The 489,366-nt window shown below is 46.6% G+C and overlaps 1 protein-coding gene across 1 annotated transcript; it reads left to right on the top strand.

Annotated features, from left to right (window-relative positions):
* The first annotated feature begins 96,900 nt into the window (after nucleotides 1-96,900).
* LOC146808488 (TRPM8 channel-associated factor homolog) lies at nucleotides 96,901-356,098 on the top strand. The gene is made up of 8 exons (XM_085623578.1): nucleotides 96,901-97,040; nucleotides 134,492-135,127; nucleotides 205,246-206,222; nucleotides 302,395-302,489; nucleotides 306,649-306,862; nucleotides 309,255-309,494; nucleotides 320,648-320,982; nucleotides 350,765-356,098. The coding sequence occupies exons 2-8, from the start codon at nucleotides 134,511-134,513 to the stop codon at nucleotides 351,014-351,016; spliced, it is 2,730 nt and encodes a 909-aa protein (XP_085479704.1). The 5' UTR covers nucleotides 96,901-97,040; nucleotides 134,492-134,510; the 3' UTR covers nucleotides 351,017-356,098.
* The last annotated feature ends 133,268 nt before the right edge of the window (nucleotides 356,099-489,366 follow it).

Raw genomic sequence — 489,366 nt, 5'->3', positions numbered from 1 at the left:
CTCCCCATCCTTAGTCTCCTGCTTCCCCGAGCCCTGCTTAGACCTTCTTCTCCCCATCCCTAGTCTCCTGCTTCCCTGAGCCCTGCATAGACATTCTTCCCAAATCCCTAGTCCCCTGCTTCCCTGAGCCCTGCGTAGACATTCTTCTCCCCATCCCTAGTCTCCTGCTTCCCTTAGCCTTGCTTAGACCTTCTTCTCCCCATCCCTAGTCTGACTGCTTCCCGAGCCCTGCGTAGACATTCTTCTCCCCATCTCTAGTCTCCTGCTTCCCTTAGCCCTGCTTAGACATTCTTCTCTCCATCCCTAGTCTCTTGCTTCCCCGAGCCCTGCTTAGACATTCTTCTCCCCATCCCTAGTCTCCTGCTTCCCTTAGCCCTGCTTAGACCTTCTTCTCCCCATCCCTAGTCCCCTGCTTCCCAAGCCCTGTTTAGACATTCTTCTCCCCATCCCTAGTCTCCTGCTTCCCTTAGCCCTGCTTAGACCTTCTTCTCCCCATCCCTAGTCCCCTGCTTCCCAAGCCCTGCTTAGACATTCTTCTCCCCATCCCTAGTCTCCTGCTTCCCTGAGCCCTGCTTAGACATTCTTCACCCAACCCTAGTATCCTGCTTCCCTTAGCCCTCCTTAAACTTTTAAACGTTCTTCTCCCCATCCTTAGTCCCATGCTTCCCGAGTCCTGCTTAGACATTCTTCTCCCCATCCCTAATCTCCTGCTTCCCTGAGCCCTGAATGGACATTCCTCTCCCCATCCCCAGCCTCCTGATTCCCCAAGTCCTGCTTAGACCTTCTTCCCCCATCCCTAGCCGCCTGCTCTTTTTTCATGCACATCCCTACACCCCTTTCTCCCTCTCTCTACCCTTCTTTTCTTCCCTGTGTGCACAGACTGACACCCATTTCTTTGTCTCTACCCTCATGCTCTGCCCTGATGGCCCACGCATCATACTTTGTTCTTGTCAATAATTTTCTGCTCTTTCCTATGCACAGCCTTTCATCCTTTTCTCCCATCCCTAGACTCCTGCACTCCCCTATGCTCAGCCCCTCACTGTTTTCTCCCCACCTCTTCCCTCCTGCTCTTTACCATGCATATACTGGCATCCATTTCTCACCATCCCTAATGCTTTTACCCATGCACAGTATTACCCCATTTTCTCCTTGTCTGTAGCCTCCTGCGCTCCCCATGGCTAGTTCATCACCCCTTTCTTTTAGCTCCCAGCCACTGCTCTCCACAATGCTCTGCATGTCCTCCTTTTCTCCCCAGGCCTAACTACCTGCATGGGCATCCGTGGGAGGTTAGAAGGGGGCATTTGCCCCCCCCCCCCTGGATTTTTCAGTTGCCCTTTAATGACTATGCTACTGCCCTTTAACATTGTCAAAAAGGGTCACTGAATGGATTACATTAAAATTATGTCCCCCTCCTTAAAAAAAATCTGCGGACGCCCATGCCCACCGGCTCTCTCCCATGCACCTTTCCTACCTGCCCTGCATTCTTCCTTTCTGTACCTGGCTCCTGCCTCCTCAAAATTAGCTTTCTGCTCTCTGTTCTGCATCTTGCCTTTTATTTCTCTTAGATGTCGCCATCGATCATGCAATTGCTTTTTTTGTCATATATTTTGATAGTAGGCTTCTAATTCATATATTCACATGGATGGCTGATGCTTAAGTTAGGATAGGGCATCATAACATGAGGGTTTAATATGATCATATAGGTGAATGCTGATGGTATGTCTCCTATCTGACATCATGTGTCACAAGGTTTACTATTCTTCTCAAAAAATGTTTGGATGGCAGAAAGGAGATGCACAGAGGCCTCTCGATGAGAGATCAGGATTTTGATTCCATGATCAGCAAAGAGCAGCGCAGTCCTTCATGTAACAGCGTCAAGGCCTGGGATGTACAGAAACCAAGATACAAAGACATAGTTTATGCCCCCTTCAGAGATAGGCATGCCATGTAGAAGAATACATGAAGCTCAGCTAACCATGTTTGACGACTATACTCACTGAATTCTCATTGAAGGGCAAACCTTTGATGCTCGGATGAGACATTTAATGATCATTAATAATGCACCTTGTGGTATGTGGTCTGTTTTCATAGTTTTAATATTCTGTCTTTTGCATTCTCTTTAATTTTGATTTCTGCAATTAACTTGTTGCATATATTGTGCACTAAAATGTGCTTCAAATAAAGCCTAACAAAATGACATTATGGGTTTCTTGTGTGTGCACTTGGGGCGGAAATGTTGCAGGAACTCACAACAATAAATAAAAATGTATCTGGTAATTTCTCTTGTGTGCCTAACACAGCTGCTCTCCAGGTAACCTGAGAGGGAGGCCTGTACCGTAACTTAACTCTTTTCCCTGCTTATATGAGTGCTTGCCTGAGGTACACAGGATATCTACCCAGGTGTGATTGTGGGAAGTCAGTGGGATAGCAGTCAACTCACGAGCTGGTAAACACTGGGGCAATACACAAATAAATGTCAATTATTTATGATACAAAGACATTATGGGGGTAGATTTACAAGAAACTGAAGCATCTGTAGTGATGCGTCAGTTTCCCTGCGCCAGCCTGCGATACCCTTGCGCCACCATGGATGCGCCATATTTACAATATGGCGCACCGTGGCACAAGGTTTGGCAGAGGCGTCTGGGGGTGCTAGCTCAGTGGGATATCTGTGCAGCTGCACATGACTTCCTACAACGGAGTTACATCGAGTATCATGCAAGTTACCCAACGATGGTGCTGGAAGCACTCATAATTAATGAGCATGTCTGCTCCTTCGAATTGCTGAACTGGATAGCGTCTACTATTTCAGACGATAACAATGATTTCCTGTTGGAAGCTGTTGCAACTTACTGCTCCTACACACTAATGGATTGATTTGGACGTACAACCCTTTTTGGTACCAAATTTTCAGAGTGTGGTCTGATTGTTGACCACAATGGTATTTTTTTTTTTCACTCTCTCTATTTTTTCGTATTGACATTCTTCGCATAAACTTCGTCCCTATTCTGGACATATGCTCTTATTGCACAGACTTTTGGGACTCTGTGTTCCACTCCTGCCACCGTCTTTAGGACTGACCAAGGGGAGGGTGTCGTGAGGAAATAAGGGTGCCAGCGGGCATTGCTAAGTTAGCATCAGTTTGTGTTTGCTTCACCGCCATTTTGCCGCTTTTGTACACAACACTACATGCCTTCGTTCTCATAAACACTTTGCTTGCGCTGCTTCACATTAGAACTGTCTGCCTTTCACTAATTCTGCTGTGCTCTAAGTTCTCGTCTGTACATCGTGTTCAAGGCCAGAAAACAACACCACTGGTTAATCTGTTTTCGTCAGTCCCACGCACATATAGACATAACATGGAACGAAGCTGCGCTTCTGAATTTTCAAGTCCTTTTAATATTGCACAGGATGCAGGTTAGGACACTTGGAGAGAACCTTTCCAGCTGGAATAGCTGTGCTTGTCCGCAGATGTAACCCTATCATCTGTCACAATTGCTTGTAGTAATCCTTTGTTGAATTTTTAACCTGATTAAATTTGCACTGTGATTGGGAAATTGAATGATGGTGGGAGGTGGTATCGAACCCTGAGCTGCTGGAAAGACTAGTACCTCCATTTTGGGGGTTAGCGGTCTAGTCAATTTACCCTGGGTTATTTAATGCGGGACGTGCCTAAGGCAAGCCCATCTGCGCCCGTCAGCGTCCCGACGTCGGCCGTGGCCAGAAACGCTATTAGTTTCTCCCTTCTCCCTAACACCATTATGCACTATAATAGGGCCGAACAGACCGGCATTGGACATCAAGAAATCTGGTCCCCCCCCTTTTTCAGCCTCCATCCCCCCTATGAAGGTGGGGGTCCCGCAGTGGTCCATTTTGAGTCCATCACTTGTTAACATCTCTATGGCCCCTCTTGCTCTCTTAGCAGAGTCGCTCGGCGCTAAGATAGTATCTTACGCCGATGATACTCAACTGCTATTCATACGCGATAAAGGTTGCAACTTCAGTAGTGAGTAGATTAACACCTGTTTGTTGAAAGTTTTCTCTTGGTTGAGGCTCAATCAATTGAAATGCAACCCTGACAAATCAGAGATTATCTTTTTTGGCTGTCCACCTTGCGAATCATGCTGGCCTGGTGACATGTCTCCTCCTGCGGCCCCTGAAAGTGTTGTGAAAAACCTAGGGGCAAAGTTAGATGTCACCCTAACCATGAAAGCCCAAATCCAGACTGCTTCGGCATACTGAAAATGTTAAAGAACCTTCTCCCTTTGCTGCCGGTTGAACACCGGAGGACAATAGTTCAAGCCTTGGTCACCTCCAGGCTTGACTATGTCAATGCATTGTACTTGGGTCTCCCTGAGTACTTACTCAACCGCTTGCAGGTGGCTCAGAATGCAGCAGCTAGAGCCATTCTCATGGTGGGACCTAGAGCACACATGTCTACTCACCTTAAAACCCTGCACTGGCTCCCAATACGTAGTAGGATCCAGTTTAAAGCATTGGTTCTGCCGTTTCAGGCCTTCCATGGCACGGGCGCCGTCTACCTTAGGAGACGGGTTCAACACTATGTGCCACATCATGCCCTGAGGTCCTCTGGTCAAGCCCTGATACTTACTCCTAAATTTTCCCGCTCAGGGAAGGCGGGCACTCATTCCAAGTGCTGGCAGCCCGCCTATGGAATAGGCTACCCCTTCATCTTAGGCGGGTTCAAGACCTGCTGGCCTTTAGGAGACAGCTCAAAACATGGCTTTTACGGACATAATGCCTCTGTTCTGGCTTTAGTGCGACTGTTTTGAACTCTGATTACTCTGTCCCAGTTGGTCCTGTAGCGCCGGGACACTCCGTGGAGTAGCCGTGCGCTCTACAAATACAATTTTTCATTTCATGTCTAGACTTGAGGTAGGGGGTTCCGCTGTTCAAGCCCAGAGGTCTTCCATTGATAGAATAAACACTGATCCTAGTACGGAGAGGGTGGTAACGCGCTATATGGCTTCATCCACTGTCATTATAATATGCTATCCCTGTTCATATTATATGGACTTGTAACAATGCTGATTATCTTGTTTTTGTGCATTTTGCTGCTAGTTTTAGCCCGTGTACTGCACTAGGGAGCATGTTAGTTGAAATAAATATTTTAAACTATACAGTATCTCTGGTTTACTCATATTGTGGACAGGTATGAGAGATTTGTCAAAAGAGTGTTCTTGTTTCCACGAATTCTGAGAAGTCCTGAGTAGCATGTTCTAGGGTGTCTAATCACTGGTGGCTCTGCTGTAGTACGGAGAACGAATGAGACACTATAGCTAGTCGGATTGGGGTCCTGGGCACTGAGGTGTTTTTATTTTTTGGTACACCACAACACACCGAGGTCCTGGTTTCCTGCGCATAGTTCTGTGTATGTGCAGAATCCCAGCAACAGTATTGGTGGTATTGGTATTGACGGTGGTATTGGTATTGCTGGTGGTGGTGGTATTGGATTGGTGGCATTTAATTTATAGGCCCTGGGTTTATGGGATACCACTTTAAACTGACTTACTAGTAAATTAAATATGCCAAACAGGTTTAAACCAATCACACCTACTTTAAAAGAGAAATAGCACATGCAGTTTAGCATTGATTATCAGTGGTAAACTGCTCAGAGTCCTAAAGCCAACATAAAGAGGGTCAGAAAATCAGGAAGGCAAAAGGTTTGGGGATAATCCTGCAAAACGTGCCAGGTCCAACATGCATAAACACATTCACACACAATCTGTGAAAGCAAAATTAAAATTCATTTACCTTAAGCTGAATGGGGGTGCTCTGGAAAGTAAGCCCTAACTCCCTTCCCCCCAGTGCCACAGGGGCATGCATTACACCCCCAACAGAGAACAGGTTCCTTGCCTGTGTCCTAGTACACAAAACACACAAATAGCTGCCAAGGGGCCCCAGGTGATGAATAACACCTGCAGGCACATGTGGTTTTTAGCAAACATTACTTTGCATTCTGAGATTTTACGGTAATATTTGATCTGTTAAAAGTGAAAGTCCTAGGTCGCACCTTGTCATGGCCGTAAACGCTAGGGCTGGGTGGAGGTATCACATGACAAGGAGATGGCAGCAGCATTGCAAGCTTCATGTACACATCCCGAAGAGGTTCAGCAAAGATGGGGCAATGCTCTCTTCCCTGTGCAGACACAAAAAGGGCATAGTATGGACATCTGTGCTGCTAAATGTTCCCCCTCTCCTCCCCACACACAGAGAATAGATACAGGATAAAGTAGCCCAATGGACATTCAAACCATATCTAATAAGTATAAGGGCATAGTATGGACATCTGTGCTGCTAAATGTTCCCCCTCTCCTCCCCACACACAGAGAATAGATACAGCATAAAGTAGCCCAATGGACATTCAAACCATATCTAATGAGTATAAGGGCATAGTATGGACATCTGTGCTGCTAAATGCTCCCCCTCTCCTCCCCACACACAGAGAATAGATACAGCATAAAGTAGCCCAATGGACATTCAAACCATATCTAATGAGTATAAGGGCATAGTATGGACATCTGTGCTGCTAAATGCTCCCCCTCTCCTCCCCACACACAGAGAATAGATACAGCATAAAGTATCCCAATGGACATTCAAACCATATCTAATGAGTATAAGGGCATAGTATGGACATCTGTGCTGCTAAATGTTCCCCCTCTCCTCCCCACACACAGAGAATAGATACAGCATAAAGTAGCCCAATGGACATTCAAACCATATCTAATGAGTATAAGGGCATAGTATGGACATCTGTGCTGCTAAATGTTCCCCCTCTCCTCCCCACACACAGAGAATAGATACAGCATAAAGTAGCCCCAATGGACATTCAAACCATATCTAATAAGTCTAAGGGCATAGAATGGACATCTGTGCTGCTAAATGTTCCCCCTCTCCTCCCCACACACAGAGAATAGATACAGCATAAAGTAGCCCAATGGACATTCAAACCATATCTAATGAGTATAGTATGGGCAGCTGTGGTGCAAGCCGGTGGCGTAACAATAGCCCCTGCAGCCGCCTCGGTACGGGGGACCCCAAGATCCAGGGGGGCCTCTTTTGCACTGTGCACAGGAGGCAGGCCCCTGGCCTGAAAACTAAACCCCTGACTGGTCTGGAGTGCGGGGCCCCCTCCATGTATTCTGCAGGGGGGCCTCCTCAAGTTTTGTTACATCACTGGTGCAAGCGTCACCATCCCGCACATAGTGGGCTTAGAGCATGCACAGTGAGCTCATCACATACTGTAAACAAGCTCGACACTGGCAGCAGCAGTGCAAGCCACTCCCTCTCATGTGCAGAAGTTGCTTTTTCCTTTCTCATTTGATAAGCTTTTTTAAATAAACTTATGTTAACCTAAAGTGTCTTTACACTGTGCTTCATCTTGCATCGTGAGCAAAAAAACGATGGATTCAGGCCCAGATCGCTGTACTGGGATGAATGTATGACATTTTTCTGCATTCCGTTCATCAACTGTTGTTTTTGCATTTGTCACCCAGAGTGGGACGGGTATGCCCAGACGTGGGTCCCGTGCTCTACATGCTACCGGAATCAAGCTATCCTGGCTGAAGAGGGGTGAAACCCCAAAATTAGTCCTAGGATGCTTGTTTCCAGTCCAGGGAGGACCTGGCTTGGCAGTTCGGGCTGGACTGCTCCCATGAGGCCAGCGTCAAGACTGATTTGCACATGGCTGAGTTCAAACTGGAATGGCATGGTGAGCAAAAAAACGATTAATTCAGGCCCAGATCTCTGTACTGGGGTGAATGTATGACATTTTTTTGCATTCTGTTCATCAACTGTTGTTTTTGCATTTGTCACCCCGAGTGGGACGGGTATGCCCAGACGTGGGTCCCGTGTTCTACATGCTACCGGAATCAAGCTATCCTGGCTGAAGAGGGGTGAAACCCCAAAATCGGTCCTAGGATGTTTGTTTCCAGTCCAGGGAGGACCTGGCTTGGCAGTTCGGGCTGGACTGGTCCCATGAGGCACAGGGCCAAAACTGATTTGCATATGGCCGGGTTTGAACTGGAATGGCATGGTGAGCAAACAAATGATGGATTCAGGCCCATATCTCTGTACTGGGTGAATGTATGACATTGTTCTGCATTCTGTCCATCAGTTGTTGTTTTTAGGTCTCGCCTGGCGAACGCAGCGCGAAAGCGCTGTCGCCAGTGAGATCTATTGTTGCTGACTTGCCTCGGAAGTGGGACAGGAGATGGGCACGCCCAAGGCTTTTGGCGGATTTGAGCCTGTGTACGCGCACGTGAACACGCACGTACAGACACGCGACGTGCACATCTCCTGTCCCACTTCCAAGGCAAGTCAGCAACTTTGTGCCATCATACTCACTGTTGCCACTGATCCTTTTAACATTTGCGCTGTAGATCTGGACGATGCTGTTAAAATCCCAGGATGGGGAGCGCTGCGGGCCCAAGTGCATGTACATGGCGGCGGTAGTGCGTCTGCTTTTTCTCGCTGTTGTGAAGGCTTCCCATGCGTCTGCTTTTTCTCGCTGCTGTGAAGGCTTCCCAAGTGCTACCTCCTTCGATCCAATACGGCGATCTGCCGTGCCCCGGTACTGCTCCCAAGCCCTCTCCACTGCTCTGGCCTGCACCCTAGCGTTAGGTCTGCTATAGTCGGGTCTCTGAACCTGCCCCAGCTATCAGCTGCGTACCCAAACACCCATACCACGCATGCGCCACACGCTGAGCAAGGCACGCCTTACGGCGGGCGCACTCGATACTTACGAGCTACGTCACAAGGGCTTGTGTATGCAGTGAGGGAATGCATCGCAGCCTACTGAATCGCCACACAGCTATTCGCGCCTTTGGTCTGAGGATACGCCAGCGGTTCTGAGACGGACATTTTCCTCCTACAAGCCACCTGGGTAGATGTACTTTGGCCTGGGAGCCCCGCTCTTGCTTTATAATCATGGCGTCTGGTGCGTGTACATTTAAGCCGCATGGAAGCTGCACTTAGTGTTGTAGCACGGTGCCCACTTAATCTAATATACAGGGCACCGCGCGCGCTATATGTTCGACCATGGCATCGCTTATTTAATGTTCCTTTTGTCCTGTCACTGCTCGTCTTGCCATCCGCCTCTGTTGCTTTATTGCAGGTGCTACTTCTCCTTGTTTCCGTTGCCGTGCTTCCTTTTCTTAGCTGTGTGCGGCATGTCTGCTTCATGTTGTTTGCCTTTGATTTTATTTTCCCATAGTGGCGATGCCCTCCCCTCCCGTGCTCCGTCCCCGCCTCTGCAGCACACACTATGCTGCGTCTCCTCTGGTTGCATTCAGTGCTCCTGCAACTGCCCCAGCCCCGCCTTCACCACTTTCACTCTCGCAGGGGAAAAGGTATGTGTTTATTTAAATAGGGCTTCTGTTTTCAGCGGTCGAGGATCGGCTGAAAACAAAGGCACTTTTAGCTTGTGTTTTCAGCTGATCCTCGCCCCTACTCTAGCCCCTCTCTCCCAGTTTACTTTATTTTAAGCAACCAAGCCGATCATAGTCCTTACTTTACTCCTACCGCTATGTGGTAATTACAGAAAAAGTGGCAAAAGCATTCTGTTTCTATTTCAGCTGCAGTGCTTTTACAACCCAAAACAGGGTCGTTAGAACCCCGTTGCTGACGGTACCTAAAAGTTTTTTACCTTCAGTTCCTTGTTCTCCTTGAAAATACAACTCCACACAAATATCGATAGTCGTTTCAATTTTTTTGTTTTGTAAAAGTGGCATTTAATCAATGATGGAGAAAGAGCGTATTTTCTGCACCGTCTGTTTCATACCTTTCAAATTTAAACCTGGTGTAAAAACGAAAATAATAAACCTTAATTCCTATACCGTCCTTATCTCCGTTTAAACATACCAACCCTCACCCTCTGGCCTTACAGACCACACTCTCTTAGACTTCATGTAGACCTGAGTGACTTTTAAAAAAAAATCATTGGGAAGCAGAAGCTAGTCACTAAGCAAGTCTGCAAACATCTGCTTATCAGATTTTGATTGCCATGGATAGAAAAAAGGGCACTGTTTATAGCTGCCAGCTTTATCACTCTCTCAGCATCAATGCCATCCATGCTTTTCTCGTGCTTGCCCATTTGTTCTGTGTTTATCTCTGATCCCTCTTTTCTCAATTGATCTTGAATTTGAAGAGCTGTGTTTGTTTGTGTGTTGATATCCTTCTGCATAATCTTAAAGGCTGAGCTGCCAGTGGAAACACAACACAATCACAACACTCATGTACCTTGACTACCTCTCCTTTCCCTGGGTGATCCGTCTGAGTGGTGCTCGGACAAACCATGTCTGCTCGTCCCGACAGCAGCACATGCTTATCTGGTCTATTTTGTCTAGCTGCAAACACTGAGAAAGCACCAAAAACAACAAACAACCTTAACAACATTTACCAAAACTGTTCACCTCATTGTGTCACCAATTTGTCCCCCAAATATATGCTCTTTAGTTGGGATGTCACATATTTGTTTTTTTTTTTGGTCAAAAGATGAGTGCGACGGCTGTCTGCATTTTGAGCCCTCTGCAGTTTTTTGACCTGTTATATGGCAAGATTGCAAATGACGCTGGACGTAATCAAAGTGGGAGCTAACTAGTGCTCCTGAAACTACTGCATCCTTCACTTAGGAAATGTAGGGTTAGGGCTCTTTTGTGCAGATTCAGTGGCCATTTTTTAAGTGCGTATCTGATATATTTACCCTGCACACATCCACTTAATTCCAAAACACATAATTACACTCCACAAAAAAAATCATCTTCACAACATGCCACATAATACCACTACAAATCATGCCACATAATTCCACACATTACACAATTCAATGCCACACAATTCTGCATAACACAACATAATAACACTCCACATAATAGCACTCAGCGCCACATTTTCACGCTACACATAATTACACTCTACTCAATACAACATAAATACACCCCACATAAATGCACTCTATGCCACATACAAGCAATCCACATAAATGCAGTCCACACCATAACACATAATTTCAATAAGCATATTTTCACTCAATGCCACACAGTTCCACACCATACAATTCAAATCCACACACTTCCAATACACACCACATAATTACACACCAAACCACACAATTCCAATACAACTCACATAATTCCACTCCACACCACTTACATCCACTACACTCCAAACCAAAACACATAGGTAAAAGACATTATCATTTACAATGCCAATAGCTCTAACTCTTACAAATGCGAGACCTATTGCATTGCAAATGCTTGTTGCATTTGTCACCCCAAGTGGGACGGGTATGCCCAGACATGGGTCCCGTGCTCTCCATGCCACTGGAATCAAGCTATCCTGGCTCAAGAGGGGTGAAACCCCGAAACCGGTCCGAGGATGCTTTTTTCCAGTCCAGGGAGGACCTGGCTTAGCAGTTCGGGCTGGACTGTTTCCATGAGACACAGGGTCAAGACTGATTTGCATATGGCTGGGTTCAAACTGGAATGGCATGGTGAGCAAAAAAACAATGGATTCAGGCCAAGATCTCTCTATTGGGGTGAATGTATGACATTGTTCTGCATTCTCTCTATCAACTGTTGTTTTTGCATTTGTCACCCCATGTGGGAAGGGTATGCCCAGACGTGGGTCCCGTGCTCTCCATGCCACTGGAATCAAGCTATCCTGGCTGAAGAGGGGTGAAACCCCGAAACCGGTCCTAGAATGCTTGTTTCCAGTCCATGGAGGACCTGGCTTGGCAATTTGGGCTGGACTGTTCCCATGGTGAGCAAAGAAACAATGGATTCAGGCACAGATCTCTGCACTGGGGTGAATGTATGACATCGTTCTGCATTGTGTTCATCAACTGTTGTTTTTGCATCCATCTTGCATCGATGGCACAATACACTACATGATGTTTCCTGTTCTAAATAAAGAAGTATGAGATTCACAAGAGTACACTGTGGGGGATATTCTCAAGAACGTGTGTTAATTTTCGCAAAATTAGCTTAATGCATCTTCTCACATCGCAGTCCATCGCGGGAAAATAACACAGTGTTAACGTGGAATTCTCAACCCGGCATCACCATGCGATAGTTCCACAAGAACGCAACAAATGACCGCGTTAAAACCAATGCAATGCCGAACAAATGCGAAACACCAACGCAAAAAAAGCGGCGATGGCCCTAATCGCGATACAGAAATCAGTGAAAAACAGTGATAGGCCTGCAATTCCCACGCCTCATGCGGGAACATGCACTATAAAAGCAATTAAAATTTAAAAAATAAAAAAAACTGCGTAGCACCATGGATGCACCCTGACCAAGTGCAGAGGACAACGCGGACCCCACATGCTCCCCGGAGGACCAGCCTGGGAGCTTAGGGTCAGGGAAGGGCAAGGACAATAAAAAGAGGAAGACACAGTTCAGTCCACAGGAAAACAGTATCCTGATAACGGAGGTGATAGAACACCATCAACTACTGTTCGTCACCTCCACTGTGTCACTGGCAACTAAAAATGGAATTTGGCAGACCATCGTGAACAAGGTGAATGCAGTCGGAGTGCTGAAGAGGTCAATGGAAGAGGTCAAGAGGTGCTGGAATGATGTGAAGCGCAAAACCAAGCAGAAACTCGTAAACAACCAGAACGCAGTAATGCAGACTGGAGGTGGGAGTCCTGCGCCACAGGAGGAGCTGACCCGATGTAAGGGATAAAGGGCAGACAAATCAGAGCAGCAAGGGCGAATCCTCCAAAATGCGGCACACACACATTACATGCAGAGCACATCAACATCAACAACGATGTGGTACTAACCTCAACACGTCCACAATAGAACGGAGGACACAGCTGGTGCCGCATGTGCGTAGAAACTAGCCAACCACACCTGGCATTGTAGGCAAATGTGAGTTGACAATATACAAGTACAAACACACATCCATGATATTGTCGAAATGTCCACTGTCCCGCATCAAATAGGGAGCTCTCCCAAACAGTCACAATGTACACTGCCATGCAGTCTGAATGTAAACATGTACAATGCGTCAACATACATGTGTACACAATGTTATACCGCATCTCCCCTTCACATTGCTGGGTGAAGTCCAACACCTCCTGCAGAGCAGGCCAAACCTCTCTTCTCTGATGATGAAGGGGAACACCCCACCTTCGACTCTGACACCCTCCAACAACTCTTGGATAGCCTGCGCAGCCCACTTCCATGAGCATGGCAGCCCAGTTGCTGCGAGGAGAACCAAACCCCTGCACAGAACACTCAGCAGGCAGCACCCACCACCACGGCTGCCTCCCAGGACCCCCACGACGAACACATGGCCTTCCATCGCCATGTGTTGGGGTGCCAGGAGAAGCTGGCTGAACAGGTGCAGGTGGCGTTCGACCGCATAGCAGCCAAACTCGATGTCATATGTGGATGTCTAAGTCCCTTCAGGAACCACTCACAGTCCCTAACAGACACCCACAGTCCGCTCCATGCTCTCCAACAAACCATGGCTGACATCGCTAGGGTCCTGACTCACCAACTGAAACGACTGTCTGGTCCGAGTGCCTCCAGCGAGTTCTTACGGAAGTTGGGACACATGTGGAGGATCATGGAGAGCATGGAACGGACGCATGCGGAAAGAGCGGCTGCCACAGCTGCACACCAGCGAGAGGTAGCTGGGTCCCTCAATGCCCTAAAGACCTTCCTCATAGCATTGCTGCCACAAGTCCTGGCGCAAATGCATGCTACTGCTGCTTTGATATCCACATCTCCGGCCCTCGATGTGTCAGTGCCACACAGTGCGGCAGACATTCCAACTCCGGCCCCTGAGGTGTCAGTGCCACACGGTGCTGGAGACATAACACCACCACCCACATGTGAGGCACATGCAACAGCAGAGGACGAAGATGGGGTGAATCTGTGGTCAGAAGGACGCAGTAGCATTCATGCCAGCCTTGTGGCCTGTTTCTGCTTGGTTCTGCCCTCCGCATCATCACCTTCCACTGTCCCCCGATGCACTCTGCGACACTCACCTTGGACCTCGACATGGACTGCCATATTCTGTTTTGTCACCCCTGACACATCTATCACACTGTGGACTGAACTCTTCCTCTTCTGATGTACCTGCCATTCCCTGAAGGGTTCTGGCTGGCCCTCCATGGGCCAAGACTGTAGAGTGGTGTTTGCATGGCCCTGTACTGCTCCAGCTGCAACACTCCAAAGAACGTGCAATAAACATTCATATTCACACAGATGTGTCATGTCCGTGATCTTTCAAGTGAGGAAGTATGGATGAATGTAGGGTCAGTGATTCCCCCTTACGTCCATATTGCTGATGTTGTGGGACTAGGGTCACAGGGTGACACATTGCTGATTGTGGTCCAGGTGGCGCCTAAACTGCTACGGAGACACACGCATTAGTCACTTCCTTGTCTACCCCAGGGCGGAACCACACCCAGTGCCCCGGTGTCATCGTTCACAGCCTTACGCTGAACTGGCATACGCCAGGACAGCCCACTCCGCTTATGCTCACAGGGGGGTACGACAACGCAACGTGTCCCAGGTCTTCCCTGTCGGGATCTGCTGCTCACAGGTCTAGTTGTCAGCATGCCACAGCCACTCCCTCATGGCTGGTTTACACCCACACCACATCCATCCAGCATAGGAGTCACAGGACATGTGCCCCTGCCAATAAGAAGGGCCGGGCGCACCTGCTTGACGCCGTTTCCACTGTCTTTCAGGGTCTATGCGTGGTGGTGTCCTTTATGCATTTGGGCCTAGGGCACTACCACCTCACATTCCACACTGCCGGAGGTGACATCATGGCATCCGCACCACGGGACTCAATCAAAAGGGACCATGACTTGAGGTGCACAGACTTGGTGGCATCCGTGGCTCTTCGCCCGGTACGGGACTACAGGCACGGGAGGGTGACTTTCGGTGCACTGAGATAGGGGCACCATGATTGCTGAGCGGGTGTGCAGCCTGCGAGGATGCGCCGTCCTGGAGATCCAGACTGTTGAGGATCTGTGTGTGCCCTGCTTGACCGCAGTGTAGGCCTGAGCCAGCGAGCTGCCTGTGGTGACAGCCACATGGCGTGGCTTCACGATCCACAGAGTTAGTTGCACCTCTAGGGCTGAGCGGGTGTGCAGTCTGCGATGATGCCCTGTGCACTGTTATGTCCAAGGCCATTACGAAATCAAGACACAGACCCACGTGTGTAACTTTGTGGAGGCTGCCAAGTTCGCGTGCCCCGGACTTGGAGCTTTCCTCGAACGTGGTGGGCCCTCTTTGAGACGCGCCAGTGGCGGAAGGTGAGCAGTGAGGCCTGGGTGCGCAGGGGCGGGCAGGCACCGCTGGGCAGTGGGAGGAGCTGGGGTGCAGCAACCTGTGTGCGCAGGGACGGGCAAGCGATGTTGCCGTGTGCAATGATGTGAACCGTGCCATCAGTGACTCTGGACTCTGTTTCAGAGGAGGAACCTGGTGGACTGCGGTGTATGCCGGCATGTGGTTTGAGACACACCGGTGGCAGCAGGTGAGCAGTGAGGCCTTGTTCCGCGGTGTCGGCACTCTCTCTCCCTCTTTCTCTCTCCCTCTTTCTCTCTCCCTCTTTCTCTCTCCCTCTCTCTCTCTCTCTCTTTCTCTCTCTCTCTCCCTCTTTCTCTCTTTCTCTTTCTCCCTCCCTCTCACCCTCTCTCTCTCGCTTTCCCTCTCTCTCTCGCTTTCCCTCCCTCTCTCGCTTTCCCTCTCTCTCGCTTTCTCTCTCTCTCTGCCCTTTGATGTGCGCATGACACACCTTCTGGTCTTGGTTTTTGTCTTGCAGGCTGGGACTCACAGATTGTCCAGTGAAGACCCGCCATGACTCTGCCGAATATTTGTTTTGAGTTTATTGTGAATAAAAGATTCTTGTTGCATTGGAATTTTGATGTATGCTTCTCCTTTGTCTGCCCACACAGGAATGTTCTTTTTAGTCCACGTGCGACAGCATGCCAATTGTTTAGTACATGTTTATGTAGGGTTGATGTGAGGTGTCTTTGTCCGGGGTAGGGCAGGGGAGGGGCAGCTGGGAGGGGTGGGCTGGGAGGGGTGGTGGCGGGCCTGGGGGTGATGGCGGTTGGTGTTGTGACCCTTTTGGGGCTAAGGGATACATGGTCAGTGGCTCCATGGCATCTGTTGTTCTTCAGGTGTGGTTGTGGGCTGGACTCCCTTTGATGGTGCAGGTTGTCGTCCGACTTTGCACCAGGTCAGAGCAGGTGTTAGTTTCCTGCTGCTAACGCGCCTTATCACCTGTTTCGTGATCTTCTCGCAAATCTGGCTGGTCGTTGACAATGTTGCGGTGCGATGTTTTCTTTTTGCTCGGGAACTCCTACTCTGCATCTCATTAGCGTTAGTTACCGGGGTTATCCTTGGCGATGTTTTTTGCGTCTGCTATCGCAGGTAAACTGATGATATGGGCTGTTAGCACCAGCTTTTGAATGGTGCGATAAATTTATTGTGACTTTGGCTGCGAAAAAGTGCTGTTAACTCGGCGATAGCTCCTTGAGAATATGCCCCTGTGAATGTTGCCAGAGACCTTCCCTCGCTGTACGTAACCAGTATCTTTCCTCTGAATGATGGTACTTGTAGGGCTGAAGTTATAACAGATAAAATACTAAATGTACCAGAGAGCACAAAAAAACTCTAGACTTGGTGAGCTACTCATGCAAAGAAGCAGGAAAAGTTATAAATCTAAAATATGTGGTGAACGCACCAGCTTCCTTCTCTCAGAAGTAGTACACGCAGGACAACTGCTCTTCACAGGAACCAGTGATTCACAAGCGTGCAACGGATGTACTGTGTTGTAGACCTTATCTAAAGCTGCATGCATACTGTTAGACCTGGCACCATTGCCATGGGTCTCCCTTCCATTTTTTTGCTGTTGCCTCCAGTGTTTTTGCTGGTTATAGATGCTTTGGGCACTGTGCCACTGCTGTTCAGTGCCACAGTGCAAGTGCTTCCTATAGTAAATTGATGTATGGATTAGTGACTCCATGATTGGCTTGATTGGTTTACTTGTCAGACCCCAGTACAGTGCACTGCATGTGCCTAGGGCTTGTAACCAATGCTGTTGGTGGGCTTGCAGCACTGATTGTGCCACCCACCGGAGCAGCTTGTAAAGTGCTTCTCAGGTCTGCCATTGCAGAGCCTGTGTGCAGTCTGGTACTGCCATGCTGACTGGGCAAGTGCACCCACTTGCCAGTCCTTAAACCTTCCCTTTTATAGATATTAATCACCCCTATGGTAGGCCCAAGGGCAGGGTGCATTGTAGGTAAAAGGTAGGACATGCTCTGGTGTGTGTGGCATGTCCTAATAGTGAATTACAGCCATTTTCGTTTTTCACTATTGCAGTTTGGTTATTCCATTTTATAATCCTAACTGACTCAGGGAACATGGTAGAAATTCGAGTTTAGTATGCCTGAACTCAGAATGATAAAATACATATTTTAGTGAAGTTGGTTTTAACATTCTGTGTTTGAAAATGCCACTTTTAGAAAGTAGGCATGTTCTTGTCTAACCATCCAAACCTGCCTCTGCTAGGTTGTGTATTGCTTGTCTGGAGTTTGAGTGACAGGGCTGGGGAATTCAAGGAGACAGGGTGAGTCAGCCCAGTGGTGAATAGAGAGATCTGCATCTAGATGGGAGGGAGGAGTTGCACCTGGGACCTGAATGGGGCTGTGCCTTCCCTCCACAATGCTGGTTCCACCTCCTGTGGTGCGACTGATGTCTCTGCCCTGCACTCTGAAAGGAAAGAAGGAGACATGTCAACAAAGTGCTCCAGGACTGACCAGAGCTGGTTTGGACTAGGCAAAGGCCTCTCTGCCTTCAGAGAACAAAGGGAAAAGTAGTATAGATATTGGGACCCAGACCCAAGAACTTTAGATCACTTCTGGGAATCAAGACGAACCTTTGCTGAGGAGAAGAACCAGGAAGCTGAAGGAGGAGACTACCCTGTGCTGTGTGTTTGGGGGTTGGCCTGCAGTGGTTGCTTCATTGCCAAAGAGAGGAGAAAAGGACAGAGTGTGCTTTCTATCAACTTGAAGAAGAATCTCCAAGGGCTTGAACTAGAGCTTGCCTCCTGCCTGAAGTCTCAGGGATACAAGACTTCACCAACCAGCTCCCCCCTGAATTCCCTTGCTGGGAACTGAAGTGCCTGCTGTTGTGCTGGGCCTTCTCAGAGACTGCGTGTCGCTGGGAGCTGGAAGCACGACCCAACAACGAGGAGCGTGTCGCCACCGCAGCCGCTGTCATCGCATCGCTGAGGCGCGGGGCTTCTCTGGAGAAGCAGGACGCTGCAACAGAGGTCATCGTCGCATCACCGGAGAAGCGTGTCGCAGGGCCTATCGAGACTAAGACTAAGCTAAGTAAAATGTGACCATCTGCAGCTCTGCCAAGTACCACACATCAGGGGTTAGACTAATGCATCACCACACTAAAATGCATTAGTCACGCATGTTAGCGCCCCTAAAACATCCACACAAGGTAAGTTCTTTGAGGACCTCCATTTATGCACGCCAAAGGGAAGTGTGCTTTATCTCACAAATATATTAGCTCCTCCGTATTGTTTACTTCTTTACAACGGGCCCAATACACAAAGGTAAACTTAGGTCTGAAGTCTAAGTTTAGATTTGAAGTCTAATATTAGGCATCAAATATAAGGGCCTGATTCACAAAGGTAAACTAGACAGGAATTCTAAGTTAACAACTGAAGTCTAAGGGACTGATTCACAAAGGTAATCTTAAACTTTAGGTCTAAACTTAGACTTCAGGTCTAAGTGTACTTTTGTGAATTGGGCCCTAGGCCTTGACACATCATCCATGTAGATGTCATGCGCGGGCCGCACTTGATAATTATCACTTACATCAAGCCGGCTCTGTGAGTGACTGTCCCAAGTGGTCTTCTAACATTTCTAGACCCTGCAGGCAGTGTGGCTCAGGTGTGGTGCATTTTGATGTTTGGCCTTGGGTTAAGATTGTGCCATACAGTTGTTGGAGCTGGCCCTCTGTTCAGGGTCACCTCCAAACATTTTGCCTTTTACATTCCACTTTTTGCAACTTTTTGCTGAATTCATTTTTGATGGCCTTAGGACTCTGCACACTTTACCACTGCTTGTGCTCTCTTGCCTCAACATGTGGTTAATTTGGCCTATACCCAATCAGCATATTTAATGTAACTGTAAGTCCCTTGTAGAGTGGTATAACATATACCTAAGGCCTGTAAATTAAATGCTATCAGTGGGCATGCAGCACTTATTGTCCCACCCACTTAAGCAGCACCTTAAACCATGTCCCAGGCCTGCCACTGCAGCCTGAATGCAGTTTCAAACTGTCATGTCCACTTGGTACAAAAACCCCTTGCCAAGCTTTAAACTCCCCTTTTATGGTATATGTCACCCTAATGTAGGCCCTAGGTAGCCCATAGGGCAGGTGATGTGTGATTAAAAGGTTTGACATGTACTTTAAGTCTTACATGCCCTGGTACTGAAAAACTCCAAAATTTGTATTTCACTACTGTAAGGCCTACCCTCCTATAGAATAACAGTGGCGATTCCTTGTTCCATTTAATACGCTGTCATTTCCAATTGAGAGCAGGTGCAAATATCATATTCGGTGTCTTTGGAATTGTAGTGAAATATCCTTTTTAATGGTAAAGTCACATTTTTCATTTCAAAAGGCCACCTTTAGAAAGTTGCCCATAGCCCTACAGCCTGTCTTGGGTCACATGACTTGGTGCAGCTAACAGACATTGTATTTTCCTCACAGACAGTCCCACAATAGAGGGTTTAGGTGTGCCTCAATGAGGCATCTGCTGGAAGGATAGGGGTGGAGCTAAGAACATTACCACTTGCATCTGAGTAGAAAGTGCTCTGCACACACACAAAGGAATTAATGACCTTACATTGTCACTGCAGCCAGCTTGGAGCCAGGGCAGATAAGACAGGAATTTGCACTTCAAAGCCTCTGTCCAATAGCATCTCTCACCTTCCAGAAGGAGGGCACCAGGTATTAAAAAGGGATCTAAGACACCACCTCTTCAGCATAAGTCTGGACATGTTGATACTCTGCCAGGAAGAAAGACTGCTGTGCTACTGGAAGGATTGCTACTCAGATGGACTGCTACTCTGCTGAACTGCTTCTCTGAAGGACTGCCACCCTGTTGGATGGCTGCCCTGTTGTCCTGCGGCTCTGCTACATTCTACCTGGGTACAAGGACTGGATCTTCGACTGTCCCAGGACATCCAGAGTGACTCACATGGGCTAGTTTAGTGGCCTCCTGTTCAGAGCCACAGGGACACCAAAGGCTTCCTCCACCTTGAACCAGCACTTGCACCCAGCGTGAGTGATTCATGGCCCTCTAAGTGAAGCGCCTCCAGCCCTGGACCCTTGGAGGTGGTGCTAAAGGTGCCCAGTTAGCCAAAACCCAAAAGTAGGGACTTAGAAAATTTTTGCCCAAAAACTGCTCTGAAAACCAGGAGGTGATTGGGACCAACCTGCTTGCCTATCCGCCTGAGGTACATTGCTGGTACGATCGACTTTGCAGCTTCTTTCACTATGTTCTTTTCCACTGCAGCAAATTATTTTCATCGGGCCTTTGCCAAAGGAGATTCCAGCTTCTTGGAACTGTCTTTGGCTACAGCCCTCTGCCTCACCCCGCTGGAGATTTTAAACTTCCACTTCAGAGACGAAGTCCAAACGCAGCAATCTTTTCTGTGACCCAAGGCTATCTGACAATGACACTCCCTTCTCAGACACCTCCTGCAGCCTTGCCCCACTGAACTTTACCTTCTCAGACACCCTACCTAGAAATGTATCCAAGTCCGAAGGTAAGCACTGACAAGGTCAAATCCATTTCTTGTATCTGAACAGCGCTCCATTACGGTCAGCCACATTTTTTAATTTTGACCTGGTCTCGCATGACTAGACATCCGCAGTCGATGTTTTCATCTTATAGGAGCTTGTGTTTAATAAAGACCTTAGGCAGGTCTTGCGCTGTCTCTTCGAGACATGCTGTGTTCATATATGGACTCGAAGCTCCACCCATTTTCCACCCATCTTTTCAATTGGATTCTCTTATTGTCATTTGTAAATGATGGCTTTTGATTTGTGAATAGTCTTAGTAGTCTTTCCTTAGTACCAACTTTTCTCCATTTGTAACCTCCCATGATGACTGCCCCTGATGCATGTGTTGTTACCCAGTATGTTTCATTTACTGTCTGTGAGCACCATTTTATTCATGGCCTTCTAGGTGCTGTTGCAGGAGGAACAATAAGCTCTCCTGCTTTGGCTTACACCCTACACATGGCAGTGAGGCATGCCTTCATCTTTAACAATGGCGCGCCAAACTCTATTTTTTCAATATTATATGGTTTTATTATAGACTTTGGCAAACTGCTCCTTTCTTTTCATCAGCGTAGCTCGTTGTATTTGTTTTTGGCGAGGCGTCAAAGCTTGGATGAAATGAAATGAATGCGGCGTCAAAGCTTGGATGACATTAAATGAATGAGGCGTCAAAGCTTGGATGACATTAAATGAATGAGGCGTCAAAGCTTGGATGACATTAAATGAATGAGGCGTCAAAGCTTGGATGAAATGAATGAGGCGTCAAAGCTTGGATGACATTAAATGAATGAGGCGTCAAAGCTTGGATGACATTAAATGAATGAGGCGTCAAAGCTTGGATGACATTAAATGAATGAGGCGTCAAAGCTTGGATGACATTAAATGAATGAGGCGTCAAAGCTTGGATGACATTAAATGAATGAGGCGTCAAAGCTTGGATGACATTAAATGAATGAGGCGTCAAAGCTTGGATGAAATGAATGAGGCGTCAAAGCTTGGATGAAATTAAATGAATGAGGCGTCAAAGCTTGGATGCCACCTGTGAGTCTGCCACGCACTACTTCCCCGCTAAGTAGATAGAGTTCGGGATTGATTCTGGTAAACCCGCTGTGGTCCCAACAGTTGGTGGCTTTCAAATGCTCTTTTAACATTCAGCACATAATTTATGTCGGCGTCTGGTGGTGAGAAGCTGAGGGCTCTACCTTTGAAAAATGTGAGACCGATTGCATTGAAAATGCTTGTATAAGAAGGCGGGAATGTATATGCATCTAATGCACTGCATTGGGCATTTGTTTGGTTTTCAATTTTACTTTGGCTGGGAAAGTTCTGATGTTCGCATAGGAAGTGCTCAAAATATCAGGATGGTAAAGAGGAAGATGTACTACACGATTAAAATATATTTAAATGAATTGTATTGTTTTATTGGGTTTAAAATTTAACAAGATTACATGTACAAGAATTTTATGTTATAAATGATACATTCCGATAAAAATAAAATGTATGTGGTTTATGTGTGTTTAATATGTGGCTTAAATGTTTATTGCACGATTTTTGGAACATTTGCAGAAGGATTTCCTGAATGTTTTGTTTTTCATACTGTGAGCAAGCAGTCATGTCCTTTGTTAATTCTGGCACACAGGACCCTGCATGAGTTTCAGGGACAGATCTAAAGAAAAGATGAGAACTGGAGTAATTCTTACTGTCCGTAAATTTCTCAGACCGTCCGTAATTTGGACCTCATGTCCGTTGTCTGTGAGGTTCCTTTTTACGGACGCCTTTTGTCCGTAATTTTGGACCTTGCAGGGGAACAGAGCTTTCCCAGTGCGAGAGGCCTCAGCTCCCTGACGGAGCACCTCACACTCATTTTAGGAGCATAAGAGCAGCCCCACCCGCCCATTGTCATTCTGTCTGCCGCTGATTGCCACATACAGACTGACAATGGGCCAGTCTAGGCTCTTGCAGCATGTGGTGGCCTCCTCCTGCTGTGGTCTGCTGCAGGGCATTCTGTTAGGGTTAGGTGGAAGAAATGTACAAAACAAACGTACAAAGTTAAAAAGAAGAGATTTAAAGGGCATATTATCAAGACAGGCGATAAAATTATCGCCACTTTAGCGGCCGAAAACGGCCGCTAAAACGGCGATAATGGGCTTGATAATATGCTCTATGGAATTCCAATTGAAGCCCATGTTACATGACCTTCACATCTAGTGATATTACATTATCTAGTGATGTTACCTCATCATTACTCAATATCAGAAGATTACTCTCAGTAATATACAATATATATATAATATACTGCGTTATGTCTTCCTTATCAACTGTAGAGGAGAATGAATAGAGTTTCTCATAAAATAGTGAGAACTGCTCCAAAATAGCTGAAGTATGATTATGTAATGTACCATCCGCGCTCTTAATGGTGTTAATTTTAGTTTGAAAAGCTAACACTTTACCAATATGTTCACCGTATTCATATTGTTCCAGACGGTACTTATTATATCTCAACGCTATTTTTTCCCTAAAAGAAATTTTCACTGCTGTTCTTGCATCTAATAGAGCAAGAAACAGCTGATCCTGATCTGATTGGCCACTTTTTGCCACCTCTATATGTTGTTTTTCTCTATTTTATAACTCCATAATCAATTTCTCCATGTTATTTTTTTTAAACTTATTCTGATGCCAGATATATTGTTGGGTCATTACTCTGACGTAGGCTTTCATAGTATCCCAGACAATCAATGGGGAAGCTGTCCCTACATTTTCCTCAAAAAAGGCCACTAATTGTTGTTTCATTCTGGAAACGTATTCTCCATCCGTAAGTAAGTATCTGGGAAAAGAGAATGGTCTGACATTCTTACCTTCAGGAACAGCCATAAAAGATAACCGAACTGGATTGTGATCAGATGTCACCCGAGGGCATATAGCAATATCTAGACCTAAGATTAAACTGTCAGAAACCCATGCCATATCAATTCTAGAATAGGATTTGTGCGGGGCCGAACAGTAAGTGTACCCCGGGATAAGTAAGTATATCTGCCTCCACGCATCCTGCAAAGATTGTAATCTAGCCATTTCTAGTATTGCTGCTCTAACCTTTCGCATTCTACTAGAACCCCCTTTTTTAGTTGAGTCGATATTATAATCTAACATGGGCTTCAATTGGAATTCCATAGAGCATATTATCAAGCCCATTATCGCTGTTTTAGCGGCGGTTTTTTGCCGCTAAAGCGGCGATAATTTTATCGCCTGTCTTGATAATATGCCCCATAGTTTTTACAGTCTCATCATTTCAGAGATGAAGCATTTTGATTATTATATAAAACGAAAAAATAGTTGCTGCTTTTTTATTAATGTTTTGCAACTAACATCTATTGACAAAGCCAATAGTCCTGGCTTGTTGTTGGTCTAATGTTATTGGATGCAATGATAGAAACAGCAAAATCCCAGTCGGACGGCACATTATGCTCAGCATATATTTTAAGGTGAGGTGTTATAAGCCAAGCCCTTAATTACATCAGACATGCCCCATAGAGAGACCCCCAGATTTTTCAGCCCACTTAAAGCTCCGGAAACAACACCATGTCACAGTCACCTCGGGTCCTGGCACTGTGCAGCATGCATGACTCATGACTTCCAAGTTTTCTGATTGCCTATGTGCAGGAGCATAGTGAACCCTGCCCCACCCCACCCCTTGCTTTAGGAACTACCGCATGGGTGAAGTTTATAGATGGTTCTCATCTGTCTGCAACTGGAGGGGTGAAGGATGGGTGGCTAAGTGAAAGGGGAATGGAGAGAGAAAGGGAGGATGGGTGGATGGATGAATGATAGCATGGATGAATGATTGACAGAATGGATAGGCGAATGGGTGCATGGTTGAGTAAAAAGAAGAATAAAAGATGGATGAGTGAAAGAATCCATACATGAGTGAAAGGGAGGGTGGAGAGCTGGAAGAAAGAATGGAGGGGTGAAAGGGTGAATGGGTGGATGGATGAGTAAGTAAAAGGATGGCTGGATGGGTAAAAGGGGAAATGATTGGATGGATGAGTGAATGTAAGGATGGGTGGAAGAGTGGATGAATGAAAGGATGGCTTGGGTGAAAGGGTTAATGGTTGGATGGATGAGTGAGTTGATGGATGGGTGGAAGAGTGGATGGATGAGTGAAAGGATAGATTGGGTGAAAGGGTGGATGGATGAGTGAAATGATGGATGGAAGGATAGAAGATGGATAGGTGTGCAAGTGGTTGAAAAGCTTTGAATATGGATGGGCACACAGATGGAAGGACAGAATGAATGGTGAAAGACTAAATGCTGGATGAAAGAATTAATAGATGACATTTTGAGTGACACCCAACTGCTACTTCAATGTTACACTAGTAATTGTAAATGTTTTGTTTTAGGTGTAAGATTTTAGGGGGAGTCTCATAGTGCCATGAGCTGTGTTTGAGATGTATATTGTGTTTGTAGCAATAGGCACAGTGCCAAAAATAAACTATGTAATAGTGTATCGACAGTGCATTCTTTAAGAAAGCTGCAGGGAAAAGCACCTTTGTGACTTCCGTCAGCTTGTACAACTCTCTGCGAAGCCCCATAAGCAAAGTCAGATTCCATATTTTAAGTTCCCCTTGCCGAAAGACCCCTAATGCATTCCCTATAGTGAGTTCATCACAGCGATCCTCCCTTTAGTTCACCTTTGTGTGTCGCTTTACATCTCACAGTGGCACTCAGATATGAGATGGCAGTAACAAAGTCTATCCGAGCGGATCTTCCTGACCACTTCTCCCACCAAACATGCCTTTTCAGGACCATGAGTTGTAAACAAAACATCAGTCTGGACAACCCAGTGCAGTAGCCATAGAAAAAGATTATTATCATATGAAATACCACAAAAAGACCTGCAGAGTTGCTCAAAGCTCCGCGCATACCTAAAAACCGTGAAGTGCACGATTTTCTCAACCTGATACATAAAACTTATTTTGACATGAACTTAAGTGGTTGTCTATTTACTTACTTTTATACTATGGCGCAACTTCCTCTGATGTGTCTGTAAAACTTCCCTTTTGACCCTAAGTTTTGTCCTGAATTTTGACCCTCTGTCCTGAATGTTTACACTTACCTTCCTGAATTTGCACCCATGCCAGTTGGCCACCGTCGGGCGAGTCTGTGTGACTTCTGAAGTCCCAGACCTTGCATCGAGGCCGTTCCCAAAGGAAGCCTCCCGAGCCAAGCTTCTGTGGGATAGACAGCAGGCTCGTGCGGAGCCAGGACTCGGCGGGGGGAGTCAGAAGAAACCCAAACATGTCGTCGCTCTGCAATGGCCCCGGGCTCGTCGCCTGTGGCGGCATCTCTAAACTGGTCAGAAGAGCCTGTGGCCAGCTCAGGCCAGCATGCTTGGAGGTGTTTCGGTTGATCCTGGTGAAAACAATGCTAAATCGACCCAGAAACGGAAAACACAGGATTATTCGTCTCTGAGATGTCACCACAAGTTCCAAGCATGTTGATGGGTTTTTCATTCTGTTTTTGAAGTCTTGTCTATGTGTTTATTGGGGGATAATCGCTCTGCACATCACTGCTATCAAAGCTCCGCCCTCCTCCCACTAAGGAACATGTGCAGGGACTGTGTCATGTATAGGAATGACGCATGTTATGCTATACTACGCTTATGTTTGTGTGTTCGATCTTGTGCTGTGCAACACTATGCATTTATATTTTGTTGTTACTACAGACTTTGTGTTATGTAGAACCGGTACATGACTTGAACTATGAGGTCACTTAAAACACTAACGCTGCATACTCTGGAATCCACCTCATATATCTTGAATCCTCTACAGACACTCCCTGTCCCTCAGTCTCACTCTAACAGGCGGCTGCTTTGTCCTTTCATGACGGTTTTGCCGCCTTTTTCTTCTTCTGTCTTTCTGCTTGGTTGGTATTTCCTCCTCTTCCAGAAAAATAAGTGCCCGTCCCCAGAAATAAGTGCAGGTGGCACCCACCAGCAACCACCAGCTCAAATTAAGCACTGGTTCCATTACACTCCGTGCAACACAATTCAACTCCAAATAACTCCACTGTGTAGGAGAGTAGGATCTGCTTCACATGTTTACCCCACTTTTTGCTGGTGTTTCACTGTTTTTCGACTTTAGTCTGTCTGGGACCCTGCTGTTCAGGGCCCCAGCCTAGCTGCTTCCTCTCTAAAATGATTCCATGTACTTTAGGTACATTACAGATTGGATCTGAGGTGCTCTTATAAGTCCCTAGTATATGGTATACTATGTACCCAGGGCATCGGTACCCCAGAGGCCTACCAGGGGCTGAAGCATGTATTATGCCACCCCTGGAAAGCCACCCAACATTACACCACAGGTCTGCTACTGCAGCCTGGGTAAGGTGATGCATGCACCCCTTACAGAGCTATAGGTTCACAATATCTCACCATATACACACATATAAACATACAAGTCACACCTATGGCAGGCCTTATCCATAAGGAAGGCAGAGTGCTTGGCCTATGTGAGAGGGTTCCCTTGCATGAGCAGAGCCCCTCTGCAGCGTTCGGAGACCCTTCTCTGATGCTGTTTGCAGTGCAGCCTGACTATATACTCTTAAGTGCTTTACAACCAAACGGTAAATGCTAACTTTGAACTGGCTGCACGGAAACATGTCGTGTTTGGTGTCAAACACCTTGGAATCATACCCTCACACCAGTAACTGGTGTGGGAGTATGATCCCACCCTTCTAGAGGGAGAGACATGACAGCACTGGTATACCCGGTAGAAACTTAATAGAGCTTTGGCATCACAAAATGGATGCTGCAGACACGGGTCTGGCCTCCTGCTGCTGACTGAAACTCCGGCAGGGGAGGCCTGGACAATAGGTTTCCTGTCACAGGGATGTGTAAGGTGTAACCACCTCCCAGACAGGCTTATGTGTATTGGGGCTGGGTGGGAGCACTCTGTGAGTGCTTTGAAGTTCTGCACTGGGGGCACATTTGTTGTCCCTGTGCATAGTCCAGCTCAAACCGGTTCAGGGCTTCCAGCCCCTGCTCTGGCGCGAAACTGGACAAAGGAAATGGGTGTAGCCACCCCTCTTTCCAAACCCTCCCATAGGTGGGTCCCCAGAGTATGTCCAACCCCATTCCTTTAGTATAAGTATGGGACCCCAGTCCTTAGGACTTTAGATTACCCTGGATGAAACTCTGAAGCCAAATCCTGGACCTTCGACGCTCTTCTCAAGACCAGAGGACTGAAGAAATCTCCCTTGGGATCAAGGAGTGACTTCCCTGCTTGGCAGTCACCAACGAAGCAATTTGCCGGTCTGCATTATCGAAGCTCCCGCCGGGCTCCAAAGTATTTGCAGCCCAGGAAGAGGATTTCCAGCCATCTCAGAGGCCGACCCGAGTTCCCAGCAAAGCTGAGACCCGCAGCCCTCGCGAGTAGCGTGAATCCGGAACTCCTGGTCACCGTATATTTATGCAAGTGCATTGACTTCCTGACATCTCTCGAAGTCGTGCTTAAGCTGTCTTTTAGCCCCCACCTCGATCACTAAATCCACCGAAGATTGTCGGCCTGGTCATTCCGAGTGACCCGTGGGCCACCATTTTGTGTTTCATCTCGAGGTCCCTTCGTGATCCATGGTCTGTTGACTGGTGGGTCCCTGAGGGGTAACTTTGCATTTCCTTGGGCTTCCCTGATTGCTCCAGACGTGCCCTGACTCCCAACCAAGTGGTGAGTCCCACAGACCTTGCTGGTCTTCACCGAAGCATCTTTCTCGTTTCTGCATGGGTTGCTTTTGCCAAGGCTTGTTGTGTCCAATCCGGGCACCGATGCTGCACCAGTCGACATCCTTCATGGGACAGCTCGAATCCAGCTCCTGGTCATCCTCGACACCTCCTGGTCCTCATGGCTGAAGAGTCAGGCTTCACCTCTTTCACCTGAAATCACCCGACATAGGTGGGCATCTGCTCAACGCCTTCCTGGTCACTGGCTAGTGACCCAGACTCTGTCCCCTCTGCTTTCAGGTTCTTGTCATCTTCGATCCAGGCTTGGATCTCTTCGGACACTTCGCATCTTCAAGGCAGGATCACTTCTTCGCCAGCTCCCATTGAAATCGACAACGCGACCCGACACCAAAACACACCTATGCCCCCGGCTTCCCTGGGTGAGGTAACACGAGTACTGCGGTGCTCCTGTGGGTGCTAGCCCTAGAACTTCCTAAGTCCAAATGGGATTGGTCCTGACTCATTTCTAAGTGTCCCAAAATCTAACCGCGACTTTCCCCATAGAAGCTAAAGGTAGCTCGCGGCTGTGTTCACACACTGCACACGGCCCCGTGGGTCCCCTGTGTCACTACCTTGGGTGGTTCCTTGGGGTCCCAGCGATTCTAAAGGCTCTAGGCCTTGTGTCTAGTTAAGTTGTGGTTCTTATACCACTATTTTAGTATATCACGCAACGGTAGTGGTGGTTTCGACAGTCGCACATCAAATTCTATAGTTTACATAGTTTCTATTACTTTTAGTATATCATTTGTTGACATTACAGTGCCCCACAAGGTAACAGGAATATCCCACTACCAAGGATGTTAGGTAAACAGGTGTTTCTAGAAAACCTGTTGTTGCATATGTTAAAAAACAGTTGTACCTCGGCACTCTAACATTTAACAGAAAGTCGTTTTCTTAGTAAAGTGATTGAGTATAGACAGATGGCCTATTCAAACGATCCTACGTCTGGTGTTAGATGCTTTTGGCACTGTGCCACTGCTGTCCAGTGCCACCGTGCAAGTGCTCCCTACTGTAAATGAATGTTTTGATTAGTGATTCCATGATTGACTGATTTTGTTTACCTGTCAGACCCTAGTATAGTGCACTGAGTGTGCCCAGGGCTTGTAAATCCAAATGCTGCTGGTGGGCTTGTAGCACTGGTTGTGCCACCCACAGAAGCAGCCCTGTAAAATGTGTCTAAGGTCTGCCATTGCAGAGCCTGGTACTGCCATGCTGACTGGGCAACAAGTGCACCCATTTGCCACACCCTAAACCTTCCCTTTTCTTCATATCAGACACCCCTATGGTAGGCCCAAGGGCAGGGTGCATTGTAACTATAAGGTAGGACATGCCCTGATGTGTGTGGCATGTCCTAATAGTGAATTACAGCCATTTTTGTTTTTCACTATTGCAAGGCTACCTGGTCTCTATAGGCCAGAATGGGCTGTTAGATTATTACATGTTTATAATCTTAACTGGCTCAGAGAACATGGTAGAAATTCGAGTTTATTATGCCTGAACTCAGGATGGTAAAATACATCTTTTAGTGAAGGTGGTTTTAACATTCTGTGTTTGAAAATACCACTTTTAGAAAGTAGGTATTTTCTTGCCTAACCTTTCAAGCCTGCCTCTGCTAGGTTGTGTATTCCTTTGTCTAGTTTCTATGAGTACCAGGGCTGGGGGATTCCAAGAGACAGGATGAGTCAGCCCAGTGGTGAATAGAGAGATCTGCATCTAGATTGAAGGGAGGGGTTACACCTGAACCTTGAATAGGGCTGTGCCTGCCTTCCACAATGCTGGCTCCACCTCCTGTGGCGTGTCTGATGTTTCTGCCCTACACCGTGAAAGGAAAGGAGAAGTCTGGTAAACAGAGTGCTCAGGAACTGGTTTGGGCTGGGCAAAGGCCCCTCCACCCTCAGAGAACAAAGGATTTTGGGGTATAAGTAGTGGGACCCTGATCCCAAGAATTTAGATCACTTTTGGAACAAGAAGAAACCTTTACTGAGGAGCGGAACCTGAAGAAACTGAGGAGAGACTATCCCTAAGCTGAAGTGCTGCTTGGGGGATTGGCCTGTAGTGGTTTGCCTGACTGCCAAAGGAAGGAGAAGAGACTTTGTGTGCTTATTTCAACTTGTAAGGATCTCCAAGGGCTTGGAACAGAGCTTGCCTCCTGCTGAAGTCTCAGGGACAACAGACTTCAACCCCCAGCTCCCCAGAGTTCTTTGGAAGTGCCTGCTGCTGTTTTGGGCCTTCTGAGGGACTGCGTGTCGCAAGGAGCTGGAAGCGCGACGCAACGAAGCCGAAGCGTGTCGCCGTCATTGCTGCTGCCGTCGCACTTCTGAACAAGGGTGTCGCCGCTGGAGTTGTCGCACTGCACCGCATCGAGAAAAGAGTCTCGCAACGAGGAAGAAGCGTGTAGCCGTCGCTGTTGTTGCTGTCGCACTTCTGAACAAGGGTGTCACCGCTGGAACTGTCGCATTGCACCGCATCGGAGAAAGCGCCTCGCATCCCCGAGAAGCGCGCCACCGTCGGAGCTGCTGCCATCGCATTTCTGAACAAGGATGTCGCCGCTGTAGTTGTCGCATCGTGCGGAAGCTTCACGCATCGTGGGAGAAGAGTGTCGCAGTTGGAGCTGTTGCCGCCGCACTTCTGAACAAGGGTGTCGCCGCTGCAGTCCACACATCAAACCGAGAACTTCTCGCATCCCTGGAGAAGCGTGCCGCATCTGGAAGATCTTCATGTCTTTATTTCTTTGCATCAGAACTTTGCCGCATTTCCATCGCTGCGACATTGCTTGTCGTGGAAGCGCAACGCATCGTAAGGTACATTGACGCAAAGTGTCGCATCTTAAGAACTGAACTGAACTAAGCTAAAAACTACCATCTTAAAGTAATAGTATTGTGTATTTTTGTTGTTTATGGTCTTGTGGTAAATTTATATAAAGTATACTTATTTTTAATATAAAACCTGTGTGGTGTCCATTTGTAGTGTTGTCACTGGATTACTGTATGTGGCCACAAATGCTTTACACACTGCCTCTGAGATAAGCCTGTCTGCTCGTGCCAAGCTACCAAGGGGGTGAGCAGGGTTTATTTTAGGAGTGTACCCCCTTACCCTGACTAGAGGCAAGGATCCCTATTTGTCACAAGTACCTACTTGTACCAACTAGAGACCCCCAAATCTAACATTGGTGGTCAGCGGTGAGGATTCTGGACTTGCATTTGTGACTTATGTACAGTGATTGGTGAACACTACTTTGTGAGTGCAGACCATAACGCAACCACATACTTTTTGGTAGATTCCTTTTTGAATTTTCTATTTTTGAAAGATGCCAAATTCAGTTGTCATGGAGAGAGCTGAATCTGTGGCCTCTATTGATTGTGAATAGGAAGAAGAGAGGCTGGAAAGCTACAAAGTATCACAGCTGAAGTACTTCTGCAAGAAATGTAATGTTTCCACTTCTGGGTTCAGAGTGAAGGAATAATTCTACAAGGCACTGAGGGCCTGGGTAGAAGCAAGAAAAACCCCTGAAATTGAGGAGGGGGATGACCATGCAGATGTACTGCTGTTGGGGAACGATTTGGAGAGTTCACCTTGGGGACAGGTGGGGAGGAGTACTCACCTGGAGATGTTAGGTCTGCCTAACTGGGCGTGTGTGACCACCCGGTCAATGGTAGCCAGTAGGGGTGCTCAAGAGGACCTGGAGCCTGAGATGGAGGCCCAGGAATCTGCCTTAGAGAGAAGAGGATGGGGGCGTGGGAAACTGGCCCCCGAAGTTCCCACGGCCCAGGAGGAGGTAGACCCTGAGGGGGATGCCCTGGAGCCTACCGGGGAGCAAGTAGCTGAACTGGGGGACCTGCCTGAGCTGACCCATTGGCATCAAGAAGGAGGCCCCTCCAGGGAAGAATTCTGCAGGGAGCAGAGAGAATGCCCTTCTCTTGAGGGTTTGCGGCGACAGGCTGCAAGCCAGGCAGCAGGTGATCAGTCAGGATCACATTGGATTTACTGGGAGAATGGTCTCCTGTATAGTGAGCCTAAGGTTGCTGAACCTGGGTCAGCCTGTGTGCTGGTGATACCCCAGAGTTTCAGAGCCTTCCTACTGGGGCTGGCTCATGATGTGCAGTTAGCAGGACATTTGGGGCAGGACAAGACCTTTGAAAGGCTTGTCACCCACTTTCATTGGCCCCAAATGTGCAAGCATTCAGACACCCATTGCAGGACCTGTCAGATTTGCCAGGCAAGTGGAAGGAGTGGAAGGAAGCAGAAGGCTACTCTACAGCCATTCCCTGTGGTCAGTACCCTCTTTGAACGGGTGGGGATTGACATTGTGGGGCCTCTGGACCCCAAGACAGCCATGGGCAACAGGTTCATCCTGGTCTTGGTGGACCATGCCACCCGGTATCCGGAAGCCATACCTCTGAGGACAGTGACGGCCCCTGTGGTGGAAGAGCACTGATGGGAATTTTCTCCCGAGTGGGATTCACTCGCGAGGTAGTGTCTGACCAGGAAACCAACTTCATCTCTGAGTATATGAAGTCCCTGTGGCAGGAGTGTGGGGTAACTTACAAGTTCATCACTCCTTACCACCCCCAAGGAAACGGGTTGGTTGAAAGGTTTAACCGAACCCTGAAAGACATGATAATGGGCCTTGAGGAACCCATGAGGCATAAGTGGGATGTCCTCTTACCAAGCCTACTCTTTGCATACCGTGAGGTGCCACAGAAATCTCTAGGGTTCAGTCCCTTTGAGCTTCTCTATGGACACCCAGTCAGAGGACCTCTGAGTCTGGTCAAGGAAGGCTGGGAGCAATCTCCCAGGAAACCTCCCCAGAATGTATATAGCTACATGCTGGCCTTCAGGAACCAGACTAGGCGTTTCAGGCAACTCGCTGAGGCGAATCTGGAAGCCAGCCAGGAGGAGATGAAGCGATGGTATGACCAGAATGTCACTCTAGTAGAGCTTCAGCCTGGTCAGAAAGTGTGGGTCATGGCCCCAGTGGAGCCCTGCGCACTCCAAGATAAGTGGACAGGACCATTTGAGGTTGTGGAGCGCAAGAGTCCAGTTACCTACTTGGTGGACTTGCGGTCTCCCAGGAACCCCTTGAGAGTCCTGCAAGTCAACCGCGTTAAGCCCCATTTGGAGAGGTCCGAAGTGGGCATGCTCTTAGCAACAGATTCTGGAATGGAGGAGGAGACTGAGCCTCTTCCTGACCTCCTGTCTGCAACAGAGCAAGATGGGTCAGTGGATGGTGTTAACATCTCTTCCGCCCTGACCCCTGACCCCTGAGCAACAGAATGACTGCCGCCAGTTTCTGGGACAGTTTTCTGACCTGTTCTCCCTGGTTCCTGGTATCACAGATTGTTGTGTCCATGATGTGGATACAGGAGACAGCTTACCTGTGAAGCACAAAACTTACAGGGTAACTGACAGGGTGAGGGCTTGCATCAAAGAGGAGGTCTCAAAGATGCTTGCGCTAGGGGTGATTGAGTCCTCTAGCAGTCCTTGGGCCAGCACAGTGGTCTTGGTCCCAAAGGCTGCAGCTCCGGGTGCCACACCAGAACTCCAGTTCTGTGTCGACTACCGAGGGCTCAATTCGGTCACGAAGACTGACGCGCACCCCATCCCCAGAGCTGATGAGCTCATTGATCGGCTAGGGGCTGCACGGTACCTCAGCACGTTTGATTTAACGTCTGGGTACTGGCAGATCGCCTTGACTGATGGGGCAAAGGAGATGTCAGCATTCTCCACACCAGATGGGCATTTCCAGTTCCGGGTTATGCCCTTTGGGATGAAGAATGCCCCTGCCACCTTCCAGAGGTTTGTCAACCAGGTGTTGGTTGGACTGGATGAGTTCAGTGCCGCCTACCTGGATGACATCGCAGTGTTCAACGCCAGCTGGGAAGAACATCTGCACCATCTCTGGGAAGTGTTGTTGGCGCTGCGGAAGGCAGGTCTCACGATCAAGACGAGTAAGTGCCAGATCGGGTAGGGTTCCTTGGTGTACTTGGGACACCAAGTTGGGAGTGGCCAGGTGGCGCCCCTACAGCCCAAGATTGAAACCATCCTGGCTTGGAAATCCCCCAAAACCCAGACAGAGGTGAGAGCCTTTTTAGGACTCACAGGGTACTACAGAGGTTTGTCAAGGGGTATGGCAACATTGTTGCACCCTTGACAGAGCTAACTTCCAGGAAGCAGCCCAAGAAAGTGATTTGGACTGACACCTGTCAGAAAGCTTTTGAGGCCCTGAAAGCTGCAATGTGCACGGCGCCCGTGCTCCTGGCACCCAACTTCTCCAAAGAGTTTATCGTTCAGACAGACGCTTCAGAGCATGGTGTGGGGGCTGTTTTGTCACAGATGAATGAGGAGGGCCTAGATCAACCTGTAGCCTTCATCAGTAGGAGGATCCTTCCACGGGAACAGAGGTGGAGTGCTATTGAGCGTGAGGCATTTGCTGTGGTCTGGGCATTAAAGAAGCTGGGACCCTACCTGTTTGGGACTCACTTCCAAATTCAGACAGACCACAGGCCCCTCAGATGGTTAATGCAGATGAGGGGTGAGAATCCAAAGCTGTTGAGGTGGTCCATTTCCCTACAGGGTATGGACTTTACGGTGGAACACCGCCCTGGTACAGAACACGCCAATGCTGATGGTCTGTCCAGATTTTTCCGCCTTAGTGATGAGAACTCCCAGGAGGTAGGGTAGTTCTCCCCACATTTCAGCTGGAGGGGACACGTGTTAGTCCTGGCACCATTGGCGTGGGTCTCCCTTCCATTTTTTTGCTGTTGCCTCATATGTTTTCTCTGGTGTTAGATGCTTTGGGCACTGTGCCACTGCTGTCCAGTGCAACAGTGCAAGTGCTCCCTACTGTAAATGAATGTTTTGATTACTGATTCCGTGTTTGACTGATTTGTTTTACCTGTCAGACCCTAGTATAGTGCACTGAGTGTGCCCAGGGCTTGTAAATCCACATGCTGCTGATGGGCTTGCAGCAATGGTTGTGCCACCCACAGAAGCAGCCCTGTAAAATGTGTCTAAGGTCTGCCATTGCAGAGCCTGCGTGCAGTCTGGTACTACCATGCTGACTGGGCAAGTGCACCCACTTGCCAGTCCCTAAACCGTCCCTTTTCTTCATATCGGACACCCCTATGGTAGGCCCAAGGGCAGGGTGCATTGTAAGTATAAGGTAGGACATGCCCTGATGTGTGTGGCATGTCCTAATAGTGAATTACAGCCATTTTCGTTTTTCACTATTGCAAGGCTACCTGTTCTCCATAGGCCAGAATGGGCTGTTAGAGTATTACATGTTTATAATCTTAACTGACTCAGAGTACATGGTAGAAATTCGAGTTTAGTATGCCTGAACTCAGAATGGTAAAATACATCTTTTAGTGAAGGTGGTTTTAACATTATGTGTTTGAAAATACCACTTTTAGAAAGTAGGTATTTTTTTGCCTAACCTTTCAAGCCTGCCTCTGCTAGGTTGTGTATTCCTTTGTCTGGTTTATGTGAGTGACAGGGCTGGGGGATTCCAAGAGACAGGATGAGTCAGCCCAGTGGTGAATAGAGAGATCTGCATCTAGATGGGAGGGAGGGGTTACACCTGAACCTTGAATAGGTCTGTGCCTGCCTGCCTTCCACAATGCTGGCTCCACCTCCTGGGGAGCGGCTGATGTCTCTGCCCTGCACAGTGAATGAAGAGAAGGAATCCTGTCAACAAAGTGCTCCAGGGCTGTACTTGCCTTCCACAATGCTGGCTCCACCTCCTGTGGGGCGTCTGATGTTTCTGCCCTACACTGTGAAAGGAAAGGAGAAGTCTGGTAAACAGAGCGCTCAGGAACAGGTTTGGGCTGGGCAAAAGGCCCCTCTCCCCTCAGAGAACAAAGGATTTTGGGGTATAAGTAGTGGGACCCTGATCCCAAGAATGTAGATCACTTTTAGAACAAGAAGAATCCTTTACTGAGGAGCAGAACCTGAAGAAACTGAGGAGAGACTATCCCTAAGCTGAAGTGCTGCTTGGGGGATTGCCCTGCAGGGGTTTGCCTGACTGCCAAAGGAAGAAGAAAATACTTTGTGTGCCTATTTCAACTTGTAAGGATCTCCAAGGGCTTGGAACAGAGCTTGCCTCCTGCTGAAGTCTCAGGGACAACAGACTTCAACCCCCAGCTCCCCAGATTTCTTTGGAAGTGCCTGCTGCTGTTTTGGGCCTTCTGAGGGACTGCGTGTCGTAAGGAGCTGGAAGCGCGACTCAACGAAGCCGAAGCGTGTCGCCGTCGCTGCTGCTGCCGTCGCGCTTCTGAACAAGGGTGTCGCCGCTGGAGTTGTTGCACTGCACCGCATCGAGAGAAGAGTCTCGCAACGAAGAGGAAGCGTGTCGCCGTCTCTTCTGCCTGCCGTCGTACTTCTGAACAATGGTGTCGCCGCTGGAGTTGTCACACTGCACCGCATCGAGAGAAGAGTCTCGCAACGAAGAAGAAGCGTGTCGCCGTCGCTGTTGTTGCCCTCGCACTTCTGAACAAGGGTGTCGCCGCTGGAACTGTCGCATTGCACCGCATCGGAGAAAGCGTTTTGCATCCCCGAGAAGTGCGCCGCCATCGGAGCTGCTGCCATCGCATTTCTGAACAAGGATGTCGCCGCTGTAGTTGTCGCATTGTGTGGAAGCTTCACGCACCATGGGAGAAGAGTGTCGCAGTTGGAGCTGTTGCTGTCGCACTTCTGAACAAGGGTGTCGCGGCTGCAGTCCACGCATCGAACCGAGAACTTCTCGCATCCCCGGAGAAGCGTGCCGTATTTGGAAGATCTTCACATGTTTATTTCTTTGCACCAAAACTTTGCCGCATTTTCATCGCTGCGACATTGCTTGTTGTGGAAGCGCAACGCATCGTAATGTACATTGACGCAAAGTGTCGCATCTTAAGAACTGAACTGAACTAAGCTAAAAACTACCATCTTAAAGTAATAGTATTGTGTATTTTTGTCGTTTATGGTCTTGTGGTAAATCTATATAAAGTATACTTATTTTTGATATAAAACCTTTGTGGTGTCCATTTGTAGTATTGTCACTGGATTACTGTATGTGGCCACAAATGCTTTACAGACTGCCTCTGAGATAAGCCTGTCTGCTCGTGCCAAGCTACCAAGGGGGTGAGCAGGGGTTATTTTAGGAGTGTACCCCCTTACCCTGACTAGAGGCAAGGGTCCCTATTTGTCACAAGCACCTACCTGTGCCAACTAGAGACCCCAAATCTAACAGGAAACAGCACCTACTCTTACCTTGTACTACACTTAGATTAGGTACACTGCGGTAGAATTATTTAGAAGCATCAGACGAGTATTCACTTTTTAGCCTGTGTTATTTATGAATGTATATATGAATATATGTCTATAAGACAATGCTAGTGTAGTATTATTTCTTCTTACTGCTTACGCTGTGCGTATTATATCTTGCTCACTGTCTAATGATTGTAACAGCTCATATCTCTTACACGAGAAACAAGACTGTTCAAAAAAACCTTTTATTGAAACGCCCACCTACCTCTTTCTGTGTAACTCTGAAGAAACTAAGCATACAAGATTGACTGAGTGAAACTGTTATCTATTGTTTCCACGATTTTGAGACACGTTCCGATTCTAAGGGAAACAAAGTTGTCATGTTTATGCGGTTGTCAGAAACTAATCCCTTCTGCTTTCAGGTTCCTTCCATCCCAGATCCAGGCTTGGATCTCTCCGGACACTTCTCCTCTTTACGGCAGCAGCAGTTCCTTGCAGGCTCCCATTGAAATCGACAACGTGACCCGACACCAAAAGACACTTATGCACCCGGCTTCCCTGGGTGAGGTAACTCGAGTACCCCAGTACTCTCGTTGGTGCTAGCCCTAGAACTTCTTAAGTCCAAGAGGGTTTGGTCCTAACTCGATTAGAAGTGTCCCTAATCTTTACATTTCCAACCGCGACATTGCCCATAGAAGATAACGGGATCCCGCGGTTGTGTTTACACACTGCATACAGTCCCCGTGGGTCCCCTGTGTCACAACCTTGGGTGGTTCCTTGGGGTCCCAGCGATTCTACAGGCTATAGGCCTAGTGTCTATTCCAGTCGTGGTTCTTATACCACTTTTTTGGTATATGGTTTGGTACGCCCCTAGTGTATTTGTGCTATTACTGATGATTGCTATCTTGTAAACTAAGTACTTCGAACTCCAGTCTCATAAAGAGACTAGAGGGGTATGTGTTAACCTAAATACATATATTTTAAATATATACCTGGTGTGGTTGTCTTTTCATTTGATCATTCAAGAGATTATAGACTGGTAAAACAAGCTGCTTTACATTCCTTCAAGACTTAGCCTGAAGGCTGCTCTCCATAGCTACCACTATGATAGCTTTCAATAAAGGTTGTCTTTAACTATCACCATAAGGGGTTGTTTGGGCTGATACAAGGTGCCCACTAGAACTAGTGGAAAGCATATATCAGGCCACCTTCTCACATTGGTGTGCAGCGTGTGGGATTCCAGCTTGCTATTGTTTTACCAGATAATCTCAATTGAATTGATCAACTGAAAACCACTAAAGGTACCTGAGGTACATATAATATCAAGTTTAGCTACAGTAATTTCTACTGAAGTTAGAGTTGTGTGCTAAGGGATAGCACACCCTTTCTACAACTCAAGAGAGTTTAGTAGGCCACACTAGTGTAGGTAGTGCAATACACCACACCACATTAGTAATGTCTAACCAGCCAGGAACCAGTGGGTCCCTACCAGGAACCAGTGAGCTCCTTCCCTATAAATATGAGGATCTCTCCTTTGCTCAGCTTAGGGCCTTATGTTCCATTAGGAAGCTGAAGACAGGCAAAAGTCCATCCACCCAGCATCTCATAAAGATACTGAAACTGGATGATATCACAGGGCCTAGTGGGCCTGATGATTTAGACAGTGTGGGTGGGGCAGCACCTGAGGGTGGGTCTAGGGGTGGAACCTCCCCTGACCCTAACTCTAATGCAGACCAGACTGGTGACAATGACCAGACTCTGGTGAACAGAGACCACCAGGATGAGGCTGAGGAGGATGACAATAATGCCACTTCCTTTATTCCTCTTGGTAGGCCTGACAACAGGGCTAGAAGGGATAGGTCTCTGTCAAGGGGATCCATCCAGTCTAACTCCTCTATAGGAACCTCTGTTTCTTCTCACAGAGGGAGGGAAACCTCCCAGGAGAGGAGAGAGGGACTGCTGAAGTATGAGCAAGACAAGTTCAACCTCAGAAAGCAGCAGATGGCCTTAGATAGGGAAGCCCTGGAGCTCTACAGAGCTAGTAAAAAGGAGGGACTAGAGTCCCTTGGTGGCAGCAATTTCCCTAGAGATGGGGAGAGGTCTTATGACCATAGAAACCTAAGTAATATTGTCCCTCCCTACCAGAGTGGGGATGACATCCACAAATGGATAACTGCCTTGCAGAGGGCCTGTAAAGTACAGAAGGTCCCTCAAGGTCAGTGGGCAGCAATCTTATGGCTCTCCTTTGCAGGCAAAGGTAGAGATAAGTTCCTCACTGTCAGAGGAGAGGATGCTGATGATTACAAAGTCTTGAAAAGTGCTCTAATACATGGGTTTGGCCTAACCACTGAACTATACAGATTAAAGTTCAAAGACACTCAAAAAGCACAAAATGAGGACTGGCTTGACTTTGTTGACTGTCTGCTAAGGCTCTGGAAGGTTGGTTATTGGGCAGTAAAGTGTGTGACTTCAAAGGATTGTACAATCTGATAATGAGGGAGCAGATTCTTAATAACTGTCAAAATCAGCTGTTGCACCAGTACCGGGTAGACTCCGATCTGTCCTCTCCCCAAGAATTGGGAAAGAAGGTAGACAAATGGGTCAGAACCAGGATGAGGCATAAGGTACAGAACCAAGGTGGTGACCCAAAGAAGCAAGATTAAAAAAACTCTGACAAGGGCGGGGACAAGCGTAAAGACCAGAAGTCTTCTCAAGGGCCCCAAAAATCTACTTCAGGTGGGGATTCACAGTCAGGAAAGGGTAAAGGCCAAAAGAAACCTTGGTGCAAAATCTGTAAACAGAAAACTCACTGGACTAGTGACTGCACCAAGGCCAAAGAAAATACTCCAGCCCCCACCAATGCCCCTAAGGCACCTGCTCCCCATAGTGCAGTTACAATTGGTGGTGGGAATACACAGAATAAGGGTGTAGTAGGGTTAACCCTGGGTTTTGAGATGGACTCTGGCCTAGTCAGAGTGCCACCTCAGGCTGTGCTTGTCAGTGATGGGGGCATGGATATGTCCCCCTTTGTGAGTCCCAGTAACTTGGGCAAATATAGACAGCATCCTTTAATTAATGGAGTAGAAGCTTGGGCATTCAGGGACACCGGAGCAAGTGTCACAATGGTGACAAAAGATCTTGTGGATCCTGGGCAGATTATACTTGGTGAAATGTACCAAGTGACCAATGCTAGCAATGTCAGAACAGACCATTCTCTGGCAGTTGTTAACTTCTCCTGGGGAGGGTTAACTGGCCTTAAGAAGGTTGTGGTAAGTGCAGACCTACCAGTACAATGCTTGCTTGGCAATGATCTTGAAACTTCAGCTTGGGCTGAAGTGGAGCTCAGGACACATGCAGAAATGTTAGGGATCCCTGCACATGTCTTTGCTGTGACCAGGTCACAGGCAAAAATGTCAAAAGCTGGACAGGCCCTGGATCCTGGAATAAAGGACCAGGTGCCTCACAATTTATTTATGTGTCGGATTTGTATGGCGCATAGCTGCGCCAGCAACGGGGTGTCCCAGCGCGACCAAAGACAATGAGGGTGGCTGGCAGGAGGACAGTTAGACGTGAGTCGGGAAAAGCCAGGTCTTAATGGCTTTTCGAAAAACAAAATGACTCTGGATCACTCTGATCGAAACCGGAAGCAAATTCCAGAGTTGCGACGCAAGACTACGGAACGAGCGGCCTCCAGCTCTTGCTCTGAGAACACGAGGGGCATTCACTAACGCCTGGTCAGCCGATCTAAGAGGCCACGGCGGCACATAGAACTGTAGCAAATTGGACAGGCCCAAGAGAGCCTGTTGAGTAAGAATCCTATGCGAAACGCAAAGAGTTTTAAACTGGATTCGCTTTTCAACAGGTAGCCAGTGTAACTTGGGCAGGACATGGGAGGAGCAGTAGGGATAAGGCAGAGCCTTCCCACCTGTCTCAGGATACTGATCAGTCTCCTCAGGGAGATGATCTTGAGCCTGTAGAAGGAGCTGCCTCAGAGGAGCTTGAACCTGACCAGGTTGAGTTCTTGGGGACAGGGGGCCCTTCCAGGTCTGATATGAGCCAGGAGCAGAAAACCTGCCACTCTCTTGAAACCCTCAGACAGCAAGCTGCTGATGAGGCTGCACGGGAATGCTAGTGGCACCCATAAAGTTTATTGGGATGATGGACTCCTATACTCAGAGAGTAGAGACCCCACGCCTGGTGCATCCAGGAGGTTGGTTATACCTCTGCAGTTTAGGGGTTTCCTATTGACACTAGCCCATGAAATTCCCCTAGCAGAACACCTAGACCAGAACAAGACTTGGGACAGAATTGTTCCTCACTTTCACTGGCCTCACATGTCTGAAGACACAAAGGAGTTTTGTCGCTCCTGTGTAACCTGCCATGCCAGTGGCAAAGCAGGTGGCACTAAAAAGGCCCCCCTGATCCCACTACCTGTGGTGGGGGTGCCCTTTGAAAGGGTAGGGATTGACATTGTTGGTCCCATGGATCCCCAAACAGCATCTGGGCACAGATTTATACTGGTGGTAGTGGATCATGCACCGGGTATCCAGAAGCAATTCCCCTAAGGACCACTACTGCCCCTGTAGTGGCAAGAGCCCTCTTGAGTGTGTTCTCAAGAGTAGGTTTTCCAAAGGAGGTGGTATCTAACAGGGGTGCAAACTTCATGTCTAGTTACTTAACTGCTATGTGGAAGGAGTGTGGAGTGAACTACAAGTTCACCACACCCTATCACCCACAATGCAATGGTTTAGTTGAAAGATTCAACAAAATCTTAAAGGGCATGATCAAAGGACTCCCAGAGAAGCTTAGGCGAAAATGGGACCTTCTCTTGCCCTGCCGTTTATTTGCATACAGGGAGGAACCTCAGAAGGGGGTTGGCTACAGCCCATTTGAACTTCTGTTTGGACACCCTGTCAGGGGTCCATTGTGCTTGGTGAAGGAAGGATGGGAGTTACCTCTCAAGCACCCAAAGCAATACAATTGACAATGTACTTGGTCTCCGCTCCAGGATGGCTGAGTACATGAAAAAGGCAAACAAAAACCTTGAGGCTAGCCAGTAACTGCAAAAAGCCTGGCATGACCAAAAGGCTGTACTGACTGTTTACCAGCCAGGACAGAAAGTGTGGGTGTTGGAACCTGTGGCCCCAGCAGCTCTCCAGGACAAGTGGAGTGGACCCCACACTATTGTTGAACAGAAGGGAGAGGTTACCTATTTATTAGACCTAGGAACTCCCAGGAGTCCCCATAGGGTACTTCATATCAACAGGCTAAAGCCATATGTGGACAAGGCTGACATGGGCTTGCTCATGGCAACTGATGAGGGACAGAAGAAAGAGAGTGACCCACTCCCTGACCTCCTCTCACAGAACCCTGATGATGGGTCAGTTGATGGTGTATCCTTGGCAGGCAGCCTCACTGCCCAGCAACAAGCTGATTGCAGACAGGTGCTCAATCAGTTCAGACACATGTTCTCACTGACTCCAAGTCAGACTACCTGGTGCACTCATGAAGTGGACACTGGGGACAGTCTGCCTATTAAAAATAAGATTTATAGGCAACCTGACCAATATCAGGGACTGTATCAGGACAGAAGTCTAGAAAATGTTGGATTTAGGTGTTATTGAACCCTCGGATAGCCCTTGGGCTAGTCCAGTGGTCCTTGTGCCAATATCTCACACCAGTGGTGGAAAAAGAGACATGAGGTTGTGTGTGGACTACAGGGGTCTCAATGCAGTCACCAGGACTGATGCCCATCCAATACCAAGGGCAGATGAGCTTATAGATACTTTGGTCTCAGCCAAGTACCTTAGCACATTTGACTTGACAGCTGGCTACTGGCAGATCAGACTAGCTGATGATGCAAAGCCAAAGACAGCATTTTCTACCCCTAGTGGGCACTATCAATTTGTGGTAATGGCCTTTGGTTTGAAAAATGCAGCTGCCACTTTCCAAAGGTTGGTGAATATAGTTCTCACAGGCCTGGAAGCCCTCAGTGCAGCATATCTAGATGATATTGCTATATTTAGCTCCACCTAGGAGAATCACCTGGTCCACCTAAGGAATGTTTTGGAGGCCCTGCAAAAGGCAGGCCTAACTATCAAGGCTACTAAGTGCCAGATAGGGCAGAGTCAGGTTGTGTGCCTGGGCCACCTTGTAGGTGGAGGCCAGGTTCAACCATAGCAGAGCAAAATCCAGACCATAATGGACTGGGTTGCTCCAACTACCCAGACTCAGGTGAGAGCCTTCTTAGGCCTGACTGGGTACTATAGGAGATTTGTCAAAGGTTATGGATCAATAGTGACACCCTTGAATGACTTAACTTCTAAAAAGATGCCCAAAAAGGTTCAGTGGACAGCTAGCTGTCAAAAGGCATTTGATGACCTGAAGCAGGCCATGTGCACTGCTCCCATTCTGCAGATTCCTGACTACTCCAAGAAGTTCATTGTTCAAACTGATGCATCTGAATTGGGGGTTGGGGCTGGACAGTCACAATTGAATGAAGAAGGTCAGGATCAGCCAGTAGCTTTCAAAAGCAGAAGGCTAACCCCTAGGGAGAAACGTTGGTCAGCCATTGAGAGGGAGGCCTTTGCTGTGGTTTGGGCTCTGAAAAAGTTGAGGCCATACTTGTTTGGTACTCACTTCTTTGTTCAGACAGACCATAACAAAAACCAAAGGAAATGATGGACGGAGTGTTGAACATTGCAAGCACTCACCCCCAGTCAACTGATCTGGGTTTAATCCATCACCGTTCTTTAGCCCACTCTGCCACCCCAGTTCAGACATGGCCATATGCAAATCAGTCTGACCCTGTGCCTCATGGGAACAGTCCAGCCCGAACTGCCAAGCCATGTCTTCCCTGGACCGGAAACAAGCTTCCTAGGACCGGTTTCTGGCATTTCAGCCGTCTTCAGCCAGGCTTGCTTAAATCCAGTGGCAAAGTGAGCAAGGGACTCACGTCTGAGCATACCCTGCCAACTAATGGCGAACAAAGCAAACACCAAAGGAAATGATGGACGGAGTGTTGAACATTGCAAGCACTCACCCCCAGTCAACTGATCTGGGTTTAATCCATCACCGTTCTTTAGCCCACTCTGCCACCCCAGTTCAGACATGGCCATATGCAAATCAGTCTGACCCTGTGCCTCATGGGAACAGTCCAGCCCGAACTGCCAAGCCATGTCTTCCCTGGACCGGAAACAAGCTTCCTAGGACCGGTTTCTGGCATTTCAGCTGTCTTCAGCCAGGCTTGCTTGAATCCAGTGGCAAAGTGAGCAAGGGACTCACGTCTGAGCATACCCTGCCAACTAATGGCGAACAAAGCAAAAACCAAAGGAAATGATGGACGGAGTGTTGAACATTGCAAGCACTCACTCCCAGTCAACTGATCTGGGTTTAATCCATCACCGTTCTTTAGCCCACTCTGCCACCCCAGTTCAGACATGGCCATATGCAAATCAGTCTGACCCTGTGCCTCATGGGAACAGTCCAGCCTGAACTGCCAAGCCATGTCTTCCCTGGACCGGAAACAAGCTTCCTAGGACCGGTTTCTGGCATTTCAGCCGTCTTCAGCCAGGCTTGCTTGAATCCAGTGGCAAAGTGAGCAAGGTACTCACGTCTGAGCATACCCTGCCAACTAATGGCGAACAAAGCAAAAACCAAAGGAAATGATGGACGGAGTGTTGCTCTGGTGTGATACTGGACAAAGGAAATGGGTGTAACCACCCCTCTTTCCAAGACCACCCATAGGTGGGGCCTTAGAGTTAGTCCATCCCCTAAACTTACTATAAGTATAGGAATCCAGTCCCTAGGACTTTAGATTACCCTGGACGAAACTCTGCTACATATATCCTGGACCTTCGACGTTCTATCCTGACTAGAAGACTGAAGAAATCTCCCTTGGGGCCAAGGAGTGACTCCCCTGCTTGGAAAGGCACCAAAGAAGCAACTGACCGGTCTGCATCGCTGAGCTCCTGCCGTATGCCGAAGTCTTTTCATCACCAAAGGTGGATTTCCAGACTTCCACAAGGCTACCCTGAGGGCCCAGCAAAGATGAGGCCCGTGGCTATCGTGGGTGACGTGGAACCATGACCCCTGGACAATGTGATCTTTTGCAGCAACACTATCTTCCTGGACCTCCTCAAAGTTGTGCTTTGGGCTTCGAGTAGCCCCAGCCTTGAGCACCTCCTGCACCAAAGATAGTTGGCCTCCACTCCACGAGTGACCCGTGGGCCAACTTCAAGTGCGACCCCTTGAGGCTTCTTCGCGATCACTAGCCCGTTGGCTAGCAGGTCCCCACAAAGGCAATTCCTTTTCTGCTGGGGCTTTCCTGGTTGCTCTAGATGTGCCCTTACTTACCCTTGCTGTTTGAGTCCCTCAGACCTTGCTGGTCTGCACCGCAGTCCTTTCTCTGAATTCCAGTGACTTGCCGTTGCCAAGGCTTGTTGGGTCCATTCTGGTCGCCAACACCGTAGCACTCAACAGACTTTGTAGAACAGCTTGAATGTGGATTGTGGACTTTGACGACACCTCCTGGAACTCGTGGATGAAGAGTCAAGACACCCATCAACTCACCTGAAACACCCAACATCTGTGGGCATTGGTCCATCCTGCCCTAGGTCACTGGCAAGTGACCCAGACTCTGTCCCCTCTGCTTTCAGGTTCCTCCCATCCAAGATCCAGGCTTGGATCTCTCCGGACACTTCTCCTCTTCACGGCAGCAGCAGTTCCTTGCAGGCTCCCATTGAAATCAACGACGCGACCCGACACCAAAAGACACCTATGCACCCGGCTTCCCTGGGTGAGGTAACTCGAGTACCTCGGTATTCTTGTGGGTGCTAGCCCTAGAACTTCTTAAGTTCAAGAGGGTTTGGTCCTGACTCGATTAGAAGTGTCCCTAATCTTGAAATTTCCAACCGCGACATTGCCCATAGAAGATAACGGGAACCCTCGGTTGTGTTTACACACTGCATACAGTCCCCGTGGGTCCCCTGTGTCACTACCTTGGGTGGTTCCTTGGGGTCCCAGCGATTCTACAGGCTATATGCCTAGTGTCTATTCTAGTCGTGGTTCTTATACCACTTTTTTGGTATACGGTTTGGTACGCCCCTAGGACCCAAACGTGTATTTCTGCTATTACTGATGATTGCTACCTTGTAAACTAAGTACTTCGAACTCCAGTCTCATAAAGAGACTAGAGGGGTTTGTGTTAACCTAAATACATGTATTTTAAATATATACCTGGTGTGGTTGTCTTTTCATCTGATCATTCAAGAGATTATAGACTGGTAAAACAAGCTGCTTTACATTCCATCAAGACTTAGCCTGAAGGATGTTCTCCATAGCTACCACTAGCAAAGCTTTCAAGAAAGGTTGTCTTTAACCTATCACCATAAGGGGTTGTTTGGACTGATATAAGGTGCCCACTAGAACTAGTGGACAGCATATATCAGGCCACCTTCTCACACATTGGACCACACCGTGTACAAAACACCCCTGCATTGGACCACACTCCGTGTGCAAGACACTTCTGCATTGGACCACACTCCATGTACAAGACACTTCTGCATTGGCCCACACACTGGGTACAAGACACTCCAGCATTGGACCACACACCGTGTACAAGACACCCCTGCATAGCACCACACTCCGTGTACCAGACACTCCCTGCATTGGACCACACTCCGTGTACAAGACACTCTCTGCATTGGACCACACTCCGTGTACAAGACACTCCTGCATTGGACCACACTCAGTGTACAAGACTCTCCCTGCATTGGACCACACACCGTGTACAAGACAACCCTGCATTGGACCACACTCCATGTACTAGACACTCCCTGCATTGGACCACACTCTGTGTACAAGACACCTCTGCATTGGACGACACTCCGTGTACAAGACACCTCTGCATTGGACTACACTCCATGTACAAGACACTCCCTGGATTGGACCACACTCCGTGTACAAGACACCCCTGCGTTGGACCACACTCTGTGTACAAGACACTTCCTGCAGTGGACACACTCCGTGTACAAGACACTCCTGCATTGGACCACACTCTGTGTACAAGACACTCCTGTATTGGACCACACTCTATGTACAAGACACTTCCTGCAGTGGACCACACTCCATGTACAAGACACTCCCTGTATTGGACCACACTCCGTGTACAAGACACTCCTGCATTGGACCACACTCCATGTACAAGACACTCCTGCATTAGACCGCACTCCACGTACAAGACACTCCTGCATTGGACCACACTCCTTGTACAAGATACTTCTGGATCGGGCCACACTTCGTGTACAAGACACTCCTGCATTGCATGACACTCCATGTACAAGACACTCCCTCCAGTGAGCTGATCCTGTTGGTAAATCTTCTGCTGTGACTTCGGCCACTGTAGCTGTCAAGCAGCTCAGGTGTTGCCCACACATGTGGGCAGCAGAGAGCCCAGAGTGTGTGCCTGATACTGGAGTCAGTGCCCACTAGTGTGTGTCGTGACAGCAGTGATCACAAGCTCTGAGTGTGGAACTAGTGCTCTGAAGGTTCCAGTGTAGCGCTTCGAGCAACAGGTTATCCTTCTAGGACAATGCATCCTCTTTCTCTGCATTAAAACACAAATATATTCAATTTCGTAATGTTCCAGTCTACCCTCCTGGCTGCTTACTTCCTGGAATGTCTGTTCACACTCTGGTTGTGGTAGCACCCCCCGCATGGATTCATGTTCTGTGTGCGTCTTTGTGTTTGCATGCCTCTGGCACTAAAGGGAGGCTTGCTTCGGTAAATGTATAAATGATTTTCAATTTAAGGGCTTGAATAACTTGTACACCAGAGTCTGCCATAGAAGTAGGTGGTTTTCAGCAGCACAATATGTGCATTTTGTAATTCATTAACCCAATGAAAGGCACCAATAAACTGCAGTTATTGGATACAAGGAATTGAGATAAAAAGTAAAAACAACAATTGAAAAACACCAGTATACTAACTTTAGAGCAATTCAACTGTGGAAGTCCATTGTGTGGCATGGATGCCCGGGGCTCTAGTGCAAGCGAGGAAGGTGGGCACCCTGACTGCTGCTTGGGTAGTAACATGCAGCGATAATCCGTGTTTCAGGGCCCCCTCGGGGCTCTGGTCATTGGTACCTCTGCTTCTGTTGCAGCACAGAGTATCGTCATTGGCATACTTTTCCACCCCTCCAACATAATATACATTTCCCAAGAATAAACACACAACACAGATTTTTTGTTTGGCTACAATTGCTGCAGGTTTATTACATACACCGTTATGCAATAGGTGGGTTATCTTACGGGTGATCCAAGGGCAGGCAACCAACTGGGCCGCCTGCCCGCCTGATGAGCCAGGTAGCACTGGGGCGAACCCCGCCTGTGCTGCCCTTACTAGTGATCCTCTTCCCATATCACGTGACCGTTGGTACCTTCTTACTCACGCCCTTTCAGGGCGGAGCGTCGCATAGCAAACCCCCCGGTTGTTCATGGCCACAACCGCCCAAAGGACTAGCGGGGCGCCAACACGGTTTCAAGGACCCTCCCATGAGGCTCCTCGGATTTAGCTCTATCACCCCCTATGGTGCCGCGCAGAGGTACCCTTGGTACAGGCATGCTCCAGATCGCCCTGTAACTCTGCCTGCAACAACATTACAATATTCTCTGCCCCCCTCCTGCCACCACCACGCCGGGTAAGCGGAAGGGAGGGAGACGGCGTGCACGGCGAACAAAGAGGTCGCCAAAATGGTGGGGGAGGGATATATACCCTCCCCCAAGTCCAGGACGCCCAGGAAGTGATGCCCCTAGCGTCACGACCAGGCAGGAAGGAGGGGGGTACTCCAACCAGAGCCCCTGCCCCCAAAGGGGGTGGGGGGGTGGGGTGCCCAGGCAACACTAGAGTGCTGACCTCTCTAGTGGCCCCCTGTGGGTGCCTTGGTCAGTGGCATAGCATCGTCATTGGCATCCTTTTCCACCCCTCCAACATAATATACATTTCCCAAGAATAAACACACAACACAGATTTTTTGTTTGCGTACAATTGCTGCAGGTTTATTACATACACCGTTATGTAATAGGTGGGTTATCTTACGGGCGATCCAAGGTCAGGCAACCAACTGGGCTGCCTGCCCGCCTGATGAGCCAGGCAGCACTGGGGCGAACCCTGCCTGTGCTGCCCTTACTAGTGATCCTCTTCTCTGATCACGTGACCCTTGGTACCTTTTTACTCACGCCCCTTTCAGGGCGGAGCGTCGCATAGCAAACCCCCCGGTTGTTCAGGCCCACAACCGCCCAAAGATCTAGCGGGGCGCCAACATGGTTTCATGGACCCTCCCGTGAGGCTCCTCGGATTTGACTCTGGCACCCCCTATGGTGCCGCGCAGAGGTACCCTTGGTACTGGTCTGCTTCCAGATCGCCCTGTAACTCTGCCACGGCTCTGGAGGTGGCCCCCGTCACTGCCAGGGCCCCCCACCACAGCTATGGTCTTACCTGCAACCTCTCATCTCAAGCATCTCGCTTAAGTCTAAGAGAAAACGGTCCATGCCTACTGGCGATAAGTGAACGCCATCGTCCTCAAAGTACCCTTTCACCTTCTCTTGAATCATCTCGTGTCTGATGAATCCCAGACCCCTCTGGTCAGTGAACTTGCGCATTGCCCCATTATGTCGGTTCCGTGAATGCTGGACCGCCTCCCCAGATTTAGCCCCTAGCCACATTCTGCGTGGAATCATCTCTGACCAGAAAACCTCGCATTGCCCCAAGTGTTTGCTGATTTCACCTAAATCGCTTTTCATGGCCTCCAAGAGTAACCTTCTACCCAAGGCAATGAGGTCATTCCCACCCAAGTGAATCACTAAAATGTTGGGCAGTATCCCCTGCGCTTCCAGTCTCTGGTCCAATTTGTTCCTGAGGCTGCTCCATCTCATGCCATGGAAACCCATCCACTCAAACTGTGTCTGTGGGTGGCTCAGTTCCTGTGCGACGCCCACTGAGCCACCCTGGAGATGCATGTTTGCCCGATCACCCATACCGGGAGCCCTAGTAAGACAAGAGACACGATTTACACGCTCTACTCATTTAATGATTGTCCATAACATGCAAAATAAGACATAAAAACACTGCAATTCACTGCATCCTACAAGTAAATAAAGTACATCAAGGGCGGACGTAGAATTTGTAACAATCAGACTCCCACCACCCCACCTTCTTTACGCTCCCTGGGTCCATACCTGCCTTAAAAGCAGCCGTAGCCGCCCCTATCCTGAAAGAGTGGCTGGAGTATCTCTTATCTGGCTGAGACAGGCCTGCCCTGGATGAGCTAGCCCTAATTATTCTTTCCATCTAGTACCTAGTCAAAGGGCCCTGATCTGCATGTATCAATAGGTAGCCGGGGGCGTGAGGACGGCACGCAAGGTACTCCCTGACCTTGTGGACCGGACAAAACCTGAGGTCCCCTAGCGACATTAGCACCACATCAACACCCTGACCAGCCTGATCTGTTTTGGACTTCCAAAGGTGGATGGACAGGGTGTCAGTGAGGGACACATCTTGGATGCTTAAGGTATCTCCCGAACTGACGGTCTTGGATCTCGCCACCAGTTCGCTAATCCAAAAGGCGCCGAAGAATGCCAAGCAGAAAGCTGCCCCAAAAAGGGTTGCCTCAAACTTAGAATAGGTGACCCCGTCTAAGACACCCAGCATGCCCTTGAGAATGTCGAAGTCGATGGGGGCCCTAATGTCAGGGACCCTTGGCTCATCCCTGGCCCACCCCTTGAGGGCTGCCCGAATGACAAAAGATTTAGTTGGTTCGAAACCCCCCATCAGCTTGGCGTCATGGCTCATGGCCGCCAGGTGGCCACACACCCAGGAGTGGCTCTTCCCCTGCTCCCTGGCCCAAACCACAAATGCCCGTACTCTGCCCTCCAATGGTATAGAAGAAAGACCCAGGGATTGTGACAGTGTCCTGAAGGTGGCCAGGTGTGTCCCATAACGCTTCCTAGTACCTGGAGCCAGCGCGCATTCCCCCATTGCTCTCAATCGTTGGTCCACTGCAGAACCCTCCAGTGGTGTGCCGGGAAGGGGGTCATCTGTGCTCTTGCCCGCGGCCAGGCCTCCCTGAAGCGGAGCCACTGAACACTAGAAAGAGCATCAGCTGCCGCATTCTTGACCCCCTTAATATGCCTTGCCCTGCATTCAACATTACAGTGCAGGCAAGCCCTGACCAACTCCCTGAGCAGGCAGAGGACCAACGGGCATTTGGCTGTCTGCCCATTGATGGCCTGAACTACCGCCATGTTATCAGACCAGAATAGGACCTTTCTGTCTGACAGTGTCTCAGGCCATAGATGTAGTGCAATGACGATGGGGAACAGTTCAAGGACAGTGATGTTCTCAGTGATGTTACGCCTGCGCCAGGCATTGGGCCGCTCCTGAGCATACCAGTCGGCGCCCAAAATTGCCCCAAAGCCCTCTCTACCCGAAGCATCCGTGAAGATGCAGAGCTCCTGACTGTCCACCCAGGGTGCCCGCCAGATGACCGTCCCATTGAACTGCTTGAGGAAATCGCACCACATGGTGAGGTCTTTCTTCAAGCCTGTCCCCAAACGGACCCAGTGGTGCTTCTCCTTAACCCTGGTGGTGGCCCTCGCAAGTCTCCTGGCAAACACCCTCCCCATGCAGATCACCTTCGCTGCAAAGTTAAGCTTGCCCAAGAGGCATTGGATGTTACCCAGTGTGGCTTTGTCTTTCCCTAGCAATGCCTGAATGTCCTGACGCAGCGCCTGTACCTTGTCTGCAGGGAGTCTGGACTCGCCCATGACCGTGTCCAGCTCGATGCCTAAAAAAGTCAGGACTTGCGCCGGACCCTCAGTCTTGCCAGGTGCTAACGGAACCCCCAGGTGCCTAGCCAAGTCCTGAAAGCACTGCAAGCCTCTACTGCACTCCTGCGTATCCGCCCCCCTGAGGAACAGGAAATCATCCAAGTAGTGGGTTACGCCCTCAACCTTGAACCTATTCATCAGCACCCATTGCATGAAGGATCTGAACGCCTCGAAGTAGGCACAAGACACGGAGCAACCCATGGGCATACACTTATCAAAGAAGACTTTGCCCTGCCACTTGAAACCCAGGAGTTGTTGGCTGTCAGGGTGGACCGGCAGCAGGTGGAAAGCTGACTCAGTTCAGTTCAGTTCAAAAATGCTTTATTCGGCATGTATATACAGCCACATAGCAAACATAAAATAAAAACATACAACAATCATACAGTAAACTGTAAAAAGGCAGAATATAGACCAAATGCATGAGTATATACAAAACAAATTAATTTGATACTATCCCCACAAATTAATTATGATACCATCCCCATAAAAGAGCCAGTGCATGATGGAATGAACAATATAAAACAGGTAAAATAGTTCTGATAAGCTTTATAATTTATATATCCTAAAAACTAACGTGCCGGTTAATGTGCAAAATATACAGAGTAAAGTGCGATCCGCAATTCTGGACATGTGCAAAAAAATCGCTTACGATGCTTGGTAAAGTGACGGTGCAACTTGCTGGAAACCTAATGAATACATAACAATGGATTTCCTGGCACTCATACATTTCAAAATATAAGTAGCTATATAAAAACATATATCTGCACTTTCCAGATTAAACATTAGCTGCATTGCACTCCTAGTAGACCGTACATTATATTTTAAAAAGATAGGTTTTAAAAAATGTCGTCTTAAAAACACATAAAATTTACAAAACAGCATAAAATGACAACAACTCTGTTTTGATAAATCATCACAGGGGCATAAAGTATTACTGTGCTGCCTAGTGATAGGGAAGGACACAAGGTGGTGTACTATACCAAGCCTTAGGCGAGTAAGAACAAAACGGTGAGATCTTCTTGTTACTTCTGTCAAGTATGGCTGGAAACCTTCACTTAGGTTATTTTCGCGGTAAAAAACATAGGTGCATTGTTTGACACAGACAAGATCTCTAGATTGTTTTAAATGACGTAAGAGAGACACCTTGAGATCTAATTTAGATATACTGGCAGCTTCCTTAGGTATTAAAAAGGGATCCAAATTAAAAAGGAGCTTATACCAGTAATGAATATGTCTGAGCCAGGGAATATGCAAACAGTGGTCCAGCCTTAGACAGTCTCTAACTACTTTTTGAGTAAATATGGTTTCGGTTTTAGACCAGATGGAACGCCATAAAGCCAGAGGGCGAAGAACTGCAAGATCTTCGATGTAATCTAAGCCCACCTCTCTATGAATTAGCTCTGTGGAAGCTGATGCAGGGGCACTCAATAGACGCCTCAAAAATGAGTTTTCGTCGAGTTGGATGCGGTTACCACAAAGGGTATGGTGCCCCCACACGCAAGCGTCATATAAAGCGGATGATATACATCTGGCTTTATAAATCAAAATCATATCCTTGATCCTACTATTCCCAAGCTTGGAAGCAAATCTAAATACTCCGTTAGTATTTTTTACCATTTTAAGGCGCACATTTTCACATTCATTGTCCCATCTCCCATCACCAGAGAATGTGACACCAAGATAACAAAAACTAGTCACGGATTGGATTTTATTCTCATCCAGGAAAAAGGTCCTTTTAACCCCTTTCTTGTTCCCGCAGGTCATTACATATGTTTTTTCTTTGTTAATTAGCAGTTTCCTATTGTCAATAAACCTACAGAAACAGCTAATTAAGCGTTGAAGGCCAATTTGAGTACGTGACATATAGCAGTATTGGAATGGGATCGCCATCTACTCGGGGGGCATCAGCAGGAACTTGCCTAAGAATTAAATCAATTTGATTGACAAAGAAAAAAGCAAAGGGGCTAAAACACAACCCTGCCTAATGCCTCGAGTAACTCTAAAAAAGGGGGTAGATTCCCCATCGGGCCCAAAACGCACTTTACAGGAGAGCCTTTCGTATAGTCTGGCCAAGAAATGTACAATATCTATTGGTGCGCCCATTTCCAAAAGTATTGGCCATAAAATAGAATGTTCGACCAGATCGAAGGCACTGCTGAGGTCGGCAAAACATAAAAACAGATTCCCTTTTTTGACCGTAACATATTTGTTTATGATGAGGTCGAGGTTCAGGCACTGCTCCATCGTGCCCATTCCCCTCCTGAACCCATATTGAACTGGTGATAAAATAGTATTTTCTTCTGCCCATATCTCCAGTCTATTAAGGAGTATTCTACTTAAAATTTTAATTGATGAGTCCAGGAGGGAGATAGGGCGATAGTTCCGTGCCTCGGACCTGGACCCCTTCTTGAATAGGGGTACAATGATAGATTGTCCCCAGGTCAGAGGAAGGTTACCTTCTATAGCGGCATTAAAAATACGGGTTAAAATAGGTGCCCAAAGATCCATCTCCTGTTTATACAGATCCACGGGGACACCATCCGGGCCCGGGGCTTTACCCCCTCTACTTTTTGTCAGCCCCAAATAAACCTCGTCCAGGCTAATGGATAAAGGTGACGATAGCCATACAGATTTGTGATTTGCTAAAAGATCTAAAACCAGCCTATCAGGATTAAAAATATTGGTAAAATGATCAATCCAATCATTGCAGTTTACATGAGACGTTAATTCGGGATGGTATCATTCTTAAGGAAAGGGCAGTTGATTGTCTCCCAGAATAAGCCATTATTGTTTGTGTTAGCAGATAAATTGAGTTTATGCCATAGCTCCTCCTGTATCTCTTTTTTCCGGACTTCCAAAGAAGTCTTATAGTTATGACGTTCGACTTTAATAAGAGTATTATCCCTAGGTTTAATAGCCAGGGCAGTTTTTAATCTCGACAAAGCCTGTATACAATTTTTGTCAAACCAGCCAACTGACCTGCTTTTTGATGGCCTACTCCTACCTGTCAATAAGCCTTCAATAACAGTATTAATTTGATAAAAGTTAGAAAGCAGTATGGCAGGTACTATCTCATTACTTAGGCAGTAGTCAATTTCTGTTGTGCATTTAGTAATGACTTCTCCCAGAAGTTTAACAGAATTGACATTGGCCCACTTAATTCTTACCCCATTTGGTCTCTCTGCAAAAATATCTCTAACAGAACTGGTGGGGTCTGAATGTACATTTCCCCACGTCAGTAAAGTTAAAGAGATACTATTGTGGTCGCTTACTGCTTGCTCTGTTATCCATAGATCGGTATAAGCAGTGTTGCAGAAGACAAGTGTGTGGTCAATGTTGGAGTGGGCACCCCTACCTGTAAAGGTTGGGCATATAATATTACCCTTTTTCAGGGAACAGTCGAGTAACTCTAAATCCAATTTAGCTATCAAATTATTAAGAGAGGTTCCGTAATCGTCATGAGGGAAATGGATATGTGGAGAGCTAACATTATCATCTATTTCCCCCAAGAAACCACATGTCCTTTGGTTTGCATATGGACAGGCCTGTATGTTGAAATCTCCTGCCCAAAATAAAATCGGTTGGTTCCTAGAACCAGCCAGCAACTTATCTATTTCTCTACCTATTTCGTGCACAATGGGACCCCTGCGTGCCTCAAAGGTATTGTTATAATAATTAATAATAATTAAGTCCTTGCCTACGGCATGCTCCAAACATAATAACTGAGCGTAAGGGGCCACCTCAAGGGCAGCAGATGGAAAGCTGACTCAATGTCAGACTTAGCCAACCATGCTCCCTTCCCAGCCCTCCTGACCATGTCCACCGCCAGGTCCAGGGAGCAGTAGGACACCGAGCACATCCCACTGTCTAACCAAGAGTTCACAGAATCCCCTTCCAGATACGACAGATGCTGGATCAACGTAAAAGCCCCAGGCTCTTTCTTGGGCACCACCCCCAGTGGGGAGATGACAAAGTGCTGAAGTGGTGGCTGGTTGAAGGGGCCCGCCACCCTCCCCAGGGCAGCTTCCTTCTCGATCTTAGCCACAAGATCCTCAGGGTGATCCCTCACAGATTTGAGGTTTTCCGCATCCCTGCTCACTAGGGGGCCCTGGTACGGAATTCTGAATCCGTCCACAAACCCCTCAGCGAGGAGCAAACTGTCCTTGGTGTTGGGATACTCATGGATCAGGGGGAGGAGGTTGGTGATGATGATGGGGGACGGACCCTTAGCCAAAGGAAGAGTAGCAGATCTACCCCCAGGGAGCCCGTGGGGGCCAAGCTGCTGGGTGGGAGGATGTGAGTGTAGGAGAGTAGAATCTGCTTTACATGGGTACCCCCACTTTTTGCTGGTGTTTCACTGTCTTTCGACCTTAGTCTGGCTGTGGCCCTGCTAATCAGGACCAAAGCCTAGCTGCTTCCTCTCTAAAATGGTTTCCATGTACATTAGGTACATATCTAATAGGATTCTGGAGTGCCTTATAAGCCCCTTGTATATGGTATACTCTGTACCTAGGGCATAGGTACCTCAGAGGCCTACCAGGGGCTGCAGCATATATTATGCCACCCCTGGGAAGCACTCCAAAATGGCACCACAGGTCTGCTACTGCAGCCTGGGTAAGGGTGTGCTTGCACCCCTTACAGTGGTATAGACTCCCTATATCCACACATATATACAGACACATATACACCTAAAAGCCACTCCTATGGCAGGCCTTGACAATCCTGAAGGCAGAGTGCTTGGTTTTGTGTGAGAGGGTGCCCAAGCATGAGCTGAGCCCCTCTGCAGCTTTCCGAAATACTTCCTTATGGCTGTTCTGTGATACAGCCATACCATATACTCTGAAGTGCATTATAACCTCGCGGTAAATGCTAACCTTGGAATGGCTGCATGAAACATGTTGTGTTTGGTGTCAAACACTTTGGAATACTACCCCCGCCAATTCTGGCGGCGGGGGTAGCATTCCACCCTTCTAGAGGGATATACATGTTCACACTGGCTAAACCCGGTAGGACTTTCCTGAGCCCTGGCATCCCAAAATGGATGCCTCTGCCACAGACACAGGTCTGGCCTCCTGCTACTGACCGAAACTCCGGCAGGGGAGGCCTGGACAATAGATTTCCTGTTGAAGGGAGTTGTGACCACCTCCCCAGACAAGATCAAAAAAAGGGGGGAGGTAGAGGGAAAAAGCTAGGTCCACACTCCTATGTCATGTGTAATCAAAAAAATCTGAACTCTCAGATAGAGAACCTAGCAGGAAATGATCACTCAAATGTTGGTAAAAATCAATGGGAAGAGGAAGGAAAAATGTCCTTTCTTGAGTCCCCTCACTCACCAGGGTTTCCCCACGGCAGCATGCTTCATCATAGGGGCCATCTCAACCTGCTGCGGGTTGAGGCATGCTACGACTTGCGGAAATACGTAGGAGCACTATCGTGAGACTATGTGTGGTGTTGTGTATGGAGTGGAGTGAGTTAACAAATATCTAACTAGTGGGCTAAATGACTTTTATTCTTGCTCCTAGTTGATATATTAAAAAGGGGTGAGTCCCTAGGGAGTCTGGCTATAATGCGTCAGATGTCCCTAGTGGGTGTTAACAGGTTTCCAGCTTCCCCTCAGCTCTTCTTCAGGACAGGTACAGGGTCCAGCCCTATGCCTTCCACACCTTAAGTGACCTAAAATAGAATTAAAGATACGTGCTGCAACTAATAAGCATGCGCGTTAATACATACGATATCTTAACGTTGTATATCTGTAAAAGGAAAAACATAGGTTATTACTTTGGACACCCTACTCCAGGTTGGGTAGGTAAATTGCACTAACAATCAGTGAATATGTAACAAATGAGTGCACGTGTTAAATGACATGCATAATCAAAAAACACACACATAGATTAAGGTGTCATAGCAAATGTGCCTTTAAAATCTGTTCCTTTGTGACAAAAAACGTGACTGACGGATTTTATACGAGAGAGCTAGTCAGGCAAGGTCCGTGCCCGTTGTGCTCTACCCCGTTAAACCGAGTAAGAAGGCATGTATGCGTCAACTATTTACAATGCGTAGCCGGATGTACTACTGATCGTGTGCCTGGTTATCATGCACCTAGGTAGGACCAAATCATGAGCCATGAATGTATATCGCTGTATGTATGTGGTCTTTTAGAAAAAATGCGTTACTGCATTTAAATTTCCGGAAAAACGGAGAGTGTGCTTGATAAATAATCGTGAATGAAGGCATGCTGATAAAAAATACCAGAACTCGTGAAAGTATCACATACATCAACCAAACATAACTGACAACATTTAACAAACGTTACGACACAAATAACATTTGTAACATACTAGTTAGCGGGCAACAATGCGCCTCATGGTGCTGGAGGGGTAGGGAGATCGCGAATGCTAGAAAAAGAAGAAGCGAGGGAAAGAGGTGTCAATCGCCTCGATGGTTGGGAGGAAACGGGAGGCTCAAGGGGCTTCCGTAGGCTGCCCGGTTCCTGTGGGGGGAAAAAGGTAACTTACTTGTCGGAGAAATCCTCTCTGGCTTGCTTGCCTAGTGTGTCCCTCGAGACCGCATATTGACGAGTCTCGGGGCGGGTTCTGTATTTGAGGAAGTGTTTCTGCCTAGTCATACTTGGAAGACTAGAGCGGGAACCTTCACAAGATGCCTGCCGCCTTATGGCTCATCAAAGCGCTCTGTTGGAGGTGTATACTTCCACCCTGAGAAAATAAAATACTAGAAGCCGGATATATGAAAAAATGTGGGGAAAAAAATATTGTATATTAGAGGAATAAATGTATTAGTTTAGAAACCTAATGGAAGATATAGGAAAGTGGTTCTTTTTCTAAACTTTGATTAGTGGGAAAAAAAAAAGGGGAACCTAAAAGCAAAAAAGGACAAACATGAAAAACACATATAGACAAACACTGGTTTGTTGGAAAAAGGTGGGGGTGGTTCCAACGGCTGAAGTTATGTAAACAGGCTGAATAAGACTCTCATTGATCCAGCGTAAAAGGTTTTGTCGGTGTAGGCGCGTTAGCTGGGTGGGCAGCTCCTAGGCTGGAAAATTCTTATCTGCAGAGCTGACCCCAAGGAATGTTATCGTACAGGCCTTGTCTATCGCTGCGTAATTTGAAAACCCAGCATTGCTCCTTCTTGAGGAGTCTGTCTTCTAGGTTGTCACAGCCTTTAATGTGTTCCAGTACCACCCATTTGACGTCGTTGGGGGTGTGTTGTTGCTCAATAAAGTGTGATGTCATTTTTGTAGTGGCTCGCTTGCACAAGATATTACTCCGATGTTCTACAATCCTTGTGCTCACTTTCCTGCTCGTTATTCCTAGTGTAGATTGCATGTGCACTTAATCATGTACACAACTCCCGATGTGTTGCAGTTAGTGAAGTTCCGAGGGCAAATCATGTGACTCAGCTCTGCCACTATGCGGAACGGAACGGGGCACGCATATCTCCCTGCTCACAGAAACTACGTACGCTGCTGCCTGTTCAACCCAAGTTGTCCCCCCTGCGGCTATACCTGCTGCTTGCGTGTCTCCCCTGTGGAATCCGGCAGAAATGCGCTGATCATCCAAATTAGACCTGCTAGTGGAGACAAAAACCAAGAGTAAGGCGTCAAGAGGCACAGTGCTGTCCTACAGTACGGACCGCTGGACAGTGTCCACTCCCTTAACGCAAAGGAGCGGTGGATAACAAAACCTGCGCCATAGGCGGCTGTGCCTTCACACCCCGGAGGCCACCTAAATTTCTGGGCACCCCCTTCTAGTTACCTTAACCTTGTCTCCAAACGTTCGAGCCCGCACTTCTGCACTACAACCTTGCGAAGTGCCACAGCAGCTGAAAAACAAAGAACGAGCGGGGAGAGGAAAGGTTAATGCAGGATGTCTGCTAACGGGACTTGTTCCCAAAAGCAATAGCCGAGGCAAAGGAGTAGGGCGCCAACAAGATAAACATATAAGAGGAGCGCACGGTCAGAACACGCAACCACAACCAGTGACCCAAACCCAGACCACTTGCGGGGCGCTTAAGGATTAAGATAAATGACCGCACGCAGTGGAGCGAAAGAAATGAACACCTCACACGTCCTGCTCAGTGGAACCTGCCTACCTGGTTGCTTCTTTGGTGACTGAGGCTGCCGCACTTCCCGCCATCAACTGTCCCTCCCTCCCGCTGTCGCTGTGCATCGCGACCGCTGTGTGGAGGGAGTTGGTGAACTACATTGCCCAGGCTCCTTCGCTCTTCATCCCGGAAGCGGACCTATTGTGTTTCGCGCCTGAAGGCGCTTATAATCCAACCTCACCCCCCGCGTCGCGGGCCCGCGCGCGGGTAGCGCCGGGCTAAGCCCGGGCAAAGGGCGGGCCCTCTGTGGCCCTCAGAGGACCGAGTGAGGCCGGGACGGGCTACGTGACTAAGGTGTCAGGTATTCATCCGAGAGTAGCTGGACTTGGTGAACTGTATTGTCCCACGAACTGAGGCGTTATTGTGCAGGATAAGAAAGTGTTTGATGTTTTTTAATTGAACTGTTTTGGCTAACTCTTATTTTGTGTAGGCGTTATCACAGCCTGCTATTGTTTAATTAAATTTTAATAAATCCCAGGGTATCCATGAACATGTCGAAATCCACGTCAGAAAACAAACCTTCCACTGCTACAACACTAGATAATTATTTAGTAAAAGTCGTTACTAAAATAAACAGTGAAAGACGCAAATCACTAGGCCAGGGCTCCATTCCCACCACCATTTCCCCTTTATTAATCAGTACGCCCACTACATTATCTCCGCCATTTCATGGTGCGAGTTGCAGTATTGAAAATCACGACCCGGCAATTCTGGTAGATCTAACCCCTCTTTCTTCTGATTTAGAGTTGATCGAAGCTAATATGGACGTCCCAAAAGACATTAATGAGGCTCCTCTAGAGGAGTCTTTGGTCCCGGCAATGCAGAGAGTCCTGAGACCCCGTAAATACATACAACCTAAACGGGGAGGCGGTCGAAGCAGTCACAAAAAAACAGCCCCTGTGCCTATAACTGGGGATATTTTGAGGGAAGATCCACCTAATAACCCCAAAACAATAATAGATCCTGACCAATTAGACTGTCTGGTTGGCATTATGGAGGCTAAAATTCTTAAGATAGTCGAACCCCTAGTAACTAAAATTGGCGAACTATCGGCAGAAATTGAAAGTCTACAAAACCTTTTGGGTCCTCGCAGTAATTCATCTGTAAAAGCTAGTATTGCAGCTGGGGGTCCTTGCGGAACCATTGAGCCACATAAGTCCCCCAAGGAAGCATCAAATCCTGTCGAATCCCCAGATGTTGTACCTATGACAGCAGTAAATAAAACTCCACCTTTAGATATTTGCCCAAAGAGCAAGAGGGAAACCAGGATTACACGCACGGCGGGTGCACAACCAGATTTACCCCCTGAGTGTGCCCCTTTTGTGGTAGTGTTGACAAATGTCCCACCCTTGCTGGACGGTGACTTGATAAATGAATCAGAATCCCATGAATCCCTTAAGAATAAATCTGTTTTGTGGCTAAACAAACAGTGTGGGTTCCCTGTACAATTATCACATCAGATATTAACTACTAGGAGAGTCTCATGGATAGGGCACTCACGTAATAACACTAAGGGGGATTGTGTCATAATAAACTTTAGTAATCCTTTCCTAGTTAATAATGCCCTATTAAGAGCTTCTTTGCTCCCTCATACTGAGCAGGGTATCACTCTCTGCCCATTGGGTTACTTTTATAGGTATCAAACAAAGCAACCTATTAATGATCACTTGAGGGGCAGAGTATTCAGCTCTGAAGGGCAGTTTTTCCATGGTGTTGCTACATTTAATCGTTTTCAACCTTTGAGTGATTTAGACTCAAATGATTGACTTCATTTTGATTGGGATCCTCCTACATCCATTAAGGAAGCTCCCATTCTGACCATGGAGGAGGACCAGGGGTTAAATGAAATTCAATTATGTACGGGGGTAGAGGGCACCCCAAATGTTATGACTATAGAGAGGAATGTTAATGATGGAAATATGGATAGCTCAGTTGGTGTGCTATCCCAGCCTGTAGGTACGAGGGTCCTTAGCTGGAATATAGCCGGGCTTAACAGTAAAGCGCAAGATCCCCTGTGGAGGGACTGTTTATTAGGCTGTGAGATTATTGGGCTGCAAGAGACCTGGGACACGGAAAGTACCTTTTTGTTGGATGGGTATTCTGCTTTCTGGTCAGCCGCGGTGGCCTCTTGTAGGGGGAGGGCAAAAGGCGGACTCTTAACCCTCATCTCATTGAAACTTGAGGGCACCTATAGTAAAGTGGAGACAGGTTCGCCTTATTGCCTTGCAGTGGAAATTCAAACTAACTCAAATGGGAACTGGCTTATTGTCAATTTTTATAATTCTTTTGCTAAGAGTACGCCAAATGAACATTTAGTCAGTCTATATGATTTCTTGGAAATGTATAATGATAACAATAAGAATCCCTATTCGGTTATAGTGCTTGGTGATTTTAATGTTCATCGTTGTTTAAGCAATTGTTTTGTGTGGGACAGTTTAGGTCCATCAAACCAAGAAAATACTCATTTTGAACATACCCCGCAGGGTATATACCTAGAGGAGCTCCTCGCTGGAAATGCTTTGGTTTATCCCGCTAAACATACAGATGATATCCCAACATACAAAGGAAGTGGCTTGGGATCTACCATTGATTATATTTTTGTAAGTACAATCCTAGTAGACAGTGTGAGTCAGTACAAGGTCAACTGGTCTATTCATGGTGATCATAATCCTGTCCAGCTGACCTTGTCTGACGACTTAAGGAAAAGAGAATCTGACACCCTTGCTGCTGGAATTTTGGATATAAGGCCCACTGACCAAACACGTCGACTGAAATGGTGCCGAGTGGTACCAAAGGACTTCAATGAAAATCTGTTGGGAAAGGTTGGGGATGAAATGTCTACCTGTTTGAAAGACGGGATCACTGGCGATGAGGTCCTGGTAGCCTATGGCAAAATTTGTTCACAGGTCAATAGTGACCTTAAAAAAGTATGGCAGGGGCAACCCACGAATGGGGAGAAATGGTTTGATCATAATTGCTCAATAGCCCAACGGAAGTTAATGAGAGCATTGAAAGCTGTGCCATCTGACAAAGCGGAAATCGCTGTACTTAGGAAAGCCTATAAAAAGGCTCAGAGTAAGCGTAAAAATGAAATTAGGGAGGAAGCATGGAATGAACTTTTATCTATAGATGTAATTAAAAATAGTGCCAAATTTTGGTCCGTGGTCAATAAGCCTTTTTTTCATGGCAAAAGTAATAATGAGCTTGACTGCGGTATTCAAGAAAAAAAATGGTTTAGTCATTTTAAACAGGTGTATGATGGAGATGGGTCAAGGGTGGCCCCGACACTAAACTTGGAGGATTATACTCTGTCTTTTACAGAACTAGAGGTTACACATGCCATCATGCAAATGACAAGCAATAAGGCTCCGGGACCCGATGGAGTCCCGGCAGACCTTTTCAAATCAGACATAAAAACTTGGTCCAAAATTCTATTCAATGTCTTTGTAAATGCGTGTCAACTGGGTCTTCCTCACACTTGGGCGAAATCGGTTATAATACCTATATATAAAAAAGGCGACAGGGGTGACCCGAGTTGCTATCGCCCAATATCCCTAATAGATTCTTCTGTGAAAGTACTGGGTAGGGTGGCCCTTGCCCAACTGACTGGTTGGTTAGAGGAATCAGGAACACTCTCCATGGCTCAGTACGGATTCAGAAAAGGGATGGGCACCATAGATCAATGTTTGAATTTGCAACTTTTAATAGGCAAATATACGGTGGCCAAGAAGGGAGTCTTATTGGTAGCCTTTATGGACCTGTCATCGGCTTTTGACCGTGTAAATAGGTCAAAACTGTGGTCCTTGCTCCTATCCTATGGAGTAGACAAAAACATCGTCTACTTCTTAGCTGATTTACATAGGGATTTATCGGCCACGGTCCGGTATGACCAATTGGGCAACTTAACAGAAGACATACCCATATCTAACGGAGTTAGACAGGGGTGCATTTTGGCACCCCTGCTCTTTACCCTATATATAAATAAATTAGATAATGCCTTAATCACCTCATGTAATGATATTCCGCGTGCAGGGAAATGTCTAATTCCCGCACTTTTATATGCGGATGATGCCGCCTTACTTGCAAGAACGGGGGTGGGCCTTCAGCTATTGTTAGATTCATTTGCGGGTTTTATGAAGGCATTGGATCTCACTGTCAATTTCTCAAAATCGCATGTTATGGCCATTGGACCAAAATCCTCAAAGATTAAAGCCTTTAAATGTGGGGGCCATCCATTATCCAGGGTATCATCATTTCCCTATTTGGGCGTTCTCTTCGATGATCTAGGTTCCTGGGTAACCCAAATAACAGCAAAAAAGATTGTCTTATCTAGAGCGACTGTGGCTGTTCTAGGTTTTGCTAGGAAGTTAGGTGCCAGGCCAATGAAGGCCCTTATTCAAGTTTATAGAGCCAAATGCTTCTCTTTAGCAATGTATGGAGCCGAGGTATGGGGTATTAAAAATGTTAAAAGTATATAGGTTGTTGAGGATAGGTTTTTAAAAAACCTCCTTTCAGTTCCGATTTCAACTGCTAATTATAATACCCATCAGGAGCTTGGAATTGGTTTTGTAGAAGACTCTATTGCCGTGGACCCATTATTGAAATGGATCAGCATTTGGTTAAACCCGGACCTACAGCTCAATCGTACGATCATGAAAGATTGTATGTCACTAGATTATGGGTTATCCATACCTTGGCTGAAATATATTCAGAAATTAGCAATAAAGTTGGGCCGACCTGAATTATACCAGTCACCAGAAGCCCTAGTAAAGGGAGACATAAAATGGTGTAAGGAAACCTTTATGCACATAGCTACCATGGATCGGGAAGGGAATGAGCTGACAAAGGTTACTGTCAGGGCTCACCAGTTATGTAAAACAACACCGTCCATGGAACCATACCTAGGATATGTCACAAATGCTAATCACCGTTTTTTATTGAATAGATTTAGACTAAATCAATTACACCTATTGTTTGGAGAAAAGAAAGGTTGGAAAAGGGTAGAGGATCTCGGCCCTTGTTCCTGTGATAATTTTTCACTACAGGATATCGCACACTTTCTTTTCTTCTGTGAGCATTTTATTGATATCAGGAAACGCTTTTTCTCCCTATTTTAAAAAAACAAAGGCTTTGTGCAGGTGAGACCTGCTCTTCTCTACCTCCAAATGTTAACTGATGTTTGGGAAACTTTTAACATTGCAAACTTTTTATCTGTTGTTATTAGATTTCTGAGGAAATGAATTGTGTCCTCTTTTAAATGCTTTTTAAATGGAATTGTTCCTTTTTTAGATTGTATATTCAGCTGTTTTTATATGTTCTTAGGTGCTGTTGTTTATTTAAAATGAAACCCGTATCTTTTAAGTGTTTTTTATTCATTATATTGTAGTATGCTTTTATGGTTTGCACTTAGACCGAATAAAGACTTTTGACTGACTGACTGACTAGAGTTGGTGGAGGATAAGTAAAACAAACCCTCCCTCAATTGGAATACCAGGTATGGCACGCCAGGTGTACAGCCCCCGCATGGCGCAATGAAGCCACGCGCGCCCAAAGTAACAAGTTCGAGGGACATGGGGCATGGTGACGGGTACCGAAATCCCCCCGCACCCGGTGCCCACTACCCCTGACGCCGATTGGATGTGCCCCGACCACCATGAGCTGCTACGCAGTGAGTTACCCCCCTCCCTCCCTGTAGCAGATGCAGTGCCCCAGGTAGGGCGGTTAAGCCCGGCCATTGCCGTGGCGGCGGTCCACCTAGAAGGGGGGGTTAGGCAGCTCCCGGTGGGCACAGGGCAGCATCCCTCGCCCCGGTACAAGGTCACAGGGCCAGTTCGTGCTGCTCTGGGCGGGGGGGCGGGAGGGTGAGTGATTGAAGCAGGCTCTCCTCCCGTCGTTTCGAGGGGCAGGAGCACAATACGTGGGGTGGGGGAGGGGCACCGCGCAGCCCCCCATCGCTAGAGCATAGGCTTTGACGGGCTTGTGTGGTCTGCCACCATGGGTCCTCGGCCCACTAGGGGGCGAGTAGTTGCGGGGGGCGGCGAGTGACATCCAGTACCACAGGTCAGAGCAGGCATGTGGATGTGGGGGTAGGAGGGGGCAGAGAGCGTCCAGGAGCTCCCTCCCTGATCCGGCTGAGTCGGGCTCACCGTGTGTGTGGACAGAGCGCATGAGGAGCGACGGCGGGACGACGGACAGCACACAACCCTCCAGTCGGCGTGCACGGCGAACAAAGAGGTCGCCAAAATGGTGGGGGAGGGATATATACCCTCCCCCAAGTCCAGGACGCCCAGGAAGTGACGCCCCTAGCGTCACGACCAGGCAGGAAGGAGGGGGCGGGGGTGTGGGGTGCCCAGGTGACACTAGAGTGCTGACCTCTCTATTGGCCCCCTGTGGGTGCCTCGATCAGCGGCAGAGAGGTGCGTGTCAATGCTAACCCTACGGCAGCTGCAAATATCTGGGGTTGGCTCTGTGCTTCAGCATTGCTCAGGACCTGAAGGGTTGCACGTGTGATTAAGAAGGGCCACTCTGTTCTGGAAGAGAGAGGGCTTTTCTTCCTGAGTGTTTGTGTGCCGGAACCTGTGCTTGATCCAATGAACACAACCAGTCATGTTATCCACTGAGGGGGTTAAATTGTGCATTTAGACCTCTAACCCCTGTTTCCTCCTGTCACCAGCATTGTTTTTAGTATGCTAAAGGGTTTTTAATGTCCAATGGTAGAAACCATTGTGACCCTGGACAAAGAGGTGTACAACAGCGTTCGCAGGCCCTGATGGTCTGGCCCAGTGTTGCAAATAAAAGAGCCTGGCGCAGGGTGGTCAGGCAGAGAATAGCCATCACCTGTGTAATAATGTTACTGCAATGAGTTAGGCACTGCTGCAGGAGTCAGCACCTCAGGCCCGGGCGCTGCTGCTAACCCGGCATGTCCTGCTCCCGGGTCTCGTGTTGTTCGGCGGCCCAACCCCCGGTGAGCGACATCACATGGTAAGGAAAAGCTCCACAGCTTCCCCACTGCCTGTCTCCTGCCAGTGCATGGCCTAGCATGCTTGCTGCTGACAGCATGGCTTCCACTCCCCCAGGGAACCATTCGCTGTGGCGGTTCCACTCTCTGCACAAGTGGCAAAATGGCGCACTTGGGTGGAACACTTAGAAATGTACTTTGCTGTACTGGCAATTGAGGAAGACAGAAAGAGTCCACGGTTCCTCCACCGGGTTGGGGAGGAGATTTACAAACTGTCCAGAAATGTAGCATAAGCAGAGCTGCTATTTTCAAAAGCCACACTGAAAGTCACCCTTAATGCGCCTTTTGAACCCCTCACCAATCCTGATTTTCAAAGATTCATATTGTGCCACTCCCACCACAGTCTGGAGGAATCTGAGGACATATTTTATGCATGACTCCAAGAACTGGCAAGCACCTGCACTTTCCCTGATGAGCAAGATGAAATTAGAGCGCAATTCATCCTGGGCTGAACCTCTACCAAGCTCTGGGAGCAAATTCTGCAAGACCCCAGAAAGTCCTTGAAAGACATTCTCACGTCAGGGTGCTCCAAAGACCTGTGAAAGTCATCAGCATCCCATATGGAACAGCATTACAACGCGACAGCACAAGCAATATTTGGTTAACCTGTTATCCCAACGGGACCTGAAGTTGAGGTAAGACAGGAAAATACCTCACCCAACCAACAAGGCCTAGGGGTGTGATGGACCCTTCCAACACACCAGAGTCCTGCATGGTGTAAAAAGTGCTTGGCTTGTGGAAAGCGAAACCATTTCTCTAAACTAGCATCGCAGACCCTCCAAATGAAAGGCATGAAAGCTTTATAACACCCAGCTGAAGGCAGTGATATGCATGATGACAAGCAAGAAGGCACCATCCATGTCATTCAAGCAGTTGAGCCAGGTGGCAACAGAGCCAGGGCGACCTCCAAGTACAAAATCCAAGTACAGGACAGATGAATGCAGCCCTTATCGGCACAGGGGCATCAATCAACATAATGGTGGAAGCCCTATATGAGACTCTGGCAGTCAAACCTGTGGTCCAGTCCACCTGAGACACTGCTAGACAATTTTTCAAAACTGTTCAAGGCATAAGATGCCTGTTAGACCTGTCACCCTTGGTCTCCCTTCCATTTTTTGCTGTTGTCTTCTCTGTTTTTGCTGGTAATAGATGCTCTGGGCGCTGTGCCACTGCCGTTCAGTGCCACAGCGCAAATGCTCCCTGTGTAAAGATTACATGTGAATTGGTACATCCATGATTGGGTTATTTGGTTTATCTGTTAGTCCCTAGTAGCATGGCCTGTGTGTGCCCAGGGCTGGAAAACCAAATGCTGCTGGTGGGCCTGCAGCGTGGGTTGCGCCACGCACAGAAGCAGCTTGTAAAGTGTGTCTCAGCCCTGCCACTGCAGTGTCTGTGTGCAGTCTAGAACTGCCATCTTGGCTGTGAAGTGCACCCACTTCCCAGCCCCTGAACCTTCCCGTGGCATCATGTAAGCCACCCCTATGGTAGGGTGCATTGTATGTGTAAGGTAGGACATGCTCTGATGTGTGTAGCATGTCCTGGTAGTGAATTACACCCAATTTCATTTTTCACTACTGTAAGGCTACCTGTTCTCCATAGGCCACAATGGGAGGTGTGGCTATTACATTCTATAGTCCTAACTGACCCACAGAACATGGTAGAAAAACGAATTTAGTATGCCTGAGCTCAGAATATTAAGATACTTCTTTTAGTGAAGTTTTTTTGTATTCTGTGTTTGAAAATACCACTTTTAGAAAGTAGGTATTTTCTTGCCTAAGCCTTCCAGTGTGCTCTGCTGTTATGTGTATTGGCTGTCTGGTTTTGGAGGGACAGGGCAGGGTGAGTCAGACCTAGGTTGAATAGAGAGATCTACATTGGAGTATGGGGAGGGGTAGCTCCTGGACCTGAATAGGGCTGTGCCTGGCAAGGTGAATGCTGGCTCCACCTCCCGCTGTGTGTCTGATGGCAGAGCCCCTCTTTCTGAAAGGAAGGATGCAGCCTGGTAGTAAAGTGCTCCAGGGCTGGGCAGAACTGGTTCTGGCTGGGTTCAGTGACTTGTGACTCTTTAGAACAAAGACTTTTGGGGTATAAATATCTGTGCCCAAACCCCTACAATTTGTATTGCTCCTAGACAACAAGAAGAACCTCTGTCCGTGTAACTGAAGGAATCTTCAGGAGAGGACTGTCCTTGTGCTTGTGTGCTGTTTCTTGGACTGGCCTGAAGTGGTTACTACTGGACTTGGAAGAAGAGGAAAAGGACTTTGAATGAACTTTTATTTTTGCTACAGAAATCACCCTAGGGCTAGAAGAGAGCTAGCTTCCTGCAGGAGTCTCAGGCGCATCAGACTCCACCACCAGTCTCCTGTTTCCTCCCAGTGAGGATTTCTATCTGCAGGTGAAGCCTCTGTGAGTTCCAGGGCCTCTAGTTCTACTGTGGAGAAGAGAGTGCTGAAAATCGTCGCTAACGCCTGTTAGCAAGCCGCTGCAGCTGGAGAGCGTAAGGAAAATAGTCGCTTTGCTGCCGCCGAGTGCTCGCTACCGGAGATCATCGCATCACCTGTCGGCGGGCCTGTAAGCGCTCGCTAACCAAAGATCATCGCATGTTTGTGGGCCTCAAAACGCTCGCTAACCAAAGATCATCGCATCGAGTTCATCGCTTTACGACATCGCAGAGCGGCCGCCGAGCGTTCGCCATTTTCATCGCATTGCATCAGGATCGTCGCTCCCTCGCGGAGTGCCATTTTCTTTCATCGCAACAAGATCGCACACGCAACAGGCTCGGCGCATCATCCTCCCTTCCGGGCAAGGATTTTATCGCATCGCCGGCTTAGCGTGCAGAAGTTTGTCGCTTTGTCCTGCCTACAAACCAGCGCATCATCCTCCCTTGCGGCAAGGATTCAACGCATCGCTGGTTAGCGTAAGGAAAATCATCGCTACAACTCCTTAGCGACATTTTTGTTGCTTTGCTACAGAATCCAGGTATCTTGTGAGTAAAAGGGTCACAGAGACCACTGCCTTGAACTGAACTCCTCTTTGCACACCTTGAACTATTTTTGCAGCATTTTAAGAGTAACCCTATTTTTCTAGTATTGTGGATTTTTACTGTTATTGGTCTTGTGTTAAGTCTATATATAAAGATCGTTATTTTTTATAACTACTTGTGTGTCATCCCTTTGTAGTGTTCTTCACTGTGTTACTGTGTATGGTCATAAATGCTTCACACACTGCCTCTGAGATAAGCCTAGCTGCTCGTGCTACGTTACCACAGGGTTGAGCAGGGGTTATCAAAGGGTGTAGTCTCCTTACTCTGACTTAGGAAGAAGGGTCCCTACTTGGACAGTGGCCAGCCATTGCCAACTAGAGACCCCCATTTCTAACAATGTCTTAAAGGGAAAATAGTGCACCTCCATATCTACCAATCCATCCAGCCAGACGCTCTAAGCCACAGAACAGCTGCCTTCTACCTCTGGCCAAAAGCGGAGGACAACCTCTGGAATCTGGAGGTAGCAGACATAATTGAGAAAGTCAAAGGACCCACCTCATGGGTATCTCCAATCGTGGTAACCCAGAGACTAAAAGTAGCAGGTGAAGTACAAATCTGCATATACACGCACATTCCAAATATAGTCATATAGAGATAAAGACACCTGACCCCGACAGCCAATGATATTATCAGTTAAGTAACAGGATTGTGCTGATTCTCGAAGATAAACCTGAGGTCAGAATACCATCAAATACAAAAGGCGCCAGAATCATTCCATGTCATTACCTTCTCAACCCACCCGGGACTAAGGTGCTACAAATGCCTCACGGCTAGTGACACTGAGGTACTCCAAGATATCATAAGAAGGGTGTTGGTTGTCCTTCCAGGAGTACTAAACATCAACAAAGATGTCATGGTACACGCCCTGACAGTGGATGAACACCTCACTCACCTGAAATATCTGTTTAGCTGCCAGCATCCTAGACAGTGAATTGATGCTCATCAAGAGAAATGTGAACACCTCAAGATAGGTATCAGTTCCTTTAGTTACAAGTTCTTGATGGCAGGAGGGTCCCCATACTCAGCCAAAGTCCGGGACATTCAATCAGGACCGGGTTCCTCTTTGTGACAGTTGTCCAGAGCTTCTTGGGAATGGTCAAGTATTGTGGTTGTTTCATTCAAGATCTAATCACTTCGAAAATACTACTAATTGGGCTTACAAAAACCCCACACTATAGAACTGGGTGCCAGACCAAGAAAGAGCCTTTAAAGTGACAAAACAAGCACTTTCCAGGGACACAATGCTGGCCTACTTTGACCCCTGAAAAGACTTGGAGTTGTCAGTGGATGTCACTCCAACAAGACATTTGGCGATGCTGTCCCAAAAACAGAAATGTGGTGAATGTGTCCTGGCGAAGCAAGCCAGCCTGGCAACGGTAATCCCATATAAAAAATGAAGGCACTAGCCATTCATTGGGGGTTCCACCTTTACCTGTATGGTTTATCCATTCACTGTGTGTGCAGACCACAGACCCCTCATTCTCCTATTCTGAGGGTCAGCATCAAAATCACCACCATGCAGATAAAGGTGGATACTGCAGTTACAAAAGTACCAGTTCACGTGGAATACAAGCCAGGAGCGCAAAATCACACAGACTACCTGTCAAGGCATGCCCAGGTGGTCACAAAGGCAGAAGAGCATGCCACAGTGGATGTGGAGGAGCATGAGCAAATGGCTGTGTAAAGATTAAGGTCTCTTCCAATATCTTTGGAAGAAGTCTCAGAAGTTACCCAAACTGATGACTGCTTAGAATTCGTATTAGCGGTGATACAGTCTAGGTATTGGAGAGCCCTCACACTACACAAAACGTGCTGAACAGATGAGGCCCGGCAAATGCTGGCATTCCTATATTATGTGTTCCAAGCACTGACGGACACAGAGGAGGGTTGCCTCAAGCAAGGACCACACAGTGTAATACCGTAAAGCCTGACTCAGGGGACAGTAAAGCTATCCCCAGCTCCCACCAAGCTGTGGTAAAAACAAAGAGACAAGTCATGTGCAAAGTGTGGTTCTACTGGGTTGATGGGCTAATGAAACAAGCAGTAAGACAACAAGAATGGTGTCATGTAACGGGAAGTCCAGAATCCCCTTCGCCAATCATCACGAAGAAGTACCTGAGATCCACCACCATCAGGCCAGCACTGACTTTGGCAACCTCCCTAATAGCTGTCAAATGCTGTTTTTCATTGATGACAATTTTAAATATCCCGAAGTGGAAATTGTGCCATCGACATCAGCAGGAGACATAAACTCTAAGCTGTAACAAACCATGGTGACCCATGGCCTTATCCTGGAGCTATGCACAGAAAATTGGCCTTCGTTTAATGTGCAAGAAAGTACATAAAAACTTGTGATGTAGGAAGCACTGAAAATTCACCCTCCTTGTGGCTTCAAGCCAACGGAGAGGACGAACGTTTCACAAGAACTCTTCAAAACTGATACACATTGGCCTGGCATCACATGGAACCACAGAGAATATTGGTTGATCTTCCTCAGGACCACATGGATAGCACAGAGCATGCAGTGCCTTGGCAGGAGAGTGGTGGAAACAGGTTGTTCCGGTGTTGAAGAGACCAGAATGCCTTAGCCAGCCGGAGAAGATGATCCTGCTGGTGAGGACCACTACCCGGGGAGCAAGTTCCGACCACACTTTGAGCCCGGCCCATGGACTGTCACCAGGTACTGTATGGTAGCCCGCAAATGACCCAAGGTAATCACAAAGAACATTTTCCTCTTCAAGAATTTCTTGGCACCCACTGGGTGATTGGCAGCATGCGAGAACAACAGGCATCCGAAGAGAACAAAGAAGAGGAGGGTAGAGACGAATCAAACACCGCCACAAGGACAGCCTATCCTGCATTCCCAGAGTTGGCAGAGCCCCTGAGGTTATTCCAGTACCAGAGACATTTGGCCCAATTCATGAATATTGCACAGTGACCCCTTCGGAATCCCAGACTCGGGAAGGCTTGTAGAGGTGCACTCTACGGATGAACTGCAGAAGGTTTCAACTGTAAAGGGACTTTGTAGCCAGGTAGGTGCAGCTAGGCTGACCTTCATGCCAGGACATGAGTCTGTGTCTACACTGTGGAAGTGGTAAGGTGTATTGTGCTTATATTTAAGGAGGAATGTAATGTACTGGGTGGAACCCCTTGTATCCCCATGGAAACGATTGCAACCCCTGTAAAAGGGGTGAAAACCCTATGTTACCCTGCTTTCATTTGACCCAATGATGTGGGTCAGTGTTACGTTATAACCAATAAAAAGTGCGTGGGTCTGGGTGTGGCAAGGAACAGAATAGCCAGCAGACGTGTAATAGTGTTACTGCAAGATCTGTCTGCGGCGCTAGGCCAACATTACAGGATTCTTGTCTTCTCATAGGAGCACTTAATGCAGAAAAGAAAACCAGAATGAGATGCTGCAATAAAAGACCCACAAACTGAAACTACACTCTCCGCGGCAATATGCTGTCACCATTCAATCTTCAAGAAGGTGTGTGTTACAGACACTCCCAGTTCACCGGACACTAGGGGATCCCCCTCAATGGGCAACCCATCAGGACAGACTAGGCTCCCTATCTGGTGTTCCCTTAAAGAACCATCCAGGCCCTGAGGCTGGGTTTCGGGCGCCTTGGGATTCGCAGCCCCACACTCACTCCTTCTCCACTGAGACAGGGCGTGAGTCCCTACACCCCTCCCACTACACTTAGACCAAGCCAGGCTACACTGAACCTCTTCCCCCACTCTGGGCTGGAAGATACCTGAGCCACTTCTCTGAGGGTCACTCCCTATTGCCTCTCCAGACTCTCTGGAATCCACCAAAAGGTTTGCCTCCAGTGTTATCTCCCTGGAGTCAAAGATCTCACTCTCCAACAGGTGTTGGCATAGCTCTGGAAAACAGGGACTTACAATATGCTCTCCCACAATTGGATCACACAGCCCCCTACAAGGGTTGACCAAACTATTCTTCACCTCACCATCCAGTACCTCCCACACATACTCCATGCCACTCTCCTGAGATTGGCAAGACAGCGTCTGACTGTTTCTGTCACTCAACCCACACTCTTCTTGGCGGTCTTCACACTCGATTACCAGGACTTCAACTTTGGGGGAACCCCTCTCTCTGCACCTCTCATCTATAGTCAGTAGAGTGTCCCTCCCACCCCTAGGACCATGAACCCCTGGGCTAGTTCCCCAATCTATCTCAGGGACACTGTGCACCACCGGACCTACCTCACGTCCTTGAACCTCCTGGCATAAATCAACCCCCTCCATGTTAGGCGCCACATCTCTGGGTGTGTGTACTACCCCTTCAGCACTAGATAACTTAATTTTGCTGCCACCATCTGAGCTGGATTCCACCGCCAACTCAGCAAAGCTCACTCTCTGAGCTACACACATTTCTTGTTGCTAGGCTGAGACACTCATGGCCTCAAGCCTCTTGAGCTCTAAATCAAGCTCCCTCATTCTCAACTCATGTTCCATTTGCATCCTCTTTTCCTCTAGGGCCAATTTCTAGTTTGTAACTCTAATTCTAACTGCCCACTCAACTTGAGCTTGGTCAGCTCCATCTCATGCCTCCTAATCTTCTCCCTGTCCTCCAGCTCTCCTGGGGACAGACCCTTGGAAGAAACACTGCTACCTACTGGGGAAGGTGCTCTCCTTCCCCCTGGACCCATTGGCCCTTCCAGCTGCCTTTCTATATCTTCAGCCCCTTCCACATTCTCAGGGGTACTTCTTGCTTCCACCCAGGCCCTCAGTGCCTTTTGGAACTCATCCTTCTTGGTGAGACCGTTCATAGCAACTTTAAATCTCCTGCAGAAGTGCTTTAGCTGTTTCACATTGTAGCTTTCTAGTTTCTCTTCTTCCTAATCAAAATCAACGGATGCGATGGATGCTGCTTTACACATGCTGGCTAAACTTGGCAGTTCTTGGCAAAAGTAGGAAATCCCAGGAAAAACAATGTACCAAAATGTCTGTGGTTGCGTTAGGTCTACACTCACTAGTAGTGTCCACCAATCACTGTATATGAGTCAAAAATGCAAGTCCAGAATCCTCACCGCTGACCACCAATGTTAGATTTGGGGGTCTCTAGTTGGCAGAGGTAGATACCTTTGACCAAATAGGGACCCTTGCATCTAGTCAGGGTAAGTGGGTACACTTCTAAAATAACCCCTGCTCACCCCCTTGGTAGCTTGGCACGAGCAGACAGGCTTATCTCAGAGGCAGTGTGTAAAGCATTTGTGAACACATACAGTAATATAGTGACAATAATACAAATGGACACCACACAGGTTGTAGTATAAAAATAAATATTATTTATATAGACTTATCACAAGACCACAAACCAGAAAAATCCACAATACTGTACTCAAATATGGTAGAAATAGCCTAGTTCTCTTTAGATGGTAAATGCGGCACTTATGTTCAAAGTACCTTTTTACGTATAACGCTATACAAACAAAAGAGTTGCAGGGAAGGTGATGAGTCGGTTCCTTACATGCAAGAACGGGGATGCGTTGGTTCCTTACTCTGGGGGAGGTGGTGCGTCGGCTCTCTACTGCTGCGTAGGGAACCGTGAAGCGTCGGTTCCTTACCAGAGGGGAGGTGATGCGTCGGTTCTTCTCCGCGTGGGAAGGTGATGCGTCGGTTTCTTACTGCGCTTCTGTGGCGATGCGACTAGCAACGCCGTGATGTGATGAAGATCCGGTGCAATGAAACAAAATGGCATCTTCTTGATGTTGCTACAACGAAGGGGTGATGCGTGCACACCCGACGGCTGTGCGGCGAATCGGCGAATCTTCTTGAGCCACGACAGGCACTGTGACACGCTTATTTGGTGATTTAACGGCATCTGCTGCTACGGCGACACTCATCTCCAATGATGCGGGGTGCCTCGTGATGCGATGCGACAGCGGCAGCACGCTTCCTCAGCGATGCAGCAACAGCTGCCGTGGCAGCGACATGCTTCTCCGGTGATGCAACGGTGTCTGCTGCGATGGCGACACTCTTCTCTGGTGATGCGAGGCGCTTCGGTGATGCGATGATGACAGTGGCAGCGGCGGCACGCTTTCTCGGCGATGCGACGACAACTGCTGTGGCGGCGACATGCTTCTTCGTCTTGAGTCGCGCTTCCAGCTCCCAGCGACATGCATTCTCTCAGAAGGCCCAGCTCAACAGCAGACACTTCAATTCCTAGCAAGGGAATGCAGGGGAGTTGGTTGGTGAAGTCTGTTGTCCCTGAGACTTCAGCAGGAGGCAAGCTCAATATTCCAGCCTTGGAGATGCTTTACAAGTTGATGAAAGTAGCACAAAGTTCCTTTCTCCTTTCTTTTGCAGTCAGGCAACCACTGCAGGCCAATCCCCCAACCAGCACACAGCACAGGGATAGTCTCCTCCCGCAGTCTCTCTCTCTCATTCCTCTCCTCAGCAAAGGTTCTTCTTGTTTCCCAAAAGTGATCTAAAGTTCTGTGGTCTGGGTCCCCCCCTTTTATACTCATATTCTCTTTGTTTTCTGAAGGCAGAGAGGCCTTTGCCTAGTCCAAACCAGTTCTGGTCAGTTCTGGAGCACTTTGTTTACATGACTTCTTCTTTCCTTTGACATTGTAGGCCAGGAACATCAGACGCACCACAGGAGGTAGAGCCAGCATTGTGGAGGGAAGGCACAGCCCTACTCAGGTCCCAGTTGCAATTACTACCACCACTCTCCATGTAGATCTCTCTATTCAGCCTTGTGCTGACTCACCCTGTCTCCTGGAATCCCCCAGCCCCTTTCACTCAAACTCCAGACATGGAATACACAACCTAGCAGAGGCAGGCTTGGATAGTTAGGCAAGAAAATACCTACTTTCTAAAAGTGGTATTTTCAAACACAGAATGTTAAAACCAACTTCACTAAAATATGTATTTTATCATTCTGAGTTCAGGCATACTAAACTCGAATTTCTACCTAGTTCCCTGAGTCAGTTAGGATTATAAGATGTTATAATCAAACTGCCCATTCTGGCCTATGGGGAACCGGTAGCCTTGCAATAGTGAAAAAACGAAAATGGCTATAATTTACTATCAGGACATGTCACACACGCCAGGGAATGTCCTACCTTATACTTACAATACATCCTGCCCTTAGGCCTACCTTAGGGGTGTCTGATATGAAGAAAAGGGAAGGTTTAGGGACTGGCAAGTGGGTGCACTTGGCCATTCAACATGGCAGTACCAGACTGCACATAGGCTATGCAATGGCAGGCCTGAGACACACTTTACAGGCTGCTTCTGTGGGTGGCACAACCAGTGCTGCAAGCCCACCAGCAGCATTTGATTTACAAGCCCTGGGCACCCATAGTGCACTGTACTAGGGTCTGACCAGTAAACCAAATAAGCCAATCATGGAGTCACTAATCCATACATCAATTTACAATAGGGAGAGCATATGCACTTTAGCACTGATTAGCAGTGGTAAAGTGCCCGGAGTCATAAAGCAAACAAAAACGGGTCAGAAAAAATACAGGAGGAAGGCAAAACAAGTGCATAATCTCTGACCCCACTAAATCAAACACTTCTGGCCCTGTAAATAACCTCTGTCAGAAGAACTGCTGTGCTGCTACAAGGACTGTCACTCTGCTGGACTGCTGCTCTGGAAGAACTGCTCTTCAGCTGTGCTACCCTGCTACCTGCTGATCTCTGACCCGGTTGGGTAGGAGCTGGACTCTGACGCTGCTGAGGGAGAGCTGATGGCTTGCCTCTTGTTGCTTGAAACTCAGGGATATCAAAGTTTCATCGCCTATGCCTGGTCCATTGCAAGTGGACCCAGGGGCTTGCTTCAGTAAAATCAATGCACCCCCAGTATGGGTTTGGCAGAACGGCGCATTAGCCCTCTTGCAGGAGCAGAATCAGTGCATCGCAGTCGGAACCAGCACATCCCCGTAAAGAACGACAATTCGCAACCAACACATTGTTGCCACTGCAGTGTGGAAAGATCGACGCATCTCCTCGACTGCATGGAGAAACCTGGTGCATCATCTACGGAACCAACGCCTCTTGGCTCAGTGCACCATCCTCGGATTGTGTGAAGAAAATCAGCGTATCACCTTGTCTGCGGTATCGACACTGACGCATTGCGCTGTTGCACCCGCCATTTCGCTGTTGCTACAAGGATCAAGGTACTCTGTTCCGAGGACCCGTGTGGTTCTTGAATCCAGCCCAGTCTCCATCAGGATTGGCCTGAAAGCTTTAAAAATTAATATCTCCACTTCTATCATTGAATTTTTCTTGTTTTGGTCTTGTTATATTTATAAAAATATCATATCTATTTTTCTATCCTACTCTGTGTGTTGCACAAATACTTTACACATTGTCTCTTAAGTTTAGCCTGACTGCTCTGTGCAAAGCTAGCAGAGGGTGAGCAGAGGTTTACTTTAAGGGTGTATCTTACTTACCCTGACTAGGATTGTGGTTCCTGCTTGGATAACACGCATACCTTTGCTAACCAGAAACCCAAATTCTATCACAGGCCTTCTTTGTATTTTTTGGCAAAGTGACACTTGAGGAAAAGATTGGGACACAGGGTGATTGGGATTCGGTGAAAGTTGGGATTCCAAGCCGTCAATATTCATAGTATTGAACCTGTGTTGAATTTTGTGTTGCTTGTTGTTCTTTGCAAATAGCAGGAATTCTGTCTTTGTTGGGTTAAGCTTCTGGTAAGCTTTGTACATCCAGAGCTCGTGTGAAGATATTGAAAAACATTGGAAAGGAAGAAGGAGAAACAGTAAAGTATGTTTCTAGTAAACCCCTAAAAGATTCCAGGGTGTGGATGAGTTCTGGATGGCTGACTGTGTCAAAATCAGATAAGAGGTCTAGCAATAACAGGAGGCAGGGGTCATCTTCAGCTGTGGTTAGGAGGGGAAACAACCTTTACCACGCAATCATTATATCGCACTACCTTTACAACGCAGTCATTACAACGCAACATCCTATACATTGCATGCCATTACAATGCAGCCATTACATCGCAAGTCATTACAACGCATGCCATTACAATGCATGTCACTACAACGCATACCATTACAACGCATACCATTACAACGGATATCATTACAACGCATAGTTTTTACCCTTACACTATCCAACACTTACCCTACTGTTGCACTCACTGGAGTGGAAATAGTAATTTTTACCCCTTCACTATCCAATACTTACCCTAAAAGTGCACTCACTGGAGTGGGAATAGAAATTTTTACCCCTTCACTATCCAATACTTACCCTACTGTTGCACTCACTGGAGTGGGAATAGTAATTTTTACCCCTACACTATCCAACACTTACCTTAAATGCAATGTAATGGTATGCATTGTAATGGTATGCATTGTAAAGGTATAATGCAATGTAATGGAATGCGTTGTAAATGTAGTTTCTAAAAATGCGATGTAAAATCATGCGTTGTAATGGATGTTATGATGTAAAAACTGCATTGTAAAGGCATGCGTTGTAAATGTATGCGTTGTAACATCATACATTCAGTTAGGAGTAAGGGTGGGCAGGAAACTACGCTCCAACTGCAGAGTTTGTGGATATTAGGGCACTCTACGCTTCACTTGGAGCACGGAGTTCAGAATACTCCGCAAACCATAGGCAGAGCTGAGTTTCTCAGCAGGCTCAGCTCATCCCTATTTTATATATCGCTAGACGCACCCCTTTTAACCCCCATCCTTGAAGACTGAAGGGCGCTGCAACCATTAATAACCCTGTGACCCATGTGACCCTTTACTGCACAGTACACATGTCCCGATTACCCCTCCTTGAGGACAGAGGGGTGAGGCTGCCGTTTCTCACACACTAGTCCAGTAGGCGTCGGTGTGCATGCGTTAAATGAAACTATGACCTGTTATCAAAGGTCTCTTCTCAGCTGAGGGGGTGGGGGAATTGTTATCCACTCATTTCTCCTCCCACAGCCACAGATTCGCCACACACACATAGGGGAAGAAAAAAAAAGTTAGAGAGAAGGAAAGGAAATTGGGAACAGAGGAGGAATGGCCTTAGAAAGCTGAGAGGGAGGCAGGCGCTGCCGCTTCTGTGCTGTAAACACCAAGCCCAGCTGACACCTTCTCTCCAGAATGCTCTCTCGATGAGTGTTATTTCAGGGCTGCCCAGCCAACTTATGCCTGACAAGCCAGGCTGGCAGGTCATGAGTGGCTCTTACCAGGCAGCCGTGGCCCCAGCTGGGGCCCTTCCTGTGGATGGACTCCCCCTGCTACCGAAGACTCTGAGTGGCCTGCTCAACTTCAGCGGGGGCTTGGGCTGGAGGGACCTGGAGTGAGTCTATGCCCAGAAGTCCCGCATCCACGGAGGTCCCTCCAGGGGCAGTGCCAGCTGCTTCCCAAGCCCCCCAACCTGGACGCAGCCGGCTTGGCCTTGCTCAGAAGAGATAGTGAGTGTTTTGGGTGGGGGTGTAGAAAAGGGGTATAACTATATTGATTCCACGTACATGTTTGATAATGTGGCTGGGTTGCTGTAGTCCCCGTATTAGTATCACAGTATTTCTTAGGAAGGTGTGAGGACCGGGGAACCTCAAGTAGGTGCATGTAATTTTTTTAACTAACTTTGGGGACACGTGGCATGAGGTGGGTGTGTGCGTACGGGTTATTTTTGGAGTGGGGCAAAGGCTTATTGTTACATTTTTTAGACTGACTGCTTTCACCGGCCACCCACCACACAAGATCTACAATGCCTCGCCTTTCAAAAATGCTTCCCTGTGGAAAGGATGCATTGCTGATGCTCCTCCAGGAATGCCTTCAGGTCGTACTGGCCCACGCCTACTTGCCATGGTGCGCCCATGCGGAGCAAGGCTGTTCAGGCTCAGCAGCAGGTCCCTCCCACCATCACAAGCCTGCACAGGTGAGGTAGCCTTCCAGGCAGAAGGAGGGCTCCCTCCTGTGAGCATTACATGCAAAACTTTGCCCGCTTGCGGAACTCTGAGTAATTCCACTGAGTTTTTCTGCAACTATGTGGAATTCCTTGTAGTGCAACTCCGCAAGCTCCACTCACCCTTAGTTAGGAGAATGTCATCTATAATGTGTAAGGTAAAGGTCTCCATGCTCAGCCATCATCTCAAGCCAAATTGGTAGTCATGCAGGTGATGGTTAGCACTGATTTGATCTTGGAGTTGATTGTAGACTGGCTTTTCAATGATTTTTAGGCTTAAGGGTATGTGAGCGATGGGCTGGTAGTTGGTGAGATCATCAGGGCTTATTGTAGATTTCTTAACAAGTGGGAGAATCTGGTCTATCTTGAGAGCTTCTAGGAAGAAACCTTTGAGTTAGGGGAGGTTTAACGATGGTGAGTGAGGGTGAGAAGTTTCTCAGGAGAGTAGTTTGATAAAGCATGAGGGAAAGTAAGACAGGTTTGCAGAAATGTGGACTATTATGCAGGGAGGCTGGTTAGGCTTCACTATGCAATACTCTCACAATACCCCAAATAGGTCCTTTGGATTCACTCTAATAAATTCCTAGCTCAGTCCTGGTCATGTGGCACAGAGCAGTCAGGCTTTATAGAGGAACACGTGTTAAGTACCAACATGGACGATAAGTAATGGGCATAACTCGAAAGACATCTGACATCAATTCATATAACTAAAAAAGATTTTTAGCGATGTTTAGACGCCAAAACAAATGCAGTTGAATGAGTATAACTAGAGTTATAGATTTAAAATGAAATATAAATCAGTGTATTTCACTCCTGCGAAACGTTAACATTGCGGGCAATGGGAAATGGCCTAATGACAATCGGTCACTTGCTGGCTCCTAGGGCTCGGAAGCAGATTAGTCCTGGCTATCCCTGGTGCTGAAAAGTGGTTGCAGGGGTTGCTGATGTTACCGCTTAGATGGTGCTGGTGAGGAAGGGGATGAAAACTCTCAGCAAAGGGGATTTCAGGGCATCGGGTTAAAGATGCTGTGATGTTGCCTCGAAGCACATCGTTGAACAAAGGTGGTGGTAGCCCGACTGGTCACCAACAAACCTTGACAAATTCAAGCTGAGCCTTCAGTCACATTGACATCCTGGAGTCCAGGGGAAAACAGTAGCCTCCTATAACTTGCTGTAGGTCAGGACTACATGCCACACAGTGCACTAGAACATTTACTTTTGGGTAAATCCCTCAGCAGGCCCCATGGCCAGTGATTCTTTGGATCTGGGAGTGTAGTTCTTGCCTACAGGCTGCAGGGGACTAGTACCTCTAGTCCAAGGGAGTTCTAGGGTTGCTTTTGGCTTGTAGAGGGGTCCTTCTTTTCTTTGGAACCCGTCTCTGGTCCACAACGAGTTGTAGTCATGCAGTTGCACGCGGCGGATGCCACATGGTGCAGTCTTTGGTGCCTTTTCTTTTTGCAGGTCCTGAAGTTGCAGACTCGGGTCTCTTCTTTGTCCTTTTGTCATAAGTCAATCAGATCTGAGGTTGTGGTGCCAGTAAATCCCCTTAAATTCTAGATTTAGTAGTGTTAGGGGTGTGGAAGCTAGTATCCAATGGGATACTAGCCCAAACGGCTAATCAGTCCCTGAGGTAACCACTTATGTGGGAGTTTGTCACCTTTTCTACCCAGAACCCTCTATTCTTCCACTTTTGAAAATGGCAGAAACCCTTCTTCGGGTGTACAAACCAGGTACTCCACCCTAGGGATGCGGCTAGCCTTCTGGAGGTATACACCTCCTGACTATCTAATTTTCCCATCTGCCCGGCTTGCAAATGTGCCTGGGGCAGGGAGCTGTTTTTTTTTCTCCTCAGGGGGGAAGCCTACTTGCATATCACGAACGGTGAGAGCTTTGAAGCTCATTGCGTTAATATGCCACTTCACCAGTCATCCTGTCGGAGAGGGAGGTGACACCTCCTGCCCAGGCAGGCCTTTGTTTCTGACTCCTGAGAGAGTTCACACCTCCTGGCAGGGGGTCAGATTCCTGTCTTGGTGGCAGCAGCTGCAGGCTGTCAGCCAGGGCACAGGAACGGCTGGGGCAACCAGGCATGCGATCACTAAGGTATCCACTTGGGTGTATGGCACATTAAATATGACTTTGGGAATGAAGTTGAGTTTACTCAGACAAGTTGTTTGATACCAAACATGACACTTTTCAGTGGGACCATGATAGAGCTGGCAACCTAGGAATGCCCAGGTGCCAGTCCAGGTTATCCTATGGCCCCTGAAAACTTATAGTAGCCCCTAATGGAAAGAGGCTCCCATAGGGGCATATAGGCTTGCACTTGTATGTCCGCACACTAAAATATAATGCACCCTGCCTCCCGGGCTCAAGATGCCTACCTTAAGGGTGACTGGCATATATTAAAAATAGTGCTGTGTCCTTGACACTCATGGTGAGGGCAAGTCAAACTTGAGCAGTTTGCACTGTTCATTCAGCCTGCAATGGCAGGACTGCTGTCATATTTATACTTGGTATTTAAAATGTGCGTACCCCTTACACCATAGATTCCTTTGTAGCTTGTCACAGATAACGTCATTCATCCATATCTGTAGTAGCCAATGATGGCTTCCTTTTCTTTTTTAATCATCTGTCCACTCAGTTCGTACACATGTACATTTTGTACAAACACATCATCTTCCACACGATTGCTACATAACTACATGCATAGCTTTACATTTATAAGTGTCCAGCATAAATATTCATATATTGTGCGTATTGTGAAGAAATATGCAACAACAATAACCATCAAAGGATACAGAGGTTCTCTCAGCTGGGAACATCTTATGGCCCTCACAGTTAAGGTCCCAAAAGTACCATATGGCCCTCAGTGGTCGGAGTTCATTCTGCTGGTCATGGATGTATCAATACTCTCCTTGCCTTTCATATATGTTAGTTATTCTTCTTTTATCGGGGAATAACTGTCACAATTATTTATACACCGATGCGTTGTGACCTTTTTGAAGCACCTGGATAATTCTAGGAAAGGTCTTCCTCAGGGCAGGAACTGTACGTGTGTGGGACCATAGAGAGCATGAGTTGGGAATTCATGCTAGTCTTCCAAGACTGCTTCATATATTAAATTATTTTTTTAAACAAAACATGCTTGCTGATGGCCCATGTATATCAGAAAGACTTTTTAATACATAGTATCAGTTGGAGAGAAGCACTGGGAGTGACATGGTAGACATACCGTTTGAAGAACCCTGAAGTAGGGGGCTCCACCTTCAAGGAGTATTGGCAGGGTCAGCGGCGCTGGGCGCTTTCCTTCCCTTCACGCCATCACGCATTGGTAGGTAGAATGGCTGGAAATACAAAACGGCTGAGTTTCAGGAAACCTGTACAGCTAAAAACATGTATGAAGGCGCTGCGATGCTATTTAAAAAGGCTTACCTGCTTTATTTGTTTCTATGCCCGGGCAGGGGGAAGTGCAGTCCTTGTCTGTTTTATGACATCATGTGACCACAGTTCATATATGGTGAACCTCGTCCTATAGGATAAACTGCATTGTAATACCATGGATATTGCTAGGAAGGGAGCTTAGTCAAGTATAACAGCACATCTGTGAGGCATGATGGCACGTATGTGCATGTAAAGAAACTGTAAATTGGTTTGGCTTGACCAGAAATCACCAAGGAGCGATGTGAGCAGTGCTCATTGTTTTTGTGTAGATAAAAACACATATGTTGGTGTATGTTGTGGATTGAAAAATGAAAAAATAAGTAAAAAGTACAAGGTGCAGGTCACTCAACATGCATGAGTGCAGGAATAAAACCTCACTAGTGGTGGAGATGACTTAACCATGAGTGTTTCGGACATAGAAAAACAGCCATCTAGGGGTTCCTTACTGCACGTGATGAACAGCGTGTTGTGAAATATCTCGACTGGCATATGCAACTTCACCCATGGTTACATTGGGTAAGACAGTGTGGAGAGTGTGCACCGGAAAGCGATTACCCAGCTGACAAAACGTTAGGAAAGGAGCATTAAGAGTAGCGCATTTTAGGTTAGTGTGTTGATACGTTACGGTCTGGGTGACCAATCTCGAAGGGTAAAACCGGCTACAAGGACTTACCTTAGTTCAACAGGTTGCCCATCTGGTGATGGTCTCATATGGGAGCCCACTGGCTTTTTACTTGGGTCACTCAGAGTGGCAAAAAAAGTGCTGCAAGCCCTGGGGACCCCTTTACCACCCATTCCCTGGTTACCCCTGGTGCCACTTATTGTCATTGCCAATTTACATTTAACAGTTTTTGGGAGAGAGCACAGGCATTGGGACCTGGGCAGCAGGTTCCAGTGCACATCCAGAGTCATAACCATCAAAGCAAACATTGGCTATTTGGGGGAGGGAGGGGTTGACCACATAAAAAGAGCACTCTTCTACTTTTCCTCACCTTGAAAAACAGAACCTGCAGTCCCACCCCTGCCATTTGCTGGATAACTTTGCTCAGGAAGACAAATCTGCATCTTCTTGTGAAACAAAAGCCTTCATGGGGTTTCCACATGTTGCCTGGTCTCTTCCTCCTCATTGCAGTGCCTGGGTCTCCTCCCTCCAGCTACAGGAGCACAGGCAATACACTTCCACTGCTTGGGAAGCTATTCTCACCCCATCCTGTGCCATGCTAAACAAGGGCCTTCAAATTAATTCTACTTTGCTTTGGTAATTAATACAGTGAAGCAACCTTTAAGGGTAAACATCATAAGACATCCGCTCCCGGATTCTCAGAATAACCTTTTCATAGTTTGCATTATTTACCATGTGTAGTCGCTGATAGTATCACAAGGCTACTGCTTCTTTCAAACACCACCTAAAGCTATCCCTATGTATGTGTCAAGCCATTACTGTACACTCCTAACCCATGAGCTGATCATGTGCTGAAGCAGTGGTCTAGCAATAGCCCAACAGCGGACACTCTGTTCACTGATTCTAGGGCCTACCAATAGAACCTAACATACAGCTATTTCACATGCAAATAATGACGTTTCTTGCTTCACGTTTTCATTCTTACAGGGCATGGGATCTCGAAAGTCTACTCTTTTTCCTAAAATCCAGCAAGAAAATGTTGACATTAAATTAAAGCATCCGATTGTCATCTTTCCTTTTTTCTTTCAATGACCTTCTCATTGCTTTTCAGCCATTGCGTGTCACCTCTCTCCGAGAACAGCCTTCTCTACGTCATGGGCATGTTCGCCTTCATCATAATTAGGGCTACCTGTTTTCCGTTTTTACTTATTTTTACAGATAAATACAGACAGAAAACATTTATTTTTGTGTCTGAATTTATTTTTAAATGTGGATAAAAACAGAAATTGTTTTCTAAGTAATTCTAAATTCTGTTTGCATGACTGCCAAGCCAATAGCTGTTTTGGTTGATAGGAAAGGGGGTTAAAAAAGAAAGGGATATTAGTAAAGAGGCTTTAACATCAGTAGATATACAATAGGCTGATACTGACATGTGCATGTTTTCATTGATTTAACTTCAGCGGGTGTTCACAGCACTGAAACCTGGCAGGCATTCAAGCATGAGTGCATATTTACCAGTTAAATAAATGTGGAAATGTACTAATTTCAGCTTCATTTTTTCACAGACACCAAAATAAATATGGATAAAAACAGATAAAATTTGCCAAAAATAAATATGGATAAATACAGACGGAAATGTCCCAAAAATAAATACCATAAAACCGGGAGCCCTAATCATAATTATTCTGTTTCTTCAAATTCCCTGCATCTCCTCTCAAAGGCCAGGGCTTGTCCTGCACTCAGCTGTATCTAATCTCTTCTAGCTCATTTTCTAATCCCACCAATCATCTTCATGAACTCGTGCGCAATCCACTAATGTTCACATCTGGTTCCTAATAATGTAATTTACCACAAAGACAGTGGTGTGAATGCAAGGAAGGGTCTGTTGGGGGGCCCAAGACTAATCCCAATAACCAACAGTAGCAATGATCACTGGATTAACCCCTGACCTTAGGTTCAGGAGCAGCATGTGCACTAGTGTAAAGCACTACAATGCCTCAGCAGTGATAGTAAGTGCTATGAATCCCCATAGAGTTCACAAAGGCATACGTTTCCATCCATCATCCTGGCCCGTGCCTGACTGATGCTCATATTGAACGGTAACGCGTGCAGGGGTGTAGCTTGCATTGGTGCAGCTGGTACAGTGACACTGGGGCCCAGAGGCCTGAGGGCCCATTGAACCCTGATTTATGCTGTTTTTCAGAGTTCAAAGAGTAGCCAAGGGTCCATTTCCTTCTTTGCACTAGGGCCCATGACACACTTGGTACACCAATGAATAAGTGTAGTACTTACACGTTGCAACGTGCTTTGCCTTTAGTGGACCAAGTCATTAGCATAATGTGTGAACTTTTCCGATTGAATTAAATATTCTATGATCTCTAAGCTTTCACGATTGCAAAATCAATCTGATTCTGAGCTTGCAAAGTTGGGAAGTGATCAAACACATCTCCATATACTTGCAGGTTCCATAGACTCCAGTATTAATGGAACTTTTAGCACGTACTGTCTAGGTCCTTTAATCACCTTTATGTTCAGATCCATGACAGGGAAGTAGCTACAGACTGCTGAATGGCTTTGTGGATTCTTAGGTTGTGTGTGGAATATAACTTTATATGCAATAAACTACTTTCCTTTTCATAAAAAGTAAAAAGTAAAGAATTGATTGGACATTTGATAATTAAGGGGTACTGTTTTGTTTTACCTTCTCTTAGGGCCTGATTACAAGTTTGGCGGTGCGCTGCCGGGTCTGCCCCGCTGCCGCACCGCCAAACCTGTGATCGGGCTGCCCGCCAGATTACGAGTGTTTCTCATGTCTGGCGGGCTTTGTTTTACGTTCCCATGGTGGTCACTGAGAAAATGGGCACCGCATTGGGAATGCCAAAAACAGTTCCTGCACCACATGAACTGTAAAGACCATTCCGTGCAGGAACTAGTGTGCATGCACACTGGCGTGAGTTTGCCCCTCCTGTGTGAATCCACATGGCGTGAGGCACCTTTCCTCTCCACCACGGTTTTCATGGTGGTGGAACCGCCATGAAAATCATGGCAGCCAGGAATCTTGTAATTTACTTGGCGGGACTGCAGTGGTCCCGCCCAGTATATTTCTGCCTCTTCTCCGCCGCACCACCACCAAAGAAAACCCTAGTTGTAATAGAGCGGTCAGGAGACTGCCACGGCTGTACCCCACAAGCCTGGCGGTCTGTGGACCGCCAGACTCATAATCATGCCTTTAGTGTCTAACATTTATAAACCTCTTGATTAAACCTTGGACTGCTCTACCATTTTGAGTCAAGTTCTAATGGAGTGTTCCTGGAAATTCAATTATGGTTACAATATCATAGTGGGCCCAGGACACCCGTGGTAAATCAACCAATGAATGAATGAATCAATCAATCAATCAATCAATCAATCAATCAATTAATCAGGCATTTGTTAAGCATGACTACTCACCTGTAAGGGTCTCAAGGCGCTGGGGGTGGAGGGCTGCAGGTTCCGGGCCATCAAGGAGGGGGTCTGTCAAAGAGCCAGGTTTTGAGGTTTCTTGCGAAGATGGGGAGCGATGTTGTCTGTCTGAGGTGGGGCGGAAGTGCGTTCCAGGCTCTGGCCGCGAGGAAGGAGAAGGAGCGACCTCCTGATCTGGTCTCTCTGGTGCGGGGGGCCACGGCGTAAGAGAGCAGGGCTGATCGTAGGGTCCTTTGGGGTGTGTAGAATTTGAGTCAGCTGTTCAGGTATGCTGGTCCGGTGTTGTGGAGGGCCTTGTGTGCGTGGGTGAGCATCTTCAAGGTGACTCTAGCCTCGATGGGGAGCCAGTGGAGTGTGCGGAGGTGCTGGGAGATGTGGCAGTGTCTTGGCGGGTTGAGGACCAGTCTTGCGGCGGTGTTCTGGATGTTCTGTAGCTTGCAAGTGAGGTTTTTGTTTATTCCGGCGTAGAGTGCGTTGCCGTAGTCGAGTCTGCTGGTGACCAGGGCGTGAGTGACGGTCTTCCTGTGTTCAAGGGGGATCCATTTGAAGGTCTTACGTAGGAGGCAAGGGTGTGGAAGCAGGAGGACGAGACGGATTTGATCTGGCGGTCCTTTTGAGCTCTGAGTCAAGGATGATTCCCAGGTTGCGTGCGTGGTCCGTGGGGGTGGACGGGATTCCGAGGGCGGGGGGCCACCAGGTGAAGTTCCAGGCATCGCGGTTTGGGCCCATGATGAGTACTTCTGTTTTGTTAGTGTTTAGTTGTAGTCAGCTGTTTTTCATCCATTTGGCGAGGGCTTCCATGCCTTCTCTAAAGTTGTGTCTGGCGGTGTTGGGTTCGTTGGATAGGGAGAGGATGAGTTGGGTGTCGGGTGCGTATGACACAATGTTGAGTCCGTAGGTTCTGACGATGGGGGCTAGCGGAGCCATGTAGACGTTGAAGAGCGTATGGCTGAGGGAGGAACCCTGGGGGACTGCGCAGGTGGTTGGTGTAGGGTACGAGAGAAGAGGGGGGAGTCTGACCCGCTGTGTTCTGCCAGAGAAGAAGGAGCAGATACAGTTGTGGGCCTTGTCCTGGATCCCTGCATCATGGAATCTGCGTATAAGGGTGTGGTGAGAGACTGTGTCGAATGCTGCTTAGAGGTTGAGATGGATGAGGGCTACTGTTTCTCCTTTGTCCAGTAGGGTGCGGATGTCATCTGTTGGGGAGTTGAGGGCAGTTTCCGTACTGTGTTTTTTTCTGAAGCTGGATTGGGAGGAGTTGAGGATGTTGTGTTCTTCGATGAAGGTGGCGAGTTAGCTATTGATGGCTTTCTCAATGACTTTCACTGGGAAAGGGGGCAGGGAGATGGGTTAGTAGTTTTTGAGGTCGGTGGGGTCCGCTAAGGGTTTCTTCAGGAGGGGGTTGACCTCGGCGTGTTTCCAGTCGTCGGGGAACAAGGCAGACACCAAGGAGCAGTTGATGGTGTGGCAGAGAATGGGTGTGATGGTGTCGGCAGCTCTGTTGAAGATGTGGTGGGGGCAGGGGCCTGTGGGGGCCCGAAGTGGATTGTCTTCATAAACTTCAATGTGTCTTCGGTGATGAGGGCTGTCCAGTTACCAATCGCTGTGTTCCGGGGTGGTTGGTGAGGGTTCAGTGTGTTGGTTGTCTTCCTCGAAGTTGTCGTAGATGCTCTTGATTTTGTGGTGGAAAAAGGTGCTGAGTTTGTCGCAGAGGTCTTGTGAGGGAGGGATGTCAGTAGATTCGCGGGTGGGTTGGGCGAAGATGCTGAAGAGTTCTTTGCTGTTGTGTGCATGTGTGGAGATTCTGTCTTCAATCCCTTTTTTTCCCGTTTTTCTGATGAGTTGGCGGTGGGCGTTGATGGCTGCTCTGAAGTTGTTGTGGGCTTCTGTGGATTTAGTGTTCCTCCAGGCCTTTTCGAGGCGGCGGCAAGTGCGTCTGGACTCTCGAAGTTTGGTGGTAAACCATCTGGATTTCTTGGCGTGGGTGTTGTTGTTTTACTTGAGGGGGGCTAAGGTATTGGCGCTGTTGGAGATCCATCTGTGCAGGATTCGGGCAGCTGTGCTGGGGTCGTCGTTTTCTGCGAAGGTAGGGGTGGAGTTGCTGAGTGAGGAGGTGAGCTGATTGTCGGTGATTCTGGTCCAGTTTCTTCGTGGGAGCAGGTGCTGGTGTCTGTGGATTGTGGATGGTGGGGGTTCTGACAGTGAAGTGGACGCCTTGATGGTCAGCCCATTGGAGTGGCTGAAGGTGATGGAGTTTCTTGTTGTGAAGAGGGGGTCGAGGGTGTGTCCTGCTGAGTGTGTGGTTTCGGTTATGTTCTGGCGGAGTCCAGTGTTGTGGAGGTTGTCCAGGAGAGATATGCTGTTGGGGTCCAGTTGGTTGTCGAGGTCTCCCAGCAGGGTGTAGTTGGTTGATGCGATGGCTTGCGGGGAGATGATGTCCGTGATGGAGTTGGCGAAAGCTCCGTGGTGCCCGGGGGGTTCGGTAGATGAGGGTTCCTCGGAGGGTGGTGGTAGGGCTGGTCAGAATCTTGTGAAGGTGTTCCATCAGGTCTGTGGGCTCGTCGGGGAGTGTGCTCAGGAGGAGGATGGATTTGTAGACAATGGCGATTCCTCCTCCTGGGCGGTTGGGGCGGTCCTTCCTTGAGATCTTGTATCCTTGTGGAATGGCGATGGCGATGTCCGACCCCGAGGTGGTGTTGGTCCAGGTTTTGGTGAAGAACGCAACGTCCGGGGTTGTGCTGCCGAGGAGGTCCTAGATTTTGGTGGTGTGTTTGTGGAGGGAACGGACATTGAGGAGGATGCATTGAAGGGTCTTCGGTTCGGTAGTATTCTTGTGGGTGGGTTGTGCTGGGTCTGTGTTCTTGGTGGTGCTGTAGGTGAGCCGGCAGCGGTGACAGCTGAAGAGTCCGTGGGTGTCAGCTGGTGATGCTAGCTTGCAGTTGTTGTTGTGGCCTGGGTTGAGTGCGTGGAGTGTCGCTGGATCGTAGCATTGGCATCGCGGAGGGCCAGGGTTCCTGGCACTGGTTGCAGTCGGGTAGCGGATGGGCTTGCCTTTGGTGCACCTTTGGCATGCCAGTGGCGTGCCTGCTGCGCGTTGCAGCCATTAAGTAGGGGTCAGAGAGGGCTGGGCAGCTGGGAGGTGTGAGCAAGGAGGGGAGCTGGATTGGGCCGGTCGCACTGGTCATGCTGGGGTGGAGGGGCCGCAGGGGCAGCAGCGGTGGGGAGAGCGGGCAGGTAAGAGGGGATAAAAGGAATAAGAGGAAATAATGGAAATAGAAGGAAATAAAGAGGAATAAGGCAAAAAGCAGAAAAGTGCAGCCAAGCAGAAAAGAGAAGAGGGTAAGAACGAGTGGAAACGGAGCGGAGCGAGAAAAAGGAGACAGAGGTCCACTGGGCCACTAGGGATGAGGCGCTGGTAAAAGCCTGCGGGTGGAGTAGGGCCTGGAACACCAACACTCGAGAGTGCAGGGGCTCAGGGGAAACAATTTCACTGACAATGAGTTAGTGGTCTTGCTCGCCTGTCCCCACAGTGGCCGTCATTAAGTAGGGGTCAGGGTGGGCTGGGCAGCTGGGAGGCGGAAGCGGGGAGGGGAGCTGAATTGGGCCGGAAAACTCCTTCGAACACTTATTCAAATATATGCAACAAACAAAGTAGCTACTCACTCGAACAACTGGAAAGTGCTTTGGTGCATTAGCAAGACGCACTTCCCAGGGAACAGAGGTGAAGTGCAGAGAAGTCTTTGCTGTGGTCTGCTCAATGAAAAAGCTGAGAGCATATTTGTCTGGGTCTCACTTCTGGACTCAGAAAGACCACAGGCCCCTCAGGTGGCTAGTGCAAATGAGGGGTGGGAATCCAAATTAGTTGAGGTGGTCCATCTCCCTACAGGGAATGTATTTTATGGTAGAACACAGTCCTGGGTTAGACTACTACAGTGCTGATTGTCTATCCAGGTTCTTCTGCCTTAGTGATGAGAGCTCGCAGGAGGTTGGGTAGTTCTCTCCATAGACATCTGGGGGACTCGTTTTAGACCTTTCAACCTTTGGATGATCTTCCCTGAAATGGTTTGCCTACTTACCTCCATTTTTGTGATAACAATTTGCTTTGTTGGCCTTCGGGCTCTGTACACTTTACCACTGGTAACCAGTGCTAAAGGTATTGTGCTCACTCACCTAAATATTGATAGACTGGCTCACACGTGACTGACCTACTTAATTTACCTATAAGTGCCTTGTGGTGTGGTATACCATACACCCAGGGCTTGTAAATGTAATGCTACTAGTGGGCCTGCAGCACTTGTTTTGCCACCTACTGAAGTAGCACCTTAAAACATGTCGCAGGCCTGCCATTGCATCGTGAATGCAGTTTTAATCTGCCAATTTGACTTGGCAATATAACCCTTTTGCCAAGTCTTAAACTCCCCTTTCATTACATATACGTCACCCCTAAGGTAGGCCCTTCACAGCCCATAGGCAGGGTGCATTGCAATTAAGAGCTTAGACATGTACATTTAAGTTTTACATGTCCTGGTAGTGAAAATCGCCTGCATTTGTTTCTCTACTGTATGGCCTACCTGTCCCATAAGATAAAATTGGGTTGCCTTATTACATTTACTATGCGCTAACTTTTGACCAGGTAACCAGTTCATATTTGGTATATATGAAATTGTGATGAAAAATCCTCTTTACTGGTAAAGTCGGTTTTTAATTACAATTTTGGAAATGCCACTTTTAGAAAGTTGGCATTTTCCTGCCCTTAGCCATTTTGTGCTTGCAGCCTGTCTTCGGTCACATGACTGGGTGTAAGTGACAGTTACAGATGTGCCTGAATGGGCCAACTGCTGGGAGGATGGAGGATGAGCTGAGCACAGCCCCACTTGCAACTGAATAGGGTGTGCCCTGAATTTACACAACGTATCTGCAGCAGGCTTAAAGCCAGGGGAGTCAGTAAATCCCATGCACTTCAAAGAACCTTTCTAGAAGTTTCTCCCAACTACCAGAAGGAATGGCACCAGGCATCAAAATAGTACCCTAACACTCACTCCTCAGTCCACTTGTGGTCCTGCGGAAGGACTCTCAGAGGTCTACCTACTGTGACTTGCTGTTCACTCTGTCAGACTGCTGCAGTACATGAAAGGACGGCCCTGCTGTCAGGAGCCTGCCTTGAACCTTCTGAGTTCAGCCCTGCTGTTGAGCCCTGCCATTATACCTGCACCCAGGACTATCAGAGTGACTCCAAGGCTAGTTTGCCGGCCTCCTGTTCAGAGCCACATAAGGCTCCCACCATCTTTAACCCATGTCTGTACCCAAACAGAGTGAGTCCGGAATCCCCAAGTGCTGCCTCTCCAGACCTGGACCTTTAATTGTGGTGCTAAATGTGCTCAGATGGCCAAAACCCCAAATTGAGGACTTTGAAATTTTTAGGCCTGAAACTGCGCTGAGAACCAGAAGGAGACCGAGATCAACCTGCTTGCATATCCACCCAAGGTGCATCACGGGTCAGATTGACTTTTCTACTTCTTCCGGTACAATCTTCTCCACAACAGTAAATCCTGTTCAGCAATCCTTCACCAAAGGGGTCTCTGGCCTCGTGGAACTGTCTTTGACTACAGCCCTCTGCCTCTTCCCGCTGGAGATTTTCAACTTCCTAAAAAGAAAGTAAGGGCCTGATTACGAGTTTGGCACATCGGTGCAATGCTGACTCTGCTGCGTCAAACCCATACAAGGACGAGTTTACGGCCGGCGGTCTTTTGCCTTTCCCATGGCGGTGCCTGGAAAAGAGGAACCGCAATGAGAATGGCAAAGAAGTTCCAGCACGGCATGGACATCGACGTCCTTACAGTGCTGGAACTTTGTAGGAATACAGGCAAGGGGGCACATGTTGTACCCCCCTGAATTTACCCCCATGGCGGGGGGCACGTTTTTCCTCCACCACCAGCCTTTTGATGGTGGGCTCGCACCATGAAATGCTGGTGGTGGACGAACTCATAAAATGCTGAGTCAGACTGCGCCAGTCCCCTGTCAGCATGTTGCATTGTGGCAAAACTGGGCCACCGCCAGGGAACAACTGTTCACTGGTGCATCCGGCTGCCCCAGCAATCCGACTTTCAAAGTTCTAATCAGCAAAAAGGTGGACCGCCACCCCTGCGCCACCGTGAGTCTGGTGGTCTTACGACCGCCAGACTCATAATCAGGCCCTAAGTCTGAATGCAGAAATCTTCACCGCTATCTCGACCCAAAGCTCCCTGATGACGACGCTCCCTCCTCATACACCTTGTCCTGCAGAACTTTACCTTCCCAGAACATTTTTCTCAAACTTTTCTCTAAGGCCGAAGGTAAGCGCGGACCGGGCCCAATCCCCTTCTTGCATCTGAACCGAGTTCCACCGCGGTCTGACATTTTTTTCGACTTTGACCTGGTCTCTGCAGTTGGTGTTTCGATCTTTTAGGTGCAAGTTTTTACAGAAACCTTTAAAAATGTATAACTACAGTTCTATTGATTGTTTTTTTTTTGGTGTCAAACGATTTAATAAAATGTACTCTATTTTTTCAAATTGGTGAGGGATTTTTCTTGTGTTGTGTTTCGACTGATTTTTGTGGAAGGCTGCCCAGGGTACCGAGGGTTAAGCACAGGTTAATTTAGCGACTTTTATTTTTGTGGTTCACCCTACCAGGGATTGTGGCTGTTGCTTGAATAGGGCAGGTCAGTCAACCAACAACCCAATTTCTCACAGGGTCAACCCCTACTCCAGTGTGCCATCAGAGTAAGTTTTCTGTCAAGTGAGACAAACAGATCACTACCCTATCCGCCAAACTCTAAATTGACCCTTTGTAAAATTTTAAAACTTAGCTGGGGAGGGGTTCCATGTCATGTATAAGACCTTCCACCAGTTGAGGAATTTTAGCTACAGCACGCTTCTTGCTGGGTTTTTGAGTCAAAAATGAATGCTGATGACTGACAAGCTAAGAATGGCCAATGTTGGCAATCAAGCCATAAACAGACCATGTGATCGAGATGGCAGAGAAAGCCTTTTAAATGCAGATTCCAGCACCTCACTGCTCTTGGGCGTAGATGAGGAATCCTTGTATAAAGAACTGAGCATGCTAAAAGAAATCACATACAGAACAATGTCTGAAGAAACATTTAGAAAGGAAAACTTGGTGGATCCCGGCAACAGCACTATGACGCGCCCCGTGTTAACTGGTGATGCTGCACAAGGGATGCCAGTAGTTTTACAACTATGTGGTATTAGCGTTCCTAGAAGATATCCTTGCTGTGGCCTCTCTGGCCCCCCAGGCTGTTGGCAGCTGATTACTGTCATGAGGATGGATGCCAGTGACTTGCAGCGTTAGTTTGCATTTCAAGATGAAAGCAAACAAGGCCTGTCCTTTTACTGCTGCAAATAGACTCCATGGGAGAGGCTGTGTGAGAATATTCCTGAGAAGCTGCTTAACATAATTTACTCTGACTATAAATGTCCTCCTCTTTTGTACTGACCACCACTGCACACCTGACAGCTTCTCTCCACGCTGAACACCACTGCGTGCTGGGCAGTTCACACTCTGCTCACGAGAGCCCCAAGTCTCATCTCCTCACTTCTGGGCACTGCGCATCTGGCACGGTAGTCTGCCTACCCCACCCCAACAGGTGAGTGTGAGGGTACCCAGAGCAGGGGAAGCCTAGAAGGAGGGCAGACACCATGCCTACCAGTACTAGGGGCTAATTCTGCTCAAGCGGTGTAAGTGATCTCATTTCTACCTGGACCCATGTCATTCTGCAGCGCTTACTACCTATTGTAGGGATGCAGAGGGTGCAGCAAGGGAAGCCTAGAAGGGGGCAGACACCATGCCTACCAGTACTAGGTGCTAATGCTGCTCAAGCGGTGTAAGTGACCTCATTACTACCCAGACCCATGTAATTCTGCAGGGCTTACTACCTATTGTAAGGATGCAGAGGGTGCAGCAGGGGACGCCTAGAAGGAGGGCAGACACCATGCCAACCAGTACTTGGTGCTAATTCTGCTCAAGCGGTGTAAGTGATCTCATTTCTACCTGGACCCATGTCATTCTGCGGGGCTTACTACCTATTGTAGGGATGCAGAGGGTGCAGCTGGGCCAAAGGGGTAGTAGGGGGGGTGTCAATCCTTTCATGAGTGCAGTCCATTTACATTTTTGTTATATTCATTTGAGTCATAAGTATTGTTGTTAGCTGTACGAATAGTGTTCATACTATTCACATTCCATTGATGATGACTGCCATTATTACTGGTATCATCTAATCACATGTTGCTGTAATAATGGTGACATTTGCTGTTGTATAGTTTTGTGCTGTATTGTACTGTGTTGTATTGTGTTGTGTTGTGTTGTACTGACAGAGGTAGCAGCTGATCTTTGAAAATAGGGCCTTAGTAACACTCAACCTATGTCAATGAGGGAGTAAACAAAGCAGAGGGACAGGCTGCAAGGAGGGTTCGAGGGATAGGGCTTCTACCACGAGAACATTTTAAAAATATGGGCTGAAACTGCATTTTGCTGCACATTTTCCACTTAAATTTTCAAAAGAGCACATGACTTCTGAGACTTGCCAACTGTGGTCCTTGGCCTCCATGGTCCTTTCCTTCTCATTCCAATATTCCTGCTCTTCCTCTCTCCCCCATACTCTTCCTCCTATTCATCCCATTTTTTCTAGTTGACCCTTCTCAACCACTGCCCACACCTGCGCTTGTACTCTTCAACCCCCTCTTTTCCTTGTCGCTGGTTTAACCATCTTCACACCACCGCCCACACCAGCTCTCGTACTCCTCAACCCCCTCTTCTCCTTGTCTCAGGTTGAACCTTCTTCACACCACTGCCCACACCAGCTCTCATACTCTTCAAACCCCTCTACTGCTTGTCTCTGGTTGAACCTTCTCTGCACCACCGCCCATAACTGCTCTTGTACTCTTCAACCCCCTCTTTTCCTTGTCGCTGGTTTAACCTTCTTCACACCACTGCACACACCAGCTCTCGTACTCTTCAAACCCCTCTACTGCTTGTCTCTGGTTGAACCTTCTCTGCACCACCGCCCACACCAGCTCTTGTACTCTTCAACTCCCTCGTCTCTTTGTTGTTGGTTTAACCTTCTTCACACCCCCGCCCACACCTGCTATTCTACTCTTCAACCCCCTCTTTTCCTTGTCGCTGGTTTAACCTTCTCCGCACCACCGCCCACACCTGCTCTTGTACTCTTCAACCCCCTCTTCTCCTTGTCGCTGGTTGAACCTTCCTCATACCACCGCCCACACCAGCTCTTATACTCTTCAACCCCCTCTTCTCCTTGTCGCTGGTTGAGCCTTCTTCACACCACCGCTCACACCAGCTCTTGTACTCTTCAACCCCCTCTTCTCCTTGTCGCCGGTTGAGCCTTCTTCACACCACCGCTCACACCAGCCCTTGGACTCTTCCACCCCCTCTTTTCCTTGTCGCTGGTGTAACCTTCTCCGCACCACCGCCCACACCTGCTCTTGTACTCTTCAACCCCCTCTTCTCCTTGTCGCTGGTAGAGCCTTCTTCACACCACCGCCCACACCAGCTCTTGTACTCTTCCACCCCCTCTTCTCCTTGTCGCTGGTTGAACCTTCTTCACACCACGCCCACACCTGCTCTTGTACTCTTCAACCCCCTATTCTCCTTGTCGCTGGTTGAGCCTTCTTCACACCACCGCTCACACCAGCTCTCGTACTCTATAACCCCCTCTTCTCCTTGTCGCTGGTTGAGCCTTCTTCACACCGCCGCCCACACCTGCTCTTGTACTCTTCAAACCCCTATTTTCCTTGTCGCTGGTTGAACCTTCTTCACACCACCGCCCACACCAGCTCTTGTACTCTTCAACCTCCTCTTCTCTTTGTGGATGGTTGAGCCTTCTTCACACCACCGCCCACACCACCTCTTCAACTCTTCAACCCCCTCTTCTTCTTTTCGCAGGTTGAGTCTTCTTCACACCACCGCCCACACCAGCTCTTCTACTCTTCAACCCCCTCTTCTCCTTGGCGCTGGTTTAACCTTCTCCACACCACCACCCACAGCTGCTCTCATACTCCTCATTTCCTTGAGAGGCCCATTGGTAAGTTCCTGATCCCACTCAATTCCATGTGATTCAGGCCCCTCTCAGGAAGTGCTCTACATCCTCTTACCCCTACTTTCTCGCTCCTCTTAACCCTTTGTATTGTTGAGTTTCCCCATGCTCTTCATGTATCACTCTTCCCCCAGGTCTTCCCCCAACTTCTTCAGCCTCTTAACACCCCCTCCTTTCCAACCCCTCCAACCCTTGAGGTAGTCTATGATCTTCGAACGGGTGCACCTTGGTTTTGGCTGGACTGTTCTTACTGAAGCAGGGTCAAGACTGATTTGCTTATGACTAGGTCCAATCTGAGGTTGCAGAGTGTGCATATTAACAATAGACTGGGATGCAGCCCTGAGGAGTGACCTGTGGCTGGGGTTAATTCAAGCATCCCATCTATCCCTTTTTTGTACACTCCAATGAGGGAGCCAACACTGTGTATTGATATTATGTAATACTTACCTACCACATTTGAAGCCCAGAGAGCTTTCTGGATTATTGAGTAGGTAGTTACTCCATATGTATCATTCATACAGTGTTTCAGGGTCTTGACAAGGTTAAATAGTGCTGGTACTTGTCTCAGGTTCCTGGGCACCCTTTGGGTGCATGGATGACAAGATGGCTCAGGTGGGACAAATCGGACAGAATTCAAATGTCAGAGTGAAGTCTTCAGTGGGTGCATAAACCAACCATCAGAACATACTTCCATAAGAGTGTGTCTATCCAGCAGGTATTCATGGTTTCAATAGTTACCTGGAGCCATCAGGGGGGTTTATTACACCTACAGGTCTAATCCTTTAAATGCCAGTGGAGGACAATGGATTGAAGTTTTATGGTGAAGGGGTTTTTCGTATTTCCAGTTTGCACAGATGTCAGTGTCATTGTAATTTATTGTAGTAACTTTAAATAATTGCACAATAAATCTGATTCCGATTCCAAGAGAACCTATGACCTCGAGGTTACACTCAGTGGTCAGTATAGGTGTCTAATACAATGAACTATCTCTGTACTAAATAAATCAATTTGCCTACGTTGCATTTCGTAAAGACCCTGATGTTTCGTAGTATTTTCTGTTGCATGGGCCTGCAGTTTATAAACACTTCTCAGCAACAGGCACCTTTCCCACTTCACTAACCAAAGGAGATGAAAAACTGAGACTTGTAAGTTACCTCTTTAGCAGAAGAATGAACTCACTCATTGCTATAATTGCTAGGCAGGATCAGAGACGATGTGAAACTTCAAGCAGGTATGAGACAGTGTGTCCCCAAAAGGCACCCAAACACAATATGAAAATCAGCATTTAAAAGAAATAGCCCCCCTGGAGGCAGTAGTAAAACACAAACTATAAAGGTTTATTCAATAATTCAAGGTGCACTAGAGAAGGCAAAAATAATATGCATAATAATCAAATAGGTAATCTGCATAAGGCTCAACCAAATGCAGCAAGAGAATGACATGATGTCAAGGCAAAACTATTCTGACTAAAGGGTGATGGGCCTTCCGTATACCTTGAGGGGTATGACACCGAACCAGGACTTCATGGAGGAGTCTGAATACAAACAGATATTGGCGATCTTCAGGAAGAATAATGGAAAAGAATGCTTGGCACGAGTCGATGATTTTGTACTAATCTGCAGGAATCTAAAACAAAATCACAGCAAGATTCGGTACCACAAGGCAACATGGAACTACAATTTTATTACCCTTTTATAGATCCTCAATTTTCAGCTTGTTTTTTTGTTCCCATCACAGGTGAGCTGCAGACACTACACATCATTTCTCTTAGAATTTGCAGTGTTAACAGTTTTTTTATCACAGTTTTTATTCTCGCATCTGTTTCCTGTGTAAACTTGTTCTGAGGAGTTTGAAGATAAACTGCAATAGATTTCAGGCTGGATGGACACCAAGGGGCCGATTCCGATCCAGGTCGGAAAAACTACGAGCCGTACGCGTGTTTTCCGTCCGACTCCTACAGCTGTATGAGCGAGCAAGTACGATGCGAGCTACGTGAAATTCACAGACCGTGTCGTTTCCGGGTCCGAACTGCTCCGTACGTCTCGGTCGGAAGCTAACCGTGGCGTGCAATGGATGCGATTTACGACCGAGCCAGTACGATGCACGCGTCGGACAGCCTGTGCGAGCCGGAGTGTCCGGTCCGCAAAACGTCCGGGTGGTTGCCTTTGGGGGTCCCTGTCGGACCCCCTGACACCTGCAGCCCTACGACTCGGACACAGGGGGAGACCCCAACACAGGCATGTACGGTGTGGATGGCACCGACGCGTACCCACTGTAAGGGGTGCACATGTCCGTGACGTACCCATTAAGTCAATGGGAGCCCATGTATGCGTCGTTCGACCGGCTCCCATTGACTCCTATGTGAGTCCAATCGAACCGAGTCCGGAAGCATACGGCCGCATCGTACTCGCTCAGTCGGACTGCAGGCCTCCAGCTCGGTCGGAAAACACTCCGGATCCGGCTCGGTCGGAGTGCTTTCCGACCCGGATCAGAATCGGCCCCAAAGAAGGTTATGGCCTAGGCAATGGTGGCCAGAGCAGTTCGCTTATACATCATTACCTTCAAGTATATGGCTGGTAAGAAGTGGTCACTTATCTGACCTTTGTAGACCTGAAGTCATTCTTCAAGCGGATCACTGAGAGCATATCGACAGACAGAATATTGAGCTACAAAAATATCGACACAAAAATATCGATGTCAAGAATATCGAAGTCCTATCTACATAACGGTAAGTACAAAAATAGCAAAAAAAAATATTATTGTCAAAAATATCGTTGTTGAAAATATCGTTTTTTTATGTTTAAAAAATAATGTAAAATAAAGTAAATAAAACATATAATGAAAAAACACATAGTTAAAATTGTTTTAAAATGTTTAAAATTATAACTAATACATATAATGTAAAAATAAATTAAACATATATATGTATAAAATATAATATATATGCTTACTTAATAATATTTATAAATAATTATTTTAATAACTTATACATTGTTAAAATACATTTTAAAAATTATAAATACATATATCTACACATACACCAATAATATAAATAAAAATATAAAATATATATATATAACAAATGAAACAATTACAATAACTTTAACTAAAAAAAAAAATGTATACACTACATAAACTAAAACAGTGGAGAAAATTTGGATAGCGGAGGGGATAAAATTACTATTCTCACTCCAGAGAGTGTAACAGTAAGGAAAGTGTTGGATAGCAGAAGGTTAAAATTAGTATTCCCACTCCAGTCAGTGCAACAGTAGGGAAAGTGTTGGATAGCGCAGGGGTAAAAATTACTATTCCTTTCCAGACAGTGCAACAGCAGGAAAAGTGTTGGATAGCGTAAGGGAAAAAAGTACTATTCCCACTCCAGTAAAATGCAACAGTAGGGAAAGTGTTGAATAGCGTAGGGGTAAAAATTACTATTCCGACTCCAGTAAAGTACAACAGTAGGGAAAGTGTTGGATAGTGTATGGGTAAAAATTACTATTCCGACTCCAGAGAGTACAACAGTAGTGAAAGTGTTGGATAGTGTAGGGGTAAAAATTACTATTCCCACTCCAGAGAGTGCAACTGTGGGGAAAGTGTTGGCTAGCGTAAGGGTAAAAATTACTATTCCCACTCCAGAGGGTAATTAATTACCAATTATTAATTAATTAACAATAAACTAATTATCAATACCAATACACCAAAATTAATGATTAATTTATTATAATTAAATTACTTCCCACCGCATTCCCCTATAAACCTACAACCCGCTCCTAAAATAAATTAACACAATTAATATAATTATCAATTAATAAATTATTAACAATTAATTACAAATTAATAATTAATTAACAAAGAATTTATTATCAATACCAATAAATAAAAATTCCTAATTACTTTATTATAATTAAATTTCTTCCCACCCCATTCCCCTATAAACTCACAACCCGCCACAGAACTAAAACGTAAAATTTAATTAAAAATAATTAATAATTCCTAAAAATTATTATTTAATTTACTCTAATTAAATTACTTCCCACCCTATTCCCCTATAAACCCACAACCCGCTACAATACTAAAACGCAAAATTTACTTTAAAAAAAATTACTAACTTCTAAAAATGTAATACAGATATTTCAACAAAAGTACAATACTTAACAAAAAATATAGAACACATACATTTAAAATACATACTAAAATACAAAACACTAATACAAACATCGATATTATTAACGATATTTCTGCAAACGATATTACTTACTTCACTACGAACAAAAACAATATTTCTTACCTTCAGGTCGATATTCTGGTCACCGATATTCTTGATGTCGATATTCTGTCCCTTCGATATTTCCAACTCGATATTTCTGTTGGTCGAAAAAAAACCTTGAAATTATGTCTGTGCACCTCTTAAAGCTCATTAAACGTGAGAAGTTGAGTTTAGAGATGGGCGTTTGGAACTCTCTCAAGTAGAGTAATTTTATTGCATTTTAGTAACGCGGCCAGGGTCCTTTCTGACGAATGCAATGGTATGCTTGAGAATGAAAGATGAGTTAGGCAGAGTTGTGTCTTAGCCTCGGTCCCTTTAAGCCTTCTTTTAACCACTGTGGTTGACTACTTGTTAAAAGCAGATCCGGATGCTCTAATTTTAGCTGGCAAGAACATCCTAGCTGTGCTTCTTGCAGATGAAGTTGTTTTGTCAGCTAGGACTAAAAATGCACTGTGTGGGTTTTTGGACATTTTTATAGCCCATTGTATGTTAAAGGACCTCATTATAAACAGTATGCAAGCTAATATCATGCTAATAAAACCAAGTCCGCAGTTTAGAAGAAAGATTAGGGTCCATGGCTTATAAATACAGAGTGTGTCTCACTATGAATACCAGGGCATGAGCTTTGAAAAACAGCAGGGGTGGAAAGCTCAGATAGAGAAGCCACTTTAAAGAAAAGGTTGGCAGTCAATCAATAAGTATAATTCTGAAGATCCACCAGCCAAATGTGATTGCATTGTATGGAGCAGAGTTATGGGGGCAGTACAACCTAAACAAGCTACTGCTATCAGAGGACAACTTCCTAAGATCCTTGTTACTGCTGGGTTCTGGGAGTCCATTGGTGCTTCTATACCTTGCGCTTGGTATAACTCCGATAGCTGACCAGGCCACGCTGAAGCCTGTAATACAATAGGTCTGACTACATAGGAATCCCTGTGAAGCAGTTTTATGTAAAGTCATGGCTGCATGCAGAGGGAGAAGTAGTAGTAATTGGTTGCTGTTTGTTAAGATTCTCCTATAATTTTTTCAGCTAAAATATGCTAGAAATATTTGGGTTTCTGGTTTGCAGAGATATGCACCCTGTCCAAACAGGAACCATAGTCCTAGTCAGGGTAAGTCATCTACACACTAAAAGATAATCTGTGCTCACCCTTTGGTAGCTTGGCACAGAGCAGTAAGGCTTATCTAAAGAGGCAATGCGTAAAGTATTTGTGTAACTCACACATGGTAACACAATGAAAACACCACACTAGTTTGGAAAACTATATGCTTTAATTTTATAAATAAAACAAAATCACACTGACGAAAAACGGTAATTATAAGACGAGTTATGAATTTTTAAAGAATGAAGAGTTCTAGCTTAGAAGCAATAAAACACCAATGGGGAAAATCTGGTCGCACTGGACCATGACAAAGTCAAAAGTTCAGCCAACTACAATGTAGTGCAGGCCAGCTACAGGACCCATGCATGCACCAGTTTCTCCACTCAGTCAAAGGATGCATCAATCTCTTTTTACTAATGTGGAGACAATGCGTGGTTTCTGTCATCGTTTTCTGCAGGCGGTGCGTTCATTCCGATGTGATGCACCAGGTTCTGTTCCTGCAACAGGGATGATGCATCAATTGCTGTTTCACACAGTCAGCAGATTCATCGGTTCTCTAAAGTGAACCAGGCACAGGTGCAGGGGTAGACTTTGATACCCCTTGAGTCTCAAGCAACAGGATGCATGCCAATAAGCCCATGGAGATCACTTTGGTTGCAAGGCAGATTCCAGCTCTCGCTTAGCAGGGTCGGAGGGCAGCAGGCAGCACAGTAGAACAGCAGAAAAACAGATCTTTTAGATCAGCAGTCCAGCAGAGTGGCAATCAATGTTATTACACTAATATATTATATTATTTCCTCCCAGAACCCTGCTAATGAAAGGCAGGACTATACCATGTGGAACATTTCTGCTCCCATCTCCCATCTCCCCACATCAAGGGCATTTTTCAGCAGCAGTCCCAAAGAACTTATTAATCCTGCCTGGTGTACCCTAGTAGAAACAGCTAGTATGTGCGCTGCAATCCAATCCCAGTCTAAATCATCCGTTTGGATCTCTAAGTCTCTATCCCATCTATCTTGCACAATATAGATACGAGGCCGCTCTTACACACCCTTTTGTTGTACAGAGCTGTTGACACACCTGATGTGTGGCAGGTTCGGAATCTCCATTTCTCCAATAATTCCTTTTGTTGCAACCAATGTCTTATGTGCTAAAAATTGTCCTCTAGGTATATTAAATTCTTCAGACAATTCTTCAAATCTAAGCAATACTCGATCCCGATATAGGTCTCCAACACGATTAACACCAAAGGTAGTCCATCTTTCAATCCCTGCTAATGCTCCTACTTTGGCCACTATCTTCATCCATTTTAACGGCATAACAGTTGAATAGTGTACCTAGACTTGGGTTTGCTTCAGGCAACATCACCAGCACTGCTGTACAGACTCGCTGTAGGGGGTAATCAGCCCCTTGTGTGGGGAAAGGACACTGCCTATTCTGGTGTGTCAGCTTCTCCTGCCCATCCTGCCCAGGATGAGCCATCAGAATGCAGATGGGTACTCAGAAACACCTCACCTTCCTGTGTTTGCGGCTGTCTAGAAGAATGTGCAAATTCAGGCTGTCACCCACCCCAGTTGTGCATTATAGGCAGACTGCAGGCACACAGAGCTTTAAGAGCAGAGAAATGTCCACTTTCTAAAAATGGCAATCCAGAAAGAGTAGTGTAAAATCCAAATTCACCAGTAAAGAGGATTTATAATTACCATTCCAAAAATTTAGAAAATAACACAGGTACTGCTTTTTAATCAGGAAATGCAGCTTAAAAGTGTAATAAGGAATTCCCTACATTAACCCCTTCAGCGCTGCGCGGATTTCCGCGCAGTGCTGAAGGTTCCGAGCGCGGGCGGGGCCATGACGGAACGGTTCCGTCATAAGCACAGCCCAACCGACGTGCATGACGGAACCGTTCCGTCATAAGCATCGAAGGGGTTAACAAATGAGAGGAGTAGGCCTCATAGTAGGGAAAACGAATTTAGAAGTTTTTCACTACCAGGACATGCAAAACTTAAAAGTACATGTCCTACCTTTTGATTACACATCACTTTGCTCTATGGTCTATCTAAGACCTGCTTTAGGAGTGACATATGTGTAATAAAAGGGGAGTTTAAGTCATGGCAGGGGTTTAAAATGCCTAGTTGAAGTGGTATTAAAACTGCACACACAGGCCCTGCAGTGGCACTCCGGAGACATATTTAAAGGGCTACTTGTGTGGGAGGCACAATGAGTGCTGCAGGCCCACTAGTAGCAATTAATGTAAAGGCCCTGGGCACAGGTAGTGCTAGGGGTTTACAGATACAATACAAATCCAAATTGTGGATAATCCAATGTAACCACATTTTATACAGAGATCACATTCACTTCAGCACTGGTCAGCAGTAGTAAAGTGTTCAGAGTCCTAAAGCCAACACAAACAAGGTAGAAAGAAGGAGGAAGGAAAATAGTTTTAGGTTACACGTCAGGGAGAGGGCCATTTACCAACATAATGTTACTAGAAAAACTTGTCTCAGATTGTCCCAGATCCAATAGATATAGTTAAGGGCTGATTTTCGCCTCGAATATTTAGGGGAAAAAGGTCTAGAGTAGAGGAAGGCAGTTTTATGGCAGGGTGCCTCATAAAAAAATGGAATTAGTGACTAAAAAGTACCTTGATGCACATTCCTGTGAACTAAAATGCACATTATAAATAGGCTCGCTCTGGTGTACTCTTGTAATGAGGTCATTCACTGAAGCATCTATATACATCATTTGCACACGGGTCTTTCTGGTGTACTCTAGTAATGAGGCTGTTCACCTCAGCATCTACACGCGGGTCGCTCTGGTGTACTCTAGTATTGAGGCTGTTCACCTCACCATCTACACACGGGTCGGTCTGGTGTACTCTAGTAATGAGGCCGTTCACCTCAACAACCACACACGGGTGGCTCTGGTGTACTTTTGTAATGCGGACAATTACTGAAGCATCTATATACACCATCTGCATACCAGTGGCGTAACAAAAGTTCAAGGGCCCCCTCTGCAATATACACGGAGGGGCCCGCTCCGGATTTATTCTGGAGCGCTCAGGGATAAGTACTGTGCCGAGGGGGCCCCCTGCAGCTCGGGCCCCCCCCGCACCGCAGGGTATGCGGGGACCTGTGTTATACCCCTGCTGCATACGGGTCGCTCTGGTGTAATCTAGTAATGAGGCCCTTCAAATCAGCATCTACACATGGGTCACTCTAGTGTGCTTTAGTAATGAGGCCATTCACCTCAACATCTACACATGGGTCACTCTAGTGTGCTCTAGTAATGAGGCCGTTCACCTTAACATCTACACACGGGTCGCTCTGGTGTAATCTAGTAATGAGGCCCTTCACCTCAGCATCTACACATGGGTATCTCTGGTATGCTGTAATAATGAGGCCGTTCACCTCACCATCCACACACGGTTACTCTGGTGTGCTGTAGTAATGAGGCGGTTCACCTCTGCATCTGCACACAGATCAGTCTGGTGTGCTCTAGTAATGAGGCCGTTTACCTCGGCATCTACACACGGGTCACTCTGGTGTAATGTAGTAATGAGGCCGTTCACCTCAGCATCTGCACACGGGTCGCTCTGGTATGCTGTAGTAATGAGGCCGTTCACCTCACCATCCACACACGGTTACTCTGGTGTGCTGTAGTAATGAGGCGGTTCACCTCTGCATCTGCACACGGATCAGTCTGGTGTGCTCTAGTAATGAGGGTGTTTACCTCGGCATCTACACACGGGTCACTCTGGTGTGCTTTAGTAATGAGGCCGTTTACCTCGGCATCTACGCATGGGTCTGAGGTTCTGGACTTTTAAGAGTCCAGAGGTGTCAGGGAAACAACACCCGAAGACCCCTGAGTTCCTCCTGTCTCGGTGCACAAAATAAACAGAGACGCGGGTTTCTCAATGGCGGCGTCAAAGACCAAGGTTTATTTACTGCAGGGACACAGAAGTCATAGGAACCACACAGAGGCAGAATCTACGAGACTGTTCAAATTGCATTAAGTGGGTCGCTCCTTAAATACACAAAAAATGTCTTGAGGCAACATTACACGAATATTTCTCATGCCCAACCCGGTATCCCAAACAGACAATAAATATACATCAAACAATAATTAGTCGTAGGTTTTCGGTATTCGATCAGATCCCCTTGTCAGTTCTCCATTCTTTGCCCGATCCTCCCCATCATAAAAATCGTAACCTCCCCATTGTAAAAAGCCCAGAAGGAGAGGAGCAGAGCCAGGTGCAAAGGATTGAAAAGTAGGATAAGAGGTGTTTATGGATCATAAACGGGCATGGCTATCGTTTTCGGCCTCTCGGTCAGGACAATGGACACGAAAACCAGTATAGCAGGACTGGCCTCAGGCAAGGGAGGCAGCTTGATTCTGCCTAGTCATGTAGCGTCAGCCTTTCTCGGGGCTCGAGCTTACGTGTCCTTAACAAGGTGATCCTGCCGGGGTCATCGTCCGTTCATTGACTATGTGAGGGCAAGAAACAAAATGGACGCCGTATCTAAAATGGATGCCATGACTTGACAACAGAATGCCCTATTCTTCAGTGAATTCAAGCTCGTTGCGTAGCGAAAATACTGTCATGTATATAATGGATCATTTGCGGTTCATTGGTACCAAAATCGTGTCAGTACTACGATACCGAATACTCAGGTTCGGATCGCTACGGAACCTCAGGTCGCTCTGGTGTACTCTACTGAAGAGGCCGTTCATCTCAGCATCTACACACGGATCACTCTGGTGTGCTCTAGTAATGAGGCCGCTCACCTCAGCATCTACACATGGGTCGCTCTGATGTGCTCTAGTAATGAGACCCTTCACCTCGGCATCTACACACTGGTCGCTCTGGTCTACTCTAGTATCGCATCACAGATGCAATCCTTCTCCTCCTTCAAGCAGTCATTGTGAATTAGTCGCATTTGCTGAAAACTGTGAAAGTCATCAATCTGAATGAAAAGAGGATTTTGGATTTTGCTGAAGGACATTAATTTTATTTCACTGCATTACTGGAGCTACTGCCCCATTCACATTAAATTGCCCTTGATTCTGCATATACACAAGATCTGATTCGTCTGGCACCTTTGGGTGAATGTCACGTTCCACTCTGCGCTAACTGATTATGACTCTGTTGCACTTGGGGATCAAAATCATTTGCAATTCAATTTGGTCTCGATCTACATCCATGCTTCAAGTGTCCATGGCACCCGCGGTAACAGGGGTGCTCATCTTCCACACGCACTAAGGTTTGCACCATCAACAACATCAGATTCAAATCCAGAAATTGCAGATTTCTAGCACCTCTTTGAAAAAGTTTCACCTAAACGATTGCAGAAAAGTTGATTATTAGTAAAGGGTTCTGAGACTCCGACAAGTAAAACTGTCACTAATCCGAATCAGGTCCACTTAGGTTTCTTTAAATCAAGTCTTAGCTCGGTGCTGGGTGGCTGAGGCTCAGAGTAGTTAGGCTCGACTCAAAGGAAAACTAGAGTAAAGAATGTAAAAGAACCATCAGTAAGAAACACAACAGAATAAAAACCCTACCCCAATTTGTAAAAATAGTATATATTTTCATCTTCAAATAGACACCAAAACGACACAGATCTGATTAAGGTAACAGGAGGAGTGTTTGGAAGGTTTCATAAATTAATTAATTCCTATTTGTAAAGCGCAAACTTATAACCCCCTTAAGTGTTTGAAGGCACTGGGGTCCTTGGGAAATTTGTGTGTCCATGGTAGTTCCTGGTGCGTGGGGAGTGCAGGGTCGAGTTTGGTATGTGCGAACTCGTGAGATTGAATGCTGCGCGATGATGTGTGCGGCGTTACTGTGTCTAGTGTAGAAGTGCCACTTCTAGAAGCTGGCATGTCTGTGTAATAAATGTGAAGTGACTGTCTGGCTTGTGATTGGCTGGTGTGCCTGGCTCCAGGAGTCAGGATGGGTCTGCCCCAGTGGTGAGTGGAGAGATCTGCATGTTGATGGGTGGGAGGAGTACACCTGGGACCTGAATAGGGCTGGGCTTTCCCCACACAATGCTGGCTCCGCCCCCTGTGGTGCGACTGATGTCCCTAGCCTGTCCAGTGAATGGGGAGAGGGGCTGAGCACAACAGAGTGCTCCAAAACCAGTTGCATATGGTTTTTCCTTAACCCGGCAGCCTGAGACAAAGGAAAACTGTGTATAAAAAGGGGCTGTGACCCCAAGTAAAATGTTCTCTGCTGATCCTAACTGGGGGGGCCTGCTGCTGCTGCTGGGCGCCAGGTGAGACCGCCACTGGGGACTGCCTCCCTGCCTGAAGGGCCCTGTGAGCTGGCCCCTGGGCCCAACCCTTGCCCCCCTGCCTCCTAGAACACTTGGTTCCTGGGCCTTGCCTGGGAAGAGCGCTGTGTCTTCCCTGGCCGAGAAACGCTTTATTTCGACTTCCTGAAGAGCGCCTTCGTTGGGAACAGCAGCGCTGAGCTGCAATAATTTACGAGGGAACCCCAACGTAGGGATTCCCCCGCTGTTTGCCTTGATTTAGAGCGGGTGCCCACCCCGCATTGTGGTGCTCGTTGGCGGGTGCCCACCCCGCTTATGAGGTAATTTCGGCGGGTGCCCACCCCGCATAATTGACCTTTCATTTACTATCCCTAGCGGGTGCCCAACCCCGCCGGGGACTTTGTGCTGAATAACGGGTGCCTACCCCGTATTGAAATCACCGCCGCAGGCCCGGAGTCTCCTCAACGTCATCTCTCCGCCGCGCTGGGATTAGCCCAGCGGGAGAGAGTGTTTCCCCGTGACCAGAGGCTCGACTGAGGGAGCCGCGCTGGGAATGGCAGAAGCGCCCCACGTGACCGGAGACTCGACCGAGGGAGCCGCGCTGTGATTGGAGGAAGCGCGAGCCACCTCCTCGCTCTTCCCCCGAAGCGAAGCCGGTGAGTGACAGGCGCTGACCGGCAGTCGCCGCCAGAGGAGCTGAGTCCCCGAAGCAACACACGGGTGAGTAGGGCCTCGTTGGGAGGCCGGAGGGAGGGAGTGTGCAAAGGCGCCTTGCCGGTGCTTCTCCCCCCACCTGCAGTAGCCCCGTGGCTGGGGCTCCCGTGGTTGGAGACTCGTCCCGGGTGGCAATGTAAGACAGCCCAGTTACCGAGTGGCCCCGCAGGAGAGCGGGCCGCTCCAACGGTGTGATACAGTTCTTCTTTTGGCTGAAGAGTCTCCCGAGCGGGACTCCATCGTTGGGGGCATTATTCTTTCGAGTCCCAGAGCAGGGCTCCAACGTCTGGGGCATTATCATTCCAGAGCCTGTGAGGCTCCAACGTTAGGGACTAGTTCTATCTTTTTGATGTTCCTCTCAATTGGCGCAGGAGTATTTCAGGAGCAAGCGCGCTTCGTGGGGGCATGATTATTTACGAAGCCCCGTGTGGCCCCCAACGCGCTGCATATTTGATCTAAAGGCACAGTGGTGCCCAGGCTCATTTTCCCAGCTGCCCAGCACTGACCAACATTTAGGTTGTGCCCCTGTGCCCTGTTGCTTACGCTGCTTTGGCAGCCCAGCCCTGACATTGTGTACAAAGGGCGTTCGAGCCCCTGAGAGGCCAAGTTGGCCTGGGGGCAGTTTTCGGTGTTGTGCCCTCACCTAGGGTACATGATTATTCCTACATGTGTACTTTTGCGCCATGTGTATTGCCTTTATGCTTATTTTTTTCCTAAACTGTGTCCATGCGTAGGAGACTGTTTTCCTAGTATAGGTTATGCTAGTGTGTTCATGGTTCCCTGCGTGATATATGCTTAGGATTGCGTAGGGTGTACTTACCTGTTACCAGTGGTTACTGGTTGTGCGCTACATTTATTATTTTTTCTACATTTCTACATTTACAATCTGGTGATTTGTGATGATTCTGACAGTGGTCCATGTGGCCCTGTCTTGTGTAAATAGTCCCCTGTAAATTCCGCCAAGTGCCAGTTGGCACAGTGTAAATTGTGTGAATATTATCTAATGTGTTTTGGTAAAATACAAAGGCTATTTTTATATATAACCTTGTGTGGAGTTTCTTTTGTGGTGAGCCTTGGGTGTTGTTGCTGGGTGCGCGCGCAAACGCTCTACACATTGCCTCCGGGATAAGCCTGACTTCTCGTGCCAAGCTACCAAGGGGGTGAGCAGGGGTTATCTTTGGCGTGTAACTCCCCAGCCCTGACTTAGAGTGGTGGTTTCTGCCTGGCTTTGGCGCAAGCCCTAGCCAACCAGAAATCCCATTTCTAACATTGGTGATCAGCGGTGGGATAGGAGTTGCGTTTGCGCTGTACCGCAGCAGCAACTGGCTGCACTACAAAACTCTGAATTTTAGATAATCACGTGTTTGGGGATTATTGTTCTGAGATTTAATTTTTTAATTCTTCTCCTAAAAAGTGTCATTTTTGAATTGTGTACTCTTGCTTCAGCTCGGACACTTAGGTCCCTTGTGTTGCACGTGTCCCTGAGCGTCCTGCCAAAATGGAGTCTGCTTTAAATTTCTGTGGTCTGTTTAGATACAGTATGTATGAGTTGGTTGAGTTTTGTGAGGAGAGAGACATAGCAGTGAGTGTGTCAGACTCACAGTCAAAACTTAGGGAGAACCTGATCCAATGGCAGAAGGATGAATGGGAACGTGAGCGCAGTGAGGAGGAGAGGGCCCGGACCACACACCAAGAGGGTGGTGGGTCTGAGGGGAGACCTGAGGAGTCTGAAGAGGAGAAAGAAAGTGACAGGACAGGGACGCCAGTAGATAGCGAAGACCCCATAGATAGGGAGTCCCTTGCTGGGTCCAGTGTCAGGGGCAGCGCCCCATCCCTTTTCCTGTCCCCAGAGGAGTGGGTAGATAGGAGGGAAGAAAGGGAGCATCAGCTGGACATGGAGAAGCTCAGGATAGAGCATGCCAAGCTGGAGACCGAGAGGGTCCTAGCGCAGGAGAGAATTGCAGAGGCAGAGAGGGCCTTTGCCAGAGAGAAAATAGCTCTGGAGGGTCAGTTGTCCCCTGAGCGCAGTTGTAGTTCTCTGGATTCCCCAGGGAGGGTAGAGTCCAGTGGTGGCAGCGATATAGAGTCCAGTGCAGGACGTCCCATTCCCAGTTCCCCGAGTATGGTACCTTGTTGTTTTGAGAGGAGGAGTACAGGTCGAAGTTCAGGGACAGTAAGAAGCAGCTGTCTCACCAGTCGTGGGGGTATTTTGTGGATGATTGTCATGATGCACAGGTGGAATGGCTGGCGTTTAACCCGGAACAGGATTTGGAGGGAGCGCTCGATATGATTTCCAAAGAGCAGATGCTCAGTAGTTGTTATCCCGGGTTGCGCCAACACCTGTTGAGGTATAACTCCTTTTGTCCTTGGGCCCTTGCAGAGGAAGCGGACCGTTGGGAAAGTGCCCAAGGTTCTGATGAGGTATGGGAGAGTACTTCCAACAGTAGTGGCTCGGGTATCTTCCCGTCCTATACTGGGGAAGAGGTTCAGAGTAGCCCAGCTAGGTCCCAGAGTAGTGAGAGGGGTGTAGGGGTTCACGACCTATCTCAGTGGAGTAGGATTGAGTGGGTGACTGAGTGTCCCCAGGTGACCGAAACCCAGTCTCAGAGCCTGGATGTTTTCTTCAGGGAACACCAGGTTGGGGGCCTAGGCTGTCCTGTTAGTCCATTTGAGGAGGATCACCTAGTGTATGGAGAGCCTGGAGCATCTGTAAGTAGAGCTCCAGTGGTTCTGGTGTCTGGCAGTGCCGCTCCAGTAGGGAGGGTACAGAAGTCCAGCGAGAGGGGTGGCATGGGGCTGTGTTCCCCAGTGGAGGAGCCAGTGGGTCAGGGACCAGCCGGGAGGGCTGAGTCTCCAAGAGGTGACCATGGTGACCACACGTCTGTCCTGGGGGATCTTCACGCACTGTCAGGTGGACAGGGGACGGGAGATCTGCGCCAGGCAGACTGTCACGCAACATATGAGGCATATGTTGCCCTCGGGGGATGGTGTGTAAGTCCCCAGAAGTACTTGAGTGCCAGGCAAGTACTCAGCCAAAGGGTTTAGACCCCTGGTTGGGAGGCCAGGTTCAGGATCAGCCTGACCTGGAGGGAAGGACGACTGTAAGCAGTGTCCTGACCGATGTAGCTGCTAGGGGCACCACTCCAGTTGGGAGGGTGCCGGACTCTGGAAGGGGGTGCAGAGGGAGGGAGTCCTCGCCTCTGACCCCGGTGCAACCTGAGGGGTTAAACCCTGGGTTGGGAGACCAGTTCTCAGGGAGAGGACCTGAGCTGGTGGGTGAATTGTGTTACGAGGTCGCCTCTCAGAGGAAGAGAGGACGGAACCCTAGAAGAAGAGGTAGGGGGAGGAGAGCCTCGCCCGTGACTGTTGGTCAGCTTGAGGGTACAGACCCTAGGCTGGAGGATCAGTGGCAGTTTAGAACTGCCCTGATGAGGGGTAGAGTGGAGAATGGTTAATATGTGCCAGGGGTTACTACCCCCACTCTGTGGTTAGGCAAGGACCAGTGGCACCTGGATGGCCTAGGGACTGGTCCTGGCCGCGGACAGCTGAGGAGTACCAGTGGGGTAGCCCAGTTGGTCCGCAGAGCTTTTACAGAGGGAACCACGTGGGTTCAGAGTGGCGTAAAACCGGAGAGTGTCCCTGCCGTTGCGGGCCTGTGTCGGTGTTTTATCGCCCCAAGCAGGGAAGACCATCACAGTGGTGATTGGTCTACCCTGCATTTTGGCTGGATGGGGGTTGTGTTGGACTTGGCCCTTCTGGCAGGTTCTCCCCTAAACTTTTTGCGATTATCTTAGCTTTGTTCCCTATGTTGTGTGAGTGGTTTTAGGCCTCTAGGCGCTTTTACACTGTGTCCCATTGGAAAGTGCGTGCGCGCTGTTACATTTAGTGAGACTGACCTGCCCTCCCATAGGAATGCATGGGGAATGTATGTGTCCATGGTAGTTCCTGATGCGAGGGGAGTGCAGGGTCGAGTTTGGTATGTGCGAACTCGTGAGAGTGAATGCTGCGCGATGATGTGTGCGGCGTTACTGTGTCTAGTATAGAAGTGCCACTTCTAGACGCTGGCATAAATGTGAAGTGTCTGTCTGGCGTGTGATTGGCTGGTGTGCCTGGCTCCAGGAGTCAGGATGGGTCTGCCCCAGTGGTGAGTGGAGAGATCTGCATGTTGATGAGTGGGAGGAGTACACCTGGGACCTGAATAGGGCTGGGCTTTCCCCAGACAATGCTGGCTCCGCCCCCTGTGGTGCGACTGATGACCCTGGCCTGTTCTGTGAATAGGGAGAGGGGCTGAGCAGAACAAAGTGCTCAAGAACCAGTTGCATCTGGTTCGCCCCTTCCCTGCACCTTGAAACAAAGGTAACCTGTGTATAAAAAGGGGCTGTGACCCCAAGTAAAATGTTCTCTGCTGATCCTAACTGGGGGGGCCTGCTGCTGCTGCTGGGCGCCAGGTGAGACCGCCACTGGGGACTGCCTCCCTGCCTGGAGGGCCCTGTGAGCTGGCCCCTGGGCCCAGCCCTTGCCCCCCTGCCTCCTAGAAGACTTAGTTCCTGGGCCTTGCCTGGGAGGAGTGCTGTGTCTTCCCTGGCCGAGAAGCGCTTTATTTTGACTTGCTGAAGAGCGCCTTCATTGGGAACAGCAGCGCTGAGCTGCGATAATTTACGAGGGAACCCCGACGTAGGGATTCCCCCGCTGTTTGCCTTCATTTAGAGCGGGTGCCCACCCCGCATTGTGGTGCTCGTTGGCAGGTGCCCACCCCGCTTATGAGGTAATTTCGGCGGGTGCCCACCCCGCATAATTGACATTTCATTTAGTATCCCTAGCGGGTGCCCAACCCCGCCGGGGACTTTGTGCTGAATAACAGGAGCCTACCCCGTATTGAAATCACCGCCGCAGGCCCGGAGTCTCCTCATTGTCATCTCTCCGCTGCGCTGGGATTGGCCCAGCGGGAGAGAGTGTTTCCCCGTGACCAGAGGCTCGACTGAGGGAGCCGCGCTGGGAATGGCAGAAGCGCCCCACGTGACCGGAGACTCGACCGAGGGAGACGCGCTGTGATTGGAGGAAGCGCAAGCCACCTCCTCGCTCTTCCCCCGAAGCGAGTGATGGGCGCTGACCGGCAGTCGCCGCCAGAGGAGCTGAGTCCCCGAAGCAACACACGGGTGAGTAGGGCCTCGTTGGGAGGCCGGAGGGAGGGAGTGTGCGAAGGCGCCTTGCCGGTGCTTCTCAACCCCCATGCAGTAGCCCCGTGGCTGGGGCTCCCATGGTTGCAAGCGAGTCCCGGGTGGCAGAGTAAGACAGCCCAGTTACCGAGCGGCCCCGCAGGAGAGCGGGCCGCTCCAACGGTGTGATAGAGTTCTTCTTTTGGCTGAAGAGTCCCCCGAGCGGGACTCCATCGTTGGGGGCATTATTCTTTCGAGTCCCAGTGCAGAGCTCCAACGTCTGGGGCATTATCATTCCAGAGCCTGTGAGGCTCCAACGTTTGGGACAAGTTCTTTCTTTTTGTTGTCCCTCCCATTTGGCGCAGGAGTGTTTCAGGAGCCAGTGCGCTCCGTGGGGGCATAATTATTTACGAAGCCCCGTGTGGCCCCCAACGCGCTGCATATTTGATCTAAAGGCACAGTGGTGCCTAGGCTCATTTTCCCAGCTGCCCAGCACTTAGTGGGCAGCTGCAACGTTTAGTTTGTGCCCCTGTGCCCTGTTGCTTACGCTGCTTTGGCAGCCCAGCCCTGACATTGTGGACAAAGGGCGTTCGAGCCCCTGAGAGGCCAAGTTGGCCTGGGGGCAGTTTTCTGTGTTGTGCCCTCACCTAGGGTACATGATTATTCCAGCTGTGTACTTTTGCGCCATGTGTATTGCCTTTATGCTTATTTTTTTCCTAAACTGTGTCCATGCGTAGGAGACTGTTTTCCTAGTATAGGTTATGCTAGTGTGTTCATGGTTCCCTGCGTGATATATGCCTAAGGTGTTTAAGATTGCGTAGGGTGTCCTTACCTGTTACCAGTGGTTACTGGTTGTGCGCTACATTTATTATTTGTTCTACATTTCTACATTTACAATCTGGTGATTTGTGATGATTCTGACAGTGGTCCATGTGGCCCTGTCTTGTGTAAAAAGTCCCCTGTAAATTCCGCCCAGTGCCAGTTGGCACAGTGTAAATTGTGTGAATATTATCTAATGTGTTTTGGTATAATACAAAGGCTATTTTTTATATATAACCTTGTGTGGAGTTTCTTTTGTGGTGGGCCTTGGGTGTTGTTGCTGGGTGCGCGCGCAAACGCTTTACACATTGCCTCCGGGATAAGCCTGACTGCTTGTGCCAAGCTACCAAGGGGGTGAGCAGGGGTTATCTTTGGCGTGTAACTCCCCAGCCCTGACTTAGAGTGGTGGTTTCTGCCTGGCTTTGGCTCAAGCCCTAGCCAACCAGAAATCCCATTTCTAACACCTGGGCATCGTAAAGACTAAGCTCAGGGCGAAGCAGATGTACTGGTGGCCGGCGATGGACAACCAGATAGAAAGGCACGTGCGAGAGTGTGACCAATGCCAAAGAGCGAACAAGTCCCAGAGCCTGATGCGACCACCCTTAGGAAAGTTTGACAACTCTGAGAACCCATGTGAGGACCTCTCGATAGACATTCTGGGTCCGATATTGGATGGTCAGGGAATCCAGAAATATGTGTTAGTACTCGTCGACCGGTACTCCAAGTGGCCGGAGGTGGACGTACAAGAAGACATGTACACGGACAAAATATTAAAGTTCCTAACGGCTGTTTTCCTTAGGGAAGGTATTCCACGCTCTCTCCTAAGTGACAATGGGTCTCAGTTTGTATCAGACAAGTGGAACGCATACATGGGAAGGAATGGTATTAAGGTCAAACACACATCCATATACCATCCGGCAGTAAATGGACTAGCCAAGAGGTTTAACCGAGTCATTATGGGGTCCGTACAATCAGTGATAGGGACCGGAAAGGACTGGGAGAAGGAATTGAAGAGCATGTTGGGGCGTGTAGAATTACCCCGACCAGCACGGTATACAGCCCCATCCAGATCCTAAGGAGTAGAGACCCATTCACGAAAGACAACGTAGCATGGAAGGAGCGCACCATCAAGAGCAAGTGGTCCCCTGCAGTAGTGCACCACAATCTAGAAAAAGCACAAAGAATATACACGGAACATTTCAACAAAAGAAGAAATGTCAAGGAGATGGAGCTAGAGAAGGTAGAATCAGTTTGAGTCAAAATAGCCCAGTTAAGGAGGAAAGGGGACAGCAAATTCAGTGCACCCTTGCAAGTGGAAGAGGTTTACAACCGGTCAGCCCTACTGAGAGATGGGAAGGTTTGGTCACAGGACAGGATGTCCAAGTGCAACAAGATTCTGCGATGGAACGGAAGAGAAAGAGGACAGGTGATACCTCCCCAGACTCAAGGGTCTGAAGCCAACTCAGTGGACGCAAGCACAGGCAGTCCCGGAGAAAGAGAGAGAGATGCAGAAGCAGAAGTGGGGAGCGACCCCGGTGCCTCGGAGCTCTCGGAAATCTACAGTGGATCTCCCAGAAGGGGAGTTTCCCTGAGTACTGAAGGTGGGGAAGCGAGAAGCTCCCAAGAAGGGACCGAGCACACTTCTGGCACCCCAGTGAGACGCACCCGTACCGGAAGAGCAGTGGTAAGACCGTTGAAGTATAGAGACTTTGAGATGGGAGACGGGAATGAGTACGCCCGCAAGTAGACTGTTAGAATGTATCTTGATTTGAAAAATTGTTTATCCATAAAGAAGGGAGATATGTAGCGTCGCGCTCTAGTCTTCGTGTACGACGTGATGACGTAGAGCGCGGCGGCCATTTTGGGTGCCGGTATATCGCACCGAGCCCGCGAGCGCATCAAACGTTCCCCGGCGCTCTCCCTAGGCAAATGTAAAGTAAAGCCTCAATAAACCTATACTTACCTGCCACGATCCTGTGTATGGGCTGTTCTTCCAACCCCCGGTTGTACACACTACACCTAGCTCTGTCAACCCTCCAAAGGACCCCCCCAAACTTTAAGGCCCCCATTAAGTCCTAGGGTAAACAATATCTGTGTGATGTGGGAAACTCGAGGCGCCCTGCAGGGAGCCCCGTTAGTTCCTGTTACGCCGCTGACGCAGGCTTTTCAGTCAAGGTTTGGCACCATGCATTGGTTCTGAGGGAGGCGGCCACGGGGCCGTTTCAGACAGGTCTGACAACCCTCGCCACGGTCACACCTCCCACATAGTGGGCAAGTTTCTGTGAACATATACCCAGGGGTTTGGGGGAGCGGGGGGGGCAGTCTTCTGAACTTTCTCACCAAATAGTTTTCTGGTTGTTGCTGTAGTACCGACGTCTCACCTTCGGGACACTTCAGAGCGATGGAAGGTGGGGAGGTGTGAGCGTGTATAGCGCCCCGAGCGGTAAAGCTGAGGAGGGCTGAGACATGGCGGATTGATGGAAAATCAGACGGGGTGGATTTTTGTTAAATATTTTTCTTAAAACATCTCGGGATCGGTCGACCTGTTGAGTGTTTTTAGCACATCAACGTGCAAGTAAGGCTTTCTCCAGGCGCTAGCCGTCGATTGCAGTAGATGACGGGGGACAAGGGGGGATGACAAAATGAACTTCTGAGTCACTTTGTTGGTTCAACGTTCGCCTACAGTTGGAGCTAGGGGTGGTGCAAGTTCTTGGCAGCTGCGCTGTCACAGAGGATCACGTTCGGGGAAGGGGCTGTATTTGCTGAAATAGATGCATAAAACAGTGTATTATGCATCTATTTAAGCCAAACTTGTACCATGCGTCACTGCAGGAGTTAACTCGTAAGCTTCGCAGTCAATAAAACTAGTTCCAGCAATTGTGTGCCATCAGAGGTGCAAGTCAAAAGCATGACAAAAGTTCTGTGTCTTTTATCCCAAACTGTACAACAGCTTGGTTGGTCAAGGCACCCGCTGCAGAGTTTGCAGATTTCAATCACAACTTAGTATGACCAGGACGGCCTTTCATCCTTCCAGTGTCAATTCAAAGCCATTAGCCATACTTTTGAGGTGGTTTGAAGAAACCTCCAGACTGAGCACAAGGTTGTGTGGTACAGCCATTTCCTTAATAATAAAATACCGTTTCACTCTCTGAGTGAAAATCGTGAACCATTTTGTGAGGCAAGAATTCCGTGGTTTGAGAAGGGGTATTTTCCAGTCTGTGCGCATCAGGAAGAGGGAAAAAAACATATGAATCAGAAGACCATACCCCTAACATATCAAAAATTGATAAATAACTCCCCGGATCCCCTCACGACTCTCAGAGAGAAATGGCAGGCAGACATCGGTGAAATAGACGAAGAAGACTGCCGGGATTCTCTGTCATCCCCAAAGCAATCAGTGTGCCACCGTAGGTATAGAGCACTAGCAGGGATAGTAAATATTAAAGGCATGCAGAGTACCACCGTAGGTACAGAGTACTAGCAGTGATAGTAAATATTAAAGGCATGCAGAGTGCCACCGTAGGTATAGAGCACTAGCAGTGATAGTAAATATTAAAGGCATGCATAGTGCCACCGTAGGTATAGAGCACTAGCAGTGATAGTAAATATTAAAGGCATGCATAGTGCCACCGTAGGTATAGAGCACTAGCAGTGATAGTAAATATTAAAGGCATGCATAGTGCCACCATAGGTATAGAGCACTAGCAGTGATAGTAAATATTAAAGGCATGCAGTGTGCCACCGTAGGTGTAGAGTACTAGCAGTGATAGTAAATATTAAAGGCATGCAGAGTGCCACCGTAGGTATAGAGTACTAGCAGTGATAGTAAATATTAAAGGCATGCAGTGTGCCACCGTAGGTGTAGAGTACTAGCAGTGATAGTAAATATTAAAGGCATGCAGTGAGCCACCGTAGGTATAGAGTACTAGCAGTGATAGTAAATATTAAAGGCATGCAGAGTGCCACCGTAGGTATAGAGCACTAGCAGTGATAGTAAATATTAAAGGCATGCAGAGTGCCACCAGAGGTATAGAGCACTAGCAGTGATAGTAAATATTAAAGGCATGCAGAGTGCCCCCGTAGGAATAGGATACTAGCAGTGATAGTAAATATTAAAGGCATGCAGAGTGCCACCGTAGGTATAGAGCACTAGCAGTGATAGTAAATATTAAAGGCATGCCGAGTGCCACCATAGGTATAGAGCACTAGCAGTGATAGTAAATATTAAAGGCATGCAGAGTGCCACCATAGGTATAGAGCACTAGCAGTGATAGTAAATATTAAAGGCATGCAGAGTGCCACCGTAGGTATAGAGTACTAGCAGCGATAGTAAATATTAAAGTCATGCAGAGTGCCGCCTTAGGTAAAGAGTACTAGCAGTGGTAGTAAATATTAAAGGCATGCAGAGTGCCACCGTAGGTATAGAGCACTAGCAGTGATAGTAAATATTAAAGGCATGCATAGTGCCACCATAGGTATAGAGCACTAGCAGTGATTGTAAATATTAAAGGCATGCAGTGTGCCACCGTAGGTGTAGAGTACTAGCAGTGATAGTAAATATTAAAGGCATGCAGTGAGCCACCGTAGGTATAGAGTACTAGCAGTGATAGTAAATATTAAAGGCATGCAGAGTGCCACCGTAGGTATAGAGTACTAGCAGTGATAGTAAATATTAAAGGCATGCAGTGTGCCACCGTAGGTGTAGAGTACTAGCAGTGATAGTAAATATTAAAGGCATGCAGTGAGCCACCGTAGGTATAGAGTACTAGCAGTGATAGTAAATATTAAAGGCATGCATAGTGCCACCGTAGGTATAGAGCACTAGCAGTGATAGTAAATATTAAAGGCATGCAGAGTGCCACCAGAGGTATAGAGCACTAGCAGTGATAGTAAATATTAAAGGCATGCAGAGTGCCCCCGTAGGAATAGGATACTAGCAGTGATAGTAAATATTAAAGGCATGCAGAGTGCCACCGTAGGTATAGAGCACTAGCAGTGATAGTAAATATTAAAGGCATGCCGAGTGCCACCGTAGGTATAGAGCACTAGCAGTGATAGTAAATATTAAAGGCATGCAGAGTGCCACCATAGGTATAGAGCACTAGCAGTGATAGTAAATATTAAAGGCATGCAGAGTGCCACCGTAGGTATAGAGTACTAGCAGCGATAGTAAATATTAAAGTCATGCAGAGTGCCGCCTTAGGTAAAGAGTACTAGCAGTGGTAGTAAATATTAAAGGCATGCAGAGTGCCACCGTAGGTATAGAGCACTAGCAGTGATAGTAAATATTAAAGGCATGCAGAGTGCCACCGTAGGTATAGAGCACTAGCAGTGATAGTAAATATTGAAGGCATGCATAGTGCCACCGTAGGTATAGAGCACTAGCAGTGATAGTAAATATTAAAGGCATGCAGAGTACCACCGTAGGTACAGAGTACTAGCAGTGATAGTAAATATTAAAGGCATGCAGAGTGCCACCGTAGGTATAGAGCACTAGCAGTGATAGTAAATATTAAAGGCATGCATAGTGCCACCGTAGGTATAGAGCACTAGCAGTGATAGTAAATATTAAAGGCATGCATAGTGCCACCGTAGGTATAGAGCACTAGCAGTGATAGTAAATATTAAAGGCATGCAGAGTGCCACCGTAGGTATAGAGCACTAGCAGTGATAGTAAATATTAAAGGCATGCATAGTGCCACCGTAGGTATAGAGCACTAGCAGTGATAGTAAATATTAAAGGCATGCATAGTGCCACCGTAGGTATAGAGCACTAGCAGTGATAGTAAATATTAAAGGCATGCAGAGTGCCACCATAGGTATAGAGCACTAGCAGTGATAGTAAATATTAAAGGCATGCTGAGTGCCACTGTAGGTATAGAGCACTAGCAGTGATAGTAAATATTAAAGGCATGCAGAGTGCTGCCGTAGGTATAGAGTACTAGCAGTGATACTAAATATTAAAGGCATGCCGAGTGCCACCATAGGTATAGAGCACTAGCAGTGATAGTAAATATTAAAGGCATGCAGAGTGCCACCATAGGTATAGAGCACTAGCAGTGATAGTAAATATTAAAGGCATGCAGAGTGCCACCGTAGGTATAGAGTACTAGCAGTGATAGTAAATATTAAAGGCATGCAGAGTACCACCGTAGGTACAGAGTACTAGCAGTGATAGTAAATATTAAAGGCATGCAGAGTGCCACCGTAGGTATAGAGCACTAGCAGTGATAGTAAATATTAAAGGCATGCAGAGTACCACCGTAGGTACAGAGTACTAGCAGTGATAGTAAATATTAAAGGCATGCAGAGTGCCACCGTAGGTATAGAGCACTAGCAGTGATAGTAAATATTAAAGGCATGCATAGTGCCACCGTAGGTATAGAGCACTAGCAGTGATAGTAAATATTAAAGGCATGCATAGTGCCACCGTAGGTATAGAGCACTAGCAGTGATAGTAAATATTAAAGGCATGCAGAGTGCCACCATAGGTATAGAGCACTAGCAGTGATAGTAAATATTAAAGGCATGCAGAGTGCCACCGTAGGTATAGAGCACTAGCAGTGATAGTAAATATTAAAGGCATGCATAGTGCCACCGTAGGTATAGAGCACTAGCAGTGATAGTAAATATTAAAGGCATGCATAGTGCCACCGTAGGTATAGAGCACTAGCAGTGATAGTAAATATTAAAGGCATGCATAGTGCCACCGTAGGTATAGAGCACTAGCAGTGATAGTAAATATTAAAGGCATGCATAGTGCCACCGTAGGTATAGAGCACTAGCAGTGATAGTAAATATTAAAGGCATGCATAGTGCCACCGTAGGTATAGAGCACTAGCAGTGATAGTAAATATTAAAGGCATGCAGAGTGCCACCATAGGTATAGAGCACTAGCAGTGATAGTAAATATTAAAGGCATGCAGAGTGCCACCGTAGGTATAGAGTACTAGCAGTGATAGTAAATATTAAAGGCATGCAGAGTGCCACCATAGGTATAGAGCACTAGCAGTGATAGTAAATATTAAAGGCATGCAGAGTGCCACCATAGGTATAGAGCACTAGCAGTGATAGTAAATATTAAAGGCATGCAGAGTGCCACCGTAGGTATAGAGTACTAGCAGTGATAGTAAATATTAAAGGCATGCAGAGTGCAGACAGAGGTATAGAGTACTAGCAGCGATAGTAAATATTAAAGTCATGCAGAGTGCCGCCTTAGGTAAAGAGTACTAGCAGTGGTAGTAAATATTAAAGGCATGCAGAGTGCCACCGTAGGTATAGAGCACTAGCAGTGATAGTAAATATTAAAGGCATGCAGAGTGCCACCGTAGGTATAGAGCACTAGCAGTGATAGTAAATATTGAAGGCATGCATAGTGCCACCGTAGATGTAGAGTACTAGCAGTGATAGTAAATATTGAAGGCATGCATAGTGCCACCGTAGGTATAGAGCACTAGCAGTGATAGTAAATATTAAAGGCATGCAGAGTACCACCGTAGGTACAGAGTACTAGCAGTGATAGTAAATATTAAAGGCATGCAGAGTGCCACCGTAGGTATAGAGCACTAGCAGTGATAGTAAATATTAAAGGCATGCATAGTGCCACCGTAGGTATAGAGCACTAGCAGTGATAGTAAATATTAAAGGCATGCATAGTGCCACCGTAGGTATAGAGCACTAGCAGTGATAGTAAATATTAAAGGCATGCAGAGTGCCACCGTAGGTATAGAGCACTAGCAGTGATAGTAAATATTAAAGGCATGCATAGTGCCACCGTAGGTATAGAGCACTAGCAGTGATAGTAAATATTAAAGGCATGCATAGTGCCACCGTAGGTATAGAGCACTAGCAGTGATAGTAAATATTAAAGGCATGCAGAGTGCCACCATAGGTATAGAGCACTAGCAGTGATAGTAAATATTAAAGGCATGCTGAGTGCCACTGTAGGTATAGAGCACTAGCAGTGATAGTAAATATTAAAGGCATGCAGAGTGCCACCGTAGGTATAGAGTACTAGCAGTGATAGTAAATATTAAAGGCATGCCGAGTGCCACCATAGGTATAGAGCACTAGCAGTGATAGTAAATATTAAAGGCATGCAGAGTGCCACCATAGGTATAGAGCACTAGCAGTGATAGTAAATATTAAAGGCATGCAGAGTGCCACCGTAGGTATAGAGTACTAGCAGTGATAGTAAATATTAAAGGCATGCAGAGTACCACCGTAGGTACAGAGTACTAGCAGTGATAGTAAATATTAAAGGCATGCAGAGTGCCACCGTAGGTATAGAGCACTAGCAGTGATAGTAAATATTAAAGGCATGCAGAGTACCACCGTAGGTACAGAGTACTAGCAGTGATAGTAAATATTAAAGGCATGCAGAGTGCCACCGTAGGTATAGAGCACTAGCAGTGATAGTAAATATTAAAGGCATGCATAGTGCCACCGTAGGTATAGAGCACTAGCAGTGATAGTAAATATTAAAGGCATGCATAGTGCCACCGTAGGTATAGAGCACTAGCAGTGATAGTAAATATTAAAGGCATGCAGAGTGCCACCATAGGTATAGAGCACTAGCAGTGATAGTAAATATTAAAGGCATGCAGAGTGCCACCGTAGGTATAGAGCACTAGCAGTGATAGTAAATATTAAAGGCATGCATAGTGCCACCGTAGGTATAGAGCACTAGCAGTGATAGTAAATATTAAAGGCATGCATAGTGCCACCGTAGGTATAGAGCACTAGCAGTGATAGTAAATATTAAAGGCATGCATAGTGCCACCGTAGGTATAGAGCACTAGCAGTGATAGTAAATATTAAAGGCATGCATAGTGCCACCGTAGGTATAGAGCACTAGCAGTGATAGTAAATATTAAAGGCATGCATAGTGCCACCGTAGGTATAGAGCACTAGCAGTGATAGTAAATATTAAAGGCATGCAGAGTGCCACCGTAGGTATAGAGCACTAGCAGTGATAGTAAATATTGAAGGCATGTAGAGTGCTGCCGTAGGTATAGAGCACTAGCAGTGATAGTAAATATTAAAGGCATGCAGAGTGCCACCATAGGTATAGAGCACTAGCAGTGATAGTAAATATTAAAGGCATGCAGAGTGCCACCATAGGTATAGAGCACTAGCAGTGATAGTAAATATTAAAGGCATGCATAGTGCCACCGTAGGTATAGAGCACTAGCAGTGATAGTAAATATTGAAGGCATGCAGAGTGCCACCATAGGTATAGAGCACTAGCAGTGATAGTAAATATTAAAGGCATGCAGAGTACCACCGTAGGTACAGAGTACTAGCAGTGATAGTAAATATTAAAGGCATGCAGAGTGCCACCATAGGTATAGAGCACTAGCAGTGATAGTAAATATTAAAGGCATGCAGAGTACCACCGTAGGTACAGAGTACTAGCAGTGATAGTAAATATTAAAGGCATGCAGAGTGCCACCGTAGGTATAGAGCACTAGCAGTGATAGTAAATATTAAAGGCATGCAGAGTACCACCGTAGGTACAGAGTACTAGCAGTGATAGTAAATATTAAAGGCATGCAGAGTGCCACCGTAGGTATAGAGCACTAGCAGTGATAGTAAATATTAAAGGCATGCAGAGTACCACCGTAGGTACAGAGTACTAGCAGTGATAGTAAATATTAAAGGCATGCAGAGTGCCACCGTAGGTATAGAGCACTAGCAGTGATAGTAAATATTAAAGGCATGCATAGTGCCACCGTAGGTATAGAGCACTAGCAGTGATAGTAAATATTAAAGGCATGCATAGTGCCACCGTAGGTATAGAGCACTAGCAGTGATAGTAAATATTAAAGGCATGCAGAGTGCCACCATAGGTATAGAGCACTAGCAGTGATAGTAAATATTAAAGGCATGCAGAGTGCCACCGTAGGTATAGAGCACTAGCAGTGATAGTAAATATTAAAGGCATGCATAGTGCCACCGTAGGTATAGAGCACTAGCAGTGATAGTAAATATTAAAGGCATGCAGAGTGCCACCGTAGGTATAGAGCACTAGCAGTGATAGTAAATATTAAAGGCATGCATAGTGCCACCGTAGGTATAGAGCACTAGCAGTGATAGTAAATATTAAAGGCATGCAGAGTGCCACCATAGGTATAGAGCACTAGCAGTGATAGTAAATATTAAAGGCATGCAGAGTGCCACCGTAGGTATAGAGCACTAGCAGTGATAGTAAATATTAAAGGCATGCATAGTGCCACCGTAGGTATAGAGCACTAGCAGTGATAGTAAATATTAAAGGCATGCATAGTGCCACCGTAGGTATAGAGCACTAGCAGTGATAGTAAATATTAAAGGCATGCAGAGTGCTGCAGTAGGTATAGAGCACTAGCAGTGATAGTAAATATTAAAGGCATGCCGAGTGCCACCATAGGTATAGAGCACTAGCAGTGATAGTAAATATTAAAGGCATGCATAGTGCCACCGTAGGTATAGAGCACTAGCAGTGATAGTAAATATTAAAGGCATGCAGAGTGCTGCAGTAGGTATAGAGCACTAGCAGTGATAGTAAATATTAAAGGCATGCAGAGTGCCACCATAGGTATAGAGCACTAGCAGTGATAGTAAATATTAAAGGCATGCAGAGTGCCACCATAGGTATAGAGCACTAGCAGTGATAGTAAATATTAAAGGCATGCATAGTGCCACCGTAGGTATAGAGCACTAGCAGTGATAGTAAATATTGAAGGCATGCAGAGTGCCACCATAGGTATAGAGCACTAGCAGTGATAGTAAATATTAAAGGCATGCATAGTGCCACCGTAGGTATAGAGCACTAGCAGTGATAGTAAATATTAAAGGCATGCAGAGTGCCACCGTAGGTATAGAGCACTAGCAGTGATAGTAAATATTAAAGGCATGCAGAGTGCCACCGTAGGTATAGAGTACTAGCAGTGATAGTAAATATTAAAGGCATGCATAGTGCCACCGTAGGTATAGAGCACTAGCAGTGATAGTAAATATTGAAGGCATGCAGAGTGCCACCATAGGTATAGAGCACTAGCAGTGATAGTAAATATTAAAGGCATGCATAGTGCCACCGTAGGTATAGAGCACTAGCAGTGATAGTAAATATTGAAGGCATGCAGAGTGCTACCATAGGTATAGAGCACTAGCAGTGATAGTAAATATTAAAGGCATGCATAGTGCCACCGTAGGTATAGAGCACTAGCAGTGATAGTAAATATTAAAGGCATGCAGAGTGCCACCGTAGGTATAGAGCACTAGCAGTGATAGTAAATATTAAAGGCATGCATAGTGCCACCGTAGGTATAGAGCACTAGCAGTGATAGTAAATATTAAAGGCATGCAGAGTGCCACCATAGGTATAGAGCACTAGCAGTGATAGTAAATATTAAAGGCATGCAGAGTGCCACCGTAGGTATAGAGCACTAGCAGTGATAGTAAATATTAAAGGCATGCATAGTGCCACCATAGGTATAGAGCACTAGCAGTGATAGTAAATATTAAAGGCATGCATAGTGCCACCGTAGGTATAGAGCACTAGCAGTGATAGTAAATATTAAAGGCATGCATAGTGCCACCGTAGGTATAGAGCACTAGCAGTGATAGTAAATATTGAAGGCATGCAGAGTGCTGCCGTAGGTATAGAGCACTAGCAGTGATAGTAAATATTAAAGGCATGCAGAGTGCCACCATAGGTATAGAGCACTAGCAGTGATAGTAAATATTAAAGGCATGCAGAGTGCCACCATAGGTATAGAGCACTAGCAGTGATAGTAAATATTAAAGGCATGCATAGTGCCACCGTAGGTATAGAGCACTAGCAGTGATAGTAAATATTGAAGGCATGCAGAGTGCTGCCGTAGATATAGAGCACTAGCAGTGATAGTAAATATTAAAGGCATGCATATTGCCACCGTAGGTATAGAGCACTAGCAGTGATAGTAAATATTAAAGGCATGCAGAGTGCCACCATAGGTATAGAGCACTAGCAGTGATAGTAAATATTAAAGGCATGCAGAGTGCCACCGTAGGTATAGAGTACTAGCAGTGATAGTAAATATTAAAGGCATGCATAGTGCCACCGTAGGTATAGAGCACTAGCAGTGATAGTAAATATTGAAGGCATGCAGAGTGCCACCATAGGTATAGAGCACTAGCAGTGATAGTAAATATTAAAGGCATGCAGAGTGCCACCATAGGTATAGAGCACTAGCAGTGATAGTAAATATTAAAGGCATGCATAGTGCCACCGTAGGTATAGAGCACTAGCAGTGATAGTAAATATTGAAGGCATGCAGAGTGCTGCAGTAGGTATAGAGCACTAGCAGTGATAGTAAATATTAAAGGCATGCAGAGTGCCACCATAGGTATAGAGCACTAGCAGTGATAGTAAATATTAAAGGCATGCAGAGTGCCACCATAGGTATAGAGCACTAGCAGTGATAGTAAATATTAAAGGCATGCAGAGTGCCACCGTAGGTATAGAGTACTAGCAGTGATAGTAAATATTAAAGGCATGCATAGTGCCACCGTAGGTATAGAGCACTAGCAGTGATAGTAAATATTGAAGGCATGCAGAGTGCCACCATAGGTATAGAGCACTAGCAGTGATAGTAAATATTAAAGGCATGCATAGTGCCACCGTAGGTATAGAGCACTAGCAGTGATAGTAAATATTGAAGGCATGCAGAGTGCCACCATAGGTATAGAGCACTAGCAGTGATAGTAAATATTAAAGGCATGCAGAGTGCCACCGTAGGTATAGAGCACTAGCAGTGATAGTAAATATTAAAGGCATGCAGAGTGCCACCGTAGGTATAGAGCACTAGCAGTGATAGTAAATATTAAAGGCATGCACAGTGCCACCGGAGGTATAGAGCACTAGCAGTGATAGTAAATATTAAAGGCATGCAGAGTGCCACCATAGGTATAGAGCACTAGCAGTGATAGTAAATATTAAAGGCATGCAGAGTGCCACCGTAGGTATAGAGCACTAGCAGTGATAGTAAATATTAAAGGCATGCATAGTGCCACCATAGGTATAGAGCACTAGCAGTGATAGTAAATATTAAAGGCATGCATAGTGCCACCGTAGGTATAGAGCACTAGCAGTGATAGTAAATATTGAAGGCATGTAGAGTGCTGCCGTAGGTATAGAGCACTAGCAGTGATAGTAAATATTAAAGGCATGCAGAGTGCCACCATAGGTATAGAGCACTAGCAGTGATAGTAAATATTAAAGGCATGCAGAGTGCCACCATAGGTATAGAGCACTAGCAGTGATAGTAAATATTAAAGGCATGCATAGTGCCACCGTAGGTATAGAGCACTAGCAGTGATAGTAAATATTGAAGGCATGCAGAGTGCTGCCGTAGGTATAGAGCACTAGCAGTGATAGTAAATATTAAAGGCATGCATATTGCCACCGTAGGTATAGAGCACTAGCAGTGATAGTAAATATTAAAGGCATGCAGAGTGCCATCGTAGGAATAGGGTACTAGCAGTGATAGTAAATATTGAAGGCATGCATATTGCCACCGTAGGTATAGAGCACTAGCAGTGATAGTAAATATTAAAGGCATGCATAGTGCCACCGTAGGTATAGAGCACTAGCAGTGATAGTAAATATTAAAGGCATGCAGGGTGCCACCATAGGTATAGAGCACTAGCAATGATAGTAAATATTGAAGGCATGCAGAGTGCTGCCGTAGGTATAGAGCACTAGCAGTGATAGTAAATATTAAAGGCATGCATAGTGCCACCGTAGGTATAGAGCACTAGCAGTGATAGTAAATATTAAAGGCATGCCGAGTGCCACCATAGGTATAGAGCACTAGCAGTGATAGTAAATATTAAAGGCATGCAGAGTGCCACCGTAGGTATAGAGCACTAGCAGTGATAGTAAATATTAAAGGCATGCAGAGTGCCACCATAGGTATAGAGCACTAGCAGTGATAGTAAATATTAAAGGCATGCAGAGTGCCACCGTAGGTATAGAGCACTAGCAGTGATAGTAAATATTAAAGGCATGAAGAGTGCTGCCGTAGGTATAGAGCACTAGCAGTGATAGTAAATATTAAAGGCATGCATAGTGCCACCGTAGATGTAGAGTACTAGCAGTGATAGTAAATATTAAAGGCATGCCGAGTGCCACCATAGGTATAGAGCACTAGCAGTGATAGTAAATATTAAAGGCATGCAGAGTGCCACCATAGGTATAGAGCACTAGCAGTGATAGTAAATATTAAAGGCATGCAGAGTGCCACCATAGGTATAGAGCACTAGCAGTGATAGTAAATATTAAAGGCATGCAGAGTGCCACCATAGGTATAGAGCACTAGCAGTGATAGTAAATATTAAAGGCATGCAGAGTGCCACCATAGGTATAGAGCACTAGCAGTGATAGTAAATATTAAAGGCATGCAGAGTGCTGCCGTAGGTATAGAGCACTAGCAGTGATAGTAAATATTAAAGGCATGCAGAGTGCTGCCGTAGGTATAGAGCACTAGGAGTGATAGTAAATATTAAAGGCATGCAGAGTGCTGCCGTAGGTATAGAGCACTAGCAGTGATAGTAAATATTGAAGGCATGCATAGTGCCACCGTAGGTATAGAGCACTAGCAGTGATAGTAAATATTGAAGGCATGCATAGTGCCACCATAGGTATAGAGCACTAGCAGTGATAGTAAATATTAAAGGCATGCAGAGTACCACCGTAGGTACAGAGTACTAGCAGTGATAGTAAATTTTAAAGGCATGCATAGTGCCACCATAGGTATAGAGCACTAGCAGTGATAGTAAATATTAAAGGCATGCATAGTGCCACCGTAGGTATAGAGCACTAGCAGTGATAGTAAATATTAAAGGCATGCATAGTGCCACCGTAGGTATAGAGCACTAGCAGTGATAGTAAATATTAAAGGCATGCAGAGTACCACCGTAGGTACAGAGTACTAGCAGTGATAGTAAATATTAAAGGCATGCATAGTGCCACCGTAGGTGTAGAGTACTAGCAGTGATAGTAAATATTAAAGGCATGCAGAGTGCAGCCAGAGGTATAGAGTACTAGCAGTGATAGTAAATAATAAAGGCATGCAGAGTGCCATCGTAGGTATAGAGCACTAGCAGTGATAGTAAATATTAAAGGCATGCAGAGTGCCATCGTAGGTATAGAGCACTAGCAGTGATAGTAAATATTAAAGGCATGCAGAGTGCAGACAGAGGTATAGAGTACTAGCAGCGATAGTAAATATTAAAGGCATGCAGAGTGCAGCCAGAGGTATAGAGTACTAGCAGTGATAGTAAATATTATATGCATACAGAGTGACACCATAGGTAGAGAGTATTAGCAGTGATAGTAAATATTAAAGGCATGCAGAGTGCTGCCGTAGGTATAGAGCACTAGCAGTGATAGTAAATATTAAAGGCATGCAGAGTGCCATCGTAGGTATAGAGCACTAGCAGTGATAGTAAATATTAAAGGCATGCAGAGTGCAGACAGAGGTATAGAGTACTAGCAGCGATAGTAAATATTAAAGGCATGCAGAGTGCAGCCAGAGGTATAGAGTACTAGCAGTGATAGTAAATAGTATATGCATACAGAGTGACACCATAGGTAGAGAGTATTAGCAGTGATAGTAAATATTAAAGGCATGCAGAGTGCCACCGTAGGTATAGGGTACTAGCTGTGATAGTAAATATTAAAGGCATGCAGGGTGCAGCCAGAGGTATAGAGTACTAGCAGTGATAGTAAATAATAAAGGCTTGCCAAGTGCCGCCAGATGTATAGAGTACTAGCAGTAATAGCAAATATTAAAGGCATGCAGAGTTCTACCGTAGATGTAGAGTACTAGCAGTGATAGTAAATTTTAATGGTATGAGGAGTACCACTGTAGGTATAGAGTACTAGCTGTGATAGTAAAATATTAATAGCAGGGACATTGCCACTGTAGTTATAGGGTACTAGCAGTGGTAGTAAAATATTATTGATATGCAGAGGACCACAGTAGGCATAGGGTACTAGCAGTGGTAGTAAATGTTAATGGTATGTAGAGTAGCACAGTAGGTATAGGGTACTAGCATTGATAGTAAAATATTAGTGATATGTGAATTATCACAACATTTATACAAGTCACGAGAAGTCAAAATCAATATTAATGTTGTATAATAGATGTTAATGATATTTAACTGCATTACATAGGACAATTAATGTTAATTGTCCTAACATTTACAAGGCACATAGAGTTGCACGTACAAGGAACTAGCAGCCACAGTGAAATATTAATGATATGTAGAAGTATCATAGCAGGTAGAAGGAACTAGCAGTCATAGTAAAATATCATTGATATGTAGAAATATCATAGCAGGTATAAGGAACCAGCAGCCACAGTGAAATATTAATGATATGTAGAAGGGTCAAAAAGATCATAACCACAATATGTAGTAGGCACAAACAGTCAAACTAAAAAAGTGATGATATGCGCAGTATAATAAAAGGTATAAAGCACCAGCATACTCTTAACAATCCATAATATTTAACTGTCATCCATATGTAAAAAGCAGGGACATCGGGTATTTAGCTCAAGAACAGCACATTTGCGATAATTCAAAGATGAGTATTGTTAATTTTGTTTTTTATTTATATTTTCAGGAGCAAAAACCACATTGAAATGGCCTTCAAAGAATCTTATGGAGCCTTGACTCAAGGCGTTGACACTTTGGACTTCACAGGAAGTTCCATTCCCTGTGAATTACTCCTGATCGGGGACAAAGCCTTCCCTCTGATCGTGAGTGCCTCTGGCCAAGTTCTGATTGCAGCTTCTCATTATGGGAAGGGTCGGATCGTGGCCATCCCTCATGAGTCCTACCTCCAGAGCCAAAAGTTCTCAAAGCTCCTTCTCAATTCTATCCACTGGCTGAAACCCTCAGCAGATGCTCTGGTTGGAGTCCAGTCTAACTTTGACTCCCTGGTGAAGACCTTCTCTGATAATCGCATCAAGGTGAAGTCTACTAGTGAGTTTCTGGAATCCTTTGGCGTGTATTGCATGGACGCTTATAATGCCGATAAGAAGAAAGAGCTTATTGCATTTGTGAAGAAAGGAGGCGGTCTCCTCATCGCCGGTCAAGCTTATAACTGGGCCTCCAAAAACGGCACTGAAAAGGTCTGCTTTGAATTTCCTGGAAATGAAGTGATCAATGTGTCCGGCATCTATTTCACATCCAACCAAGTTAAGGCAGGAGTTATCTCAATCTCTAAAGATATCCCAACTTGTCCAGTGCTTGTCGAGTGAGTAAAACAGGACCTTATACTTACAATGTGGTGATTAATAATGTAATTAACTACTGAACCAATTATGTAATTTTTCTTTTCTATGTAATATGTAGAATCTGGTTTAGGTCAAGGTGCTGGTGAGAAGTTTTTCAACTGATTGTGTGGGCTGTTTGAAGTACTTCCAAGGCCTGATGAAGAGAGCTGGGAGAGACACACACATCACCACTGGTGATGTGTGTGTCTCTCCCAGCTCTCTTTATCAGGCCTTGGAAGTACTTCAAACAGCCCACACAATCAGTGCGCTTAGATGCAATTACTGGAGTGGGATAAGTAAAACGGACCCCTCCGCAATCAAACACTGTCTATGCTTTTTCTCTGACTGGAGTGGGAATAGTACATTTTACCCCTCCGCAATCCAACAATTTCTCTACTGGTGCAGTGATTGGAGTGGGAATAGTAAAATGTACCCTTCCGCAATCCAACACTTTACCCACTGTTGCACTGACTGGAGTGGGAATAGTAAATTTTACCCTTCCGCAATCCAACACTTTTCCTAATGTTGCTCTGACTGGAGTGGGAATAGTACATTTTACCCCTCCGCAATCCCACAATTTCTCTACTGGTGCAGTGATTGGAGTGGGAATAGTAAAATTTACCTTTGCGCAATCCAACACTTTACCCACTGTTGCACTGACTGGAGTGGGAATAGTAAATTTTACCCTTCCGCAATCCAACACTTTTCCTAATGTTGCTCTGACTGGAGTGGAATAATACATTTTACCCCTCTGAAATCCAACACTTTCCCTACTGCTGCAGTGATTGGAGTGGGAATAGTAAATTTGACCCTTCCCCAATCCAACAGTTTCCCTAATTTTGCTCTGACTGGAGTGGGAATTGTAAATCTGAACCCTTCGCAATTCAACACTTTGGCTACTTTTGATCTGACTGGAAAGGAATAGTACATTTTACCCCTCCGTAATCTAACAGCTTCCCTTCTGTTGCACTGACTGGAGTGGGAATAGGGAATTTTACACCTCTGCAATTCAACACTTCACTCACTGTTGCAGTGACTGGAGTGAGAATAGTAAATTTTAACCTCTCCGCAACTCAACACTTTTCCTACTGTTGCAGTGATTGGAGTGGGAATAGTACATTTTCTGAACTCCAACACTTTCCCTATTTTTGCACTTACTTGAGTGGGAATAGTAAATTTTACACCTCCACAATTCATAATTTTTATTGTTGTGTTAATAGTAGTGGGTATAGTATATTGTAGCATTTTGGAATGATATATTTTATGTAATTTTTGTGTGATGTAAAAAATTTTGTTACTGTTGTGTTGTGCTAGTTGGGAGTACTTATTGGGCCCGATTCACAAAAGTAATCTGAGGCAAAATCCTAATTTTCGGCATTCACAAAAGGCATTTAAGAGTAGCAAATTTAGAATTCCTAAATTTACTACTCCTAAACTGGGAAAAATCCTAACTTTATGAATTTTGGTTTTCACTAAAGGCATTTAGGAGTAGAAAAGTTAGGATTTCTAACTTTACTACTCCTAAACTAATAAAAACCTAACTCTATGACTTTCAGTATTCACAAAAGGCATTTAGGAGTAGCAAAGTTACTACTCCTAAACTGAGAAAAATCCTAACTTTACGGCTTTCGGTATTCATAAAAGGCATTTTGGAGTAGTACAGTCAGGATTCCTAACTTTATTAGGATTCCTTAATACAAATGTAGAAAACACCTATAAAAATTGGAAACACTCATCACAAATCATTCCATTAGGTGAAGACTTTAGAGACTTAAGGGCCTCTGATACTGAATGAATATTGTATTTAATTAAAAATGGCCTTAGAAAGTGGTGACATGCATTGTGCAACGCGGGACATGCAAATATTACATGGTTAAAATCTTTATCATGCAACTGACATAATTCGCAAAATCTCTCCTTCTTTAGCACTTTATCCCAAATACCAGTAATAACATGCAGCGGGAGCAGATATTCATTCTTATCAAAAGGATCAATCTTCCGGTCCCGTGAGAGAGATTCCAGATTAAATATGGTTAGGGTACATTCCCAAGATTGCTCTCCTGTAACACCAGATTTTGCATATTTAATTAACACAGGGCAATATCTCTGTCCTGTTTTATTTTTTTGGAGATATTTTTATATGGCTCTTTCGAAAAGATTTGGGGAAACAAGAGCCCCATTCATGTCTAACCTTTAATTTTTTTTTTGCTAACTCAAAGAGCTTAAAGAAGGCACACTTTTCGTTCGGAAGGGTAAAAATTACAAACTTAAGGGCTGCATGAAGTGTGATTGTTTCTACACCCAAAAGCAGATTTTCCCATATCAAACAGCGTCCAGTACCAGAATAAAAGTTGCTGTTAATCCAAATTCCAGGCGAAAAATAAGGGGGAACTACTAGTGTATTTAAACCACAAATCTGGCAGAAAATCCGACATTCTATTGTCTAAAAAGAGTGCCAAAACCAATATCCAACACCCCAGAGGTGTAACTTAGGGCTCAAGGAATTTCGACCTTCTAGACGGAAAAAACATGACTAAGAGTGGGTGGAACTTGCAGAGTTTCACTCTACAGATTTCTGCGGAGTTACATGAAAATTCTGTAAGAGCATGCGGAGTTCCGTGAGCGGGAAGAATCGACTCGTCCCGCTGTGCACACTGATTTTTAGCACTGGGAGCTTGTTCCACACTGCAAAATCAGGGCAAGCAGCACCACACGGTGTGCCAGAGGGAGCGTCTCCTTTCCTGTGGCTCTGGTAGATTTTCTTCTTGAACTGCAGCTTTTCACCTCGAATGGTTGTGATTGCCCCCATTGAGAAAAAAACTGTGCCATGCGCCGGTTGGTGGAGTTTTGCTAGAACTCCTCGGAGTCAACAAAACTCTGCGAACTCTGCCAGCAGAGCAAATTTATTGTCCAGCCCTAAATATGACCAAAATGATGTCTCCAATATGATTTATATAATCTATGAAGGGCGCTTGCCTGAGAGCAAGCTCTGCTTGAACAAAGATCAGCACGATAGTCATCCTGCCCTTCACTGGAGAATATTTAACCTAAATATGACTTTTTCTAATTTATCTATTCTCAGGTACCAGATTAACTTCCCCCTTGTTCCTGTACCTTTCCTATGGAAAGGCAAAATGTGGCTTTCAGATATATTTATTTTCAAAAAGTGGACTTCTGCAAACTTCATCAAGCTGGTAGGAGGACGTTTGTAGGCCAATGGGGGTTAGGTGCATTAAAGCCACGTCATCAGCATACATCAAACAGCCAAAAGACATATTGCCAATTTTTAGCTGATCCCCCTGCATCTGACCTAGAATGCCTGGCAGTTCATATATTCATATATATAGAGGGAGATCAACCGGCAGCCGACAATATGCCCTGTTTCAGACCATTTTGAGTTGTAACCTTTCGTTAAAGACCATGAGTTCCTCCCATGAGAATCTGGCACCTTGCATCAGCATGAAGTTCAATGATGAGCCTGAAAAGATGCCGGCTAACATCCAGACCAAAAAGCTTTCTCCACAGAGTTCATGGATTTACTTTATAGAATGCAGAGGAGAATTTAATGAAGGCCGTATACACTGGCATACGCAGAGGCAGAGGGTATTTCTCAATAATCACTGGAAGAAAAAGCAATATTATCGATAGTGCAATGGTTCCTCTTAAAACCAGCTTGATCGAGGGGAATAATATTCTTTTCTTGCACCCATTGGTGAAGATGGAAAAGTACACTCCTAACAAAGAGTTTGCCTATTGAATCCAATAATTCAATCTGTTTGAAACTAGAGAAGATTTGGGGCTCTTTTTATAAAGCTGAATTATGATGCTGCCCCTCCAGGAGGTAAGGATTAGTCCCATTTGATGACAATATCCAAAAAGTGGGATAAGAAATAATCCCCACACTACAGCCTATTTTTTAATAACCGCACTATGTATCTCATTAGGCCCGACTGCGCCAGAAGGTATCGCTTTTTTTTATAATACTGACAATCTCTGCTTGCAAAGGAGTATCATACCCTTTAAAACAGGGTCAATGTCCCCAGAATTGCTAGAGTACAAGTTAGAAATATATCCCACCCAAACATTTCCAGGGATGGGAATAGCGTGTAATACTACCCTAGAGTCCCAATACTCTGCCACCAAATACCAATACTTCCATGAGTCACCAGAATTTGTGGCCTCCATTAAGTTAATCCACTTGGCATCGCATTGCATCGTACGTCTTGATCTAATAAGTAGATTTAATGGTGTTTTAGATGGGAGAATCACAGATGCTGCTGATTTCTTATTAGGAAATATATTTCCCAAATTTTTTGAGTGTCTACGGCCTACAACCTTAGAACCTAAATTACAAAAAGTACCCATATGAGTTTGAAAGAAAGATATAGGGTGGCCCCAAAAAGGTTCATTGGATCTAACACATGCACTTTGAATTGTAGAGCTTAAGGACTCAATATTCTTGGCTGGCCAAAAGGTATGCCCATTTGACCTATTCAAGCCAACCTCACCATTTGAAAGGTTTCCTGGTTTAATTTCTGAAAGTTAAAAACAGCTACCGTATCCACTGTGCCATGATTACTGTTAGACATGGGGGTCTCTAGTTGGCAGTGAGATTCATGCAGTCCAAGCAGGGCCCTTTCCTTCTAGTAAAAATACGCGATTTACAGGTCTAAAATAACCCCTGCTCAACCCCTTGGTAGCTTGGCACGAGCAGTCAGGCTTATCTCGGAGGCCATGTGTAAAGCATGTGCTCATAACACACAGTAGCACAGTGAAAAGGAACACCATCCCAATTTAGAAACAATTGAGTATGTTTACCTAAACCAAACAAGACCAAAACAGCAAAAATCCAACATGCAGTAATCAAAATACAAATACTGCAAATATGAACCTAAATCACAGTTCCATGAAGTCAATAGCTCCGCCCTGGGCTATCACAGCGTTGTGAACAAACAAATCCAACAGTTCAGGATGACCGCGAAGTTGTGAGCCAGCTATGATGTTGGGAAGACCCGCAAACAGTACCTTGGAAATGCAGGGCATCGGGGTGACCTTGCGATGAGCTCCAAAGAGGCGGTATCAGTGGGCATCAGTTCCGGAGGTCGGTGCAGGAGTCGTGGGACCCTTGAAGGCACATACATTGCAGATCGAACTCCGTGAGGTTGAAGTCAGAAATGCTGGCGTCGGCAGGCACTGGGGCTGCGATGTGAAGCGGAAAGGTGCAACTTGCAGTGTCCTTAGGTCAAGGAGCAGGCAGCTACTCCGTTGCGGCACCCAGCGGTGTCAGGGAAACCAGGTGTGGTGCAAAGTGGGGCAATGCTCGTTGCGGTGTTGATGGGTCATAGTGCAAGCAGTGTTATCATCTTTGCTGAAGAGCTGCTGTCCATAGACCCATGGCTGCAGTGCAAAGTGGGGCCTCAGGTCATAGTGCAAGCAGTGGCATCGGTTGACGATCTGGAGTTGAGGGCACTGGCGTCGGTGGACCAAGGCTGCAGTGTGGGACGGGGCAGTGCTTCATTTATCTTACAAGTGGTGCCCCCAGGCCAGGGAGCGTCAGTGTCAGCGCTGGGCATTGCTCTGACCAGTGTGAAGCCAGGGAGTGTGGCATGCGATGCCCACAGTTCATGGTGCAAGCAGTGGCTTGGTGAAGGCATTGAGTTGCTTTTTAGCTCTATGGCAGCTAAAACACGCAGTTCCAGGTGAAGGTACACAGAGGATGGTGTAGTCTTCATTGTGTCTGAGAATTCCAATAGAAGGCATGCTGTATTTTAAGCCCTTGGAGAAACTTTAACAGCAGAATTCAAAACAGGTCAGTCAATTCCTTTCACTGCCCAGGACAGAAGCAGAAACTGAGGGCCAACACAACAAAGCAACAAACATCAAAGGGGCAGTACTCTTGCTGGCAGCTCTTCCAGCTCTTCTTCTTAACAGGGTCCTTAGTCCAAAAGTGTTCCAAAATTCTGGGGTATGGGCCCCACAATTTATACTACTTTTCTCTTTGAAGTCTTTGTCAGAAAGTCTCTCTTGCTCAGTAAAAACCAGTTCTGTCCTTCCTGGTCCAGACACGCTGCAGGGGTGAAGACAGCATTGTGCAAAGCAGTAACAATCTATTCAGGTTCTAGTGACAACTCCACCCACCACTCTCGCCCAGGAAGACCCATTAGGATATGCAGGGCACACCTCAGCTCCCCATGTGTAAGTGTCTGGGGTGAATACACAAACAGCGTCTCTCAGTCTAAACCCGGACAATGACTCCACAAGCAGGCAGCAGCACACAGGATGGTATTTCTAAACACACAATTTGAAAACCACATTTACTAAAAGATGTATTTTTAAATTCTGAGTTCAAAGAGTCTAAACTCCAAATCTCTAGCTGCTCCAAATTGAAAGTTACACTTGTAAAATGTTACAAGGCAGCTCCGGTGATAGCCTATGAGAGAGCTAGGCCTTGCAATAGTGAAAAATGAAATTGGCAGTATTCCACTATCAGGACATGTGAAACACCCCGGTACATGTCCCACTTTTCACCTACACCACACTCTGCTCATGGGGGTACTGTTGGCATGCCATAGGAGTGCCTTATATGTAGAAAAATGGATGGTTAGGGCCTGGTAAGTGGGACACTTGCCAGGTCAACATGGCAGTTACAAACTGCAAATGCAGACATCACAGTGGCTGATTTGAGACACATTTAAAAGGGTAATTGTGTGGGTGGCACAACCAGTGCTGCATTTGACTTACAGGCCCTGGGCACATGCAGAGCCCGTAAAGAGACAACTATATCATTTGGATTCTCCTGATAGATATCATTATTGGGACCCATTGCAGCAACCACCATTGACTTTTTGTTTTTTGGCAGATTTGTTTGTTGCACTTGGGCCTTTGATAGCTCTACAACTGGCACAACTTCAATCCCCCTTTTTTAGAGAAAGTCACAATTTTGCAGACTCAAGTTTGCAATAAACAATCAGCCAAATGTGATTCTAGGGTAATGGCATAGATGCAGTTGAGTGAATAAACAAATAAAGAGCCTTTTCTTTTCAATAACCCTCACTCACCAAGGTTGCCCCATGGTGGCATGCTTCATCATAGGGTTCATCCCTGCCCTCTCCTGACAGGGACGTGCTGCTACCGACAAAGACGCGGGAGCACTTTGTAACAAGCATTGGCATAGCCAATAGGTCTCGCCTTTGGGACCTTATAATTATTTAGTTATACAGCACAATATCCTTACTGCAACAACATTAACTGTTGCATGGCTAAACACTTATAAGGTCCCAAAGGCGAAACCTATTGGCTATGCCAATGCTTGTTATATTCTTTCTTGGATCTTGGAGCAAATTCACCACATAGCTATGACGTTGTAGCTAGCCTGTAGGAACCTGGGGTCACCAGGCCCTATGGGCGGTAACGTGGCGCGAGCCGGTCGGGCAACCAGAGGGCTATGTGTTAAGCAACCATACACCACACGCTTCTCATGGACTAGGGACACACACAATAAGTGATGCCACACCGTTGAAATTATGCAAATACTTCAAGTTTATCCAAGTAGGGCTGGTTAGATGCAGTTCAAGAGATATCAGTGTCATGCATGAGTTGTAATACAGACATTAAGCATACACAGGCCATACATGAGAGATGAATGCAGTTTCCAATCTAGACATGCAGTTCATGGATATGGCTAGGCACGGGTGATTCTAGCGCTGCGCGCGTTAAGCAAGGTTTCTCTCTGAACGGGGCATCTAGCACAGAACAATACTCGTGATGGGTGACACTGGATACTTCAACACGGATCCTGTAGAACGAAGCGCTCCTTGTAATCAGTGACACGTAACCCTTTGAAGCAGAGCATGTAAACTAAGCGCTACTCGTGATCCAGGACATGTACTACGATCAAGCAGAGCATATGAAGCAACGCGCTTCTCGTAATCACGGGCATGTAATACTTTCAGGCAAAACATATGAAGCAGTGTGCTTCTCGTAATCACGGGCATGTAATACTTTCAGGCAAAACATATAAAGCGATGCGCTTCTCGTAATCACGGGCATGTAATACTTTCAGGTTAAAGCATATGAAGCAATGCGCTTCTCGTAATCACGGGCATGGAATACTTTCAGGCAAAACATATAAAGCAATGAGCTTCTCGTAATCACGGGCATGTAATACTTGCAGGCAAAGCATATAAAGCAACGCTCTACTCTTAATCACTGGCATGTAATACTTTCAGGCAAAACATATAAAGCAATGAGCTTCTCATAATCACGGGCATGTAATACTTGCAGGCAAAGCATATAAAGCAACGCTCTACTCTTAATCAATGGCATGTACTTTCAGGCAAAACAGATAAAGCAATGCGTTCATAGTCACTGGCTCCTGGGACGGTGAAACGGAGCAGGGGAAATCAAGCGCCGCCCGTAATCCAGGCTAGTCAGTTTCTCTAGAGTGGAGCTTTTAGCGGAGAGCGCAACCAGACTCGAGGAGCAAGTCTCTGGGTGCCGGTGCAGTTCGTAAGGCACCGCGCTCAGTTACGCTGAAGTGGGCACACGGAAAGGATCCCTCGGTGGGGTCTCTCCGTCGCGCAGGCAGGGGGGGGGCTCCCACGGAGGGGACAACCCGGGCCGGGTGCGGTGAGGTTCCCAGACCAGCAGGGGGCGCACCAGGGGGAATCCCGGCCTCCGGGCTTACCTCCGTCTCGGCGTCAGCAGGCGTCCGTCCTCACGACGATGGGGGAACTCGGCCCCGACGTTGCGCTACTCCTCACACGGCTGCGACGGCAGCGGCGGGGCCCCGGGCTTCTCCTGGGCCTCGTGATACAGCAGGGCACTTCTCCAGGCCTCCAGGCCGCGGTGGTGAGTGCGCTGGCTTCGTCGACGCCAGGGGGGGCTCAAATTAAGGATGGGGGTAGAGTGCTCAGCGGAGCACGCTGCCGGGGGTCCCAGACCAGGGAAGGGAGCGCGGGGGTCACAGCGCTAGTACCTGGTCGATCCCCGGTGGCTTGGCAATTGGTTTAGTAATTAGTTCAATAGGTCAGCTTGGACACGCAGTCTCAGCTCGGGCATTCAAGGCTTACAGCTCGCTCTTGTCATGCAGTCTCAGTTCTTGAAGTTAGGTTTCAGTTCTTAGTTGACAGATGAAGTCTTTTGGCGCAGATGTATCTGGCGCCCTTAAGGGGTTCTGTTACAGAGGGTAGAAATGGAGAGGGCGACTAGATCCTTCCTAGTCAGGCTGGCAGAGAGTCTCTGGGTCCTCCTACTACTGGGCAAGATCAGTGGGATTCACAGGGCACCTCACTCACTTAAGAGGCAGTACCTAAATCCTGTCACTCTCAGAGGCATAAGTCCCTGGCTAGGCCCTACCGCCTACACTCCTGGTGGATTCTTCCAGCTCTGCTTCACCCCAATGGCCAACTCACCACAAAAGTTTCCCTCCCACTCTTAAGTAGCCCTAGGTCAGGTGACCTCTAGCCAAGGCGGCAAAAGTAAAACCCCACCTCCCTTCTAGAAGGTTCCAGCATATTCCAGGAGCTTCCCCACTCTACCTATGGGACAAAAAGGCGGGCTGGTGTCGCAACATTGTTGTGGGTCCCAGCCAGCTCCTGGCAGCTAGGGTGCTACTATGAAAAACGACCACCCTGCAGTAGCAGGGGTCTGTGGCAGCCATCTTGGGAGAAGGGAGCACCTGCACCTTAACACAGATTGGCAATGAAAAGGCACCCGGAGACCTAGTCCAACATAAAAATGAGGGTGGAAAAAATGAGGCACGATACAAAAATAGAAGGGTAGACCACCCTAGGGCTGACAGGTCCAACATGCGTCCCCCCCAGCCGAAAGAGATGAGAGCTACCCAACCTCTAGGGAGTTCTCTTCACTAAGGCGGAAAAACCTGGAGAGACCGTCAGCATTGGCGTGGTCAACTCCGGGCCGATGTTCCACCCGAAAGTCCATCCCCTGTAGGGAAATGGACCACCTCAACAACTTGGGGTTTTCGCCTCTCATCTGCATGAGCCAGCGAAGGGGGCGGTGGTCGGTCTGGATAAGGAAGTGAGTGCCAAAGAGGTATGGCCTCAACTTCTTCAGAGCCCATACCACCGCGAAGGCTTCTCTCTCAATGGTGCTCCATCGCCGTTCCCGAGGGAGGAGTCTTCGAGATATAAAGGCCACAGGTAGGTCTTGGCCCTCGGTGTTGAGTTGCGAGAGCACCGCACCTATGCCGTGCTCTGAGGCGTCGGTCTGTACAATAAATTCCTTGCTGAAATCGGGTGTTGCTAGTACTGGAGCTGTACACATCACATCTTTCAGCGTATCAAAGGCTTCTTGGCATGCAGCTGTCCATATGACCTTGCGAGGTTGTTTCTTTGAGGTCAACTCCGTCAAGGGGGTCACGATGGTACCATATCCCTTGACGAACCGGCGGTAATACCCAGTGAGGCCGAGGAAAGCTCGGACCTCTGTTTGGGTCTTGGGGGGCTACCAAGCCAAGATGGTCTCAATTTTGGCCTGGAGGGGTTGCACCTTACCTCCGCCCACCAGGTGTCCCAGGTACACGACAGATCCCTGTCCAATCTGGCACTTGCTGGCTTTAATGTTTAAGCCAGCGCGTTGCAACGCCTGCAATACCTCCTGGAGGTGTTGCAGATGGTCCTCCCAGTTGCTACTGAAGACAGCTATGTCATCCAAGTAGGCTGCTGAGAAGGACTCCAGGCCAGATAGTACCTGATTCACTAACTGCTGGAATGTGGCCGGAGCATTTTTGAGCCCAAAGGGCATCACTCGAAATGGGTAGTGGCCCTCTGGGGTGGAGAACGCTGTCTTCTCCCGTGCTCCGTCGGCCATGGCAATCTGCCAATATCCGGATGTCAGGTCAATGGTGCTGAGGTACCGGGCTGCTCCCAGCCGGTCCACCAGCTCATCTGCACGTGGGATGGGGTGAGCATCTGTCTTCGTGACAGAGTTCAACCCCCGGTAGTCCACACAGAACCGAAGTTCTGGCGTCGTACCCGGTGGGGCCGCTTTCGGCACCAACACCACTGGACTAGCCCACGGGCTGCTGGAAGGTTCTATCACCCCCAGCTCCAGCATCTTTGCCACCTCACGCTGGATGCTATCCTTCACTCTGTCAGAAAGCCGGTAAGACTTGTTCTTCACCGGGGGGCTGTCCCCTGTGTCCACGTCATTGATACACAAATGAGTGATTCCAGGCGTGAGGGAGAACAACGAGGCGAACTGTCCCAGGACATGGCGACAGTCCCTCAGTTGCTCTGGGCTCAAGGATGGGGAGAGGACTACACCTTCCACCGAACCATCCTTCTCTTGTACCGCAAGAAGGTCAGGAAGAGCTTCACTCTCTTCCTCTTCGCTCCCATCCGTCACCATAAGGAGAGCAAGCTCCGATTGCTCATGGTGCGGCTTCAGGCGGTTGATGTGGAGCACCCTGAGGGGCTGACGGGGGTTTTTTACATCCACAACGTATGTGGTCTGGCCTCGCCGCTCCACAATGTCGAACGGGCCAGTCCACCGGTCCTGGAGGGCACAAAGCTCCCCAGGTTCCATAACCCACACCTTCTGTCCAACGTCCAACTCGACCGTCCGAGCGTTGCGGTCATACCACTCTTTCATCACGGTTTGGCTAGCCTCCAGGTTCTCTGTGGCTGCCTTCCACAGCTTGGCCATCTGGCTGCGGAACGCCAGCATGTAGCTGAAAATGTCACGGGGAAGCTTCTGCGAAGTCTTCTCCCACCCCTCTTTCACTAAACTGAGGGGACCCCTAACGGGATGGCCATAGAGCAATTCAAACGGGCTGAACCCGACTCCCTTCTGCGGTACCTCCCGGTAGGAGAATAACAAGCAGGGGAGGAGGACGTCCCACTTACGCCTCAAGCCCTCTGGAAGGCTTCGGATCATCCCCTTCAATGTCTTATTGAAGCGCTCTACAAGTCCATTAGTCTGGGGGGGTAAGGAGTGGAGAACCGGTAGGTCACTCCACACTCCTTCCACATGGCCTGCATGTAGGCCGACATGAAATTCGTTCCCCTGTCCGACACCACGACCTTCGGGAATCCCACTCGGGTAAAAATTCCCAACAGTGCCCGCGCCACCACCGGTGCAGTGATGGTCCTCAGAGGAATAGCCTCTGGGTACCTTGTGGCGTGGTCCACCAAAACCAAGATGAACCGGTGTCCCGCTGCGGTCGGAGGGTCCAATGGCCCAACAATATCGATACCGACCCTCTCAAAAGGGGTCCCGACCACGGGGAGCGGTTCCAACGGGACCTTCAACTTTGTCCCAGTCTTGCCATTTGCCTGGCAAGACTTACAGGTCTTACAAAAGGTGTCTGAGGCAACTCTCATCCTGGGCCAATAAAAATGGGGGACTAACCGTGCAAAGGTTTTTTCCTGGCCCAGGTGTCCAGCCAAGGGGATCTCGTGCGCTAACTCCAGCAGGAAGGCCCGGTAACATTGGGGGACCACTATGGCCCTCGAAGATCCATGTACCGGCACCCTGGGCTCACTGTATAGGAGACCATCCTCCCAATACACATGATAACCTCCCAGTTCCTGACTGGCCACTTGGGCTTCGGCCTGCCGCCGCATACCTTCAAGAGTGGGGCACGTCCTTTGTGCTTGACAAAATTCCTCCCGGGTAGGCCCTCCTTCCACTTGCCAGTCAGCAAGGGTCGGCAAGTCCTCCACAGGAACGACATCTACCTCCACGGACTCCGGGGGCACCTCTGCGGCCTCCCCATCCGACTCACGGGGCATGTCCTCTACCACCTTCTTCTTTCCACGTTTGGCTGTGGGTTGGGCCATAATTCCAGGCTCCAACCCCGGGTGAGTTCCATGCCGGGCAGCCATGGACCGCGTGCTCACGCAAGTCCACCCTGGTAATCCCAGCATCTCAGTGTGAGCGTGAAACTCAACATCCTTCCATTTGGTGTGCTCCAGGTCGTTCCCTAGCAAACACCCCACAGGCAAGGCAGGGCTCACAGCAACTCTCAGTAGGCCTTTGACTCCTCCCCACTCGAATGGAACACGAGCCACTGGGTAGTGACTCAAACTGCCGTCAGCCAATACGGCCGGATGGAACTCCTCGGGGACTACTTGGTCTGGGGACACCAGCCGCCGCACGACAGTGGTCATGCTGGCCCCTGTGTCCCTCAGAGCTCCCACCTCCTCCCCATTAATTCTCACCCGCTTCCTGTTGAATATATGGGAACCTAACGACCTTTCACGCCAGGCGCAGGGATGGGCTACGCTGGGGATCATGATAGCCAAACGTAACATAGCTCAAAAATGAGGAACAGGGGAATTGCCGAGACTATCCGCATGGGGAGCCGACATGGACGAGGCCATGTTTGCTGAGAGGTCGGCCTTCATCAGGCGGGGCTGTCCTCGTAAATGGAGCAAAGTATGGGGGGCATGGAATACATTCAGGGGTGGCAATTGCGACCCGCCCTCAGATTCAGACGACGATGCCTCGGACTCAGACTGATGTGGGGGGGCCCAGAGGTGTGTGTGCGGGGAGGAGGATATTGACGATGTATAAGGTTGGGGAGCTGTTTCCTACGTATTTGTCTCTATCAGTTGAACTGCTCTATATTGTGGAAAACTGCGTGTTCGACTGTTGTTTTGTACTGCTGCTCATTACCAAAATAAAAACAAATTAAAAAAAAAACTGACGGGATCAAACACGTGCCGTTTTGTTATAGGTAATATGCTTGTCAATCACAGTTCTACTTCCGGAATGAGAACCGCATCTTACAAGAAGCAGATGGCCTCCTCGGCTTTATTTCAGAGCAGAGCAGCGTTGAATAGGGTCACCTTATAAGATGGTTCATGGCAGAACGGAATCACGTCTACTAAATTCTCACGTGGTATCCTGATTAAAATTCAGTGGCGGATTAAAAGTCAAATATGATTTATTAAAGTGAAGCAACAGTGTGAAAAGTATGTACAATTATGTGTGACCACTGCCAAAAAGTGATGTAGAGGTTTGAGTGTGTTAAGGCTAAAAAAATTGCTTTGCCACAAAAACCCAAGCTTCGATAAAGTTATCAACACCATCAAATGCAGCAGAGGTTATTCAAAAGGATTGAAAATGCTCAAGAAACCAGAAGAATGTGACCACGAAGTGAATCTTGTGTGAACTACACAACCTAGAGGTAACCGTACTAAAGGAGAAATAAAGAAAACCGTGTCAGACCTGACGAGTCCAGCCACGCTGAAAGTTACCATTGTGGCTCAGGCAGCCAATTGGCATCCTATAACAAGCATTGGCTCACAAAGAACATCAAAGCGGCCGTGAAAGGGATCGCGATCAAGCGCGGCGTGCGCCCGTGCACATGAACTGTAGCTCCAGGCTGGCCATGGTAGCATTTTTTTAGCCCTCACAAAAAGTCTCGCCTGACCAGCGCATGCGCAGGGTCAGGCAACACCTAAAAAAGGATGTTCCTATACACCTATACACCTATGTGGGTTGGAATTGTGGAGTGGGTTATCTAAGTGAAAAAAGATTAAAAATATCAAACTAGTGGGAAAAAATAACTTACTCCTCGAGTTGATGTGCTAAAATCTGGGGATGTTGGGAAGCGCTTTAGGTATATGACCCACCGTTTCCCTGGTCGACTAGTTTCAAGCCCTACACCAAGGCTTTTCTTCAGGACCTTTCAGGAGAAAAATACTCTCACTCCTAAAGTTCTATTAACTCTTATTTAATGATGATAAACAAAAAGTGTAAAATTAAAAGTTATACAGCACCTAATTGGTCTGTTTAAATCGCAAAAACCATGTTAGAGACCATGAATGAGCCTCATGAGTCCAGCGGGGAAGAAGGGACGCCTGTAGTTAAACCTTCTTCAAGGCTACTCCCTCGCTGTAAGCCTGACCCGTTTGCCCAAGACTCCGAAGTGTTAATTATGAGTTAATAGAACTTCAGAAGTGGCAGTATCTTCATTGTGTAAGAACAGCTAGGGAATGGCAATTTTTTCTGTTTACTTTTAGAAATTCTTCCGATCTTTTTGTTTTTATACTTCTTCATAGCAGGCAGCTGACCTGTCCACGAAGGTTCCACTTTGAGCTCCTTCTTTGGATTCATAGACCCAGGGATAGATCTTTGCATATCGACCGAATCGGTACCAGAATCAGCACCCCATCACCCCAGTTTGTAATTCGTATATTAACACGTTCCCATTAGCAACTTTGTTGCTTACTTTTGTGGGGCCTTTTTTAAAAAAGGGTAAAATCTCCACAACAGCGGAGTCTACGGGAATTTCCTGTCTATATTCCACAAACAGACGTAGACAGAGGTCCTCATCAACATGTGTGCTATGATTTTATTCAAAAACCGTCCCTGACCCCGCCCGGGAGATCCCCTTTGCTGACCTTCTTTTGAACTTTTCATTTTGATTGTCACCATTGTCTGATTTAGTTGAGCCACACTCATTAACATTCTGCACCTCCAATAAAATCACTTGATAACATATCTAATACATGATCAGAACTAAACATAAATTCCTGTAATAAACTCAAAATAAAGATAAAACTTTTTCAATACAAAACAAATGATCTGATGGTGTTCCTCCTAAAAAGCCTCCTCGTCCTCCTCCTCCTCCATTATTAGACTGGTTCATATGCTACTGTGAACTCGGAAAAAAATTTGATCACGATCAGAGGAAGACATTAGGAAAGAATGGCTACTATATAATGTCGGTAGAGATAGACTAGAGGAACAAATAGATGGATTTGTGTTTGATTATCACTTGTCACGGTAGGCATTAACAGGGGAACAGCCTACAGAAGACATATTCCCCGCCCCTGGTCGAAAGTCAGGATGAACATCGGGCACCATGAAGTTCTCCACCAGAACAACCTCCTCATTATGATCAGTGACTCTGTTGACGCTTACAGGAGACTCCAGGTCTAGAGGCAAACCTCCCATCTGACTTAGTAGGGGAACATAATAGAATACTCTCCAGTTCCCTGATCAAGAATTTGACACCCAGACGACTGAACTGGGGATCCAGGCCCTGACATCTCCTCCAAGGACTTTTTAGCCAGTCCCTAAGGTTTGCCTGTGTCTATCGTCATCCCAGGAGATTTGATCTCCTCCTTCTTTCTTTTCTTCATTTTGACCGGATGAGGGACCTCATTTACCTCTGAAGAGGAACAAAAAAGCTTACAATCACTTGATTGGGTCAGAGGCGTAGAGGAAATTGTCTAAGATGAAGCTGTAGAGTAGAAGGAGCTAAGAGCTTCCTCTGCCTCTTTTGACGTAACTTTATCTAATTTTTTGAAGAAACCTGGAATAGACAAAAGAAAAGCTGCTGGGAACCTCTGTTTCTTCTGGCAGATTTTTTCAACTTTTGATTTGAAATAGAAGAAATTACATGCCTGGGGCATAATTTTTTTAGTGTCACTCATCACCCCAGGAAACCACCACGAAACTGCATCTGTCAAATGCAAAGCACAGTTGCTGCTGCTGGAGCCCACCTTATACAGTTGACCTCAAACATCTCCCTATCTATCCCCTCAGAACTCCATCCTCAACTTCTAACTTCAGACACAGTTCAGGCAATCACCAGATGGCCAGCATGCCTCGTAATACCACATAGGGCATCGTAGTATCTCAATGGTACACTCAGAGGCAAAAAAACAGGGCCAAAAATAAAAAAATAACAAATATAAACTGATATGGGCGCCCAACCCAGGCAAATCCCAAAGAAGAGCCAACAGCAAAAAGTAACAGTACCGCAGCAGAGGTGGTAGCAGGAGGGGGAGAGTAAACAGAGTCTCAATAACAGTCATGATAGCAGCAGCATAGATCATCTTGATACTCCTGCAAGCACAATACGAATGATGGGAGAAGGCATGGTGGGGAGCATGACCACCGTGAGGAGCACAAGCCGCACTGAGCAAACATCGGCTGCTACCGTGATATGTACTGCGCCACAGCCTAGTGCTGTTGCCACTATTACGCCTCACCTCCCTCCCCTGCAGCCCCTCTGCAAGGAATACCTTACGAGGAACCTGAGCCGCTGCACACCTAGACCACCTGGGCTGTTGGCCACTGCAGCATGCATCTCATCATGTTGCTGTGCTTCTGAAGTTGCAGGTTCTGTTCTCTGCTGCAACCCCCCACCTATCCATAATAGTGATGGGTCCAGCAGCTGTTGGAACAAAAAACACAACCTTCTTCCCACTGAGGGGGGCTACGGGGCTAAATGAGGGACCTGGGAGAAGAGAGATACCTGTCCTTTTTCAATAGAGCTCCTCCCTTTGTGCGTGCGTGCAGTCAGCATCTCAGGGTCTCCACTGGAGGGTTGATAATGATTCTGAGGTTCTAGTGTGGGTGCTGGGTGTAAAGGCAGATTTTGGCTAGCCAGCAGTTGAATTCCTGTGATGAGGTGTTCTTGTTGAAACCAAACCCCTTCTGTGGTATCTCCCTGTAGGCAAAAAACAGGCCTGGTAAGAGGACATCCCACTTATGTCTCATGGACTTTGACAGGCCCATAATCATGCCCTTCAGAGTCTTGTTGAATCTTCAAACAAGCCCATTTGTTTGTGGATAGTAGGGTGTGAAAAACTTGTAAGTAACTCCACACTCCTTCCACATTGACTTCATGTATGTAGACATGAAGCTGGTGACTATTTGAGTCACCAGTTCCTTGGGGAACCCCATTGTGGTATAAATAGCCATTAGGGCCCTAGCCAATGCAGGTAGCAGTAGCAATCTTCTGAGGTACGGCCTCTGGGTATCTAGTGGCATAGTGCACCATAACCAGGATGAACCTGTTGCCTAAGGCTGTCTCGGTTTCTAAGGGCCCTACAATGTCGACGCCCACCCTTTCAAAGGGTTGCGGATGACAGGTAAAGGATTTAAGGGAGCTTTCAGCTTTTTCCCTGTCTTCCTATCGGCCTGGCAAGTTAGGGCCACAGAATCCAGGGCCTCTGGAAGTACTGGATAAGACTTTGCAAAGGTCTTGTCCTGCCCCAGATGTCCTGCCAGGGGCTGTTGCTAGCTGAGAGGTATCTCGTTGCCAGCCCCAATAGGTAGGGCCTGTAGCTTTGGGGAACTTCCAAAGCACATGCTGCTCCATGCACAGGTGCCCTTGGCTCACTATACATTCTCCTAATATGTGCACTTTTCTTCTGAGTAATCTGCAGCTGCCTAGGCTTCAGCTTGATGCTTAATGCCCTCCAGGGTTGGGCACTACATCTGTGCCTCCCAGAACTCCTCCCTAGTAGATCTTCCTTCTGCTTGCCATCCAGCAAGCTCAGACAGGGCACCAAGGGATGTAATGTCGCTCCCAGTAGCCTCCAGGGTAGCCTCCTCTGGCACCCCATCCACCTCCAGAGTGGGATATTCAGGAGCTGGTTTCCCATGCCTCCTGTCCTTCCCTCTCTTGGCAGCTGTCTGGGTCATTTTTCCAAGCTCGAGACCTCCTTGACTCCCCTTCTGTGCAGTCATGGGCCTGCTGGTCACATAAACACACTGTGTGACCTGAGCTCCAGTCCCTTTCAGGCAGTGTGCTCAAAATCACTCCCCTAACAGACAGTCCACAGGCATGGCAAGGCTCACAGCAACTTTCATAAGACCTGAGAACCCCCCACCCCCATTCAAAGTGATTTAGCGTCACAATGCAGTGGCTCTCTCAGTTGTCTGATACTACAACCTGGTGGAACGCACACGGCATCACTTGCTCTGAGGACACAAGATGATACCAGATGACACCTTACAGTAGTCATACTGAGTCCTGTGTCCCTCAGAGCCTCCACCCTCTGCCCATTGATGGTGACCCACTGCCTATGCTTGGAAGTATTAGAAGGCATGTGGGCTTTGGTCATCATCTCCTTGTCACCCAGGGACATTAGGGCTCACTGCCTCCCTGCCCCCACTAACTGAGGTCATCTCCTACCCAAGCACTATGCTAGCCAACCCCGGGGTTTCCCTACACTGGAAGTCTGTGGCCTCTTGCAGTACTTCGGATTACCCTTGTAGTGCCCATACTCTTAACACTCATTGCTCTTGGTTGCAGACTTGGTATGATTTTTATTAGAGAAGCTTTTCTTCTGGTGGCCAGATGGAGATTGGGACCTATTTCCTTGTGATCTATTTTGGGGCCTTTGGGAGAACTCTTTCTTTTTATGTCCCCCTCTTACATCCTATGGGAACCCTTAACACATTTTATCGGAGCCCCCCCCCCCCCAGATACCTTGTTGGACACTCTGTGCTGATTCTGAGGTGCGCCTCCTCAGCAAGCTTCCTGGGGTCAGTCAACTTGATATCTGCCAAGTGTTGGTCCAGCTCTGTAATACAGGTATTGAGTATGTGCGCCATCAAAATCATGGTGTACACCCCAGTGAAATCATCTACATTGCTGTACCTCACCCAGCCATTCCGTGCCTTGCTGGACTTATCTAAGAAGCCCAACCAGGACTCGTTTCGGAGTTGTGGTACGTATGAGCAAGGTGGACTAATGGGACTGCCAGAAAAACTCAGCCCCCTTAACCCCTCAGTCAAAGTTTACAATCATCTGGGCACTCCTCAGAAGCCAACTCACCACAACCAGGCTTGCCTGCATGGGGCCTGGTGCTGCAGAGATGCCATTATCTCACCCAGCACGGCAACAAACAGGCATCTGGCCTCTCAGGGTGAGCTCAGGATACCCCAATTATGGTTGTTCTCGGGTCCCCCCGGGCGTAAGGTGATCCTGATATGAACCCACAGAGAGCCAATGCTGTTTTTCTACAGCCGTGGTGAGGCAATGCGAGGCACTGTCTAACTGGGTGGGGGGGGGCAGCTGCCTTGAGAGCACCTGCGCACAGTCAGCCATACTACCCAGGGGGTTACCTGGACTGCAATATCAGTAACAATGCTGCATCGACAGAGACATCCATTCCAAATCGGGTCCACCTGGTTCCAGGGAAGTCTGCCACCAATTCCCTGGCAGCCAGACAATAAGGGGTGGCCCTTCGGAGGCATACCTTGGCGGACTGAGGAGGCGTTATCCGGGAGTTCTCAGCTCAGGCTCACGCCATGTTGGGTTCCCAAGCCATGCCCCCAAACAGAGTAAAATAGAAACTTCTGAAGGGATTACCTCGGTCTAGATGGGGCAGCCAGAATACCGTGGTTGAAACATGTTCAATCTGGCTTTCAGGCCTTAGGTCACCCGGACTTGTTTAATGACCAAGACTCTATTAAGAAATCTGATATGTTTTGGAGAAAAACAATAACGCATAGAAAGGTGAGTTAAACAAGCCCTTGGTAAGAGCAAATGCCCTAGTCAAAACCCTCTTATTTATTGACCCTTGTTTGACCTTTGTCACCAACATCAGCCACCACTTTCTTCTCACTAGATTTAGACTGAACTTGGCACACTGTTTATTGACTCTCCCAAGAGGAAGGCAACAGAGGAAGACCCTGGGATCCTATGGGTGTTATTCACTTTAGGATCAAGAAACCATGCACTTTAATATGTTTTGTGAATTTGTTATGGATTTAGGAATCAAGTTCCTTTTACCACTGCTAAAAGATATTAATTTTAGTCAGATAGGCTGGCCCACATTTATTTATGAATTCTATCAACTGAATGAATCTGTTTTATTGCTCAATTTGTAAATGGTGCTATCAGAAAAGGTTATTAATGAGTTTCTATCAGTCTTGAAAGGTTACGATGATGATGATGAGTAGTCAGGGAGTCACGGGGCTCTTCGGCATGACGTTGATCGAGTCCCTTGTGTCAATGATGGCAGTCACTGGCTTCGCGCCCACCTGCACGTGGCAGTTTTAGTAGGGATCCTACCCAGGTCTGAAGTTGCTCAACGGCATAAACAATGTGGATTTATTTGTTCCCATTTGACAACATCCAAGTCATCATTTTCTTGGTCTGCCCTCATGCATTCACACCTTTCTTTGGGCGGTTTGCTGTGTCCTGAACAATTGACAAGCTTTAGCCAAATATCCAGTTTGGCACATTCCGAAACTGGTGGCCTCAAAGTTCCCTGTGTGTGGGAATAAATAAATAATAAAACTAAAAATAGACCTCCACATCCTCTGTATGGCTTTCCTGCTCTTTGCTGCTTTTCACTTGCTGTGGCTTGAGCTATGTGAGTGACCTGATGGATCAGTTCAGTCTTCATGGTTTTGTACAGGGTGGGCTTCCTAGGTGAAGCCCTTCTTTCACCAGTATCAGGATGTCTTGCATTGTCTTGACAGGGCCCTGGTAGATTCTGTTCCTTTAGCTTTGCTGATGCACAACCCTGAAAACATTGGGCAATTTCTCGTCTTTCCTTTTCTCCCTATGCAAGGAGGTGTGTTGTAATCTCCTCTTCATGGTACATTCCGGACCCCCCTCCCCTCCCTGTCCCAGTTGGTACAGTCCTGTCCTCTGTGTGCCAACATTCCACAGCGCACTCCAGCTGACTGGAAACTGTGGTGGTGAGAAGACTAATAAAGAAGAGTTCCATGCTTACCTGCACTTTGTCTTCATTTTAACAATCTCTTCCATTCATCAAGCAGGGTGCAGGTACTGGCCCAGTCTCTATAATAAGACTAAAAAGCCTCCACTGATTTCTTGGAGGTCTTTTGGGCTTGGCGTAGCAGGTAGAGCTTGAAATCTGGACTGGCTATGAATTCAAGATGAATGTTTACAGCAGTCCCAATGGTGTCTTCTGTTAAAGGGAAGCCACTTTCTAACAAGGTATGTGACAGTTTGTAAATACCTTCATCTGCCAGGTGTAGTACTAGTGGACACTTTCTAGTGTAGCCATGTACAATTCAATCCAATCCATGTAGGGGCGGCTGTAACTTGCATAATTTGCTATAGCGTAATTACACAACATTAGAAGCAGAATTACACAAGATTACATGCAATTACCCAAGGAGCATACCCCAGCATTTAGAGCTATTTTGTTAGCAAAAAATATACCCTTACATTTAAAGAAGATCTCAGGATGCATTTCACACTACAACAATAGTCCTAATTGCAACAGAACACGAGCAGCAGCAGATAGCAACTTCCCTTGCTTGCTAAGTTCATTACTCCTGTACTCCGGCGGTAGCATTGCGGTGCCTAATTGCTCATAATTATGTGAACGGGTGTAACTATGTATTTTTTTGTAATTGTGCTTTAAAAGACTAATGCAAAATCTCACCCCTGCCATGCACAGCGTTGTCTCAATGATGCAATTACAAATGTTCCAGTGATGGTATCAATGATGTCATAGAATATGTCACAAGTGATGTAATATGGGAGGTAATTAGCAGTAATTAGCCCACTCAGAGCACCAACCACACGCCTTCAATTTCTCCAGCCAGCACCCAGTTTAGGTTTCCAGGTGCCCAACCACGTGGCCAGTACAGGGCACAAGGGCAGTATTTATGTTGGATGGCATCGGACGATTCTGCCCACTGCCCAGAGGTTTCGCTCCTCATACCTGGATTGATCTACTCTCCGCGCATTACTTATCTGGGACTTCGCAAATTAAATTCCGCCCTCGCGCCTAGTACCGGTTCCTCCCCCCGCCTAATTTATCTGGGACCATACAACATAAATACTGCCCTTGCGCCCTGTACTGGCCCCCCTTACGGATCCTCCCCTCCATCCTCACGCTCTGGCCGGCTGGCCAGCTTGCGTCCTTCTCCCCCTGGATCCCGAATCCTTGAATCATACAGCGTCCACCCAGTTATCCAATTATTTATGCAACGCCTTATTTCTACCAGAAGCATTACCCTCTAACCTATGACCTCTGTCCTGATGATGACCTGAAATTATCCAGGTTGAAACGCCATCGACTACACAGCCTAGAACTTAGGCCCTCCTGTGGTCAACTAAACCATCAAAATAATATTTTGTACCTAATTGTATATATTTACATTGTTTGTTGACCTTTTTATTTCTTTTCCATTGTGCCGTTCATGCTGCTTTTCGCACCTTTGTGTCACTGCGTCGTTCACAATTCACCAGCACGTTCAGTTTTCACCTTGTGTGTTACGGTCATTGTACAAGTAGATGTACTGTAGTGCTTCTTAACTACTTGCAGAATTGTATATAAACCTCAATTTCTCCACCCTTGGCTCATGCTGTGGTCTCCCTCCCTGTCCTCCGTTCTCTTGTGATTTACCTCACCTCGCTAAATTGTTTCCTCCTCAAAAATATCCTCCAGTTGAGACATTAAGCTGAACATGGACAAGATCAAAGTGGTGATCTTTGGAAAGGAAGCTGTTGGACTTGGCCCTTTTTCCCTCATTTTTTTCGTTTTTGTAATGTTAAGGTGCAGGTGCTTACTTCTCCTAAGATGGCTGCCACCGACCCCTGCTACTGCAGGGTGGTCGTTTTTCATAGTAGCACCCTAGCTGCCAGGAGCTGGCTGGGACCCACAACAATGTTGCGACACCAGCCCGCCTTTTTGTCCCATAGTTAGAGTGGGGAAGCTCCTGGAAGATGCTGGAACCTTCTAGAAGGGAGGTGGGGTTTTACTTTTGCCGCCTTGGCTAGAGGTCACCTGACCTAGGGCTACTTAAGGGTGGGAGGGAAACTTTTGTGGTGAGTTGGCCATTGGGGTGAAGCAGAGCTGGAAGAATCCACCAGGAGTGTAGGCGGTAGGGCCTAGCCAGGGACTTATGCCTCTGAGAGTGACAGGATTTAGGTACTGCCTCTTAAGTGAGTGAGGTGCCCTGTGAATCCCACTGATCTTGCCCAGTAGTAGGAGGACCCAGAGACTCTCTGCCAGCCTGACTAGGAAGGATCTAGTTGCCCTCTCCATTCCTACCCCCTGTAACAGAACCCCTTAAGGGCGCCAGATACATCTGCGCCACAACACTTCATCTGTCCACTGAGAACTGAAACCTAACTGTAAGAACTGAGACTGCATGACAAGAGCGAGCTGTAAGCCTTGAATGCTAGAGCTGAGACTGCGTGTCCAAGCTGACCCATCAAACTAAATGCTAAGCCGATTGCCAAGCCACCGGGGATCGACCAGGTACTAGCGCTGTGACCCCCGCGCTCCCTGCCCTGGTCTGGGACTCCCGGCAGCACGCTCCGCTGAGCACCATATCCCCATCCTTAACTTGAGCCCCCCCCTGCGACGACGAAGCCAGCGCACTCACCGCCGCGGCCTGAAGGCCTGGAGAAGTGCCCTGCTGTGTCGCGAGGCCCTGGAAGAAGTGCCCTGCTGTGTCGTGAGGCCCAGGAGAAGCCCGGGGCCCCGTCGCTGCCGTCGCAGCCGTGTGAGGAGGTGCGCAAGGTCGGGGCCGAGTTCCCCCATCGTCGTGAGGACGGACGCCTGCTGACGCCGAGACGGAGGTAAGCCCGGAGGCCGAGATCCCCCCTGGTGCGCCCCCTGCTGGTCTGGGAACCACACCGCACTTGGCCCGGGTTGTCCCCTCCGTGGGAGTCCCCTACCCTGCCTGCGCGACGGAGAGACCCCGCCGAGGGATCCTGTCCGTGCCCCCCTTTCACGATACTGAGCGCGGTGCTCTGTGAACTGCACCGGAGCATAAGGACCCGCTCCTCAAGTCCGGTAACCCTCCCCGCTGGAAGCCGTCCCAAGTACGGACTGACATTACCCTCGTGTGGCGCTTCACACCACCGACTCCGCTTCCCCAGCCGGAGAGACCGGGACTACGAGTAGCGTGTTATGTTATATGCTCTGCTCGAAAGTATTTACATGCCGATGATCACGAGTAGCGTGTTATGTTATATGCTCTGCTCGAAAGTATTTACATGCCGATGATCACGAGTAGCGTGTTAGGTTATATGCTCTACTCGAAAGTAATTGCATGCCAAGGAATGCGAGTAGCGCCTTGTGTTATATGCTCTACTCGAAAGTAATTACATGCCAAAGAGTGCGCGTAGTGCATTGTGTTATATGTTCTGCTCGAAGGTAATTCCATACCAGGGATCACGAGTAACGTGTTGTATTATATGCTCTGCTCAAACGTAATTACCTGCAAATGGTTGCGCGTAGCGCTTTGTTTTATATGCTTTACTTCACAGGATTAGGGGCCATTGATTACGAGGAGCGCTCAGTTCTACAGGCTCCATGTTAATGTACCCAATGTCACCCGTTACGAGTATCGTGCTGTGTTAGACGGCCTGTTCAGGGAAAGACCTCTCTTAGCGCGCACAGCGCTATAATCACCCGCACTTATCCAACTGGCGTGGGTATATGAATAAGGTTAGGCACTGCATATGTATCGCCAAGATTGCTGTATCTACGGATTGATGGTATTATGATGCATGTATCGCCTTGTTCTTTCCTGAACTGCAACTGACCAGCTATACTTGGATAAACTTGAAGTATTTGCATAAGTTAAACGGTGTGGCGTCACTTACTGTGTGTGTCCCTAGTCCATGGGAAGCGTGTGGTGTATGGTTGCTTAACACATAGCCCTCTGGTTGCCCGACCGGCTCGCGCCACGTTACCGCCCTTAGGGCCTGGTGACCCCAGGTTCCTACATTGTTGGCCAGCGGTGGGATCCTTGGGACTTGTGACCATACAGCACCCTTCCGTGAGGCGAAGGGCGCCACAATTAAACGCCTATCCTACATTTTTTTGTTCCACAGCTCAGAAACCATTGTTGCTGGATCATTAGTTCCACTGTCCAGGTAGAGAGTGCAAGAAACCTGGTTAGCCACTAACTGTTGCCTAAACCCTAGAATTTTCTCCTTAGAGTCTAGGTCCCCACCTGCCAGAATGGAATCCCGGTTAGCTGACCTCGAGGGGTACACAGTGAAGCAACTGAGGGAGTTCGCGCAGGAGTTGGGGGTGCCTGGGATGCGGAGGGCCAAAGCGCCGGAACTCCGTACCGCCATTAGGGCATGGGTAGAAGCCCACCCAGAAGGGAGAGGGGATGAGGGACAGGGGGCGCCAGATGCACCTCAGGAGGAGAGCGCCCAAGAAGTCCTAGACATCGTAAACATAGAGGAGTCTGAAAATTTGCCCCCAGGGAGACGTTCTGGGGCCAGTAGTAGGACAGGGTCTAGTAGGAGCGCGTCTCCCAAGGAGTATGAGGACAGGAGGGAAGAGAGGCGATTAAAATGGGAACTGGCCAGATTGGAACAGGAAAGAGAAAATAGGAAATGGGCAATGGAGGAGAGGAGGATGGCGCACGAGCTTCGGATGAAGGAGTTGGAGCTGCGTGCCCTCCAGATGAATGTGTCCAGTGAGGACACTGGTGGCAGCATACCGGAAGCTCCACAGGAGCTAGGATTTTATTTACCCCAGGATGACATCACTAGGGTGTCTGAGGAGGCATTGGGGTGTGAACCTGAAGGGGGTGGTGCAGGGATCTCCCAACCCAGCGAGGTGGGAGGAGTGGCAGATAGCCCAGCTAGGTCCCAGGGAGAGAGGGTTGTAGGGCCTCACGACCTATCTGTAGGAAGGCGTGAGACAGGGAGGTGTCCCGAGGTGCCCCAACCGAAGTCTCAGGGCCTGGAGAGTTCCGCAAGGGAGCCCCAGGTTGGGAGCCTAGGCTGTCCCGATGTGCCATCCAGTGCAGGGGAGCCCCTAGTGTCAGGAGGACCCAGGGTGACTGTAACCAGCGCGCCTGATGTTCTGGGGTTGGCCCAGTTTCAGGGTTTAGATCCTGGGCTGGGGTGCCAGGTTCAGGGGTTGCCTGACCTGGCGGGTGGGGCCTCTGCTAACAGGGTCCCCCCGAAATTGACTTCCAGGGGTACTTTTCCCGTTAGGAGGGTGCTGAAATCTGGAAGGGGGTGCAGAGGGAGGAAGGTCTCGCCTCGGGCACCGGCTCAGCCTAAGGGTTTAGACCCTAGGTTGAGGAATCAGTTGAAGGGTCAAGGCCCTAGACTGAGGAGACAGTGGTGGTTTGAGGGTGCCTCGCAGGGTAGGGTGAGGAACCCCAGAAGGAGAGTTAGGGGGAGGAGAGCCTCGCCCCTGAAGGCTGGCCAGCCTAAGGGTGTGAACCCCAGGAGGAAGGACCAGAGGCAGTTTAGGACTGCAAGGAGGAGGACCGGAGTGGTCAACAGGCACTACAGGCCTGGGGCTACTGCCCCCCACTCCGCGAGATCACCCGGGCCAGAGACATCTGGACGGCCCAGGGGCCGGTCCTGGCCACAACTAGCTAGGGAGCCCCAGTGGGGTGGTTTCGTTGGTCCAGGGAGGTTTGTTAGGGAACCATTGGGTTCCAGAGCGGAGGAGAACCTGCGGGTGCTCCTGCCGTTGCGGGCCTGCGTCCACCTTTTCTCGCCCCAAGCAGGGAAGACCATCAAGGCATTGATCGGTCTACCCTGGCTTTCGGCTGGAAGGGGGTTATGTTGGACTTGGCCCTTTTTCCCTCATTTTTTTCGTTTTTGTAATGTTAAGGTGCAGGTGCTTACTTCTCCTAAGATGGCTGCCACCGACCCCTGCTACTGCAGGGTGGTCGTTTTTCATAGTAGCACCCTAGCTGCCAGGAGCTGGCTGGGACCCACAACAATGTTGCGACACCAGCCCGCCATTTTGTCCCATAGTTAGAGTGGGGAAGCTCCTGGAAGATGCTGGAACCTTCTAGAAGGGAGGTGGGGTTTTACTTTTGCCGCCTTGGCTAGAGGTCACCTGACCTAGGGCTACTTAAGGGTGGGAGGGAAACTTTTGTGGTGAGTTGGCCATTGGGGTGAAGCAGAGCTGGAAGAAGTGTAGGCGGTAGGGCCTAGCCAGGGACTTATGCCTCTGAGAGTGACAGGATTTAGGTAGTGCCTCTTAAGTGAGTGAGGTGCCCTGTGAATCCCACTGATCTTGCCCAGTAGTAGGAGGACCCAGAGACTCTCTGCCAGCCTGACTAGGAAGGATCTAGTCGCCCTCTCCATTCCTACCCCCTGTAACAGAACCCCTTAAGGGCGCCAGATACATCTGCGCCACAAGACTTCATCTGTCCACTGAGAACTGAAACCTAACTGTAAGAACTGAGACTGCATGACAAGAGCGAGCTGTAAGCCTTGAATGCTAGAGCTGAGACTGCGTGTCCAAGCTGACCCATCAAACTAAATGCTAAGCCGATTGCCAAGCCACCGGGGATCGACCAGGTACTAGCGCTGTGACCCCCGCGCTCCCTGCCCTGGTCTGGGACCCCCGGCAGCGTGCTCCGCTGAGCACCATATCCCCATCCTTAACTTGAGCTCCCCCCTGCGACGACGAAGCCAGCGCACTCACCGCCGCGGCCTGAAGGCCTGGAGAAGTGCCCTGCTGTGTCGTGAGGCCCTGGAGAAGTGCCCTGCTGTGTCGCGAGGCCCTGGAAGAAGTGCCCTGCTGTGTCGTGAGGCCCAGGAGAAGCCCGGGGCCCCGTCGCTGCCGTCGCAGCCGTGTGAGGAGGTGCGCAAGGTCGGGCCGAGTTCCCCCATCGTCGTGAGGACGGACGCCTGCTGACGCCGAGACGGAGGTAAGCCCGGAGGCCGAGATCCCCCCTGGTGCGCCCCCTGCTGGTCTGGGAACCACACCGCACTTGGCCTGGGTTGTCCCCTCCGTGGGAGTCCCCTACCCTGCCTGCGCGACGGAGAGACCCCGCCGAGGGATCCTGTCCGTGCCCCCCTTTCACGATACTGAGCGCGGTGCTCTGTGAACTGCACCGGAGCATAAGGACCCGCTCCTCAAGTCCGGTAACCCTCCCCGCTGGAAGCCGTCCCAAGTACGGACTGACATTACCCTCGTGTGGCGCTTCACACCACCGACTCCGCTTCCCCAGCCGGAGAGACCGGGACTCCGAGTAGCGTGTTATGTTATATGCTCTGCTCGAAAGTATTTACATGCCGATGATCACGAGTAGCGTGTTATGTTATATGCTCTGCTCGAAAGTATTTACATGCCGATGATCACGAGTAGCGTGTTAGGTTATATGCTCTGCTCGAACGTAATTACATGCCAAGGAATGCGAGTAGCGCCTTGTGTTATATGCTCTACTCGAAAGTAATTACATGCCAAGGAATGCGAGTAGCGCCTTGTGTTATATGCTCTACTCGAAAGTAATTACATGCCAAAGAGTGCGCGTAGTGCATTGTGTTATATGTTCTGCTCGAAGGTAATTCCATACCAGGGATCACGAGTAACGTGTTGTATTATATGCTCTGCTCAAACGTAATTACCTGCAAATGGTTGCGCGTAGCGCTTTGTTTTATATGCTTTACTTCACAGGATTAGGGGCCATTGATTACGAGGAGCGCTCAGTTCTACAGGCTCCATGTTAATGTACCCAATGTCACCCGTTACGAGTATCGTGCTGTGTTAGACGGCCTGTTCAGGGAAAGACCTCTCTTAGCGCGCACAGCGCTATAATCACCCGCACTTATCCAACTGGCGTGGGTATATGAATAAGGTTAGGCACTGCATATGTATCGCCAAGATTGCTGTATCTACGGATTGATGGTATTATGATGCATGTATCGCCTTGTTCTTTCCTGAACTGCAACTGACCAGCTATACTTGGATAAACTTGAAGTATTTGCATAAGTTAAACGGTGTGGCGTCACTTACTGTGTGTGTCCCTAGTCCATGGGAAGCGTGTGGTGTATGGTTGCTTAACACATAGCCCTCTGGTTGCCCGACCGGCTCGCGCCACGTTACCGCCCTTAGGGCCTGGTGACCCCAGGTTCCTACATTGTTGGCCAGCGGTGGGATCCTTGGGACTTGTGACCATACAGCACCCTTCCGTGAGGCGAAGGGCGCCACAATTAAACGCCTATCCTACATTTTTTTGTTCCACAGCTCAGAAACCATTGTTGCTGGATCATTAGTTCCACTGTCCAGGTAGAGAGTGCAAGAAACCTGGTTAGCCACTAACTGTTGCCTAAACCCTAGAATTTTCTCCTTAGAGTCTAGGTCCCCACCTGCCAGAATGGAATCCCGGTTAGCTGACCTCGAGGGGTACACAGTGAAGCAACTGAGGGAGTTCGCGCAGGAGTTGGGGGTGCCTGGGATGCGGAGGGCCAAAGCGCCGGAACTCCGTACCGCCATTAGGGCATGGGTAGAAGCCCACCCAGAAGGGAGAGGGGATGAGGGACAGGGGGCGCCAGATGCACCTCAGGAGGAGAGCGCCCAAGAAGTCCTAGACATCGTAAACATAGAGGAGTCTGAAAATTTGCCCCCAGGGAGACGTTCTGGGGCCAGTAGTAGGACAGGGTCTAGTAGGAGCGCGTCTCCCAAGGAGTATGAGGACAGGAGGGAAGAGAGGCGATTAAAATGGGAACTGGCCAGATTGGAACAGGAAAGAGAAAATAGGAAATGGGCAATGGAGGAGAGGAGGATGGCGCACGAGCTTCGGATGAAGGAGTTGGAGCTGCGTGCCCTCCAGATGAATGTGTCCAGTGAGGACACTGGTGGCAGCATACCGGAAGCTCCACAGGAGCTAGGATTTTATTTACCCCAGGATGACATCACTAGGGTGTCTGAGGAGGCATTGGGGTGTGAACCTGAAGGGGGTGGTGCAGGGATCTCCCAACCCAGCGAGGTGGGAGGAGTGGCAGATAGCCCAGCTAGGTCCCAGGGAGAGAGGGTTGTAGGGCCTCACGACCTATCTGTAGGAAGGCGTGAGACAGGGAGGTGTCCCGAGGTGCCCCAACCGAAGTCTCAGGGCCTGGAGAGTTCCGCAAGGGAGCCCCAGGTTGGGAGCCTAGGCTGTCCCGATGTGCCATCCAGTGCAGGGGAGCCCCTAGTGTCAGGAGGACCCAGGGTGACTGTAACCAGCGCGCCTGATGTTCTGGGGTTGGCCCAGTTTCAGGGTTTAGATCCTGGGCTGGGGTGCCAGGTTCAGGGGTTGCCTGACCTGGCGGGTGGGGCCTCTGCTAACAGGGTCCCCCCGAAATTGACTTCCAGGGGTACTTTTCCCGTTAGGAGGGTGCTGAAATCTGGAAGGGGGTGCAGAGGGAGGAAGGTCTCGCCTCGGGCACCGGCTCAGCCTAAGGGTTTAGACCCTAGGTTGAGGAATCAGTTGAAGGGTCAAGGCCCTAGACTGAGGAGACAGTGGTGGTTTGAGGGTGCCTCGCAGGGTAGGGTGAGGAACCCCAGAAGGAGAGTTAGGGGGAGGAGAGCCTCGCCCCTGAAGGCTGGCCAGCCTAAGGGTGTGAACCCCAGGAGGAAGGACCAGAGGCAGTTTAGGACTGCAAGGAGGAGGACCGGAGTGGTCAACAGGCACTACAGGCCTGGGGCTACTGCCCCCCACTCCGCGAGATCACCCGGGCCAGAGACATCTGGACGGCCCAGGGGCCGGTCCTGGCCACAACTAGCTAGGGAGCCCCAGTGGGGTGGTTTCGTTGGTCCAGGGAGGTTTGTTAGGGAACCATTGGGTTCCAGAGCGGAGGAGAACCTGCGGGTGCTCCTGCCGTTGCGGGCCTGCGTCCACCTTTTCTCGCCCCAAGCAGGGAAGACCATCAAGGCATTGATCGGTCTACCCTGGCTTTCGGCTGGAAGGGGGTTATGTTGGACTTGGCCCTTTTTCCCTCATTTTTTTCGTTTTTGTAATGTTAAGGTGCAGGTGCTTACTTCTCCTAAGATGGCTGCCACCGACCCCTGCTACTGCAGGGTGGTCGTTTTTCATAGTAGCACCCTAGCTGCCAGGAGCTGGCTGGGACCCACAACAATGTTGCGACACCAGCCCGCCATTTTGTCCCATAGTTAGAGTGGGGAAGCTCCTGGAAGATGCTGGAACCTTCTAGAAGGGAGGTGGGGTTTTACTTTTGCCGCCTTGGCTAGAGGTCACCTGACCTAGGGCTACTTAAGGGTGGGAGGGAAACTTTTGTGGTGAGTTGGCCATTGGGGTGAAGCAGAGCTGGAAGAAGTGTAGGCGGTAGGGCCTAGCCAGGGACTTATGCCTCTGAGAGTGACAGGATTTAGGTAGTGCCTCTTAAGTGAGTGAGGTGCCCTGTGAATCCCACTGATCTTGCCCAGTAGTAGGAGGACCCAGAGACTCTCTGCCAGCCTGACTAGGAAGGATCTAGTCGCCCTCTCCATTCCTACCCCCTGTAACAGAACCCCTTAAGGGCGCCAGATACATCTGCGCCACAAGACTTCATCTGTCCACTGAGAACTGAAACCTAACTGTAAGAACTGAGACTGCATGACAAGAGCGAGCTGTAAGCCTTGAATGCTAGAGCTGAGACTGCGTGTCCAAGCTGACCCATCAAACTAAATGCTAAGCCGATTGCCAAGCCACCGGGGATCGACCAGGTACTAGCGCTGTGACCCCCGCGCTCCCTGCCCTGGTCTGGGACCCCCGGCAGCGTGCTCCGCTGAGCACCATATCCCCATCCTTAACTTGAGCTCCCCCCTGCGATAACGAAGCCAGCGCACTCACCGCCGCGGCCTGAAGGCCTGGAGAAGTGCCCTGCTGTGTCGTGAGGCCCTGGAGAAGTGCCCTGCTGTGTCGCGAGGCCCTGGAAGAAGTGCCCTGCTGTGTCGTGAGGCCCAGGAGAAGCCCGGGGCCCCGTCGCTGCCGTCGCAGCCGTGTGAGGAGGTGCGCAAGGTCGGGCCGAGTTCCCCCATCGTCGTGAGGACGGACGCCTGCTGACGCCGAGACGGAGGTAAGCCCGGAGGCCGAGATCCCCCCTGGTGCGCCCCCTGCTGGTCTGGGAACCACACCGCACTTGGCCTGGGTTGTCCCCTCCGTGGGAGTCCCCTACCCTGCCTGCGCGACGGAGAGACCCCGCCGAGGGATCCTGTCCGTGCCCCCCTTTCACGATACTGAGCGCGGTGCTCTGTGAACTGCACCGGAGCATAAGGACCCGCTCCTCAAGTCCGGTAACCCTCCCCGCTGGAAGCCGTCCCAAGTACGGACTGACATTACCCTCGTGTGGCGCTTCACACCACCGACTCCGCTTCCCCAGCCGGAGAGACCGGGACTCCGAGTAGCGTGTTATGTTATATGCTCTGCTCGAAAGTATTTACATGCCGATGATCACGAGTAGCGTGTTATGTTATATGCTCTGCTCGAAAGTATTTACATGCCGATGATCACGAGTAGCGTGTTAGGTTATATGCTCTGCTCGAACGTAATTACATGCCAAGGAATGCGAGTAGCGCCTTGTGTTATATGCTCTACTCGAAAGTAATTACATGCCAAGGAATGCGAGTAGCGCCTTGTGTTATATGCTCTACTCGAAAGTAATTACATGCCAAAGAGTGCGCGTAGTGCATTGTGTTATATGTTCTGCTCGAAGGTAATTCCATACCAGGGATCACGAGTAACGTGTTGTATTATATGCTCTGCTCAAACGTAATTACCTGCAAATGGTTGCGCGTAGCGCTTTGTTTTATATGCTTTACTTCACAGGATTAGGGGCCATTGATTACGAGGAGCGCTCAGTTCTACAGGCTCCATGTTAATGTACCCAATGTCACCCGTTACGAGTATCGTGCTGTGTTAGACGGCCTGTTCAGGGAAAGACCTCTCTTAGCGCGCACAGCGCTATAATCACCCGCACTTATCCAACTGGCGTGGGTATATGAATAAGGTTAGGCACTGCATATGTATCGCCAAGATTGCTGTATCTACGGATTGATGGTGTTATGATGCATGTATCGCCTTGTTCTTTCCTGAACTACAACTGACCAGCTATACTTGGATAAACTTGAAGTATTTGCATAAGTTAAACGGTGTGGCGTCACTTATTGTGTGTGTCCCTAGTCCATGGGAAGCGTGTGGTGTATGGTTGCTTAACACATAGCCCTCTGGTTGCCCGACCGGCTCGTGCCACGTTCCTGCCCTTAGGGCCTGTTGACCCCAGGTTCCTACAGAAGCGTTGTGGTCCGACTCTGCCTGTAGGCCCTCAGACCTTGGACTCTCTCTCACCCCCTCTAACAAGCAAGAACCCTCTGGATCAATATCGAGAACAAGCTGGACACGTCCGCTCAGGTTAACACTATTGCATGGCCTGTATCCACTTCCTGAAGATGTTGGGAAACATCTATAAATGGCTACCAAACAACACCTAGAATACCGTCATGCAAGTCCTTAGCCCCAGCAAACTGGACTATGAGAGCACCCACTAGGCTGGATTCACCGCACAACTCACCAACAGACTACAGACCATCCAAAACACAGATTCCAGGCTCAGCGTAAATCTTTTTCTGTAGCAGGCTGCACTCACTTAGGCTTTTACTAGAAGTCTCAGGAGTCAGAAACAATCTTTACTAAAGCAGGGTGCAGTACTTTAGGCTGTTACTAGAGGTTTAAGGAGTCAGATATATGTCTATCCTGTAATCAAACTGAAGTAGGATATGTGATTATTTGGGCTATGACAGTGGTCCAACACCACCCCTTTGTTGGGTCATGTGTGTCAAACATGTGTGTTAGAAAGACCTGTAGTTATGGAAATGCTGCTGGCAGCAATAATGCACAGACACACCAGTGGATAGGTTTCATGACCATAAGGTGTCACTCCCCTTCCCCCATCATGGCTTGGACCATGGGGAACGTGGTTGGAGGTTTGACCGTGGGCTCACCCCTCCCTTTCATCACATAGTGGGCTCGTCCACCAATTAAACATAACATTTCTCCTTTATCCTAAATAATAATAAACAGTTCAATAAAACAATAATGAAATGAAATGAGGAATGTGTACAGCACTACTTATACCCGGAGGTGTCTAGGTGCTTAATCAGCTTACAGTTGGCTACATTGGAGGCACCATAAAATAGCCAGGTTTTCAATCCCTTCCTAAATTTAAGTTCCAGTTCCAGAGTTTAGTGGTGGTATAGGCAAATCTTTTTCCTCCCCATTTAACTTTATATGCCTCGGGGGTTGACCAAATAACCACTGTCTGATGATCTAACTGGTCTGGCTGGTATGTAAGATTTGTGAAATTGTGACAGTTGCCCCTGACTAAGGCAATGTCTAGATTTACAAGCAATGCATAAAGCTTTGAATTGAATGCGTTTGCAGATGGGCAGCTAATGTAGCTCCGTGAGAGCCCTGGAGACCGAATCATAGCAAGAAAGCCCAAACAGGACTCTCGCCACAGCGTTTTGTTTCCTCTGAAGTTTGTGGATGCTGCGCTTGCTCGCACTGGTAAATACGGCATTCCAGTAGTGCAGCCTAGATGCAATTAATGCTGGGACCACTGTTTTCCTTATATCAAAAGGAATAAACAGAGGTACTTTTTTCATTATTTTAAGGATAAAAAATCATGCTGATGTGGTGTCATTGATCTGAGTTTCAAATGACAGCTTAGTGTCGAAGAAAACCTCAAGATTTTTCATTTTATTGGAGGGTGTCGGAAGAGGGCCCATGTGATTGGGCCACCAGCTGTCTGACTAAGTTAGGGACGGATTTCCAAAGAGCATAACTTCAGTTTTTTAATAATTAAGTTTTAAGAAATTACCTTGCATCCAATGTCCTATGTGGCCCATGCATTCTTGAAAACACGACGCAGCGTCAGTGGACAAGCCATTGATTGACTCAATGATCTGTGCGTCATCCGCATAGGCTACCAAAATGAAACCATAGTTTCTTATTAACTTAGCCAAGGGGGTGACATACAGGTTAAAAAGAATGTGGCTCAACGATTAACCCTGCAGGACTCCGCATGGAAGTGAAAAAGCCGGGGAGACGAATTCCTTGTAAGCCACCGTTTGAAATTTATCAGACAAAATCGAACTGAGCAGGAGGAGCGCTTTATCCCTGATCCCCAGCGAAGCAAGACAATCAACCACCACCTCGTGGTTGACTGTGTCAACCAATTCGGTACTGTGATAGGCCCGGGATCCATATAGTGAAGGGTCCAACATGTCTCCTTCCAAAATGAAGGTGATAATTCTTCCTTTAGAAACCTTTCTACTATTTTTGCTGGTAAGGGCAACCTAGAGTTGGGTCTATAGTTTAAAGGGTCAGTATGATCCATATTAGATTTCTTCAAAAGTGGTAGAATGCAAGCCTTCTTCCATTGGGCGGGAAAACGCCCTGAAGAAATCATGAGATTTAAAGTAGGCCAGAGTGATGAGGCCACAATCTCAGGGACTAAATGAAGAATTTTCAGGGGACACGGGTCCAGGGGAGATCCAGATTTTACTAAGGGAATTAGTTTAATGATCTGGTCAAGAGTGAGGGGCGGAAAAGAAGAAAAAGTGGGTATGGAGGGGCTATCCGGGCCAGAATGAGTTCCAGAACTATAACCAGAGTACATGTGGGGCTCCAGAGACTGGTTCTCTTGGGGCAGAAACGCATCAAAAACCTGTTAGACCTCATGTTGGAAGGAGTCTGCTAACATGTTGAAAAATTGTTAGCTGCTTTCATGATCCTGGGATTCTGGGAGTTTAGAAAGGTTTTTTATAGTAGAAAATAGTATTTTTGGGCAGCCATTAGCTGCTTCTATTTTTTCGTTAAAGTAAGCTGACTTTGCCTTCAAGATGAGGTTTTTATATGTTTGTCTATAGTCTATTGTCTATTGAACAACTGGTGAATGTCTTTTTAGGGACAAAGCTTTGGAGAGCAAGAGAGATAGAGAGAAAGATAGAGAGTGAGTGAAAGAGAGAGATAGCGAGAGAGAGAGAGAGAAAGATAGAGAGTGAGTGAAAGAGAGAGATAGCGAGAGAGAGAGAGAGAGAGAAAGAGGGAGAGATAGTGAGAGAGAAAGAGAGAAAGAGAGAAAGCACAACTATTGTTCAGTGCAGTAAGAAGCCTCTTAGCCGAGAAGAGCTCGCAGGATGTGGTCAGAGATGGTATCTCTCTGTCCCTTGGTGAGTGGCTTCTTGTCTCATCTCATCTTGCCGCACCAGTGATGGGGACTTGCTGAAATTAAATGGCACATCAGGACTTTGTTCCAAGATAACTCCCCTCCCAGCTTCGAGGACCGCAGGCACAGCTGGCTCTGGTGGTGTAGGATACTGGTTTGGTAACATCTCTTCAACGTTTGGTGCCTCTGCTCTGGGGATTGTAGAGGGATCCCTCCCAGACCCAGGGACCAGAGCACGTTAACGCTTAAATAAGGAAATGTTCCTGGTGATGGTCTCTTCAGACCTTTGAGCAGTGACCATTGGTCCTTTTACTGACTGCACCTTCCACGTTTCAATCTCAAAAGGGAGCATGATCTTGCTCCAGGTAGATCTATTCTTCACCATCACCAGATCGCCAACCATGATGTAGCTGCTTCTGGATCTGCGGATCCTGGCCAGCGTTCATTCCGTATCTGGCGCTGCTGCACTGTGTCAGCTTCTGAATTGTCTATGGCCCATTGATCAATAGAATGATGTCACCTACTGGATGCTTCAAGCAGAGTGAACTGGGACTGACTTGAGTCGTTGTTTGAGATGTCAGGCGATATTTTGTTTGTTGGCCACAATGATATGGAGCACCTTATTTAGAATGCGCATGGAACGCTCTGCTTCTCCATTGGCTTGCAGCCAGCGGGGTGTGACTTTCCGATGTTAAACACCACAGGACTGTAAGAACTCTGTGAACTCCTGACTCGAGAATGGAGGGCCATTGTCAGTGCGTAGTTCTTTGAGGAGTCCGTGGATCGCCATGATTTTCTCTAAACGAGGAATCGTCTGACTTGTAGTGGTTGAGTCCATGATTTCAATCTCTTGATACTTTGAAAAGTCATCTATGACTACTAATATGTGTGTACCATCTGGGAGACTGTCAAAGTTTGCACTGGCCCTCTGCCAGAGAAATGGCGACATGTTCTCAGTGATAATCAGTGTTGGTGGTTCCGCCGGTCCGGCAGCTTGCCATAGGGAGTACTGGCAAACTGTTTGTTCAACAAGGGTATTAAGGCTAGGAAGCCATACTTTGAACCTCAAGCGGGATTTATGTTACGGTCCCAGCACAGCGCAGACCTCTATGTGACAGTGACCATATTCCCATGACTATAATCCCATTTCTTCCCCCTCCTTTTCTCGATAGGCATATTTGTTCTCAGTATGGGGTTGCTGTGTGTTAACCTGGGTGATGCAGTAACAATAATTGGCCTTCTCCAAATAAATGCCGAACTGCCTGGAAAACTAGTGAGCAGCAGAATTCTCCAGAAGGCTCCAACCTCCAGTTAACCCTGTGGGTACATTTGTTAACAATTGTAGCTAATTGCTTTTATCGTTAGTCAACTACAGAAGATACCTGTCACTCGGCCTTAGCTCGGAACACTGCCTGGAGCGGTGCTGAACGTTCCATGACCCCAACAGGTGCTTTCCAGCAATTAAAGACCGCATGGGTCATTACTGGAAAATCACCACATTGCAAACGCAACTCAGCTTCTAGAAAATGTGAGTATTTTTCCCCTCTCACATGCTCTAATTGATAGCCGGCAGCTTCTATAAATAGACCACCTTTGCCCATTAGCATTGCTTGGTCTCCCTGCTGATCACTCACCTGTTTCATGTGACCCGGATCCTCTACAGCACTAATCCTGACCCCTCTCCAGCCTCTCCAGAGACCGGCTTCGGACAGAATCTTCCGGCCAGTCTGCGATCTTTGAAAAGCAAAAAAAAGACAAGTTTAAAGGAGAAAACAAGAATGCCATTCCAGCTTCAAGGTACTCTTGTTACAATTGATTTATATGCTCTCTGAGTTCAGTAGCCTTGTTGAACAAATCCTATTTAAGGCCAACAGTCCTGCCAAGTACCACTCATCAGGTGTTAGACTAACGCATTTCAGTGTGGTGCTCCGCATCACTGCGATGAAATGCATTGTCAAGCATTATAGGCATGGTGCTTCAGCTATCACGTCGTTAGTACCGCCAACTGCTAAAGTAAAGCTTGGGTGGCTGACAGCGCACACCATGCATGTGCGCGCTGCTCTCAGGCTTGGGGGCCCGGCTTGCACAGCTAGCAGCAGCTGGCTGCGACAATGTATCAATATAGAAGGGGACTTCCACTTGCGGTGCGGCTCTGACGGCTTCACGTTGAGGTAGTTGGTTGAGGCAAATCATGGCAGCGCTCCCCTGCTCGCTCCGCCGCATGGCTCCAGGCTGCAGTAAATTTAAAATTACTATGATGCTGCGAATTGCCGAGGGAGTTATCATTGCAGCCAGCAGGTCTGGACTCTGAGGAGGCGGGTGGCCCGGCCGGCCCGGTGCCACAGTAAACCCAAATTGCTGTGACTCGCGGATTGAGGCCCGAGGCCTTGAAGTAAGTGAGACTGACAGCGCTTGCTGCAGCCAGCCGAGTGTTTCTAGCAAATTATATGATTTTTAGCGGCAGCGGGATCAGCTGCCTCAGTGCTGGTTGTGTTACAGTAAACTGTAACTCAGAGATCTGCCCTGGCATGGCTGTAGAGTCAAACCTGCCAGTGGGCTATGTGTGACCAAGTGTGTGCCTGAGGCTGCCTTGCCAAAAATGCCCAGGGGTGTGTGCTGCTGTCTGCCGCTGTTACTGGAAGAGCTGTATGAGGGTTGCAGAAGAGGGATTCCACACATGGAGATTCCAAAGAGGGGATGTTTTCTGTCAGAATAAGTAACAGAGTTTTGAATAGTGTGTACCGTTTCAGTGTGAGAGTGCAATAGTTTAGTGTTTGCTGCCTTTTTTGTGTTGCTGTCATGTCAGGGTACCAAGCCCCGCCACTCCTGTTGATCACCTCTAGCCTCGCCATTAATGGTCCTATGACCACAACCTGTTAAAACGTCAGGGGCCGACGATGAAGCTATGAAACGAAACTGACCTGGCTTTCGGTGTCCTTTCCTGATTGTTCTATAAAATGAAGGGAGGCCAAAACATGCAGCCAGCGGGTGAAGAGGGAAGGCACAGATTGGCCTCCCTTCATTTTATAGAACAATTAGAGGAGGAAACTGAAAATACGGCTAGGTAAGTTACAGACTCTGCCCCAGCCCTACCGGCTGTGTTGATACATTACTGAGATCCACAGAGGTAGAACTCGACTGAAGCACTAGGTAGGTCTGTTCACACTCCTCTTTGAGCCGCTGGGTGCCTAGGGCCATGAGCACGAGAAGAATTGTTGCTCGGAGTTAGTTATTAGGCCCCAGGGGCTTAAAAACTGTAAACATCTTTTACCACGAAACCTTTTACCCGCAGGAAATTACAATGCAGTCGTTAGAACAACGGTGTTGTATCAACGCAGACCATTACTCTGCAAGTCGGAACAACGAACTTGCGGAGGGGTAAGAAGGTATTGGATTTCAAATCCAACACCTTCCCTACTGCTGCACATACTGGAGTTGGAATAGTAAATTATACTATTCCTATGTCCAGCGCCTACCCCCCTAGAGCAAGTCGCTGTTACGACTTGCAGGGTATTGGTATGCGTTGTTACAATGCGGTCGTTGTAACAAAGGTGTTGTAATTTCCTGTAGGGAAAAGGCATGCATTGAAAGGAGGCATATTCCTTAAAAACATCAAGACTTGTGGGTATACCCAGACAGCAGGATAGCCAAGGCTCTAGTTAAGGGTAGACACAGTAACCCACAGCTGTCTCTACAGTTTTATCCTACCGACAAGCTTCCCCTTGCACACTCTGCAGCTCTTTCGAAACATTTAGCACTATTGGTATTACTTTTCTGACTGCTACAATAAAATGTTGGTGCCCTTAACGGATGTCTCATTGGTATCAGTACTTGAACCTTCCATTTCACGGACTTTGAACAGTTCAAAGATATTTTAGCGCTTCCCATTGACAAAAGTTTGTAATCGCTGATATTGATCTCTTTCCATCATTGCTCGATTTTGCTCTTGAGAAAGTGTCACTCATAGTTGTTTAATGTCACTCATAATTACACTGAAATATGAAAATGTCACACATAAACAATCCGAAACCTTGGCAGCTATGGGACTGTATTTAGGAAGCGCATCTCTTAACCTTGTCTTACAGGGCTCTGTCAGACACCAAGTTACACCTTGGCATTCCCTGAGTTCCTACTAATATTAAGCTGGCTGTTCTGAAGAATTCTTGTGTAGCCTAAAGCACCCACTGTGTGCGATGCAGAAAATTCTAGGACTGTTAAAACACTCTGATAAGATTTCTTGATTAATCATCTGTAACATTCTCCACCGACCTTGGCAAACTTCCAACTCTTTGCCAAGATTGCCCCGAAGAGTCTTCCAGATGTCTGTATAAGGTATGAGTATGGGTATCCCATTTCAAAGTCCTTGTAAACCATATTCCGAGGTATTTATATTCATTTACAGTATCTAACTTGGTTTGGCCCAGGTACCAGCTAAACTTCTTACTCTTCTTCCCAAAACACAAAATTTTTGTTTTGTCCATATTTACTGTAAGACGCTTTGCAGCGGTGTATTCATTAAATACATTCAACTTTCTCTGCAACCCTACCTCTGTTTGGTCCATTATTACAAGGTCATCAGCATACAGCATGCAGGGCAGATGTTTACCATTTATTTTCGGGCTTGCACCTCTGGCAGTATCCAAGAGAAGGGGCAAGTCTGCTAAAAATATGGCGAAGAGTAACGGGGCCGGCACACAGCCTTGCCTCAACCCATTGTTTATAGTAATTTCCCTTGTAAGCCCGCCAGAAGTATCTTTGATTACACGTGCCCAGTTATGGCTATGCAGTTCTTGAATTACCAACAAGAGATCAGCAGGCACCTCATACTTCCTCAATGCTTCCCACAGACAATCCCTATCCACCAAGTCAAAGGCTGCACGAAAGTCCACGAAGCAGCAAAACAATTTGCCCTGCTGCTCCATGGACTTCCTCGCCACCGCCCACAGTGCAAAACAGTGATCAATAGTTGAGTGCCCCTCCTTAAAGCCACCCTGCTCAATTGGAACTATTGACCGCTGCTCTACCCATTCTTTCAACTTGCCCAGGATTATTTTCGAAAACACCTTAACCCCAATATCTAATAGGTTAATTAACCTATAGTTCTTAGGGTCCTTTTTTCCCCTTTTTTGTGCAAAGGTCTAATTATTGCACCTTTCCAGGTCTTGGGAAGTTTACCTGATACCAGAATTGCCACAAACATATGGGAGAAGAAACCTGCCCACCAGTCCATCTGAGTTTTAATTAAAATGGCAAGGAGGTTGTCTGGGCCAGCTGCACGTGATAAGTTCAATTTTTTGATGGTATCCTTTACTTTCTCTACAGAGAAGTCTGGTATTAAACCTTCTACTCCCCTTATCCAGGTTAATCGATTATCCTCGATTTCCGGGGGCCTTTTGGCATTGTAAAGGTTGCTTAAGTAGTTGCCCCATGCTGCCTCCTCTAAAACACTGCTCATAGTACCCGGTGTTCTACCTGCAGCCTCCTGAATCAACCTCCAAAACCCTTTTATATTTTTATTTTCAATTGTCTGTAAGAGGTTTGCCCAACATTCTTCTTTAAAAATCCCTTTCGGTCTCTTTATTAGGGAACTATACTCTTTTTTCAACCCGCACAACCGTTCCACATTCCCAGGGTCATAATTGGTCCTCTGACGTCGCTCTAGTTTCCGTATCGCGCTTTTTTTTACTTTGACATTCCAGATTAAACCACTTTGACTTACGTTTCATGGTTTGGGTGTTTACCTTGCCCTGTTTTTTATCTTTCAGGTACACCCTTATACACTGCACCGCCTGTGCTATTACACCCTCGTACCATGCTACCTGCTTCCCTTCAATCCTTTCCTTCGATAGGTTTTGTTGGAAACAAGATAATTTCTCAACGTACTCATCCATCAGTTCTGTGGTCATACGCTTAGGATTTTCCACATTTTGAGGAAGCACCCTTTCACATTTATCTAGCGACTCACCTACAATTTCACAGAATAGCGCATTGTGATCGCTATCCCTGCGTTTAATTACATGGAATTTTTTTACCAATGCATAGTTCCATGCTGGGGTAAAAATATAGTCTATTGGACATTGTTGATTTCCCACTCTAGGTCTAGGAGGCTGGCCGATCTGTATCTTTCCTGCCATTTAAACATATTAAGCCCTGTCTGGTGGCTAGACACAGTGGAAAAACTGCTGGTCCAATACTATAGGCACTCATCATATCTTCAAACCATTGATCTAGCTTTTCAAAATGTAATTTATGGTTAAGATCGCCCATTAGCACCAAAGTATTCCTCCCATACTTTTCCGTCAGATCAATTATCTCCTTTTTAAAGAGGCTTAATTCTCTCTCATATTCTTTTTGGGACCCCCATTGAATATATACATTTATGATGATAAGATGGGCTTCCTTACCTTCTATACCTTTGTAACATACATTACAAACCAACAGCCATTTGCATAATGAACTGATTAATTTTGACTCCTTTGCGTACTTGGTTGAAGCAAGAGTCAACAATCCCCCTGAGGGGCGTCCAAATTTTGTATTTTTATTGGCTGGTTTATACATATGAACAAACCCTCCTACTACCTGAGTGTTGCCGCATAGCCAAGTCTCCTGTAAGCAAATGACATCAACACATTTTGCGAGCTGGTTTAAACTATCCACCTTTGATGTTCCACCCAGCCCGTTTATATTCCATGAAATCAATTTCAGGCTATGCGGCAACTCAGTAACCTAGTCGATGTCGCTGAGGCATCCTGATTCATCCAAACCCCATGAACAGATACTACTGTCCCAATCCCTACATTCTTCTTCCCTACTGGGTTTGGAGTTTTCTACAGCTATGGTGATGTTGGCCGTCTCACCCCACCCCCCCGGTTAACCACCTCACCTGCCTTTCCCCCAGACCCGCGTGAAATCTCAGGAAGCCTCCCTTTCGCTGTTTCCCTGCATCAACTTCTTCTTCTGAAATAATACTTATCCCCTCTTTTAGGATTTCTTTCCCTGCATTCTGGATTACCGCTTTAACAAATCTAGAGTAAACTTGCACCTTTGTGTACTCTACGCCATTATTATCACAGCAAAACCCTATCTGTTTCAGATCCTTTGACCCAATTTCTTTAAGGGATGGGCATTTTGCAAATGAAAATAAGAGATGGGAACGATTCAGCGGGCCTAACTTTCTTTGTTTTTTCCCTCCTGTTACCTGTTCAATGTGTTTAAAGTAAATCCACATTTTATTACTATTACTTTTGTCTGGGGTTTCTAGGTCGCTGCCACCTCTTCCCATCTGTGTATTCGTTCTTGGGCGAGTGTCTGCACTACTGCCTCCGGCATCTGCACTTCTTCTTTGTGTCTTCCCTCCAAGCTTATTACAAGATTTTTTTGGCGAGGGGTTATACATGTTTAACCGTGGTACCTTTTTCCTATCCCTTTCAATCTCAGTTACCGCGTCTGCAAAGTCTAGTTGTCGCCCATTTACCCTTTTTTCTCTTATCTGATTTTTCCGCTGGGCATTTTCTTTTAGGTTTGTCCTGGCCTGCATTTCTTTGCTCTTCTCTTTTTTTTTGGCCTTCAACTTGCCCTGGGCAAGAGAGGGTCTTTTACGTGGGTACCTTATAGACTGATGTCTCAATAACTCTCCCCGCTTCTTTACCAACATAGGCCATCTAGAGATGTAGACATTACTCTTAGGACCACCCTCCACTGCTGGCTCTACTATCTCTTCCCTTTGCTCGTCTAACCCTGGAGCTTGTACGGTTCTTACCATTGTAGGCATCAATCCCCTTATCCCCTGTAGTTCTTCTATCATTTTTTTAAACTGTAGTTCGTGATTATTTAACAGAGTATTATTTAATACCGAAACCTCCAGCAAGCCTTGCAGCATTTTTTGAAGCATTAACATAATGTCCAACATCGAGGCTGAAGATGAGGTTGTAATGTCCATACCCAATGTACCATTCCGTAGTATTTCATTTAAGGAATCCAAAGGTTTCGGGCTTTGGAACCCGGCTTGATCCAGGCTTTTGTCCAACATAGATCTTGCCGAAGAATTTAACAAGTTGGAACAATCCCCCACATCACTGGGCCCCAAACCTGCCAAACCTACATCCACTGCTCTTGGTGAAGGGAAAATGCATGGGGAGGATGAGAGTCTTGGTTCCAAAAGCGGTATCCTTTGGCTTAAATCATTTTGTGAAAGGGAGGTATCCATAATCTCCACGACATCCTCTGCTTCAGCCCATGGTATCTCATTGTTAGTCTCAGGGATTTGGACAATGGTTTGAGCTTGACTTTTACCTGGGGTTAGTGTTCTTTTAAAGTGCTTGCCCACAAAGTCCTTTATTGATTTAGACACCAAGCCTCCATCTTTCTCACTACTTATTTGTGTATTCTCAGTAATAGCCTTCTTTGTAGTCCTTTTCTTTTTATCAATTTTATCATTAGTAACGCGTGGCTTCACAGTGGTCTCTTTGGACCCTTCTGTAGAAAAAGACGCTTCGGACACATCAGCATTGTCCAATGACCCTAAGCATGTTTCCTTCTGCTTTGCCTTTCTTGGTGCCATAACCGCGTTTGCGCACCTGCTCCCCTGAGTATACTCAATGCGTATTTTACCACCCTTTCTGTGAATTGCTCTCCCACTAGGTCAATAAACAAAAAAAAAACCAAAAAAAACAAAACAGGAGCAGCCACTTACCTCTGTTGTGCCAACCTGCGTGACCTTGACTTATGCCGTGCCGTACCACTACTTTACCACCCAATTTCCTTCTTACGGCGTATTCCAAATCGTTTTCCAAATCCTGTGTTGGGTTTTGCCCTTAAATCTTCTTCACGGCCGTTAAATCCTTAAAAGGTCTCCAGTCTCCAGTGCTCTTTCTTCCCGCCTCGCAGCCTTTCACTCGGCCAGGGGACTCTTATCAGTGCACCAGCTGTCGACGTACTGCTCGCCCCCACAGACCCACAATTGAGCCTGGGGAATATAAATCAGAATATAAATAAATAATGTTTCCTTTCTGTGTTCCCTTTCATCGGGCGGCAGCGATGGCCCGGGCTCTCTCTCTCCTCGTGTGCGCACTCAGCGTAGTCCGGTGTTACGCAGGTGGGCGTGGCGTGGTAGCTGCAACGGCAACGGTAGCAGTGGTCAGCGACGGTAGGATAGGCTACAACAGAGAGGACCAGTATACAATACCGATTTTGACAGTCATCAATCCCAGTGGAGAGACTACAGTGCACGCTGTAAGGTCCAGTTTACACAATAGCAAGACGTCCAGCACATAGATACTCCCCTAGTTTTTGCTTCCCCCACCTTCGGAGAGCCTTTTCATAAAACTGCCTCTATACTCACAGATAAGAATTGTCGCCCCACCTAGTCCGGTGCCCTTAGCACCCTCAGAATGCTTTCATGGTGACAGCACAAAATTTGCGGCATTCATGAGTCAGTGCCAGTTACATTTCTTATGCAAATCCTAGCTCTTCACCAACTATGCCACCAAGGTAGCCTTTATAGTTTCCTACTTGGGAGGGGTGGCAGCTAATTGGCTATCCCCCTGGTTGAAAACAATGACCCCATTCTATACAGTTATCCTGCTTTCGAAGCAGCTATCTATAAGCTGTTCAAAAAACACATATTTATCCAGTCAAGCGATAAACCTCTGATCCAAAGACGTGCTAACTTACATAACTACTTTCAATGGTGTAGTAGCTGAAACGTGATGGTCAGAAGAGAAAAGAACGTCCCTGTATCTCAAAGATTCCCTATCACATATCATGGACCTCCCGAGTGACTGTTCCGTATTTATTGATCTGGTGGTCAAATTATTGATCTGGTGGTCAAATTAGACCATCGAATTGGCCAACGAAAAGTAGACAAAACCTGTCAAGATGCTAGGATAGTTGTTCCGAAAACAGAAAAGAAAGAATCAAATAATAAGGTGCCAGAGGCTGAACTAGTGCAAAGTGGAGGCATGAAAGGACCCTTATCCAGTGATGAAAAAGAACGCCTCTGCAGATTATACCTGTGCCTTTATTGTGGCAAGGGTGAACACATCGCTCGGGAATGTTATGTTACAGTATTTGTAGAGCGAACGTCTGCCCCAGCAACTGGGTGTCCCAGCACTGATTCCAAAATGACCAGACAAAAGACAAGTCTAAGGTGGAGGGCTTATACCGGAAACAGCCAGGTCTTTATTGCCTTTATGAAAGCCCCATGGTTCTGAATGCTTCTGATGGTACCAGGATGGGCATTCTAGAGGGCAAAGCAAGAACCAGGAACGACCGACGACCTCTGGCCTGTTTTCTCCTGACACGGGGAACACATGCTAGGTGTTGGTCTGAGGAGCGCAGCGAGCAGTTACGGACATAAGGAGTGAGGAGATTGGCTAGAATGGTGGAACCTTGGGCATGCAGAATTCTGTGGGAGATGCACAGTACCTTCAAGTGGATTCTCTTCCCCACCGGAAGCCAAAGAACCTTACGTAAAAGGTTGGAAACTGTGCAGGATTTGGGGAGGGCAAAGAGAGTCCAAGCCATGGTGTTTTGTGCCCTCTTGAGGTGATGAATCCCTACTTTGTTGGCGCCCAGGTACAGGGAATTGCAGTAATCCAGTCTAGAAAGAATGGTAGACTGGTTAATAATCCTGCGAGTTTGGGTGTCGAACAATCCAAGAAAAGTCCACGTAGCAGTCCGAAACAGTCACCAGCCACTGACTTTGTCTGTGCCTGGAAAGTCAAAGCACAGTCAACTCAGACATCCAGATTTTTTATGGACTCCTTGGGCGATGGGGGGTCGGGCCCAGTGCAGCAGGCCACCAGCGATCTCTTCATAAATGGGTGTTTCTTCCCAGGAGGAGAATCTCAGATTTGCTAGCATTCAGCTGTAAGCTGTTGGACGCCATCCAAAACGCGATGGCCAACAAAACATCCTGGAACTTAGCCAAGTTTTGATCTGAGTCATTTGACAAAGAGATCACAAGCTGAGTGTGCTGAATGTACTATCAAACCCAAAAAGAACCAGTAGGCCAGTACGGAAGGTCCCAATCACCAACAGGAAAACTAGAGCTCTCATCAGGAAACAAGATCGTCTGGCCGAGAGACGCCACGCAGATCTTGCAATATCTGACATATATAGGGAACAGAGTTCCCCGTCACCTTACCATTAGGGTGACAGTGGTATTAGCAGCTCAACAGAGGCATGTATTATCCATGCTCACAGATTCCGGGGCAACCCGTAACTTCTTCATCGTGTCCCTAGCCACTAATTTGAGGATAACAAAAATACCAAAGTCAAAACCAGTTCGATCAGTAGATGATTCTGAATTGTCTTCTGGGTTAATTCACTTTCAAACAGAGGCTCTAACGATGGTCTGTGAAAATGGCCACAAGGATACGCTAGGTATCTACCTAATTGATACTCCCTAGTTTGGCATGATTCTGGGCATGCCTCGGTTGAAATATCACAACCCGAAAAGTGGTTGGGTATACAGCAAAAGTTACAATATACTCCCTCCTTTGCACCACCACCTGTTACTAAGAGGATCAGGAGATTAGAACACATTTACACTGTGCCCTTACTTAGGAAAAGGGGGCCCCAGATCTACCCAAAGAATATTATGATCTTCAAAACGTTTTTGATCGTATCAAAACAATTCAATTGCCCCCACGTAGGCTTTATGATTGTTGCATAGATCTCCACGCCTGGGCCACCCTATCTTGTAGTCGAGACTATGCCTTGACAGAGTCTAAGACTCAATACTTAAAGAAATATTCGGATGAATTACTGGAGATAGGGTTTATTCGTCATTTCACCTCCCCCCTCTCCTCGCCATTGTTCTTCGTGCCCAAAACGAATGGGACTCTGCGGGCGTGTGTGGGCTATAGGGCAATTAACAACACTGTTCCCTGTAAGGGGCGCGTGCGCACCTATCTCACCTCGAGTGTGCAGTGTGGTATGTGAAGCGTGCACAGCGGCAGGTAAGTGCAGCAGCAAGTGCCTCCTGCACTTGCTGCATTTCTTTTGTTTAAAGGGCGCGGCTGCGGGGCATATTGTATGCCTTTGTTAAAGTATTTATGTTAATCACAGCGCCCATCATGCGCTGAAATTAACATGATTACTTAAACAAAGGCTCACAATCTGCCATGCAGCCACCCCCTTTTAACAAAACTAAATACAGCACATCTAAAGCACGACGTTTGCTTTCAGGTGATTCTGAACGCACACGTTGTGCTTGTAGACTTGCCGCATTTCTTATGTGTATATAGCGGCAGATTGTGTGCGAAAACAACGCCTGGGGCAAGATCTTAGCTCAATACAGCTGGACAAAACAGGACAATGCAACAAACACAAATCCTCTGCATTGGAAGTTTTTTGTACCTCAGCGGTGACACTATTTTCGTGGAACTCTGACTTTATATACCATCAACAGAAGGCTATCTTTTCAAACTGCGCTTTGCAGGGTAGGTTGTTAGTCAACCCTTCCTTCATCAAGCCTCCTAGGATGGAATTGATGTGGTGTATGTGAACACATTTCATTTGATTCCATGGGTGAAGAACTTTCCTGTTTTATACGGATCTCTGACAAAATTTCGAAGGTCAGAAAATCGACCTACAAAAATATCGCAACAAAAATATCGATGTCAAGTATATCGACATCCTATCTACAACATGGTAAGTACAAAAATATCGAAAATAAAATATCGATGTCAAAAATATCGTTTTTTAAAAAGATAGGGTATATTTTAGTTAAAAAAAATATGTTAAATAAACCAAATAATACTTATAAATAAAATAAACATAATCAAATATATTGTATAATGTTTAAAATTTATAATAAATATATATAATTTAATAAAGCATTAATGAAACATATACATATAATATATAATATATATACTTACTTAATCATTTTTAATAATTGTTTTAATAACTTATAAATTATTAAACATTATTCTAAATTACAAATACATCATACACATAAAACAATAACATGAATAAAAATTAAATAATTATATATAACACCTTAAAAAAATTACATTTAATTTGAATATTGTTCAAATTAATTATATATTACATTAGCTAAAATAATACGAAAAATATTAAATAGCAACGACAATAAAACTACTACTCCAGCTCCAAAAAAACAACAGTAAGGAAAATGTTGGATAGCGTAGGGGTAAAAATTACTATTCCAACTCCAGACAGTGCAACAATAGGTAAAGTGTTGGATAGCGTAGGGGTAAAAATTACTATTCCCACTCCAGAGAGTGCAACATTAGGGAAAGTGTTGGATAGCGTAGGGGTAAAAATTACTATTCCAACTCCAGAGAGTGAGTGCAACAGTAGAGAAAGTGTTGGATAGCGTAGGGGTAAAAATTACTATTCCCACTCCAGAGAGTGCAACATTAGGGAAAGTGTTGGATAGCATAGGGGTCAAAATTACTATTCCAACTCCAGAGAGTGCAACAGTAGGGAAAGTGTTGGATAGCGAAGGGGTAAAAATTACTATTCCAACTCCAGAGAGTGCAACAGTAGGGAAAGTGTTGGATAGCGAAGGGGTAAAAATTACTATTACCACTCCAGAGAGTGCAACAGTAGGGAAAGTGTTGGATAGCGTAGGGGTAAAAATTACTATTCCAACTCCACAGAGTGCAATAGTAGGGAAAGTGTTGGATAGCGTAGGGATAAAAATTACTATTCCAACTCCAGAGAGTTCAACAGTAGGGAAAGTGTTGGATAGCGTAGAAGTTAAAAATAACATACTTATAAATAAAATAATTATTTAAAATAATTAGTGATTTAATTATTAAGTAACTCAAAATTATTTACAAATACCAATAAATTATGATTACAAACATAACTACCAAATTAATAATTAATTAACAATAAATTAATAATAAAAACCAATAAAAATAATTAATAAATATTAATTACCAAATAATAAATATTAAACAATAAAATATGTTCATAACCAAAACATATGAATTATTAAAAAGTAATTACCAATTAAAAAATATTGAACAATTAACAAAAATTATACCACAAAATAATAATGAAACATTAATTACCAATTAATAATTACTTATTAATATATTAATTAGAAATATCAATACTTAGGGGCCGATTCCGATCCTGGAAAAAATTTCCCCGTACGAATCGTATCCGGATTTTTTTCCGTACGAATCGTACAAGGACCATACAAACTGCCAAGTACGATTCGTATGGGAAAAAGTCCATACGATCGCATTGGGAAAATTCCCCCACACGTCCTCGGGTCGGAAAAAGTGTCCGACACGTCCCCGGACGTTTTACCGTACAAATGTGAAAAGTGAAGTCCGAGCGCCCAAGTACGATCCGTCCCGTGCGTCCGAAGTTACAACCGTATGGAAAAACACCGTACGGACCGAACTCCCATAGCAACCATGGAGACATGTGCCTGCATACGCGCCGAACCCCCCCCCAGCCCCCGCAAGTACGCACCGTACCCCCCCAGCCCCCGTACGTACGCGCCGAACCCCCCCAGCCCCCGTACGTACGCGCCGAACCCCCACCTGTACACCAGTGTACGTACGGACCGTACCCCCACCTGTACACCAGTGTACGTACGGACCGTACCCCCACCCGTGTATGAACACCAGTGTACGTACGGACCGTACCTCCACCTGTACACCAGTGTACGTACGGACCGTACCCCCACCCGTGTATGTACACCAGTGTACGTACGGATTGTACCCCCACCTGTACACCAGTGTATGTACGGACCGTACCCCCACCTGTACACCAGTGTACGTACGAACCGTACCCCCACCCGTGTATGTACACCAGTGTACGTACGGACCGTACCCCCACCTGTACACCAGTGTACATACGCACCGTACCCCCACCCGTGTATGTACACCAGTGTACGTACGGACCGTACCCCCACCCGTGTATGTACACCAGTGTACGTACGGACCGTACCCCCACCTGTACACCAGTGTACGTATGGACCGTACCCCCACCTGTACACCAGTGTACGTACAGACCGTACCCCCACCCGTGTATGCACACCAGTGTACGTACGGACCGTACCTCCACCTGTACACCAGTGTACGTACGCACCGTACCCCCACCCGTGTATGTACGGCGCGAACCCCCAGGGTCCCAGGATGCTCGTTTCCGATCCAGGGAAGACATGGCTTGGCAGTTCGGTCTGGACTGTTCCCATGAGGCACAGGGTCAACACAGATTTGCATATAGCTGTGTCTGAACTGGGGTGGCAAAGTGAGCTAAAAAATGATGATGAATTCAACCCAGATCTGTGACTGGGGGTGAGTGTTTGAAAAGTTTCAGTGCTCCGTCCATCATCTCCTTGTGTTTGCTTTGTTCACACTAAGTTGTCAGGGTATGCCCAGACATGGGTCCCTTGCTCACTTTGCCACTGGATTCAAGCTAACATGGCTGATGAGGGCTGTTGGCCCGAAACCGGTCCCAGGATGCTTGTTTCCGATCCAGGGAAGAGATGGATTGGCAGTTCGGTCTGGACTGTTTCCATGAGGCACAGGATCAAGACTGATTTGCATATAGCTGTGTCTGAACTGCGGTGTCAAAGTGAACTAAAGAATGATGATGGATTCAACCTAGATCTGTGACTAGGGGTGAGTGTTTGAAAAGTTTCAGCGCTCCGTCCATCGTCTCCTTGTGTTTGCTCTACATGCAATAAGATGGCTGTACTGAAAAGATTTCCTCTCAAGTACTCCTACAAGTTAGATGCAAACAACGTTCCATTTGCTCAGATTTCTGGAGTGGGGGATAAAGTAATACCAAATATGGATCGCAGCTTAGGGTTAATTCTAGCTGCACACAAGGGTATAGGTTCTGCACACGAAGGAGTTACAGCAACTGTTTCTCTACTGAAACAGCACTACTGGTGGCCAGGATTAACAAAGAAAACTAAGGACTATGTCTTGAAATGCGACATCTGTCAGCAGATGAAAGGTTCCACCGTAACACGTCCAGCGCAGACACCATTGCTAATATCAGACAAACCACTCATGTGTGTTTATTTGGAACACTGAGGCCTCTTACGCACAGATGGAGCTTACAAGTATATCATGGTAGCAGTGTATCCTTGCTCTAGATTCCTATGGGTGCGGTCCCCAGAGCTCGGCTGACGAACGAACTGTTATAAAAGATTTGCGACTCTTTATAAGGACATAAGCAATTGGCACATTATATTCTGACCGTATCCCCACGTTTAGCTCTAGGGCTTACAAAGAAGCCATGGGAGGTTTGGGTGTAGCATTGCGGTACTCCTCTCCTTACCATCCCGAGGGAAATTTGGTTGTGGAGAGGAAAACACCAGGACTTAAAGCAGTCTTTAACAGATAGATTATTAGGCTCGGTGTGAGTTGGGTAAAACATCTGTATGAGGTTCAAAGATCGTTGAACAGCAAGTAAAGAAGCTCTCTAGGGGTGCCACTCCTTACGAGGTCCTATTTGGGACGAGAATGTGGGTACCTGATCTTGATTGTGAAGGCACAGTGGCAGATGAAAAACCTTTTGACATCCATAAACGTTTGGCTGTTTTACAGGAGCTAAATTAATTCAGGGCACTACAAAGCAATCTCCAGGTGAAACAGACCACCACTGGGGAAGTCAAGTCTGTCACGGCAAGACATGTCTGCATCCCTAAAGTCGGGGACCTGGTCAGAGAAAAAATAGTGGACAAAAAGAAATGTGGGCCATCATACAGAAAACCTGTACCTGTCCTGGCAGTTGAAGGAACTAGAACTGTACTTCTGCCGCCTCTTGCCGGTAAAAAGATTTGTCTCAATTGACCTAATCAAACCACACTATGTGGCCGATATTTACTAGTAGGCCGCGTGGACTCTGGAGTAAAAGACACCCTCCTCTCGCTACTATACAAGAAGTTCAAACAGAAAGACTCATTACGTTTGAAGAGTCACCTGCACGGAATGATGGACTATGCAACGATGCCATGGAACTCGTTCCTCTTGAAAATGAAATTCAACTTCAAAACAAGAATGAAAGACAAATTTCATTTTGACCAAACACAGATATCTACATCAACATGCCTCAACAAGAGCAAGCTACAGTTTCCACAAGACCTACGGAAATAACGAAAATTGATCGAACTCCATCCGGCTATTTCATTGACTTTGATACTTTTTCATTGGATCCAAGTGAACCTGAAACGAAGCCAGCTCAAAAAACTCGCCAGCAGTAAATTAAAGATTTTCCGAACTTTCTTAAAAAGACTTACCTGGTATCACCTTGGGATGAATTCTGGGTATTTAACGGGATACTTTTCTTTCTTTTCTGGATAGGCTTATTCTTTAGTATGCTTATAAATGGAACTTACCATCAAGAAAGCTCTGCAGCACAAAAAGTGAATATGATTCTGAAACCGCATCTATCATCACATCCTGAAAAAAGAGACCTATCATCAGTGAACATTTTAGCAGCTCCTATACCCGACCGAACTTTTAAAAATACCACAATCTTTTAAAATTTCATTAAGTGATATAATTACCTCTGATGATTGGGATTATGGAACTGTAAATAATATGTTGTCTGATTTAGAAAAAGCTGCTGCCTTTTCTAATTAAGAAATGTTGGAAGACACAACAGACTTTGAAACAATGTATTGCTATCAACAATATTGTTATCACTTTCTGCATAAATCTGCTAATCCCAGAAATGTTTTCACATACCACCAATGGGAACATTTCTCAACACTGCCGAAAAGCAGTTCAAAAATATTTGCACAAAAGTTTCCATATTTTTCAGGGTTCAGCACGTCAGACCCAGCCTCATGATATTATATGGTTACACCAACAGCAGCACAGAAAAATATGTTAACAAATACCAAACAGATTTATTCTGCTTCCTTTATTGCCCAGTTGTCTGAACAAGGTTTGGACCTATGGAACGACACCATAGACTTAAAATCTGTCTCGGGTACTATAGACTGGCAGGTCCAGGGAACAGAGGCACTATGTAGAGCATGCCTTATTCCTCAATAAAATATGTTTTTGAATGAAACAGTACAAAAAATGTCCTGTCTTGGACAAGCCAAGAACAAAGATTTGAATACACCTTGGATGCCCACACCATCACACACAGAGGGTAACATAACATCACAAGAAGGGATTATGCTAGATAAGATCATGCAATACAATGGATCAGACCCCGATTGGAAGGGATGTTTGATTTGGCTCACAGACACCAATAGCTGTCATGAAAGGTTCATGGGTAAAACAAAAGGGTTTAGTATCAACAGGCCAGATCCACGCTATGTACAGAGAGAACACCCAGGGGTAGTGACATCATACAATGTTGGGAAGTTATGCCTTGATTGGCTAAAGACCTCAACACTTACACATGTGAAACAACACTTATCCTTACTTACAATGGATGTGGACCTACGGGATTTTTTATTAGGTCCTAGGAAGCCACGTCACAAATGTTTCTATTATGATGTCTATAATGAGATTTGGTACAAAAGCGGGTGGTGATGGACGGAGCATCAGAACCAATCAAACGCTCACACCCAGTCAACAGATCTGGGTTTGATCCATCACCGTTCTTTAGCCCACTCTGCCATCCCAGTTCAGATATGGCCATATGCAAATCAGTCTGACCCTGTGCCTCATGGGAACAGTCCAGCCCGAACTGCCAAGCCATGCCTTCTCTGGACCGGAAACAATCTTCCTAGGACCTGTTTCTGGCATTTCAGCCGTCTTCAGCCAGGCTTGCTTGAATCCAGTGGCAAAGTGAGCAAGGGACTCACGTCTGAGCATACCCTGCCAACTTATGGCGAACAAAGAGGTACAAAAGCGGGTGGTGATGGACGGAGCATCAGAACCAATCAAACACTCACACCCAGTCAACAGATCTGGGTTTGATCCATCACCGTTCTTTAGCCCACTCTGCCACCCCAGTTCAGATATGGCCATATGCAAATCAGTCTGACCCTGTGCCTCATGGGAACAGTCCAGCCCGAACTGCCAAGCCATGCCTTCCCTGGACCGGAAACAATCTTCCTAGGACCGGTTTCTGGCATTTCAGCCGTCTTCAGCCAGGCTTGCTTGAATCCAGTGGCAAAGTGAGCAAGGGACTCACGTCTGAGCATACCCTGCCAACTTATGGCGAACAAAGCGGTACAAAAGCGGGTGGTGATGGACGGAGCATCAGAACCAATCAAACACTCACACCCAGTCAACAGATCTGGGTTTGATCCATCACCGGTCTTTAGCCCACTCTGCCACCCCAGTTCAGATATGGCCATATGCAAATCTGTCTGACCCTGTGCCTCATGGGAACAGTCCAGCCCGAACTGCCAAGCCATGCCTTCCCTGGACCGGAAACAATCTTCCTAGAACCGGTTTCTGGCATTTCAGCCGTCTTCAGCCAGGCTTGCTTGAATCCAGTGGCAAAGTGAGCAAGGGACTCACGTCTGAGCATACCCTGCCAACTTATGGCGAACAAAGCGGTACAAAAGCAGGTGGTGATGGACGGAGCATCAGAACCAATCAAACACTCACACCCAGTCAACAGATCTGGGTTTGATCCATCACCGTTCTTTAGCCCACTCTGCCACCCCAGTTCAGATATGGCCATATGCAAATCAGTCTGACCCTCTGCCTCATGGGAACAGTCCAGCCCGAACTGCCAAGCCATGCCTTCCCTGGACCGGAAACAATCTTCCTAGGACCGGTTTCTGGCATTTCAGCCGTCTTCAGCCAGGCTTGCTTGAATCCAGTGGCAAAGTGAGCAAGGGACTCACGTCTGAGAATACCCTGCCAACTTATGGCGAACAAAGCGGTACAAAAGCGGGTGGTGATGGACGGAGCATCAGAACCAATCAAACACTCACACCCAGTCAACAGATCTGGGTTTGATCCATCACCGTGCTTTAGCCCACTCTGCCACCCCAGTTCAGATATGGCCATATGCAAATAAGTCTGACCCTGTGCCTCATGGGAACAGTCCAGCCCGAACTGCCAAGCCATGCCTTCCCTGGACCGGAAACAATCTTCCTAGGACCGGTTTCTGGCATTTCAGCCGTCTTCAGCCAGGCTTGCTTGAATCCAGTGGCAAAGTGAGCAAGGGACTCACGTCTGAGCATACCCTGCCAACTTATGGCGAACAAAGCGGTACAAAAGCGGGTGGTGATGGACGGAGCATCAGAACCAATCAAACACTCACACCCAGTCAACAGATCTGGGTTTGATCCATCACCGTTTTTTAGCCCACTCTGCCACCCCAGTTCAGATATGGCCATATGCAAATCAGTCTGACCCTGTGCCTCATGGGAACAGTCCAGCCCGAACTGCCAAGCCATGCCTTCCCTGGACCGGAAACAATCTTCCTCTTCCAGTCTGACCCTGTTCCCATGAGGCACAGGGTCAGACTGATTTGCATATGGCCATGTCTGAACTGGGGTGGCAGAGTGGGCTAAAGAACGGTGATGGATCAAACCCAGATCTGTTGACTGGGTGTGAGTGTTTGATTGGTTCTGATGCTCCGTCCATCACCACCCCCTTTTGTACCGATTTGTTTGCCATAAGTTGGCAGGGTATGCTCAGACGTGAGTCCCTTGCTCACTTTGCCACTGGATTCAAGCAAGCCTGGCTGAAGACGACTGAAATGCCAGAAACCGGTCCTAGGAAGCTTGTTTCCGGTCCAGGGAAGGCATGCCTTGGCAGTTCGGGCTGGACTGTTCCCATGAGGCACAGGGTCAGACTGATTTGCATATGGCCATGTCTGAACTGGGGTGGCAGAGTGGGCTAAAGAACGGTGATGGATCAAACCCAGATCTGTTGACTGGGTGTGAGTGTTTGATTGGTTCTGATGCTCCGTCCATCACCACCCCCTTTTGTACCGCTTTGTTCGCCATATGTTGGCAAGGTATGCTCAGACGTGAGTCCCTTGCTCACTTTGCCACTGGATTCAAGCAAGCCTGGCTGAAGACGGCTGAAATGCCAGAAACCGGTCCTAGGAAGCTTGTTTCCGGTCCAGGGAAGGCATGGCTTGGCAGTTCGGGCTGGACTGTTCCCATGAGGCACAGGGTCAGACTGATTTGCATATGGCCATCTCTGAACTGGGGTGGCAGAGTGGGCTAAAGAACGGTGATGGATCAAACCCAGATCTGTTGACTGGGTGTGAGTGTTTGATTGGTTCTGATGCTCCGTCCATCACCACCCCTTTTGTACCGCTTTGTTCGCCATATGTTGGCAGGGTATGCTCAGACGTGAGTCCCTTGCTCACTTTGCCACTGGATTCAAGCAAGCCTGGCTGAAGACGGCTGAAATGCCAGAACCCGGTCCTAGGAAGGCATGGCTTGGCAGTTCGGGCTGGACTGTTTCCATGAGGCACAGGGTCAGACTGTTTTGCATATGGCCATGTCTGAAGTGATGTGGCAGAGTGGGCTAAAGAACGGTGATGGAGCAAACCCAGATCTGTTGACTGGGTGTGAGTGTTTGATTGGTTCTGATGCTCCGTCCATCACCACCCCCTTTTGTACCGCTTTGTTCACCATAAGTTGGCAGGGTATGCTCCGACGTGAGTCCCTTGCTCACTTTGCCACTGGATTCAAGCAAGCCTGGCTGAAGACGGCTGAAATGCCAGAAACCGGTCCTAGGAAGCTTGTTTCCGGTCCAGGGAAGGCATGGCTTGGCAGTTCGGGCTGGACTGTTCCCATGAGGCACAGGGTCAGACTGATTTGCATATGGCCATGTCTGAACTGGGGTGGCAGAGTGGGCTAAAGAACGGTGATGGATCAAACCCAGATCTGTTGACTGGGTGTGAGTGTTTGATTGGTTCTGATGCTCCGTCCATCACCACCCCCTTTTGTACCGCTTTGTTCGCCATAAGTTGGCAGGGTATGCTCAGACGTGAGTCCCTTGCTCACTTTGCCACTAGATTCAAGCAAGCCTGGCTGAAGACGGCTGGAATGCCAGAAACCGGTCCTAGGAAGCTTGTTTCCGGTCCAGGGAAGGCATGGCTTGGCAGTTCGGGCTGGACTGTTCCCATGAGGCACAGGGTCAGACTGATTTGCATATGGCCATATCTGAACTGGGGTGGCAGAGTGGGCTAAAGAACGGTGATGGATCAAACCCAGATCTGTTGACTGGGTGTGAGTGTTTGATTGGTTCTGATGCTCCGTCCATCACCACCCCCTTTTGTACCGCTTTGTTCGCCATATGTTGGCAGGGTATGCTCAGACGTGAGTCCCTTGCTCACTTTGCCACTGGATTCAAGCAAGCCAGGCTGAAGACGGCTTAAATGCCAGAAACCGGTCCTAGGAAGCTTGTTTCCGGTCCAGGGAAGGCATGGCTTGGCAGTTCGGGCTGGACTGTTCCCATGAGGCACAGGGTCAGACTGTTTTGCATATGGTCATGTCTGAACTGGGGTGGCAGAGTGGGCTAAAGAACGGTGATGGATCAAACCCAGATCTGTTGACTGGGTGTGAGTGTTTGATTGGTTCTGATGCTCCGTCCATCACCACCCCCTTTTGTACCGCTTTGTTCGCCATAAGTTGGCAGGGTATGCTCAGACGTGAGTCCCTTGCTCACTTTGCCACTGGATTCAAGCAAGCCTGGCTGAAGACGGCTGAAATGCCAGAAACCGGTCCTAGGAAGCTTGTTTCCGGTCCAGGGAAGGCATGGCTTGGCAGTTCGGGCTGGACTATTCCCATGAGGCACAGGGTCAGACTGATTTGCATATGGCCATGTCTGAACTGGGGTGGCAGAGAGGGCTAATGAACGGTGATGGATCAAACTCAGATCTGTTGATTGTGTGTGAGTGTTTGATTGGTTCTGATGCTCCATCCATCACCACCCCCTTTTGTACCGCTTTGTTCACCCATAAGTTGGCAGGGTATGCTCAGACGTGAGTCCCTTCCTCACTTTGCCACTGGATTCATGCAAGCCTGGCTGAAGACGGCTGAAATGCCAGAAACCGGTCCTAGGAAGCTTGTTTCCGGTCCAGGGAAGGCATGGCTTGGCAGTTCGGGCTGGACTGTTCCGATGAGGCACAGGGTCAGACTGATTTGCATATAGCCATGTCTGAACTGGGGTGGCAGAGTGGGCTAAAGAACGGTGATGGATCAAACTCAGATCTGTTGACTGGGTGTGAGTGTTTGATTGGTTCTGATGCTCCGTCCATCACCACCCCCATTTGTACCGCTTTGTTCGCCATAAGTTGGCAGGGTATGCTCAGACGTGAGTCCCTTGCTCACTTTGCCACTGGATTCAAGCAAGCCTGGCTGAAGACGGCTGAAATGCCAGAAACCGGTCCTAGGAAGCTTGTTTCCGGTCCAGGGAAGGCATGGCTTGGCAGTTCGGGCTGGACTGTTCCCATGAGGCACAGGGTTAGACTGATTTGCATATGGCCATGTCTGAACTGGGGTGGCAGAGTGGGCTAAAGAACAGTGATGGATCAAACCCAGATCTGTTGACTGGGTGTGAGTGTTTGATTGGTTCTGATGCTCCGTCCATCACCACCCCCTTTTGTACCGCTTTGTTCGCCATAAGTTGGCAGGGTATGCTCAGACGTGAGTCCGTTGCTCACTTTGCCACAGGATTCAAGCAAGCCTGGCTGAAGACGGCTGAAATGCCAGAAACCGGTCCTAGGAAGCTTGTTTCCGGTCCAGGGAAGGCATGGCTTGGCAGTTCGGGCTGGACTGTTCCCATGAGTCACAGGGTCAGACTGATTTGCATATGGCCATGTCTGAACTGGGGTGGCAGAGTGGGCTAAAGAACGGTGATGGATCAAACCCAGATCTGTTGACTGGGTGTGAGTGTTTGATTGGTTCTGATGCTCCGTCCATCACCACCCCCTTTTGTACCGCTTTGTTCGCCATAAGTTGGCAGGGTATGCTCAGACGTGAGTCCCTTGCTCACTTTGCCACTGGATTCAAGCAAGCCTGGCCGAAGATGGCTGAAATACCAGAAACCGGTCCTAGGAAGCTTGTTTCCGGTCCAGGGAAGGCATGGCTTGGCAGTTCGGGCTGGACTGTTCCCATGAGGCACAGGGTCAGAATGATTTGTATATGGCCATGTCTGAACTGGGGTGGCAGAGTGGGCTAAAGAACGGTGATGGACCAAACCCAGATCTGTTGACTGGGTGTGAGTGTTTGATTGGTTCTGATGCTCCGTCCATCACCACCCCCTTTTGTACCTCTTTGTTCGCCATAAGTTGGCAGGGTATGCTCAAACGTGAGTCCCTTGCTCATTTTGCCACTGGATTCAAGCAAGCCTGGCTGAAGACGGCTGAAATGCCAGAAACCGGTCCTAGGAAGCTTGTTTCCGGTTCAGGGAAGGCATGGCTTGGCAGTTCGGGCTGGACTGTTCCCATGAGGCACAGGGTCAGACTGATTTGCATATGGCCATGTCTGAACTGGGGTGGCAGAGTGGGCTAAAGAACGGTGATGGATCAAACTCAGATCTGTTGATTGTGTGTGAGTGTTTGATTGGTTCTGATGCTCCATCCATCACCACCCCCTTTTGTACCGCTTTGTTCGCCATAAGTTGGCAGGGTATGCTCAGACGTGAGTCCCTTGCTCACTTTGCCACTGGATTCATGCAAGCCTGGCTGAAGACGGCTGAAATGCCAGAAACCGGTCCTAGGAAGCTTGTTTCCGGTCCAGGGAAGGCATGGCTTAGCAGTTCGGGCTGGACTGTTCCCATGAGGCACAGGGTCAGACTGATTTGCATATGGCCATGTCTGAACTGGGGTGGCAGAGTGGGCTAAAGAACGGTGATGGATCAAACTCAGATCTGTTGACTGGGTGTGAGTGTTTGATTGGTTCTGATGCTCCGTCCATCACCACCCCCATTCGTACCGCTTTGTTCGCCATAAGTTGGCAGGGTATGCTCAGACGTGAGTCCCTTGCTCACTTTGCCACTGGATTCAAGCAAGCCTGGCTGAAGACGGCTGAAATGCCAGAAACCGGTCCTAGGAAGCTTGTTTCCGGTCCAGGGAAGGCATGGCTTGGCAGTTCGGGCTGGACTGTTCCCATGAGGCACAGGGTCAGACTGATTTGCATATGGCCATGTCTGAACTGGGGTGGCAGAGTGGGCTAAAGAACGGTGATGGATCAAACCCAGATCTGTTGACTGGGTGTGAGTGTTTGATTGGTTCTGATGCTCCGTCCATCACCACCCCCTTTTGTACCGCTTTGTTCGCCATAAGTTGGCAGGGTATGCTCAGACGTGAGTCCGTTGCTCACTTTGCCACAGGATTCAAGCAAGCCTGGCTGAAGACGGCTGAAATGCCAGAAACCGGTCCTAGGAAGCTTGTTTCCGGTCCAGGGAAGGCATGGCTTGGCAGTTCGAGCTGGACTGTTCCCATGAGTCACAGGGTCAGACTGATTTGCATATGGCCATGTCTGAACTGGGGTGGCAGAGTGGGCTAAAGAACGGTGATGGATCAAACCCAGATCTGTTGACTGGGTGTGAGTGTTTGATTGGTTCTGATGCTCCGTCCATCACCACCCCCTTTTGTACCGCTTTGTTCGCCATAAGTTGGCAGGGTATGCTCAGACGTGAGTCCCTTGCTCACTTTGCCACTGGATTCAAGCAAGCCTGGCCGAAGACGGCTGAAATACCAGAAACCGGTCCTAGGAAGCCTGTTTCCGGTCCAGGGAAGGCATGGCTTTGCAGTTCGGGCTGGACTGTACCCATGAGGCACAGGGTCAGAATGATTTGTATATGGCCATGTCTGAACTGGGGTGGCAGAGTGGGCTAAAGAACGGTGATGGATCAAACCCAGATCTGTTGACTGGGTGTGAGTGTTTGATTGGTTCTGATGCTCCGTCCATCACCACCCCCTTTTGTACCGCTTTGTTTGCCATAAGTTGGCAGGGTATGCTCAGATATGAGTCCCTTGCTCACTTTGCCACTGGATTCAAGCAAGCTTGGCTGAAGACGGCTGAAATGCCAGAAACCGGTCCTAGGAAGCTTGTTTCCGGTCCAGGGAAGGCATGGCTTAGCAGTTCGGGCTGGACTGTTCCCATGAGGCACAGGGTCAGACTGATTTGCATATGGCCATGTCTGAACTGGGGTGGCAGAGTGGGCTAAAGAACGGTGATGGATCAAACTCAGATCTGTTGACTGGGTGTGAGTGTTTGATTGGTTCTGATGCTCCGTCCATCACCACCCCCTTTTGTACCGCTTTGTTCGCCATAAGTTGGCAGGGTATGCTCAGACGTGAGTCCGTTGCTCACTTTGCCACAGGATTCAAGCAAGCCTGGCCGAAGACTGCTGAAATACCAGAAACCGGTCCTAGGAAGCTTGTTTCCGGTCCAGGGAAGGCATGGCTTGGCAGTTCGGGCTGGACTGTTCCCATGAGGCACAGGGTCAGAATGATTTGTATATGGCCATGTCTGAACTGGGGTGGCAGAGTGGGCTAAAGAACGGTGATGGATCAAACCCAGATCTGTTGACTGGGTGTGAGTGTTTGATTGGTTCTGATGCTCCGTCCATCACCACCCCCTTTTGTACCGCTTTGTTCGCCATAAGTTGGCAGGGTATGCTCAAATATGAGTCCCTTGCTCACTTTGCCACTGGATTCAAGCAAGCCTGGCTGAAGACGGCTGAAATGCCAGAAACCGGTCCTAGGAAGTTTGTTTCCGGTCCAGGGAAGGCATGGCTTGGCAGTTCGGGCTGGACTGTTCCCATGAGGCACGGGGTCAGACTGATTTGCATATGGCCCTGTCTGAACTGAGGTGGCAGAGTGGGCTAAATAACGGTGATGGATCAAACCCAGATCTCTTGACTGGGTGTGAGTGTTTGATTGGTTCTGATGCTCCGTCCATCACCACCCCCTTTTGTATAATGAGATTTGGAAAATATCACAACAAATGGCCGCAGAGAGATTACGAGAAATAGATGGTATAATCCTAGAGGAAGCTCTAGAAGTAGTTGACAATGGGTTAACTACACTATCTCTAGGATATATTCACTGGGTAACATTGTATCTTCTGCTATTGATGTACTAAAACAGGATGTGTCCATATTACAGCACGGGCAATCACAATTGCATTCCATTATGTTATTAAGCTGGACGCTGCAATCTTTGCACGCAGGCTATGTGCCTTGGCGTTTCATAAACAGCATGTCTAGATAGAGATGGCACAAAGGGGAGCAAAGTATATAATGCTGTGTATTGAAAAACTGGACCAATTAGCCTTTACTGTGGCAGAGTCACCGTCCACAGAAGGGTTAGTCCATGGCTACATAACTCTTCCGGTCACTAATTTTCAATTCCAATATTACCAAAAGCAGGCAGGCAGATATGAAGCAATGGGTAGGGAATACATCAAGGATTCTTGGGAATTACCGTACAGATTTCGATGCCGGAGTGGGAAAGAAGTGTTTTTGAGCGGTACAAACTGTGAGAATGTGTTAAGTGGATCACTCATAGGCCAGGATATAATGCTTCATGGGGCCTGTAACGGTTTGGTAGCTAACTTATACTGCCACTTAAGGGGTGCCCCAGCTTCCGTGATCACTCCAGTGTTCAGGCTACTTTGGAATGGGAGTTACTTGATGCTGAATGATCAAGGTTGCTGTGGCATGCTTCCGGGCATCGCATATCTGGTAACCGTGAGCTCCAGGGTTACTTGCTGTATGGAAGTATTGCTTCTACCAACACAAACAGTCAGGGAGGCGCCGTTATGGCCTTTGCTAAATGGTTCATTAATTTGGTTTGATGCTTTGAGCAGAATGAAAGCCATGCTATTACAGAAATCTGTGCCATTAACCTCCGCTCGAGAGACTTTTGATCTCCAGATCACAAGGTCTTCGGCAGAGATACAGGCACTCATACGTACAAACTGCCCCTTCCATTTTGCAGAAATTGTAAATCGTATCTTTAACATGTCTGATACGACAAACATTGTCCATCTATTTAAGACCATAGGTTCTGGACTATTAAGCACCTTTCAGACAGTCCTCAAAGTTATACCGAACTTTATACACTCCGTATTTGGAAGCATTTTTGGAGGACTGCCGCTGATCCTGTTTCTAATAGCGGGTTTCCTGACCGTAATTTTGCTGCTATGCAATGAACGTCCCAGTCACCAATGAGATAGAAACAGTACTCCTGGAGCCAAAGTAACGTGATCGCAGGGTACAACATCAAGGCACACCTCGCCTAAGAGAACTGAGTGCTTCTTGGTTCTTGTCATTTAGACCAGTCTGGATGGACCGCATCTTACCTGTCCTCCGATACCTGTTTTGCGGAGAAGAATACATGTTGGATCTCTGTCTAACACTCCCATCATGTGCGCAACCGGTCGTTGATCCTTTACTGGACCCATTAACAGCCCATCCGAGGTTGATGGTGACATTCCTAGAGCCACCACAGGTTGTATCGGCTCCTCTTGTTATGGACATCGGCTCCTCCTCTAACACCCAGGCCGTGGATGGTGCACAAGCTGCCCCAGCATCTGTTGTGGACAGTACAAAAGATCATCTGTGCTCAATTGACATAATCTGCGAGGTGTTACAGGGACCGTCGTCTGCGGAGGCAGGCAATGAGAATGTTGTGTCTACCAGCCAGTACACATAAACATTTGACTCATTTGGCCCGTCGTGTGCTGGGAAAAATTGGACATTTTTTAAAAACAAAATGAAAGTTGGAACTCCATAACAAAACTGACATTCTTTTGAGCATGCATGGCTTTCAAATGCCTATAGTAGTTCGAACTGTACCTACAGACATGTTAAAAACTATGGCTTGTGTGACAATTTCCTTTTTAAACCTGTTAAAGAATTTTTAAGAACTATTTAACATTGTTTTTAGCAAAAGAAGAAACTAATGTTTTTCAAATTTTTTTGCGTACCAGAATCTAGTCAGCCTAGTAGTACCTGTAGATTTTAACAATGTTGTCAATTAGGAAGAGGAGTGAGTGGTATATTCCATGGGGTATAGTGTGCACAGAGTCCAGTGGCACCCCAAAGGTAGGCAGAGGTAAAGTTAGATAGCACCTCACTCTCTATTTGTGGTAGTGTGGTCGAGCAGTAAGGATTTAACAGTGCTAAGCATTTGTTGTACAAACTCAGTCAGCAAAGGAATGCACACACTCAAAGACTGAACTTCAGAGCAATTATTTTTGTATCAAAAATATTCTTTTAGTTATTTTATTTTCTAGAACCAAGCAAGCCTGGCACAGGTAAGCAATAAACACTTTACAGTAGTAATGCAGTTTGTAAACAGTCTAAATTGAAATTGTATATGCACTTTGTTTTGACTTACAGTATGGTTTCAGAGAAATCTGATACTTTGTAAATACAGTACATAGACTTGAATGGGATTTTCAGTAAAGTTACAGGTAAGTTACTTTTGAGATTACTTTTTTTAGTCAGAGTAGTATACCTGGATACTACAAGCTATCCTGGCTGAAGAGGGGTGAAACCCCGAAACCGGTCCTAGGATGCTTGTTTCCGGTCCAGGGAGGACCTGGCTTGGCAGTTCGGGCTGGACTGTTCCCATGAGGCACAGGGTCAAGACTGATTTGCATATAGCCAGGTCTAAACTGGGGTGGCATGGTGAGCAAAAGAATGATGGATTTAACCCAGATCTCTTGACTGGGGGTGAATGTTTTGATTTGTTCTGCATTCCGTCCATCAATTGTGTGTCTTTTGCTTTCTCGCCCTAAGTGCGCCAGGTATGCTCAGACGTGAGTACTGGGCTCACTGTGCCACTGAAATCAAGCTATCCTGGATGAAGAGGGGTGAAACCCCAAAACGGTCCTAGGATGCTTGTTTCTGGTCCAGGGAGGACCTGGCTTGGCAGTTCCGGCTGGACTGTTCCCATGAGGCACAGGGTCAAGACTGATTTGCATATAGCCAGGTCTAAATTGGGGTGGCATGGTGAGCAAAAGAATGATGGATTTAACCCAGATCTCTTGACTGGGGGTGAATGTTTTGATTTTGTCTTCTACTACTCTGGGACATTTTCTGCAAACAAGTAAGTAAAATTGTTTTTGTTAGTTAGTGAAATTTAAAATATTTAGGTTTTCAAACTCCACACTTAAAATCTTTTCCAAGAAAAACAGTCAATGTTCTCCTATTGAAAATAGTGTAATTGGTTTTACAGTAAGTATTTGGTAGTGGGAGTTGAGGTTCTAGGAGTAGACTCAGGGGTCCCCCAGGGTCAAGGATGCACCCTAGTTACACTCTCAGCGGCACTAGGGCGTGCGGCTGCAGAGTTCTGAGTCCTAATGATATCCAATGGGGGGATAGGGGGCCTCCGGTTGGTGGCTGCTGGCAAGTAGACTACTGGGATGTGGGAGAAAAGTTCCTGCAGTTTAGCTCAGGGCAAATAGGGAAACAAAGTAGCACCAAAGGTGCACCCTCAGCGGCACTAGGGAGGCCGGGTGCAGGGTGCTGTTTCGACGTTGAGCGACCTGTTGTTTTCAATGTGGAACCTCCGATTTGCGAAGGCACTGCAGGCTTGGGGACGAAGGTCTTCTGGGTGCGATCACCACTTCGAGAGGTAAGTTGGGAAGTTAGAGGTTGGTAAGGCACTGTTGGGTTTGGGTACCCAAGGCCGTGGGGCTTCGGGTGCAGGGTTGCCTTTTTTAGTCAGATCTTCTTACCAGCTCCTGGTCAAGGTTGGGGGGGACCTTCTGGATTTAGGCTGCAAGCTTTGGCTGGAGGCTTGAGGTAGGTCAGGGGTCACCAGATCTCGGGTCAGAATCGTTGGAATGACCTCCTCATGGTGTTTGCCCTCTCGAGCTCGGGCCGTGGACGGCGGGTGCAGAGTGGGGCAGATTCAGGGTGTCCAGCCAGAGCCAGAGGTTGCAGATGAAAAAATCCGGTGTTCACGGGAGACAAAGTCTTTGTGGCTGAAGGCAGGCAGGTCCTCCGAGGTTTGCGAGGTTGCTGGCTGCAGGACACATTGAAATTTTGCAGATTCAAGGTAGAGACAGGACAGTAGTGCTGGGGCCAAGTCAGTGGGCGTCTTCCTCTTGTTAGCTGCTGCACAACTGTTCGGTCCGTCTTCTTCTTCTTCTTCTTCTTGCAGTTTCTTGTCTGAGGAAGCAAGGTTCAGGGGTGCCCCTGAATACTAGATATAGGGGCATTACAGGTAGGTAGAAGGCAGGGACCAATGGGTCCCTTCCCTGGGGTGGGTACACCCCCAATTATGCCACACTCCTGTGGAAGGAGGGCATGAGCCTGTCACTGGTTGGCTGAATCCCCCCATCTGCATGATGGTGGGGACTGAGAGTTGTGCTTCACCTCTCCTCCCCCACCTGAGGGGTGGAGTTGGCAGAGGTGGGCACACCTCCCTTCCTCACTTGTTTTTCCCACCAGTTCTCCCGCCCAAAAGTGGGGGTCAGAATCAGTGGGGATCAGTTGCTGAAAGCAGCAAGCAGCCTGGGGAGGCTCACAAAGGCGGCAAGCCTTTGAAGCTTCCCCTTCGTGAACCCTGCCCATCCTGAGGGAAGAGGCTTGGCACCTCGTCCCAGGATGTGAATTGTTTCAGGCCCCAGAGAGCAGCAGGCTCTTGACCCAGGGGTCAAGAAACGTTTCTGGTTGTGGCCTCTGAAAGCAGCCATGCAACCTGGACACTAGTGGTAGATTAGTTTTCAGGGGGCATCGCTAAGATGCCCTCTGTGTGCATTTTTCATTAAATCTCACACTGGCATCAGTGTGGATTTAATGTGCTGAGAAGTTTGATACCAAACTTCTCAGTTTTCAGTGTGGTCATTATGGTGCTCTGGAACTCCCAGCACCATATACTCTTAAAGGCGGAACTGCACTTACAATGTCTAAGAATGGCCTTAGACACTGTAGGGGTACAGGGCTCATGCACCTGTACCCTCACCACTGGTATCGTGCACCCAGCTAGAGGGGTGACTGATCTATGCCAGGGCAGTGGGTTGTAGGCATGGCACACAGAGATGTGTGCCTTGTCGCCTCTTCTCTTTATCTACACCAAAACATGCAGCCTGCAAAGGCAGTGTGTGAGTGTAAGGGTACAGGACCTCGAAGGGTCTCACAATAAGTGTTGAAGCCCTTAGAAGACTTCTCTGGTCACAGTGCCCTGGGTACCTGTGGTACCATTTACCAGGGGCTGGCCTATGGCCATAGATGCCAATTGGGTTTAGGCTTCAATGCAGTTTCATCCTTTTTTTGTGCTTAATTTGTGAAAGAATGAGTGCCAGTGATTTAAATTTTGTTCAGAACAGAAGCCCACGGCCAGCTCTACTGAATGTCAACGTGCACATTGCAAAGAGCCTTTAGACTTGAATTCTCCTCATGCCTCTTTAATACACCACAAGACTCTCCCCTTTATCTTACTCTGTCAGATTTCTACCTTCTTGCCTTTTCACCTTTTGTCTGTCTTTCTTATCCTCTTTCTTTCCTTCGTTTGTGTTTCTTCTCTCTTAAGATAAGTTAAACTTAAGACCAAAACTTAAGTTCAACTGAGACAAAATCATAACTTTTCGAATTTCGGTATTCACAAAGGGCATTTATGAGTAGTAAAGTTAGGATTCCTAACTTTACTTCTCCTAAATGCCCTTTGTGAATACTAAGAGTCATAAAGTCAGGATTTTGTCTAAGCTTACATTTGTGAATCGGGCCCAGGGCTCTGGACCTTGGCAATAGGTCAAGAGAGGTTCCTATCCAGAAGACTAGAACTAAGGTTGTGTCTTTCTGTGCAGGGGGGACTGGAAAACTAACATAAACATGACAGAAAGAAAATTATTCTGTTGTTCTCCAAAGTGTCAGTATTATACAGTTCTGGTTATAGCATAATCTTGTGCTGATTTTGTTGTACTCTCTGGCACAATTCACTAGTTATTCTCGAGATCACACACACTGAGATGACTGTGTTATTGTTTACATTAGTGCCCGCTCTGGAAAGGCTAATGGCTCTGAATGTGTTGTTATTTTTCACAATGCACAGTGTCTTTTTGTATTATATGAAACACACTCTGAGATGATTGTGTTGTTTTTCTCTTTTAGTGAATGCCCTGAGATGATTGTATTGGTATTTGTTACAATGTACAGTCTTTTTGTGTTATATTATGCACACTCTGAGGAGATTTGCTGTCCCTTCACCCAGTTTGCATTATGTGCTGATTGTGCTGTTGTTTTACCACAGTGCGCATGCTGAGATTATGTTGCTGTTTTCCACAGTACACACTCTAGAATGACTGTGTTGTTTTTTCCCACAGTACACACTCTGGAATGATTGTGTTGTTGTTTTCCACAGTGCACATGCTGAGATAACTGTGTTGCCGCTTTCCACAGTACACACTCTGGAATGATTGCCTTGTTGTTTCCTACAGCACACATGTTGAGATGGTTATGTTGTTTCCCACAGTGCACATGCTGAGATGATTGTGTAGCTGTTTTCCACAGTGCACACGCTGAGATGACTGTTTTGTGTATTCCACAGCGCACATGCTGAGATGATTGTGTTCTTGTTTTCCAGACATGGGATTGACATAATCAAAGATATGAGGCATCTTCTAACCGGTGTCACAGACCTGGATATTACTAATGGAGGGGTACCCTCCCAACTCTTGGTCCATGGGCTACTAGCTTTCCCTGTTGGACTTGATGATTCTCAACAGTCATTTCTGGCTGCCGCACACTATGGTAAAGGGCGGGTTGTAATTGCAACACATGGGAACCAAATAAATACAGTCGGTCTTAAAACCTTCCTCCTCAATGCAGTTTCTTGGCTCGATGCAGGGAGAAAAGGGAAGATTGGCATGGTGAGCAGGCTGACGGGACTCCATGAACTTCTCAATGCAAGCAATGTGGCAAGTGAATATTCTGACCTGGTCCCAAGTCTTAGCGTCTACTGCTGCCTTCAAGACAGTGCTAGTGAGGTGCAGAAAATCCAAGAGTTTGTGGCTGAAGGAGGGGGCTTGCTCATTGGAGTCCAAGCCTGGTCATGGGCCAACGACCATTTAGGCCAAGATGCTGTAGCAGAATATCCCTTCAATAAAATACTCAATACATTTGGAATCTCTGTTCTGGGTCAGACCTGCACTGCAAAAGCTTACAAAGCTATGAAGCCTGAAGATGCGCCACAGGTGTTCCACTTCCGTAGAGCTCTTTCCAAGTTCCTCCAAGAGAGCAGTGGGAACGTGGATTCAAAGTCATCTCTAGGATCTCAAAACAAAAAACTGGGGCATGACTGTGCTGAATTTGTGAAGCTCCCAGGTGAAGGCTCTGCAACGGTCCACTCTATCCACCAAATGCTGAAGGATCTGCTGCGCCGCACTGGGGTTCTGGAAGTGAGCCCAAAAAATTCGATTGGAGCCAACTCCATCAAGTACCCGCTGATTTGTTTGTCAACACCTCTCTATGAACATTACCCCGACTTGTTTGAAGTCTACAAGAACCCTAAGTTGTCCAACCTATCTGACGTCAGTGTGTCCATTGATGCCAACAATAAAGGTATAGTTAAAATCCAGATCTGCAGTTACTAAATATTTGGGCTTAATGTGGTTGATTAGAAGGAAAACTCTTCTCCCTCATCATGAAGTGTGGCCTAGTTCTCCCTGAGGCCATTATATCAGTATGGTGATTCTTCTGATGTATCTTCTAATTGTTTCTCTGCTTTTACTATGGTTTCTTCTTCATATATTTTATTATTTTACTGGGTTTTATATATTGTGTATCGCCTTAGATTAAGCTGATTGTGATTCTTACTGTTTTATGCCCCTTTACACTTAAATGCTTTAGTTTACTTTTATGGCTTTGTGCCGAAATAATGTTATTTTGAACTGAACTGATTGTTGATGCATCAAGCAGGCTCAGTAGCTCTATTGTCCCTTTGAAGCCCAAAATTCAGGTGGTCTCTTCTGTTGGTGTGGCAGGAAAAAGAAGAAGGTGAATCCCTGCAGTAAATCTAAATGTCCCAGAGTAACTCCCAGTAGGACAAAGGAGTTGGACATGAAAGAAAAAGACTCTTTGGAGACGTGCTCGATAAATGAATTGATGTCATTGATAGTAAATTGATTGACCAGTTGCAATAGAGACTTTGTTAACCATAGGTAAAACCTTCACAACATCTTCTGTAGATCCGCTGGTCTTCCTTCCCCAAGTGGCTACCTCCTCTGTTGTGCCTTGACTGTTAGTGATGAGGTGCAGGGTGCAAGAAGAGAACGTTTTAATAGTGAGGCTCTAGTTTTACAAACCCCTCCCTCATCAATCGTTTCATCGAAGGATAATTCATCCACTTGCCAACATATGGGCGGAAGATTGACTCTATTGCAGAGGAGCTAGGAAGACCCAAATCCGGCAGCGATAACTCACACCATTTATCTCGTGGAACAGTGACTGAGGTCTTAGGTAACTCAAGGGCTGTAAATCTGCCCCCTCTTAACAATTATGTGCTCATTAACTTTCCTCCAGAGGCTACCCCTTATGTTTTGGTTCTTGGCAATGCCCCCCACCTTAAACCATACGCTTCTGAAAACGTTCATCAGTTGAAGAATAAAGTGACCCATGGCTGGGGTTGCACTCTTCTTTGGGTGGCCAAATTGGTGGCTTAATTAAAGATGTTAGAAGGGTGTACTGGATTGCCAATAATGGGAAAGGATTCAAATGCGATTGTGTGATAATACATTTTAACAAGCCCTTAGTGGTGGGGAGAATCTTCACATCCATTGGGAGGGAACACAATACCAATGTTTCTACTGCAATTTTGGCCCTTCCACTAGGCTTTCTTTTGATAGGCTGGAGGCACTGGGGCTGATCCCTCAGATTGCATCTAAGCTCCTGTCCCAGGATTGGTGTGGAGACCGTATAGTTCCCTTTCAGGTGGCCACCTCTAATAGATACGCCCGTCTGAGCTCCCATGACTAATGTGACTGACTGCTGGAGCAGGAGGATCTGACTGGAACATTGCTGGACTCTCTACTAAATTCAAGGATGGGAATTGTTTAACTTGTATTCGTGGATTTGAGATAATTTGTCTGCAGGAAACATGGGCTATTACTAATCGATTTTTCCTACAGGGCTATAAATTATTTTTTGAAGCTGCAAAGGAGTCTCAGGCAGGCAGACCCAAGGGTGGTTTGATTATTTTTTTCTCCGTAGCCGTGAAAGGAAGGTTTGAGGTACTTAACACTAAGGTTTCTACCCTCCATGCACCCTGTTCCTTTGCAGGGTCTGTTAAATTTGTGCTGGTGAATTTCTAGTACGCAAAATCTGAAAATGTTGATATGTGCAACATTCACATTCTGGGCCTTTTTCTTTGAGTGCAGGAAGGTACTAACAAGGCGGGGGCCAATTTTATACTCGGAGGTGATTTTAACATACATCTTGGTGGGCACCCTTCCGCAGTGGCCAATGGTGTCCAATGTTTCATGCTTTCAGCTGATCTTCACATAGAAAACTCTCACCAAGGCACGTTGTTAAATGGGATCTTGAACAAATTTAATCTCGTCAGTTCTCTTAATGGGATATATTCCTCCAAAGGGTTATTTTTGCACCCCACATTCACAGGGTAGGGGAGTGGTACAATGATCAATGTTATTTTTGTTTCAGCTCCCATCTTTTTCAATATCAGAGATATCAAAATTCTGCAGAGCCCCTTCAGTGACCACAATCCTGTTTGTCTATCCTTATGTTGGACCCGGGCTGTGTGTAAGAGCACACTAGTGGCTAATAGCTCCTTCCAGATAACCAGCCAGGGTAGAAGACTTTGGTGGTCACAAGTAATCCCTGAAAGTTTTAACCAGTCCCTTTTCTTAGGATGTGCCTCAGCGTTTACAAATTGCCTGATTAGTAACTCGGATCCCAGAGTGATACTGGGGGCCTTTGATTCTATCGCCCATACTGTCTCCTCACTCTTGGTTGATCTGGTGCCCAAACAGCACTTCATGGGACCCAAATGGTATGATAAGAGGTGTCCCCAAGCGCTGAGGTATTTAAAATGTGCCTTGCATAATAAATCCAGGGATTTCACCCACATTAAGACTTGTTGTAAAACTTAAAAGGTGGAAACTGCAATGCACAGGAATGCTTTAAGAGATATAGCTCTGGACAATTTACTTGAGGCAAGCACGTTGAGATGCAGTGCCAAATTCTGGAGCATCATGAACAATCCTCTATTTGCCTCGGATGACAAAGCCGAACTCCCCTCAAACATTTGAACCAAGACAGTTGGATTTCCCATTTTGAGGGAGTATACAGAGGTGTTCCCCGCTCTAAAGGAGGACGAGTGGTAGAAGGTACTCCCAAGTTGCTGTTAACACAAGATGAGGCCTAAGAACAAGGCCCTAGAGCCAGACCCGTGTCTGGTGTCTTAGTGGACTAATGAGTCTACTTTAGGGACCTGCATACGACCTCAGGGTCACAGGTTCAAATCCCGGTGGGAACCATTCAGCCTTTCATCTTTCTGAGGGCAATAAAATGAGTACTATTTAGTTGGATAACAATAAAAATCTGTTATTCAGTGCCAAGGTACCCTTGAGTGAACGTTTGCTTTACAAATACACGTTATAATAGGGCCAGACGGTATACACCAGACCTATACATTAATGATATAGGGGTCTGGGCTTCAGTCTTGACACAAACTCTAAATGCTGCAGATTTAGAGGGTCCCCACAATCATGGGCTACTTCTATTATTGTTCCTGTTTTTAAAAAGAGGGACAGGGATAACCCTCAATGCTGCAGGCCTCTATCCCTGATATTCTTAGTGGTAAAGGTGGTGGGGCGTGCCCTACAGGACAGATTAGTATTGTGGGCTGGGGAATATAATATCTTATCCTGTGTGCATTACAACTTTTGTCGGGGGGGTCGACATTTGACCAATGTTTAAATGTGTACTTGGTCTTAACTAAACACACAATTGCTCACTCAGGTTCCATCCATTTAGTCTTCATGGATCACACCTCAGCCTTTGACCGGGTCAATAGAAATAAGTTGTGTCAGTTTATGTCATAGAGGTGGACCGAGACATAGTATATTTTCCAAGAGATCTCACTGCTAAGACTTTGGCCTCAGTGCAATTATTCAAATAACCTGAATCGCACCTGCTGTTTTAACATTGGCAGAGGAGTGAGACAGAGATACTTTCTGGCGACTTTTTTATTTACCCTATATTTAAACAAGCTGGAGCAGGCCCTGTTAGATACCCACGTTGATTGCCCACGAGTTGGGTCTCGACCTGTACCGGTATCACTCTATGCAGATGAAGCAGTTTTTATGATCAAAACGGCGAGGGGTTTGCCGGCACTGCTGGACTCCTGTGCAGCTTTTATGGATAACTTGGATTTGTGGGTTAACGTTAACAAATCCTATCTGATGATCTGGGCCCCCGTTCTACCAAAACAAAATCCTTTCAGCTTGGGACAAACATATTACCCATGGCTGGGGCTTTCGCTTACCTCGGAATATTATTTGATTCATCCTTAAGCTGGAGCCCCATGGTAAATGGGAAAACAGATGATTTTATAAGGGCAAACCATGCAGTGTTTAACTTTGCACCCCTAGTGGGTAGAAGACCCATTGGGCATTAATACAGGGTTATCAGGCCAAATGTATTCCAAAGATCGTTTATGGGAGTGATCTGGTAATACACCAAATTGAACCAGCTGCAGATAGTTGAAAACACTTTTCTAACCCCTTCGCTGCTAGGCCTTCCCTTCCCCCCGTACTAAGAGGAGCCTCACTTGTGTGGGTAGGCCTAGTGCCCGCGACAGGAAACAGCCCAAAACATTTTCACAGTGAAAACTGACCCTTTTTTTGCAAAGTGCTTAGCTGTCAATTTTGAACCCTAACTCTGCCGGCACCTAGGGAAACCTAGCAAACCTATACATTTTTGAAAACTAGACTCCCAGGGGAATCCAGGATGGGGTGACTTTTCTGGCTTTCACTAGGTTCTGTTACCCAGAATCCTTTGCAAACTTAAAAATTTGTCAAAAAAACAAATTTTCCTCACATTTCTGTTGTGGAAAGTTCTGAAATCTGAGTGGATCTACAAAATTCCACCCACCCCGTATTCCCCAACGTCTTTCGAGAAAAATGGTACCTCACTTGTGTGGGTAGGCCAAGGCCCATGACAGGCAACTCCATACCATCTGTATTGATGGCAAAGAAAGGGGTTAACTGAATTTATGTTTGTAGCCATCTTGTGAGTGTCAGTGCACGAAAGAAGGAAGGAGGTGAAGTGCTCTGCATTAATATCACAACACATGCAATCATTCAAGCCGACATTAAAGGAGAAGGGCTGAAGGGGAATAAGGAGAATGCAGGAGAGAGTTGGTCAAGGGGTGGGAAAGGTAGAACAAGGTCATAAAAGGGTCGGGATGATAAGGTGCTGTCAAAAAAGTAATGTTTTAGTATGGACAGAGTAAACAAGATTGCTGCAATCTGACAGCGGAAGCGAGCATCCAGCTCATTAGCCCACACTTTTAGGACATCCTAAGAGGTGCTAATTGGCCTTTGAATACATTGATTAAGGTTAATGAAAATGGTCTGCTTATGAAATGCATGAATAAAGAGAAAACAACATTCTGAAATATTGACAATAGTCCTAGCTAATCTGAATTGAAAACCTCCAAAATAGATTCTCTGCCTCTCAGGTTTGTCCATTGATGCAGGTGACATTTCCAATCCTAGAGTACCTCACCATGGTGCGCAGTCAAAATACCGAATTTTTTATATCGACCTACAATAATATCGAGTTTTTACTATCGTAGGGACAGAATATCGATGTCAAGAATATTGGTGACCAGAATATCGACCTTAAGGTAAGTAATATCGTTTTTTTTTATATTGAAGTAAGTAATATCAAATAAGTGATATCGTTTGCGAAAATATTGTTGTTAATAATATCGATATTTATATTAGTATTATGTATGTTATATGTATGTTTAACATTTTTTGTAATGTATTTTTATTATTTTTAAATATATATATTAAGGGGCTGATTCCCATCCGGGTCGGAAAGCACTCCGACCGAGCCGGATCCGGAGTGTTTTCCGACCGAGCCGGAGTCCTGCAGTCCGACCGAGCGAGTACGATGCGGCCGAATGCTGTCGGACTCGGTTCGGTCGCTCTCCCATAGAAGTCAATGGGAGCCGGTCATACGACGCATACATGGGCTCCCATTGACTGAATGGGTACGTCACGGACAAGTGCGCTCCCTACAGTGAATACGCGTCGGTGCCATCCGCACCGTACATGACTGTGTTGGGGCGACCCATGGGTCTCCCCCTGTGTCCGAGTCTTAGGGCTGCGCGTGACAGGGGGTCCGACGCAGACCCCCAAAGGCAACCACCCGGACGCTTTGCGAGCCAGACACTCCGGCTCGCACAGGCTGTCCGATACGTGCATCGTACTGGCTCGGTCGTGAATCGCATCCATTGCAAGCCATGGTTAGCTTATGACCAAGACGTACGGAGCAGTTCGGGCATGGAAACGAGTCGGTCGGTGAATTTCATATAGCTCGCGTCATACTTGCTCGCTCGTACAGCTGTACGAGTCGGGCGGAAAACATGTGTACGGGGCGTAGTTTTTCCGGCCGGATCGCGTTCGGTGGCCTTCCGACCCAGATCGGAATCGGCCCCATAATGTTTAAAAATGAGTACATTTTGAAAAGTAAATTTTGCGTTTTAGTATCAGAGCGGGTTGTGGGTTTATAGGGGAATAGGGTGGGAACTAATTTAATTATAATTAATTATTATGTTTTTATGTATTGTTGTTGATTTATAATTTATTGTTGATTAATAATTAATTGATAATAATGTTTTATTAATTGGTTAATTTATAATTACATTAATTATAATTAATGTATTATTAATTTGTATTTACTGTTATTGTTAATTATTTTATTGTTAATATATTATTAATTGGGAATTAATTTGTATTAATTGATTAATTGATAATTAAATTATTGTGTTATTTTTTATGTGTATCGGGTTGTGGGTTTATAGGGGAATAGGGTGAGAAGTTATTTATTATAATTAAGTAAATATTAATTTAAATGTATTGGTATTTATTATTTTTGTTAATTAATTATTATTGTTATTTATTTTCCCAAAAATATTTACTTAATAAGTATGTTAATTTAAACCCTGCGCTATCCTACATTTTCCACACTGTTACACTCACAGGAGTTGGAATAGTAATTTTAACCCCTACGCTATCCAAAACTTTCCCTACTGTTGCACTCACTGGAGTGGGAATAGTAATTTTTACCCCCACGCTATGCAACACTTTCCCTACTGTTGCATTCACTGGAGTGGGAATAGTAATGTTTGCCCCTACGCTATCCAAAACTTTCCCTACTGTTGCACTCACTGGTGTGGGAATAGTAATGTTTGCCCCTACACTATCCAACACTTTCCCTACTGTTGCACTCGCTGGAGTGGGAATAGTAATGTTTGCCCCTACACTATCCAACACTTTCCCTACTGTTGCACTCATTGGAGTAGGAATAGTAATTTGTACCCCTACTCTATCCAACACTTTCCCTACTGTTGCACTTACTGGAGTGGGAATAGTAATTTTTGCCCCTAAGCTATCCAACACTTTCCCTGCTGTTGCACTCACTGGAGTGGGAATAGTAATTTTAACCCTTATGCTATCCAACACTTTTCCTACTGTTGCACTCACTGGAGTGGGAATAGTAATTTTTACCCCTACGCTATCCAACACTTTCCCTACTGTTGCACTCACTAGAGTGGGAATAATAATTTTAACCCCTACGCTATCCAACACTTTTCCTACTGTTGCACTCACTGGAGTGGGAATAGTAATTTTTACCCCTACGCTATCCAACACTTTCCCTACTGTTGCACTCACTGGAGTGGGAATAGTAATTTTAACCGCTACGCTATCCAACAATTTCCCTACTGTTGCACTCATTGAAGTAGGAATAATTGTTTTTACCCCTACGGTATCCAACACTTTACCTACTGTTGCACTCACTGGAGTGGGAATAGTAATGCTTACCCCTACGTTATACAACACTTTCACCACTGTTGCACTCACTGGAGTGGGAGTAGTGCGTTTTTACGCCTACGCTATCCAACACTTTCCCTACTGTTGCACTCCTTGGAATGGGAATAGTACTTTTAAACCCTACGCTATCCAACACTTTCTCTACTGTTGCACTCAGTGGGGTGGGAATAGTAATTTTTTACCCCTACGCTATCCAACATTTTCCCTGTTTGGAGTTGGAATAGTAATTTTATTCCCTCCGCTATCTATTTTTTTTCATATTATTTTAGCTAATGTAGTATATAATTAATTTAAAAAAGATTAAAAATTACGTATTTTTTAAAAATTGTTACATATATTTATTAAATGTTTATTTATATTAATGTTTTATGTGGATGGATGTATTTATAATTAAGGCTCCCTGTTTTGCGTTTTTATTGATTTTTACAGATAAATACGGACAGAAACCCATTTATTTTCCTGTCTGTATTTATTTTTAAATGTGGATAAAAATGGAAATATGGGTTGTTTGGGAGTGATTCTAAATGCTGTCAATCATGACTGCCAGGCCAATAGCTGTGCAGATTGACAAGCAATGGGATAAAAAAAAAATAAGGATTTTAGTAAAGAGCCTTAAACAGCAGTAGATTTGCACAGCTGTGATACTAAAATATACATATTTTCTTACAAGTGAATATTTTACCATCTGAATGTGTATAAATCATTGAAACCTGTCAGGCGTTGAGGCACAAGTGCACATTAACTGGTTAAATAATTGCAGAAATATACACATTTCAGCTTAATTTTTACACAAAACCTCAATTAAATATGGATAAATACAGGTAAAATTAGCAAAAAATAAATATGGATAAATACAGACAGAAATGACAAAAATATAAATACCATAAAACCGGGAGCCCTATTTATAATTTATATGTTTTTTAAAGCAATTTATGTTATTACAATAATTATGAAAACATATTAATAAGTAAGTATATATATTAGATGTATATGTTTAATTTATTTTTACATTATATATATTGCTTATTATTTGTAAATATTTTGTAATAATTTTAGCTATGTTTATTTTAATTATATGTATTATGTACTTTATTTGACATTATTTTTTAACTTAAATAAAAAACGATATTTTTAACAACGATATTTTTGACATCAATATTTTTTTTCCGATATTTTTGTACTTACCATAATGCAGATAGGATGTCGATATTCTTGACTTCGATATTCTTGCTGCGATATTTTTGTAGGTCGATAGTCTGACCTTTGATATTCTGTAAGTGATTCCCTCACCATATAAAGAAACATGCTTAGAATACTTTAGGTCGCATTACAGATCGCAATGCATCCCACTAAATTCCACTCTTTCCATAATACTTCTAGCGTGTTCCACCTCACCATCAATTCAAAAATATTGTGCGACAAAAATATTGCCTGAAAAATATTATGAGAACGATATCATGACATTATGGTGCCGATTCCGATCCGTTAAAAATAATTTGCGTACGACCCGTATCCGTATTTTTTTACGTACGAGTCGTACAAGTACCGTACAAACGGCCAAGTACGATTCGTACGTGAAAAATATCTACGAATAGCGTCGGGAAAAGTCTATGAGAGTGCGTCGGAAAGTTTCTACGTCCGAATATCGTCGGGAAAAGTGTACGAGAGTGAGCCGGACATTTTTACGTGCAAATCGTAAAACACAAGTCCGAGCGCGCAAGTACGATCCCGACCGTCTGTCCGAATACACAATCGCACGTAAAATGGCCCGTACTGAGCCAACGCAGTAGCACACATGTACACGGGTAAACTTATGCCCGTGTACGGGCCATACAGCCCCCCACCCCAAAATATGTCAGCACCGTACACCACCCTGTCCGCACTGTACCCCAGCCCCGCAACTGTACGCGCCGTACCCCCCATGTATGCACCTTCCCCCCATGTACGCGCATCACCCCCGCATGTACGCGCCGTACCTTCGCATGTACACGCCGTACCCCAGTGCCGCACGTGTACCCACCGTACCCCCACCGCATATACGTGCCTTACCCCCCCATATATGCGCCGTACCTCCGCATGTACGTGCCGTACCCCAGGCCCGCACATGTACGCACCGTACCCCCACCGTATGTACACGCCTTACCCCTCCATGTACGTGCCGTACCTCCGCATGTACGTGCCGTACCCCAGGGCCGCACGTGTACGCACCGTACCCCCACCGCATGTACGCGCCGCACTCCAACACCGTACCCCAGCACCCTCACCCAGCATCGTGTATGTACGGATCGTACCTACGCGAAAAAGACTCATACAGAACCAGGACACTGTAAAACAGCACAAGGAGGGTCAATTTGACTCGCACAACACCACAAAACACGTCTACATGACAAAATACATCTCAATTACTGACCTGGCACATCCAAACAGGCAAACAGAGGCCCCAAATCACAACCACCTCTTATAACACAACCACCAAAATTCAAACACAGCCACACCCAAAAATTGACCAATAAAAAGGGCCCACACACACAACCCATGAGCCTTTGCAACAGACCCACTGCTGCCAGACCCCACAGAGAAACAACTCCACATCACTCATACCTTCACTACACCTTCACTCACACACCTTCACACAACCGCCTCCACAAACATCCCCCTCTTCACATTCATACACACGCCGTCACATTCACACCCACACACCCACAACCATCCACACCCACATCCACACCCCACACCATGCCCACAGACAAGAATCCAAAGTTCACAACGGCGGAGCTGGACCTCCTTGTCAACGAAGTCATCAGAGTCGAGCCACAGCTGTTTGGAACATTGGTCAGACAGACCAGCATAGCTGAAAAATCTGCCATGTGGCAGAGGATTGTCGATAAGGTGAATGCTGTTGCGCCCATCCGAAGGACCAGGCATGAATGCCAAAGCCAGGTGGTACGATCTGCGCAGGGCGGTCAAGAGGAAAATGAATGAAGAATATGCCCAGAGTAACATCACTGGAGGTGGGCCGCCCCGCAGACCTGTACACTACCATCCCTGGGAGGAGAAGGTGATGGCCCTGCTACCGCCGGTGGGAGTACACAGAGTCGAAGGAGTCGCAGAGCCTGGTGAGTACACAAACAACTTACGTAACATGGGGGCAATGGGGTCCACACCACATATACACCAAATGCACGCAACTTCCCCCAAGCACTCACCGCACACAACCACACTCAAAAACCACACTCATGCCACTAACGTCTCCATGCACCCTTCACAAATCAAGGCAAGGCCGTGTCCAAGGCTGCAACAACCACAAACACAAGACTGGATGACCAGGAGGCTGGGAGGGTGGTCCCCACACAACACATTGTGAAAATGAGACGCAGACACCAATGCCCTCAGACCATATGGCATAGGTACATACCCATGCACAATGCACAGGGACTGGCAAAGTACTGACAAGGTAGATGACACTTGGCCCTGCTGTATGCAGCACAAGGCCCTCCTGGGACCACTGTACACTCAAACACCAACTCCACAAGCACAGGTATCTAGCACAGGAACTCACACTCACTGTCATGCCAGCATGCACCATGAGGGGACAGACACATCACCTGGGAGACCCAATGACAACTCACACTACACACAACAGCAGGCCCGGTCACAACCCCCCCCAACACAAGCACACACCCCCGGGGCAGGCAACGGATTTACACACTCCCACAATGGACATGTGACACAACAAGACCAATCCAGAGTCAAATAAGCATCAGAGCCAACAATCTACAGGTCAAACACTCAGGAGAACATCCCAATCTGTCCCCCGCAACATACCCATCCCCAAGTGGACATTGAGAGGAATGCTAGGCACATCCAACTACCTGGAGGAACTGTGTCAACTTGAATATGTATGAAACATAGATGTCGCATGAAACACCATTGACATTGTCTCTCTCTCACACACAGGGCAACGTCGTCGATCTCCCCCCAACACTGGGGAGGAAGAATCACAGTCCCAGGCTCCGCGTGAAGACGATCCCACCGGAAGCGACGACTCTCACCACTCCGTGGATGACCCTGACCAACCTGGACCCTCTGATGCCCAAGCCCCTGCAGCACCTGTGTCAGGTACATCTGTGCCAACCACCACCCCCATTCCTGACACATCCCAGGACACACCCAGGAGCCCTGCTCACACTGAACAACAGAGCCAGTCTGACCAGGAGGGACAAGGTTCTCCGGGCACCCAGGAGGAGGCAGGCAACCCTGCAAATGCCATCCCTCAGGGGTCCCGTAGACCCGATGTGCCCACAAGGGCAGGCCAGGCTCAAGTGGGCAGGGGTGGTGGGAGTGGAGGCAGGCGGAGGCGCGAACCTGACCAGCCAGCTCAGGACACCGGTATGTCACACATACGCAACATCCTGGACTCATACCAGCGTGACACCAGAGGCATCAACCAGGTCGTGTCAAGACTCTCCGAGATGCAGGGGACCCTCGATGAGATTAAGAACCTGCAGGTCGAGCATCATGCCAGTCATCAACAACACCAAGGACGGATGGAGGCAAGACTGTCTGAGCTCCTGGCGGTGCACAGGGACATGAGCCAAACACTCCGTCAGATCGCCCAAAGCATGGGCAACCCTCCCTGTGCCACCAGGTGTAGACCAGCACCAGACACAGGGAGGGAGGAGGAGGAGGAGGATTCATCTGACGGAGCATCCCCAGCATCATCAAAGCCTGCATCTGAGGGTCCCCGGAGGAAGGTGGGTCGTCCACGGAAAAGACCGTGAGAGTCAGCGGACCATCCCCATCTCCCAGGTCACCTGGCCTGGCACCTGGCCCTCTGGCGCAACAGCAGCACCCCATCCAATGACATTCTCTGCCACATGGACTTGCTGGTCACAGTCTGACCAATGATGACCAACACTGTGCCCTGGACTCTGATGACTTCCAATGCCAAGGATACCATCTCCCCCTGTGAACTTTGGATTCGATTCCCCCCGTAGAGCACCTAATTTCATCTACCAAAACACGTACCCCACCGCAAAAAAATATATCACTTTGGTCATGAGACGTTCCTGTCATTTTGCATTATTCAACGACATATGTGTGTGGAAATGTCTAACTATGCCTGAGTGTTGAACTAACTCCAGCCATCCATACCCTGGGATCAGAGTCTGGTACAGGACACACATTGGTCACAAGGTATCATTCAATGTAGGCATGGAGCACAACACTCACCTGTGATGGCCTCTGGCTGCTGAGGGGGGGCTTGCTAAACTGTGCGGAGAGACCTATTTGGGAGTTTATCATCAAGGCGTAGAGGTCATGGCTCATGTGGAGGTTCCCGGGGAGGGAGTCCCAGGTATGTGTGGCCAGGTGGGAGAACAATGTCCTGTATGCTGGAGTACGGTGGATGTGAAGAACGGTGGCCAGGGCAAGGTTGGATGCACGGAGATGGCCCAACGGGATCTAGGATGACAGACGTACAAGGTTGTTTTGGGGTCGGGGTTGTGGACTGCCTCCTGAGTGTGGGTGGGGAGTGTGGAGGTCATCCTGCAGCAGACAGTGATCCATTGCAGCTATCTATGGTGGACGGTGAGGTGGCTGGGGCGCAGGGTGTTGAAGCTGAGGTGTGCAGATGCCCCCTGGAAGTGGACCAGTTTCCTGGGAGTTTGGATGTACTTGCTCCGTAGAGGGCAGGGCAGTATTTGACACAGATGTTGTCATGGACCTGGGGGATGGTCTGCCTTTTCTTGGAGTGGATCTATCTGTGGATCATGTGCATAATGCAGAGGGTGTTGCAGCATGAGGTACAGATGCTGTGGACTAGCATGGCATATGTGAGCGAGCCAAACATGATGCACACCATCTTATGTGTGTGGCCACTGGGTGCTTGTGCAGGGCTCTTGCGGGTGGGACACAGGCACTTGACCCAGCTGAAAGGGGACAATCCTCAGATGATCACCTCAGTCCTGTACAAGTCCAGCCTCAGGTGGCTCGTGTTCAGCCATTCATCAATGGATCTCATGCATACTTGAATGATGGAACTGCCAATGTCTGTGTCTTTGTTGAGGGTGAGGAGCACCTGGCTGTCAATGGCATACGAGCTGATGATGAGGTGCTGTGCGCATGTGATGGTGGAGAGGGGGGTCCTGGACACTCTGTAGATTGACATGCTGAGAGATGATACCTGTGCTATGTCCCAGACGATGACACCATACTACATGCTGAAACCTTGAGTCCCACTCCCATGCCCTTGCTGGGCTACAGAGCCTGTGGGGAGTATTAGGGACGTGACCTGGTTGGTGTGACAGGGCCTGGAAGGTGGGGCAGCGCAGTGTAGGCAGTAGGAGTTGCACACTCAGCATGCAAAGGTGTTGTGTGTGTGCCCAGGGTATGTCTGACGGCAGGCGTTAGATGTGCGGATGGACATAGCTCGGAGTGTGGCTGATACATCTGTGGCTGATGTGGGTTATGCAAGGACAAGATGGTGGTGCAATGTGCACCTTGCATGTGCTGATGGTCCAGCCTTTGGCACAGTGTGGCGGCAACAGTGGCATAGACAAGCTGAGGACAGCCAAATGAATGGGTGGAGGGAGGAAGTGAGGAGCATCTTGGAGGCGTGTGTGTTGCCAAATCTGGATACTCTGTGGGCCCTTGCTGCAGGGGCCGCAGCAGCAGGCGGCATCTCCTTGCAAAATGACAGAATTTGCACACAAAGACTAGGATGTCAGAAGGATAACTGCAACAGGCGCGTGTGTAAAGTAAGGAGTGTCCAGTGTCACATGGCACACCCAGAGACAATGCATGCACAATCACCAAAGAAGCATGACACCGGATCAGGAAACTGAAGGCTCACCTGCGCACAGGAGACACACCCTCAGCAGCTGTTGATGGCCCATTGTGTGGACTAACATGCCAAAAAACATACACAACCATGTACTTCATGCCCAATAGGGAGCCTAATCCATGAGCAACTGCATGCATGTTGCTAAACTACACATGGACTCCTATGCATAATCTTCCACAACTATGCCAGATATGCCGCATGCAAAGTGGCAAGAGACCTGCATTGACAGAGATGAGGCACCTTGGAGTGTGACGAACACCTTTATTACTCAGCCTCACACTAAGGGAAATGCATCAATTGGAACAGACTCACAGGTCATTTGGCTGACCATGTGTGATCTACACTGGACACCCCCTTCAACACACAGATGTGATAAATCCTACTGAGCTGGCACACAGGTGGAGGGTTGAGCCTAACACCCTTTGCTGCACACGGAGAGTCTACAATTCCCCATTGAGCCTCATATGGGGATGTCCCACACTATGTCCACCATTAGCATCCCGTATGTTCCTGAGGGACGTTATACACACATTGATACCTTCATCAGAATCCACAAACCATCACAGATGACTGTCAGGAAGGGTGACTATCAATTCATGGGAGCCATGCAACACGTCATGTGGCCCATGGTGAGTCGACATGTATGCCTGGTAACACAACATGCACAGGAGCAGTCCCCACATATCACAAACACGTACCACCCACAAAATGCCTTGCTGCACTCCTTACCCCAAATTACTTTTCACCATGTCTGTCCATGTAACTCTGATCCAGCACACGTTGCAATACTCATGAGGAATAGCAGGAGGGCAATGATGACATGAGCAGATGACAGCCGCAAGAACCTGGGGAGGCCAGACACACAACAAGTCAGCGAAGAGCTAGTAAGCCTCAGACATGTACATGTACTCTACAGGAATGATGTTGTCACCATGCCCTTAATAAATTTAGTGTCCCAGCTAATATGTGTGGAATGACATCATCACTTGAATGACACATCAGAACACACCTCCAAGTCACTTAGCACACAGTCAGCTCGACACACATTGCAACACATGCCACACAAGGCTCAAAGCGTGCACACTCAGACACAGGGACTCACCATCATGAGAAGAAGTTGCGGATAAGCTGACTCCGGATGTCCTCATCCTCATCCTCATCCTCACTTGCCCCGTGCCTGAACCCTTCATCCTCCACGGGTGGATGATCCTGCTCATCCGGATCAAGGATGAGTGGCACGGCCTTCTCCACTGCCATGTTGTGCAGAATGCAGCACACAATGAAGATTTTGCAGACCATCACCGGGGCATATGGGAGGGCGCCGCCGGTCTTGTGGAGGCACCGGAATCTGCTCTTCAGGAGTCCAAACGTCCTCTCAATCACGCGCCTCGTCTGCCCATGGGTGTCATTGTACCGGTGTTCTGCGGCTGTTCTGGGGTTGCGGAGAGGCGTCATCAGCCATGGCATGTTGGGATAGCCAGAGTCCCCTACATGGAAACATCATGTGAAGAAGTGGGTCAGGAGATGCCGTAAGATACAAAGATAGCGCTAAACACAGGACTAACAGAGTATACCCACGAACAAGACATGCTCATTCCGCGTGCAGCTGCAGCATCATTTCTGGCACCCTGCTACGCCTCATGATGTATGCATCGTGTGCGGACCCTGGAAACGGGAACAGACATGGGAAATCAGCATGTTAGCAAGACACACCACAAGGGCATTAATGGAGTGGTAATGTTTTCTGTTTCTATAGGCTATCTCCTGTGCCTGTGGTGGTACCAAAGCCACATGTGTCCCATCAATGGCCCCAATTACATGAGGCATCCCTCCTAGGGCATAGAACTCACCCTTGACACGTGTCAACTGCTCATGAGTGGGAAAATGGATGAATTCATCCAGGTGCACCAACATGGCTTCTATAACATCATGCAGGACACGGCTGAACATTGTCTGGGACATGCCACCGACATCAGCTATGGTCAATTGAAACGTGCCGGTGGCAAAAAAATGTAGGGCTGCCATCACCTTCATCTTGGGGGTCAGAGCTGTAGGATACCTGTGTTGTGGTTGGAGGTGTGGTGCAAGCCGGCGGGTCAAGTCCTCTATCAACTCTTGCGAGAAGCGGTATCTGCGTATGCAGTCATGTTCACACATGGCAACCAGGTCTGGCATTCGTCTGGGGAGAGGCGGTGCCCTGCAGAGATTTCGAAGGAATAACGAAGAGTGAGTACATTACCACACCAATGTCACTGAGGTGAGCACATGTTCAACAGCTAATACACATCTGCTTAATACAGAGTCTGTGCTGTGCAATACATCCAGGACACGTAGGCCAGCCAGGTGATACTCCTACGAAGAGCCAGCCACAATAGTTGCATGGCAATGTTGACGTGACATGCCATTAAAATAGCTGTGGGCCAGTGTAAGTGACAAGCCAGACACATTACATGAGTGACAGACATCCACATATCAGCATTTGAAGGATGTCATCTCATACAGACAGCTGGCGGGAGTCTAGACGCACAGGTCACATGTCATCTGGAAAAGGACAGATAACACACATTTCCATGAAGGGGTACATGTCAAAAACTGATGACACAGACATTGAGAGAACGCAGATATTGCCTCATGTCAGGAAGTCATGTTCAAACCATCATGACACATGTAACGTGTGAGTCCACATGTGGCATGGTGTGCGTATATGTGTGTCATGCACATATGCACACAGACACATGTTGGATGCTGCAACAGCAGATGGAGTTGACGGAACACCAACGGAAAGCTAATGGGAACACATGACACACACATTACGTAGTCACATTGTGGCACGCTGGGAGTCACATGCCAGGTGTAATTATCCGTGTACCTGGCATCAAGGGACAGTTGTGTGTGTTGCTGACTGTGCCATACCAGTGATGCAGTGCTTGACACGTGTGTCGTACATGCACACATGTGCAAAGTGTGAAGGGGAAGTGTGCCACGTAGTGCCCCATCACACATGACATGTGTTAACAGCTCATCACACATCTATTGTGCCACAACATGAGGAGACATGTGCCACATCACTGCCTGACACACCTAGGCCCTGCACATGAAGGACTGCACTGACAATGACTTGATGTACAGACTTGTGCGAGTCTGACACCTCCATTCCTTTCGTGTGCACCTCCTATCACCAGTGTAAGCTGTGAAAGGCAGTACACATGCTCTGAGGGCGTGTGTAGGGCCCGTACTCACGCGTGAGTACCTGCCGTACACGCGTGACTACGTGCCTATCACTATAGTTGTGTTACTGTAGGTCCGAGTGATACGGCACGTACTCACGTGTGTACGGGCCGTACACGCGTGAGTACGTGCCTATCACTATAGTTGGGGGTACCGTAGGGCCTAGTGATACTTACTATGCCATGTAGTGTATTGGTGCGTCCACAGTGGAAAAAGTCCCTATGACTAAGGTGCTATTACTTGCCAGCATACTATGCCCTGTTCAACAAATCTAAGATGTTCAAATGTGTGTCTCTGTGACATGGTGCAGGTGTAGTGATGTTGTCCCACTTTGTCATCCACACAGGTGTCCCCCTACCACAAGGGGAAGATCTGGAAGGATGCCGTCAAGGCCGTGCAATCGGTGGAGGGTCGCAGTCGGCGCCTGCCACAAGTGAGGAAGAGATGGCAGGACATCCGGTGCTGGACCTGGAGGATCGCCCGGGTCATGCTGAAGGAGGAGTCTCCCCGCAAGCATGGCAGGCGCCGGCACCTGACCCACCAGATGCAGCGTGTCCTGGCGGTGGTCTTTCCTGACCTGGATAGGCGGATACAGGAGTTACAGCAGCAGGAAGGGGGTAGGTACATGTGTGTTTGTTGTGTGTCACCAGCTTTTGTAGCTGCTCAGTCGCCTGGATACACTGCCAGGCTATATATGTGCAGTGCATATCCTGTTCCCCAAAGTCAACCTGTGCTGTTCTTCCTCCCTTCCCCTCCTTGACATGTGTTACCTGGTCTGTGTGTTATCACTATTGCACATGGTCATCTAGGCTGCCAGTTTTTCAAGGTGCACACTGCTTTCAGCATCATGTGTGGGGGTTGTCTGCCTGTGCCCTGTTCAGTCATTTGGGGGTGCTTAATTGTTGGCACTGATGCTGAGTCTAAACCTTTACACTTTCCAGTGACACGCTGGCACATTTTACAGTAAGGCACAGTTTGAACAAAACTTGTTTGGAGTTCATACATATACATGTTCCCACAGTGTGCTAGCATTTGGGTTAGTCCTTGGTTGCTGCTGGTACCAAATTACGAGTGTCAAGTCATCCAGCCACCCTGGTGCCATGTATATGTACTTACTGCTACGCCATTTCTTCCTAACAGTGGCTGATTTGAATGAGTCTGGCAGCTCAGACAATGACTGTGTACATGTAGTTTGGTGTGCACCTCCTTGTGTGACTTCTGCTATACAGACACATGTGTGTTGTGTTCACAGAGTGCCACATTCACACATGCTAGACATGTCCATTTTGTAAAGGGTTGTGATTCTCCAGGAGTCACAATGTATTTCTTTGGGGTGTCAAGAGTACTCACAGGTCTCTGAGTGTGGGGACACCTTCTGCATTGGCATGTGGTATTTGGCCTTGGGTGCGACAATACTGTTTGTTTCCCAGTGAACAAGAGGTGGCATGCCTTCATAGTCTTACTGTGCTAAACTGATCCCAGACACTAGCTTCTCATGATCTTGGGATTTCAAGTTTTTAGCTGTTGTGTCCTAATTTTCATTGTTTGCAAGTGGCATGGTGCGTCAACCAACTGGGGAGTGCAGGGCTTACATATGTGGGGAGTATCCTAGATGTTACTCATGATGCCTTTCCTGATATGCACTGTTGCCTATTTTGTTTGGACTCATGTGTCAGATGTATACAGGTGACTGATTTTTTCCTGTCTCTTCACCTTGCCCACAGCATCATCGGAGGACACCGAGGGAGACACCGGCACGGACGTGGAGGAGGGATCGAGCAGTGGTGCCACCACTGCTGTGGAGTCGGTGGAATCTAGTGGCACGGAGGGCGAGGGGAGTGAGGCGGAGGACCTGCCCAGTACCAACACTGACTAAGAGACAGTCAGGTCCGAGGCTGAGCTCCCAGAGGGGGCGGAGGCTTCTCCCAGAGCTGAAAGCAGCAGTACATCTCTCGCCGCCCCCTCCATTCCCATCACCGCCCTCCCACTTGCTCGGGTCCCTTCTGTCCGTGCTAGGCGACCACATGTCTCCTTCGTGCCAGGCACTGCACCCCCTGCCCCTGTCCCCCCTGCTGCCCTCACTGCCTAGTCTGTGGACATTGAGCGGCAGTTGCAAGTTGGGCAGACATCGATCCTGACTGTCCTCCATGGCCACACCAGACTGCTGACCCAGATGGTGTCGTACATGGAGGGCATGTCATCAGCGATGTCTGACCAACGGATGTTGCTGAGGTCCCTGGACTCATCACTGACGGCAGTAGTGAGTCACCTGCAGCGCTGCGTCCCCCCTACCCCTGCCCCATCCACAAGTCCCACACCCATGCCTGTCCCAAGCACACCAAGACATCCACACACACCCACCCCACCAGACAGAAGCAGCACACCACCACGTAAGGGCAAGCGCACACCTCCTGACACGCACACTCAGGGGGAAGCAGGCACACCCACTGGGTCTGGGGCACACAGGCAGGCACGCAGCCACAGTCCTCGTCCACATGACTCACTCCCCAGTCCCTCCGATGTCACTCCCCTTGGCTCCCCTGCCCCAGATTCGGAGAAGGAGGCCTACTTTGCTGGGCTGGGCCTCAGCCCCACTAGTTCACCTGGCTGGAAACGGTCAAGGCACTCCACGGGTAGGGGAGTTAAGTCCCCCAGCCCATCCACCACCTCCCCCAGTAGCGCTGCAACCCATCCCTCCGACCCCCCCCCCCCCCTCCTTGGGGCCTGTTGTTTCTCCGGGTGCAGGGGAGACGCTTGAAGGACTGGCAGAAGAGTGCAGTGCCGAGCTCGCCTCCACCTTTGGCGCTGCCCCACCCCCTGTGGTGGAGTCGTCCGTCCCTGCACCCACCACACCTACAATTCCTCCTGTCCCTGCGGTGCCTGGTCCTTCCCCACATGATGCCCCCCCCGTCAATGACACAGTCTTGTGATGTGCAGGCAAGCTAGGGGAGACGCATGGCCATGTGTCCCCCCCAAGGACTGATGATATGGACTGGCCATTGGCCTTTGTGAATAGTCTTGTTTACACATTATTATTTTCATGCTGAATAAAGCATTTTCTTTTTCGTTTGAAAAGTCTTGCATTTCAGGTATTGATGTTGATGCTACAGGAGTTGGGGTTGTGGGCATGTGTTATGTTTCAGGGAAATGTTGTAGTCTGCTGCTCATGGGGTGGGACCTGGTATCTGCGTGCCATCACAAGGTCTCTGCAAAGATTCTTTGTCGTGTATGCTCTTTGTGTTTGGAGACATTGTCCCAAGGAGTGTTCCTTCCTCTGTGGCACCTGACATCTCCCCTGCAGAGAGTTGCACAATTGTTGTGTTGCCCTGTGTCTACATTTCCTTTGTTGGTGATGGATCCCTTCAACTCTGGCCATGCCTGCTCAGCAATGTCTCCGGCTGCATCGTCTGTGCCATCCTTGGTACTCACTGTACTTGTGTATAGAGTATTTTGCCATGCCTTCATGGAGAAATTGTCCCTTTTCCGCACAATGCATGTATGTAATCCCAGCCTAGTACACAAATGGTACTTGTTCTGCTGGGTATTTGAACACCTCACTCACAATTGTGGCCATTGTATCTGTGGGAACTCCACCCTATTCCTTCCATGACAGACAACACCTTGGTGGCTGGCCCAGCACCTGAACATTCCTATCAGTCCTGGTATGTGCGTGACAGTGTGTGTCCTCTTTGGCTCTCTTAGTTTATTAGGCAGTGACATGACTATACAGTCTTGTGGCATGATCTCAGTGTGTGTATTGTGCTGCATCTGCCAGGGGTGGGAATGCATGTGTTATTTGTCCTCACACCCACATGTGGTGTGTCATGCAGTGGGGGAAAGACATCCATCCTCCTGGGAGTGGGACACTGCTGTCAGTGATGTGTTTTTATGGCACTATCATCATTGTCCAAAGTTAGGGATACGTACATTCACCCATGTAGTTGTCGTCAGTTGATAATGATGTACACCCCCCATGTCTCTGTCTACTGCTGGGAGTCCTCTCTACCCACCCCCATGTCTGTGTCCACTGCTGGGAGTCCTCTGCACCCACCCCCATGTCTCTGTCCACTGCTGGGAGTGATGGGCACCCACTCCTCACATGTCCCTGTCCACTGGTGGTATTCCTCTGCACCCACCCCCATGTCTGTGTCCACTGCAGGGAGTCCACTGCACCCACCCCCATGTCTCTGTCCACTGCTGGGAGTGATGGGCACCCACCCCTCACATGTCCCTGTCCACCGGTGGTATTCCTCTGCACCCACCCCCATGTCTCTGTCCACTGCTGGGAGTCCTCTGCACCCACCCCCATGTCTCTGTCCACTGGTGGTATTCCTCTGCACCCACCCCCATGTCTCTGTCCACTGCTGGGAGTCCTCTGCACCCACCCCCATGTCTGTCTCCACTGCTGGGAGTCCTCTGCACCCACCCCCATGTCTCTGTCCACTGCTGGGAGTGATGGGCACCCACCCCTCACATGTCCCTGTCCACTGGTGGTATTCCTCTGCACCCACCCCCATGTCTCTGTCCACTGCTGGGAGTCCTCTGCACCCACCCCCATGTCTCTGTCCACTGGTGGTATTCCTCTGCACCCACCCCCATGTCTCTGTCCACTGCTGGGAGTCCTCTGCACCCACCCCCATGTCTGCACCCACCCCCATGTCTCTGTCCACTGCTGGGAGTGATGGGCACCCACCCCTCACATGTCCCTGTCCACTGGTGGTATTCCTCTGCACCCACCCCCATGTCTCTGTCCACTGCTGGGAGTCCTCTGCACCCACCCCCATGTCTCTGTCCACTGGTGGTATTCCTCTGCACCCACCCCCATGTCTCTGTCCACTGCTGGGAGTCCTCTGCACCCACCCCATGTCTGTGTCCACTGCTGGGAGTCCTCTGCACCCACCCCCATGTCTGTGTCCACTGCTGGGAGTCCTCTGCACCCACCCCCATGTCTCTGTCCACTGCTGGGAGTGATGGGCACCCACCCCTCACATGTCCCTGTCCACTGGTGGTATTCCTCTGCACCCACCCCCATGTCTCTGTCCACTGCTGGGAGTCCTCTGCACCCACCCCCATGTCTGTGTCCACTGCTGGGAGTCCTCTGCACCCACCCCCATGTCTCTGTCCACTGGTGGTATTCCTCTGCACCCACCCCATGTCTCTGTCCACTGCTGGGAGTCCTCTGCACCCACCCCCAAGTCTGCACCCACCCCCATGTCTGTGTCCACTGCTGGGAGTCCTCTGCACCCACCCCCATGTCTCTGTCCACTGCTGGGAGTGATGGGAACCCACCCCTCACATGTCCCTGTCCACTGGTGGTATTCCTCTGCACCCACCCCCATGTCTCTGTCCACTGCTGGGAGTCCTCTGCACCCACCCCCATGTCTCTGTCCACTGGTGGTATTCCTCTGCACCCACCCCCATGTCTCTGTCCACTGCTGGGAGTCCTCTGCACCCACCCCCATGTCTGTGTCCACTGCTGGGAGTCCTCTGCACCCACCCCATGTCTCTGTCCACTGCTGGGAGTGATGGGCACCCACCCCTCACATGTCCCTGTCCACTGGTGGTATTCCTATGCACCCACCCCATGTCTCTGTCCACTGGTGGTATTCCTCTGCACCCACCCCCATGTCTGTGTCCACTGCTAGGAGTCCTCTGCACCCACCCCCATGTCTCTGTCCACTGGTGGTATTCCTCTGCACCCACCCCATATCTCTGTCCACTGCTGGGAGTCCTCTGCACCCACCCCCATGTCTGTGTCCACTGCTGGGAGTCCTCTGCACCCACCCCATGTCTCTGTCCACTGCTGGGAGTAATGGGCACCCACCCCTCACATGTCCCTGTCCACTGGTGGTATTCCTATGCACCCACCCCCATGTCTCTGTCCACTGCTGGGAGTCCTCTGCACCCACCCCCATGTCTCTGTCCACTGGTGGTATTCCTCTGCACCCACCCCCATGTCTCTGTCCACTGCTGGGAGTCCTCTGCACCCACCCCCATGTCTGCACCCACCCCCATGTCTGTGTCCACTGCTGGGAGTCCTCTGCACCCACCCCCATGTCTCTGTCCACTGCTGGGAGTGATGGGCACCCACCCCTCACATGTCCCTGTCCACTGGTGGTATTCCTCTGCACCCACCCCCATGTCTCTGTCCACTGCTGGGAGTCCTCTGCACCCACCCCCATGTCTCTGTCCACTGGTGGTATTCCTCTGCACCCACCCCCATGTCTCTGTCCACTGCTGGGAGTCCTCTGCACCCACCCCATGTCTGTTTCCACTGCTGGGAGTCCTCTGCACCCACCCCCATGTCTGTGTCCACTGCTGGGAGTCCTCTGCACCCACCCCCATGTCTCTGTCCACTGCTGGGAGTGATGGGCACCCACCCCTCACATGTCCCTGTCCACTGGTGGTATTCCTCTGCACCCACCCCCATGTCTCTGTCCACTGCTGGGAGTCCTCTGCACCCACCCTCATGTCTGTGTCCACTGCTAGGAGTCCTCTGCACCCACCCCCATGTCTCTGTCCACTGGTGGTATTCCTCTGCACCCACCCCCATATCTCTGTCCACTGCTGGGAGTCCTCTGCACCCACCCCCATGTCTGCACCCACCCCCATGTCTGTGTCCACTGCTGGGAGTCCTTTGCACCCACCCCCATGTCTCTGTCCACTGCTGGGAGTGATGGGCACCCACCCCTCACATGTCCCTGTCCACTGGTGGTATTCCTCTGCACCCCCCCCCATGTCTCTGTCCACTGCTGGGAGTCCTCTGCACCCACCCCCAAGTCTCTGTCCACTGGTGGTATTCCTCTGCACCCACCCCCATGTCTCTGTCCACTGCTGGGAGTCCTCTGCACCCACCCCCATGTCTGTGTCCACTGCTGGGAGTCCTCTGCACCCACCCCATGTCTCTGTCCACTGCTGGGAGTGATGGGCACCCACCCCTCACATGTCCCTGTCCACTGGTGGTATTCCTATGCACCCACCCCCATGTCTCTGTCCACTGGTGGTATTCCTCTGCACCCACCCCCATGTCTGTGTCCACTGCTGGGAGTCCTCTGCACCCACCCCCATGTCTGTGTCCACTGCTGGGAGTCCTCTGCACCCACCCCCATGTCTCTGTCCACTGCTGGGAGTGATGGGCACCCACCCCTCACATGTCCCTGTCCACTGGTGGTATTCCTCTGCACCCACCCCATGTCTCTGTCCACTGCTGGGAGTCCTCTGCATTGCACCCACCCACCCACTTGCGCCCTTGCTGTGGTACACTGCTGTCCTGGGCATACACCACCCCCAATTTACAGCTGATGTGCTGCACCAAGCCGTACACCTACATCCATGGCGTGTGTACGCCTTGTATCCATCATGTAATGGGGCTGTAGGGGTACGCGTGGTACGGCCCGTACCCATGCTCTGGGGGGCGTGGGTACGGTCCGTACCACCATTGCAGTGGTGATGTAGGGGTACGTGTTTACGGCCCGTACCCACGCCCCCAGAGCGTGGGTACGGTCCGTACACACGTACCCCTACATCACCACTACAATGGTGGTACGGACCGTACCCACGCTCTGAGGGGCGTGGGTACACTCCGTACACGCGTACCCCTACAACACCACTGCAATGGTGGTACGGACTGTACCCACGCTCTGAGGGGCGTGGGTACGGTCCGTACACGCGTACCCCTACATCACCACTGCAATGGTGGTATGGACCGTACCCATGCTCTGAGGTGCGTGGGTACGTCCCGTACCACCATTGTAGTGGTGATGTAGGGATACGCGTGTACAGACCGTACCCACACTCTGAGGTGTGTGGGTACGTCCCGTACCACCATTGTAGTGGTGATGTAGGGGTACGCGTGTACGGACCGTACCCACGCTCTGAGGTGCGTGGGTACGTCCTGTACCACCATTGTAGTGGTGATGTAGGCGTACGCGTGAACGGACCGTACCCACGCTCTGGGGGCGTGGGTACGGTCCGTACACGCGTACCCCTACATCACCACTGCAATGGTGGTACAGACCGTACCCACGCTCTGAGGAGCATGGGTACGTCCCGTACCACCATTGTAGTGGTGATGTAGGGGTACGCGTGTACGGACCGTACCCACGCTCTGAGGTGCGTGGGTACATCCCGTACCACCATTGTAGTGGTGATGTAGGGGTACGCGTGTACGGACCGTACCCACGCTCTGAGGTGCGTGGGTACGTCCCGTACCACCATTGTAGTGGTGATGTAGGGGAACGCGTGTACGGACCGTGCCCACGCTCTGGGGGCGTGGGTACGGGCCGTACACGCGTACCCCTACATCACCACTGCAATGGTGGTACAGACCGTACCCACGCTCTGAGGGGCATGGGTACGTACCGTACCACCATTGTGGTGGTGACGGGTACGCGTCCACATCCACTTCCATTGTGGCGGGACGTGAGATTGGTGGACACGCCCCCCGAAGTGATCAGACCATGGAGGTAATAAATGTGCAGGATATATTCGTTTTTTGTGGGGTGTGGGTTATGTTTCATGCCCCTTGCACCCCCCCCCTTTGCCCCTGGGGGTTGTTCTGACCTTCTGCGGCGTCTGCGTCGGTTTCTGAACACGAGGTCGTAGGCTATGAGGGCCGGGATGACGCCTAGGTTGGGTTCCGTCGCTATCCGTCGCGTACCGGTCCTCCTTGTCCGCGTCGTCCTCAATTACCTGGCAGTTTTTGGCTCCCGTAAAAAATGCTACCTGCTGAGTGACGTGGGCACGAATCGTACTTGCTGGTCCGTAAAACGCTGCCTGACTCCGTCCGGACGTCGCGTATGCGCCGTCTAGAATCAGATTTGTATGTATTTTTTTGCCGGTCGGTGTTTTTTACGACTCGTACTTGCGAGTTTGTAAGGTATTTTTCTCGGGCACGAGTCGGATGGAGAAAACGCTCCGTACGACCATTTGTACCGGGGTTTTACAGGATCGGAATCGGCACCTATACGGTGAAAGTAAGAATGTAGTTTGTTTCATATTTTTTAATATCGATGTTAAAAATTACTTTGTTTTAATATTGTTGTTCAGTATAATGTTTATGTATATTTGGTATATATTTATACAAACTGAGTTAGGTAGTAGTGTTCCCCAAAATGGGAAAAAAACGCACATCAATTAAGCAAAATTATCATAAGCAGTGAAACAGTATATAAGATGGCGTCAACAATATAGTACAGTGAATCGGGGTGCTAATAAGACTGTAAGCACTTACTACCTGAAAGTGCAGTTGGGTAGTCAACAAACGACCAACCAGTACATATATTAGGAAAAGACCAGCTATCAAGCACACCCTTATTCCGAAATGTATATAACAGTCCATCTGAATGTGCACATCATATGGAAGAGTGTCTCTGGGAAGTTCGTAATATCCAATCGAATTCACTGGACAGGATACAGTAGTCCTCTGTTATATTCAAATTATTCCTTTTTATTCATTGAAAATAATATCCAAGAGATGTGATACAGTCATCCAGTAAGGAATACAGCTCCAAAAATTGTGGTACAAACGTCCAATATCAGAAGCAGCCAACACGTGTTTCGTCTGTACTTAATTGGTACAATGACTTTTTCAAGGCTGTTGACAAGGAATATACACATGTAAATAAACACAAATTAAAGGAGCAACAAAAAAGACGGAAGACAGAAATGTAACCAAATGGCAAAGGACTGCCAAAGATAGAGGTGAAGAAGGCTATCCGTATCCGGTGATAAGCATTGTGTAACTTAATGAGAGAATTAGTGTAAGTCTGAGTCCCAAAACCCAGTCAGAAAAAGAGCGGATCAAAAAGAAAAGAAACATCACCGTGACCTATTGTAGAAAGGGATTCAAGTTATGAAAAGGAAATAAGATCATATGGGAAGTGCAAACCTACAGTATAATGAATAGAAGAGTGAATAAGTAAAGGCCTAGCCAAGACGTCCAGTGGAATACAATTGAAGAATTATATCAGAAATGTCAACCCGCTGCTAATGTCTAGGAGCCAAGTAGCAAACATAGAACCTGAAAGAAGTACTATCAACCACCAATATGTGAGTGAGGACCCACCTCAAAATCCGTTCTTTGGGTCCACCATTCCAATACATCAATATAGGTGGGATGTCTAATCACATGTGTGTCTCCGAAATAATCGCACAGAAACAATAAGCGAGAACTCTAGTGAAAAAAAGTGTGCAATGATATCAATAGTACGGTCGAAATGGGGAGTATAAGAGAACAAAGTCATTACACATTCGTAATCGCAAATCAGGTGAGAAAGTAATATAAATTACGCGAGGATTCGCTAACCGGCGCCAAAGTTATTCAAAATAGAATTTTCAGATTTCCTATGGAAACATGGTCCTAACTATAACTATCTACTGGCGACCGCTGTGTCGGTCGAAACGCGTCTGAACCTAACTTTGTTTATGGAATAAATTTGAACCAGCGTTTGAGTGCCCGTGTCTTTTGACAGTACCGGCTGGTACTTCGGAAGGAGGATTCGATATATATATATATACATATATATATATATATATATATATATATATATATATATATATATATATATACACAGATATATTCACAGTTATATATATAAAACTCCGACCGCCACGGAGGAGGACTTGTCATCGCACACAAGAGCACCCTCCGACTGTCCACCTCAAGCATGAGTGACCCCCTCTCCAACCCAGAGCACCTCCAGTTCCAGATCCAGCGCAGCCCCAGAACCACGCTGCGCGGGACACTCATCTACAGACCCCCCGGGCCTCGTGCTTCTTCCGCCACCACCATTGCCGAGCTCATCGCACCCCACGTCATCTCCTCCATGGACTACATTCTTATCGGAGACCTGAACTTCCACCCTGACAACCGCAGTGACCCAGACTCCACCATCGTCCTTGGCAACCTCGCCAACCTCGGACTGAATTAGCTCGTCACCACCCCCACCCACAGAGCTGGACACATCCTTGACCCCATCTTCCCAGGAGAGACAAACATCCACTTCAGCCACACCACTCAGCCCCACGGGACAGACCACCACTGTGTACACTTCACCTTCAACACCACCACTGCACCCAAACCCGCCCTGCACCCGCCACGAAGAAACTGGAGTACGATCACAGAGGAACACCTCAACACCACCCTTCTCCACGCCCCCCCTCCACCACGACCATCTCCAACTCCGCAGCCAAAAAACTACATCGCTGGATCTCCAGCTGCACAGACAAGCTTGCCCCTCCGCCACCCCATCAAACAACGCCCCCTGATGGCTGCCTGGTTTACCACCTACCTCCAAGAAGCCAGGCGCTCCTGCAGATGCCTCGAGAACCTCTGGAGGAATGGGCAAACCACCGAAGACCATAACACCTACAGGAACACCATGACTGAATACCACCAGCGCATAAGAGCCACCAAGCGGATTTTATCAAGAACAAAATCCACACTAAAGCCCGTAACGCAAAAGGACTCTTCAACGTCATACAGCAGTTCGCCAAACCCCCCAGTGAAGCCATGGATGTCACACCATCAAGGACCTCTGCAACAAGCTCAGCTCCTACTTCCACCTAAAAATCAAGGCCCTCTATGACAACTTCAGCAAACAGACTCAAGACACCACCCCCCTCTCCACCACCAACAACCATCCCACAATCACCATCTGGAAACCTGCTACCACCGAAGACACCGCCACGACTTTGAAGAACACCCACTAAGGAGCCCCCACAGACCCCTGCCCACCGCACATCTACCAAAGAGCCACCCCGCCATAGCACCCGAACTAGGCTGGACTATTAACACCTCCCTCGAATCCGGCATCTTCCCCGATGACTGGAAGTGGGCAGAGGTCAAGCCCCTCCTCAAGAAACACTCAGCCGACACGACAGACCTGAAAAACTACCGGCCCATCTCTCTCCTTTCCTTCGCAGCCAAAGTCACCAAGAGATTCGTCAATGCACAGCTGACCACTTTCATCAAAGAGAACGTAATCCTCGACTCCTCGCAGTCTGGATTTCGCAGAAAACTACAGGACCGAGACCGCCCTCCTCACCGCCATTGATGACATCCACATGCTACTCGACCAGGGCCACACTGCGGCCCTCATTCTACTAAACCTCTCCACATCCATCGACACAGTCTCACACTGCACTCTCGCAGCCAGACTCCAATAAGCCGGTATATGATGAACCACCCTCGACTGGATCTGCTCCTTTCTCTCTGGCAGAACCCAAAAGATCAGACTCCCACCCTTCCTCTCAGAACCCACAGAGATCAACTGTGGAGTACCCCAAGGATCCACGCTCAGCCTCACGCTCTTCAACATCTACATGGCCTCCCTCACCACCATCGTCAGACAGTATGGGCTCAGCATGGTATCCTACGCCGATGACACCCAGCTCATCCTCTCCCTCACAAAAAATCCTGAAAAGACACTAGACTCTGCTTCCAGGAAGGGATGAGGGACATCACAGCCTGGATGAACAACAGCTGCCAGAAGCTCAACTCGGAGAAGAAAGAGGTCCTCGTCCTAGGACCCTCCTCCACCGTCTGGGACAACACCTGGTGGCCTTCCACCCTCGGAAACCCACCCATTGCAACAGACCAAACCTGAACCTCGGCATCATCCTAGACTCCTCCCTCACCATGGCCCGCCAGATCAACGCCATTGCGACCACCTGCTTCAACGCCCTCCGCATACTCCGTAAGATCTTCAAGGGTATCTTCCCCGAATGTAGAAAGACCCTCATCCATGCACTCATAACCAGCAGACTAGACTACGGCAACGCCCTCTATGTCGGAATAAACAGAACCCAGCTACACAAGCTCCAAACTATCCAGAACACTGCGGCCCGACTTGTCCTCGGAACCCCACGACACGAGCACATGACCCAGCACCTACGAGACTTCAGCTGGCTCCCGGTCGAGAAGAGAGTAACCTTCAAGCTACTCACCCAAACCTACAAATCCCTCCACAACATCAGACCCACATACCTCAACGAGAGAGTATCCTTCCACATACCCAAAAGGATCCTCTGCTCCACCTACCTCACCCTAGCAGAGACCCCACACATTTGCAGAACCAGAGCAGGCAGAGAGCAGGAAGAACCTCAAGACCTGGCTCTTCGGCTAAACAGATCAGCGGACCTCCCCCCCTCAGTGCCTTGAGACCCTCATGGGTGAGTAGCACGCTTACAATTTCCTGATTGATTGATTCAATAAAAATATGTTTTCTTTAAAAAACCTTAGAAATTCACTGAAAAAAACAAGGTTAAAGTAATGTTCTAGTTAGATGAATTTCTCTGTGACAATGTTAACATTTGAAACTATGAAAACCTTAGAAATTTAGCAGTTATAGTTAGTAGCACTAACTATAATTTACGCCCCCACCATGCACTGCTTATTCAATATTGCACGGAACCTACTAAAGGAAATATAATTCTCCAAAAGGGACTACGTGTCCCACCATGCATCATACTACACAAATGGTCTTACCAATGACCCACTGGAGGTCGTTGAATGTGATAAAAGGGACCAATTGGAGCCATCCGTGTTCAATCTGGAGCTGTCCATGAAGAAGAAGCTACAGCCTCGAAATGCATCGACAAGGAACAATTACCTCATTTGTAGACACTGGTCTCTTGTGTCAATAAAGCCTTGGCTTATTCAGTTGTTGTCGAGTGCGCCTCCAAGCTTTGGGGTCTTTGTTATACAATTAATTCACGGCTGTCCTGCCGTGGGAGCCTGCACCATTACCGTAATAGAATGGAGAGTCTACACGTGGTGTCTTGGAACTATGCTACAACCGCAGGCAGCACAGCAACTGCGAGGAAATCAACCAGCGGGGCAGATGGTGGCCCACTAAAGGCTAATAATTGCTTCGTCATTCAAGATTGCACGGAACCTACTACAGGAAATATAATTCTCCAAAAGGGACTACGTGTCCCAACATGCATCGTACTACACTAATGGACTTACCAATGACTCACTGGGGGTCGTTGCATGTGATAAAAGGAACCAATTGGAGCCATCCTTGTTCAATCTGAAGCTGACCATGAAGAAGAGGCTACGGCCTCGAAACGCCTCGACAAGGAACAATTACCTCATTTGTAGATGCTGGTCTCTTGTGTCAATAAAGACTTGGCTTATTCAGTTGTTGTCGAGTACGTCTCCAAGCTTTGGAGCCTTTGTTATACAATTAATTCAGGGCTGTCCTGCCGTGGGAGGCTGCACCATCAGCGTAATAGAAAGGAGAGGCTGCGCGGTGTCTTGGAACTATGCTGCAACCGCTGGCAGCACAGCAACTGCGAGGAAATCAACCAGCGGGTAGATGGGGGCCCACTAAAGGCTAATAATTGCTTTGTCATTCAAGACTGTACGGAACCTACTAAAGGAAATATAGTTCTCCAAAAGGGACTACGTGTCCAAACATGCATTTTGCTACACTAATGGACTTACCAATGACCCACAGGGGGTCGTTGCATGTCATAAAAGGAACCAATTGGAGCCATCCGTGTTCAATCTGAAGCTGACCATGAAGAAGAGGCTACGGCCTCGAAACGCGTCGACAAGGAGCAATTACCTCATTTGTAGACGCTGGTCTCTTGTGTCAATAAAGCCTTGGCTTATTCAGTTGTTGTTGAGTGCGCCTCCAAGCTTTGGGGCCTTTGTTATACAATTAATTCACGGCTGTCCTGCCGTGGGAGGCTGCACCATCACCGTAATAGAAAGAAGAGGCTGCCCTGTATCTTGGAACTATGCTACAACCGCAGGCAGCACAGCAACTACAAGGAAGTCAACCAGCGGGGCAGATGGTGGCCCACTAAAGGCTAATAATTGCTTCGTCATTCAAGATTGCACGGAATCTACTAAAGAAAATATAATTCTCCAAAAGGGACTGCGTGTCCCAACATGCATCGTACTACACTAATGGACTTACCAATTACCTATTGGGGGACGTTGAATGTGATAAAAGGAACCAATTGGAGCCATCCGTGTTCAATCTGAAGCTGTCCATGAATAAGAGGCTACGGCCTCAAAACGCGTCGACAAGGAACAATTACCTCATTTGTAGACGCTCGTCTCTTGTGTCAATGAAGCCAGTGCGTTCACCGTGTGCGCGCTGTGGGCGCGCGGTATGCTTCGCGCACCGCGCGCCCACGTTACGTAGTTTGCAGAATTTTGCCGTTTCTACCGTGCGGGCACGCTACGCGCACTCCGCGATTTTTCGTAAAAAAATTAAAATACATTTTTGCCCTTGGGGGTCCTTCTGGGACCCCCTGACCAAGGCTAGGGGGTCAGGAACTGTCCACCCTGCTCCCTTTTCACGTTCTCCACCTTTGTTTTTCACCCCCTCAGACTGCGAGAGACAAAATGGCGGCTGACACTTCCTGGTTTCGACCGATTCGAATGTTTACTAAGATCTAACAACCAAACAGAATCGCGCTCGCGCACGGCAGCATGCGCGTACGGTAAGGATTACCGTGCGCGCACGGTGCGCGCCTATAGATATATATATTGATTTAAATGCTATTTTCTCAGGAAATACTGAACAGATTTACACCAGGCACATCCCTGACCTGAGGACTACCTCTCTGCCAAATTTCAAGTAATTCTGTTCAGCCGTTCGGGCTGTAGCTTGGACTAAAGGTCCTATGGAAAAATGCATGGGGAAAACGCGTTTTGGGACCCCCCCTTTTTCTCAGCCCCCGCTTGACGAATCCCCACGAGACTTTCAGGGAAGGAGCCGAGCGCCCCACCTATTTTGAAAATTTCACGAGGATTCGTCAATCGGCGCCAAAGTTATTCAAAATAAAATGTTGCGGATTTCCTATGGAAACACGATCCTAACTATAACTATCTACTGGCGACCGCCAGTAGATAATATATATATATATATTCACTTAAAAAAACATAGTTTTCACACATGTTATAGTTAGCTGGGCATTTCCCTCGTAAAAAACCAATGAAATTCCCCCGTTATAGTTAGTGCAGGCAACTATAACTCACGCGACCGCAATCCGCTGCTGATGACGTCAGATATTACATCACTGTATTTAGACACTTATTTACCCATGTCTTCTTCCATTCATCTTTAGCTATACATATATTACATTTTTTTTTTTCAGAAAGACACATATGTCATCAGTGATGTAATATCTGACGTCATCAGCAGCGGATTGCGGTCGCGTGAGTTATAGTTGCCTGCACTAACTATAACGGGGGAATTTCATTGGTTTTTTACGAGGGAAATGCCCAGCTAACTATAACATGTGTGAAACCTATGGTTTTTTAAGTGAATTTGCAAGGTTTTTTAAATGCTAATTCCTAACTATAACGAGTGTGAAACCTATGGTTTTTTCAGTGAATTTGTACGTTTTTTTAAATGCTAAGTTATGTATTTATTAATAGATTTTTTTTTTTAAACGTTTTCACCGTTCACGCACGGCGCGCGCACCGCGCGCTCACTTTACGCAGTTCGTGCCGTGTGCGCACGGTGCGCTTCGCGCACCGTGCGCGCACAGTGGGCACGCGTGCGCTTCGCGCACCGCGCACCTACTTTACGCAGTTCGTGCCGTGCGCGCACCGTGCGTGCGCAGTGGGCACACGGTGCGCTTCGCGCACCGCGTGCCCACCTTATGCAGTTTGTGCCGTGCGCGCACGGTGCGCTTACGCAGTTCGTGCCGTGCGCGCACGCTGCGCGAACTACGCAGAATTTTTTCCGTTTGGGTGGTGCGCGCAGGGTGCGCGCACTCCGCGATTTTTCGGAAAAAAAAATAATTTGGCCCTTGGGGGTCCTTCTGGGACCCCCTGACCACGGCTAGGGGGTCAGGAACTGTCCACCCTGCCCCCTTTTCACGTTCTCCACATTTCTTTTTCACCGCCTCAGAGTATGAGAGACAAAATGGCGGCCGACACTTCCTGGTTTCGATCGATTCGAATGTTTACTAAGATCTAACAACCAATCAGAATTGCGCTCGCGCACGGCAGGGTGCGCGCGCCCAGCGCGCACGCTGCGCGCGTATAGATATATATATGCTTTTAAATGCTATTTTCTCTGAAAATACTGAACAGATTTACACCAAACCTGCAAAAGGCACTTCATGGACCTTATGGCTACCTCTCTGCCAAATTTCACATAATTTTGTTCAGCCGTTCGGGCTGTAGCTGCGACTAAAGTCCCTATGGAAAAATCCATGGGGAAAACGCGTTTTGGGACCCCCCCTTTTTCTCGGCCCCCACTTGACGAATCACCCCGAGACTTTCAGGGTAGGAGCGCAGCGGAGCGCCCCATTAGTTTTGAAAATTTTGCGAGGATTCGTCAATCGGCGCCAAAGTTATTCAAAATAGAATTTTGAGATTTCCTATGGAAACTCGGTCCTAACTATAACTCTCTACTGGCGACCGCCAGTAGATAATATATATATATATATATATATATTACTTCTCTCATGACATAGTCAGGTGACATCACAGATGACATATCAAGTTAGTGTAAGTGTTTTTAAGATTTTACTACTACAAAAGTTAAATGAGTATACTAGGTGCACTACTACTGAGTGATACTACTTCCAACATATAATATGTGAGTGGCTGTGTGACTGTATCCTTGTGTTTATGGGTGTGTAAGTGGCTGTATGGGTGCAAAAGTGTGTGTGTGAGTAGCTGTGTGGGTGAGTGAGATGCTGTGTGAGTGGCTGTATTGGTGAGCAGGGGGTGTGTAAGGGGCTGTATGGGTGAGTGAGTTGCGGTGTGAGGCTTTATGGGTAGGTAAGTGGGTGTGCAGTGACTGTATGGGCGAGTGCGTGGGTGTCTGCATGACTGTAAGAGTGAGTGACTCAGTGTGTAAGTGGCTGTATGGGTGAGTGAGTGGCTGTTTGAGTGGGAATTTGGTTAAGTGAGTTGGTGTGTGAGTAGCTGTATTGGAGAGTGAGGGGTAGATTTTCAAAAAAGTCACGCAACGCAACACAGCTCCTGGTGAGGCTGCGCTGCTTTGCATGACAGGGTGGGAGCAGGAGAGCACCATATCTTCAGAGACATGGCTCTCTCCTCCCCTTACCCTTGGGCCGAAGCTGATTTCATCTGCCATTCGCCATGTACACAGCTTAGCGCCATAGCGCTAATGTGTGTGCCTGAGTGTAGCACATGTTTTGTGCAGGAAGGTTACCCTTCCTGTACAAAATGCTATGCTAGGCACGATGCAAAGCTTTTCCCACTTTGCATACATGCTGCAGAGTGCAGCACGCATGCAAAGTTGGAAAAGAACGGAGAAATGAAAGCATATCACCAGTTAGCGTCTCCTTTGTAGGGACGTTAACTTTTGGTGCAAAACCATGTTTACAAATCTTTGTAAATATGGTTTTGCATCAAAAGGCATGGGTGGTTGTATAAGAACGCCCATGTACCACCCATGTAACACCCCCTGGGTGCACTGCTGTGCACTACTTGTAAGGTGCTTTCCAGCGCAAAACAAGTTTTGCACTGGCAAGTAAATAGCAAAAAAACATTTTGCAGTGGTTAGCGTCACTATTGTGATGCTAACCCAGTGCAAAATGTTTGTAAATCTCCCCCTGAGTGTCTGTGTGAATAACTGTATGGGTGACTGCTTGTGTGGAGGTGTGAATGTAAGTGGCTGTGTAGGTGTGTGAGTGAGTGTAGAGTGCTTGTATGGTTGTGAGTGGCTGTGTTGAGAGGCTGTATGGATGAGTGGGTGTGTGAGTGACTGTATAGGTAAATGAGTGGGTGGGTGAGTGGTCTATGGGTTAGTGTGTCCCTACATGAGTGGCTGTACTGGTGAGTGACTGGTTGTATGAGTTGCTGTATGGGTGAGTGAATGGGTGTGTGAGTGCCTTCATGGAGGAGTGAGTGGGTATGTGAGTAGTGGTATGGGTCTGTGAGTGGTTGTGTGGGTGTGTGAGTGGGCATACAAGAGGTTTTATGGTGGAGAGAGAGTTTGTGAGTAGTTCTGTGAATTATGTCATCTGTAATGCCATTTGAGATGTCATCAGTGATGTCACTGAGCATGTCAAGAGTGATGTAATATGTGAGGTCATAAGTAGTGTATTGCGGGGCTTAAGTTATAGTTAGCTCAGGTAACTATAACTCCTGATTTTCACTGGTTGTGTAACTATCACATCCCGGTAACCCTGTCTTTTTCTGTGAATTTCCAAGGTATTTTAAATTCTATTTTGCAACTATAACGTCCCTGTAACCTTTGCTTTTTCAGTGAATTTCAAAGGTTTTTCAGAATTCTATTTCCTAACAATAATGCCTCTGTAACCTTTGAATTTTTAAGTAAATTCCTATGTTTTTTTTAACTAGTTGTCACGAGTGGTGGAGAAAGGGGATGGGGCTCCTGACCCGCTCTCAGGAATCCTGGTGCGTGGGACTTACTGGGGATAACAGGAGAGCTTCCATGGCCACAAGAACTCTCCGCATCCTAGAGGACTTCCTCCCCAACCAGTAGTGCACCAGGAGGCAGGTTTGCAGAGTGGTGGAGAAAGGGGCATGGCCTCCAAAGATTTCCCAGCAATCACGCTGTCTGGGACTGCAGATGGAAATGTACTTAGGGGGCCCCAAGCAGGACCCTCAACACCTGTGGGCCACTGGAATGTGGCCCTGGGGGCACCTGCAGTGCCCCCATGCACATTGATGCACCGTTAACCAGACACCTTTTTCAGGGCCACATCACAAACTGCAGCTTTATTGAGCACATTCCGACTGCCGTGCTGGCAGTCCTATCGAAATATGGCGAGTGGGACAGCCGACTCCTTGTCGGCCTATTTCATGTCCACTGCGATGGCGGTCGGTCAGCCAGCTGCCCGACCACCATCATAATAAACCCCTATATTTTGTTTTTAGGGCAAATAGATTCACATTGTTCACACAAAAGTGTATAGTGTGCCTACAGTTTTATTTGTGAATAAACATTTTTTATATATTTTAGAATCATTTAACATAAATATTCACAGTACTGTTGAACTTTATTAGCTTTTTTCAATAAGTTTTTTTATTATGTTTGTGTAACATTTGGCACATTTTTAACAGGAAAAAAAAATCAAATATGTTAACATGTTTTAAATTAATTTACAATCATTAATTAAAAAACATAATGTAATATATTTTTTCTATTAGGAGGCAAGTCTTTTTTTATCTCCATTATTATGTATTTTTTTTCACAGTTTACTTGATTTTGTAGACTATCATCATCATTTTGGGCTTGCCGTGGGCTTTGTGGCTGTAGTTTCCTGCTCCTCTTCTCCAGTCAGTTAAGACTCATTTACAGTTATTATTTTAAGTGTTTAGTGTTAGGGTCGTTTTGATAACAGTTAGTTAGGTTAGTTTTTGCAAGTTAACATTACTTTAATATGTTGTTTGTTAATATATTATATATTAGCTATTTCAGGTTAATGCTGTAGGCCTTATTGTAATTTCTAATATTTGTATGCATTTTGGGAGATCGTATGCTTTACTGTAACAATTTTTTTTATGATACTCTGTTTTAGATGTGGGTTGTAAATGTTATTTGAGTGGGTATCTTTTTTTTTGCTTCGAAGATATTTTTTATGCTGTACTTTTTTTCACCTAGATGTATATTTGTTCAATCAAAATAGTGTTTTTTAGCACAATTTTTTTCATTTTTAATTTTCCATTTTTTGAGAGATTTATTGTGTGCATTTTTGCAGGATTTTTTTAGGCTCATGATTTTACTTTCCAGTACTTTCCGTTGCAAAATCAAACGTATAATCGTATATTCTATATTTACATTATTGAGTGGGAAGGGTTAATTTGATGATGCTATATATGCTGGTTTGTCATATTTTAATATGTTTTGTTATTGGGAAACAGCCTTTACAATGGAAGCGTTACCACGCATGTTATTATAACGCATGCCATTATAACGCATGTCATTACAACGTGAAAGGCTTGTTGCAGGGGGTAGAAGGTTTTGGAGTTAACTCCAACACCTTCCCTACTGTTGCACACACTGGAGTTGGAATAGTAAATTATACTATTCCAACTTCCAGTGCACCCGCTTCAGCAAGTCGGGGTAAAGGTATGTGTTGTAACGGCATTCGTTGTAATGCAATGCGTTATAACGTCATACAACCTTTCTTATTCTGTGAGGATATGTGTATTGGTGGTATATAAAAATTTGCTGAAGGTTTCATCACTTGGTTTATATTTATTTTTTAATATTACTGCAATTTTAAATGATCAAATTGAACAATTTATGGAGCTCATTTGGATAGCGGGCGGATCACCACCGCCCGCTTCCAAATTCTCCCATGCCACATTACCATGGCGGGGGGGACCCCGGCGGACGAAAACACTGTCCGCCGGTTTTCCGCCCGCTCGCAGAGTCGACCGGGCGGAAAAGCAGCTAACATGGTGGCGGTGTCAGGGAGACACCGCCATCCATATTAGCATAAATGCGGGGATGTGCCTTTCCGTGGCGACAACACTGCCACGGAAAGGTAGGCGGTTTTTGCCATTGGGGACCAGTAGCGGGCCCCCTGGGATTCTGGGGGGAGCACATGAGGGGGTACCTATGGTACCCAGTTCCATGCACAACATTGCACCGATGGTTGGCGGTCCCATTCACCGACAGAATGGCGGGCAGACAAAGTCCGCCCGCCATCCTAATGACCCTCTTAGGGGCCAATTCTGATGTCGGACGGACTCAGGTCCATCCAACATCGGTCAGGAGCCGTAACCGACTGACCTGCTGTCGTCGGTTAAGGCCCTGCTAGCACGATGCGGCTGAGCAGGGTTCGGTCGCACTCGTATACAAGACAATGCAGGCATGCATTCCGAGCAGAATGCATCCCTGCATCCTTGGAAGCAGGGGTGCAGTTCATCCCTGCACCCTGTGGGCGGCAACCCAAGGTGCCTGCCACCGGGTGCAGGGATCCACCCAGGCTGCCAGTCGGCAGGCTTGCACCCATGGGGGCCCTACTGGGGGCCCTCAAAGACAGTTTCCGACTGCCTTTTCGTGCCGGAAAAACTGGCACGAAAAGGCAGTGAAAAACTGCCATCGTACTCCCTCGGTCGCAAAGAGGTGGCCGGGGGAGTACTGGGAGATTTCCGGACGGCGGACGGGCTCTTTGAGCCTGTCGTCCGCAATCCGGAAATCCAGGTTGGATTCTTTGAGCCTGTCGTCTGCAATCCGGAAATCCAGGTTGGATTCCTTTCCAACTGAGCCCAGCGGAATGGCTCGGTCGGAAAGGAATCTGGCCAACATGATCCGAATTGGGCGGAAGGGCTCCGACCGTCGGTCGGAGCCCTTCCGACCGAAATCGGAATTGGCCCTCTGTGTTCAATATTTATTTTATTTTTCATATTGATATTTGAAAGTTGCTTTAATGTTATTTTAAATGATAGTTTAATAAAATATGTTTTCTGGCTTTGGGAGGTTTAAATTGTTGTTTAGTGTGATGATTTTAAAGTGATGTCCTTACTGATGAATTTAGAATCTAACAATGTTAGGTAGTCATTGTTAGAAAGTAGTAATACTTTGCTTTCTCGGATTCTGTGTTTTTCTTTAGTTTGGTTAGATATGTTGTAGCTTTATTTGGGAGAAGGATCATTATTAGGGGTGGGCGGAATTTGCGTAGTCGCGTTACGCAAATCTCCGCGAAATGGTTTAAAATCTCCGCGAACATGCAGAAATTCCGCGAACACGCGGAATTGCTTGTTCGCGATGCTTTTTTCCTGTTCGCGACCACTGTTTGCATGCTCGGGGGGAAATATCTCGCGAACACGCATTTTGAGATCGCGAACAAGGAAAAATTCCGCGAAGCCGCGTAAAGCAGAATTTTGGGCAATTCCGCGTTCTCCGCGGAACGCGAAATTACCTAAATTCCGCAAATTCCGCGAACGGAACGGAATTTACCGCCCAAGCCTAATCATTATCTCCAAAGAGCTTTATTCTTTTTTAGTAGAGTGTAATGCTTCTTTTTCACAGTGTTTCTTGGAAGGAGTTGAGCCACCCTTACTCTGTGTTATTTGTCTTTGCTTTTTGGGACCCGGTTCTTTTACAGTTATTCTACCATGGACTGAGATACTTGAGTTGATGGCTGTGTCCTGATTGGTTCAGGTTCCCAATCATAGTATCTTCTAAATAATCAATTAGTGATGCTAGTTTTATTTAATGCTTGTGGAAATAGAGAGATATAAAAAGAATGTTATACTGTTTAGTGACTTCTGCTATAGCTACATATGCTAAAGCTATTAGTTGTTTTGTTTAATATGTTAATTCTGGGTTAGTTGCATATGTTATACTCAGATGGTTCTTTGTGGGTTCACTGTGTGTTCAGCTTGAAGTGATAGTAGCACCCCTTAATTGCAGGGTGTGGGCAGGTTTTCAGTTTAATGGCAGTCCTTGCATATTCAAAGCCTTTGATGATTCACATCAGAGACCAAGAACCTGATATGCAGAGTCTCACAAGGATTATCCCTCAGCCCCACCTTCTTCAACATTTATATGGCACCACTCGCCAACATCATCTGATACAAAAATTACACCCAAGTCATCCTCCCCCGGACAGACAAGACAACCAACACCAGAACCAAATTCAACAACTGCATGACCATGTTAGCAGAGTGGATGTGAACCAACTACCTGAAGCCCAACTTCGACAAGATGGAAGTACTGGTCTTCGGCAACAAGACCTCCCCACGGCCCACATCTGGCAGCGGTTAGAGCTAGGATAAACACCCACAGACCACACAAGAAATCTAGGGATCATCCTGGACAACAAGCTCAACAGCCAAGTCAACCCTGTGAGCATCTCCTGATTTCACATCTTATGCATGCTGCAAAAGATCTTCAAATGTTTGCCACAGAACACCAGACGGACTGTCACACAAACACTCATCACCAGCAGGCTGGACTACGGCAACACTCACTGTGCTGGAGTCTCCAAACATCTCCTACACAGACTCCAGACCATTCAGAAAGCCTCTGCAGGACTCTCACTCACCTTCACATACCTCAAGAAATATCAATGACTCCCAATTCATAAGCGAAGGTCAATTCAAATTTCTCACACACAATACAAAGCCTTACACAACACAGGACCAAAATACCTGAACAGCCACATACACTTTCACCAGCCTGCCAGACACCTATGCACTTCCTCACTCCCACTGGCATACATAATCCCCATCCGCAAAAGCAGAGCAGGAGGTCGCTCTTTGTCTTACATCGCACTCAAAACATGGAACGACCATCCTCAACACATCAGAGCCTCTTACTCTCTTCTTTAGTTTATGACATATGATACAGGATGTACGAAAAGGAGCAAGTCGCAAGTCGCAAGCCAGCAGGAGCCATGAGTGGCAGCAGTCAAGAAACTGCGCAGAAGGCACTGGTGGCTGGAGGCAATGAGAGCCTTGGTCACCAGCTCTATTAGCTCCGCTAGCCACCCCTTCAAGTCAGCAGGAAGCCGGCAGGCAGCAAGAGACTGGTGGCAGAGCATCAGGGCTTAGAGGCAGAGTCAGAGTCCTTGAAGCCTAATGTATTCACCATATCTGTTGTGACCCCGTAACCCTCACCTGTAGCGAGCGGTCACATTAAAACCAAAGTAAGGGGGAGTTGTGGCAGTTGATTACTCTGGCAGACGCAGTGGGCCTAGGTTTCACTGCACTTGTCTGAGCCCTGTGTTTACAGAATTGGCCTGACCAGGTCCGGGTGCTGCTTGCTGCCCGGGTGTGCACCCTCCCCCTCATCATGACGGTTTGCATAGACTTGTCCTTCTTCTGCGTTTCTTCTTCTCTATCCTGCACATTACCATACAGTTCGGCACCACCTCCAAGGGTCCAGTAATGTTTGGGGTCAACTTGGGGGAGTAGTACTTACTCAAGCTGTGCCCAGGTGCAGCTTTCAAGGTTGCTGGAGCTTGTTATATCCCAGCAGCTCAGAATAGAAGGCCACGCAACTTAATTTTGGTAGTCCTAGAGTCAAGCAGCAAGGCAGGCTTCAAGCAGCAGCGCAATCCTCTGAAGAACAGAGCAGGCCTCGGGGACTGGGGCAGTCCTCTGGAATAAAAGGCAGGCTTTCTTGACTATCCTCCGCAGGTCCAGGAGGGAACTGAAAAGTTGGTGTGAGGGTCCAATATTTATACATAGTGCCACCCTTTGAAGTGGGAGAAACTTCTAGGCTGTTTTTGGAAGCTTTCTCCCTTCGCCTCAAACTCTCCAAGAAGTTAGGGTTACAAAATCTGGAATCAAGTTCTTTGTGAGTGTGCTGGAAGCAGTCCTTAGAAATGTAATTGGGGCAGGAAACAGCTTCATCCCTCCTATCCGAGCAAGATGGACTAACCTTTCAATACCTAATCTCCCTTTGTGCTACTGTATGGGAGGAATACTCAAAAGGCAACTGCAACTGTATTCAGTCATGGACACAGGCTGCAGGCACCCAATAGTTAGGACAATGAAATGCCAACTTTCTAAAAGTAATAAAAAAGTGGGGGTGTCCTAGCTGTCACATTCAAATGCTGCTAAACCAAATTAACAGACTAAAGGCCATCAATTTAATTGATATTGGTTTGAAGCATTTATTTGCTACTTTGTTCTGTACACTTTACTCCACATTTAATCATGGATCAGGTAAGTGCGGATACATTTCAGACATGAGCAAATTAGAGCAAATTATACATATTAAGGCAACAAATACAACAGAATCATACAGACTTTGTGATGAAGTAATGTGATGTAACAAACAAGTCTGATACATAACAACAATTATCTAAACAGTATATCACCAGTCTTAGTTCACAAACAGAGCAGCTACTTGGACAACCTTTAGCATCCACATTGTGTAACCAATTCAAGAAGCTGCTACCCACAGGGAAAAGAGACATTAGCCCAGTAGTGAGACAATTCAAATAACATTTCTACTGGAGGAAGCCTAATTAAAAGCGAAAGTCATCGTGTTGTGTAATGCCAATGCATTTCGATTCCCAAAGTGGTTTGTGGGATTCTCTTTAGGGCGTAGACTGGTTTATCTGATTAAATAGAGAAATAAATGTGCACGTTGCAGGCGAGAAGAGGCAGTTTAAATGTGGATGGCACAATTTGCGCCAGACAGGCGGTGCTTTTGAATAAAGGTATAAGAATGTTTGCTGTTGGTTAAATGGAAACCTAGTTGTACTTTGATTTGACGACTTTTGCCATGCCGGTGATGTTTTCTTTGATGCTTCCTTTCAGCTCTCAGTCGGTTCAATAGCTGAAGATATAGCGTGAACAGTGCCGCTCCGCTGAAAATTTCACAAAGCACTAAAAAGAGTTGCATTCTTTAAAGTTCGCACAGAAACGGACTGCATCGCGTCTCTTTACAATCAGCTGTGAGGGTCATCTAATGGTGTCTCATTCTCAGTTTCTCTCTCTAAACTGAACCAAGTAGCAAATAAATGCTTCAAACCTATTACAATTGAATTGATGGCCTTTAGTCTGTTAAATTAGATTAGCAGCTTTTGAATGTGACGGCTAGGACCCCCCATTTTTTCTCTGTTCACTATGGTCCCGTACAGCAGCCTAGGAACAAACCCTTTGTTGCTAATAACTTTCTAAAAGTGGCATTTTCAGAATTTTGAATTAAAATTTGACATTTCCATTAAGGAGGATTTTTAATTACAATTTGTTTAGGACTAATCTTGACTTTTTTACCTGTTCCCAATCAATAGTTAGCAGCTATTAAATGTAATAAGGTAACCCTATGTTATGCAATTGGAGAGGTGCACACCTTGCAATAGTGAACAAATAATTCAGTCGTTTTTTACTACCATGGGTGTTTGGACAATATATTGAACTGAAAATGTTGTGATACATAAATATTGTGTCAAGAATACTGTGATATCAAAAGTGTTTTGGAAAAGAACATTGAAGGTAAGTATATTGTTCTAATTGTTGTTTTTAATATCATTATAATATATATCCCCCAAAAACTATTATGGATTAATTATAAGTGTTTTTTGTAATGGTTAGTTTTAGTTGTATGTCAACTATTGTGTTAGTGCATTTTGTAAATGTAGTTAGTAATTGAAAAAGTTTAAATAAATATTTTATTATGAATTTGATTGTTTTATATTATTGCATATGTGATTATGTTGAAGGAGCGGGTTGTTGGATTTTTAGTCGAAAAGTGTGGCGACACTATTAAAATATTTTATTAATAATTTGCTTTGATATTGAAGTTTTTTAAATATATTGAACCATTTTCTCTTTTATTTGAAAAGGTTGTATTAATTTTTTTAATGTTACTAATTTTAGTATTCTTTATTTGTTCAGTTTATATTCAAATGTATGGAAAATATCTGTAACATGTTTGTAAGAAATATACATTCATGCATATGTAATTCAATATTTATGCAGACTATTTTCAAATATGTGGAGTTTATTTACAAGTTTTATAGAATATAACTTTTAGAACGCGATCCGGCCGGAAAAACTACGAGCCGTACACATGTTTTCCGGCCGACTCGTACAGCTGTACGAGCGAGCAAGTACGATGCGAGCTACGTGGGATTCACCAACCGAGTCGTTTCCGGGTCCGAACCGCTCTGTACGTCTCAGTCGGAAGCTAACCGTGGTGTGCAATAGATGCGATTTTCAACCGAGCCAGCACAATGCACGCATCGGACAGCCTGTGCGAGCTGGAGTGTCCGGCTCACAAATGCTCCCGGAGTCGGACTTCAGGGGTCCGCGTCGGAACCCCTGACACCTGCAGCCCTACGACTCGGACACAAGGGGAGACCTATGGGTCTCCCCAACACAGGCATGTACGGTGCGGATGATACCGATGCGTACCCACTGTAGGGGGCACACTTGTTCGAGACGTACCCAATTAGTCAATGGGAGCGCATGTACGCATCGTACAACTGGCTCCCATTTACTTCTAGGGGAGTCCGACCGAACCGAGTCCGACAGCATATGTGCGCATCGTACTTGCTTGGTCGGACTATAGGAGTCCGGCTCGGTCGGAAAACACTCCGGATCCAACTCGGTCGGAGTGCTTTCCGACCCAGATCGGAATCGGCCCCTTAACAGAAAATTGTATATTTGTATGTTTAAAAAATGGTAATTTTATGTAATTATTTACTATTGTTAACATTTATTTTTCAACTGTATTTTCAATATTTTCTTAAAATCTAATCACAATAAATAATTTTAGCATTTTCGTTTAGGGATAAATAAGAATTATATTGTTTTGTTAATTATTTTGTTGATAGGATAAGAAAAAAATATTATAAACATTTTTGTAAATGTAATATGCCTTTATCCCCTTCGCTGCCAGGTCTTTTCCCCCTCCTGTGCCACGCCGTTTTTTGGCTATTTGGGGTAGTGCGCGCTGAGGCCCCGGTAACTTTTTGACCACATAAGGTATCCACGCCAAATTTGCGTCCTTTTCTTCCAACATCATGGGGATTCTGAGGGTACTCAGGGTTTGTGGATTCCCCTGGAGGGGTCACAGAAATGAGCCAAAATACTGCAAAATTTAGCTTTTGGGGGGGAAAATGGGAAAAACGGGCTGCAAATGAAAGCATCTGGGTTTTTCCCTGCAAGTGTTATCAAAAAAGGGTTTGTGGGGCTGAAATCACAATTTTCCCAGCTTTTAGGGGATATCAGACTTTTGTCAGAAACCCATCATTTTTTACACAGTTTTGGCATTTTTCTGGGACATAGCCTATTTTTGCTATTTTTTGTGCTTTCTACCTCCTTCCAGTTAATGGTAAAAATGGGTACAAAAGCAATAATGGATCCTGGAAAGCTATACATTTTGGAGAAGTAGACAAAATTCTGAATTCAGCAAAGGGTCATTTGTGTAGGTCCATCAAGGTTTCTTTATAGAAACTAACAGTTAAATATAGGATAAATTGAAACTTTGTTGAAAAAAAGCGCCTGTTGTGTCAATGTTTTCACCTGTAACTTCTTCTAATTTTGACAGCTCTTTGAAAGCAATATACCGTTACATCCGCTGGACATTTCTGGTTGTGGGGATATATAGGACTTGTAGGTTCACCAAGAACCCGACGAACCCAGAGCCAAAAACTGAGCAGCAACTTGCAATGGTTTTTTATTATGTACCGGGTATATAGTAATTATTCTGTAAAAATATGTACATGGAAAAATCGGTATGAAAGACACCTATGTATTTCTGAAATGGGAACAAAATATAGAGTTTAGAAACAGTAGATATTTGCACATTTCCGAAATTGGGAATACTCATACAAGCATGAGAATTATCTGTCATTTTTTAGAATGACTTCTTTTTTACACAGTGTCTTTCATTTGGAAGGCAGAAATGCATCGAAAGTCAATAGGTAATAACAGTTACTTTACAAATCTGAATTACCCTAAATCTCCCGATAAAAATGGTACCTCACTTGTAGGGATAGGGAAGTTGTGGCATCACCGAGCTGACACAAATTTCCTACCACCCAGCATTCCCCCGGGTCTCCCGATAAAAACGGTGCCTCACTTGTGTGGGAGGCCCAAGTACCCGTGACAGGCAAGGGTCCAAAACGTAGTGCGCCTCAACAGGCAAGGGTCCTAAACGTAGTGCGCCTCACTACGTTTTGGGCCCTTGCCCGTTGCGGGTACTTGGGCCTCCCACACAAGTGAGGCACTGTTTTTATTGGGAGACCCGGGGGAACGCTGGGTGGTAGGAAATTTGTGCCAGCCCGGTGATGCCACAACTTTCCCACACAAAAATATGTGAAAAAGGTGATTTTTTCAGCTAAATTTGAGGTTTGCAGGGCATTCTGGGTAAGGAAACGTTGAGGGATCCACGCAAGCCATACCTCCCTGGAATCCCCCGTGTGTCTAGTTTTCAGAAATGTGTGGGTTTGGTAGGTTCCCCTAGGTGGACACCAAGCACCGGGCCAAAAACCCAGGTGACCCCCCTTGCAAAACCAGGTCGTTTTGAGGTAGGCAATTTTCATGTAACCTCAATACGTTTTGGGCCCTTGCCTGTCGCGGGTACTTGGGCCTCCCACACGAGTGAGGCACCTTTTTTATCGGGAGACCCGAGGGAACGCTGGCTGGTAGGAAATTTGTGTCAGCCCGCTGATGCCACAACTTTCCCACACAAAAATGTGTGAAAAAGGTGAATTTTTTGCCTAACTTTGAGGTTTGCAGGGCATTCTGGGTAAGGAAACGTTGGGGGATCCACGCAAGCCATACCTCCCTGGAATCCCCCGGGTGTCTAGTTTTCAGAAATGTGTGGGTTTGGTATGTTCCCCTAGGTGGCCGCCGAGCACCGGGCCAAAAACCCAGGTGACCCCTCTTGCAAAACCAGGTCGTTTTGAGGTAGGCAATTTTCATGTCGCCTCAATATGTTTTGGGCCCTTGCCTGTCGCGGGTACTTGGGCCTCCCACACGAGTGAGGCACCGCTTTTATCGGGAGACCCGGGGAAACGCTGGGTGGTAGGAAATTTGTGTCAGCCCGGTGATGCCACAACTTTCCCACACAAAAATATGTGAAAAAGGTGATTTTTACAGCTAAATTTGAGGTTTGCAGGGCATTCTGGGTAAGGAAGCGTTGGGGGATCCATGCAAGCCATACCTCCCTGGAGTCCCCCGGGTGTCTAGTTTTCAGAAATGTGTGGGTTTGGTAGGTTCCCCTAGGTGGCCGCCGAGCACCGGGCCAAAAACCCAGGTGACCCCCCTTGCAAAACCAGGTCGTTTTGAGGTAGGCAATTTTCATGTCGCCTCAATACGTTTTGGGCCCTTGCCTGTCGCGGGTACTTGGGCCTCCCACACGAGTGAGGCCCCGTTTTTATCGGGAGACCAGGGGGAACGCTGGGTGGTAGGAAATTTGTGTCAGCCCGGTGATGCCACAACGTTCCCACACAAAAATGTGTGAAAAAGGTGATTTTTACAGCTAAACTTGAGGTTTGCAGGGAATTCTGGGTAAGGAAACGTTGGGGGATCCATGCAAGCCATACCTCCCTGGAATCCCCCGGGTGTCTAGTTTTCAGAAATGTGTGGGTTGGGTAGGTTTCCCTAGGTGACCGCCAAGCCCGGGGCCAAAAACTCATAGGACCACCCTTGCAAAACCAGGTTGTTTTGTGATAGGTAATTTTGATGTCTCCTCAATAGGTTTTGGGCCCTTGCCTGACGCGGGCACTAGGCCTAACCACGCAAGTGAGGCACCATTTTTCTCTGAAGACTTTGGGGAACGCAGGGTGGGTGGAATTTTGTAGACCCACGCAGATTCCAGAACTTTGCACCACAGAAATGTGAGGAAAATGTGTTATTTTGGACACATTTTTAGGTTTGCAATGGATTCTGGGTAACAGAACCTGGTGAGAGCCAGTGAAGTCACCCATCCAGGATTCCCCTCGGTGTCTAGTTTTAAAGAATGTACAGGTTTGCTAGGTTTGCCTACGTGCCAACTGCGCTAGGGCCCAAAATCCACAGGTATGCACATTGCTGAAAAAAATCCGGAGCCCAGTGGCCTTTCTGCCACCCTGGGGGGGAATCGGGGAAGGGGGGTTTCATCCTGATATGCCCCTAAAGGGGCAGAAAGACTGTGGCTATTTTTTGTGGGGGTGGGGGCACTGGTATGACCATTTTGGGCAGCCCCCACCCCCACGCATAAAAAAAGCCTGCGTACTCGCTGGCGCCTAGTGGGCTTTCTGCCCCCCCTAGGGGGCAGATCAGGGGCCACTGCCACCATCTGCCCGCCGGGGGGGGGCAGAAAGACTGGAATTTCTCTGGGGATGGGGTGGGGTATTGTCATGCCCATTTTGGGGAGCCCCTACCCCATCACTAATAAAACAAAAAAATCCATGGTTTCTAGTGGGCATTCTGCGCCCCCAGGGGGGGCCAGATTGGGGGCTACAGCTCCCATTTGCCTCCTGGGGGGAAGAAAGACTGTCATTTTTGTGGGGGGGAGGGTGGGGGCATTGGCGTGCCCGTTTCGGGCAGCCCACACCCTAAAAACAATTGTGCAAAAAAAATCCCTGGTGTTTAGTGGGCTTACTGCCCCCCCCCGGAGGGGCAGATTAGGGGCCAATGCCCCATCTGCCCCCCGGGGGGGCAGAAAGACTGTAATAATTGGGGGGTGGGGTGGCGGCATGGGCCAGCCCGTTTTGGGCAGCCCCACCCCTATTTTTTTTTTTTTTTACAATTCCCTGGTGTCTAGTGGTCTTTTTGCCAATGCCCCATCTGCCCCCCAGGGGGGGCAGAAAGGCTGTAATGGTGGTGGGTGGGCGGGGCCATTGGCGTGCCCGTTTCAGGCAGCCCCCACACTAAAAAAAACTGAAAATAAATCCCTGGTGTTTAGTGGGCTTTCTGCCCCCCGAAGGGGCAGATTAGGGGCCAATGCACGTACAAAGTGAAACCTGAAATGAGCCTCTTGGCTCATTTCAGTTTCACTTTCACTGTAATGGCGTCGGCGCGATGTGCGCGCCGATCGTCATTACATTGAAAGGGGGGGGGCCTCGGGAGCTGGGGAAGCTCTTCCCCAGCTCCCGAGGCTATTTTGGCAGAAAGGGAATCCCTCTAATGCCAGAGGGATTCCCTAGGGTATGCCTCATGACGAGCTGGACTCGTCATGGGCACAGCGCGACTGTGCTCCATGACGAGTCCAGCTCGTCATGGGCATACAAGGGGTTAAGATTTTGCAAATACATTTTTTTAATTAAACTTAATGAATGACAAAAAAAATGAAAAACAATGGTGAGTTTAACAATTATTTTGAAAATCATTAAATGTAATTTTATTTTGTAATTTTATTTAGAAAAGCAATAATTTATATTATTATCAAATAGATAATTATAAAGAGAAATCAAATAGTTATGTGTATAATCTAAATGATGATATGTTGTATAATTTTTTGTAAATAATACGTTATTAAAAATAAATCATTTAAAAGTAAAGTCTGTAAATTTGTATAATGTTTACTTTTTGTCAATGTGTGAATTTATGTAATACTTTTATAATTTTTAAATTATTTAGTAGTAGTTTGAATATAGTGTATAATGTATGTATTGTTATCAATTAAAAATAAATATTTCTTTCAATATCTGTACTGTCAATTATATTACAACCAAGTATTTAGTTATGCTATTTCGTTCTTTTTACTGTTAAAAAACTTATGTAACATTGTTTGCTATGGAGTGGGAATAGTAATTGTAATTCCTTTATTGTCCAATACCTTCTTTAATGTAGCCTTTAGTGCGACACGCTCCTCTAAATGGTTTAGATAGGAGTTGAAATTGCAATTCTATTTACATTAGTGATATTTGTATTCTTTTTAAGTAATAAGGGTACATAACACAGTTTGTCGGTTTATTGATCTTTTTTAACATGTATTTAATGTACATGTGTACATTTTTTATTACATATATATTTGCACACAGAAGAAAAACATTTCAATTATAATATTTAAACACTATTTTGGTACTTTTTTAATATTAAATTAAACACATAGATCTTAACACTGTTGTATCATTCGAAATGTGTCTTTTTTTCAAATGTGGTATATTTATTTGTATAAATATATACACTTGTTTCACATTTATTTTTTAACAAAGTTTAAATCTTTTTTTAAATGTATCTTAACCATTACTATTTTGTATACAGTATCATTTATTTATACTTTATATAGGTGTTTCATATTTTCATATAAGTTTAATTGACATGTTTTATATTCTTTAAATATTTTCACATTTTTTAAACATTTTAAAACATATTCTATTTGAATTCCCATCATTTTAGGGAGATGTTCTATTTTTCAGTTCCATTTAGCAGCATTTTGTTTTTTTACCACTAACCTAACTTTTGTAGTCTATTTGTGTCTTTTTATTCATTTTCCCTGAAGTCAGTCTCGGGAAGGTGCTGCTTGTCATTCGATCTGTTAAGACATTTTTAAGTGTGATTTTCTAGTTTAAAAAAAATATATTTTCAGTTTCTGCAATGTTTTTTTAACTAATGTTCTTCTGTGTTAGGCCTAGTTAGAATTTGGTAGTATTGTATCATTATGTTCTCTTATGTTTTGTTTGGGGTCCTATCGTTTTTCTCCAAAGGTTATATTACATTTGAAGATAGTGTTTTTGTGGGTCGATATATATATATTTTTTACTGGTTCACAGATCCAAACTTATCGTATGGCTGTTTAGTTTTGTGTTTTTTTTAAAGGAAATCATTTTGGTGCCTAGTAAACTAATATTTTTCATTTTGATTACCTTTGATTCTTCAAGTTTCCAGGAGTATTGCTATTTTTACCTTTTTCAAGTTTTTTTTATGGGTCCATAAAACTTTGGATTGCTTTGTTGGATTTACAATAGACCTGTTTTATGATTGCCTTGTTGGGCTTTTTGGAATTATTTTTGTCATTTTAGAGAGAAAATTGTGATAATCATGTGGATAGACGCCACCCAACCTGCCTTTCCACCTGGCAACACTGATTGACAGCTCCTTGACTATGACGGCATACAGTTTCTTGTCAATTACATACGTTCATGGTCCATTTTTGAGGCAGCCTTAATTCAGGTCCACGCTTACATGCATTTTGATCCACCACCTGTTACCGTGTTTATAAACATGGTGACCCGGTATAAACATTTCACTAAGTTCAATCCCAAGTCAAAACATTATACATCCTCGTACCAAAACTTGCTCAACCTGGACTGACTTTAAAAATAAACACAACCGTCCATCAAAAGAAACCCATACCAAGGCATTTTCTACTAAATCAAGCCCAACCTACAAAAACAAGCTCAACCCTCTCTTAAAAAGAGCTCACTGCCCGATTTAATATGCTGAAATGCTGTAGTGGCTCAGAAAATGTTATAACAATCATTTTTTTACTATACAATATTTGAGTAATGTGTCTGCTATCCCACTTTCACTCCATTAAAGGATGACTTTTGATGATGCTATTTAAGTCATTTTCAAAACAAATCATTAAAATAAGGGTTATCCTAACTCCACCAACCAATTATTGATCCACAGTTGACACACCTTTCAGCCTGCAGACAATCCCAGCACTGCCCACCACAAAATCTTCCAGATCAACTGCCCCAAGATCGCAAGGCAAAGACTAAACCAGCAGGTTGGTTAGGCAGAGGGACATCATGACAGATGATCTGTGAGGAGGTCTACAGCTGGTATTCACATCTAATGCTCTTCTTAGCCGCTGCTAAAATTCCACAAGTAATTTTGGGACCTGGCTCTTTCCCTTCCAAATCCAACCTTAGCCACTACATACTCCTCCTAATGACGGCGACAACACTACATGATGCTGCATCACCTTCAAATTGCTACTCCAATTCAGGCGCCAATGCTTTCAAGATCACATACCCAAGATCACATACGCACCAAATCTCTCTAAGCACTTGAAGAAAACAATGAAATACAAAACCATGAGTCACTCCACAGAAACCTTCTTCCAGACCAATACCATTGCAGGTGGAAAAGTACCTTCAGCACAGGCCTCATCCTCTTCACTAACAACACCAACTTGTGGTCCATATCCCTTCAAACTAAGCTCCACATTGCCTCACTATCAAGAGTTCCCTATGTGACAAACTGAAAAGTACTTCTCCATTTGACCTTCCCGATACTCTCACAACATCCATCTTTGACAACAGAAAAGTCATGTACCAAACAAACAATAAGATTTTGGCCTTGGTTTACAGAATCTTTCCAATACTAAAGACCCATCCCTTCTATCTTCCCCATCTGGACTGTCCCCTCAACATTTAATGCATTGCATCCTGACTACTGCACCCGATCGCACCCTCAATTAGTTACAACTCCTCCTACAATCCCCACCACCTTAATACCCCCACCAACCTTTTGGTTGCACACATCCGCCACCTGAGTACACCAGTATTACCCAGACAAATGCTCCCACTATCTGTTCCATTTCTTCAACACACGCCTGCCTAGCTACCCTACACGTTATATCAAACCTCTCTCCTTCAACTCTCTCTCCACCCCTCCCCCAACTCTCTCTTTCTACTTCTTCTTCCACTCACCAGCTGACAATGCACACCCCTTGATTATGCACATCCTGTAGCACTCCAGAAAAAAACAGCACAAGCCTCTACCTTCCCCTATACAACCTGGCCCCACTGCACAGAACTCCTGTCTGCTATTTAAAATCTTAAGAAGAAAATTGACATCCTCTTTAAGGGCTCCTCTCATTTCCGCAACTTGCTCACATCTCACAATTTCTTACCACAAAATCCTGTTTCTCAGATCGTCTAAAAATTGGTCTAATCACTCCTCTCTTAAAAAAGGAATCACTGGATCCTGTCGACCTTAACAACTTCCGTCCAGTCTCCATCCTGCCTCTCCTAGGCAAGGTGATTGAAAGCTGTATTGCTGCCCAACTTTCAGCTTACATCCAGGCAACCAACCTCCTTGACTCCCTTCAATCGGAATTCCGTCAGGGTCACAGCACGTAGACTACAATTCAACAGATTGTGGATGACACCCTCTGCATCCACAACAATGGAAATGTATGTCTTCTTCTGTTCTTCGATCTTTCTGCTCTATTTGACACAATCACCAGGCTTTGTTAAACATTCTAAAGTGACAAATCTGTCTTGAAGGTATTCAAAGTGCTCACTTCATGACTAACCAACCACTGTCAAATATAATAAAATCAGGAAGGCAATTTGGAAGCCAGTAAGCCTACAGCAAGGGGTCCCTCAAGGTTAATTTCTTTAACCATCCCTTTTTAACCTTTCTTTGAAATACCTCTCTACATTCTTCAGGAAATCTGGCAAAGTCTTCCATCTATACGCCGACAACACCCAAATTTACATGAAGGTCTCATCTCTCGTGACTCCACCCTCTTAACCAATGCCCTGAAAAGAATTCAAACTTGGATAGTAAACAACCACCTCAAACTAAACCCAGAGTGCATCACCGTTCCCTGTAGTTGGCAGCACCATGTTTCATTGTATTAAAATTTTTTATTTTCTAGCATGAGTCTCATCATGTCCAAAAGCAGTTGTGTACATTCCAGATGCTCTGCTGGCCTTTTATTAAGGAAATGCCTCAGTGCCTATAGACCCAAGTCATGAGTGATGATAGCATAGTGGTACCAGGGCCATGTCCTCACCCTAAATCACATCACTCATTGAGTTGAGTGTATACTTTGTATCCTGTATGTATGATGGCAAGGTAACCACAAAGGGTCTAAGGAGTACAGCAACACACTCCAACAATCGTTCCGTAGGTGGTCCAATCCCAGATATGATCTGGCGGCCGGGTTAAAAGGGCATCTGTTTATGTGCTTTGGGCAGTGTGCAACGGCCTCGGTACCTAGGTTTATCCTCTTTAACTAACTCAACTAGTGGGCCTAAGGATCTTGCAACACTTGATAGGAAATGGGAGAGGGTAAGTGGATTTTAATGACTAGTTATAACAGCTTTTTTGGCTCTCTGCTGTCTAGGTTATTTACTAGTAACATACTCACCATGAGGTTCATCTCTTTTTACTCGTTAGAGATATAACTCAGCTCAGTATCCTTTACGTCATTTCTTTAGGGTACGCAGTCTTCTTGGAGATCTCCATATGTTTTTGATGCAGGGACCTGCTACACATAATTCATATACAAGACTGAATAAGTGATATCGGTTTTTACGTCACACGTGAGAGTAACAGTCTTGTGATGAATTTGGGCTTTGCTTTTTTCATTTTCCATGTACCATTTACTTTTTGTTTTGTGGCCAGGCTTTTTCTGCCTTTAAGTCCCTGAACAACGAAACCTTTGAAGTATTTTTAAGTTACAGGTGTTTATCTTACAAAGTTGTATAACTTACAATATTTATTCTAGGTATGTTGATTATTAATGTATGTGTTGTATAATTTCTAGTCTTAAGGCAGTCAGTAAAAGACTAAATACTTGTTGGCTAGAGTGAAAATCAGGAAATTAAAAAATACCAACGTGGACCTTGGTTTTGGACTGTTGTTTTAGGTCCCTCAAGTGTTTAGCTTTAAAGTTTAGAAAATTCCATGTGTGGAGTGAGTGATGGCCTTTCTCCCCCTCCAGAAACACTGGGTGAATATTGGAAGCACTGTCACTGGTAGATGTTTAACTCACAGGGATTTGCGCCGGCTGAAAACATTTTCCTAGCCGTCAGAACTCTTATAATTTAAGACTTCTGGTTTATGCATGGTGCACACCTCACCATCAGCTATACCCAGGAGAGTAATGACTAACAGGCCTTCTTCATGCACTACAATGAATCTACTATTAAAATGTGAAAATGTGTAATAACTGACTATGGTGACTCGTAGTTGCCATGTTTTCCTGCTCCAGCTAATATTGCTCTCAGAATGAGCTTTGGCTCCCGAAGCTTGAATTTGTTGAGTTTCTTCAATGTTGTTTCTTACAAAGGCTGACTCTGCACTGTCTCATGATCTCATCAATGCAACTGCTTAGTTCCTGGTGAGAATGTAGTCATGTGATTGATATAATAAACATCTGTGATACCGTATATATGTCAAAAATGTTATTGTTTAGTTCATTAAAACCATAACAATCATTTGTCGCAATAAAATATAAAACACAATAAAAAGAGTTAATTGTCAAGAGAAAATTAACAGTGTTAAAAAACCATGGAGCTGATAGTAGTTAAAGCAGCCACCTTCTTTGACAACAATAAGTAAAGCTTTAAACAGGAAACTAGGAGTGTCATCTTGGATTAATTCACTTTTTAGGTCGAGCCCTAGCGCGCAAGCGCTGCTTTGGGGTTGATCTGTGGTAGTAGAATACCGGGGAGAAGCCAAGCCCACTCCCTCATCCACTTTTTCATTGGCTTGTGTCTTTGTCCTTTCTAAACGCTGCCTTCTGATTGGTTTATAGGCTGTTAGTCCCTCCTTATGACTGCCATGTTGTAATTTGTATGATTCCATGGCTACTGGCCGCATTACTTTGTGTTGCATGAGCACTATTTTCGTCCGTCACCCACCCTCCGGCTGTCCGTGCCTTCTCTCCTGCCCCCCACTCCCGTTGTTCTTGCCTTCTTGCCCCCCTGCCCCCACCCGCACTCCGGTTTGCAATGCAATAGGTCTCATGTAAAAGAGAGTCCTATTGCATTGCAATTGCTTGTTTTACTTTTCTATTGGCTTAGGGACGCGTGACGGAGTTCGAGCTCAGAGCCTTGGTCTCCCGCCTCTCATGTTACGAAGGACACATTTCACATTTTTTAAACATTTTAAAACATATTCTATTTGAATTCCCATCATTTTAGGGAGATGTTCTATTTTTCAGTTCCATTTAGCAGCATTTTGTTTTTTTACCACTAACCTAACTTTTGTAGTCTATTTGTGTCTTTTTATTCATTTTCCCTGAAGTCAGTCTCGGGAAGGTGCTGCTTGTCATTCGATCTGTTAAGACATTTTTAAGTGTGATTTTCTAGTTTAAAAAAAATATATTTTCAGTTTCTGCAATGTTTTTTTAACTAATGTTCTTCTGTGTTAGGCCTAGTTAGAATTTGGTAGTATTGTATCATTATGTTCTCTTATGTTTTGTTTGGGGTCCTATCGTTTTTCTCCAAAGGTTATATTACATTTGAAGATAGTGTTTTTGTGGGTCGATATATATATATTTTTTACTGGTTCACAGATCCAAACTTATCGTATGGCTGTTTAGTTTTGTGTTTTTTTTAAAGGAAATCATTTTGGTGCCTAGTAAACTAATATTTTTCATTTTGATTACCTTTGATTCTTCAAGTTTCCAGGAGTATTGCTATTTTTACCTTTTTCAAGTTTTTTTTATGGGTCCATAAAACTTTGGATTGCTTTGTTGGATTTACAATAGACCTGTTTTATGATTGCCTTGTTGGGCTTTTTGGAATTATTTTTGTCATTTTAGAGAGAAAATTGTGATAATCATGTGGATAGACGCCACCCAACCTGCCTTTCCACCTGGCAACACTGATTGACAGCTCCTTGACTATGACGGCATACAGTTTCTTGTCAATTACATACGTTCATGGTCCATTTTTGAGGCAGCCTTAATTCAGGTCCACGCTTACATGCATTTTGATCCACCACCTGTTACCGTGTTTATAAACATGGTGACCCGGTATAAACATTTCACTAAGTTCAATCCCAAGTCAAAACATTATACATCCTCGTACCAAAACTTGCTCAACCTGGACTGACTTTAAAAATAAACACAACCGTCCATCAAAAGAAACCCATACCAAGGCATTTTCTACTAAATCAAGCCCAACCTACAAAAACAAGCTCAACCCTCTCTTAAAAAGAGCTCACTGCCCGATTTAATATGCTGAAATGCTGTAGTGGCTCAGAAAATGTTATAACAATCATTTTTTTACTATACAATATTTGAGTAATGTGTCTGCTATCCCACTTTCACTCCATTAAAGGATGACTTTTGATGATGCTATTTAAGTCATTTTCAAAACAAATCATTAAAATAAGGGTTATCCTAACTCCACCAACCAATTATTGATCCACAGTTGACACACCTTTCAGCCTGCAGACAATCCCAGCACTGCCCACCACAAAATCTTCCAGATCAACTGCCCCAAGATCGCAAGGCAAAGACTAAACCAGCAGGTTGGTTAGGCAGAGGGACATCATGACAGATGATCTGTGAGGAGGTCTACAGCTGGTATTCACATCTAATGCTCTTCTTAGCCGCTGCTAAAATTCCACAAGTAATTTTGGGACCTGGCTCTTTCCCTTCCAAATCCAACCTTAGCCACTACATACTCCTCCTAATGACGGCGACAACACTACATGATGCTGCATCACCTTCAAATTGCTACTCCAATTCAGGCGCCAATGCTTTCAAGATCACATACCCAAGATCACATACGCACCAAATCTCTCTAAGCACTTGAAGAAAACAATGAAATACAAAACCATGAGTCACTCCACAGAAACCTTCTTCCAGACCAATACCATTGCAGGTGGAAAAGTACCTTCAGCACAGGCCTCATCCTCTTCACTAACAACACCAACTTGTGGTCCATATCCCTTCAAACTAAGCTCCACATTGCCTCACTATCAAGAGTTCCCTATGTGACAAACTGAAAAGTACTTCTCCATTTGACCTTCCCGATACTCTCACAACATCCATCTTTGACAACAGAAAAGTCATGTACCAAACAAACAATAAGATTTTGGCCTTGGTTTACAGAATCTTTCCAATACTAAAGACCCATCCCTTCTATCTTCCCCATCTGGACTGTCCCCTCAACATTTAATGCATTGCATCCTGACTACTGCACCCGATCGCACCCTCAATTAGTTACAACTCCTCCTACAATCCCCACCACCTTAATACCCCCACCAACCTTTTGGTTGCACACATCCGCCACCTGAGTACACCAGTATTACCCAGACAAATGCTCCCACTATCTGTTCCATTTCTTCAACACACGCCTGCCTAGCTACCCTACACGTTATATCAAACCTCTCTCCTTCAACTCTCTCTCCACCCCTCCCCCAACTCTCTCTTTCTACTTCTTCTTCCACTCACCAGCTGACAATGCACACCCCTTGATTATGCACATCCTGTAGCACTCCAGAAAAAAACAGCACAAGCCTCTACCTTCCCCTATACAACCTGGCCCCACTGCACAGAACTCCTGTCTGCTATTTAAAATCTTAAGAAGAAAATTGACATCCTCTTTAAGGGCTCCTCTCATTTCCGCAACTTGCTCACATCTCACAATTTCTTACCACAAAATCCTGTTTCTCAGATCGTCTAAAAATTGGTCTAATCACTCCTCTCTTAAAAAAGGAATCACTGGATCCTGTCGACCTTAACAACTTCCGTCCAGTCTCCATCCTGCCTCTCCTAGGCAAGGTGATTGAAAGCTGTATTGCTGCCCAACTTTCAGCTTACATCCAGGCAACCAACCTCCTTGACTCCCTTCAATCGGAATTCCGTCAGGGTCACAGCACGTAGACTACAATTCAACAGATTGTGGATGACACCCTCTGCATCCACAACAATGGAAATGTATGTCTTCTTCTGTTCTTCGATCTTTCTGCTCTATTTGACACAATCACCAGGCTTTGTTAAACATTCTAAAGTGACAAATCTGTCTTGAAGGTATTCAAAGTGCTCACTTCATGACTAACCAACCACTGTCAAATATAATAAAATCAGGAAGGCAATTTGGAAGCCAGTAAGCCTACAGCAAGGGGTCCCTCAAGGTTAATTTCTTTAACCATCCCTTTTTAACCTTTCTTTGAAATACCTCTCTACATTCTTCAGGAAATCTGGCAAAGTCTTCCATCTATACGCCGACAACACCCAAATTTACATGAAGGTCTCATCTCTCGTGACTCCACCCTCTTAACCAATGCCCTGAAAAGAATTCAAACTTGGATAGTAAACAACCACCTCAAACTAAACCCAGAGTGCATCACCGTTCCCTGTAGTTGGCAGCACCATGTTTCATTGTATTAAAATTTTTTATTTTCTAGCATGAGTCTCATCATGTCCAAAAGCAGTTGTGTACATTCCAGATGCTCTGCTGGCCTTTTATTAAGGAAATGCCTCAGTGCCTATAGACCCAAGTCATGAGTGATGATAGCATAGTGGTACCAGGGCCATGTCCTCACCCTAAATCACATCACTCATTGAGTTGAGTGTATACTTTGTATCCTGTATGTATGATGGCAAGGTAACCACAAAGGGTCTAAGGAGTACAGCAACACACTCCAACAATCGTTCCGTAGGTGGTCCAATCCCAGATATGATCTGGCGGCCGGGTTAAAAGGGCATCTGTTTATGTGCTTTGGGCAGTGTGCAACGGCCTCGGTACCTAGGTTTATCCTCTTTAACTAACTCAACTAGTGGGCCTAAGGATCTTGCAACACTTGATAGGAAATGGGAGAGGGTAAGTGGATTTTAATGACTAGTTATAACAGCTTTTTTGGCTCTCTGCTGTCTAGGTTATTTACTAGTAACATACTCACCATGAGGTTCATCTCTTTTTACTCGTTAGAGATATAACTCAGCTCAGTATCCTTTACGTCATTTCTTTAGGGTACGCAGTCTTCTTGGAGATCTCCATATGTTTTTGATGCAGGGACCTGCTACACATAATTCATATACAAGACTGAATAAGTGATATCGGTTTTTACGTCACACGTGAGAGTAACAGTCTTGTGATGAATTTGGGCTTTGCTTTTTTCATTTTCCATGTACCATTTACTTTTTGTTTTGTGGCCAGGCTTTTTCTGCCTTTAAGTCCCTGAACAAGGAAACCTTTGAAGTATTTTTAAGTTACAGGTGTTTATCTTACAAAGTTGTATAACTTACAATATTTATTCTAGGTATGTTGATTATTAATGTATGTGTTGTATAATTTCTAGTCTTAAGGCAGTCAGTAAAAGACTAAATACTTGTTGGCTAGAGTGAAAATCAGGAAATTAAAAAATACCAACGTGGACCTTGGTTTTGGACTGTTGTTTTAGGTCCCTCAAGTGTTTAGCTTTAAAGTTTAGAAAATTCCATGTGTGGAGTGAGTGATGGCCTTTCTCCCCCTCCAGAAACACTGGGTGAATATTGGAAGCACTGTCACTGGTAGATGTTTAACTCACAGGGATTTGCGCCGGCTGAAAACATTTTCCTAGCCGTCAGAACTCTTATAATTTAAGACTTCTGGTTTATGCATGGTGCACACCTCACCATCAGCTATACCCAGGAGAGTAATGACTAACAGGCCTTCTTCATGCACTACAATGAATCTACTATTAAAATGTGAAAATGTGTAATAACTGACTATGGTGACTCGTAGTTGCCATGTTTTCCTGCTCCAGCTAATATTGCTCTCAGAATGAGCTTTGGCTCCCGAAGCTTGAATTTGTTGAGTTTCTTCAATGTTGTTTCTTACAAAGGCTGACTCTGCACTGTCTCATGATCTCATCAATGCAACTGCTTAGTTCCTGGTGAGAATGTAGTCATGTGATTGATATAATAAACATCTGTGATACCGTATATATGTCAAAAATGTTATTGTTTAGTTCATTAAAACCATAACAATCATTTGTCGCAATAAAATATAAAACACAATAAAAAGAGTTAATTGTCAAGAGAAAATTAACAGTGTTAAAAAACCATGGAGCTGATAGTAGTTAAAGCAGCCACCTTCTTTGACAACAATAAGTAAAGCTTTAAACAGGAAACTAGGAGTGTCATCTTGGATTAATTCACTTTTTAGGTCGAGCCCTAGCGCGCAAGCGCTGCTTTGGGGTTGATCTGTGGTAGTAGAATACCGGGGAGAAGCCAAGCCCACTCCCTCATCCACTTTTTCATTGGCTTGTGTCTTTGTCCTTTCTAAACGCTGCCTTCTGATTGGTTTATAGGCTGTTAGTCCCTCCTTATGACTGCCATGTTGTAATTTGTATGATTCCATGGCTACTGGCCGCATTACTTTGTGTTGCATGAGCACTATTTTCGTCCGTCACCCACCCTCCGGCTGTCCGTGCCTTCTCTCCTGCCCCCCACTCCCGTTGTTCTTGCCTTCTTGCCCCCCTGCCCCCACCCGCACTCCGGTTTGCAATGCAATAGGTCTCATGTAAAAGAGAGTCCTATTGCATTGCAATTGCTTGTTTTACTTTTCTATTGGCTTAGGGACGCGTGACGGAGTTCGAGCTCAGAGCCTTGGTCTCCCGCCTCTCATGTTACGAAGGAAGGCCAGATAGGGGGTTGGCTTGAGCTATGCGACAGGTGAAGTGTTCGTAAGAAAGAGGGCGTGGTTAGTTGCCAAAAGTTGGGTGAAGGTTCTGGCCCAGTGTGAGGAGCTCACAGTTAGAAACCCAACAAACGTCTTCAGTGGTGCACGAGGCCGAGGGAGGCGATTGCACGGTGTGCGTGTGCTAGAAGCGCGAGTCATCCATGGACTCCACGCTAGAGTCTCTCTCCCTCCACCCAATCTGTGGCCATGGCTGGCAGTGCCCTCATGCTCTGGAGGCTCTCCCTGAGGAGCTGCGCCCGCAGCTTCTATTCGGTGGCCCCAGCCCCCCTCCAGTCCCAGGAGGGCAAGACCTTTATGTGGGCGTACTACAACAAGATGAAGAGGCTGGTGCAAGGTGAGCACTCCTGTGGGGCACTCTTTAGGGTGGAAGAGGGTCTGCCCGGAGATGTGGGGCGAGGGGCCCTTTTCTTTCTGGGGGTGGCGGAAGAAACATGGTGAGCCTGGAGGGGTGAGGGCCTCAGCCAGCAGACGCTGGTCTATACTGTGAAAGGAGGGTCAGGTACTATGTCCTCCTCCATTGGAAGGGGGGCTTGAGATGCAGTGGGTGGTGCAGGGTGAGCCTTGTGACCCTCTGACATGCTGGGGTGGGAAGGTTCATAGCAGATGCTCCCTGGGTGGTTGTGCATTGGCGAGGGTCCCATCTGTGTCCCTGCATCAAAAGGAGGAGGGGCAGGGGCGTGCAAGGTGAGTGCCCGGGGCAAGGGATCTTCTGTACCAGCTGAAGGGGGGCATAGAAGACTGCTGCAGCTGAGGAGGCAGCCATGACATGGTTCCCGGTGATGGGGGCACATGGGCCTCCGGTTAGCACTAGACTTACCAGTATGTCCCTGGATCCCACGTGCTGGCTATGCATCTGTTGACCCCATGGTGGGCTGCAATCTGCATCCACACATAACCTATTCTGCCCTCCTGGGACCTAGAGGTGGGACTTACGCACACTCATTCTCCAGCATCCCCCTGTAACAGATCACCCCATGGTGGTCGCAGGAAGGCTTCACTCAGACCCTTCTATAAACGGGAGAGGGTGGGTCCTCACTTACTCCCTGTATGAGGATGCCCTCCCACAAATGCTTGTCAGTGGGATGAGTCCACACCAGCATCTGCGGGGCTCCTCCACCAGCGAAGGACATGAAAGACCGCCCTCTTGTGTGTGATTTGACTAGTGCTGGCCCTGTGCTGCTCCTGCTGCAGCCAGAGAGCCCCACTTACCTCTCGGTGCGATCATTTTGCCTCAGGGTTGGTGGGGGCGTGTCCTAAAATTATGGGCCGCAGTTCAGTGACCTCCACTGATGAGATCCAAACTGAGCTATGGTGAAATGGTGATTGGCTGTTGGTTGAACTACTTTGTACAGTGCCATCCTGACTACTTAGTCTATAGTGCCAATATCAGCAACACACTCCCCATCACACATACAGCAATCTCCTGATGAAATAAACAGAAAAGACACCCTTTTTCGTGGCAAAATTACTGCAGGTTTATTTGCATAAAAAAATATGTCAACATGGTGGGTTAGCTTACGGGCGATCCAAGGGCAGACAACCCCTCCGCTGCCTTCCCACCTGATGAGCCACATTGCTCAGTGGCCCTAGCCAATCAGTGCTTACCAATTTTGGGGGGGTTACCCCCTCCCACCGGTGTACCGCCAGTCCACCCCTTCACTCACGCTCCCTGAGGGGGCGTAGCATTCCAGGCAACCCCCAGTTGCTCAGGTTTGCAACCACCCATAGGACTAGCAGGGCGCCGTCGCCCCTCCAGGGTCCACCGTGAGGACTTCCAGGGGATATTTGGCAATTGTACCCTTGTGCTCCTGAAGAGGGTACCCCCCTGTCAGCCTCTGGATCGCCCTGTAGCTCTGCCACAGTTCTGGGTGTGGCCACCATCACAACCAGGGCCCCCCACCAAGGCCGTCATTCTTACCTACATCCTGTTGATTCCAGGGCCTCTCCCAGATCCAGAAAAACCATGCCCACTCTCGACAGGTGTACCCCATCTTCTTCAAAACACCCTGTGGACTTGGCATGCAGCAAACCATGCCTGACAAATCCAAACCCCCTCTGTTCAGTGAATTTATGCATAGAACTGTTAACTCTCCTGAGCAAGGTTTCCATGGCTTCCACTGACCTTGCTACCTGCCTCAATAAACAAGGGGTTATCTCTGACCGCATCAAAAAAGGGGGAAGAGGGGGGCCTAGGAGCTAATTAATGGTCCAGTACCTATGCTCCGAAAGGTCAATGAGGTAATCACTATGGAGGCACTGTTCCGTGGTGGATATGGTCAAGGATCGACCGGTGTCCAACCAATGGTTAAGGGAGGAAAGAGAAGTGAGGTCTAGGGTAGGGTACTAGGGATGGGGGGAGACACAAAGTGTCTCTTGTTGCCCTCACACACCCCGAGGGATGTCATGCTTCATCATCGGGCGTATACTCCTCGTCGGGCCGGCGGTGCAATGCCCTATGGGTCCCCCGAAGGGTCTCTTTAGCGGAGATCTTTTAGAGAACTGCCGATGGGTGCATGCGGGTATGTGGAGGGAAAGTACCAGGATCAGTGATGAAGGTAGTGTGTGCAGAGTGAATAAAAATACCTAAGGGTTACCAAAGACTAAGGGGTGTTTTAATAAAGAGGTACCCTTGGTACAGTAAAAAACCCGTAGGTTAATAGTTACCTATCAAGACGTAATGTGTCTAAGGTAGCTTACAGAGTGGTCGACATGTTTCACGCCATATGTGGTCTAAGCGATCCTTGGCGTTTCATCAGGACCAGGGAAGGTGAGTGATGTGAAGAAGGTGCACAGACTAAGTGTAGTGAGTGGGGTATTAATCACCCTCTTACTGGGCAAAGGAGGAGGTAGTATGTCCTACACAAGTTTTGTGTGGTTCGGGAGTAAGTTATGCCCCCTTTGCGATAGACCTAAAAAGGAGTTGGGATTACTCCGTGAGCTAAGCGGCGTAGGAAGCCCACACCATCTAGGGGGGTTACTCAGGTGACGGCACTGGAAACCTGCCCGGTCCAGACGCCAGCTCGACCACCATAACTCGCATGCCCCCAATTGGTTGCGTAACTTACACATGGTGGACTTCATTTCTTGCAGCAGTTCCCTCCTCCCCAAGAGAGTCAGATCATTTCGTCCCAGGTGTGTGACCAGGATGTTGGGAGGAGAGACACCCCCCTAGTCTCTGCTACAGCTTCTTCAGCAAGCAGGTCCAGCGCATGCCTGGGTATCCCAACCAAATTATCTCAGTGACGGAAAAGCCATTCCTGCTTTCCGCCCACCGTGCCACTCTCGAGATGCCCGAATGGCCAATCAGCCAGACCTTTGATCCGGGCAAATAAAGAAATGTAAGGTTGCTAAACACATTTATTGAATCCTGCAAACCAACCAAAACAAATCTCCAAATTGCACATTATTACAGAATAACACTGGACGCAGGCCAGGCAACTGGTGCATCACCAGGTTGCCCCAGGTACATTACAACATTCGTCTGTAAATACAAAACTTAACATGTCTTCAGGCCATTCCCTAGGGTAGCTCATGAATGGATGTACCTTTTAAAACATTGGGATTCCCATTGTCCCACCTGCATAATGCGTTCTGCTGACATGCCCACCCTAAAGGCTATAGTTGCTGCCCCTATCCTGAATGAATGGCTGCAGAAGCGCTAGACAGGAACCTTGTTGCCTGACAACGTTAAGCATGCCTGCATTATTTGCTCAACCTGAAACTTAATAAGGGGTGTGCCGTCTGCATGCACCAGTAGATAACCCTCTACAGCCAGGCCCAGGGCCAAATAGGCTGCGATCAGGCCCACTGGGCAATACCGAGCGTCACCTAGTTGGTGCAACCAGATCACCCTCCGCACCCCGGCCTGGTCCGTTTTAGATCTTCTTACTACAATTTTGAGGGAGGCCCCTGAGAGTGGTGCATCCTGGTCCTTCAATGCCACCCCAGACGTGTCTGATTAGGACCTTGTTACTAACTCACTGATTCTCAGTGCCCCGAAGAAAGCCAGGCTGAAGATAGCTGAAAAGAGGGCAACTTCAAAAGCTGAATGGGTTGTCTTGTGAACACAGTCAAGCATGCCCTGCAGTGTCTTGAAGTCAATGGGGGACCTATTGTCAGGTGCCTGTGGCTCGCTCCTCGCCCAGCCCTTTAGCGCCGCCCTGATCAGGAAGGATTTGGTCGGATCGTCCTGGACCCTTAATTTAGCATAATGACTAATTGCAGACAGGTGGCCAGAGATCCAGGAGTGGCTTTTCCCTTTATCCTTGGCCCATACTATGAAGGTTTGCACCTTGTTCTCCACAGATGTCCTCCCTTCCACCCAGGCTCTCACCACTGAGCAAAACATGGCAACGCAAGCATTAAAGCGCTTACTGGTCCTGGGTGCTAAAGCCAGCTCGCCTAGTCCCCTCAAACGCTGTTCCACTTGAGAAGGAACCAGAGGTGTGGTGGAAAAGGAGTCATCTCCTCTCTCGGCCATGCCTCCTGGAACCAGCCCCACTGAAAACGAGAGAGAGCGTCAGCTGCTGTATTCTGCACCACTTGAATGTGTTATGCCCTACATTCTACATGGCTATACAGGCAAGCCCGCACTAATTCCCTCAATAGGCACAAGACCAGGGGACAGCTAGCCGTGGGAGTTGATAGCCTGCACCACTGCCATGTTGTCCGACCGGAAAAGGACCCTTTTTTCTGCCAGCACCGTAGGCCACAGATGAAAGGCTACCAAAATTGGAAATAACTCCAACACAGTTACGTTGACCGTGATCTTCCTTTTGTGCCAAGAATTGGGCCATCTTTCAGCACACCTTTTGCTGTCCAATATCGCACCAAAGACCTCTTTGCCGGCCGCATCTGTGAAGAGAGATAGATCAGGACTGCCAACCCAGGGGGCCCTCCAGATGACAGAGCCGTTGAAGTTGGCGAATAATTCAGCCCACATGCCCAGGTCTTTCCTCATCCCCTTGCTCAACTTTACCATGTGGTGCTTCTTCTTTACCTTGGCAGTGGCCCTTGCTAACCTCCTGGCAAACACCCTTCCAGCTGGTATTACTCTGGCCGCAAAATTCAACACCCCCAGCAAGCTCTGAATGATGCCCAGTGAGGCCTTGTCCTGTCCCATGGCTAAATGAATGTGCTGTGCCAAACCCTGCACCTTGTCTGATGGCAGCCTGGACTCGCCGGAAATGGTGTCCAGCTCTATTCCCAGGAATGTTAGGACCTGCGGGAAGCAACTGAAGGCTTCAGTATATGCACAGGAAACTGCACGTCCCATGGGCATGCATCTATCGTAATAGTACCTGCCCTCCAGCTTAAAACCTAGCTAGGGTGGACTGGTAGCAAGCAGAAAGCAGATTTGATGTCTGCTTTGGCTACTCAGGCCCCCTTGCCCGCCCTCCTGACCAAGTCTAATGACACGTCCAGGGTACAATACGTCACAGAGCCCATGGTTAACAGATTCTCCCTCTGGGTAAGACAGGTGGTGAATTAACCTGAATGAACCTGGTTCCTTCTTGGGCCCCACCCCCAGGGGAGAGACGACAGGGTCGTCTAGTGGAGGCAGATGTAAAGGGCCCGCCACCCTACCTAGGGCCCGCTACTTCTCTACCTTGGCCTGCACCACTGCCGGTTGTTCCAGAGCAGATTTCAGGTTGTCGGCCTCCCTGCTTACCAGGGGGCCCACATAGGGAATCTTGAATCCTTCAGTAAAACCAGCCAGTAGCATCAGACTATCCTGTTTGTTGGGATACCGCCTGAGAAGGGGTGTGAGGTTGGCCAGGGCTACCGGAGACGGGCCCTTGACTGCGCTCATGGATGCTGGGGCGCTGTCCATAGAGGGGGGGAGCCTGACCCTATCTAATGTGGCAGAGAGAACAAGGGGAGCGCTGTGCAAGGGGAAGGGATGTGTGTTTTTGATATGCCCCTGAAACCCTCAGCTGTCCTGCTTGCCTATGCCGGCGCGCTGCTGCTCCTGCTTCAAATAACCGGATGCTTTGGGGTGGGGCCCACCACATTTACTGCAGGAGTGCAAGAACTTGCATGTTTTGCCCCAGGAGCATGATCCAACATTAAACAACCTACAGGTCCCCGGGGAGACCTTCTGAAGCCCCCCTCTGGCTACCTCCCCTGTACGCTCCCCGAAAAGGCTGTTTAAAGCCGCATTTTCCCACCTGAAAGGAACCCCTGCCCACTGACTGCCCACCCTGGAATTTGGTCTGGGAACCTTTGCTCTGTGGGATGCGGGAGCCCATGTGGCCAATCTATAATTGAGCCTCCTTCTGGTCCCACCCCATCTCCGGGCACATAGACATCTGTTTGCACTTGATTGCCTAATTTTGAATCATCCTGGAGTATTGCACCAGCCCTGGGCCCAACTCTGGGTATCTTTCCATTGTAACTGCGGACAGGATAGAAAACACCTTAAGCCAGTTTTCAATGGTCTTGTCAGGCCACGCCTGATATTTGACCTTCTTGTCCTCCTTTTTCCCTCCTATTTTTCTAGCGTCAATCCCTCCTGGCCTAGCATTACAAGGGTGAAAATGTCTATAAAGTCGCGCCGCCAAATCCCTTCCGTGGTCGCCTGAGGAATGGGCCACTCTAAGGAGAAGCGATCCGACAGCGAGGGACCGACAGTGACGGGCTGGGGGGCGCGGAGGTGTGCCCAGCTGCAGGGGGGGATGCACTTATGGGCTGAGGGTTGACTAGAGGCAGAGGCAGTCCTGTGAAGGGGTCCCTGGGGACGACCGGGGAACGAGGCCCTGGGCGATGGTGGCGAGAGGTGCCACTACAGTGGGGGGAGCCCTGGCTATCCATGACACTCTTTGGCACACGCAGGCCACTGAACCAATCTGAGGAGAAATTGTTTGTATCAGAACGTCACTGTACTTAATCCTCTGTTGTACTGACTGGACCTCTCTGTGTTCCTTGTGACCACTGCACCCCCACTCTTCCATTGTACTTACTTATTCGGTAGATTGAATTTGTAGACCTGCGGCTGATGTACGCCCTACTGACGGTTCGGTGAATACTCTGCGTGCTGAGAAGAAAAACGGAAAGGTTAGCTGCGGAACCCCAAGCGCCGTACCCTCATAATCCTTTGGCGTTGTGCGCGTCCCTTCCCCTGGAAACCGTGCACCTTGCACTCTTGCCTAACCCTCCTGGAGTTCAGGCGATAGAGTCACTCGCCTCCCCCCCGCTCACGCGAGCCATAACTCATACCTGTTCCCTGTAATCCACTCTCCGTGCGGTGCTGCCTAGTCCCGATCGATCCAATTAGACCTGAGCTGCTCCTGAAAGTAGATAAAACATTACAAATCCTCTCCAGGACAGTTCCCCGAATCCCGGAGACCCTGTTTACGCTGCCGCTAATGCCCCTTAGTGTGTTCCTGTGCACCAAGTACCTGCTGGCGATCCGCACGCAGCGTGCCGGCTTCCAAGTTGCCGATGGCGAAATGGCTAGTCTCAGTGCCGATAGCCATGAACACAAAAAACTAGCATTAATGCAGAAACTCCCACCTAAGTGGTGCTCAACCCCGTGGCCTAAACACCCCCTAAGGGCCCGGTGGCATCTGCTTGGGCACTGACTGCGAGCATAATGCAAGCCCTGAACCCACACGATTATGTAGCCCTCTCTTCCAAAGATGCCTGATGAAATGCCTTTTCTTGAATTGTCCTTACAGATGTTGTCTTTACACAAGAACTTGGTACCAATAGCGAAGCTTGGATGCCTTATTCTGGTTTTATTAAATGTGGTAGCCTTGTTCAGAACCAGAGTCAGAAAACAAAGAGCGGGCCTGCCGGGGAGAACATAGGCATGGGCAGTGGGTCCCTTGCCAATTTAGCAAGACCTGAACCTGGGTGTGCTCATTCCTGCAGGGTGTGTGTACGCCTTAAGGAAGTATTCGCCTTCACGTCACAGTAATATTCTCATGCATTCAGCTGCTGGTTTTCCTGCCATCAAAACATTCAACATTAGTAAATATTTACCCAATAAAGACAGTGTAGAGAAGCAAGAAACCCAAGAAACTTGGCTGGTACATTTGTGTCAGCCTAGCACATCTGCCCTCATGCACCGTATCCTACGAGGTTCCCAATATGCCACAAATTTGCTAAATACCACAACTTGAAGAATTACGCTACGTAGAATTCCCAGCGCGTGTCGTGCGCCTGGCAGTGTGTGAAAAGCCGATGTACTGTGGCAAGATTGAGGTCCCGCGCTGCTACACTCGGCAAGCAAATTAATGCTGTAGCGGCTGGGCCAGTTACCCCCACAGACCAACTGGACAAAACGATAAGCATGCCCCTTGTTGGTCACTGCCATGGTGCAATGTCCGTCTGGCGTAGGAGCTCTCTGACCATATGACCAGTCTGACTCCAGTCACATAGGCTCCAGATCCCGCAAATCTCCAACCAGCTGCACTGCAGGCAGAAAGTAGGGGCAGCAAACACGCGTGGCTGACCAGGCCCCACCTGGCGTGAAGGGTAGCGGCCAAAAGAGGTAGAGTTACTTATACCTAGCTCCCCGCCCACCCGTGCCCGGATATGACACGGGCGTGCAGACCCAGGGGGGGTCCTCAGCACTAGGCTGTATCGTGTGCCCTCATGTGGCACTAAGGCAGCCGCCCTCTTGTGAGGGTCCTCTGCGTGGACCGTGGGCAGCCACAGACAGTGCATTTGCTGTCTTTCCGAGACCTTGTGTGTTTTTACTCGGTGCGACCAGAGACGAGCCGGTGTCTATAATTGTTTGACTTTGTCACTCCCATTTGCTTGTTATTGGTCAGCGGTGTAGGCTTTCTTCCTGTTCGCCTGGAGTATGGCTGCATTACTTGTCGGGTCTATTTACTTTGGCGTTGCTTTTTTTATATTATAAAATGTAGTCCTTTCAGGTACACTGGTGGATTTATTGACTTACGCTCTAGAAGTAAACTGTTGAAATGCACATGGTGTAGGCCACTGTGGGCATGATAATTAAATGACCACGGCTGGGAGGATCGCTCGACTCGGCTGAGCCTGGCCAGAGATGTCTGTTTGAACAAAGGGTTCCAGTGGTGCTTTAAATGCCTCAAGATGGATGCCCCGTGGCCCCAGCCGCCGCCTGTACCTTACTGCACTGCTTCAAACATAGCAAGCTGGATTAGAAATGTCCTGCAGAATATATGGTACACGGATATTTAAGCGCTCTGTTTTTATGGCTGGGCCAGAATTCTTGTTGTCCTACTGATGATGTCGGTGGATTTCCTCCCAATAGCTGATCCATGACAGACCCACGCAGGCGGGCAACTAGAGACAAATTTCGGGGGGGGAGGGGCTGAAAAAGATTTCGGCGGGGGCTAAGTCTTCCAGCCATAGGCAGAGTGGCTGTAAGAAGGGGTGAAAACACAACAAAAGCCTCATTAACGAGTAAATGGTCTTTTAAAGACTTGTGAAGGGGGCTGAAGCCCGGTGAGCTTAATGGGTGTTGCGCGCCTGGACCCACCCCAGTATCCCGTTTCACTGGTGTAATTCTCCTGACGCGAGGTTCAGAAAGACCCTTTAAGATCTAGACCGGTGTCTGCAACAAGTAACTCGGGGGCTAGCTAAATGAGCACCCCCTGAAATGAACATAAGCATTTTAGGAAAGGTTGGAGTTCTAGACACCTACTCTACTGCGTTGTTGAAAGTAGTGTAAACAACAAGCCCTCCTAGTCTTCTAGAGTACTCGGGTTCAATGTATACATGCGCCTAGAAGCGACCCTCCTCGGCTTACGTTTCAATTTACTGAGCTTATCCATGGCGAAGGTTTGGCCTTCCGTGCAGTGTCTTTTTTTCCAGAGGGAAGAGAAAACAAGCAGTGGCATAGCTAATAGGTCTCGCTTTTGGGACCTTATAAGTATTTAGTTATGCACTCAAACGACCGAAGCCGCAGAAACCCACCTAATCTTGCATTAGCCGAGGCCGGAGAATCTTGGGTTTACAAACCCTTCCCTTTCACAGAAACCCCTTTACATGACTACCCGCCCTGAGGAAGCCCTAGGCCTGACGGCCAGTTAGGGGGCGAAACACGTGTTGGCTGTGCCATCTCTCTTTTTTTCCTACATGACGAATAAAGCAGAAATGTATGATTAATACCATCGGATCTACCTGCATTGATTTGGATATTTTATCCTAATGAACTTAAAACTCAAACTCTTGCCCAGATACAACCACAAAATCCTACTTTATATCAGGGGGGCAGGGGCCTCTCCCCCTGTGTCTGGGCTAGAAACAGTACAAGAAGGATACATGCCTATTATAGGACTAGTAAGGGATGAGGATCTTTTTCCCCTAACCTACATACAACAATGCATGGAGGGCACATGACACATGGAAGGATAAAAATGTACCAGTGCAAAACAGGTTAAGTGCATATGAGAGAAACACCATAATAGCAACAATAAAATTGTATTTAAATGACAGCGCGAAGCCAAATCAAGGGAAGGTTTAGATGCACAGAAGCGCTTCTTCGGTGAGGCTCTCAGAGGTGTATTTCTGGCTATCTATGCCAAGAACAGATCTTTGCAAAGGGCAAACACGACACTTCTTGAAGTGCCAGTTTTAAACACCCTAAGGGCAGATTGATAATGTGTTTAACCAGTTTTGAGACACAAAGGCTACATCCATGTCTCATATACTTCCAATCTTCCACTTTGTAGGTCTAATATAAGGAGAAGGCAATAGCATGCTAAAAAAATGTGCAGAAAAATCTGTTACCATCATCACTTTGTATAGATCGGTTGAATGGTTTATCTTTCAATTTACAGACAGAAAGCAAGCCATTAACCAAATTATAAGACCGGCAAGGGCGTGATGTATTTTGTATAGCCATTGATCCTCATTCTTGTTGGCATGGTAACAATGTCTGTAGTGAAATTGAAATCTCCTATTGCAACTGAGTGCTCCACACACTAGCCCAGCCTCCTTACGCATATTGCATTATCAATTGCGAAACGTTCATTCTATTTTGCAGCTATAGCATGGCTTGTCCCTCACCAGCAGTATCAGGGCAATGAGTGCCTTGAGCTGTCTTGAGTGCGCTGCTTCCTTCCAAATATCACGCAGTGCCCTTTGACCCTAGAGTGAATGGGCATAACTTGATAGTTGAGAATGAATGAATGAATGAAATTACATTTGTATAGCGCATAGCTACCCTGAGGCCTCCTAGCGCTTGAGGACACGGAGAGCACAAAAGAGGACAAATATCACTGAAATGCTGTGAGAAACAGGTAAGTTTTGAGCTGTTTACGAAAGATCGATAGATTAGGTTCACTCCGGAGCGTGTGAGAGAGGGTGTTCCAGAGGTTGGAGGCGTTCAGAGAGAAGGAGCGTCCGCCCCACCTAGATCTTCGAACTTTCAGGGGCGTGGCAAGGAAGGCGGAGCTAGAGCGAAGAGTCCTGGCTGGTTGATAGGGCATGACTAAGGATTGAATAATGTGGGAGCCGTATTTCCAGATGGCTTTGTGAGTTAGACACATGGCTTTAAACTGGATCCTGGCTCGGATGGGCAACCAGTGAAGATTTGTTAAGGCCGGCTTAGCTGATTGTCTACGGGGAATCTGTAGTAGGTGACGCGCTGCGCAGTTTTGGATCACTTGAATCTGTGTAGGGTGGATTGAGGGGCGCCCAGGTAAAGTGTGTTCCCGTAATCCAGGCGGGAAAGAATCAGGGCTTCGACCATGACTCTCCTGGCCTGAAAAGGGAGCAGGGGGAGAATTTTCCTGAGCATTCGCAACAGTCCAAAACACGTGGCCGAGAGCTTAGTGGCCTGGTGATTAAAGCAGAGGGAGCTGTCGAGCCATACGCCAAGACTTTTAATCTGTTGCCTAGGAGTGGGCATAGGTCCGAGACAGGATGGCCAGATGAATGAGGAGGAGGGTGAGGAAGTTTTACCCAGGACCATAAGTTCGGTCTTCTCCCCATTTAGTTTAAGGTGAGAACGGCTCATCCATTGGGCTACTGCCTCTAAGCAGGGACCTAGGACGCCTGATGAACCCTCAGGGTGGTTAAGTGCCACCACCAGTTGGGTGTCGTCTGCGTAGGTGATTATTTCGATGCCGAAGGGAAGAACTATCTCGGCAAGTTGGGCCATATAGGCATTAAAAAGGGTGGGGCTCAAAGATGAGCCCTGCGGGACCACGCAACTAAGAGGCCACTGATTGGACGTGGATGTCCCCTCAAAAACTTGATAGAAACGATCCTTTAGGAAAGACTGGATCCAGGTGAGTGCCATCTTTCCTACCCCCATATTAACCAGCCGCTCAAGTTAGATGTTGGGGTTAACAGTGTCGAAGGCGGCTCTGAGGTCTAGTAGGATGATAGCTGCCGAACCGCCCTGATCTAGAAGTCTTCTGGCTTCTTCCGTGACTGCGAGCAGGGCTGTCTCGGTACCTAACTGAGGGCGGAATCCTGTTTGGGAAACATGGAGTAGATCGTTGGATTCAAGATAGTGGACTAAAGTTGAATTGATGTGTCTTTCAATTAATTTACTCAGCCACGGGAGGAGAGAGATGGGGCGATAGTTGGCCAAGTTAGAGCGGTCAAGGTTAGGTTATTTTAAGAGGGCTCTGACCTGTGCACATTTCCATGCCCGGGGCACTATACCAGAAATGATGGAAGAATTAAGTATGTCTTTGATTGCTGGGCCTATAGTGCGGTAGACCAGAGAAAGGTGTTGTGGGGGGCAGGGTCAGTTGGAGAGCCAGACGTTACCCTCGTTATGAGATTGTCCAGGCATTTTTCATCGAGAAAGCCTTCTCAATGTCCCTCCAGCTCTTCTCTGTCTTGGTGCATCTTCAGACAGCCTACATTATGTCACTAGATTCATAACCAACATCTTTAGAAGTCAAACAATCGAATGCATTCAGTTCTGTACCATCTAGTGCTTGTACAGCAGAAGCAGGCCGTTGATAGGTACATAGGTTGAATCAGCCTTCGTACGGAGGTGATCACCTCTAGTGGCAACAGGACTTCCCTCCATGTTTTCTAACTCTACTAAATATTTTTCAAGTTTGCAAAGTGAACAAAAGTCACCCCCGTCAGGGCACCGTCCACCTTCCAGATTAATTTTTATACCAGTTCTCTTCTATATTATTCCTATACAGCTTTCATAGCTACCTTTAACATTAACAAGTGCACACTGTGAACACATATGCATTATTATATTTTACCACATCTCCTTGCTTTGATGTGCGTAGCTGAAGCTGTCCAATAGCCCTCTTTGCATCGGCTTTCCTGAAACAAAAAAAATCATATACAGATTAGTCATGCAAACCACCCAAAAATGTCAAACATACCAGAGCACACTAACATTTGCTTTTTTTTTTATTAGAGTTTTATATAGCGCGAACTAGACCCGAGACATCGGGTATCAGAGCGCTTTACAGGAGCACCAGTTTCAGTACAGTGAGACACATTTATTAGGTCTCGCCTATGCAGCGCGCATGCGTTGCGTAGGCAAAAGCCCTTTAGCAATCGCTTTGGCTTTTCAGCCAAAAACGTGCATGCGTTCCATTGCCTTCAATGGCAATGCGTGCACATCTGGCGATTCACTTGCGGGAGCGAGCGGCTGGCGCCATATGTTATCAATTATCGTGGCGCAAGGGAATTGCGCAGGCCCCTTCCTCTCTCCCCCTGCTGCCGCGCGCGCTTTTGCTTGTTTTCTCTGTCCCTGCGCAGTGTGGCGCCAGGGGTGATTGGCTCTCCCGCCACACCCTACAGTGTTCTCCCTGGGGTGTGGATACGTATTTTGCTGTTTAGTGCATGTGACGGGTGGTTGCACAATAGTGTCTGTGCTGCTTGTGCAGTGCTGTATATGTGTATGTGCAAAAGTCTGTGGCTAATTGTTTCCAAACAGTGTGGAGGAACTCTGCAGTGTAATGTATGGCGTGGACAGCTGAATCTTGTAACACAACAGTTTGCAGAGTTTGGAAGCGGGGGGGGTAGCTAAACCTTGCTGTTCATGGTGTTGGTTGCTGTACATGGGTGACCCTCCATATTCTGCACTGCACTGGGTGGGTAGCTGACCGTACACATTCTGGTGTCATCTATGGGGTGGTTATTTTCACCTTGTCCCTGCAAAGCGTACATTGTTGTGCATGGGGTGGTTGGCTGCACCTTGCTGTCTTTGCAGACTGTGCAGTGCTGTGCATGAGGTGAGTGGCCTTCCCTGCAAACCGTGCAGTGCTGTGCCTAGAGTGGGTGGCAGCATCTTGCTGCCCCTGCATATTGTGCAGTGGCGTGCATGAGGTGAGTGGCCTTCCCTGCAAACCGTGCAGTGGTCTGCCTATGGTGGGTGCCTGCAGCTTGTTACTTTTGTTTTGCTGTTTGCTGATCTGGGCCTACAAGCTCCAGAACGCGCAGGCCGGTGGCAACTAACATGAGTTTGTAGCTTTCACGAATTAGCAGACCAGAATAATACCGATTTAAGCGTGAAACGTTAGGAGGTTTTAAACATCGGAGAGCTGGCAAGATGTCACATGCCAGGTAGGAGGATCATATCCAGTCGCATTTTCTTTCTCTAGAGAAATTTCCAGGCCCGTTGCTAGAATAGCACAACTAGTCCTGTTTTTTCACTTTGGATTCTGGGACTTGTAGTCCTAATTATGGGCTGAACGACTGGGAAACTGAGCTGTCTTTACTTTCTAGTACTTGTCTTTTTGGCCGGCACGGTCAGGGGCATAGCACGGGTTCGTGCAGCACATGCAGCGCAGGAGGCTCCACACCCTTCAGGCATTCATTGATTTATAAAAAATAAATGAATAAGTGCCCTTGTCAGCTCTACCAATGGCAGTACCAACACAACTATTAACCATCGCACTCCTACACGTGTGACAATTCAGACTATGTCAGGCCCCCAAAGATATAAGAATGCCTTGGGTGTCAGGCATTAGTCGCTTTTAATATATATTAAATCAATAAACAACTGTTGTTCTGCTCATCTCTAAATAACAAAAAGCGTGCCACCCAGCGGCAGACTGCCATAAGTGCGGGTGCGGAGCACCTGAAACCACCAGCTTAAATTAGGCATTGCCTTTAAGGCACCCCCATTCCTCCTAAAGTCTACAAATACGTGTGAGTTACATGAGTCTCAGGGGATCCTCACCTAATTCTGTATGTGCCCCCATTATCTCGCGTTATACCCACGTGTGTGATATGAATGCAGACACACAGGCAGCTGAATGCACAGGAAGTGAGGTTGAATAAGCTACTTAAACCACACATGATGGACTTCTGGAAGGTCTGTAGATATAATGAGAAAACAAACTATAAATCCCCAAATGAAAGTGACGCAGATGTAAACCCAGACTGCCTAAAGGCGTCACGCATACCAAGAGGCAACTTGGTTACTATCACTCTGGACCACAACAAAGGACTCTTTACAACATGTTGCACAGAGCTCTCAAGTTTCCTGGTTGATGCATTTCCAGCTCATATAGCCCACATTTTTCCTTTGCATTGTGGGACTTGTAGGCCAGATTTTAGAATGGTATTAACACAGTACAAATCTTAGAAGACAAATTAAATGCCTGGAATGGATGAACCTCATTCATACCACTGAGCTCTGGTTACAATAGCGGCAGCTTCTCTGCAATTGCGGAGGGGCGTCGCCCCACTCACTGCAGAAGAAAAATAAAACAATAATAAAATATTTTTATTATCGTTTTATTTTTCTCTGACAGCCAATGCTGCCGAAGCAAGGGTGGGGCCGGCCAGACATCCTGAGTTGTTGGGCACTGGAGTTAGACTGGCCAACCCGTCATGTGCACTTTGAGTTCTCTAACCCAGCTGTATTGTAGAGCCAGGTGGAGAAACGGCAAAGGGTACCGGTCACTTACTCAGCGCCTAACCAGGCCGCTCAGACAAATCCTGTCACTGCTCTCATGCTCAGAGCAGCATCTGGATTGGGTGAGAGTGGCCCATGGACTTCCTCATACTTTTTCACCAAGGAGGCTGACAGCAGGAGCGGCAGCATGAGGTAAGTGTTTTATTAATTATTATTCCCACACACACACTGCCCCACCAGTTTATTTTGGCAGCAGCCGCCCCTGGCTTACTGCCAAGGTGTGTGTGTGCTAAATGGAGATGCCAGCAGAGAACTCCTGCAGTGCTGTAGACTAGCTTTCAAATTGAGCCCTCTAGTAGCTACAGCTCATGTTTTCGTACCATTCTTTTAGAAAGTACATTAAAATGCAAACCTTAAATGTCACAAAGCTGTATCACGTGGCTGCAGTGGTGCATTTAGCACGTGTATGTGTGAATACAGTGCATTCAGTTATAAATGGCTGTTGCCCTTCTGATGGTAAATCTGGCACTGAGCCGAAGTTATCCAGCGTCAGTGGCAGATGTTTCTTCCTTTCGTAGGGTTGCCACGTAGATCATTGCCATCAGGCGATCATATGTTTCGGGTCTTGGGCTTGTTGTTATTTTAAGTATCTGAACATGACAACAACTTCCACAACACATGACATTGTCATCTTGGGATCTTGATTACATGGAGTAAGGTGGTAGCCCCACTTGCGTCCTAGTTTTCTTTCTAGCTGCAATCGTATGGTCTTGGATTTAGAATGCAAACCGAGGTCTGCAACACGTTGATGTCTGTGGAGAAGTGTGGCTCAATGGTTAGAGCGGCAGACCCTGATGCCGAGGTCTGGCCCGGGACCAGGGTTCAATTCCCGCCTCGGCGTGTCTTGGGCTCATAATTCCTCGGACCTGATTTCTCGCCTTGGTGCCTATTCTAATCATGGGTCCCACGCTGAAACTATAGCTTGCTTAATCTCCACAATGGCCCCAACAGTGCTGGGATGTCTGGCTTCACCCTGGGGATGCCCAGGCGTGGACATTTCACAGGGAAAAGCCAGGAAGGGTTCCCTAGCGGTATGAGTACAGTGCCGGGAAACCCTGAAATGGGGTAGCTGTGCGCTATATAAGTGCAAACACACACACACATGGGAGAGCCCTGGAAGGTAGTCCATCACTTGCAGCTTGTGGTAGGGTGTTTTCATGCTGATTTTGCAATATAAACCATTAATGAATTATTAACTTTAGTCAAAGATCTTATTCTGTGGCACTCTGATCTGGAACTTGCCTGTTTTTTTAAAGATGTTGTCTTAATGGCCCAAAGTGACAATAAAGTCATGGTGAGTAGAGTTCAGTCAAGCTGCCACTGTGTGGGCCTTTAGCCTATACAGAAACATTAGCCATGCATGCATACCCCTCACTCCTGAATAAGAGCGAGGCCGCCATTCTAACCGCTCACTCTGTAACTCTTGCTCCTTCATCACCACCATTTATTTCCACTGATTCACTGCACATCACAAAGGCAAAGAAGCAGGTATCGGGCCCACCTGTCACCCAGTGTTCATGAAAAGTTGCGTTTTCATGAACGTTGCTACATTAACTAATGTGCCTTTTGAATGTTTTATGATGGTGAGCTTTCCACTGTACATGCCATGCTCAATATAATCCTAAGCTTATGACGGCACACAAGGTGCATTCTGCCACTGGCATACTGGATATAATAATAGGCATTCACATTCAAGCTGCTTTGTATCACCCGCAAAGCGATACATGGAACAGGACCGCTCTTCATCAGGAATGAAATCACCAAATGTATTTAACAAAGGAACCTCCACTCTAGGTTGGCACCGCACTTCAAAATCCCACCATACACGGAAAAAACGTAATTGGCACATCCTTTTTAGGTCTCGCGTGGGTTGCAGGGTAGAGCCCTGCTCCGTCTCCGCGAGAGATTTTGTAGGAGAGGATTTTCAGAAAAGGGCTTTAAGCCCCGACTCTCATTTCCAATGGCTGGCGTCACCGTTTATGTTAAACGGTGGCCTGCCATTGTAAATTAAGTGTATGGGTTGCCTCCCTTTGGTTTTCTGTGCCGGACCACCTGGACTGGCTTGCCTGCTTTGCATCTGTCGTAAAGCACTTTCTTATATTTATGGGGCCATGTGTTTCTAACACATGGCCCCATAAAGACAAGAGATCGGCTGCAGCCCGGTCCTCCTTCACTTTCAGGACCGTGCTTGTTAAGTCTTGTAGCGCTGCCTTAGGTCTTTGCACACATGGTTTACATGCTACATTATGCTACCTCCTGCGGTCGAGATATACACGTTTCCATTTTGTTGCAGAAATTTGAGTGCATTTCTATATTTATTTTAAAGCGTAGTTACAATCTTGCTGCTTTAAGACGTTCGAGCAGGACCCGGCAGCTTTGCTTGTAATTCCTTCCCTATTATGTGAGAAGGCCAGTCCCATCTCCTTGTTCCTGGCACCCGCAACTGCTTGTGCAATGTTTCCACAGCAGCCATCCAGGATCTTGCTTTCTGCGGGTGAGCTCCCCCACATGCAAATGGAAACAACAAAATGCAAGGTTAGTGTTCGAATCATGGTTCATTAGTCTTTCTCGGCATCGTTACCACCTAAACAATGTTATGTGAAATAATTAGGCTCACGCTGGTATTACATTTATCTGTGCAAAACGTTGCAGTTGAGATCCTTATCTCCTTTCTTGTACCTCAGCAAGATGTTTTCTCGTCCTCTTTGCCCGTTTCTCCTCTGTTTGCCTCTGTTTCTCTGGCCTGTCCTGCTCATGATTCTCTCATTTCAATTCTATTTCACGCATTTTTTTTATTATTGTTGTCTGCTAATTGACTTTTTTCTCTGCCTTTTTGACCGTCTTTCACGTTCTATATCTTGTCCTTGTCTGTCTCCGTCTCTCGCTCTCACTCTGCTGCTCGCCTCTTTCTTTTTGACCGTCTTTCTCGTTCTATATCTTTCCCTTGTCTGTCTCTGTCTCTGTCTCTCACTCTGCTGCTCGCCTCTTTCTTTTTGACCGTCTTTCTCGTTCTATATCTTTCCCTTGTCTGTCTCTGTCTCTCGCTCTCACTCTGCTGCTCGCCTCTTTCTTTGTGACCGTCTTTCTCGTTCTATATCTTTCCCTTGTCTGTCTCCGTCTCTCGCTCTCACTCTGCTGCTCGCCTCTTTCTTTGTGACCGTCTTTCTCGTTCTATATCTTTCCCTTGTCTGTCTCTGTCTCTCGCTCTCACTCTGCTGCTCGCCTCTTTCTTTGTGACCGTCTTTCTCGTTCTATGTCTTTCCCTTGTCTGTCTCCGTCTCTCGCTCTCACTCTGCTGCTCGCCTCTTTCTTTGTGCATCGCCTTTCTCCCCCCACACCCCCCTCATAAAGTTGGTATTGAAAATAGATTTGTAGACCAGCCAGCAGGCTTTTAGTCACACCCTTTGGTTTATGGTGCAATTGAACTGGAAATTGTTGTTTTTTGTGTTTTAGACGAATGTATGACTTTACAACGCATTCCGTTGTAACGCATGCCTTTACCACTCATGCATTACAACGCGAATGCCATCACCACGCATATCCTTTACCACGAAAATGCCTTTAACACGCATACTTTTACAACGATTTTCGTTGTTAAATTATGCATGTTAATGGCATTTTCTTGTTAAAGGATATCGCACTAAAAATCTACCCTTTAAATTTACCACTGCACGACACCACCCCCTCATTCCCCCTTACCTCTCCTCTCCTCGATATTCCTTGGTGCGATCTACATCGTTAAGAGGAAGTGCCCTCCGTTTCCTCTAGCGACGTGGATTGCCTCCACATCTCTCTTTAAATGACGGAATCAGGTGCGGTTTTTTTATATTTTATTTTTTATATTTTATTTTGGGGGGTGCCCCCCCAAGCCCTCTTTTTTTAATCCCACGCTTTTTTTGTGGGGGGTGGACTCCCCCAACCCCACTTTTTTTCTTTTAACTTTAGCACACATGCCTTTACTACGAATTTCGTAGTAAAGGTATGCGTGGTAAAGGCTTTTCGTTGTAACCACGCATGCGTTGTAATGCATGCGTGGGTATGGTTATGCGTGGAAACGGCCGCGTTGTAGTGGCCGTTTCCCGTTTTAGACGTTATCTGCCACGAAACAGCAATACTAAGGGGGGCAAGGCTGGTGACAGGGTTAGAGTTTAACATAATCATGCACCAACGGCCTGCTCTCGTTTAAAAAGAGAACTGATGTATATTATGCAAACGAGCTGAGAGTGGGCAGACCTTCACTGCAGTGTTCGCGTTTAGACATTTGGAAATCGTTTGAATTCACTAACTTCAAGAACCATGCAGTTAAATTAAAAACAATACAATAGCTTTAGAAATGTCTCAGAGAGTGGATGCAACACCTGAACTGGGAGAGACGCCACAGCCGACCGTAACCCCATCCACAGGAATGACGAAGGCAGCAGAACACAAAGGGACCCAGACATCAGCAAACACAACAAACGGGGTGACGTCAGTGAGACAAAGAGGAGCTTGGTGATGGGCGATTCATTTACATAAAAAGCTCATGGTATTTCACAGATGTCTACTGCAGTTGACACCACCCGCAGCTGCAGCCGTTACTGTGAATGGTAGCGCCAGCATTACCTACTACCGACCTTACTCACAAAAGGGGGACATTTTGGACTATTGTAGGGCACCTCAACTTGTAGAGATGGCCTGTACACCCTTGCATGTGCAGCATGGCCAAACACTTAAATGGTCCCAAAGGCGAGACCTATTGGCTATGCCAATGCTTGTTTTTGTTAGGCACAGGGAGATTAAGTGATTTGGCCAGAATCACAGGATAATGAGCGTCGTTGCCGAGACTCGAACGCGGTTCCCCAGCTTCGAGTTCGACAGCTCTAACCGCAAGGCTACACCCTCTTTTGTGCGCCCCTCCCTGTTCTTTCAAATGGTATGTATTTTTATGTTTTTTCATGGTTGCCACATTTGATTTTTTTCTTTGACGGCTGATGCTTGTTTACATTTTTACTCATAATCTAATGCCTAGAGGGAAGAGCGCGAAGTGAAAAGGAAGAGGAGCAGCTTAATCCAGAGCACCTCATGTATTGCCCGCGCAAACCCGATGAGCTGATAGAGTAGTGGTCCGCGTGCGTTTGAGGGGACCCATTTATTTACGGGGCTAAAGAAGATTATACCATGGCAGACTGTGGCCCTCCTGTGCTCTCCAAGAGGTACCGCTACATGTCTCTCTGTGCCCACTCCAGGTCCCTGGCGCCCTCTTCCCTCACTTCACACACATGGGAGGGTGTGGCACTGACGCGCTCACTCTAAACGGACTCCTTGCCTCCAGCTTCACCTGGTATATACTTATTCGACAAACTGGGTCAGAAACAATGTCGCACATTTAAACAAAGAAGGCAGATTTCAGCCTGAAAGTACTTTACTCTGAACACAACAGGTTTAAAGGGCAATAACCAAGAATCCACCCCCTCCTGGTGATATACCAATCAAAAACGAACACAAGCTCTGCTCAAACCACGGAACCACAAGATAACCTTTTATTCTTCTTCAAACAGAGGTGGCACTGCGGCGGCGGCGCTTTCACGGCCTCCCACGTTTATCTGGGACAATTTGATTTACATTTCAAAGGGAACCAGCGCTGAAATACAAACGCGGCCCCACGGCTGCGAAAGTGACACTACTGGGCTAACAAGTGGGAGGGGTGGGGGGAGTGCGAGAGAACACACAGCGATTCCCTTGCGGGAGAGAGCAAACGTATGTTGCCAAAGCTCGCTCCCGCAAGGGAATCGCCAGACGTGCACGCATTGCCATTGAAAGCAATGCAATGCGTGCACGTTTTTGGCGGAAAAGCCGAAGCGATTTCTATAGGTCTTTTTCCTGTGCAGCGCATGCGCGCTGCGTAGATGAGACCTAAAAATACAAATTCATGTCTGCCCTGCCTGATGACGTTTGTGTATCTTTACCAAACTCGGAGTCAGGGCAGCTTTAGGGCGTCTTCTCTGTTTCCGTACTGGACACGCGGAGCTCCCTCATCGCTGCGTCATGGCATCGACGCTCTTTAGGTCTGGCTTGAGTGCCACATTGTGTGCTCAACAAGAGTTTTCAGGACTACTGCTGAGCGAGAGGCTTCGCTTTTGCCAATGTTGATTGCTTTGAGGACAGCCGTGATTGGGCCGGATTTGGCTGCTTCCGCTGAAAGAGTGCCTGTATTCAACTTCTTGCCTCATGGAATATCTATTCTCAATACAGTTGGATGTGGAGGCAGACCGATGACGTCTTTAGATGCCTGGTGTGTTTATTATATCAAGTTTACAATAAAGGCAGAAGGCCTGGCATATTTATAGTGAACATCGTATGTTACAGAGGGAAGGCACCAGCGGTTGGATTGTTTAAGGGCAGTAAATCTTTAAAAGGGGTACCTTACTTTGAAGTTCACAGAGTACCCGTAGGCCACAGTTCTGGGGCCTGTCAGCCTATCTGACAGACGGGTCCTTGAACAGGTTATATTCTTTTTTGTAATTTTATAACTGAATGCCGGTAGTTGCCTTGTGTGAAACCTTCTGCAGAACGGCGGCACTGTGGGCCTGAGCTGCTCATAGATTGTTTCGCAGGTTAAGTTATGTCTGATACCATAGGTCTGATCTGTTTATTATGAAAAGTTGAGACAAAGCCAGGAGGCCTGGCTGGTTTATTGTGGACATCATTCGGTAGAGTGCACAGGCATTTAATGGCGTCTGTTTCTTGCAGCTCGCAGACCTGTTCCGTTGCGTGAAATGACCCCCCTTTGTAGTAGACACGTTGGTTGGTGCTGGTCAGCCCCTTCCACAAACCATGGGGGGGGGGGCAGAAGATTTCATTGGTGATGGTCCTTGCTATGCCTTTTTGAGGGAGGTAGTGTTTTTGTTTATGTTTGCCCTCTGCAGTACTATAGATATTTGTCATTTCTAAGTGTCTGCCGGACGGTTGCCAGTTTGTGTAACACTCTGGAAGCAGTCCTTGGTGATAAGCCACGGGGAAGGCTTTAGACTTCATGCTTCATGGGGAAAGTTATGTCTGACTCTGCGAGGTTGATCTGTTGAGCATGAAAGGATGGTTCACTTGCCTATTGATACTGACATAGGCTTTTATGGGTTGAATATTGTGAGAGAGGCATATTGTCAAATGTACCTCACTGATTCCTTTGGTAGGCACGTGTGTTGGTGTTGCGTCCCCCTTCGCCCTGGGGGAGAATGTTTGCGCTGTAATATTTCTTGCGGGAACATCTGCAGAAGCCAGACGGGCTTAGTTGTCTGCTTGGGTCTTGTACTCAAGAACATTAATTAATAACAATCCTTCACTAAAGAAAACCTAGTTAAAAGACACTCATGGTTGGGTGAAAACCGAAAAAGCTCTGAAATTCATGAATGATGGTCTGTCACCTATGCAGCCATTCAGGCCGTGTACACCAGGCCTGCTATCACAGCCCCCTGGCTGAGCCCGGTGACGGCTGCTTGTTCACGCCCTGTCGCGCCTTGGGTTGAGCTTAATTTGTTGGCCGCCAAATGTCATGCAGGTTCATTAAAGAGTCCCAGAGAGATTGTGGCTTTAAACCTTTATTGTCCCCTTTTATCTCTTTCAGATAGCGAAACCTTGTATATAAAAGTCCCTCGAGTTTTGTGTGGTTTCATCAAACCATGCACAATTTCTTATCAAATGAATCCTGCTTTTGCACTCTCTTCACCCCCCTCCCCCTTGAAATCGTCCCCACCTTTGATGGAACTGCAGACATGAATACCTCCAGATCTGCTAGACATGCTATTCCTCTGCCAAATTTCACACACATCCATCGAGCTGTGCCACTTATTAATAAATACAATCTGGAACAGATTGGTCACACCACCAAATTTATTAGCAAATGAATGGTTATTGCCCCCCCCCCCTCCAACCCTTTTGCTGGATCTGCACGAATTGAAAAAAATACCAAGAGTCAAATTATGCCAAAGTTATATGCAAATCAAATGGGGTTTCTGCTGGCAAGATAAGCAAGTGTTAACCCTTTCGATCCCACATGACACTTTAAAAAATTAGTGAACGGATTTACACCAGTCCAGCAAAAGCACACTTTAAGTAAATGTAAGAAACTGGCTCTATGTATACTGCACCAAAATGAGATATAGTGTGTTTAGAGTCCAAGTGTCCCCAGAGCTAGGCAGAGGTTAAAGTTAGATAGAGCCTTACTCTTCACTTGTGGTAGTGTGGTCGAGCAGTAAGGCAGAATCAGAGGACAGTGTTAAGCATCTGATGTACACACTCAGTCAGCAAATTAATTCACACACTCAAGAACTGAACTCTAGGCCAATTGTTTTTGTATAAAAATATTCTTTTAGGTATTTTATTTCTAGAACCTAGCAAGCCTGGCATAGGTAAGCAATAAATACTTTGCAGTAATAAATGCTGAATGTTGTACAGTTGTATTGCATTTGTAAATGTACTTTGTTTTGACTCACATTATTGTTTCAGGGAAATGCAATCACTTGTTAATACAGTACATAGACTTGAATGGGATTTTCAGTAAAATACAGGTAAATTACTTTTGGATTACTTTTCTTTCTCAGTGCTGTATGCCTGGATGCAGCATTGGGTCATTTCCTGTAAATAGGTGAGTAAAAGCGTTTTGGTTAAATCGAACAATTGTAAAAGCATTTATTTAGTTTTTAAAACTCCACACTTAGAAACATTTTCAGGAAAAAGTGTCAATGTTATCCCATGGAGGAAATACAGATTATTGGTTCTCAGGTAAGTTTTCGACTGCGGGAGTTAAGGTTCTGGGGTTAGACTCAGGGGTCCCCCAGGGACAGTGATGCACTGTAGTTGCACCCTCGGCGGCACTAGTGTGGCCGGCTGCATAGTGTTGAGGCCCAATGTTCCTATGGTGGATAGGGGTCTACGGTTTGTGGCTGCTGGCAAGCAGGCCACGGGCTTGTGGGAGCAAAGCTCTGGGACTTTAGCCCAGGGCAAATGGAGAAAGAAGTAGGCACAAAAAGTGCGCCCTCAGCGGCACTTGGGCGGTCAGGTGCAGAGTGCTGTTTCGACGTCAGGCACCCTAATGTTTTCTATAGAGAATATCCGGTTTGAAGAAACACTGCAGGCTCGGGGACGAGGATCTTCCAGCTGCGACCACCACTTCGAGGGGTAAGTAAGGATGTCTTGGGTTGGATAGGCACCGTTGGTTTGGGCACACAAGGCCGTGGGGAGTCAGGTGCAGGGGTGCCTTTTAGGGTCGGATTTTCTTACCCGCTCTGGTCGCGGTAGAGTGGATCCTCTGGATTGAGGCTGCAGGGGTCATCTGAAGGCTTGAGGCAGGTCAGGAGTCACCGGATCTTGGGTAAGGATCGCCGGGGTGACATACTTGTGATGTTTCTCCACTCAAGCTCGGGCCGGGTTCGGCAGGTTCAGAGTGGGCTGGATTTGCGGTTACCGTACCGGAGCCAGAAGCTGCAGTTTAAACAAGTCCAGTGTTCACAGGAGATTCAGTATTTGAAGTGAAGGCAGGCAGGTCCTCCGGGGTTTTTGAGGTTGCTGGCTGCAGGACACACCAGGATTTCGCAGGAGCAGGTTCGAGGGGAGACAGGCCTGTAGGGTTGGGACCAAGTCAGTGGGCGTCATCCGCTTGTTAGCTCTGCACGGCTCTTCAGTCCTTCTTCTTATCTTCTTTTCGTGTTGTTACTGGATCTGAGGAAGCAAGGTTCACGGTGCCCCCTAAATACTAGATTTAGGGGTGTTACAGGTAGGTAAAGGGCAGGGACCAATGGGTCCCTTCTCTGGGGTGGGTACACCCCAAATTCTGCCACTCACCAGTGGGAGGGGGCAGGAGCCTGTCCCTGGTTGGCTGGGTCCCCCATCCTCAAGATGGCGGGGACTCAAGGTTGTGCTTCACCTCGCCTCCGCCACCTGAGGTGGTGGAGTTGGCAGAGGTGGGCACACCTCTCTTCCTCACTTGTTTTTCCCGCCGGTTCTCCTGCCCAAAGTGGGGGGAGAACCAGTGGGGACAAGTTGCTGAAAGCAGCAAATGGTCTGGAGAGGCTCACAAAGGCAGCATGCTTCTCCTTCGTGAACCCTGCCCATCCTGGGGGGGAGGCTTGGCACCTCGTCCCAGGATGTGCATTATTTCAGGCCCCCGAGAGAAGCAGTCAGGTCACTAGACGTTGGTCGAGTTTTAGGGGACATCTCTAAGATGTTGTGCATTTTACATTAAATCCCGCACTGGCATCAGTGTGGGTTTTAGTGCTGAGAAGTTTGATACCAAACTTCCCAGTTTTTAGTGTAGCCATTATGGTGCTGTGGAGTTCGTAATGACAAACTCCCAGCACCATATACTCTTAATGACAACACTGCACTTACAATGCCCAAGAATGGACTTGAGCACTGTAGGGGCACAGGGCTCATGCCCTTGTGCCCTCACCACTTGCATAGTGCACCCAGCTGGAGGGGTGGCTGACCTAGGCCAGGGCAGTGCTTTGTAGTCATGGCACACAGGGATGTGTGTCATGTCGACTTTTCACTTTGTTTTGCACCAAAACACGCTGCCTGCAAAGCCAGTGTGTGAGTGTAGTGGTACAGGACCTCTAAGGGTGGCACAATAGGCGCTGCAGCCCTTAGAGCCCTTCTCTGATCAAAGTGCCCTGGGTACCTGTGGTATCAGTTACAAGGGGCTGACATGTGACCAGAGATGCCAATTGGGTATGTTTTGGGGAAAGAACACAGACCCTGGGAACCTGATTGGCAGGGACCCAGGGCACACCAAGTAAAAGTGCATCTGTAGTCTGGCAAAAAGTGGGGGGGGGGGGGGTGTTACTGCAACAGAAACCCACTTTTCTACAGTAAAATCCTACTTTCATACTAATATTTGTGTAAAATAATTCAGTGGTGTTGGCTCAAAGTGTAAGCAACATTTTCTTTATGGGCTAAAATTGGGACAATGCACTTTAAAAAATGTATTTATGGGCACTCTTTCGTCCCTTTCACTGGAACCGTATTCTGCCATGTTTTTCTTGGATATTTTGGCGAGTTTTTAGGTCAAGCCTGACCCAGCGAGCATGCGCTGCTCTGCGAAACTTATTGTAGACGAGTAGCGAATAGAAACCCCGTCCACTCTCCGCCCATGTTTGCCATTGGCTTGTGTCATTGTCCTAAATGCTGGCTTCTGATTAATCAGTAGGCTTGTTAGTCTCTCCTTAGTAACGCCTCCTCTTTATTTGTTACCCCCCACGGCGACTGGCCCCTTTACTTCAATTGTGAGCACTATTTTCTTTTTTAATGAGGTTCTCCTACTGCCTTCTCTACTCCCCCCTCCCTCCTGTTGTCTGTGCCATCTCCCCCCGCCCGCCCATTGTCTGTGCCTTCTCCCCTCCCCCGCCCTCCCTCCCATTGTCCGTGATGACTACCGTTTGCAATGCCATAGGTGCAAATGCTTGCCTTCCCTCATTGCTGTGACCCAGAGACCAAGTGAGGGTGTGTCCGAATAGCTATTAGCGAATTCGATATTAGCGAAATCGCAAATGACCGCGTCGCTCCGGGAACGTGCAGATGACATCACCAACCAGGAAATACTGCAGCCCCACCCTCATTGCCTCGACAGAGGAGCAAACAGGAGCTGTGAGTGAAGACTGTCTGTGCAGAGTGAAGCCACACCTTATCATGGAGAAGGAAGTACCATCCAGCGCTGAGTCAGCACGCAAGCGCAAGCGCAAGTTCTCTGACAGGGAGCTGGAGCACCTGATAGAGGGAGTCAGCAGCAAGCACGATCGCCTTTTCGGTAAGCTGTCCCTCAAAGTGCCTGAGCAAGAGAAGCGGCGCATATGGCTGCACATCCGGGAGAGGGTGAATGCAGTTGGTGTAACGCCCGCAGCATCGACGACCTCAAGAAAAGGTGGTACGACCTGCGGAAGCGTGCCAAGGAGAGGATTGCGGAGAGGCTCCGGGAGGCGAGCAGGACCGGAGGCGGCCCTTCAATGGTCCAAGCCAACACTGCCCTGGAGGAGCTGGTGGAAGGGACGATCGAGCGTGAAGCCGTCGTGGGAGTGACCCAGATGGACACGTCTGGCGCAGCCACAAGTGCCCAAGGTAAGATGCATGCCTGTGCCCATACCCAGCATAGCGTAAATCCATTCCCATGCCCCCAGCAGGACCTGAGTGTGTATGCAGCTTTGGGCCACACAGCTTTACTCTTAACACTAGTGCATCATGGGAGTTGTAGTCTAGTCAGCCCAGTGTGCATGTACAGGCGTAAATACAATTACGGATCACCACATCAGTTGAACATGGATATAGACTGTTCATTTAGTGGATCACAGAGGGACATGTATGTGTACAACACTACGGATGTGTAACTATCCCACTAACCATGCACTGTTTCACACACAGATGCATCTCCTGGGGAATCGGACGACAGCGGCCAGCTGATCATATCCGAGACACCGGTGGATTCCGACATGGAGACAGCGCAGGATGCGCATCCATCACCTCCACCTGCCACCCCACCACCACCAGCACCAGCACCACCAGCACCAGCACCAGCCACACCAGCACCTGCACCATCCACACCAGCTGCAGCAACAACAGCCACTAAAGCGCCGAGGCGAAGGTCCCAAGTAGTGCCCTTGCAGGTGATGGAAACACCCTCCACACAATTGGGACAAAGTCTGCGCACCATCACACCGCCTGCTGCACCACCTGGACGCGCCAGACTCCAACAGCGGTACAGGGCTCGGCCAAGTTCTGTCTCCTCAGGCGACCTTGATCTCCCACACACTTCTGCCATCGAGGAGAGGATGCTACGTGTACAGCGCCTGCAGGGACGACACATGGCAACAATTAGCTCAAATATCATGCGCCTTGCTCGGGAAATGCGTGCCATGACTGCGGCGGTTAGGGACATGACCACTGTGGTGGCAGAGGGCAATGGGCACCTCAGGGAGGACATCCATGAGCTCACCCGTGCCATGAGGGAGGGCCATGAGTGCGAGAGGAGGAGGCACCGTCAGCAATTGTTGCCGTCCGCGGCCTCTACAAAGGCTATCACACGTCTCAGAAACAGCACCGCAGTGTTGGCACGCCGCTCTGTGTCCTTGCAGGTGGACCTTGGGCACTTTTGCGGGGATGTAGCAAAGGCACTAGGGCAGATGACCGCTGCTGTCGAACACCTACAGAGCGGCACATTCAGTGCTGGTGCATTGGGAGGGGAAGATGGCAGTGAGGCTGCCTCGAGTGTCAGCAGTGTGTCAGTGGCAGAGGCCAGCACCAGGCGCCGCAGTTCGCGGGCCTCCACGGGGACAGGCCGTGGTGAGGCGTCGGAGACACCTGAGCGGAGGCTTGGTGTACGTGGCAAGCGCCACTAGACAGAATTACAGGCCTACCTGACCGTGGTGGGGCAACCATGGTCCTCCCCTTCCTGAGTCTGCACAGCCGTGACTTTAACGCACATTTGTTTTAACTTTTTTCATGTGGAGCATTATTTCCATTGCTTGTTTTGTTGCACATACCGCAGTGCTACTGTGCATTAAACAGTTGCACCCCCAACAAATTAGTTATGTATCATTCTCACCTGATTCAGAAATGATGTTGCATGATGTATGTCCGCCTCCTATGGCCCTCTGCTGTGTTAGGGACGTGTGCCTGTCGGTGTTGGGCGGGTGGTTGGTCATCCCGGTGGTCCTCATTCCTGTCCACCTCTATGGGTATCCCCCTTCTGGTCGCAATGTTGTGCAGCATTGCACATACAGCAATAATCCGGCAGCAGGTTTCAGGTTTGTATAGCATGGCGCCGCCAGTCTTATGTAGGATTCGAAAGCGACTCTTCAGAATCCCAAATGTCCTCTCAATTACATTCCTAGTGCTTATGTGTGCTGCGTTGTTGCGTTGTTCCTGTGGGGTTGCTGGATTGATGTATGGGGTGAGTATAAATTCACGCAGGGCGTAAGCACTGTCACCTAGAAGATAGAAGCAAAGACTTAGCAATGGTAAGTTCATACATGTGTGGTGTTCATGTTGGGAAGCGGAATTTGTACGTACCAAGCAGGAGTCCCTCTCCAAATTCTCCGTTGAGTAGACGCCTGTGGAGTCCACTGTGGCGGAATATGTAGGAGTCGTGTATGCTCCCTGGAAATTGTGCCACTAGGTCCGTTATGATGTGATTGGCATCGCACACAACCTGCACGTTGATTGAGTGGTATGACTTGCGGTTACGGAATATGTACTCATTTGCTGCCGGTGGACATATGGCGATATGCGTACAGTCGATGCATCCAATTACATGGGGGAATTGTGCCACCTGGTAGAATGCCTGTTTGTTGCGTTCCAACTGCTGTGGGGTTGTGGGGAAGCTGATGTGGATGTGTAGCATTGTCAGCATGGCATCTAGGAATTTCTTGAAGAAGCGTGAGAGTGCGCTTTGCGATACGCCTCCGGCTACCGCAATTACCCCCTGGAAACTTCCTGAGGCCAGTAGGTGCAGGCTGCATAGGACCTGGACGTGCGCAGGGATTGCATTGGTCCGGTGTGTCTGGTGCTGCAGTAATGGTTCCAGGTCTGCAATGAGGCGCATGATCATGGCACGATTGAGTCGATACTTCTCGTACACCTCGTCCTCATTCTGGCCGAGCAAGGTGATGCGCAGTCTGAAAACTCTCTCCTGGACCCTTCTCCTGCGCTGTCCTGCCGCATTGATACGCATCCTCCTTGCAAGCACGTAGAGGGCTGCCATTTTGTGGTAGCCAACAGGGTCTCCTTGGCCACATTTAAGGGTTTGGTGATTACCACAATCAGTTGCACCTGTAGAAACATTTTTTTTTATTCACATGTTTTTTTTTTTAACTTTACCTCCAGGTTCTGATTCCCCTTATTTAGCTCATGCAAAATAGCGATTTTTGGGATTTTCGGTATTTGCGACTGTTGTTGCATTGGGTAGCGATTCGTTATTAGCCATTGGCACTTGCCGGGAGCTATTAGTGATTTCGGTGATTGCTAATTCGCTATTTAGCGATTCGGTATTATTGCATGTTGGTTATTTGCGATTCGGTATTTTACCGGATTTCATTTGGCGAATCGTTATTTGCTCACAGTTTGGGTTGATGCATTGGGATTCGTTTTTTTTTACTCGCTAACGGGTGTTTTTAGTGATTCGGTATTTTACCGACTGGATTTTGGCTTGATGCATGTGCCAGTTGGTGTTTTATTTATGTTTTAAAAAACAAAACAGAAATAAAAGGCATTGCCATTTACATTGCCAATAGCTCAAACTCGCGTAAATGGTTTTTTTTTTTTGTAGTGTCTCCTTATCAAGTCCTTGTGGCGAGAAGGATGTTATGGTTATTTGGTTAACCAGTCTAGTTGTTCTGTCCCTCCGAATAGCTCATGCAGACAGAAAATAATAGGCTCAAATAAGGAAATGTGATGCATTAAAAATCTGTGCAAAATCTATGCAAGTTCCTCAGTGTTTGGAGTGGGATGGAACCTAAGTCTTTTAATAGTTGGAAGTCGGCATGTTCAAGCTCGTTCAATAAAAGTGTCAACTCCAAGCGCTGCAGTTCTACTGGATACTGTCAAGCGGGACAGGGACAACTCCATAGAGGATTTTGAGCAAATTATCGGCTCCCCCTGACGGTGGTCCAGACTTTCGTAGTATTCTGCCCGCTTCCACGAATAATTTACCGACCTGTGCTAGGTATTTTGGAGTGTCAGATGTATATACGAGTTGTAGTGCTCCCTCGCATGATCTGATCTCGTGTTGCATAAGGATAGGCCTCAGATACCTCGGTCTCTTTTGTGATAAGCTTGCACAGCAGCATACGATGTGGGCAGCTGATTCAGAGTGGTAATTGCACAGCCTATATTGTTCCTGTGTCACTGCACACTTGTTCCAATGTGCCCTGTACTCCCTATTGGGTATAGTCAGTAGCCTAGATGATAAAATGTTCGTAAATGCATGCTTTCCAATTGCTGCTCTTAAATATGGTTGGCAAAGACAGGTTTTGTGGGATGTTACAAGCTCCTCCGCACCTCTAATGCTCCTTGTCTTGATTAGATCCGGATCCCTCAAGGTCTTCTTAGCTTGTAGCTTTACTTTGCGTTTTAGTTGTGCTTTGCTAATTTGGAGAGCCGTCAGGGATGTTAGATCCAGATTTAATGTTGAAGCGGCTAGTTCCAAGAACTTCGCCCAGGCACTTGACTTGTCCGAGAACATTGCCATAAGGGCACCCCGCAAGGAATCCGGATCTGCCCTGCTCATCTGGAAGTGATAGTTAATTATATATTTTTTGCATGCTACATCCATGCTTGCGAGATTGAATTCCAGGCGTATTAAAGTGTGCTGTATGTGCTTTGGCATGCAGAATACCTTTTTGTATGATGATGCGTGGATTCGCATTCCAGGGTAGGTGAGGTGGCAGTAGCTTAGTGTTGGTACGAGGTGACGCCAATTACTCTTCGTATTCCCTGTGCCGAGTGGCTGTGTAACATATGGTTGAGACGAGTTAGAGCATACATGGTCTTTGCTGCTTTGGCTCCTAAAGCCTTTGGCTGCTGCGTGCGTTTCCCTGAGTCCATAAGCCAAACTCCAAGGTAATTATACTTGGAGTCTGTGCCGACCTTTAGTGGTCCAAGTTTCCATTTGAGTTCCTGTTTTAAAGGACATCGGCCAAAAATCAGGACTTTTGTTTTTCCCGCATTTGCATGGCGGGCATTGCGATTATTATACTCATGTAATATGTCCAGGGCCCTCCTCATTGCTATTTGTGTCTGATCCATCAAGGCCAAGTCATCCGCATAATGTATTATTGGGAATATTTTCCATCCTAATGATGGTGGAAAGGTTTTACCTTTTAGTAGCTCTTCCCCTAGATCCGCTGCGTACAGGTCGAATAAGGTTGGGGTGAGTATGCACCCCTGCTTTAAACCTCTGTTAGTGGAAATCTGTCTGGTGACGAGTGATTGATCCTCACCCATGTATCCATGTATACGGCTGCCATTGCTGCAAGCATTTGTTTTGGAATGCCCCATCCTGCCAGTTTTTTCCACAGGATGTTACAGTCAATGCCCTCAAAGGCCGCACTGTATTCGACAAAGCAGGCATATAATGGAGAGTTTCTTTCACGCGCCTTTGAGCCCAGGTAGGCGAGAGTGATGATGTTGTCGAGAGTTGATGCGTTGGGCCTGAATCCTGTCTGATAGGGTGGTATGATTTTATTGTCAGTAATCCATTGCTCTAGTTCTTTTAGGAGAATTTTTGCAAAGAATTTGCCATCTAAGTCGAGGAGGGCAATTAACCTGTAGTTTTCTGGCAATGTTGGATCTCCCTTTTTATGTATTGGGTAGAGGATCGCGCCTTTCCATGCTTCTGGTACGGCGGACGTGGCAAGGCATTTGTTGAACGAGTTGAGCATTACTTGGGCCCAGAACGTTCTGTTGTCTTTGAAGATGATCCCCGGTATGCCGTTCGGTCCTAGTTGCTGTTATGGTGCTGTCCTCCTTGCCTTCTAAAAAGGATCTTCAGATACTCTACATGAAAAGTCTTTGATTTGTCCGAGTCTAAGTATAGGTTCTCCATGTGCTGCTCCCTTTTGGTTTCTGACGTTCTCTTTGCTACATGACGTAGTCGCTAGATTGTTTACATATGTTCAGAATTCTTTGGCTATGCTGGGAGTAAGCAAAGAGAAGAAGTGTTTCCACTGTTCCTGAGTTTCTTGATGTTTTTGGCTCTACACAATCTTTTTGTGTTGTTTTTTTCTGGCCGTATATATACATATATATATAAATATACATCCTGCCCTGCATTAGGGAGCTTTCCTCCAGGTGCAGGAGGATCCCTTTGTAGGACAAGTTTGTGACTCACAGAGTATTAACTTTTGCAATAAGTACATTTCACACTCAACTAAATGTGAGTTTTTTCGACACAATCCTCTGTCTATTTTACTCTCAGCTATGGGGGGGAGGGTTATAAGTAATTTCCTCATGAAGTCCCTTTTAACCACGTTTGACCTCTTGCAGGAGCCGCAGCTTGGAGAAGCACTGGCCTTTACCTCTACCCAAAGCAGAAAGCATCCATCGAATTCCCACCATCAGCCATCGGGAAACAGCTGAAGGTAAGACACTGCTTGTCATCATAAGAGCTGCCATTGGCTGCTATCTCAACCGTGGGGTGTGAAAGGCCTGTAGTGTCCCTACTAGGTTAGGCAATGCCCCTGAACATCGAATCTAGAAGATAAAAGCACAGAAATATTGGGGAAAAAATACTGAATCCAAAATACCAGAATGTAAGTAGAGATGTTCTATACCTAAATCCACATATAGACAGACAGACAGACAGACAGACGCCTTTGCAAGATATATATTTGAGGTACGTAGAAGTGGAGTTAGGAATAATAATTGTAAACTTCCCTATATGGACTGACCTTTCGAAATGTTGCCCCTGAATTTTCTGCCCATGATATTCTTGTATATTGAAGTTATTAGCCTTAATATTTATTAGTACAATCCTAGGTTGGAATAAACCAGTGAGCAGTACACCAAACTGATATGAGGATACCCCTCTGATAGAAGAGTCTTGGATTCACATGACTACGTGAAGCACAGTGGAGTTACCATAATCTGTGTGCGGTCTGATGACCCATACTCATGGCTGTTCATGTGAAATAGAAACTTCCCCGTTCACACACCATGACTTATTCTCCTCACCAAATATGTGCACCCCAGCCACTCTGCCTTAATATATCTGTGATCCATTGGTCCATGTGTGATTGCTACCCAATGGCAAAATGTCTTCATATGTTGTGTTATGACAATTTGTACAGCGCACAGCTACTCAGAAGAGTGTCCCGGCACTAAAGACTTACAACACCAGCTCAAAACCTAATCTGATAGTGTGAACAGCCAAGTTTTCGGATTATTTTTGAAAACAGAGAGCTCACTGGTTAGGCGTAGGTTTCGCAGGAGTTTGTTCAAGTTGAGGGGCCCCAAATAGGAAAAAGAACTGCTGCCCATTCTAAGTCAATGGATCTGGGGGACTTTTACCAGATAGGCAGAGGAAGAATGCAAAGTGCGTGCCGGAATGTATTGATGAATCCTCTCTCTTAGGTATCCTTCTCCTGAATCATGCAAGGTCTTATGCACTAGGACCATGGCCTTAAATTGTATCCTCCTTTTCACGGGCAGCTAGTGAAGGGCCTTCAGATGAGCGGACATGTGGGACCAAGGGGGTAGTTTCAGTAGAAGTCTGGCCGCCGAGTTTTGCACCACCTGAAGTCTGCTCAGAAGGCTTTTTGGGAGGCCAAGATAAAGGGTGTTCCCATAATCCAGTCTTGTGGTGATCAGAGCCTGGATGCCGACTCAGACAGGAGAGGTAGGAATCTTTTCTGCATCCGTAGTTTGCCGAAACAGGAACTGATCAACACTTGTATTCGAGGTTGGAACTAAAGAGTACTGTCAAATTTGATACCCAGATTCCTTACAGAACTTTGTAAGGGACCTGGCTGTGGCACAGCCTTAGGCCAGCAAGATCTCTAAAGGTTAGGGGAAGCAGCCTCAATAATCATAATCTCAGTCTTGTCTGGTTTTCATTTCAGTTGGTACCGGGCCAACCACTGAGATATAGTAGAGAGGCAGAATGTGATGAGCTCCCCATCTAGCGCCTCTCCCCTACCCCAGGAGAAGAGAAGCTGAGTACCGTCAGTATATGAGACTACCTTTGTGCCCATCGACTCTGCCAATGTCGCCAAAGGTGTGAGGTAGAAATTGAACAGTGTGGGGTTCAGTGCTGATTGATGGGGTATACCCAGCATCAGAGTTCTGACTTGAGATTAAATAGGAGGCAGCCAACTTCTTGGCTTTGGTTGCCCAGAAAAGAGGAAAGCCAATTCAGGGCAGTGTTTCTGATCCCTATTGCCTGACGGCGTTCGGGTAGTTTTAGATGGGGAACCTTGTCAAAGGCCACGGATATGTCCAACATGATCAGGATGATCTTGCCTTCCTCATCGAGGGTGCTTCTGACATGCTCCACTACTTCCAAAAGCACTGTCTCTGTACTGAAGTGTGGTCGGAAGCATGATTGACTGGAATTTAATAGTTTCTTTTCCTCCACGAATTGAGACAGCTGGCGATTAACTGCTTTTTCCAGTATTTTTGGGAAGTCGGAGAGGAGGGAGATGGGTTTATAACTTGCCGGCTGTTTCGAGGCAGCCGTGGGTTTCTTCAACAGAGGAAGCACTTGTGCCCTTTTCCAGTGTGCAGGGACCATGTCAGTTGACAGCGAGGTGTTTAATATAGTATTCAATATTGGATTGATAGTCTGGGCGGCCTTAATCAACAAGTTAATGGGGCAAGGATTAGATGGAGAGCCCGACTTCAGGCTTTTAATAGCTGTTAGTGTCATCTCAGGGGATAATGGTTCGAAACTGGCTAGAGTGGAACTTCCCGTGGGAGAAATGGACGTATCCAGGAGATCAGAAAGATTCGGGTCGGACTGTACATTGTTGAGAATGTCGGCCTTAATGGTAGCAATCTTTTCGTAAAAGACTAATTCTAGCTCCTTCCACCACTCAGCTGTCCGTTGACAGTCGCCTGATATGACCTCGGGTCTAAGAAAGGATTTGACGATTTTAAAAATCTCATTAGTCCTATCACCCACCTCCTCGAACTTTGTTTTGAAGAAGGCCTTCTTAGCAAGAAACGCCTTAACTTGAGTGTTTACTGCTAGCTTATAGGTTGCTGTATCCTCTAGCTTAAAATTACATCTCCATACCCTTTCCAGGTGTTTACACTGTTTTTTACATGATCTAAGGTCATCATTGAACCACGGGCCATCTGTTTGGTCCTTGCCAAAGGTCGCCTCGTAATAGGGGCTAACTCATTGATGTTTCCTAAAATCCAGCCATCCAGGGATGCGGCATCCTCTTCAAGAGAGCCAAGCAAAGCTGTGGTGTTTGTTATCAAGTCTTGGATCAGGACACTTTGCTGTAATTTGTGGTAGACTCAGTAGGGGGCCTGGGTATTTTCCTTGGGAGGCGGCCTGACAAGTGTACATGACCACATGATTGAGATAAGGTGCTGGTTAGACCATGCAAGAGGGGATGTATGCAGCACTTCCAAATACACATAATACCTGGTCTAATGTATGCCCTGCTTGGTGAGTCGACCCAAAAACATGTTGCTTGAGTGAGAAGGTTCTCATAGTATCTAAGAGTGCCCAAGCCTCCGCCTCTGAGGAGTTGTCCAAATGGACATTAAAATCTTCCAGGGCAATGAAATGAGCATACCTCGTGGCCCAAGTGGCTAAGGCGTTGCCTAGTGAGTTCAAGCATGGGATAGCCTGGCTGGGGGGGCAATAGATGAGGGCCTCTGCCAGAGACTGATGGGGAGTTAGGGACAGTCAGAACCCTAATGCCTCTTCCTTCTCAGGACCATCAAGTGGAAAGGATGTACATTTGTATTCCTTTTTGTAAACTAATGCTATCTCGCCACTCTGTCTGTTTCACGGTCCTTCCTCAGGACTCTCTTATTCACAGGGATTGCTGTGGCTAACGTAGGATTGGCTGTATCTGAGAGCCAGGTTTCTGTGAGGAATGAGGCATCTAATTTCCCATCGTTTCGTATGACAAAGACCTGAAGTTCATGTTTCTGGAGAGACCTCACCTTTATTAAAGCTGACGAGAACTGTTTTGATGTTGTGCTGGACTTACCAGTTGGGGGGGGAGGCTATGTTGTTTTCTGACATATTAGGGGTCAATGCACAGTCAGGACAAGCATACTTTTCATTTAACTTAAAAGGAGGCGCTGGTAGATTCAGGGACACTGACAGGCGCAGGAGGGCTTGCTTTTGGCACTCACGCTGCGCGCGTCTGCTCCATGGCTCTATTTATCAGCATGTGGGTCAGACGACTAGAGTGCGCACTAACCAAAATGGCGCCTCTATAATGTCCAGTCCCAGAAGAGGAATGCAGAAAATTCCCCTCCACTTCCCATGAGAAGGGATGCAAACTCCCTGTAAATTAAAAAGGTGCCTGACTGTTTAAAATGATAAAATGCTCCACTGAGAACATAAAGTGCAACAACAAATTCATACATTTTTAGCAGGAGTGGTACCAAAAGCCTCACTGCACCTACAGCACTGTTTATCAGCATGTGGGCTGGACAACTGGCGTGCACACTGACTCATAGAGTCCCTATTGAAAAAATAATGCAATCCATTGACAAAAATTAAAGCCATGCCACTTTCCACATTCTGACTGCAACTGTCTCATCTCATAGGTGCAGATTGGATGCCAATCAGATGACCTAAGTGATAAAGACATACTCTTTCGCCCGCCGGTAGTCATCAGGCTCTACGAGGTTAAGAGCGAGAAGATGACCATCTCCAACCTGTGGGGCGGCCTCATCTACATCCTGGTGCCAGACCGATGCCAGCTTGGACCTTTATCAGTCACCATTAAAGGAGCAGTGCGAGCACCCTTCTACAAGCATGGTGTGTATTGTGCTCATAACTTGGGTAGAACACAGGGCATAGACACTGTTACTATGATCACCTAATGAAGCAATTTGTGGGCTGATTACTTAATGTTTGCTACAAGGAGGAACTGATTCATGTAGGTTGGTTTTGAGGGGTGAGATTGTGGGTTTAGGGAGACTTGTCAAAATGGCATTTCCACTGTCTATTTGTGAGAGCTCCAAAGATATGAAGTCCTCTGCAGGGATGAAGTGTTTCCTTTTTTGTAGGCTATGTGGTTGGCATTTGTGTGGTTATGGTAAATTATTGATATGATCAATGGATTTCATGGAGCTGTGAACTGAAAATACTGGAGATCTGGCTGCTGATACCATATTCAATGGGCTTCTTAAAGCGACTAATACATTTTGTACAGGCGGGTGGGGATTTCAGTGTTGAAGGAGAATGAATCATCATAGAGTTCAGTCTCAGAGAGAAGGATGATGTCTAATTGATAATCTGTTGAGGAAGACTTTCCGGCTGCTTACGTTTGAGGGATTATAATCTCTTAGTTGAAGCTGAGTCTCATCATCATATCAGTGAAATGCAATATTCGCATTGTGAGTCATTGCTGGCGAGGTCTCCATCCAAGAGCTACATCGATGCAGGGGAGAGACGATCCTGGTGCTACACAATAGTTTAAGCTGTACGTTAATAACTCAAAGGAGTCAAGCTTAAGGAGTTGTGTTCTAGCAGACCGGAGCATCTGCAACTAATCGAGGGCTGATCCTCCTAGTCCTCTTCTTGGCAAGAAGATGTTCATCAAGGTTGTGTGGTTAACAGTGTTGAATGCTGCCCGCAGGGATCACCTTCGTCCAGGATTTCGATGATATCCTCAATATGGTATGAAGAGTGTACGATTCCAGGCTGTTTCTGACAGAGTCTGGAATTAATTGTATTCAGGAGCTCACTCCTAGGTCTACATGTAGTGAGTTGCAACATTACCAGTTTGACATCTTGAGTAGAAGGATAATTGTCCAGTAAGATCTCTTCCACTATTTTGAGGTGTGCGGCCCAGCCCAGGTTTTGATCAATAATTCTGGAAGATTCTCTTCTCCATGCCTTCATGGGTTTGGGGCTACATAATCTTATGGAGCTCTTCGATTTTAAGAGGCTAAAAAGAGACGGCCATTAGGTTGCAGATATTTCAAATATAGGTGTCTGATATTTCCAATCCAGAGGTCGGCAAAGGCTTTGGTTTGAATATTTGTGCATCGCCTTGATTTCTATTATAAATAATTCTGCTAGTTTCTCTGTCTTCACTTTCAGTCTTTGAATCTTAGGTTGTTTGATAGGTTGGAGCAGAGCCTAATGGTTTGGAATAGGAGTCCAGGCCTGATATTTGCTTCTTTGATCTTGTTTCTGATGACAAAGGCATTTATCACCTTGAGAACTTCATGCCCTATCAAGATTTTACAGAGATGCTCTGTCACAAGCGTGGCAGACGTCCTGTCAGCCGTAGTGCGTAATAGCCTATCACATTGTTAAATGACAAACAGGATATCCGTCACTTTTTGACGGAGTATCCCGTCTGCCAAAATCCCTATTTATTTACGGGACAGAATTATGAGTTTGGTTTTATTTAATGCTTCCAATCTTTATCAGATGTGTTAAATACCCCGACATTCCTTAAATCTCAGCAGGTCAAACCTGCCGAAATTTAACAGGAGACATGTGTACAGTATTGACTCTACCATGGGGATTTTGGTGTGTTAAAGACCAAATTCTGCATGTTATTCCCCAAAAACTTGTAATTGATGCTTTTTATTGCACCCAAAAAATAACGAACTCTATGGTATTGTTATTTACCTGGTGTGATAAATAGCACCTGTTCTTGTGATCGGGCCCTTAGTGTCAATACATAATTAGGAATGCATGGATACTTCGAAATGGGTGTTTTTTTAGATTTTGTTTATGCATAGATGTTCACTATTTCTTTAACATAACATGCGTATTTGTAAATCAGACGTTCACCCAGAAGGCTATCTGGACACTGAATAACATATGATCATTGTTACCCAACAGTACAAATTTTATCAACCTCAGAAAGATGAAAGGCTGAGTGGACCCACCGGGATTTGAACCTGTGCCCACGAGGTCAAACACAGGCCCCTACGGTAGACGCATTAGTCCACCAAGCCACCAGACCATGCGGATGATTTTCCCTGACTGAAAATTTACACAAAAGCCAGTCTGGCATTCAGGGGCAGGTGTGGGACATCGGCTTTGACACAGTTGTTTTTGCTTATGTTCAGAGGTTTAGTTCATAGGGTATATAGAGAGCAACTCACATCTTTACCTTGATGCTGGCTAGCTCTGGTGTTCTGATTGAACAACAAGTACATAAACATCATCTTTGATTCTGCTGCAGGAGAAACAACTGAGTCTGCCTGGCTGGACACTGTCCGGCACTATCCTGCCCCTTGGGCAGAGTTTGCCACTGAGAACATCATCCTCACCGTCCCTGCGGAGAACGCCCTAACAGTGGAGAAGCCCAGCGCCCTGATGTCCACGTGGGACCGCATGATGGAAGCGATTGCTGAGCTGGCCGCCATACCTTTACCCTTCTTGAGGCCAGAGAGAATTGTGGCAGATGTCCAAATATCAGCAGGTAAGTACTACACCCAGGTACTTCCCTCCTGCACATTGCCAGCTCCAGTTCTGTCACACGTGGCACCAGTGGTAGGACGAGTGCATGCCAAACACCCTGGCCAGATTAGAGTTCACCCTGACTATTTGAGTGTCCACAATGTACTTGCTACTTGCAATCACAGCACATTCCAGGGTCTGAAGGTTGCTTTGTAATCAATGATTAGAAAGATGGCATCAGAAGATTCATCAGATTTAGATCTAAATATAAAATGAAATAACATTGCTACAGCCCAAAAGATCAAGCTTTACTTCACACTCTGTGGGGCAGGGAGAGTCACTATTTTGAGGTTATCAAGAATATCTTCAATTATCTCCAAGTATAAAATGGTTCTCCACCCACAAATACAGATTCCAGTAATATATATGCCTATCATGGCCAAGCCTTTGAGGCTACAAAGAGTCAGTACTTGGCTGGGAGCAACACTTTGAAATCTATTCCCACAGACTGCATCGGAGGCTTGGTTGTCATGCTATTAGATGGAGACCTTCTGTTGTTTAAGTCTCACGAAGCTTTTCTCCATCCTTTCTATTTACAGCCCTGTCTGCCCTAAGCCAAGCCTTTGATCCAATCTCACAGCTCATCCACTACTTCCAGGTAGATCAGCAGGTCTGAGAGTCAGATCCGCTCTTCTTTTCAATTCAATTCAATTTCAGCTTTATTTCGACTTATTTTGTCATAAAAGCAGCATACATAGGTTAAAACATAATACATAATCCAAAATTCCAGGCAATAATGATGGGGGTCAATCACATTCAATTCTATCACAGCTATGCTAAAAACATATAAATTAGTTAAAAAGCCAGATAATATATAAAAAGTTATTATAATACAATTTACAAAGGGGGAAGGAGTAAAATTCATAATGTCAAACCAACCAAGAACATTAGCTAACCAGCCTTTAAGTATTATAATTTATATCCTTTCTTATTCCTTATAAGATATACATTAAATAGGAATCTACTTAGACCAAAGACTATTAGTTGTGAAGTATTTGCTTTGAATGTACGTTCTGCCTCTTTGAAAAACCTAAACCCCAGATTTATACACAGGGGTTTAATCCATCGAGTTCTTGGCTTTTTGTAAGCTGGGCAGAAAAACAGTATATGAGCATCATTTTCTATTGCTTTTTGTACGCAAAGGGTGCACAAACCACTTTCGTCTTCATTGCCCCTCCAACTACTAGTGTTTGCAGCTATCGGTAAAACTCCATATCGGTATTGAAGATACAGTGTTTTAGCTAGTGGTGGTCTTATCTCGTCCATGAATTGTTCGAATATAGGGGTATCCTTAACAGATAAGAATTTCTGTGACAATGTACCCAGTGTAGTATTAGTGGATACTTCGTTCTTTACATATATCCAAAAAGCGGATTTCAAAAGGTTTTTTGAGGTTGGTAACATATTCTGAGGGTTTTCCCAAAAATGAGAAAACCCAAGCTTTCTGAACCACTGGGAGATATGTTTTAACCAGGGGATACTTTTATATTCGTCAATCCTGATTATTTCTAGCAATCCGTTCTTGTAATCGCTCAACTCAGGGGTTGTCCATAATCTAATCCAATAGAGTAGAGGCCTTAGTATAGCTTGATGATCAGTTCTTTTAAGATTAATATCCAGAAGAACTGGAGTTATCGGTGTTCTTACTGGTATTTTAAGCAGCCTGCGTATGAAGATATTCTCTTCCTTCCTGAAGGTGTTGTTGCAGGAGTAACCCCAGACCTCAGCGCCGTAAAGTGCTGCCGATTGCGCCTTTGCTTTGAATAATTCTAGTGCCGGCGTAATTGATTTAGATTGGCTACTGCTGTGCACCTTTAGGATGGGCATTGAATTTTGTTTTAAAATTAAATTACTTTTTTCCAATTGCCCTTTCCAATGGGGCATACTATCCAGCATGATGCCCAGGTAATTAAAACTCTCGACGTATTCCAACTTCTGGTTGTTTAAGGCCAAGTTCTTTCTAAAGGATTTCTGAGGGTTTATGGACATATACTTTGTTTTAGATGAATTAATTTCTAATCCCTTTTCCACACAGTAATTATTAAAGGTGTTTACTAGGTTTTGTAAACCTTGCGGGGTTTGTGAGATGAGGATTGTGTCATCAGCAAAAAGCAATGCGGTGACTACCTCATCTGCTAATTTCGGGGAGTCATGTTTACAATCTTTAAGATAGTTTGGTATATTGTTAACATATAAAGAGAAGAGTGTGGGCGCCAGCACACATCCTTGACGGACGCCCCGATCCACAGGGATCTCTTTTGAAATTTCTCCTCCCTTGCCCCATCTAACTCTAGCATAGTTTCCTGTGTGGAGCCTAATTATTTCCTTGAGTAGCTCACTAGGGACTGCAATGTCATTGAGAGTGGACCAAAGTAATTTACGGGGTACAAGGTCGAAGGCAGCCCTTAAATCAATGAATGCTACGTACAAGCTTCCCTTTCTTATATTAATATATTTCCAGCAAATACACATAAATCTAAATACTTGATCTACTGTGCTGGTTTTTAGCCTGAATCCTGCTTGGTATTTGGTTAAAATCTGTTCCCCTTTTATCCACAATAAAAGTCTATTTAAGATATGTCTGGCAAAAGTTTTTTGTAAAAGATCAATTAAACTAATAGGGCGGTAATTTGCTGGGTCGTAACGATCCCCTTTCTTAAAAATTGTTACAATTTCAGCCCCTTTCCATGAATCAGGGATTGGTGTCCCAGCCACTATAGAGTTACATAAAAAATTAATGTAGGGTCCCCAAATTCCTGCATCGTGCTTTAGCAAGTCACCGGGGATTTTATCAGGACCTGGTGCTTTGCCCGTTTTAATAGCCAGGAGTGCCTCAACAGTTTCTTCATGGCTAAAGTGTAGACGGGTGTTATTATCAAGTAATCTATTTATCTCGATATCATCCATGGCCATCTCCTCATTTGTATTGCAGTATAATTTAGAGAAGTGCTTGCACCAGGTTTCTTCATCAAGATATATATCCCTAGATGATCTGCCTTTTTTATTCCCTTTGGAGATTAAATTCCAAAATGTGGCCTGTTCTTTCTGGTGAGCTGCAATCAAAAGGTCATCCCAGAGAACATCATCCCAGGCTTTTTTTGCTTGGGACAATGTCTTTTTATATGCTAGTCTACTGTCTTTAATTCCCTGTACGTCCTTTACTTTTACAGCCTGAATCAGATCATTTTTAGCGTTGCGACAATCTTTATTGTACCAATGATTTGTTGTCGCTGGATAGTTATCTTTCTGACTCAGATCCTTTTTGTAGCTTTTGCTTAGATGAGGATTCAATGCATCTACAAGTTTATAGTGTAAGTTAAGGACATCCTGGGTACCTAGAACAAGCATATGACTTCCCTCCAATATATCAGCAAATGAATTATATATATTTATCATCGTTTCATCTTTAGCCAGAATGTGGGGCCACTTAATAGCACGTCTATTATTGGAGACCTGGTAATCTCCTACTGGGACATTTGACGTATCTGTCATACTTATTTTTTGTACAAAAGGTTCTGGATGTAACCATAGATGGAGGGGGAAGTGGTCGCTCTCTGTTCTATGGTCTATTTTAAAATCTATTATTAAGTACCATAGATTCATGGAAGCCATTAAAAAACCTGTAATTTCCCCTACCAAAAGTTGGAGCCGCTGGTCTATCTGACTGAAAACGGCCATTACACGCCCTTAATTCATGGTTTACAGTAATTTGTAAAATCTGCATAGCTGCTCTTGAATTTTTTACCATATTGTTGGACTCTACAGAAAGGACATTATTAGCTATATCCTGTTCTTCAAATAAGGTATCCAAGCCCAATATCGGCTCATATTGACAGTTGAGATCTCCACCAACAATTACCTGCTTACTTGGACTTAAAGTATTTAAAAAGGAGTCAAGGTGGATTATCACCTGTGAATCTTTGCTATGGGGATGCGGTCTATTATAAACATTTATTAAATATATTGTTTCTTTCCCCTTAGTCGCCATTCTTAATCCCATTATATCTAGGGAATCAATCGGCAGTAATGTGATTTCTGCCTCCACAGTAACCCTTATCCAAATCACCAGACCCCCAGATGCTCTTCCTCTCACGGATGGCACTGCGCCCCGACTAAAAGTTTTATAACCCAGTCTATGAGGTGTATCTATGGCCCATGTCTCCTGGAGAAGTATGATGTCAAAGTTTTCAATGTAGGAGCACCAACCCTCATCCTGCATATTCCTTGATACCCCTGCTATGTTCCATGATATTAATCTAACAGATGGGAATTCGGCTACACCGTCCGCAATAGTATGTAATACATTATTTCCATGCGGTGGTGAATTTACGATGGTTGGACCCCCATCCTTAGTGTGCTTGATACCAGATTGTCTCTTCTCAACCAAGCTATCAATAGTTACCATGGGGCCCCCCACCCCTATTTGGGCAATTTCATCACTAGGTTCCACAGTGGACACAGTCATATTTCCGCCTTGAGTTGTTAGCTTAGTCTTCCTATCTGACACAGGAGGTGGAATTAGTCAATCATTCGTGTCCAAGGTGCTTAGTGCCAAGTACCTATTATTCATGTTAATCTGGAATGGTAAACCTTGGAAAACGTTTTGAGATATGCTCGGAGTGGTAATCTGCTTGCCCCTAGCTAGGTGCTGGTAAAAATAGCCTAGCGGATGTACACCCACACTATTCTCTGTCGGTGCCAATGATGCTGCTCTAAGTAGTACGGTCGCCACGTGTTGAGGATGTTTGAAGTTGATTATTATGCAATCACCTTTACAAGCTTTCCTGGCAATCCCAATCCAGGGGACCCGCCTAGTTGATAAAATCTGTTCCGAATAGTTGACAGGGAACCCACAGTTATGGTGTAGCCAGGAAACTGTTTTCCGTTTAAGGCAATCGTGTGTTTCATTTTGCACCTTAGACTGCATAGTATCTAAGGGTGGCACATTTGTAAGTACTACAACATATGGTTCACATTGAGGGGGTAAATTAATAGAGCGGGTTTTCTTGGCTTGGACCATTGTCCAACCTGTAGAGGGTGGATCTGAGTCCGGGCCGGTTATTTTGTCTGGCAAATGGTTGCTTGGGGTAGAATTAGATGGGGGGATGTTCTCCTTAATCAGGACTTGTACATTTCTTCCCTCTTGCTCATTTGAACCACCCTGCGATTTGGTCTGAGTGTTAATCAATGAGGATAGGGAGCCACCTAGTCTGAGCACTTCTGCGGATAATCTATCTATTTTTTCAACTAGTGGTTTTACCACTGCCTCTAATTTATCCTCAAAGGCCTTAATAAGACAGGGCATAATGTTGGGTGAAAATATATCATTGCCACAATTTTCGGTCATAGTCCCCTTTTGGGTGAAGGGGTTTTTTGTGGTAGCTTGACAGTTCGATTTATGCTGTGCCCCACCTCTATTTTGTTTCGTTTTCCTACACTCCCTTACAGCCCTTTTTTTTGGGGAGCATTCGGGATGAGAGTCAATTCTAGTTTCTTCCAACAGATTCAGGGGTGTGGTGTTAGAGTCTACAGGCATAGGTACAGGACGCTCTAAGACTACAGGAGACTCAGGAAGCGCCGTAAACTCTGTTAACAAACACTCAGTCGCTGGGACATTAGGCGTCACAGTATTTATAATAGTATTACCACTGTTACTCAAAGTGCCTAAATTGGTAGAAGTAGTATTTTCGCGGCCCAATGACTTCCTTCTATCCTTGTTAATTTGGCTTACTACTTTCACAAGGTAGTTATCCATAGTTGAATATTTCTTTGCCATAAATTGACAATATGGATCACAGTTAAGTTCAGAGCCCTGTTACTTAGCTGTCTATGGTCACCCTAATTGTCCCGCGCCTCGAGATATATTACTTAAGCTATCACCACATTTACAACACAATAAATAATAAGTTCTAAGTTGGGTCACACACAAAAAAAAGGCTCCAACGTCTATCCTCTTATTACACTATCTAGATCTATCTGCAATCATGTACCAAGCGTATCAAGGAGCCTCTGCCAGCGGAGATTGGTAAAAGTACCGAGCAAACCTGCAACCGATTGGACACCGTTTGGTAAATGTCCACTGATAAGGTCAGAAGTCTTTCTAACAAGCTTGTAGCCAGCCAACTCTCAAGATAGTACAATATGCAAGCTTGCGTGGATAAGTCGCTCCAATACCGTAATAAAGAATAAATTAAGAGCAGATGATGATATAATGCAAGGAGTGTCCAATCGTGACGTGATCACTTGCCTTAGAGGGGTGGCCCAGCCCGGCCTCCTTCGGCCCCTGACGGCCACAGACGGCCCGCCCTCTGCCCGGGCTCAGCCCGGCGGCGCCCGCGCGCGTCCCGCGACGCGGAGGGAGCCTCTGTTTTTATGGCGCCTCCGGGCGCGGAGCAAGCCGGAAGGAAGTCCTGGCTGGCGCTGTGACTGCCGGGAGCTGTAGTCCCCCCCCCACTGCGGCCAACGATCACTGGTGGCGGCGAGGGGGACCGACAGCGTGTGCGTCCCGTCCCTGGTGGCCTAGCGGCGTTCCTGCGGCGTCGGTATGGTGTGGCAAGGCAAGGTGAGTCCCCCACTCCACCGAGGGAGCCTCTGTTTTTATGGCGCCTCCGGGCGCGGAGCAAGCTGGAAGGAAGTCCTGGCTGGCGCTGTGACTGCCGGGAGCTGTAGTCCCCCCCCACTGCGGCCAACGATCACTGGTGGCGGCGAGGGGGACCGGCAGCGTGTGCGTCCCGTCCCTGGTGGCCTAGCGGCGTTCCTGTGGCGTCGGTATGGTGTGGCAAGGCAAGGTGAGTCCCCCACTCCACCGAGGGAGCCTCTGTTTTTATGGCGCCTCCGGGCGCGGAGCAAGCCGGAAGGAAGTCCTGGCAGGCGCTGTGACTGCCGGGAGCTGTAGTCCCCCCCCACTGCGGCCAACGATCACTGGTGGCGGCGAGGGGGACCGACAGCGTGTGCGTCCCGTCCCTGGTGGCCTAGCGGCGTTCCTGCGGCGTCGGTATGGTGTGGCAAGGCAAGGTGAGTCCCCCTCTTCTTTTCATTCTTGTGTGTGCGAGGGACTGGTCAATGAGATCTCAGAGAGGTGGCCCACTCATTGCACACAACTCTAGTGCATTACTGTCTCACACATATTCCATACTTCTTCTAAGACTTCCGTACCCAGTCCCACTATGAAGCAGATAAGTCGGGGAGTCCATTATTCCACTTAATGTCCCCGGATGCTACTCAGTCGTCTATGGGGAAGCTGATGATGCGCCTTTTCACTGCACGTGTGAGGAATCTTCCTTTAATGAATTCTGTCCTACCACCATACAAGAGCTTGGAGTGTACAATGTAGGTTTAATGATTAAATGTCTGTCTGCTGCATTTACACCATCTGCTCAGAATATTTCAGAGACTGTTTTTCTATCGCTGCACTTCCATTCTATTCTGTTCCATGTGAAGCCTTGGATCTAGCCCCATAGGTCCTAAATTCTGACACCCTACGCACCTGCCACTCTCTGTAACATCCCCAAGACTGTAAAAATACTATATTACTAGTTGAGATGTGGCTGCCTCACAAAAGACACACAAGACCTCATGGTGCTTGGATTGTGGCCAAAGCAGGACATATTCAGTCCAAAGGCCTGGAGAAGCCTCTCTCACAAAACCAGCCTCAGGATTTTATGAAGGGCATTCAGTGAATGATGTCTCCATGTGTGTGCCACACAGAGCTTCAGAGAACTGCTCCTCAGACTAAGGATCGATGACCCCAAGAGAGGCGGGTTTTGGGGCAGATGTGTCAATGAAGTTCATTTTTTAAGTTTCGAGAGGTCACTCGAGAGTCTAAGCTGTGATGCAATCAGACATATATTTTGAAGCTTTGTGCACCAGGAGCTCAGATTGGCACATCCCCTTGACGTGATAATGCCAGGCCCATGGCACACATTCCACCCTTTGGAAATATGTCTGGCAGCTGACCCTTGCCATAACAGAGCATCCCTGCGAAGGCTATATATGCCAATCAGGTATTACCCAATTACACATATACTTTGAGGTGTCAGAGAACTTACACTGGAGCCTGGTTAGCAGGGCCTGGTACACTACAGAGCCCATATTTAGAAAGGTTTTGCGTCTGTTTTTTTCACTTTTTTAACTCAGACTCAACGAGGTATCTTTTTTTGAATTTACAAACCAACGCCAATTGGTATTAGCATTGGTTTGTTAGAAAAAGCCATGCAAACCTGTGTAAAGGGGCATTCCATGAATGGTACATGGCCCTCACATGCAACCACATGTTTTTTGACGCAAAACCCTATCTGCCAAAGATAGAAGACAGGGTTTTGCACCAATAATTAACATCACTTGAAACAGGCATTAAAATGAGAATTGCTTTCACTTCTCTATTCTTTTCCAACTTTGCATCTGTCCTGTACTGTATAGAATACATACAAAGTAGGACAAGTTTTAAATTCAGTCTAAGCATAGTATTGTGTACTGGAAGGGCATACAAAACCTATGCTAGACTCAGGCACATGCCTTTGCGCTATGGTGCAAAAGTGTGTGTGTGATGCTCGGCAGCAAACTTCTGCGTCGGCGCTAGGGAGAGGGGAGGACAGTGCCATATCTCTGTAGATATGGTGCTATCCACCTCTCTCCTAACCACACAATGCAGCTCAGTAACTTTGGTGGCTGGGTTGTGTGACTTTTTCGTAAATCTGGGCCAAGGAAAAAAAAACAGCAGCATCAGTTAAAAAATTGGGTGAAACGTGGTGAGGTGTCATCCTGTAAAAATGATCTTTCCTCACATATATAGACAATTTCCTAGTGATAACTGTTTTACTCTGAATTTTTGGGGCATATTTATGATGCGGTGCTGCAAGCCATTTTGCTGCGCCGTGCTGCGTTACTTTCAGAGCACAGGGATGCCTCATATCTACAACAATTTGATGGATCCCTGTGCTCTCCCCTGCGCTGGCGTACAATTGGCTGCCATGCACCGATGCAGGCATGATTGTTTACGAGAGGTGTTTTCCTGTTTCTATGTGTGCTGCATAATGCAGCACGCACAGAAAGAGTAAAAAACTAGGAAAATTGAAAATATTTCTCCTCGTTGCGCCTCCCTATGACTCCCCTATGGAGGAGTAGCATTCTGACGTATTCCCAAGTTTATGATTTCTTGTAAATCTGGGAATGTGTCAGGTGCCATCGGTATTGCGTGGAAAAAGGGCCATATTTACAAGGACACGAATACCCCGCAGGGTGGCTTTAAGTGTCCTTGTAAATATGGGGAAGCAAAATGAGCCGCCGGTGCATCACAAAAAGTGACACACCAGCAGCGCAGGGGCTTGTAAATACGGCCCGTGGTAGTTAATACCCCGACATCCTACCAGAAGGTAAAGAAAGGGATCTGATACAATATTTTCCCATTGAATATTACAGGAGATAGATTCTCCGGCCTTAGGCTGCACTGTACTGTTAGACTGCCATTCCATGAACTGAGCTTTTTCCCGAAAATCGTTTTTTTTTTATTACAGACATCTTGTAATATAGACATTGGAATCCAGCTCTTTTGGCAGTGGAAGTGTTCATGCAATGAATTATTTGGACAATCTCTTGAAACTGCTCATAACAAGTATGCCACATGGTTCATATTTCTCTTCTCTGTGGCACAGAAGTGATACTCTGAAACGGCCCATTCCGGTACTGCGGAAGCACCGGGGGGGGTCCCTTGCCTGGTCCGTGGTGCCTACAGGACTGGACCCTATCTGTGAACATCCTATACTGGACTTACCCTCACCCAGGGCTCTCTGCAGTGCCTTATTATTACAGACCCTGGGGCATATTTACGAGCCCCTATCGCCACCACAACGTCATTTTTAAGGACATTGTAGAGGCGACAGGGGCTACGCCTTATACACAAGGCAGCAATAAGCCACTTAATGTGGCTTAACGCTACCTTGTGAATGAGGCCCCCTTTTATGTTATACTTAGCGTGAAAGGAGGTGGACAATGGGTGTTGTGGTGGGCATTCCACCGCAACACCCATTGATTTTGACAATGCCCCATATTTACAAGGGCAGCGTAAATATGGGCCAAAATCAAGACCAGGGTAAACAGGTGCAACGAGGAGAAATGTTTCATGTCTCCTCTTTTTTTCTGTTTCTATGTGTGCTGCGTTGTGCAGCACACAAAGAAACAGCAAAAGGCCTTTGATTGTTTATGTGCAGGAAGGTGACCCTTCCTGCACATCAACAATCATTAAAAAAAATTACGTTTTGCAGCTTCTATGTGCGCGGCATTAAGCAGCACTCAAAGAAGATACAAAACATAATTTCAAGATTGTTTATGTGCAGGAAGGGGGACCTTCCTCCACATAAACAATCTTCCCCTTAACGCAGACACCCTTGCACTATGGTGCAAGGGTGCCTGCGTTGGAACTGGGCAGCTAACTTTAACGCCAGTGCAGGGGTAAACGCAGGGATGCACCATATTGTTGTAAATAGGGTGCAGCCCTGCGTTTCAGAAGTGGAAGCACGCGGTGTTAAGCCAAGGAGGCTAACGCCGCGCTCCGCCACTTCATAGTAAATGTGCCCACTGATGTGCTAACAGGGCAGAGAGGTACACCATACCCGATGGAGGTCACTCATTCAGAGGAACCAGGAGTTATAAAGGGTGGGGAGAACCCGATTTATCCAAGCCATAGACTGGCCTTCTTGATCCAAGCTGGTCTGGTTAGGGCTTCACCCCCTGTCTTTACATAGAGCTACTTCCAAGAGTTATTTACACTAATTAAGAATCAGAATTAGGATTATTTGGTTTAGTATTAATGTGTGCAATCCCCTGATGTGTGTTCAGCTATGGTATCCTCAAACCAGTGTAAGGAGATCACACTTATGAGCCCCAAAGGTGCAAATATGTCTTTGATTGTTGAATAAGGAGGAAGTGATGGGTGAGTGGGACCACAGATATTATCTCTTGCTTCTGATAGAAAATTGGTCTCTTCCTCTGTAGACTCTCAGAAAGAGACACAGCAGCTCAGATTGTTGTTTGAGTGTACAAAGATGTTGTCCATGTGCAGAGTTTGGGTGGTTCTTCTGCTGGATTCAGTTACAGTCATCTTTTGGCTTCTCAATTCAGGCTCGATGCACGCTGGCTATCCCATCATGGGCCTCGCAGAAAACTATAAAGAATTCCTTAAAGTAGAGTTACAGACTGCAGGAAACTGGGGTCCCATTCACGAGTTGGGGCACAATCGGCAAGTCTGGAATTGGGACCTCAAACCTAACACCACAGAGGCCACCTGCAACCTTTGGTCCGTCTACGTGAGCGAGAAGGTGCTGAAGGTCTCGAGGAGCAAAGCTCACAGGGTCCTTGAGCCACAAACAAGAGAGAAGACCATCAAGGACTACAACCAGAAAGGGGCCAAGCTGGAGGATTGGAAGGACTGGACAGCTCTGGAGACATATCTGCAGGTGAGCGTTGTGGGGAAATGGGTGAAATCATATGGGGTCTGTGGAGGTGTCATCTCCAGAATAACCCTCTTGGTAATCTTCCATATCCATGACTTTCCACTCCCTGACACCTGGCACACAGTTTTTTTTATCACAAATGCAGAATTCATATTTGGGAAAACTCAAACCATTAAACTGACATGCGTTCCCTCTTGATAACAAATACCAAGTTGCCCAGCAGGGATAATATTTCAAACTACTGAATAAATAAACAAGTGAGGGGCACCACTCATTTTTATCACAGGAGAAACAGATGTATTTCGTCTAACCTATTAATCACAAAAATGCAATCCATTTATCACCTCATCATGGCCATCTAGCATATGTAAATGATTCACCTTTGCTTTTCGAGTAGGTGAGTAACTCTGTGATAAGTCAAGTAGTGATCCTTTGCCTTCACAGTGGTAAGAGGCGCAGCGCCGCTCCCAATTCTGCATGCGATCTGACTGAAACACTGAAGCCCAATGTGGGTTCCAGAAATGAGATCCATTTGTTCAGACGACGTGTGCTGTAGGAGCCTAGCATTCAATCAATCGATCAGTTATTTATAAAGCACAGCAAATCACTCTGGAGGGTCTCAAGACGCTGGAGTTGCTAGCTGCTGTGTGTTGGTTTGTTCATTCGAACAGCCAGGTCTACAGTCTTTCCTGAATTGCTGGAGCAATGGGGCGGTCCTGAGGAGCAGGGGAAGGCAGTTCCAAGCTTTGGTCACCAGGTGGGAGAAAGAGTGTCCTGCGCTCTTGGTCAAATGGATCCAGGGGGTATCTGCGAGGAAGAGGGGGGAGAGTCCTGCGCTGTTGGTCAAATGGATCCAGGGGGTATCTACGAGGAAGAGGGGGGGAGTGTCCTGCGCTGTTGGTCAAATGGATCCAGGGGGTATCTGCGAGGAAGAGGGGGGCAGATAGTAGGTGTCTGGTCAGTTAGTGAATGGTCTTGTGTGTATTGATGTATACTGGTTCTTCATTGTACAAGGTGAAAAAGCCGGGTTCCAAGTTCTAGACTTACCCTGGATCCCCTGGCCGATGGCTCTTTGTTTCCTGTTTTACCAGCGTGGAGGAGAGAAAAGCCCACCTGCCAATTATGCATTACCCATACTCCTAACCAAGGAAATACAGACTCCTAATCCAATTTTAGTATATTTATTACAACACCATGAAAAGTTGAACATACAAACATTGTTAGAAATGGGGGTCTCTAGTTGGCAATGTCTGTCCACTGTCCAAGTAGGGACCCTTCTTCCTAAGTCAGAGTAAGCAACCTACACCCTTTGATAACCCCTGCTCAACCCTGTGGTAACGTGGCACGAGCAGCTAGGCTTATCTCAGAGGCAGTGTGTGAAGCATTTATGACCATACACGGTAACACAATGAGGAATACTACAAATGGACACCACTCAAGTAATTAGAAAAAAATAAGTATATTTATATAGACTTAACACAAGACCAGTAACAGTAAAAATCCACAATACTAAGATCATAGGGTTACTTTAAAAATGCTGCAAAAATAGTTCAAGGTGCACAAAACGATGTTCAATACAATGCAGTGGTCTCTGCGACCCTTTTATTCAGAAGGTATCTGGATTCTGTAGCAAAGCAACAAAAATGTCGCTAAGGAGTTGTAGCGATAAAGTTCCTCACGCTAACCAGCAATGCGTTGAATCCTTACCGCAAGGGAGGATGATGCGCTGGGTTGCGTGCAGAACAAAGCGAAAAACTTCTGCACGCTAAGCCGGCGATGCGATAAAATCCTTGCCGCTAAGGGAGGATGATGCGCCGAGCTGGTTGCGTGTGCGATCTTTCTGCGATAAAAGCAAATGGCGCTCAGCAAGGGAGCGACGATCCTGATGCGATGCGGGGAAAATGGCGAACGCACGGCGTCCGCGCTGCAATGAACTTGGTGCGATGATTTTTGGTTAGCGTGCGTTTTCAGGCCCGCAGTCAGGCGATTCAATAACTTGGGTTAGCGAGCGTTTTGGAACCCGCTGACAGGCTCTGCGATGATCTTCGGGATAGCGGGCACTCTTATGCCCGCAGACAGATGATGCGATGCACTTGGGTTTCTGGCCATTTTGGGGCCCGCTGACAGGTAATGCGATAATCTTCGGGGTTAGTGGGCATTTTCAGGCCCGCCGACAGGTGATGCAACGATCTCCGGTAGCGAGCGCTCGGCGGCAGCAGAGCGACGATTTTCCTCACGCTTTCCAGCTGCAGCGGCTCGCTAACAGGGGTTAGCGACGATTTTCAGCACTCTTTTCTCAACAGTAGAACTAGAGGCCCTGGAACTCACAGGAGCCTCACCTGCAGATAGAAATCCTCGCTGGGAGGAAACAGGAGGCTGGTGTTGGAGTCTGATGTGCCTGAGACTCCTGCAGGAGGCTAGCTCTCTTCTAGCCCTTGGATGATTGCTGTAGCCAAAAATAAAAGTTCCTTCAAAGTCCTTTTCCTCTTCTTCCAAGTCCAGTAGTTACCACTGCAGGCCAGTCCAAGAAACAGCATACAAGCACAAGGACAGTCCTTCTCCTGCGGATTCCTGTAGTTACACGGACAGAGGTTCTTCTTGTTGTCCAGGAGCAATACAAATTGTAGGGGTTGGGGCACAAATATTTATACCCCCAAAGTCTTTGTTCTTATGAGCCACAAGTCTCTGAACCCAGCCAGAACCAGTTCTGCCCAGCCCTGGAGCACTTTGTTTACCAGGCTGCATCCTTCCTTTCAGAAAGAGGGGGCCTGCCTTCAGACGCACAGTGGGAGGTGGAGCCAGCATTCACCTTGCCAGGCACAGCCCTATTCAAGTGCAGGAGTTACCCTTCCCCTCACTCCAAGGCAGATCTCTCTATTCAACCTAGGTCTGACTCAGACTGCCCTGTCCCTCCAAAACCAGACAGCCAATACACAAAATAGCAGAGCACACTGGAAGGCTTAGGCAAGAAAGTACCTATACTCTAAAAGTGGTAGTTTCAAACACAGAATATAAAAATAACCTTCACTAAAAGATGTATTTTAATATTCTGAGCTCAGGCATACTAAATTCGTGTTTCTACCATGTTCTGTGAGTCAGTTAGGACTATAGAATGTAATAGCCAAAACCTCCCATTCTGGTCTACGGAGAACAGGTAGCCTTACAGTAGTAAAAAACGAAATTGGGTGTAATTCACTACTAGGACATGCTACACACATCAGAGCATGTCCTACCTTACACATACAATGCACCCTATCATAAGGGTGGCATACAGGATGCCAAGGGAAGGTTCAGGGGCTGGGAAGTGGGTGCACTTCTCAGCCAAGATGGCAGTTCTGGACTGCACGCAGACACTGCAGTGGCAGGTCTGAGACACACTTTACAAGCTGCTTCTGTGGGTGGCACAAACCAGTGCTGCAGGCCCACCAGCAGCATTTGGTTTACCAGCCCTGGGCACACACGGGCCACGCTACTAAGGACTAACAGGTAAACCAAATAAGCCAATCATGGATGTACCAATTCACATCTTTACAAAGGGAGCATTCGCGCTGTGGCACGGGATGGCAGTGGCACAGCGAAAAATGGAAGGGAGACCCATGCCAATGGTGCAAGGTCTAACAAACATCTCATAATGAGAGTGTAAAAATACATGGGCACTAATATAAAACCAAATCTACAAACTAAATTTAGACAGTGCAACGGCGGTTTATAAGTAAAGAGCATAAATCTGCCCCTACACTTACCATAACGTGACATCCCTACTTGGATTACCCTAGGCAAGCTCCCTTAAAAGTGTCTGCACGTGATGACTTCCTAAGAAGCACACTCATGTCAATTGGGTCAAGTAGCGTAAACCTACAGAGCTCGTTCTAAGATGCTCTTCGGGTAAGGCAGAAGTGAGTGCGGACTCTGTCCCTATCCCCAATTCAAAGTTTGAATTCGGCACCCCAAATACATCATGAGACCACTTCATCCAATTAGACTCCTTTTGTTAGGTATCTCTCCTTGAAGCAATGGACGTCCAATCTCTTGCTCGGTGACCTTGGTTCCCCGGCCTTTCCAGACATGAACGTCATCCTTCTAATTTATCAACTCTGCTTGTTCAAAGGCATCTTCTCCTTCTTGGGTATGTTCAACTCCTTATACAAAGACGTTATTGAAACTAACGAGGTCAAATTCCTGCACCTGTAACAAAACGAGAAAAGAGAGAATTCCACAAGTACATAAATTCTAATTAGAAACCTACAACCTGAGAGCACACAGGGAGAAATGAAAGTAAGGCCCACCAAACCTTCGTCTAACATAAGAACAGTACACACATATAAAGACACGCGTATATGAACTATCAAAATACACACATTAGATGAATCTCCATAAAGGATTATATTCTTTAGTCATGAATATACTTCACAAACTTTTTTTGATAACCTAAATTCGCACATTCACTACATTAATTCTTTAATTACAATGAAGAAAACTCTTAACAGTTTGTTTACACGTTATCACAATTCACGTTCTAAGTACATGATACAACAGGTTTACATATGGATGTGGACTACCCATGATTATAACGCACCCCTACAAATAAAGAGCGAAGTTGCGCTCTATCAAGGGATTTGTATGCGTGGGCCAGCATCTTGAACTGGCATCTCTTCTGGAGCAGGAACCAGTGTAGTTGCTTGAGGTGGGGTGTGATGTGGGTCCTTCTGAGGAGATCAAGGATGAGTCTTGCCGCTGAGCTTTGGAACACTGTGAATTGAATAATGTAGAATCTATCTCACCTGCCAACTTAACAAACTTTAAATCTTCCTTTAGCACTAAACCATCCTCCATGGTCATTGACTAATTCAAGAAGGCTAGGCAATCAGAAAAATATGTTCCGGGTTCTGCTGGCAATCCATCAGAAACAAATAATTAGAGTCCTTAATTAAAAAGGGAGGCTCAGTCTCTCCTGTCTAACAGTGACAGCCCTAACATGAGTCAAACTCCATTGACTGCCAGTCTGGATGTGATCAATACAGCCCTGTCCATCCTCACTTCTTCTGTCTCCTTTAAAGGCTGAGCTTCAGTCAGCAGCTCAGAAAGTATAGTTTGGCTGGTAAATGGTGAGCTACTCTGGCCCCACAGACATTGTTCTCCCTACTAATTTAGATAACTACTGGCCCACCCTGTGTGGTCATGTTTGTATTCTGAATGTTGTTATCACTCACCTTTTAATGTGTGCTGTACCATCAGCACCTCCATACGATGTTGTTGATACCAAGATTGAATTTGAAATATTCCCCTGTTGAGGTTTTTCTTTCTTCGGCTCATGGTCCAGTATGTTATTTATTGACCACCTTGTATGATTGCTCACAATCAGGGAACTCTTTTTGCAGTATTGAGAAGCGAATACCTTGGGTAGGGTACTAGGTAGAGTTATTAGTTGGTTATAATTGTTTTTGAATGAATGCTACGAAACCTCTATTTCTACTTTGCATCAATTAAGTCTCAAGGAGGCGTGGCTTGAAAAGCAGCAAAGTTGGCTGTAAAGTGCAAAGCTCTGTGATCCCACCCTGCGTACAGAGGAAAATATGGATTACAGTGGTTAGCTAGACACGTGGCACTTTACTTTAAATAGACCCTGTTGCAGTTGTGAGCCATGGGGTGTGCTGGCAGCTCGCTGGAGGAAGTGTGGGCTGCGCAATGTTATGTTATGTTATGTTAGGTAAGCTTCTATAGCGCGCGACTCACCCGGGGGCATCTCAGCGCTTTCCTAGAGTTTTCCTAAGAATGAAGGGAACAGGGCATTTTAGAAAAGGAAGGCTTTTAACTGTTTCCTAAAGGTGCTATACACTGTGATTCTGCGCAGAGAGTCTGGGAGCTCATTCCAGTATCTAGGTGCCAATTATGAAAAGGATTTTCCACCAGAACGGCATAGCCTGATACGTGGCACTTGTAGGAGGGCCTGCGCACCGGCCAGCGGATTTCTAATAGGGACATGCTTAACAAGTCTCTTTTGGAGATATCTGGGGCCTCTACCACTGAGTGCCGAAAACGTGAGTCAGCAGCTCTTAAAAAACGATCTGTTCCTCACTGATAGCCAGTGGAGTTCTCGCAACAAGGGAACCAATGCAGAGCCTGCTGGGTGTTCATTACCATCCTAGCTGCCGTGTTTTGGATCACCTGGAGTTTACTCAACAAGGTCTCTCCTACCCCGGCCAGTAGGGCATCACCATAGTCCAGGCGACTGATAACCATTGCCTGAACCAAGGTTTTTCGATGGTTTGTGGGCAGAAAGGGTAGAATTTTTCGCAGCAGACGCAGGCTATAATAGCAAGCGCTGGTTGCTGCAGCTATATGGTCTCTCAGATAGGGACTGATCTAGTTTTAGCCCCAGATTTGTAACACATAAAGTCGTAATAGGGGAAACTCCCAATTGGGCCGGCCACCAGTCAGCTGACCAGCTGACAGTTGCTTTACCTATTAGCATTAGCTCGGTTTTGCCGGGGTTTAACTGGAAGCAGTTCCCCGTCATCCAATTTGAGATTTCAAGTATTCCTCTGGCAAATCGAGCTTTCTCTGCTAATAAGCCCGAGCCAACCGGGAAGATGAGCTGAGTATCTTCAGCATAAGAGATGATTTCAAAGCCCAGTTTTTCCGCTATCCCGGCTAACGGGGCCATATTAAATATGGTCGGACTTAGGCACGAGTCCTGGGGTACGCCTTTATCTAGAGGGATTGAGTGTGACAGGTGTGGCCCGAGCATGATTCTCTGAGATCTTCCAGCCATAAAGTTACATAACCATTTTAAGGCTCTTCCCTGGATACCGCAGGATTCCAATCTCTCCGCTAGCACTTCGTGGGAGATGGTATCGAAAGCTGAGAAGAGATCCAGCAGAATCAATATTGCCGAGCCCCTACATCCATTTGTAGCCTAAGCAAATCTGTGACTGCTAAAATAGCAGTCTCGGTGCTGTAGCCCGGTCGGAACCCTGATTGTGATGGATCCAATATTTGGTTTAGTTCTAAATATTGGCTTAGTTGTTTGTTTACCATGCCTTCCAACGCTTTTCCCAATAAAGATAAAAGAGAAATCGTGCTGTAGTTTCCAAGTTCTCGCTGGTCTGCCGTTGGTTTCTTCAGGATAGGACGCACGTATGCTTCCTTCCATGTTCTTGGAATATTCCCAGATTGAATAGATGAGTTATGAAGTTGGAGAATAACTGGCGCACAACTGGTAGCTAGGAGAGCCATCGTTTTGGGAGGGCGAAGATCAGTTGGTGAGCCAGATTTAGCTGAGGCGAGTGCTTTGGAATCTTCCTCAAGAGTAATTGGAGCGAAACACTCGAAAAGTACTACCTGTCCTTTTTTCCAGCTCCCTATAACTGAGAACATCAGGGGCTAGCTCATTTTTCGATGGAAAATTCGCATAACTTCTTGTAATCTTGTCTTGAAAATGACTGGATAACTGGTTACAAAAATCCTGTGTTTCCACAGGGGATTGCCTGCAGGCCTGAGGAGATACAAATTATTTTACTATCCTAAAAAGCGGCTTAGGGGTATTTGCCGCACCTTCAATTTGATTAAAGATAAATTGGCGTCTTGCCAGTTTTAAATTGAGATGGTAAGAGGTCAAGGAATGTTTGTACAGCCTTCTATCTTGCATTTCTTGCTGACACGCCAAACTCTCTCTAATCTTTTACACTTAGACTTTTCCGTCCTAAGCTCGCTGGTGTACCAGGGGGCTGACGGGCGGTTTGGCCGCTGAGCCATGTTCTTTTTGGGAATGACTGCATCCAAGGCAGTCGAAAACGCCTTGATAAAATCCTCCAACGTTAGCTCATTTCCCATCTCCGTTTTCCCTTTCACTAGGTGAAAGACCTCCTCAAAACGTTCAACTGTGAGATTACACCAAGGCCTAAGCATTATTTGTTTCTTCGCCAACCTAGAGGTAGTACCGTAGTAGGCTTAGGGCAGCACAGCTCAACAGCAAAGCTAACCATCGCATGGTCTGACCATGTAAGCGACTCTGGAGGGCTACAGGCTAGATTATTAATGTTAGCAAAAAAAGGATCTAACATGTGTCCAGCACTGTGAGTCAGACCAGTCACTCTTTGGGTCAGGCCAAGCAAATCAAGGGAGTGCATGAGGTGATTCACCTCCTGACTCATGAGGTCCTCCCCATGGAAATTAAAATTCCCCAATAGGAGGAACTTGTTTGCAGCGAGCACATGCATAGCAATTAGTTTGATCAGTTTATCTGCGAAGCCAGTCTTAGAGCTGGTGGACGAATATAATAGGGCTCCATTCCAGCTATCCGTGGGGGAGGTGACAATTTTAAAAATTCCTATTTCCATGCTGTCATTTGAATTTGAATTTAATTTTGAATTTAAAAGCATTTGTTAAGCGCACGTATACCATGCGGTTTCATGGCGCTTTAAGTGATGCAGTAGCGGTCGGCAGAAGGGCTAGACAGTATAAGCTTGCTCAAATAACAGGGTTTTAAGGTCTTTCCGAAACTGTGTGTATGACGGAGAAGATCGGAGAGCAGGAGGGAGAGAATTCCAGAAAAGTGGGGCGAGAACAGCAAATTTCGCTCCGCCAGATTTCTTTTTCTTGAAACGAGGAATGATGAGGAAAGCCCTATGGGCAGAGCGGAGTTCACGACCTGGGAGGTACGGTTTTATGGCGGCGCAAATGAACTCGGGGGCTGTACCTGATCTAGCCTGAAAGGTAAGGCAACCCAGTTTAAAAAGGGCACGCTCCCTCACCGGGAGCCAATGCAAAGCTTTAAGCAGGGGAGTGGCACGATGGTATTTGGGTAAGCCATAGATCAAACGAGCCGCTTGATTCTGAATGAGCTGCAAGCGATGGAACGCATATGCTGGAGCTCCATTGTAAATGATGTTACCATAGTCAACTCTCGACAGTACCATGGCCAGCACAATGATTTTTAAAGCAGGAAGGGAAAAAAAGCGGGATACTTTCCTAATTAGTCTTAAAGAAAAGAAACAAGCAGAGACCACTGAACCCACATGTGAGTGAATAGAGAGTTGTGTGTTAAGAAAAATCCCAAGAGTTTTGACCTTAGAGACAGGAAGAGGGGGAGCACCAAGTGACAAGGGCCAGTGGGCAGAGGTCCATGGACTGCAACCACCTCCGGTCAGGACTAACTCAGTCTTGTCCGGATTGAGTTTGAGGTGGTTGCAGTTCATCCAGTCCTGAATGAATGTCATTACGGTCTGAACATTGGAAGCAGATGAGGGGGAGTTGGAGAGATTAAAGATTAGCTGGAGATCATCAGCGTAGTTAAACACCGTGACCTCCATCTGCTGTAACGAAAAAATGAGGGGATAGATGTACAAATTAAATAAAAGTGGGGAAAGTGTTGAGCCTTGAGGGACTCCGCACTCCACTTTGCGAAAGTCAGCGGTGAAATTGGCCAAATGGACGGCTTGGGCCCTCCCTGTGAGGAAGGACTCAATCCACGAGAAGGCAGAACCTTCTATGCCCGCCGCCCTGACACGGCTGAGAAGAATGGAATGATCCACCGTGTCAAAGGCGGCGGACAGATCTAATAAAATCAAGGCTTGCGGAAGGTTGGTGTCAATGCCTTCACGTAGCACGTCCATTACCGAGATCACCACTTTCTCGGTGGAGTGCAATGGGCGAAAGCCGGCTTGACGGGGGGAAAGACAGTGATTGATTTCAACATGAGTGCTTAAGGTGGTTGTGACGTGAGTTTCCAAAATTTTTGCTAGGTAAGGCAGTAGGGAAATGGGACGGTAGTTGGAGGGGGAGGAAGGATCAGCGTCAGGTTTTTTAATAATAGGTATGACAACCGCTGATTTGTGTATATCAGGAACGTTTCCCTTCTTTAGCGAGTCATTGAGGAGGGTCAAAGGGGGAGTGGGGGAAGATAAATAGATTTCCCTGAGGATATGGGCGGGGGCAAAATCTAAGGGAGAACCGGATTTGACTCGGTAAAGTAATGAGAAGAAGGTATCCTCAGTTAAAGGTGGAATAAGGTTAAGTTTGGGGACAGTGGGGGGAGGGGAAGAATTGACAAATGCAAGGGAGGGTGGTGGAATGTTAAGTTTGATTTTGAGTATTTTATCAATAAAAAAATCATTGAGCGAGTTACAGAAGGACTGAGAGGGGGGAATGGTAGTCGTGGTTCGACTGGATAATGCTAATTCATGGACCGCGGTAAAGATTTCCTTTGAGCGAGACTCAGCTGCCATAATCCTGCTGGTATAGAATGCAGTTTTAGCCGCTAGAATGCCCGCTTTATACGTTTTTAAAACAGACAGATATATAGTCTTTAGCTCTGGGCTGTAGTCTTTCCTCCAGACTCGCTCGGCTCTTCTAGCTGCTAGTTTCTGTTCTTTTAGCTCTAAGGTGAACCATCGATTGGCTGCATGGGCCCGCTTGACAGTGAGTCGCCTCATGGGGGCGAATTCGTCGCCTGCCAAAGTCAGCCAATTATCAATGGCGGCCAGTTGCGACGTAGCAGTGAGATCTGTAAGGTCGGGAGCGGTTTTGGCCAAAGTTGAACAGAAGGAGGGCATGTCCGTTTTACCCCATTTCCTGACCCAAATGTTTTTAGGAAGAGGAGGTTTGACCAGTGCGGTCAGTGCAAGGGAAAAGGAAATAATAGAATGGTCGGACCAGGAGCACGGGGAAATTATGCGGGGTGTGGATGGAATATTTAGCGCCCAAATTTGATCCAACATATGACCGTGGGTATGTGTGGGGCCATGAGTGAGCAGAGAGAAGTTCAAGGAAATCATGAAGTCTGTAAAATCTTTGGATTGAGGGCTCTCAGCAGGTTCATTGGGCCAAAAGTTTAGGTCCCCTAGCACTAGTACCGATGAATTGTTAACCACCAAGGTGGCTAAAAGAGCCTGAATGCTAGGGAGAAAGGATGGGGTTAGCTGGGGAGGACGATAAATTAAGACAAAGGTGAATGGTACCTGATGGAGAGTTGAACGAGCTACAAGGTAATCTACCTCAGGAATGGGTAAGGAGGGGAGAATCTGGAAGCAGAAGTCTGTCCGGGCTATTAAGTGTGGATATCCAATTTACGTTAAGGTGCTTTTTGTATGCTATAGCAATCCCGCCACCTATCTTTGCCTCTCTGTCCAGATGCAACAGAGTATACGTCTCTGGAATAGCCATTACTATCAGTGGATAGTTAGTGGGGTTTAACCATGTTTCCGTGAAAAACATATATCTGGGGTGTGCGATGCAATCATATCCCCGATTTCGAAAGGGTGCTTCACAAGTGATCTCACGTTGCATAGTATACACTTTAGCCCGCTAGCCTTTTGCTCCATAAGGTTGTTCCTAATCCCAGGGTCCCCTATTATCTGGGGGCCATGAAATTGACAGTGCCCACAGGCCACAGGGCCCTCTAAAATGCCCGGGAGTTTCTGCTGGCAACAGAGGTAGTACTGGTGCTTAACTAACTCCCTTCCCCTAAGTTTCCATAGGAGATCACCTGAATAGGAGATATGAGAGGGAGGGGGACAATTTACCTCAATTCGGGCAGGGTGGGTGGCCTCTGGGCTCGGCCGGGCACGGACGGGCGCAGACGGGCTTGCCATAGGCGCGCCCGCTGCGCCTACGCACTGACGTGTTCATTTATGCGGGAGTATTCCCCTCCACTAGCCCACCACCCTTCTTTTACCCACAAGATGGCCGCTCCTTCCCCCGGCTGCCTCCGATGTACACCGGCACCTTCACCGCACCGCGCCTCACTTGGCTGGATACGGTGAGTAAGAGGGAGATATGCAAACAGCCTAATCAAGTATGGCAGAATATTTTAAAACAATTTGATTTCATAAGAGGAAGTACAGCAGTGCGAAAATTATTAGGTAGTGCAACGAGTTAAAACACACTTCTCCCGGCTTCCACCTCAGGAGAATCTAGCTATGGAGCTGAGGCCTGTATGCAAAGGCAGGCCTCGGTGGCCTGGCCGCGATAGTGGCCCAGAATCAGGCAGGAGGCAATTGGCTACTGTTCCTGTGAAAAAAGGTCCATAAGAGGCCAGAAGTAGAATCAGGGCTGACTGGGATACCCTGTGAGATGTGGTCCAAGCGCATAGATGCAGGAGCGCAGTGGTGCCATCCATTGCAGAGATGCATTGTGTGTGCACCTTGGGACACGCTCTCTTTGTTTCCCCTGGGGCTCTGTTGATCTGGCTCATCTGATCCATCTGGGATTAAATATATTGATCGAGCCACAACTTGGGCCCTGTGACTGAGTCCCCTAACTAACTGGACATTACTCTTAAGGAATTAAGTGTTGTATTTTTCTGCAGTAGGCATATGACTTTCTCCACAGCATGTCAGCACTACAGTTCCACTGTTTGATGCAGTTATGAATGTCACCAGGTGGGAGGACATTATTTCATCCTAATTCCACTTCCACACGCAGTAGGTCCCTCAGGAGTGGTGTACATCAATTTGAATAGCAGTTGAGGCCCCGCAGGAGGTTCCACAATTCCCTTCAGAAGGCATTATACATTGGGTATTATTGGGCTCATTTACTCCTGATGTACATGCACCCAGAGCTCTACTGAACTAACCCTCTAGGCCTGAAAACAAAGTCTTCTGCTGGTGGCATCAAGGAGGGATGAACAGCCATACTCTGGGCCTCTGTGCAGCTTAGTTGTCAGGCTTTGGGGCCAATATTGTCATTGATAGGAGTACCTGCTATAAATGTATGTGAACTCCATCCATAGGGGGCAAACTGGCCTACCCTGGGCAGATCTGCATTGACGGATCCTCCCCCCGTACTCGGTCGTGGCGAAAGAAGACAAGCAACAAAGTAAGATGGCGACAACCCATGAGACATCAGAGGGAGGTACATGCGGGGAGGCGCTGAGCTCTGGAGGAGACACACAGATCATACCATTGCATCTCAAGGGCAGTCTTCGATCCATTAATAAGCTTCTCTCCATGATCTCTTGCCTGGATCATCTGACCAGGAAGATTGACTGACAAAATGTTCACCTGAATGAGGTGAACAGTGAATTCCTGGTCCAGAAGATGATTCCACGGCAATGACAGCTCAATTGTCCAAAGGGAAGAAGCAGCTCAGTGCTATAGATGTCAAGAACGAATGCCCTGGATCATGCTGGCATCCGGCACAACTATGTCAGGATTATTGGTGTATCTCATTCTACGAGAATGGGAAACTAGGGCTGTTTTGTGGAAACCCTTTTAACAGAATGATGTGGTAGATCTGTTTTTTCGGAAACCTTCCTCATGGAGCAAGCTGAGTGCACCCTAGGCCTCAGACCCAGGCGTATCATCTAGATCTGTTATCACCAGGCTTCTCAGTTACAGAGACTGGGACCCCATACTTCGACTGTCAAGGGGGGGTATCTCTGTGATACCAGGGCTCGGCTATGCCCCTTTAACCACAAATTACATCTGCTGTGAAGGAGGACAGATGCAAATCTGTTAAGATAAGGAACACTCTTCAACCCAAAATATCAAGTGTGCTACATTATACCTGTCTAGACTGAAGGGTCGAACTAGAATGCAAAACCTGCATCTTTTCAGCTAAACCAAGGCAACTAAAGCATATAAGAGAAATTTTACTACGGGTAAATCATCTTCCTACCCGGAACTCTCTTCCCCTATGGAGGGACAACATTCCCTGACAGCAAATACGAGTGATGCTGAATAAACCAGCTGTAAGTTGTCCAATGAAATAGAAGCATTCATGATTAAAGGCGATGCTGTTTCTGAGGGGTCCAGAGTGGGGTCCAGCTGCCGAGCGGCACCAGATTGACTGTAGAAAGTTTCTCTGACAGCTCAGACAGTTATGCGAGTAAACTCATATGGGTCCTAATTTAGAACTCCCATAATTCATAAAAGTGTTGTATTTAATTAATTAAAATGTATTTAGTTGTAGTTTCATAAACATTCTTCTTACATTAATTTTAAATTCAAGCAAGGGTGTTCATGTTTTATAGTTAAAAAAGAAATATGGACTTATTATACATAGTTTAATATTACTCTATATTTATTTATATTTTTAACCATTTTCAATAATGCAATTTAATTTAACATTATTCACTATGTTTTTTTTTTATCATTCCCTACCTCCATTATTTTCTATAGGAACGTGTTGCAGTACCAGTGGTTGGCCATGTATGTTGATGAACTTACTACTGTTTTTTAGTATCAACTTATACTCTGATTTTGTGAATAAGCAAAACGCAGTAAACTTAATCAAAGCTGTAAATTACTCGGGACGTGGCCAAGCAAGTGACCAAGATGGGCGTTTGACTCCGAAGCTCTGGAGACGTCACTCATAAAATCCTCCTGTTGCCTCTTCACGGCGACAAAAATGACCGCTCGCATAGGAGCCGACGACGTGGATGTGCGGTCGCGGGATGAGCCGCTCGCTGGCTTGAGTGGTGCCTGCTGTGCTGGGAAGGATTCAACGTGATCCAGAGCCTGACGCGGCCCCCGAAGGCCCCGAGAAGACAGGGTTCTCGGGTGAACCTGAGGGCGGGGCCCGGAGAGTGCGAAGCAGGCCGATGGCCAACTCCTGCACCGTAATGAAGAGCGGACCTGTCCAGACAAGGAGGGGGCCGTGCTGAGACTACCTACAGTGGTCACCGGTGGGTCAAAGTGAGTACTACGGCAGATGACTCGTGGGGTGGGGCATGCCCTGTGATCCCTCAAGCAGAGCTGGGCCGCATCTCCCTCTCCCGCAGCATCTGATTTTTCCAACACGCGGGGGGAAGATATCGCAACCGCTTGCAAGAGGACCATCTACTGCTGCACTGCTAATCAAATATACCTGCGGCGAGTGCCCCACATATTGAGTGATCGGGTGGCGGTGGGTGCCTCGAGGCCTACCTGCGCTGTGACCCATGCGCTGAGGTGAATCGGCACAGGGCACTGGAGCACCCCACCCATTGTGGCTCATCTTGGGGTTTTGTCGTGCCTGCTCGTACGTGGCTGAATACAATGAGACATACTGACTCCAAACAATGCCAATTAAACTTCAAGGCCAGAAACACTCCTAGGCGCGAAGAGACCGAACGCACTACTGAGACAGAGCCACACCAGATAGAAGGCACAGCCGTAATCATGGCCGAATTAAGGGCCGGTTTTTAGGGCATTGATGTCCACCTGGTCACCCTTACAACCCAATTCGATTACATTCATAGGAGCCTGGAGTCACAAAATACCCGAATCGGAGGAGCCAAGCAACAAATCTCCGCTTTGGAGAACGCCAACCTACTGTTCAGAAGTGGTTGGAGATGGCTGAGAGCCTGCTTAAAACACTTGCCACTAAAGCGGAAAACTTAGAAGTGCCCTCGTGATGAAAAAATATTCACATTGTGGGCATAGCCTAGTCCACGAATATGGGCCCCATAGCTACATTTGTAGAAATAGTCCTCATAGGTTTCTTTGGCAAAGAGGCCTTTTCTGATACCTTTGCTGTGGAACGAGCACATTGGACATTAGGGATCCGCCTGGCGCCAGGCACTCCTCCGAGGCTGATCATAGCCAGAATCCTTAATTATCAAGATGGGACGCTGTGCTGCAGCTGTCACTGGAACGTGGCTTGCTCAAACACCAATGGTCCAACATTGCAATCTTCCCGGACTTTACACCAATGGTGCAAAAAGCGTGTCGTAAGTATATGGACATCATAACGCACCCTACAAAAAGTGAATGTCAAGTACGCAATGTTATACCTGGCATCCAAATCGGTGGTAAAGCACACATCTTCGACAACCCTGATGACGCTGCGAAGTTCTGGAAGCAGCAACAGACCGCGAACAAATTTCACAAACCTGGTGGAGACCAAGACCCCAGCTCCTAACATCTAGTGACCACTCCATGGTTCTTTGTGCAATTGGGACGTTCCTCCTGCCCGGCATGACACAGAAGAGACCTGCGAACTGTATTTGCGACTGCGGAGCAACATTGTAAATGGTTTGTAAGTCATGCATATATCATGTGGAAATGCTCCACCTCGAAGGCTCATAGCTGTGTAACAGTTATACATAAAGCGGAAACAATCCAACAATTATGCCTATCTTATATAGAAGGCTCCCTTGGAGTGTTGCCTAACCCCCTTGGGTTGTTCTCTTGCTCCCTTCTTTCCCTCCCCACGCCCTCTCCCTTTTCTCTCCTTTCTGTCGAATTTCAATTGGGATTCACTGGGTGCTTCTTTTTGTGTATCCGATGTGGGTGGGGGGTTAGGGTGCGAATGTTCTTAATAGTTAATTGTTTTGTTTGCTTTTGGTACAGAGTAATGTTTCCTTACGTTGCTGATGGTGTGGCTCTTAAATATTTGCATGTTGCTGTGAACTGTGTTGCTCTGTATACATGACCCTCCCAGGTGAGTGCCTTAAATGTCTATACTGGAATGTGAGGGGGCTTTCTAACCCTCGGAAGGGACATCAGGTCTTAGCTTATCTGTCCACACACACTATCCAACTAGCCTTCCTTCAAGAGACACACTACGCCCCACTCCCGGTGCACGGATTTGCGTCGTCATGGGGCAGCTAATGTTTCTTTTCCAGCTATGGCTCATACTCACGCGGAGTGTAAATATTGGTTCATTTCAGGTCTCGGAAGTGGTGACTGATGACGATGGCAGGTATATCTTGGTGCTGGGTTCTCTAGGAGAAGAACCACTCCTCTTAATTAATGTACATGTGCCAAACATTGATACCACTGACTTCTTGGTGCACAGATTGAACGGCTTAACACAGACAACAAACTCATGGGGAAGGACTTCTATCTTACTTTAGACCCCACGACGGGCACAACAGTCCTGGGACGCATCATGAAACCACATGCATCACACGGCCTCACCACTCTCTTGAAGTCTACGCTGCTGGCGGACCCTTGGCGCACACAACACCCAACAGACCGGAACTATTCATTTTACTCGGCCCACATGGATTCTGTCTCAGATCAACCACTGGTACCTTACACCACGGCTTCTATTGGAATTCCAGATGATTGATTACCTTCCTCGCACATTGTCCGATCATGCTTCCGTTCTCCTCACGATTGAATTCCCCATGATCCCAAAACTGTGAACCTTGTAAAGGTTCCCTGCGGTGGCTCTGCTCGATTCAGCTTTTCACGCTAAGGTGGGTGACGCCATTAGGGAATACTTCCAGATAAATGAGGGAACAGTGACTTTACAGTCCACATTGTGGGACGCATTTAAGGCATATATACGGGGGGTCTGCATCTCTAAACACGCCGGTGTATTGGGCTATGTACGTAGTGATTTGGAAGTTGTGGAGGGGAAACTAAGAGATATCGACACAACTGCCCAGATGACCCCTTCCCCCAGACACTATATGACAGCGTGACTCTGCTGACTGAGTTCATTGACTTGGCCACCCAAGAAGTTAAATACTTAGGCAAATATGCGAGGGCCCGAGCATACAGGGAGGGTGAGAGGCCTGGCAGGACACTCGCACGGCTACTTCGGCCTCAATATCAATCAGCGTATATCACGCATCTAGATTTGGACACTAACACCACACTAACAAGGGAGACGGACATCACTGCTGCTTTTCTGTCTTACTACACTCATTTATATACAATGCTCAATCCTCCATTAGGACAGGCCCTGGCTGATTATTTGCAGGAGGTGGCCATGGCCTGAACAGAAGAAGGACAACACAATTTTTTGCCTCCCCAATAGAGGAGGACGAAATTAAACAGGCGATAAGGGATCTGGCCAGTAGTCGAGCTCCTGGCTCTGATGGCCTAACTGGGGACTTTTACAAAGCCATCAGCATGAACTAGCCCCCCCCCCTGTTGGAAGTATATGATGAGGCGTTACAGAAAGGAGCTCTCTCCCCTCCCATGCATGAAGCCATAGTCTCGCTCCTACTCAAGCCCAATAGGTCGCCACTCAACTGTACATCTTAGAGACCGTTGTCCTTACTTAATCATGATTATAAAATCCTTGCCACAATACTGGCTATCTGCCTATTGTTGCTAGTTGACACAATATTGTACCCCTTTCAAGCGGGTTTTGTTCCTGGTCAATCCACTGCAGTTAACCTGCGTGCTGTATTTTCTGTAATGTACCAAATAGAACCTACCCTGCAGGCGGCGACCGTCCTACTTGATGCAGAGGAGGCCTTCAATTCTCTGGAGTTTCCCTTCCTGTATGCTGTGATGCAGAAACTAGGAATTCCGATTGCGTTTCTGAATTTGATACGTCTTCTATACGCCGGCCTCGTTGCCCGCCTGAGATTTGAATGGTGAAATAACAGCTCAGTTCTCCCTGATGCATGGCACCAGACAAGGGTGCCCCCTGTCACCTATTTATCGTAGCTATAGATCCCCTGGCGAGACACATACAGGAGAGACATCTCCATCAAAGGCTTACAATTTCAGACATGCCCCCTCACAGCCTCGTTCTATGCTGACGATGTCATGCTGTTTGTGCGAAAGCCAGCTATGAACCTGTCCAGATTACTGCGTGAAGTAGTCCGGTTTGGAGTGTACTCAGGACCAGTCATTAATTGGATCAAATCAGAAATTTTTATCTTGACTCCAGCCACTAATGAGGAGGATTTTGAATTCCCACTTAAATGGTGCAATGACCTCCCGAAATACTTCAGCATTTTTCTACATTGCAGCACACCAAAGGTGATCCACCCCAACTATGGCCTGGCAATAGATCGACGCACAACGCAGGTGGAGCGGTGGATCAGACCTCCCCTTTCAATGGCGCGTAGAATCGCCATACTGAAAATGGTGGTGCTTCTGTGTTTTTTATGCCTCTTTTTAAACATCCCCATCGCCCTCACAACAAAATGTTTTGATACACTCCAGACTTGCTCATTTGCCTTGTCTGGGCCGGCAGGCAGCCTCGTATAGGCTGGAACACCCTAATTATGCCTTATGAGCGGGGGGATTTGGAGTCCCTGATTTTTAGGTCTCTCCTAGCAGCGCGCATGCGCTGATAGGAAAAGACCTTTAGCCATCGCTTCAGCTTTGCTGCCAAAAACGTGCACGCATTCCATTGCTTTGAATTGGAACGCATGCACGTTTGACGATTTACTTTCGGGAGCGAGCTTTGAAACCATCTGTTAGCAATTAACAGATGGTTCCTGCTCGCTCACGTAAGGGAAAAAGGAGCAGACCCCCTCCTCTCTCACGTCCCCCTGCTGCCAGCTCGAGGCACGCGGAGCAGACTGAGATCTGCATAAGATTACACAGTTGCTTGTTGTTTGAAGTCAGCAAAAGCGAGGCTTCAAGGGAGGGCCATGTCATGTATTTGTGGCCGTTATCCGCCAGATCTTTGCACCCCAGAGTGCCCGGGCCCTGTTCAGGGTAAGACGTAAGTAACATTACATTGCACCAAAAACAGAGCCGTCAGGGCTAATGGGGCCGCAGGATTTATGGGGTCTTTAAAAACATCAGGCCTAGTTTCGTTTCGTATCCGAAGGCTTCTCGAAAGATGGGGGATGTTGAGGTGTAGGGAGAGCAGACCGAGATCTGCATAAGATCACACTGTTGCTTGTTATTATTTCATAGACTCCGAAAAGCACCTGCGAGCTGCAGTAATGGGACACTGTAGGAAATAAGGTAACAACAAACATGAGTAAATAACTGAATGTAGAAACAAAACTTAAAATGAAATAAAAAGTAAAAACATACAAATCATTGATAGGCAATTCAGTATGAAAACATGTTAGAAAAAGTCTGCAAATCCAGGTGGGTGAGCCACTGAAAGCTCGGGCGAGGATCACGCTTGAATCCCAGCTCAGATCGAGGTTGTGTTGGAATATAGATCTTTCTCTCTCTTTGGAACGTTCGAGTCTCGGCAACGACTCTCAGCATCCTGTGATCCTGAGCAAATCACTCAATCTTCCTGTGCCTACAAACAATGCATGTGATCTTGTGCAATGTAGCCGGTGCTCATGTAAAGCGCTGTAAAACCTCCAGGTCGAGTTTGTGCTATGTGAAAACTGAAGAAAAATACACAGCGGTAAAAACAGAGCATTGGTATAAAAAACAGAGGCACGCGTCCGTTTAGTGCCTGATCTGTACAAAGTGACACCAGAAGATCTGAATAAATCGCGGCTTCTCCACTTGCATTGGATGATCTTGGGCCAATATTTTATTTCACCCAAAACTCTTACTCTTATTTTCTTCTTATTCGCTTATGGAAGCACTTTCAAATATGGGTGTCAAAATATCAGTTGTATAACAACATATTATGTTTCATAGACTATAATGTAGTTTCATAACAATCTGGACCAATTACAGGGTTCACAGGACAACTGTCTTGCCTCTCACCGCTCTTCTAGCGCCTACCCTCCTTGTTAAGAGAGGTCCTACATTCCACCACCACGAGACCCTCAGTTGCGATGACCCCTCAGTCGCGATGACCCTCAGAGACGCATGAAGTGTCAGTAGACCAAGGTGCTCGTGCAGAGTTTGGTGGTGCGGGAGCACTGCCATGAATTAGCCGAGCCCAGAGCTTAATTTGAGCCGGTGGTTTCTGGTGCTCGGCCCCTGCAATTAATCGTCAACTCCAGCACTTATGGCTGTCTGCCACATGGTGGCAGTTTTTATCTAAATTAGAGATGAACACACCATTTGTTCATTAATTCAATGTACATTAAAATGACTAATACCTGCCCCCAAGCCACTCGTATAGCTGTGGGTGGCATGGCATTGTCTGAATTGTCACACTTGTAAGGTGTGATGGTTCATAATTGTGTTGGTCCAGTCATCGGTGAAGCTTGCAGGGGCATTGGGATGTCCACGCTGCGGCGGCCTCCTGACGAGAGCACTGGCACTTATAATTTACAAATTAAGCACTGGCCATGCCCCAGCTCGTTTACATTCCGTGGACTGAGGCAATGGCCTGTTAAGCGCTTTGCGCACTCTATTAACTAAGACAGCTGGTGAGAAATGCAGTAACCCAAACAACCTTCACGAGCGCCATCCATGCTGCTCATAAATCTTCCTATCTAATCCTAACTATGTTAGCAGTGGCTTGTCTTATTCACTCAGAGGGCTAGCACGGGCACCGAATGCATTTGAAATGCAAAATATCTCGCATTTGAGAGAGTTTATGCTATTGCCATTGTAAATGACAATGCCTTTTATTTATCTATTTTCAAAACAACACATAAATAAAAGGCATTGTCATTTACAATGCCAATAGCTCAAACTCTGGCAAAAGTGAGACCTATTGCATTGCAAATGTTTGTTATTTATATTATCTCATCGCTCAAGTCCATTTGACATATTATTGGTATCACCCTGATGCCAGGCTACAGTATCTTAAACCGGAGCGATCCCAGATACACCCTAATCCTTAATCTGCTATGCTGCCACAGGGTCTGCTCCGCTGCCCCTCTGAGATTCAGATACTGCCCACTGCGTGCTGGGCATGGACAAAACTACGATGGTATTTACAAACCGAGTTCTTATACTCAGTGCACACAGCATTGGCAGACAACCCATGGATACTCCCCACTACAGAAACCCTTACTAAGTGCACATTGACTAGACATGAGTTACTGGAAGTTGGGGATTTATTTAAAGACTCACGACCGTGCACTACAGAGGAACTCCTTTCCCACAGGGATACCCCCTACATGGACAAATTCCTCTTTCATACGGTCCGTGGATCCCTGATTGGGGCAATTCCTGACGATGCGAGGGAGCCGGCTGATTGTCCCCCTCTCACACTAGTTATAGCTTCACCAGACAGAGCCCATTTGGTTTCACGTCTATATCACCTGTCATTGACTCTCCACCCTGAAGTTGGTGCCAAAGTGCATGCAGCCTGGGAACTGGTTCTAGGTCTACCAAGTACTGATAAAATATGGCAATATTGTTGCGCACAGAAACGTTATATATCGAATAACCATCGCTACAAACTCCTACACTTTAAATACATACATTGCGCATTTATAACCCCACAATTGTTGGCCAAGATGGATCCCAGCGCCTCGCGGGCGTGTGCTAGGTACGCTGCTGCTAATGCCGATTACTCACATCTTCCATGGTACTGCGGGCCCATTCCGGCGTACTGGGGAAGGTCTTCCGGCACCTATCTCTCATGGTCGAACAAATCCTACACCCTGTACTATTGACAGCATTGCTGGGGTATGTCCAGCCTTTGAAGAAAAGTATGAGACAATTTACAGCAATCGCTCTGTTAAACGCGAAGCATCAGGTCTCCCTACACAGAGCACAAACACCAACGCTGAAGGCCTGGCTCCGAGGCCTGGTTCACTGCGACACAATGAGAGACATATACACTACATTACAGCCACCAACCTCACGCCCACGAGACATTTGGCAGCCACTGAAGAGCTACGTACAGGCATATTCCCTGGATGGTGACTGCAACTTCCACGTAGTTCGACCTGAACTGTATATTGCACTGGGAGTCTGGGATGAGGTGTGGATTGCCATTCAGTGTTTGTGATTGTTAGAATAAATGCAAGCTCCGAACCACAGCAAGAATTGTAAGATTGACTGTAATTGATTAGGTCCACTTTAAGCACAATTGTGATCAATTTTGGAGGAAGTACTCTGTTTAATTTTATGTTATGCTCCTTGTTATCACTGACCTACTTTGAACGATTTGAAATGCTGTATCTTACCAGACACTTATGTGTGTGATTGTACATTGCAAATCTCAAAGAAAAAAGAAAAAGGTATAAATTATTCAAAGGTGTAAATTACTCAAAGGTGTAAATTACCTCTTTGAATCAGGCCTACAGGTTTGCTTATTTGGCTATATTGGCACATTTTGCACATACTGCTGGGGTTAACAGAGTGGGTGGGTGTGGTGGATTAAGATTTTCAAGTTTATTGATTTTACCATGAAGACCGCTAGCGAATCATCCTTGAACTGAAGGGACATTTTCTGATGTACATGCCCGACACGGCTAAAAGGCAACACTCTGCTAATAATACTACAGCAGTCTCAGCCGCTTTATTATTCCCTTTATTATATACGTCTGACCATTTAACTACATCTTGAAAAAGCCCCAGGCTTGCATGCCAGGAGGGGGTGAAACACGTGTTGACAGTATTGTGTAAATGTTTTGGTTCCAGTGATTCTTATTTCCTAAGAATCACCCTTGATCTGTTGAATTTTGGCAAAATAAACACAGGATCAATACAATGAATGGAGTTTTCCAACATATTATAAATATTTTTACTTGTCCTGACTCTCTTACATGATTTGAATAGTTTCCATATGCAGAGCAATACCTCACAATTACTGTGTAACATGATAGTCCAAAAGTATGATATGAATAGAGCTAATACCAAACATGACAGCCCCAAAGAAATATTTGTTAACCCCTTGCATGCCCGCCCCTTTCCCCGCCCAGTGCCGCGCCTTTCATTAGCGGGCGGAGTTCATGACGAGCTGGACTCGTCATGGGCACAGCGCCACCGCAGCCCATGACGAGTCCAGCTCGTCATGGGCACTGAAGGGGTTAAAATGTCTCTCCAGGAATGTTAGGGATACAAACAATCATCAAACGGTGAAAAAGGTGTTCCTTTCTTGGACAGGGATGATACAGACTTTATAATGCTTTAGGAAACACACCTGTCCCCATGACAACTGGCTACCCCGGTCAAACAATGGGGGACACATATATACTTTTCCTCATATGGCTTCTATTTTTGTGGAGTCTGCATTTCTGTCTGTAATCATGGAGATCAACTAATTCAGAAATTTTAAAAACCCAAAGGCAGGTAAATATTGCAAACAGTTTTGCTTGATAATTGGAAACCTGCGTTGGTCGACGCATATGCTCCAAATATAGACTGAACTGAGACAAGTGGATACTGAGATGTAGATATGGGATTGGGGGTGGGGGGAAAACCCCAAACTAGTGCTAAATTCCAATCAGGATTTTTGAGGAAGCAGAAGTCCTTGACATACTCAGTCGGAGTTGGCACTGGGCGATATTCTGGACAAGTTCAATTTGCTTGATATGTGGAGGCAATGAAACTCCAATGCATGGGGATACACTTTCTATTCCTCTCCAAGTGGTTCTCTGGAATGTATAGATCACTAGCTGGTTTCACTTTACGAATCCTCGTGGGCACTGCGGGGCTCTCATCTACTACGTATCCTGTCTGAACACTCTCCGGTAATGCTGACGCTGGCTTTGCTGCCTTCCAGAATGGCCAAGGCAAGATGGAGATTCCCCACAACATTTTTACAGGAGTCAGTATTTCAAGACAAAATACACACAGGAATCAAGGAATACTTTCAATTAAATAAAGGTTCAGTGTCTAGTTATGCAACACTATGGGAGGCTTTGAAGGCCAACATCAGGGGGACAGTAATATCTAAACATGCCGACATACTGAAAGATATTCAAAAACATCTCTGCTACCTAGAGGGAGTAAGAAAATGTTGGAAAATGCAGTCACTACGGTATCTCATACAGAATACCTCTCTAAAATGCATACATTATTGCAGCAGTTTCAGGAGTTGGCTGACCAGGAGGTGAGTTGTCTGGGTAGGATCATACAGGCCAGGCAGTATGAAGAGGGAGAGCAGCTGGGTAGGAAATTATAACGGTTGCTGCGAAGAGACAGGCACTGTACTTCCATCCCACAGCTGGAGGGACATGGTGGGATTACCCTGACATTGAATGAAGATATGGTGGAGGAGTTTGTCGAATACTATGAACAATTACATATAGCACGAGTTGACACTATACCTGATCAAATTGAGAATTACTTTGATGTGATCACACAGGTCTGATTAGAAAGGATTCACAGTGACTACTTAAATGAATCACTATTGATTGACAAAATATCAGCAACCGTTGATATTGGCAGATTCAATGTGGAAGATACTCGGATATTTAAATCAATTGGGAGAAGATTGAGCCATTCCCGCTTACACTAAGCATCTTAAAAACAGATTTGTAGCTCCCAGTCAGATGGATAGATTATGCTGGTAAATATTTAGGAACAGTTAACCCAAGGAGATAGAAGCCTTCGTCAGATTGAATTATGAACCTGCAGAAGACGCATTAACTGGTCAAGTGAAAATTTGGATTAGAATTTCCCTATCTTTGGCAGGCCTCATGGCTCTTTTAAAAATTGTAACACTCCTGCAGTTTTTTATCTATTCAGCAATATTCCTGTTCCAGTACATATGGCATTCTTCTGTACTCTAGAAGCGTGCTAATTTCAGGTGGCCCGCATTCAGTGTGTGCCAGTGTTTCAAAATGCTTTTTCTCACTGTATTGGAGATGGGTGAGAATGTAGTGACGCATACTATTTTATCACCATCTTTACTTACTTTGGGACTGAGTGGCGTCTCCCTAGGGCAGTACCATGCTCTTTTCAATGCTGTTTTCACCAGTTTGCGTGGGTACCCTCTGCTGGGCAGTTTTTTGGACAGGAGGTTTGCCTCTATAAAATAGTCCTCCTTGCGATAGCAATTGCGGCGTATGCGGAGGAATTGTGAATATGGGAGGGAAACAACGTAAAGCTCTCGGATGGTGACTACTGTATGCTAGTAAGGTACGCTTTTCAGTGGGTTTGCGGTAGAGTGTTGTGTAAAGTGTACCGTTATTGGCTATGATAGTTAAGTCAAGGAAAGCCACCTCCTGTTTATTGCTGTTGATGGTAAAGCTAAGGCCATTGCTATGTGTGTTAAGCCAATTCTGAAAGTCTACGAGGTTTTCCTCAGTCCCATTCCAGATAAGGAAAATATCGTCTATGTACCGTTTCCATTCAAGAATATTAATTTTGAATGGGTTGTAGGGGGATAGTATTTTCTGCGTCTCTAGCCAGTCCAGGTAAAGTATAGCAAAATTAGGGGCAAAGACTTTCCTGTGTGTAATTGTCAGTGTTTTGGAGAACGATCCCTCCGCCCTTATCCGCTAGTTTGATAATCAAACTCTCAATTTGCTTAAGTCCGTGTAAAGCATTTTTCTCAGAGAGGGTGAGGTTGTAAGCAATGTATCTGCATGTGTGTTCATGTTCTGTAATTTCTTTTAGTACCAATTTTTCGAAGGTGAGGATCTCAGCTGGTATGCTGTGATGTGGAGGGGAGAAGGTAGATGGGGGACGGAATGCAGTGAATGCTGTCGAGGGTGTATATGGTTTATCGAGAAAAAAATGCTTGGAGGCGTATTTTTCTAAAGAACCGTAGTAATTCGATCTGGAGTTGAAGATAGTCAGGTTTAATGGTTGGGACGAAGGACAATCCCTATACTGAATAGTGCAATTTCTTTCTCGGATAGTCAGTGAGTAGAGAGGTTGAAAATCGGGATGGATTCGGGGTCGGGCATAATGCCATTACCGGCAGTGGTTGTAGGGTCAGTGTGCGGTCTGTGGTGTCTTTCCATTGGTAGTATCTCTGACGTGTTTGTCTGTCCCCAGGCGCGCTGTTCCACAGGGGTGGCCGGGGCATGCCGCGGTTGGCTTGACGTCCCTGTTCCTGTCCTAAAAAATGAGGGTTGTTGCCTCTGTTTCTAGATGTACTAGGGCGCTCAGCAGAGTCAGAATTGTCAGAGGATTCCGCCGAGGTATCAGAGAATCCAACTATATTCTGTTGTTTGTTAAATCTACCCCAGGGTCGTTGTGTTCTGGGGCCCAAGTATGATCTATTTGTGTTGAAATCCTCTAATTGGTAGGGGTATGTCCTCCCTGTCTTGTAGTTTTTGACGTCACGTTTAACCTTAGTGATTTTCTTGTCCTCTTCAATTCTGTGGAACTCAGAGAGGGTTTTTTCGACTTTGTCTAAAAGGGTTTTTGCGTCTTTAATCCCGCTATTGTCTTTTATCTGCCTTTCAATGTCTTTTATCTCTATCTCTAGTTTTTTTGCTTCTTCGTTTGCTATATCTATGCCCAAGACTATCCAGTGTCTTGAGCAGGCTGTTCCAATGTGGCTAAAGCCAGTCAGATATTTCTTAATTTCAGTGAAAACCCCCGGTATATTACGAACTTGTAAGCCCACAGGGATAGTGTCCGTTTTTAAATACTCAGAGAGCATGCGGACAGTCAATTGTAGCCTGATGAATTTTTTTGTGGATTTTTCTAATTGGTCAAAAATCGAACTTTCAGTAGTGCTGATATTGTCAGCTGTGTCTGAGAAAAGAGAAGGGCCCTCTAATATCTTTTTAATATATTCATCTGAATATGAGGGAGCGTGTTGTGCCATGCCTTGCTTAGGCGTGAGTGGAACGGACAGGGGAGGGTGGGAGTTCAGGGAAAATTAAAGGATTGATGAAGGCAGGGAAGGAAGGAGAGTCCACTGATTGTTTAGTAGGAGGAAATGAACTTTCAATTCCTTGCATTCCAGCAATTGCGCTTAAGTACAAAGAGAAGCACAAGGAGACCCTAATAGTCAGACGGAACCAAGGGTAGACATATATTAGGAAAAACAGAGGTCCCATACATGTAGGATAGGTACAATATCACAATTTGTACAATCAAGAAATTGGAATTATACGTGTATTCAGAAAATAAAAAGAATTTATTTTCAATGAATTAGAAGCACAAATTATACAAAAAGGGTGAGTGAGCAGACCGTGACGAGGTAAAAGGAAATAAGCCGATTTCCTTACCACAGCAAGTGACTTAAAAAGTGACTTTTGAGTGTGTGTAAATGTAAATTAAAAAGTCACAATCAATTAGCTTCTCATACTCAACAATGCGATACAGATTATAGTATAGAGTTAGAGACCTGTGTCCACGACGTTTCGATTCCTATGAGATAGTGGGATCTCATCAGGACAAGGCGATGGAACGAGTGCCTGGGAAGTTTGCCTGGGTAGGTGTAAGTAGAAAGGATGGGGAAGGTAGGAAAAAAGGGGGAGAATAGGGTAAGGATTAGTGGGAAGCAAGGACAAGTGCATATATATAGGTCACAACACACTGATATTTAAGAAAGCAAAAATGTAAATTTAAAAATTAAGCAAGGCATACATTCAAACTATACTATAATCTGTATCGCATTGTTGAGTATGAGATGCTAATTGATTGTGACTTTTTTATTTACATTTTCACACACTCAAAAGTCACTTTTTAGGTCACTTGCCTGTGGTAAGGAAATCGGCTGTTTTCCTTTTACCTCGTCACGGTCTGCTCACTCACCCTTTTTGTATAATTTGTTCTTCTAATTCATTGAAAATAAATTGTTTCTATTTTCTGAATACACGCATAATTCCAATTTCTTGATTGTAAAAATTGTGATATTGTACCTATCCTACATGTATGGGACCTCTGTTTTTCCTAATATATGTCTACCCTTGGTTCCGTCTGACTATTAGGGTCTATTGGACCAGAGAGCATGTGCTGTCAATGCTTAATGTATTGTAAACCATTCGGACATATTTCCTTATGGTACATGCATGTATGATGCATGTGTGATATTAATTCTCTGCAATTTTGGAATGAATATAAAAAATTAAAAAATCTTGACAGGGGTGCTGATTAGGCCCAGGGATTGAGGGGGATCAGTACACCATGTCAGCCTCACAGGCCAGCATGACCCAAACACACTCGCCCAGGGGTAACCTAGTTCCGACAACAGGCCTGGGCCCTCTCGTGGGTAGCGCTAAGTCTTTGCCGCTCACTGGTATCTCCCACAATCCACAGTACATGAGCGTCAGCAGAATGGGTAATGGCACTTCATTGGATATCCTCCTTGAGACCGCGCCATGAGCGGCATCTGAAACCACCACAGGGATTACTATATCGCTTTCAGACAACCTTTCCATGGCGGTCCGTCATTATGGAAAGGCTGTCGGAAACTGACTTTGGGTGCCCCTAGCTGGGCCGAAGTCCCCCTTGGCCTCCACTATGATGCCTGATGGGCACCTGTGGTGCCCACACAAACATCCATACCCCGTGTGCCAGGCGCCAAATGGTGCCTGCCACACATTGCATGAATTTTTAAAAACATACCCTTTACTATTGTGGATTGTGCAGCGACCCTTTTCCGTCCAGCAGCAATAGTAAAGGGTGGGACCTCTGACTCCTTGTCAAGCAGTCCCATCCGGACTACGAGATCGGTTGGACGAATGGCAATGAGGGCCTTGTAGACTCAGTGGCTCTTTGCATGCCCTTTGCCCCCCTTGAGCCATCCAGTTCCTGGGTGATAAATGAAGAGCAACATCAAATTAGCAGGCGGGGTGAGCTCTGTTGATGCTTGTTATGGACTGTTTTTCCTTCCCAGCCTTGTGAAGTCAACTGTGGACCCTGGTCATCTCCAAAGAAGTTTTGGAAGGGGTGATCATGCATCCTCATGTTGCATCTTTGAGCTATGTTTGGTGGAACTGAGCGTTAGGGACTTTCATGCATGTCTTTTGTCAGAGGGTCTCTTTGACACTGTACATGCAATGTGCAGGAAATGACAGGCCAGATGAAAGGCCTTCTCCTGCCCCACACAGACGGTCTGGAGCTTCCTTGCTCCTAGATGTAGCTCACGCCCTCCTTTACTCCCAGAAGGAACTGAAGATTTTTCATATCTAGCAGCGCTTTAAGGCTAGGTCAATCTTCCAAGCTGTAGGGCCACCCCTGCAAATAACCTCACGAGATGTCCCCTTTCTCTTCACTGTTATTTGAAAGTGCCCTTTGTCTCTTTTCCTCTTCTGTCTTCCTACATATATATTTCTTCATATAAATCAATTCTGCAAACCTCTCTAGCGCTTTGCTGCTTTGTAGTTAGGTTTCTGCTCTGGATTCTCACTCTCCCCTTGCTACAGTTGCTGTTTTGCTTTTGCGTGTTTAAAAAAATATTATCTTTTGTCTCCCAGCTGCAGGAAGCCTTTGGTTGGGCTCCCTTCATCCAGCTCTTCTCCGACTACCAGAAAATGACTGGCATTAAAGATGAAAAACCCTATAAGATGAACCTGTGGGCAGAAAAGTTCTCCAATCAGGTTAAGAGGAATTTGGCACCATTTTTCAAGATGTGGGGCTGGCCGATCGAAGACAGCATCTCTAAAAAGCTGTCTTCACTGCCGGAGTGGAAGGAGAACCCAATGAAGAAGTTTGTTGGACATCAATAACCATGGAAACACACAATACCGCTCTACAGTGACTTCAAGATATCAACGTGGTTTAACAGCGACTTCTTGCCTACATCATTGTCAATGTGATTCCATATATTCCTACTGTGTGCATGTGCGGTGTGTCCACCTCATTCCAGGCTAGTCATGACCTTTTCACCTACAAAGTCATTGATTCCAGGTGTGTTTTTCTAGTTAGTTTAATGAACACAAAACATATCTATAATGCCCAGAATGATTTAAGAGATCACACAAAGGAAAGTACAGCCCTGGAAACAGTGTCTATTGTGACCTGGAGGGAGGTGGCCACTCTAAGCACATTTTAGTCCAATGTACAGGTACTGTGCACTAAGATCACAAGGCTACCATCCGAGAAGGAACCGTGTGCCTGATATGTGTGCAACGCTCTGTGAGAGGTGGAGCCTGAGACATCAATAATGACTGATACCACTGCTTCATATGCATGGAGGTAACCTGATGTACATTCAGAAAAACAATTCATACATAATTTTTACCCCATGTATAAGAAAACTCATACGTGATCTTACATTTTTCCTTTCATCCCCCTCTCGGCACGGAAACAAGGGGCCCTGACATTAGTTATGTCAACAATTGACTACTGCAATGCCCTCTATTTGGACATCGCCAATAGCGCCCAAGCCAAACGCCAGGTAGTAGAGATGCAGAATACAAGGGCCCGGCTCTCACGGACATTCCAAAATGGCAGTCGGTGGCTAAGGGACTACATGGCCTTCAAGGGCTCCCAATAGGAAAGCAAATTATGTTTAAACTTTTCGTAAGGCCCTTTGGCAGACCCACCTAGCGGCAATTAAGGCAATATTTTACAGTTATACCACTGGGAGAAATCTTCGCTCAGCCCACCCTAACTTGGCGACAGTGCCCAGAGTTCAGAAGGAGAAATGGGCAGGTTGAGCTTCCTCAGTCACGGCAGCAAGAGTGTGGAACTCGCTGCCAAGTCATCTGACCAGTATCAACTTAGACTCTCCCTTCAGAGAAGCCTTAAAGACCTGGCTTTTCACACTATAGGGTTTCCCTGCACTGCTGTTTGTTTTAATCCACTCTGGCTGAATCAGACCAGTGAGACTATAGAGCCCTGATGCCTTCATGCACCTGCTGTGCTTTATAAACACCCACAGATCAAATAAAATCACCACACATACACTACATCTCACACAGCTCGTAGGCACCACCCATACCCACAACAAACACTGCCATCTCAAAACACCAGATATAAAACCCACAAAACCACCTCTAAAACCTTACACGCAGACACACTGGCTGAATCAGACCAGTGAGACTATAGAGCCCTGATGCCTTCATGCACTTGCTGTGCTTTATAAAACACCCACAGATCAAATAAAATCACCACACATACACTACATCTCACACAGCTCGTAGGCGATACCCATACCCACAACAAACACTGCCATCTCAAAATACCAGATATAAAACCCACAAAACCACCTCTAAAACCTTACACGCAGACACACTGGCTGAATCAGACCAGTGAGACTATAGAGCCCTGATGCCTTCATGCACTTGCTGTGCTTTATAAAACACCCACAGATCAAATAAAATCACCACACATACACTACATCTCACACAGCTCGTAGGCACCACCCATACCCACAACAAACACTGCCATCTCAAAACACCAGATATAAAACCCACAAAACCACCTCTAAAACCTTACACGCAGACACACTGGCTTGTCTCAATAAGTAACGCTTGGAATCTGCCCATATTTTCTGCACCATCTAAAACTAAAGTGATAATAAACTTAGTAGGAGCAAATAGAACTTAGTGCACGCCAGGAAATGAACACAAACCCCATACTTAAACTCTGCAACCTCTACGGTGGTACTTTGCTGAATTCTCCCAATTTTAAAACAAAATCATGCACATGGTGACATTAGGAACAACTTTCAAATCACACAAACTCAAGATGCAAACAATATGTATTTTCAAGGAGAGACCTGTTGCCTCATCACAGTCTAGAACATATTCTAAAACACAAATATATGTAAAGTTTGCAAGAATGGTGCTCTAAAGCATTTCTAAGGAGCTACAACAAGAGTCCTCATGAGCATGTAAATATGTTTGTATTTACAGCCCTCATATCAACGCAGAGGCTTTACAGCCCTCATATCAACGCAGAGGCTCGGTGTAATCCCCTGAGTTTCCTTCTTCCAAATTATTATTATAGAGGTCCCAGTAATTTCTAAGGGAGGTACATGACAGAGACGTATAAGGTTTTGTGGAATAACATGCAGGAATTATTCTTACTGTGCTAACTGCCACAGTTTTCCTTTACTGGTATAACACCTGAATCTTTGCCTGCTTCCAGCAGGTGAAACTACCAGTTGTGATACCACTCAGGGGCAGTGTGTCTGCTGAATATATAATTCTAATGGAGTTTATGATGGACTTTACCGTCCCAAATGGAATTGATGGGCCACTTGAAAGAGGGCCATAATCTCAAACTAACATCTGTTATTTTAGTCCTTGGAGACACTCTGAGTGTCATGAGTTCAGGCAGCAAGGCAGACCTCAAGCAGTTGGGTAATCCCAGGGCAGCAGGGTAATATGCAGGCAGCAGGGCAGTCCTGAAGCAGCTTGGCAGTTCTTCTTCTGTAGAGTCCACAGGTCCAAGAGTGTTCAGTGTTCAATATTTATACCTGGTACCAGTTCAGAAGTGGGATAAACTTCTAGACTTCTGTCCACATCTGCTTCTGGAATGTCCTTCCTCCGTGTCCTGGCGCCAGTTTCTTTGTGTGTGGGCTGAGGCAGCTCCTTTGAAGTGTAAGTGTAGTAGGTGACAGCTCCACCCTCACACATCCTGTCAGGATGGCCCATCCTGCCAACACCCAGCCCCCTTTGTGATACTGTCTATGTGGAAAACATAAAGGCCATTTGCTAACTGCACCTAGGGCCACGTGTACAAAACTTCAGAACTGTGATTTCCTAATGGCGATTCTTAGTCTATTGCAATTAGGAAATCACAATTTGTATTGTAAGAAAGCTTAAAAATGTTCAATTGCAATTTCAAATGGGTCGCAAATCGACCTACCTCTTGAATCTTAATGACTTAGGTCACAATGCAATTTGTGGCCCATTAGGAATTGCAGTATCACAGCGATGGTGGCCTGCTGGGGTCAGCAGACCACCATGTCTGTGATTGCTTTTAAATAAAGCAATCTTTTTTTGTAAGTGCAGTCTTTTTTCCTTTAAAGACTAGTAAAATGCTTCCCTTTCCCATGGTGAGGGGAGAATTTAGCAGTATTCGCTGCATTTTACAGGCAGGGTGAAAACTGACCTCTAAGTGACATCTAAATTAGGTGGGCGGAAATAGGGGGGTGCCATTAACGCTCTTACTCCGCAGGGCCATCAGAGGGGATTAATCACAGTGGGGATGGAATAGCCTGCGCCTTGATGAAACCCAAGGTTCCCCCACATATATATTTAGCAGGTGGACCACAGTCTTTACGGTACATATATTCAGTCGCGACGGAGTATACATATCACCAAGATATAAATCGGGCCTTGGTCTTATAACTTTCTGTAGCTTTTTCCATATTTCTACATATTTCCCTCTTCAGTGGTGTTGGTGCTTGTTATGGTTCATTGTAAGCTCCCCTATGGCCCATCCTCTTTCTTGATCCTTCTACTCTTAGCATTCACTATGAATTGGTCATTTCATGTGTCAGATTGCCAAAGTGACCCGTCATTAGAAATTCTCTCAATCAGTTTACAAATTCAGCAAGAGATTCTCCTTTAAGTAACACTCAGGAACGTTAATTAAGTCATACATATGAAATTGACCCATTTACCTTATTTAGGCCTGCCAGGTAGTCACATAGGGATTCCTGGCATGTTTAAGTGCATTTACTATGCACATTTCTATGGAAGTGTGAAGATCTCCACAGTATTAAAGTCCAATCAAAGGTGAAAAGTGGGCATTTTCTTTAAAAAAATAGAACATGCCAAATAGAATGATTATCTTTGGAAATAGCGCACTCTAAAGGCACAATAATTAGTCACAATACATGATATGCTTCATTTCATTATGCTGAATTATATGTCTGTGTGCATGTCGCAGTTGACAAGCACTTATATAAATATGTTCTATTTCAACAAATAGCATACACCGCAGAAGTTTTTGTCTTTCAAAGAGGGAAGAGCTGTCATTTGAAAAAGAAATGTTAAATAGATATGTGCATCTCACAGTTAACCTGCAACAGAGTTGTAAAAGTGATTTATTAGTTGATATTTGCTCTTTGAAATTAAGGAGGCACAGAAGAAAAAATAATGCATGGCAAATCATTTCATAATAGAGTTTGCAAATTACATAATGGTAATGAGGCGTGGCTTGCAAAGCCTGCAATTCCATGATCATACATGCTTGAATATCACAATCTGGAGTCCTACTATAAAGGTCAGCTTCGAAGCACATACTGACCCCTTTTTCTCCAAGTCCCTACCCTCCTGTTCACCCTGTGCAGAGCCTGGCACCTTTTATCCGCATCCCCAGTCTCCTGCTTTCCTGAGCCCTGCTTAGACCTTTTTCTCCCCATCCTTAGTCTCCTGCTTCCCCGAGCCCTGCTTAGACCTTCTTCTCCCCATCCCAAGTCTCCTGTTTCCCCGAGCCCTGCATAGACATTCTTCCCCCATCCCTAGTCCCCTGCTTCCCTGAGCCCTGTGTAGACATTCTTCTCCCCATCCCTAGTCTCCTGCTTCCCTTAGCCTTGCTTAGACCTTCTTCTCCCCATCCCAAGTCTGACTGCTTCCCGAGCCCTGCGTAGACATTCTTCTCCCCATCTCTAGTCTCCTGCTTCCCTTAGCCCTGCTTAGACATTCTTCTCACCATCCCTAGTCTCTTGCTTCCCTGAGCCCTGCTTAGACATTCTTCTCCCCATCCCTAGTCTCCTGCTTCCCCTAGCCCTGCTTAGACCTTCTTCTCCCCATCCCTAGTCCCCTGCTTCCCAAGCCCTGCTTAGACATTCTTCTCCCCATCCCTAGTCTCCTGCTTCCCTGAGCCCTGCTTAGACATTCTTCACCCAACCCTAGTATCCTGCTTCCCTTAGCCCTCCTTAAACTTTTAAACTTTCTTCTCCCCATCCTTAGTCCCCTGCTTCCCGAGTCCTGCTTAGACATTCTTCTCCCCATCCCTAATCTCCTGTTTCCCTGAGCCCTGAATGGACATTCCTCTCCCCATCCCCAGCCTCCTGATTCCCCAAGTCCTGCTTAGACCTTCTTCCCCCATCCCTAGCCGCCTGCTCTTTTTTCATGCACATCCCTACACCCCTTTCTCCCTCTCTCTACCCTTCTTTTCTTCCCTATGTGCACAGACTGACACCCATTGCTTTGTCTCTACCCTCATGCTCTGCCCGGATGGCCCACGATTCATACTTTGTTCTTGTCAATAATTTTCTTCTCTTTCCTATGCACAGCCTTTCATCCTTTTCTCCCATCCCTAGCCTCCTGCACTCCCCTATGCTCCGCCCCTCACTGTTTTCTCCCCACCTCTTCCCTCCTGCTCTATACCATACATTTACTGGCATCCATTTCTCACCATCCCTAATGTTTTCACCCATGCACAGTATTACCCCATTTTCTGCTTATCTGTAGCCTCCTGCGCTCCCCATGGCTAGTTCATCACCCCTTTCTTGCAGCTCCCAGCCCCTGCTCTCCACAATGCTCTGCATGTCCTCCTTTTCTCCCCAGACCTAACCACCTGCATGGGCCTCCGTGGGGGGTTAGAAGGGGGCATTTGCCCCCCCCCTGGACTTTTCAGTTGCCCTTTAATGACTATGCTACTGCCCTTTAACATTGTCAAAAAGGGTCATGGAATGGATTACATTAAAACTATGTCCCCCTCCTTAAAATAAATCTGCGGACGCCCATGCCCACCGGCTCTCTCCCATGCACCTCTCCTACCTGCCCTGCATTCTTCCTTTCTTCACCAGGCTCCTGCCTCCTCAAAACTAGCTTTCCGCTCTCTGTTCTGCATTTTTCCTTTTATTTCTCTTAGATGTCGCCATAGATCATGCAATTGCTTTTTTTGTCATATATTTTGATAGTAGGCTTCAAATTCATATATTCACATGACTGGCTGATGCTTAGGTTAGGATAGGGCATCATAACATGAGGGTTTAATATGATCATATAGGTGAATGCTGATGGTATGTCTCCTATCTGACATCATGTGTCACAAGGTTTACTATTCTCAAAAAATGTTTGGATGGCAGAAAGGAGATGCACAGAGGCCTCTCGATGAGAGATCAGGATTTTGATTCCATGATCAGCAAAGAGCAGCGCAGTTCTTCATGTACCAGCGTCAAGGCCAGGGCTGTACAGAAACCAAGGTACAAAGACATAGTTTATGCCCCCTTCAGAGATAGGCATGCCATGGAGAAGAATAAATGAAGTTCAGCTAATCGTGTTTGACGACTATACTCAAACACTGAATTCTCATCGAAGGGCAAACCTTTGATGCTTAGATGGGACATTTGAAGATTATTAATAATGCACCTTGTTCTATGCTGTCTGTTTTCATAGTTTTTATATTCTGTCTTTTGCATTCTCTTTAATTTTGATTTCTGTGATTAATTTGCTGCATATATTGTGCACTGAAATGTGCTTCAAATAAAGCCTTACAATGACATTACGGGTTTCTTGTGTGTGCACTTGGGGCGCAAATGTTGCAGGAACTCCCAACAATAAATCAAAATGTCTCTGGTAATTTCTCTTGTGTGCCTAACACAGCTGCTCTCCAGGTAAGCTGAGAGGGAGGCCTGTGCCATAACTTACCTCGTTTCCCTGCTTATATGAGTACTTGCCTGAGGTACACAGGATATCTACCCAGGCGTGATTGTGGGAAGTCAGTGGGATAGCAGTCAACTCATGAGCTGGAATCTTACTAAACACTGGGGCAATACACAAGTAAATGTCAATTATTTATGATACAAAGACATTGTGGGGGTAGATTTACAAGAAACTGAAGCATCTGTAGCGATGCGTCAGTTTCCCTGCGCCAGCCTGCGATACCCTTGCGCCACCATGGATGCGCCGTATTTACAATATGGTGCACCGTGGCGCAAGGTTTGGCAGATGCGTCGAAAATTCTGACGCATCTGTTGGCCCAAATGTCAGGCACTGCTGGAGTCGTGTCGCAAGCACAATGAAACTCCGGCAATGCATGGAGAGGCCTATTCCTAATACACGGTGTCGCTCCTTATACCTACTTCAAGCAGGCGTAGGATTTTGACGCAGTGGCATCCTAGAAGTGTTGCAGTGAAATCTTGTGGATTTCACTGCATCACTTCTACAAAGCTTTTCTGCTTGGGAATGCCCACCCTGCATACATTATTCCTGATGCAGGTATAATGTGATGCAAGGCTTTACAATGTGACGCATCAACCTAGATGCGTCATGTTGTAAATTGGCTTCATTGTTTACGACACCGCTGCGTCACAAAAGTGACGCAATGGCGATGCAAAAGTGTTGTAAGGGGCATGTAAATCTGCCCCTGTATGTTTTGGGTAATTCTTTCTCAGTTCATATATGACCTTTGTATTCTGGTTAAGGATTTCTGAAGCTTATGAGTTTCTCAATTGAATTTGGATCGGAATCTGTGTTAAAATGGTAGATGAAACTCTACAAACAGTGGTGGCATTCAGTCACGACTGGTGTCGGGGCAAAGTGGTGGGGAGCAGGGGACAAAACAAATAAACAGAAAAACTTACCTCAATCCCGCCGCTTTGCCACTCTTCTGGCTCCACTGCAGACACAGGCTCCCAGACTGCCCTCTGGCCAATCCTGACACTGCTGCTCTCAGCATATTTGGAAACAGCTTCAGTGCGCATGACAGATTGACCTGCCTGAGTCGGCCGGTCAAAACGACATGCACACTGATTATGGTGCCAACTATTCCCACTCAGTACCTGCCATCCCCTGGCCCAGCCCCAAAGACACCACAGTAGGAGAAAAATAAAACGATAATACACATGCTTTATTATCGTTTTATTTTTCAACTTTTGCAGCTGCGGAGCAGGAGCTGCCCCTGATTGAGACCATCTCTTATGCAGATGATTAAAAGCAGCTGATCCTATCACTGTATAGAGAATCCTGTGGTTCAGAGATCGATTTCGAAAATTGCCTTGATGAAGATACCCGGTGGATGCAATTTAATCACGCCAGCCAAACGGTGTCTTCAGTTAGTGCCCCTCCTGCCCACCACTGTGGAGGTGGTCAAAGACTGTCCATGCTCACCTCTGCTCTTCGCACTATATATAGACCCTTTCATCAAAGTAATAGAAAACAACCAAGCTATTTGTGCGATGAGCAGATTTGGCTTAGACACTAAAATCATGGCCTATGCCGACGACCTATCTATAGTGACCCCAGAGCCTGAGAACGCAGTCATAGCACTGGAACAAGAGGCCCAAGAATTTGGGAACATTTTGGGGTATGCCCTTAACAAAGGCAAAACTCGGATCATCTTAAACAATAAAATCATTTTGGAGGACAGGCGGGTTGTCCAAAAAGCTAAATACCTGGGGGTTACCATCGTCGCAAACACCGATCTGATTGTAGAAGAAAATCTGAATCCATTGGCGATGGAAACTAAAAGGGCGCTTAACCGGATAAACAATTTACACTTAACTATTGTGGGGCGGTATAATGTTGTTAAGATGCCTATTTCCCTAAACTACTCAACTTCTTCAGGGCTATCCCCTTGGAGTCTAGTAAAACAATGTTTCAGAGATTCGAACAGCTATTCTTCCAATTTATCTGGGCGTACTGCCAACCAAGACGGGCTTTTAAGCAACTTTCCCTCCCCAGTGATAGAGGTGGGTGGGCGCTCCCCAATCTAAGACTCTATTATTGGACCTTGGTTTTACAGTATAGCATGGAATAACACCAGGAACAGTCTTACATTTCAACTGCAGGGCTCCCACCTCCCTTTCAATTATTACTTGGTGAAGGGGCCCGGGAAAGTCTATGGCGACAATTGACATTTGGATATTACAAACGGGTCAGATTTAAGACCCTGATGAGTGCATACAAGGTTTTTTGCAACATCCATAGAATCTATGGGCTTGGCAGACTGAACTATTATACCCCCATTAATAATAACATCAATTTACCAGCAGTAAATTTAAAGGAGACCTGATTACTAACGAAGGCATTAAAACATTTACTGATCTTAAAACGCAATACAATTTGATGGAACAAGAGGCCTTTAAGTACACCGCCATAAGAGACTTTCTGGTTCGAAAGGCCGGGGGGTCTGCTGGATTTTAAAAAGTGGATCTTATCGATAAATTAAAAAATCCTGTTTTACCTCGTATCGGATTATGTATGCAACATTAAATAGCCAAATGCCCAATGATATGCTTAATATAACAAATAAATGGCAGGTAAAGCTGAATATCTCCTATAATACTTTTAACCGGGCTGTGCAATCTCACGCCTGCTCCCCATCAAGGTAACAGCCCAGGGTCCGCAATGAATGTTTGGTGCTGCCACACCGCAGTGATGCTGATCAAGGTGTGGCTCCGGTCCAAGCAGCGGCAGTCAGCAGCAGCAGCGCCGCTCTCCCTCAGAGATGTCCCCGGTTCTCCCACAGTCACAGAGATGCGCTCCCCCGAGAGGTATTTGAGTCAGGTCTGCTGTGGAGAATGCCTTGTAAGTGGATGGCCTGCTAATGGCAGGATAATAGCTGTATAATTGGGGTATCGAGGTGGAGCCTCATTAGAGTGTGTCCGCCATCTTGGCCGCAAGCCGTGGCCCCTTTGTGGTGTCTAATATGCATAAATCAGACTACCACAGGTAGTGGCATTTAGTACCCAAAAATGAGATTACCACATTGTGAGAAGTTGGCCTGGTATATGCTGTTCACTAGTTCTAGTGACCACCTTGTACCATGCCAAGCAACCCTTATGGTGTGGTTGTAAGTCAACCTTTTCGGACTAGCTGCCCTAGTGGTAGCGTAGGCTAAGCAGTCTTTGAGGCTAAACTCGTGATGCGTGTTAAGCCAGCTGTTTTACCAAATGCAACCCCCTTTTATACCAATGAAAGGACACCACACAGATATATATTCAAAATATATATGTATTTATTTCTCAAAGTAACCCCTAGTCTCTTTATGAGCACAGGAGCACAAATCGTCAAACAAGATTATCACAGAATACACAGAAGTTGCACTTTATATGGATAGGCCCTGGTGGCCACTCAAACCATATACTAAAATAGTGGTATAAGTACCACGAACAGAAAAGGGAAAAGGCCTAGGGCCTCTAGAATCGCTGGGCCTACAAGGAGCTAACTTCAGTTAGTGACCAGGAGGTCCACGGGTTGCGTGTGCAGAGCAAATAGTCACACGCGTGCTCCCATAGGTTTCAATGGGTGCGTAAAAAGTACAAAGTTACTGCAAAGAGGATCTTCCGGATGGGCTAGGAACTCAAGATTTGGAACACAGGCACTAGAGATGTAATACTACACTTGGGCACAGGAGTGCCAGCTTTACCTCACCCACAGGAAGCGGGTGCATAGGCCTCGAAGTGCGTCGGGTTTCTTCTATCTGTTCCGTGGAGCCTGAAGACAAAGATGCTGCAGGCGACCGGCCCGGAGGAGATGCAGTGGATCCAAGGGTGGATCGGAGATGTTGAAGACCTGTAAGCAGAGGGGACAGTGTTCACAGTCACTAGCCAGTGACCATCGTGGCACCAGGTGGGTACCAGGCGATGTCGGGTGCAAACAGGAAGAAAGGTGTAGCTTGTCTCTGCAGCCACGTGGTCCCTGAAGGTCGACGACGTCCAGGAGTCGAGTCACGAGCTGTCCCACGCAGGCTCTCGCTGTCGGCGGCGTCGGCGACTTGATCGAAGCAAACAAGCCTTGGCAAAAGCAATTGTTGTAGGAAAGGAAATAAGCTGATGGCTCTGACCAGCAAGGTCAGAGTAACTGCTCCTTTGGAGGGGAGCAAGGGCCAGTCTGGAGCAACCAGACCAGCGGTGTATTTTGTAGAGTTCATCGCCAAGATGGCCACTAGCCAGCGGGCCAGCAACCGGTTAGGCGCGTCGAGTGGCAAAATGCAGAAGGGCCCCACGCAGATCGTGGAGATGCTGGAGGGCTCACCTTTGGTGCAGATGCTGCTCGAGGGTTGGGCTTCTCAGATCCCAAAGCACAACTTGGAGGGAGCCTCGGTTGTTGCACTTGTCAGCTTGTCGTAGTCGTTCCAAGATGGCTGGCTCCACGTGTCTCGGTGCCTCCACGGGTCTCCTCTTTTCAGGGACTGTGGATCGGGCGGTGAGAGGTCTGGAGGTCCAGGTCTTGTCAGTCTCTGGGCTCGGGCTCCGGCGGGAGGCGGCGGCAAAGCAGATGTTGATTCGCTGGATGGTGCTTGCGTTAGCAAGGTGGTCACTCCCTGACCACAGGGGAGATTGGCTTCAGTCCTCTGTGCGGCAGAGCGTCGAAGTTCCCGTCTTCTTCTTAGTTTCAAGTTGATTCCAGGATGTCTGAAGTCTTAGGACACAGCTCCTACCTTTAAGCGGATTCTAGGGGCCGGACTACCTGCTAGGTCCCTCCCTAAGGGTGGGACCAGGAAGGGGGGTGGTTACACCCCCAATCCTTTGTCCAGCTCGCCCCAGGCCCGGGACTGGTGTGCCCCAGGACCGGTTTGAACTGGCATATGCCCCGAGGCTCCTTGTGAGCCACAGGCATGTCTGGTTTCTTTCAAGCCCTACCTGACCAATACACAAAATCCTGTCTGGGGTGGTGCACGCACCTCCCCTGGCAGGAAACCCTTTGTCCACACCTCCCAAGCTGGAAGGACTCCCAGCAGCAGGAGGGCAGACTTGTGTCTGTGGTGGCAGCATCCATTTTGTGGAGCTGAGGCTATGTCTGATTTTACCCGGGTTTCAGGTACTGTACATGTCGTGTCCCTCTAGAAGGGTGGAATGCTAACCCCGTCGCCAGAATTGGCGAGGGGTTAGTATTCCAATTCGTATGACACCTTACTCGACATGTTTTGATAAAGCCAAACCAAAGTTAGCATTTAACCGCGAGGTTCATAATGCATTTAAGAGTATATGGTATGACGATATCTGGAAACAGTAGAAGGAAGTTGTTCCGACCACTGCAGACAGGCTCAGCTCATGCCAGAGCACCATCTCACATGGAACCAAGCACTCTGCCTTCAGGATTGTTAAGGCCTGCCATAGGAGTGACTTATAGGTTACCAGGTGTCCCATTTAAGGTTAGGTATAGGTATACTACACCTAAGTAAGAGGTGGTTACACCAACTTACCCCAGCTGAGTGATCAGCCAGTTGTGTCAGATTTGTTAGGCCAAGCCTGGGGTGGCATAATACATGCTTCAGCCCCGGGCAGGCCTTGGGTACACCAATGCCCTGGGTACCTAGTGTACACTGGTACAGGGGCTGACAGGGTGATCCAACCAATTGGGTATGTACCTAGGGTACATGGAGTCCATTTTAAAGAGAGAGCAGATGGGCTGAGGTCCTGAATGGCAGGATCTCAGGCCAACTAAGTCGAAAAACCAGCTAGACACTAGGCAAAAATTTGGGGGTAACCATAGTCAGATATCCACCTTCCTACACAACCCCCCCCCAAACGAAGGGAGATAAGGCTGACCTTGACCAGGTAAGCCTATATTGCCCAAGTGGCCATATAAGGAGGAACCAGCACTGGCATGGTTACCCCCTGTCTCATGGTCCACTAAGCAATCCCTCACCCTAAGGGTCTCAGAGGGTCTCCACCATAGGGAATCTCTACCTTGGGTGTGTCTTTGCAAAGTAAAAGGCTGGTGTTGAGATGGAGTACTGAAGTGAGTGTCCTCAAAGTGAGGCCTCAGCTTCCTCCAATCATCCTTCACCATGGATGCCTTTCTTTCCTTAACTGAGTTGCACTGTGCTCTCAGGGTCAGCCTCTGGCTACCTAAAGCTGGAGGCTGGGTCCCTTTTGTGGGCTTACTGGAGGGACAGGTCAGGTTTGGGGCCCTAAGGTCCCAGGTTTGCCTGTGCCCAACAGAATCCCTCTGGGGGAGGTCCCTAACTACCTGTAAAGGAGATCCCTCAGGAATGTTTTTACCCATCACCTGACTAGGGCTACTAGCCAGGCAATCCTCATTCTTTTGATGGGGGGGTTCTTGTGGACAGGGGCCCTCTGGGGTTCCACTGGCCTCCCTGACCTCTGCAGCCCTGGGCTGACTGAGGCAGGGTAGAGAGAGGCAGGCTACCTGCACCAGACTGGGTCCCACCTTGGAAGGGGCCACTGACATCAGAGGCTCTGCCAGGCCAGGCCTGGCTACCTCTGGGGCAGTTCCTTCACAAGGGGTGAGGTCAGATCCCTGAGGAGGCTGACCTTTTCCTAATGTCTGGGGAGAGGGAGACTTTTCTTCCTCCCCACTACTCTCAGTTTGTGTGGAGTGATCCATTGTTTCAGGCTTCACTACACCTATGTCAGTCTGAGTATAGGCTGAGACCATTACAGCCTTGCCAACCTTTTCAGGGGGGCACTCAGTTTGTGTTTGAGCTGTGACTGCCACAGCTCTGCCAGTCTCTACAGGGAAGTCTGTCTGTGCCTGGGCTGTGGCTACCACTGCCCTTCCAACCTTTTCAGGGAGGAAATCTATTTGGACAGGGGTTGTGAATGGCACAACCCCCCTACCCTTTTGTGACAGGCCTACCATTTTAGAATGGGTGTCTTGTTCAACTCCAGCCCAAGCTGAGAGTTCTAAGTCATTCCCCAGTAAGCAGTCTACAGGCAAGGTTGGGGACACTGCTACCCTTTTAGGGCCAGTGACCCCTCCCCAGCTGAGACATACCCTGCCATGGGATGACTGTTCCGTTTGCCATCAATGTTAGTCACCTGGTAGGAGAAACCAGGCAAAAGCTGCTCAGAGGGAACTAGCCAATGGGCCACCATTGTGATGCTAGCTCCAGTGTCTCTGTAGGCCTCAGCTTTTGTACCATTGATGTAGGGCTCCTGTCTGTACCTGCCCAAAGTGTTGGGACAGGCAGTGAAGCTGGCAAACCCCATGCCACCATCACAGACAAGAGTGGTTGCTGTAGGGGAATTGGCTAAGCCAGGGTCCCCCTGTGTTCCCCAAGTAAACCCACCCAGATTTCTGGGGGCACTCCCACCACCTGGGGGATTACTGCTGACAGTAATAGGTGGTGTGACAGGAGTAATTGGAGGAACAGTTTTGTTTTTAGCCCTTGGGCAACCGCTGTCAGTTTTCCAATGCCCAGGAGTTTTACACTCATGGCAGTAGGGCTTTTTAGCTGTGGTAGAGGAGGGAGCTTGGGACCCACCACCCTGTGTGGAGTTTTGGGGCCCTGAGGAAGGTTTCTCTTTTTCTTTATCCCCACCCTTCTCTTGAGGCTTGGTGGTATCTTTCTTTTGGTCACCACCCTGGTTTTTAGGCCTGATCCTGGTCCTGACCCATTTATCTGCCCTCTTTCCCAATTCTTGGGGAGAGGTCAAATCTGAGTCTACCAGGTGTTGATGGAGAAGCTGGTTTTGACAATTACTTAAAATCTGCTCTCTCATCATCAAATTGTACAATCCTGTATAATCAGACACCTTACTTCCCAGCAACCAACCCTCCAAAGCCTTAGTGGCACATTCCACATATTCAGACCAGTCCTGAGTCTGTGTCTTCTGGGTGTCTCTGAACATTAACCTGTACTGTTCAGTGGTTAAGCCTAACCCATCAACTAGGACACTCTTCAGGACTCTGTAATTTCTGACATCCTCTTCTCTAACAGTGAGGAGTCTATCTCTGCCTCTCCCCTCAAAGGAGAGCCATAAGATTGCTGCCCACTGGTCTTCAGGAACCTGCTGCACTTTGCAGGCTCTCTCAAGAGCAGTCATCCATTTGTGGATGTCATCCCCACTTTTGTAGGGGGGCACAATCTTGGACAGGTTCCTATTGTCAAAGACCCTATCTTTGTCCCTAGGGACATTGCTGCCGCCAGTGGGTATAGACCCACTCTCTCTATGCTGCCTAGCCTTGCTCAGTTTCTCTTCCATCAGGGCTACTTCTAGCTCCTGCTTCCTGATCCTCAGCTGGGCTTCTTGCATCTTGGCCTCATGTTCCCTCCTCTGAGGGGTGGTCATCCTTCTCCTGGAGTGACCTTGAGAGCCTCTAGAGCCATGGGAAGCATTGGATTCACCTGAGTGATTCCTTCGCCTCCCAAGCCCTGGGTTAAGTCCACTGGGGAGATCCAATGGGGTAAACCCACTGTCAGTCCCCAATAGCCTTGGTTTAGCTGAGCCAAGTATAACACTTGGCACTGGGCTAGTTCTCCCTTCATCCCCACTCACATCTGTATCCCCCTCACTTTCCTCCTCTGTAGTATGGTGTTCATCTAAGGGATGGCTATTGGAAAGGGGTACCTCAGTGGCATCTTCAGAAGGGGGGCCTCCTGTTCCTGTCCCTAAGGGGGCTAACTGGGAGGCTTTCCTGAGAGCTTTCTGATCTTCATCAGCCTGTAAAAGCTCCCTGAGTTTAGCAGAAGTAGGATTCTTGGGCTGTTTAAGGCCCCTGATATTTGCCAACTGCCTGAGCTCATTTTGATTAAGGGTAGCAAAGATGGATGGTGCCCTCTGGGGGTCACTCTCAACAGAGATGGGTACAGTGGACCCCTCTGCCCCAGCCATTGCTCTTAAGTGTGGGTGGATGTGTTGCAATCTACCTACACTTGGGTTTACCTACTAAACCTATCTAGTAGTTGTAGTCAGGGTGTGCTACTCCCTTTGCTCTACAACAACTAAGTTCAGTAGAACTTAAGTATATCTAATCTTGTTTTATATGTACCTACAGGTACCTATGTGATCTTTCAATTGGTAACCAAGAGATTACAATGGTAAAACACAGCAAGCTCAAATCCAACCGCTGCTCACCAATGTGAGAAGTTGGCCTGGTATATGCTGTTCACTAGTTCTAGTGACCACCTTGTACCATGCCAAGCAACCCTTATGGTGTGGTTGTAAGTCAACCTTTTCGGACTAGCTGCCCTAGTGGTAGCGTAGGCTAAGCAGTCTTTGAGGCTAAACTCGTGATGCGTGTTAAGCCAGCTGTTTTACCAAATGCAACCCCCTTTTATACCAATGAAAGGACACCACACAGATATATATTCAAAATATATATGTATTTATTTCTCAAAGTAACCCCTAGTCTCTTTATGAGCACAGGAGCACAAATCGTCAAACAAGATTATCACAGAATACACAGAAGTTGCACTTTATATGGATAGGCCCTGGTGGCCACTCAAACCATATACTAAAATAGTGGTATAAGTACCACGAACAGAAAAGGGAAAAGGCCTAGGGCCTCTAGAATCGCTGGGCCTACAAGGAGCTAACTTCAGTTAGTGACCAGGAGGTCCACGGGTTGCGTGTGCAGAGCAAATAGTCACACGCGTGCTCCCATAGGTTTCAATGGGTGCGTAAAAAGTACAAAGTTACTGCAAAGAGGATCTTCCGGATGGGCTAGGAACTCAAGATTTGGAACACAGGCACTAGAGATGTAATACTACACTTGGGCACAGGAGTGCCAGCTTTACCTCACCCACAGGAAGCGGGTGCATAGGCCTCGAAGTGCGTCGGGTTTCTTCTATCTGTTCCGTGGAGCCTGAAGACAAAGATGCTGCAGGCGACCGGCCCGGAGGAGATGCAGTGGATCCAAGGGTGGATCGGAGATGTTGAAGACCTGTAAGCAGAGGGGACAGTGTTCACAGTCACTAGCCAGTGACCAGCGTGGCACCAGGTGGGTACCAGGCGATGTCGGGTGCAAACAGGAAGAAAGGTGTAGCTTGTCTCTGCAGCCACGTGGTCCCTGAAGGTTGACGACGTCCAGGCATCGAGTCACGAGCTGTGCCTTGCAGGTTCTCGCTGTCGGCGGCGTCGGCGACTTGATCGAAGCAAACAAGCCTTGGCAAAAGCAATTGTTGTAGGAAAGGAAATAAGCTGATGGCTCTGACCAGCAAGGTCAGAGTAACTGCTCCTTTGGAGGGGAGCAAGGGCCAGTCTGGAGCAATCAGACCAGCGGTGTATTTTGTAGAGTTCGTCGCCAAGATGGCCACTAGCCAGCGGGCCAGCAACCGGTTAGGCGCGTCGAGTGGCAAAATGCAGAAGGGCCCCACGCAGATCGTGGAGATGCTGGAGGGCTCACCTTTGGTGCAGATGCTGCTCGAGGGTTGGGCTTCTCAGATCCCAAAGCACAACTTGGAGGGAGCCTCGGTTGTTGCACTTGTCAGCTTGTCGTAGTCGTTCCAAGATGGCTGGCTCCACGTGTCTCGGTGCCTCCACGGGTCTCCTCTTTTCAGGGACTGTGGATCGGGCAGTGAGAGGTCTGGAGGTCCAGGTCTTGTCAGTCTCTGGGCTCGGGCTCCGGCAGGAGGCGGCGGCAAAGCAGACGTTGATTCGCTGGATGGTGCTTGCGTTAGCAAGGTGGTCACTCCCTGACCACAGGGGAGATTGGCTTCAGTCCTCTGTGCGGCAGAGCGTCGAAGTTCCCGTCTTCTTCTTAGTTTCAAGTTGATTCCAGGATGTCTGAAGTCTTAGGACACAGCTCCTACCTTTAAGCGGATTCTAGGGGCCGGACTACCTGCTAGGTCCCTCCCTAAGGGTGGGACCAGGAAGGGGGGTGGTTACACCCCCAATCCTTTGTCCAGCTCGCCCCAGGCCCGGGACTGGTGTGCCCCAGGACCGGTTTGAACTGGCATATGCCCCGAGGCTCCTTGTGAGCCACAGGCATGTCTGGTTTCTTTCAAGCCCTACCTGACCAATACACAAAATCCTGTCTGGGGTGGTGCACGCACCTCCCCTGGCAGGAAACCCTTTGTCCACACCTCCCAAGCTGGAAGGACTCCCAGCAGCAGGAGGGCAGACTTGTGTCTGTGGTGGCAGCATCCATTTTGTGGAGCTGAGGCTATGTCTGATTTTACCCGGGTTTCAGGTACTGTACATGTCGTGTCCCTCTAGAAGGGTGGAATGCTAACCCCGTCGCCAGAATTGGCGAGGGGTTAGTATTCCAATTCGTATGACACCTTACTCGACATGTTTTGATAAAGCCAAACCAAAGTTAGCATTTAACCGCGAGGTTCATAATGCACTTAAGAGTATATGGTATGACGATATCTGGAAACAGTAGAAGGAAGTTGTTCCGACCACTGCAGACAGGCTCAGCTCATGCCAGAGCACCATCTCACATGGAACCAAGCACTCTGCCTTCAGGATTGTTAAGGCCTGCCATAGGAGTGACTTATAGGTTACCAGGTGTCCCATTTAAGGTTAGGTATAGGTATACTACACCTAAGTAAGAGGTGGTTACACCAACTTACCCCAGCTGAGTGATCAGCCAGTTGTGTCAGATTTGTTAGGCCAAGCCTGGGGTGGCATAATACATGCTTCAGCCCCGGGCAGGCCTTGGGTACACCAATGCCCTGGGTACCTAGTGTACACAGGTACAGGGGCTGACAGGGTGATCCAACCAATTGGGTATGTACCTAGGGTACATGGAGTCCATTTTAAAGAGAGAGCAGATGGGCTGAGGTCCTGAATGGCAGGATCTCAGGCCAACTAAGTCGAAAAACCAGCTAGACACTAGGCAAAAATTTGGGGGTAACCATAGTCAGATATCCACCTTCCTACACACATGGGCATCAAAACAGTCCAGGCTTATTTACACCAGGAGTAATTGAAATCCCACAGGGGATTTTAATGTGTCAAACATTGATGCCTTACAGTTCACTCTCAATGACTGTAGTGAACTCTTAGAAAGGGCAGACAGAAAAATACACTTCTGTAAATCAAAGATTGGCTTTGTGAAGCTTTTTGTAATATGAATTATCCTATGAAGGCTAGAGATTGGCACCAGATTGCTTACAGAAATGTTCTACTTTAAAATCCCAAATAGAGTAAGAACATTACAAACCCTAATGGGATTTTTTAATTTAGGAAGGATTTATCTGGAATATTTCTCAGTAGGCAAAGACTTTATATGATTTAAGTTTGTCTCCCTTTTCTGTAAAGGATTAACAGACACATGTGATAATTTCCCGTCGGCTACAAGCAGATCTAGAAACAAAATATTTTGCAAACAATGAACAATAAGAAAACCTTCTTTTGAGAGTTGTTCTGAGGACGAGGCCACATGTATGTTTTATTCGATTGTGGAAATATGGAAATCATTGCCATAACAGCACATTTATATTATGGTGCAGTGCCTCAAGTTTTCCAAGATCGTGAACTCAAGATGGCTACAAACCCACATTAAACATTAGATGATTCCACTGCACATATAGGTGAGAATAGTGCACTCCTACTGGCTGCCCAGAAGACAGGTTTGTTAGTTCCTACACTGATCCTGTCGGATTTTGCATTCTGTGTACAAGGTTATATTGGCGAGCGACACCATTGGTGTATTAACAGATTCAGAGATTCAAAATGTAAAACAATAAAAGTTCCACAACTCTCCTTTAGGGAAACAAGGCTGCCCTACAGGATACCCTTCATTTGGTCTACATACACCATAGGAGGGCCTATAAAAGTGAAGGGATTAACAATAAAAGGGAACTGTAAGTCTGATGTGGTTGAAATGTCAGATGTACACACCTATAAGGTTGCTATTATAAGTTGGGCCCTTATTCCTGGTTTTTCAGAATCGAGGTGCTTTTGTTCCCATATGACATATGTCGCCCTGGGTTTGTTATGTATCAGGTGCCATAAATAAAATCTATTACAGGTTTTTGGGGAATAGCATGCAGATTGTAACTATATGGAATGGCTAATCCTGTATACTTTTCCAAGCGGATAGAGCAGGCTAAATTTAAGGTATGATAAGATATTTAATGTACCCAGTAATTACTGGATGTGGTAAACACCACCGACTCTGAATTCCAATAACTGCGCAAACAGCAAAACTGTCGACCAACTCAATAACAGGGCCATGATCTCGGACTTCGATCAATTCACATATCATGGTAATGATAAAGGCAGCATTAAAAGAGAACATCCTTTTAAAGGATTATATTATAAACAGTTATAGAGTTTAACATAGGACAGTGTTCCCCTGGTGTTTATACCAGGGAAAGGTTGGACACCTCCATATGAAGCAGCCATTAGATTGTATTTGGCCATGAAGACAATAATGCTAAAGTATCAATAATTTTGTAATGATATTGATGGCAGTACATGTCTAAAGCTACGAAGAAATATGTGCAGCAATGTACTAGCTGTCAATGGATGAAATCCTATATTGCATTGAGACGAAATAAAATACCTATGATGACATGAGATAAACTTTGTGTTGTCATTTTTCGTTTTGTTTTACATGAACATATTTGCCCTTTTCCAGTTTTGCCCTTTTGCAGTTGTCAACCATTACAAGTGCATATTTGTTTCAGTCAATCTGTGCTCTGAATTTCGGTGGGCTTCACCAAATAAGACTGCCAATGCTTGAACGATCATAAATGACTTACAGTGCTTAGTAGTGATGGTAGAACTCCATCCCTTTCATTCAGATGACAGCCCGGCATTTGCGGCTAAGGCGCTGTCTGATTCTATGTCTGTTTTGGGTATAAATCTGTTATAGTTCAATCACTTCCTGGGAGAAATGAATAAAATCATTGAGTGAGCATGTAGTATGCTTGAACAAGCCCTGACTGTGAGGGAGTTGTGCGCAGGATTTTTGTGGTTTCACAAATTATGTCAGACTCAGTGAGCACTTAATATCTTACCAAGTGCAAAACTAGATGGTTAAACCGAGTACAAAATCCTTTTTTGTTACCTATGTATTTACCTGACTTATTCCTCCCCAAAAAACTGAGATGTAAACTTATTTTCACCTGATTCATGCATCAATCTTTTGTTGAATCACCAAGAATGAAGGGGAAATCTTACACACCATATTGATTCTACCAATTCCAGCATGGAAGGCAAAGCTGCTGATGAGTGGATTCCTTAAAAGTTAGCTTTAGACTATCAAACACCTGGTTGAGTTCTTGGGGTAGAATGCAAGTAGGCTGAGATTCTGCCACCATTGCCAAGTGTTACAGGAAACAGGAAGGTGTCAATTTTTCACATCAAGAAAGAAGTATCATGACCCTGATTTAGCTTAAAGAGCTCCTAAAATGCCACAGTGTGTTCAGTTTAGATAAATACATTTTCTATTCTGGAATTATGCAGAGAAAACATCAGGGACATTGAGAGTGTGTCCCCAAATGGAGAGACTTCTGAGCCTCAAGCTTTATATCAGAAAAATACTGATTTAGGACAAGTAGCAACTTCAGCATCTGAACCGGCTTCGATATCAACTGCCTCTGGAGCACCATAAAAATCCACACCAGTAGAGTAGCTATTCCTGTGCAAGAACTTGCATTGTCAAGATAGAATCCTGATTTTGAAGAAACAAGAGTTGTCCTTCCACCATGTTTTCTGAAAATGGAAACATTGTTGTCTGGAATCCGAGGCGGGTTTAGATGGAGGATCACCTGTTGCTGGCCTAGTAATGGGCACATTTGTCCACCATGGTCTTGTACTTGGATTTTCACTGACAGTTCCTCCTTCTTTTGTGGATTATGATGCTGATCATCATTTTGAAGTTGATGAACGAGCAATATCACCCAGAATGTTATCCCCTGACTCTTGTGATACAACAATTACAGTCACACTCATCCTCACGCCCGGGGCAAGGAGCTTTCATGCTGTCAGCATCACTGTTCCTAGATTAGCTGTTGATAGATTAGTTCTGTATCAGATACTGCAGCCCACAAGGGTTTCATAAATATCACATTTTCAATGCATTTCAATGGATGACATTGTTATTCCAGTTTCTTTTGCAAGCCCATGGGATAGAAACACAAACAGTTTCTAGATGATTTAAATACATGATTTGACTTATTAGACTATTAATGTTCCTTTCCTATTACAGAAAACTATTTGTGCATTTTTTACATGGCCCAATGGCATTGGCATATTCCATTAGCACCAGGTTACATTACAGAAGGTCAGTTTTTCTTTCCTTTTTAAGGTACAGAGTAATTTAGTGATTTGCCCAGAATCATAGTATGTTGACCTGAAGCCAGGACTCAACCCTGGTTCCCCAATTCCAAATTTAGGAGCTTCAGAAATAAGGAGAGGGTTGTTTTCATCTCTACGGACACCAATATATTAATCAAACAACTGGAAAAAGTTAATTGTGTAATTTGACCGAAAGGCAAAACTGTCAAAGTTCTTTATTTGGGAGAGAGACAAACAGCTGGTGTGCACTCGAATATTTGTAATAATACCAGATTTAAAACATTGTTCAAAAACTTAAATAAGGCTTAGTGTGCTGAGCCTGAGGTGGTTCCACCCGCCACCTAGATTCAAAAGCGTAAGAGACTAGAGCGAGATGCACTAGACAGGGACTGCACTACTCTTGAAACTCAAAACTGAGTAAAGAACAAGTTAAGCATCATTTATCTATTTAGCAAAGCAGTAAATTGTGTTCATCATCAAACCATCAATAATCATTTATAAATGGAAGTAACAAATCATAATTTCTTCTTGTCAAAGTGTTATTTTATTCACACTTCTACCAAGATCAAAGCAAACTAAAAAATCATGTTTACAAAGTCCTATAGTACATATAATATAGTCATATGCAAAATCATTAAAAGATTCACAACGAAAAAGATTTACGGAAGGCAATTCTGGCGTCACACGGGTATTAAGACAAGATGAAAGGTTAAGAATTGAGGCCACTGAGTTACGTCACCAACTAGTTGGTGAGGATTCTAATAAGAATATACAAAGAGGAGGTGTGGTCCCAAGCAAGAGAGCAACACGGATAGAAGCGGAGGGGTAAGTGAAACACCATGTGCGAGTGAAAGTAGTCACACGTACAAAACGTGAAAGAATTAGACCATCACCAAACCAGAAAGTCGAATAGTTACCTGAAAAAGCTAATGTAACTGGAAGCTATCCGAAATTGTAAACTTTACGGTGGACAATCTAAAGAGAGTGAAAGCTGTGTCTTACAAAATAGTCAAAATGAAATATGAGGCTATTTGAATCAAAAAACAAACTTGAGAAAGCTTACCGAGAGTTCTATCAGCCCTAGCGAACACTAGAAAACAGTCGATGACTGTGTTTACAGTTTCGCAGGTACGGCGCTGTGGTGGAGAAGACAAGAGCCTGCGGGTAATGGATACGGGGGGTTAAACACAACACTGTGTGCACTAAGCGGGAAAATTAAATGCTTTTAAGAGAATCGACCATGGTACCTGGAGGTTTCTGTCGGTGTCTGCAAAGGTGGTCCGTAGGTTCGTGGAGCAGCGAGTAGTCCCGCACGTGGATTCCGGTGAAATACGGGTGCACGAGTGGGAATCACAGTATGAGAAAGTGAAGAGGGGCTTATAACGGGCGAGACCAGGAGCGGCCATATTGGATTGGGAAGTGTGTTCAGTTAGACAGAGAACGGATCGGAAAGTAAAAAGGTCCAGTGTTGAAAAAGCGAAAAAGGACAAGATGTGAAAACAGAGTGAAAAAACGCACCTGTGAATTAGAATATCGATATAAGAAGTACATGCAAAAGTTTTGGGAAAAATAAACAAAATCCTACCTATTTACAATCTAATAAGAAATAAGTATTCCCTAAAGTAACATCCTACCTATTTACAATGTGAATCGACGAGAAATGCTGACAATATCTCTGACAATAGGAACATTTCTATAGGCATCCTGCCTATTTACAATCTGGATGAAAATGAAGATTCTAACAATGTATCTAACAAATGACACCATCGCACATGTACAGCGTAGTAAATACATGGGTGAATACCAATATCTTTGTAGATGAGTAAAGAGGTGATGTTGACAAGTCTCCGAGTATGACGTGATATGTCCTAACTGTTACAGATATGCGTGTAAGTGTTTAGAAACAAAAAAGGTGGAGTATACTGTGTGTGGCATAGAGCCCACGAATATATGAGGGGAAAGTTAGGTGAAACAGTGATGGAACATACCAAACTCCATAATGAAGTAAAATAAGAATATATTAGTGCTCTAATGCAAAGTAGGGACTACTGTGTCCCCCCCTTTTTTTTCTTTTGAAAGTGCAAACAGAGGTGCTTACAGGAAGTATGCAAATTCAATTTTATCATTGAGACCCTTGGGACTCAAGGTATTAAGATACCGAATCCAGAAGGACTCCCTTTGAACAATGAATTTGCTCATGTCACGATCATTACAACATTTAATGACTTCGATCACACTGAATTTGAGTTGAGCAATCGTGTGATGTGAATCGCACCAATGACTAGCCAATGGTGAAGATGTGGATCTATTGCGAATACGGCTTTTGTGCTCCGTAATGCGAGTACGTAAAGATCTCTCAGTTTTGCCTACATAATATAGGCCACAAGGGCATCGAATGATGTATATGACATTTGAGGTGTTACAATTGGCAGTGAAATTGAATTTGATTGGCTTACTCGACCAGGGGTGAGCCAGAGACACACCTGTAATGACATTATTACAGTGTGAGCAATTGTAACATCTAGTCATCCCTTTAGGTACCACATCAGTGATAGGTTCTCGTTTTTTGAGAAGTTCCTTCAGGTTATTGGAGCGTTTGTATGCAAAAAGCGGTGGATTTGTGAACAGATTCCCAAAGTCTGGTTCACTCTGCAGTATATCCCATCTGGTGAGGATTGTTCTTTTGATAGCAGGAGAGAGGGTCAAGAACTTAGACACGTACACTTCCCTAGTTTGAGGGGGTTTGATACGTTTCTCAAGGAGTGTTAGTCGAGACACCTGGTTCAGGCGTTGAGCAGAAGTTTCAATGAGTTTTTTGGGGTAACCACGTGCCAAGAAACGAGTTTTAGTCTCTTCAAGGGTGGTGTGAAATTGTGCGTCATCGGAGGTGATGCGTTTAATTCTCAAAAATTGAGAATAAGGAAGATGTCGTTTCAGAGATTGCGGGTGAAAACTGTCATAAAGTAGCGTGTTGTTGCGATCTGTGGGTTTTTTGAACAAGGAGGTAACCAAATGGTTGGATGATAGTTCTATGTGTACATCAAGGTACGAAATTGAATGTTTGTCCAGTGTGTGTGTGAACTTGATTCTAGGATTGAAATCATTTAGAGCTGCAAGTTTTGATTCCAATACCTGTCTGTTGCCTTGCCACATAATAAAAATATCGTCAATATATCTACGATATATGACGAGATTGTCTGTCCATTCACTATCATTAAGGATGTTCTCCTGTTCAAATTCCATCATGTAGATGTTTGCGTAGCTGGGAGCTCCCGCAAAACCCATAGATGTTCCGTGAGTTTGGAGGAAAAATGTATTTTTCCATTTGAAGTAACTGTGAAATAAACAAAAGTGTAAGAGTTCCAAAAGAAAAATTTTGTTGGCATGAATAGTGTCCATTTGGAGCAGTGCCCATTCAATAGCCTCAATGCCCTCAGAGTGTGGGATCGAGGTGTATAAGGCAACAACATCAACTGTAAGTAACCATATGTCATCAAAACTCTGAAGATTGAGATTATTGAGTATTTTCAAAAAGTGTGTGGTGTCTTGTACATATGTTGAACCAGCCTGAACAAATGGTTGCAAGAAGTAGTCCAAGTATCGACCAATGGGGTCGTGGATAGAATCACACCCTGATACTATTGGTCGAAACGGTGGATTGGTAATACGTTTGTGTATTTTAGGGAGTGCGTAGATGACTGGTCTACGCGGATGTTTGTTGTACAGGAAATCGTATGTTTTGGTATTAATCCACTCCATATCTTTAGCATGTTTAAGAGTGGTGGTCAAGATATCCTGGAATTCAACTGTAGGGTCCGATTGTAATGGAACGTAAGTGGACTCATCAGACAGCATTTCATTGATTGCGGATTCATAAAAACTTGTGTCCATTATGACCAATGCGCCACCTTTATCGGCCGCTTGGAATGTGAGGGAGGAGTTGTTCCTCAAGCTCTTCAATACTGTTTTATCCTGTGGTGTCAGATTCTGATGCTTTTTCGAAGGTGTACTGAGATGTGATAAATCATGTTTAACCAGTGATTCAAAAGTATCTAACACTTTATGCGAAACAGGGGATACAAAGGTGCTCTTAGGTTTAAACTCCTTGTATTCCATCTCACTAGTTATCGGGGCGGAGACAATTTGGGTGGAAAAGAAGTATCGCAGTCTTAGTTTTCTCATAAATTTATAGAATTCAACCTCCGATTGAAATGGAGTGGTGTGATAAGTGGGAACGAAAGATGTTCCCTTATTAAGAAAAGCGATTTGGGAATCTGACAAGCTGGAGGAAGAGATGTTCACAACTAATGTTTTTTCTGTCTCCTGCCTGTACTTTGTGTTTTTGTGCTTTCCGCTACCTCTGCGGGTTTTGGTGGAATTAAGTCGAGGGAAGATTGATCCGTCGGTGGACTGTTGGCTGCTGGGCTTGTTTCTAAAAAAGAAACCTTAGTACTAGAGGTTGATGGAACTGCTGAAGTCCCTGACTCATTTGCAGGAGGTACTGGAGGTCTGGTTAAGCGGGTATCGCTTACCGAAGCTACGCTTTCCTCAGATGAAGCGTCTCCTGATTTGGCAAATGTACGTTTCTGGGCGTAAACTTCCGCCCAGGAATAAACTTCATCGAGTTTATAGTCAATAGTATCCCGCCTAAACTTGCGGACTTTGCGTTCGTGAATTTCCTTGGCGTAACCATCCAGCTTATTGTTAATCATTTCAAGGGAGTTTGACCAGTCTTCTCCAGTCATGTGTTTTTTTAAAGAGTCTTGTAATTCAGAAATTTCCGTTTCAAGATCAGCCAAGACTTTATTTGACATGTCCAGGGATTTTCAGGCCAGAACTTTTTACATCAATATTGAGAGAAGATCAAATTAATCTGCTTTTTTTTTTGGATAGGTTTTGAACTATTTCCAGTAGTGTTCATTACTATCCATTAAGCAATATATTCCCCTGAATTTTTGACTTCTTTTTAGTACAAAATGATACATTTTGGCACGTTACTGAGAGTAGCTTGAAAACTCCCATGTTCTTCTGCATCGTTATTCCCTGATTTTACATTGTGTTTTGATGGGCATTCACTGAGATCAAAAATAAAGATTATTGTGTGGTGCACTATCCAGCATGCCTCTAAACAACTTTGAATGGTAAGATGCACATCTGTAATGACACCCAGGTGGTTCATGCCCTCCTAGGTGCCATTAGGAAAAGATGAAAATAATGGGTCTCTTTCTGCTTCACAGGGCGCAGATGGGCACTCAGGGGGGTGACACATATTGGTGACTGAGATTGGTGTCAACCCAATAAACAATAGCATTAGGACCACTTTTCTTCAAAAGGTATTGTCTGAACTACTATTTCCACAAGTCTGTCAGCATTCAGAAACTCATGGCCACACCTCAGAGCTCTACAAATATTGTGAGTACTCAGATTCCTATCACAACTCCCCAGAACTCTGTCCCCCTCAGACACTTGAAATCACCCAAGCTCCCGACAGCATGAGGTAATGTCATCCAGAGTATTCAGACTCCTATCACAGCTCTGCAGACCTCTGCACCCCTCAGACACTTGCAATCACCCAAGCTCCCAACAGCATGAGGCACTATCATCCAGCGTATTCAGACTCCTATCACAGATCTGCAGACCTCTGCACTCCTTAGACACTTGCAATCACCCAAGCTCCTGACAGCATGAGGCAATATCATCCAGAGTATTCAGACTCCTATCACAGCTCTGCAGACCTCTGCACCCCTCAGACACTTGCAATCACCCAAGCTCCCAACAGCATGAGGCAATATCATCCAGAGTATTCAGACTCCTATCACGACTCTCCCGGCCTCTGTCCCCGCTCAGACACTTGCATTCACCCAAGCTCCTGACAGCATGAGGTTATATCATCCAGAGTATTCAGACTCCTATCACAGCTATGCAGACCTCTGTCCCCCTCAGACACTTGCAATCACCCAAGCTTCCGCCAGCATCAGGCAATATCATTCAGAGTATTCAGACTCCTAGCACAGCTCTGCAGACCTCTGTCCCCGCTCAGACACTTGCAATCACCCAAGCTCCCGAAAGCATGAGGCAATATCATCCAGAGTATTCAGACTCCTATCACAGCTCTGAAGACCTCTGCACCCCCTCAGACATTTGCAATCACCCAAGCTCCCGGCAGCATGAGGTAATATCATCCAGAGTATTCAGACTCATATCACAGCTCTGCAGACCTCTGCACCCCTCAGACACTTGAAATCACCCAAGCTCCCGACAGCATGAGGTAATATCATCCAGAGTATTCAGACTCCTATCACAGCTCTGCAGACCTCTGCAGCCCTCAGACACTTGCAATCACCTAAGCTCCCGACAGCATGAGGTAATATCTTCCAGAGCATTCAGACTCCTATCACAGCTCTGCAGACCTCTGCACCCCTCAGACACTTGCAATCACCTAAGCTCCCGACAGCATGAGGTAATATCATCCAGAGTATTCAGACTCCTATCACAGCTCTGCAGACCTCTGCACCCCTCAGACACTTGCATTCACCTAATCTCCCGACAGCATGAGGCAATATCATCCAGAGTATTCAGACTACTATCACAGCTCTGCAGACCTCTGTCCCCCTCAGACACTTGCATTCACACAAGCTGCAGACAGCATGAGGCAATATCATCCAGAGTATTCAGACTCCTATCACAACTCTGCAGACCTCTGTCCCCCTCAGACACTTGCATTCACCCAAGCTTCCGACAGCATAAGTTAATATCATCCAGAGTATTCAGACTCCTATCACAGCTCTGCAGACCTCTGCACCCTTCAGACACTCGCAATCACCCAAGCTCCTGACAGCATGAGATAATATTATCCAGATAATTCAGAGTCCTATCACAGCTCTGCAGACCTCTGCACCCCCTCAGACACTTGCAATCACCCAAGCTCCCAACAGCATGAGGCACTATCATCCAGCGTATTCAGACTCCTATCACAGCTCTGCAGACATCTGCACCCCTCAGACACTTGCATTCACCCAAGCTCCCGACAGCATGAGGCAATATAATCCAGAGTTTTCAGACTCCTATCACAGCCCTGCAGACCCCAGTCCCCCTCAGACACTTGCATTCACCCAAGCTCCCGACAGCATGAGGCAATATCATCCAGAGCATTCAGAGTCCTATCACAGCTCTGCGGACCTTTACACCCCTCAGACACTTGAAATCACCCAAGCTCCCGACAACATGAGGTAATATCATCCAGAGTATTCAGAGTCCTATAACAGCTCTGCAGACCTCTGTCCCCCTCAGACACTTGCATTCACCCAAGCTCCCGACAACATGAGGCAATATCATCCCGAGTATTCAGACTCCTTTGACAGCTCTGCAGACATCTGCACCCCTCAGACACTTGCAATCACCCAAGCTCCCAACAGCATGAGGCAATATAATCCAGAGTATTCAGACTCCTATCACAGATCTGCAGACCTCTGCACTCCTTAGACACTTGCAATCACCCAAGCTCCTGACAGCATGAGGCAATATCATCCAGAGTATTCAGACTCCTATCACAGCTCTGCAGACCCCTGCACCCCTCAGACACTTGCAATCACCCAAGCTCCCGAAAGCATGAGGCAATATCATCCAGAGTATTCAGACTCCTATCACGGCTCTGCAGACCTCTGCCCCCCCTGACATTTGCAATCACCCAAGCTCCCGGCAGCATGAGGTAATATCATCCAGAGTATTCAGACTCATATCACAGCTCTGCAGACCTCTGCACCCCTCAGACACTTGAAATCACCCAAGCTCCCGACAGCATGAGGTAATATCATCCAGAGTATTCAGACTCCTATCACAGCTCTGCAGACCTCTGCACCCCTCAGACACTTGCAATCACCTAAGCTCCCGACAGCATGAGGTCATATCTTCCAGAGTATTCAGACTCCTATCACAGCTCTGCAGACCTCTGCACCCCTCAGACACTTGCAATCACCTAAGCTCCCGACAGCATGAGGTAATATCATCCAGAGTATTCAGACTCCTATCACAGCTCTGCAGACCTCTGCACCCCTCAGACACTTGCATTCACCTAAGCTCCCGACAGCATGAGGCAATATCATCCAGAGTATTCAGACTACTATCACAGCTCTGCAGACCTCTGCCCCCCTCAGACACTTGCATTCACACAAGCTCCAGACAGCATGAGGCAATATCATCCAGAGTTTTCAGACTCCTATCACAGCTCTGCAGACCTCTGTCCCCCTCAGACACTTGCATTCACCCAAGCTCCCGACAGCATGAGGCAATATCATCCAGAGCATTCAGAGTCCTATCACAGCTCTGCGGACCTCTGCACCCCTCAGACACTTGAAATCACCCAAGCTCCCGACAACATGAGGTAATATCATCCAGAGTATTCAGAGTCCTATCACAGCTCTGCAGAACTCTGTCCCCCTCAGACACTTGCATTCACCCAAGTTTCCGACAGCATGAAGCAATATCATCCAGAGTATTCAGACTCCTATCACAGCTCTGCAGAACTCTGTCCCGCTCAGACACTTCCCATCACTCAAGCTCCCGACAGGATGAGGCAATATCATCCAAAGTATTCAGACTCCCATCACAGCTCTGCAGACCTCTGTCCCCCTCAGACACTTGCAATCACCCAAGCTCCCAAACGCATGAGGGAATATCATCCAGAGTTTTCAGACTCCTATCACAGCTCTGCAGACCTCTGCACCCCCTCAGACACTTGCAATCACCCAAGCTCCCGACAGCATGAGGTAATATCATCCAGAGTATTCAGAGTCCTATCACAGCTCTGCAGACCTCTGTCCCCCTCAGATACTTGCATTCACCCAAGCTCCCGACAACATGAGGCAATATCATCCCGAGTATTCAGACTCCTTTCACAGCTCTGCAGACCTCTGCACCCCTCAGACACTTGCAATCACCCAAGCTCCCAACAGCATGATGTAATATCATCCAGAGTATTCAGAGTCCTATCACAGCTCTGCAGAGCTCTGCACCCCTCAGACACTTGCATTCACCCAAGCTCCCGACAGCATGAGGCAATATAATCCAGAGTATTCAGACTCCTATCACAGCTCTGCAGACCTCTGTCCCCCTCAGACACTTGCATTCACCCAAGTTTCCGACAGCATGAGGCAATATCATCCAGAGTATTCAGACTCCTATCACAGCTCTGCAGAACTCTGTCCCACTCAGACACTTGCAATCACTCAAGCTCCCGACAGGATGAGGCAATATCATCCAAAGTATTCAGACTCCCATCACAGCTCTGCAGACCTCTGTCCCCCTCAGACACTTGCAATCACCCAAGCTCCCGACAGCATGAGGGAATATCATCCAGAGTTTTCAGACTCCTATCACAGCTCTGCAGACCTCTGCACCCCCTCAGACACTTGCAATCACCCAAGCTCCCGACAGCATGAGGTAATATCATCCAGAGTATTCAGACTCCTATCACAGCTCTGCAGACCTCTGCACCCCTCAGACACTTGCAATCACCTTGCTTTCTTCCTTTCTTTACCTAGATCCTGCCTCCTCAAAATTAGCTTTCCGCTCTCTGTTCTGCATTTTGCCTTTTATTTCTCATGATGTTGCCATAGATCATGCAATTGCTTTTTTGTCATATATTTTGATAGTAGCCTTCTAATTCATAGATTCACATGGTTGGCTGATGCTTAGGTTAGGATAGGGCATCATGGCATGAGGGTTTAATATGAGCATATAGGTGAATGCTGATGGTATGTCTCCTATCTGACATCATGTTTCACAAGGTTTAATATTCTTCTCAATAAATGTTTGGATGGCAGAAAGGAGATGCACAGAGGCCTCTCGATGAGAGATCAGGATTTTGATTCCATGATCAGCAAAGAGCAGCGCAGTTCTTCATGTAACAGCGTCAAGGCCTGGGCTGTACAGAAACCAAGGTACAAAGACACAGTTTATGCCCCCTTCAGAGATAGGCATGCCATGGAGAAGAATAAATGAAGCTCAGCTAATCATGTTTGACGACTATACTCACTGAATTCTCAGTGAAGGGCAAACCTTTGATGCTCGGATGAGACATTTAATGATCATTAATAATGCACCTTGTGGTATGTGGTATGTTTTCATAGTTTTAATATTCTGTCTTTTGCATTCTCTTTAATTTTGATTTCTGCAATTAACTTGTTGCATATATTGTGCACTAAAATGTGCTTCAAATAAAGCCTTACAAAATGACATTATGGGTTTCTTGTGTGTGCACTTGGGGCGCAAATGATGCAGGAACTCACAACAATAAATCAAAATGTCTCTGGTAAGTTCTCTTGTGTGCCTAACACAGCTGCTCTCCAGGTAAGCTGAGAGGGAGGCCTGTGCATAACTGACCTCTTTTCCCTGCTTATATGTGTGCTGGTCTGAGGTGCACAGGATATCTACCCAGGCGTGATTGTGGGAAGTCAATGAGATAGCAGTCAACTCTAGCTGGAATCTTAGTGTACACTGGGGCAACACACAAGTAAATGCCAGTTATTAATGATACAAAGACATTGTATGGCTTTGGTAATTCCTCCTCAGTTCATATATGACCTCTGTATTCTACTAAAGGATTCCTTAAGCTTAATTATAAGTTTCTCAATTGCATTTGAATCGGAATCTGTGCTAAAATGGTAGATGGAGCTCTACAAACAAGGGTGGCATTCAGTTGAGGCTAGAGTCGGGCAAAGTGGCGGGGAGGGCGAAGAGGGGGTCAAAACAAAAACAAATAAACAAAAAAAAACGTACCTGAATCCCGCCGCATCTCCACTGCGGGTACGGGACAGAAGCGTGAGGATTGGCCTCAGCGCCCTCGATTTGCACTCCCAGGGAGACTGGGAGCCTGTGCCTGCTGTCTCCAACCCGGCAACGCAGCTCGGTTGGAGGCAGCTTCAGTGTGCATGATGGTTTGACCGGCCATATCAGGCTGGTCAAACCGTCATGCGCACTGATTACAGTTCCCACCACTCCCCCTCAGTGCCTGTCATCTCCTGGCCCGGCCCCAAAGACTGCACCATAGGAGAAAAAAAACAGTAATAAACATGCTTTATTATTATTTTACTTTTCAAGTTTTGCAGCTGCTGCTGCTGGCAGGGAGTTTGGGGGGGAGGGGGCGACACTCCTGCCCCTGATTGACACCACCTCTTATGCGAATGACACCCAGCTGAACCTATCAGTGTACAGAGCATCCTGTGGTTCAGAGATCAATTAAAAAAATTGCCTTTACACAGTTATAAGGTGGATGCAATTTGATCATTTAAAATGTAACTCCAAAAGCACTGAGATTATGCTGCTCGGAAAATCAAAGTTCTTCATGCCAGCCAATGGTGGCCACACTCAGTGCCCCCCTGCCCACCACTGTGGAGGTGGTAAAAACACTTGGGGTGAAATTTGATGCTCCCCATCCCTGTCTTTTCGCCCTCAAGCACTTGTAGTAGCCGGCATGTGTTTACATTTAATAAAGTCTTAGCAAACATTTTGGGATCTGCTCCATCTGGCCACTAGAAAGACTGTTGCTTTCGCCTTCATTACCTCTGGACTAGATCACTGCAACGGTCTTTGTGCAGGGTCTTTGAAACTAACCGTCCATAAACTTTAGGCTGGACAGCACATGGCAGCCAGACTTGTTCTACAACTCCCCAGATGGTCCTCGGCTTCAGCAGCCCTAAAAGCCCTTCATTGGCTCCCAGTTCATAAGAAACGTTTGTTCAAAGTTCTCTTGTTTACTTTTAGAGCGTAGAGAACCCCCGGGCCCATAAACTCAAAGGCGAGATTTTCCCACTGCACAACTGAAAGAACTCTGAGATCTTGTTGCTCAAACTCTCTCCAGCCACCTTCTTTCAGACTCAGAGCTCGAGGTGGTAAATCATTATCAACCCTGGCACTAAGGCCTGGAACCAGCTTCCCCATCACCTACAATTCATGGAGTAGGAGGCGCTGTTTAAAAAGCAACTAAAGGCTCTTCTCAGCCTCCGATGCATTCTGCTATTCTCGAAGTCTCTGAGCTAGAGCCCTTATCTGGGCCCTTCTTTTGCTTAATTGGGTCATTTCCTCCTGCATAGCACCAAGAGGGTCCCATGGGAGTGGTAGAGCGCTTTGTAAGTGTCGCATTCATTTCTTCATTCCTTCATGAGGCAGGGCCTGTGGTGGCAGACGAGCACGATGATGACCTGGGGATGTTAGAGCGCAGACATCCCATGCTGACCAGTGAGGACAGAGGGTTCATGTTATGGAGTCTGGAATAGGGCACTAAAGGGCATGCTTGCTGATGCCTACAGTCACCCTACAGGCACCGCAGCACGGGTCACCCAAATCACCCCGCCGTATCCAGTCAGAAGTGGTGTGTGAGTGCCTGTACTGTGAGCAGGTGCAGAGGAGGCAGGCATACACTGTCACACCTCAGCGAACAACTGGTGCATGTGGAGATGTTGGGTAAGAGAGTTGCAGCCTCAGAGATTCCTGGTGAGCACCTGCCCTCAGAGTCTGTAAGGAGCAGTGGCAGGGTATGCTGCTCCTCTGGTGCATGTGGAGATGTTGGGTAAGAGCGTTGCACCCTCAGAGATTCCTGGTTAGCACCTGCCCTCAGAGTCTGTAAGGAGCAGTGGTAGGGTATGCTGCTCCTCTGGTGCATGTGGAGATGTTGGGTAAGAGCGTTGCACCCTCAGAGATTCCTGGTGAGCACCTGCCCTCAGAGTCTGTAAGGAGCAGTGGTAGGGTATGCTGCTCCTCTGCTGCATGTGGAGATGTTGGGAAAGAGAGTTGCACCCTCAGAGATTCCTGGTGAGCTCCTGCCCTCAGAGTCTGTAAGGAGCAGTGGCAGGGTATGCTGCTCCTCTGGTGCATGTGGAGATGTTGGGTAAGAGAGTTGCAGCCTCAGAGATTCCTGGTCACCACCTGCCCTCAGAGTCTGTAAGGAGCAGTGGTAGGGTATGCTGCTCCTCTGGTGCATGTGGAGATGTTGGGGAAGAGCGTTGCAGCCTCAGAGATTCCTGGTGAGCACCTGCCCTCAGAGTCTGTAAGGAGCAGTGGTAGGGTATGCTGCTCCTCTGGTGCATGTGGAGATGTTGGGTAAGAGCGTTGCACCCTCAGAGATTCCTGGTGAGCTCCTGCCCTCAGAGTCTGTAAGGAGCAGTGGTAGGGTATGCTGCTCCTCTGGTGCATGTGGAGATGTTGGGTAAGAGAGCCTGGTCACCACCTGCCCTCAGAGTCTGTAAGGAGCAGTGGCAGGGTATGCTGCTCCTCTGGTGCATGTGGAGATGTTGGGAAAGAGAGTTGCAGCCTCAGAGATTCCTGGTGAGCTCCTGCCCTCAGAGTCTGTAAGGAGCAGTGGTAGGGTATGCTGCTCCTCTGGTGCATGTGGAGATGTTGGGTAAGAGCGTTGCAGCCTCAGAGATTCCTGGTTAGCACCTGCCCTCAGAGTCTGTAAGGAGCAGTGGTAGGGTATGCTGCTCCTCTGCTGCATGTGGAGATGTTGGGTAAGAGAGTTGCAGCCTCAGAGATTCCTGGTGAGCTCCTGCCCTCAGAGTCTGTAAGGAGCAGTGGTAGGGTATGCTGCTCCTCTGGTGCATGTGCAGATGTTGGGTAAGAGAGTTGCACCCTCAGATATTCCGGGTGAGCTCCTGCCCTCAGAGTCTGTAAGGAGCAGTGGTAGGGTATGCTGCTCCTCTGGTGCATGTGGAGATGTTGGGTAAGAGAGTCCTGGTCACCATCTGCCCTCAGAGTCTGTAAGGAGCAGTGGTAGGGTATGCTGCTCCTCTGGTGCATGCGGAGATGTTGGGTAAGAGAGTCCTGGTCACCACCTGCCCTCAGAGTCTGTAAGGAGCAGTGGTAGGGTATGCTGCTCCTCTGGTGCATGTGGAGATGTTGGGTAAGAGAGTTGCACCCTCAGAGATTCCTGGTGAGCACCTGCCCTCAGAGTCTGTAAGGAGCAGTGGTAGGGTATGCTGCTCCTCTGGTGCATGTGGAGATGTTGGGAAAGAGAGTTGCAGCCTCAGAGATTCCTGGTGAGCTCCTGCCCTCAGAGTCTGTAAGGAGCAGTGGTAGGGTATGCTGCTCCTCTGGTGCATGTGGAGATGTTGGGTAAGAGAGTTGCAGCCTCAGAGATTCCTGGTGAGCTCCTGCCCTCAGAGTCTGTAAGGAGCAGTGGTAGGGTATGCTGCTCCTCTGGTGCATGTGGAGATGTTGGGTAAGAGAGTTGCACCCTCAGAGATTCCTGGTGAGCTCCTGCCCTCAGAGTCTGTAAGGAGCAGTGGTAGGGTATGCTGCTCCTCTGGTGCATGTGGAGATGTTGGGTAAGAGAGTTGCAGCCTCAGAGATTCCTGGTGAGCTCCTGCCCTCAGAGTGAGTATGGAGCAGTGGTAGGGTATGCTGCTCCTCTGGTGCATGTGGAGATGTTGGGTAAGAGAGTTGCAGCCTCAGAGATTCCTGATGAGCTCCTGCCATCAGAGTGAGTATGGAGCAGTGGTAGGGTGTGCTGCTCCTCTGGTGCTAAGCACACTGTGGGTCCAGTCATTCCCAGGTGAATTCCCTCTGACCTCACAAGTCAGTGCAGATCCACATGTGAATTGAGGGAGGAGGCCTCAGTGCCCGGGGAAATGTGTTGTTCTTTCTATTCTGTGTACCCTGCGGAAGAGCAACCCCAAACACTGCAGTCAAAGGCAGTCACGTGGGGGTGGCAGGGCACATATCTGATACAGCCTAGCTTGTACATATCTCATACACTGTAGCTGGTAACGTGTGATTGGCCCTGTAAGTAATTCCTAGGAGCTGTGAAGGCAGGTATCTCACTGCGTGGGCCGAGGGCCAGGAAACAAGGGGGAAGCCTCCCAAGGCCACCAATCACACGGTTGGGCCCCAGGCCAAGACCGCAGCACCAGCAGCATCGTGCCCCACAGGAGCCAGTCCACATTCCCGGGTCAGCAATCGAACCTGTCCTGTCGTCAGGCAAGAAGGCGAACATCCCCCAGGGAGATTAAGTGCGCTAATGGCCGCAGAGCCCAGTCGCAGCACATGTGAGGGCCAGCACAGCGCGGTCCTACCGTATCCTTGGGTGGCCATCTCACACCGCACGGGGGCGGCTCACTCTGGGGTCACACGCCTGCTCCCCATCAAGGTAACCGCCCAGGGTCCACAAGGAATGTTAGGCGCTGCCCTACCATAGTGATGCTGATCAAGGCGTGGCTCCGGTCCAAGCAGCGGCAGTCAGCAGCAGCAGCGCCGCTCTACCGCAGAGATGTCCCCGGTTCGGCATTTAGTACACAAAAATGAGATTACCACATGGGCATCGAAACAGTCCAGGCTTATTTACAGCAGGAGCAATGGAAATCCCACAGGGGATTTTAATGAGTCAAACATTGATGCCTTAAATTCACTCTCAATGACTGAAGTGAGCTCTTAGAAAGGGCAGACAGAAAAATACACTTCTGTAAATCAAAGATTGGCTGTGTGAAGCTTTTTGTAATATGAATTATCCTTTGAAGGCTAAAGATTGGCACCAGATTGCTCACAGAAATGTTTTACTTTAAAATCCCAGATACAGTAAGAATATTACAAGCCCTAATGGGATTTTTTAATTTTAGAAGGGTTTATCTGAAGTATTGCTGAGTAGGGAAAGACTTTATACAAATTGATATTGCCTCCTTTTCTGCATACATGACAGACACACGTGATAATCTCATGCCGGCTACAAGCAAATCTAGCAACAAAATATTTTGCAAACACGGAACAATAAGAAAAACCTTCTTCTGAGAGTTGTTCTGAGGACGATGGCCACATGTATGTCTTATTCGATGGTGGAAATAAGGACATCATTGCCAAAACATCACATTTATATTATTGTGCAGTGCATCAAGTTTTCCAAGATGGTGAACTCAAGATGGCTACAAACCCACACGAAACATTAAATGATTCCACTGTACGGATAGCTGAGATTCATGCCCTCCTATTGGCTGCCCAGAAGACTGGTTTCTTAGTTCCTACACTGATCCTGTCGGATTTTGCTTTCTGTGTACAAGGTTATCTTGGCGAGCGACACCATTGGTGTATTTCCAGAGTCAGAGATTCAAAATGTAAAACAATAAAAGTTGCACAACTTTCCTCTAGGGAGACGTGGCTGCCCTATAGAATACCCTTCATTTGGTCCACATACACTATAGGAGGACCTATAAAACTGAAGGGATTAACAATAAAAGGGAACTGTTAGGCTGATGTGGCTGAAAAGCCAGCTGTACACACTTATAAGGTTGCATCATAACATGGGATCTTATTCCTGGTTTGTCAGAATACAAGTGCATTTTCCCATGTGACAAGTGAAGCCCTGGGTATGTTATTTATCAGGTGCCATAAATGAAATCTATTACAGGTTTTTGGGGAATAACATGCACATTTTAACTATATGATTTGGAAAATACTGCATACTTTTCTAAGAGGATAGAGCAGGCTAAATGTAAGGTATGAGAAGATATTTAATGTACCCAGTAATTACTGGATGTGGTAAACACCACCGACTCTGAATTCCAATAACAGCGCAAACAGCAAAACTGTCGACCAACTCATTAACAGGGCCATGATCTCAGACTTCGATCAATGCACATATCATGGTAATGATAAAAGCAGCATTAAAAGAGAACATCCTTTTAAAGGATTATATTATAAACAGTTATAGAGTTTAACATAGGACAGTGTTCCCCTGGTGTTTATACCAGGGAAAGGTTGAACACCTTCTAATGAAGCAGACATTAATGCTAAAGTATCAATACTGCTGTAATTATATTGATGGCAGTACATGTCTAAAGCTAGAAATAAATATGTGCATCAATGTACTAGTTGTCAATTAATACAATCCTCTGTTGCTGTGAGAAGAAATAAAATACCTCTGATGAAATCAGGTAAACTTTTTGTTGTCATTTTTCGTGTTGTTTTCATGAACATATTGGCCCTTTCTCAGTTGTCAGCCATTACAAGTGCATATTTATTTCAGTCAATCCGATATTTATATTTTTCACCACATAAGACTGTCTCTGCTTGCATGATCATAAATGACTTACAGTGCTTAGTAGTGATGGTGGAAGTCCATACGTTTCATTCAGATGACAGCCCGGCAGTCTGATTATATGTCTGTTCTGGGAATACATCTGTTACAGTTCAATCACTTCCTGGGAGAATTGAATAAAATCATTGAGTGAGCATGTAGTATGCTTGAACAAGCCTTGACTGTGAGGGAGCCCATGATTTTTGTGGTTTCACAAATCATGTCAGACTCAGAGAGCGCATAATAACTGGCCAAGTGGCAAACAAGATGGTCACACCCAGTACAAAATTCACTTTGGGTACCTATGTATTTACCTAACGTATTCCTCTCTAAAAAAAGGCAGAGACGCAAGAATATTTTCACCTGTTTCATGTGTCAATCTGTTGTTGAATCATCAACATTGAAGTGGAAATCTGTTCTACCAATTCCAGCATGGAAGGCAAAGCTGCTGAGGAGTGGATTCCTTAAAAGGTAGTTTTAGACGATCATACCAAACACCTGGTTAAGTTCTTGGGGTAGAATGCGGGTACATTGAGATCCTGCCACCATTGCCTAGTGTTACATGAAAAAGGAAGGTGTCAATTTTTCACGTCAAGAAAGAAGTATCATGAGGCCAATTTAGCTTAGCGGGCCCACAAAATGTCACAGTGCGTTCAGTTTAGATAAATACATCTTCTTCTATTCTGGAAACATGCAGAGAAAACATCAGGCATGTTGAGACTGTCTCCCCAAATAGAGACACTGCTGAGCCTCAAGCTTTATATCAGACAAATCCTGGTTTGGGACGAGTAGCAACTTTGGCATCTGAACCGGCTTCGATATCAACTGCCTTTGGAACACCATAAGAATCCACACCAATTGCAGTCACACTTGTCCTCACGCCTTGTGGCTATGAGTTTTCATGCTGTCAATATCAATGTTTATAGTTTAGCTGATAACATGCTTTGGGAAAGCGTTCTGTATCAGATACTGCGGCCCACAAAGGTGTTATAAATACCACATTTCTAATGCATTTCATTGGATGACGTAGTTATACTAGTTTCTTTTGCAAGCCCATGGGATATAAACACAGTTTCTAGATGATTTGAATACATGTACGTCACTAGACAATGAATGTTCGTTTCCCATTGCAGAAAACTATTTGTGCATTTTTTTTTGCATGGCCCAATGGCATTGGAGCACCTTACAAGAGCACCAGGTTACATTACACAAGGGCAGTTTTCTTTATTTTATTAAGGCACAGTGCGATTAAGTGATTTGCCTAGAATCATAGTATGTTGACCTGAAGCCAGGACTCAACCCTTGTTCCCCAATTCCAAAATTGGCAGCTTCGGCCATTATGGCCACATCTCCTCCCTCATAAGGAGAGGGTTCCTTTTCATCTCTACGGACACCAATATATTCATCAAGTAAGTTGACAATTCCAGGGATTTTCAGGCCAGATTTGTTTACTTTAATATTGAGAGAAGATCTGGTTTATCTGCTAATTTTGATTTGCTACATTTTGAACTATTTCCAATAGTTTTTCCCACTAGCCATTAAGCAATATATTCCCCTGAAAGTTGGACTTATTTTTAGTACAAAATGAATGAAGATTGAAAATTCCTATTTTCTTCTGCATCAATATTCCATGATTTTACATTGTGTTTTCAAGGGCATTCACTGGGATCAAAAAGAAAGATTGCACTATCCAGCATGCCTCTAAAAATCTTGAAGGGTAAGGTGCACATCTGTAATTACACCCAGGTGCTTCATACCCTCCTGGGCGCAATTATGAAAAGGTGAACATGATGGGTCTCATGCTTCAAAGGTTCAGATGGGCACTCGGGGGATGACACTCTTTGGTAAATGAGGCTGGTGTCAGCATTATAAACAAGTGCATTAAGACCCCTTTTCTTCAAAAGGTATTGTCTGAACTTCTAGCTCTACAAGTTCTGTGAGCATTCAGAAACTCATGGCCATATCATGACCATATCTCAGAGCTCTACAAACATCATGAGTACTCAGACTCCTATCACAACTCTGCAGATCTCTGTCCCCGCTCAGACACTTGCAATCACCCAAGCTCCCGACAGCATGAGGTAATATCATCCAGAGTATTCAGACTCCTATCACGACTCTCCAGACCTCTGTCCACGCTCAGACACTTGCAATCACCCAAGCTCCCGACAGCATGAGGTAATATCATCCAGAGTATTCAGACTCCTATCACAGCTTTGCAGACCTCTGCACCCCTCAGAAACTTGCAATCACCCAAGCTCCTGACAGCATGAGGTAATATCATCCAGAGTATTCAGACTCCTATCACAGCTCTGCAGACCTCTGCACCCCTCAGACACTTGCAATCACCCAAGCTCCCGGCAGCATGAGGCAATATCATCCAGAGTATTCAGACTCCTATCACGACTCTCCAGGCCTCTGTCCCCGCTCAGACACTTGCATTCACCCAAGCTCCTGACAGCATGAGGTAATATCATCCAGAGTATTCAGACTCCTATCACAGCTATGCAGACCTCTGTCCCCCTCAGACACTTGCAATCACCCAAGCTTCCGCCAGCATCAGGCAATATCATTCAGAGTATTCAGACTCCTAGCACAGCTCTGCAGAACTCTGTCCCCCTTCGACACTTGCAATCATCCAAGCACCTGACAGCATGCAGGTAATATCATTCAGAGTATTCAGACTTCTATCACAGCTCTGCAGACCTCTGCACCCCTCAGACACTTGCAATCACCCAAGCTCCAGACAGCATGAGGTAATATCATCCAGAGTATTCAGACTCCTATCACGACTCTCCAGACCTCTGTCCCCGCTCAGACACTTGCAATCACCCAAGCTCCCGACAGGATGAGGCAATATTATCCAGAGTATTCAGTCTCCTATCACAGCCCTGCAGACCTCTGCACCCCTCAGACACTTGCAATCACCCAAGCTCCCGACAGCATGAGGCAATATCATCCAGAGTATTCAGACTCCTATCACAGCTCTGCAGACCTCTGCACCCTTCAGACACTCGCAATCACCCAAGCTCCCGACAGCATGAGGTAATATCATCCAGAGTATTCAGACTCCTATCACAGCTCTGCAGACCTCTGCACCCCTCAGACACTTGCAATCACCCAAGCTCCCGACAGCATGAGGTAATATCATCCAGAGTTTTCAGAGTCCTATCACAGCTCTGCAGACCTCTGTCCCCCTCAGACACTTGCAATCACCCAAGCTCCCGACAGCATGAGGTAATATCATCCAGAGTATTCAGACTCCTATCACAGCTCTGCAGACCTCTGTCCCCCTCAGACAGTTGCAATCACCCAAGCTCCCGACAGCATGAGGCAATATCATCCAGAGTATTGAGACTCCTATCACAGCTCTGCAGACCTCTGCACCCCCTCAGACACTTGCAATCACCCAAGCTCCCGGCAGCATGAGGTAATATCATCCAGAGTATTCAGACTCCTATCATAGCTATGCAGACCTCTGTCCCCCTCAGACACTTGCAATCACCCAAGCTCCCGACAGCATGAGGTAATATCATCCAGAGTATTCAGACTCCTATCACAACTCTCCAGACCTCTGTCCCCGCTCAGACACTTGCAATCACCCAAGCTCCCGACAGCATGAGTCAATATCATCCAGAGTATTCAGAGTCCTATCACAGCTCTGCAGACCTCTGTACCCCTCAGGCACGTGCAATCACCCAAGCTCCTGGCAGCATGAGGTAATATCATCCAGAGTATTCAGACTCCTATCACAGCTCTGCAGACCTCTGCACCCCTCAGACACTTGCAATCACTCAAGCTCCCGACAGCATGAGGCAATATCATCCAGAGTATTCAGAGTCCTTTCACAGCTCTGCAGACCTCTGCACCCCTCAGACACTTGCAATCACTCAAGCTCCCGACAACATGAGGTAATATCATCCAGAGTATTCAGACTCCTATCACAGCTCTGCAGACCTCTGTCCCCCTCAGACACTTGCAATCACCCAAGCTCCCGGCAGCATGAGGCAATATAATCCAGAGTATTCAGAGTCCTATCACAGCTCTGCAGACCTCTGTCCCCCTCAGACACTTGCAATCATCCAAGCTCCTGACAGCATGCAGGTAATATCATTCAGAGTATTCAGACTTCTATCACAGCTATGCAGACCTCTGTCCCCCTCAGACACTTGCAGTCACCCAAGCTCCCGACAGCATGCAGGTAATATCATTCAGAGTATTCAGACTTCTATCACAGCTATGCAGACCTCTGTCCCCCTCAGACACTTGCAATCAAGCAAGCTCCCGACAGCATGAGGCAATATAATCTAGAGTATTCAGAGTCCTATCACAGCTCTGCAGACCTCTGTCCCCCTCAGACACTTGCAATCACTCAAGCTCCCGACAGCATGAGGTAATATCATCCAGAGTATTCAGAGTCCTATCACAGATCTGCAGACCTCTGCACCCCTCAGACACTTGCATTCACCCAAGCTCCCGACAGCATGAGGTAATATCATCCAGAGTATTCAGACTCCTATCACGACTCTCCAGACCTCTGCACCCCTCAGACACTTGCAATCACCCAAGCTCCCGACAGCATGAGGCAATATCATCCAGAGTATTCAGACTCCTATCACGACTCTCCAGACCTCTGTCCCCGCTCAGACACTTGCAATCATCCAAGCGCCTGACAGCATGAGGTAATATCATCCAGAGTATTCAGACTCCTATCACAGCTCTGCAGACCTCTGCACCCCTCAGACACTTGCAATCACCCAAGCTCCCGGCAGCATGAGGTAATGTCATCCAGAGTATTCAGACTCCTATCACAGCTCTGCAGACCTCTGTCCCCCTCAGACACTTGCAATCATCCAAGCTCCTGACAGCATGCAGGTAATATCATTCAGAGTATTCAGACTCCTATGACAGCTCTGCAGACCTCTGTCCCCCTCCGACACTTGCAATCACCAGAGCTCCCGACAGCATGAGGTAATATCATTCAGAGTATTCAGACTCCTATCACAACTCTCCAGACATCTGACCCCCTCAGACACTTGCAATCACCCAAGCTCCTGACAGCATGAGGTAATATCATTCAGAGTATTCAGACTCCTATCACAGCTCTGCAGACCTCTGCACCCCTCAGACACTTGCAATCACCCAAGCTTCTGACAGCATGAGGTAATATCATTCAGAGTATTCTCCACCATCTCCTGTAATAAAGTACCAGTCGCACTCATCTCTGCATCGTGAGTAGAGGTGGGCATTACTCACTCAATTTACTGTCGCATAATCATGTGAAATTACAGCAAAATTGTGCAAGGAGTGTAATCCTGCATTTTGGGATCCAGTCTAAAATGAACCAGAGAATGCATTTTGCTCGGGGAGAGCAGCACTAAATTCAGAGGACAGGAACAACAGCTCTATTCATGTGCTCTTGGGTAAGCATGTTGTTCTAAATTACTTGAATGGTCATATTCACATAAATAATTTCGCACCACAAGAGTAACATAAAGTTGCTTCATTTACTCCAATTATTCATGCAGGTCTAACTGTGTGGAAAGGAGCTTTCATACTGTCAGGATTACTGCTTAAACACGGTGGCGGCTCATGATCTCTGACAGTGGTGAGGCGTAATACCATACCTGAATATAAATGAGCGAGGGAGTGGAGAGAGTGGGCTCAATTCTCTCAAGGTTGGTACAGGGGCATTCACCAGCTGTGAAAGGTTTGAAAATAAATGGGGTCAGATAATATATTATATAGCATATTTTTCATACAAATGCTAAGAATTACTACAAATATGCTGTGTCTGGGCTCCCATGTAGACTTAATTTTGCCATGAATGACAGCAAAATACCTTGAAAGAAGGGGCAAGAGCCAGCTAGCAAACTCATTGCATATTTAGGAATGCTCAACATCACACACAGTTTGAGAAGTTTCTTAACTTACCTTTTGCTGCTTGAACAAGTCTGGATTCAGCTACTTCTCCTGAGCTACTAATGCTCCATAGAGACTCTGAGTACATACTGTCTTCTTGCTTGCAACACCTAGAGTCACACATGCAGGGGGAGTGATAACACAAGGCCAGACTGACCCACTGTAAGTATGCAGATATACTGTTTCACATGAGGCACCATTTATTCATGAATACATACATTTCCTGGCTGCTCTTCCTAACAGGAAGCAAGTATATTTAATGTGTGACTGGAAGACTGCTTTTAATCACTGTGTCAGGCCCTAACCGACCTAAACATTCTTTTTCCGACCCACTCCTACTGTCTTATGCATACGTGTAGGTTTAATATTTCAATATGCATAAGAATTCAGGTGCAGATAATCTTTGTGGAGCCTGGTGTAGACATTTCTGCTACATCTACATTCTTTTATTGTAAGTGTTGCAACTTTTGAGGTAACATACCAACAAGAGAATCAAATTGCAGAAGTGCAGAACACTGACTGTGCTGCACAGAACAAATGTTTTCTTCGCATACCACACAGCACAGGAGGAAAAAAAATATACATTTTATACCAGGTTCAAGCTCCGAACATGGGTTTAATATTGGAGCTGCTTCACTTGTCGCTTAAAAATGTTTTAAAAAATGACTGCAGTTTGTTGGAAGGTATTGAAAGCTTGAACCTCAACTTTTTTTTTAAAGTTTGAGTTTATTTTAAAAAACAGTGAAGGAAAAGCGAATGAACAATGACATATATCTTCAAAATTAGGACAAAATATAAGTAATGAAAATAAAGCATGAAAAATGAGTGATAAAAAAATGAAAAGAAGATATGAAAAGATGTGAACTTTACATTGTAAATAACTGTATATTAAGACAAGGGGAGAAAGGGGAAAAGAGGTGAGAGCAATATATGACATGCTATATCAAATAAAGAAATATAGCAATATCTAAGAAACTGTCGAACTATAACAAGAAATAAAAAGATAGAAACACTATGTGTCTTTTGTTTTAATTTTGAAAAGCAAATTTACAAATTTATACAATGGGAGAATGAAAAACTAAATTCAAGGTGGTTTCCATACTTCATCGGGTACAGAGACAGTGGTATTAGCAGAGGGGACAAAGGGATAAATATTTGTTTAGTGGAAGCCATAAAAGATCTCTTTTAACAGAAAGAGAAATAGGAGTGACGTAGTTGGTGTCCAATCTGTGATGAAAGCAAATGGCGTTCCACCAAGACCGGAAGGCAACATTTTGGGTTTGTGTTAGAAATGGGATTTTTGGTAGACTAGGGCGTGGGCCAAAGCCAGGCAAAAAACACCACTCTAGTCAGGATAAGAAAGTTATACTTCTAAAATAACCCCTTCCAACCCCCTTGGCAGCTTGGCACGAGCAGCCAGGCTTATCTTAGAGGCAGTGTGTAAAGCATTTGCACATAACCAACAGTAATACAGTGTACGCACTACAAAAGGACACCACACCGGTTCAGAAAAATAGCCAATATTTTATATACTTTAAGACAAGACCAACTACGATAAGAATCCACAATACTATACTTTGAAATCTGCAGTTATCAAAATAAGTTCCAAACACAGTTCCTTGATGTCGATAGCTCCGTCCGGGGCTATCACGGCGTCATCAATCAATCAATCAATCATGTCACTTGTAAAGCGCACTACATACCCGGGTGGGTTTCAAGGCGCTGGGGGGGAGAGGGGGAGGATGTTACTGGTCGAAGAGCCAGGTCTTGAGTTGTCTCCTGAAGGTCAGCAGGTCTTCGGTTTCGGTTTGACGTAGGTGGAGGGGGAGGGTGTTCCAGGTCTTGGCGGCATGATGGGAGAAGGATCAGCCTCCGGAAGTAGTTCTCCAGATGTGTGGGACCGTGGCCAGGGCGTGGTCAGCAGAGCGGAGTTTCCTGTTGGGTACGTAGAAGGAGAGTCGGCTGTTGAGATAGGCTGGGCCGGTTTTATGGAGTGCTTTGTGTGCGTGGATCAGGAGTTTGAAGGAGATTCTTTTGTCGACGGGGAGCCAGTGCAGGTTCCTCAGGTGGGGGGTGATGTGATCGTGGCGCGGGACGTCGAGGATCAGGCGTGCAGAGGTATTCTGGATTCTCTGTAGTCTGCTGATGAGCTTGGACGAGGTTCCGGCGTAGAGGGCGTTTCCGTAGTCGAGCCTGCTGCTGACCAAGGCTTGGGTGACAGTTTTCCTCGTGTTTGTCGGGATCCATCTGAAGATCTTGCGGAGCATGCGGAGGGTGTTAAAACAGGTGGAGGAGACTGCGTTGACTTGTTTGGTCATGGAGAGTTTTGAGTCGAGGATGACTCCCAGGTTGCGTGCGTGGTCGGTGGGGGCCGGGGTGGACCCCAGTGACGTGGGCCACCAAGAGTCATCCCATGCGGAGGGGTTGGACCCAAGGATGAGGATTTCTGTCTTGTCTGTGTTCAGTTTGAGACAGCTGTCCTCCATCCAGTCGGCGACAGCCTTCATTCTCTGGTGGAGGTTGGATTTGGCGGTGAAGGGGTCCTTGGTGTGGGAGAGGATCAGCTGAGTGTCGTTGGCGTAGGAGATTATGTTGAGATCATGTTGTCAGGCGATGTGTGCTAGTGCGTCATGAACAACAAATCCAACAGTTCTGGCTGGCCGCGGGGTCGCTGGCCTGCTACAGTGTCGGAAAGACCCATAAAACAGTACCTGTGAGAAATGCGGGGTGTGGAGGCCCTTGAAGTCACTCGCGTTGCAGGCCGAGCTCCTCTCTGGTGGAATAAGGAGCGCTGGCGCCGGCAGGCGTCGGGTGCTGCGGTGCAAAGTGCAGCAGTGCCCTTGCGGTGCCCCCAGGTCGCGGTGCATGCAGCGGCTCGGTGGCGACATCAGATGGCGTCATCGATGAGACCAGTGTGCTTGCAGGTCACGGTGCAAGCAGTGGTGTCGCCGTTGCTGAAGCTCTGTCATTGGCTGACGAACTGGAGTCTATCGAGCCGGCGTTGGTAGGCCAAGGCTGCGGTGCAGGATGAGGGTGGTGTGTCGTGTGACTTACGAGTGGTGCCCTCAAACCATGGTGCAAGCAACGGCGACGATTTTGGTGGGAACTGGTGGCGTCAGGAAGGCCAAGGCGTCCTCGTGAAGCAAGGCGGTGCGGAGTGCGGTGTCCACAGGTCGCAGAGTGAGCAGTGGCTCGGTGGAGGCTTCAACAGGCATCATCGATGCGACCAGGGTTGTGGTGCGGTGCTGCTTTCTGCGGTGCCAAAACTTTGACGTGAAGCGAGGCGGTGTGGAGTGCGGTGCCCACAGGGCGGGGTGCAAGCAGCAGATCGGTAACGGCATCCACAGGTGTCCTCGGTGAGACCAGGGTTGCAGTGTGGCATTGCGGTGGTGCCCTCTGCGGGTGCCAAAGCTTTGGTGTGAAGCGAGGTGGTGCAGTGTCCACGGGTTGCATCAACAGGTGTCATCAGTGAGACCAGGGTTGTGGTGCGACGTTGCGGCGGTACCCTCTGCGATGCCTTGAGGACATGGAGTCGGCAGTGGCGTTGTAGATGTAGTTGAGTTGGTGTTCTTCGGTTGCAGCACAAAACACACAGTCCCCAGTGCTGTGGATCAAATAACGTGAAGTGTTTGCTGTTCCTGAGACTTTGTGAACAGGGGGCAAGCTCTACAGGGATAGCCAGGACGGGTTCCCCAGCGGTCTACAGCGCCGGGACGCCCCGTTAGTGGGGCAGCTGTGCGCTTTACAAGTCTACAACATTTACATTTACATTTACCTCAAGCCCTTGGAGAGACTCACAAATTAAGTTGCAGAAATTCCAGTCCAGGCCTTTCACTGCCCAAGACAGAAGCAGCCACTGCAGGTCAGCACAGCAAAGCACCCAGCAAAGCAGTCGTTCGTTTTCGCAGCTTCTTCGGCTCTTCTTCTTGGCAGTCTCCTTGTTCCAGATGAGTTCTAAAGTTCAGGGGTCTGGGCACCATTATTTGTATACGAAAATCCTTTGATCTTTCAAGCAGAGGGTGTCTGTGTCCGGCCAGAACCAGTTCGGCCTTCTCTGGTGTGATTTCCTGGCAGGACGTGGAGACGGCATTGTCAGAGGCAGACCAGGCCCTTTGAGGTGCAAGGAAATCTCCTCCCTCTTCCTCCATCGCAGCCCAGGTCTTTTCAGCCCCTTCCTGACCTACCTAGACTATCTGGAGCAAAACCTGCTGCCCAGCCTTCTGTCTTCCAAAACCCAGACAGGCAATCCACATTCCAGCAGAGGCACACGAGATGACCGAGCAAAATAATACCCACTTTCTAAAGTTGGCCTTTATGAACTCAGAATGAAAACGGCACCCTCGCTAAAAGCTGCGTCTTTAGATTCCGAGTTCAGGCATACTAAACTTCATTTCCTTACCTCCTTCCATTGGGTTTATAAGATGTTATAAACGAACAGCCCGATCCATCCTACGGGGGAAGGGGTGACCTTGCAATAGTGAAAAGTAAATTTGGCTGTATTCACTATCAGGTCACACCACACACACTCGGGCATGTCCTGCCTTTCACATACAATGCACCCTGCCCATAGGGGTACCTTGGGCCTACCTTAGGGGCGCCTGATATGTAAGAAAAGGGAAGGTTCCGTGACTGGCCAGTGTGGGCACGGGCCGAGTCAACATGGCAGTCGCAACAGCGCGCAGACTCTGCGATGGCAGGTCTGAGATACCATTTTCCGGGCTACCTACATAGGTGGCACAATCCGTGCTGCAGGCCCACGAGTAGCATTTGATTCACAAGCCCCAGCACCCAAAGTGCACTTTACTAGGGACTGACACACAAATCAAATATCCAATCAGAGAAACACCAATCCATAACACAATTTACACAGAGAGAATATGCACTTTAGCACTGATTAGCAGTGGTAAAGTGCCAAGAGTCCTAAAACCAACACAAACAAGTCAGGATAAAATAGGAGGAAAAACTAAAACGTCTGGGGATAACCCTGCAAAAAGTGCCATTTCCAACAGTTTGTTTTCAATATGATGTAATTAAATGAAAAGTGACAGCCAATAGTAAATCTATTAATTTAGAGCCTGGAATTGAATGACGCCATTGAGGTGCCAAACTACCTAGGAAAATATTAGTGAGAGAGAAAGGGATGGCAGAATTAAAAATCTTATTAATCTGGGACCAGACCAGTTTCCAAAAACTGATAAATAGTGGGGCACTCAAATAACATATGTTAAAGATCCATAGCGGGACATAGGCAGGACCAACATGATGAGGTAGCTTCAGGAGAAGAGGATTTTAAAGTGGTAGGAGTAAGCAATAAGTGGCAATAGAAAAAATAAAGAGTTTTTGTAGTGTTCACAGCATGCGTAGTTTTGGGGATTTTAAGCCACATCTTACCCCAAAAAATAGTAGACCAACATTCTGCCAAATCCTTTTCCCAAGCTAGTTATGGCTTTGACTTGGCTCTATTGGGGGCAATTTGTAATAATCAATAATAATCAGGGATTTTTAGAGCGCACTACTCAACAGTGAGGGTCTCAAGTCGGGGGGGGGGGGATTCAGGCAGCTCAGTCATTCGAAAAGCCAGGTCTTGAGGCTACACCTGAATGCTTGCAATGAGGGGCTTCATCTGATGCTGCGGGGGAGTTCATTCCAGTTCTTTGCCGCGGTGTAGGAGACAGCTCTGCCTCCCGTTTTCGCTCTGTGGATGCGGGGGATTTCGGCAAGGCTAGGTCAGCAGAGCGGAGGTTTCTCTTGGGGGCGTAGGAGAAGATTTGTTTGTTGATTTAGAAATAACAGATGCTGATGGGGTATTACTGAGCAAAGGAAAAAGAATGCTAGAAGTAGGTGGAGGAAGGACAGTAGATGCTAATGTGGAAATGTATTGGTTAAGGGAGTTGCATAAAAGAGTATATTGCGGCTTAGAGGAAGATGACAAAGAAAATTGTGTTTGAAGATCAGAAAAGGACAGAAGTTGCTTACCTGAAAAAAGTTGTGATACCCAACGTAAGCCCCTGGTATGCCAAACTTTCCAGTAGAAGGGATGATTTTGAAATCATAGTGCTTTATTATGCCAAATGGATTGCTTTTGGAAATTAGTGAGTGAGGGATATGTGTTAGGTAGGAGAGGTTTCAAAATGTTATAGGAATGAAAAAGAACAGGAGATCATGACTGAGCTATAGGTGAATTAAAAGCCAGAATTCCTTATAAGTCGAAAGGGACAATGAAGAATATCTCTATTTGTAACCACAGGGGAGGGGGCAAATGAAGATAAGAAGAAACCCATTGAGTTGCCTGTTTCAAAAAGTAAGCATAGTGATATTTTTTAAAATATGGAAATTTAAGGCCTCCATTGGATTTATCTTCTTTTAACGAGGATATAACTATATGAGAAGGTTTACCTTTCCAAAGAAATTTTATTAAAAGAGAGTCTATTTTCTTGCAATAATAACTAAGGATAGAGACAGGAATCATAGCAATATCAGACAATATAAGGGATAATGAGCATCATTTTAATAGAGTCAGTCCTACCCCATCAATAAGTGGATGCTATTGGGCAATATTGTCATTTAAAGACTTCATTATAAATTCAAAATTCAGCTTCAAAGTTTTCTTAATGGTCTGCGAAAACCGCAAACCTTAGTATTTTATCTTGATGGGTTGCCAGGCAAACCCTGCATATATGTGAAAAGTTGTTTTTATTGTCCTCATATGTCTGATCAGTATTGAAATGGAGATAAAAGAGATTTCCGACTTGTTTACTTGCCGGCCGTATGAGAGGATACCCGGGCACTCCACTGGGGAGGGGATAGATTCCATCACGGGATCACTCTCTTCAGTGTCATCTGTCTCTTTTCTTCAGAATCACAGGTGCTTGCATATTTCTCTTTCCAGGGATGCCAATACATCTTGGTAAAGCCCCTATGCTTTTAAAAAAGCCTTTTCTACTGACGATTAATCATTGGACTGATATTAACCAATAACCCAAATGGTAAATAAAAAGTGAAAAAACAAACAAACAAAGAGAAAATAAGAAGTATAAGCCTATAAGAGGAAGCGAGACAGTGAGGAAAACCGGTGAATAAAATGAGAGGTAGAGAGGGGAAAAAGAGTGTCTAGGGATAAACTCTCTTAACCCATTTATCCCAAATGCTCCAAAATGTTGTTCTTTTAGTGTACTGCATTGCCCTGTCCAGCTTTGCTGTTCTTTGGATCGAGTTGACCCATTCATATTCGAGAGGGGCAATAGGTAAAATCCACTTAATGTAGAACTCTCTGCGTGCTAATAGGACTAAGATGAAAATAAGTGCCTTTAGTGATTTAGATTTAAAACTGGTGGACTCCTCAACCGGTATTACCCCAAAAATAACCAGAGCAAGACTCACCTTCACTTCTTGACCCACCAAATCCGACAAAGTTGCACCTACTTTCTGCCAAAAGGACTGGATGGAAGGACACCACCGGAACATGTGTGTTTCATCATCGTTAGCTTCTCCGCACTTTTGGCATTTCCTCACAGTGTGCAGGCCCATTTTAGCCAATCTTCGAGGCTTCCAATAGGCCTTATGGATAGTGAAAAGATGTTTTTTTCTTAATGGTGCAGGTTTCACGCAATACCACAAAAGAGATATAGATACTTGCCATAGTGCTTCTTGCTCGTACTCCGGCAGTTCCTTCCTCCACGTCCCTGTGAACCAAGAGTGTGAGTCTTCTAACGATTGGACCAACATCCAATACTATACCTAAAACTCTTTTTGTATCGTGGGGCGCAGGGCTATTTTACATTCTTTGAGCTCATTTCGCTTACCCCCCTGTTTCAAGGTCTTTACTCAGCTTGATAGCTGACATAATTTAAATCTGGAGACTGGGCCTTCTGTGATCTCTTGAAAATTTTGCCAAGATTTTAATTAATTCCGTCCCTTCCTGCAGCTGGCCCCATCTGCAGATTCCCTTTTCTCTTATTGGGGTTGCTAAGGAGTCTTGCATACTAGCAGGAGTACCAGGAGATCTCCAAATAGGGGCATAATGACTTAAGTATGGAATCTATAATAATACCCTGATTTGGTACCAAAGTTTACATGCACACTGCAGAATCTTTAATCTTATGTTTTTAAAGAATTTGGGACACCAAACTTGTAGAGAAAAAGCTGGATAACTCTAGAGGGCCGTACGTAAGTACCCGGAAAAGTGGCGAAAAATTGAGAGAGTCATTTAACAGCTGCCTAAAAAATTTCAAATGAAAAGCTCTCTGATATTGCAGAAAATCTGGGCTCGCTATGCCCCCATTTTCCTTCTTTTCCCTGCATTTCTTCCATGCAATTCTGGGCCTTTTCTTTCCCCACATGAAACTGGAAAACAGTCCTTGTACTTTTTTAATCCAATCATTCGTAAATTCCAGTGGGATTGAGTTGAATATAAATGTATACTTTGGTAAAATAGACATTTTTAACAGATTTGACTTGCCTAAGAAGGATAAGGGCAAAGAGTCCCACTGCTGTAGTTGTTTCTTATTTTTAGAGGTGACCAGGTCAAAATTCACTTTTGCTAGTAAGTCCAGATTTTGAACCATTTCAATTCCCAGGTATCTAATTGTCTTATAATTAAGTCACTCTGAAAGCTTGTGTTCTACTGCATAAACTCGGTTTTGGATGGGTTGACTGCATAACCTGATATCTTACCAAAACTCTCTCGGTTTTCCCAGATATCTGCTATTACTGGCTGTAGATGGCCTGTAAATATCATCAGATCGTCGGCATAGAGCCCTATTCTCTTTTCCCATTATTTACAAGAAAATGGGGTGATATTTTTACATGCTCTTTGCTTAATAGCCAATGGCTCGATATATAGATTAAATAACAAAGGAGAGAGTGGACACCCCTGTCTAGAGCCCCTTCTAATTTTAACTTGCTCAGATAAAACCCCATTTACTAGTACTCGAGCTGTATGGTTTTTATAAAGAGCCTTAACTGCTGATTCAAAAATGTGCCCCATGTTAAAACGCTGGATCACTTCAAAAAGAAAGGGCCAAGCTTTAGCGGCGTTGCAAGTTATTACCGTTAGGAGTCTGTCATGCTCTATAGCCAGGTCTATTGTGCCAATTAACTCAGGGGTCAGATCGTATAGGTGCCTCCCCTTCATAAAACCCTTCTGGTCAATATGGATTATGGTACCATCCGATCTAGCCTTTTAGTCATAATCTGTGTATATATTTTGTAATCGCTGTTAAGTAGTGATATCGGCCTGTATGATTCACAGGCTCTGGGATTCTTATTGGGTTTAAGGAGGATGATTAGAGTAGCTCGGTCCCAAGACGGAGGAAGTTCCGGAATCAGGATATAGGCTGAATTTAAAAGATTAAGCAGGATCGGGGCCAATTCCTCCTTCAGCAATGCGTATAATTCATTTGGTAGAGCATCTGGCCCTGCAGCCTTACCCTTTTTCAGATTTTTTATTGAGCTGTGCACTTCTGCCATTGTGAAAGGGGCCAATAATTCCTCTCTATTTTCTTCATTTAAAAGCAGAAGATCTATATCACGGAAAAAGGCTGTTATCTGGTCTTTATTGAGATCTATATCGTCTGTGTATAGTTCTTTGCTAATTCTTGTTCGATCGCTCCATCTTCTGTAATAATATTCCCCGTGGATTGACATTTCAGATGTTTCATATTATTTCTAGTCCTTTCAGATTTGGCCTTCCAGGCCATAAGTTTGCCGCTACCCTCCCCGTATTCATAGTTTGCAAGCTTACTTACTTCCCATCTTTGTTTTACCCTGAGTCCCAAGTAGTCTGCTAAATTTGCTTTGGCCTTTGCCAGATCAGTTTCTAATGAGAGTTTGGTAGTAATGTCCAGAGTTTGCTCAGATTATCTTGAATTGCTCTAATGTGTTCTTCTAAGGAGATAAATTCCTTCTTTACTTTCTTATTTTGCATGGCATTTTGACTGATTAAGATACCTCTAAGATATGCTTTGTACGTATCCCACTCTTTGTTTGAGGGGGCCGTATCAAGGCTAAATTGGAAATACTCCTTTGTTAATTTTTTCAAGTTATCGATTATTGGATTTTCAAGGAGTAGAGAATGATTCAGTGTCCAACGTTGCTTTTAAGACTTGACCCGAAGCTGAAGCTGCAGAAAAACTGCTGAGTGGTTGGATAGATGCTCCGGTATATGAATAACAATCTTGACAAGATCCGTAATAGAGCGAGATACCAAAAAGAAATCGATCCTAGATCGGTGTCCATGATTTTTATTATGAAAGGTGAATTTCCCCGATTCCCCCCCCCCCCCTTTTGAGCCTTTAAGCTTCCAGATATCGACTAGACCTAGATCCTGGATTATAGATTTCAAGGTGTTTCTTATTTTTGGTGCTGCTGTGACAGCCCTCTTAGTGGTAGTATCTTGAAATAAGTCAAGGATTACATTAAAATCACCCCCCATAATAATCGGTTCATTTAGTTCAAGTAGATGCAAAAATAAAGTACGGAGGGGCGAAGAATTATACAAGTTAGAGCCGTATTACACTACAAAAACTAGCCGTATACCCTGAATCCTTGCCTTAACTATCACCCATAGTTTCACCGATAATACAATGGGATGATTTTTTGAATAATATAGCCACCCCCTTTACTGTAACTGTTTGTGATGTGCATATACAATGATCTATCCATAGTTGGAATTTTACAATTTCCAGCCATTCTTCTTTGAGTATATGGGATTCTTGGATACAAATAACCTCGGCATCACTCATTTTCAAATATTCCAATAGCTTCTTCCTCCTTGGGATCACTCTCAAACCGTTAATATTAAATGATATCACTTTTAATAGATTATTGTTGTCTAAACCTGCAATGAGAGAAGCAGAAGAACCAAAATATTATGCCATAAAGTGGCTTGAGAAACCCACCTCTCTTGAGCTAATAATGGCCATGACAAACAAAAAACGAAGAAAGCAAAATCAAATGAACCTAACATAAGAGGACTTTTTTTATATCTTCTCCCACTTGCTCCCCCACCCTTTGTAACTCGTGTAATTCTCTAAGCTCTAAGTTTTTACCAGTGACCCCCCCCACCAGGGAACCTTCTACTAACACGAGGTATACTTGGACACCTCCTATGAGTTTGCCTACTTTCTTGTGGTTTGATTTAACTGTCTATTATATTGATTGTTCCTTAATCTGTTCTATAAAGATTTCCACCTCATTTGGGTCCCTGAAGGTGTGCATCTTATTATTCCTCATGACCTTCAGAGAAGCTGGGAAATGAATATTTGCCGTAGCTCCTAGGTCTCTTAGGTCTTGTACATATTTCCAGAGCTCCCACTGCCTGTCTAAGGTTTCTCGGGAAACATCCGATCGTGTACGAAAAGACCAATCATCTTTTTTGTATGTTCCAACTTTTAGTGCTGCAGCGAGGATGCTTTCTTTCAGTGAACAGGTTTTAAAATTCACTAAAATCCTTCTTACTGTTTTCCTTTCTGGGTGGGTGTTAGACCTGTCAGCCCTTTGGGTGGTCCCTCCTCATCATTATTTATTTTGTCCCACTTTTGCCTCAAACCCTGTTAGTATTTTTCCTTTTTGGGAACCACCAGACTTTTTAGTATTGATGCAGATTCAGGGAGCCATTTTATCTACCCCTGGAACTTCTGTCTGAGGGCCTGGAGCACAAAATGGAGGCCACCTGTGACATCATCAGAACCCACTGGAACCTACTAGAACCTTCTGCAACATTCTGGAACCCTGTGACAGTTGGAGGCGGTTTAGAATGTTGGGAAGCTAAGTCAGAGAGTTGGCAGTTGGAGCTGGCAGTTGGCACCTGACTGGTGAAGAGAGAGCAGCAGAAACCTGAAGGAGGAAGGAGTGAGGCAGCAGGGGTGGAAACTTGTGCCTGGAGTGGGGTCCATAAACCCACCCTTGATACTAGTCCCTACTGACTGAGCCCAGCCTGGAGCCCTGTGTGGGAGAAAGCAATAAAAACCAACACAAGGACCTGAACAGCCGGAACAGGCCTTAGAAGTAAAGAGCAGCAAGTTCCTGACCTGTTTATTGGTTTCCCTGGAGTCCGACGTCGAGAAGCCTAGAGACCTGGAGCCCGAGGTGGAGAAGCGGCGCTGACTGGAAAGCAGACGTCGTACCCGGAGCCGCCAGAGGTCGAGAGAGGGCGCCGACGGAGGTCGTAGAGAGTACCAGAGGTCGAGGAGGAAGTCACCTGAGGTCGAGTGTGCGGCGTCGACGGGGGAGTGAAGTCCGCCCTCCGGAGTCGCCGGAGACCGAGGTGAAGCGTGCCGGGGGTCGGGAGTGGAGATCGCACTCCGGAGTCGCCGGAACCTGAAGAGAATCGTGCCGGAGGTCGGGAGTGGAGATCGTACTCCGGAGTCGCCGGAACCCGAGGAGAGGAGCACCGGAGGTCAGGAGTGGAGATCACACTCCGGAGCCGACGGAAGTCGACATCGAGCCAAGGCCGGCCGACGTCATCGAACCGGAGCCGCCCGAAGTCGACATCGAGCCAAGACTGCCCGACATCATCGAACCGGAGGTCGAAATCGAGCCGAGGCCGCCGACATCGAACCGGAACCGCCTACCGGCGTCGTCAAGAACTGTCATAGAGCCGAGGCCGCCGACATCGAACCGGAACCGCCTCACGGCGTCGACACGACTCCAGCGGCGTCGGAGCTTCATAAAAAGGGCAGTAAGTGGAATAGAGGGCGCCTAAGGCCCTGTGGAGCTCTAAGAGACCATCCTAAGGGATAAAGAGGTGTTAGAACCAGCCTGGGAGTGCCAGGGGTGGACTGAGACTGATACAGTGACCTGTGTGAGGGGTTATGTAGTTTGGGAGAGCCAGATTCCTAGATTACCCTTGATCTACCTTAGTTTTAGCCTCAGCCTTACCCAAGCTAGGTGAGACACCCTCAGGCCATCCACCTAACCACAAGCTGTGACTGGGCCAAATCAGCCCATAGTATTTTAAATGTGATCTGATTTTACAAATGTCATTGTTGGCTGATATTATTTATTGAGGGTACTGTATTTATTGTATTTATCTAAGTTATTCCTGTAATGTATTTATTGTCCTGAGCTAACTTATTCCTGTACAGTATTTATTCCCTCACAGTATTTATTTGACCTGATCCTATTTATTGCACCTGTAAAGTGTTATTATTTATTTGACCTGCACTTTCTAAGGAGAAGCTTGTGTACTGTGATTGTATTATTATTTATTTAATCAGTAACTAAGAGAAAAGAAGATAAACACAGAGATATTTTCATAATTTTTAAGGTGTAGTGTCGTTTTTGGAACGGATGCACGCATGGTTATTGTGTGGGTATGTCGTATGCTTAACACGGTGCCTTCCTTACCGCTCGAGCCAAGCTACCACAGCGTGTCTGGGAGAACACCACCACCACCCTTCCGGCGTGGGAGTGGGTATTTCCAACATGATTGGTGTTCAGCGGCGGGATTGAGCTGTGCCTACGTATACTCGACAATAACTGTGGGTAGTCCATAGGCCTACACCTGGAGTTTTCTCAAAGCGGCCTTCCTAATTGTGAGTTTTTGTTTTTTCCAAATTTACTCTGGTGGTGGGAGGAGGTATTATATAAGGTACCCCCCTGCATTGCTTCTGTCAAAACCTGTCTTCTGTTCTGAGTGGGCAAAATGGAATTTGTCTTGGAAAATGTGGAAAGTTATACTGTGGCCCAACTCAGAGAGTTCTGTCAGAGAGAGGGGGTGTATTGTCCCCCAGGAGCCAAGAAGGCTGAATTACAAACCAGCTTAAGGGCTTGGGGGGAGGCACGACGAGAAAGCAAGGCTGAGGAGGAAGACAGGGATGGAGAGCCTGACAGCGAGGGGGCTGGGATGTACCAACCTGAGGTGGGGCCCAGGACACTTTCCAGGAAGGGCAGCAGTGCCTCTAGCGGTGGCTTATCTGAAGTGGAGTTGACAGACCGGAGGGAGAAGAGACAGCTCACATGGGACTTAGCAAGGCTGGAGAAAGAGAAGGAGGAACAGAGGATGGCTCATGAATTAAGGCTGAAAGAGATAGATCTTCAGATCCTAAGAATCGGGGCACAAACTGTTCCTAATGGTGGCAGCAAAGACCAAGAAATCACCAGGGAACCCAAACCCTACCTGCCAAAGGACATAGTAGCTAGCTATGGGGCGGGTGACGATATCGCCAAGTGGCTAGTAGCCTATGAGGTCTCGTTAAGGGCCCATGGGGTTCCAGAGAAGTACTGGGGAGGGGGATTGTACAAGTACATGCCTCCAGCTGGTAGGGATGCATTATTGGCCCTAGAGGAGGATGAGCAGACCCACTACCCCACCATGAAACTGGCGCTCATAAGAAAGTTTGGACTAACACCCGAAAAGTACAGACAGAAGTTCCGGGGTAGTCACAAACTGGGCACACAGAATTGGGTGGACTTCCTGGACTATGCAAAGAAGGCACTAGAAGGTTGGATTCAGGGCAGTGAAGTGAGGAACTACGAGGGGTTGTTTGATTTAGTACTGAAGGAACACCTGCTCGAGAAATGTTTCCCTGAACTGCGTCAACACCTGGTGGATAGCAAGCTGACCAATCCCCGGAAGCTTGCTGAGGAGGCGGACATTTGGGCTAGTACCCGGGTGTCCACAAGGGGGACTGGAGGGGATACTCAAAAGGCTGGACAGGGCGCCCCCCAGAAGAAAGAGGGAGGGGAAAAGAAAAAGGAGTTCTCCAAAGGCCCCCAAAATAATTTCCAAGGAAAGGGAACAGGATTCACCCCTAGGGCTAACCCACCCAGAAACCCTAATCCTGGCCAGAGTCAGCAGCCAAGGGTTGTCCATTGCTACGAGTGCGGTGGCGTTGGACACTATAAGGGAGATGCGAAGTGCCCGAAACGACCACCCCCTCCCATTGGAGGAAAGACCCCCGGAGTAGCTAGTGCAGTGCTCGGGGAGGAGATGCCCTTAACTAAGGGAAGGGAGTGGGCGGGTGTCACTTTAGTGTCCCTGGGAGAACGGGAGATGGTTCCTAAGATCCAGGTGCCCGCAAATACCGTAAAGTATGGGCAGTGGGTCACCATCAACAGCCAAAGAGGGGAGGCTCTGAGAGACACAGGAGCCAGTATGACTATGGTACGTAGCCAACTGGTGTCTCCAGAGCAGGTACTTCCCGATGTACTCCACCCAGCCGCGATGGCTGACGGCAGAACAGGCCACTATCCAGTGGCCGAGGTTCCCTTTGAATGGGAGGGGGTTGCAGGTTCACTTCGAGTTGCCGTAAGCCCTGCCGTGCCAGTTGATTGTCTGCTGGGGAATGACATGGAGCACAATGCTTGGAAGGAGGTGGAATACCGGACTCATACTGAGATGCTGGGTACACCTGACTGGGCCTGTGTCAGCACAAGGTCCGCGACTACCCGGAGAGGGAGTTCGTTTCGGCTGGAGCCTGGAACAAAGGCCCAGCCAGCTGCCAGTCAAGGGAAGAACCGAGGACAGGAGGAGCCTGCCTCGGCGTCCACACCCCGTAGGACGGATAGGCCACCGGAGGTGGTGGACCAGGAGTCTGCGGTGGGGGATGTCACCAAACTGGAGGACCTACCCATCCCGGCCGAGTGGCACATGGAGGGAGGCCCGTCCAGGGAGGAATTCTGCCAGGGCCAGAGGGAGTGCCCTACCCTTGAGGGGCTGAGGCGTCAGGCCAAAGCCCAGGCAGCAGGGAACGTTGAAGGGAACTACAGTGTTTACTGGGAGGATGGCCTCCTCTTCAGTGAACCCAAGGCACCCCTACATGGATTGTCACAAGCCTTGATAGTCCCTCAACGTTATCGAGCCTTCCTTCTGGAGTTGGCTCACGAGATCCCCTTGGCAGGACACCTGGGGCAAGACAAGACCTTCGCCCGTCTTGTCCCACACTTTTATTGGCCTCAGATGAAAGTGTCGTCCGATACCTACTGCCGGACATGTGTGTCTTGCCAAGCCAGTGGGAAAACAGGGGTGAAGCTGAAAGCTCCCCTGGAACCACTTCCTGTCGTTAGCACCTCCTTTGAAAGGGTGGGCATCGACATTGTGGGTCCGTTAGATCCGCCAACATCAGCTGGTCACAGGTTTATCCTGGTTCTGGTGGATCATGCCACACGGTACCCAGAGGCAATACCTCTGAGGACCATAACAGCACCTGTTGTGGCTAGGGCCCTGATGGGAATCTTTACCCGAGTGGGTTTTCCCAAGGAAGTTGTGTCCGACAGGGGGACCAACTTTATGTCAGCGTACATGCGGGCGATGTGGAAGGAGTGTGGAGTGACCTACCGGTTCACAACTCCTTACCACCCCCAGACCAATGGTCTGGTGGAGAGGTTTAACAAAACCTTGAAAGGCATGATCAGAAGTCTGCCTGAAAGCCTGCGGAGGAAATGGGACGTCCTCCTACCCTGTCTACTCTTTTCTCACAGGGAAGTGCCACAGAAGGGAGTGGGCTTCAGCCCCTTCGAGCTTCTGTATGGGCACCCTGTGCGTGGACCTCTCAACCTGGTGAGAGACGGATGGGAAAGAACTCCCAGAAAGCTTCCCCAGGATGTGGTGAGCTACATGCTGGCCTTCCGGAGCCAAATGGCTAAGTTGTGGAAGCAAGCTTCTGACAACTTGGAAGCCAGCCAAGCAGTAATGAAGGCGTGGTATGACCACAACGCTCACCCGGTGGAGTTGGAGCCTGGCCAGAAGGTGTGGGTGATCGAACCAGGAGAGCTTAGCGCCCTCCAGGATCGCTGGTCAGGACCCTTTGAGGTGTTGGAGAAGAAGGGTAAGGCTACCTACTTGGTGGATCTTAAAACCCCTCGTCAGCCCCTACGGGTGCTGCACGCCAACCGCCTCAAACCCCACCACGAGAGGCCCGAAGTCATTTTGATGATGATGACTGACGGAGCAGAGGACGTGGAAAGCGAGCCTCTTCCCGATTTGTTTGCGTCTCAAGAGAAGGATGGGTCGGTGGAGGGAGTGATTCTCTCCCCATCTCTAACTCCTGAACAGCAGGAGGACTGCCGCCAGGTCCTGGGGCAGTACTCTTCGTTGTTCTCCCTTGTCCCGGGTAGGACTCACCTGTGCGTCCATGACGTGGACACAGGAGACAGCCCACCTGTGAAGTCCAAGATCTACTGGATGTCAGACAAGGTGAAGGCCAGCATTCACAGTGAAGTCACTAAGATGCTGGAGCTAGGAGTGATCGAACCTTCTAGCAGCCCCTGGTCCAGTCCGGTGGTACTAGTACCAAAAGCTGCACCACCGGGTGCCCAACCGGAACTGAGGTTCTGTGTGGACTACCGGGGACTGAATTCAGTAACCAAAACTGATGCTCATCCGATCCCTAGGGCGGATGAATTGATTGACCGGCTGGGAGCTGCCCAATATCTAAGTACCTTTGACCTTACTTCTGGGTACTGGCAGATCTCTTTGACTGATGGAGCAAGGGAAAGGTCAGCCTTCTCCACGCCCAATGGCCACTACCAGTTCTGTGTGATGCCCTTTGGGCTCAAGAACGCACCTGCCACGTTTCAGCGTCTGGTGAACCAGATCCTCACCGGAATGGAGAGTTTCTCTGCTGCTTATCTGGATGACATAGCCGTCTTCAGTAACAGCTGGGAGGATCACTTGTGTCACCTGCAAGCTGTTCTCCAGGCCCTGAGACAAGCTGGATTGACGATCAAGGCCAGCAAGTGCCAGATCGGGCAGGGGTCGGTAGTGTACCATGGACACTTGGTGGGTAGGGGAGCGGTGCAACCCCTCCAGGCGAAGATCGAGGCCATCATGGCCTGGGAGCCCCCCAAGACACAGACTGAGGTCCGAGCTTTTTTGGGCCTCACGGGATACTACCGCCGCTTCGTGAAGGGGTACGGTACCATTGTAGCCCCCCTCACGGAGCTCACGTCCAAGAAACAACCTCGACGGGTAGTCTGGACGGAGGCTTGTCAGCAGGCCTTTGTGAGACTGAAGAAAGCCATGTGCGAGGCCCCGGTCTTAAGGGCCCCAGACTTTTCCAAGGAGTTCATTGTCCAGACGGATGCATCAGAACATGGCATTGGGGCAGTGTTATCGCAACTCAATGAAGAGGGTCTGGATCAACCCGTGGTCTTCCTATCCCGGAGACTACTTCCCAGGGAACAGAAGTGGAGTGCAATAGAGCGTGAAGCCTTTGCAGTGGTATGGGCTCTGAAGAAGTTGCGGCCATACCTGTTTGGCTCGCACTTCCTGGTTCAGACCGACCACAGACCCCTTCGTTGGCTGATGCAGATGAAGGGGGAGAATCCCAAGTTGTTGAGGTGGTCTATTTCCCTACAGGGAATGGACTTTCAGGTGGAACATCGGCTTGGAGTGGACCACACCAATGCAGACGGTCTCTCAAGGTATTTCCGCCTTAGTGATGAGAACTCCCAAGGGGTTGGGTAGCTCTCCCCACTTTCAGCTGGGGGGGGACGCATGTTAGACCTGTCAGCCCTTTGGGTGGTCCCTCCTCATCATTATTTATTTTGTCCCACTTTTGCCTCAAACCCTGTTAGTATTTTTCCTTTTTGGGAACCACCAGACTTTTTAGTATTGATGCAGATTCAGGGAGCCATTTTATCTACCCCTGGAACTTCTGTCTGAGGGCCTGGAGCACAAAATGGAGGCCACCTGTGACATCATCAGAACCCACTGGAACCTACTAGAACCTTCTGCAACATTCTGGAACCCTGTGACAGTTGGAGGCGGTTTAGAATGTTGGGAAGCTAAGTCAGAGAGTTGGCAGTTGGAGCTGGCAGTTGGCACCTGACTGGTGAAGAGAGAGCAGCAGAAACCTGAAGGAGGAAGGAGTGAGGCAGCAGGGGTGGAAACTTGTGCCTGGAGTGGGGTCCATAAACCCACCCTTGATACTAGTCCCTACTGACTGAGCCCAGCCTGGAGCCCTGTGTGGGAGAAAGCAAGAAAAACCAACACAAGGACCTGAACAGCCGGAACATGCCTTAGAAGTAAAGAGCAGCAAGTTCCTGACCTGTTTATTGGTTTCCCTGGAGTCCGACGTCCAGAAGCCTAGAGACCTGGAGCCCGAGGTGGAGAAGCGGCGCTGACTGGAAAGCAGACGTCGTACCCGGAGCCGCCAGAGGTCGAGAGAGGGCGCCGACAGAGGTCGTAGAGAGTACCAGAGGTCGAGGAGGAAGTCACCTGAGGTCGAGTGTGTGGCGTCGACGGGGGAGTGAAGTCCGCCCTCCGGAGTCGCCGGAGACCGAGGTGAAGCGTGCCGGGGGTCGGGAGTGGAGATCGCACTCCGGAGTCGCCGGAACCCGAGGAGAGGAGCACCGGAGGTCGGGAGTGGAGATCGCACTCCGGAGCCGACGGAAGTCGACATCGAGCCAAGGCCGGCCGACGTCATCGAACCGGAGCCGTCCGAAGTCGACATCGAGCCAAGACTGCCCGACGTCATCGAACCGAAGGTCGACATCGAGCCGAGGCCGCCGAAATCGAACCGGAACCGCCTACCGGCGTCGTCAAGAACTGTCATCGAGCCGAGGGCGCCGACATCGAACCGGAACCGCCTCACGGCGTCGACACGACTCCAGCGGCGTCGGAGCTTCATAAAAAGGGCAGTAAGTGGAATAGAGGGCGCCTAAGGCCCTGTGGAGCTCTGAGAGACCATCCTAAGGGATAAAGAGGTGTTAGAACCAGCCCGGGAGTGCCAGGGGTGGACTGAGACTGATACAGTGACCTGTGTGAGGGGTTGTGTAGTTTGGGAGAGCCAGATTCCTAGATTACCCTTGATCTACCTCAGTTTTAGCCTCAGCCTTACCCAAGCTAGGTGAGACACCCTCAGGCCATCCACCTAACCACAAGCTGTGACTGGGCCAAATCAGCCCATAGTATTTTAAATGTGATCTGATTTTACAAATGTCATTGTTGGCTGATATTATTTATTGAGGGTACTGTATTTATTGTATTTATCTAAGTTATTCCTGTAATGTATTTATTGTCCTGAGCTAACTTATTCCTGTACAGTATTTATTCCCTCACAGTATTTATTTGACCTGATCCTATTTATTGCACCTGTAAAGTGTTATTATTTATTTGACCTGCACTTTCTAAGGAGAAGCTTGTGTACTGTGATTGTATTATTATTTATTTAATCAGTAACTAAGAGAAAAGAAGATAAACACAGAGATATTTTCATAATTTTTAAGGTGTAGTGTCGTTTTTGGAACGGATGCACGCATGGTTATTGTGTGGGTATGTCGTATGCTTAACACGGTGCCTTCCTTACCGCTCGAGCCAAGCTACCACAGCGTGTCTGGGAGAACACCACCACCACCCTTCCGGCGTGGGAGTGGGTATTTCCAACAGTGGGCCACAAAAGGGTCTCGATGGGCTCTTTGCACATATTCTAATACAGTTAAATCCACACTCATATTATACTCTTTTAGAAGGGTAATTACGAATGGCTTAATGTCTCCTCATTCAAGACCCTCGGGAACATTTAAAATTCTTATTTTATTTCTTCTTGCATTACTTTTGAGAGATTCTAGTTTATCTCTAAGCTCCCTTTCATTTTTCTTGAGCTTCTGTATCTCTTCCTGGTTTGTGTCCACTTTCTTGTATATTTCCTTATGTGCAGATTCCATCGCTCCTACTCTATCTACCAAACTATTGATTTTTTCTTCCATGGTTTCACAGTACCCTTGAATTCTCTGTTGGTTAAGTTCAGATGTGGCGAATCTCTCTCTTAATTCTTTTAACATAATCGTCATTGTACTTTCCAGTCCCCTGGATTGATATCAATAACATCCTGCAAAGGAGTAGATGGAGCTACCTGTCCCTGTTCATCCATGCGAGAAGGAATATTGGTGGAGTTTTGTTTATCAATAGGACTGCTGTTTTCCGGGGAGGAGATGGTACTTTCATCAATACTGAGTAAAGGATCGAATCTATTTTTTAACACTACCTGTTTTGGCATTGCTTCCTTAGTTCCAGGTGCCATTCGTCCTTTTTCTTGGGTGTTTAAAGTTTCCTGCTGGGGTGCTGTATAAGTGAGTGCAGCGGCCAGAGGGTCCTGGTCTTTTACTTTAAAATAGTAGCGAAGTGATGCGGTGACTTTTATTTTTTCAGATATTTTCTTTGTCTGTCTTTTAGTGTCTGTCCTGACACTTATGTTTTCTGTTGACGCTTTATTTAGTTTCTGGACTGTCGGACGGTTCACACACGATTCAGACTGTTTAGGTGGAGAGGCCGACTGACCGTTATTGAGAGATTTTTTGGCAGAGGAGACGCCTAACTCCTCTTTGCCCCAGACCCCTCTACTCTTTAAGGTATACCTGTTAACCTCCCTCAATATTCTTGTTTTGGGGCCCCGTCTCCCCCTTTTCACTTTAATTACTGTACACACTTCTTTCTGCCCTTTATCTAAACTTTCTCCAGAGTCACCGCTCTCCTCCAGCAAGACCTGCACCCTCCTCCTTACTGGGGTCATGGAGGGTTCTCTGCCAGCATCACCCAGTTTTTGAAAAATTATTGAGATGTGTCCCGGAATTTGTCTTCCGAGGTTCAAGCTCTCAACGTACTGTGGTTTGCGACTACTTTTGCGCGAGAATCCGATCCTGGCAGCGAAGCGGCGGCTCCAGCTGAGCGGTGCCGCAGCCACCGCCCAAACTCCTCCCAACGTTACTCCGGCGGCGTCAAAATGCCCAGAGAGCTCAACGAAAAACGACAAAGAAAGGTAAAAAAAAGCACTGTTTAGGGACCCAATGTATGCCTGTCTCCAAGAATTACATATATTTTACATTTGGTAGGAACTTCTGGCTCTTAATGTTACATCTCCCCACAAGCGGAGGAGAGCTCGCGACCGAGACTACCTAACGGCCGTCATGTTCCCCCATGTGAAAAGTTGTTTACTAGACAAGAAATTCAAAGGAAGTATCTCACACTTATCAGGATTAAGCCGATACACCGACAATTGAGAAAAAGTAGCCACTTGCTAAAGAAAAGGGGGAAGGTACATTGTAGAGTCAGAGCAATAAAAAAGAATATCATCCTCTTACACTGACATCTTAATCTGTTGTGACCCAGTAGAAAAAACAGAAATAAGTTTATCCTGTCTTATTTTTGTTAAAAAAGGGTTCAAGTGCTATAAAAACACAAAGGAGGGGATAGGAAACAACCCTGACGACCACCTCTGAATAAAGGAAAGTAATCTGAAAGAATGCCAGCTTTAGGACCTGTATAAAATAAGAATATTTGGGCAATCAATTTGGGTGGAAAACCACACCATCTCCCCCTCTCAATGCGCCAAGTGACACAAATTATACATCTCCTCTCCAATCCTACTGCTGCCTTCAGTGAAAGGCAAGCACAAACCACGAGCAGCGGCTTCATGGTGATGGAGCAAGGTTTCGCATAAAAAGAAAATTGCTCGTATGCAATCCTCTCGAATAACCGGTAACACTATAATCAACCCATTTGTGAGTACTAACAGTGCACCACATTCAACATATTGTATCTAGGGGACGCTTTTCTAATGAATAACCTGAGTGTTCTACAATGGCTGCTTAAACGCAGGAACTCTTCTGCGCATGCGTCTACTACCTCTACGTAGTATGATGTCTGTCGCTTGGGGGAAAACTTTGCAGCTGCGTAATTGTAATATGGCCGCTTTAGAGTAATGCACTAATGCACATGCCGAGCTGAAACTAACCCATGCAAGTTCTACTAAGCTATTAATGCAAAAGATTTATTAAGTAAATGGGGTCAGAATATAAGTAAGTGGTATACAGTGAATTCATTTAATTTTGTATTCTAACGTGTTTCTCTCTGACTTTATTAATAGTTCGCATTTGGGCCTTGGAGGGTGACTGATGTCCTCATCCTTTGTGGCAACCACGCATGCGTCTTACCTCTCTGCTCTCAAGTCCATGAAGTCATGGGACGACTGCCAAACCCTAAGCCTAGCAAGGACATGGGAACTCAACTTTCTAAACCCTACGAGAGGAAGTCAAAGAAACATTGTACTACAAATTTATCGATCATAATATGAAATGCTTGTGGGAATAAAGCTTGTCGGTATTAAAATTAAGGGGCGGGGAATTAGCCAATAGACTAAAGAAAAGTATTACACTTGGTATAGTGTTATGTCCTCACCCCACTGATTGGCCCAATCAAATTGCGGGTGAACATGGAATTGAAACATTTGGGGGTGGATCATACACTTGAATTTGGTATAACAGAAGTAAATTATAGATAGTCAGACACACTTGATGCTGAGATGCTGATGCTATGCTGAGATGTTGCCCGATTTTGCTGCAATCTGACTGAAGAATCCAACACTAGGGAAATACGCGGAACAACTGAGGAGGCACATCTAGGAAGGGGTCCGGACGAGCCAGAGTCGGATAGAGAAGCACCAGAGAGGGGCGTACTGCTGGCGTTACACTAGAAGAGGTCACCTTTCCCTGTCCCAAACCTGTCCTGAATCCTTGACTCTTTGATGTCGGGGTCCTCAAACCATTCTCGGTAAATATATCTGTAGGGTAAATGCTCCGTACTTGCTCTCTATCCTTTCTCTCCTCAGGTGCTGTCATTGCAAGAATGTATTAATGCAAACCGGTTATAAGCTAACTGTATTATTTTCCTGATGGAGATTTCTGGTATATTCATGTGTATTTTGAATTGACTCACAAAATTATTAATTCAGATAAACTTTTAAAACTCCTTCTGAGTCTGTGGTTCTTTAAATAAAAGTTAAATGCATTATTGTATTTTCCTCCCTATTCTAATCTACTGCTAGATCTTATCGAACGTCCATTTACTCAGGATACAGGAATGGTAAGAATACTGGTGTAAAGGTTTCCTGGGGTAAAATAAAATTGATGACCAGTGGATATTTGCCAGCTCATTGTGCGTATGAATGTAAAAGGGCCCAAATGAGTGTTGAGTGTATGAATGTGTAGAGCTGGTAAACTCCGCTGCATCAATGGGGAACGCAGGCTTGCTCTCTCCGTGTAAACGCTGAAGACAGATGGCCATTTGTTGAAGTGTACAGAACCTTCCAATCTGGCAAGCATGAAAAGGGTGGAGTAAAAGCCCTTTGGTGGGGTCTAGCAGCAAGGTTTTAGCGTGAAACACCCAACCACGCTCATTTTAAGAGTGACTCACAAAACAGCATTAATGTTTCTCCTTATGGGAATTGAAGGCTGTTAAAAGTTAATCCCCGACAAATGACATCAGCGCAATGCAGAAGCAATTTTGTCTGTGTCTTCACATGCACCTGATATGTGCCTGGCTGCCTGACCCTCAATTTGATCTTGGATCAGGCACCAATCTACTTAACTGCACAGCTAATAATTTTTAACAGTGAAAAAAAAATGTTTAAGTGATCCTGCACATCAGAGGGATGGAGCCCCGGAGCCCTCATGGAAAAGCTGCCACAGCGTAAACATTACCTGTTGACATTTGTTTGCGAAGGTGTTCTGTTTAAGATGCTGGGTCCAACAGAGGTGGTACAAATACCACATCTTTTCTGCATTTCATTGGATAATATTGCTAAGGCAGTGTTTTTTTGCAAGTCCATAGGATAAAAACACATTTACACCATTTCTCTGTGAATCGAATACCAATGCTTCATGAGACAATGAAGATCCGTATCCCTTATGCATTTCTTTTACGTAGCGCAAACTCAACCCCGTTCCAAAGTGGGCGGCTCTGACCGTTAAGCCACATCTCCACTGCCATAATGAAAGGTTTTGTTTTCCTCACCATTGTCATGACCATGCAAAACACAATAATTCAGAGCATTCCATTTCTGAAAAACAAGAAAAAGGCTCCAAGCCTTTAAGTCTGAGTTTGGGCATTTCTCGCACAGGCTTGGAGAAAGTGCGAATAGGTCTGTACTGATTTATGAATATTGCAATGTGTGACACAAGTTCAACGGCCTCTTTACTGCACCTGTAGTTGCGCTCTAGAGGGCGCTTGAACAGACTTACTGGTGCGCAGACGACTCTTACTCGTGCTACCAGGAAGTGGTCATTCTGAACGAGACCCAGAAGGCTTGTGCGAGATCTTGAAATCTCGGCAGCCATTTGGAAGGGCACCGTTTTATGAGTCACACCCCAATCAGCAGTCTCAGTGGAAGCTGCTGCTCGTCACCCGCTCTGCGATTTACCTGTGCATGGTCCACCTGGGGTCGTATTACAGAAATTTGCCCCGGGGGCGCAATGCAACGGGTGTTAGCGGACCGCATTGCGAGCCCTTGGGCATTTTGGTATTACAAAAGGGTTTGCAGATGCTTGTGCGGCCCCTTCTGTGATACAGATATCGCTGGCGCTTTCAAAGAGCATTCCCTTATTTGCATGGGGCGAGGCCCCATGTAAATGAGGGAATCCCTTTGCCTCTGTGCCCATGTCGTATTATAGACGTGGGTGCAGAGGCACAGAAGCTGTCAGTTTGTGTACTGACAGTGCGCCAACTACAAGGAGGCACACTGTCAGTGCGCCCCCTGATGGCAACCGTCTGTAGGGGGTAAAGAGGGTCCTAAGGATCCACCAGACAACTGCTTGCAGGCAGGTGCAGTCACTCACTGCACCTGCCTGCAAGTGGATCTCTCTCCCCTCTTAAAAGTGCAGGCGGGTTGCTATCTGCATGGTAAAACACGGAGTGGCTGCTTCAAATCTGCTCCGTATCTTACTTGAATGAGCTGCCCTGGGGGCAGAACGACTTTGCACCTGCCCTGGGGGCAAAGCATTCAATGTAATAGGGCACACTTTCCCTGTTTGCACCCGACACACCTGTTTTGAGGGGATAGTGCGCCCTAGCCATAATACAGCATCTGGCTCCAGACACCCAACACTCATCCACAACAGGGACCGTCTCTATGTCCAACTGAAACAAAAGAACAACTGGGCCCATGCGCCCTATCAGGAAGAATGCACTGCCCTCGGCCAGCTGCGAATTTGCGCTGCCCTCATGGCTGAGCAGTAAAGAGAAATACAGAGCAGCTGTTTTATAGCTGCTCCATTTTTCTCTGTGAAGTCGGCGACCTGACTGCACTTTTTAAAGGGATTAGATATTCCCTTGCAGCCAGGTGCAGTGAGTTACGGTGCCCTCCTGCAAGGGGATGTCTGGGAGCATCATGGGACTCCCCGTTTCATCCCTTTAGAGGTCTGCATTTAGAAGCCACACTCAAAGTGCTCCACCATTTTGTGGCGTGCTTTCAATGAGTCTTCGAAAGGCATGCTCGCCTCTGTGCCCAGGTCCGTAATATGGCGTTGGCACAGATGCAAAGTGATTCACTCACTTGCATGGGGCCACTCCCCCAAGCAAATGAGGAAACATCCTCTGATGATAGTCCTGGCACTATATGTGCGCCAGCGCTATCTGTATCACAGAAGGGGCTGCACAAGCATTTGCTTGTGTAATACCAAAGTGCCCAGAGGGCACAGAAAGAGGGCGCAAACTCCCAATGTGCCCCTAGGGCACTTGGTTAATATGGCCCCAAATCAAGCCACACAAAACTTCAATTAACACAGATGATTGCAAGCTTGCATTCTCATGTAGCAAATTATGAATTTACAGTAATCCTTAAACTTCTAAGACTAACCAGCTACAAGATTAACCGTCAGCTAGTTTGTGGGTATCGTCGGAAACATTAAGCAGGGAACTATACTTCAAGGGATGTTGTTTATGGGACAAGTGATCTTCATACTCTTCTAGAGACTAAGTGGAATACAAAACCTCAGAGAAGACTCTGGGGTTTGGCCAAGCCAAGACTCAGTCTAGGAAGAAAGAGTTGATGTAGAGCTGAGAGTTCATAGGGTGCACGGGAAATTACTTTTGTGTTAACAGACTAATTAAGTGTGAAGTGCTTTCAAATGATAAAGGATGTATGTTCTGAACTGCTGTACTCAGAACAGACAGCCGAATGAGAAATCAGAGGGAGAACAAAAATTTTTCTAGCTATCGCATCTAGAATTTTCAATTCTATTAAGGACTCAGAGGTGAGGATTATGAGTTCCTTCTTTGCTGTTTATTAAAATATTTACTCACAGCAGCTAATCAAAATAAACTTTTAACATAAACTACATTGCCCATCGTTGTTTGCTATGACATCATCGACTCTGCCCCAATTAGCATGTCTTTGTAGTCATCACACTTATAGGCACCATTTTGGGCCTTCTTTCTTTGCTGCTGCGACTCAGAGATAGGTACTTTACTTACTTATTCAGTGTATTCTGGCTGTCTTATTGCATTTGCCTTTGTACAGCCAATATGATATTATAGACCTGATACAGGCTGCTGCCCTTCTTTCGCACCCAAAGGAGGATGCCCAGGAGGTGGGCAGGCACGCACCCGACCATCTTAAGTGGCCTAGTCTGTGAGAAGTTAGCCTGGTCTATGCTGCCCACTAGTTATAGTGGGCACCTTGCACCAGTCCAAACAACGCCTTATTGATGATAGGTTAAAGACAACCTATATTGAAAGCTATCCTAGCGGTAGCTATGGAGTGCAGCCTTCATGCTAAGTCTTGAAGGAATGTAAAGCAGCTTGTTTTACCAGTCTATAATCTCTTGAGTCACTAAATGAAAGGAGACCACACCAGGTATATATATAAAAGATATGCATTTATTGCTAAACACACCCCTCTAGTCTCTTTATGAGGCTAGAGACAAAAGCACATAAGTTATACTTCAAATAGACAGTAAAGTAGCACGAAACACACGCTAGGCCCAAGGGGCGAGCCAAACCATATACTAAGATAGTGGTATAAGAACCACCACTTAACTAGACACGAGGCCTCGAGCCTGTAGAATCGCTGGGACCCCAAGGAACCACCCAAGGTAGTGACGCAGTGGACCCACGGGGGCCGTGTGCAGTGTGAGAACACAGCCGCGAGCTCCCGTTAGCTTCTATGGGGAAAGTCGCGGTTAGATTTTTAAAGCTCTCACCCGACAATGTCCATGCATTTGGATACGCACTCCTGCATCCGGTGATTTGTCAAAATCTTTTATTTCAAGGGAACAAGCATTGTGATTCTGTTAATTTCTGTCCTGCTTCCTGACGCGTTTCAGAGCCTACGAGCTCTTTCCTCAGAGGCAGTTTGATTGCACTCAGTTTTTCTCTGCTCCCACAGTTCCCTGCGTGCTTTAAACATTTAATTAGGCCTCGGGTGTGCCTCTCTAGATAGGTCGTATTTCCAATGCACGTCGGAACTTGTAGTTCAATTCAGTTTTCTTTTTTACCTCCAGTGGCTCTCATGTGCATTTCAAACCTTTCCCAGGACTAATAACTGCCCTCCAGTAGGCTTCAGAATAGACATCCTGTTCCCCACAATTATGAACCAGCTGCGCCGTCATGCATTCACCCAAGGAATTCAGGTAAGACGAGCCCCTCCGATATTTCTGAGGGGTGGTGCGCCCTCCCACGTCTGGACCCACCATGCATTTATCTCACCAGACAATGTCCATGCATTTGGATACGCACTACTCCAGCCGGTGATTTGTCAAAATCTTTTAATTCAAGGGAACAAGCATTGTGATTCTGTTAATTTCTTTCCTGCTGCCTGCATTGGAAATACGATCTATCTAGAGAGGCACACCTGAGGCCTAATTAAATGTTTAAAGCACGCAGGGAACTGTGGGAGCAGAGGAAAACTGAGTGCAATCAAACTGCCTCTGAGGAAAGAGCTCCAAGGCTCTGAAACGCGTCAGGCAGCAGGACAGAAATGAACAGAATCACAATGCTTGTTCCCTTGAATTAAAAGATTTTGACAAATCACCGGCTGGAGGAGTGCGTATCCAAATGCATGGACATTGTCTGGTGAGATTTTTAAAGATAAAGGACACTTAGAGATGGACTAGGACCAAACCCTTTTGGACTTAGACAGTTCTAGGGTCAACACACACGGGAGCCCCGGAGTACTCAAGTTACCTCACCCGAGGAAGCCTTGTGCATAGGTGTCAAATGGTGTTGGGTCGAGTCGTCGTTTTCAATGGGAGCTGGCGAAGAAGTGCTGCTGCCGGGAAGATGCGAAGTGTCCGAAGAGATCCAAGCCTGGATCGGAGATGTGAAGAACCTGAAAGCAGAGGGGACAGAGTCTGGATCACATGCCAGTGACCAGGGGCACGAAAGACGATTGCCTACCGATGTTGGGTGTTTCAGGTGAAGAAGGTGAAGCTTGAATCTTCAGCCACGAGGACCAGGAGGCGTTGAGGACAACCAGGAGCTGGATTCGAGCTGTCCCACAAAGGATGTCGAGTGCTGCAGCATCGGTGCCCGGATTGGACACAACAAACCTTGGCAACAGCAACCAACGCAGAAAGGAGAAAGATGCTTCGGTGCGGACCAGCAAGGTCTGAGGGACTCCACCAGCGAGGAGGAGTGAGGGCACATCTGGAGCAACCAGGGAAGCCCAAGGAAAATCACAGTTACCTTCACAGGAACCCACCAGTCGACGGACCAGGGATCGCGAAGGAACCTCAAGAGGAATCAGAAAATGGCGGCCCACGGGTCACTCGGAGTCAAGATAGCCTGGCTGATGAGGGTTATAAACCCGAAACCGGTCTCAGGATGCTTGTTTTCGGTCCAGGGAAGACATGGCTTGGCAGTTCGGGCTGGACTGTACCCATGAGGCACAGGGTCAGACTGATTTGCGTATGGCCATGTCTGAACTGGGGTGGTGGAGTGAGCTAACGAATGATGATGGCAGAAACCCAGATCAGTTGACTGGAGGTGAGTGTTGGATTTGCTCAAACGCTCCGTCCATCCTCCCCTTTGGTATCGCTTTGTTTGCTCTAAGTTGGCAGGGTATGCCCAGACATGGGTCCCTTGCTCACGTTGCCACTGGATTCAAGATAGCCTGGCTGATGAGGGTTATAAACCTGAAACCGGTCCCAGGATGCTTGTTTCCGGTCCAGGGAAGACATGGCTTGGCAGTTCGGGCTGCACTGTTCCCATGAGGCACAGGATCAGACTGATTTGCATATGGCCATGTCTGAACTGGGGTGGTGGAGTGAGCTAAAGAATGATGATGGATTAAACCCAGATCAGTTGACTGGGGATGAGTGTTTGATTTGCTCAAACGCTCTGTACATCATCCGCTTTGGTATCGCTTTGTTCGCCCTAAGTTGGCAGGGTATGCCCAGACGTGGGGCCCTTGCTCACTTGGCCATTGGATTCAAGATAGCCTGGCTGATGAGGGTTGTAAACCCGAAACCACTCCCAGCAGGCTTGTTTCCGGTCCAGGGAAGACATGGCTTGGCAGTTCGGGCTGGACTATTCCCATGAGGCACAGGGTCAGACTGATTTGCATATGGCCATGTCTGAAGTGGGGTGGTGGAGTGAGCTAAACAATGATGATGGATTAAACCCAGATCAGTTGACTGGGGGTGAGTGTTTGATTTGCTCAAACGCTCCGTCCATCATCCCCTTTGGTATCGAAAAACAGTGTTAAAGCAGCAAAAAGTGGGGGTAACCATAAGAAGCAGATCCTACTCTCCTATATAGTCCTCTTTCAACTTCGCCTACCATAGAGCATCAGCATCTGACTTTAGCAGACAATAAAGTCAAGCCATGCTAGGCAAGACGAGCAGCCTCCTACATGTCTCGACGCCGGGAGCTTACTTGCTTGTCAACTAGCACCGGAGGCTTGAACATCACTGTAGGAAGCTGGCAATCTATGCAGTCTACCAAATGTAGGGGTACACTATGCAGATAGTACAGGCGACTCTGATTGGTTTACAGGGGACAAAAAATAATCCCATATGCTCTCTTTTGTGGTAGTGTGGGTGAGCAGTTTAGGCTTTTCAGAGGGTAGTGTTAAGCATTTGTTGAACACACAGAGTCAATAAATGAGACACACACTCAAGAAGAAGCTCAGGAACAATTTTAGAAAAATAACAAGGATTTTTATTTATTCAAGTAAGTATTTTTTGAGTTATCAGTTCTTAAAGGCAAGGAAAAGATTTCACAAATGCACTTTTACACGGTACTACAGATATATATACTGCATACAGGTACTTGCAATTGGTTGTCGGGAGTCACCTTTAGGTCCTAAGATGCTAGGGGGCTAAGGTCCAAAGTACCACCAACATTTCAAGTTTACCTGTCAGAGAGTGTCTGGGTGCAGAGGTGCTGGTTGGGTTGGTATCCTTGCGTGCTACACTGCAGACAAAGAGGAAGACCACCTAGAAACAGGCTGAAGAGGGGTACTGTACTGAAGAGTACCCTAATACGTAGATACATTGCTAAGTTGGCATAACCGCGTTAGATGTCAGAAAGCCATCTTGCCGATTTTGCTGCTTTGCACACGACACTACAGTTACATGTTATTGTTTGAAAAACTGCTTGCTCGCATTTTTCTTCACATGAGGACTGTCTGTTGTTAACATCCCTAGCCGTGAGCTGCAACCTTGGTCTGTACACAGTGTAACAGAAACAGTCTGGGTCGCTAGACAATGCATGTTTTCCACTTCAGGTTGATCGACTCACTATTTAGCCATAACACACATGCAGCTGCGAAATACTTGAAAGTCGTGTGCTTTTAATATTGCAGGCAGCATGTTTAGCACACATTCTGAAGAAGAGGTTTCCTAGGAGAAGACTAAGCTGATCCTGTGATGTGAATCCACTAAGCTGATCTTTACAGTATGGGGTTCCCCATTCAAGCCTAGAGACCTTTTATTAGTCTAATAATATTAGCTTATTAGCTCATTAGTGAAGGGAAGGTGGCTGTAATCCACTGTCATTTATAATATGATTTCTCCCTTTACTTTCTATGGTATTGTAACAATGCTGATGGTTTTATTTTTAATCATTTGTCTGCTTGTGTTAGCCAAAGTACTGCATCTTAGGACACGAGGTTTATAAAATAAACTCTTTAAACTTTTACCGTGTCTCTGTTTACTCTTGTTGTGGACTGATATGAGAATAATTTACGAACAGGTATTTCTGATTCCCACCATTCCTGAGAGTGATCTAAGTCGCTTGTTCTGGGTTGTCTATACATTGGGACCTCCGTGATAATACGGATAACGAATGGGACACTGATGCTAGCCGGATACGGGGTTCTGGGTTCTGAGGCGAGTTTCTGGTACACCACAATTCACTGAGGGCCTGGTTTTCTGCGCATAGTTCTGTGTATGAGCAGAATCCCTGCAACATGGCGCACCTAACGTTTGGTCTATTGGTTTGAAATGCCTTAGTAGTGCTTATATTAGTCCACGGCACCCTCACTCTTGTTTCCGGATACCATGACTGACGGATTCAAACCTTCCTATTACTATTGTGATAGGTTCCTTCAAGCTTGATCATTAAAAAGGTTTCTGAACCCTTGTGCTACTGATTAAACTAGGCGTAGTTAGTCCTTATGGCGGTTGATATAGCAGCACCCAGTCGTACACCTCTGCGATGTCATTTGACGCAGTATGGGGTGCCGAACGATGGTATGGAAGTAATCTTTGTGGTAGGTGCCGACGCGTCTTATCCTTATGAGTTGTTCTACTCTTGGGTGACTCTTCCGGCAGTGAGTGAAGACGATAATACGTTTCACTCCTACACTGCCATGCAGATGCCAGCAAACTATACACCGTATAGGACACAAGAAATACCAATTTCTGCTTGGCAGCATCTTATTTGGTTTAATCATATGGCACCCTTCCCCATGCGGTTTACCGGCGAGAATGGGCCCTTTGACTATTGCAGGGGCCACATGGCCGGTACTAGCCGGATATACGCCTCATCCCCGCTACCTGCAAGCAACGGTGGCTGAGTTGCGTGTACTGCACACAGCCCTAATTACAGTACATAGAGCTTTGGTGCAGTACGTTTCACGCAATGTGCAGGTGGGGGCACCTGCTGTTGCGGGACAGCCAACGGACCACCACGCGGTGGTCATTAGTCCTGTTATGGTTAATTCGGTCGTGGGCAAGCACCCCCAAAATAGGGATGATTTCCCTTATTGGCTTGCTGAGAAATTTGACCAACTGGAAGCGGTTTATCCGAATACAACTCCTGTGGAGAAACACAGGATCCTTACCATTACTTTGCTGAAAGACTTGGTCCCAGATATGGCTGATTGCGAAAACTGGGGCAAGGTCTTTGCAGCGACATATTCGAAGTGCATCGGCACTCCGTCTCTGTCAGTGCTGCCCTCCGTTATTAAACGTGTTCGGGAGAATCACGGTGCGGAGGCAGCTGTTGAATTAGGAATGCGGCTTGTCGGAGTGTTCGATGTTGTTGCTACCATGATATTGGGCAACCTCAAGGGAGATGCTATGCAATTCCAAGTGCTTAATAAATTAGCTGAGGTAGAAGACGAAGACAAGCCGTGGGAGTTCGCGAAAATTATCTCGAATGCCTATAGACAAGTTGGTCGTAGCGCTTTAGGTGTTAAACCGGTTGTAAAAACTCCTGATTTAAAACAGCAAAATAAGGCAGACTCGTCTGATAAGGACGAACGCCCAAATTTTCCAAAACAAAGTTGGCGATTGAAGAAACAGGGGCAGCAGCAGCAGAAACAGGGGTCTAGGCCTGCCTCTCCCGTTCAGTCAGTCACCTGACTGAACGGGAGAGGCAGGCCTAGACCCCTGTTTCTGCTGCTGCTACGCCCGGTACTATTCTTATTACCAGGTTAGTGCGGTTATCACGTGTCAGTAAGTATTGTGAAGCAAGAAGATCAGCCTGTAACGACTGCAAAATAGCTGAATGCTCTAGCTGCCAGCTAGATTGTGAAAAAGCAGGTTGTACCAAAGCGTAAAGCGGCTTGATACGCTAGGCATAATCAGGAATGTACGTTTGACCGAAATTCAAAAAACCCAGCAAAGACTGCAATTTTTTCAATGTTGCAGGAGCACGCAGACATGCGCGGTACAGAACACATTCTGAAGAAGAGGTTTCCTAGGAGAAGACTAAAGCTGATCCTGTGATGTGAATCCACTAAGCTGATCTTTACGGTATGGGGTTCCCCATTCAAGCCTAGAGACCTTTTATTAGTCTAATAATATTAGCTTATTAGCTCATTAGTGAAGGGAAGGTGGCTGTAATCCACTGTCATTTATAATATGATTTCTCCCTTTATTTTCTATGGTATTGTAACAATGCTGATGGTTTTATTTTTAATCATTTGTCTGCTTGTGTTAGCCAAAGTACTGCATCTTAGGACATGAGGTTTATAAAATAAACTCTTTAAACTTTTACCGTGTCTCTGTTTACTCTTGTTGTGGACTGATATGAGAATAATTTACGAATAGGTATTTCTGATTCCCACCATTCCTGAGAGTGATATAAGTCGCTTGTTCTGGCTTGTCTATACATTGGGACCTCGGTGATAATATGGATAATGAATGGGACACTGATGCTAGCCGGATACGGGGTTCTGGGTTCTGAGGCATGTCTGCGTGCTCCTACAACATTGAAAAAATTGCAGTCTTTGCTGGGTTTTTTGAATTTTGGTCGAACGTACATTCCTGATTATGCCCAGTGTATCAAGCCGCTTTACGCCTTGGTACAACCTGCTTTTTCATAATCTAGCTGGCAGCTAGAGCATTCAGCTATTTTGCAGTCTTTACAGGCTGATCTTCTTGCTTCACAATACTTACTGACGCGTGATAACCGCACTAACCTGGTAATAAGAATAGTACCGGGCGCAGTGGGTTTCACGTACTTAACGTTCAATGAGGGCGATACAGTCCCCATTGCGTATAAATCACACTTGTACACCTCTGCTGAACTGTCCTTTTCCACTGTCGAGAAAGTTCTGACGGCAGTACAGATGGCGATCCTTAAAGAACGCGCACTGTCACAAGGAAAGCGCATGTTGGTTGTGGCACCATATCCTGCCCTTGAGGCGGTGACAAAAGCAAGTGTACCAAATTCTAAAGCCTTGCATCCGAGGTGGATACAATGGGCCACGACATTGACATCGCCAGATGTCACTTAAATCTTTGATGCCTCATTACAGACTGAGGAGTATTTGCAGTATGAGTTCGTTCATCCTGCCCCTCTGTCTTTGCGCCCGCTCGAAGATTACCATTGTGTCATTTACACTGACGGTTCGGCGCAACCGGCGATTGGATCGAAGCATGCTTATTCAGCGGCTTGCGCAATTGTCGTAGGTACATTCGTAAATGGTGAATTCCAATTTGATGTTGTGCATACGCAGTCATTAGGTGATTGTACCGCACAATTGGTGGAGCTTCGGGCTCTGGTGCTCGCACTGGAGTTTGCTGATCACCGAGTCACTACTCTTATAGTGAGTGACTCATTTTATTGTGTCCAGTCATACAACGACAATCTACACTTCTGGTCTCAAAATGAATATCGCGATACCAAAGGTAGCACAATTAAGCATAAAACGCTTTGGGTTAGAGTGGCAGAATTTAAAGAACGTCTGCCGCTTGTGAATGTTATTCACACTCTTGGTCACCAACGACTTGGTGTCCATGCTGTCGGTAACAGCTTGGCTGACGAGGCAGCAAAAATAGCAGTGGCAACATACTTAGTAGCAGCAGTTACAAGATCCAAAAGTAAGATTGATGATGACATCTTGGAAGCTATTGCTGCTACAGAGAAGGGAAGTGATTATCCAAAAGGTTTTCCTTCTTGTTACTTTTATCACTTAAGTCCTGATAACGTCCGGTTAGTAAGGATCAACGACGTTGGTGGCAGAATAATTCCCAACGCGGACTGTAGACCATCTTTGATACTAGCAGCTCACGAGGGGTTGGCGTCTGCCCACGCCGGAGTTGCAGCTACTGTATCTCTGTTACAACAACGTTACTGGTGGTTCGGTTTCTATAAACAAACGCGTGCTTATGTTCTTGATTGAGACATTTGCCAACAGATTAAACCTTCAACTGTTGCGCGACCACCTCAAACTCAGTTGTACATCTCTAATAAACCATTTGGATGTGTTTATTTAGATCACTGAGGTCCTTTATCATCTGGTACTGCGTACAAGTATATCTTGGTTGCAGTGGATTGGTGCACACGTTTTCTTTGGCTGTGGCCGCAAAGGAGTGCTGATTCACGGACTGTCATCAGTGTTTTGCGTGTCTTTGTGGGAACTTTTGCATGTGGTACCCTTCATTCTGACCAGGGCCCTGCGTTCGCCTCTAAGGCGTACAAAGAAGCCATGAGAAATTTGGGGGTCCAAGTCAAATTTTCGTCTCCTTACCGACCTGAGGGTAATAGTGTGGTGGAGCGAATGAACCGTGACTTAAAGCAATCTTTGACAGCACGTGTTTTGGGCACAGGCCGGAACTGGCTCACCCATTTGTATAACGTCCAACGTGCACTTAATAATCTCCCTAGAAGGTCTATGGGTGGGCGGACCCCATACATGATGCTCTTCGGAATCAGAATGTTTGTCCCGGACCTTGATGGTCTAGAAATGGCGGCGTCAGCCGCACCCTTTGACGTAGATGATCACTGTGCTGTTTTGCAGAATCTACAAGAAGCCAGAGACAGTCTATCAAAGGAACATTTGCCCTCCACATCTGATGCTGAGCTTCAGATTCCGGTAGTCTGCTGGCTACCTCGAGTTGGTGACCTGGTCCGTGAGAAGGTGGAGAACAAGAAGGAGTTCGGCCCCTCTTATCGTGCACCGGTTCCAGTGCTTGGCGTGCAGGGTACAAGAACAGTCATTTTACCTCCACGTCCTGGTCGCAAGGATAACAGGTACATCTCTATTGACAATGTCAAACTTCAGCGAGTGGCCGATTCTTCTTAGTATGACTCCAGTGGTGTCTTGCCCTGCGATGCTGAGAAATTCTGTTTTGCCTCCAGCATCTACCACCTTGTCTGATGTTGCCATCGAGATGCATACAGTTACTGATCCCTTGATACTACCACCCGTTGGTGGTCTGCCTGAAGAGACTGAGTATGCTTATCCTGCAGATGTAACTTTGCAAGATTTAGAGTCAACAGCGATTGCCCAGTGACGTATCTCCTTTGACACTAACTCATTGACTTCGAATTCCCCCTCAAAAATCTTCATTTTTGCAGTCTGGTTTAAAAGACATTTTTTGGTTACCCCTTGGACTTACATTTGGCTGGTGCTCATAAGTATATTTTTGTTTATGTCCATTGGATTTGTAGTGGTATTTCTTCATCTTATCAATGGACACTACCTTAAAGAAAGGTCTAGAATTACTCTAATTGATGGAACATTGGCACCCCACTCCTCATCACACATTATAAAAAGGGACCAGACTTTTGTGAACATTACTGCCTGGCCTGTGTTAGATGGTATTGCGTGGGATGCTGTTAAATTCCAAATTCATGGTACTACTGAGGTCATCAATGTACCTAATGTATTTCGTGTTTCTATGGGTGATGTGGTTAAACAAAACATTCGTTCTGATGATTGGGACGTTCATGCCATTGAGGCACTGTTTTCTGATTTGAAATACTATGCCGCATTTGATGCTGAAGATTTGTATTCAGACACTGCTAATTATGGGGAACAGTTTTGCTTTCAACATTATGGTAACCATTTCCTGCATAAAGCAAATACCTTTCGAAATTTTGTAAATTTTACCGAATGGGAACATTGTCCGTCACCATTTTTAGGTAGCTCTACCACATTGGTAGAAAAGTATACATATTTTTCTGGTTTCAGTGTTTCCAGTCCAGCCTCCTTTTATTTTAAAGTGGCAGCTGAGCCTGCCTCAAAGGTTAGGCTGACACACACTAAATTATTATATTCTAAATCATTTATGGATGAGTTGTCAATCAGAGGTTATGATTTGTGGAAGGCTACTATTGATCTTAAATCGGTTTGGGGTTCCAAACCGTGGCAGGTTCAAGGAACAGAAGCGTTGCATCGTGCCTGCCTTATACCTAATCACATGTTGTTTTTAAATTCAACAATCTTCCAAACCACCTGTCTTGGATTGGCTGCTGCGAAAAAATTACATTTTCCCTCTGTTCCGGAACTGGGGGCTTATCCAGATTGGGATAATCACACAGATCTGTCCCTTGATGCGTTGCAGTCATTCATTTCAAATACATCCTTCAATATTTCTAAATTTAGTCCGGAAAAATGGTTAATATGGCAGACGAGTTCGGATTCCTGTCAACATCGATTTCTGGGTCTACAACCTGGGTATACTCAGGTGCGCGTGGATCCTCGTTTTGAGTCCTCACATACGGTAACTACCTACTGTGTAGGGAAGTTATGTCAATCTTGGCTGCAACATTCCACCTTGGCATCTGTTAAACTGCATTTATCTAAATTAAATGACAAAATAGATTTGAATGATTTTGTTAAGGGCCCTGTGGGTGGAAGATCCAAAAGATGGGTGTATGCTATTTACAACGAAGTATGGAAATTATCACAAATTGAGGCTGCTTCCAGATTGAGAGCTATTGATCAAGCCAATATGGAAAAAGTACTAGCCGTCATTGATAATAGCATTAACACCCTTTCTTCCAGAATTTATACGTTAGATAATATTGTTTATTCTGTTGTTGATATTGTGCAAGATGAAATGTCTGTATTGTATCATGGTCAAAATCAATTGCGTTCCGTTATGCAGTTTCCATGGAGATTGCAAACGTTAAAGGCAGGGAAAGTCCTGTGGGATTATATGAATACTTCTTCTTTATTCCTTCCTTTTAACCTGACCGCAAAGCAACAATTTATGTCCATGAAGGATGCAACATATTCATTACTACATATTGAAAAGTTACAACCTTTACCTTTCTCGGTGCCGGAATTAAATTTGTCCGTGTGGCTTATCCATGGGTTAATCACGTTACCTTTTCCGCTGTTTAAGTTTAGTTCGTGCATGAAACATTATGCTCTAGGTAGATATGAACAGCTGGGTACTGCGTTCCTACATGAGGTTTGGTCCCTCCCCTTTACATACAGATGTACGAGAGATGTTAAAGAGGTCTACTTGAAGGGTGAAGAATGTACTTCCACACCTGATCACTCTGTAGTATGCAGGAACATTGAATTGCATGGCGCGTGCAATGTACACGCTCCTAATTTAGCCTAAAAGTGCCAGCGATTACCGCATCTTTCACGCTGCTTGGAAAGGGTAGTTATTTGCTTTTGAATAATGAAGCTTGCTGTGGGATGCTAGTGGGAATACCGTATATAGTAACTGTATCACAGAGAGTAGTTTGCTGTAATAGTGTTCTTTTCCCACCCCCGCATGGGCGGCTGGATGTTTCCATCTGGCCTTCCATTCCAACCTTGAAAGCAGAGTTCAACAAGATGAGCAGAATAAGGGCTCTATTGTCTCAAAAAGAAGTTGCACTGACTTCTTCCCGAGAAACATTTGTCCTTCACGTAGCAAATACGCGCACCGAGGTGCAGGCGCTTTTGAATACTGACCTCCCACTCCATTTTGGAGCCTTGATTCAAACAATCTTTAATGCCTCGTCAATAAGTGGCTTGGCTCATTTTTTCAAAATTGTGGGCTCCGGCCTCGTGACCTTCTTCCAAACTATTTTTGATGTGATCCCAGCCTTTTTTCATTCTATTTTTTCCAGCGTCTTTGGCGGTCTCCCGTTGATTCTGGTGCTGGTAGCAGGAGTGCTACTATTAATCTGCATACTGCGCAATGGCTGCCCTCTATGTATCACACAACAGCCTGCCCCGGCTGCTCCATCTTCGTGACAGGATGCTTGAATATTATGGTACGCTACCACTGGCGACTTTAAGCCTGGTTTCCTGCGCATAGTTCTGTGTATGAGCAGAATCCCTGCAACGCCGGTGTGGGCAGACGCCAACCCCTCGTGAGCTGCTTGTATCAAAGATGGTCTGCAGTCCGCATTGGGAATTATTCTGTTACCAACGTCGTTAATCCTTACTAACGGGATGTTATCAGGACTTAAGTGATAAAAGTAACGAGAAGGAAAACCTTTCGGATAATCACTTCCCTTCTCTGTAGCAGCAATAGCTGCCAAGATGTCATCATCAATCTTAATTTTGGATCTTGTAACTGCTGCTACTAAGTATGTTGCCACTGCTGTTTTTGCTGCCTCGTCAGCCAAGCTGCTACCGACAGCATGGACACCAAGTCGTTGGTGACCAAGAGTGTGAATAACATTCACGAGCGGCAGACGTTCTTTAAATTCTTCCACTCGAACCCAAAGCATTTTATGCTTAATTGTGCTACCTTTGGTATCGCGATATTCATTTTGAGACCTGAAGTGTAGATTGTCGTTGTATGACTGAACACAATAAAATGAGTCACTCACTATAAGAGTAGTGACTCGGGGATCAGCAAACTCCAGTGCGAGCACCAGAGCCCGAAGCTCCGCCAATTGTGCGGTACAATCACCTAATGACTGCGTATGCACGACATCAGATTGGAATTCACCATTTACGAATGTACCTACGACAATTGTGCAAGCCGCTGAATAAGCATGCTTCGATCCAATCGCCGGTTGCGCCGAACCGTCAGTGTAAATGACACAATGGTAATCTTCGAGCGGGCGCAAAGACAGAGGGGCAGGATGAACGAACTCATACTTCAAATTCTCCTGAGTCTGTAATGAGGCATCAAAGATGTAAGTGACATCTGGCGATGTCAATGTCGTGGTCCATTGTATCCACCTCGGATGCAAAGCTTTAGAATTTGGTACACTTGCTTTTGTCACCGCCTCAAGGGCAGGATATGGTGTCACAACCAACATGCGCTTTCCTTGTGACAGTGCGCTTTCTTTAAGGATCGCCATCTGTACTGCCGTCAGAACTTTCTCGACAGTGGAAAAGGGCAGTTCAGCAGAGGTGTACAAGTGTGATTTATACGCAATGGGGACTGTATCGCCCTCATTGAACGTTAAGTACGTGAAACCCACTGCGCCCGGTACTATTTGTGGCTTTCTGACATCTAACGTAGTTATGCCAACTTAGCAATGTATATACGTATTAGGGTACTCTTCACTACATCCCCCCTTGATCTAATCACTAGCCATTAGGTATGAAATCAGAGAACGCAGAGTTCAAGTTCGATAGAGCGGAACCAAGTGCACAAAATTGAAATCCACATATTGGTGCAGTGAAAGTTCGAAGACAAAAAAACTTAAAAAAGGAAAAAAGTGAATCGAGAGATCAATTGCTAGGCTCATAGAGCCCCAGTCAATATAAAGAGAGGAAAAAAATATTTTTAAAATGAAATCATCTGAGAAGAAAAAAATAGTGGACGACAGTTCACTTAATCCATAAACGTGTACGCACCATAAGTAGCCACAGCTTCCAACAGAAAATCGTTGGCAGGGCCTCTAAACGTTTCTGCCATCCAGTTTAACAAGGAAAATGAACATACATGTTCTTCGACAATTGGAGCCTCTAGCACCATTAGAGGACAGCCGACATGTTCTTCAAGATAACTTCTTGCCAAAAAGTCATATGCAGCCGTTCCGATGTCCCAAATCCCTAGGACTCTATGTGCCGCTCCACAGGCCATAATCCTGACACCAGAACAGTCCAACTCATGAGCCACTAAGGGACTCATTAGTCGATCATAATCCGGGGCTGGAGATACCGTGTTGGTTAAGCACAAATCCAGAGCCCATTGGAAGGGACAATCTAGGCAATGAAAGACAGGTTGCACGCAGGTAATATAGGAAAACCGGAAGGATAATCCATAAGCCAGGCTTAAAGTCGCCAGTGGTAGCGTACCATAATATTCAAGCATCCTGTCACAAAGATGGAGCAGTGACACATGTGCGATACATAGAGGGCAGCCATTGCGCAGTATGCAGATTAATAGTAGCACTCCTGCTACCAGCGCCAGAATCAACGGTAGACCGCCAAAGACGCTGGACAAAATAGAATGAAAAAAGGCCGGGATCACACCAAAAATAGTTTGGAAGGAGGTCACGAGGCCGGAGCCCACAATTTTGAAAAAATGAGCCAAGCCACTTGTTGACGAGGCATTAAAGATTGTTTGAATCAAGGCTCCAAAATGGAGTGGGAGGTCTGTATTCAAAAGCGCCTGCACCTCGGTGCGCGTATTTGCTACGTGAAGGACAAATGTTTCTCGGGAAGAAGTCAGTGCGACTTCTTTTTGAGACAATAGAGCCCTTATTCTGCTCATCTTGTTGAACTCTGCTTTCAAGGTTGGAATGGAAGGCCAGATGGAAACATCCAGCCGCCCATGCGGGGGTGGGAAAAGAACATTATTACCGCAAACTACTCTCTGTGATACAGTTACTATATACGGGATTCCCACTAGCATCCCACAGCAAGCTTCATTATTCAAAAGCAAATAACTACCGTTTGCAAGCATCGTGAAAGATGGGGTAATCACTGGCACTGGGATCCCTTTCAGTATGCAGGCTAAATTAGGAGCGTGTACATTGCACGCGCCATGCAATTGAATGTGCCTACATACTACAGAGTGATCAGGTGTGGAAGTACATTCCTCACCCTTCAAGTAGACCTCTTTACCATCTCTCATACATCTGTATGTAAAGGGGAGGGACCAAACCTCATGTAGGAAGGCAGTACCCAGCTGTTCATATCTACCTAGAGCATAATGTTTCATGCACGAACTAAACTTAAACAGCGGAAAAGGTAATGTGATTAACCCGTGGATAAGCCACACGGCCGAATTTAATTTCGCCACCGAGAAAGGTAAAGGTTCTAACTTTTCAATATGCAGTAATGAATATGTTGCATCCTTCATGGACATAAATTGTTGCTTTGCGGTCAGGTGAAAAGGAAGGAATAAAGAAGAAGTATTCATATAATCCCACGGGACTTTCCCTGCCTTTAACGTTTGCAATGTCCATGCAAACGGCATAACGGAACGCAATTGATTTTGACCATGATACAATACAGACATTTCATCTTGCACAATATCAACAACAGAATAAACAATATTATCTAACGTATATATTCTGGAAGAAAGGGTGTTAATGCTATTATCAATGACGGCTAGTACTTTTTCCATATTGGCTTGATCAATAGCTCTCAATCTGGAAGCAGCCTCAATTTGTGATAATTTCCATACTTCGTTGTAAATAGCATACACCCATCTTTTGGATCTTCCACCCACAGGGCCCTTAACAAAATCATTCAAATCTATTTTGACATTTAATTTAGATAAATGGAGTTTAACAGATGCCAAGGTGGAATGTTGCAGCCAAGATTGACATAACTTCCCTACAGAGTAGGTAGTTACCGTATGTGAGGACTCAAAACGAGGATCCACTCACACCTGAGTATACCCAGGTTGCAGACGCAGAAATCGATGTTGACAGGAATCCGAACTCGTCTGCCATATTAACCATCCTTCCGGACTAAATTTAGAAATATTGAAGGATGTATTAGAAATGAATGACTGCAACGCATCAAGGGACAGATCTGTGTGATTATCCCAATCTGGATAAGCCCCCAGTTCCGGAACAGAGGGAAAATTTAATTTTTTCGCAGCAGCCAATCCAAGACAGGTGGTTTGGAAGATTGTTGAATTTAAAAACAACATGTGATTAGGTATAAGGCAGGCACGATGCAACGCTTCTGTTCCTTGAACCTGCCACGGTTTGGAACCCCAAACCGATTTAAGATCAATAGTAGCCTTCCACAAATCATAACCTCTGATTGACAACTCATCCATAAATGATTTAGAATATAATAATTTAGTGTGTGTCAGCCTAACCTTTGAGGCAGGCTCAGCTGCCACTTTAAAATAAAAGGAGGCTGGACTGGAAACACTGAAACCAGAAAAATATGTATACTTTTCTACTAATGTGGTGGAGCTACCTAAATTTGGTGACGGACAATGTTCCCATTGGGTAAAATTTACAAAATTTCAAAAGTTATTTGCTTTATGCAGGAAATGATTACCATAATGTTGAAAGCAAAACTGTTCCCCATAATTTGCAGTGTCTGAATACAAATCTTCACCATCAAATGCGGCATAGTATTTCAAATCAGAAAACAGTGCTTCAATGGCATGAACGTCCCAATCATCAGAATGAATGTTTTGTTTAACCACATCACCCATAGAAACACGAAATACATTACCTCAGTAGGACCATGAATTTGGAATTTAACAGCATCCCACGCAATACCATCTAACACAGGCCAGGCAGTAATGTTCACAAAAGTCTGGTCCCTTTTCATAATGTGTGATGAGGAGTGGGGTGCCAATGTTCCATCAATTAGAGTCGTTGTACACCGTTCTTTAAGGTAGTGTCCATTGATAAGACGAAAAAATACCGCTACAAATCCAATGGACATAAACTAAAATATACTTACGAGCACCAGCCAAATGTAAGTCCAAGGGGTAACCAAAAAATGTCTTTTAAACCAGACTGCAAAAATGGAGATTTTTAAGGGGGCATTCAAAGTCAATGAGTTAGTGTCAAAGGAGATACGTCACTGGGCAATCGCTGTTGACTCTAAAACTGGCAAAGTTACATCTGCAGGATAAGCATACTCAGTCTCTTCAGGGAGACCACCAACGGGTGGTAGTATCAAGGGATCAGTATCTGTATGCATCTTGATGGCAACATCAGACAAGGTGGTAAATGCTGGAGGCAAAACAGAATTTCTCAGCATCGCAGGGCAAGACACCGCTGGAGTAATACTAAGAAGAATCGGCCACTCTCTGTAGTTTGACATTGTCAATAGAGATGTACCTGTTATCCTTGTGACCAGGAAGTGGAGGTAAAATTACTGTTCTTGTACCCTGCACGCTGTAGTAATCAAGCCAGGATCCAGAAAGTAGTTTCATGTAGATTTATTGAGGTTGGTTACAAGATCAGAAATACAGCCCCACCAGGAGCAGCCTTCCAGGTGCTCAGCCCTTCTCCAACTGTCCATTCCCACTCCCAACATTCCATCTAGCATCATACTGTCAGCATTCCACTGGCACATCTTAAACCATACCAGACCAGGATACTACATATCCTCATTTGTTCCAACAAAAACAAAAAGGAACGCCAAAATCTAGAATGACAGGAGAGAAAAAGAACAGAAGCTAGACACAGGCTACAGAAAGGAGAAAACCGGAAAACACGTAAAAGGGTAGAGGCAAACCATAACAAAAGGAGATGAGAGAGAATAACAAAAACCAAACCCATCTTCCCTTCCAAGGATAGTAACCTAACAAAAAGACCAAGGAGAGTGGGGTAAAACATAATGAAAGGAGATGAGAGAGAATATCATAAACCAAACCCCTCTTTCCTTCCAAAGATAGAAAGAAATAGAAGAGGAAAAAAATCCATTAATGGCTGTCCTCTGCAAACCCACTGGCCAGGTAGAAATACAAGAAGGCAGCTCACATCAGGAGAAAACAAGACGACAGAGAAGAAGAGGAATCCAAGAACTCACACTTCCCCATCGACAGCATGAAAAAGAGATTACAACTATAGAATACAACTGGGCTACAGTGTGCAAAACAAAACTAAGACAATTGAAACGCCCAGAGTAACGTAACCCATGCACTATGGCGACTTACCGCACACCCACTTAGGGTAAAGACATTTGTTTAAGCATGGGCAACCTCGAGTGGAGGTATAAATATGTGCACTTCTGAAAAAAAAAAATGACCAACCTTAGAACACTAAGAAAGGTAAAGCGTGCACTGCCGTGAAGGCAATTGACAAATAATGTGATGTCCACCTACGGACGCACCTCGACTGGAGGTAAAAAACATTAATGCACAAGATAATGGGGAAAGACCCCACAACACACCTCCGGAGAGGTCAAGATATTGTGCATAGAAAATGCGGGACAAACGTCCGCGCAACGCACCTCAACTGGAGGTCAATTGATATGTACATAAAAGTGGGAGAAAACCCCAACACACACCTCGCGGAGAGGTACATAGATTGTGCACGATTGTGCACTGTGTGGTAAGTTAAAAAAAACAATGTGCACTGTGTGACCATATTAAAAGTCATGCAGAAAAGAAAAGAGATAGTACACACAGCTCACATGTAACAAAAAAAACAACCTAACTGGTTCTGGAGTTTGACTTGTCACACAATTAAAAGGTCACTGAGCAGTTTTAGAAAACATTAAGTTAACGACAACACATACTGTGTAAAAAAAAATACGACCTTGTATGAAGTGAATAACTGTAAACTGTAATAGACTAGACCTTCAAAATTGCATACAAAAACTGAATGGTAAAATATTGCCCATGGAGCCTCAAACTCACAATGTGAGAAAATGTCACTAGATGGCAGCGTAACACAGAACAGTGAATAATAAATATATGCATACAAGATTTCACAATGTTTAACAATACAACGCTGCACTCGAGTAAAGAATGCCACCTAAAAAAACGAGTCACTGCCAATATTTTATGCACATGAGCAACCTTGAAAAATTATCTCATCCAAACGAGTATTTGTAAATGCAAGCGAGATTTCAAATGCTGCAGAGCGTCTATAATGTGACAACGGAAAAGAAAAGTACCTACAAGTCCAAAGTAAAAGCGAGCTCAATCCCACGACGGCGTTCCTGACAGGTTAAAGCTTCAATTAACTTTATTTAAAACATCACAACTGGTTGGCAAAGCAGGAATAGAGCACTAGCAATTGCATTGAAAAATCGCCAGTCTAAATAAAATGGCGGCGCGTTGATCACGTCGCGCCGGGTGGCTCACTGCACGTCCTTACTGCAGAGCGTCTCTCATCAGCTGTCAGTGATGACATAGGAAGAGTTCCGAAGATTACGACAAGCAGGTAAGATCGCGTGCACTTGAACGAACGCGCGCTCGTTATTTAAAATAAAATAATGTTAAACTGCCAGAAAGCAAAAGCTTACCAAAGGCCCATCGATACAAAAAAACATGGCTCACCTCCCAGAAATGAAGCATTTCCACCATAGATAGCGCTGGGTAAAAAGACGGGGAAAACGTAGTAATAACACTCCTCCGTAGCGCTTGAAGGTAGCACCATTGCATGTCAGGCAATAACACAGGAACGCTCAACACTTGAAATACAACATTAGATCCAACCCTTCTAGGATAGGGGTTTCTCGAGTGTTGCCAAACAGAAAAAAATGTTCACAACCACGTTGTTTTGCCCGAACAGAAAGTTTTCCTCTCAATCATAATAGCACTGGATAAAAAGCTGACATGAGGTTGCCTGGCAGGTAGCAGGTAGAAGCGACACACACTCTGAGGAGATTGAAAATTGTCCCGTGGTGTAACACTGAAAACAGGAAAACATCAAAACAGTCCAATTACATTGGTAGTTGAAACAGAGCTTTTAAAACTAGAAACAACACTTGTGCTGCTGTTGGAACAACAAGTAATTCTTTGAGCAGCCTTTGAAATAGAGTTAGAGTAGACACAGCTTGAATTGAGGTTGAACAGAGCTTTTGAGACTGGAAACGGTACTTGTGATGCTCTGAGAACAGCAAGCAGACAGGAACTGGTGCCTCTCTTGAGGACACAGCACTTGACAAAGGTGTTGGGCTTACCCTCTCCTGAGGGCACAGCAGAGGCTTACCCTCTCTTGAGGGCACAGCAGAGGCTTACCCTCTGAAAGCACAGCACAGGAAAAACAGGCTTACCCTCTCTTGAGGGCACAGCAGAGGCTTACCCTCTCTTGAGGACACAGCGCACAGCAGAGCAGAGGCTTACCCTCTCTTGAGGGCACAGCAGAGGCTTACCCTCTCTTGAGGGCACAGCGCTTGAGCAGCAACCAAACAGACGCTGTAGGGACAGCAAACAGAGACTTGAGCTGCTGATAAGACAGGAGCTGGCACTGTAGCGTTGAGGGCGACCGTTGTAGAGGTCACTGGTGGGGCTATGGTGTGCCAGTTGGTTGAATAATCGCAGCTGTAGTTACATGAGTTGCTTTAGCTTGAGAGTAGGTACTCCAGACTTGAAGTAGACTTGAAGTTGAAGGTTACAGAGGTAGCAGATGCAGGTTCTTTAGTTCAAATCATCGCCATAAAATTGTAGTAATCAAGCCAGGATCCAGAAAGTAGTTTCATGTAGATTTATTGAGGTTGGTTACAAGATCAGAAATACAGCCCCACCAGGAGCAGCCTTCCAGGTGCTCAGCCCTTCTCCAACTGTCCATTCCCACTCCCAACATTCCATCTAGCATCATACTGTCAGCATTCCACTGGCACATCTTAAACCATACCAGACCAGGATACTACACACGCCAAGCACTGGAACCGGTGCACGATGAGCTGATCCTGTGATGTGAATCCACTAAGCTGATCTTTACGGTATGGGGTTCCCCATTCAAGCCTAGAGACCTTTTATTAGTCTAATAATATTAGCTTATTAGCTCATTAGTGAAGGGAAGGTGGCTGTAATCCACTGTCATTTATAATATGATTTCTCCCTTTATTTTCTATGGTATTGTAACAATGCTGATGGTTTTATTTTTAATCATTTGTCTGCTTGTGTTAGCCACAACACTGCATCTTAGGACACGAGGTTTATAAAATAAACTCTTTAAACTTTTACCGTGTCTCTGTTTACTCTTGTTGCGGACTGATATGAGAATAATTTACGAACAGGAATTTCTGATTCCCACCATTCCTGAGAGTGATCTAAGTTGCTTGTTCTGGGTTGTCTATACATTGGGACCTCCGTGATAATACGGATAAGGAATGGGACACTGATGCTAGCCGGATACGGGGTTCTGGGTTCTGAGGCGAGTTTCTGGTACACCACAATTCACTGAGGGCCTGGTTTCCTGCGCATAGTTCTGTGTATGAGCAGAATCCCTGCAACACGGTCTACAATTAGAGTAATTGTAGACCGTTCTTTAAGGTAGTGTCTATTGATAAGACGAAAAAATACCACTACAAATCCAATGGACATAAACAAAAATATACTAATGAGCACCAACCAAATGTAAGTCCAAGGGGTAACCAAAAAATGTCCTTTAAACCGGACTGCAAAAATGGAGATTTTTGAGGGGGCATTCGAAGTCAATGAGTTAGTGTCAAAGGAGAAACGTCACTGGGCAATCGCTGTTGACTCTAAAACTGGCAAAGTTACATCTGCAGGATAAGCATACTCAGTCTCTTCAGGCAGACCACCAACGGGTGGTAGTATCAAGGGATCAGTAACTGTATGCATCTCGATGGCAACATCAGACAAGGTGGTAGATGCTGGAGGCAAAACAGAATTTCTCAGCATCGCAGGGCAAGACACCGCTGGAGTCATACTAAGAAGAATCGGCCACTCGCTGTAGTTTGACATTGTCAATAGAGATGTACCTGTTATCCTTGTGACCAGGAAGTGGTAAAATGACTGTTCTTGTACCCTGCACGCCAAGCACTGGAACCGGTGCACGATAAGAGGGGCCAAACTCCTTCTTGTTCTCCACCTTCTCATGGACCAGGTCACCAACTCGAGGTAGCCAGCCGACTACCGGAATCTGAAGCTCAGCATCAGATGTGGAGGGCAAATGTTCCTTCGATAGACTGTCTCTGGCTTCTTGTAGATTCTGCAAAACAGCACAGTGATCATCTACATCAAAGGGTGCGGCTGACGCCGCCATGTCTAGACAATCAAGGTCCGGGACAAACATTCTGATTCCGAAGAGCATCATGTATGGGGTCCGCCCACCCAGAGACCTTCTAGGGAGATTATTAAGTGCACGTTGGACGTTATACAAATGGGCGAGCCAGTTCCGCCCCGTGCCCAAAACACGTGCTGTCAAAGATTGCTTTAAGTCACGGTTCATTCGCTCCACCACACTATTACCCTCAGGTCGGTAAGGAGACGAAAATTTGACTTGGACCCCCAAATTTCTCATGGCTTCTTTGTACGCCTTAGAGGGGAACGCAGCGCCCTGATTAGAATGAAGGGTACCACATGCAAAAGTTCCCACAAAGACACGCAAATCCCTGATGACAGTCCGTGAATCAGCACTCCTTTGCGGCCACACCCAAAGAAAACGTGTGCACGAATCCACTGCAACCAAGATATACTTGTACGCAGTATCAGAGGATAAAGGACCGCAGTGATCTAAATAAACACATCCACACGGTTTATTAGAGATGTACAGCTGAGTTTGAGGCGGTCGCGCAACAGTTGAAGGTTTAATCTGCTGGCAAATGTCACAATCAAGAACATAAGCATGCGTTTGTTTATATAAACCAAACCACCAGTAACATTGTTGTAACAGAGATACAGTAGCTGCAACGCCGGCGTGGGCAGACGCCAACCCCTCGTGAGCTGCTAGTATCAAAGATGGTCTGCAGTCCGTGTTGAGAATTATTCTGTCACCGACGTCAGTAATCCTTACTAACGGGACGCTATCAGGACTTAAGTGATAAAAATAACGAGAAGGAAAACCTTTCGGCTAATCACTTCCCTTCTCTGTAGCAGCAACAGCTGCCAAGATGTCATCATCAATCTTACTTTTGGATCTTGTAACTGCTGCTACTAAGTATGTTGCCACTGCTGTTTTTGCTGCCTCGTCAGCCAAGCTGCTACCGACAGCATGGACACCAAGTCGTTGGTGACCAAGAGTGTGGATAACATTCACGAGCGGCAGACGTTCTTTAAATTCTGACACTCAAACCCAAAGCATTTTATCCCTAATTGTGCTACCTTTGGTATCGCGATATTCATTTTGAGACCAGAAGTGTAGATTGTCGTTGTATGACTGGACACAATAAAATGAGTCCTCATCACACATTATGAAAAGGGACCAGACTTTTGTGAACATTAATGCCTGGCCTGTGTTAGATGGTATTGCGTGGGATGCTGTTAAATTCCAAATTCATGGTCCTACTGAGGTCATCAATGTACCTAATGTATTTCGTGTTTCTATGGGTGATGTGGTTAAACAAAACATTTGTTCTGATGGTTGGGACGTTCATGCCATTGAAGCACTGTTTTCTGGTTTGAAATACTATGCCGCATTTGATGCTGAAGATTTGTATTCAGACACTGCTAATTATGGGGAACAGTTTTGCTTTCAACATTATGGTAATCATTTCCTGCATAAAGCAAATACCTTTTGAAATTTTGTAAATTTTACCCATTGGGAACATTGTCCGTCACCGATTTTAGGTAGCTCCACCACATTGGTAGAAAAGTATACATATTTTTCTGGTTTCAGTGTTTCCAGTCCAGCCTCCTTTTATTTTAAAGTGGCAGCTGAGCCTGCCTCAAAGGTTGGGCTGACACACACTAAATTATTATATTCTAAATCATTTATGGATGAGTTGTCAATCAGAGGTTATGATTTGTGGAAGGCTACTATTGATCTTAAATCGGTTTGGGGTTCCAAACCGTGGCAGGTTCAAGGAACAGAAGCGTTGCATCGTGCCTGCCTTATTCCTAATCACATGTTGTTTTTAAATTCAACAATCTTCCAAACCACCTGTCTTGGATTGGCTACTGCGAAAAAATAAAATTTTCCCTCTGTTCCGGATCTGGGGGCTTATCCAGATTGGGATAATCACACAGATCTGTCCCTTGATGCGCTGCAGTCGTTCATTTCTAATACATCCTTCAATATTTCTAAATTTAGTCCGGAAGGATGGTTAATATGGCAGACGAGTTCGGATTCCTGTCAACATCGATTTCTGGGTCTGCAACCAGTGTATACTCAGGTGTGCGTGGATCCTCGTTTTGAGTCCTCACATACGGTAACTACCTGCTCTGTAGGGAAGTTATGTCAATCTTGGCTGCAACATTCCACCTTGGCATCTGTTAAACTCCATTTATCTAAATTAAATGACAAAATAGATTTGAATGATTTTGTTAAGGGCCCTGTGGATGGAAGATCCAAAAGATGGGTGTGGCTGCTTCCAGATTGAGAGCTATTGATCAAGCCAATATGGAAAAAGTACTAGCCGTCATTTATAATAGCATTAACACCCTTTCTTCCAGAATTTATACGTTAGATAATATTGTTTCTTCTGTTTGTTGATATTGTGCAAGATGGAATGTCTGTATTGTATCATGGTCAGAATCAATTGCGTTCCGGTTTGCATGGACATTGCAAACGTTAAAGGCAGGGAAAGTCCCGTGGGATTATATGAATACTTCTTCTTTATTCCTTCCTTTTAACCTGACCGCAAAGCAACAATTTATGTCCATGAAGGATGCAACATATTCATTACTGCATATTGAAAAGTGAGAACCTTTACCTTTCTCGGTGGCGGAATTAAATTCGGCTGTGTGGCTTATCCACGGGTTAATCACGTTACCTTTTCCGCTGTTTAAGTTTAGTTTGTGCATGAAACATTATGCTCTAGGTAGATATGAACAGCTGGGTACTGCGTTCCTACATGAGGTTTGGTCCCTCCCCTTTACATGCAGATGTACGAGAGATGGTAAAGAGGTCTACTTGAAGGGTGAGGAATGTACTTCCAAACCTGATCACTCTGTAGTATGTAGGCACATTCAATTGCATGGCGCGTGCAATGTACACGCTCCTAATTTAGCCTGCGTACTGAAAGGGATCCCAGTGCCAGCGATTACCCCATCTTTCACGCTGCTTGCAAACGGTAGTTATTTGCTTTTGAATAATGAAGCTTGCTGTGGGATGCTAGTGGGAATCCCGTATATAGTAACTGTATCACAGAGAGTAGTTTGCTGTAATAATGTTCTTTTCCCACCCCCGCATGAGCGGCTGGATGTTTCCATCTGGCCTCCCATTCCAACCTTGAAAGCAGAGTTCAACAAGATGAGCAGAATAAGGGCTCTATTGTCTCAAAAAGAAGTCGCACTAACTTCTTCCCGAGAAACATTTGTCCTTCACGTAGCAAATACGCGCACCGAGGTGCAGGCGCTTTTGAATACTGACCTCCCACTCCATTTTGGAGCCTTGATTCAAACAATCTTTAATGCCTCGTCAACAAGTGGCTTGGCTAATTTTTTCAAAATTGTGGGCTCCGGCCTCGTGACCTCCTTCCAAACTATTTTTGGTGTGATCCCGGCCTTTTTTCATTCTATTTTGTCCAGCGTCTTTGGCGGTCTCCCGTTGATTCTGGCGCTGGTAGCAGGAGTGCTACTATTAATCTGCATACTGCGCAAGGGCTGCCCTCTATGTATCACACGACAGCCTGCCCCGGCTGCTCCATCTTCGTGACAGGATGCTTGAATATTATGGTACGCTACCACTGGCGACTTTAAGCCTGGCTTATGGATTATCCTTCCGGTTTTCCTATTTTACCTGCGTGCAACCTGTCTTTCATTGCCTAGATTGTCCCTTCCAATGGGGTCTGGATTTATGCTTAACCAACACGGTGTCTCCAGCCCCGGATTATGATCGACTAATGAGTCCCTTAGTGGCTCATGAGTTGGACTGTTCTGGTGCCAGGATTATGGCCTGTGGAGCGGCACATGGAGTCCTAGGGAATTGGGACATCGGAACGGCTGCATATGACTTTTTGGCAAGAAGTTATCTTGAAGAACATGTCGGCTGTCCTCTGATGGTGCTAGAGGCTCCAATTGTCGAAGAACATGTATGTTCATTTTCCTTGGTAAACTGGATGGCAGAAACTTTTAGAGGACGTGCCAACGATTTTCTGTTGGAAGCTGTGGCTACTTATGGTGCGTACACGTTTATGGATTAAGTGAACTGTCGTCCACTATTTTTTTCTTCTCAGATGATTTCATTTTAAAAATATTTTTTTCCTCTCTTTATATTGACTGGGGCTCTATGAGCCTAGCAATTGATCTCTCGATTCACTTTTTTCCTTTTTTAAGTTTTTTTGTCTTCGAACTTTCACTGCACCAATATGTGGATTTCAATTTTGTGCACTTGGTTCCGCTCTATCGAACTTGAACTCTGCGTTCTCTGATTTCATCCCTAATGGCTAGTGATTCGATCAAGGGGGGATGTAGTGAAGAGTACCCTAATACGTATATACATTGCTAAGTTGGCATAACCACGTTAGATGTCAGAAAGCCATCTTGCCGCTTTTGCTGCTTTGCACACGACACTACAGTTACATGTTATTGTTTGAAAAACTGCTTGCTCGCGTTTTTCTTCACATGAGAACTGTCTGTTGTTAACATCCCTAGCCGTGAGCTGCGACCTTGGCCTGTACACAGTGTAACAGAAACAGTCTGGGTCGCTAGACAATGCATGCTTTCCACTTCTGGTTGATCGACTCACTATTTAGCCATAACACACATGCAGCTGCGAAATACCTGAAAGTCGAGTGCTTTTAATATTGCAGGCAGCATGTTTAGCACACATTCTGAAGAAGAGGTTTCCTAGGAGAAGACTAAAGCTGATCCTGTGATGTGAATCCACTAAGCTGATCTTTACGATATGGGGTTCCCCATTCAAGCCTAGAGACCTTTTATTAGTCTAATAATATTAGCTTATTAGCTCATTAGTGAAGGGAAGGTGGCTGAAATCCACTGTCATTTATAATATGATTTCTCCCTTTATTTTCTATGGTATTATAACAATGCTGATGGTTTCATTTTTAATCATTTGTCTGCTTGTGTTAGCCAAAGTACTGCATCTTAGGACACGAGGTTTATAAAATAAACTCTTTAAACTTTTACCGTGTCTCTGTTTACTCTTGTTGTGGACTGATATGAGAATAATTTACGAACAGGAATTTCTGATTCCCACCATTCCTGAGAGTGATCTAAGTCGCTTGTTCTGGGTTGTCTATACATTGGGACCTCCGTGATAATACGGATAACGAATGGGACACTGATGCTAGCCGGATACGGGGTTCTGGGTTCTGAGGCGAGTTTCTGGTACACCACAATTCACTGAGGGCCTGGTTTCCTGCGAATAGTTCTGTGTATGAGCAGAATCCCTGCAACAGTACTTGGGCACAAGTCGGGAAGCTCCAGACGGAAAGCTCAGTGTGTGACAGTCCTGGGAGCAGGGGAGCACAGTTGGTTGTCATGGACCAGGGCCGTGACGCTGTGTGCAGAGGGTTTTGGTCAGCTAGGCCTGTGCGTCAAAGGCACTAATGGTTCTGAGTTGGGCCAACAGAAAGGGACAAACAGGATTGCTCGGTCACTCTTGATGATGGCCTCTGTGATGCTGATGTTCTTCGTCAGCTGGTTGGTCGTCTCAGTGTCGGAGTCCGGATTGAATTCCAAACAAGCGTTGGTTGCTGCAAGGGGTCCGGTTTCCTGGGTATTGGTACAGGGCAGCTCCAGTTGGTGCGGATGTCTTCACACTTGGTGGGGAGAATGATCTGAACTCCTGCTGCAGAACAGTGAAATGGAACTTGCGGTTGGTGCCTGCAGGCTGCAGATAAGTGGCACCTTCACTTCAACTGAGATGCTGATGGGTTGGCGAAGAGCAGGAGGCCCTCCAAGGCTTTAGGATGGGTTGTCGCGATTGTCAGGACAGGAACAAGAAGGCAAGTTGTTGTGGCACCAGAGTCCACCAGCAGTGCGCAGTTCTCACTTCTTCTTGTTTTGTTTTTCTTGTTTTGTCAGAGAAATCTGGGCTCCTTCTGTGAGGGGGCCACCTAAATACTCAATTTTAGGGAATTTTAGGGGAGTGTAGGGTAGTTGCCAATGGGCTACTTACTCCTGGGGTGGCTACACCCCTTATATGACCACTTCCTGTGGGGAGTAGGCATAACCCTGTCCCAGAATTTCTAATTCTGCAAAAATAGCTTGTGGAATGCTTCAATCGTGGGGCCCACTAGTCAGGGGATACATTCCCTAATTTGTCCTTTATTCTAATATTAAATATTGGGGAATTATTCTATCTCTATAAGTATTGTTCCTATATTTATGACTTAGGGACCACTGTTCTTCTAACTACATAGTACCCTTGGTCCTTAACGATTCTTGGGTCTTCCTTGTACCTTTGAAAACTTTAAAAAGTTGGCATTACTAACCATTTAGTTCCTGCAGTCTGTTTCCAGGATGACATTATTCTGAAAAGCTTGCGGTTTTCCTTGGTGTGTTCATCCCAGTCAGAGACACAAAGGGGGACTAGGTGTTGGCAGGATGGGATGGGTGTAGCTGTTCCCTAACTGTAAGAAATTAAGTTACTGATTTAGGTCAGTGAAAGCATATTCAAGCAGCAACCACAAATTTCTTCAGGTTGAAAAACAAGCAAACCCCAAATTAACATGTGCTTAGCCCTCTGGTAGCGTGGCGCCAAGCCGTCAGGCTTAACTTAGAGGGAATGTGTAAAGTATTTATGCAGCGCTTCAAACAGTAATAAAGAGAAAACACAATATAAGGAAAATCCCACACCAATTTAGAAAAATAGAGTAATTGTTTATAAATTATTTGACAGCATAAGAACAAAAATCCAATGAGTAGAACCGGAGATATACAATTTTAAAGCTTTGTAATAAGCAAGCGCAAAGAAGCAAAAACCACCAACCGGGGTTATCTGATAGCGATAGACCCGGTCCAAGCGACAAGTTTAGGTTGACTGCAATGAAAAATGGGCCAGATACAGGACTGAGTTCAATCTGCTGAAAATACCATGTGGCCTGGGCGTCAATATACAAATTCCTTTCGTTGAGCTGCGTGGTCCTGTGTCGAGAGCCGTTGACAAAGAGCTGCAATGTGAGGCCCAGAGTTAAGATGTGTCGCGCAGCAGTGGAGTTGTTGACCATTGATGAGGCCTCTGATGTAAGGCCCTGCGTCGTTGTCGAGGAAGCTGATGGTTATTGTGGGGTCTTGCGCTGTGATGCATCAGTACAGGAGACAAGGTGCGTCACACTAGGCTGTTGTCGGCGTTGGACTGTGTCGGCATCAGAGAAGCTAATAGGGCTTGGTGGACTTTCGCACAGATTCATAGAGGATGAGCTACGTGGCCCTGGGCCAGAGTTGATGGTGGCCCCTGTCATGCTGAATCAAGATGCATGGACTTGCATCAATCTCAAAGAAGCCAGTTATGTTCCTGTGACTTGAACAGGGGGGCAGTCGACCCTTGGAGATTTCTTGGAGTCCTGGGATGACACAGGCAGGTTGGGTTTAGCAGGCAGTTCACAGCAGCAGAAAAGTCCTGGTACAGAAACAGCAGGCCTTGAGCAGCAAAGCAGTCTTTGGTCAGCAAGCAGGTTAGCAGGGCAAACTTCACAGCAGAGGAGGCTTCTTTCCTGGCAGAGTCCACAGGTCCAGACGTAATCTGAAGAGTTGGGTCTGAGGATCTGCTTTGATGTGAGAGAAGTTTTCTAGAGTCCCCCCAACAGAGATGTCTGGAATTTCCTTCCTCCCAGTTTTCTGGGAGCACAAACGACTAGTAAGAAGCCCTTTGTGAATGTGCTGAGCAGTCATTGTGATGGGCAAGTGTGGTAGGTGACAACTCCTCCTCCTCATTCTGAAAGGGATGGCCCACTCTGACAACACCTTTTCTCCCTTTGTCTTGCTGTCTGGAAGTAATACACAAAGACGAACTGTCATCTACACCTAGTCAGTCATATGATCCAGGATACAGGCTTCAAGAACCAAATGGTTAGGACAAGAAAATCGGAATTTTCTAAAAGTGGCACTTTCAAAATTGTGACTTAAAATCCACATTTACCATTAAAGTGGATTTAAAATTTAAATTCTTTAGAGACCAAGCTCGACTTTCCTACGTGTTCCCAATTGAAAATTATCACTTATTAAACGTAATAAGGTAACCAAATGTTATCCTATTAGGGAGGCAGGCCTTGCAGGAGTGAAAAATAAATGTAAGAGTTTTTCACTACTAAGACAAGTAAAGGTTAAAAGTGCATGTCCAACTTTTTAAATACACTGCACCCTGCTCCATGGACTGTTTGAGGCCTACCCTGGGGGGGACTTTTATGTATTACCAAGCACAGGCAAAGTCGAAGGGCCGGATTCAAAAAAGTAATCTGAGACAAAATCCTAACTTTACGACTTTCGGTATTCACAAAGGGCATTTAGGAGTAGTAAAGTTAGGATTGGTCTTAAGTTAAACTTGGCTAATACCAGACTTAAAAAAAGAAGGTTTAGGCCTGCCAAAAGGTTTATTTTGCCAGCTCAAAATGGTAGTTGAAAACTGCACATACAGGCTCCATTGGCAGGCCTGAGATAAGTTGAAAGAGGGCGACACAATTAGTGCTGCAGGCCCACTAGTACCATTTAATTTACATACCTTGGGCATATGTTGTGCTACTTTACTAGGGACTTAAAGGTACATAAAATGTGCCAATTGGGTGTAAGCCAATTTCACCATGTTAAAGAAGAGAGCACAAACACTTTAGCACTGGTTAGCAGTGGTAAAGTGCATAGATTACTACCAGCAGAAACAAAGGCAGCAAAAACAGAAGGATTGAAGGCAATAAGTTGGGTAAAATCATGCCAAAGATTTCAGGTCCAACATTGCCTCTTTTACATGTCAAAGGGCAACCTCCAGCTCACTCACAAAGGAACTTGACACCAATCTATTGCCATGCTAGACCACTTTGAGTCTCTGTAGGTGAAGGAAGGAAAATTACGGAACCAGATATAGGGGAGTCTAGAGGTTTTCCCCACTTCAAAAGCTGTCACCAGGTATACATATTGTACCCTCAGAAAAACTCTTCAATTCACTCCTGGACCTGCGGAGGAAGGACTGCTTTGTACTTTGTGTAGCGTTCAACCAGCCCAGGTACTCGCCAATAACCAGGCCACACATGGAGAATAGTTTTACACGTCTTTATTCCACTGCGTGTAAGTCTGAATTCAACATTCTAAGCCTGCCACCAACTCATCTCTCCAATGCTTACATCACAGGCCTACAGTATACAGTGGGAGCCAAAAGAGTTCCAGTGTTCTTTTACTTACAAGGCAGTACTCTTTGGAGGATTTCCCTGCTGCTTGAGGCCTGCTTTGTACTTCAGAGGACTTCTGTGCTGCTACCAGAGGACAGCCCTGCTGCTTGAAGCCTGCTGTGTACCCTCCATGGTCTGTCCGGCTGCTTGAGCCCTGTTTTGCTGCTTGATCCCAGGACTACCAGTTACTTCAAGGGCTATATGTTTGGCCTCCCGTGTCAGCTACAGGGACATTGCATGCTACAGAGACCTTGAACCCTGAACTTGGCCTCTGCCTTGAGTGAGTCGTGACCCCCAAGTAGGGCCCAAGCAGTCCTTGACCCTCGGAAGAGGTACTAAAGGTGTTCCTCCAGCCAAAATCTGGAACTTGCAACTTAAAAATATTTCCACCAAAAAGTGGCCAGCATGAGACCAGAACCTACCTGCTTGCTGATCCGCCCAGGAGGCATCTCTGGTCAGCCTGACTTCAGGGTCGATCCCGCTATGTTTTTCTTCTTTACAGAAAATCCTCAATTCAGCAGGTCTTGTCAGTGAGGGTACCCAGCCTCGTGGATGCCTTGTCGGCTACAGCTTGCACCTTTGTCCCATTGGGGATTATCAGCTTCAAACAATGGCCACACAATTGGCTACCACATAGTGCAGATATAAAGTGTATTAGCGTCAAGCGAATCTACGACGTTATTCCGCAGCCTTTTCCCCCGCTTGGAATCACAACGTGGTCATTACAATGACCGCACTGTGATTCCACATACCATTACTCCGCAGGTCGGAACAACGACTTGCGGAGGGGGAGCGCTGGATTTCGGAATAGTATAATTTACTATTCCAACTCCAGTCAGTGCGGACACTAGGGAAGGTGTTGGATTTAAAATCCAACACCTACCCCCCCCCGCAAGTCGTTGTTCCGACTTGCGGAGTAATGGTATGCAGAATCACAACACGGTCGTTGTAACGACCGCGTTGTGATTCCCTTCGTTGAAACTGTTTCGGGGTAAACGTTGTTTACCGTGTCAAGCATCAATAGAGATTCACGCAAAATAGATGGTAATAATTTATCATGGCACAGTATAATGCCCATGCTTAACACAGTGTGAGTACACTAATCCTGACTCTTTTTGTGCCAAGCTACCAGAGGATTAAACACAAGTTAATTTAGTGACTTTTGTGATTCACTCTGACGAAGGTTGTGGTTGTTGCTTGAGAAGGGCTTACACCCAACCCAACAACCCAATTTCCTACATAGGTATTATTGGATAAAATCATTGGAGCTGCCATCTTCACTAAACTGGACCTCTGGAGCGCTTGCCATCTTATCAGAGTCCAACAGGGTGATGAATGGAACTGCTTTTAGGACCACATCCGGTCTTTTTGAACACCAGACCATGCCCTCCAGATTCTGCAATGTCCCTGTGATGTCTCAGTATTTTAGGGATGAGGTACTTAGAGGATATTTAGACATATATTGCATTGTCTACATATTTTAATTAATTTCAGCTCGACACAGGAACCTTTTTATCGCATTAAGGCTGTCCTAAAACAATTACATCACATTCTTCTTTTTGTCATACTAGAAAAATGCATGTTTTGTGCCTCAGAAATCATGCTTCTAGGGTATGTCATCAGTTTGGAAGGGATCCGAGTGGACAACAAAAAGGTTCAAGCAGTTGTTCAGTGCCCATCTCGTTCCTCGATTAAAGCCCTCCAAAACTTTTTAGGATTTGTACATTTTTACAGGTGCTCTATTTTATATGTTTCTCACATAATCCCGCCTTTGGCCCATTAGTTATGGAAAGGAATTTTCTTCAAATGGACTTCTGAAACTGAGGAAGCTTTTATTAAGTTAAAGTAAACAATTCATGCAAACACCAGTCTTACAACACCCATCTGTCAATCAATCAATCAATCAATCAATCAATCAATTAATCTAATTTGGCTATAGAATAGCCATAAAAGCACACAATAAAATACAATTGTACATAAAGAGACATCATATTTCATAAGCCATTAAATGTGATAATGGGTAAAAAGAGATAAGTCAATCCTCTAACATTGTTTTCCTAGAGGAGACACCAGCTTGAAGAAACATAGCTACACAGCAGCAGGATTTGTCTTCAGAGTGCCTGAGAAGCGGCATGATGCATGCAAGATCGTATCTTTCTTGATCTCATAAGTGGTATAAGAAACCACAAAATAAAAGAAAATGCAGCAGAGTTTGTTTGGAATAGTTATTGCATGGGCATGTTCTTAAGTCAAACTCATGTTGATGCCCTTTTGGGAAGCATAAGAGATATTTTATTGTACAGAGCCCAAAAAATAAACAATAAAAACCGTGCCCAGCTCCTGTTTGTGTTTCACAAATAATCCCAGCTAGACTCCCCTAAATTGAAATGCAGGTAATCTAAAATACTCTTTTCTTATTCTCTGCCCGTAATGTATCTATTACAGCTTTCTCCAGTAATAAGTGATTCACTTGCTTCCTACAAGCAACAACATGTGGCCCTCTAACAAGAAACATATCAATTTGGCCCACACTTTCCAAAGATTTTTTGGCATAGGCCAACCAAGGGATAAAAATACCCCTGTCACAGGCCGGACAGTCATCAACTATACTCCTTGTTAATGTGGCTCTCACTGAGCTCCAAATAGGAAACCACAGAATGGCAGGGCCACTCTGGATATGATCGCTCTAAGAACCTATGGCCAACTCGCTGTGGCAAATGAAGTGGGAGGAGGATACAGGGGCTGATAACCTTCTGCAGAAATGATTATCCTCGCTCTGGAGGTCTGTAGGGTCACCCAGACCCCACACGCCAGCACCATAAACTGCAAAAGGAATACACAGTGTGGATTACATTTGCAATAAGGGTTTCAAGGTACTTCCTCCCTTTGAGAATGGCAAACTGAGCAATGGCCCAAGTGCTCTCCAGATCTTCACTCTACACTGTGCAGTGTTCTGAGACCAAGAGCCGGAGGAGCTCAAATGAATCCCCAAGTAGGAATAAGTGCTGGTGCTAGATAAAGTGCGCGTGCCTACCGTGACGAAGTGTAATTTTGAGTGCTACAGTCCACAAGTCATTAAAAATGATTCAGTAAAATCTGTGGACAGATTAAGATTAGCCATAAAATCCACAAAGGAAGGGGTTAAAAGCCACCAGGCTGTAGGGGCTCAGGTAATTAAAACTGCATGGTCCTCATAAAGTAAGTCCGGAAGGGAGGTGACACATACTTGGGGTACGTCAGGGGTGCTCTTAATAAGTTCAACACTAAGCTCATTTATGTACAGTGTAAATAGTAATGGAGCTAGTACACATCCTTGACTGACCCCCCCGAATAATACTGAACTCATCAGAAACTTCCCCCTTACGGCCAAACCTTACACAAGCCTTAGTGCCTGTGTGTAAAGAAATCAGTAAATGCACTATCGACGGGTCCATTTTTGGGTTAATAAGTATTTGTCATAATTATGCCCAATTTACACAATCAAATGCTACTGATAGGTCCATAAAGGCAAGATACAAGTTTGACTGATTAGGCACTGTGTAATTCCAATAATTAAACTTAAATGTAGGCATTGCTTTACAGTTCAAATGCCACTTCTAAAACCATACTGAAGGTCATTTAATACTTTATTGTCATTAACTCATTCTAGTATTCTATTGAACAACACTCTCCTCAAAATCTTTTCTGGAATATCAATCATAGACATTTGGCGGCAAAATCTAGGTTCCGCTCTATTACCTTTTTTTGAAAATTGGGACAATGGTTGAAGAAGTCCAAGAAGGGGGGATCGAAGAATATTTCAGGCTGTTGTACACGTTTGTCAGTAAAGGGGCCCACATATTTACATAAATTTGATGGTGTCGATAAGGACACCAATCGGCCCTGGAGCCTTCCCGCCTGCACTTTCTCGGATAGTGATCTCTACTTTCTGCACAGAGATGACTAAACAAGGCGGTTCTACCTCTTGCCATGACCTCTGGGGATCAAATAGACATCCATGTAAATTTCTTTAAAATGTGATACCCACTCCTCCCCATTTATATGACATCCAACTGTCGTTCCTCTACGATCAAGGGAGCGCATGGTGGACACCGAATTTCAGAAGGTTTTGCCGTCTTGTGTGTTGGCGGTAATGGACAGTGTGGCCCACAGCTGTGTGATAATGTTTGTCCTTCTTTTATGTGTGACCGCTTTATAGGTCTTCTTTAAGGTGGTCACCAATGAACGATACCGGGGCTCTGCATTCAAAGCGCCGCTTAACTGGTGATTTCCGAATGAGCACTTGTGATATATCTGATATATTGGGAACTAACAAAGAGGATCTAATCTTACTACAAATGGCCACAATCGAGGAAACTATTAATTCACCATTAATGTCTTCAGATAAGCAATCCATCACCAGCTGTACATTCTCTGCTATCAGCCTGTCAAGAAATTTTGAGGGCTCAGGCACCTTCCATCATAGCCTGAGATTGTCAGTGGTTGGTATTAAGTAAGCTAACCCAGGGGCTTTATAATGTGACACTCTGTGGGGATTTCCAGAGTGACTTCAATGCGGTTATGATCCCCGTAATCTGAACCAATAATTGTGCCATGGATCAAAATATTCCTTAAATTATTAGCGATAAAAACATGCTCAATAACGGAAGCGCTGTTCCTCCCTCTATAGACAGGCTAACCCTGCAATTCAATCCTGTCCCTCTTTAGTGTGCTATGTAGAGCAAGGGACGCAACAAAATCCTGCAACTCCCTACCATGTGATCCACCCTACCTGTGGCCATTTCTAGCCCTCCTTCCTTTTGACCTGGTAATCTAGCGTTAAAATTGCCCCCTAGGCAGAGATAGAATTGCTGGCCACATTGTGATTTCTTCTCTACCTGTGTTGAAATAAAAGAAAATAAACCTGAGAATTTTGAGCTGGCGACAAGTGTAAAGTCATTATTTTAAAAATTAATAAGCAGTATGATCAAGGCTTCCCTATACAAAACTGCTTGAAATTCGGTTCCAGATACATTCACCACTTCTGCGGAGCCTCCAATTAACAAACGAAACCAAATAGAAAGCCCCCCCTGAAGGCCATCCTAAGCGAGATGGCAGATCTGGAAGGCTGAAACATATATAACCATCAAAATCAATAGAAGTTTGTTTCCCAGGTTTCCTGCAATAAAATAATATCATATGGCTTGATAAAATTTTGCCAATTGGGTAGGAATATCTTAGATAAAATTCCAGCAACTTTCCAGCTCAATATTTTTTAACTCTAAGGCCTTTTTAGATGGGGGGGGGGGGGTTATGAGCAGGCATTAGAGTAGGAGGTCCATAATTCTGTATTACAGCCCTATCAGGGGTAATTTGTGATCTCATAATTGTACCTTCACCTTCAATCTGAGCCATAGAAGTTAGCAGTACTACAGGGTCCTCATAAAACCTAGTTGTAGACTTTTGTCTGCAAGGCTGGTAGTCCAAAGTCGTTGGTTTCTCATTTGTAACTGTCAGTCATTCTACCTCATTATAGTTTGCCAAGACTGCAAATCTGTTCTCACATGGTAAATCCCATTCTGTTTGCGTGATGGTGCACAAAATATTTGTCTGATTGGCTTCTAGAAAAAGCCCAATGGCAAGGAATTGATCCTTGAACCATTGGTTGTCTCCAGCGTCTGCACGTTCATCAGATTTCTCACACATTCAGGACGCCTAAAGTTGACTATGACACAGTCCCCTTCGATGTATTTCCTTGAGGAGCCAATCCCCCCTACCTACGTGCCATAAAGATCTCCCGGCTCTCTGCAGGGTTAAAATCCTGATGTATACGGAGCCAATGTGTGACCTTATTACATAGCTCATCACAGGACTCCGACTGATTTTCCTTAAGCGGTGGCACTCGTGCCATGATTAAAACGTATGGTCAGCATTCGGGCGGCAGATTTATAATTGTGAGATTCAAAACTACATCCCACTTCACAACGATTTCAATTACTTTGATCGTAATCTAAATGTAATAAGGGTGGGGTATATCCTAGTTGTTAGTGACTCTGCTTTTTTGGCTACCTTTTGCAGTCTTACTTCCCCCATCGCTGGAACATTGTGTTGTTGACAAGAGGACTGAGGGGAGGGGGGGCAATGGTGGTGTGGCCTGGATGGGATTTGGGCCTGATTTTTAGACAGTTCCATACTACAGATGGTGTGGGCATATTACTTGGTGACACCCTAGGTCCTGGGTCCCATGGCAGCCGAGGGTCCCCTAACATAGTGCAGGCATTCGAGATGGTAGCCAACTGGGTCTCAACTGGATCCGGGTGCCTAAGTATAGGTTGGATCTTCTCCCTCAATACCCTTGCAATGCACTTTTGATGCTCATCAATACTAGAAATAGACTCTGTATTGTAAGAGTTTAAACCCTTCTGCTCCCTTGCCGCTACCGGCTTAGGCTTAGTCAATGAATTGTGCATGGGTTTTTTTCCACTTCGTTGCTGGTTCAGCTGGAGAAATGATGATGCTGTCCAGTATGGGGGAGGTCAGAAGTAACAAAGGTGACTCTGAAGCTAAAGTATCAGTTCTGAACCCCAACAGAGGATCAGAGCAATGAGACAGTGTAATTGTTCTCACCTTAGAGGTGCTAGCTGCACTTGACGCTTCAAGCGCCACGGCCCCAGCTTAACTTCTTAAATCTCCCACACATGCTCCCTGCCCAATCGACATCCTCTATTTCGTTAGGGATATTTTATAATTATCAACCACAACCACGCGCTCCAGCATAGTATTAATACTGGTCGACTTGTGTAATGGGTCAGAGCTTCCAGCAATCTTACGCTTTCCCATGCTCAATGACAATAATTAATAATTTCATAGGCGCCTCACCTCAAGGATCCAGGTGTCCGGAGAGCAAGTGTCTCATAACACTTTTTAAGGGGGTGGCCCAGCTCAGCCTCTTCCAGATGCGGGCGGGTGCAGACAGGCCCGCTCCTGGCCTGGTCCGCCCCTGGACATACCCTGCATGCGTGCCATGCTGTGGAACTCCTCTAGATGATTTATGGCGATCCTGCACCTCCCGTCACCACTGCGGGCTCCGGGAAGGAAATACTGGGAATGCTTGGGTGTGTAGTTCTCTCCCCCCAGCAGGCTGCCAAAGTTCGTTTCTGGGCAAGATTTCGGAGCGGGTCCCACACTGCGGGACACTTCTAGATGATTTATGCCGTTCCGGCACCTCCCATCACTACTGTGGCCTCCAGGCCCGAAATACTGGGATTTCTGGGGGGTGTAGTTCTCTCCCCCCCAGGGGGCTGCCAAGGTCAGTTTGCGAGCGAGATTCCGGAGAAGGTCCATGTGTCACTTTACCCTTTTAGTGGAAGCAGATTCTTCAAAGGGCGGCATGGGAGGTGCTCTCTTACAGAGACATCCTGATGCGGGTCAGGTACGTCCTTTTGCGTTCTATGCTAATAAGTTTACCCTACGCAAGGTGTACTACAATATAATCGATAAAGAGTACTAGCCATTCAACAGACTTTTGAAGAATGGCACAAATATTTGATGAGAACCAGACACATGATCAAAATGTATTCTGACCACAGGAATCTCCAGTTCTCAATATCTGCACAAGCCTTTTCCTCACACCAGTTACACTTGTTTTTTTTCCCTCAGGCTTTGACTTTACTATAACTTATCATAGTGGGTCTCAATAAGATAAGGCAGAAGATACATTATCCACAGCTCTTGTCTCTGGTGAAGAAAACCCTGACACTAAAAAGATTGAGCCAACTCTAATGTTGCATAACAAAACAGAGAAGTCAGGGAACCTAGCATTTGTAAACATAATGAAAGATTTCCCTCCCAAATTAAAGAATGAGGTTCAAGGTATCAGGGTTAAGGAGTGGCTATGCAAAGATCCACACAGAGCAGTGTGAGAGCGCCTTCCTAATAGTGAGAATGCTCTTATGTACCATCTTCTGAATCCTGCACTGGTCGAATGACTGACTTGTCTTTTCACACAGGTATACAGAAAACCCTAGCAAATATCTATTGTCATTTGTGGTGGCCAGAGCTGAAGGCTGATGTGGAAAAATATGTGTCCACTTGCTCTATCTGCGCTCAAGCAAATTCCTCTCACCAATAACTTGTTGGTACTACATTCAATATCAGTACCACCAACTCCGTGGCATACCATCTCTATGGATTCTGTGGGAGAACTACCAAACATTAACAGAAAAATGATCATTTTGGTACTTGTGAATCATATAAAATAAATGGGGCACCTTATAGAATTAGCTGAATAACCTACAGCTTCAGAACTATCACACATGTTTACCCAACAAATTGGGAAATTGTATGGTGTTCCCTGAGTGCTCACCACAGACCGGAAACACAATTAAATTACCACATTTGGCAAAACCAATGTAAAAACTTAACAATAAATGCTAAATTGTCTACCAATCATCATCCAGGGATATATGGTGCAACATATCATCTCAATCAAACCTTAGGACAGTGCCTACTGTGTTTAGCTATTCAGCAAGGATATAAATTAAGCAAGAGTCTCTGAGTTGCAGAATTTGTGTCTAAAAATTCAAAAAACTCCGCTTTGGGTTGCTCCCCTTTTTATTGTTTATTTCATCCAAACATCTTACCTTTTGAATAGTCTATGCCTTCACCGTGGTCATCGTTTTAAGAACACCATGGGAATCTTAATAAGATACAGACTCATCATGTACCAGAAGCTGAAATACAAGTTAAAAGACATGCTGAATAAAAGATTGAGGCTCAAGTTTGGGTGGCAACTAAACGTCAGATTTGTGCATCAAAGGCAATCGAAAATTCAAGCCCAACTATTTAGGTCCATCTGAAATCAGCAGAATAATTCACCAGGTATTGGTTAAATTGACCTTGCCACCAAAGCTTTGTATCAACCTAGTTTTTCAAGACTTTTTGCTCAAAATGTGCCATCCAGGTACTCGACTAACAACACCCCCTAACTCCAATAGATTTAAAAAGAAAGCATAAATACGAAGTGAAACTAGTGTTGGATTTAATAAAGGCTGGGTGAATATTTTGCTATTCAGTGGATTGGTTAGGTCTTGGGCCAGAAGATAGGTCATGGGAACCTGTCCAGCACCTTCTCCATTCTTAGCGATTGGTGAAAAGATCCCACCAAAAATACCCAAACAAACAAGGAACTTCACGAGACAGTGGACAATGAGAAGTGGTATTGTCATAACCATGCAAAAGACAATCATTCAGATCATACCATATCTGAAAAACAAGAGAGATGCTCCTAGCCTTGAAGTAAGCAATGGGACATTTCTTGTGAGGCCATGGAGAAAGTGCAAACAGGGGTGTACTGATTAATGAATATGTGCAACTTGTGCCACAAGATAAAATGGCCTCATTACAGTAATATGTGACATATGTTTAAAGGCCTCTTTACGGGCACCTTTAGTTGCACTGTAGAGGGTGCTTGAAAAGACACCAGCAGTGTTGCCAGATTTTGAGACCCATCAAAGTCCTGAAACTCTCCAAGTACCAGCCCAAAATCAGCCCAGTATAGAGCAGTAGCAGCCCAAAAACCAGCCCAAAATGCAACTCTCAAATTCTGAAAAAATATATTTCAGAAAACATTTGTTGGAGCATCCTAAAGTTCATTTTTTTTTCATATAGTTGGAGGAGGTACAATGGGCATCAATGGACTTTTGCAATCATGCCAAACTTCTATCAAAACACACTAATTTTGGAAACCACTCCCACTGGGACCTTTTAATTGGGCCTTTTGTTACTACAAATCCAGCTTCAAGCTTGGCACTCATGAATGAAATCTACAAGAGCAGATTATAATCAACCTTTAATGAAATCTAGGAATGGGAACCTCAAAGCTATTAACATTGAAAAGACTAACATCACACAATGATACATGTATAATGAAATTACCCTTGTGTTAAAATAATTCCAGTATGACTTGTCTGGTAAGGTCAGCATTATATCTATTTGTCTGAAGATATTCAAACAAAAAATCATATTTTACAGGGCATTCATGGCAGTATGGGACAACAATAAAAATAAGCATTGAGGCCGACAAGTAACAATTGTGTTTAAATACAAAGCGACCATGTGAAAACTCAAAAACACTAGAAGATGAAATGTCCTGTTTGGGAGCTGCGAAGGTCGCCGCAGTAAGATGAGAGGCCCACGCCCCTTCAGTTAAAATGTACTGAAAAGGCCAGAAGAGACATTAACCTACTCTGACCAATCGCCTTCTCTGCCGTCCACTTCAAAGTCCTTCATCATAATCACACACGTTAGCACTAAGTTATACAGGACATATTGTTGTCTTTATGCTGCAGCAAAACCTAGGCTAACGCTTCCAGTGTTGGCATGAAGCAGGTGTATTTGGTTGGTGTTCAAAAGACCCTTTTTCTCAGAAAGTACGGCAACACCTTATCCCCAACATCTGGAAATGGATGCTCCCTCAACACTGTGGACAATCTCATCATTGTTCTTGTCCCATGCCTATCCTTCCACTTCAACATGTGGGCTGTTCCGCTATGACACAACCGCAGACCTAAGCAATCTCCTGAGCCTGTGCAGCTTCTTTATACCAATCACCCATGATGGAATGTACATGGTGTGGGTACTAAAACTCACTTTAAAATGGATACCTGCAGTCATGTTCTTAACTTTAGAGAGAAAAGCAGAAATCAATTTCTCAACAATAACTGTAAAAGGCCCAAGTTAACCCATGGTAGCAAAGCAGTCCCTGTTTACATTCCACATGCTGAACCTCCTCCATAAGAAAATTCGCTTTGCTTTACCAGATGTTGTGTTTCTGTAGTTTATTTTCATGCAACATATGACTATTATTTAGTACATATTCAGGTCTGAGTCCCATGAGTCGGTGTCTGATAAGTTCAGATTTTGGGTGGGTGTCCATGATGGGGACGATTCAGAGCCCTGAATCTGAAGGCAGTACAGGTTTCTCACAATGTCTGCCAGTGGGTCATTAAAGACTTTAGACTAAATGCACATGCACTCCTTGGCTTCTCTGCAGAGGTCACAGATTGATGGTCTTATATATTCCAATTGCAAATGAAAGTAGTATTGCACATGTGCAACAGGATGCTGGGTCATGACCAGTTTTGCATGCTTTCTGGTTGAATTGGGGGTAGTGCTCGGTTCTCCAAGTGATCTCCTTATCCTCCATCTGGAGGTAGACCCTCTGGTTTTACTACAGTTGTGATGGGTGACTGTGAAGGTGTGTATTGAAGTGTGAGGTTAAAATTGCCTTCTGTCCTCAATTAGAACCTTTATTTGTCAAGGATGGAGCAAGATTAAAAAGGTGGATTGATGGTGCTGTGGTGTAAGTGTCAATGTTCCACTGCAGCTGGTGATATGTCTTAGGAGGTTGACGTGTTTCGTCCTTTGGTAGCCCTAACAGGTCTGTGGGCCTTCTTCAGGTTCTAATTGAAGTTTGCAACCTTTGAGGTAGCTTGTAGAGAGTAAGCAAATTTACTCACCGCGCTTCGTCACTGAGCCCATTCGCTCTTCTTTATGTATGGGTTATAGATGGTACTACTGCCTATAACTGGGAGAGATAAAAGACAATATAGACAACAAATTGTAGATACATTTTGTACATTGTGATATTAGTGCAATACTATTCATTATTTGTAGGAATACCTGGGTGAAGCTGGAAGATAAAACAGGGTTCAAACTATAGTAAGATTGTTGCTATGTGCTTAAGGCACGAGAAATGGTGTTGTATGAGTATTATTGACTGAAAGAGCGCTGGGATTTGTATATTGATGTGAATGTTTGCTTTCAGGAGCACGTAATGTTTATTGAGAGGAATCATCTTGCACGCTTGGTTTAGCCTGTCTTATTATCTAGTGGAGTCACGAGGTAGTGTGCGGTACTCCAAAAGGGGAACATGCATTTAATTCTATTCATTCCATACAAAAGGCGGCATTGATACATGCTGTTCATTTAAGGAGTTCCAGCAACTTAAGCGGTTGTATTGCTTGTTCAGTGTCAAGCTTATAAAAGGCTTGTTTTATTGGTTTTTACGGTAGCCCATAAAGAGCTATCATGAGTTCCCTATAATCCTAAAAGGTGGGAATATGGAAGTAGTTTTATTGCCAATGCATGACGCTTATGCAGGGCGTTGTCTGGCACATACGTATGGCTAGATAATTCTTAAGAAAAGTGTCTTGTGAGTGCGCGGTGCCTAATAGTTAAAATTATATTATCGCAGGCTATCTCTGGTATTTATCGCCCTGGTAGCGTGTTATTAACAACGCGTTACTCCAGGGCGATAAAAAGTCCAGAGATAGCGAGGTTATCGCCCTTTTGCAGGGAACATCGCTGGTTTTCCAGTGATGTTCTCTGCAAAAGGGCGATAACCTTGCTGAAACGCCCCACAGGGTCGTATCAGCATAACCGACCCCCTATGTTAGGGATGGCTAAGTCAGGATTTTAGCAGACGTTAGGTTTTGGCGAAAACGGTCTTTTTCGCCAAAATCTAATGTGTGCTAAAATCCTGCGGGCTGCCTTGTAAATATCGCGATGTAAACATCAGCGATAATTGCAAGGTAGTCCATCTTGGGTACGCCCAGTAATGGCCACTTTGCATCTCATTGGAGATGCAAAGTGAGGTGTTGGGAAAAAGAGTCCTAACATGCAATTATGCATGTTAGCACCCTCTTGTAAATAGGGCGCTGGTTTCATCTCCGCTTTTTTGGCTTTGTATGCCAAAAAAGCGGAGCTAAAGCCCTTGTAAATATGCCCCCAAGCAATAAAAATAATATTCATTTTAGAGGCTTAATTACTGCTGGAATCAAGGGGTTATGTGTGGTAACCCAGAAGTGGAACTCACCTATATTTCTATTCTAGCCGTTCAAATGTCGGCATTCATACATTCTATGTTTTCATGTCACTGAAGCTGCTGTGGCGAGCATTAAACGTTATCATAGAAAGGAGCTCGTCTTAATCGTGTTTACAGTCGCCTGTAAGGTACTAAATGTGAGTTCTTTCTATGTATGCATGTTGAAATGAGTAATTACACTAATGATCTAATTACCACTTACTAATTTATGTTTGTATTCCATTTATTTGATAGGGCTTTTCATCCTAATGTAGAGGGTCAGAGCACTTTACATCACACAAACATATTATACAGGGACAATAATATATACATGTGTATAAATCAATGTACCAGGGTTTTTTACATAATGCAATGCATAACATTAAATGTTAGGACCTGTGCTTAGTTTTAAAACTAATGAGTGCTGGTGCTCAAATCTCTGCTCCAGAGGTGCTGTTAAAAATTGACACCCCAAATACAGAGGCTGCGTACTCTGGAATTCACCTCTGGCTTCTTTTCTCTAATACCAGACACTCCTATCCCTTTATCTCTCTCTTGCCTGCTTCTTCTTTTTCCCTTTTTGACAGTTTTTTCATCTTTCTCTTTCTCCTTCTTTCAAGTTTGAGTGTTTTAACTCTCTTGCTTACGGTCAATATCAGATGAGGAAAAATAAGTGACAGTCCCCAAAAATGTGTGCCGGTGGACCACACCGGCAACCACAGGGGGAGATTATGCACACGTTAAGGGAGCCTAGTCTGGAGAAACACAAAGTGGGCATTTAGCACATAATGCAGTGGCTGCCTGTGCTAATTAGACGCTAGTGCTACTCAAAGGAACCCGTTTTAGCAACCTGGAAGTCATGAAAGCTTGAGGAAAAAATAAAAGTTCTAAGGCTGTGTCTTTCAGTTTGCATGCATCTCCTTGATGCCAGTTCATAGCTCACGGTGCTACATTAGAAGGATTTTAGCTTATTAACTCCAAGCAACTAAGGGATCTCTGTGAGAAACCAAGTAACCCAGTGAGTGATCAAAACATTACAAATCTGGGATCTGCATATTACAAGCAGGGTTGCCACCAGGTTGGATTTTTAGCAGCATGAGCCGTATTTTAAGGTGCCAGCCGCTAGAAAAAATAGCAAAATCACTAAAAGACTGTATTTTTCCCCGGCATCAGTACGTAGTTGTTACATTAAATATCACAAGAAAGTACTTTAAAATGTGTTCTAGAGCAGCTTTAATCATGCCTGATTGATAATTAGAACAAAGAGAGAAAAGCCATCTTGAAAACAAACATGGCTTTTGCAGGGCGTTTTATGTAAAATTATAATTAAGTATCATGTCAAGGCCTTTACACAATCTTGGAACATGAAAAAGTGTCTGGAATTTTTCCCCTAGGAAAGGTGGTAAACCCTGCAAGTGATGCTCTGCAGCAGCCACATTAAACCTCTGCACTACTTTATAACGAGGCAAAACTGTGACGAGACAAAACAGGGAGCTCTCCAGCAACTCTATTAATCACCAGCTATCTCACCGCTGTTTATATCCCTTGACAACTACTGAGCACGCAGGCTCAGCACAGCAGCAGGTAGGTGGACAGGCTCATCAGCAACCGGACAAGCTTATTTCTCAACTCCCATAGCATGAGGCAATCAATAAAACAAGCATTTGATGAAAGGCATTGCCATTTACAACATAAACAGCTTAAACTCTCGCAAATGCAAGACCTATTGCATTGCAAGAAAGGGCCTTCTCGACCGCTTGTTATATTGTAAATATCAGAGGAAGAGACCGGCCTGCGCCGTCTTCAAAGTAGTGCTAAATAGGGCAGTGAAGAAGATGTGTAAGTGTTGTAAATCACACAGACACAAAGTGTGAAGTAAGAGTTACATATGATCTGAGCTATAAACACTAGCAAAGAGCTCCAACACCTTACTCTCTGTGATTACACTGTCGCAGCTCATGAGGCAGAGCGGAGGGGTCTATTTCCTGCCCTCTCCATGATTTGAGTGTGCGGTGTGGCATTGCGTAATGTCATTGCTATATTTGGCCTAATAAAAAACACTCCAGATGTTGTACGGCCGTGGCTTCACCTCCTGGTGCAGGGTGGGCTGTGCTTTATGGCAGGCATGGAGGGAGGGATGGTCTAGGCTGCAGCTCTGGCCTCGTACAGTGCCCATGCTATTACTAGTGAGTGAGAGGTGCTGAGGTGTTGGTATTGATGGTGGTGGTATTGATGGCATTGGTGGTGGTGGCGGTACTAGTATTGGTGGTATTGGTAGTGTGTGGGTGGCCTTGGTGGTATTGGTGTTGGTGGTGGTATTGGTGGTGGTATTGGTATTGGTGGTAGTGGTACTGGTATTGGTGGTTGTGGTACTGGTGGTGGTATTGGTGGTGGTGCTATTGGTGGTGGTATTGGTCGTATTGGTGGTGGTATTGGTGGTGATGGTGGTATTGGGGGTGGTGGTGGTACTGGTGTTGGTGGTATTGGTGATGGGGTATTGGTGGTGATGGTATTGGTAGTGGTGGTGGTATTGGTGGTGTACTGGTGGTGGTATTGGTGGTGGTATTGGTATTGATGGTGGTGGTATTGGTGGTGGTGGTGGTTGTATTGCTGGTGGTGGTATTGGTGATGTTATTGGTGGAATTGGTGGTGGAATTGGGGGTGGTGGTATTGGTATTGGTGGTATTGGTGGTAGTAGTATTGGTGGTGTTGGTATTGGTGGTGGTTGTATTACGCGAAGCTACGCGAAGCTACGCGAAGCTACGCAAAGATGTTCTACGCGTAGCTTTGCGAGCGTGCGTTGTTGCTTGGCGCACCCGTTCGCGATGCGTTTTTCTTGTTCAGGAGCGCGTTGTGCTTGTTCGGGGAGCTGTTTGCATGCTCGGTGGATAATATCTCGCGATCTTACCCATGCGGTTGCCAATGGGCGTGGCCATCTTGTTTTTTAATTGTCCCACCCGCTCGCGATGCCTTATTTCCTGTTCCGCGTCGCGTATAGCATGTTCGCGATGTGCATGTCATGTTCGGGAGCACATTTTACTTGTATTATCAAGCGTCTTCCTCCGACTCCGAGGACCACTCCCTACCTATGTTAATGTATTTTCGATTGTGTCAGCTAGCCTGCAAAGGATGGCCTATCTGTGGATTACACAATCAATGAAAACAAAGTACCCTATGCAGTAGCGGTCGGTGGTGGGAGTGCTGGCAGGCGGTGACGTGAGGAGGGGCAGGGTGGGGGGAAGTAACCTATGTATTACGGCAAAATACAGGTAAGTAAACATAAAAATAAATAAAACGATTTTCATTGTGCGCACTGCACCGCCAAATGCGATGTAGTGCGTGCAACGGAATTTGTTTTATTTATTTATATGTATTGTTTAATTACCTGTGATTGTCCGTAATCCATAGTTTACTACCCCCACCCTGCCCCTCCCCACCTCACCGCCCGGCAGCACTCCCACCACCGACCACTACTGACCTGATGTCATGTTACCATCTATAATATAAGCAATGATCCTTGGATCTGATAAATAATCTGCCTTTTTGTAGTACCCAGGGCAGGGTGAAAGTGAAATTGAGCAATTGCCCTCATATAACAGAGAGAGTATGGCCAGTGCCACCCGTAATACAAAAATATGAGCTTCCCCACCTGCAGACAGTAGTAGTAAATAAAACTAACGTGAGTCTGCATCATGTGACTCGTATCTGTTTCTCTTGGGTGCAAGCTTAGATGACTGAGCTGGCATGCCGGCTACAGCAAGGTTATGTAATTTCACTAAACTAGAGATAAGAACAAGACGACTGGTGTGTACTGGAGTACACAGTGCTAGTATAATGCCTGAAACTCCCACAAATGTTAGAGTCCGAGGAAGTAGAAGGATAGATACTTACCACAAATGTTATATACTGTGCTTGCTAGTGATACTGTGCCACTATGTGTTGAATGAATTTTGTGTTACTGTTTTGCTAAGAGTGTTGGTTACAACAATGTTCTTTTTCTTTCTTGATATAGATCCTCCTTCCCAAACCTACGCGGAAGGAGTTGGCAGCCAGGGCCCGGCGCCGTAAACTGGAGGCCATTTGTGAGGAATACCGGCAGCTGGTGGCTCAGGTGGAGGAGGAGGCGGCTGCAGCCTCCTCCAATGCCCCGGGCCCCAGTCAGGCCCCGCCTCTAGTTTCACAGTGCCGTGGTCAGGCAGCCGCCCACCGCCGTGCCTCTATATCAAGCACTGCTGCCCCCCACCCTGGATGCAACTGCAGGGCATTTCGCCGCTAGATGCTCCTCCGGATGGCCCGCTTGGAGGAGCACCTAGAGGAGCGGGTGAAGATCCTGGTTGACAAACACCTGAAAGCACGCCGAATTTAGGACCTTGTTGATTTGCCCCTTTTTTAATTCCTTTTGTTGGTGGGTGGGTTTTGGGTGTTGGGGTTTTTTCTGGACATTTGGGACTTTTACTTTTGGACATTGGTTGGGGTTAGGGAGGGGGTGGATCAGGTCAGAGTGGGATAGTTTATTTTTGTTAGGGTAGTACATTATATATTATTTACTTAAACATACGATGTTAATGTTTTGTGGATGGGTTACAGTTTTACGAATTTACGTCACATGGTTTGTTACTTGTTTCCTTGCTGCTGCAGGCCCGCAGCCAGTGTTTGATTTAAAAGATCTGCCGATTTTGTAACACACAAAAAGATAGATGCGGTACCCCTCACTGAGTTATTTTATTGGTCCTACTAGTACTGTCAGCCTCTCCTCCTAGTCAATTATGCCTCCCACCAAACGTATCTTACCTGTGATTGATGATGATGAAGTTCGGCACAGTTATGGCTGCATGGTTGGTTTCCCAAGTGAATGGAGAAGATGCCATAGTTGTGGTGGTAGTAGTAGACACTGGCACTAGCATTTGAAAAAAAAAAGAGACAGTCACTTGCCTGAGAGAGACTGTGAGAGGAGTAGTAGAACAAAGTAAAGTACAGCATGGGTGGGCAAGCAGAAGAAGATCCTTGCCCTGTCTTGAAATTCAATTAGTGTTGCTTTCACCACATCTGCCCCAGCAAGCGTGTGATCAATTGTTGGTGTACATTTAATGTAGTCACATCACACCTCAATATAAATCACACAGCCCGGGGGAAGAGGATTAGGGATTGATGAATGAATGGGAAGGGGGGTTTGGGGAAAGGTTTGACAAAGAGAAACAGACAGCATGCATGGACACAACAAAAGTAAAACACAATCTTGGAAGACGACCATGATCCATTATCCGAGAAATCTATAAAGGGAGAAAAAGGAAGTGCATGCATGGTGATGAAGAGAACTTGATGGTTAATGAGTTGTACTTACTAACTACTACTACACAATTAGACAGTACAGGGCAGTAATTATTAATATGAAATTTGCCTTGCCTGTCTGCCCTCAGAGCGAACCAAATTACATGCTGTACCGGGCTTACTTTTATTTCTAAAGCTAGCAAAGAAAATTAAAAAATAGTTGGAGGGATCAATTACCAAACATACCACAACACACAGTTGTAATGATTGAAGAGAAAAAAGGAATCAAATAAATTAAAAGACGAAAGATGAATGATACTAAAGTTACTGTATTATCCTGGTCTAATTGTGGAGTTGCATCATTCTCGTCAATCACCTTGGTTCTCCATTCCACGGGCACTTCTCACATCAATCTTGGGTACCACTGCCTGCCTGATGCGGATTGGTATGGTAAGTGTGAGTTGTTTCTCCCACTATAGCACAGGGTAAAGGCCGGCCTGTAAGTGTAGATGGAAAAACAAAAGGGGTATTTGAAAAAAAACTGAATTAAAAAAAATAAACTCAATTACAGTGGAGTGCAAGAAGAGAAGACAAGACTCTTGAGAGAACACTTTCAGACTGAGGCGGCTTGGATACATTGTGTCTGCTCTACAGCATTAAGCTACAACAACAACAGGACAGGAGTCAGCACAAAACAGGCCAACCACAGCACAGGCCAGGCCCAGCACCCAACCACCATTTACCTTAAATTTTAACAGAACCAGACAAAAGGCATATGCAGCAACCCAGCATTTTCCAAATCAAGCGACTAAATCAATGCGCCTCTGTCACTCATACCACTAAACTCTACTCCAGTCCACACCACTACATGGACATGTAGCCTAGGTCTGCTGTGGTTCTTGTTGAATTATTGTGTTTACCTTTTATGCCAGTCCATGAAATGCAGTTATTCCTTCAATTATCTCCGATCCAACTGACTGACTGTGTGCAAAGATAGTATGGTCAGCATCATGACCGTGTGGTACGTGTTCTCCAACACCAACTCAGTCTGTAGTGACTCTGATTAAGTTTATAATATATTCCATATTACACAATTGCAAAGGATATTGGCCTGCACCTGCAGTAGTAGGAGTACAATGTGGTTATTAAACAACAAGGAAACATTGACTGTCACTTGAGTCACTTTTACTTTGTAGATAAACTAGTATAGTTCGACTTCATGCACATTCACTCGTAGTCAGCAAGCATCCAATGCAATGCATGCCATCATTCATAATAATCATTACCTGTCTTGCTCTTCTCTTTGGCTGTCAGATCAGATGCCTAGCCTTCTGACAGTGATGAGTTTCGGCTCAGAAACAAAACGGAAGATAGCTGTAGTCCTGTTTCACTTCTTATGGAGGGACTGTTAGAGGCAGCATGTATTGTACTATTCTCCATCTCCATCCAATGTCTGGCTTGCTTGAAATGTATTTAGGGAGAGTAAGGAAGATGGAGCCGGACTCTGAGGAGTGGAGTGGACAGTTATGCACAGACGTGCAACTCCAATAGGGAAATAAAAAGAGGAGACGGTGTTGATGGATTTGTTGTGATTAGATTTGAACCAGAAAAACAGATACACACACAAATAAAGGAAGGAAGGAAGGAAGAACAATTTGGAAGCCTAGTTGTCAGCTCGTCCTCAAACTCTGGTGGTTCGGACAGAAGTACGTCATGTAACCCACTACTTATGTCATCGAAGTCGCTCTCCTCTTCCTGCTGTGATTCACGTATTTTGTACTCCGGTGGTATAAAGTGCTGATTCATTTTGATCATGGTTAACCTCTCCACGCTTTTGGGTGAGAGACTGGTCCTTATCACAGTAACAATGGCACCAGCACTGAAAACAGGCTCTGAATAGACACTTGCAACAGGGCAACCCACACACTTTATCGCCAGCCTTCTGAGCACTGGCCATTGTCTTCTTTTCCCATTCCAATACACCAATGGGCTTTGCTCCATCAAGCAACCAGCTGGACCTGGCGGTGTGACTATTAGTCCCGTCATGATTAATTCGGTTATGGGCAAGCGTCTGCAAAATAAGGAGGATTTACCTTATTGGCTTGCAGAGAAATTTGACCAGTTGGAAGCAGTATTTCCTAATAACACTCCTGTGGAAAAACACAGGATTTTGATAATTAGTTTGCAGAAAGACTTAGTACCCGAGGTCACCGATTGTGAAAATTGGGGTAAAGTTTTCACGGCTGTGTTGGCGAAGTGCTTCGGCACTCCCTTCATGACAGTCCTGCCCACCATGATTAAGCGTGTTCAGGATGAGCACGGACCAGAAGCGGCAGTGGGACTAGGGATGAGATTAGTTGGGGTGTTCAACATAGTTGCTGATCTTATCCTCGCAAACATCAAGGGAGATGCAGTTAACTTTCAGGTGTCGAATGCTTTTGGCTCTTATCCAGGAGGCAGACAAGCCACGCGAATTACCTAAAATTATTGCCCTAACTTATAAGACCATAGGGCGTAATAGTCTGGGTGTTAAGCCTTTTGATAGAGTACCGGCACAACCGCAAAAGCAACAGTCTGATCAAGGCGAACATCCTGTATTCTCTAATAAGAATTGGAAGAATAAGAAACAGGGAAAGCAACAACAGAAACCAGGGTCGCGCGCTGCGTCCCCGGCGCCAGTGTCTTCTGAGCGCACATATGATTTGCGCGACAGCGCGAGAATTAGATCTCCTGATAGATTTCAGGTTCCTGATCAGCGTTCTCCTCATTCTTCATAGGGAACATCGGGCTCACAAGCCGGTGGAGGTGAACGCCAGGAGCGCGGAAGAAGTCGAAGTGCTCCGCAAGGACGTAAGCAGCCTCGTAAGAGTGACGGAAAGGAAAAACAAGTCGACTTTCCTTGCCCACAGTTTCAGAAAAAGAAAGTTGCAGCTTTAACGGCTCGATATGCCACGGATGGTGAGAACCCGGCTCTGGAATCTAACATGGGCAATAACACTGCTGGCCAGAGCAGCAGAAGTTACCATAGTGCGGCAAGCACTGCATCCATTTCTGAAACCGACAGCAACTGACACGTTTGTTACAGTTGAAACAGCTGACACCCGATTGGTTCCCCCTGATAGACTAGATGAAATTATTCTTCTAATTGAAGGTGACATGAAACGTGCAATCAAAGGGATTTTTTTGGGCAAATCTGACTTATTTGTATGACATACTATTAGCAGAGGCAGATTGCCAACCGTCTTTTGTTCTAGATGCTCTGAGAGGGGAGGAGGTCATCCTCCCTAGTTTTCTCACAATGTCTCAAGGGAGCACGCAGACCATTTTGCGGAAGAGTGGGCTTTGGTGCTTGCACCGGCTCTGTCCCATACGCAAGTGGGCTGGGATAAAGATTCTCCCCCCCATGAGATACATTTACGGTCTATGCCACAACCACAACCCCAATATCTCCTCCGGCAGGAAGCGAAAGCTCCCGTTGCTGAAATACTTAACCAATTAGAGTATCAAGGAGTGATTGAAACATGTGTGTCATCCAGATAGGCCTGAACCATCCGCTCAATGTTCAGGGGTGCTCCGATTTGCTTGGCCTCTTTTGCCTTTTGACGTACAAAACCCTTTCCGTAGAAAGCAATCACCTGCTGTTTTTTTAAATGTGACTGATGATCCTGTTGGTGCTGTTGTTGATGTTATTGCTGGTATTGGTGGTGACTGCTGGGAGGCAAACGCACTGCTCTCAGGCTCTGAAGTAGAACTTGACTCTGGGTGCCCTGTAGTACTTTTTCTGGCCTGGGTTAGCAGGCCTCTAATTAAGAGCCGTTCGTTTTCAAAGTCAGTGGCTTCCTCAGCTATCAAAGTTTTGTACTTGGCAACATCCACTTCTGAAAAAGGAATTACTTCATTACTGCACAGCAATAATTTGTTATGTGGATCCAAAATTGAGGCAGTAATGTAATGTCGATGTTACACAATGTTATTTTGAATCCTTGTATTTTCAGATAAGCGAACGGCTAAGGTGTCCGCCAAATAATATGCGTCTACTTTGTCATCCACACCTGCGTTCATTTCAGACACCTCCTTCAGCTCTTGCTCTAGCATGTACAACAATGGGATAGCTTGGCATATTACAGTCCTCCCTGCTGACTTCACGTGTGAAGACCTCAAAAGGAAGTAGCATCTCTGTCAGGCATTTAACGAGGTCCCATTGGGCCATCTCAACGGTCATGCCTTTCACAGTAGGATCTCCTGACCTTTTCATGACATAAGCATTGAGTGGTATGTCCTGCTCAAACAGATGCTCAAACATGTAATAAGTTGAGTTCCAACGTGTTGGCACCTCCTGGATGAGTGCTTTGACTGGCATTTTATGTTCACGTTGAATGACCCTCAGCTGCTTCCAGGCTTTAAAAGAATGGTTGAAATGTGTGCATATTCTTCTGCAGGTGGTCAGTAAATTGCTGACTTTGCTTTCATTTTTCAGAAAGTCTTGAACAACAATGTTAATGCAGTGTGCCAAACACGGGACCCTGAAATAGCCACCATCCTTCATGGCCCTAACTACATTACTGCCATTGTCCGTGGCAACAAAACCAATGTTAAGCCCTCTTGGTCGCAGCCACTCAAACACCTTGCTGTTAAACTCATCCAAAATGTTTGCAGCAATATGAGATTCCTCCATAGCAAACATGGCTACAGTTGCATGTTTGCGAGTGTCATTAAAAATCTCAGCAGAGTCAACAACACCTGCAGATATCTTATCTTTAACACCCGAAAAAGAGACCCACTGTGCAGTGATGCACATGTAATCAGTGGCTTGGCAACTGGTCCACATGTCTGTTGTCAGGTGGATACTCTGAACAGAACTCTGTTTTAAGGCTTTTCCAAGCAATTCCAGCACGTCGTGATGTAGTGCTGGTACAGCAACTCTGGCGAAATAGTAGCTGCTGGGAACCTTCCATTTTGGGCAGATGGTTGTCACAAATTCCAGAAAACCCACCCCTTCAACAAAAGAGAAAGGGAGAATGTCCAGTGCTAACAATTTAGCCAGCTTCGTATTATACAAACGTGCTATTGGGTGATTGCGTTCGTACTGCCCCTCCGGCCTAGTAAACATGCTAAGAATTGTAGGCTGCGTGGTATTCCTTCCTGTTATGTTCAACGCCGCACTTTTTTTAAAAGCAGTACTCCTTGGTGTCTCAGGCTGACTCTTACTCTTGTGCCACTGAGATGTTGCTGAGAATGTGGGCGTTACCACTGCAGTGCTGGGGACAGGGCTACTTTGTGTACCACTACCACAGAGAATGTCTCCCTCTTCTTCTTCCTCCTGTTCCACCGTGAGCGGACCTTCTACTCGTTTATCCCCACCAACAGCAATGGTTCCAGTTTTTATGCGACAAAGGTGCTCCTCCCACTGGATTGCGTGGTGTTTTTCCAGATGGGTCATTTGGCCTCTGGTACCTTAGTTTGTACCAAGCTTACCACGACTAACAAATGGAGCATATAGCAATGTTCTCCTCCTTTTCGCTAAGCGTAAAGAAGTCCCACACTGGGAGATTAACTTTTGTCTCCTGCTGGAGGTGCCACTTCCAATGCCAGAAGAACTGGAGGGTGTGCGTTGAATTTGACTCTGTGCAGTACCACTACCTACTTCTGCTGAAGTGGTGCTTGTGCTGGATGTAGGACGCTGCCGGACCTTTGCTAATGTAAATATGGAAGCTGGAGGTCGTGTTGGTGTTGCCTGTGTTGGAGGTATGTGTGCTACATCCCTCGCAGTCATTTTGGATAGGCTAAAAATGTTGGTCTCCATCTCCTCTGGACCGGGAGTGATCTTCGTGATGACTGGCTCATCATCATCATCAGCATCCTGCTCTTCTACATCAACCTCCATAAGTGTAAGGCTTTCTGGAACCTTCCTTTTCCCATGCCTGCTCTTGGGACGTGTCTCCCTCTCAGACTCAGTTTGTGGCTTCCAAGTGGCATCTAGATCATCAGAAGGGGGGCTTGGCGAAGAACTTGATGGACTAACCCTCCTTTTCCTTGCTGGGGATTTGGAAGACAATGGAACTGCTGAAGCAGTGGCTTCCTCTTCTTCCTCTACATGAGGCTCAATTTCCTGAAGTGCCCCTACTTCGGGAGGCACAACAACTACTATTGCGGGCGGTGGTTGCGGCTGTTGTTGTTGACCACTTATCTGCTGTGTTCCCTCCTGCGTTGATTGTGTACTACTTTGAGATAGCGATAAGTTTAGTTCAGGCTCAGCATCACTGCTTTTCACCATTAGGCTGGCTACCTCTTCCACACTCATCTGCTTGGGCCTGGGTTGGTGGGTTGGGCCCACTGAGGCGGAGGTGCTGCCCTCAGCTTGGCCCCAGACACCGCTGCTGCAGGCGTCATTTTTGGTGTCCCAAAAAAGGTTTTGGGTGGCACACCAGACTTAAGTGACACCATCTTCTTCTTCTGTTCCTTCTTCTCAGTGGCAACTTTCTTGTTCCTGGAGGACCTGCTACCTGCTTTCTTTGGGGGCATCTTCTTCAGAAGTCAACAGCACTCAGTTGCACAAGTTGCAGAGATGGCTGGTCAGGTCACTCACACGTCACGTCGTGTACAGCAGCAGGACGTCGGTCTGGCACCACAACGGGCGATGATGACACACCTCCTCCTCAGTCTTTTGTGTACCTAACAGCAAAGAAGCCAGAAGAACATCAGTCAAAAGATAGTACAATCAAACTAATTAAATATATAACTTCTAAGTGTGTGGTGGGTGGTCACAATTATTACATTCTATTAAGTCAGTGAACAACAACAGTGTAGCCATTTATGAGACTTTGACAGCAAGGCCAGGGCTCCTGGTGTACTACTGTACTGTGCACACTCAGGAAGATTAATTAAGAATAGCAAAGAACAAAACATAAATGTAGTGTAGCCTGTTTGCCCTAAATAAAAATGTGTGCATCACATGGGATGGATGCAGCATCAGGGAGCAACAACAATGAACACATACACATAAAAAGGCATTTATTTACAACACACAAAAAGTGAAATATACGCCAGAAAAAAAGTAAAACCCTCATTTTACAATTCAATCCAAAGCCATACATGATGTTGAAATTCAACACACAGCACAAAAACATTTGTTTAACTTCCATGCATCCGTGATGATTGATGAGTAGTACCCCTGGGCCTACTGGCAGACTAGGCCACAAGCTTGGAGGTCTATGGAAAAAGCACAGTGGCTGGTCCCACAAAATGACCGCCACCACATGGCCAGGCCACTCACAAAAACAAGAAAAGGTCAGGAATACAAGACAGACAATGCAGGCCTATGGCAAAAGCACAATGCCTGGCTTCACAAAATGGCCGCCACCCAAATGCTCAGTCCACCCACCACAATAATACCAAAAAAGTGAATACAAAGGACAGGAACAGGAAGTTGGAGTCTCTGTGGAAGTTACATCCTCTTTTAAAACATTTAAAAAAAAATAAAAGTGACTCCGTGCTCCAAACTACAGCAAAATAACAACCTGAGGATTTTTTTTAGCAAAATGCACAAAATCATCGTTTTCGAGAAGGTTTTATGTTGCTCGCGAGATATTGTTTGCCAGATTGCAAATTCTGCGTGTTCGGCATCGCGAACTGTACAAAAAGTCGTTATCGCGTGCGCGAACACGCATATTGAGAGCGCGAAAATAACAAAAACTGTAAGTCCGCGTTGTCGCGCTGTGCAGAGTTGCCAAAAGTGCGCAAGCTGAATTCCTAGGGTTACCTGCTGGCTGAAAAGCCCTATTTATTTAACACCCATCCAAAAACTTCAATTCCACCGCAAAAACCACCTTTTACAATTCAATCCAAAGCCATCCATGCCATACATGATGTTGAAATTCAACGCACAACACAAAAACAGTTGCTTGTTTCCATGCACCCATGATGATTGATGAGTACTACCCCTGGGCCTACTGGCATACTAGGCCACAAGCTTGGAGGCCTATGGAAAAAGCACAGTGGCTGGTCCCACAAAATGGCCGCCACTACATGGCCAGGCCACTCACAAAAACAAGAAAAGGTCAGGAATACAAGACAGACAATGCAGGCCTATGGCAAAAGCACAATTTCCTGGCTTCACAAAATGGCCACCACCCACATGCTCAGTCCACCCACCACAATAATAACAAAAAAGTGAATACAAAGGACAGGAACATGAAGTTGGAGTCTCTGTGGAAGTTACTTCCTCTTTTAAAAATGATTTAAAAAAATAAAAGTGACTCCGTGCTCCAAACTATAGCAAAATGACAACCTGAGGAGTTTAGCAAAATGCACAAAATCATCGTTTTCGAGAAGGTTTTATGTTGCTCGCGAGATATTGTTTGCCAGATTGCAAATTCTGTGTGTTCAGCATCGCGAACTGTACAAAAAGTAGTTATCGCGTGCGCGAACACGCATATTGAGCGCGCGAAAATGACAAAAACTGTAAGTCCGCGTTGTTGCACTGTGCAGAGTTGTCAAAAGTACGCGAGCTGAATTCCTAGGGTTACCTACTGGCTGAAAAGCCCTATTTCATTAACACACACCCAAAAACTGAAATTCCACATCAAAAACCACATTTTGCAATTTAATCCAATGCCATCCATGATGTTAAAAAATTCAACAGACAACACAGTTTTTATGCACCCATGGTTTGATGATGACTACCTCTGGGCCTACTGGCAGAGTAGGCCACAAGCTTGGAACACAATGGCAAAAGCAAGCACACTGCCTGGATGGCTCCACAAAATGGCCGCTAGCCACCCACAACAACAAGAAATGGAAGACAGACAATGTAAGCCTATGCCAAAAGCACACTGCCTGTCTTCACAAAATGGCCGCCACACACATGTCCAGGACACAACAACAACAAGCATAAGCCAAGGGGAACAAAGAAAAGATATGCAGGCCTTTATGGAAAAAGAAGCACACTACTAAACTACCACCACAAAATTGCCACAAGCCACATGGGCACTCACAGTCACAACAGGCCATGGAAAACAATGAACTGAAGCAGACCTATATATGATCGTACAAAGGAGGCCTGCTAAACAACACAGCTTTAATACAAAAATGAAAATCAACAGGGCTACGAAAGGATTGGAAAGAATTTACACATCAAGCACACACACACATCGAACAAAGGTGTTTAACACACACACACCCAAACAGTGAAATACACCACAACCACATTTAGCAATTCAATCCTATGCCATCCATGCCCTACATGATGTTTAAATTCAACAGAAACCACAGAAACATGGACCCATGGGTACCCTACTGGCTGAAATTGCAAAGAAAAACAACTAGGCCCCTATTGAAAGGACAGGCCACCCACAACAATATTTTTTTAAAACAATGAAAATCCCAGAAAAATGTAGGTACAACCAAGCCCCAATGAAACAAACATGTACACCAATTCTCCAACTTACTTGCAAAATGAAATCATAAATAAAAAGTCCTCAAATAAATCCATTCCAATGATATGATGCAGCAGACAGACACAAAAAGTGATCCTTCCAGCTCCAAATCCAAATGAACAGCACATAGACAAAGCACTGGGAGGAGCCTGCTGGACAGGAACAGGAAGTTGGAGACTCAGGGGCACTTCCTTCCTCTTGAAAAAGAGAGTAAAAAGGACTCCTTGCACAAAAGACCACAGCCAAATCACAATCTGAGGAGTTTTTCTGAGCAAAATGATCATTTTCGAGAAGGTTTTAGGATGCTCGAGAGATAGTCTTTGCCAGATTGTAGTTTCGGGATCGCGATCTTACCAAGACAGCTGCTGGAAGTCAGCTTGCGCGTCTGAATGACGTGTTCGCGTTCGCACACTCTAGCGGGATCGCGCTATTACAAATCTCGTGGCGCATGCGAACGGAAAGAAAATCGAGTTGATGAACGTAGAATCACGGTAAGACGTTACCGCACACGCGAGAATGAATATTGAGCGCATGAGAAAGCAAAACAACTACGCTACGCTGTAGATTGCGTAGCAATCTGCAACTTTGCGCTCTACGCGAATTGCGAAGTTACCTAAACTTCGCAAACTCCGTGAGCGGAGAGTAGTTCACCTCCCAGGCTTAGTTAGGACACTTGGAGAGAGCCTTTCCAGCTGGAAGAGCTGTGCTTGTCCGGAGATGTAAACCCTATCAGCTGGACTTGCGGTAGGGGGTTCTGCTGTTCAAGCCCAGAAGTCTTCCATTGATTTAATAAACATTGCTCCTAGCACGGGGAGGGTGGTAAGGTGCTATATGGCTTCATCCACTGTCATTATAATATGCTATCCCCGTTCGTATTAAATGGACTTGTAACACTGCTGATTATCTTGTTTTTGTGCATTTTGCTGCTAGTTTTAGCCCGTGTACTGCACTACAGAGCACGTTAGATGAAATAAACATTTTAAACTATACAGTGTCTCTGGTTTACTCACATTGTGGACAGGTATGAGAGATTTGTCGATAGAGTGTTCATGTTCCCACGAATTCTGAGAGAACCTGAGTAGCATGTTCTAGGATGTCTAATCATTGGTAGCTCTGCTGTAGTACAGAGAACGAATGAGACACTACAGCTAGTCAGATTGGGGTTCTGAGCACTGAGGTGGGTTTTTTTGGTACACCACAACACACCGAGGTCCTGGTTTCCTGCACATAGTTCTGTGTATGTGTAGAATCCCTGCAACGTGGCACACCTAATGTTTAGTCTGGTACTTATTTACCGGGCACGTTAGTAGTACTCAGTACTTGTCCACAATTCCCTCACTTCTGTTTTTGGAAAACATTTGTGACGGTATCACCTGCCTATATTGTCGTTTTTATAGGTTATTCAAGCTTGATTTATTTAAATTACAACCCTTTTTTGTGTTGCCGCCTCTTAAGTTGTTTTTTCCTTATATATTCTATATGGCTGACGTTGACATTGCGGCACATAGCCGCGCTGCGCTCCGGCATCATTTGACGGCTTTTGGAGTGCCGGATGCTGGTGTCAATCTCATCTTTGTAGTTGAAGCAGACCCTTTGTACCTTTCCAGCAGTGGAAGGGGCGGATAATTTATGGCATAAATACACTCATACTCAGACTCCTCATGTATATCAGCCATATAGAACTCTAGAAGTTCAGTTGTCGGCATGGCAACATCACATTTGGTTTGTTGGTGCCCTACCCCACCCCCTAACACCAGTCCGGTTGGGACCTTTATCTATTGATGGGGCCACTTAGCTCGTTTTGCCAGGGTACACGCAGCATCCATGGTATTTAACGTACGATGTAACGGCTCTCCACGTCATGCACACGTCGATAGTCCGTGTGTATAGAGCGCTGGTTCAATTTGTTACCCGCAATATCCAGGTGGACCTGGCGGTGTGACTATTAGTCCCGTCATGATTAATTCGGTTATGGGCAAGCGTCTGCAAAATAAGGAGGATTTACCTTATTGGCTTGCAGAGAAATTTGACCAGTTGGAAGCAGTATTTAGTAATAACACTCCTGTGGAAAAACACAGGATTTTGATAATTAGTTTGCAGAAAGACTTAGTACCCGAGGTCACCGATTGTGAAAATTGGGGCAAAGTTTTCACGGCTGTGTTGGCGAAGTGCTTCGGCACTCCCTTCATGACTGTCCTGCCCACCATGATGAAGCTTGTTCAGGATGAGGACGGACTAGAAGCGGCAGTGGGACTAGGGATGCGATTAGTTGGGGTGTTCAACATAGTTGCTGATCTAATCCTCGCAAACATCAAGGGAGATGCAGTCAACTTTCAGGTGTCGAATGCTTTGGCTCTTATCCAGGAGGCAGACAAGCCACGCGAATTACCTAAAATTATTGCCCTAGCTTATAAGACCATAGGGCATAATAGTCTGGGTGTTAAGCCTTTTGCTAGAGTACCGGCACAACCGCAAATGCAACAGTCTGATCAAGGCGAACATCCTGTATTCTCTAATAAGAATTGGAAGAATAAGAAACAGGGAAAGCAACAACAGAAACCAGGGTCGCACGCTGCGTCCCCGGCGCCAGTGTCTTCTGAGCGCACATATGATTTGCGCGACCGCGCGAGAATTAGATCGCCTGATAGATTTCAGGTTCCTGATCAGCGTTCTCCTCATTCTTCACAGGGAACATCGGGCTCACAAGCCGGTGGAGGTGAATGCCAGGAGCGCGGAAGAAGTCGAAGTGCTCCGCAAGGACGTAAGCAGCCTCGTAAGAGTGACGGAAAGGAAAAACAAGTCGACTTTCCTCGCCCACAGTTTCAGAAAAAGAAAGTTGCAGCTTTAACGGCTCGATATGCCACGGATGGTGAGAACCCGGCTCTGGAATCTAACATGGGCAATAACACTGCTAGACAGCGCAGCAGAAGTTACCATAGTGCGGCAAACACTGCATCCATTTCTGAAACCGACAGCAACTGACACGTTTGTTACAGTTGAAACAGCTGACACCCGATTGGCTCCCCCTGATAGACTATATGAAATTATTCTTCTAATTGAAGGTGACATGAAACGTGCAATCAAAGGGATTTTTTGGGGGAAAATCTGACTTATTTGTATGACATACTATTAGCAGAGGCAGATTGCCAACCGTCTTTTGTTCTAGATGTTCTGAGAGGGGAGGAGGTCATCCTCCCTAGTTTTCTCACAATGTCTCAAGGGAGCACGCAGACCATTTTGCGGAAGAGTGGGCTTTGGTGCATGCACCTGCTCTGTCCCATACGCAAGTGGGCTGGGATAAAGATTCTCCCCCCCATGAGATACCTTTACAGTCTATGCCACAACCACAACCCCAATATCCCCTCCGGCAGGAAGCGAAAGCTCCCGTTGCTGAAATACTTAACCAATTAGAGTATCAAGGAGTGATTGAAACATGTGTGTCACCTATGAACAACCCTCTTTTTACGGTAACCAAACCCGATGGGTCTTACCTCATTGTTTTGGATTACCGGCATTTAAACTCTCATTGTCGTACAAATGCAGTCCAGAATACCCATAGTTCTGCCCAAGTAGACAGTCTTGTTCGTAAAAAAATATAAAACGACCCTAGACATTTCCAATGGCTTTTTTTGTCATAATCTGTCCCCTATGTCAAATCAATGAACAGCATTTACCCACGGCGGAAAACAAAAACATTTTAAAAGTTTGGCAATGGGCTATTAAAACAGCCTGGGTGTTTTCGCCGCACGTGTTGTCCCTTTGTTAGACAGCATAGACCCAGATGCGTACTCATATGTGGATGATATTCATCTCATGGACGACGAGTTATGGCCGCATCACTGTCGTGTGGACCGCATCATCATATTGTTTGCGGACTACGGTTACTAATTAACTTTGCAAAATCACACATTACAGAGTACACAGTGTTGTTCCTGGGCTATGAGCTCAACAATGAAGGAAGAGGTTTGGCACCTCACTTCTTGGAGAAGTGCACACAGTTGTGTCCTCGGACAACCCTGAATACATTACAATCCTTACTGGGTTTTTTAAACTTTGGTCGTACTTACATGCCAGAGTATTCCCAGCGTATCAAGCCTTTGTATGCTTTGATACAACCGACCTTTGCGAAAGCATGCTGGTTTCCGGAACATACAGCTATTCGGCAATCTTTGCAGTCTGATATTCTTGAATCTAAATACTTGTTAACCGGTGATAAGCACACTAACCTGGTGATAAGAATCGTCCCAGGACCCGTTGGTTTCACTTACTTGACTTTTAATCAAGGTGACACAGTACCTATTGCTTCTATGTCCCGTTTGTACACTTCAGCCGAGTTGCGATTCTCCACTGTCGGAAAGGTTTTGACAGCAGTCCAGATGGATATCCTAAAAGAACGTGCCCTGGCTCAATGGAAGCGCATTTTGGTTGTGACAACATATCCTGCTCTAGAAGCACTGACAAAAGCAAGTGTTCCTAATTACAAAGCTTTACATCCGCGGTGGATACAATGGGCTACTTCTCTGTCCTCCCCTGATATCACATTTATTTTTGACTCCTCATTGCAGACTCATGAGTTTTTGCAGTATTAATTTGTTCATCCTCTTCCTCTGTCGATGCGCCTCTTTGAGGACTACCATTGTATCAAATCAAATCAAATCAAACAAGCTTTATTCGATTTTAGGATAAAATCATAAAAGCACATAATACAAAAACATTTTTTAAGATAAAACAGGGTCAGCAAAATAAGCTTATTCGATCATACATTCAAGATAAAATCTCATTAAAAAGAGATTCAGACCATAAAAATTCGGGAACAGATTAAGAGCATGAGGATTGCATAGATTTTCTGAATTTAATTACTAATTTTAAGAAACTTGAAACTGCATGAATAAGGGAATCATCTTCTAATCGCAGTAATTTCATGTATGCTAATTTACAGGTACGAATCCCCCATGCCCTAAGAACGGGTAACAGAAGAGCTCTACGCGGGACTTTGTAAAATACACCAAAAAAGACAGTGTATGTCCGATTGTCTGGAGATATCATCACATAGGCACAAAGGGATTTCAGTGAACCAGTCATTGCAGAGGGGGAAAGTGACTAAGCGAAAAAACATGCCTAATCTGAGGCGAGTCAACAATGTGCGTGCATATGGGCTTAATTCTGAGCTAAGATAATATTGGAGACCCTCGCACTGAGTAATTTCCTGAAACCGGAGTACAGTAGGTTTCATTTTCTCCTTGTCCCATCTTTCCATTACCAGGTGATCAAGAGCCAACTTTTTGAAGGCGGCTCTCGGTAGCCCATCCAAACTGGGCGGGTTATCAAAGAATTCTGGATGTCCTATCCTTACACAATGATTTTTCACGTAGGAGAGCCACCTAATATTGGCCGTTCCATTCATTGTGAGACAATCGGTGATTACTTCCCTATTTAAGGTTGTCTCCTCTGTCACCCAGACCTTATGCCGCAGTAAAAGAGGGGAGATATTAACAATGTCACTAATGTAGGGAAGGCCTACTTCTATATGGGTCATGTAAGTTGATGAAAATTTAGAGACTCCTAGTAAGTGGCAGATAAACTGATTCTCACAGCTTTGTAGCGTCTGCACATTTTCTATCCCCCAGAGCCCTGCCCCATAGGTGGCTGAGGAGACAACTTTGGCCTTATAGATTTGTATTAGTTCCATAGCTGGCTTCCCCCCAATTTTTGCAGAAAAATTGTTCAGGGCGCCCGCAGAACGTAAAAAGGCTAATTTCCTTGTTGCTATTGCCGGCTTCCAGCTCCCCCTCCTATCAAAAGTCACACCTAAATAACAGAATTTCTCAGTGGTTTCAATTTTTTGGGCGTCCAGATAAATAGAACAAGGTGCACTTCTAAGGCCCCCACCGCAGACCATGTTTAAGATTTAGAAGTGTTCACCTTTAATTCCCTTTCCCTCATAAAGGAGGTAAATTGAACCACCGCCCGCTGTAGACCTATCCTAGTACGCGACATAATTGCCGCGTCGTCAGCATAGAGTAATAGGGGCACTGAGGTACCCTTTATGGCGGGGTAGTCATATTGAAAATTACTTAGGTGTTCTCCAATAGAGTTAATATAAATGGTGAACAACAGGGGAGCCAATATGCACCCCTGTCTGACCCCCCGCGAGATAGGGAATTTATCTGAGCATTCCCCCAGACGTCCGAATCTGACCCTTGCCCCTGCGTCCCTGTAAAGTTCGCGAATAAACGTGATAACTTGGGCATCAAGGCCCAGTAAAGAGAGTGTGTTCCAGAGGAATTCATGATTCACACAATCGAACGCTGAGCTTAGGTCAATGAAGGAAATATATAACTTTTCGCTCTTCGCTTGAGTGTACTTTGCAATGATTAAGGCCAGGTTCAAGCACTGTTCAACCGTTCCCTTGCCCGTCCTGAAGCCATATTGTAAGTTAGAGATGGCCTGATTTTCAGTCTCCCAGCTCTGGATCCGGTTTAGGATAATCCTACCGGCCACCTTCATCAGTGCATCCAGAAGAGAGATTGGCCTATAACAATTTGGGTCGTTTCTGTCCCCCTTCTTGAATATTGGCACAACAGTAGCGTCAGGCCAAGATGCCACAAATCCCTGTTGGTTAGACTTGTTTAAAACATTGGTAAGTAAGGGTGCCCATAGATCCATCTCTGCCTTATAGACGTCGATTGGGACACCGTCGGGACCCGGAGCCTTACCGGATGGACTGTCCTTAATAGCTTTAATGACCTCTTGGAGGCTGAAAGTAATATTCAGAGGAAAAGCATTTCGCTCGCCTGATCCGCCGAGGTCCGTCAAACTGAGAGTTAGCGAAGGAGGACAGTGCCCTACAGTCGAACTGTTATATAACTGCTTAAAATGGTTCACCCAGGTGTCCCCTGGGATAGCCACATCTACAATATCTTCCGCTCTGCTTTGCAGGTATGGGGCATTTACCACTTTCCAAAATAATGCACTATCGCGTTGTTGCGAGGCCTCACGTAAGGCCGCCCACGCCTCCCGCTTAAGGGTGGCTTTTCTCGTTTTAATGGTCAATTTGTAAGCTCCTCTAGCTTGACGGATTAGGTCTTGGTTTTTTGGTTTGGTCTGTAGGGCCTTTTTGAGAGAAGTCAAAGCTTTGGTGCATTTATT

The sequence above is a fragment of the Triturus cristatus genome, chromosome 8, assembly GCF_964204655.1.
Source record: "Triturus cristatus chromosome 8, aTriCri1.1, whole genome shotgun sequence".
Lineage (NCBI taxonomy): Eukaryota > Metazoa > Chordata > Amphibia > Caudata > Salamandridae > Triturus > Triturus cristatus.
The sequence above is the reverse complement of the archived record's forward strand: the minus strand, read 5'-3'. Positions and strand labels throughout refer to the sequence as shown.

Coding starts and splice junctions, on each gene's coding strand:
- LOC146808488 (XM_085623578.1), top strand. CDS start 134,511: ATGGCCTTCAAAGAATCTTATGGAGCCTTGACTCAAGGCGTTGACACT. Junction 206,223..302,394: donor CATTGATGCCAACAATAAAG/GTATAGTTAAAA, acceptor GACCTCTTGCAG/GAGCCGCAGCTTGGAGAAGC. Junction 320,983..350,764: donor CTCTGGAGACATATCTGCAG/GTGAGCGTTGTG, acceptor TTTGTCTCCCAG/CTGCAGGAAGCCTTTGGTTG.